Here is a 576,716-nt window from a genome sequence, read left to right as displayed (position 1 = left end):
GGAAGGATGATGAACTCAGACTCAGGAAAGGGAATAGAAGCATCAGGCTAAAACACAACAGCAATTTTATTCTAGCAGCTACCTTCTGAAACTGAAATTGGGATTAGAAGTATGTTTATAATAAATGACACGCCCTCTGCAGCCAAGCAGCAGTCATGTGGAGAACCAATGAGATGAGGAGCTGCAATGGGTGGTAGAACCCCACAGACCCTGTTCATGGCAAACCCCCTCAAGAAAGGGCAGAGGCATCATGTCCCAGGTGGAAAGCTCTCCCCAAGGCTTACCATCTGTAAAATATAAAAAGAATAAAAACAAGGACAAGGATTTGTGCATTCAGATATTTATGCTGGCCAGCAATATTGTAGGGCAGTGACAGGCAACTCTGGTCATAAAATATGAGCTGACCCAAAAGGGAACTTTTTCTTTTCTGCTTTTTTCTCAGCTGAGCCACCTACACAGAGAAACCTTTTATCCCCTCTGTTCCCCTGCTCCAGAAAGCGACAGACCTGGCAATTCTTCTGTAGGCATTAAGGTCCCGATCTTGCTCCCAGCAAAGTCAAATGCAAAATTCCCATTGTGTCAAGGATCACAACTAATTTCCTGCAAGCTTGGTTGAGCTGTTCGAGCCAGCTTCCCAAAACAAGCCAATGCATTTTTAAAACGACAGCTGGGGGTCTACTGCATTATAACGTGACCCCTGAGAGGGTAAAAATTGCTGTGAGGTGAGTCCTCCTAGCTATTGTCTTAGGCTGCTGACTCAGGAAGACAGGGCTGCCCTGTTTCACATCTGAAAGGGCTTTTTTATTTATTTCAGGACCACACAGGCTAGAAACAGCTTGGGGTTGTCGGTTTGCGGGTCGAAGTGGGGGCGGTGGGAGGTTTCCTTCATCAACACAAATTCTGAGGAAACTCAGGTTGATGAGAAGCAGCTTTCTGATGCCCAGGGATGGTTGACACTGGCAGAGGTCTCACCAGGGCTCCCCACAGAAGCTGATGATGGAAATAGTGATGCCAGGGCAGACGGTGCAGCTGGGACAGTGTCCCCAGAGCAGCCAGGCAGTGGGAGTGATCTTCTGGAGAGGGTGGGAGACAGATCAGAGGCTGCCGCGCAGGAAAACGCTGGGGACAGCCAAGCTGGAAGAGGAAGTAGTGGCTGCAGTAGGCGTTGTGCGATTCCTGTGAACCACTAATAAATGCCAAAGAGGAAGAGAGTTGAGCCAGGATGCTGATAAGTGCGCACAGGTCTGCACAGGGTGGGGGAGGGCCTCTGATGATACACCCTTGGTCTGCACAGGTCTAGAAAGCCATCTGCTGATGAGGTCAAAGCCATGGTGTACCACTGGCACAGTCAGCTCCGTGCCACCTTCAGGTTCCCTCGACACACAGACCACCAGCAATTCCTATCCAAGCGGGAACCAGTCTGCCCCGGGTGTGGCTGTGAATGATGCTGAGGGGCTGTTGCCCAACTCTCTTTGGCTGGTCCTGAATTTGTCCCCACTCAAACACAAGCAGAAATAAAATCAGCCTTTCACTTTCCTATCAGCGATTTATGGAACATTAGAGCCTGAATTGGCAAAAGTCCCACTTTACTGACAGCAAGATCAGGCGCTCACCCAGCACTTCACGTACAATTACTTTTAATTCGGCTCAGTTACCAGCGAACTATAATATCTGCGAGAATTTTTAAATGGATCATTTTGTCAGTTTTTCTCCTTACACTTGCTCTGCCTTAGACACTTGTCACCGATTTTATTTAATTAGCACCACAATCGTATTAACACCACTTTTTTTAAAATTTAATTATGCTTCTGCAGTACCCCGGCTTGTTTTGTGCAATTAGCGCTCTACTTTCATACAAATTAATCTCCCTGGAGAACTGCATCGAAAATAGAGAAAAAGAAGAGACCTCATTTAACGGAAATAACAACATCAACTGACTATATATGTATATAGCCCTCATGTGTGGCCAAACATGCAATTTGAGGTTTTTGCCTCCCATGCACACAAAATGATCAAGCAGTTTTCTCAGGAGTCAATTCAGTAATTTTATTTTGTTGTGGGCTTTCTGTCCTGGATGTAGAGCAAAGAGTTAACTCTGTCTCCTGCTCTATCAGGCAATTTAATCTAAAGAGGACAGGAGGAAGACTGGTTCCTGTATCTGGTAAACATTTGCTTTATCAGGGAATGTAAGAGTGCTTCTAACAGCCCTTTCTCACTTTAACTGCAGCCACAGAGATTTTGAGGTGGATTTAGGGTATTTAAATCAACTGACTGCTCAGTCTCTCTGATGCTTTTTCCTTGCTGAGGTTTTTTTAGTGTTTTGACTGCCCTCTGCATAAACAACGATGAACCTGAACCACTAACTTATTCTCCAGTTTGCTTATATGGCAAACAGCAAAACACAGCTAATTCCTGCAGAGAAAAAAGCCGCGTGGGTCAGCTTTACTCATCACCCTTCTTTGTGCCAGTGTGTCAGAAATTAGCAAGAAGCACAGCCCAGTAGGGAGCATTTTGCCAAATCTCTCTGTACCGTCTTTTATTTTCATTCACCATCACTTGCACTTAAGTGTGTTTCACCAAGCAGAAATGCTTGTGAAAAGCACGTGTGAGAGCAGTGTACAGGACTGAAGCGTATACACCCCTGCAGTCAAACAAGTGGGACAGGGTCGTGTCATTCCTCTGGAACATCAGGTCTGAGGGATACAGCAGAGTACATAGGGGCACTGAGCATCATGACCAGCCAGTTAGTACCCGTTCAGCACAAATCAAAAGCTATTTCTGAGTTTAATAAAAAAGTCAGAGAAATTGGACCTACAATGGTCATTTGAGACCATCACCAAAATCACCAGTAAAACCAGGATTTGGTGCATTTTTGCACGTTTCCATTAGCTGGGTTTCACAGGAGCTGACACCCTTGCTACTGTCCTTGGACACTATTGACCATGGCAGCAAACCTGTCCATCCACCCCAAATCTGTCAGAGTGGAAGAATCACATAATCTTCAGGTGTCTCTCTTAGAGACACTCGCTCCTGGGGCAACTGCAGCTGCCCCATCTTATTGCACCATCAATTGAGAGTCTGCAGAGCAATCCAAGCAGGCTCAGCTAAGAGCTGCGTGGTGAAAAAGAGATGGATGCATTTGTGCCCAAAGTGTGTTCACACAATTCAGCCCTACCACCACAGTGCTTTTCTGGCAGCCATTGGAGAAATGTGTTTGATGAACCCCTTATTGGGTAACTGTAAGAGGCTTCTCCTGCAAAAAGTTACCCATGACACAGAGGAGCTGGCAATAACTACAGAGAAGGAGTGTTTGGGTGGTTCAGATATTATCCCAAATCCTTTTTGTCCTTCAGAATGGTACTAGAAATTGTGCACAAAGACAATCCACAACATTTACTGTTTGATCAGAAATACTATAAAAATACACATTCTCTTGCTGTTACGGCTTCTCCCGCTTGCTCTAACTCTCACAGAGAACAGAAACATTGAGAAGAAAGGCAAAAGTGGAAAGCTGGTAAAGAAGTGGGGAAGAGTCAATCAGCTACACAGAACTGAAAAGAGATCAAAGACCATATCAATGATTAACAGGAGTACATCAGGGGGTCTGGGTTTTTCAAAGCTTACTCTGAGCCAACTGAAAGTGAAATGTGATGTGCTGCAACCTTCCAGTGTGTTTTAGAGCAAAACAAAGTCCTATTTAACACACATCACCGAACTATATGCTTGGTATTTTTTTTCATAACCGATTGCTTGAAACTTTACCCTTTAGCTCAGGGGTGTCATACTCATTTTCACCGGGCACCCGGTGAAAGCTTTAGCTGGTCAAACAGGATGTTTTGCACATCTGATAAGCTTGCCCTAGCCAAGTCAAATTAACTATCAAAGAAATAACTGCCTGAACATTCCTGTGTTCTGGGATAGCTGAACATAAAAACAGTGCCAGAGTGACACTTGGCTTCATCCCATTGCCACCAAGACATATTTTGTTACTTCGGCATCTTTCAGTTTTAGGCATATAAGACAGGAGAAAATGTGGCATCCCCTGGTTTTCTTAGTTACAGAAGAGCGTAGTAAGGTGGAGAGATTTGGACTGCTGTGGAAAAGCACCCAGAAGTTCAGAGTGAGAAGTCTTCCCCACCATCTCCACATACTTTCTAGAGGACACGGGTGTCATGAGCAGCTTGGAAAGAACAAGCTACAAGCAATACCAGCACAGTCCTTGTGTGGACAGCCTGTGAGCCCTATCAGCACAGTCCTTGCATGGGGGTTGCCTTGTGGGGGTGAGGCGGGTAGAGGGGCTGTTTGCCACCCATCCTGGGCAGACATCTGCATTTCTGAGGTGCTCCGGTGGACTGCAGAAGAAGGACACATCTTGATGTGGGAAACAGGGAAAACTTCAAAGCCACTTTAGCCTTTGTGTTCTTCACAGGCTATACTACAATTTGACCTCAAATCAGTCTCCAGTTCTTCTGTCTCTGTGATCTAGCAAGATACCTACCACAGGCAGCTTATCCCTCTGTTTTTCAGTCCTCTCCCAGCCCGCGACAGGGTTGCCAGTGTGCATTAAAAAGGATGTGTGCAGGATTTCTTCTGCTCCAGGCCGAGGTATAGACAAAGGCCACATTTTCTGTAGTCAGTATGAAATTATTCCTATGTTTTCCACTGCAGCAGTATTATCTTTCTAAAGCTTGTTATCTGGTATGTTTGAGTTCACGCAAGTGGTCCAGCGAAGGGCAAAATGCCTCCATGATACCTCGGGTGGAGTAGGGCCAGCAACCCTAGGACAACCTGGCACCGTCAGAGGCCCACCTTCCGTCTTGCCATACTTATACCCTCTGGGCCTGCACTCACAAGCATGGCTGTGGCCAGTGTTGCTCTCCCTCATGGGGCCTGGCAGAGGGGAGATGACATAGAATCAGAGAATCATTTTGGCTGGAAGAGACCCTCAAGATCGTCGAGTTCAACCATTAAACTAACATTGTCAATAAACTGTGTCCCTAAGAACCTCGTCTATGTGTCTTTTAAACACCTCCAGGGATGGTGACTCAACCACTTCCCTGGGCAGCCTGTTCCAATGCCTGACAACCCTTTAGGTGAAGAAATTTTTTTCCTAATGTCCGATCTAAACCTCCCCTGGCACAACTTGAGGCCATTTCCTCTTGTCCTATCACTTGCTACTTGGGAGAAGAGACCAACACTCTCCATGCTACAACCTCCTTTCAGGTAGTTGTAGACAGTGATCAGGTCTCCCCTCGGTCTCCTTTTCTCCAGGCTGAACAGCCCCAGTTCTCTCAGCTGCTCCTCATCAGACTTTTGCTCCAGACCCTTCACAAACTTCCTTGCCCTTCTCTGAATTCTCTCCAGCACCTCAATGTCTTTTATGTAGCGAGGGGCCCAAAACTGAACACAGTATTCAAGGTGTGGCCTCACCAGTGTCGAGTACAGGGGACGATCACTTCCCTGTTCGTGCTGGCCATGTTCTTTCATTCCATCCCTCGTCTCTGCTTGCCAAGCCACGGAGGAGCACGTTACCCCTGCGCTTGGGGCAGCTGTGTTTCCCAGGCGTTCCCGCGGGTACCACAGGCACAAAAGGCTGTGGCTAAGTGTCACGGTTTAGCTGTAATTATTCCCTGGAGACAATCCGTGGGGGCCTTGTCTAACCCAGGAATCCGCCCCAGTCGCAGCCAGCCATGACCTCACTAGTGACAGAGGTCTTCCAGCGCAGACAGACACAGTCACGCCAAAACATCACTCACACCTCCGCAGTTTATCCGGCAAGGGACAAGCTGTGGGGTGAATGCTGCATTTGGCAACCCTGTGTGCAGGGTCTGACGCTGCTGAAGTCACTTGCATTGCCAATACTGGTGCCGGCATTCTGCAGACCCTCCTTCCCACCCCAGCAGGTCTTTGCACTTCTGATTGCTCAGCGGCACTGGGGGTTTTTCTAGCCCAAACCCTGGTGACTGCAGGGGCTTCTGCCAGCCTCACAGGACTGGCATTCTAAGGCTCAGCCGTACACATCCGTGACACCTCCAGCTGAAGGGTTTCTCGTTAGCACATTAAAGCACCACTGGCTAAAACCCCCTTGTTCACGCTTGCTGCATGGAGCAGTTGATCACTTCGGCAGCAGACCAAGTTACTTTGGAGATTAATGACACAGTCATTCAGCTTTGTCCTTTCCATTTGTTAACTAGTTCGTTCTGCAAATAATAATTAGGGGGGGGCAAGGGCGTGGGAGCAGGGAAACAACACACAACCAACCCTATTCTCCAGAACACCACTGTGAGGAGACAGGATTAGAATGACATCAAGTGGCTTTCAGCGTGACTTTGTGCAGTGTCAGGATAGACATTCATACTGCAATACAATTATTCAGTCAATCCCACTCTCTGTGAAGTCAATGGACACTGTGCCAGAGACTTCAAAGGAAGAAGGATCATGCCCTCCTGTGCATTTTAGGGCTCTAACGGAGGTTGCTAAAAGCAGTTTTTAAGCAAAGTAATCCTATTTATTTTTCACAGAAGCATGCAGAAACACTAGTCTTGCTAGCTGCTAAGGGAATTCCATTTTTTTCCAGTTAATTGTGTTCCTAAGCAGAAGAAGGATGAAAACCAAGATTTTTTTTAATCTTCTACAAAATGAAATTCCAAAAACTACAAAGCTCAGTTTGCATCAACAAAAAACATGTTTTCCAGTAACATCAAAACATGTTTGTTTGGTTTGGATATCTGCTTCATAAGAGATTATGTTTTGTCATAGAGCATGCAAAAAAAATTTGTTTCAGTGATATTTTAGTTATATGAGACACAAGAATGGTCCAGCCTGACAAGGTCTGTAAGGAAGGTCTGGACCACACTCCAAAATTTCACTCTGGCCTTTTTTTGTAACTGAAATTCAGAATTCCTCGATTTTTCATTCTCTGATACAGAAAAAATGGAAGGTTTTGAGTGGTTCTAACCACCATCTAGTAGCTCACAACTTGCATTACGGGAACATTTATAAAAAGTTAATAAATGACCAACAAAGACTACGGACTTGCTGCAGACATTAGTATTTTGTGTTACAAATGCTCATAAGCATACAAGTGTTGCAGAAATTGAGGGAAGCCAATCGACCTCCTGTCCTCTTTAGTAATCAATTAACCATATACTAAACCATCTCTTTATCCTGTATTAACCATGGGTCCAGCTTAGTCTGCTGATAAAGCCTACCCTTCACATAAAGCATGACAATTTACGTGAGAGCTGCTTTGCACCAGTGCCCAGGGTGACATTTCAAATGCGGAGGCCAGCCTCCACAAAAGCTTTGTCACCGTCTGAGGCAATGTGTCGTGGATGAGACACCGAGTGCGATATCAGGAGGTGTTCATACCTCTTCTCACCTCAGGCAGGGCACAGCACTGGGGGAGACAATAGATGCAAAAGGGATGGGAGCAGCGGCCCGATTTATGCACCGCCAGGTCTCAAGGCTTGTAGTTCTCACATTGTCCAACTTAGTGTACTGTATAAAGGCTACAGCAGCAGAAGCAAATAATCTGTCAACAATTTTTTTTTTTTAATCGTCTGTAGAATCCTGAGCAAAACTGTCCCACATCAGTGGTCTCCCAAAATCCCTCATTTGATGCTGGTTCCCATTTTTGGAGCACAAATGCTCTTCACATGCACTGGGAGATGGAGCGGTGCTGCCCAGTGCTATATGGGGTGACTGTCAGTGATCCCATCCCTGCTACGGCAGCTGCTGCTTTAGCTTCGTCTGTGAGATACAGAGCTCTGATGACAACCTGGGACATAGTATTCTACATACTTCTAATATGAAGAGCCAGCTCCTCACAATTCCCCCTTTGGATACCCCTCTTGCAAAAATGGGAACAAAAGATGTTCTCAAGCCTGAGAGGCCACCAGGGCTCGACTGTTCAGAGCAGCCATTTCCTATCCAGCAAGAAAAAGAGAGGCGGAGAGGGAATGAGACAGAGAGAACCCACAGCACAATTTACTGCCCCAAAACAACTTCCTCAACTAAAGGCACAACCATAATCGTTGAACACACCCTGCTAATATATGATGGTGACTTACAGCCCAGCTCCTTTCCCAGTGCAAGGGCTCGTGGCAGTCAGGAACGCTGGGCACGTCGGATCGGGGCTGCAGCCCATGGGATGACATGCATGTCAGAGGGGTGTCCCACAGAAAAAGGGGTGCTTTCTCCTCCACTACCCTGACACTGTGCAGCCACAACATTTCAAAATGCATCCTGTTAAAATGCAAATGCAATTATGATAATGGCAATGAAGACCAGTGTGCTGTGATAGTCTTAGCGTTTGAGATATCCCAGTTAATGTTTCTGGTTTACAGAAATCTTAAGAGGCTTATTACATTAGCTCTGTTTCCTTGGTTAAGGAAAAATCAGCTTTAAATCACTCTTTCCCCGGAGAGGTAAATGGTAAGTATAGGCAGTGTGTATTTTTATTTTATCCAAATCAGTTTAAATTAACACTGAAATTTTCACCACAAATATTTGCTGACTCATTTTAAATGGGGCATGTAACAGTCTATATTGAACTCATGTAGAGGTTTCCTTCAGCTGTTACTGAGTAAACTAGTTAAATAGACTGCTATCTCTTCTAACAATTGCTAATATTATCATTACTTCTAAACTGAACAAGGTGTGCCAGGCTCAGGGTTCGATCTGCTGCTAAAGATGTGAGATGTATAAAGTCATCTTTCAAATTTAAATAGCAAAGGCATAAAGGTGGGTAGCTTAAGGAGGGTATACAACACATGCAATACTTAAAAAAGACTCCAGGAAGAATGGTCTGTGCTGTGAAGAAACACTCCTGCTATTTTAAAAGATGGTGGATTTCAACGGAGTCATGATAGCTCATGCAATGTCTGAAGCTGGATCCACAAAATGCCCCAGTGTCATAATGAACATAGTATAAAATATTTTCATCTTCCTATAGCCTACCTTCTGGCACCCTAGGAGCAGTGACCTTCTGCACTGCCGTATCCCCGCATGTCTTTTCTGAGGCCCAGTACTATCTCTGTACCTACCTAAGTAAACCTGTAAGTGCTGGGTCTGTGGCAGCACAGGCATCTACCTGTGCCCCTCCAGCTGCAAGAGCAGTTCTCCAGATGGCAAGTTCCTCAAGCCAGCTACCATGTCTAAAATGCACAAGATAATTCCCAGGAACTGAAAACGATAACCCCACACTCAAAGGTCAGGACTGTGTGGATTTCTACAGTACAAATGCAAATACATCTACTATTCCTGAAATACATCTTTGCTTGTTTGAAAGAAGCATGTGCGTGGGATAAATAATGCCTATATAGGACTTCAATGGTAAAACTAATCATCTGATATGCTTCCCATATTGTAACAGAGCATCACAGCTCCATGAACAGTCAGAGTTCCTCATTTCACTTCACAGGCAGGTATCGCTATCTTTTTCAAAGTCAACATGCTCAAGTACATAAAAACCAAGTCCCTACTCATAGCATTGCAAGCTTCATTTAACGGCGTCACTAACGGAGTGAGGAAAAACTCACACAGAACAAAAAAGAAATAAAGGACAAGGTGGAGCTCCGTTTCCTAATCCTCAGTAGTCCATATGTAAGTCTCCATACATTCCTCCAGAACAGGCCTAATATATGCCAATTAACCCGTACTCTAGCTAACACTCTAGCTCCTATTTTGCTACAAAATTATTTTCATTTTATTGCAGGAGGAGAAACTGAGGTTTAGAAAGACAAAGGAAAGAAAAAAGAGCCTTGCCCAACCTCCAAGATTGCACTGCAAAGAACAGAAGGAACATTTCCAGTCCTAAAGGACACAAGGCTTATAAAAATTGTCCATATGAATTATTTCAGAATTTTAACAAATGGTCACTATAATTTTCACTATTATGGAAACTCTTTTACTGCCACGGGTTAAGTAACAGCAGTGGCCCTGAGTGTAATATCAAGAGGCAGGAAGACAAATTTGCTAAGAGCTTCAAATGAGTAGAGCCACATCTTCACACCAAACCAGAGATTCTGGTCCAGTATCTCTCATTCAGCTTCTTGCATTTCTTTAGATATTTTCTGTACAAGTACAGTCATATGTCATTCACCCTAAAAGTACTTTTCTTCCATTGATCATTAGTCTTTCTTACCCAGGTGGCTGGGTAATTTGCACCTACTTTTGAAACAGGTAATCTTCCTGTCAATAGAGCAAAGGTGGCTCGATAAAAGATTCAGCAAAAGGAATTAATTGGGTCCTGAATGAGTGAATTAATGGTTTACGAAATCTTAATAAATCATCTGCTACTTCCTCATGTATATCATGGGAAAAGCTTCAAAGATGTATATAGGGCCAGATTCCCTCATCAGTGGCAAAGACCACAAAGAAAACTACTTAGAGTTGAAGGCCTGGGAAGCAGAGGAGGAAATGGTAAGGTCAGGTTACCACCTATGGTCAGCTGCACTCAAAACTCAGGAGAGCGTGGGACGGCACCTGCTGTGTGGGTGCTCCAGGTTGCTGGGGGGAGGTGAAGTAAACATCTCCATGGCTTGACTGGGCTCCAAGAAGGTCCTGGTGCCCTCCCGCATCATCGGGAACACTACAGAAATCAAGGAGCCAAATGCCCAAACAAGTGTGCGCTGACTGGAGGTTAATTGTGGCCATCAGAGATGAGTGGTTAAGTGAACATGCCTGTTAAAAATTAACAAGGCAGTTTTTAGCTTCTATAGCTCTTTAGAGAAGAGGTTGTGGAAAAGGAGAGAAACTCCTCCAAAAAATCCAAAATGAATTAAAACAGCTTTTGTCTTCTGAATGGGATCTAGTTAAGCAGGCAGGAATAGATATTGGCCTGGGAACAACAATCAAAATCACTGAAGGTCTCAATGGAAAAAAGTGCTGCCCAGAACACATTGATATATAAAATGTGTGCAAGTTAAGACACCCAGATTGTTCTTCTTTCACAGAACACTTAGTACTTCTTAGGAACCTACAAAGAGGAAAGTAGAAAAAAAAATGGACAAAACCCCTACTGTCACAGCTCCTTAAGAAACATCCCTGCCGTCATGTGAGCTAACTGTGCTGTGCATGGCAGCAGTTGGACGTCATCATCACCACACTGATATCCCACGTAGCCAGGGTAACCAGGACTTCTTGGTGCTACTCATGAAAGGAACAGAACCTCTTCTTCCTCCTCATCAATAAACTGATGTCTGCTGTTGGCGAGGCAATGGCTGATTTGCTCAGGTGTGAACCGGTGGTTTTGCTCAATCCTGCTGTGCCGCGCGGGAGAATGGTGCTCGCATGTTTATACGAATGAAAGCTTCACTGCCTTTGATTGCTGCCAAAAATGAGAAAGATATTTCCATGCAACCTTTCAGACTAGCTTTCTTTTAATGTTTTTATTCTGTTCAATGACTTAAATCCAGTCTGTGATTTCATGCTCCTGGAGGTACTGTAAAAGTATAAAATGAAAAGACAGGCCCTATCTGAAGTAGTTTACAGTCTAAACACAAGTCAAAGAGAGAACAGATGAACAGGCAAAGTAGGGAGCATGGCTGAGATTAACCAGGGATAAGATAAAGAGAAGGAAGAGATGGGGATAAAAGACTCAACCCGATGAAACCCATACAAAAGCTGGAGTGAGATAAGAAGGTCCTCCAGAGGACATGCTGAAGGAGATTAAAGCGGTAAGAGGAGAGGCAGGAAATGATAGCACCATGGAAGCCAAAGCAGAAGAAGGTTTCCAGAGGAGCAGCAACAACTGCCTCAACAGGGGCTGGTGAACCAAGAGGAGAGCACAGTGAAAATGGTTTGACCACATCCCCACTGTCCTTTCCAATGTTTTTGGGTGAAAGTTCAGGGGTATCAACTGCTGCAAATCAGCAGGGAGGAAGGGGTTGTTGTTTTTGGGGTTTGGTTTTGTTTTTCTTTAACAGGGATAGGGCTTGAGAGATTCCCTAGAGCGTACTCTCTTTATAATCCTTTTGGGATTAAATAACTCCAGACACATTTCCCCGAGGGCTGGATCCCCTTTCAGTTTGGCAGGCTGGATATGCAGCTGCAACCTCTCCCTGCAGAGGGGGAGGATGTTAACTGTCTCCCTGCCACAGATTGCATGCCATGCCTGACACCCCTTAGCCCAGGATCAACCTGACATTTACCCTCTAGGCCAGCTTTGACATGCAGAGCAGCAGAGGAGTGTCCCACCATCTTTTGAGAAGGACAAGGACCCAGAGGACTCTGGAGAATCCAGGCATGTGGCAGGGGAGCGAATGGCCAACCGAGCCTGGTTTCCAAATGCCAAGCTGAATGCTGCAGCCACGGCTGCACAGCAGAGGGTTGAGGAGGGAAGAGTGGTGCAGGATAAAAGAGCAAGCCAAAACCCTTGTGTACGTGAACACTTCCTTTTGTAATAAATGTAATCATACATTCAGGACACCTACCATGCTAAACCACTGGAAAATGAGGCACTTTTTTTTTTTTTTTTTTTTTTTCTGGTATGTGGAAGAGAACAGAGGAATCTCCTCTCCTGCTCTGGTAAGACAAAGCACTCATGGGAACATAAAGCCATATCATCTCATCAGATATGGAAGCTTACCCCAAACTGCAAGTGTCCCGTTCAGGATGTTCTGCTCTACTGCCTGGCACAAGTGCACTCTGTTTCTATGGATTTTACGACATAACTCGTGATGGGTCAGTCTGTAGGGAGTCACTTGAAACCTGAACTTCCCTTGTTTAGAGATCACCAGATTTATTTCCTGATTAAAAACAAACAAAAAAACCCCTACTACTTGAATCAGTGAGCAGAAAGCCAGTCCAACCCAAGTAGAAACCTTCTCCCTGTTATTCTAGTCTATTACCAGCTTTGTTTTACCTCTCCTTTCAAGAAGCTCCATGTTACAACATGCCCAGCTACTTGGTTTGAGTGTTAAATCTGTAACTAACAATGAACCTGTCCAAAATCTGCTAGGAGAAGGCAAACGTGACAAACCTGCAGTGGTGATACATTTCATTTTGCAAGGATGTGATGGATATTGGAGTGAGAAACCGCCTACTGAGACAATAGGAGAGAACTGGAAACTGGCCCTTGAGCTCCCTGAAAGTGATACCACGAGGGAAGTAGCTGGTGTAATAATTTACTCAAGTCAATAAACTTTATTAGTGGAAGATCAAGTAAACATTGTTAGAACCTGACCAACCTATGCTCTTTGCTGGCTTAATTTGAGGAACTCACAGCACTGGAAAACAACAGTGCAGAAGGCACGTTTTTCTGATCTGAACTGGAATGTCCCCACCACATGGGGACACACGTCCTTCTTGCTTAAGCTGAGCTCCCACACAGCACACGTGGGAATGCAGCTATTGCTACTTCCCCTTTACTGCTGAGATGGGGGGAAAGCATCTGAAAATTTGTAAAAAAGATCAAATTATGGAAATAAAGGTTTCAGTGATACCAGGCATGCTGCGTAAGGTGTCACATGCATGTGGCCCAGCAGATCAGTCATTTGCCTGGTGTTCCCCTCAGCGTGGAAAGTCAGCACGAGCTCTATGCATCTGAGGCTGTGGGAACCACAGCTTCCTCCTGGTCCAGCCGTGCTGGCCCGAGAAGCTACGGCTCCTTCTCTAGGGGGAATATTTTAACAGCCCAGCTGATTTTGCTTGGGGTGTGTTTAGGGCATGCTGAAAATAGAAGGAATAAACTCTGCACTGGAGGAAGGATGAGCAGCACAGCGTGGTGCAGGTGGGCAACACAGCCTCTGTGGCACCCAAAGAGGACAGACGGCCACAGCACATGCAATCCCATTTTGCGCTTCAGGATGCGAGTGCTCACAGACGACAAGTGCTCGAGGCCACGGGGCTGGTGTGCTGCCTCACTGCCACATGGTTCGCTTCAGCCCTGCTTTGCGTTGCAGATTCTCTGCAAATAGCACGATCTTTATGTAAATGGCAAGGTATATGTGTTTATTCTCTGTGGGTACAGAGTAAATCTAATTAAATCAGAAGGCTTCCAAAGTGCCATTAAGGCAAATTTGTGAAACATATTAAATTACACTCCCATCATTTTCCTGCGGTTTTGACCTCCCTGTATGAGGGACAGGAGTTTAGAGCAGATAAACTGACAGAAAGTTCTTCAGTCTCCAAGGAAAGATGGGAGAACAAGCGGCCTGTTCACATTTTCCCATAAGTATCACAGTAGCAGTCTGTGAGGGAAGGGTTTATTTTAGGAAGAGCTATTTTGAAAGCTAAAGTGTCACATCCTGGCTGGCTCTTTTCATGGTGTTACTATAATCATCCGGTTATGACAAGCTTAATGCAGAAAAAGCATCTTTTTCTTTTTTTTTTTTTCCTTTTTTAGAAAAAGAAACAATGTAACTAGCATATTTTTGGACAAAGGCTGTCATTTGATTTCTTTTTTTGGTATGCTTTTTAGTTTTCCCTGTCATCTAATCCTATTTATAAAGTGCCAGACGTTAGATCTAGGAACTGCCTGTCCTTTTTGATGTAGAAGTCCATGCTGGAAGCTCTGCCTTGCCCTGCACACTTGAGAGGGTTTTCTGAGTCTAGCACAGCAAGCACTTTTCTGGCTGGCACACGGTCTCCCAAGGTCCCTTGCTCTCACCCAGCTGTGGCTGGAGGTAAGAAGCCATGGCTGACGGGAACTCACTGTCTCCACTATCTGAGTTAATGCTTTTCAACATTAAAAAGGTGGACCCAAAGATCGAAATCATCCCCTAAGTACCTGTTGTCATGTTGGGAGCAAGCCTGCTCTTCCCAGGGAGATGCAGCTAGGTGGGCAGCTGTCTTGCTGCTGCGTCTGAGCTGGAGGAGCCAAGTCTTGGCTTAGCAGATGTGAGAGCTGGCTGGTGACTAGGCTGGCTGGGCCTGCTGGTGTCACTCCAGCTGAAGGCCAGGGGAGCTCGGAGCAGGACTAAAAGACTGGGTGCTTTCATAAAATAAAATTATTTTCGCAGCTGGAGTTGCAGCACAGTAGCTCATTCTGACTTAAACTGCATCTTCTGTGAACCAGACAGACAAACAAGACAAACACAGACTGCATCTTCCCTTATGCTTAGCGCCTGCTTTGAATTGGACATAAGTAGGAAATTGATATACTTGCTAATTTATTGGAGGGAAGATAATTCTCTGAAAACCAAGGAGACTGCTCTCAATTTATGGGAAGTGGACGCTTTTAAACAGTGAATGAGCGAATGTTGAAAGAGTCCTGCCTATAGAGCTACATGCATTTAATATTCAGAAGACTCACAGGAGATGCTAAAGTGCCCTCAGCTCAGAAAATTAATAAAATATTATCTCATGAGTGAACTTCAAAAGCTTTGGCAGTTCTATTCATTCCACTTCAGATAAGAAGCCAAAATATTGCAATATCCTGCTAACCTGATGTGAAACATCCAGCTTTTCTTGGCCAGTAACATTAAGCTGGATATGTGTGAACAATCTTTATTATTAAATATTTAGCCATTTCATCTGCTCTCTTGTGCCTCCCTATGCATGGATCCAGTAATTCCTGTTCCTAAAGGGGGATCTAGGCCCAGATAGTCAGCAGGGCTTTGATGTAACAGCAAGTGTCTGAAGACACAGGATTTAAAGACAGATTTTGGCAAACCTTGCAACTCCATATTTAAGGGGCGAACTGTCCAGAGAGCTCTCTTTGTGGGAGAGGAAGACCCTATTTGACTGATGGGCATAATGACCAAGTCTGCAAAAGACATGACAAGAGGAGGCTGTCTGAAAATAAGATGTTTTAGAGGAACCCTAGAATTTGGTGGCTTTGTGCTCACATTGTCTCCCAGCAGCCCATCTGCTGCCAGCTGGTTCAGGGGCAGATTGGACAGCCTTGGACCTCAGCTTTCAGCCATTTCTCTTTCCTTTCAGACTTTTGGGGTTTTTTTTCCTTTGTTTTCCTCAGAATCCTCTTGCCATAACAAGTTACTGGTGGTGCTAGAATGGAAGCTGTTGGTACAGGCTGAACCTTTTAATTTTGAGCTGTCAGGAGGAGAAGGGAGAAGGCCTCAGGCCAACACATGCCAGCACATAGGGTTCATGCTCCACATCCCTGAGGCCTAGCACTTGCTGAGAATGCAGGTGGGGGGCTTAATACTGAGATCCCAAATTAACCTGACATCTGTGGGAGTCCACATGTACTAAAGTTTCCCTGTTACGCCTTCCCTGCTGCAACAACAACTCACCCAGACAGAAATGGGATGGCACATCCCAACAGCATGCCTATGTGAGGCATCACCAGTGAATGATGTTTTGGCACCACAGTGTTACTCTGGCAGAGTAATCCAGGACTGAGAGATCCTGTGCTCCTCACCTCCTCTTCATGGCTTCCCAGGTGCCGCTTCCCCATCGACCCCCATTGAACATCAGGGGTAGTTACCTCTGCCTCCATCTGGCACAGTACAGGGCTTCTGGCCTCTCTCCACTTTCTGCTAGAAAAGAAGACAATTTTAAGCCGTGTTGAACAAATTCCCATGAATTCTCCTGTTTGTGATTGGATACTGCTGGGAAATAGGACAGAGATCCATTTCTCAGCCACCAGTTCAACAAGAGGCAATAACAGCCAAGGGCCAGCATCAACTCAGAGCTGTCTGGTTATCCACACAGCATCAGTTGTCTCTGCTAGCCCAGCTATTCACTTCACCCCAGCCCAAACTGACACTCTCATCAGTGTACCCTACAAACAGAACAAAAATTAAATCCCTGCGGCATCTGATGCTCCTCTCATCCCTGCTGCCGGTCCCTCCACATGCAGAAGGGAGCCCAGGGGAAGGTTTATTAGTCTGTCGATGAACAGAAAATGAGAGTGCTTGCAGTACTGTCAATCCAGCACAAGTAATGAGTTAAATATATATATATATTTCTATTTATATTTAATTTCCATTTCATCAGTAATTCCTGACAGATGGAATCCTTGCATTTCAGGTCAACTTGACATCACCAGCACTCAAAGGTCCAAGTGAGCATTGCCAAATTTAATGAGTTGCAGTAACAATGTCTCCACATTATTGGTCTAATTACTAGCTTCTGAAAAGAAAAGAAAAAAGGAGGGGGAGAGGGAGCAAAGGAAAACTCTCTAAACAGATGAAACTTTAATTAACAGCATTTTGAGACGTTACTTATTACGGAGCAAATGCCACTTCAAAGTGAAAATAACCTCTAGGAGGATAATAGATCTAATGAAAGGTACAGTAGTCAATTTAGTACTAACTTGCTTCATATGTATGGCTTTAAGCCTTCATAATAACCAGACTTCATGAAAACAGCCAGCGCACACCAGTGCTCATGATGCAAACTCTCAATTTCCATGGAGCAGAGACCATGCAGAAGGGTTTGGCAGGAGGGCAGCCTGCTGCAGGTGGATCCTGGCTATCGAAGCAAACCACAGCACATGGCCACTTCAGCTGTTGGCCAGTGAAGCGAAGGCCTGGCAACTGGAGTGGCTTACGTTGAATTTCCAATGTAAGATTTTTACATTAAAAAATAGTTTTCATTAAAAGTAGCGGCTGCAGTCTTGGGCTTCCAGGTTGAAAGTACGTGTTTCATTGAAGCCAGTGGAAATGTTGAACATTAAGCTCATGGAACTAATCATAGAATTTAGCTTCAAATTAATTAATCAAATGCAAGGCTAATTTCTTCAAATCGACTTTCAGCAAGTTCTGTTTCTCTCATACACACACACTCATTCATTCACTTATCCAAACAGACACAGTAAAAAAAATCCTAGCCTTCAAACTAGTCAAAATATTTTTCCTGTGAACTGAGAAGGAAGAAAAGGAAGAGGTTTGTTGCTATTTCTATTTTCAAATATAGAGCATTGCTCAGATCTGCCATGACGAGGGGCCATGTCAGATTAACTAGATCAGGTAACAGGAGGCTGCAAAACCTTTCCTTATCCTGCAGAGACTTTCATGAATCTATTCATACCTTGCCCACTTGGCAGACTGGTGTAACCACCTTTATAAACCCCACTGTTGTGAACTGTGGCCACAGCAGCCGGAGTAGGCTGGCACCTCCTTGCAATAAACTCAGATGATCCAGTAAGTGAAAATCACGCCGGTTTGCTCTGGGAGAACTTGGCTGATATAACAATATTTGCGTGCATTTAGGTGCATTCCCCAGACGGGGACCTACAGAGCAAAATTCAGCACTCAGGCATCCTGTGCAATCTTGCAGGATTCACCCAGCCAACTGCTGCGCCCCAGGCAGGAGGCAGGGAAGGATAACACTTGGCATCATCTGACGATGCAGAATGCACACTCACTGTGAATTGAGCTTGAATATTGCTTGGAGGTGATGGGGGAGGGGAAGGCATCAGATTTGTTTAGGCATAAGGACATATCTCAATTTTCTCCTTGGTTTTCTTCCCACTCCAGACCCAGTAGGCCCATTATTTCCCACTTCAGAATTAGCACCTTTGCCAGAAGAACATAAAGGAGATGGCTAAGGAAAGCTGTGGCCTCTGCCCTTGGAGCATTTTCTGCCCTGGTGACAGGACCTTAATTGAAGCCATTTGCTTTGGGAACAAAACAGCAAGTGCTCTGTTGCCAGTATACAGAAACGGGGGGGGCTCTGTGAATCTGTGTTTCCCAAGATGCTGCCAAGGCACAGCCTGGCAGGATGGGGGAGAGGGAGCTCCGCATCCCCAGCAGGGACCCTGCTGGGCAGAGCCCTCCTACTCACCTTTGGTGCTGCCTTAGCAGCACTGCTTAGATTGGCTTCGGTGGCTCTAGCCCTGCATCACAAATTCTTAAGTTGTTGGATTTTTTTTCTTTGCATAGGTCTCTGCCCTTCCAAAGCAGCATGTATTATGTCCCAGCAAACCAGATCAGCAAAATTTCTGTGCTTTGGTAAAAACCCAAGACCACAGCTACACCTGGGCTAGTCAGAATCTGGGAATTTAATAGTTTAATATGGAGAATTCACTTTATCATCACCTCTCCCACCTCCTAACTCAAACTAAAATATATATTAAAAAAAAATAATAAAAAAAAAAAGGCAGGAGCTAAGAGGCTGGTGGCTATGTTTAGCTGGAACGGGATTTGAGATTTTGAGGGAAAACCCCTGGCTGTGAAGCACCTGGATGATGTAATCTGAGGGAGAAATAGGTTTTCCTCTGTCAGAAGAGGGATCCTGACATTAGTGGGCCTGTGGCTGTTCAGTTATTGAGAAGGAGAGGATCACAGGACCCACAAACCAAGGTGTACAACAGGAGAATATACTGCAAAGTGTGCCCATGTCACAGGGCGTGCCTTCTTGGTGGCTTCCATATTGCCAAGCTGCACTCAGCCCATAGCCATACAGTGGCCCTCATGGCCATCTCCCTGCATGAGCCTACAAAATAATTCCTGAATAGGTCCTAGTCCACTTAAGCTATGATTTTCCCATAACAAGAAGATGACATCCACCATTTAGCCACACATTTCTTGGCTCCTGCTGTGTTCCCAGGTCCAAGCCCAAGCTGCTCACCCGAGCTACTCCAACCCCAGTTCGACACATGAAGACAACATTTCCTCAGCCACCTGGCTCAGGGGCTTTTGTGAGGCTTCATGCCAGTGCTCTTGTGTACATGGGAACTCGTTCCTCTTCCAACCATTGCAGTCTCTTCTAACACCCTCAGCTTTTTTGCCCGTGACTTTCAGGACAACCTGACCACTGAAGTGGAAGCCTGCAAGGCAGCCTGTGGGCTCCAAGCAGCTGGAAGGTTTCCAGGCTTGTGGTTGCCATCTTTCGTTACTGGAAATACCCTAATTAGTTTCCAATGCACTGCATTAACCTGACAGCTGTCCACCTTATCCAATGTCTGTTGGCTTCTTCAAAGCTTTTTTTTTTTTTTTAATACCAATTGCAGACTGCAAATACTTTTCCTAACATGGTGCTCCTTGCTCTGCTCACAGCTGAAGATAGTCTGCAAAGACACTGCACAAATGGTGGATTTGGCTGGAGAGCAGGACACAGAGCTGGTATCTCCTATGACTGTTCGGCCAGACCAAGTAGGTGTATCTTTCCCTGACCAAGAGCAGGGGGAAGGCAGGAGGCCCTGGATGGGGAGAGCTGTGGGGTGTCCTGGAAGTCACTCAAAACATGCACTCAGGACCTTCACCTCTGAGGTACCTTTTCTGCAAAGAGAGGAGGTCAAATCTCACCCAGACGGAGCACTTAGCCAAGCAGGCAGATATGTGTTATAGCAGGTATAAGCAGAGGAACTACCAAATAATCAGGCAGAGTTTAAGCCTTAGGACCATTAGGAGTCCTGTACTACAGAAATATCCTAACTTACAACTTTCTTGTACTTCTTTCTCCACTTGCTACACACAGACACAGACTTCTCACAGCACAGAAGAACAACAATGGACCAACCTCCTCTTATTCTCATTCCCGATGCTTGAAAACAAAACGATTTTCAAATTAGTCTCCCTAACCAACAGATGAGAGAGATCCCTAGTGCAAAGTGTTTCTCCCAACGCGCTGGTATCCACAAGGCACAGTCCTGCAACCTGGGCCTGAGCTTTAACAGTCGTTTGCAAAATTTGCCCCTGGATCCAGGTTTGCATTTCAATCATCTCTCATAAGCTGTGGGTCTGAGACATGTGTTTGATTCTTGTCTAGCTGGCTCTTACCACTGACTCGCTCTCGGGGAAGAGACGGATCAAACAGATGACGTTGAAAAAGGAGGTGCCTGCAACTTCGTTTACTTCAAGTCTTTGAAAGCCTGTTATTGAATGTAAAAGAGGAATAAAAAACTAAAACAGTAATAAAAAGCAACTAATGCATCCAATTTTTATGGCCAAAAATAAAGGCACTGGAAGGCAGGCTTTTTAATGGCTATCATCCCTCCTGTGTTATTTGAAGATCCCCTTGTAAATGGGAATCCTGGGTCTGTTTTGCCATCTGTTCCCTCCACTCCTGCCTAGGAATCCTGAAAGGGTATTTATTGTATATGCAGGTTCAGTGAGGCCCACTTACTATAAACAAATACCGCATGAAATATGGTGGGGCCTGCTCTTTCTACAGTGCCTGTATTTATGAGGAAACATTATAAAAACAAATATGTAATCTGGAAATAAACCTGTTAAATGAATAAAAAGTCCTACGGAGTAAAACATAATGATTAGCAGAGCCATTCAGTGAAAGGCTCTGTTAAGGGAACACATCTGCTGTCATCCACTTTGCATCAGTGCTTTTCCCCCCTGATAAAAATCCATCTAAAAGCAGCCATCAGGAAATCATGGGGGAGGGGTAGGGGGAGAAGAAGGAGATGGATGATTCAACCTAAGAGCTATGAGGCCAACCACGGTACTTTTGCTGGTTCTTGAAATGCCTCCTGAGTCCTGCACCCTGCTGTCCACCAAATATAATCTATGTTATTTACAGCATGTACTAGGTACAGATTACAGTCACTCATCTGAAGGGGGAAAAAAAAAGGGGCGGGGGGGGGGGGCAGAAGAAGTAATAAAAAGAAAAAAAAAAAAACATTAGCAAAGCAGTTGAAGGCCAGCATGGTGTGCTGAACAAAGATTCAAATAAAGAACTTGAAGTGCAACACGTTTGTGCACACATGCATAGAAAATCATATTTTGCTTTTAACCAATTGCACAGAGCCTAAACACAGGTTATAAAGAAGAGCAGCACAAGATAGATCTGCTATGGAAATGCAGTGTTGTCTGATCGCCAGCTCCACATGTGTGCAATATCTCTATTCAGATGCAGGAAGTACTATTCTAGCTACCTGTTCCTATTGACTCTATTTACAGACCTCGAGTAAAATCACAACCTGCTCCACACCCACTCCTCCCCACCCACGCAGGCACAGCCAGCTACAGCCGGGCGAGTAACCGCACTTGTTGTCACCTTCTCTCCCCGTGATTTACATCTGCTTCAAGATGTTCTGGGTATTTCCTATCTGAGTTTCTGCTTTCCACTGTGGGTTGCCTGACCTTCCCCGTGGAGCTAGTTATTAATACTCCAGTCTCTACCCACAACGCAAACAAAGTAGGTACAAGCTGATGCAACTCTGGAAAGTGCCGTACCAAATACTGATGCAACACCCCTGAGAGGCACAAGTACTCCCCCGGAGCACGTGGGACGAGGATGCCCAGCTTGCTTTCAGCTTGACATGCTTCTGCCTTTGCCTGCCAGCACAAAAAACTGACAAAACCCACATGTTCCCAGTCTGCAGTTTGGGTGTCACCCTCCCGCTAACTATTCCTGGGCAGAAGCGTTACACAATGTGCTTTTCCTTCATCACGCATGTGACTTCACGGTCAAACTGAAGTGCAATGCCTGGCTTGTGTTTCTAGCACTGGGATCACTTCTGCTTCTTACTCATCAATGAAAGTAAAGCAATAAAACCTTCACCTTCGTAGCAAGGAAGACAATGCCTGAGCATCAACTAGAGGATCGAGCAGCGGATGACAGGCCTGTGACTCCCCCTCCCCACCAAAGCATGGAGTAAGGCATCACACAGCATAATTTGAGTACTAATTGGCAAAACAGGCATAATAACCTGCTTAACGTGCACTATGAAGCTCACGTACTGTTTGCAAATTATTACCCAGCATAGGCTTGCTGCCTTCTGTGTACGTGAGATATAAATAAAAGCTTAATGGATTTATATCACTACAGTTACTACTACTGCTCACTGACACACTCTAGTATTTTTATTGCTTTTTCATAGCTGACATGATTCTCATGGTATGTAATTATATATTTTACAAAGATTGGGTCTGATCTGACAACCCTTATGCACATGAATAATCTCATTATGTTCAATGCCTCTACTCATGTACCCAAAGAAGGCAAGACTGGGATCCTACTGCTACAAAAGTAAATTTTTCCCCTTCTGTCTTCTTCTTTTGGGATTTTGATGGAATTAATAATGAAAAAATAAAAATAAAAGACCCTTAAAACCCCTTCACATTTATGTTGTGCATTGAAACCTTCACCTAGGATTGAAGAAATGACAAGAACTCCGTTGTGGCAGTTATATTTGGCCAGGGATGGAAAGAAGTAAGAGTTTATGTTTTGTCACAGACTGCAAGACATCGCTTTTTTGCCAGTCTATATGTTAGTGTGGTTTCCTTAGACCAATTAAGGGCTTGAAGGGGGGAAATTTTTTCAAGACTCACTTTGAAAAGGAGTATATTTCAAGCATGGGGATGTTGCCCTATCTTTTTTAAAAATTATTTTAAATATTACCTGCAAAATATGTCACAACTGATATACATGCAAAATGCTTACGTGTCTCACGGGCTATGCACATCCTGTTCCCCACTCACCCAACACATCTACACGATCACAGGGATGTTTAGCTCCCTGACCCAAAGCTAGATCAGGATCTCCCTTACAAAGCGTGGTTCAGGGTTGACCCATCGTAAAACTAGCTTTTCAAGTTATGACTCAGATCTGAGCCTACAGGCAGACTTGTCCCAGGTGCTTTGCCATCCTGGCATGTGGTGAAACTCATTGCTACTCACCCAGAATATCCCAAAGCACTGGGCAGGAGGGAAAATGCACAAGTGGATCCTTGAATCTGAATTTTAGGTTTTGGTTCATTTAAAAGAAATATTTTAAAATATTTTTAAATGATCACAGCCATCCTTTTTCCAGAACCAAAGAACAGACAAACAGGCATCTGGGCCTCTGTGAATCCCTAAATAAAAACTTGTGTCACTTTGCAATGCCTCTACAGCTGAATGAAGGTATTTTTCTGGTTTTCCCCCAGCAGGGAATGCAAGAAGGCTCTGAACACAGCTAGCGACTTTATGGTCATTTTTACCTACACTCTCTTACTATTTTCTTCTTCTTGGACTCCTGAGAAAGCCTCTCTCCCATTTTTGGGCAAAAAGGGAACGGAATACGAGTTTCTGGAAACAATCAGGCCTTTTAAATTAAATCCTACTGAGTTATTGGCCTCGTACGAGAACCAAAATATTGCATAGTCGCACCTAAATGTGCGCCTGGGAAGCATTGAGCCTGATGACAGCAGTGCCCAAGCAGGAGGAGGGTAGGCAGGCAGCCTTCTGCCTTTAGGGACTCCGTCGGACCAGTAACTTTGAGTGTCACTAAATTGTAAGCCACAACATGCACATGAAGTGCAGAAGAGCATTGGTGCTGGGGCAGGGATACAAAGCCCTCTCCGGGTCCTGTTTACTCAGCAGAGGTCACACCATGGGCTAACCCCATTCCCTTTCAGCTGATGCACCCTTTGCAGTGATTTACTGTTGCACCCCAGAGGGGTGCTTTAGAAACAAGCCCCACCCAAACCTGAACTCCGCTCATGACAATGACTGCAAATTTGTTTTGAGACCCAAACTGAAAGGAAAAGAACAAAAAGTTGCCTATAAATGATCTGATCCCGCAGTCCTGACCTGCTGGCCATGCAGTAAGGCAGCATTACCCTGCCCCAGCGCCTAAGCCCAGGAAGGGGATGCTTATTTTGAGATTCATCAGCTGGGCTCTCTTTCCCCGTCGTCAAGTGTTTTTCCAGAATCAATTCAGAAGAAGCCGAACAAGCCTACCAGTCACCTTCTAGTTTGCCCATCTTTATATTTTGGTCAGTGTGGGGAAACAGGCTCCCCTCTGGGTGGAGCTCACACCTGGGCTTCAAGCCGGCTTCCTTTGGCCAGCCAAGCTGCTACCAAGTTGTTTGTCAGGGACAAAAATCAAGAGCACTGAAATGGCAGGAGAAAGCTGATCCCACATGACGCATTGGGGAAAGACAGTACACACTGAGGCCTCTGGAAAACAGACTCTCTTCTGGCTTCCCAGCCATGTGCAGATTTATGAGGTTTGAATGAAATTCAGCTGAAGCATCCATGCCAATGACTGCTTATCCAAAATGAACTCAATCCCTGGACTTTTGTCCATTTAAGAGTCACCTGACCGTGCCCCACACTGCCTAGGTTAAGCCCTGTCAGTATCTGCAACACCTCAAATAACATTAACACTTCTCTTGGCACTGCAATGTAGGAGGAACTTTTCAAAAAGCTTTTAAAAACATGATAAAAACACAGATCAAGACAACACAGTGATCCCACCACATGGATGTGTTACAGCCCTTTGACAAGTCAAGGGTGGCACTTAAGGAGAGCAGAAGTGGGTTGTTAAGCAAGGCACAAGGTTTACTTGCCCATATGCACCTATGGACATGAACATATGGATTTCTTTACATCTTGACCCCAGAAAATGGGCATAAAACTTGAAAACTGCCACCTGGTTTCTGCAGTTATTTTTCCATTTAGGGATTAAACAACATCTAAACCCACGTGTGCATGTTTTTCTATTGCAAACAGGCAACACAGACAATTGCAAAGCAAGGAGATGGGTGTGAGAATGAGGATTTCTACTGACCTAGGGGAAAAAAAATAAAGGGATGAGTCCAGGCCTGCCAAACAGCTGGTTAAACTTCAGAGCTCAGTCTAGTGTTGTTCTGAGGCTTGTCTACTGACAGCAGAAAAAGCACCTTCTCCCCTGCCTCCCTTTCCTTTTGTGCCACTCCTGCAACCCCAACACGCTGGAGGGTGCTCCACACAGCAAGATCAGGACTTGTCCCCTCACCTGAGTGAAAAAGCCACATGTTTTTAAACATAGTTTTCTGAGAGAGGTACAGGGCTCTGGTCAGATGAGTGCTCCAACGCTTTTAGTGTGTTACCACTCCTTCCTTCAGCTGTTGCCGGCTACTCCCATCCCCCTGGGGCTGAAGAGCAGAGCCTGTACACACTGCGAACCCATGGCAGTGCAACCTGCCGCGGGGTTGTTGAGCCCATCTCGGCAAAGCGCCAAGCCACCACTGCCTTCATCTTGGCCGGGGTCCCGAGAAGAGGCTGCAATACCTATTAATCATAAGCCCTGTTGATTAAATCCATCTAGCTCTTTCGCTCAGCTACAACCAGGGGTGAAGGCTGTCCTGTAAACAGCTCTTTCTCGCGATCCAGCTGCCTGGCTGTGCACACAAAGTCAAGGGGAGAACTAGGTCTTCGTCTACATTGAGTTTGATGCAGGTCCTGGGTTTTCTACATGCATGCAGCCAAGGTCTGACATTGCCAAGTGTGAGATCTGTCACAGTTCCGAAAGGAGCTGAAAACTTCCACTGAGCCCTGAAGGAGCCTGTTAAATCTTTCACTGACCATTTGCAGAGGCGAGTAAGGAAAGATGGGGCCTTGTTCCAGTGCTGCTTCATGCCCTGGGAAAAAGGTATGCTGGGAGCTCAAGCACAAGTCCAGAGCTGTTCAGAAAATGAAAAACGAAGAACCCCGAACATTTCTTTGTTTCTATTCATAACCACAATTTCATTTGCATTGATGTTTCCTGACCAATTCTCTCCTCAAAATAATTGATGGGGAAAAGATCAAGAGATGTAATTAAAAGAGAAACAAATAGAAAACAAAGGGAAGAGGGTAAATGGGCATGCGACTTCAGGTCAGGGAAGGAAGAGGAGCAGGTGGTGGAACTGATGAGGGAGATTTAATGAACTGCGATTGACTCCGAATAACAAAGGAGGAGGAACCTAATCCTACCATTGGATCTGTACACATATGGACTTACCATAACAAATGGTAATCAATCCATCAGCCTTAAATTAAAGATAAGGTGGGCAGGAAGGAAGGGACATGGTTTATTCCCTCCCCCACCATCAAACTAAATCTGTGTGCTTGTGTCCATTTCTGTCGTCAGAATTAGCATCTGCCATCTCCCCCTTCTCAACCGAATCAGTCACCTTACCATGCCTCACCGTGCCAGCATGGGTAGTTCTTTTTGGGTGGCGCTCCAGGAATTTAGGGTCCTGGTTGTGCTGGTTCTGTGCCATATTTCACTCAACAGCAACTGAGGCTCAACAGCCTCAGAAATGTGCTCATAGGACTCCGTCCATAAATGCTCACTGAACTTTAATCAAATGCACATCACAGATAGTCCTGCATGACAGAAAGCAGAGCCGCCAATCTGCAGACCTGCCAAGAACAGCCTCATCTGTGATACAAGCATTTTTCCTCTTTTGTATCATTTTGGCCCTCGCATTCGCATTCTAGGACAAGCTACAGAAATATTCTGAGTTTTATATGGTATCTCTTTGTTTCAAGCTGAAGGCAAGTTCACTAGATTTTCTAAATATATACCCAGGTTTTATGAATCTTCATTAAGTTTTCTAGGGTAGAGTTTCTATTTTAAGGACCGAATCCTCCAAAGAGAACTGCACAGTTGGACACCCCTTCCCATACTCTTGGCCAAGGATAGACATGCACGTGGGTTTCTCTGAGGAATTTGACCTAGTGCTAGGCCTGGCAGGCAGTCTCTCCCAAAGAAAGTTTCTCTAACCAGATGTAAAATTGTATCTAGATGCTGATGTCTCCAGGGCTGGTAACTAATACTTATTCCTCCTTGACCAGCAGGCAGAAAATGCATGAGCAATTCACAAAGATAGCTATTGAGATAGCTATTGACATACATTTTAAAAGTGAAAGCTTGTCACTTATGGGGTAGTATCAGAAGCTAAGAAATACAATTTTCTGTTTCTGCCATAAGCTTTCTGTGTGATTTCCCGGCATGATACATATTTCAGTGTATTTCAGTTATACCAGAAGAATACTGCCAGCCAGGCTGGTAGGCAGCAGGAGTTATAGCAGGAGCTACACGGGATTGCAGTTTGGCACAGGGGCTGGGCACCAAGGAGAGGCTGGGTCTGGCTATTTGAACAAAGCATTTGCCAATTTAAATAATTCAAGCAGTTCTCCTGCATCCTGAGGAAAGTGCAAGGCAGGCACAGATGGACAAGGACAAGCCCTGCCACATCACATCAGGAAAGGGGGAAGAGCGGGGAAAACAGAAATTTGTGAAATAGCCAAAGTTAAATTCTTCTCCCCATTTATAGCTCTGCAAGAGGAGTGGGGGGGACACAAGCCAAGCACTGGCTTGAACATTATGTTTTCCATTTCCCAGCTTGCTCAGGTCCTCTTAACCTGTGCATTGACATTGGGGTGTCCCAGCCTCACAGCAGGTGAGGAGCCCTCAGCAGGGTTGCCAGAACAGAGAGGAGCACCCTCCTGGGGCACACCAGCAAGCACTCTGCCCTGTCAACGGGGACCTCCCAGGCTGAGCAGGTCCCCCGTGCTGAGGTATTCCTACCTGGACATCAGGAAAGGGACTCGGGGCATTGGGTGGGAGCCATGGGAATTTGGAATACTGCAGGCACACTCCAAGCGAGCATAGTCGGACGCTTGGCAAGCACTAAAACACAACACTGTGGTAACTGCTCTCCGACTTTGCCTCTCTCACCTTCCACATCCTAAATGACGTTGCACCTGGAGTGTGATTTTGCACCGCACGGGTACGAGGCGGGCTGACCGAAGGCTCCCTACCCTCCCACCAGGCTCAGAGGAACTGCGCCCAGCACTGCAGCCACAGCCTGCTGCCCCCAGATCTTATTACCCCTCCGGCAAAGAGGGCAATTCCCCCCCGGCTCACTGAAACACAACCACAGGGCTCCCTGAGAGGTATCATTTATCACCACTGGCTCTTGTGAAGACAGACATTTTCCAGCAAGAGCGCAGCGTAGCATCACTCACCTGCTCCCACAGAAGCAAACACCGGCGTTTCTGGAGGAGCGGTCAGACATGCCACATGTGTCAGTAAGTCACCAACTCACAGCCCTCCACTGCCTTTGCTGACAACTCCAATTTTACTCAGATTTTTTTGCTAAAGGGCTTCTTCTCTTACTTATTGTTCAGCAGGGGCCTGAAGCAAAGCACATCGACAGCAAAGGAGGAGGGAGAAGGTCGAAGCGGAGCTCAGCGGTGCATGATCCCCCTCTCAGTCTAGCAGTTTTGGGACCTCTCCGGTCTTCTTTTCACCTACAAAAACCTGGCTGCTCGCCACAGCATAATATAGCAATGGGGAAAAGAGAGGAAGAAGGCTTAACTTTTATTTATTTTAGTGCGATCATTAGGATTATGTCAGGGGGAAAAAGCATTAATACATAATCTTTTCCCTGTGCTATACAACACTGGCTGCTTTTAATTTAGAATTAAATTGAAACACTCACTCAGAGAGGCTTTGAACAGCAGCCAAGGTCTTCTTTTGCATTGTAAGAGCAGCTGGGTAGCCTTTCCACTCTATTTTTTTTTTCCTCTGGTCCGCGGTGCCTTTTTTCAGACCTGTGCTGCTGGTTGAAGGTGGTTGTCACCCTTCCACAAGTGCTCAGGGTCCCCTTGACCTCAAGCTGGCACATCAACCACAGGTGAAGGGGGAACATCCCCACTGAAGCACATGAGTGCAGCCCCCAGCAAACCAATCCTCAGCAAACAAAGCTCCACAGCTACAAATATTCCACAAATTAGAGAGGAAAGGAGCATATTAAAAAGCACATCAAAATGCACATTTTTAAAAAACACTAAATAGCAGTGACTTTTTTTTCTCAATGGTGCACATTATTTTGTACGCTTTGTCACACACGATGAGGCAAGTTCGCACATGGAGAACACGCTTCAGAGGTATAAACAGGACAGACAAGACTGGGTGGGGTTAAGCCAAATTTAGTTAAGTGAACTGGCCATCCTGTTTTGTTCACACAACAAGCCTGCTCCAGACAGTTCTCACCAAACCGATGAGAAAGGTGCCTCAGTCCCCCTGTTCATTTTAATCTATATAAATACTAGGTTTTGTCAGGCTAAAGAATCCAATGCAGACTCAAGCCTTTTCCTTAATTATTGGTATTCACTGAAAGAAAGGGTAAGTTTAAAGAAAAAAAAAAAAAAAGAGAGAGAGAGATTGCCACCCTTTCAGTGCTGCTGTGAAGGGAGCTCTGCTTATCACAACAGGTGCAAAGGCCACTCACAAAAACAGAAGCAGTTCAACACTGAAAGGCTAAGAAATTACTTATTCTCTTTGTCAGCTGCTCACACAAGCAGGGTAAAGGCTACTTGGAAGGAAAGAGAGTGAGTAAAAAGAGGAGTTAAAGTTTGTTGCAGAAAAAAAGAAAGAAAGGAAGAAAAAAAGACGACGAGCACACAAGCCCACAGGTTCACAGGAGACTCTCAGAGATATGTTGACCTTAAAAAAAAAAAATAATAAAAAAAATAATTTAAAAAAGAGAGAAAGAAGAAAGCAGAAACAAAACTACCTCCCCACATAGAGCAGGAATGAGCAGCACCAGCAGGCTGGGGATTGGGGGAAATTTTAACAGTCTCCCTCTCCAGCTGAATGGGGAGGGGAACAAAGCTGGCTGAAAGCATGACATTCCTGCCCCCGCGTCCCCACAGAAAGGGGCTGTGCAGGTCTTTCTGATGGCTCCCTCTAATTACACTTCCTTGTGTATTGCAATTCATAGCTAGCTCAGAGAATGTACGCGTTCCCTGTCAGAGGGGTGATTTGTACTACAGAGTCAACGTATTGGGGAAAAACTATATATATATTTTAAAAATATTCAAAAAATCCTCTGATGAGGAGCTTGCCATTTTCAGGGTACTGTTTTCCTTTGGGTTCTTAGCTGGGTTTTATTTCCTCCACCCTTCCCCTTTCAAAATAAGGCATCGGGAGTAACTGAAACTGGAATTTCGTTTTATAGCACCCCTCCGTTAATCCCTAGATCTCTCTTTAGTGCTGCATAAATGTCACCCTCTCTTCATGGAGCCTGAGGTTGGTTTACATCTGGTGCATCTTATTTTCTAAAGATGATGGTTCTGTTTATTTTAACCAGGCCTGGAATGATGTGCAAACCAGCCATGTGCCTCTTAGATGCTGATTGTTCCTGGAACCAGATGGTCAAACCTTCCTCTTTTAAGACAGCTGACTCAAAGCCATAAAAGAAAACACCAAAAATGAAAACAATCATTAACAACAACATCAAAAAACACCCTGTGGTGGGAAAAAAATATTTCAATGTTGACACTGTGAGAGAGGAAAAAAAACTCAGAGAAAAGAGAGTGTTTGGTTTCCAGACCCTGGAGGTCTAGCGTGCAAAGGGGGAATTCGCTCATCAGGAAGTTTCCACCAGCGGTGAACTAACAGGAGGAATTCCCTAGCTTAGATATGACACATGATCATACCTCTGCTACCCAGAAGCAGTAAAAACCACCTGTGGTTATTCTGACTGCCCTGCTAAATGGATGGTGAGTTAGAGTACTAATGAAACATAGTGGCATGAGTCGCCACTGCCCACACCTGCATGTTTTCTGATATCCACCACTGTCTTCACAACTTACAGCCAAACACAAACACCTTCAACTTCATTTTAGCGCCATTAATAATCTCTTGCCATCCTTGTGCTTCCCATCCTTCCCATGCCTTTTCTATTCACAACTGGTCCCAGTTTTATTGGGCTGTTTTGCTGTCATTGAAAGCCACTGAGAGGACACTGTTAAGGCAACAAAGCTGGTAACGGGTCTGGAGCACAAATATGATGAGGAACAGCTGAGGGAACTGGGGCTGTTCAGCCTGGAGAAAAGGAGGCTGAGGAGAGACCTGATCACTCTCTACAGCTACCTGAAAGGAGGTTGTAGCATGGAGGGTGTTGGTCTCTTCTCCCAAGTAGCAAGTGACAGGACAAGAGGAAATGGCCTCAAGTTGTGCCAGGGGAGGTTCAGATTGGATATCAGGAAAAATTTCTTCTTGGAAAGTGTTGTCAGGCATTGGAACAGGCTGCCCAGGGAAGTGATGGAGTCACCATCCCTGGAGATGTTTAAAAGATGTATAGATGAGGTTCTTAAAGATATGGTTTATTGACAGTGTTAGGTTAATGGTTGGACACGATGATCTTGAGGGTCTCTTCCAACAAAAATTATTCTATCATTCTACAATTCTATGGTGTCAAGAGAATCACCACACCTTTTACAAAACCCATCTTGCCTATGGCAGGTTTAAGGCAGGATATGGTGTCTGTTTGTAAAGTTGCTCCAGCCTAACTAAGCCTGAGAAATCCTACGCTGAAGGGTAAATCGGTCCAACATCAGGTTGCAGGCAATCCTGTGTATGTACAGATAACTGATTTGTTCTGGTTTAACAGAACCAGTCCCTCCCCACATTTCACCTCTCCAGGGGAAAACAGACACAAAAGCTGTGTAAGGACTCTGAAAAGCCAATTACTTTCTCTTTAACCATCATAAGACAGAGAGAGCTATGCAAAAGTAAGAGATGCCTGGATGCTTTTCTGCAACTGCTTTTCCTTAACATTTCCTAATGTTCCGTAAGAAGTATGCCATCCCAGCAGGAAAAGACTTCAAACATTGCAAGAAAGACAGAAAGCCCATTTCAAACATCGCAGGGGGAGGAAGGGTTTCAGACACTTTCAGAGTTTTTAATACAATTTTCTGTTGTTCTTAAAAACGGCACAGTCTCAGTTAAAGGATACGTGCTCTGTGTCTGGACCACTGCAAACCCACGCTAAACATAAGACTAGATTTAACAGAAAAGGTCAGCTACAAGGCTATTTACACTTGTTGAGCTCAAATCAGATTTTGAACTAAGTTAAACTGTAAAGATTCGATACACAGTCAGGGCCTCAGTGCAAGTATTTCATGGGAAGTCTCTGGTACTACATTGTAGGAATCTTTCCATTAAGATTAAAGAGTTTTGAATGAGGCTGTTAGGACACACTTTTGCTCACAGTTAGGGCACAACAAGTAGAAAACTCAAGTTCAGCACCTCCTTCTGCACATAAGCATTCAGAGATGGTAACAGCAGAAATAATTACACACCATTTCCTTTCTAGACACCTAATCCATACCACAGTGTAAAGCATATATCTACTTGAATGGCCATAAATTCAGGTGTGTGCACCTCCAGCTGTGCTGGTTTGACTGAAAATGAGTTAATTTTCTTCATGCATTTAGAAAGCTTTCTTTTTCATAGCTAGAATGGTCATTTTTTGGACTTAGTTTGAGAACAACAGATAACATCCTGGGACAGAGTTAATGTTTTTAATTGCTCTGGTCTGAGAGCCAAGGAGGTTCTGAGCTCTGCCCACAGGTATGAGGCATCGAGGAAGGGGGGCATGGATGGAGCAGAGCTTGACTGACATCCAGGCTGATCAATAAGAGTATTTCGTCCCATTAGCGTCATGCTTCATATTTAAGGAGAGTTGGGATCCTCTGGTCTCTCTCTCTTGTGTTCTCTTTGCTCTCAGAGACCTGTTCAGGGGAGTGCTGTTTGGGACTTTCATTAGTTCGGCCTTAGGCCATCCTGCCATTTTGCAGAGGCCTCTGGGCCTTTCTGCCTTTTTCCTCTCTTCTCTCTCTTCTCTCTCTGGGATCGGCTGTTGGGACCAGGTGCTCTTTACTGGGACTGGCTGCTCAGTGTGGACGGAGATTGTGAGGAATTGCATTGAGTATCTTTTATTTTATATTCTATTCCTATTTTATATATATTTACTAGTAGTGTATTAGTATTTTGTTATTTTATTAAACTGTGTTTATCTCAATCGAAGTTTCTCCCTTCACCTTTGATTCTCTCCCCTACCTGAGGGATAGGGAGGGGGGTGAGTGAGTGGCTATCGGGGTTATATTGTTAGGGTATATGTATGTATATCAATAATACCCTGATGAAGCGTCTCAAAGTGTATTGTCATTTAAAAACAACCCCCCTAATGTTATACATGTTGAGTAAATAACAACATGAAAAATTAAGTAGATAATACTGCTGAAGATATTGCTGTTGTACAAATAATTGAAAATACCATGTAATGCCTGCTCTAGACTGGGGACGTTCTCTGTGCTTGCAAAGTCCCCTGGACAATAGGACTCTAAGCTTCTTGTCACCTCTGGACACTGGCACAACATAGATGTTTAAAAAACAAGGACCACATGCCCAGTGCACGCAGTCCTCAGCCGTCAATGTCCCGTATGCTGAAAAATATTTTCTGTGCTAATTGGCAGGGACGGCTGTTAATCTGCCATAGAATAGCTCCCTTACAAACCTCAGCAAAATCCACTTAGCCTTGAGTCAGGCATACTTCAGAAAGTATTTGTCCTCTTTCAATTGGGATTGAGAGAGACAGAGAGAGAAAAGGGGTGAGAGTGAAATACTGAAGTGTAGTAGTACTTTAGAAAACTTCAGAAATCCTGCAAAAAAGTGAAAGAAGCCACAGGCCCTGCACTAAGGAGAGCAACTGGCAATTAAAACCTCAATATAGAAAGCCATTTGAGTTTATTTAAATACATACTTAAAGATAAACACAAAGCATTTTACTCAAACATTTTGAGGAATATGGTCCTTAAGCAAGATTAACAAGTCTTTAATAACACTTGTGTTATGAAATGTCATTATAATCAAGTAGTAAATCAATAGTACAGTAGTACACACTGGAGATCGCAAGCGCTGTATTTTGAGGAACAAAAGAAAGGGCAACCTCCTCGTCTTTTCTGAGAATTATACATGTTATATACACCTACATCTTTCACATAATGACATTTTTGCTACCTCTAGTCACCCATGAGGCCATCTGTCTATGTTGCAAAGGGTACATGGAAAGGACTAGTGATTTTTTTTTTTCTTCAACTTACACAACCTTCAAAGCAGGTCAAAGGCAAGACCCATCACTACTGAATGGCTGCCTGCACCAGTGCAGTGTCTTGTTCTATTTTACAGCTCACTTGACCTCCTTCCCTTGCCGCAGCAATGGTCAGATGTGGCAGGAGGCTGCTTGGAGCGCTCAGGGGGCAGATGAGCCATTCCAAAAACCACTGATGCTCCCCCAGCTTAGAGCTGCAAGGGGCTAGCTGTGCCCCTGCCACAGCACTGGGAGGGTGGGATGCCCAGCCAGGGCCACGTGGATGGGTGTGAGGGCAGAAGTACTGGAGCAGAGATTTAGCCTAAGCCGAAGCTGTCAGAGCTACGGCCCAGTGAAAGAGATAACACATGCATTCGTTGCCTGGCCCAGGCTGAATTAGCACATCTGGGGCGCACATTTACCTCACTTTGGAGCACCTTTGCCATTAACACTAAAAACACATCCTGGAGGACATCAGAACTTGAGATGAAGGAGGTGAGAGGGGAAATAAGACACCTTGCCACCCCCCGTCACCTTGTTCCTCCCTCCTCCCACACAGCTCCGAAACACTTTGTGATTTGAATGCTGTCAATCTCCTTATGGGAGAAATATATTTATAGAAACCCCATCTCTGTGGCTGAGCACATTTATGGTACCAGATGTCAGAAGATATGAGGCTGATAAAATAGAGCATAGTCCAAGGAAAAGAGTCAAAATTATCTCCTGCCAGTAGTGAGAATTACAGCTTGTCTGTCTTCCATGGAGCAGGGCCAGTTTACCCCAGTGAGAACTGGGGCTGGCAAGCGGATACAGACATAAATAATTAGGCTGAGTATGCTGTTCAGACAAGAAGACATTTGTCCTTTGCAGAAGAGATTTTTCTAGAAAGGGTTCTTCTTTGAGAAGGTATTATGTCATGAGAAGCATGGCAGCTGCAGATCACATCAAACTTTCCGCCATACTGTTTAATATCAACACACACAAAGTATCTGGGGAAGACCAAGCACTGCTTGAGACAATAATGAGGGTGATGGTCAGAGGTATCACAAAGTGATAGTATTTAGAGCTTTCTCAATCATATGGTTCTGTTTAAAAATAGGGATATACTCAGATTGTTAGGACAGTAACAGGAAGATGTATCTCAATATAGCAAAAGCACCAGGTGTTCAGGCACCTTTTTTTTATAATCAGCCCAGAAGGAACACATGGATCCCAGGTACTCACATGAAACTCCCTTGCTTTCAACTAAAGCCAGCAGCCCAGGAAGATGCCAGGGTCTGTAACTGAAGGGTCTGTATCACTATATTTTGGCACTATGCAGCAAAGTTGAGGAGAATTAGGTTAATTAAAATTCATATGTCATTTCCATTTCCTCTGCATGTCTACAAGACTGTTTATTCTCACCATCTGAGAGAGATTCTCACCATCTGAAAGAGATATTAATTGCTGCTCTTGGTTGGTGAGAATAAACACTGCAAGAGATCAAGTTCCCTAGTGAAGCCTTCTCAGTTTTGCTTTTAAAACCTAATAGAACAGCTTGAAAGGGCTGCTTTTATCTGCACAGCAATTGGCTTAAGATGCAAGCCTAGGGTGAAGTCCATTACCACTTGTCCACCAAAATTGTGCTGACAAACACTAGGGCAGTGTTTGTTGCCTATTTCCTTCAGCCACAGCTCAATGCAGTAAAAAGATTTTGGCCATATATGAGGTTCAGGTGATTTGCTCCAAATAATCCCCTTTCTTCATCACTTGGGCCAGCACTGTGGCCACCAAAGTGATCAGGAGTGGGTAGGATCCTAAAAACAGGGACCTTTCACACACCCTGGAGAGACACCAAATAGAAAGAATGCACGTTTGCTCAACATAGATGCAGTGTCAATGCTGAGATGAGGTCTAACAATGATGCTCATGGTACATGGTACACCTTTAGAGATTATGGATCTCCTACAAGCATCACGCTTTGTAGTAATACAGAGCACTCAGTTTGGTGGTGGTTTCTTCCCCTGTACCAGAGATCGCAGTGTTTTGTGTGGTAGCGCAGTCGGAGCCATCCCAGAGCTGCATAGTACCCGTGACTGGTTTGACTTCAGCATCACTTCCATTGCGGCTTTAGGTGTGTTTTTAATTCCTAGCTGCTTAGGTTTGTAGCATCTAACAGCGACTGTGATGTGAGCACTTCCCTTTTGCCAACACTAGCGCTTTCCAGGCCTTCAGAGCAACTACAGCTAAAAACCACTAATGTGTGTTTCGGATGGATTAGTAACATAGGCTCCTGCACCTTGGGAAACACGAGGCCAACAAAACTGGACAGAACCAAAAACTAGGTGCAATATGCCTAGTGTCAGACTTCAGCTGAACTTCCAGTGATGCTGCTCCATGTGCCACTCATCAAGGACCAGGTGGAAACATTACAGTTGGGCCATGGAATAATGTACCCTCAGATTTCATCAATTCCTGGCACAGGACTGCACCACAGCCCTGTGACGCACCCCAGCAAAAAAAAAATGATGGGAAAAATTAGTGCCTGTGCCAAAGTCAGATGCTGTAGAGTGAAACACACTTCTGGGAGCTTTGACCAAGCCAGGGAAATAATATGTGTGTGTGCTACTGAACCATGCGGCAGAAAACAGGAGAGAGGTGACAAACAGGCCAAAAAAGTTGGGCATTCACTGCATATACTGCTGCCATTTTCCAGCTGAAAACAGCTCACATACACCTTTTAGGAGGATACAGCATCTATACATCATTATATTTCATGGGGATTTGAAAATGAACATCAGTATTACTAATCACCTACCGGGAGGTGAAGAAAGGGATTGGGCAGCCCTTCAGTGACAGAGGAAATGTTAGTGAGACAAAAAAACAGGGCTGTGCTACTCACGCAGGAGGGTCTGGAAGCTCCAGCCAGCCTGTGTCTTTGGCAGGTCTTTCAGCTCATGGAAGAGCCATATAATACTAAGGAGTTTGCCAGGGCTGTAGGTCAGGCTCATAGCATTTTCAAAAATGAAATATACATTCCGGAAATGTTGGAAGAAGTGCAGTAAAAACAAACAAATAAATCTGTTTTGAAGATTTGGCTGACACTTGTCTATTAATATAAAAATTCAAAAGTTGGTCATGCAGTATTTGTTAGCCACTTGAGCTACATGTGGTATGGATGAAATGGATTTCAACTAAGCATAAAGAAAAGGAATTACTGTGGTGTACTTTCAGTCAAAAATTCTAGAAAAGGTACAGAGATTATAGGTAATGAATTTCTAAGAAGAAACAGTCTGAGAATACTTCTCAGTTAGCAGTATTTCTTTTGTGTCTCAAACAGCTACCTACCTGAACACTGTAGTTCTCAAGAGATCTGGAGTGATGCAAAAAGCCTACCCCTCTTGCAGCATCTGTTTACAAAAGCTCTACCTGCTGCAGAGCCATCACAACAAAATAAATTTGGCTTCAGCGGTAATTTGCTTGCCATAAGTGTCACTTGAGGCAAAAGCTAGACCTGGAGTAATAGACAGCAATCTCCATAAACATATCCAAGCCAAATACTTCAGTGACATGAAGGCTGCAAAAACTAATGAGAAAACATGCAGCAGTTAAAGTAGTATCATCTTTGGGGCATTTCTGGGCAAGCTGAGGTATGTGCATGACCTTCCCTCTTCCTATTCTTTGGGGTGCCGACACTACATTCATTTTGTGTAGAGCCCAAATGCTAGACTGGTGTTTTAGAACTCATCTTTATTTTCTTGCATGTATCACCTTTCTACTATTGCAAAAATATTGTGCTGACTCGATGGGGTGGGGGAAATAGTATTTTGTACCTACCTCTGACCCACAAGAAGTCAACAGGATTTTTGCCACTGACTTAAAGACAGTGGGAATACATTCTTATTGAGAAATAACAAGAGGTTGTTTGTTGTATTTGAACACAGGTGCCTCTGTTACACTGCTATCATAATTTGCTGTAATTCTCTTGAGTCTATTTCTAATAAAAACACACAAGCCAGCTCTATCAAATGCAAATAATGACAACTTTAAAAAAATAATAAATACTTAGGCTTTTGAGTAAAGGAGAGCACATCAGTGACTCACTAATCAATGCATGGACCCTTTTGTGAAGTGCTAGTGTCTCTGTGGAAACACATCATGTATACTTGAATTTTCCCCAGAAAGTTTTGGGTATGAAACGATGCATTGAGAATATGTAATATGTTTATCCCTACATCTTCACAACAGTGCAACTGCCATTATTGGCAGTGCAGGTATCCTAAATCCTATCCATCACTTTGAAAACGTCACTCTTTAATACCATCCTGACAGCTCCAACGCACAGCCTTCCCTGGAGATACTCTAGCCCTTGTACAGATATTTTGAACATCCACTTCTGAAACTTTCTCCTCACCTCAAGGGCAAACTTGAGCTTATTTATTATTATCTATAGAGCATCACAGGCATTCATGCCTTTGTTTTTGAGCATAATGCCTTTATCCCCAGAAAAAAATCACCCTCAGGGCTATCCCAGTCCACAGAGAAGGTGGCGGTCACTTGGAGGCTAAAATAGAAATGGCATTTCCAGAGTCCCTTCCCATAAAGTACCTGATTGATGAGCACAGTCACTTACATGACTTCAAGGAATGCTGCAACAAAACATATTTTCCCCCTTGACCAGTGAAATATCTGGGGTTGCCCCCAGGTGTCTGCAGACACCAGTGTTACACCCATCAGAGCAATATTGCATGCATGGCAAAACTCCAACAAGAGCACCAGGAGCAAGGTAAAATATCAGTCAGTGAGGTGCAACACCAAATAAAAGGTGAGATCCAGGGGGAGGAGAAAGATTACAGCAGTGCAGGATCCTGGGGTGCTCCTGTTACACACACATCCTGAGAGCTCCTCTGTGCTTTTGGTTTTAATTAGCATTTGTTAACATATGGAGATATTTACCCAGAAGGAAGGTTGGTGGAGAGGTTACCAGAAACAGCCTCTCTCCCTTTCCCCCATCCCCTTCCCACTGGGGTGCAGGGGCCAGCTCTCCAGCTGGTATAAATCTGCGGTGCTCCACTGATTTACACCAGCTGAGCATCTGGCTTCAAGACATTTCCGATTGTGTATAAAAAGAACAGCAACGTGGTGTACTACTTATAAATCTCTCTCCCAAGCCAAGGCTGTGGCCCTCACCTGTGCCCTGCTTGGCCATGTTGCCCCATGCCATCTCCCATTGCATCAGACAGACACAGCCAAGACCCCTCCTTGATGCTGTCACCTGGAGAAAACAAGCTCAGGATCCCACCTCCCATCTCCTCTTACAAAATGGAGGTGGGAGGAGGAGGGGAAATCCCTGCCTGCTCCTTCCCCCAGCTGTGTTGGGAGGATTAGATAGCCAGTGGTTTTTAATTGCTCTGAAGTGGTCAAGAGCGCAAGTGATTGGTATCGGCTTCTCAGCATCATTCTCAACAGCCGACCAAGGGTTGCTTTTAATTTCTCTTAATAACAGAGCAAATGGCACCCACCATCCAGCCAAGCTTGGTGAGGGCAAAGCTTGGTCCCATGCTGCTGTCCCCTATGGTGCAGGAGACATCACCTGGTCCTCACACAGGTCCTGGGAAGAGGCACCATAGCCCCAGCCACCCTCCTCGCCGCTCCAGCAGAGAGCACCCACTTCCAGCACAGCCCCACTGCCCCCACGTCACCCCCTGCCCAGGCACCCTGCTTGCTCACCTTTCCAGATGCTTATTTTAATGCAGGGGCACATCTTCCTCCCTTGAGCCTGGGGGGATTCCTGTGTGCAGGACAAGGAGCAGCTGGTCTTGCTCCCAAGTCCTCACCACCTCCCAGGACTCAAACCACATACCCACCACAACCATTTTGATTCAACTCGTGCCCGCAGTTCTTGTCAGCATTTCAAGGTGGCCTGTCCCCTTTGCTTTCCTACAGACCACATTTAGACCTCTGTACCAACGTTTTTACCCACCCTTGCCTTCTTTTTTCTGAAGAAAAAGTGATTCCCTTTATAGCAGTAAAGAAACCTTCTTGAAAATTGACCAGCACTCAAGTCTTCAGACTAGTCAGGTTTCAAACTGACTTGAATTCCTTTCACTGCCTGTCTTTTATAAGGAAAATCTGAAATGTATACATACATAATTTTTTTATCTTTAAATGTGTATTAGTTTCAAAGATAGTTTCAGTGAGAATGAAACTAAAATGAAATTTGATCTAATAGAAATCTTGTCACATTTTGAACACCATGTTTTGCTGATCATTCTGCCCATATGGCAGCACCCAGTGCTTCTGGAGAGAGGCACAGAAGAAGAGGAATTGTTTCAGGTGGAAGCAACAGAAGAACGATTTGCTTGGCCATGGTGGAAATGGTCTGTCTGTCTGGTGCCACAGCGAGCCATGGGGCCAGGAGATGGCCCCTGTCATGGTGAGTGGCAGATTACTGTCATGGGTAAAGCTGGGAAAGGGTGAGAATCTGAACTGGCAGCCACCCCATCTTCTCCAAGGCCACCAGAGCAATTTTGTTCAGGTCTCCTGTGTCCAGAAATCCAAGGTATTGTCTTCCCTCCAGATCCAACAACACAGGGACAGCTACACACCGCCAACGGTGGGGTGACAGTGCTCACCAAATCACTGTGTCTGTCTGGTTTCCTCAGAGATGTAACTAGATATTTGGCTTTAAAGTAGTCAAGGTTGCAGCCTCAGCCCTGTGCCTCCCGAAGTCCCTGGGAGTTTTGCCACTGGGTTTACCAGTCGGGCAGTCGGGGTCACTGTGTGGTGCTTAAGCAGCCCCTCTGGAATCACAGCCCTATCCTGCAATTAGTGCTGATTTATTCTGGGTGACTACAGTTCAACACAGACCAGTACTGGTCTGGCTGCCACAATTCATCCTTGAGATTTGCCAGTAAAGGCAGCAATTCTTTTGATCTTCCTAATAGAGAAAATCGGATAGCATACAATTAGTCTTTTTATTTTTTTTTCTTTCTCCCACCACCATTTGGATGTGACTGCAAGTAGTCTGAGAGTGAGCTCTGCTTGAAACAGATTGCTCCTCCAGTTCTGCTGTCCACGTAACATCGAAGGATTTAAACTCCCAACTCCACTCCCAAATACATCAAACACACGTAGGGGGAAAGGGTTTGATATAAGAGCGAGGGCAGTGCCTGGAGTAGAAAGCATGGTGTGATAGAGGAATTCCTGTTATCATTTGACTGTAAAGCAGTTTGTTTTACGCAGCTCACACAGCTTGGTCAAGGCATGATCCATATCACTATGACCAAGTTCACAGCAGGGTGAGCAGAAGAGCCCAAATCTGTCCTTCCAGCTGCTTTGACTCAGAGCTGCTCGTTCACTGCTCCTCTGGCATGTCTCGGAGGGAGGCAATGGCTGAGCTGTGCTACAACAGCTCTGGACAAACACAGCAGCAGGTGGCCAGCAGAATATAAAGAAGGAAAAAAGAACATTTCTTTGGCTGCAGGAAGTGAGAAATACCCAGGACATGTAGCTTCCTGTACAAAGGATCTGCTGAGACAGTGGTCATTTATTCATGCTCTCCACACTGCCCTTGTCCTTGGAGGTGTTTTCTGTGCGCCGTTCAGCATTCGTTCAATCTGCAGACAAGATGTGATTAGATTAGATTAGATAGTTGTTCTAATGACAGTTCTCCTGGGCTGGAAGGAGTGAATGATCACAAGCATTTTCTGAAGGGGGACAGATGGAAACAGGAGTCACAACCCCCAGCAGTGGGTTAGGCAGGCAGGCTTGAACAGAAGCTAAGCCACAGGAGTCAGGAGGGGGGGGTCCTCCTGCAAATTAGTCCTGTTCTCCCACCCCTCAATATGGTTGTGATTATTTAAAAGCAGGGTAATACCAACCATTACATTTGTACAAACACGCCACAGGAAACCAAATTGTAAAGACATCAGCAATCAAGACCAGACTCTCAGTTTGTTTGTTCAGATATCAACATCCACCAAAGACAGCCCTGGTCACGGCTGGAATTGCCACGGCAGTAAATGTTCCTGGGGCCATGTGGAAGGTGAATAGGGCAAGGTGGGCAGAGAGCAAAACTTGTCTCTCTGGGATCCCCTCCTGTTTCGAGAACAACTTGTGAACTGTTGTGGAGCAGGGTATAACGAAATTAGCCTGGGGAAGAGAAGGGTCATGCAAACGTGTCCTGGTCAGTGTCATTCACTCTGGCATTTTGCTTGACAATGATCCTGAAGTTCAAGCCAGGAAGCTGCCAGAGAAACCATTCAGCTACAAGCTCTTCTCTCTCCACCCAAAAACATCAAATGACCAGAATATAACTCATAAACAGAAGTGTGCCTGCCGTTCCTTGTGAGTCTTGCAGAGTGTAAGGCATACTTTTCCCACCAACAATGATAAAAGGTTGGTTTGTTTGTCTGTTTGCTTTAATGATTGAACACTTATCCTACAGGGGTTTTCTTCTTTGGAGGTTAAAATAATGAGAGAGACTACATTTTTTTGAACAATTCACCTAATGTGGCCCAAATGTTCATGTATCATCTCTGTTCTTGAATCCTGGGTGCTGGTTAAACATCATACCTACTTACCCAGTTATAATTCAAGCATTAGCATTTAGCACACATTTACTCAGAAGAAACAAGCCCATGCAAATTACGAATATCTCAACTTCAAAAAAATCCAGGAGAGTCTCTTTTAAAAACCTCCAGGAGGAGACTTCCTTTAATGCTCTGAGTGCCTTCAAGTCATTCACAAATTAACAAGCACAGAGTATTAATAAACTGAGTAGCTTAAGATGTGCATGTGGTCTTACTCTCATGAGGGCTTGTGGGGCGGGGGGTGGCAGAACCATGCTTTTCTGAATTAGAAGACCATACCAAAACAAACAAACAAACAAAAAAATAGGCTGCAGGGAACTCAGCAGCACACTTTCCTTCAATGGTCTTCCACTGTCACAGACACCCTAAAAATAAGAGGGAAATTCTGTTTTGTCTTTCGTCATTTGTGCAGAAGAAAATCCATTTCTTCTGCATGCCTTATGTCTCTGTAGTGCATCAAGCGTTAGCACGCACAGGCATGAAATACAGTGATAAGATTAATAATAATAATACGTATTTTTCACTACAAATGCATTCTGTTGCATCGAGACCTCAAGTAAGCTAATCATTTCAGTAAATATTTAAGAACATGCTGAAGCCAATGAGACTTAGGTGTTTTCCCTCACTGAGCCCTCAATATGTAAATATGAGACTCTATTTGATCAGCTCCCAAAATCAAGAAAATAGTATGTCAATGCAGAACTCTCCAGATTTTTGCCAGATCCTGCAACACTAGAAACAGGTACACTCATTGAAACTAGTAACAGTTTAAAACAGATAAGAAAAACTACTTTTTTTTTTACACAGCAGGTAATGAATTTCTGGAATCTGTCCCCGCCTTGTCTTCTTTCCTGCCCCTCGTGGGATGGAAGCAATGCTGCTCACCCCTTAATCTTTCCCAAACCTCAGCTATCATCATTCCCCAAAACAGGGAAACTCACACAGCAGAAGGGAAATCTGTGTTACTAGAGAGAAATGTGAAAAGTTAAGTCACATTAAGAACTAGAAAAGATACCAAAAAACAGATATAGTAATATTTCTCTCCTGTTTTGGGGATGGGTGGGGGAAGAATCTAAAAATAACAACAACAAACCCTAAAACCAGTTTGCTCTAGTTATGATAATCCAGGCATAACATTTATATGAGAACATAAAATACAGCACACAGCTGTAAGTGAAACAATATGTGTGTTCCTGAATAATGGGAAAATAGCTTGCCAATAAGGATATACTTTGAGCAAATGAAAGATGACCTGGAATTGACTCTGGAGTAACAACTTGATTACTTATAAAAATAGGAGGTAGAGGAAAAGAAAAAGGGAGAGGAAGCAGTGGTTGGGAAGAGCTTATGTTATGTGGTATTTGATGTATTTACTTTGAAAAGTTTCCTTTTGATGAATAATAAAAACAATGCCGTAACAGTCACCTCCATGCCAAAACATAAGATTGGCTAGGGATTTTACAGCTAGTGTGGCTCTGCTCACCCAGATTCTCCGTGTCAGAAGGCCACATTAAAGCTCAGATGGTGAAACCGGAGCAAAAGAGGTTCAATAAAGAATAACTCTGAAGGCAAAGGGAGGGAAAAGCATGTGGCCCAGCTCCTTGAGAGGGTGCTTACCAGCTCTCCTGCCTGCAAATTGTTTCCATGCTAGTGTGCAGAGCAGCACACTAGTGTGCCTTGGAAGAGACCCAACACACTTACCAGTTAGTGCATTTTTTCTTTTAATATCAAAGGTGAGCTCACTGTTCATAAAAGTACAAGATTGCCAGGCTTGTTGGCTGAAGCAACCCACCATATTTCTTCCCTGGGCTCTAGGTCCTCCACAGTTAAGGCAGAGCTGCCAGGTACGTGGCAGGGTGAAGAGGGGGAACAACGTAACCCCACACCAGGTTATTGCCAGGAAATCTTCTGTACACATGCAAAAAATTTGGGAGGGAGTGTTGTGATGCAGGGCTCTGGAAAAAAGACACGGGTAAATGCTGGAACATTGCCCTCTAACCTACCCAAGTGGGTAATGCCCAAACTACCCCTACCCTCCTCGAGCCACCCAGGCCTCATCCTTCAGTGCTGTCAGCACTAAGGATGTCTCTGTGACTCCCTAGAATCTCGTCTTTCTGTTGATCCTCTATGTAATGGTGTCTTCTGGAAAAGCACCAGTATAAAGCAAGAAAAAGACAGAGAATCAACTAATTTTACACCAATTTCAAACTTCTGTACTATTAAAAAAACTTTAGTGGGTTTATTTTAACCTGACTGTGATTTCACTCCTTTGAAATAAGCACCACTCTCACCCTTGTCCCTCTTCTTTCCCATATGTGTAACGGACCTTTTCCTTTTACTGGTTCTCTCCACTTGGGGATCTTTGCCCATTTCTCTCTTTCCTTCTGAGTAATTTCCTTATTTTTAAATATCAGCCTAAAAGTCTTTCTAGTCTCTGTAGAACACAGTATCAAGATCAACTGCAATGCATATCTGCCTAGCACAAAACTGAGGGGCTTCCTTGAAAAATACCCTGAACAATTGCTTTTATAGTGATGAGTGAGCAAAGTTCAGGCCTTGTCCCGATTTCCAGCTAATCTGAGCGTACATGAAAGCTCCCCATGATACACAAAGAAATATTTACTATATGAATTTAAGCAACGTTTCCTGCTTTGCAAAAACAAAGTTAGTGTTTGAGTTAGGTTTTCTGTCCAGTGGGTTTCTGATATACAGTGCTTGTTATGGCATCCTGACAGGTTTCTTCTTCACTTTCTCAGCTGGACCTGTTCACAGGAAATAGGAGGAACAAGATTTATGAACTTAAAGCAGCATTTTGTTGCTTTACATGACTAATTCAACAAAGGTCAAGCAGTGAGAAGCCAAGAATGGAGGAGCAAGTACAGAGGCAACACAGAAAACTGAACCCAATTAATTTTTCCCTTGGAAATACTAGAGAGAGGATTGCTTTCCTTGGAGAACATGAGTTTGTAACAGAGATGTTGCCAGCACTACTGGGATGACTAAAATGTGGAGTGCAACTACTTTATCTTTTATACAGCTCTGCCACCACAGAGGGTAAAGCCTTTAGAAATAAATAAGCCAGCAGAATATCACAGTTATTAATCTGGGGTATTTTATCTATTTTCTCTGTCTACATCTATTAGCTGTGCACGTAGCCCTTTAAACAAAACCCTTTCCTATGTCCTCTTCTTAGGTACCTCTCCTTTGTTCTTTTATTGGTTTAAACTGTAACTCACTGGGTCAAGGAAATAATTCCTATTTTTATTACAAGTCTCTATAAATAATAAGTCATACATATGTTAGGAGTAAGAATGAGAAGTAATTATTTGCCAAGGTCTGTCTTTCCAAGCTAAAAAAAAGCAGCCATCACTTGTTTAGGTTTTTTTAGTAAAGTGAGCATTGTCATGTGCACTGAGCAGAGAAAGGCCTCATCAGAAAGAAAACAAATGGAAAGGAACCTGTTGGCACCTTGGCTTCAGTGAAGCCATACTTCAGAGTGCTTCTTGCCAGTCATTACTGGGGTGGGGGAGAGGGGCTTCAAGTCAGACTCATTCTCAAATTGCTGATGATCTTTTATCATGCACTTTCACATGAGGCTTTTGTATTCTGTTTTATAGGAGGATATGGGATTTATTTATAATTCATTCCAGAAGTCTACCTGCACTTCCCTTATAAGGGGTAGTTGAAGAGAACAATACATCTTCACTCAGCTACACCAAAATTGCTGTACCTGCAGTCCTAAAAGACCAATCCAAGATTAAGACCTGGATTTTCTTTCCTTGTCCCCACATACACCAGTAGCTCTCATGGGGAAGATCCGAGTACCAGCAAATATTCAGATGATAGAATCACAGAACAGTTTGGGTTGGAAGGGACCTTCAAAGATCATCTAGTCCAAACCTCTGCAATGAGCAGGGACATCTTCAACTAGATCAGGTTGCTCAGAGCCCCGTCCGGTGTGGCCTGGAATGTCTCCAGGCATGGGCCATCTATCACCTCTCTGGGCAATCTGGGCCAGTGTTTCACCCCCCTCATTGTAAAACATTTCTTCCTCACGTCTAGCCTGAATCTCCCTTCCTTTCATTTATAGCCATTACCCCTTGTCCTGCCCAACAGTTCTGACTGCCCCCAGGGCAAGCTTGATTCGGTCAGCTCAGGCTCTTCCCAGGGGAGCCCGCTGTCTTCACTGGTATCCCCTTCACTTTTTTCTCAACAACACTGAAAAGGAACCTCCCAGTTTTATGCACGACTTCAGTCTGCAGGGTCTCACCCAGCACTCTGCCTTTCCTGAGTCATCTCCTGTTTAAACCAGATGCTCTAAAGAGATTTTCCATTTGGGCTGTGAGCCTTTCTCTTCATTCTGCCCATCCTGGCCACCTTGGGAGGATGAGGACCAATAGTAACTGCAGAGTTAAGTCAAAGCAGATCTTTGTCTTTCTGAGGGTAGTTTTTTTTTGCTCTCTGATTCACTGATATGAATCACATTTCCTACACTTCCAAGGACTGCGCAGGTGAGTTTCCACACAGAAATACCCAGCATGTTGCTTCAGCATTGCTCCATTGCCTTTTTAGTTTTGATTTTTTGTTAAATACACCATTTTACAACATGTACATTGTTGCTGCATTGTGACAAGCTTTTAACTAATAAGGAAGAAGCTCCTACAATTGCATTTCTGAAAATTCTTCCATTTATTTCTCGTAAAGATCCTTGGGATAAAAAGCAGATTAATGTTTAGAAGTAAGTTAAATGAAAAATTGAGGCTGCTCAGAGGGAGATGTTAAAGGCTGACTAACACAAAAGGGTACTTTCTGGCAAACTTCTCGAAGCACTAAAAGAAAAGGGTCAAAAGTCATCTGCTTAAGTAATGATCTCCAAGGCAAAAATATTGGCTGGCCAATCCCATAACTACAATGGACTATTATATGTATGTTCTATAGGCTGAATGCATCAATTATACTCATCATGTGGCTTCTTGAACATGCTTAACTTGCTATTTCCTTTTATTCAATGTGATAGCACATAAATTAGTGTAAAGGCATACATGAGAGTATTTTATACCTTCTCTCCTCTGTTTTAAATTCTGAGGATCAGTGGTTTCACCATGAATAATTTAGAGAGAAAAACTTTCAGAACTGAAGGGGGTGGTAGGGTATATCTGTGTCTGCAAAAGAAGTTCTGTCAGCTAACCACACTCATGAAGGATGGGAAACAGCTTTGCCAATCAATAGAGCATCATAATTCCTCTCTTAACAGGAAATGAGGACTCAGTGCAATACTGCAGTTTTAGTTTTAACGCAATCTAAAAGAAAAAAACACCCAACACCAGATGCTCATCAGAAGACTATTAAATGTTATTACTATATGCCATTTCCCTTAGGAACTCCCCTGGTTAAAAATCAACAACAAGAAGCAGCCTATACCCTTTTATATTGAATCTCTTCAGCTGCAGTTCAGTTAAGAGGTCTGACGGGTCACAAGACTCATCACAAGTTTGGTCATTTCTCAACAAGCAAGCTGAATGAGGATAATTGCTATGTTTTCACAGACCTTTTGACGGCAGAGCCCCTCATGCTCTCCTTCCTTCAGCCTGATGAAACATGGCTCAAACACAGCTTCACATTCTCACATTCAGCGAGACCTGGACAGGCTGGAGGACTGGGCAGAGGAGAACCTGATGAAACTCAACAAGGGCAAGTGTAGGGTCCTGCACCTGCGGAGGAATAACTCCAGACACCAGTACAGGTTAGGGGCGGACCTGCCCAAAAACAGCACTGCAGAGAAGACCTGGGAGTCCTGATCGACAACAGGTCGACCATGAGCCAGCACTGTGCCCTTGTGGCCAAGAAGGCCAATGGTAACCTGGGGTGCATTAAGAAGAGTGTGACCAGCAGGTCAGGGGAGGTGATCTTCCCCCTTTACTCTGCCCTGGTGAGGCTCCACCTGGAGTACTGCATCCAGTTCTGGGCTCCCCAGTCTAAGAAGGACAAGGAATTACTGGAGGGAGTCCAGCAGTGGGCTGAAAATATGATTAAGGGCCTAGAGAACCTTTTTTATGAGGAGAGACTGAGACAGCTGGGTCTGTTCAGCCTGGAGAAGACAAGGCTGAGGGGATCTCATTGATGTCTATAAATATATCAAGGGTGGGTGTCAAGAGGATGGGTCCAGACTCCTTTCAGTGGTGCCCAACGATAGGATGAGGGGCAGCAGGCACAGACTGAAGCACAGGAGTTTCCATCTAAATATGAGGGAAAACTTCTTTGCTATGGGGTGCCAGAGCACTGGAACAGGCTGCCCAGAGAGACTGTGGAATCTCCTTCTCTGGAGACATTTAAGGCCTGCCTGGACATGTTCCTGTGCAATCTACTCCGGGTGAGCCTACTTTAGCAGGTGGGTTGGACTAGATGATCTCTGGAGGTCCCTTCCAACCCCAACCATTTTGTGATTCACATCGTCTCCATTTTTCCACTGTCCTCTCCTAGACAGATGTACTGTTTCATTTCTCATAAAGGACTGAGCCCTGGCCCCTTCACATGCATGTGGTTTCCTGCAGGAAAGCAACAGCACACCGGAGCTGGGGGGTGGACACACCTCCAAGAAGGGCTACCGCACCAGCAGCCCTGCTTTATTGCCACCACCTTCCTTCTTCTCCATTTGACCAGAGCAGAAGGAGCTCTCTCTTCCAGCACACATCATTTGGCTCTTCTAACATGGAGTCAGTGCTGGAAAACTGGTTGTGGGAATGCTCCAAGATTTGATACAGCTGTATTCTCCTAGAGCTTTATGCACTGGTAGTTTGATATCTTTCTGGGAGAAGGAACCAAGGAGATCATTCAGGCTGCAAAGCTGCTGCAAACTGAAATTAAGGGAAAACTCGTTGCTGGTTTCTTGGAGGGTTAAGTCAAGGGTTTACCAAAAGTGAGGAACTCCAGAAGTGAGCAAGTGTGGTCAGGACACACAGCAGTCGGAGCCTCTGAAGGCTCAAGTGATTTTTCCAGCTCTGCTGCAGCCTCTGAAGACCCATCACTCAACAGCAGCAGCCTAAGGGACTAACAATGTTACATGAAATAGGGACATTAGTACCTCTCCATGTCACAGGGTTGTGACGATGGATACACTAAATATAGTGTGGCATTCAAACCAGCAATCCCAGAAAAGCCTTATATTGACATTAAACTTATTAGGGGTATTTTTAGCTCCACATACTCCAAAAAGTGCAATATGGAGTACCAACACCTCAACTCTGAATTTGAAGACACCCTTAATTCCCAAATACAGATCTTCTCAGGTGTCTATAGGGTTTGGGGAACTTAAGCAGCAATCAGGTTTCACTTGTTCACTTTTCTTTAGCCTTCAAATAAACACGAAACCTACTGATTCAAGAGTCAGCAATAACTTTCCTCCCATAATCCCTGGAAAATGGAAGGGTAGTGTACTGCAGGAAAAAGGAATGCTGAAACCCCTCCAGACTCAACAAAAGAGCCAGGAGTCTTAGCATCCCTCCTAAGCCTAAAAGCACAGACAGACAGACAAAGACTCCGTTCTTAGGAAATGGAAACAACACAGTATATCTAACTCACAAACTAGATAGAAATAAATGGTTTGTAGCATCAAAGAAGCATTGACATCACTTTCTGTGAGAAGGCTGGTGTTCAAATAGTACCAGCTTCATTTTCACAGCAGACATCTTTAAGCAGTCAGCTGAGGAACCTCAGTGCTGCAGTGAGAGCACTGAGAATCTTCTGAGAAATTAAGACAAACAGCTACAGCACCTCATCACCAAGGAGTAATTGAACACTTTGATATGATAATTGATTATTGTGCATTGATTAAAGCTGGCAAGAGAGCATACATTCGGCCAGATGACTTTCAAATTACAAAGCCACAAACTTCAAAGCTTATTTGGATTCACACAACAAAATACATTTTGTTGTTTACAGTGTAAAAAAAATGTATCCTCATAAATGAGGCAAGAATTTTGAAACAGTGAATGGTGAAACGGCACAACTTGAAATAAGGAACTAATCGATGTTATCAAAATGGCTTCAATCTGTCCTGAGGACTCTAATCATTTCCAGATGATAACATGGGACTGATTGGATGTCTCTGGCAGCAATTCTTATCAAGGCATGATTATAACAACGACAATAGGAAGAACAAAAATTGGTTGGTAGAGGGTAGTTAAGAAGGCCTGAAGAAATGGGCAAACAGTTACTCCGTTTGGTGTAAATCTACCTGATCTGCTGGTTGCAAGTAAAGGCAGCAACTGCTGCTGGTCATTTCCAGCCATGCTGAGATGCTTTTCATAAATTTAGCCAAACACATGCTGGAGAATAGTTTTGCTTAATGGTAAAAGCAAACCGATTTGCAACCACCTGCAATTTCTACAAACTAGCAAATCATCAGCAAAGCATCTTGACTTGCTTCCTGGTTTTAAAAGCCTTTTCAAGCTCTCCTTTATTGCATATTATTTTAACGGCCATGATTCTACTTCTAGAACTGTAAGGGAACAGTGCAGTTGTTACTATTTATTTGTATTATTACTCCAGATGGGAATCACAACCATGTTTTTCTTGCCATCATGAAAAACTTTAAAAAGATATGTCCCTGCTCAAAGAGCTTTATCCAAATCTGCATGACCAGAGGCAATATAGGTGGGCTACAAGAGAACAATGACAGCATTAAAAATTTACAGAGCTTAAAGGCAATCTGGGGGTCTGCACAAAGTTAGGACTTCGGTCTTATCGCTGCTGCAGCACTACATTTCTGGGCTGAAACCCAATACCAGAGCACTCAGCTCACATCATTCAAAATTTGAAGATTATCCAGCTTTACTGAAGTTTCTTTAAGGTTAAACAAATTTCCTTAGGCACGCCTTTCATTGCCCAGTTGTCTCACGTGTCAGAAGCAGCATTCCCTGCAATATGGCTTTGGTGGAACTAGGTGAAATCAGGCCTCCAGAGCAAGCCTGGGATTCATTTATGTTGGAAAATCAAAACAAAGCTCAAGATATACAAAGTCATTCAAAGTAGGTACAACTGAGAACTTGGAGTTACGCCAGTGCCAAAATTGTGCTTTTGATTTTTAACGAAAGAATAAGCACAGATGAGACCAGTCAGAAACCACGTAACACCTGCTGCTTAGCGAAGGTGCAAAATAACCATGTAAGAAGTGCTGCAGCCATGGGTGACTGGATCTGACTCACCAAGCTGTCCTACGGGAATACAAGCACTGCTCTTTCCTTTAGGGAGAAAGTACAGATATTTTGCAATATGTTTACGCCAACTGTATGAGCTTCAATTTCTTCACCACACAGTATACTCCTTTGAAGCTAGAGGACAGGTTAAAACTTTGTTTTGGGATAAGAGGTGAGACAAAAGGAAAAAAGTATTTTAGAAAGGGAAGGAACACCCTACTCATCCCACTGATAACAAACATTATCTTGTCTAGTACGAGCTTACTACTGCTGGTCCATCGTGTCCCCAGCTGGTTACATCTTTATTTCAGGGGTTTGGTCCATGGGGTGCCACTGCTCAGACAAGGACATGACGACATCCACCATGTCGCATGAGCCAGGGAAGTTTGGCTGTGAAAGAAAGCTTATTCAACATTAAAGAGAAGGCCAAAGCTCCTAAACAGAGAAGACAATAAAATTTTTAAATAATTCCTACCTTTGCAATCTGAAGTTCAACTCACACACGCGCAAAAAATACCAGAACTTTATTTAAACTCATATTTCTGGGTTGATGGCTACATTCACTGTAACTTTTATAAAATTACCTTGTGCAGACATAATTGCAGCTAAAATCATGGAGTCAGTGTCACCGCTGTCTGCATATGGGACAGTCCTGTAGCTGAAATAGCATGACATGAAACAACCAGGGGATAACAAGCTAATCACACCAGGTGGTATTCTGCACCAAGATCCAGTTAACCATTGATGTACAGTAATATGAGGGTGAACTTGTGCTGCAACAACTCGCCCTTTTCAACCAGAGAAAGAGCATCGCTTGGGATGAGAACCTACCTTTAATTAATCCTTTCTCCCTCCATTCTTGTTTCAGTCATACCTTCTGCAATACAGACTTAAATATTAGGTCAGCAAAGATTTGCACATCAACAAAATACCTGTGAGGCAGTCAGTCCGTTCATCAGTCACCACCATTCCCCAGTCTCAGGGGAAATATTGGTCCCTTCTCTGATATAAGCACTAGGATTTGCTTTTCATGATTATTGGCAGATTTTAAATAAAAAGCTTCAGGCTTATTGCAGCAATTAAATGCATGAGTCATGTATTCACTCATTTGGAAAGGTTCCTACTTTGTCTTATTGCTCACCAAGACCATAAAAGGCACACTGCAAGGAGAAAATCTGTCCCAGGCCCCATGGGACGCAATTGTAACCCAGGCTGCTTACAAATACACCTGAGTTCCTCCTTTGGCATCACCCAGGCTCATAGCCCTCTCCTCCTGTCTAAAGCAACTGCCAGATCCCAGCGGAGATGATTAGCCTGGAGAAGAGAAGGCTCCAGGGAGATATTATTGTGGCCTTTCAGTACTTTAAAAGGGCCTGTAAGAAAGATGGGGATAGACTTTTTAGCAGGGCCTGTTGAGATAGGACGAGGGACAATGGTTTTAAACTAAAGGAGAGAAGATTCAGGCTGGGCATGAGGAAGAAATGTTTTACAATAAGGGTGGTGAAACACTGAACAGGTTGCCCAGAGAGGTGGTAGATGCCCCATCCCTGGAGACATTCCAGGCCAGGCTGGACAGGGCTGTGAGCAACCTGGTCTAGTTGTAGATGTTCCTGCTCATGGCAGGGGGGTAGGACTAGATGAGCTTTGAAGGTCCCTTCCAACCCAAACTATTCTCTCATTCTATGATGCTGCTGCTGTGGATCCTCCTCCCTGGGAGTCCTGGCATGACTGTGAAGGAGGCTGCTTGCCTCTCCCACCCTTGCTGCTACAAACCCATCCTTCTGTGGGAGGACCTGTGGACCAACAAATGCACAGCCTGATCACCTCCCAGGGCCTCGAGAGCTGGTTGTGTTGTTGAGAGGAGAGGCAGAACTGCCTCTCTCATGTCCTGTGCCTCCCTGTGCTGAAAACCCATTATGCTTATGAGGTTGTGTCTACTGCTATACAGGCTGAAGAAGAATTAATGTGGCTGGATTTGGAAGGACAAAGAAAACTAGTGTTCTACTATGATCAATGGTCATTGATCTGACACTAATTAGTAAAAAAAAAAATCTTTTAAAATACTAGGATTATATATGATTGCTTGATTACTCATTCTAGCTTAGTACTGGTTCCTTGATGCATTTGACTCCAATTCCTAGCAAATATTTCTTATTAAACAATACTAAGTATATTTATAAAACAATGAAAGGTAGGCAACTGAACAAAATTGCCACCTCCTCCTCCTGTCTTTGTCCATCTTAGCACTGCATTTTGCATGAGAAGCTTTACATGTGCTTTGGGATTTGGATCCCTAATGTCATCTCATCTAATGTAAACATCTAAAAACCTCTAATATTTTCTTTTATAAAGCTGCTTACAGACCTCTCAGAACTGATTGTGTCTTGCGAAAGTGAATCAGCTTCCTGTGTGAAACAAAATTTTCTTTAACAGATCGCAGTGCCCTGTTTTCTATTCTCTGAAAGTTTCTGATGTTGGTTTCCATATAATTGAGTCTTCAGAATGCCTTGTTAACCTGGCCTGCGGTGTCCTTTCATTTAGGCTCTATTGCTTGTCTCTTACCCATTTCCTTTGTAAGCAGCCCCAACCTTTACAATTCTTCATTGAAGTGGACAGTGTATGGAAATGATACACCTCAGGGCAGTGTGCACAGGGGTATTCACGGCCTTTTCAGGAGGCCAACTATTATAGCTGCTTTTAGTGGTTGTCTCAACAAATATCTGGACGTGAATGATCATGGTGTTCCTGTCATCATAAAAACATTTTTCTTCCTCATTTATCTTAGCCATCCTACCCTCAAAACCTCAGAACTTCAAAATGCAAGAACAGGATAGGAAAAGGATTGAAACCAGCAACAAGGAGGCCCAAGAACTGGACCTGCCCCCATTTTCCACATCCAACTCAGCTAAAAGAGGCTCTGCAACCTCTGCACTGTGGGTGTCCTGTAGCCAACAAGTGTCTGTGGAAGGTGTCCTGCAGAAGAGAAGCCCTGTCCTGGTTTTGTTAAAAACAAGACCAGTTCTCTTTTAGGGATTTTTCCTTCCAGCTAAGTTCTTTGAAGTACCTTCTAAGTAACTGCACTTTTCTGAATTTAGCTACACATTTTTCGGACACTGCGCTCCGAAACCGGTAAGAGTGACCAATGGAACACAGAAGGAGTTCATGTTTAGATTTATTGCTATAACAACTGAGAACCAATAAAATTCTACCAGCTCCACCGCGACAGGGGCGTATTTGCAAGGAAGGGCGGGCAGAACAGGTGCCTAAAACTGACTGAGTATTGCATCCCATCCATGTCATACAACCTATAAAAGTGGGAGATCACAGGGGTCTCACTCTCTTCGACCATGGCCAGCATCTAGAGAGGACCCTGCCACCCATGCCTGTGATCCAAGGCCTGAGACCCTGCATCCCTGAATCCAGTTCCAGTTTGCTGTGACGTCCTGCCCAGGACTTCCAGGTGCCTGCCCTGCAGCTGCTGGAGCCAGGCCAACTCCATATCGGGGAACGCTGCTATCCGGGATACTCAAGATTGGTTTTGTATATTTTGTATATTTTCTCTATTTACTAGTAGCATTAGTAAAGCATTTTAAAACTTTTTTCCAACTTGCAAATTCTCCCTTCCTCCTTATCATCTTTCATATGCATGGAGGGTGAGTGAGGGGGTAACAGAGAGCATCTGCTCACATTTATTGTTGCCTTGCAATTAAACCTTGACAAGCCCATACATTCCGCATCGACTGGTTAGGTAGAGAGGTGGCAATGATCAAAGCACCAGAGTCATAAGAATCAGCTGAAGCAGGCAAGGTGGGTAGTAAAAATGAAATCCTTGAAACTGATATGTTTTAAGTAGACTAAATTTCTCAGAGAGCCTAGAGTGGCATATGGTTGGTAAGGGCAGTTCTGCAAAGCTGTAAATTCCAGAAATAAGTGAAATACATAGAGCCAAAACCTCAAAACCTTTCCTTCGAGCCCGAATTGAACCAGCGACCTAAGGATTCCTTTGCATAGACAGCCTACAGTCCTCCGCTCTACCAGCTGAGCTATCAAAGGAAGATGAAGAATAAATGCCAAGAATGAGTCAAGATTATATCAACAATAGCCTTAGGCTCTAATGGGCTTCCATATGTATTGCTTTTCACAACAGCAAAACAGTATCAAAAAAAAAAAAAAAAAAAAGGCACAAAACTAACTTTCCTGCAAAACTGGATTTTGGTTACAAAACTGCCAGTTTTCTGCCAAATAGTTCACAGTTCTTGTAAGACTGTTGGTGGTGGCAGCATTAAGGTTGGAGTTCCTGTGATGACCCATATGAAATCTGTCTATTGCTTGATAAAGAAATTTGACCGCTCTTTGGTGACCTTGTCACATTTCCACAGTTGAGCTAGGAGAAGAGGGAGAACTCCCCTCCACATAATTGCCCACAACGGTTCTCCAGCCAAATCGAATAACAAAATAGCAAACAAATCCCTTAACACACTCCCCAACAGCTTTGATAGCAAATGCAGAGGAACAGAGGAAAAGGATGTAAAGGAATAACCATTGAAGTTTTAATTCAAATCCCACTAACTCCCATGGTGCAGGTAAGGTCCCTCATACACAGATGAGGTTGCAATGTCTGGCATTGCAACTGGTGGCCTCCCCAGCCCCTGGGCCTGGGAAGTTGAGCCCTTTGTGAATCATCTGTTTGAATGCTGCAGCTCACAGCTGTGGCAATTGACAGCAAACTACACTCTTTTTGAATTACAGTGATTCATGAGCATCTCAGCTGTCTGAGCAGCAGGGTGGGGCAGAAAGCTGCAAGCAAACACCCTGTTTGCCGAAACCATGCCATCCTACTTGCAATGGGAGTGTGGGTAGCAGTATTACCTCAGTGCCCTACAGCATATCCATCCTTAACCCATGCTTACCTCAACCTCCTCCTTGTGACTCAACCCCGAAGGCTGGGCTGTTTCAGCAAGTGTGTAGCCAGCAGATTGCAGGAAGTGATTATTCCTCCATATGTAGCACTTAGGAGCTTGCATGGGGATGCTTTCTCCTGCCTTGGCTCCCTGGTGCCAGACAGGTGTGGACATAGCAGACTGAGTCCAGGGCAGGATGGCCAGGAGGCTGGAGCACAGGGTGTAGGAGAGGAGGCAGAGGGAGCCGGGCTTATTCAGCTTTAATGGATAAAGGGGGTGGTACTGCAGTCTGCAACTACCACATGGGAGAGCACAGGAAAGGCAGGGCCAGGCTCTGCTTGGAGGTGCACAGTGAGAGGGTGGGAGGCCACAGGCACAAGGTGCCACCAGAAAAATTTTTATTAATATAAAGGGAGAAAAATACCACGAGAGTAAAAATTTTCACCACTGTAAAGGCTGACCAGAGGGTGGAATGTCCACCTGTGGAGATACTCAAAGCTTGACTGGACAAAGCCCTGAGAACCTGACCTAACTTTATAGTCTGCCCTGTCTGGAGCAAGAGGTTGGACAAGAGGATCTCCAAAGGTCTTTACCAAACATACACAAAAGTGACTCCCATGTCAGGAAGGCTCACAGCAAAACTATCAAAAAGTACTTCTCTGGAAAACACAACTTTTCATCTCACAGTCAAACTCACACATGCACATTTTATTTCTTTTCATACTAACAGATATCTTAAGCCTTCTCTGTGCTGCTAAAAGCAACACAGATCTTGATAGAAACTTAATAAGATGTCTCACTGTTTATGTTCATGGGAATATAGGAAGGTCAGGCAAAATCTGACCTATCTACAAGGTACTGTTGCAGCTTCTCTGAGGCCTAGTCCTGGAGCATGTGATACGCCATGACATTCATGTACACACTGACGACTATCAAGTCAGCTGATGCTGTGAAGAAAAACATACAATGGAGATAAACAGAACTGCTGTATGCTGTCAGGGCAATATCTGCACTCTCTGGGGTCAGATGGTCTTGGTTGGAGGAGGTCCTTGAGATACCCATATGGGAGAATGTGTGGCTAATCTTGTGCTGGAGAAAGAATGGCACAACAGATAACATGGACTCAAGCTCCTAAATCAGGGCAGATAGCATAGCCTCAGGGCCCTAATCTTTTCCAGCCCATGGACCTCACAGCATTTTCCAGGGGCGCTTCAGGCTCCTTTCAAGCAAATTTAAGCCTGTTGTCATGAGTCTGCCTTATCTAAGTTACCTTTCACAGACCCCTTAAAAATAATTCACTAGTTCTACCCATGGATTCAAAGATGGCAAAACTGAAAATGACTGCTCTGTCCAGTTTAACTTACTGGCACCGTCATCTAATCCAGTGGTGAGGTACCAAATGCTGACTTTAGGGGAAGTTATCACCATCCCTGTGCTGTCAAAAGTTGTTACTGGTGAAGATAACCCTAAACAAGTTGTATTTTCCTGTAAGAAATCACTGGCAGTTAAGTCAAGATAAAAATTCAAATGGAATCAGATAATAAGTGGATGCTGTTACTATCTATTCATGAATAAATGGGATGCAGAAACCACAGTGTTGCCTTGACAATAAAAAGCATTGGAGTTCTCTTTTTGTGGAACTTGCTAGCAGTCATGTGTGGCTGATTTGTGAAAGATATTCTCCCAAACTACAAATGTACCCCCCAGGGCAGCTTTTCAAAGTAGATATTCCGAGGAAAAAATAATTAATTTTTTTCTTCTTTTTTTTTTTGAACTTGGTAAGCTTTGAATGCTTAACAGAATTAAATTTTGGCATGGAGTTCATGAAAGATCTCTGATTATTTCGATTCTTTTATCTGATTAAATGAAGATACCAAGCTTTGAGAGCCATGTGACTGGAGCCCTGAGCTATATAAAGGGTACAGCTCACCTGTTTCATGTGGTGTAGAATAAGATGAAAGGAAAGGATGTAACTTGAAAGCAGGATGGAGAACAGCCAGAGGTAAAGCTACTAATAGCTGGACTGCATAATTATACTTGGTAATGCTATGTGTTTTGTTAAGCTCAGATTAACATATGATGGTCTCCAGTGTTTTGTATACTTACAGACTGACTTTCTAACATGGCTTTAAATGGTTTAAAGGGTTTTTTCCAGTAAAAAGCTTTAAAAAATCTGGTTGATTCTGACAGACTTGGGGGGATTGTTTTCTCTCCTTTTGAGGTGGAAATACACACATGCCCTGAATACGAGCATCAGGTTGGCCTCAAAATGAATTTGTGAAATCTTAGTGTTCACTTTAATTCTAAGCAGTCTGTGTTACCGGCCACTGGTTGACTGCTGTGGGTTCTGCACCACCAGCAGATGAACTTTGGATATCTCTATTTGGCAGTCTTGCTGCCAGATACCTCTGCAACAGAGAAGGAGGTCTTCCTTAAGACTGTTACTCACAGCAGCTTGAATGAAGAGTCTGAAGCATCACCAAAACAATCATTTCCCTCTATCTACCTGTAAAAATTCAAGATAGATAGGAATTCAAGACAGAAACCTCTTTGGGACTGGCTATCTTTGTACTTAAAGGCTGAATAGCAGCTGGCACAACAGACCCCCCAGCCCTGTCTGGTGTCCCCAGGCTTTGTTGTGATGTAAATAATATGTATGACTCCTTGGGCCACCTTCAGAGACAACTTGAATAACATGTCAGCCTGAATGAGTGCCAAGGGGCAGGAAGGTGGGAATGCAGAAGGAAAAGAATTGTGAGAGTACATGGAGGTTTCATATAAAGGAAGTTTGATTGCATTTCCACAGTGTGGGCTGTATTTAAGGAAATGCAGAGTTTATAGGCCATTACTTACAGCTATCAGTTCTTGTCATGCTCAGAGAACCCATCTAATACTTCTGATGCTGCACCTTTATCAGTAACAGACATCCAGATGAAAGTATTCTTTGGGTATTCAAAACCTGAGCTGTATATACTTATACACAGATATACCTAGCTTAATTTTGCTACATAACAGCCTTATAGGTCTGGGGTGGCTATTAATATAAAAATATTTTCTTTACAGCTAAATTATTTCAATTCAGTTCTCTTCCTATGTATGGCAAGTTCCATAAGCAACTAAAGTAGAAAAACTGAAGACCCATAGTAGTGCCCAGGCATCAGATTCAGATTGCACAACCCTCTTCAAGCAAACAGTGTAGCACCAGCAGCCAGTAGCAATTATACAAGTGCCCGAGAGCTCACTCCATCCGCAGACATGGAAAGAAGTAGCCTCCATCTAATTGTCAAACTATTCTTTAATGCGTTAAATGTTGAGCCATGTTAAGTCAAGCTACGAAACGCAGAGAGTAGCATTCCCGTCTTCTCTTCCACAAAGGGTTCCAAGTCTTCCCTCTCTCCTGGTGAGAGGCAAGACTTGTAATGTGTGAGCTATTCTGAGATGATAATCAGCCCAGAAAGTTTTGATAATTGGGTGACAATTAACCACAGTCAGGACATGACATTATTCAGATACAATGGACTAGCTCCTAGCTACTGTAAATCATAAGTCATTGGAGAACCTGACCCCTATCTAGTTTAGTTTAGTTTCCATCCAACAAATACCACATTGGACTTTTTTTGTTTAAGCAAAAGCTCAGCTAGTCACCCATAGGCTTTCTATGCCCTAATGTCATGCCAATGGCAAGGCAAAGGACTGTATTTCTAATTGATACATTCCAGCCCTGTATCTTCCCCCTGTGTGTACATATTGCTTTACAATAGCAGCTGTAAAGGCTCTGGTCTCACTGGAGGCTTTGGTGTCAGCAAAACCCTGCATCATCTGGGGGAGGACAGCAGTGCGGAGGACAAAAGTGGGACTATTTGGGACACAGGAGAGCCCACTGCCTCCTGTGGCCACTTCCCTTTGGGGGACAGGCCTTCCACCCAGCCACTTCCCTTTCCCTTGCCCATCAGGTCTCTCAAACTATAACAGCCCTGCTGAAAATGAAACATGCATGTCATATATAATGAGAAGAGGCCCAACTGCTGGGAAAAAAAAAAAAAAAAAAAAAAAAAAAGAAAAAAAGAAGTGTGAAATTACAGTATCAGTGTGAGAAGGAGAGATATGAGCCCTTATTCCCCAGGAGAGAATTTGAAAGTACATGATTTTTTCCATTCGCAAACAGCATTTAAGGGGCAGCTCTTGGAGGCTGAGAGGAACCACCAGAAGGAAAACAGCACTTACAAGCAGAGCAAGTATTTCTTCCCTAAATATTTGAGATCCTTTTATGATACAACTGCTTGGTTTGGTGTGGGGAGATGTGCATGCACAGCCCTGATGAACAGTTGTCTGTGGTTTTTATGTGGGGTTTTTTGTCTGTGTCTTTATGAGGGAGCTGGGAGCTGGTTTGGAGAAGAGGAGACTGAGGAGTGACCTTATTAATGTTTATAAATGTATAAAGGGTGAGTGCCACGAGGATGGAGCCAGGCTCTTCTTGGTGGCAAACAATGATAGGACAAGGGGTAATGGGATCAAGCTGGAACACAAGAGGTTCCTCTTAAATTTGAGAAAAAACTTCTTCTCAGTGAGGGTGACAGAACACTGGAACAGGCTGCCCAGGGAAGTTGTGGAGTCTCCTTCTCTGGAGACATTCAAAACCTGCCTGGACATGTTCCTGTGCGACCTCACCTAGACATTCCTGCTCCAGCAGGGGGATTGGACTAGATGGTCTTTTGAGGTCCCTTCCAATGCCAAACATACTGTGATACTGTGGTTCCTAAGGTGCTCTGTCTACAGATAATACTTTATCTAGTCTTTCTGAAGACCCAAGAGCAAATTCTTTAGTGGTCACCAAAAGAGAGAAAAAAAAAAAAAAAAAAAAAAGGTGCACCATTTTGGCTGGCTTTCCTCTTCACAGAAGAATTCAGCACTCCTGGGTAAGGAGGAGACGTGCCTGTGTTGGGTCTGGCTGTGGTAGGGTCTACTAGTCTCTTGCACTCATGAGAATCTAATTTATTTTTAAAGAGTGCTTTAATATAGCATAACAATATTACCACACATCTTGCTCAAGCAAAGAATTTTTCCAATCTATATTCAGTGCCAGATAGAGTGACTATAAAATGAGTTACTGTACCTTAAATTTCTGTCTTGGCTATAGTGACAGGAAACTAATTAGGCAAACTCTGACCGTGTCTTCTGGACCAAAACCACATTACTTGGATGCATAAGAATTACCAGCTGCATGAGAGCTTGTGCTTCTGGAGGGAGTTGGACTTAAAGGATGAAATAACAGGTAAAGGAGCAGAGAACAGTGACCACTGCAGGGCCCAAACCAGTAAAGCAGCAGTGTTTAAAACTCTTTTCCAGCTAAACTGTAACACCTCACAATGTGGCCAAAATATGTCAGAAACCTATCTGTGGCCTGAATGCTGGGCTCAGACCACATGTAAAACTAAGCCCTAAACACACTTTGACTTTTCCAGGTTATTCTTAAATTCCAAAGACCAGCATATTGGAGCAAACTGCACATGCTAATCCTGATGGAGCAGATCATATGTTTCTTAGCCCACAAAGCTACTGACCTTCCTGATTCTGGCAAGCTTTGCTGGGCAGTGACAGACCGGGACCTACCAGGGCTCAGCAGGTCAGGCAACAACAATTTCAAGCCTGGGCTTCACTTCTGCCATCAGAAGCAAAGACCTTTTGTCAGGCACGAGTGTTTGATGCCTTTTTTGCAAGCATCTGTGCTTCTGGGAAATTATTCTTGGGAACTTCTGTCTTCTTAAAAAAATATATATATAATCTGTCCTCTTCCCACTTCCTTACCAGAAGTTGGGTTGCAAACTATGACCAGATATTATTTGGTCCTTTTTTCTGGTATTCCTACCTCTACATAATCAGATCCAAACATTTCGGGTATCACTAAGTATCAAATAGGAAGACAGGGCTAATATCAAATTTAGCCACACCTTAAAACATCCTTTCTGAAAAGGTACTTTACCTTTGTTCTTACCTTCCAAAAGGTAAAAACAAACACCCAAAATAATGGCTGCACAGTCCTTTCTTTTTCTTAGGTTAGGCTTAGCCTAAAAAAAAAGGGGGCACAGCATTCAGAAAAGAGCTGGGTGAAGGAATCTTATTGCTACTGTTTCATGTGTATTATTTATATTGCTATAGTGCTCAGGGACTTCAAACGGGGATTAGTGTCCCACTGAACTAAGCACTGCAAAAAGAAACACCACAAAGACAGTTCTCTGCCCCTGAGGGCTAATCTTTGGCCATTTCTCCACAGCATCCAGCTAGAGCAGGGCATAAGTGTATTAGGGTGTACTGCATGGACTGCATGTAATCTTACTTCTATGATTACCCTTGTTCTTCCCTAACCTACTGCCCCACCTCTGGCTGTTAACCTAACTCATCACCTCAGTCTAAATTTAGTTTGTGACCTTCTTGGACAAAAGTCTTTGTGCGTTTTCATTTGTTCTTTTTGCATGGGTTTGAGCCACAAAAAGTAATATACATCATTGAAAGCATGAAACAAAATAACTTCCTTCCCTCTCTATGAAAAAGTATATATGATATATTTAAATGTGGATCTTGAAATGTTATTATTTTGATTATGTATTTCCATAGCACCTAACGTAACTCTATGAGTCAATGAGCAATACAACTGGTATCACAATATAAAGAAGTCTGGTCAACTTTGGTATATATGCACCAATTGTTTCTCCAGATGATAGGCAGACAAAGGAGATACGTCTGCAAAATAATTCCTACTGGTTAAATATGAAACCAGCTGCTGGTATACTGCTCTGTGATGAGTAAATTGGCTTTGCAAGTCCTCATAAAGATAAAGGAACGTGACAAAGTCAGGACAACACAGTCTCAGCATCTCCAGAGCCTGGACCGAAATGCAGGCATTCTCCCACCTCCAAAGTTCTGCTTTCCAGGCCAGCCTCATGCCTGCAGAATTGTCTTCCCCTGCCTGCAGCCACAGCAGCTTCAGTTCCATCAAGGGACCATTTCTTGGCAAAGGAAGGTGTTGTAGCATTGGCAGTTTTTAACCTTTCCCAGGGAAAAAGAGACTACCTGGACAGAAGAGTCTGTAGGGCCAATGGTTAGAGTAGGGCAGTAGTGTCCAAGAGCTCTGCCACAATTCTGCCATCTTATGTCACCCATTCGTGCTCTAGAAGAAGAAAAAAAAAAAAAAGGCATTTGTTTAACAGACTGTACTGAAGAACTATAAACAACACGGAATGTTAGTTTACACAGAGCAGTGAGGGTACAGACAGCGTAATGGTGCAGTTCACTTCTGTTTCCCTCCAAACCCTGAGGATCCGCCTGACTGTCAGCTTTACACACAGCGACTCATTCTGCAGGCTTGCAAAGCTCAGACTCACTCTGCCCAAGATAGCAGGGTACGTGATAAAGAGAGTCTCCAAATAAATGATGGACTCCCTCAAATATCCCTCTCCTTTTCACAAGCAGCAGCGAAAGGCAGGGGCCAAAGCTTTTGAAGGCGCATTTCTGCAAGTGAGCAGAAGTGTGCAAACTCTATGTGCACGCTGCCTTCCGCAGCCCAGAGCACTGGGGGCTAGGGGAGGCACGGGGTTGGGGAGCCCCTTCACGGCTCGGCAGTCAAGGCTGAGAACTATTTGGATTAGATGAGGAATTTCGAGTGGAAACCATCTGAACATGTGTGCGCGCCTGCGTGAAGTTGAACTGTGTTTAAAGAAAACAAATGGCTTCTTATAGTACCTCTGCAAGGTTCGGTTCCAAAGGGGGAATAAGTAAACCTTGTTTTTCCTGCCATTGCAAAATTAAATGGGATTGCATGTTTTTGGTTTTTTTTTTCCTTGTTCTGAAAGCAAAGAATCAGGAAAAAAAACATGACAGCAACAGTATGAATAAATTGGCAAGATATGCTGTAAATAGCTTCAATGCTAAAGAAAAATTAAACAACAAAAAAAATTATATTGCAGCCATTTTAAGATTTCAGCTTCCTTCTTCACCCCTGCCACTAAGCAGGCTTCCTCAACATGTGACAAGAAGAATTGAGAGGGAGGCTTGCCAAGTGTTTTCTGACCCAAATCCTAGAGGTATCATCCATCTGCAGCAACAGACAGCTTGCTGTGGTCTGTCATTACCTTCTGTTTGGTTTTCAACACCAGCCAGCCTGGTTAATGAAAGAAGATGCAACCACCAAAGACAATGAACAGACAAACGTTAGCAGTGTTTCTGGGAAGCTTTGAGGAAGACTTCTCCAATCTTCAATAGGCCAGAATACAGAACAATAAAGACTGAGGCATGCATATGTAAGTGTATTGCTTTAGTGAACTAGGTAAGCTCAGCTATTAGCAAAACAGGCTGTATAAAGCCTGGTGAAGAGGATTTAAGGACATGAGCCAAAAGGCAGAGCTAACTGTTCAGTTTCTGTCACAGCACCACACCTATCTACTCAGCCGTTATCAGCAGGCATTAAATTTCATAGCCTGAAAGAGCCAGGCAGTCAGAAATATTTTTCCTACAGGACCAAGACCCAGCTCCACATCCATAATGTTCTATGTAAATGTTTGCATGCAGCCCTTCACATCTAAGGTTTGTAGCAATGCATGGTATTTAGCCAAATGCCATTCCCCTAAAGGGCAGCATATTTTTGTTCTTATAATCTTGTATGGAAATTGAAACGGACATATTTTAACATGGGAAAAGTAAACAGGTTTACCCTCAGCTAGGCGCTGCTGCATCACAGTGCTGCTGATGACGGGGGCCTGAGATTTTTCTTTACATGTTCCTGACAGAGATTCAGCAACCGCCAAGGAAGAATGTTCCCAACAGAAAACTGAATCCCTCAATTTGACCTACGCGCTACGCTGGCAACTGCATCTACTTAGCCAGACAATTTAGGCAGCACTGGCCTCATCAGTAAAGCTTTATCGTTTTGTTCTTCATCAAGCCTCCCTCCAAACTCTTATTTAACTACCAAGTAAACATGCTGTACTTAAAATGCTTGTCTTCGGTAAACCGTTCTCCCTTTCGAAGATCCATTAGGCCCGATGCGAATAGAGCCTAAAAAGCTACTCAAAGCTTTCAGAGAATTCTTTGGAGTTCCAGCTTCACATTTCAGTTACTGCAATGTTTTCATTAAGATGCTTGTCTGAGTTCTGCCCTGCAGGATTCAAAAAAGAAAAATGTTCCTTTTGTATTGAACACAACCAGTAGGTATTTAGCTATTTTTGGTGTATTATGACAGTGCCATCTGGCATTCATCTGCCAGGTACCTCAGGAGAATGTCCCCTTCCTACTTGCCTATATGATGCCGGCCAAAATGATAGAGTACACCAAAGGTTAACTTCCTGTAATACGGTCTCTTGGCTTATCTTGAATAAGACAATAGTCCCTTTATATTCCCAACTTTGCATTTCACATGTTCTCCTGCTTGCCTGGAAAACAGGGTCATGAAAGATTCTTATGGGTCAGACACCTCCTAATGTGAAGCCAGGGATAATGCTTGCAAACATAGTAATAACAATCTATAAGGCCAGTTGGCGATGCACATACAGAAGGAAATATGAAATAGAAATGGAAATTTGCCCAGTTAGATTTGTTCTGTTCCACTGAAACCCTTTGTACAGTGGAAGAATAAACAAACCACTGCTCTTAGAAGTCATGGTTCACCTGCTGACTCAAAAACTCATGTCTGTCAACCAGCATGAGAGAGGCCAAGGGGACTATCTGTTTGGGTTTCTCTTTTGGTCTCAGTCTAATTTATCTTGTCAGTTCCAAGATCTCCACTCCTTTCTTGAAAGGAGGATAAAGGGAGTTTGGCTTAGCCATGCCCTCCAATTACTTAACTATTTTCAAGCAAGAAAACAAACAAGAACTGCAGTGCTAGCTCTTAGGATAGACCAGTTCAGGGTGACTAGTTCAGCTGCTGAGTAAGGTCTTAAAGGTATTTTCATCCTAGCCCCTTCCTCAATCGGCAGTTCCTTCATCTCCTTCAGGATATACACTTTAATACTCCCAACCTGCTTCTTGAAAACAGCCTTTTCAAGAGAAACAAGCCAGTCTTGAGCAATTAAGATGTATAGATCTCCCTTCACTTCCTTCAAAGCCATTGTGGAGGTGCAGCTGAAACCCATTAAATTCAATTGAGCCCAAATGGCCCATAAGTCATATGGAAACTTCCTCTGGGCTTTTAAGAAAGCCTTGCTTTAAATTCCAAATTACAAACAAATTCAGTCTGTTCAGCTTTCACATAAAACATAAAAATTAAAGAAAACACACAGAGAAAAAGTTTCATCAAATCACAGGGAGCATTAGAAGAAAGTACAATCAGTTACTCTTGTTCTGAAGTTACATTCTGCAGTTAGAAATATTATATTAAGTCCTGGCAAGATTTTCTTCAATCAGGACTGGAAGCATGCTTTATTCACTGTCTCACAAAGTAAAACTGATGGCATTCATCACCCCATTCTCTCCTCTGACTCCCCACAACAGCTAAAAATAACCTATATTTACACATATACACATAATATGCTGTGAATATATGTATAATTATATCACATATAGCTACCAGACTAATCTTAGGTTCTTATTTAATAAGCAGATAATAAACACATACTATATATACTTAACATTAATTATCGCTTTATTGTGGGTCAGGTTTGTATCAAGTTGACTTTTTTTTTAATTTGGCTTTTTGTTGGAACTCTCAATCTGTCTAAGATTAGGGATCGATATATGTACTGTAACATCATAAGTCAACTGAACACTGAAAAGATACAGGCAGACACTAAACTTCAAAATTATACAGTAAAATTGTTCCATAATACATCTTTATTCAGACTCCCCATGGGAATGGCATGCCGTAAAAGCCTTAAAAAAGCCTCTACTTGAGGGTTAATTTCACCCTAAGGGCTCTGAGAATAACTGGAGTTCCAGATCTTTATGATTTTGTGTCAATTAATGTTTTTTACATTCTTTCTAATAAGAACTTAATGAAAAATATCCTGGTCTACCCACTCTATTTGGCACCCAAGTAACAAGTCATTAAAAGTATCTGAATCGTTTTTAAAAGTGCTGTGGAGTAATATTTTGTAAAGATAATGGGTCTGAGTGGCACATGAAATTGAAACAAAAATTAGCAGGTGTCCTTCGTGGATAACCAGGACCTTGCTGAGCACTGCTCCAAGACACAGGGGCTCAGCAGTTGATTCATTTGCAGATCTGATTCTTTGCCATAGTGGGGAAACATCCCTGGGATGCAGAGGGAGCAGAGTACTACTATCTGCTGACAGACATTGCAGCACCACTGTGGGTCTGTCAGGGCACTGGGACACCGAACTAAACCATCGTGACCAAGGCACAGGCTTTGCCTCCTTCGTATGCCCCTGTGGTAAATGCAGCAAATCCTTTCAGCGGGTTTCATTAAAAAAAAACAAAAAAAAAACAAAAAAAACAACAGTGGCGAGGGTAGAGTTTAGAGTATTGCAATGAAACAGCCAACAGTGTGCCCTGGCAGCCAAGAGGGCAACCATGTCCTGGGGTGCATCTAGCACAGCATTGCCAGCCAGGCAATTGTCCCACTCTGCTCTGCACTGGTGCGGCGTCACCTGGAGCACTGAGTGCAGTTCTGGGCAACACAGGATAAAAAGGAGGAGGGACACAAAGTTGGTGAAGGGTTTGGAGGGGAAGCCATATGAGGAGCAGCTAAAGTCACTGGGTTTGTTCAGCCTGGAGAAGAGGAGATTGAGGGGAGACCTCATAGGGCTACAGCTTCCTCACAAGGGGTGGAGGAGGGGCAGGTGCTGATTTCTTCTCTCTGGTGACCAGTGACAGAACCTGAGGGAATGGCAGGAAGATGTGCCAAGGATGTTTAGATTGGACATGAGGAAAAGGTTCTTCCCCCAGAGGGTGGTGGAGCACTGGAACAGGCTCCACAGGGAGGTGTCACGGCCCTCAGACACATGGTGTGAACTGTGGGGTTGTCCTGTGCAGGGACAGGAGTTGGACTCAATGATCCTTGTGAATCCCTTCCAACTCAGGACATTCTATGATTCTATGAAACAAGTAACTCTGTTTCTTCCACCACTGCTTCTACTCCTTCTCCTCTCCCTCCCCAAAGCCCCTTCTCCTAACTGTGTGCTCTTGCTGCTCCCTCACTACCAGCCCAGAGCTGCCTCAACTCACCGAGTTGGCAGAAGAGCAACTCAGCACAAGCAAACACTTCAACAGAGCCTCATAGAACATGCAAGAAAGATGACAGTGCAAAGGATGTAGGACTGTGAAACCAGGACCAGGCAGAGGAAAAACAGGACTAAATTATAGCAACAGGGAATAATCTGCTTCATGGATCCACGCCCTGGAAGACTTCAAGTTTGTTAAATTAGCAAAAGGAAAGGAAAGTTATAATGTGTTAGTGTGCATCTAAGAAATTTTTAAAATCAAACCAACACAAAACAAACACACACAACAAAAAATAAAAATAAAATTAAATTAAAAACAAACAAACAACAATAAAAAAAATAGGTCACCATAGTTTATTAACAGCTTGACTCTCACAACTCCTTTCTCAACTTCTCCAGATATTCTTTGGTATTTAGACCTCACTCCTGGGACAGTGATAACAGAAACTACAGAATTTCTAAGACTGTGACTGAGGTCTGGGAATATTAAACAGAAAACTAATTTCAGAACAATAAATAAAGTAACACCTATTGAGAAAGTTCTAGGAGGAAAAAAAACCATAATAATTAAAAAAAAAAAAAATAGAAGCAAAAAAAGATGCTGAAATATCTGTTTGGAAGAAGTATGTTCTCTGGTTTGACTGTTTAGTTGTCCTGAATTGCATCCACCACAAGAACACCATAAATCTGAAAAAGTATAGACAGAACACATTGCATTTCAAGAAGGAAAAGGGAATTCCTCTTTCTCCTCTGATTCCCCACTGCCAGGCCACAGCAAATTGAGACTGCTTGAGAAACCAAACACACTGAAATCACCCCTTCTGGTGGATAAAAGTTATCCGAGGACAAATTCATTCCCATAGCTTCACAACCCTGAAAATGGCCAGAAATAAAGTAATAATCCCCCTAAAAACACAAGCCAGTATTCTAGCCCTGTGGAAGGAAATACTCCAGTATAATTTAGTCAGTGTCATTAAGGGGAGAGTTGAGGAATTTTGGGGTGAGTCTGCAGCATTCAACACACCGATGGCACCAAATGCAGCATTGTCCATGGAGCCAGCACATCCTTGCCTCAAGCCTGGTTCTGACCCAACATGTTTTGCGCCAACTCAAACACAGAAACATACTGTTACTGATCACTGTCAGGATACTTCTGTTTACAAGCTAACTCATGAGGCTTTTTCAAAGTACTGTTTCTATTTTTGTTTTTCCCTGAGCAAAAGCCATGACTTATAATTTTAAAGGGGATTTAAAAGCATTTGTGATTCATAGGGATTTATGGCTGTTTCCCAGGGAGTTTCAAAAGCCTGGACTTTCTTCCCACAACTCCCAGGAAATGCAGTTAAAAGTCTCCCACAGGTTGTTACTTCGACTTGTTCAGACCAGTGGGTGGTGTGGGACAGTCACCTGGCAACCTCCATCCCAGCACCTGCCAGGGGCAGGACCCCTACGGATGCTATCCAAGGCTGCACCCAAAACTGGGGGTCTCGTGCAAAAATGCAGTGTGAAAACCATCCCCTAGAGTAGACTCAACCAGCACTAACTTGGACAACAGTTACGTGTAATTCCTATTTCTATACGTTGCTAATTTATAGAGAAACGGCATAGCACTGGAGGCCAGTGGGAGAAATTGGGGGGGGGCGGTGCGGAGGGGATGCTCTTTTCAGAAAATGAACATTAGGAAATTTCTTAAGCCAAAAGTACACTGAGGACACCATTACATTGAACCTAAGAACAATTTTACCTTGATCCCAATTTAGCCACTGAGATTTTCAGCTCTGACTGGTTACAGCAAGCAAGGCACTGGAAAGCCCTGGGTGAGCTTTTTCCCTCACCCAAGACTCACTTCCAAGAGCTCTTTAAATGTCAGGCCTTGAGCAATGAGTTTCATATAACAAGAGCACGTTGCCTTGCCCAATGTGAAAGGAGACCTTCCATGTTTTGCTTTCCAGCTACTTCTACTCTTCTGTTCACCCTGAATGTTGCTTTCAGTGACAAACTAAAAACCCCCACCCTTGCTTGTTATCCTGACAATATTTAATTCTGACAGTGCATTCAGTATGCTTCATAAAATATGCAACCCTGTGACTAATGAGGTATTTGCACGTAAGGGCCATAATACAGTAAAATGCAGGGCAATAAAAGTAACAGAAAACCATGAACTGATCAGTCAGCTTTAAAATGATGCAAAGTGTGTCTTATTAAATGTGTTATGTTATATCCAGATGCTGACTAGAACTCAGCCCTGGCTCCCTCAGTAAAGCTTCACTTAAAAAAACTGCTAGGTCTCTCTTTCTATTATTACATGTTAGCTCCCTATTTTTCAAATGCTGATGAAAAGTTCACTTCTCTACTGCCTCCCTGCTTTCCACTCATCATGTAAGGGGAATACTATTTTGATTTTATGTATGTGATTGCATCCACTCCAGTGCTAAGCATCCTATCAGCATATGGCCAAATAGCAAAGCTGACATTTTTGCCATGATTATCCACGGAATGTTTCCTACCTCTGATTTACAAGAGCCCTATTCATGAGAAATGATTAATAGCTCACTAGTGCTGCCAAAAAGCACATAAATCTAGACTTCTTCTATGCTCCTGACATGCTGCTTGCCTCGTAGATATGTTCAGATCTCTTTCTCCCTCTCTCCCGCTTATCTATGTCTGATCCCCAATGGGCACACACTCCTGCTGATTAGGCAATACAGTTGCTGACTGGGACAATCTTAGGCTTATATTCCTGATGGCACCCAATTAGAGGTTGCAGAAAGCAGTGTCCTTCCTGGCTTGTACTAGACAAGCATGATTAAGTGTTAAATGCCTTCTAAATTAACAGGCAACATCATCCATGTGTCTGTTACAACTTATCAGGGTAAGAAACCAGCTCTGTTGCCAAGTTTTCTCTGTTCGTCTCCCAGGCTGCAGACTAATAGAGCCAAGACAAGGGCAAGCTGCACACAAGCATATACCTGACTCAGCTGATGCTTAACTTATTCAACAAGGTTTCACGCACTCACCATAAAACATGCCTTTAAGTGCATTGCTCAAATGTGATAGATTTACACCAGCGTTGTCTAAACCGGGGCCCATGATGTCATTCTCCATCCCCTCACCACCACCCCGCCCGAGTCTAATAAAAGCTATTTCACAGTTTTCCAGCATCCTTCTTCTGGAGATCCTACAGCACCTTGCAACTATTAAAGAGCAGATCATACCATACCTACCCATTTTATTCCATTATTTCAATGGGGCTGCTAGCACTGCAAGACACACCATAAAAAAGTAGTTTGTTGTGCCTAGTATGTCAAGAGAATGTCAAGGTTGCAGTGCTTTCCCTATGCTTACCCACTATGACACAAGCCTTTAATTGTACAATCATGTTCTACTTTACAAATGCTACACAGGGTACAACATGCCTTTTCCTTGCTGACTTTGATACAGACAGGTTACAGCTTGCAACCGGTTTTCATTCTTGTAATCACGATGCTCACTGTTGTTACAATGCAGTGCATTTTTCATTTTAGATACTACCATCAGACCGCAGAATCACACACAGCTCCCACTGACTTATCTGGAAACCCTAGCTATTACCCCACCTGTAACAAAAAAATCAGTATTATTATTAATTTTTTCTCTAGGTGTGTTTTGATAATATTCTTGGCACTCATGTTCTGCTCAGTTTTTTTCCTTCTTAACTTCCTTATGATTAATTACTGGTCCAAGTTTACAAGCGGCTATCAACTTTTGAGTGCCCCAACCCAGAGTTTTGCCAGATGACACAATTTCAACATACCCTGTTTGCAGGCAAGTTATTGGGCTTTATTACTGCACAAACCACTTTGCAGGTAAATATCTGGAAAAAAAATGCACCAATATGAAGGGATATCTTGCCTAGTTGGACAGTCTTTAGAACTGTAAATACTGCTCTATGTACCTTATCTTCAAGCTGTCTGGCACTTTTGCTAAGTAACAGATGTGCTTTCTTTAAAGCAGTGCTCAACTATTTCTTCAGAGTGAAAAATGGCCTATATAATTTTCATTTCTGTGCCAAGGATAAGAAAGTTGTTAGTGTTTCTCCTCTGGCCATTGTGTCACATATTCCTTCAGAAGCAGAATATTTCATTACTGTTTATTGCCATGACCTGATGTCCAGATACGTACCCTGCACAGCTGTACGTGCAGCACTAGCCATGGGCTAAACCCCTGAGAAAGACAAAGCTGACGACATGAACAGGTGTTCACTGCGGTTGTATTTTGTGCAATGCTGTTTGCAAAGCATATAACTGAAGTAAAAACAATCAAACAATAACAGCCACTTTCTTTGCTCAGCATGCCCAAGCCTCCCTGTCCAGTGAGTCATAAGCCCCAAAGGGCCTTGACTCTCTGCTTACTCCTAGGTCATGCTCACAGCTTCTTACCTAACTTATTTCTTCTGCTGCGTTTGGAATCGGTCTCCAGACTGCATAGCCTAATTCTGCTCAGCCTTTTCTTTGCTTGATTGCTGCCTTCCTACAGGCAACTAAAAACATGTTTAAGTATTCCTATCACTTAGCCCGAAGGAAAACTCTTTAGCACATTTAACATCTTTACCCAGATCTGAGACTTTCTACAGATGTAGGAACCCTCTGATGGCAGCCACTAACACCTTCCTGTATAAAAAAATACATTTGTAAAAGAACAGCTACATGCAAAGTAAATAGAGAATTCTTCCATAAAACAACACAATTAGCTGCCTCAAGTGCAAAAGGAGATTTTTCAAAAACGGTTCATTACAAATAATTAACAATATTTTTTCACTCTAGTTTCTGCGACGTGCGCGCAGCAGAGCAGTTAGGATGAGATGTTAACTTCATCATCTTCTAAATGGCAGAAGCAAGGCAAATTGGAACTGTGATGAAACCCCTGTTTACGAGGTATCTACCCACCTCTCAGCTTTCCAGATAACACCAAACCTTTTTCCTCCATGTCTTTGCTGAACAACCTAGAATTGGGTAGATCACACACAAAAAGACCCACTCCAAAAAAACTTTCCATGTATTTTTACCAGTTCATATATTTTCGGCCGTTTCACTGGCAGCACAACACACCAGTTTCTCTGACGTAACAGCCCATAGTGGCGCACGTAGGAAACATTATCTGTCGGGGTTGGCTGCACTATCTAATTAGAGATCTCCACACAGCTCATCTTCAATAAGTTTCATAATTACGTGACTGAGCATCAGCGATACTCACTCAGCAGTTCCACAGGAGCTTTCTTGGTAGACACTGTTTATCTCATTTCTTTTACTTTCATTCTTATTTCACCATCTGCAGTAATCCAAGCAGTTTTCAGGTACCTTTTTTTCCACAAGAAATGTTGCTTGTTGCATTGGAGACTCATATTGAAAGAAGCACAGAGAGGAACAAATGACATTTGGGGTATTTCATTACAGCTATAAACGCAAAAGTAGGAGGAAATGAGAGAAGAGTTTAAAATAACTTTCATTCCTCTTGTCAACAAAAACATACTGTCAAATTACATATTTGTGTTCTGGTGGTAGATGATATATTTACAAGGCTCTTCTGCCTGTCTCTTTTTGTGTAACGAAAAGCTCTTACTCAAGGTTCAGGCAATTTCAAGGATTATTCAACACTGGCTTATTCTATGGCTAACAATGCACGATTTAATCAAGGAATGCCCAGAAGTAGCAAGAGTAGGAATCAACACTCGACCTTATACTCCTTCAGCAGGTGCTGTACTTTCACAGACACAAATGTGGCTAGAACAAACCTCAGGAGAAAACAATTAAAGGGGAAAAAAAAAAAAGGAAATTAGTTCCATGTATCATTTATCCTAAATTTCCAAACTTGGTTCCTATTTATTTATGAAAAGAAGTACAAAACAGTATTTGAATTCAAATCACTGACATAAAACACCTTGATACACTGAAGTTTCACATGCTGCTGTGCATGTTCTGAGTGCTGTTTTGGTCATTCTTAAATCAAAAGAGCTGTCTGTGTACCTGGGGTTCATAATACCGTTTTGGCAATAAAGAAACTAATGGATACCAGTACCCTATAAGACTTGAAATGTAAGAACCAACTTTCTGTACCACTGCTCGTTTTCCAAGACCCTGTGTTCCAAGACCTTGAACATGGGAGCATGTATACTCCCATCTGCTTGGCATATCTAAATGATGCTGAGTAAGTCATGACATGCTTTGGGAGAATTTTATCATTAAATATTTTCACACATCATCTTGATCCTTATGCAGCTTGATTAAAAAAAAAAAAAATCTGAGTAACATAACATAGAAGTTTTTTCTGAGCTAAGAGAGACTTACATGACCTAAGCTCTATTTACTTAAACAAAACAAACAAACTGAAACCCCAAACCTTGAGCTTTTTTAATAAATTAATCCTAATTAAGTAAGGAAAGTAAAAGTTGGGTGGTTCTGGCATCAGCGGAATCAAAGCACATTCCATTATTTAGCTAATACGAGCAGTTTTGTTAAACAAACTATACCTTTGTTCCGTAAATTTTGGAAGTTGGGCTTTAGACAGATGTTCCCTGCTGGATGCAGACATACCAGGGAAAGGTTGTAGACCCAGCTGTTGATCATCACTTCTTTGCAGAGGTTACTGCTCCCTTACATTCGTTGGCAGAGCTTGCTTATAGAAACACCCTCGAAGCCACTTGAAGTGGAAGCGAGTGGCATTACTATTTAGACAGCTCCAGCTCACCAGCACAGCTGCTGCAAGTGTTCGTGCCTGTCTGCACCTTTAAACTTCCCCTGTTCACAAGACTGCAAGTTTTCACAACTTCTTGTCAGGACAGAGGCTTTTCTCACCTTTTTGTGTAGCGCCAAAGATCAAATCCCAAATGCCACCCTTGAATATTTAGCCTTAAATGCCTCCTAGTTAAACACTGATGCTAGCAGCTACAGTCCTGTTCCAACCCCAACTTTCCGCTTTGATGACCTTTCAAATCCCTTTTCCACCAAGCTCGTGGTCCTAGAAACAACAATCAATCAATGTTATTTCTCACCGTGCAAGGGCATCCTGCAGACCCCTGTGACACGTCGAAGGATACAACATGCATAAAATGCAGCTCCAACACAGTGATGTTGGGAGGCACCAGGCTATGGGGAGGGTACAGAATACTGTTGCGATGCTCTAGACAAGCTCTTCACCTTTCTCTGCTGTTTTCCCACCTCCAAAATAGTGAAACTTTTGCACAGTTCTTTGAAATCTGAGTGAAAAGTGCTACGTGTTTGCGCACAGTAATTGTTATTAAGAATATAGATCCACCATTCCTTGACAAATATAAAAAAAAAATCCTACAAATATTCCATCAACAAATAATTAGGACTGGTATATGAATGGCTATGACTTTAGAATAATGTGAGGTTTATTTTCTCATTCTTCTCTAGGTAATATGTATCTATGAGTAAATTCCAATATATCTCAAATTCAGGGATACATTAAATTTACAACTAGGTTTGTGGGATTTTTTTTCCTGTTTTTTTCTCCTGGCAGGATATTGATTGAGCTGCCTAAAATGTCATTCACAGCAGCTTATTTATGTGATGACGTTTCTATCCAAGTGAAATTGCTGTGTCTAAAACCTTTTTCCTCTCCAAGGAAAAATATTATTTTGCAGACAAAACAGGAAGTTATCCAAGGGTTTAAGAAAAGAATTTGCTGAAGGAAAGCTTCTGTGTAGAATTACATTATTTTCATGCATTTGTTTACTTCCTCTAATGCTTGAGGTACAGATAAGACCAAGTAGCCAATTATATGCCCAAAATCATATTAAAAGAACATTACAGATACAAAGTCAATCACTCAAAACTTACAACCTTCCAAGATTTCCCAGACAATTACATTTCAGGCCCCTTGGCGTACACATTGCGTGCAGGACTATGGATGACAACTATTTTTTCCTAAACCCATTTCCTCGTTCAGTGGACAGAATAGATGCTAATTATTACATGCATAGATCTTCAGCATTTTGTTTAATTCCTACTGCTGTCTGTGAGGCACCAGATCTTATTTACTGACCTGTACTCAAGACTTGCTACGAAGACAGAATTATGAATGTCTGTTGACTTTTCTGTCATGCCACCCTTGTACTACTCAAGTGCTTAGCAAACAAGAAATGAATCCTCACAGAACCCATGTGAACCTGTCAGTGGCATAAGCTCCTCCCCATTCCCACAAATGAAGAGATCATATACCGATAACCTGGAAAACAGTAGTTACTAAGTAGGTTCACTTAAGTCTCCGCAATTAATTTGCTTTCCACCACATCCCTTCTATGTTTTAACAATTCTTAGTTCTTTTATGTGCGCTAGGACATGTATAAAGGCTGGACTCTAGCAACACTGGGACACACTGCTTCTGCCTCCCAATTATTGAATTATTTCTCCAAATCACTGGAAGTCCTCAACAAAACAGATAGACACATTTATTTTTAAGACAAATGAAAAAGCAACACATTTCTCTTAAACTTTTTCTCAGAAAAAAAAAAAAAGCACAGCCATTTTTTTCTGAAGCTTTAGATATTCAGCCAGAGGTAGTCTCCTAGTCTGCACATTTTTGGTCCAAAAATATACACTTGACAAATTTATAAGTAATTGAAAACAGGGGCTTTGTGATGAAAAGTGTCAAGCAAGCTTAACTATAGGTGGCTTTCACAGCCTCGCCTATAATTAATATCTCCTATGAGGAGTCTGACAGTAATCTGGATGAGGTAGGCAGTACAAGGACTCTGTATACCTACACAAAAGAGTGAGGGTTTGTTAAGAGTTCTCATTCATTCTTCTCACGATCTGAAACAAACAGGCATCAAATTATTTATAGTGTGTAATCAGCATTCACAACTTCAGCGGAGTACCTGAATACAGCACAGAAGTACAAGTGACCACCTAAACCCCGTTCTTGACATTCCTACATATGAGCCAGTAAGCTGGTGAATTATTACCACATAAGGAAGCCAGAAGGGATAACTTCACTTTCAAAATTTAGAAAAAAAAAAAAGCTTCTAGCTAGCTCAGAAGAAATACGTGACTTTGACCCAGACAGCTTTTGCCCTGCTGAGTCACATCTAGATCTGTCCTGGTACAGCCAACAGTAATTACCAGACATGTCTTCTCATGGTTGACAGTATTCCATGAAGGAAAAGGCCTTGTGCCTAACAAACTTGGCTCTGTGTCATTGAAAAGAGCACCCTAAAATGTGACATATGCATTCCCCTTTGTCTTACCCTGCTCATGTTTCTAAAGCCAGCTTTTTTCCAGCTTGTTTCTTATGTGTGTCTATGGACTACGTGAGTAAATCGTTGCTCTATCACAGCTCATTTACTCAACATACTACAACATATTGCAGTCTCACAAAGGGCTAAGAAATCCTTGATGATTTGAAACTCCATAGTATACTACTGCACTTAGCTGAATCACTAAATAGTAGTAAAATAAAATCTGTTGTTAACTGAATAATTGTTTTATTTCCCCCCCATGGAAGTAGAAGGAAGCACATAAACAGTTCACGTCTCTTTATAGAAATGAAGGCTACCACGTTCAACTAGCTAGGGGGTGGTTTCACCCTTTTTTAAATCAGAAAAATATTTTAGCACTTATTTATGCTTTCAAGATTGTTCTTTTTAAGAACAGATGTCAAGACAATAAAAGGCATACTTTTAACTACAAACACTGATAAAATATGGTAACGCTCTGTTTTCCCTGCTGCAGAACTGACAAGTAATAAGGATTTGCATGACTAAGCTTCTATTATGCTGACATATGCAAAACTGAGAAACAATCATTCTTTCTCCTTTGACGACACTTGGAAGGGAAACACTCCTTTTACTCTCCTCTAGGACATGTTGGGCCTCAGACAAGATGAACAGTATCATTCAACCAAATCAATTTTTAAACGGACAGTTAAATGCTGAGTTCTCTTAAGCAGAGACACTTCGATAGCAACCTTATTATGCCAGCTAAAGGTCACTAGGGATTTGGCAAACACTTGCAAACATCCAGTATTTCATCTGACATGCCTCTACACAGAAATCATCACACCATTTGGAATCCGCTTCTTTGAACCTAAATAAATATTTAAATAAGCTTCTTCAAGCACTTTTGCAAAATCTTGAATCTGTGATCAACATACGGAATTTAAATAGCTTCTAATTAAAGGATAAAAATGTTAATAAACATTTTCAAACTTGGATGTTTAAGGTTAGTTTCACACCAGTAACCACTGTTTGCCAACTTTCTTCCAGAAGCAGAATCTGCGGGTCCAATTGACTTGAAGTGACTGGTCGGTGCTCAGCTGCCCAGAAGAGTATGATTTATCGCCCTTATCTTAGGCAAAAGAATTTTAAATTGTTGACAGATTTTAAAATGTTGCCATTTTTCTGAATGAAATTTCTCCTTATTTGTTTACTCCGCACCCTCCATTGTACTGCATGGTGTATGACAACTTAAGATTTCAACATAGATCAGAACAAAACACAAATAAAAAGTAATTCTAGGCTGAGGTCCTCAGGGATGATAAGTCACCATTTACTTTCTAGACACCTAATCCATACCACAATATAAAGCATATAGCTACTTCAATGGCCACAAATTCGGGTGTGTGTATCTCCAGCTGTGCTGGTTTGACTGAAAATGAGTTGATTTTCTTCATGCAGTTAGAAACCTTTTTCATACCTAGCACAGCCATTATTTGGACTTAGTTTGAGAACAAGAGATAACACCCCAGCACAGAGTTAATGTTTTTAATTGCTCTGGTCCAGGAGCCAAGGACATTCTGAGCTCTGCCCACAGGTGTGAGGCATCGAGGAAGGGGGCATGGATGGGGCAGAGCTTGACTGGCATCCAGACTGATCAATAAGAGTATTCCATCCCATTAGTGTAATGCTTCATATGTAAGGAGAGTAGGAATCTCCCAGTCTCTCTTGGGCTCTCTCTTGCTTCTTCGGTCTCTTTGTCAGAGCTGGGGGAGTTCTGTTTGGCTTTTTGCCATTTTGCAGGGGCCTCTTGCCCTTTCTGCCTTTTCTCCTTTTTTCTCTCTCTAGGACCAGCTGTTCAGGACCAGCTGCTCTTTCCTGGGACTGGCTGCTCAGTGAGGACAGAGATCATGAGGAATTGCATTGAGTATCTTTTATTTTATATTCTATTTCTATTTTATATACATATTTACTAGTAGTGTATTAGTATTTTGTTATTTTATTAAACTGTGCTTATCTCAATCCAAGTTTCTCCTTTTCAATTCTCTCCCCTATTGGGGGGTAGAAGTGGAAGAGTGAGTCGCTATCATGGTTGTATTGCTAGCTTGGGTTAAACCACAACACCAACCTACCTAGAGCATATAGATACCACGAACAAACTAAGTCATATCCATATAATTTCTAATTTAAAAAAAAATAAAAAAGTGTATTTTTAAGATAAAACCATCAGTTGCAAAACTTTTGGAAACCAGGTGCCAGAGTACAACTACTATGTCATCTCTTAATGTAACCTCATGTAATCTCCCAGAAAGGGTGAATAGCCTGTGGAAGTCTGCATGAAAGAAGCATTTCCAGCGCAAACATATGATGCCCATTGTAAAGCTGCAGGAAGAGAAAGAGCATTCTAGACACATCAAACTCCATCTCTTGCGAGGAATTAAATGGACTTTGGATGGTGAGCCCAGCTCTGCCGGCAATTACGATTGTTGACAAAAAGATCCTGAAAGTTACTGGAACTGTAATTAAAGCGTGAAGGTGGGAGGGAGAGGCCACGGCCACACAGCCCCAACGCATCACTGGTGCTGTCACACCTTTGACATCTCCTTGCCGCATTCTGGATAAACTTTCATTAATGGTAATCACCAGCAGCCACTTTCAGCTTAGTTTTGCACGTAATGAGGCTTAAATGATTGTGCTATCTGCCTCTTTCCATCTGTTTACCTCTTCCCACTCCCTCCCTTCTCCCCCAACCTCCCTTTCGGAAAACTTTCCGAGCTGTTGGCCAACCCAAATTAGCGATTGCTCTGCAGGAAAAGCAGGTAGAGCTCAGCTGCTGCAGTTGGCAGCAACCAATTGCCCAGCAAGTCCTGGGTTAGACAACACGCACGCTGCTCTGCACAGAACAGCGTGCCATAAAGCACAAGGAGAAAGGTCAGCGTAGTATGCTGTGAAGGGACAAAGGACACCAAGCCAAAGGAAAGCACATTTTATTAGCCTCACTGCTCACTGACTTATTTCAGTGGTGACTCTCCCCTACATGGTCTGTTTGCATTGGATGAGCACCCACCGACAGCACTGGTACTGTCAGAGCAGCAAAAGGGAGAAAGGTGGTGGTGAAAAAAAGGATTTGCTTTGCTAGTGACCTATCTGTAGTCACCTGGAACAACCAAAAGATGGAGGTGACATAAGAAATAGAAAGCAAATTAATAACTCCAGAGTAAGGAATTCCAGAGTAAGGAAGAAGCCTCACTGCAAATCTAAGTAATTATGCATGTACACACAAAATTAGGATAGTTTTCTGCTTACTGTTTTTTTCAGCAACTCACCAAGTGTTCACGCTGAAAATAATAACTTCCCTTAAAATTTACGAGCAGCTAGCAATTCTCCTGAAGAAGACACACATTTTCTTCCTCCCTCTTCATTCCCCTCCAGGCCTACTCTCCTCAAGCAGAGGATTTAGGCTGAGAAACCTACAATTATAAGAAAATCAGATAAATAAGGATAGAATTAACCCATTAATTAATTATTTGGGAATACTGTCTTTGAGATTAACGTCTCCTTTGGATTATCTGATGAATGGCACAGATAACTAACTTTCTTTTGATCCTCCTACTGGGAAAAATAGAAAGGATGAGATGGCCTGGGTGGAAAGAAAATTATGCTCAAAATGATTACACTATCTGATCCATTCTAGGAAGGTTAAACCCAAGTAGTTCCTTCTCAAGTCTCCTATTACCAAGTGGAGGTGCCAACGTGAAGTTATCTAGCCAGTTTCAAATTGGTATGTGTTCTCATGTTCTTGCGACACCTGGCATATGGTGAATGCATTGAGACTTGTAAAAAAACAGTGATTCATTGTTAATTGTTCAGAAGAGAGTCAGAGATTCACAGCCACCCTACATTTCTGGAGAAATATATCTACAGCGCAATTTTTATGTTTTACGAGACAGAAACTGCAAGTGAGGTTAAGAACAGAATCTGGATCCTGATCTGTTCTACAAATTTTTGGGGAGTGTCACCTAAATCCACAGTTAATCTGTGCAGTATTACATATGGTGAGCTATGGAGATTCAATATGTGACCACACAGTCAGGAAGATTGTCTGGCATGAGCTAGATGGTTTTCAACGGTGGGCTCAGCCTTGACCAAGTAGCTTCATCCATGGGTTGAATTTGATCTCTTATCTTTTGCATTGAAATGGTTGAGTTCTGATCCCCTGGTTTGACACAACTACTTTTCACAGAACAATCACATTTCATGTGTGCCTATTCCAGAAGAGTATTGATTTACATAAGGAACATTTTAAGTAACTTTTTTTTTTAATCAAAAACTTGACATTTCACTCCCCCACCTGTGATTTAACATAGTTAAATCTGAGGGTCTGAATTCCACACTTTCACATCTCCAACAGGCCATTTTACCATTAAAAAAGGCATGCTAAGTACTTACCTTGTTTAAAATAACTTCAGTGCTCCTCCAAGCTTCACAGGAGAGATTCAGATTTAGCAGTCCTTGCCACTTTCTTTCTTCCTGTCTCATCAACTCTGATTAGCACCAAGAGTGAAGAAACCAAGAAGACAAGCCCACCAAAGTGAGGCTGAACCTGTGGAAGAAGTGTAGCTCATGAAAGACACAGAAGAGGATAGGTGGATTGAGGAGGGGGTTGAGCTGGTCTTTGGTGAGTTGGGGGATGGTTTGGATGGAGCATGTAGTGGGCACTACGGGGAGAAGCCCTAGGAAGTAAAAGCATACGTAGCTGTGTAATGGGAGACTAGAGTGAAAGGATGAGCCAAAATGTAAATTCTTGGAGCAGAGAACCTGCCCTGTGCTAACCCTTGAGTGACACAGAGTAGTCCTTCGTGCTCGTGGCTATTCCCTCTGTCCTGCAAGAGCACAGTGTTTCTGCGCCAAGTTACCAGTGCATCAAATATTCCAAATTAACACCAACAGAGCAGCCACCACACTTCCCTGGGGAGTGAATGCAATAGCACCAGGGACTCGCTTCATAAGGCACTAGCCCTCTGCTGCGAAAAAATTACCTCCTAAGAGACTGTGTGTCAGTTTTGGGCCCCTCACTACAAGAAAGACATTGAGGTGCTGGAGAGAGTGCAGAGAAGGGCAAGGAATCTGGTGGGGGGTCTGGAGCCCAAGTCTGATGAGGAGCAGCTGAGGGAACTGGGGCTGTTCAGCCTGGGGAAAAGGAGGCTGAGGGGAGACCTTATCAGCCTCTACAACTACCTGAAAGGAGGTTGTAGCATGGAGGGTGTTGGTCTCTTCTCCCAAGCAGCAAGTGATAGGACAAGAGGAAATGGCCTCAAGTTGTGCCAGGGAAGGTTCAGATTGGATATTAGGAAAAAGATTCTTAATGGAAAAGGTTGTCAGGCACTGGAACAGGCTGCCCAGGGAAGTGGTGGAATGACCATCCCTAGAGGTGTTTAAAAAACACATAGATGAGTTTCTTAGGGATGTGGTTTAGTGACAGTGTTAGGTTAACAGCTGGACTTGATGACCTTAAGCATCTCTTCCAACCAAAATGATGCTATGATTCTATACAGCAGGTACAAACAGCAGAGCTAAGCATTCTGAAATCTTGGATTAAGGTGGATTTGAAACTGTACTTCACTGGGCCCATGCTCAGTTTTGCTGTAAATCAGAACTGAGGAAACATCACCAATGGATAAAAAAACATCGTAAATCCTGGTGTTTGGCTCCTCTTTTCATTGCAGCACATTGCATGTGGCACCAAAGACACTGAATAAAAATGCATAAAAAAAAAATTTAATAATCTTTAAAATCATATTCCTCACAGTTTATTAGTTACATTAATAACACCATCAATATGCCAGAAGACAGACCTTTATCTAAGTAAATTAGATCTAAACTTGTTTTCAACAAATTAAAACATGCCAACAAATTAAGTTATCATATACAGGCCAGGTATAAACTTGATCCAAGCCAGAAAAAGTACTAGTAACCACGACTAAATTCAGCCTCTACATGCAAAACACTGTCTGTATTTTTTTTATTTTGTTGACAATGCAAAAAATTGAGGTTATTGTTTAAATGTATCTTGCAAAGAATACAGGAACAGTTGGAAAAGCAAGAGATAGATGACGTGATAGGGAAGAAGTTTACATTTACATCAGTCACACTGCATCTCCTAGTTCCCTGCTAAATGTAAAAAGCAGGCAGGAGAATTACATGGGGCAAGACAGCAAGGAGCACATAAGGCTGGGTTTGTTCAAAAGTACTTCCACAAAAGAAACAGCCATCGGAGATATCCAATCCAACCTCACATCTGCTTCCAATTTTATAGTCCTCTGTGTCTTTGATGAAAATCCAATTTTTCCCCAAAGGAACTTCAGCACAGTTGAGTAAAGAAAGGTCTATTGATAAATCTAATGCATCTTTTACAGAGTGTGATGCTTCAGGGGTTTGGTGGTGGGGGGAGAAGGGGTTTGTCTCGTAATGTTGTGCAGCATCTCTAAAGCTCCCTTTACATGTCACCACTTTCTAACCTGAGAGGCGGTCTGTTTAGATCAACACTGAATGAGAGGCTCCAAGCTAGCTCATTTTTGTTGCCACTGTCCCTAGGCATCTTAGACACTTGCCTCCATCTAACCAGACACAGTCAGAGATGTCTTTTTAGTGCATGTTTTTGAGCAACATGAGGTAGCACACATCCAAATCCACTTGACGCCAGCATGTCCTTTTGACACCTTCTCCAAAGACAGCAGCAAAGGATAATGTTTCAACAATAAACAGTGCTTATTTTGTTTCTTTCTTAGACATCAAAAAAAATCCCTTATCCTACAATGGGCACTGCTCAGATAGTTCTTACAGTAATGCTAGCCCTACCTGTGGGCTAATTCTCATTCCAGCGACTTATATTAAACTCTTGGCCCTTTCAAAGCTAACAGAAATCAACAGGGACAAGACAACAGTGTTCCTGTTTCAAGGCACACAAAAACTTTGGTTTCTTGTCTGTCATCAGCTCACTATTTTCTGCTCTGCAGCCTTGTTGTCAGAAACAGTCCCCAGGCTACACAGCACACAGAGCTTTTCAGGGGGACATGAAAGCTACTATAAATTGCCATCCAACACAATTGAGCCAGAAATCTGACTGGTATAAGGATGCAAAATTCCACTGAAGTCAGGGGGCCTGTGCTCATTAATGTCAAGGCTTAATTTCACCCATTAAAAAGTGAACTGTCAGCTAAGCTATGCTCTGTGAACTCTTGTGGGATTTCCTGCCTTCTTAAGTTACACATTTCCAGTTTACCTACCATCCCAGCCTAAATGCACGAATTTAAAATAAAATGCATTTCAAGAGACAAGGGATAGACTGTCGACATCACTTGCTGCTTCCACTGTCAAAAAAAACCCCAACAAACAAACAAGCAAAAACCAAAGAAACAACAACGACAACAAAAATGTAATTTTTTAGTGTAAAAGCACTCGTATCCTCCTAACCAACCTGGGTGGAGGAAATGCAGGGTACTCTTTGATGAGACAGGAAGGTCAGGTCAACCATGGGACAAAGGCCTTAGTGCTGATCTTGCCTTTTTTGCAATGTAAATCTACGGGGATTGTACAAGTTAACCTGCTGCTTAAGAGAGACAAAAAACCCCATCCAAACAGCCTCAAAACTTTTTCCATTTCTGCAGCCAAGACAAAGCCATGATCGAGGAGATACTAGTGCTAATTTACTTAACATAATTTCTTATCTGAGCACCTGTCTGGGGGTCTGTGGAGACTGGGTAATCTGCTGAATGATCTTTAATCAGACAGTAATATTAGGTGCTAATAGCTCTGATAAAGGGGCTGTTTAACCCAACTGTTAACACAAAGGCATGCTTGCCACAACGACTATTTCAACAATGCATTTGCCAGTCATATTAATTAAAACTAATTCCTTGCAGGCCACAGAAAGCATAGAGTAAACCCACACGGAAAATGTCTAGGTTCTACCATGACAAATCGCATTAAAGAAAAAAAAAATTACCCTAAGGCAATTAAATTTGTCTCAGAAAATATAATCTCTTGGAAATTCTCAAATTGTAAATTCACAGCAAAGCTAAAAAGGCCTTTAATGGAGTCTTCTGAATCTATATAGATCTGTGACTTCATACTAGTCATTAAAAGCTTCTAATAAGTCAAAAACCAATAAAAAGCATTGAGCGTTGCTAAAGCTCCTGATGTGACAGTTATTTACCTGCCATTTAGGTTACTGTCCAAGACTGAAGTGGTTTAAGTGAAACAGCATAGTTAAGTTTTCCAGATAGGTCAGCAGGTTTTATCTTTTTTTCTCTTCTTATCTCTGGAGAGTTTGGATAAATTTTATATATGCATTTATCAGGATATAAAGGGGTAGATTATAAAACCCTGCATACAGATTTCAGGCATGAAATTCTAAGTAGTTCAGCAGGAAAGTCTTAGTTAAGATATCACTCGCAAATGATGGCTTATTCTTCAGAAGTGTTTGGTTTTCAGGGAAGTATTTGACTCTCTAAAGGTCCTAATATACTAAAAGGAATACAGGAAAAAGACACAATATAAACACTTCAGTACTCAAACGAATCTGCAAGGATGTTTTGGTCAAGAGGTAAAGTGCATCCAGGTTAAATTCCAACTGTATTTCCTTCTGGAGTCTGTGAATACAGATAAAATGAGCTAGCAAAGTGTGAAGCTATTAACAATTTGAATATAGGGCCCAAATCTGTCCTCAGATGGGATAACATAGACCCTCCTGCCAAGAGCTGTATGAGTGAGAACCTGGGAAGACAAAAGAGTGTTATCAAAAAGCACACTCCAGAAATCTGTGGAACACTCCAGCACTCTTCTGGTAAAATGGGAGCAGTGGACACAAGATTCAAAGACTGAAATATTGAAGTTTTCTTGCCAGAAGGTCAGTGCCAGTTATGTATATCTATTTCCAGGATAATGAAGATTAAAAGCCATCTGGACATAGTCCTGAGCAACCTCCTTTAGGTGACCTTGCTTGAACAGGTGGGTTAGACAAGATGACTATTAGAGATCACTTCCAACCTCAATTTTCCAGCCCTGAAAAGAAAAACAAAGAAACAAAAACCCCAAACCACAAACAAAACAAAAACAAACAAACAAAAAACCAGCAAGGTGATATTCCAACTATTAACACCTACTTACCTACTTCACTGTGAAGTTAAGAGGTAAGTGTGAGAAAACTTGCCTTTATAGGATTTTTCAAACCTTTAGCATTATTTTAATGCAGTTTGGTTAAGTGAATTATTTATTAACTTGATACTCTCATTGACCAGCATAGGGAACTCCCACCAAAATAGTTAATTTGACTCCTGAATGCAAATCAAAAGCGAGCATGTAAAGGGATATTCTTCCTTTGATGCACATAGGAAACTCCCATTCAAAAAATAATGGGACGAAGTATACAAGGCATTATCTTGCTAAACATCATGCAAACAAAAGACATGTTTTTCCTACAGCTGTTTTGGTGTTGGTTTTGGTTATTTTGTTTTTAACCTGACTTACATTATGCACTACTTAAAGTTAGTCTGAGCTCTGGTTAAGCTTTCTCACAGGATATAATGTTTTCTAACTCACATTAGGACCAAATTCTTCACCGTACAGGCTTCTACAGTTTCTTTGAAAATGCATTTATTCTGAAATCACTACTCAGTTCATAAAACAGAATAACTGCTATAGGACTTAAACCTCATCTTTATTCTCAAATAAAGCATCGGTACAGGAGACTTTTTTTGTAAAGTAGTTCGTCCCATAATAGCTGTGTCAGTTAGCTTTGCCATTTAGGTATGCAGTAAGCTTGGTTGGGCAGAATTTTCAACTCCCATTAGCAGAAAGCCAGGCTTATTAAGGTTTACAAGCCAATCACTTCCTGGTTCTTGGTAAATTTATAGCCTAACGTTCAATAGACTGTAAATTGCTACATAGAATTATGTTAGCCAGGCCATGGATTGAGCTATTTTATTGTTTGGGAGGCAGATTTATTTCATCCTGGAGTTGATTTTTTTTTTCCCAGGGAAAATGCATTGAAGCCACTGACACTGAAAATTATCAGAATCCTTGTATTTATCAATAAGGTCATGCAAGTGTTCATGCCTTCTGGAAGTGAACTTCTGTAAGAAATGCTGTTGTCATTCATTAAAAAGAAAATAGTATCAAAAAACTTTAAAAGCATCCAAATTTTCCAGAGTACTTTCATTGAAACGCAGTCAAATCACTTTTTCTTGATACCATCACAATGCTGGTAAATCATGACTATAATCATGTGATCACAAACAATTCTCTCTCATGAATTTGGACAGAAACATTTCAAATAGCAAAGAACAGACAACTGCTAATCACCATGGCAGAACGTCTTAGACATAGGGCATTTCATTGACAATTATTTGAACTATGGTATTTGAACTGGTGGCCATTTTCTTTGTTGCTTTGTCCTTGGACTTGATCAACATTCCAGATCCTGCCTGCATTCTGTATGGAGCCCAGCAATAGACAGATCGAAGACATTAAATGAAAATCAACTTAATTTAATGTGACATGGGTGGCTTTGTGCTTATGCTTTGAATCCAGTCATTTATTTACTCCCTCTCTATACAACTTTTTATCCTACAACAAAAATCTTCCTGATATCTCCTCGTCATTTTCCAGAATGGTTCTGCTATTACATGCACTGCCATCCTCAACACAGACACTGGCATCAACAAATCTGATCACAGATGAACTTTTTCCAGAAATATATCTGCCCTGCCATCCCCATCAATAAAGGGCTGCAGCATTGTCCAGGCCAATGAGATGCAGGCAAATAAAAAAGGACTTGGTTTAAGGGAGTATTTGCACGCTCTTGAGATCACCAATGAACCGTCCCTCACCTTAGACTGCCACAACTCCATTTTTCCTTTCTCTGTGGCACAGAACAGTCTGTTGTCTAAGACCAGCTAGAGAACTTTATCAAACTTGCACTACTGAAGCAATTTAGTCAAGCCCTGACCTTCCTTGTTGACTTCCTGTCACGCATCATCCTTAGGTTGTATACTATTCATCCCAAGCTTTCTATAGGGTTCTCAAAAATGTCTTTTGCCCATTATAGCGGACGTCTGACAGGGCAGATTTTCTCTGTACCCTTCTGGAATAAATACTGTATTTATGGCCAAAACCAGCTTGCAGAAGCAAGACTGAAAGATTTTGACTCTTTTCAATCTCGCCTGTCTCTGTCAATATCAATATTTTCTGGGATATCAACCTTTGTTTTAATGGCATGTTTCAACATTGCAGTGAAGACGGAAGAACAACTTATTTGGCAACTGGAAGTTACTTTGTTTAGAAATAAACGTATTTGCTTTTGTATAATAAAGGAAAGCCAGTGCTTTATGGCAGTGAGTCCTAATTTTACCCTAATATATACATTCTCTTTCAGGGATTATTGACCTGTTAGAAATTTCTACATGCATTGGCAGTAGAGAAGGCGGAGACCAGAATGTGGGAAGATGGGAACACCCTGGAGAATTCCTCTAGTCAGTCTGCACTAGGTAGCAAAAACAGCTGCTCAGCAAAAAGGAGATGCATTGTAACATGAGCCTCTGCACCTTTCCCTAAACCACAACTTTCAGATTACAAACATAAGAAGCTATTGAGAAAAATAAGAAGTTTCTTTATAAGTCTGATCAAAAGTGACGGGAATCTCTCCTGTTAATTTCTAACATTCCCTAGAGCATGGGTGTCAAACTCATTTTCAAGGGGGCCAAATCAGCCTCGCAGTTGCCTGCAAAGGGCCGAATGTAATTTTAGTACTGTGTAAATGTAGTACTTATGGAATATATGTATGTAATGACACCCCAGAAATCAATTAGAAGCAGAAAAAAAGGTATACATCTTTTCAGAAGCAGGTATATCCATGAAAACGAGGAGGAGAGTCTTCTGGAATATACCTGGAAGTTATTTTATTTATTAAAAGAAAAATACTTGGATTAGAAGTGCTGGATGACTCGTCTGCTTTCCATCCAATTCTCAACTTTTACCCATCAAAGAGTAACATACAGTGAGGTCCAGTGCATTAGCCATTCTTGTCCTGCAAACCAAATTGACTGGTCAGTTTAGTCCTGTTTCTGGACTCTGTAACCAGAACCACTGGTAGAAATTTTCTAACAGAACCATTTCCCATCAAAACACTCTGGTCAGTGACTAGGGATGCCAGGCTTCCTGGTTCTTCTGGCTCCACATCATCTTGCCAGCTGGACAGCTGGAGGCTGTATTTAATTTTTTAAAACTATGAGGCATTCCAGGTGTGGAAATAGTTCCATATTTAGTGGTGCAGTGTTACAGAATATACTATAAGGATACTCCAGTTTCAGAGTTTCATCTCAAAATGAAAACCTTTCCCAAAGTCAAGCTTTTCCTTTTTCTTACTCAGTTATAGTAGACACTGGTGCAGTCTTCTTAAAAGAAAAGCCTCATTGACTGCAACAAATTAAAATTACACAAATAACATTTTAAATTACAGCCTACACAAAGCCCTCTCTCTAAAAAGTCCTTTGATGGCTATCTAGTGTTGCTGAACATCCTTATATACCCAGAGCATACTCCGGAGCTTTGTTCCTTTGTGTGGTGAATAAGAACATTTCCCATCCTGCCAAATTAAATTGTTTTTTGGGAGTTCCTGGACTTATATCCCCCTGGCTAAGGGAGTCCCAAAGGTTCAGCAGGAGGCAAAGGGAAGGTGCTCATGGTCCAGAGTGCTGCCATTCTGTTAACAATTCTCAGGTGACACATGAATGCCTTATCTTAAGTCACCCTTTCCTATGCCTTCTTTTTTTTTGGGAGCCTGGCTGGCTGGGTCCTCTTCCAGGCTGCCTCAACCAAGTTAAATCAACATATTCCTAGAACTAACATACAAAATCTAGGGCAACATAAGGTGTTGCTACATTATTCCCACACTTCAGTAGATGAATCTGCTTTCTGTAGTCAAAAAACAGGCTGCTACCAGTGTAAATGGTGGAGGTGGTAGATTCATGATCTAAGCACATCCATGCTCTTGGGGAACTACAACTGAAACAGCAAAGAAAGAAAACTACTCAAGATCACAGAAGTAAACTGTGTAGTCCAGAGTTAACTGCATGTTTCGGCTATGATTTTACCAATTTCAATTCTATCTACCCCCTTGATTTCCAATGTGTGATTTTAATAGCTCTGTATACAATTGTGTGTGCAAATGTGTGCAAATTGGTATTACAAACACACAGAAGTTGTGTTGAAAGCTGTCACACTGTTTTTGTAAGACTATATCATGATAGCCATTGTTTTCTTTTTCACATCCTAGAAAAAAACAAAACAAAACAAAACAACAAAGATATATATGTATGTATATGGGTAAGCATTGTGGAGTCAGCACAATTCACCTACCCTCTATCATTCTTTCATTACTTGTTTCAATGAAAAATAATTCAAGAGATCCATGGAGATATCTTGGCAAAAAATATTTAATAGAAATATTTAATATAAAAATTGTACCTACAAGGATGGTGTGTCATAACTTGGGCTTTTGATTTTGATTCATAAGTTCTTAGTCATTTCATACTGCAGACTATTCCTGCCAAAGTGTGCATCCAAACTGTGGCAGTAAATCTGACATTTTTAGTAATGTATTAATGAAAAGGAGGTTATTTCTAGCTTAATTTTGTGTCCCTAGTGATAACAGTATACATATACTCCCCCAAAATATATTGATAAAAATTACACCATCACTTATTTTATCAGAAGAGAAATACTAATCCAGACCTGTGGATAGTTTACTCATAAATGTAGTTACCCCTGAATCAGAATGATTTTTATTTTAGCATTTTTCTACCTAAGATCTTGGGGTTTTGTAGGACTCTGCAAGATCAGTGTTTTTGCCCTGCCTCTCCCTTTGCTTTTACTGTGCAACTGCCTTATACAAAGTGATATTTGTATGCCAGCAGGTAATATGTTTATGGAGTAGTCACCCAGACCTGACAAGTACTGTAGTGTATTTCTTTTGAAAATTGCCCAAGGTGGGGTTATTTCGTCTGCCTTGACAAACTGTATATGCACTATCCACATTACACTGTCACATGTACCGTAGGTTCATCAGTATCTCATTACTGATGCTGTTGTTTTCAAATCTAAATACAGTATGGGGAAAACAAGCAAGCACACAAACTAACCTATCTTAGCAATAATTTCAAAAACAAAGCCCGAAATAATGACACCATGCAATAGCCTTGAGTGATTTTTTTATAGCTGTGTTCTAATGCTTCAGATAACAGAGAGGGGAGCTTTGAAAAGGTGCTAATAGACCATGAATTTGCAGCAGTGTAGTTCACAGCTAAACACCCCCCCACTTCAAGCTTGGGCAGAAGAAAAAAAATGAGGGCACCACAGAAGTGAATTAAAAATCATGCAAACAGTCCCAGCAGCAACCAGGGCAGTAGGAGCTTATAAGATCAGCTTCATTTGGCAGGGTGCCCATCATACCACGACCTAACGGGGCCAGGGCAGGAGGATATTTTATGGCTTGCAAAAAGAGGGTAGGAGGAATTGAAGCAAAAGAAACCTCCTTTAAGCTTCTGTTGAATCACCTAATTTTGCAGAATATTGACAGCAAACTTTAAGGTCTTCAAAACGTGTTCAGAAAGTTCTGCTATAATTTATTTTAGACTGTAGACAAATATTCTCTCTGGATTGGCTGTTCTACTGGGAGAGATTACTATCGCAATGCCCCTCCTCCTGCCTGGAGGTATTGTCCCCTCAAATCTCCTAGAGATGCTCATGTGCATTCTCCAAATGAGGCCGTGGTTCCATGACAGCCTAATCCAATCTAAACTGGGGCTGCCGCAGTCCCTTCATCCCCAGCTGCTGTCCTTTCCCACGCCAGCAAGGATGCTTGCCTGGTTCCACAGCGAACCAGCTCAGAAAACAGAACTAACATGAAAAATCGTAACTCTCTTCTGCCAGTTCAGCTCCCTGTGGAGTCAAAGAAGCACCAGCTCTGGTGCAAGAGATGGGGTGGGGACATACGTGGTGCAAAGCCAGGCTGTAATAGCAACAGCTCTGGTTTGGATCAGCTTAAACCATCTTGGAACCGCACTCCAGGCTGGGCTAGACAACGCCTGCTATTTAAACTGTTTGTGCTGATGGAGTTCTTTCTGTCTGGCTCAAATTTGGGAGTAGTCCTAAAAGGAGCTTCCTCATCAGCTGAGAAGGGGTGGGCAGCCTCCCTTTGCAATCAATGGCCATTTCCTCAGACACGCCTGTGCACAGGATTTTGTGGAAATGGCCTTGTGGGATTCATGAAGCCTACAGGGAGGTTCTGTGTTCTTGTGGCAGGACAGGCATTGATGAGCAGTTCTCTGTGTTGAGCTGGGGGAATATTCCTCCCAGGGGCAAAGTCAGGCTCCCAGGCATCCCACAACAGCCAGGGCACTCTAGGAAGTTGTGATGAACCACTGGGATCCAAGTCATGTAAAGAGAGATGCAAAAGAAACAACAGGTCCTGGGGTGCATCTAGCACAGCATTGCCAGCCGGGCCAGGGAGGTGACTGTCCCGCTCTGCTCTGCACTGGTGCGGCCTCACCTGGAGCACTGAGTGCAGTTCTGGGTGTCACAGGATAAAAAGGATCTAAAGCTACTGAAGGGTGTCCAGAGGAGGGACACAAAGTTGGTGAAGGGTTTGGAGGGGAAGCCATATGAGGAGCAGCTAAAGTCACTGGGTTTGTTCAGCCTGGAGGAGACTGAGGGGAGACCTCATGGGACTACAGCTTCCTCACAAGGGGAGGAGGAGGGACAGGTGCTGATTTCTTCTCTTTAGTGACCAGTGACAGAACCCGAGGGAATGGCAGGAAGATGTGCCAGGGAAGGTTCAGGTTGGACATGAGGAAAAGGTTCTTCCCCCAGAGGGTGGTGGAGCACTGGAACAGGCTCCCCAGGGAGGTGTCACGGCCCCAAGCCTGACAGTGTGCAAGAAGAGACTGGACAATGCCCTCAGACACATGGTATGACCTGTGGGGTTGTCCTGTGCAGGGACAGGAGTTGGACTCAATGATCCTTGTGGGTCCCTTCCAACTCAGGACATTCTATGATTCTATGAAAGCTGGTAAAAGAGCCACATCAAAGTCTATCTGGACTGGAAATTAATATAATTTCTCTCCCCTTCTGAGGTTTATCATGCTTTTCATCAGATCCTGAGTAGTAAGGCAGTAAGCAAAGTGGTTTGGTACTTGCTGACTTGTTTACACACCTCATCCCATCGGATGTGTGCATGCTGGCACATTCAGAGGTGAGGAAGAACACACAACATCCAATGGCAAATCTGTAATTAAGACAGTTTTACTACCTCCAAAGGTCAACTGCTTTTTCCCAGTAATAGCAGTGGAATAGTATAGAGCCAAAATTCTGGAGGGCAAAATCAAGGATATCCAAATAAGCCACTAGAGAGGAAGAATATAGAATAGAGATATATCTGTGTCTTTACTTGAAAGGTGGATTTAATTGCCAGCTCTTCCAAAGCCTTCCATCATCACCTTAGTTTCACAAGTATTTAGTTCTGCTGGACTCACATACATTTGTGAAGAGTATATTCTGCAAAGTACCATGATGATAGACACAAAAGAAACTGGAGATGTTCAGCAGAGTGATGAAGACTATATAAAGCAATTAAGAGAGAAAAAAAAACCAAGTTCAAGGAATGAGAGAAGAAAGACTGGATTCACTGGGAAAAGCACTTGAGCTTCTGAGGGAACAAAGGGAGTAACCAGTTAGATTAAAAGAAAACCCTGAAGCCACCTTTTAGATGCCAGACTTGGTACTGGGAGACAAGTCTGTACCTCCAGGTTCCCAGCCTGTGACATTTCACTCACAGCAGCACATCTGAATGGTTGATTGATGTAGCTTGGGAAAGGAGCGGGAGTAACACAGCTCAGATTTCAAATTGTGTGAGGCAGGCAAATATCTTAATAGCCTGAAACTACTGCAATGTTTGCTGGAGGGTGGGGGAAGCAAATCGAAAACATTTATTGTGGGAAGGGGAGGAGGAAGAAGAATGTTGTAGTCAGAGGTAAATTCAGTAAAGCAAAAAGTCTAACCTATATGCTCGCAGAACTGTTTACTGAAGTGAAGGCACAAGAATTAAAATTACCTTAAAAAAAACCCCAAACACACACACACACACACACACACACACATATATATATATATAACTGTTCATCTTGTTGTCAAGGAGCCAGTTGCTTATTGCCAATTGTTTTATTGTCAGATGCCAATTTACACCCCAAATGCCTTTGAGTTTAAACCACTGCCCTGTTCAAGGGTAATCCACTGGCCAGCACAGAACTGCCCCTTAGGTGCACTTCATTTGTAACTTAATGGTGATAATGGTGATTTGTATGCTCTGTCATAAGGGGAATGTTTCAAACTGTATTAACATTTAGGCCAAGAATGCTGCCTGTTTCGCCCCCCCTCCCAAAAAAAAAAAGTGGATTGAATTCTGCTTTTTCACTGATTCTCAGGAGAAATATAAAGATCTTTTCTGCCAGTTGCAGATGTGTTCTCTTTTTTCCCTACATCAGAGATTCTGAATCACTCTTAATAAGAGGCAAAGACTATTCATACCAAATGGGGAAGTTCTCACACACTATGATGATAAAGCATTTCATCCATTTGCAAAAATAAAAAAAAAAAAGAAGAAAACGCTACCCACAGAAGTGCAACATCACATCATCTGTGCTTTTCTGAATGTTCACAGAACAACATTGGAAGTCATTGAAGTGTCAGATAGTGATTTAATCATGTGTCAGGCCTCCTACTAATAAATGATTCATCTTTCTCAGTACTGACACCTCAAAGAATTAAGGAGAAGAAAGAAATTCATAAACTTTAAAGTGAGAAGTACTCTACTGATATTGTACTTCCCAAGTAAACAGAAGCTTATGCACACACTAAGAGCATGTTTGGAATTTAACCTTTCATTTATCTGAAGTGTATTTTAAGTTTAAAAAGTGAATCCATTACAGAAAAAAGGTATCATGGAATTCCCTGTGTATTATATCACCATTATACATAGAGGTAATTTGCTCAACTTACAAATATGAGATTTCACACACACACAGAGCATTGTGAACAGAAATTGGAACTCGGAATAAATCTCTTCTGGTTTACATAGCAGCCAGCAACAGTATGTTGGTGACAATAAGCCTGCCTCAACCTCTGATTACAGTTGTAAAAGCAAATCCAGCTCCTCTTTAAGGCAATGAGTGACTTACACTTGATTTTAATGGAAATGGGACTAGAAGGAAATGTGTCATTTTAATAGAAATTTACATAATCATTCTTTGATGCTTCATAAAGCCAGAACATCTCCCCTTGATGACAACAGCTCTACTGGATGAACAGGACTAAATGGTAATCCAAACTTTCTCCTCTCAGGAGGTATGAGCTTAAACACAGACCAGAACTAGGCAATGTATTTAGCAAGATACTACCATTTTTGCTTGTTTTGCTAGGACACTGAAGTTTGTGTAGTCGCACAATGGGTTTCCAGTTAATTTTTCATATTTCAACCAAATACAGTAGAGATACAGAGGTCTCAAAATTCTCACAATCTTTGTAAAAAAATAAATAGCTAGGAGAAGCAAGAGATTCTAAAAGTATTCTAACAGGGGAAAAAAAAAAAAAAGAGGAAGTTTGTAACATGAATTTAATCCTTATGAAACATTAAAGAATCTACATGAGAGACCAAATAAATTACTCCCCTGTAGGAAAAAAGAGACAATTGTAATTCACTATGAAAACAGTAGACACTGACCTATGGAAAACCAGGCTTTGCTGATTCTGCCACTAATGGAGTTCCTTTGGCTGTAGTAGTTTGGTGGTTTTTTTCTCATGAAAGCAGCATCTATTATGAACAAAACACTTCAACCAGTAGACTAAAAGCTGGAAGAGCATACGGATACAGGATTTATCTCACTTGATTCCTCTCCTGAAGCGGGACAAAGAACTAAATGAAGACAATAAAGTTTGGACTTGGACTTGGAGACCCATTCTCAGCAGAAATAATTAGGCTGGTATGAAAACTGTTGGGGACAGAAAAAAAGCCACAAGCCCTCGAGGTATCATGTCATAAGCAGGTACTTCTTTCTCTATCTCACTCGGAATATGTGTACCAGAGACACCAATGTGATTAATGGAGTACTTAAAAGCAGTGATACACAAAAGCAAATTATTCTTTGCAGTTCCTCTACCTCTTGTTTTAGTAGAATTGATTGGGGCATCCTGGGTAAAGATGATGTCCTGTTTGTGCATCAGTTCGGTTTAGCATGACCTCTTCACTGTCAGTAGAGAAATGTAAAAGACAGGCAATGAACATTTGTATGTACAAAAATTTACATGGCTGTGGGGCAGGATGCCTGGATGATCAAAAAGGAATGAAAATATTAACTACTTAAAACACTTTACCATGAAATCGCCTTCTCTCCTGGTACCCCCCTCCCCCCGCCATGTTAAATCAGGTAGAAAACTGTGATAATATTAAGACGTAATCCAATTTAAATAAATTATTTTCTTGTAAATGTTAAAACAACCATTACATGCATCATTTACCCCCTCCTCTGCCTATAGTCTTAAATTATGCTCCATTGTATTCAGATGGAAAAAAACATGCAGAAATGTTCCTTAAACATCAGAAATTTTGTTTTGTATTATATTCAGTGGTAAAAGTCACTAAGAAGTCCTAGCAAAAAAAAAAAAAAAAATCTTAGAAAGCATTATGGGATTTTGTGTAGCAAACTTAATTAAGAAATTTCTTTGCTAGGTTACCAACAATATTTTATTACAAGCTTAAGGTATAGGATCGTTATAGCTCTCTGTCATGCTTGGCAGCAAAGGAAGAACACATGCGAAGAACAATCTTGTTCTTGCAATTAATTACAAATGTACAAATGAGTGATATATCAGACCCTGTCTACACCTCATAGTCATGCATTTATAACCATTTCACCATACACAGTTATTTAAAAGCATGCTTTGTGTCTACAGTAGCTTGATACCACATCACAGCCACGGGTAGCTATGTTTATTCATGCACAGCTACCACCAGCCAGAACTATGTGTATGTGCCAGTGTATTTTAACAAAATCTGCATCAAATAATCAGTAGTACAGGTCTGTTTGGCTAGCTTTTTTTATTTTAAGGGTGCAGACTGGAAGCAAGATAGATGAAGGCAAGCCAGGAACACATGGGTGGCAGAGGGCAAGTGGTGACAGATAGCAGCTACTGCCCATGCTGAGTCAGTCAACCTGGTGACAATCACCCAACCCATCTTGCACATCCTAGTGCCCCAAAACATGCCTGCCACAGAAGGGGTGAGGAACTCTATCTCCACGGCCGCTGACGAGTTCTCCTAAGTGGACAAGTCCATACTGAATCCTTCCCTCAGAAACTTGAGTTCATCCAGCTGGGTTTCTGTCTCACAGCAAGGTGCCAAGCCTGGGTCTCCAGTAAGGGTGGAATACAGATATCTACAGAAGAAAGGGCAGTTCAAGGGAGTCCACTTCAAGCCTGAGCCAAGTCACGAACCAACCCGAAATCCCTGTTATGGCTACAAGGACACTGACACCTACACACACTCGTCCCTGTAGACACAGACGTAACCACACATTGCTCAAGGTTTATAACACTGATCTCACAGATAGGATTTAAAAATCACTCTGCTTCTCTCTCCCTGGGCCAGCAAAAGATATTTTGTTTAACCTCACAGCTTCAGTTCATGCTTCTCCCTAGGAACATTTGTCTCACCCAGCTGACCAAAGCCAGCCCTAGTCATGAGATGGAAGAACACCAATCTCGCTGAAAAAATATTTCAACAAACCCAAACCACTGCAGCTCTGAGCATGTAACTTGCCAGACAGTTTTACTGGTTATAGAGGGAATTCCAGTCCTTGACTCACTGGTAAGTAAGTATGTTCCCACGCTGTTTCCTCATTCACACTATTCCCTTGTCCTGAACTGTTTGCTAAGAAAGCCTGAGATTATTTGCATTACACTGCATGCAGAGAAACTAGAACATACAAACATATAATTATATAGTGATGAGATGCTCTAGTTCCAAAAGCCATAAATGCTAAACAAGATTATCTTGTTTTTAAAATGCATCTTCCCTGGTTCACAAGACGAGCCATCTCACAGCCCAGATAGGCAAGAGGGCATATTAGGGTTTATGTTATGATTACATAAATCACCAGGCACACACTTACTGGAGTGGGCTACCAGGGTTGTTGCCCACACTTCTCATGACACCTGCAGGCATTATGTTCTCCTGTCAACTAACAGGAGAACGGTATAGGAACTCAATATGACAAGCATATTTTTAATTTACAAGCAACACTGGCAGTTTGAAAACTTAATTAATGAACCGACTGGCTACATGTATGCTGCAAAGCTGGCTAAACCACCTTGGGTACTAGAGGCAGACTTGGCTTGCTGCACTTATTTACCATCACAGAGAAGTAATCTAAGAGCAAACAATCATACTTTTCAGTGGGATAAATGAGCACATCCAGACCGCTTTACTTCATCAGCTAGGCTGTCACAGGTACTCAAACTGGCTCATTCAAAGCTAGCTTGGGTGCTCCTGCAACCTGCAATATAGATCTAATCTTTGTTTTTTGGAAATACCACAGGCGGAGCAGCTCCCACCTCGTGGTCCCGCCTGTAGAGCTGTGGGGAGCCATCACAACAGCAGATCCAGTAGAGCTCAACCAGGAGAGGAGAGAGAGGAGATGCCAGGACCCTGCTCATGGGGTGTGCAGAGCTGTCTATGCACTTCTCATCCTGGAGAAGCAATAACCCCATCAGTGCTCTACCCTGCTCTGTTGGCAATACACAGGCTTAAAAAAAAAAAAAAACGTTTCCATTGCGACCAGATATTCACTTTAGTAAACAAACCTTAATAAAACAAGCAATTTAAACAAAACAAAACAAAAAAAGCGCCAGATTCTCTTGCACAGCATTCCTCACAAACGAGTTATGGAGAACTGCTCTTGTGGGCCAGAGAGCAATCTCTTCCCGGGCCGGGCATCAAGCAGGAATGGAGCCCAATGTGGCTGCTGGGTAGGAAGGGGTTGAGCCCACTGGGGGTTTGAAATAAAACAAACAGCTGCTTTGGCAAACAGCTATTTCTTCGTGGGCTGGCCAGCAGGAGATATGGTGGAAGCTGGCTGGCTGGTGACTTGAGCAAGCCCACTGCCTTCCTGGTGTCTTTGTCCACAACAGTGAAGAAAGCAAATCTTAAGCTGTACCCAAATTCCTGAAGGATTATAATGACACGACCAATACTTGGTTGGGCCACTCTTTGTTGTTGTTGTTGCTGCTATTTTAAACCTAATTCAGCTTTTGCCACCACTCACTGACGCCTAGTATCCTTAATCTACAAATACTCAAGGACAATAACTCAGCTTTATTATCCATATTCCCTGAGCTCGCATTTCATAAAGCATAAGCACACTCAAGAAAGAATGATTCCTAAAATAGCCAGGCATGTACATTTCCACCCTCTCGTCAGGGAAGCAGTTCAAAAACACAGGTCCTCCAGGTCCTTGTAACACTTAGAATTGCTAACCTGAACCTCTTGATAGCAGCAGGCGATATCTTCAGAAACAGCTGGGGTTTTATCATAGCCTCTCACATCAAGCTACTACATACCATCAACTGTGTTTATATAGGCACCGCAGTGAAAGAAGACATAGCATGAACCGAACAGGAATTGGAGCACAAATTCTGGCTCATATTGGCCAAAGACTTTGAAACTGTGCATCCAAAGCCAGCACATATTATGAATTCAATACAAACAACAGAGACCACCACTGAAATTATTACAATCAGCTATCACAAACAAGAAATAAACATACCCAAGTTTTTGGGCAACAAAAGCTATTGCTAAGAACAAGCAAGTTGTTCTCCTACTTTGTTTCCTACACTCTGCTCTTTGCTTAATGATTCCAAGGTCTCAACCCTGTGTGGTGCTGGGGTAACTCAAAAACTGCTTAAAAAATCTAAACAAACTAAGAACATTCAGCACCTTACAGGATCAGGCCTTTTCTATGCTGTTTTTAAACACTGAATTGTCTGATAATCTTCCTTATGAATACATCAATAATTTGCTGTTTCTGTTCTTTCAGTAGGAGCCCCCACTATGTGTGTGTGTTACTTGATTATTTATAAACGTGGTCTTTTATTAAAAACACAGCCTCCGCTGTGCTCTAATTTAATTCTACTTGGCTGTAACACAAATGATGCTTCAAACGTGTGAAATTTATGGTCAGTTGCAAGGCAAAACGGTGGCCAAACTTTGGCTGGTAAATTGGCCACCAGCAGCGATGACTCTGCCAGTGTTGCAGCTGAGCTTGAGGCCTGATTCACCAGTTTTCCACACTACTCATCAACTGTAACCAGCTCTGGGCAACTGAACTGGGTCTTTTTCCAACAGGAAAAACAAGTGTGTTCTATGCTAGAGAGGAACATCATTGCTGCCTATAAAGATGGGCTCCAGTGTGCTACATCTCTTCTCATCTCATCTCAGAGCCATACGTGCTCCCTCTTTGAAAATCAAGCCACCTCAAATAAGACAACCCTATTTCTTTCCTAGAAAGGCCTTGACGTCACCTACTGCTGAAGCAAATGGCCCTGGGAGAGAGGGTCTGCCCAGACTGAGCTGATGAGCAGACAGGAGAGGCAGACATGCAAATGGCAGGTTTGTGGGGTGGTACTGGCTAAACTGAGTCTCTAGAGCCTCTGGTCCACCCTGGAGCATAAAAAAACCTGTGCTAATTTACTTCTTCCCTTCCTCTTCCAGAATCACCAGACAAGTTCTGATTGCCTTGCTCCTTTCTGGTTACCTATTCCCTGCAACTTTGCCCAGTCCTTCTCTCTTCTCACAACCTCATTAGCACTCTAGTCCCACCCTCCACCTTCCCTATCGATTCTGCCCCCTTTCCTGTGCCCCTTCACAGAATCACAGAATGACTGGGGTTGGAAGGGACCTCTGAAGATCATCTAGTCCAACCCACGTGCTAAAGCAGGTTGACCCAGAGCAGATCACACAGGAATGTGTCCAGGCAGGTTCTGAACGTCTCCAGAGAAGAAGACTCCACAGCCTCTCTGGGCAGCCTGTTCCAGTGCTCTGGCACCCTCAAAGTAAATAAGCTTTTCCTCATATTCAGATGGAACCTCCCATGCTTCAGTCTGTGGCCACTGTCTCTCATCCTATTGTTGGGCACCCTTGCCAACAACAAAATGCCACCAAGGCAATCATCTTTTCCTTCCCTGCTCCAGCGCTGCCCCATGCCTGTTTTGACAATGCTGGGCTCCCTTGGGTACCATGTCCAGCATGTCATGCCAGTTTGGACAAGCCTACAATTGCAAAAAGGGAAGGATAGAGGTGGCCATGAAGAGATCCTTCCCTTGCCTATCTAGCCAACATCATCTTCTGATCACAACCTCGGTTGCACTGGTCCCATGAGCTTGGTCTTCCCCATGGCTCAAAGTAAGCATTATACTCTTCATAATGCTGGAGGGGGAATGGGAGAGGGAGGGGAAAAAATTAGCTTTCAAATCAGCAAAGAGAAGGAAAAAGAGGAGGAAAAAAGGTGGGATGAAATATTTATCTCAGTCCCCTCTTCCACCCACTAAGACACACTCTTGTTCTCTTTATTCCATGTAGAGCTCTTATTTAAGTGTAAAAGCATTTTACTTCAATTTAATGAACTGGTTAAAATTACCAGCTCAACTAAAATAGTTCACATTTATGCAAAACAACTGTTTGTGCAGCAACTTGCACTGAAACAAAAAACAGTAGTTCATACCAATTTGATAATTTTTGCTCCAGCTTATGTGTCTCAAGGGTTACTGTCCCACGGTCCTATTTCTCAACAGATGCAGGGAAACTAAGCAAACTGCAGTAAATGCAGAACAATGAGGGGAGGACAAACATCACTACATTGCCAGCTGTAAAATGCAGTGAAATAAAATGCGAAGAAAAGAAAAGCTGACGTAGTACTAAATTCAACAGAAAAAAAGGCAGACAAAGAGCCAAATGAAGAGACACTGCTTTTTCTGCAGTGCTCGCACCAGGGACATCATGACTCTCAACAAGTGCTGTGTTTTCATCAGTTCTGTGAGCTGGAGCCCCATTTTACAGATTGTAAACTAAGCCAATCGGAAATTAAGATCTGAAGATTCTCAAAGTACCTACACCACGATCCTTGCCAGTAATAATTATTGCACATTCTTCGAGCATTCAACGGATCCAGCTTCCAGCAGCCTTTGGTGCAGATGCACATGTGTAGTCCTAACAGAACCCATAAAATGAGGAACACAATGCAAGAGCTACAACAGGAACACTTTAGCAACCACAGACATATTTATTTCCCCATCTCCTCTTCTACATTTTCAAGTGGGGGGACAAAGTACCCTGCACACTAGGAGATTTGGATCAAAGAGCTATGATGGTCACAAGTCACAACTCATCACCCACCTGACAACTGTAGCTATTTATGTACAAATTAGTAGTGCTGACCTGGCCACTATTAAAAGATTGATGTAAATGGCTTACCCAGCACCGCACTCCTTGGCAGAGAATCAGCTTCTCCAAAGCAACATTCAGCTGCCTTAACAATGAGATTATGTCTTCCCTTTTTGCATTCATAGGAACACAGGAGGGTAAGAGTTCAACAGACAACACTCTCCTTCAGCATGCACTCTAATTCATCCCCAGAGCAGACTCGTTTAATATGCTGAATAAAAACCAATCATCCTATGGAGCGATGGGGGAAAGGTATGCAATCTATTTTTAGATTATTACAAAGGAACATGTAGATGTATGGATAGAATTAAGATTGCATAAGCATTTCCTAATTCTGGAATTTTGTAACTTTGGAGCGCTTAACTTATCCCCTTTAATATCCTTCCACTCTGACCATCTGTGTGGAGTCTGTCTGCACACGTACGTAAGGCTGCCTCCAGGATCCTGGAGATGTGAGGCACCATGTCTCAGTTGCCCAGAAGACTTTAAATTGCAGGTATAGATCTATGTTGCACAAATCCAGCCTCTTCGTGCACATGATACAGAATCCACTACACATGTAGAGCTGAACTGCATGATGGCAGCTGCCTCTTGGGAAACTCTGAGGCCCAGATGCTCAGACACCACCTTGCATGTAAACCAGTTTACTATGTTGCACGGTCATTGTGTTCACATTTTATGTGTACATTTACGGACATATTTAACAAGTAAAAAAAGTTGTGGAGATGTGGCCAAGCTGACTGCCAGCAACTGGCTACTCATACCTCTATTTCCCCAAGGCAACAAGTAAAAGGAAGTTCTACTTCCCTCTTCTGCACGGGTTTCATTCACAGCAATAGCCGTTTTTCTCTTAGATATGTATTTTTATTCTATATTTAATATTCTACTCCAATATTACAGTAACGTTCCAGGGCATTTTTAAGACCAACACCAAACAACAAGGCAGAATATGAATACAGGAAAGACAGGATGTAAAATGTGACAGGAATAGGAGAAGAACTCAGATTAGGGCATGTGGAAACCAGAATGCTAGGTCTAGACATCAACTCAAGTCAGTGGCAAAGTACCTATACGGCAGAGGCCCCTCTCCAATGGTCTCCACTTCCTTCCAACCTGCTACGAGAGTCAGTCAGCTTGTGGTAAAGTTCTGTCTTCTCAAACACGAAACAAAATGCACTGTACATAAATGGTGTCGACATTTGTGGCACAAAAAGCTGCTCTGTAGGAACATGTCCAGATTTTAAAAACCTGGGGGGTTACTTTTATAGTCTCTTTACCTACCTTATCAAGCTTCTCAGCTTGATATAGCCACTCAGACCTCAAAAAATGTGAATTCCCCATGCATTACTGCATCTTCACAGCTTGCCAGCCTGATTCTAGGGCTAGAAGCAAGTTCTGTGTCCTGCAGTGCAAAGCTACCAACCCTCTCCCACCCTCGTCCGTTTCAGTGTACACAACATTTTGCTTTTATCCACACAAGTGATTAGATCTCAGGATTCAAACTTGCATCCTTTTCAGATGCAGAAAACCTGTTGGACACTACAGAACTTAATCTTGTCTTTTTTTGAGGCAGGTATAATTCAGGTAAATACACCATGATTGAGGAAAAGGTATCCAGAAGTTATTTTTATGAACTGGTAAGCAGCCATCTGTCCACAAACAACCACAGCCTGCCCCCAAGACAAGGCTCCTTTATGGCTGAACTTGTCTGGCATCATGCCCTTTGTTTGCCGACTGGTGAATTATGGCTCACAAATTCACCCCATGTTCTTTCTGCCTTCCCTGTACCGCTTGTGCCTATTGTTTCATCTGTTTGACCAAAAAGAAATGGTTGTGCTTTGGCTTATAGTAGATCCTCATGTTCCTTATGAACTATATATTCTTTTTTATTTATTTGTTTTGACTAGCAACCATAGCAGGACCTTCCCCACTAGCTTACTGAAAATCTTGCCCCATAACTCTGAGGACATCACAAACCATTTTGCACGTGCATCTGCCTTCCAAGTTTGAAAGTGTCAAAAGCGGTAGTCCCTGATTAAAAAGAAGTGCAGTCATACATAAGTCAGTTCCGATGAATGTTCTTTTCCTATAACCACAAAGAGATTTTATCTGCATGGAGATGTGAAGTAGGTAAGTATTATCAAACCTCTAGTAGCTGGAGACGTATCACCCAAGTTCCTTCTTAACGAAGCATCCTCTCACTTTTCACTGGAATTGTGTACTAGATTATCTTATGTACTAGAAAGTGATCATATTTCAGTTCTTGCTCAGAGATAAGTGCACCTAGGATATTAGGTATGCACAAGTCCAAATGTGCAATGCATAAAATGTGTTATTCCAAAAAACTACAATATAATCAACCCCCAAACCAAACACAACAACAACAACAACAACAAAACAAAACAAACCCAAGCAAACAAAATCAACCAATCAAAAAAAAAACCCAAAAAAAACACCATCAAAGCTTTTTGAACAGTAGTATCATATGTCAGACCACTGAGCCTGTACTGGCCTTTGTGAGTTCTTAGGAAGGTGGACTCTGGACAGTGATAAAAAACTAACTGTAAAACACATAAATCCAGTTTGGGGGCTCCTATATAAATCTATACAGTTCCTTGTAAAAGTACTACATACAACGAAAAAATAGATGAGACTCAAGCAAGGAAACTCTACCATGTCAACACTAGTCACTTCTCAAACATTTTCAAGGCACAATATAGTTGAAAGAGTCCAGGATGAAACTCATTCTCAAATGTGAAAAAAAATGTGATCAAATGCCATGGCAAACACTGACACCAGTAGCGGTTAACCTGTTATACTAACTGCTATTGTATCAGCATTTAATTAATTTTGTAAACCAGTTTAGCTTCAGTATTTAAAAGGTCAGTCCACAAAACGCACACAAGCTGAAACTGAAAGGCAGGATCCACCGCAGTTACACGATACTTATGATGTACATAATACGATGCTCTGTATAACAGAACACAAATGTAAATAGAGCCACGGATCCATGGAAAAGGTTTCTGCCACCCAGCCTTGAGAAGAAAATTCATTAGTTTACACTGACAGTAAGCTCTTGTTCAACACATGGCACAAAAGCCAGTGGCAAACATCGCAACACTGAGACTTAAGAACACTCAGGAAGTAATATCCAAAGTGTGTGTGGGGGATAGTCGGTTTTGCTACCTTCTGTTATTTGAGAAAAGCCAGGTATGTATCCTACAAGAACCTTTTGCTCAATTGTTGACTTAGAAGTACATGAATGACTATCTTTGTCTTTTCTGGTTTTCCAAAATGTCTCCTGGAGAGAGAGTCACAGACTCAGCATTATTAACGGAAGAAAACCTGAGACAAGTATTTTCTTCCAAGTTATGTCCTAGACCTTCAAGGTACATAAACACCTTAAGAAAAAATGAGGGTAGCAAGTTAAAACAGTCCTACAAGAAATGTGCGTATTTCCAATTTAAAGGAACAAAAACCCCTCTTCAGACTTACACTTAGAAATAATGCGTATTTTTCCTACAAGAGGCCTAAAGAAAAGGCTTCAAAAGATTAACTTGATCACAAGTAGTATCACCATAAAATTTTAATGTCCAAGGCCAAGCACAGATCACTGTTTTTTATTTAGACTAGGGAAAACAAGCACTAAAAACATCAGTAGTAAACACGAAGAAGTGAAGGGAGAATTAAGAAATTATAACTTAATTTTTTCAATTTAGTGTCTTAAATACAATTTGCATGCTATTTCTAAGGTAAACAGAGAACACTATGCTCACTTATCTATGTAAGTGAGGATGGCCTCATGGTTAAGACTAGGAACCAGTAAACGAGGTTCTGGGGAGTCCTGAGTCTTCTGCTCTCCTCACTTTGAGTACAGCCACTCAACATCCTTACACAAAAGCTTTCTCACCTACAGAGCAGAGGTAACGTTCTCCAGAAGAGTTGCGAACATAGAAACTGCATCTGGAAGACAGGGTAAAGTCCCTAAAGTGTTATATAGAAGTGTGCATTATCACAGAGGTAGGTCACCTCATAGAATCATAGAATGTCCTGAGTTGGAAGGGATCCACAAGGATCATCAAGTCCAACTCCTGTCCCTGCACAGGACAACCCCACAGTTCACACCATGTGTCTGAGGGCGTTGTCCAGTCTCTTCTTGAACACTGTCAGGCTTGGGGCCGTGACACCTCCCTGGGGAGCCTGTTCCAGTGCTCCACCACCCTCTGGGGAAAAAACCTTTTCCTCATGTCCAACCTAAACCTCCCCTGGCACATCTTCCTGACATTCCCTCGGGTTCTGTCACTGGTCACCAGAGAGAAGAGACCAGCACCTGTCCCTCCTCCTCCCCTTGTGAGGAAGCTGTAGCCCCATGAGGTCTCCCCTCAGTCTCCTCCAGGCTGAGCAAATCCAGTGACTTTAGCTGCTCCTCATATGGCTCCTTCTCCAGACCTTTCACCAACTTCGTGTCCCTCCTCTGGACACTCTCCAGTAGCTTTAGATCCTTTTTATCGTGTGCTGGCTGGGACCAATGACTGCGTTGTCATTCCGGTGTTTTTCATTAACTCCCAGAATAATCTTCTCCACAATTGAACTGTTATGTTTTCTCTGAAGATGCACCTTCCACTTCGCACACAGTTTCCCCCTTTTTTTTTTCTTTTTACTTAATAAAAAAAAGTATTTGAACTTCAGGATTTTGCATTGACCCCCCACAGTCCCTGCCGGTTCAGAGGGGCGGCCGGCGGGGGTGCAGCAGGACGGCGCTGCCCCAGCCCCGGGACTCCGCTCCCCGCGGCGCGCCCCCGCTCCGGCACAGCCCGGGATTTAAAAGCCCAAGTCCACACAAAAAGCTTATTCTCCGGCGCGCCGGACCACCGGCCCGGCCCCGCGGGGCAGCCCCGGCGCGGCGGCAGCGGCTTTTCGGATGGGGGCGGAGGCGCGACCTCAGGATACCTCTGAGACACACCGAGCGGGCCCCGCACAGCGCAGCCCGGCAGCCTGTCCTGAGCTGACACCGGGCAGAGCGGGCGGCCCCGCGGACCGGCCCAGCCTCGGCGGCGCAGCTCACAGGGGCGAAGTTTTCCTGCCGCCCGCTTCTCCAGCCCAACCCAGACACATTAATCCCCGCGCTCTCCCAGCAGCCTCCCGCGGCGCCTGCCTGCCTCCCCGCTCCCTGTCAGCGGTTCCCAATAAACTTCCCCCTCTCCCTCCTCCTCCGCCCGCCCTGCCTGCCGTGTCGTGCCGTTCCCTCCCCCGGGCGGCAGCGGCGACCGCCTCGTCGCCGCCACCTCCGCACCGGTACCCAGCAAGACCCACCCGCCCCTCACACAGCCCCCCCGCCCCTACCACCAAGAGCCCCGGAACTGGGGGGGAGACAAGGAGGGGGAAACCAACGCGGATGCGGGGGGAGTAAGGAAAGGACTAGCGCCGCCAAGGCAGGGGGGGGCCTCGGGCAGTAGCCAATCGGCGCTGGGCGCGCGCGGTGCGCCGGGAGTTGTAGTTCCCCGCTGTCGCCATTTTGTGGCAAGGGAACTACAACTTTTCCCACGAACAAGGACAATTCTCGGGCCCTCCGCGGAGCCCCGCCGGCGAGGCCAGGTGCTGCGAGCGCGGCGGGCCCCGGTGCACGCCCGCGCCGGGGGAAGGCGCGGCGGGCACAGGGAGGGAGCGCAAGGAGAGTCCTGGGCAGACGGGAGGAGAGAGGCTGCCGCGGGGCGGGGAGGGGGGCAGGGCGGCCGAGCGTGCTGCGCGGTGAGGGACCGTCGCCAAACTCCCCACTCAGGTTGTGGCGCAGAGAGCGGCGACGTCGGCTGCAGGGTGGCCACACTGAAATGCCAAAAAAAAAGAAGGGGGAGGAGAGGTGGGGGCTGGCAAAGGGAAGCGTGTGACGCTTGACCCGCATGAAGTGTTCAGGGAGGCCTGTTGCATGCGTTGAACGCAGCAAGGGGGGCCGGGCGTTGCGGCTGCTGTCCCGGTTGGGAGTTCAAGCCAGGCCCTAAGCGGTGTATGTATGTATGTGTGTGCGTGCGTGTGCCCGCGTGTGTATATATATATACAGACACGCGCGCACACACGCACGCAGACATATATATTAAAAAAAAAAAAAAAAAAAAGGAGCCAGGTCCATTTAAAGTTGCTGCCGGAGAGCTGTTCTCATTGGTTAGAGGGGGGAGCCGGAGGAGCGGAGACACACACGGTGCGTGCAGCCCTCGCTGCCGCCGCCGCTGCTGCCGCCGGAGCCGCCGCCGCTGCCGGAGTAGTCTCTGCCGCTTTCCCTGCTGCAGCGGCACAAACGTGACTTCCAGCGTCTTGATTATTTATCTTCTGCTTTCGGCCCCTTTTTCCTTCTCCAAGATGTAACTACAGCTCTGACGCTAAGGACCTGCAGATCGCTTAGGTGGCTTGAGAAAGAGAAAAGGGGATATCAAGGGCGTCGTTTTTTGTGTTTAAGGGGATTTTTTCCATTATAATGTTTTTGCTAAAGTGATATTTTTGTTGTTGTTTCCTTCGCATTCGTCTTTTTTTTTTTTTCGTCCCCCATTTCTCGGATTTATTGCTAGGAGAATCACATTGTGAGGAAAGAAAGTCGGATTACAAGATAACCACTACAAACAACCCCCTCCCCCAAGGATTTTTTCAGTATTTTCTTTTTTTTTTTTTTTTTTAAATTGTCGCGGCTTTAATTCATGAAGCAATTGTCCCCTTTTGCAATCAGAATTTGGATACCAGAATGAGCAAAGAAAGACCCAAGAGGAATATAATTCAAAAGAAATACGTAAGTGGTCATAACATATATCGTTTGACTCCCAGTTTTAGGAAATGGCAGTGAATGTCAAGTTTATAGCTAATCCTGCAGCTATAAGGCTTTCGAAACAAATGTGATACTGAATTTTATTTTTCTGTGGTGTGGTGGGGGAGTTCCAGAGGCCCCTTTTAACGGGGGAACCTTCTATCCAGTTTGGTTATAAAACCAGATTTGTGTAGCGATTCCTCCAGTGAATAAATGTATTGACCTCAAATGACACAATCATAATCTAGTTTTAGATGAAAGGCGGGGAGCTCGGGGGGCTGCCACGGTAATGTCACTAAACTGCATTTTCAAGCGGTTTTATTAATATTGCGCTTTTGCATGCGAGAAGATGTGGTTGGTGTTGTTTTTTGTTTTTTTTTTAAACGATCTGCGTGTGTGTATTCCCGTCTGGTGAAGCGGCGGCGGTGGTTGTTGAAAGCCCTTTAAGTTGAAACCGAGTGTCTGGTTATGGCGAGCTCGTTTCTCGCACTACCACATCCCAGCTCCCCTCTCTGATCCTTTGCTTCCCTGCCTTGCGATAGAAACCCAGCCAGCGATACGGGGGAACGCGTTCCTGGGGGTTGACTTTTAACGGGTAAAAATGGCTCGGTTCAGTTTGAGAATAATTCATTATCATGGCTCGAAAATTTGGGCTAACCCAATGAAGCTCGGGCTGTATGTCTGCCTCTCTTTATTCAGCCGCTTAACCAATCCCTTGTAATTGTCTAATCCTTTAAACATATAAATGTGGATGGATAGTTGGATTTTTGTTCGTGCTCCAGTTACGTTTTGATTGGCATAGGGGAGTTTTTCTTTACGTTTGGAAAAATTGAGGGGATTAGCCAAATACGCAGCAGAGCGAAATAGCATTTTTATCTGCACATTAAAAAAAAAAAAATTCTTCATTGGGTGGGGGATATAAATCCTTGCTTTGGGTGGGTTTGAGGTGAGGCTTTGAAAGTTGTAGTTTATGTCGCGCCTGTCGTTCGTGCCGATTTTTTTTTTTTTTCAGCGGAGAGTGTTTCTTGGCAGGGAGGGTGACCTTCGGGACACTTTCCCTCGCTATTCTATAGATTCGGTAAAAACTGCAGTTGACTCCAGCTGACTGCCGGTATCGATTGCCCGCCCCGCTGAAAGGCAGCTCGGGGCAGGGGGTAGGGGGGGGCTGCGCGGTATTTCGGAGCTAAGGCCCCCCTCTTCCCCCCCGCCATGAAATTTCCGAATTAAAATACATCCGCATTGCAGAGGAGCTGGGAGCCCGGGGCCGGCGAGTTTAAAGTATTGGATCGAAACGGGAACGGCGGGTGGAAAGTCTGGCGAAACACGCGAGGCGTCCACGTTTCCCAGGCAGGCAGACAAAAGCGGGGCGGGGGGGAGGAAACCGCGGTGTTAATAATTAAGGGGGGGAAGTTGGGGGGGAGGGAGAGATCGCCCCAAACCGCTGGTCCCGCGGCTGCCCCAGGCTGGCGGGGGTGAACAATGCGGCGGCGCTCCCGCACCGCCGGGCAGGGGGTGAGCGCGGCTGCCGCCGGCCCAGCGCCCCGGGGGAAGCTAGGAGGCACGGGGGAGCGTGGCGGGGGCGGAGGATGTGCCGTGGTGCTCCCCGGTTGCAACTTCGCGGCGGCGCCTTTTTTTTTTAATACCCTCCACCCCTTCCCCCCCTCCCGTTTTTATTTTTGGCAGGGGGCGGGGGCGCAGGCGGCGGCGGGGCGCGCTGGCGGCAGCAACAGGTTGCCGGGGCTGTGACGGGAGCCCGCGGGCCGCCGGCCACGCCGCCGCCCGGCCAGGTTCGCCCTGCTCCCGTGACGTCACAAAGGGAAGGGCCTGCGCGCCGTGGAATCTTCGTCGCCTCGGTCCCGTCCCCCCCCCCCGCACGCCTCGCGCCCCCCCTCGTCCCTGGCGTGACGTCAGAGCGAGGCGGGGCGGGGGGAGGCCCCGGGGCAGCGGTTCGGCGGCGCTGCGGGGGAGGGGGCGGCCCTGCACGGCCCTGGGCCAGGTGAGCAGGTGCGGGGCCGTCCGCCCGGCCCTGCCGGTTTTGGGGTGGGAGGCTGGTCAACCCCCGCCTAGCGTAGAGGAGGGGGAGCCGGTCACGTCTTCCCGCGGGGGCGGCGGCGTGGGGACGCAGCGTGGTGACACGCGTGGCACGTTTCCTCCTGTTCACGACCTCCGGGCGCTGCGGCAGAGCACGCCGGGCCGCGGCGCCCGGCGCTGCCTCCTCCTCCTCGCCGGTGCCAGCCGGGCCTTTTGTTGTCCGCCTGTGCGGCTGCAGGTGTGATCACCCACCCCCGGTTCGGGGCCGTGACCGAGTCCCAGCCTCCACGGCGGCTGCTCGTCCCGTGCAGGGGGGTGTTTTAACTCCCCCTCGTCCTGTCAGGCTGGGCCCCGCGGGTGACACCTCGCGGCCCTGGCGCAGGTCTCCGGCCCGGGCACCGCCGCAGGTGGCCCAAGAGGGGCGGCGCGGAAGGCTGGCTGAGACAGGCCTCACCTCCTCGGGCCGTGGCGCGGCGGGTCGGCCGCTGGCCTCCCTGCCCCGCTGCCCCGCCACAGCGGAACAATTGCCCCCCCTCAGTGTCGGGCCCTGCTGCCCGGGCCGCGGGGCCCTGGTGCTCCCAGCCCCTGGGGTGATGTCCGCGCCGTAAGGAGCGAGGGTCAGGCCGAGTGCACCCCTCCTGCACAGGCACGGAGCTCTGCTTCAGTGACCCTGCTCCTCACATCGCTGCGGGTTGTATCGGGAGCAGAGCATTTTTAGGCTGCGGCTGCTGCTGCTTTTCGGCAATGGTGAAGTGAATTCTGGAAACAAAAAGGTGGCGAGAACAATGGGGTAAAGCCTGTGTGGTGCAGGCTACCATTGTGGTCATAATTAAAAGTTCTCTTAAACTTTTGAGAGTGTTATCTTTTTTGCAACTGATAACCCAGGAATGAGGAAATCTGTGTATGTATCTCTTTTTCTGTGCTTTGAAAATGCTATCACTTCATTTTTAAAAGAGCTATGGCTGACTCATTCAAATCTTTCTTCTCACTTTACCCTCCTCCTTCTCAAACATCTTTACATATCAAATATTGCCTTTTGGCTCAAGCCTCAGAAAACTGACAGCTTTGTAAAGCATCAGCCGAGAAGCCAGACTGTATTCAGTATGCGCTTGGAATTAAAGGTTCTTAAATTAAAAGCTTTGAAGTCTTAAGTGTAATTTCACAGGTGCATTTTTCTGTCTGCTTTTGTGATGCCAAATAGCAAGTCCTCTGTTCTTGCTGGTTTAGTTCTCGGAGTATCAGACCTGGATTACTGTCTTTAAATACCTGCACAGTTCTGACACCGTAGCAGATGGCAAAATATAATTAAGGAGTAATGTCACTACTGTCGCCTCATGTGATTTGTTTCCTTGCCCTTGCAGAGGTAAAAGTGCTGTAGTCTGCCATGAGGTGACACGCTTCACCTACGGACGGCCTGGTAAGCCCCTCAGACAGACGGCCGACACAGCCTGTCCAGGATTAGCATGTTGCAGGCATCTGAGGAAGAGCTCCTGTGAGTGCTGCAGCCTTTGAAACAATACTCTCTACTTGGGCATGCTTCAAGCAGGCTCAGGGAGTTTTTTGGGGGGATGGTGACCACGCAGCACCAACACCTCCTGTGTAAGGGATGTTCACGTACAGGGGCCTGGCCCTGGGCACCCTGGAGCTTCAGCCTGACCCCCCTTGCCCTGCTTTGTGTTATGCAGGAGTTCCCTCATTTCCCAGCCCCATGATTGACAGCGTCCTTTAAGTTTGAGCACTTCCTACAAGAAATAATCTAAATACACTGATGGCTGCAGAGGTAGTATTCAGTGTACATTGTGTCTTATTTCAAATAACCTTCTGGAGCTTCCTTGTGCTGCGTCTTTTTCAGACTTGCAGTAAAAATTCCAGCAGCATAGATGGACTCATAGCTCAACTCTTCCCCCCCCCCACCTCCCCTCATGCTCATGTGTGTAATTTCAGCTAATGGTGTAAGGATGCTAGCTGCACTTCAGATCCAAGTTTGGGTTCCTTTTAACCTTCTGATCTGTTGAGACTACAACATTATGTTGTTAAGTAGTTAGAGGATGGTGCCTAACTAGAAACTACTAATTAAAAGCCTTTTAAAAAAAATATTACTTTTTGTTTTCAACAAATGCTTTGCCCTGAGACTCCAACTTGCTCTGATGGACTGTGAGCTGCAAGTCTGTGTAAGATGCTGCCCAGAGTGAAGTGTGAGAAATCAAGGCCTCTGTGAAGAGTTTCTAGTGTTCATTAAGCACTTTCACCTTCTCTTATGAGGCCTACCAAGCCGGTATTAAAAATATATTATCTTTTTCTTTTCTGTAGATGTAAAATAACAGCTAATGTTATGCATATGCTAAAATGTGGTATAAACGTCAGCTGATTCTGTAAGGCAGTAGCATTCCCTCCATTATATTATTTGATGAAACAGAAAGAAGTCTAAATTACTTGCCTCAAGCTACATACTGTAACAGTGCAGAGATGGAACTAATCTGTATTTCTGCAGCCTTGTCCAGTACTCTGTCCTGTAGTTCACAGGCTCTTGCTACGATGCACGGCATCTGCTATACAGGGATTACTTTATGTGGTTTCAACTTCAATATTTTTTTCCCCTCCCCCATATGGTCTGGACTGTTAGATTCACAGTATATTTTTAACATAATAATAATAAAATAAAAATAAAATATGCATTTCAGTATGGATACTTAGGGGTTTATTTTGAGTGATGATCATACCCTACAGCTGATAGAGACCAGTTGATAGTGTGATGACTCAGCTGTGGGAGTATTACGTAAAGTAGGTCAATTTTTAAATCTCAGAGCCTGAAGCTAGAGAGACTCCAGGTTTCAAATTTATATTTTGTTTATACACATTACAGATATTTCCTGGTTTGAACATAACTGAAGGTTCTTGAGGAGCAGGGAAGTGTTTTTGAGGGTTGGTTTTGGCCACTTATATTGTATAAGGACTGAATTCAATCAACTTGAATTTCAGGAGGGAGGGGAAACACCAGCTGCTTTCATTTCTAAAGTTTCCAGTTTGCAGCACTCAAGTGAAAGGGAGTCTTAAAGGTAATTTTAAAGTAGTGAAAGGAAAACCAGAGACACTTTTTTTTTTATTATTATTATTATAAGCACCCAGCTTTTGTGTGATTTAGCAGATGTGGAATTTGCAGAGGAATACATGCATTGCTGCGAGATCCAAATTTGCATTTAAAACATTGTTTTTTCCCCCTAGTCCTTTGCATGGCTTTCTTCCCAACTATAAATGTAAACCAAGTGTAAATGATGCATTGTTTGCCTTAGTGGGCAGACAGTCTGAAAACAATAGTGCTGATGGATTTGACTGCCTCTGTGTAAGATTAACGAGACATTAACTTTCAAGTCTAATAATGCAAACTTCAGTGTTGCCAAACCTGAACTTCCCTTAAATGTTTCCTGATGCTCATGGCCCTAAATGTCTCTATGCGATGGGCCAGAACTTCAGTTGACACTTTTTATGATCTAGCTCTTCACCTTCAATACAGAGCCCCTTAACCTCTTATGACTTCAGAGAAAAGGGTAAAACATGCCTGGGAGTTTAATGTCCAAGTAAATGATGGGGTATGGTATGCATATACTTTTTATATTTACTACCATTTTTTATTTAAAGCATTTTTAAGTGGTAGGAAGCCACCAGGAAACTTAAAAGCTGCAAATCGCTTGTAAAATTCAGGTCTAGTGTGTGAGGAGTACTTGGTGCAGCAATTCAGATACAGGAAATAATATGCTTGCCAAAATGTATTTGGTGTTCTCTTAGATCTTTGATGGGTTGTTTTGCTGGCTCATTACTACTGGGAATATTGGATGTGATCCTTCTTGGTTTTTAATGGGCAGGTTTTATTTGGGAACTCTTGGTTTTCATTTGTAGGCGTGAGTTTATTTCAGTTGGTCACAAAAACGTTTTCTCAATGAATCAGCAGGTAAAAAGGTTTAAAGCCATTTGCTGTTTCACTCGCTCGGGTTTCACACTTTCCCTCGTGTAATGACATCCTGTTCTGATGTTGTTCCTGCAGTAATCTGGCAGTGGCCTGGTATTTCCAGTGGTGAGTTGTGGGAAAGGAATAAACCCTTTAATTATAGCAGCGAGGGCTTGTTTAAAAATTCGCTAGCCCTCTTCCCCTCCACACGTGCTGTTTGTCTGTCACTTCCTTATGCAGATTAAGGGTCCAAAGCTGTAATGTGCTGCTCTTCAACTTGCCCCGAAAGTGTGGCCACCATCGGTGGCAAAGCCGAGGGGTTGCTGAGAGCATCTCCTCGTGTCGCACCATGTCTCCAGGCTCTCAGCTAGAGATGACGGCTCCTGGCACTGCGAGCAGACGGGTGGTGTGAGTGTACCCCATCTGCTCCCGTTCAGAATTTATCGGCTTAATTTATGCTGCTGCAGGAAGCTGTTCGGAGTGACCAGCTTGGCTGAGCACTGAAGCAAGGGAAAAAAAGCTCAGGTGGGAATCATTGTTCCACAGGTTCATGTAGGACAGCACCCGAAACTGCTTCAGCATTTCTGCAACAAATGTCTCATCCTGGACTGAAGTGTCATAAACCATATCCCGTCTTTTTACCTATGGGAACAAAGCCTCCTTTAATCAGGTATAAAAATTTGATTGTGTGATTTAAAAAATGCATTGAAAGCAAAGCGAGAAACCTGTAGTAAGGTCTCCTTACGCTTTCTGCATCTTGGTCAGACCTGTGGAACAAGAGTTGTTTCTGGTCAGGTTTGGTTTGTTGCCTGTAGGATTTCTACAGTTGCAGTCAGACATTTTGACACTGCTAAAATCCGTTTAGCAAAAATGTGATGATGCCCCCAGAAGAGTTTTTATAATTGCATCACTTGAGGGGTATGACTTAATTCTTTCTAAATGTCTGTCTTCTGTCATGTGTGATCTGCTTGGTCTATCTGACTTGGGTTCTTGCAGTCTTTTCTGACAGGTTTTTCCCTTGATTTGTTCTGCAAAAAAAAGGCTTTGGATCTGTGGCTGTTACTATATTGTTGTTACTTCCTAAAGGCTAGAAGAAATGCAAATAATAGTTTAAAAATTGTGGCCTGCTGCCCTGCTCCAGGAGGGTTTGTGGCATTCATGTCCATGTGTTATGCTTTCGGTTCTTTGAGCTTGCCTTGCTGGCCTGACATCTTTTGGATGGAGTGATGGTTGCAGGAGATTATCGTGTTTTGGCACATGCACACTATGATGACTGGCTAACGATATTTATAAAGTTCAAAAATAAACCATGGGAGCTCATTCTGACTTAATCTACTAATCTTTGTTTTGCACTTTGGTACTGTGTTGTCTGAGCCAAGTTAGGATAACTATATATTACAAGCAATTCATTTTTAGCTTTGCTTGCAGATTAGTGTTGAAGTAATGCGTGCTTTTAAATTAAGAACGATGGGAATGAATTTTGAGAAATTATTGGCTCTTTCAACTACATACATATGGAAATCAGCTATGTGCCTATTTTTAAAACAGATTTATGTGAGTGAGTAGAGATGGATGTTCCCCAATGTTTCTGGACAATGTTGTGTACTGGCGTTTTGACTCACTGTGCTTTTCCTTCGCTGCCCACAAGAACAGTATTCTCTGCCCTTTCCCACATTTGTATGTTAAGGGAAAGACTTTGGGGATTGTGCTTTATTTTCTTCTGGATTAAAAATCTGCTACTGCTTTGGGTAAACTTTAGCCTCACGCTAGGCATCCTGCTAGTCATGCTGCATTTTGGGGAGTCCAACCAAGTCAGCAAGCCTTTGAGGCTACTCAGTGACAGGAATTCAGTTTCCCCTGTGCCCTGACACCTCCATTCAAACCGCGAATAACAATTTTCTAGCTATGTTTGAGAATGGCCTACGTCTTTAAGAAATACAAAGAGAAATTTGAAGATGAAACATGCAAGTCAAGCGAATTGCGATGTACAGATGTTTTTTGAGGACAGAACCGTAAGTCTTGGACAAGGGTCTGTCCAGTGGCTCACTCTTTGAGATGCCTATCATTATTTTTATTAGTTGTTATATTTAGCATGTAATTTGCTGTGCTATTTTAAATCTGGGAATCTTTATGCCCCAAAAGTACATAGTCTACAAATGGCATTTAGAGTTCTAAGTTGCTGCAGGCTACCACCATATGTTTATAGTTTTTTTTCTTTTTATAAGGTGCCTATTATGCAGACCAAGAGTGACTTAGAGAAGGAATATGTTTCCTTCTTTCTCACTTTTTTTATTTCATGGATATTATTTTCAGCAGTTTGTCCCACAGAGTTCTTTTTAGTACATCAAAGCTGTAAGCCAAATCTCTCAGCTGCAGCGTGCATGCTAAAAACCCCATAATACAAATTTCCAACCCTGCACGTATGCCAGATCAATTAACTTCTTAACTCAAGCTGAAAAAAAATAGAACAGCTTCTGCTTTAGTGTCAGCCCTACAAAACTTGGTCCAGACTTTGAGTTTACAAAACTCAAAGCCAAGCAAAAAGAAAGTTTTCTGTTATTGTTTGTAAAGTTGACTGATAACTAAGCTGGTGTTGTACGTGGTTCCTTTTTGGGTGATTTTCTGAGTGACGGGCCTCGATGTGTTTTACATAGAAGGATGACATAGGTGTGATTTTCTGATTAATAGTCACTTTCCCCTCCCCGCCTCTGAAGCATAGTAATAATGATGAAAATTCTCATGATCTATTGCCATCATGCAGATTGGCTTTCTGAGACCAGGGAACATCCCTTTTGGTTTTGGATATAAAGCAGAAGTTAATGTGTTGGAGCAGTATTTCCTCTAATCATTTATTAAAAGCTGTACTACCTCAAGCAAGATAGTTAGGAGATAGTCATCCTGCAACTGAGGTCATTAAGTTTGAAAAGCTTTTACCAATGTTAATTTTTTTGTTCTAGTTATTCAACATGTAAAGGGGACATGGTAATATCACTTTGTAAGACAAGAGGCTTTGTGTTACTTATAAGCTGGAGTTACAGCATGTTACAGTAACTGTAACTTGTGAATTAATTATAACTTGGAAGAATCAATGGCTGTCCTAATGGCAAATAATTTTGAAGCCAGCTTATTGTTTTTTCAAGTCTGTCTGTGGTGCCTTGAACCAATAAAAGCTAAAAAAGTAAGAAGCAGCTGTTGAGAGACGCTGTCCTGTCCTTTTTTGCTGTCCCCTTCTTCCTATCTGTGGTGGAAATGTCCTGTGTGTAGCTTTTGCATTTTGCCTTTGGTAAGAAGTTTTTGAATGTGGAGACCAGTAAGCTGCCTAATGCCATCTTTTTCTGACCACTTTAAACTTGCAGTGCACTGAAGGAAGTGATTTAGCTTGCCTTTGGCTGCCTGTTCATCCTCTCTTCTGCTGGCCAACATGTGTGCCAGGTGATAGTTCCCGCTGTAGATTGGGGACTTTCCAGGTTAAAACTGAGCTGGCAAAATATGCTTGATTTTTAATTTGGATTTGTTTAATATCGCAGCTTGTGATGTAGCTGTAAAAGTACTTGTTCTGGTAAAGGTGTTGCAGGGACACAAAATGAAGTGGCAAGGGAAGGGGTAGCAATAGCGTGAGGTTAAATGGGCTGTGAAATTATGACTAAATAGGAGACAAGATGTATGTTTTATTTCCTAGTAAACAAAATTAGCTGTCTTTGTCTGTTTTAAGGATTGTTCGGGCATGGATTTTGCTGTACTGTCCTACTGCTGGAAACATAGTGAATATTAAGTAAGGTTGAAACAAAGTTAGGCCACGCAGATGAAAATGAAGCTGCAGAAGTTTGTGCCTGTGGTCGTGGCAGTGCCATAATGATTTCCAAAGAGCTAAAATATGGTAGGATTAAAAACGTATTACTGTTGTTATGTGTTATGTTTCCTTAGACAGGACTTGAACAATTTTAAACTTAAGTGAAGAAAAAAAGAAGAAAATAAGATAGCTTGCTACTGGAAGCTGAGTTCCACTGCTAAACCCTGTGATACAAGAGCTCCACCATGGAAGTGAAGCCAGGGTAGCATTCCCCTTTCTACAGCAAGTACCTGCTTACAGAAGGGAACTCCTGCAGAAATTTCCCATGGCTTTATTTGGTTTATCTTGTCCTGCTGAAGATTAAGTTCAGATAGCTTCTCTTGTTAAAACCAACCGCGTCTGTTGAATGTGCAAGCGAACTGAAGTGCTGACGTATTTTTGCCCCAGGTTCCAAGTACTGTGAGAAGGACAAACCATGTCAAATCAAGAAGCTGCAAAAAAACCCCAAGGTTTCCTTTAATTATAGGAACATCAGGATGTGATGTCACATGCCTTTTTTTCATCATTCGAGCTGACACTGGTCACCCTACTGATCTTTTCTTTGTGGTAAACTGCTTTGGCCATATCAGTACAACTATAGAGCTATGTATGAAATAGGATCACAGAAATTATATGGCTTAAAAAGCTGATATACCAGTGCTCTCCTTTCTTCTACTTCATCATCTGTTTTCGTTGAGGGCCTGCAAGGACTTTTTAGTGGCACAAGGACGTCTTTGGATTTAAAAGGCACGTGGAACAGCACCCTCACTTTCAACCCAGCAAGGAGCATGTGCCTATCTGGAATGTATGAACACTCTTGCTGACGTCAGTTGAAGTACTTGGAGCTTGCGAGTTAAGCACATGGCGAAGTGCTTTTCACGGCTCGAGATTTTGCCATTCCTGTCTAAGAGTGTGCGCAAGTATTTGCAGGCAGGAATGTTAGTTTTCTAAGAGGGTGATAGCCATTTAATGGATTTAATGGCTTTACGAGATGTAGTCCTGCCTGTTTTCTTTTCTAAACTGTTTGTTTTTCCTTTTGCTTTTCCAGTGTCTTAATATTTTATTTAAATCTAATAACTACTCTTTTGTTTCCCCGTACTCTTATCGTCATTATACTGTGCATGTGTGCATAGCACTGGCATTTTTTATGGTTCGCTTCCCCTCCCCCACCCTCTTGTCTCCTAGTCCCATGCTTTTATCTTTCATTTCAGTGTATTTCTCCAGTTGGGGACCTCTATCCACCTCATCTCTGTCTGAGGAAATTAGCTCTTACAAAGCTGTTGGCATCTCTTTGCAAGAAAACAAATTATTGTCACAGTATTTTTATCTTTTTCTGAAGGCCAAAGGGAGATAGATGCGGAAAGGTTCCTGCTGCTCATTTTGGGGGCAGGTCCACAGGAAATACTTTAGAAGGGGAGGGATTGCACTGTTGCTGCTTGTATCTCATGCAGAATGGAGTGTTGGTTATAGAAAATACCGATTGTGTACTTATGCAAGGCTCAGCAAACTGTTAATGTGCAAATACTGTGGAGGAAAAGTAGAACATGGCCCTACTCATCCCTTTTTACAGGCCTTTTAAGAACTTTTGGGAGATTGAATTGTGCTGATGGCATTCAGGAATAGCTAATTTCATAATTCACATACATTAAAGGCTTTTATTTATAAACCATGAATATTCATGCTTTTTCAGTCAAGAGCGGCATTATATGACATGACTGACCAGTCATAAAAAACAGGGCACAGCTTCCATTATTACAAGGAGCTTTGCAGTCTCCATTTGAGTATGACCTTTCAAAATAACTAAAGGCGGTCAGATGATACCTGGGCCCTGTTGCTTTGCAGAACATTAACACAATTTTCAGCATAAATATCTTAAGAAAAGTGTGGTCTCTCAAAGTCTTCTGGATAACATACTTTCTTTATATCATACTTAGTATTTCATTATAATACTGCTTCATCTGGCTTCTATGAAAGCTGGTAGTGTATCATGCAGAGGAAGGAAATGTGTTTATGATGTTGTTAATCACGTATTTTCCCCTCACAAGCATCTTTTCTTATGTTCTTGTTGATTCCTTTTCCTTTAGTGGTGTCATTTTATGTCTGTTACTTTTGCAGTCAAGGATGCAACAAAATTAATTCCCTGTGGGCATTCTGGAAATTACTGGTTCACTAATTTGGATGGAGGAGAGGGAAGGGATAAGCTATTTTTCTTTTTTTTCTTTTTTTTTTCTCCTTTTTTAAATTTTTTTTTTCCCCTCCACCAATTTTCCTCAGATCCTGCCAGGGAGGTGTCTGTTTTCTCCCCTTGCAGACAGCCCATATTGCATTATAACCCCATGTCTGATGGCTGTTGATCCCAGATGTGCTGAGCTCGGCCTCCTGGCCCAAACGGGAGCAGGAGCAGTATTCCTGCACGCACACCTGTCCATGTGTGTCCTGCTTTCCCTTTGGGAATAGTTTTGAGTTGACCACAGGGATTCCCTGGCAGAGTGATCAGAAGCTTTTTAGCTTTTGGGGAGATTTTTTTTCTGGATATGCCTTTCCTTCTGTCTTTCTATCCTTTTTGTGTCCCTGTTCACTGTGTGTAGTGACGAGTAGATGTGTGGTGCTGACTGGGGGATTACCTGGGTCTCAGCTCTGCAGAATCCATCTGGTTCACACAAGCTCTTTTCAGAGGTGCTTTGGCGCATTGTCATTTTATCGCCTGCACGCTCCAGTAGTGACTGCAGCCGCATCTGGGACTTTGTCAGGGAAGGGGGAGTGTGCTCAGCTCCAGAGAGCTAACCTGCCCTCCGGCACGGTTTGTGAAACCAAGGTTAGGATTATGTGAGAAAAATGGCCAGGAGATGTATCCGTGCTTGGAATCCTGCTCGTGTGGAGGATGGCTTGCCCTGAGTTCCCAGTTAGGTCCTACCACTGTCCATGTTGTTAGCCATCTCAGCAGTACTTTTTGCTGCTTTTACTTTAATGTTCTCCCTCAGCAGAGTGTCGTGGTCGTGCCCTCAGAAGGTCAGCTACAGCTTGGCCAATGGGCATGATAGTGTAGGAGGGAAGTGTGGCTTCATCTTTTACAATGGAAGAATATACATCAGCACACTGTGCTGTTGTCTTTGGAAGAAGACTTTAAAGGTGTCTGTTCAGGCATGCTTTTGAAGGTGTTCTGAAATTTGCTCTCAACTATCCTCTGTATAGATGATTTATCACCATTCTATTCCCATGGAGCAGTAAATCACATCTGGGCTGAAAGGTTATCCTTTTTCCTTAAAAGGCTTCATACTTTTGCACCACTTCTTCCTTTGTTCCATGCTCTCCAAATTTCCAGGTATTTTTTTTTTTCCCACCCAGTATTTTAATCAGGAACCCATGTGTTACAAAGCTGAAGCAACATAACATATAATATTTCAGCTTTGAAAACACGTTACCCAGTGGAAGAATGCCACTGAGATAGTGCCAGCTGGTTTCCAAATTTCCAATCCACTATCTCAGTGATTAGATCACCTTCTGCAATAAAAGCAAAGATCTGCAGTTGATATGATGGAGTTTAAACATAGTTTAATTTCAACATGGATTAATAATGTTAAGCCCATGCATAAAATCATCTAGTTAAGGAAAATAACAAAATAATAGGTGATCTCTTGAGGCAACTCTTTAAACAAGAAGTAATATCTTATAAATTTTTAAGCGTGTAGGAAAGAAGATGGAATCGCTGGCATTATTTGAGACAAAAAACTGTAAGAACAATTCTAAGACTGGCTGACTGACCTACTGTTCAGCCTAGAAACCAGGAAAAGATCTAGTAAGGGAAATCTTGGTTATAGTGGACAGGTTATCAGGGCTCCTAATCCTGTAATAGATAAGAGAGTATAAAACTGTCAGAAATGGGGTTTTAAATCTCAGTCTCCCAGGTTGCTGTCATTTGCATGGCTTGCCTTGTTTGTCTTTTTTTTTTTTTCCCAAATTGGTTTGGTTGGTTGTTCATGCAGGAAGTCCCTAGAGAGAATGAAGAATATTTCCACAATGACACAACCTTTAGGTTCTCGAAGGTGCAAGTATCAGCTCTCAGGGTTACCTGTAACAAAACTTCAGTTGTTGTTCTTGCATTCATGTATTTCATACTTGGTTCATGCCGCAGCATGAGACAGTTCTCTGGAGCAAAGTGTAATGATATTTTCCAGTGCCTGGCTTGTCTAATGCCTATCTTAAGTAAACTTTCTTAGCTCTTCTGTGTTGGCAAGGTCAGCAATCTTGCTGTTCTTTGTGTAGAAGATTCATTTGTCTGGCTCTTCCTGGACTACATTGAAGAGCTGCTTTTTTGTCACTTCTGAAAAGTATCTTTGCCCACCTTTTTTCTCGGCACAGAGAGTCTCCTTGTTATTTTCAGCTTAACTTTCTGGTGTGGAGGACTAGCACAAATATTACTAGGGCTTAATAAACAACCTACCTTTGGATGACTATTACTCTTGTGATAAAAATGATACAAGGTTGGTTGCTCATTGATTTATGCTTTTTGGTCGTCTTCCAGGATGAAACTGTAACTTCATTACACAAGATTTTCAGAACAGTACAAAGTTGTCCATTTATTTCCTTCAACTGTTATGGAGCTGAGAGCTTTTCTTTGGAGGGCCGTATATTCAAAAGCTGCCAGTTGGATCTTAATTTCATTTTAGCCCAGTGTGGCACAGAGTCTGAAGTTAATTTGCTCTCTAATACCCCGCTGCCTTTTCCCCCCCCCTTTTTACCTTCCGCTCTCTCTCCTTTACTTCCCCTTCCCTTCCCCTCAGTTCCTCCTACTGAAAATGAAAAAGGCCTGTGAACAGAGGCAATGCCACCAAAAAAATAGGAATTAGGGTTTTTTTGTTGTTTCTGCCTGTAATTTTGGTTTCTCATAATAAGACTTAAGTTTCTCTGGCTAGATCAGTTCTTCATTGTGGAGAAATGCATGGGTTTCAAAAACCGTAAATGGAAGATATTGTTCATCTTGCTATTTCTTGCTAGTCATACTCCTACCTCCAAGTTAGCTGCTTATTTCCACGTTGCTCCTTGTGACTTTGTTTTCCTCCTCCTGCTTCATCAGTGCTCTCTGCTGAGACATGGGCAAGACAAACCATGCACAATATCTGCCTATGTACTACTTGAAACCAGAAAGCGTATTTCTGTTGCGGTACCCAGAGAAATGGTTTCTTCACATTGAGAAGTTGTGAGGACAGGCTTAAAATGTTTTCGTGTCAGTGGGATAGCACCTTGGATTCTCCTAGGTGTTTTACACAACTTAGCTGATCTTTTCACGTGTCTGGGAGCATTCCTGGAAAAATACATGTTTTTGTGGTTAAGTCTTAAATAATTGTTCTTAATAACTAAATCAAGATGAACTGAATAGTTTATTTTGTAAATTAGACTTTATTAGACTTTTATTTGGATTTCTTCAGCCTCTCTTAAATATGTTAAATGCAATGGAATAATGGAGTTTCTGTTCTAAACCAACGTATTCTGTCCATGAGAACTGTTTTCCAGTTAAGTACTTTTAAATTACTTTTCCCAAGTAATTCCTGACTCTTTTTTTCTGTACGCATTTGTGCACTTGAAAAGTGGAAAAATAATATAATCAATATCTGACTAAATATTACTATTTAATGCATTAAACTGCTTTCTTTAGTCCCAGAAGAAACTCTTAACAGTTGTATTAGATGAAAGCATGCATGCTTCCCTTTCCTCTGAGTCTGTCTCAAATTCCTTCTGATTGCAAGATCGATAATTTTTATAGTTATTTTAAATTTTAGCTGTTTGTACATTCATTTTATAGAATCTTGTTGTATGTTTTAGAACTTTCATGTGGATTATTTCTTAATTTTGCCTCATTTCCTACTTCAGCGATGTTCTGTAATTACCTGATTCACTAGTTTTGTGTAAATGGAACTATGAAATCTATTGTCAGTTAGCAATCAATGTGGTATACATATTTTTTAAATGTTATAGATTGCCTATTAGAGCTAATTTTCCAGGGCATCTCTATCTCCATCTTAATGTAATGCAGAATATTCTACAATAATGCCTAGGTTAACAATGATAGTCTTGCTGTATTGTGCAAAAAAGGCTTCTGTGCAGACCCAGCTGGGTTTCAGGCTTAATTCATTGCTCTATGGTGGGATCACCACAGCTGCTGTGGGGCCTTTACAAATGCAAAAAAGCTGTCAGTGTTTGTTTCATCAGATGCATAAGTGATGAGGCCAAGTTGAGGAATCCATTCCAGCGCGCGGTGTGCATGCTGGAGGCATTATTGTTTACAGAATTAGTGTCTTAATGCTTTAAAATACATGGTGCGTGTTTTGCCTTAGAGCAAAATATTTTAGGAGTAATACAGTTTAAGAATCCTCTTCAATTTAGTCCTCTCTTCTAGCAGTGTTTGCCCTGACTCATGTAAATGTGTGTGTCTGAATTACTGCACTGTACCTGCCTCGGTTGTGAGTAATTTAGTGCTCCTCCTGTCTCGTGCATCTTTTTTGCTAGTACTTTGATTATCCTAAGCCGTCACAATTAAATAATGGCACAGCTTTAATGCAGATTTCCTCCCCCGGCCCCTCCTGCCCCCCCTTAACCACTCAACTGGAGGAGTTGTGCTAACAGTCTCCTATGGTCACCAGGAGTCAGGATACTTCTTTTGGCTGTCAAGGCTTGAAGGAGGTTCCTTCCAGCCAATTAGAGAGTGACGATGATTGGTTTCAGAGGGTGCTGCTTAAGAATGCAAAGCATGCCTCTGTGGTGGGGCTGAGCGAACGGTTCCTATACCAATCCTCCTTTCCTTTTCTTGGGGCTCCAGGAATGTAACATGGAGTAGGGCTTTTGCTTACGTGACTCCAGACTGGCCTGGGAAGGCAGAAGCAGGGGGTTCAGCTCTGAAATTGTCGTGTTTGTTGTTGTGTGTTTTTTTTTTTCTGTGGGAGCGTTCATGTGAGCTTCCAGTCTTTGTTGCAGTCTGTTGGCTGCATGTGTGAGGTTTCATCGGGGCACGTCACCCTTCCCCGCATCATGTAACTCCACTGATAACAGGCATTGCAAGAATTTTAACTAATGTGCTGTTTAAACCGTTGTCACCGTGATTTTATTAAATGTGCTTGCAGTGTGGAATTTCACTAATGCTGTAGAGTGATCTGTTATGCAAACTGAATGTAAGAAAGGGCTAGTGGGGGTTTGTCTGTATTTTGGAGACCTGTCTTTTTTTCATTTTGGAAATGAAATGAGATAAATGGTGTCGGTGTAGGCTGCTGCTGAAATGTTCAGGCAGCCTTGGCTCTCCTGAAATAATATTGTCACCAGGGGGGACAAGTTTGGTTTGTAGGAAGGCATGCCTGCGTGGAATCCTGCTTGCTGCTGGTATGTGCTGGGCATCTGTGGTGCGAGCTGAACAACATGAGTGTAGGATAGTTTAGGCACATGTCGTATATGTTTTAGACTATGAGATTTATTCTGGCTGGTCGTTACAGGTCGGCAAAGCTGTGTTCTCACTTAAGCTCTTCTGCCACAATGCAGGCAGATTCCTATGCTGGAGCAAACGATGTTTAAGCTGCATGCACGACTGGTAGTATCTGTGTTTGTTGGCTAAACTGTTGGCCTGTCGCTAAAACAGTGATTTTTTTCCAGGCGTGGTGTGTGAAGAGAGTTCTCTTGAGTGCTGCCGGGTGAAGTGGGAAGGCAGGGAGTTCAGCTTCATTTCCAGCATTGCTGTTTCACCAAGGCACATGATTTGCTGTAACCCAGCAGACGTGAGGGAAGGATTTGCTTCCACTCTGTGCTTGTTGCTGCTCTCATGGCTTCTGTTATCTGTAGGCTCAGGCTCAAAATGCAACCAACCTCCTCTTCTTGTGCTGTTACAGGGAGCAAGTTGCTTGCAGGGCTCCCTTTGCCAGCGCTTTGTAGCTAGAAAAGCAGCAGCAGCCGAAAGAAATGCCCACCTGCAGGCAGTGCCCTCCATTCTCCCACACTGCATTTACAGTCACTGTAAGCACTACCATTTATTTCCCTTGGAGTCTCTGTTGCTATTTCATTATTTGCTGTTTGCTGCAGGGCTGGAAATGGTGTGGGAGGGCAGCTTTGAGGGTGCTGAGTGGGGTATAGTGGCAGCAAGCACTTAGGCGGAAGGTGGAGAAGCTGAGCCATCAGTGCTTGGTCTGTCCCTCCGGTCTATAAATTGTGGGAAGAAAGACAGCAGGCTGGAAACTGCAGCTGATGAAACTGCAGTTTTATCTTGACAGAGGTGGAAATGGTTTGAGTGCTTTTGAGGAAGTTGGGTTTAAGAAAAAAATCAAAACCTCCTTGTCAAAAGCTCTGTCCATTTTATAACGGTAGGGCCCTGCTCTGTGTCACGGTGCAGTCATTTGGCTTTGCACTGGTGGAATTCAAGTGTCTGAGCATGTGCTTGTTTGGGGCATTTGTGTTTTGGGGCATGGTGCAGTTAAGAGCAGCCTTTGGTGGTGGCTGCACATGTGAGGCTGAGCTGGGAAGCTGCTGCTTTTGGTGTGCACGCAGTGTGGTGGATGGCTTGTTGTGCTAATCCTCCAGTGGTGGAAGCACGCTTATGCATGACACAGGGAATCCTCTCAGGCAGAAGAATGGTGCTGGAGCACCAGGAGATGAGGTTTGTGCCTGTGCTGTGGCTGTTCCCCCCACCCTGTCCTCGCATGAAGTGGCCCACAGTCAAGTGGGAGTGAGGCCTCTGTGCTGTCTCATAATAAGAGGCCAAATTCTGTCCTGATGCCACGAGTGCTCCCTGAGGGGATGGGGCAGCACAGGTGAGCCCACCTCCTGAGGTCTCCCTCAACTCTGTTTTTTTGGCTGTGGCTCTCTGCTCTTCCGTAAGTTGGGTGGCAGAAAAAAAGGAACAGCTATTAAATCCAGGAGGTGGAAGGAGCAGAAAGGGAATGCCTCTTTTTTTCCCCTTCTCACAGGGCAAGCTGGTTCTCTGCATGCACTGCCTGTTTTGAGGGCAGCTGCTGCTGCATCCCTGCCCGCAGTAGCATCCTTGCTTATGCTGTGAGTTTGGCTGAGCATTGGGTTTGAGCTTAGAGCTGCTTCATGGGAATATTTAAAAAATGAAACCAAATTATCTACAGTATAATTTCCTTTAAAAAAAACTCCACGCATTGTTGTATAACCAGGCTTTAGAAAAACTCAAATTTTGAGCCAAATCAGCTTTGTGGTTTCCTGTTGCCTTTTGGGTTGCTGGTACCATGCCAAATCATATTGGTAAAGAAAGCACTTTAGTAGTTACATATAGTCTTGGATACATGTAGCTGTCCTGAAAAATGCAGTAGTAGCGTTTAGGGTATAACACACATTTTTATTACTAAGATTCCCCACACACACAGTCTGATATGTTAAGCCACTAATGAGGAAGTACTGGAAATTGGGATTCCAGCTTTATATTTAGACTTGTAAATGCATTTGCTTTGGAAATATTCTTGTCAGTGTTAATGCGGATGTTTACTGTGCCAGTGTGGGGAATGTATTTCATCATAGGAGGCTGTGTTAAGCAATTGTCCCCTTGCTGGTGAATTGGCTCTTGATGGAGATTCAGAAGAGCTTATTTTAATTAGGCTTTGTTTGAAAACATGGCTCAATCTACTAATTGAGGTAGGTGCTACTTCCCTGTGGACTTCTCACGGTGTTAATGCAAAATTGCTGGATATTTGGTTTTTAAGCATACTACTTCTTCTGTCCTACTTGTATGAGAAAAAGACAATTGTATGGCAAGAACTTTGTATTTTATATTAGGAAATGAAAAAAACGCCAAGAAGCACGTACTTAAAAATAGTATTTTGAAACGCTCTGCTTGGATTTTGAACGGGGAACGTGGAGGTAATGTGTTCACTAATGAAGCACTGAGGCTTCTGGAGGCAACAAATTTGCCTTGGGAAAGCCACGGTGAGCACTGAAAACACCAATGCATGCTTTCTGAGGTGATACATGGCTTTTTGCTTGATACCCACCGTGCTCACCTCTTCTGTGGCAATTTTAAGGTGGGAGAGAGCTGCTCTCCGTGCTTCAGTCAACAGAAGGCACGCTAATGTGTGGCTGACCAGTCTGCTTTTCTTTTAAATAGCTTAGCTGACATTCAAGTCTGAGGGAATTACAAAACAAACTCTGAAAGTCCTTCAGATGTTGTAATTAAAAGTGATGGAAGTGGAGAATTAGAGCCGCTTCTGTGCTAGGACGGCTTATTCAAACATGCAGCTTAACCAGTTAGACTGCAAGGTGGAAAAATGCTAGAGATTGTGTATCTGAATTAAGCAATTTTAATTCGGTCTTTCATCTGTGTCATTACCGAGGGATATCCTGCAGGCTGGTTTAATGAACTCAATCTAGAGGTGTGTAGAGGCACATCTCTTTGCTTGACAGCAGCAGGATGGCATGCTATGACTGGCAGACATATCTTCAGCTTGTGTAATTGTCTGCTCTTGTCATATGATGACAAATGGAGCGATGATCATATTAAACAACAAAAAAGTTCAAAGTAACACGAAGGCTCTGAATAAACTCTTGGAATCAAAGAGATTCTTGCATGACAGCATGTCAGCATGGGTATTTTTAGCCTGAATTAATGCAGCTATAGGAAACTCCCCTCCCCCAGAGAAGTATTACTGTGTTAAATGTCAGTCAGAATTTTTAGCCTAAATTCTCTGCTTCCTACAGGTGTGGGAGCTTGTCTCATCAGCCCTCAGTCTGTGTTGCACATGCAGGCAAGGGAAAAACTGTCCCAGGTCGATATTTAAAAAGGGAAATAAAAAAGTCTAATGACTAGAGTTTGTCTGTTGACTGCCAAATCTGATTTTTTTTTTTTTTTAATGAGCCTCTTCCAAAACCAGATGCAGTGAAGATGAGATCATACAGAAAAATTTCATCAGCAACTGAGAATAGTTCGGAGTTTTGGCAAATAGGTATGAGGGGGTTTGACAAATATGTAAGAGGAGAATAGAAATTTCCTTCTTTTTTTTCCCCCCTTTTATCTATTTAGTTTCCTCTCTCATCACTAAGATATAGGCTTTTCAGTAACCGTCTTTCTGATCAGACTAAAGTATTCTATTGAGATTAATGTTTTTCTTTTGTGAATAAGAGGATTCTTCAGAAGGGAAGCACCCTCCTGTAAGTCTGGGAAAGTTGTTTTGAAACAAAATGCAATTTTAGAGCATTGGCGTACAGGAGCTGCAAAGTAAAGAGCTGAGAAGGTTTTTGTGTTTGTTTGTTTTTTTTCCTTCCCTCCCCACCCCTTTTTTTTTTCCATAGGAACTGGGACTGAGTATAGTTAACCACAGGGGAAAATTAATTATATAGATTACCAGTTTTATTCACTTTGTGGTTCTTACAGTTCCACTTGGTCAAGTTAGTATCTCTGTCACAGTTTTAATTAAAATTTTCCTCCCCCCCCCTCCCCCTTTGCCCCCTCCCCCCCCCTTTTTTCCCCACTTAATCATTCTGTCTTCTGATGGGGAAAAAAATGTTTTCAGCAATAAAAAACCACATGCTACTGCATGTGGACAGAGGAAAACTTTTTCTTCTGAACTCTTTATCCATACACTTCATAGAAAAAGGCTTTACTTATGGATTGCCAGCCTTGTGTGGTATCCCAGTGCCCACAGCACATCTTAGATGCTGTTCTCCAAAAATACTTTTTCAGGGCAGCTGCCCTGGAGCTGGTTTTTGTTGCCATGATGGATGTGGGGAAATGCAGAATGCCCAGCCCCGAATTCAGTAGTACTCTTCTCAAACCAGGTCTTAAATACAGCCTTTTTTCCTTGCACGTAAAAGCTTTTTCCCTTGTCGGTTGAATTAGTAAGTGGCAGGAAAATGCTTCGTCTTTGTGATTTCTGAAGTGTCCTTAGTCTGCTTTTGGATTTGAACATTTTTTACTGTGGTGGTCCTATACTGATTTAATTGTAATGAGAACAGTGCTTTGCACATGTACGCCTCATTAGCTGGTACAGCTGGGACTCTCAATTTCAGCAAAAAAGTAGCCTTAGTTAAAAGAGTGCCTATGTAAAAATAGCACTGTACTACTCAACAGTTAAACCTCTGTGAAATATATCACTTCACTAAATCTATGTGTATCACGTCTCTTAATGCATTGACAAAGCTAATTTTTATTAGCTGTTTATTCTTAACATTGTGCTACTTCCACCTTCTGCAGAAATTACACGTAGCTACTGCTTTGTACTGGTATGAGTAAGACCATATTGGTATCAAGAGAATGTGTGACATTAGAAAGCTGAAGTATAATTCTGTACCTAGTTTTGGATACAGTTCCTTGTCCATTTTTTTAAAAAATGTGCTAATATATAATTTTCCCATATGGATGAGAGGCAAAGGAGCAGGATTCATTTTAAATTCATGCTCATTTAAATGTTGAATAAGCCTCAATCTTAGAATTGTTGTTACAGGAAAAACAGTTTGATTTGCAATCTCAGAACGACAGAAAAATGATTTTACTCTTTTTGTATTAGTATGTTTTGAAATGAATGGCCATGGAGAGCTGGTAAACCTGGACTCCCCATTGCTGCCAAAGCTGCCTTCAGAGTATAAGCGTACCTTAAGAACATCTGCTGCCTTAACCATCTTACCTTTTTGGTACAGATGAAAATGTAGGAGCAGATTTGATGTAGCTTAAAAAAGAAAAAAAATATATAATTGGGCCTATTTGCTTGTTTTATGGTTTGAAAAATAGGTGGTAGATTAATCAGAGGTACAATTCAACATCTGGACCATTCACACAAAGATGACAGGGAAGGTGGAAAAAGGTTGTAGACGGCTTTAAGTGTGAAACAGCAGAGAAAAGAGAATCATTCAAGAAATGCAGAGATGGAAGTGACCGAGCCAACACAGCAGTTATAAAAATGATTTCTGTGAAATATTCTGATGGAATTCATCAATGCGAAGTGAAAGAATATTGCAATAATGTGAAAAGAAAAGAGTGAGTGTCTTTCACAAGGCATTTTAGCTCTGAGGAAGATTTGCATCGCTGCGACATTTTGCAGGAAGAATTGGCAAGATTTGTCCCTGCTATGAATACTGGTGCCTGCTGAGGGGTTTTGAAACACTTGATAGCCACATTGTATTTTGAGTGGCAAGTTGCAGGGTTTTACAAAACTGTTCCTGCAGCTGTGTGCAGAAAGGTGGGGGCTGGTTCTGTTATGACTCTCCCAACAGTAAGGGGAAAAGATTGTCAACTCTGAAATAATCTGCCTTCATTTTGACTACAAAAAAATGTTTGGAAATGATACAGGTAACATCTTCGGGGACACTAGAAAGTGGCATGTTTATTGTGGTAAGCAGTCGATTTGCTCCACATCTCAGCAATCGTTTCCATGTTGGTTTTTATCTGACATTCATTTATATGCGAGCCAGTGGCTTACATGTGGTGGATGCTATCGTTGACTGGCTCGCCAGCACGCAGTCAAGTGCTCTTGGTTAACGCCACTCGTCAGCCACTTGTGTAATTGCCACGTGTTGGTCAAGATGATTGTACAGCTTCTTTCAGTTGAGCAGCATAAATTTGGAGTTAGCTGTGCAGGAAAGAATGCATTTTCTCTGGTCAGCCTCTTCCTTGTTTATGTTACTAATGGAGTATGCATATAGGGATGTGTGTGTATATATATCTGTTTCTATGTGTATTTATATATGTGACCCAAGTGAGGTGGTGTGAGGTTTCTTGTAGTTTGCGAGTCTGGTGGGAAAGCTCCTACAGGCTGTTACAAGAGAGGCTCTTTTTGAAGGCAGCCACTGTAAGGTTTCTCCTGCCTCTCTTTTTCCTTCATCCATGTTACTGTAGATGGCTTTTACCCTTCTTTCTCTGTCCCTCATATTCTTGTTATCCTTCTGCCATATGTTTGTACTTCAAATGGTGTGGCGGCAGTGTGGTATTATGGTGCCCCAGCTGGATTAGGTTGTTGGGCTTTACACTCACTAGTTGTCTCATACGTAGGACAAGAAGAGGTTGTAACCAGTGCTTGCATGACTTATTGCAAATCTTAGTTCAAGACTGTATAAACAAACACATTAAACATTTGTTTCTTCAAAATAATAAGCTGTATCTTTCTTTCAGCCTCTCTGCTCTCTCTTCTCCTTTCCATCTTCTGCCCTCACCTTTCTATAGAAATTCTCTTCCACAGTTTCAGTGTAAAAATGAGTCTCCAGACTTTTGGAAAAGACTTGGGGAATTCTTATCCCTCTATCTGACGCATTTCGGTGCAGTAGTGCTGTTTGTTTTACACCAGATGCCAGAACTCCTGAAGCTCTCCTGGACCGCCCATCAATTCCAAGCTGGTTGCTATGGCCGACATATTGAATCAGTATGAAATTGTGTTCATTTGGCAGCATAAATAATGATCTTTCAGAGATCCTGAAGCCATTTATGTGCATCACATTCATGTAAAATTTACACTGTAAATACTTTCGGGGAAATCCTTTCCATTCTGTAGGCACCTCTGTTTAATCAAAATGTCGGTAGCTGGTATGAAGTGGCAGGATTGGTCCTTGCCGTAGCCTTGAGGTTCAGTGTCTGGAGGATGTAAGCGGTACAGCCAAAACACCTCTGCTGCCTACTTCAGTGTCAGTTATAGAATTTTGAACTGTGTGCTAAGGAAGTATAAAGCAAACCTAAATGTATCATTGCTCCTATTGTAACACTTCAGTAGGATAAAAAGAGAGAGAAGAACTTCAATAGCTCTGATGATAGCCTGCCAGAGTAAATGTTGGCTCAGAAGCAACTGTCGTAATGTAGCTTTTTCGCTAAATCTGTTTGAGTTAAACGAGAGCGGGGCCAAGCTGAGAAATTAGTTTCTGTGTAGTGCTGTCTCTGCTGCTTCCAGGGCTCTCCAGGTTCTGCAGTTCCCCTGTCCTTTCCATCCCTCCTCAGGTCTTGGCAGAGCTGAACGGGTCAGGTCAGAGGCTCTATCAAACCCACCAGCAGGAACAGAGTTTAAATTGTGCTTGATACTGGAGCAAAGAGTAGTGTCTGAGCAGGCACTTAAATGTGGTGCTTACTAATAGCATGGTAAAACAATAATTAAAATATATGGTGTGAAGAATGCAGGCTGGCATGGCTGTCTGATTCTTAGGTATCTGACATCTGGCTTTACTTCTGAGTTTGTGGGCATGAGTTCAGCTTTTGTCTGCTCTTACATCTAAGGCACTATCCTGCTTTTAGGACTATATAAATAGAGGAGCTGTTTATAGACGGCTTCTGAAATACGTGGAGAAGCAACTGTTTTTAGAATTTTTATTTGAAACACATGTAGATGCGACTTAAAATCTTATTTATTTAGTCTCCTTTGGAATTGGAGGGAGAAAAACGTCTGCAACGAAGACAGGGTTCGAGAGCCTGTGGAAAGATGTGTCTGGTGGCTGTGGTGGTGGAGATTGTTTTACCCTCAGCGGGTGGGAGGTTTGCTGATACTTTTCAGTTGCTTTAAACTGGTGGCTGAATAAGAGGTGCAGGGCTAGTCTTGAAAATTTTTAGCACTAGTTTTTCTAGGTCATAGGTATTAAGTAGGAGAGGAGGGTGTAGTTTTAGTGCAGAAACTTTCCTCTCGGACATGAAAGTAAAGGGGAGACAGCTTGACTTTGGGTTAAATATTGTTCTTGTTATAGCAAATGCTCTTGTTGCCTGAGCAACCAAAAGACACCTAGTAATCAACCCGTTACAAACCCAAGCTTTTTATTAGAAACAAACAAAAATTGTAGAAGGACTTCTATGGATAGAGCCACAGTCATTGCATGGGCTTGACCTTGTCCTGGCTAGAAAACAAGATGTCAATACAAATGCCAAAGGTGCCCTTGATCTTGGATCTTTGTGTCTATGTTTGAAAATGTTGGCTGCGGTTTCCTGGTATCTAATCACAATCATTGTGATATTCCCACTCCATTGTACTTTTGGTGCACCTTTCTGTCTTAATCCCACTCAAATTTCAGTTAATTGTGAGGCAAGATCTTCATCTGGTGGAAACTGGCAATTAACTTTTAATGGATCTCTACTGAGTAAATTGTTCCTCATGGGATTCTTTACTTTCAGTCCCCTGTGCCACCTAGTATACCCAATGCTGTAACATAATTTTGAGGGGTGGGGAAAGGAAGAATGAGTACGGAAAGGGCAGCTGAGAGATAGATATGCATACAAAAAAAAAAAAAGATATTGTGGGATATTTTAAGATGAAGGATACTAAATAAATATATGCTATTAAATAATTTACCTTAGCATCGTAAAGTATTGCTGTTTAGGAATCAGTTGTAGCAGGGAGGATTCATCAGGTTTGTGCTATTGCCATATTGTTTAATTTATATATGCTCCTTCCTAATAAAAAGTGTCAGTACCATTGTATGTTAGTTTGGTTGCCTCCCTCTCTTTCTCTTACAGCATTCTAGTTGGAGACAGGATTACAGCCTTGGGAACCTCTGTTTTGCACATGTCTCTGCACTGCTCATGAAGAAGCAATCACTGTAACTCATAAATATGTGCACTTGTCCTCCAAAGACATATAAAACATATTTGAGCTATAAGGCTATACAAACATGAAGCAATGCTGATGACGACATGCAAACCACAAGGGGGAAGCTTGACTGGCTCGATCTTTTTAGAACCTGGAAATGTTTGCATAGCCTTGTTGCTTGCCTGTGTTTCTTCCCTGATGGATAGATGGGTAGGTAGATATCAAAGACTTGAGTGAATTGCTGTCTTCAGCTGTATAATAACGTTAAATCCTCTCCTGTTGTCCAGCTTTTTAGTTTAAACTCTGGTTTTCTAGTTTTCTCCACTGGGTTTCTTACAGCTCCAAAACCAAAAGAATGTTGGTGACCTCAGGACGAGCAGGCACAGTCTGATTCTCGGTTACAGTGGTTCTCCTGTTGGACAGGGTACAAGAAGAGCTGTGTAGCCTGAAAGAGATGCCTGTGTATTATGTGGTGCAAGTCACATGCAGCTTTATAATCAATGCATTCTGGAGCCAGAAGCAGTTTCAGGCAATGTTGGATCATGCGTGGAGTGAGGCTGGACATGACTGTGGCCAGAAAATACATTGCTGTGTTGTAAGGAAGAGACTGAATGAATTGGGTATTTAAAAAATCAATTTAAAATGGATTTTATTTCCTTCCTTTTATGCTACTTCCTTTCTCAGATTTGCTTTCTCAGGCCAGAGGAGGAGAAAAATTGTTCTAATACATTTTATCATTTTTCTTTCTATATGTTTTGCATGGTAAAACAATTCCACAATACTCGAACTGCAAACAGCACTTTTTTTTTCATGACTGCAGCAAAAATGTGTAGCGCTCCTTTCCCTTTCCTCTGTCTTCTGATAATTATGGAAAATATGTTTACCAAAGTCATGACTTCATGTAGATCCAATTCATCAGGAAATGTCACTTTTAAATTTTGTAAATTTGAAGTTGTGCATCTTGAGGATGAATGTTACAGTGGGGCTGAGGACTGGCCTGTTCTTTCTACAAAATGGCAGGTCGTTTAGGCAGAATCACATCAGTATTGTTTTTACCACCAGTAAGACACGATGTGTACATAGTTGGTAGTATGTTATCAATTAATGTATCATGAAATAGAGGATTTGAGAGGGTATGTTATATTATCTGTGATTTTCTATGGTAGGGATGCTGAACTTCATGTTGCTTACAGCAGCAGATGGAGTTAAGGTTGGTCCTGACCTGTGTCTAAGGTGCAAGCCTCTGCCTTGGAAAAGTAACAGCTGTGAATATTTCCAAACAGCTGGGCCTTGAGACTGTTCCTGACTCTGCAACAGAAAGACCAGAGGCTTTAAGAAGGATGCAACCATGGCCCATGCAGTGAGACATACCGAGTGTCATGAGTTGGCAAAACTTGTTTACTTGATTTTGTGCCATTTAGAGGAACAAGGATTTTATTTTTTACCCCACTGTGAATTTGGAGCAGCATTTGATCTGCTTGTCCTTTCTGAGTCTTGCAGGGAAGTGTGACTGCATCTGTAATTTCCCCTGGCCACAACTGCCAGAAATAATAAAAAAAAGATGCAGCCACAGTGATACCCGAACCACTCTGACTTCACCCCTCTTTCTCGGTTACTACCAGGCTCTTTGGTTGATCAACAGACTGAGCTGGACCATCAGCCATAGTGTTTTTCTTTTAATGATGTCTTGGAAAATATTCATTATGTTGTTCTGTCCTTTCTCCTCTCTGTGAAGGGAGATGACTGCCTACATTTCACTTGACGGACCTGATGGACGTCTTAAAATTGGTTGCAGATTCCTTTGGAAAAGGTTTTGCTTTTGAATCATGGGCATTACTAGCTGGTAGAGGGTAAAGATGGCAGTTTCCTTAATCTGTACTACATGTGCAACTTTTAATTTCTGGACGTGCTGAGAGAGAGGGCAGAAATTAAAAACAAACAAACAAAACCCAACAACAAGAAAACACAAAAAATGCCAAAACTAGTCAATTGGAGTTGTGTGAAAAGTTATATTGATGTTTGGTGTGTGCATTGCTGTTTGGGTGACTTTCTACTGGGAAAACCGATAGCCAGTCGAGGTGTTTCTTTCTCTGAGACTCATATCTTAACAAAACTTTTCCCGTTGTCACCTAGTGATGCTGTGTATCTGTTGCCTTACTGACAGGACAGTGGGTACCATCCTTGCAGGGCTCCTGTTATACTTAGAATATCTCAGAGCCTGGCAGTTCATGGATGTTGCATTTGTAAAATCAGATTTGGGTAAAAGAAGCTGTGTTACAATGGCATCACTAACACCCTCACTTTGATTTAAAGGAAGAATGTTTAGAAGGCAGATGTGCTTAATTGTAATATTGCATGCTGTTCATTTACTTTTTGTTTCTCCCCCATACAATGAAATGTAGACTAAGTGTGAGTGCAAACCCGTCTTGAAGGAAATTTTGTTTGGTTTCATATCCTATAAATGCAGTCTAGAGTTCTGTAAACAAATAATGGGTAGATTTAAGGGACTAAAACCCTATACACTTTTGAACGAGGGCCTTTTAATCTTAGAATACAAAGAATTAATTCCTCTCACTCTCTAAAAAGAAACACAACATTTGCTCTTCTTTCCAACTTGGCAGCTAAATGAAGGTGGTGCAGTCAAAAGGAAGTGGCTACAAAAAGATGAAGCATATTGGTTGTGAATCTGCCAAAGGTGGCCAACTGTATTGCTATTTTCAGCTAATTCTGTGCACCTAGTCAGACTCTTTGCTTAAATTAAAGACTAAAGCTATATTTAGTGATCATTAGGTTTTCCTCTGTAAAAGGTCTTGTTCTATGGTTTGATAATGGGCATGGCAGAGAAACAGAAGGTAGCCAGCTACCTACCCATTATTGTGTCTTTTTTCCTGTGCTAAAATGTATTGGGTCCCTGTGATCTTTGCAGTTTTTAATTTGTACTTTGGCAATAAATGCCTCTCTCGGTAGAGCCACTTCATTCTGATTCTTGATCTTTTTTCTCTTTGGTGGGATTATTTCAGAAAGACTGAGCCATCGGATACATGTGAAAGGGGAGCACGGTACAAATGCTTGTGTGAAGGCTACTGATACCAAATGCTTGAGCTAAATAACCCTGTAAGTGAACCTTGAAGTCTGGGTAGCCCAGCTCTGTCTGGAGTGAAGGGTGTCTGGGGTCAAATGTTGGTCATGCTTCTGGTTTCTCAAGTTTTTGGCAATAGGCTTTGCAAACTTATTGCTGGGGGAAAGAGAAAATGGAAACCAAATAAACAAGATTCTCATCTGGATATGCGAAATTTCTCTGAGACTTAGGGGAATTTATTTAAAAAAAAAAAAAATGAGAAAAATGAAGGGGGGGCAAGCAAGAAGTGGTGGATTTGAGTTCAGATGGTCAACTAGATAAGTATACATGGAGCTTTAAATTTTGTGAAGGACTACTTTCCCATTGTCTTTAGTTCAGAATGCACCTTGTAAGTTTGGAGCCTGACTAAATGTTCTCAACAACAGTGAGGTGCCTTAAAGTGCTCTGAAAAAATATTAGTTTAGTGTCACGGGCTAGCAAATTCCTTTTACAACATGAGCAAGGCAGCAGCCTCAGCCTGTTGATGTGAGTGGCGGTGAGTCATGGCACCCTAATTCTGCAGAATTAAGTAATGCATTTTTGGTAGTGCCCTTGCATTGTTCCTGCTGCTCTCCATTGGATGGACTGTCCTCAGCTTAGCACAGGGGAGCGCTTTTGACTTAGTTCCCACAAGGGCATAAAGAAAAAGGAAACCACCTCTGCTGCGCAGCAGTGCAATAAATGTCCTGGCAGGTCTCAGTCCATAAACTATGTTATAATCTTGCAATTTATGGCTATGTTGTTATTTGTCCAGAAAACCACAAGCAAATATTTTTGTAAAGGAATTGTAAAATGCTAAATAGGGAAACGCAAAAACACCAGTGCATTTCAGGAGGATTATTTTAGGAGGTTCGTATTGATCGCCTTGCACCAAAAGTTGAAATGGGTGATCTGTGATTTGTTTAAAGTGTGACTGAGAGCGTTTGCCCTCTGCTGATTTATTCTGCAGAGATGGAGGCTTGGTTAGTGTTGCCTTAGTGCTGCCTTCTTAATAAGTAGCCTGCAGTCCTCAAGGTTGTTCCTGGACTCAGTGGGGCTGGGGAGGTGCCCCATATCTTGTGGGACAGGACTGTGGGAGTTGTTTGACCCTGTGAGTGTTCATACAGCACTGCCCAGTGGGGCTGGTGTTTGCTGAACTAGCACGTCTCTCACACATACATTTTTGGTTATATATGTGTCCCTTGAGGATATATAGGATGTGTTTGACAGCCCTACCAGGAGAACGAATGTTATTCAGATGGTATTGGGTAAACCTTTGCAGCATAGATGTGCTGAACCATTTAAAATCAGGGAGTAGAGTGTATATTCATATTAAGTTGCCATTTTGTTATATTATACTAGAACTGAGTGTTAGACAGTCTGGCATTCTTTAATAGTTGGTTAGCAAAGTCTTTTCCTCCCATCAAAAATATCTTCCCAGTTGGATCGCCTTCTGTTTACTTGTTTGCTTGTGTTTTGATCTTGAAAGACAAAATAGCTGTTTGTGCACAGTAAAATAGCTGGATATAGTTTCTCAAAACGTGTGCTTAGAGAGTAATATATCTGTCTTCCTGAAGTCTTTCCTGGGTTTAAAGCACGCCAATAATGAAACTACTCTCAACACGGGCAAGGCAGACACTGGCCAAGCTCCTATGGACCCAAGGTGGCCTTCTGCAAGGCAGCCCTTGAAGCAGATGGCTGAATGTGAAAAGCTGTGTTTTCTTCCTTTGCTGCAACAGCTGGAACTGAAATTCATTTTAAACAGCTCCCTTGGTTCCCAAATCAGTGTTGTGTGGTGTTTCTCTTAACTTAGAATATCTGAAAAGGCAAGCTTTAGAAAACAAAAAGCATTGTTCCCGGTAATAAGCCATCAATTGGTCCATCATAGTTTTCAGTTGTTTCCCTGCTGGTGATTGTGAAAGAGATTAAAATACTTCTATTATCAGCAAAGTGGATTTCCCTACTGCCCATCTCTAGTACAGTGCTCCTGGCATGGCTCTGCCGTGCCCTGTCCTTTGCCTGCTGTTGCCCCCATCCTTATTCCTGCTCAGGCTGGTGTGTATTGTGTGGCAAAATCTTGTTGGAATTCAGTATCTTTGTGGTGGGTTTAAATTCGCAGATTTCTTGCTTCTTCCAGACTTGCTGTAATTGTCTGGAGAGCTTAAGAATAAATTTTGGGAGCGTTCTTCACATTAGTGAAACCACAGAGCATATCAGTGAAACTTGTTCTGAAATGCAGTTTATGGACTTTGTTGTTGTTAATGTGTTTCTCCAGTTTACTCTCTGAAGGAACTCTGTGGTCAGGAATGCCTACTGTTTTGTATTTAGGTCTGTCTTTTGATTTTTTTTTTTTTTTAAACAAACTTTTTGTGTGTGTGTGTTGTTGGACAGTAAGTTAATATGTTTTATCAGTGCGCCACTACACACTTATTTCCCATCTACCATCCTTTTTTTGCACGTGCAAGGCCGTTTCAAGACAAAAAATGGACCTGGTGTTACTTTTCAAATTATTTTAGCATACTCGCTGCCTATGGTATAAATTTATTCCCAACCTGGTGAACAGAGAGTGTGTGTGCAAAGAGGGGCTACAGTGTAGCATATTGAAACCCACGGCTGTGTACACCTTGCATCATTTTTGATTGATTAGTGACTGATCCAGGAATCCCGGATTTAAGAACCCCGTTTGAAGAGGCTCTGGCTGCATGGAGCCATCAACTGTCCCAGTCACTCGGAGCCAACACGAGGCTCCTCTAAACTGTGTACAGGCAGGGGAGTAATGACAGCATTTAAAAAACCAGCTCGGTTAGACCCCTGTCCATTTCCAGTTACAAATTGAATTTGTGAGCTAATTATGGCATGGAGGAGCCTGCCTGTCCCTGTCCCCTGCTGGGGCTTGGGGAGGGTGGTGGCACTGGGGTTGTGGGGCTCTCCTAAGCTCTTGTTGATGGAGATGCTGTTCCAGCAACATGTCACCACCCAGGAGTCCTGTAATTAACAATACAAGGTCCACATTCTCAGCTTGGGACAATTTTGAGGAAAGGTTAATACCGCCCAGGCCTGTAAAGTTCTTGCTAATGAACTGTTTGCAGTAATACAAGAAGCAGCTTAAGCGCGTGGGTTCAGCAAACAAAGTGCGGTGGAAGGCTTGTATAATTAGCATTAATGTTTGGTACAAAACACCCTATCGACAGTATCAGCTGACTTATCTTATTATGAGCTATTGCTGCTTCATGAGTCTCATAAAACATGAATTTTTAAGACAAGGTAGTGAGAGTAAGAGGAAGGCGTGAAATCAGATTAGAGTCTTTAAACATAAACTCTGGCTCCCCTGCCCCCGTCCAAAGCAGTGCTCAGGCTTCTGCTTTTTAGAAAGCATGGGCTTTGTTTCTGGGCAGCGAGAGTCAGAATAACATCATTCCGATAAAGTCCTTTTATCAGTCCCTTAAAGAGGCGTATTTTTTCAGTTTCCTCCACTGAAATCTGGGGCTTCTAACTCAACCATAGCGAAGGATTTAACCAAGCGACTACTTAGTGTTTTGAAATACTGAGAATCCTGCTCTGAAAGGATGAACATCAGTTGGATCTGCTTTGCTTCTGTAATGTTTCCATGATTTACAGCAGTGACTGCATGGCTGCGGTCTCCCTCTTCTTCTTCTTCCTGCCGTGTTGGAAGACAAAGGTTCGTCTGCAGAAAGGAGAGGGGAATTGGTAAGCACCAGCTAGCGCAGCAGTCAGAGCCAAACCTTCATTTGTGGAAGGATGGGGAAGTCCAGCAGTCCCAAATTGGGCTGGTCCTGGGTAAGCCTGTGTTTGGCAGGGCAAGGAATGGGCTGCAGCGTGAAGCTGAGCTGCATGGTGTCATTCAAAGGAGCGACTGTACTGCCAGCTGTGACAGTGACCAGGCAGAGCTGAGTTGCTTGGGGAACACTTACTTTTAATTTCTTGATTCCAGTGCAATTTAAAAAGCCTCTCAAAACAACCTATTTTTTTCTTTTTTTTTTTTTTAATGGTATTTTTCATTTGGAAAGTAAATAATACCTGAGGCAGATTAAGGAATGCTGCACATGCTTCTGTGCTCCTGCAAGAAATGGAGTAACTTCTGAAATCCGGAGCATGAAATAAAGTAGATGCTAAGACACGGGGTTGGTAAGCAGGAGGAAGGGCTTGGGCTGATCCCTGCTCTCGTCAGAGCCTTTAAATAAGGCAAGACTGAACACGCCATAGAGTTATAGGATGTCTGAGGTTACCTGCTGTGAAAGAGCAGATTAACATGCTGTGGTATTTTGTTTGAGGTTTCGAAAAATTATCATATCCAGATAGCAAGCCCTTGTATAGAATTATACTGTTATTTCTTCATGAGATCGTTTCCTTCATCTTGAGCCATTTATAAGAAAATCTAGTATCCTCCCTGATATGGGGTTTATGATATGCCTCTTTTTTTTTGTTTGTTTTTTGTTTTTGTTTTAAAGCAACCTCAGAGTCTGTACATCTGTGATTTTTTTCACAACAGGAGGATTGACAGATGACTAACTGGATTTTCCCTTCACTTTTTACAGCATTTCATAAATGCTGAATAATTTCCATAGGATGAATTGTTTTCATGCTGCTGAGCAGTTCAAGTGGAAAAATGCCTGGTATCGAGAACTGTACCCAGTACACACAGTGCCTCATAATCTCTTCAGTTCTATTTAATATAAATACTGTAGGCCAGTCATCTTCTTGTCAGTCTTGGCTGTCCCTTGGGCAGTTCCTTCTGCCATGTAAATACCTGCAAGCTGTCTCTTAATTCCCACAAACTCACATGTCCTGGACATGGAGCTGGAGGTACAAAGCACCTTGTTTATCCTGACCTTACTCCAAGGTGCCCAGAGACTGAGCTGTCCCCTTCAAACCCAGGGTGACAGTATCCTTCCTCCAACTGTGCTGGTGAGTTTTAGTTCCCCAGCTCCTCAGTATGAAATACATCTCTTCTTCCTTGATTTAAAAAAAAAAAAAGTGTAGAAATCTATATGAATTTTAGATTATTTTTCGGTTTTGCTGAAGATCTTTGTTGTGTTCTTCAATGAATTGGTTTTTCGCACATTCATGATATATAACCTGTGTAGAAGTGTCTTGATTGCATCTTATAAGCCAACTAAACTGGGCTCACAGTGGGAGAGAATTAGTTTTTTTTGTCTAACAATGTGGATCCCAGTTACAGATGCTCCACGAGTGCTTGTGATCCTCACCAGCGGGGCATTTTTGTTGTTTCAGGTGCAGTGTTGCCCTGGCACGGTGTACTGCTCTGTGTTATGTGTGGAGGACATGCAGGGAAACTTTCATTTTCTCCTCTGCCGGCGCTTGGCTGGGGGGAATAACAGCCAGATTTTCCTCGCTGCATTTTACTAGATAACTTTTGTAGGCAGTGATGTTCTCCTGTGGGTCTAGCTAGTCTTAGGGGATGTTGTCAGTCAAAAAACGCTCCTAGGGAAGGATATCTATAGTAACTGAAGGTGGGAAACAAAACACAAGACACGGTTGTAGCTGTTAGAGCATCATATCTGAATTATTTTGCTAAGGTAAGAATTGTGCACGTGTATTTGTTTGCTTTTCTGAACGTAATTATGAAAATGTAAATTATTTTAAGTTTTTAGTTCTGTGTGGTGTCTGTTTTTGTTTGGTTTTGTTTTTGTTTTGTTTTAATATACTTGGAAAGTTGATGTTATTGAGTGAAAGTTAAATAAGTTAGCATGTTTTGGAATATTTGTTAAGCATCGTATGCGCTTTAGAGCCTCCAGGCATTTTAGGAATAAGCTACTTTCCAGGACCTCTGATGACATCCAGATAATACATGATATTGGCCAGAGGTAAAGCTGCCTCTTTTTAATAAACTGTTGCAAATTTCCACTACTTGCCTTGGAGAAAACCTTTCCTTTGGGAAATGGAAATTTGTTTGGGACTCATTCCAAGGTACGGTTATGTTCAAACCTTTTCTTCAGTCTGGGAAGAAACACGGACAAGAAGAATATAATTTTAATGAGTACAAGATGCCTGCAAAGTGGTGCTCCTAGTTCATCAGCAAATGAAGTGTCCCAGCCCCAACAGCCGTATTTGGTGGTTTTGGCCCTGTTGCAGGGCCTAGTGTGGGGTCAGCAGGAGACAAACCCCACTGGCGGAGGGATAGTTTTGTGCTGGATGAGTGTACTGAAGGAGCTGAGGGCCGGAGACGTGGAAGGTTGCATGGGTGAGACGGAGGGTTTGGCTGCTGTTGGAAAAGATGTGATGGTTTGACATTTTTGCTGCTGCAGAAATGAGTGGCGTGGGTCATATTAATCAATTGCTTGGCCCACGGAGGCATCTGGTGAGACCAGAGCCAGTAGAGAAGGTGGGATGGAGAAGGGGAAGTGGGATGTGCAGGGTGACCCTTGGACTGGAAGGGGGAAAACAAAGAGAGGAGAAGAGTGTAAGGGCGAGCAGAGGAGCGAACCTCCCCATTTGGCAGCAGAGCGTTACGGCCTTGAGACGCTTCATCTCACGGCTTTTGCCAGGCCTGAAGCCCGCGGTGTGGCTCGTCAGGTTTGTTACTTTGAGGGCACTCACTGGACCTGGTGGCCAGCCCATCGCTGTGTCCTGGCACCCAACGCTCTTCCTGCAGGCCCTGCTGTATCCTGCAGCTGGTGGGTAGGAGGGGGAAGGACGCCCTGGGAGCACCAGCCATTTCCAGTTGTCAGCAAGAAAAGGATAAGCAGATTGAGGACAGGGGGAGGAAAGTAGAGCAAATTTTTTTGTTGTCGCCTGCTTGCATTAATGAGAGGAGTTGCGAGGCGCCTGTGTACGAGTTTAGATTTTGCTAAGCCAACTGATCTGTAAAAGCAGAGAGTAAATCCATTTTCCCCCCACTACTTTAGTAATTGGCAGAAGGCAGAAAGTCATTGTTGACTGAGAATAAACAGATTTCAGGCATTCCTAGACCGAGGAAACCTGCTTAGCTTTCTAAAATCGGTCTCCCTGGTGCTCTGCTAAAAGCTTAATTGGCTGACATTTTGTATGTGAGAGATTTACTCTGCTGGGCTAAGTTGAGTTATTTTGTGTAAATGTTTTTGTGGGGTTCATAAAATATTCTCCTCAGAACATACATGTGTGTGTAAACTGTGGACTGTTTCTTTTGAAAGAGTAATAACAAGTACTAGATGTTGTGGCTTTGGCATACAGAGGATAATTTAACATGGAATTCAGTTTACACTTTTAGTTAACCTCGTGAGGGATTTTGTTGGTTAAAAACTAAATATCTGCCTTTTTTTTTTTTCCTGCAAAAACAGCTGCTAAGATACAGTCTTCCTGCAATTATAAAAAAGGATGGCGCTGCTGGTTTTGCCATATACTGAGGATTTATAGCCGTTCTTCTTAAAGATGCCCCCATGTTAATGTGGTTTAGAGAGGCATCGCCGTAATGGGTACGACACAAGGCTTTGGGAGCACCTGGATCCTTTATGAGTTGCCAGGTCTCATTAGGAAGGAGTTAAAAGTCGTCGCAAGCTGCTCTTGCTGCGCACTTCGACAGTGGCTGGACTGTCTCCTCCTCTCTTCCTTGCGGTGCTCGAAAGTCATCTCGCACACTTCCTCGCTCTGTTTTTAGTGTGTTGTAATTAGTATTTTCATTCAAGCTTTAAAATTCCTTGGAGATTTGCCTAGGGAGAGGGCTGTGCACTTTTAACCTAACTGCAGAAAAGGGATCTGCATCATATTAACCGTGAAATTTGCAGGTCAGCTTTGGAATTTCAATATTTGGTGTTTATAACTTGCTGCCTGGTTTAGGATCTTTTGTTTCACATTAATTTCCACCTCTTGTACTCCCAAATGTGACTGTGTTTCTTTCTTTTTTTTTTTTTTTTTTTTTTCCTGTTGGATTGGAGTACATACTCTATCCAAATAGATGAACTTTCTTGGCAGGGATGAGCAGAGCAGCGGAGTCACTACTTGGGGCTGTGCTGGTGATCTGGAATGACTTCTAAACATTAAAGCTTGTTTACTTTCGCATTTGACAAGGGCTCCCCTTGGACCTTTTTTCTGCATGCCATTAGTACAGTTGGTGTCTAGTACAGTAAAGCCCCCCCCACAGGCTGTAGGTGTCCAGCAGTCCAAGCTGATGCACTGAGGATGGAGAAGCCTAATTTCTTGGGGAAGTGGGGTCTGTGTGGTGGCTTTGTCTGTGTCATCCTGCTCCAGACAGCTTTTGAACTTGTATTCCAGTTCTAACCAGAAACGGATTAGAAGTCCTTCGAATAATTCACCGTTTCTCTGGGATTTTTTTGTGATGGAAGTGACCTGGAGATATCCAAATGTCGTGACCCTGCGAGCAGAAAGGCAAGCAAAGCTCAGCAGGTGTGTCCATATTGGGATGTGTCCGTCCCTCCTGCCCAGTGGCCGGGAATGCTGGCAGGGGTGGAAGGAGATGACATTGCTGCAACCAGAAGAGCAGAAGAGCTTTGGGAGCAAAGTCCGTGCAGCCAGGGGAGAACCCCGCTCCTCCCACCCAGCAGCTCCAGCTCATGACGCCCTTTCTGTATCCCCCCCATTAAGTTTGGCCTCGACTTTATTCGGATGTGGTAGTCAGTGGGATTGAAAATGTACAGCATGGTTGCGATGCTAGTCATTTGATGTAAGATTAAGGCTCTTTTAGGAAAACGCTGATGTCTTGGAAATCGTCAAAGGTGCCAGCTGTGTAAAAGAGGGCTGGTTATGTCGCGGAGGATGGGCTGGGGTACAGCCCTGGGGGAAAGAGGGTGGTGGGAGAAAGGGCCCTGGTCTTGCTCCTGTCAGGCTGTTACGCATTGCTAGTGAGGGGAAAGGAAGCGCTTCGGCCAAAGGTGGTTTTGCTTGCAGGTTGTGGTTGTGTGCATGTTAAGAAGGTGGCTACAACAGGCATATTTTATAAACATGTAATGGGAGCCAGTTCATGCTCTCCACGTTTGATCTGTGCCCTAGTAGGGAATGCTGATCTCCCATGCCTTCAGCGTCAGCCTGGTTGTGCCAGGAAATGCTTCGACATTGCAACGTGCAGGAAAAAAGTAATCCCAGGTGCAACCCTTCCCTGTATGCCAGGGGAGCATATGCCAGGAGAACCTTGGGGTGTTTTTGTGGGGGGCACTGTTTTTTCCTGATTTGTTGTAAAAAGGTCCTATAGTGCCTATCATGCATAGCAACCACTTCTGCAGTAGCAGTTCGCGATCATTGTGAACCTGTGTCCACCACCTTGTAGCCTAGATCAGGAAATAAAATACATGCCTAAAAGCAGTTCAGTCTTTTGGGGTAAATACTGTATTATTAACTCCAAAGGGTTAGTAATTGGAACTGCAGATGGAAATGAGATAAACAAAATCCATGTGTTAAGATGTTAACTACAATATGGGATACACTTTTTAAAGGTAAATGGTATGGTCTGAGTCAAACTGGTGGCTTACTTCTGCCTAAAGGGTCGAGTCTTGCTCCCTTTTCCTTCCTCATCAGCTTCTGTTTGGAGGTGTCAGCTCTACCCCTTCTATTAGTTCAGCCTTTTGTCTGGCATCACCAATTTGCTGATTTGTTAGAAACCCAACCCCAAAAACAGCAAAGAGGGAGGAGTGGGGATGGAGAGGAGGGAGCGGGTCAGGCCTTGTGAGGGCAGTGAGCTTGCTCAGTTACGTTGTCTAACCACAGCCTTGGGCAAATACAGGCTCTCTGAATGGCATAAATCATCCCTTGGCATTTAATTTGAAAGGTGGCAGAACCCTCTGGGGAAGCAGTGGGCACGCTGGCTGACTCACGGCGGGGAATGCCAAAGCGAAACCTCCACCTCCCTGTGACGCTGCTGTGCGGCAGCGTGGGCAGGCATGATTTTAACCCTGGTTCTCCTTTCCAGCCCCTTTTCCAGGAGCCACAGCTGCGTTGCAGCTTTAGGGACTGGGAGTCATACCCAGAATCCTGGATGAACCAGAGCAGTGAAGGCAAAATCTGGGGCTTCTATTGGTTATTGCTCTGTAGATGTTACAAAGGTGGGAAGTCTATAGTGGAGAATATACCAACATAATGTTACAGGGAATGTAACTTATTATAGAATTGGAAAAGTAGTTGTATATTTCCCATCAAAACTGGGGTGGTTTATGTTACGGAAAGAATGCCTGGCCAAAATCTGAAGAAAAATGTAGGTTCACCTCATAAAAAACACCAACATTTCCTGTTGTTGCCTAGAGGATTTTTTGACAAGGGTGGGCGTAGATGGGGTTGTCCACTGAGCTGATGTGTTGCGAGCCTGAGAAGGTGCTGTTGAGTCTTTGACAGCCTCTCCGTGGCAAGAATTGGTTGACTGAAGTGCAGACTAGGGAAGAGGCTGAGGGAAGGCTGCAGGACTGACCTAAACGGTTGCAAATGTGGTGTTACTGTAGTTGTTGTAAGGGCTTCCTTTGTATCCAGAAAGTACAGCTTGTGTCGGTACGTTTTGATAACACACTGCTTAAGAAAATGAGTGAACTGGGATTTTGCCAATGTGAGCAGGCTCGTTTTGTTGATAAGGTCCTGGAAGCAGTAACTGCACAAAAGAGGGAAAAATAAAAGGAAAAATTAATAGAAAATAAGAAAGTTTTACTCCATTCACATGATGCTGTGGAACTTCTAGAAACTTTATTCTGCAGTTTTGTTTTTTTTGTTACTTTACAAAGACTGCATTGATTTTTGAGACATGATGTTAACCCACTGTAAGTGCTTTGGTGCCCATTTTACAGAGGCAGAACCACTTGGCCAGGCAGCCCGAGGTCAGTACATTGGGACATTGCTCATTGGGGAGGGTTGGCAGCAGTAGATGGACGTTGCAGAATAACTCATGTGAGCCTGGGTGTGTGGGATGAGGCACCTGTGCTTTGGTGCTGAGGGCCAAGCAGGAGGAGACCTCGTGATACAAGATGTATGGAGACAGAAGTTCACTCCAGCTACCAGCTGTCTTGGGAGGCCTGTTGGCTAGTGCTGTGCCATGTTGTGAATGTGGTCACATAGCAGGCCAGGCTGGGGGGTGTGTGGGAAAGCTGGGTGCTAGGAACAGGCTCCCACCACCACAGCAAATCACCTGGCCTGCAGCTGCTCCCAGCCCTTTGTAAGAGATACCCTGTGGCAATAGAGCAGACAAAACATGGGAGATGGGAGTTATTTTGGCAGCGTGACCCTCTCTTAGCTGCCTGGTACCCCAAGGGATCTATCAGTGGGGTGGGAACTTATTCTGGTACCTGTGTTGAGTGCTGCAAGCAAAGCTCCTGTGGCCACCTAAGTCTGATGCTCCCAGCAAATCCATGCCTGTAGGTTTGGTGGGGTGGGTGAGCAGGGTTTGCTGTGTGGCCTCCCCCATGACCAGAGTAAGGTCTCATAGCCTGCCAGTGGGAGGATTGGGTGGAGGTAAGGATTAGCTGGAGACTTCTTCTTTTGTTTAGCCTTTTGGACTGTGTGGTTTCTGCCTGCTCTCCATTCAATGTGTTTAATACTATACTTTGTATTTTTTTGGCATCTGCCATGAGAAGATCTTGAAGGATTTTGCAGGCATCACTTCCTCCTCCTACAAATCTTGTCAGGCAGGAGGGAGTATGACCATCCTTCTGTAAATAATGAGTCCGGTCTACAGAGTCTTGCTTGGAGTCATATGCAAACAATGCAAGACCCTTCCCTGGATCTGCTCCTTGCTATTGGGTTCTTACTGCAGGACCTTCTCCTCCAGCACTGCCTCTTGGTTGTCCCATCAGCAGAGTCCTCTTCTGGGGAGCTGGAGTTGGGCAGAGCCAGCTGGCTGGCTGTGCAAAGCCAGGGTGTGTTGGTTTTGAAATCTCAGGTGTTTTCCTTCCTTGCACAGCTGGCAAGCCATGTTGCAAGTAGCAAATCTGTTGTGGCAGCCCTCCCCACCCTCTTCAGCGTGTTTAAAAAGGGGCAGAGATGGAGGACGCTTGGAGGAAATACATTCTGCTTTTTCAATGCCTTGTATTAATCATAAGCGACGATGTCACGATAGCTAACAAATTAGACGCATCCTCCTTCTACTTCCTCCATAGTTCCTGGAATAGACTCTGAAGGGTGTCTTGACTCAAACTGTGGTAAATCAGCCCCAAATAAAGGCGTTACGAACAGGACTGCCCACAGATGTCATGGGAAGAAGCGAAAAATTGCAAGGCTTTACTTTTGTGCTATTGTTGCAGAACTTCTCTTTTCTTCGTAAATGATTCAAAGCTCTAAGGAGGGTAACATCCTCTCTTTAAAACCTGCTGTCAAAACAGAAAGGAAATATACAATGCAAACAAAAAACCAAATTCTGTTTAGGTAACAATGACCTGTCTAAGTTGTCCGTGGTGTGTGGTCCACAAAGCTAAAGCAGCTTCTATTTAATATACAATATGCACATGCTCTGCAGAGTGCATCACGGAGAAGGAGGAGGAAAAAAAAAAACAACACCCTTGTGGAAGAGGGGGGATTAGAAGCAAACTGACAGACTGTTTATTACGCAGCATATAACTTACCAAATGGCTTCATTTTTCTTAGTGGTCCAGACTTGTCACTTCCATTTGGCAAACTCCAACGCTGCAAAGTCTGAAAGCAGCTATTATTGGCTTCTGCCCGAACTGTGCTCAGCTCATATAAATTTGGTGTCTGATCTTTTATACTGAGATTAATAAATATTTATTTAAGCAGACCAAATATCGTCAGGCCTCTCCTACAAAACACGAATGTGAACGCAGTGCAAGATTTTCAGGTAGGCGTGTGATTGCTTAAATATGTGTAATTTAGCTTCACACATTTATACCTCTTTTTGCTCAGTACCTCTCTGTTCTGCAGTGCTGTATGTAAAATATGTAGCCAGACATAGAGGCAGGGACTGTTATTAGATAATCGTGTTAAGAATGTGCAAAACTGGGTGGTTTAATATGGAAGAGAACAAACAAGATAACTCTTGTTCGGCGTAGCAGGCGCCTTTTTCTTAAATGGGACCATCAATCCAATATCTCGGGTATATTAGGAGTTTAAATTGTTTGTGTACAGCTTGGACAATCCTGCTGAATCTGTCTGAAGACGCTTCTGTTAATTCAAATCCATCCCCCTCCTCTGTTCCTTTTCTACAAAGACCAGCCACCTCGCAGCATGGTGTCATCGATTTAGCGAAGGTGTATGTAGAAAAGACTTTTGGTGTGCTGTTGGAGGGATGATGTGCTCAGTGAGAGCAAGCAACATGCCACTTGTGGGTCGCTCTGATGCTCCATCCGTGCCAGTTTTCAGGTTTGGGCTCGAACCCTGTGATTTTCTCTGCTCAGAAGTGACTGTGGGGCTGCTTGGCAGCCAGCTGTGCAGCTGAGCGTGGGGTTTTTTCAAGGTGCCCTGTCAGGAGCTGGGGAACCTGATTGCCCTCCTGGCCGGACAGCCCTGGCTCCTGCAGCATCTCCGTGGTCTGTTCTACCCTTCTCCTCACCAGAGGTGTAACCCTAGCCTGGTTTATAAAGAGGAACGGTATGCCTGAATGAAGCGGGTGTTGCCAGGGAAACAGGGAAAAATACTCACTCTGGCTCCTCAGAAGTTGCTGGGTGTTGGGCTACATTTTTTCTTCCAGTTTCATCCTGCCTTCCAAGAGGTTGCAACTAACACTCTGCTCTTTCCCATTAAGCCCCTAAGGCTGTTCCCCACATCCCGGCTGTGTCTTCGCAGTACCTGTTTTGTGAGTATTAGGCAAACGTGCTGTTGGAGATACTGTTCCTGGAAGGGTTCTACCTGTTTCATCTTCTCTGTAAACCACCTCAGGTTGGAGCCTGGGAGTGGAGGGTGGGAAGTGAGCACATGCATGGTCCCACCTTTCCCAGGCTCCCATCCAGGAGGTACTAAACTTTTTTGTCTCAGAGGAAGTTTAAACAGTAGATGAATCACATCATTACTTAATACCTTAGAAGCTGATATTTTCTGCTGTCAGTTTTCAGGCATCCGTCAGCTTGAATGACTGATTCCACTTTCCTGCTGGAGATGTGTATATGATTTCTCCTCATCTTGCTATCTAAGGTAGCTGAGAGATTCAGAGTGTACCAAGCATTAGTAATTTGCCATTCTTCCCCCCCACCCCCTCTGTCTTTTATGACACCTGTCCTGTTGCCTGATAAGGGAATTTATCTGTAACTCCAGTTATTCCAGTATTTGTAGTTCCCCTCTGTGGCTGTCCCCTGTTGCTTGTGAATTTTCAAAGACTTCCCTTCGAAGTCCAGGAAAGCTTTTCTTTTAAGAATGCTCTGAAGAGCTCAGAAAGGCTGGAGCTTCTGGTCTGCACGCATGGTCTGTATAGTAGTCTTAGGCTACTAAAACTTGTCCTTTATGCTGTGGTAAGTAGGAAGATTATACTTTGATCTGCATGCTGTTCTTCTTGATGTCTGATGTTAGGGGAGTCATATTTGGATTTTCCCTTGGTGAAAAAAGTAAATGAGAAACAACAAAAAATAGTCCCCAAAACATCAAGTCAAATTGATTCTTCATCAGTTTTGCTTCAGAAAATTGTGGGAGGAACTTGATGTGTATTGAAACCTCTCAAACCTTTTATGATAGCGAGAGGGATGTGGAGCCTTGAGCGAAGACATTCACACTCCTACATCTTCATCAGCCACCGATGGAGAGGGGAAAAACACCACACAGCTGTACAGTGTGAATAAGCTATTTCCTACAGCTTTCATCCCACCAGATAGGCTGCCGTTCTGCACTCCTATAAGCTCTAGCAGCTTTTCGGGGAGAATGAGACCTCACATTTTGTACACAAAGCAAAAACCAACCAATCCACCCTCTGAATTTTCTTGACAAGGTTTCTTTGTGTATTGTAAAGAAACAAAGTACATAATATCACTTTTCTATATATGCTGCCAGTTCTCTGTGCATCCTACCTTTAAGGCAAATTTACAGGGAAGGCATTTCTGGCATCAGTCGATGTGAGTCAGCGAACCTTTCAATCAATTTACAAGTTCTGACAAAACCTGCTTTTCAGACACTGCTTTTGATGCACACCACGGTTCTGGTAAAGTGGATTTCTTTCTGCCTGGCCGTCTCTGTCATTACAAGAACCCGCTGGGAGGAAGAATTTTGTTTTCTTTTACTTCAGGATAAAATGCAAAACTTCTTTAGTTTGTCCCTGTAGATCTTGTGATGGTTCATCCTGACCCAGAACATTTCTTCCATTTTTATTTCTTCAGTTCTGGGCATGTGCTGTGTCTTTACAGGGCAGGATTTACATAATCTGGATATCAGAATGGATGTCAATTTTTTTTAATGTAACTTCAAAGAATGTGAAAAACAGTGTGTTCTTTCCTCTGCTTTGGTGCTAAAAATACTTATTGCATCTTGGGGTTTCTTTTTTTTTTTTTTTAATGAAATCAGAATATTTAATCTTTTGGTTAGCGGTGCTCCGGGCATTATTGGAGACTATTTGATCAAATGGATGTTTGGCCTAGGTCAGAAAAGAGTTTTGTATAGCATAACAGCCGTTACCTGCCATTCATTTGCTGAATCTGCAAGACTGACGTGCTTTATTGGGCCACAGCTCTCGGTTGCAATGTCCTTTAAGCTACTTTCCATATAATTTGATTTTAAATATGCATAACTAATAAAAGAGCTCTTGGAACAGGGTATTTATTTAAAACCCTGTAATAATTCATGTTTCTGGTTGGTACGGAGGCACCTGGCCTGTTTATCATGGCTCCTCGTTACCGGCTGCTCCCATTAGAGACGTCCCTGCAGCACTGGGCAGGGAACCACTATGGCAGAGGTGGAAAAGGTTGTAAATTCTGTCTTGCGAGTCCCAATTTCTTACAGTAACACAGGTTGCAAAGGGAGGCTGTTCTCATACTGTAGCATGATTACAGAAGGCTTGGCAGTGTACAAATATTTCTACCAGTTCCTGTATCCTTCTGAATTTCTGTTAACTAATGTGCTGCTAATACAGAAGCCATTTTTGCTGTTAGGAGAACTGCATGGACCGTTAAGGAATTACCTGTCTTTCCTCTGGGGTGAATAATAACAATAATGAGATTAGGACAGTCTTGTCTTTTTTTTTTTTTTTTTTTTCCTTGTAGTTGTGCCAACCCAAGCTGGTTATATATTCCTTTAAAAAAATCCATTTGCAATAGAAACACTCATGTGTTGCAACAACTTGGAGATGAATACTGCTTCTCTTAAGCTTCTGTACCTCAGGAATAAGACTTAAAGATCAAGACTTGGCATTTCCACTGCTTTAACCAGGGGCAGCAGTGGTGTTGCTAAGCTCAGTACTAAAGTTGAGAGCCCTGGAGGAGATATTTTAGCTGTTGCTTGGCTGTCTGTCTGACCAGCCAACCTGTTCTCCCTTGTACCACCCAAACTGGAAAATGCTTATTTTTTGGGAAGGCTACATACATCAGCTTTGACATTTGCTCAGGCAGCTACCAGGGCAGGTCTAGTGCCTGGGGTGGGAGCAACTGCCACGGGCAAGTCTGTTCCGCTGTAGTGATGTTAATTAAAAGTCAGGGAGATGCAGGGCATGGTGTGGGGTGGCCATGAAGGTGGTGGTGCTGGGTGATGGGCAGAGCAAGAGTGCTGTCACGCTGTGTTGTCTCCACGAACTTTGTATGCCAAAGTTGTGGACCTATTCACACCGGTTGCTTTTCGCCGCCTCGTGAATTAAAAATTTTAAAAAAAAAAAAAAAATTAAAAGATTGTAATTGTCATCCCAAGATGTTGTCATGATCTTCCCAAGGCAGAGCTCTGATTTCATTTGCTTTTAGGGAGCCTGGGCTCTTGCTGGTGAGCCTGGAGTGGAGGAGGGAGCATGTGGGTTTGAGAGCTGCAGTTGGCCTGCATTCTCAGTATTAAAACTTTTAATTTTAAATTTAGAATACTCACGCTTAATATTTAGTCTTCTATGCTTGTTATTCTTGAGCTAATAGAAAGCATAAATTGTTAAAGCAAATTGAAAAGACTAGGACCGTGCATGTTAGCCAGACACAGTACTTCTTTCTCTGCTGACTTGAAAAGCAGTGCTTTCCCATGGTAGAGCTGGATTTGTAGCAATTGGCACTAAATTTCCATTGTATGCTTTTTAATTTTTAAGCAATTTGTTTTTTACCACAAGTCTCTTTCTGGAGCAACTTGCATAGCAGAGTGGGAGACTTTTTGTATGTGTGTGGAAAGGTATGAGCTGTCATTCCTTTCTGCGCGCTGTGAGGTATGGAAATATAATTATTGGTGTTTACATAGGAGGAAGTGGAAGCACAGAGCCAGTCTGTGTGAGGCCAGCCAGGAAAGCCGGGCCAGGCTGGGATCAGAAACTCTGGTGCCCCTCTCCGGCCCTTGGGAATGGCACGGTCTGCAGGCTGTCTCGACAGGCAGATTTGGGGATGCAAAGGTGATGGGGGTAGAGAGCATTTGCTCAAAATGTTTTATCGCTAAGAATCAGTGATGTCATTTATTTAATGCGTTATTTCGTGGGGGTTTGGGTCCTGTTTTCTTTTTGCACTTCCCGCACGGGAAGTTTAAATATGTGCAAGATTCCCTTACTGCTGCTTCAAATCAAATTTACCCAAACACAAAGGCGTCTCCCCTGTTTTAAAAATTGGCATATGTAGGGTTTTTCGCATTCAAACAGTTGCTAACTTCTAATGCCGAGAAGCCTCAGCCTGAAAAGAAAGCTTTTTATAGTCGCCACATGAGGGATTATAAATAGATCTGTAGATTGAAGGGCTCTTTCGTCCCGTCTGGAGCAGCCGGGACAGCGGCTGCTTGTGCCTTGGAGCTCTGATGGGTTTGCAGATTCTTTGGGAGCTAGGGAAGCCAATTAAGGCAAAAGTGGTGCTTTAAAGTACAGTGCAATATATACACTTTCAGATGCCTATTCCCTTCTTCCCCACACTTCTGGGTTTGTTTTTTTTTTTGGTGTTTAATGAACAGGTCTCACACTTTGAACAAAACAATCACCATTCTCCTTTTTTCGTTTTGCCTTTTTTTTTTAATGGAAACTGTGACTCATAAAATTTTAATCACTGTTATTGAGCATTATTATAATGAAGATTTTTTTTTCCCCAGCAGTGTGTTTTTGATTTAAGAACTCTTCATACTGAGAGTACTCTCTCAGTTTTGAAGAATTATTGAAGAATAGCATATAATGAGTTGATGAAATTAGAAGTTTTAGAAGACACTGTAATAGTAACTTTTTCTTACGCAAATTAAAATATTTTGTGATGTTAAATTTTCTTTGCTTTTACACACACACATCTTGACTATATGAAGCACATTAAACTGGTAGTTTGGCTAGAAAGGGAGATGAGACAAAGAAATTATACGCCTGAAAAATAGGATTGTCTTTAAAAAGCATTCAGTGCTCGCAGTGGACGTGGCTTAAGATAAGGAAAATATGTTTCTGAAGGACCAGGGGGATGTTGCTTATCCCCCCTACCCGATGCATTCCTACGGAAAGGGGGCAGATGAGCCTCTTCAGTGTGTCCCATGCAGGGGGGCACGGGCCCGGGGGAGCAGCAGAGGCTTTGGGCCTTCTTCCCTCTGTCCCAGCCCTTGGCCAGGAGCCGGGGCTGGGCTGGTTTGGGTCCTGGGGCTTTTGCTGGGAGAGGAGGGTGGTGTGTGCAGCTTGTTAAACCCTGCAGGCTGTATTCCGGGGAATTTCTTCTGGGGTTTCTTCACCTTAGGGTGTGCGTGACATTCTTGTTTCAGTTACAGGTCATGTCTGCTGGGTATGACAGCGGCCCTAAATTTGTAAATATGGGTTGTGTAAAAAGAAAGCAAAAAAACACACAAAAGGGAGAAAATAAGATGCAAAGAGAGCAGATGCTTGCAACATCCTGTGCATTTAGCAAATGCTTTCATTTAATGGTTTTTTTTTTTCCTACCCTTAAAATGCTAAGCTGCCTTAGAGCGAGAGCAACTGCTGTAGGAACTGCACAGTACCATACACGTTACAGGGAGATGAAGGCAGACCATAAAAAGCACAGCAGAATAAATTCTTCAAGCTAGTAATTAAAAATACCAAGCAATTTTTTTTCCCTTTCATGCACTACCATTTTGCATGCAACAAAGTTGAGAGGGAGCATTTTTTTCTTTATGTCTCTTAAAATTGTCTGTGCAGCACTCCTTGCCTCGCCACGGTCATAAACTCATAAAGGGTAGGGGTTTCATTAGAAACCATCCAATTTAAAAGGGAACTGGGCGGGAGGTAGGAAACAATGCCGAGTGGGATGCCGAAATTGCTCAGGATGTTGTAAATAGGGCTGCTGCCTTTTGATCTTGTGAAGGGTCGTGGAGATGCCGTCGCTTTGACCAAAGGATGTTGGAGGCAAGTGGCAAGAAATCAGCCACCTTCCATCCTGTTTTCCACTGCCATTACTTGGCTTAGGGCTGGTGTTATTAAGGAGATGTAAGGAAGCAGCCCAGACAAGGCTTCCCTTTAGGGTCTTGTTGCCGCTGGAGAATTAGAAAGCATGTTTGTTTCTGGTCTGTTCAGATGTTTTATGGCAGCCCGTTGTTGCTTACCGCCTGCTTAGTCTGGCTACTGGCTCTCATTAGGTGTAACGTCAGGCCATTGCTTAGGAAGGAAAGGAGAGATGAAAGCTTGTGCAGAACTGGAGAGCCTGAATGAAAAGTTAATACTGGGAGATTGCCCATGTGTCGTGCAGGGGAAAGAAAATAACTTGCATAAAGTCTTTGTGCAGCTGAAGCAGGAACTCTGTGTATGTGTGTATACATGTGTGTATTTATACATAAATGATAACAAAATCTAACATGTATTTTTAGATATAGGTATTTCAGTTCCTCTTTGTGTCTTTTTTTTTTTTTTTCTCCCCCCCTCCAGAAAACTTGGTGCTAATGTTTCAAGGATGTGAATTAGTCTGAACCTCATGAGAGAGTCACCTCTGGCTTTTGTTGAGGAAATTCAGAGGTGAACAGAGAGCACCCTGTCTCAGTGCAGCGCTGCCTGTTGTGCATCAGGGAGGCAGAAGGGGCTTTTTAATGCCACTCACATCCGTGGTCATACCCAGCATAGAAACACTGCGCCTTCCCCGCTCCCATGGGCAAGCACTTGCTTCTCTGGCCTTCTGTCCTGCTGGGGAAGAGAGATTTGGGTTACACCACTCAGAAATTGAAGGACTTGCAGCCTTCACTGTACTTTGCTGTTACACTACAGTGGTTTAAAAATAGAACTGACCGACTGTGCCTCCTCTGTGGTGCAAACGCAACCGGGTTTTCTTAAACCAGCATCAGCCTGGGGGCAAGTGGCTTCTGAAAATGCATTATTGCTGTTGGTCAAAGACACCTTTAATCCTTCTGTGTTGCTGTATCTTCTTATGTGTTGCTGTATACAGCATGGTCAGACCACCAGCAGTTGGGGAATTAGTTTTGCAACCGTGTTCTGGATGGGTTTTTTTTGTATACAAGAGGTTTTTGCATTATTTAGACAACTGGATATGGGGGAAATTAGTTTATGAAAAAGAATTGTTTCCTGTTGAGATAATATCATATCTTTATAGCAAATACAGTAAACTGGTTTCTTAAACATTCCTGATTATTTACAGAAGCAATCTTTTCAAATATCGATGACATCATAAACTAGAAAACCTAATGCTAATCTATGCTAAATGCCAGTGAAGTTGGGGACAGAAAATATTTTCAAGCATTTAGTGGAAAGATACATATTGGATGCGAATAATGAGGTTCTGATAATCATGTTTTTTGTGAGCTACTGTATTTTAACTCGTCTGGGGTCCATTATGGTGCGGTTCATAAACAAGATGAAACTATGTGGCTAATAACATGAAATGTTTCCTACTTTGATCTAATCAGAAGCCTGTCTGGAGCTGCTGGTTTAGATCTTCATCAGAGGAGAGGAGGATGTCGGAAACAAGTCCTTTAAGTGTTTCTCTCTTGGCAATTAGCCACAGGAGCTCCATTATTACTTTTCGCCTGGATCAAATGAGGTCAATGGCATCAGCTTCCTGCATGAGGTCTTTCTCAGCAGCGGCAGCAGATGGTAATTGCGAACATCTCCATCCCGTAAGTCTCTGTCCTGACGGCGGCCAGGGAGTGAAGTCTAGAACCTCGGAGGGAGGGGTAGGAAAAGCAGATGAATGGCTTTGGGGCTTCTGAGGGGAAACAGCAGTTTGACCGTATTGCTTTGCATTGAGATAAATATTAATGGCTTTCAGGAGGTGGTGATGTTGGTGGTAAAAGAACAAGACCCGTGTAAGTGGGAGGCCTCTTCCCTTCGAAGTGATGAGAGTACCAACCATCTGAAATTTGGCGTAATTTTTACTGGGTCATTTTAAGAAAAAGAAAATTGCTTCTGTGATGATTAAAAAAATAAATGCAAATATATAAATATAAGGCTTTTTTCCTCTACCTTACAATGAATTTCCACTACATTAAATCTGTTAATCAAAACAAAATTGTTTAGGGCTGTAATCATAATTGTGAAATTGTGTGTAGAATATTCCCTTGGAGCATCCTTGGGACTTCCCTTAGCACCAGCCTGTGGCCTGATGAGGGATCCTGGGCACATGAATAGGCTCATGTCATCTTTGGCAAATGTTATATGTTCAGTTTTAACAGTGGCATTATCCATTGACTCTCAGCTCTCCAGAATAAACAGTAAAAATGAGAAAATTGTATATTTGATAATGATCTATTGATGTGGCAGCTCTAACCCTGTGACCTATCGTGCAATTTCTGCTATGCAGTATAATTAAGTTGCCACATTGAGTGAGGAAATAGTCCTATCAAGAAATAGTTTTAAAAAATAATATTCAAATATGCAAATACTTTGTGCTGGTAAACAGTGAATTTCATGAATATTGCTACAAATAATTTGGTTTGTTGAGGATTTTTTTTTTTTTGGTAGAAAACCCTGATTGAACTTGAATGAGTCCATCTGTCATGTCCTTCTCATGTCCACCTTACCTCAATGTTTGAGTGCATTTAATGAGAAAAGAGATTTGATTTTTTTTTTTTCCTTTAAAAGAGGGTTTATTTTTATTTGGGTGGTTCTTTCTGGAGCTGGGATGTATTAGTCAGAGCTCTGTGCTCACCCAAGCCCTTGACTGGGGGACTCTTCTCAAATTGCACTTGGAAACAGGCATTTTTATTTGGGCCCCAGCATATCCTGTAAGTTGGTACATTCCCATTAGAGGTCCAGCTGGATCGCGCTGGTGCTTATATTTGCCTTTATTCCTTCCCTTCCAAAAGAGGGGTGCACCCCACTGCAGTGGCTTGAGAGAGGATCCTGGAATTTCTTTTTCTCATGTGAGAGATGTGCCCTGGGATGCAGGAGAGGGGAGCAAGGGAGCAGAAATGTAGCTACAGGCTTAACTAAGAGAGTTCCTCAGGCCTGGCACCCACCCGTGCACCTTGGTACACCATAAAAAAGTATTTCAGGGCAGAGCTGAGGAAAGAAGCTAAATCAGTTTGTGGAAATCCATTTTCAACTACTTATGTGGTATTTCGGGAGACTTTTGGAGGTGTTTCGGCTCTCAACATTATTCACCTGTGTGAGAAAATGAGATTTCATTTTGAAATCAATATTTCTAGCTCTCATGGTTGTAGAGGGAAGTCTGAAAAATGTCCACTGTGTGGCTGAACCAAAAGGTTAAAAAAAAAACCTCAACAACACAAAAGCCCACCGGAGCACAGCCCAGAATATTCTCAGTCTTTATGGAATCTGAAGATACAGTATTCGTTTGGGAACCTTGCTTTTAATTAAGAAATCCTTTGAACAAATAGAACTGGTGTAATAAAATAACATTGAAAAAAGGAAGGCAGAGAAATCCTCCAGAAAAATGTACAGTCAAATCTCAGTGAGGCAATAAAATGGCTTCAGTCTTTTGGTACGCTGATGCTGGTGGCTCAAGATAATCTAACACTTGTTGCTGAGGAGTGTGGTTCTCTGATGAGCTGATTTTAAGAAATGAGGATATGAAATACTTAGAGGATATTGTCTTCTGTCTTTGAAAGGGAAGATACCATCTCTCTTATATAGGCTGGTTGAAATTTTAATTAAACTCGAGCCAAAAAGCATTGCTGACGAGACGAAAGCAAATTCATTTAGAGACTGAAGAGACTGAGGGCAAGGGATTTCTATGTGAGGAAGATAAGGGAACATTATTTAATATGTTTATGTCATGTCCACAGTAAAAACGTTTATATGCTGAAATCTTTCAGTAAGAACTGTGTTTCAATTGAGGTGTACTTGTCAGGGATGTAGGATGCAAGGGGAGCAGAAGGCAGGGAAGGAACACGCTCGGTGCAGGAAGGAAAATGCTCGTGAAGGGAAGAAGAATAAATGTCTCCCCTCCTGTCGTGCCCTCTTTTCCTCCTTCTCCTTCAGTTGGCTAGGTTGGCAGACGTGTGCAAGCAAATGCTCTTTAATTTTTGTTTTGGTAATTCCTGTCATACGTGGCTCCAACCTCTGATTTATCCTGCATGGCTGCCTGCAATTACTGTGGCAGGGGGGCCGGGGCCGGCTCCAGGAGCCATCGGCGGGCACTGACCGGGCACAATGGATGCGGCAAAGGACGGAGCGTGGGAGCTGTCGGAGCCTCCGTGCCGCTGCAGATCGGCGTCGCAGGGATAACTGACAGCCTGCCTGCTCCAGCACAAAGAACAATGTTTAAGCATGATTGCGATGATGTGTTGAAATAAACTCCGTTATGATTATGCTGCTACATTCTTGGCAGACTCACTGTAAACCACAGTGTGTTTTTTGGTGTGTACGTGGCTTTTTTTTTTTTTTTTCGTACGGGTAAGCAGATTAGTTAATGCCTGCCTTTCATGAGCAGAGGCTTTCATCCTTAATGCCGGGGTTAAACTGCATTCAAGCTGTCTGTAGCCTGTGAAGGTCACGCTACCATTTTGATTTCCTCCCTCTGCCTTACGAGCTCTTGCAGGAGCAGGTATGGGAGGGCGATGCAGCCCCAGCGCAGAGGCTGAGCCTGACCCCGCTCCCCCCAGCTCTGCTCGAGAGATGCTCTTTTGCTCCAAGCAGCCTTTCGGAAGGAGGGTTGGTTTTTCTCAAAAGCACCCCTTCCTTGTGCTTACATGCGTGTTATTAAATCCTCAGCTCTGAAGGCGGCGATTCGGAAGTAGGACATGTATTTCTTTCCCCACTTAAGATGTCGCGGCTTGACTTTTAACAGGCAGCCGGCTTCCCGCCTGGCACACCTGGGTGAAAAGGGGTTGCCCTGAAGAGCCTCCTGCTCGGGAGGACACTGCTACCTTCAACCTTTCAGGTATTTAAATACATCAAGCCTGGCACAGGCAGCTTTTCCTCTTCCCTCCCCTGTCACAGCATCGCTGCTGCCTCACCCACTGGCTGCCTGAGCATCCGCCATCTGGTCCCAAAACCAAATTAGAGCGGTGCGTTGTTTTAATTATTTTCTACTTGTGTGGTCAGGAGGTTATTTGGTCTGGTGAGCTTTACTTCAGGCCCTTTCTCTCATTAATACCACCTTGCGCACATCCTGCCCAAGTACTGAAATGGTTAAGTTATCCACTTGTGTGGCCGGCTCTTGATACGACACAGTGGCCAGTATTTACAGTTACAAGAGGAAACTGTTATATGTGGATTATCCTGTATTTTTCTCCAGTGATGGTAATTACCTACATAAATTTCAACTTAATCCTAGGACTGAAGTCTCGCTAAAAATATACACATAAAAATTCCATTATCCAGAAGTAAATTTTGGTCCTTTAAGTTCATAAATGGTATTTATTGAAGAGCCTCTTTTTCTGGTTTGGAGGAATCGTGCAGAAGTATTTGGCTGCAAAGCCCCAGGGGCTTAAGAAAAGGTGCAAGACTTGACAGGAGATGGGAGCAAAAGCTACAAATAAGAAAAATAATTTTGTCAGCTTGTGGGACGAAGGGTCATTTTTCACTTGAACAGACAAAGCAAATGCTCGTAGCTGAAACATGGAAGCTGGAAATGCCTCTGCAAGACATTCTGCGTGACTTTTAAGGTTTTTTTTGTGCATCCTTCCTGGAGACTGGTGATAAAGGCGACGTATCAGACAGTCGCAGGCAGGCGAACTCCTGCTCCTCCAAATCTAAACAGATAAGTGGCAGCTTCAAAAATACCGTCATCGTCTAATTATCGATACATGCTTCGCTGCAGCAGCTCCGTACAGTACAAAAGCACGGGCAGGACAGGGTTTTGTTTCAGGCTGGTTTCTGTCAGCCTTCTCGATTTCAGAAAAACAAACCCTAAGGGGATATGGCTGGAGGAGAGACGAGTGGTAATTAGGGGCACCATGCTCCGAATTTGGCTGGGACTTTTGAAGCTGTTGCTGCCACAGCGGTGGCAGCTCCTTCTTCCTCACTTACGGAGCTGCAGCAGAAGCAAAGTCCTAGCAGGGACCTGCAAGGTGCCTGCAAGGGTGTTCATGGTGGGGATCAAGAAATGACTTGTTGCACCTCGAGAACAAGAATAGCCGCTCACCCTGGCACAGGATTAAGCTGACAGGCCTCCAAGTCACTGCGGGGCTTCTAAGTGTCAGTGTTTCAGCAACAGCCTTTTCAAAAGGAATAAATCCTCTGAATACGTCTGCGAGAGTTTGGTATTGTCGTGGCTGGGTGCTGATTGCTATTTGAAGCTGTGGAGATGTCTTTTATCTCTGAGGAAGCAAAATAGTTTGGATTCCTAGGACTTCTTTAATGAAGAGACCTTAATTTTTTATATTTATTTCAATTTTTTATTTAATAGCAGAGTTTCTCTCAAGCTGTTCATGTGCTCACTCAGAAATGCAGAAGGAGGAAAAAACGTGAAAAGAATGCAAAATTTTTGTATGAAAAAAAAAATGAACTCCATATCATCAGGATGTTGCAGAGCCCTTAGACATTTTGTGGTTGGGACATGTGGTTTTCATGGTGGGACATGAAGGAAATCCAGTTTTCTTCATGTGAGTTATGCAGCATGCTAATACAGAGCCACTTCTGCGAGAATGGCGTGAACGGCTTAACACGCAAACTTGTGTTACAAGGAAACTCCAAAACGTGTTCTCAGTAAATCAGTGGGGAGGTTTAGTGTAGGCTTCAGCATGCATTTAAAAAATAAAAAGCACCAAAACCACCCCTCCCAACAAAAAGTGTTTGTGGTTTCTGGATTCCCACACGCCGCCTCTTCAGATCCGTGTGATGCGAAACAGGTTTCAGTGAATTAATCTTCTTTCTGTCCATGTGTGCACCACCTCGCTCATAAACGGGGCATAGCTGGGGGAGAGGGGGCGTGTGTGTAGGGGAAGTAGGGGAATGGAAGTTGGATTCATGGGTTTATGATTAAGTTATTTCCCACGGAATAATTCAGGCGTGGTTTGGGATTAAAAGGGAGTTATCATGGCATGTCTTGAGTTGGTATAGGCCGTGTGTGTATGCTCACATTAAGGAACTCCACCTGGTTTTGGTTTTTGTTTGTTTGGGGTTTTGGGGAGGTTTTTGTTTTGTTTTGTTTTTTTTTAATATTACATCTTGCGTGAGTGCTTCCAGTTCTGATATTTTTCACTGAATTCAGCAGAATCTACCTCCAGCCATTTCTCTTTGAAGCTGTTTTATCATCGACCATTCTTTCTCCAGTTTAGTTTTTAACTTTTCCTTTTTTTTTTTTTTCTTTGCAAAAGGCTACAAAATATGTAAGTTATTCAGAAGAAGCGCAGGCCAGGTCTAAAAGTACTAGGGCACCCTGGCTTGATACAGCGTATTTCAAAAGGACTGATACAACTTGTTAATGTCTTGGTGTGTAGGTTCTGGCTCTCTGAGTTAAATAGCTGGTCTAGGTGAATGCTGGCTGAAAGGAAAACTACTTGGAAATAATATATTTGAGTATTTCAGAAATGCCCTTATGTATGGTGCTAGATAAAATATTAAACATTAAATGGGAAGATTTTGTGTCCTCAGTAAGTACCTCTTTAAAAATGAATGTATTTGATGTATCTGACAATTGAAATCCTCTGTGTAAGTTTGTCTGAACCTGGCAGATGTTTTCCCTTTTAAGGTATATTAAAAAGAAATTATGAGAACAACAATAATTATCTCATAGTGTTACACCGGAAGACGTTTTTATTTTTTCTAATGTTGCTGGTTTCTTCTCACATATCTTTCCAAATGAACTAAAATTACTTTTTTGCCTTTTCAGCAGTTCTCTATTGGCCCAGTAATGTAGTGTCACAACAGCTGGTCTGCATGTATAACCTCCAGTTAAAATCCTTACATTTCAAAAGTAAAAATCATTGCTTAAGCCTAAATTTGGAGGTCAAACTTGCCCTGAACCTGCTCTTAAAATAGCTAACAACTGTAGTGTAAATTAATTTGTGAAAATTCAGGCATTCAGGCAAAGTAATTGATGATTATTTTTAAAATTTTTCAAGCTGAGAAAGATTTATTGTTATTCTTTGATTCCTAGGAGTTGAGTATACTATCTCTAGATGCACTGTGGTCTGAGATCTTGAATGACATGCTCAGCATGGAACAGAGCCCTGAAAATACGAGTTTTACAAGGGGAATGTTGGCACAACACAAACTTTATTAATACTTGTGGTCAATGTGCTGTAATGTTTAAAACCCCTAGTTTCCATGTTACTTTGTAAATACAGCTTTGCTTCGTTTGCTTGAAGACTGACCTTTTGTGACTTTTGGATTTGTGCACGCTTCTACTTTTACTGGGCTTTTTTTCTCTTAAGAAAAACATGGGAGGCATTGACTAAGATGTGAGATAAGGAACAGTGTTTTTGCCTGCATTGTTTTGATTCTCTAAAGTGAATTGAGATATTTAGTAAGACAACCCTTAAAGAGCTTTTTTTTTTTTTTGGAGCCTCTTCAATAAGTAGAGCGATTGCAAATCAGTCTTGGCAGGAGAGTAGGCAGTGAAGCACCTGACACTTCAGTTCATCTCTGTTGAGAAAACATTACATATTTTGAAAGGTAAAACGTTTCATTAAGATGCCATTTTCTAGTTACAAATACCGTCTGGGAGGCAGGTTCAGAGGTGATTTGGCCGTGATGGGCTCCACTGAAAGGCTCCCGGTACCTCTCCTGGCAGCTCCTGCATCCCAAGGTGCGGAGGCATCAGGTAGCAAATTTGCTCGAGAGGAAGCATTTAACAAGAGCTCATTACAAGGGCAGCTGATGCGATGTTTTTTGCTCTTTATTGGACGTGATTGAATTAAAACGTCTGTATTTCTCTGTGTTATAAGGACACAAGGAAGTTGAGTTCTCGGTGATGCTCACTGCAGTTGGTTGCAAAATACTGGGGATCCTGTTGCCTTTGCTCTCCCTCAAATACAGTGCTTTCTGTTCTGTTGGAGGACGCCTTCCGTATAAGGTCAAGGCTGCGTCTTATCTTTAAGTCCTCCTTCCCTTCAGGGTATCATCAGGCATTCAACTTACAAATCCTCTAAGTCTTTCTGAGGTGTTTTCCTATGAGTGTTTTAAAAAGTTTACGTAATCTCTGAGAGAGAGGCTTCCGCTAAGCTGGCGCACTTTGTATTTGATTAAACCCTCACTTCATGCTTGAAGGACAGCTTGGCTGGCGTCACAAATCCACTGGGATTGCCCGTTTGAGATACAACAATCCACTAGAGTGCTGTGGGTTTTTTTTTCCCTTCTAGTTTATGGTGCAGGGGAAGGGGGATTGCAACATACATACTGGAGAGGGCAAGTCACACAAAAACTGACTCCAGCTGATTGCAAAAAATAATTTTGGCAGAGCTTTTGGTAATATCCACTGTTAAAGACGTTGTCAGTGTTTCCTATCTTTTGCTTTTCTTTATTTTGCCTTCTTACTTAGCCAAGCAGTTTATGCATAGTAATGCTTACTGTAGAGACTCAGATGACTTTTGGTCGGGTTTTACATGCTTGAAGCAATCCCTGCATCAGTTCACATGCTGGTGACAGAGCAATTCTACTTGTAACTATATTCCCTCTGACTAATAAATGATTTGGCTTCTTTCTTCTGTCCTTCTCTCGTCTACCACTGCAGCATCTGCCAGTGTGGTTTCTCTTCTTTGTTGGGACTTGGAGACTTAGCACTTGGTCTCCGGTTGGATTAATGTGTTTTCTTCAGGATACTAATCTTTGTATTAGACGTCTGGGCTTTTATGGGCTAATAAGTGGTCATGTTAACTGCTCTGATCAGAAGTGGTGACTGGCCAGGGAGGAGGCAGCCCAGGGGATGGTTCTTTCCTCACCCACTGGGTAAACCCCTGAGGGTGAAACTCTGGAGCTTCGTTCCTCAGAGTGCAGCATGATGCTGAAGAGCCCTGGCCTTGGGGTCAGTACCCAGTTCATACAGCTCAGTCTCACTCAAGTATGTTGTATTTCAGACAGGCTGCAACGCCGCTCCATTTTGTTGTTCTTCCCCAAGGAACCGTGACGTGAAGTTTGTGCTGCAGGGCAGGTGGTTGGTGCCTTCTCTCTTCCTCCCCTCCCCCCTGAATTTTTATGGGAAGGCAGCAGGGTATTAATGCTTTCCCATGCCCTGCTGACTGTGCTGGTCACCATCCTCTCAGCTTGCACGTCGCACAGGTGTGTTCACCCTGTACCTGCCTCAGGTTCTGTGTGCATGGACCATCATCCTTGGGTGAGTGTCTAAGACCACAACCTTCTCCTCCTCCAGATCACAGAATCATTTTGGTTGGAAGAGACCCTCAGGATCATTGAGTCCAACCATAACCTAACCTAACTCTAGCACTAAACCATGTCCCTAAGAATCTCCTCTAAACACCTCCAGGGATGGTGACTCCACCATTTCCCTGGGCAGCCTGTTCCAATGCCTGACAACCCTTTCCATGAAGGATTTTTTCCTGTTATCCAATCTAAGCCTCCCCTGGTGCAACTTGGGGCCATTTCCTCTTGTCTTATCACTTGCTACTTGGGAGAAGAGACAAACACCCTCCATGCCGCAACCTCCTCAAGCCTTTTCTTCAGCTGGCCATCATACACTGCTGTCATCATTGCAGCATTGTATCATAGGGACTTACTTGTAATATATCATATTATAATTTTATATAGGTCTCATACATAAACATATACAAAAATATATAAATACATACATACGAAGGACATTTTTATCAAACCAAGCCATGGAAAATGCTTATATAGGTGGTTGGTCTTACGATGTGATGCCCTTGCACTAACTCTCTTTCCTTCCCATCTGGTGGTGGTGGTTGTTGTTGCACTCCCTTGTGGCTCTGCATACCTGGTTTTACTCTGTCCTGTCCTACCGTGAAGACTCTTGTTCCACGGCAACCTGGTATAATGGGGTTCAAGTCATTGTTTGCATTTTGGGGACGGGTTTAAGGAAATGTGTGATGTTGATAGAGATGAGGGATCTGAAAATAACAGTTGTTTCATGCTTTCTGTTCTCTTTACTTAACCAGTAGCCGTGTTACCTGGTCAGGGCCAGCTGTGATGAAGTATTAAAACCTCCTCAGCAGTTGGGTACTGAAGAGCTCCTGCATCTTGTCATCTTCTGGTGTTGTGAAAGTAAAAGGACTGTGTTTGGTCTCTATGCTGCCTGGTGGAGCACTGGCCCAGAGAGAATGAGAGCCAGGACAATCTGCACAGTTTTTAAAATGTTACGCATTCTGATATGGAGGGAGATAACAGAAATATTTTGAAAACAAACCTGTCTGCTTCTGTGTATTAAATTCATAATTAATTTTTGCAGTGATGCCCTTTGAAATTCTCTCTAGAAGTGGGTTTTGGCTTCATCCGTAAAATTACCTTTTGGAGACTGAAGTTTGATACGTAGTTAGAAGGAATTTATTCACCAGTGAGTCATTATTAAATGGTGGGTTACAGGTTTGATTCTCATGGCAAAGAAGTTTGTTTTTTTGTTTTTTTGTCTTCAGGGTTTGAGAAGTTTGGGATTAAAATCTGGATGACTAATACGTGATTAATACTGTAATTTCCGCTATGCTATTGGTGAAAACATTGATAGCAGGCTGCAGCTGTTATTTTTTCCTTGTAGTGTGAAAATCTGTCATTGAATAGGGAACTGCATGTTTATACAGGCATCCATAGAGAGATGTTTTAACACATATATGCACACATTTATTTGTTGCAGGTTTATTTAGGTTTCTCCCAACAGCTACATGGTTGTGCCACCCATATCCAGCCTCCTGAGTTTCTTCCTTTGGACAGGGTGTCTTTTCAGGATGGGTAAGATGGAGGAAGGCTGTCCTATCCTCATGTACTCCAGCTCTGCATTTTCTCATGTGCTGCTTTCCCTGTGCAATTGAAGTTTATTAAAGCCAAGGCTGTGAGAAAAACACTGTTGCCCTTCCAGTGGTTTGATACTGGGGATTTGACCTAGAAAACATCTGGCTGCTGCTGGAAATAAAATGAGTAGAGGCAGCATGAAGGTGCTGTGTGAGTTATTTGGAGTTCCATGCTAGTCATTGCCTGGGTGCAGGGACCGAAGGGACAGACTATAAATGGTGTGAAAAGGTACAAAATGGTGTGAAAAAGTGCAAAGCTCGCAACGTAGAATTTGGGATGTGATTTCCCAGTTGACAACAGGCAGCCTGAGACCCACTTCTCCCCTCGTGGCTGGCAGCTTACCCCCCTTTTCCTGCGTTTTTATATTCGGTGTTTGGCTACAAATAAATGTAGGAATAATTCAGTGGAGAGCAGGAATGCCGCTGTCAGCAACAGCCTGGTTTTAGATCAGCTTAAGCCAAGCATGAAACCATACCCATAAGTTTTATCATCGCTGGAAGCTTTCCTTCCAAAGGTATTTATGTAAATGAATGAATTAATGGGAAAAAAGCCCAGCTACAAGCAACAATTGAAAACAAGTAGAATTTAAACATGTTTATTTCTAGAAGGCTGTTGGGTATTTTGTTGTGTTCATCAGTGGGGGGGAGGCTAGTTTGAATCCATAGAGAAGAGTTGGTAAAAGCTTAAGGACACTCAACTTTAGCCATGCCGTGGGGGAGCCATCTCTGGAGCTCAGATTCCAAGGCGTAAAACCTCTCAACACACAGGAAAAGTGGTTTTAGCATGACAGTGGACTGCATGCTGCTTGTATTAAACACAGACCTTTTTGTTAGCACCCTGCTTCACTCTAGTAACATATTTCTCTTTTTTAATTGAAGTGGCATAAACACTGTTTAAAGGTTCGTATGTTTTGAAAGACATAGGAAAGTGATAATAGTTTTATTCTGAGACATTATATAAATAATAAAAACATCACAATATCGTGAAAGTTACATTAATGTATATTACTGGACTGAGCTGGAAAAAACGGTGCAAGTGGGGCAGCCTTGATACTCTGCTCATTACTCCTGTTAAGAGTGAGCATGCCTCTGTATATGTAGGAAGGTCATATTCAGATTTGTGTCTCCTCAGCCCACTCATTTAATCTGGGAAATGCTTGGAAAAGAGAAGCCTTCCCCTGGAAATGCCTCGGTTGTGTGGCAGAGACATGGCTGCTGAGGATGCTAGGCACTGTGCTTGCGAGTGCCCATCTGGGGGGTTTTCTTGGGGTGAAGCGAAGTGATGAAGAATCTCCCACGTCTGTTCAGGGCTTGAAGCGTGAAGCCTCAGTGTTGGCCCAACACTGGGGTTTGAAGAGAGGGATAAAGCAGAGGCCGGCACAGAGCATGTGGTCCACATGCTTCCGAAGCAGATGACTGCTGAGTTAGCAGGCAATCCCGTTTTACACTAGATGAGGTTTCAGAGTGAAATCTTTCCCTTTAGTCTTCATTACGTGAGCTCTTGTAAAACAGAGAGGCAAGCAGTGCGTAAATATACTGCATCCTGACGCCTCTTAAATTTATCAGTGAGTATTTGAGAATTTATACGTGCTCAGTGAAATTTGGTTAATGTTAACGCGACCCAAAGAACAAAGCTGGTGTGTTAGGGAAAGTCCTCGAAGATGGCTTACTGGTATTCAGATTGCAGCCAAGTGAGTGTTTTCTACTGATACGCTTCAATAACATGAGGTTCCCGTTATCTAGAGGTCCAGACTATGGAGGGTGCAAGAGTGGTAGGGCTTTTTATGTCTGACCCATGAGATTGTTACAGATCTCTCCTTTTAATATTTCACTGATAGCATTGCTGGCAGAAAAAGTAAGGTTTTTTTTTCTTTTTGTTTTAGTGTTTGTACTGGTCTTGCAAGTGATGTTCCATCCAACCCTCTAAATGATGGCATTTTGGAGTTACACTTTATGCTTTATCATTCGTTCGTCCCTCCAATATTGAGCAGATGTTTCTAAGAGTTAATGTCGCTTCTCAGTTATCTTTGACAGAAGCAGAGTCTGCTCAACATCAGAGGGTTTAGACTAATGCACATTGATCTTGGCAGGGAGAACACAGGCTCCTTGAGCTCGCTAGGCAGTACAGGCCTGCAAATTGTTGTATTAACAAGCCAATTAATTAATAAGCAGGAAATTGATGTAGCCCCTGAGGCAGTATGTGCTGATACTATATTCTTAGGTTTTTAAAAATAAATGTTGCTTTAATATATAACATGAAGCACCCTCCATGCAGTTAACGTCCAAGCGAGGAGAAGCTTTTCACCAAGCTTCAGAGACCAAGATCCTTCTGGCCGTTGTCACTGCCAAAATTGGTCTCCCTGCGCTTTACTTCTCTCCCAGCTTTGCATATTTTTTCCCAAGGAAATGGTGGAAGAGATGAGACCGTTTACCTGCTAAGTGGAGTGGCATAATGGGCTGTTTCTCGGCACCTTAACTACTTGCTGCTGTTTAACAAGCTTTTGCAGGTTTAATTTTGGTGCTTTACAGCTGGAGCGCAGGCAGTTGCACAGAGGTGTCCAGATGTGCTGGGAGCGGTGAGTGGGTTTATGTCCATCACCTTTGAGGAAGCCGAGTCCTTCCTGTGCACAGCTGGGACAGGGAGAGGGGTTTCTCTTATGACTTGAGATGTAGCGATACCTGGACAGGAGAGACTGAAATACCAGATTTGGGGTTGCGTTTATTTTTGTTTCTCATCAGTGTCTTTGTGCACCCCAGGAATGTGTTGCATTGATGTAATGTGTTTTTCATTCAGTGGCTCAAAGGTCCTTTGTGTAACTCATTTTTTGATGGGCACTGTACATCTGTAAGAAGTAAAGCACAAGTCGTGATACAGTTTGAATTAAGAATATTTCTTTGTAAATGGCTCACATGCCTCAGGAAAATTTGACCCTCAGTGGTAAGCAAGGAAATATAAATCTCATGCACTTGAGAAATAAATCACCAGAGTTTATAAACTAGGTTCCTTTCTACAGTCTTGGTAACTTGGTTTGAAATAATTATTTAAAGTTGTGACATTAGCCTTTAAATCATAGTTTTTCTTCTGTACCTGTCCAAAGGAAATTAGCTTTTGTTTGCAGTTGGCTGACTTTTTCAGTATTTTAATTGACTATCCAAGAATTTTGTGCTCCTGATACTTTTCTAAGGAATAACTTGAGTATAATTTTTTGCAAAGATGAGTGAGTTCAGTTGATTTTTTTTTTTTTTTCCGTCGGGAGGTTATCGCTTTGCCGCGCTTCCTCACTTTCTCGGTGGTGGTGGTGGGAAATCACAAACTATAAATCAAAGGTGGGTTTTGATGCAAGGAAGGGCCCAGTGGCCTGCGAAGGGGATTGGTGTCACCCCGAGGCTTGGTAGACGGCATCCAGCCGTCTGTCCTCCGTTCCATTTTTCTTGGGCCACTCTGTGAAATGGAGCATTGCATTGGGTTAAAAATAAGTATGTAAAAGAGGGGGGAAAAAAGAGAAACCCTTCTGACCTGCTGGTGTGCGGAGAGCTAGCTGCAGCATGAGAGTAAGCTGCAATGGTGTCACTGTCTGAAGGGGGGCTGCGGTTTCCCCATCTCCCTTCCCAGGTCGTGCCTGCAACAGCGAGGCAGGGAAGAGTCACCCTAAAAAAACCTGGGCTTTGAGAGCAAAAGTCAGCGGTATGCTTTGAATCACAGCAGAAACACCTTAAATACAAGGCGGCTTTAAGAATTAATTTCAGAGCCGGCCTGGATGGAAAAGGAGCGGAATTTCTTATTCTGCTGAAATAATGGGGGAGCCACCTTACAGTTAACACCAGTGATAAATGTCGGACTGCTTTGTATTAAAAATGCTTTAATCTGATTTGGCCCCATTAATTTTTAAACTAGCAGAGAAGGTCATTAAATCACAAGTCCCTTTTTTGTTATAAATGCTTGCACCTCCGTGTTCCCTCAGCTTCCCCAGATTCTGCTTCTAATTAGAGCGGCGATGTGGTTCATGGCTTGTCAAGCAGATTAATGTGCTTTTGAAATCTGGTGGTGTTTTTTGTTGTTGGTTTTTTATGTTGTTTTTTTTTTTTCCTCCTATAGCCTCCTGTTTGTCTTCCAGGGGATGTTTTTTGGGATGGTGTTGTTGGTGTTACTGCACCTGTATACAGGGCCTATGAAAAGGTTTTGGCTCCTGCTATGCAGCCTTGGGTGAAGTGTCGAAGAGCCAGGGGTAGGGGAGGAGACGAGCTTGAAAGAAATCTGCTCTTCACAAAATGACACATTCATCCCCGTTTCCCTTTGCATTTGAGTGACGTGCGTGCTTTCTCTGATGGTGTGGGTGCAACGGGTTGGGAGATTTTGAAACCCACAGTCCCCCCGGTTTAGTTTTCCCCTGGGATGGGACCGTCTGTGGTTTCTCCTGGCTAAAGTGGAACGTGGCAGGTCTCACGTCGGTGGTGTGGAACTTCAGCGGTACCAGGGGCTGAACTGGCACCTCGCCGTGAACCTTGAGGGTTCCACTTAATTTGCATATAAATTTGCATAGGAGTTTAGTTGGTGGTAAATGCACGTGTTTTTTATTTATAGAGCTCTGCGAGTTTACACAAAGATTTGCTTAAAAAAAAAAAAAAAAGGGAAAAACAGAAAAAGCCAAACCACAACACACCAAACCTACCTGCTTTAGCGTTGTGCGAGGTTAAGGTTATAAATGGGGCTCGGACCCCATAAAATTGACAAGCCCCTGACAGCCTGCGTCCCCTTTGACCCAGGACTCTGCGTTCCCTGCCAGCCTGCAGCCCCATCCACACAGGCTGCCTTCTTCCATCCCTGCCTGTGCCAAAAAGGAGCCAAGAGACCCTCTGGACCCTCTTGCCATGAAGCAGGGGTGCTCCAGAGCGGCTTCGGAGCTCGCCATGCTCTTCTTTTTATCTGGGGGCAGCCTGTGCCGTTGCCGTGTTCCTTGGTTGTGGAGTTACAAGCCACAGCCTAGAGACCAAATAAGTGTCTTCCTCCTTCTCTTATGTGATATACAGCCCCGGAAGGCTCAATGGGCAGCTTGCTGGAAGATAAAATTAATTTTTGAGTAATGCACGTTGGAAGGAATAATCTGAACGAGACATGCACGTTACTGGGTTATAAATTAACTGTAACTACTGAGGGAAAAAGATACGGGCATCACCCAGCCCAGCTCCTCGCAAACCTTTTCATGTTCTGTTACAACGTGCATTGATAGTGAAGCAGAAATAAAATAAAATGGTGCAGAACAGAATGAAATATAATAACCCAACTTCTCTCTTGTTTTTATATAATTTGGTGGTCTGACATCAACTCTAAAACTGTTTAATTTTCTTCGTCTCAGAATACTGACAGAATAAAAAGCTGGCCAAAAATAAATCATGAAATTAATAGAGAGCTTTTTTTTTTTTTTAAGTAGTTGGAGGGGGTGGAATTGAAGAGATTGAGATGAAAAGGTAAAATGCTTGCATGGTGTAGGCAGGTGGGTTTAACGAAGGAATGTGTAAGCCACTTACATATGGGTAGAAATTAAATGGCAGAAGTGTGTAACATAATAAGCCGTACAGGAGGAGTAAACGGAGCGCTGCTGTATTTAACCTTGCTGTACAATAGGTCGTCCTGCTCCTCTTGTGGCTCCAGTAAGACTTCTGACACAATCTTTTAACAAGGGCAGGGGCAAATGCAATGCAAGGAGGCATTTAAGTCAAACTAAAAGGCAGTGTTTGAAATGGTTAAAGGAATTTTTATTTTCATGGTGAATAATTAAACTGCGAACTGATTGCCTTCTGTGCAGGAATATCCATGGCTCTTATATAAATAGTTTTCATACCCTGCAATGCACTGTTCATTAAAATAGACGAACAAAAGCTCAAACTGCACATTAAGCATTTTTTTTTTTCTTAATCAGGTTCCCTGGTTTTGTTTGTAAGCTCTGGTTTTGGATTTTGGGCCATCTAAAATGGCTGTGGTAACTCTGTGATCTTCTGCTCTGAGCTGTTAATGGGTAGCAGAAGCTCTCACCGGGAAATTTGGTATGGCTGAGAGTGTGCAGTGGGAAGGAGGAAGATAAAAACATTACGAGCCCAAAAATGCAGTCTACTTAATGTTTAAATACACAGATTAGAATCTAAAGAATATGAAGGTTTCGATAGTGGAATGTGCTTTTATTTATTTATTTTTTTTAAGTTTATGTTTATGCATTTATGAAGTAAATTACCTTAATCTTCATTAGATCACTCTGAAAAATGTTCACTCTCAGACAATCCACATATAGGACTGTAATATGTACATACAGATCAGTAGCAATATCGGCTCTTAGGTTAAACAGAATTTAATTTGCCAGATCAGAGGTAAAAGGAGAGAACAAAGCCACAGCGCAAGAAACGATTCAGGCTGTTGATCTTGCAGCCCCTTTCAGGTTTCTGATGCAGGGCTGATGCATCTGTGTGGCTAAGAGCAACCTGCAATATCAAATAGCTCAATACAGGATAGAAACTGCAGATATATGATGAGCAGAAACTTGAACAAAGCCCTTGCCCTTAGGAGAATTTTTAAAAGTACAACAAAAGTCCCAGCAGTGGCTTTATGAAATATTTCTCTCCATCATCATGGCCAGTTTGACGCATGTTTGGGTACAGATACTTCCCTACCTTATTTATTCATTTTTAAAATCTGTGAAGTACTTCCCCCCTGACTTTTCTGTGGGCTTGGGGGTGGCAGGAAAATTTGTCCTTTCTAAAGGCACCTCTCTGTGTAACCTGAAGCAGCTCCCCATTGTGTAGGTGACCGAGGTGCCGAGGAGGTACACAGAGAGCTCCCAGTGAGGAAGACCATTACACTGGTGGTCTGTGAGCAGCTCTTGCCTTCCCAAAGCTCATGGGGAGGGTCTGGGATGTGAAGCGGTGACAAACGTGGCTGCAAACCTACTTGCGGATTTGTTCTCTGCTTAGCCCGGTGAAACAAACCTGATTCTTCTGAGGTGGTTTCGGTAAGCCACGGCATTCATATCAAGCCTAGACCAGGGGACTTGAATCAGGGATTCATGAGATTCTTCTGGCCATCATGTGCCACAGGAGGGTATGTGTGGCCATCATCCGTCACCAGCCCTGCCTTTCAATTTGTGTTAGGTTTCCATCTCTCCAGTTCAAATGTAGATGTAGGTGCTCCGTTGTCTAATGAGTGTCTAGTGGGAAGAAGGGAGATGAGGGGCTGAATTTTTGCATTTGTGTAGGCAGATCCAGCCAGACGGTAGGACAGATAGCCATCAAACAGACAAAGACAAGACATCAGTCCCCTGCATCTCTCCAGATCTTGTGCTGGAAATGGAGGCTTCCTCAGCAGTGCCCACATATGGTGGGTGTGTGTCCCATCACCGCACAGGTGAGCGACAGCAAGACCATTGGGAAAGAGGATGAGTTACCCACAGCCTGTCAGTTCTTGGTGCTTGAGGGACTCCTGGTGTCCTCCTCCTTTGGGAGGAAAGCCAAACAAATTATACTGGCAAGACAGGTCTGTCTCTGTGTCTCAGTAAATGTCTTCTCTAGGCACTCTGCTATGTATAGGGTGACTGCCTGCCATTAGTTTGTTTGAATTACAATAGGGCTGAATATAATTTAACTTTCAGATCTCAAGTAATCAAAACACACCTTCCAAGCCGCTTCATATCTTTGATTTTCGAAGGTGTTTATTCTGTGGCCTGCGCAGTGCTGCAGTGTGCTGGCACCATGAGGTGTCTCCATGCTGTCAGGGCTGGTTTTGTTCTGCTCCTTGAAATATTGACGGTCCTGGTGCTGGCTTTTGCTGGTGTTAGCACGCATAGAAAAAATGTCTGATTAAAGGTTTGCCACATGTTGCTCATCTGCGTGAGTTTTCTTTGTTCTGTGACTTTGGGCAATCCTGCGTATCTGGCAGTATTTCTGGTTTGTGAGAACAGGGTCTGTCTTTCTTGATTCTTTTGGAAATGTGTGTGGTTTCTTTAATGTAGTAATTTTATTGAACAATTTTAAATGCAGTTCATACGTGTATATTATGTGTGTATACTTGTTAAAAAGAAAAAAAAAAGTAGTAATTCTTTCCAGAAGGGGAAAGAAATCGGAAGAAACACATTCAAACCAAAATACTACTTTCCCAAGGGATTTTCGGAGCTGTTGAAGTAATTCTTTCTTTGTGTTTTCCCTCTGCGTAACATGCATGCCTTCTTTCTTTTAACTCCAAAATGTAAATTACTGCCATTATGTTCTGTATTCCTTGGGATTCTTGAAACATTTGTCTCAACTTAAATGCTAAGTGCCCCATAGCATCTGAAGCCTACTAGAAATTGTGACTAGTTTCCCAACTTTTTCAGGCACTTCTTCAGCTGCAGTGGTTTTTTTTTGTCTTTATTTACTCTTAAGTACATTTTAACAATGTTAGGCCTGCAGTGAAGTTTTTACTTACTGAGAATGGATAACATTGTTTAAAAATAATAATTTTAAAAAATGTGCCTCAGTAGTTTTTGGTGAGCATTAAAATTGCATGATAATGTTCTGCAGTCTTTTAGCCTCCTTGGGCAGAGATTTTGGTCTTGAAAATTTATTAAATACAAAATGCTATTCAGCAATCAGTTTTTCATCTACAACTAGTGTTTTGGAAACAAAGATGTAAAGGATCGTTCCAGCCTGTTAATTTTACATGTACTGGAAAAAAACCCACAACAACCACCAATCCTTTGTTAAAAAAGAATGTTTCTGAGCTCTTGCAGACCTGAGCATCATGTTGCAGCTCTGAGGAAAGTAAGCTGGAGTGATAAGGGAGGCAGCTGTGGTGAAAGGAGAATTGAATGGAAAGGTTTAGCTTCAGTATTTGGGGTGGAAGGTTTTTACGGGGGCTTAAAGACACAGACCATCACTTTCAGGTTGAGTGGGAAGTAGTCATCTACGTCTCTTCGGGAATGGAAAAATAACATCAAGTGTGTGTGTCACAGACAGATACAATGATGTGAATGTTCGAACCAAGTTTTTGTAGAAAACAGACAAAAAAAGCTCCTAAAACTTGGAAAGCTTTTGTGATCTTAAATAATGGCTCCCCAAGGTTTTTCTAGTAATAAGCCAAATGTATTTGTCCTGCGTGTTTAATGGGCTGCTAAGTAAAACTAACCCTGTCACAGAGGGTACGTACTATGGTGCCCAAATGAGTAACCTTTCTGGGTGGCTGGGTCTGGCTGGGGGCCATAAGCTGTGAATCGTTAGATTGAAATTAAAATCTATTTATCACCTTTTCTATTTCCAACTAATTTAGGCAGTAGCATTAGGTAGATTATCTTGTTCTTTCTAGTGTAAAAAATACAGTGTGTCAGTTGCAAATACTGCATTTTTTTTTAAATGCTCCCACCATTCAAAGCTAGATTTCTTTTACAAAAAAACCCATCCTTTTTCTGTGTTTTCTGTTTCACAGATCAGTTATGATAGTATTTGTGAAAATCAAGACAAACCAGTGTTTCCAGAAGAAATACGATATTTCATGGGATTTTCCCCATTACATGTTGTAGTCTGGTTTGGGGGACAGTCACACGTCAGCTTATGATTTTCAGCCTCGTTGCTGTACCATGTAGCTGTGCCACCATCTCCCAGCCTACCTGGTGGGACCTCTGATGTCCATGTCCCACACGGCTAGTGGCCCCCCTGACTTGCTGACAGAAACATTTCGAGTGGCACTTCCTGGGGGACATTATTGTGGCGTTATGCCATTGCAGAAAAGGCTAGATGGAAGGTAAAGAAATGTAAGGATTGATTTGTACTATTTTAAATAAAACAGTGTCTGGAGGTATTGAAGCAGTGTGTGTGTGTGGGGGGTGGCAGAATTCAGAATACTTCTGGAAGAACCAGACGGATTCCAGATGTCTTTCCATTTAACCCAGCCCTCTAGCTGACCATGTTTTTCTGGTTAATTCCCCGTAATAAGTTACCTAGTTTGGTGGATTGGTGAAGAAAGGCCTTGAGATGAAATGTATCCTCTTTGGAAATACTTTTCTTTTTCCAGCAAGTAGTTCAATGTAAAGGCTAGGTTTGAAATAAAAAAAAAGTAAGAGGAGTGAAGTTGTCATAGAAATAAAGCTGGATTCCGGCACCAGTTGGCGTTAGAAGTGTAGTTTTGGGCAAAGTTTATAGGTCTTGGCTTGCCAGACATAAGAGTAACTCCTGTGGAACAGCTGAATGAAAGGAAGGATACCATAAAGGGAAATTAAGCCTGTGAAGAAATGCCAACACTTTTTTTTTCTTTCCCCTATGGGCTGCCGTTCTGGATCAGCTAAACAAAGGAAAAAAAAAGAAGTGCAAGGGACTCAAAAAGCAATTTTCAGCTTCCAGCTCTGATTTTAATCTTGTGCATCCTTCTGTGTCTCCTTGCCAACACCTAGAGGTCTTGCAAGTGCCAAAGCACATGGGGTTTCCAGTGGTGGAAATCATATGTAACGAAGTTTGCTTGATAAAGTCATAGTCGCCAAGACAAAACCAAACATTTAACATCTTTGCCGGAGCTGAACTCCTCTCTGCCCCTCTCGCTTCCCGTGCAGACCTGAAGGAAATGCTGCTCTCGGATGTGAACACGTACAGCCGTGTGATAGACATCGTCAGGGGTAATTAAGATCCAGCGTGTTGCAATTCGTGGGCCTTCCTGGATGCGCATGCAGTGACGTGGGTGTGCAGCTCCCTCCATGCTGCAGGGGCTGGCTGGCTCCAGCAATGCCTTCTTCGGAGCACAGAGTTGGTAACAGGCCATCTCCTGCCCACCTTGGTTTCTGGGGCAGGAAAGAGTCAGATAAAATGTATTCTGTATCCTTTTAATTAATTACTGCCTTTTAAAAAACAAAACACTCAGCTCTATTACTACTGTGTAGCAAGTATATATTCAAAGAAGTATAGTTTTTAAATGTAATTTCCTTCCCTTCAGCCTGACTTTCTGCTGAATTACTTACGTATACCCACCATATCCACCTTCCCTAACATCGTGGGAGTATTCTATATGCTTCTCAGTGAAAGCCTCCACTGATGAAAATCTCCCTGAATTTGAATTCTGCCTTTGATTTCCAAAGAGTCTATAATTTTATACCGTGCGTCTTTTTGGATGTATATGCCTTCTGATTTTAAAAGGCTGAATTCCACCCCCCAGCTGTTGATTAGTGTGTGTGTGGTAGTTGGTGTGTGTGTGGCGTTTTTTATTTTCATACCATGTGTAAGGACATGCAGGTGAATTAAGGTGCAACAACACAGAATTGTTGCACCATGCCTGTGGATTTCTGGTCTTGTGTGTCTTATTCTAGCAGTGCTAGTGATCACTGGCAATAAGGTACTAGCGGATCATTGAAACTGCGCTGCAAAATTCCTAAATTGGTTCTGGTTCCCAGCTCCTCCTTTGATTCTAAGCATGTTGTTTCCACAGTAAGAAGTCTCTTTGCATTACTCTTAGTGGGGACAGGGACATTAATCAGATTTGCAGATGTGCATGGTTTCTCTTGCCATTCCAGCTCTTCTTGCACGTACCTTGGCCCATCCCGAGCAGCTCTGTAACCCATCTGGTTTTCATCCACCTGCAAGAGGCAACCTCTGAACTCCAGCCTGGGTGCTAGGGCTGGAAATTCTCTGCTCTGCATGGAACCACGGTTCCAGGCAAGCCTAGATGGGATCTTAAAAAGTATTTTCCTAAATGCAAGGTTGATTACAGGAGTTGATTTACAGTCGTTTTTACATGAGAGGCTGGGCTGTTGTACCTGCATTTCCTGACTTGCTTGCATTTGTAATGATGTGTAATAACATGTAGGTGCGATTTCAACAGCGAGAGATGTTGCCTGCTCTGGCTTTAACCTAGCAGCAGAGGTGTTAATACGTGAAAGAAAATAAAATGTGCAAGGGTGCAGCAGCATAGGTTTCAGCCCAGGCAAGCAACTGGAATACGAGACCTCTACGGATGTCCAAAATAGGGGGTGGTGGTTTCAGCTGAGGCTGAAGCCTGTGCTTCATTCTTACTGCTGCTTTTACTTAAATGAGTTTACAAAACCTTTACAAAATTAGACTGACGTATGTGAAGATCTGCCTCAAAGGTTCCTTCAGCTAGGAATGTGAGAAGAAAGTTGGTGGTTTCTCACTGTGAGTAAGAGACCAGGTTTTCCATACAGCTCAGTCTGGAGGGAGCTCAGCCTGCGTTTGAAGGATAAATCCTCCCTCAGCCCCCTGGCTCCCTTGGCTTCTGTGTGGATGTAGGACTCAGTCCTCAGGTAGACCAGAATTATGTTCTGCATTCTCTTAGGAGTCAAGTATATATCCCACCTGGAAGGAAAAAAGAGATTTGCCCTTAATTTATCTGAGCTCCATCAGGAGTAGCAGCCTGGAATCAGCTTTAGTAGTTTTTGTTCAAAACAGTTGCTGTTTGGGACCAGCTGAAGTAAAGTGTTGGGAATTGGGGACAGAAGTAAAGGAGTGAGACTTTGAAATAGGTAATAGTTAATGTCATCTTCTCTCTGGCCTTGACAGATGCCCTCCTTTCCTCTTCAAATCTAACTGATGTTTGACTTATCTCTCCAGTGACACTACCCAGTTGATTCCTGATCTTGCTATCCAGTTATTAACATGGCTCTTTTTCCAGGGCTATTAATGCCTAAGCCATGCTATTTACATTCTCATATACTGCTGATCCTGTGTCAGGTTCTTGGGTGAGACAAGATGGTCAGTTCTCCAGGAATATTGTTTAATTGTTAATGTATAATTCAGTTGTTTATTGTGCTTCCTGTCTCATCCTGTATTGTATTCCTCTGCTATGGATCTCTGGATTTATAAATAGTGGTACTATGTCTTTCAGACATTACAAGGCTGTAAATGATATTTTGTAAATAAATTTTATACCAAATAAGTATTTGGGGAAAGTTCCCAATAACCTTATTTAGCTATTAGCTCATTGTTTTTAATTATAGCAGTAATTAGTCCAAGTTCCAAATCAGAGAGTTGACCAATACAGCTGTCTGTCTGTAATGCTAGTAGATGTCTGCCAAGCTGTTGCAAGAAAATCTGGGGAAAGTATGGAAAAGTGTAAGTTGCTTCACAGCTATCTTGAACACTCTTCTTGGTGGAGACTGGAAATATATGAGCAGAAATCCAGCGTGCTCTGTTAGAGAGGAGGAAAGCTGGTGGAGGCCCCCGGGAGCTGATGGGCCAGCATGAGGGTTTGGGCCATGCTTGTGCTACCTGGTGTGAGGAGGAGCAAAGCAGGGATGTGGGGAAGGGAAGAAGACACCAGGCACGCGAGGTGACTCCTGTCATCCTTCTGCCCTTCGCTGGCAGGTTCATAATCCATCGGGCGATCTCAAGGAAATTGGGAAGAGGGGTAGGAGTCTCAAATACAGTTCCTGCAAGTGGTGTGGCTGAACTGAGGAGCGGGAGGGAAGCTGGTGGTCCTTCCTGGAGGGGCAGTGGGGAGCAGCTGGCCGTGGGGTGCTACATGCTGGCTGGTGTGAGGATGGTAATGCCAGGGGAGCCGAGCACATGGGTCCACACGCAGTCTGGTCTCATTAATTCAGCTGCTCACAGAGCAACTTGTTTTAATTAAGTCAAATTTATATCTGTGAACACGGTGTGCAAGATAAATTTTTACTTGTGTTTTGCATAGTGTAGCAACCGAGGAAGCTGCTCAGAGAGCATCACCCTGCCCATTCCCCAACAGTGGATGGGAGAGTGCCCATGTTTCCAGAGCAGCACCCAAGACTGATTCTGATAAACGAGTAATTAAACAAACAGTCCTGCTTTTATTGATCATATGCAGCAGCTGGGTCCTGTAAGATGCTTGGCTAAAATGGAGAGATGCTCGTTCCATTTACTAATTGTTTTAGCTTTTAAACTTCCGTAATTGTATTTTTTTTTTTCAGCTACATGTAGCAATAGAGATAAGCAGGGTGGGGGGGAAGAAAGCCAAAAAGCAAGTGAAGCTGTTTCGTCTCTGCCTTTCTGGGCTGGCTCCCTCTGTTCTGGCTTGGACATCCCTGTGGGCGGGTGGATTCATCTGTGCACAGGGCGGGTCTGGGTGCACTTCCCTCCCCAGCTGTGGGTGCTTGGGTGGGATGGGTGCTCTGCATCTCACCTCCTCCTCGCCCCATAGAACTGGCCTTGGGAGTGGAGCAGCACTGGGTTTGGGTAGTGGGATGAGTTTCTGGTGCTTGGGCATGGTGGCCTTTTGGACACAGTGGCCCTTGGAGCTTGTGGCTTGCTGGGGAATTTGTGTGAAGGCACGTGGGGATGAGCAAGTCTCTGTTCCTGAGGAGTGAAATTTTGTCGACCTGCTTATGAGGTGGTTTAGCAACTTGAGTTTCAGCTCAAGCAAAAATACGCTTTGTCTTTTTCTCTTTCAAGTGATTAGAGAAACATTGTAGAATAAAGTTGAGGGGATGAACCTGTTTGAATTGTTTGAGATGCACTATGGGGGAAACTGGTGGGAACCTTTTCTACAGCCACATGGGTCTCCTTCTTCCCAATATCCCTCTGTGCTCAGTGGTTCTCTGTCCTGGTCCAGGACCACTCTTTTGGCTGTAACCCTCAGTACCCTCCATCCCCAGTCCTGGGGACAGTTTGCAACCCCACTTTTCTGGATACCTGTTTCGATGTCTGTCCTTCCCTCCTTCCCTGGCCATGGCAGCTCTACAATGTGAGGTGAGCATGATCACCCACACCAGCTACCTCTGGCTGTGCCAGTCACTGTCATAAACTCTTCCCAGCACCTGGGTGACCACTGGTCCTCTCCTGAGTCTTGGCGCATTTCAGTGCCCCCACCCAGTGTTGCAGGATCTTCTCCTACAGATACCAACACCTGCAGCTGCAGTAGACAAGTCCCTCTCTCTGAGCACCACATAATCCCAGGTAATTAATGTCTGGGGTCTTAAAACTGTTTTCCAAATTAAAATAAGAATTACTATGGAACCTGATTGTGGTGACATCTGCATCATGGATGGTGCTGTGTCCTTGACCACCTATCCTGCACTAAATGTGTTTCTAGTAACATGTGTCTGCAAAGGGGTGATATCAGCAGAGGTAGGCAAGAGCATGGTGGTTTCCAGAAAGCTCATGTAAAAATGATCCATTTGTGAGTGAAACTGGACATGGTGTTTGGCAGTGGCTTACTGTATGCAACATCGTAATACTGAATACTTCGATGTCTGTGAGTGCTTCTTTTTTTAGACTGAGCTCTGCACACTCAGATATATGCTTTGGGTTGTCCTATAATATTTGTCTTAATGGGGTTGGTGATTTTTTTTTAGTGTTTTGTGTTTCTTAGCTGGCTGAGGCAAGATATATTCTTTTCACATCAGTAACCTTGTTTGTTTATTTTTTTTTACTGCCCTTCCCTTCTCAGTCCTTCTGGAGGTTAATTTTGAGCTTTGTTTTTTCCCTCTCCGTTTTCCAAGTGATGGCAGTTTGCAGGTCAGAAACCCATTCTGCAACAGGAATGAGGAAGCAGGCTTTTTTGGTGAGGATCTTCCATGATTGACTGCCATGCATGGTTAGAGTTACAGGGTAGAAACAGAGAAAAAGAGAGCAAGGGGAACGATTAATTTCAAACTTTGTGGTTAGTGCCTTTTTGTCCTTCTGTTCATTGCCTTGATCTTATGTGTGTATTTTTGGTCATGGATCTGAATTTTTAACCAGTGAGATTTGCTGTGAAATGTAATAGATTGTTTAACAATTAAGTTACTTTACAGTGTTTTGATTTTTCTTCTTTTTCATATGTTTCAAATGTAAATATGTTCATAGGTTTCCAATCTGTAAATCACTTTCTGCCTCTTCATACTTTTGGCACCATACCCTTTTGGTGAGGTAGCTGGAGTAAAAGGATCTCTCACCTAGGAGGTAAATATTTTCTCTTCCCTTTCCACGTTTGAATGTCCCAGCTTTATTCTTGCATTTTTTTTTTCCCTGCTATCCACGACTGGCCATAGAAGCTAAACACTGGGGGAGCTAAATGAGATTACAGCATCACTTTGGTAACCTTTCTTAGTGAATGGGCAGTTGATCTGCCCATAATGCAAAGCACTTAATGTATTGAAGCATCTAAGAAAGCAAGCTACTAGTTCACTCAGAGTTCAATTCCCAGATAATAACATTTATTTATAGGGAATAAAGAGTTAGTTCTGCGATGGCAAAGTAGATATTGTCACTCAAAGCACGGTCTTTTTATTAACCTCAGATTTATATGGTTAAGTAATTGTTGTATTAGTAGCATTTCTTGAGTGGTAAGGAGGAGAAAAAATAAGACAGATGTCTGCGAACAATGTGCTGCTTGTTTATTTATCTGTAGTAGGCTGGGCTAGTAAATTGGCCCACTGTCATGGGGCTGTGAACGACAGTGAGCTGGAGCTCCGCAGCCTGCAGCTTGAGATGCTGCAACTCGTGGGCCATGTGTGTCACATATATTTCCTCGCATGTATGTCTGTCTGTCCTTTCCTGTGCACAGCAAAAGGTGGGGGAAAGGCTCTACAAAAGTGCCATGTACTGAATCTGGGTTTTCTTTAATAAACTGCTTGAAAAAATTATTGCTTTCCACTATTTGTTTATGTATGTCTTTGACTTTCTGCGGAAGTGGGACATATTTCTCCAGAACAGAAACGCACATATAATTAAGGAATGCATAGCTTAGCTTGATAGTAACACATACAGAAAGCTTGGACGTTCTTTTTTTCCTTAGTGTGATACTGTTCAGATTTTGAAACGAAGGAAAATTCTGCTAGTATTTCCATTTCTACTTTGTTCTTCCAATTTCCATAACATTTTAAATTAGAAATGTCATAAACTTGGTATGAGGCTAAAAGCTCGTTACAAAATAAGACAGGAGGATATTCGTAAAAGGAAAAATATTTAATCTATCTTCTTCATGGCCATTTTCTTAAACCTGAAGTAAACATGGTGAAATTGAGTGAATTTCTATTAAGCAGGCTCTTCTGCTTTCGTGTCACGTACTGAACAGACAATTGATGGCATATTTCCAGCTGGCAGAGCTGTCGAAAGGTAGCATGCAACTTCAACTCCATTTTTTTTTCCTTTTCAGCGTATGATTGTGCAAGTCTAGCTAGATTCATCAGAGAGTAAATATTCATTCAGAATGCAAAATAAAGAATAATTCTGTGAGTTGGATTCAGTGAGTAAATAGATTATCGCACTATAAGGTTTTCTTCAATACAGTGAGTGCTTTGGATGCACAGATTTTTCAAAGCTGATGTGATGATCAATTTGGTATCAATTGTTGAGTTGATATGGAGTGCCGTAAGTCTCCTTTTTGCTTTTTAGGGATTTGAGGCCCGGGGGGGAGTCAGAAAAGGGGGTTGCATGGTATCATGACCCTACTGCATGCGTGGAAAAGCAACCCTGAAATGGGCTTCACTTCATAAATAATGAAAAACTTCATCACTTTTTGGTGGCTGTTATTTTTTCCACATAAGATACTTTGTCTGGGACTAATAATGGTGTTTGCATTTGCTGCTGGTTGCGTCTTGGTCATGTTTTCCCAAGCATTAGCTGCTTGTCTGAGCATTAGCAGCTTCTCACGGCATTCCTCTTGTAAAATAGTGGGAGGTGATAATCTGACCCAAATAAACGAGTGACAAACTCTGCTCGCCACTGCGTTGAATGCATGGATGAAGTCCTGCCTTTCCATTCTGGAACAAGCTCTGGTACCGCTGGGGCTATTGCACTGCCCTGGGGCATCATAGCATTTCAGACTGGAGAAGAGAAGGCTGAGAGGGGATCTCATCAATGTTTCTAAATATCTTAATGGTGGGTGTCAAGAGAATGGGACCAGACTTCTTTCAGTGATGCCCAACAACAGATTGAGGGGCAGCATGCACAGACTGAAGCACAGGAGGTTCCATCTGAATATGAGGAAAAACTTCTTTACTTTGAGGGTGCCAGAGCACTGGAACAGGCTGCCCAGAGAGTCGTGGAATCATCTTCTCTGGAGACATTCAAGCCCACCTGGACACATTCCTGTGTGATCTGCTCTGGGTGAACCTGCTTTAGCAGGTGGGTTGGACGAGATGATCTTCAGAGGTTCCTTCCAACCCCAACCAGTCTGTGATTCTGTGATCCTGGGAGCACTTGAGAGGGCTCAAGCAGTCTGCAGCAGCGCCATAGGTGTGGGGTTTGTGGGCAGCACCAGTTTCCCAAATTGTGAGCAGAGACTTACTGTAAGACTCTGTGCTGGGAGAATATGGCTCTTAGCATAGACCATGCTGATTGTGGGATATTATATGAGCAAGGTGCATTTCTCCAGTGCTTTCCCCGTGAACACTGGCACCTAGTGAAAACAGTTAACATCAACCCAAAACAAGCCTCATGACTGCCTGTAGTTTAGTCACATACCAGAGACAAAAAATCATTGAATTGCTCTTTCCTGACATGTACTCCTTGAATGGAGTTGGTGTAAATTTAGTCAGTTCACTTTGTTGAGTATTGAGAGCAGTGTGATATGTAAATAAAGCTTTATCAGACAAGATAGATTTAAAATTCCACAGTTGGCGAGGAAGCATTAGCAGTATAATATAATACAAATATTTACACAGTAACTTCTAAGTCTTCAATAAGTGCTTAATATTTGAAATATGTGTTGTGAAAACATTGACTGATTAAGCCATACCATTGCTGCTACATCTGTATGCAGCAACTTGTGATGGCTAGGACACAGGAGTCACAGGGAGGAGTAGGTCACCTAGAAATGCAAAGGCATTTAAAAACAAGTTACACCATTGGGTGTTTTTTTTTGTTTTTAATATTTAATTAGGATTTGGCACAGTCTACAATCCAAGGCATGCACGGCTCCATCCCTGCGTCCTTTTGGAGCCTCTGCTCTCAGAGGCTGTTGCATTCATGTAACGTGACTGGATGTAATCACGTGCCCGGCACATCTAAGACTGCTCCAGCAGCATAATCGAGCTCCTAAGTTTGTGCCTGTCCAGAATGGGGAGTGTAACCGTCGCTGTCTGTCCCTCCTCCTTATCTGTTAGGGCGATCTGATAAGGAATTGCATTGGTCCGTGATGAAGGATGGTTAATCTTTTGACTGCATGCGGCATCACAGGAGTGGTGCTGGGCTCCAGCTGCTCTGCATGTTTTGCTGGAAGCAGAAGCTGGCGGCAGAGGAGATGCTCGCTTCGGGTGAGTGTCTCTGCCTTGCCCAGTCCATCACTGCATTCAGCCTCCAGTTCCAATATCACTCATGAGTGAGCTCACAAAACAGTAAAATCAATAGACTGCAAATTAAAATAAAAAGAAACACAGCTCCTAAACTTGCCTGGATGATTCTCTGCTGCCACCTCATTTGCCAAGAGACTGCAGGAGCTGATCCATGCCTAAAAATGTACTTCTGCTCTCTAATCCAGTCTTTAATTTTGTCCTTTTTTATACCCCTTCCCCTTTTCTGGCTACCCTGTTTTGTCTTCTGCAAGCGCAGAACAAAGCCAAAAAACAGAGCGGTTTGATGCATGCTTGAAGTGTGAGGATCGGGTTGACTTTATTGTAGGTGGAATGGGTATGGTCTGTTCTACAAGTCACAGGCTTGATCACAGTCTGCCTTCAAAACCATCACTTCACTGTGACACTGCTCGACGTTATGCTAAATATGATTTAGCCCGTTCCTGGAATGTTGTGGTGTAAACCTGTTGTTAAGCTCTGTTCTGCCTACATACACCCTCATGACGATTTCATTTCACTAAACCATCCTTTTCCACAGAAAAGCTAACAGGCAACTTCCATCCAGCCCACAGTCTTTTCCCTAGAGAGGGGTGAAATGATGTGGCTGGTCATGCAGGAAACCCAACCCGAATAATGAAATGCTGCCTCTTTTCCTACTCCAGGCTCAGGCAACCAACCAGCACCTGATGCTGATGTTGCGTGGGTGTGTGTATATCAGCCTGTCCTTCTGCCCACTCTTTGGGCAGCTGTGGTGCTGCCTGGGTCAGCCTGTGGCAACGCTGCATGGGGTGGAGTGGCCTATAGAGATGCCCCAAAATCCTGACTTGGTGTTTGGTCCTGCTGCTGTTGCAGGAGGTTTTTCTGTCTCTGTCAGTTGTGCTGGTAACACACAAAGCTAGGTTTTGCAGGAGGGGGGTGAAGCATCAGATGATTTCATCAGAAAGCTGATGTAGGGAATGTTCCTCAGTATGGTTTAGCAGGCAGGTGATGTGCTGTGAAGCTCATCTGTGAAGGTCTGCCTTCAAGGCTGTGATGCCTGCCTGTCCCAGTGACCCAAAAAGGATGGTTGTAGTGACCTTATCTTGATGCAAACGAAGAGGGGTTGGGATTTGCAGAGAGATGATGCAATTCTCATACTGCTCATGATGTTTTTGCAAGGCTAAGAGCAAATAATCTTGAAATGAGCTGGCAGGTTTGTGAGGGTTTTATGAGCTTTTATGATGTTTATAATCTGACATTGAACTCACAGTTTAAGAGGTGAAAGGTTTAAAGGAACACAGTAGCAAAGGCATACCACTAAACTTCTTCAGGGTGTAATTTTATCGTACATCTTAGATGCTTCCCTGATGTGGTGGGTTCGCTAAAGTATGGGTGATGCAGTTCACAATGTGTGTCACAGAGCAGAACTGACTCCATGACTATCACATGTTCAACATAGGGAAGAATTGCACAGTAAATGTGATTTTGCCTTCTCTGAGGAAAGGATGGACTGGAGGTAACTGCCTTCCATAGTGTAACGGCCTAGGTCACGAAATGCAGTCTTTCCATTTTTATTACAACTCCAGCCACAGGAATGTTGTATGTTGTCCATGCCTGCTTGTTGTCTTGGGTGTTTTTCTCATACCAGTAAAAATCTAAAATTCCTTGCAGTCTTTAAACTGGCATTCCTAAATCATGACCTTTCCCCTATGGTACTTTTGGAGAAAAAGAGTAATTTTGTCTGCTCCTTGTCTTGCGATTCTGCATCCCCTTCTTTTGATGGATGTGCACGTCAGAGGTCCTGCCTGCAGATGTTTGCATATGTACAGCACAAGCCTGTTCTTACTTGAACCATCCATTTCTGTTTTCCTGCGTTATCTCACATTGCTCTGTGGGGCTCAATGAGCAGCAGGTTTGCTGCTGGCTAGCTTTTTGAGATTTCTGTTATGCACAGTGCTGTATTTGTCTCCTGGTTCTTCGACTTGTAATGTTTTGCCTTTGATTGCTGCAGAAGGCATAAACAAGCCTGTCAAAAGCCTTGTTTAGCACACAGATTCTGTGGGGGTGGCTGGCAGCCTCAGACCCTAAAATAGATCTAGCAATGAACTGAATGGCTTTAAACCCTGAGAATTTAATTTGATCTTTCTTGTTGCTTTAAATATTGGGAATGAATGAGGATTTCTCTAACAGAACAGAAGGTGAACATGTTGGTATGTGACAGTAATAGAAGAAGGGTCCAGACCTGCTGTCATTGAGATGCTCTTCTGCAATCTGAGGCTGGGCTGGGCTGCTGGGTAGGGGCTTGGCTGCTGTACCTCACCTTACCTGGGGAGGGGAGTGCTGTATCCTCAGATTTTACAGCATCCATGTGGGGGGATATTGTTCTGAAATGCTTCCCTGGATCCTGTTGTGGGATAGTCACTCTAAAGCAGTTGCTTGCAGTTTTAGCATCTGTTTTATACTCACTTTGCAAAGGAAGAAAGAAGGTGCTGCAAAATCACCCATGGGTTCTCTTCTTTCTTTTCTTTCTTATTTTTTTTCTTTTTCTTTTATTTTTTTCTTTTCTTTTTTTATTTTTTTTCATTCTTTTTGATGTAGCACCATGCAGCTTGTGATATCATAGCTGGGGTTTTCAGTTGTGGTGGTGTGAAGGTAACAATGATTTGGTTTTGACGTGCCGTAACAGCTGCAGAATTCATTGGAGCTTAGAAGCCTGTGAGTTATAGCTGTGATGCCATTTACAGCTTTTATGGAAGAGCTCTTAAATTTGTGAAACGCGTTACTTTTTGAAGTGCATTATATTTGTAATTTGAATTCTCTAAAATCCTGTCTGTGAAAAAAGATAGCTTTGAAAATCCCCTTCTGCCTGCTTAAAACATGGGAACTCTCACAGGCAGGGAAGCAAGTCTCTTAAATAGATGGATAGAACACATAGATGGATTTGTAAGTGCTAAAATGTCAATTAGTGCACTTAGAAGCTTAATGGTTGTCTTTGATGTGCTTCTAATATCTTCAGTAAAGTTTGAATGTTGCCATTGATCAGGGAGCGGAAGAGGGATGAGGGAATTGAACGCTAACCCAAACAGTTCTTTGTGGAGTCGGGGGGCTTGTTCTCTGCAGAGCCCCGGTTGCATGAGCTGTGCCAGCGTGAACACTGAGCACCCTGCCTCCGCATCACCCCCACCCAGAAACCTGCAAAAGAGAAGGAAAAATGACTGTGCCCTTATTTGAAAGGTCTCATGCAGGCGTGTTGGTTTTAAAAAAAAAAAGGAAAGGGAAAAGATCATGGAAAGGTCGAAACTTGATTATGTTTTTTCCTTATCAGTTTAACACAGATCTAGTTGTTGTGAAACACCTGTGTGGTAAAAAGCATTCTGTGCAATTAGGAAAGTCTGCTATCTCCATAAGAAAGAATTTTTTTTTTTTTTTTTAATTTCCCCTCTCCACAAAGCCTCTTATCAGGGGAGATGTAGTTGTGGCTTCACAAGTCAGGCCAGATCATTAGAGTTAGGAGTAGCCATGAGCTCTTCCTCTTCCCTCACGTTTTTAGTTGTAGCAAGAACTGGAGTTAGTGCAAGGCAGAGCAGCGCTTCAGCATAGCTCTAGGCAGAAATTCTTGACTTCAGTACCCTGAGCAATCTGCTGCAGCTTCAGTTCCAGGTAATGGCCTTCACCCTCCTCTGGCAATGGCTATTTGCAAAAATGTTTTGAGGGCCGTCTGGAAAGTTACTGGGGTGCATGCATCTGATTTGTCATTGAGGCATTGCCTCACTGAGCAAAAGCCAATTTTATTATTTGCTTCCCTGTGCTACTAAAATACCATCGTTTTTTCACTGGGTAGTATTTTGGAAGTCAAATACATTTAATACTGAAGGGTGAGCTTGGTAAAGCTTTAAATCGTAGGTTTTCACTGGTTATATAGCTTATCTTCGTGCAGAAAATTTGCTGATGTAACTAAACTGACCTGAAAATACATTCAGAGTAGCTTTAGAGTGTCCTCATATGTCTTCTTTAATTGGCTTATGAGTGAAGAGTACAGGTTTAGTTTACTTCTTGTGGCTTCAATGGATACTCTTCCCCCAGCTTTAAAGGATATGCTGCCAGTCAGGAATGTAAACAAGGACAAAAAGTGTCTGATAGAAATCTCCTTTTTTAGGTGGTACATCAAGCAAAATCAACATGTTATGCTCTTAGTGCAGTATCAGCGTGTCCATCCTAGAAGCCTGGGTCGATATAACTGATTTAGCTCCCCATCCAGTTCAGTAAAATTGATTCAAGCCTCGCTATCCTCAGATTTCCCGGCAATAAGTTCGGCACATTTGACTCTGTCATTACATCTCCTGGGTTTAAAGTTCGACAGGATGACTTGGTTATTTGTTTTTTTGTTTTGGTGTGGTTTTCAGTGGTGTGTGTTTGTTTGTTTGGTGTGGGTTTTTTTGTTTTGTTTGGTTTTTAACATTTTAAACCTGGTGATTGCCTGAATGAGCAGCATGCTGAAGACTGATATGAAAGAGGAGAAAACCAAGTTAAATGTTTCCAGGCTAAGGCAAGGGACTCTGTGCATCAACCATAACTGCTTTGGGTCAGATTTATGCAAACTCGCAGGTCTGTCATTCTTCAAGTTACCCCATAGGTAGAGTTCGCCATGCCCCGGCTTCAGCAGCACTGCTTGCACCTCTGCTGGCTGTGGTCTCCTTGCAGGGGTTTGGAGGTTTTTCTGCAAGTGCGCTCTGCCGCAGTGCCATCCAAGTGAGTCAGATGAGCCAAAACCTCCTGTTGCATCTCTGTAAGGCAGCCCAACCCATTTGTACTGGAAGGGTTTAAATGGGAGTGAGTGAGCTGTTCCACTTGGCACAGGGGTCATCCATCCCACAGGCCTGTGGTGACCTTCCCAAGCCTGCAAGGGGACCTCTGTCCCCAGCCTCAAGCCTGTGAATATGTCAGGTCCCTGATGGGAGCAGTTATGTTTCATAATGTAGCTAAGCTATATAGGCTTTGAGCTAGTTCATTTATTTCAGTGAGGGAGCCATAAGTTAAATATTGGTAAACACAGGTTTTTGCTGGTATATACTAGTATATTCCTAGAAAGCAAATAGGTGAGCAGATCTTTTCCTATTATAGGCAAAGCTTCATCATCCAGGTACTAAAGTCCTACCAAAGAAATAATGTAGGCGCTGATCTCCTGTTGTGCTTGTGAGGATAGATGCTAAAGATATCAACAGTTCTCCAGCTTCTCTAAAATATTGATACCGGTGACCTTTCAGATGCTGTGAGATGCTAAAAGTTAAATCTCTTTAATTCCTGTAGAAATAGTGAAGGCAAATTTATAACACACCACTTGTGTCTTTCTCTCTTCCCTACTGCCTTGACACTATTTTGGCAATAGTGCTTGGTATTTTTCAAGTAAAGGATCAGGCTTTCTGTTTGAGAGTGGAAAAAGGTCTTAAGATAATTAGTAATATGCAGCAGGACTGGATTAGCCATATTAAACTTCACATCTGTGGGTCTTATTAGAACACATTTAAACTGCAGAAATCACTTTTTATGGGACCATATTCATATGATTGCATACTGGAGCTTGAACACCTTATAAAAATATGAACTGAATCAAAATGAAATTAATTAGAATATATTTGAATTTCATTATCTTGAGCTGCTGAATACTCTTTTTGCATACTGGGTTTTATGTGTCTGTCTGAAGTGTACTTGGTGGAGAGTTTTAATTAAAACTGGAGACAGAGTAAGAATATTTGGAATGTGAAATTCATAAATGGCAGAGATTTTCAGCTAGGATTGCAGAGTTTCTTTGGAGCTCGCTACCACTTTTCGCTTCTCTTTTTCCCTCTTCTTAATAAGCTACTTTTATGTTCAAATTAATACCAGATCCTGAAAAAGAAAAAAATCCTGCTGTGGCTCTTGGTCTTTTGCAGCATGATCAGAGTTGTCAGATCCACAGCTGCAGGAGATTTTTACCTTTGTGTTTAATGGCTCATACTACTCTGTTCTTTGACGGTACCATTTAACCATGAAAGTGCAGGGCTGTGGATGGCACAGGACATGCGGCTGCCTTGACTACTGTCTCAGATGTCGGACATGCCAAGACTCCAAAGAGCTGATTTGGCAGCTGCCCAGCAGATTTTTTAAAAGGCTCAGTTGGTGGCCAGAAACCCAGGCTGTCAGAGTTGTGTTATGCAATAAATTGTTTTTCGGCAGAAGTTTCTAATCCAATTTCAGCTGTAGTTTTTTAGTAGTGTGTAATCAAAGATAAATGTACATTATTTCATGGTGTTTCAGAGAAGTGAAGATGTGTGGCATGAGTGTCCCCCATCAGGTCAGTCTGTTTTTCTTTCAGGAGGGATTTAGACCTGTTCACCTGTGTGGCAAAATGATGCTTACTTTACTTAGGTTTCTGCCCAGGAGGCATGTATCTGTATGCAGCATACCCTTTCAAAGAGAATTCAACGTGCATTTTAGGAGTCATTCCCTTTTTTTTTGGGAGAGAGCACCAAATAAGGGACCCATTTATCAAGTCAGAGCTTTTGCCTGGGCATAGCTTTGCTACAAGTAGTCAAACAGAAGATCTAGCCTTGTCAGGCTGTGAACCTGCTTGAAATGTTGCAGGCCCTGTCCCTCTAACAGCGCCCCCCCAAAGTTCCCTTTCACTCCCCTAAAGTAAATTATTCTTCGTGGACAAAGGGAATATGGTTTATCTGAATGCAATGAGATATTTGAGGTTTATAATAATTGCGTTACAAGAAGGTGATTTTAATTTCCTGAATACTGTCTGTGATGCCCTCCCTTCCTTACAGTGACAGTCACAGTTTGGCGTCATGATGGGCCTACATCCCTCCAAGTGTGGGTTGCTGCTAAGAGGGGCAATCCTGCCTTTCTCTCAGCCCTAGCAGTAGCTTTCATATGGCCACAGGGGAGCTGATCTGGCTGAAAATGATAGTTTTTCTTGTCTTGGGGTGAGATTTTGACTCTTTTCCCCAGTCAAGCTGGTCAAATGGCCGCATAAGGGCTAGTGCTGGCATGGGGCTTGTGGCAGGTGCATCCCATGTGATGGCAGGTGGATTTGCTTAAGCCAGTCATGAAAACCACTCTCCCAGTCTGAATAATTATCCTGTACCTTCATACCTCTTTCTTCCAGCACTCTGTCACCCTTGGCTTTTTGTGGCTTGCTTCTGCGTGCTGCTGGCTCTCATTAGAGACCAAAACTCTTAACTCTCTGGTTGCAAAATGGTTTATTAGATTCCTAGTCTGGCCTAAGAAAGTCATAGCTGTGGAGTCACTGCTGCGGGTGAGAGATGGTTCGAGTTGAAGTCCTGCTGTAAGTTGATAAATTAGGAAACCTTAGACCTGGCTTTGCTCTGAATTTGTTTGGGTTTAGCCTTTTTTTAAAGTGTTTATCTTGGCAGACCAACACGGGAAGCAGTTGATGTCTTGTAAGCTTTCACTAGTTTCATATTGAGTAGTAGTTTTCTAGAGGTGCAGAAACATTGCTGAGGCCTCTGAGCTTAGGTAAAAGAAGCAATTAACACAAAACCCCATTATTTTAAAATATTTTGTTATTAGGGCTAAGATAAAGGAATATATTTTTATGCCTCAGTTCTGGGAGCCTGTATGAAGACACCAGTGACTTCTGCTTGGAAATTTCGACTGTAACTCTTCTACCCTAATGTATCCTCACAAGAGCAGGTTGAAGCTCACTGGGCTCCAAGTGCCTGAGGCCTTTAGTGACCCAAAAACCAGCGTGTTTCTCTTGCATGCTGCTCTTTCAAGAATTGGGTTTGAAAGGAGGAAACACAATCCCTGGTGCAGCAGGAGGTGGCGAATGAGCACAAACCAACAGGAGATTGCAGGGGATGAAAGCTGTAGGAGAAGTGCTAAAGCAGGAAGAAAAGAGGTTTTTATTTTCCTTCATCGTTTCTTTGCCATGTTAACTTCAGTTCTGCTAGTCAAGAGCTGTAATGTAATGTGAGTTTTTTGGGGAAGTTTTCTGGAAGTGCTAGGGAAAAAATAGCTATAATTACCACATGCACTTAAATGCAGAACCATTAATAACGAAAATTTCCACTTTCTTCATGTTACTTAGCACATTTCTAAAACATGACCTATTTTCCTAAACTAGACAGAACAGATTACATTTTCCAGAAGGCATGAGTCACTGTACTATAAAGTCTCCAAGCTGTATCAATCTTCATCAACTTAAGCCATTCATGAGGTTTTATTTTTTCTCACTGAATATAAGCAGTTTGTTTTAAATGAGAAACTGCTACATCCTCTCTGGATAGTTAAACTCGATTAAAAGGTTAAATATTAAATAAGTGTGAACTTTATTCTGAGAGAAGGAGGAAGGAGTGGAGGGACCCTGATGGTAAGCAAAAGGCACTACTGTGGAAATATATGGGTATATCCAGTTTGCACGATGCTGTGCTTGGCTGTAAGAAGTCCAAGCAGCATGATAGCTATCAGAAGAAGCAGAAAAATCTTTATTTATATAGTTTCAGTTACATACATTAGAGTCTAGTTTCAAATCATTACCCTGGAAGTTCAGACTTTTGCTAGGAGTTTCTGCTGAGAACAGCTTCTCCGGTCTTGTCATCGAATGGCCCACTTGTTCCTGCACCTTATATAGAGATGGAGTTTGCATCAATGGGCCATCACTGGGGTTTTCCTCTGTGCGTAGGATGTGCATCTGGGGTGGTGAGAAAGTCGATGGGACTTTGAGATACAATGGAGACCTCTGCTAACGCAACAGGGGAAGTACGTGTGGTGATATAGTAGTAAGACTTTGCACTCTCTCACGAGGTTCACGCTGTGCCATACATACACCGAGGAAGTGGGTTTTGTAAATGAATAAGCGTGCTAATCACACTGAGCAGCGGTAACTCCCCCAAGACTGCACAGAAGATCTCTTTCAGCCTCGGAAGACGTATCTAGGTTTTCCACCAATTTCTCTTAGGTCTGGCTTTTAAAGAAAAACAGGTATAACTGTTTTCCATTGATAATATACAGCCAAAAGGCAAAAATCTGTTGCAGGTCTTGAATCTAGTAAACAAACATTTCCATTTTGGTCCTTCTGCTGAAAAATTTATATGATCTCTGAAAATGTGTTGTCTGTTTTTCATGCAAAAGACAGATTTTTGTTTTGTTGCTAACTAAACACAGAAAAAAACCACCCTTTGAAATAGTTTTCCGTCAAAAATATCCTTGAGGAAAGGGTAGAAGCTTGTGGTTTATTTTTCCCATTGCTTCAAAATGACCTTCTTACATCTGCGGGAAAGACTCTCTGGGGGCTGTTGAACCATGAAAGCATATTCATTTAGGGCACTGGGTGCCACAGTGATTTTAGCCGTGCATTGGCTTCAGCACTGGAAAAAGAAAAAAGAGGGGGTTTGTGTTTTGTTGTTTTGCTTTCTGCAACCTGGCATGAAGAATGGGGTCAGGAGATGTGTGCTTGGGAAAGACCCAAAGAGAGAGCTGGAAACACGCCAGCCACGCTGAGTCATAACACACATGCTTATAAGTATCTTTGTACCTTACAAAGTCCTGGCTTTTCAAATAAAACCATCGCTGCTGTTAAAGTATTTACATAAAAGTAAAACAAATAGCATGGAGTGCTGCATGCATTCTCCCTTGTTCCAGCTCTGTTTTATCCCGTGGACTGTGACTCCTGTTTGCTTAAGGCAAGGCTGGGCCAGGCTGAAGAATGCTGTTATCTGGCGGTGAATGAAGGGAACAGCTCGAGTTGTGCGTACGCGTATGCTTCTGTTGCTTCTTGTAGAGCAAAGCAGCAACCACCAGCGCCTGCTACTTCGGGCTGACATTTCACCTACCCAGGTGTGAAGCCAGGAGACGGTGTGAAGCCTGCCTGTTGCTTCTGCCTGCTTTGCTTTGCTTTGCTTTTTTTTTTTTTTTTTTTTTAATTTCTTTAAAGATTTGAGTATAACTTAAGAAGTAGGAAGGCTGCGTGCAGGCCCCACGTGCAAGCTAGACAGCCGAACCATGGTGAACAAGCGTCTAAGCTGGAGGTGAATGGTGAAAGGTACAAGTGGTGCACATTCTGGTTTCCTTGCAAATATATACACATTATATGTTGATGTGGATTGTTTTGTAGGTATGTATATGTACTTATATTTATGTATGCATTACATATTAATATGCATGTATTTTAGTTTGCACACATTAATATATATGTATTGTATATTTAATGTATTATATACATTTAATATGCACATAGCAAAAAACCCACACACGTGTGTGTATATACATACATTTCTTCCCAAATTAGCAGTATATGGCAGTAGCTGTTAAACTTTTTTACAAACATCACCTCTATGACTGTAGAGCTGAAAGCAAGCTGCCAGCCAGGGAGATTGGCAGAGAGCTGCTCTGTGGTGCATGAGGCAGCATCTTCTGCAGGAACATCCAGAGAGGATGTAGCAGTTTCTCATTTAAAACAAACTGCTTATATTCAGTGAGAATATAAGGTTGATGGTGAGACCACATCTGGAATATTGTGTCCAGTTCTGGGCCCCTCAGTTCAAGAAGGACAGGGAACTGCTGGAGAGGGTCCAGCGTAGGGCAACGAAGATGATTAAGGGAGTGGAGCACCTCCCTTATGAAGGAAGGCTGAGGGAGCTGGGTCTCTTTAGTTTGGAGAAGAGGAGACTAAGGGGGGACCTTATTAATGTTTATAAATATATAAAGGGTGAGTGCCATGAGGATGGAGCCAGGCTCTTCTCGGTGGCAAACCATGATAGGACAAGGGGTAATGGGATCAAGCTGGAACACAAGAGGTTCCACTTAAATTTGAGAAGAAACTTCTTCTCAGTGAGGGTGACAGAGCACTGGAACAGGCTGCCCAGGGAAGTTGTGGAGTCTCCTTCTCTGGAGACATTCAAAACCCGCCTGGACATGTTCCTGTGCGACCTCACCTAGGTGTTCCTGCTCCAGCAGGGGGATTGTACTAGATGATCTTTTGAGGTCCCTTCCAATCCCAAACATACTGTGATACTGTGAACATACCGTGTGGGTAAAGGGAGGTTGTGCTCCTGAGGGTCTCTCCTAACTGAGATGATTTCTATGATTCTGTGATCCTCTTCCTTGTCCCCTTGGGCTCCACTTGCTGAACTGTCGCTTGGCTGCCTTGGTAGCTGAGGTTCAGATAAAATGCAAGATGTGTGGTTCCCCGAAATGGAATAACAAAGAGGGTGGCATGATTAATTTTTTTAGCGGTTTAAAGGAATTGATGCAGTTGAGTTTCTTAACTTTGCCCCAGGGCTTCTGATGTGTTTGTGTCTGTTACTTTTTTACAAAGTTTATAAACTCATTGTGAGATCGGGAGGCAGAAACCATCTCAGCTGACCTGCACAGTGAAGGCTATGGGCTTGCAGTGATGAACCTACAGTTCAGGATGTTATTCAGTAATTTTTTGGCTCTAAGTCAATAATGGACAATCCATTAGTACCCCATAAGTCGTTTCAATGGTTAATTACTTGCAGAGTTGCAGAAATTGATCTTTAATTCTCTCTTACATTTTTCTGAATTTGAGTTCCAGCTGTTGGATTATATTATAGCCCTTTCTGCCAGCCTCAGGAGCCATCTATTATCAAATTTCTGCTCCCTGTGGAAATATTTAAAGGCAGAGATTGAATCAGTCCCTTTGAGGGTTTTGTTTGTTTGCTTTTGAGAAGTTACAGAGATTAAGTTCCTCAAGGCTTTCACTTGAGGATATTTCTAAACGGTTCTGGGTGTGTGTGTATGTTGTTTTGCTGAAGTGAGGTAACTCTTCCAGTTGTTGGCAGCGTGAGCGTAGAGCGGCTCTTCTTGCACTGGCGTGACGAGGCAGAGACAATCTGACCCATGTAATTATGGTTAAACGTGTCGGGAGCTGGAGCTGCGTCGCCCGAGGAGCAGCAGCTCAGCTGGGCTCCGACTCAGCTGCTTCTCCAGCTTGCGGCTGCTTTTGTGCCGCAGGCTGGGGGGAAGATGCTGTCGACAATTGTGAAACCTTTTTATTGCTCCTGCGTATGGAGCCGCGGGAATGCGGGTGCTGGCAGTGGCTCGGCCCCTTATTTTGCTGACCTTGGATAACACAATGTTGGGGAACTCGAGGACCTTTTTACAAGCTGAGTGACGGGTGTGGGGAAAGCCCACAACAGAGCAGCGTCAGCAGGACAGTGGCTGCAAGGTCAGCACAACGGGGCTGGTGGAAGCTCTGGTGTGGAGAGACACACCTGTGGGCGTTTCTGTACAGGGTGCTGCTGTTACAGAGGCAGGAGTGAATCCAGTATGGGTTACCTTGAGTTTTACAGCTCCATGAATTGAGCGTGGTGTGCAATGTTGCTGCATTGGTTCAGGGGCTGCTGAGGGAGGTCCTTGTTCCTGTCTCCCATCTCTTTGCTGGTGGCACTGTGGCCCCCATGGGCCCCAAGCTGGTGGGAGGGCAGGAGCATCTCCTGCAGCAGGGCTGGAGCCTCTAGCTGGTACCAGGAAAACATCTTGGCAGCGTTGTCCCTCACAAAATAGGGTTCTGCTTTGCACACCATCCTTTTTGCATGTCCAGCACATTGCCTGGGGATAGGGAGATGACTTCAGGCCGTTTACAGAAATACTTGGAGAGGGTGGCCTAGAACAGAGGCCTCTGACATGTGGTGATTATCTCCGTCCCTCCTGCAGCAGGGACAGTAACTGGCGTGTCCCAGGGCACGGGTTGTCCCTGCCAGTGGTCCCTTACCTGTTGCTGTTGGCTGGCCAGTTTAAAGATCAATCCTGTCAGCGGGTTTCACCCTGTTGCTACTGAAACAGCAAGCACTGCCATGTGCTCCTTGCAGCGAGATGTTGTGGCGAAGTGGATTTAAGTGGGATTTTTTTTTTCTTCTGCATTTTTAGCAGAGATAAAAGGGCCACTGGGATCAGGAACTGATGGGTGCTTTAATGCAATTCCAGCTTCTTGAGGACTGTAGGGTCTGGTGGAGGAAGGGGTTTGTTTGTGGCTTCAGGAGGCGTCTGGTGTTTCACAGAAGAGAGATGTCCGGTTGATGGGGGCTAAGGACAGCAGCATGTCTCTGAGTACACCTTACGTTAGCTGGGCTCAATCCTTACATGTGTCTTGTGTATGCCTGGCTTTTAAAGTATATAAAAATACAGGGTGGAAGTTTTGTTACCTCGTGTTAGGGTTTCTGTGTAACTCATCTGGGCTTTGAAGTCAGGAGAAGGGTGCCTGGCCAGAGGGCTCTTCTTCCTCTTCCTTATGTTTGCTGGCCGTCATATTGGAGATTTGAACAAATGCCAATGAAGGAAGCAAGCGGTGTCTGCAGGCCTGTGTCCGTGACATGGGTGGGAGCTGGAGGTGCTTATGAATGTTTTGCAACTGAGTGCGATTCCCTCCAAGATTTAACAAGCAGTTTCTCTGGAAACAGAAATGTGTGATGTCCCGCTAGGCCCTTGTCGGTGGGAATGTGAGTGGGGTGTGTCTTTGAGCAGGCTGTGTTAAAATCGAGCAGGCTGCAGGCCTCTCGCATTTAGTGTCACTTCTGGTGAGGGCTGAAGTTGTGTTGGCAGCAAAATGGTAAGCCGGAGTTGTTCATGTAAACCTCTGTTGACAAAATAACTGGATGTACTCATCCTTTTAAAACATTTGCCTGGAGATTTTTTGGGGGGGATGGGCGGGGGTTGGATTACAGAGTTTGCTTTCTTTGCCCAAAGCTGCCTGTCCTCTGAAGTTCCCTGGGCATAGCTCAGCCTTCTTCAAAGTATAGTAGTTTGTCTCTTGAGCGAAGCACACATCCTGCTGCCAGAAATGTTGGCTGCTTTCACTGCACTCATTGTGTTGCCCCTTTTGCTTCCCGTTCTAGCCCCTCAAGTAATTTTTTTTTTTTTTTTTTGTGGTGGTGGTGGTGGGGAATGTTGATCACAATTCAGCAGCTGAATGCCAGTATCGCAGTAGAGGAGAAAAAAAAGCTGTCAGTGGGCACATTGAACTGTGCATATTTTTTCTTTTAAGTTGATGCTAGGACAAGGGTAATGGCTTTAAACTGAAAGAGGGTAGCAAATATAAGGAAGAAATGTTTATGATTAGAGTGGTGAGACATAGGAACAGGTCACCCGGAGAAGCTGTGGATGCCCCATCACTGGAAGTATTTCAGGTCAGGTTGGACAGGGCTTTGAGCAACCTGGTCTAGTGGAAGGTGTCCATGCCCGTGGCGGGGGGGGGTGGAACTAGATGATTTCTAAGGTCCCTTCCAACCCAGACCATTCTGTGATTCTATCATGTCAATCAATACTTTGACAGGTGGGATGGTATAAACTCTTCTTGCCTTCTGATGGGGCTTGCTGATGGGGCTTTTTGGGTTTCCAGGGCAGTGTGGCAGTATGCTGTGGTATGCTTACCTAAACAAGACCTGCCTATAAATGTCAATCTTTTTGCTTGGCAATGATGTAGCCCTTGAGGAATTTGAGGGCAAGACTGCTCAAACAGTGATTTTTAAAGACCCCGAGACAATTACAGGGCTTATGAAAATATGATGACTTACCTGATCTCACTTATGTCTTTATATCAGTTTGCTGGCTTAATTTATGTGAATGCTAAAGGCTTTAGGGAAATGCTTTTTCAGGGAATTAATCTTTTAACACAAGCCAGTATTAAATATGACATACACTAGTATTCCTTTTGACAATATAACATTTTTCTCCTAAAAATAAAGTAGCAAACATATGCCCTGTGGGCCAAATGGCACTTGGCTTTACAGTGAGATAAATTCAGAATAACTTGATTGTTATTGATGTACAACTTCATTGTAATGCTGCAATAGATGCAAATCAGTAAGCCAGTGGAAAAAAAAGTCCTGAGCCAAGAGGCACAAACCAGGGCCAAAATGGCAATGAGAGAAGTTGCTACACAAAACTTACCACTTGAATTTCTACAACATTCAATTTAGTGGTTTCCAGAGCCACCCCCCCCCACCCCCCGCCCCCCGTGATAAATTTCTCTGTAAGAAATTCATTATGAGGGTTTTAACAAATAGGTTTTACCTCCTGTCTAACACCTTGTACATGGCTACTGCCGTTTGCAGGATAAAGGATTAGAGGGACAGTATATTTTTCCTCAGCTTTTTTTTTTTTTTTATTAAAAATAATCTTTAATTAAAAATAATACTTGGCTTTTGGGTTTTGTGTGTTTTGCTTTTGTTTCAGATGCATGTAACTGACCTCTCCTTTCCCTTTCCATGTTTAGGATGACAGCGATGGGATTCCCTGGTCAGAGGAGAGGGTGGTGCGGAAGGTCCTTTATTTATCTCTGAAGGAGTTCAAGAACGCACAGAAGCGGCAGCACGGCGATGGCATCAGCGGGAGCCTCAAGGCAGTGAATGGTGAGCTGCCCCTGCGGTACCGCTGGAAGGACTCGGTGCTTTTCAGTGCGATTCTTTTGCTGTATCGAGGAAGGAGACCAGTGCACCACCTGGCATGCACTGCGCACTTTTGACCTGCACAGAACTTGTTTCTGAAGTGCTTAAAATGCCCGGTTTGAACAATCCATATGTTTTGGTTTCCGGCAAAGCCGTTGAGATGGGGATGGGTTGGAGGGTGGGTGTCAGGTGGGAGGACAAGGACAGGCTGCTGTTGGTAGAAAAGGAGGTTTCTCTGGTCAGTCCTACTCCCTGATGTCCTGAGTAAGTCGGTAGAGAAGATATCCATTTAAAGGTGATTGGCTTCAGTTATCTTGGGGAAGACATTCAGACAGAATTTAACTACTCTGTCATTTAGATGCAAGAAACTGGCTGACCAGCTTCTGTATCTCTGAAGTGATCTCAGTCCATGCTGTCTGTTGTCCAGAGGTGAAATAGCATAGGATCTACATAAAAAGATTTAAAGGACTGAGAGGACACAAACACTGGGACAGTGGAGTCACCTAGTTTAGCAATTCACAGAACAGTCATTTAAAGGTTTTAAAAGGGCATGCAGTCAAACCGAGATGGCAGAGACCTGAAAGGAGTCTAATTTTATTTATTTAATCCTTTGGTCAATTATTATCTGTTGCTCCCCCTTCCCTCAGAGCTTGCTTAAAAAAGCCATGGTGTCCTGAGTGGTGAATATAAAGTGTGTCTCTTTCAGATTCGCTCCCTGACACAGGAGCCGTTCTTGAAAAGGCTTTGTCATGCTGGCTTGAGCCTTGAAAGTGATGACTAGCAGGATTCAGATTTCTGGGCAGGCTTATGGTTTTCTCTTCACTCACAAGAGCTTATTTGTTTCTCTATGGAGGTTTATGGCAGCTCCTTTTAGACATGTGCATAACTATACATGTGCTAATGCATTAAAGCAGCAGTTGGGTGCTTACTTGGTAGGTTATTCATATTTATACGTAGCTTGTGTTTTTGACACGGTGAGTCATATTTCACTGTGTTTTCACGGAGTGGTATTGCCGACAAGGCAAAAACCTAGGGGAATGGCTGGATAACTACAGGCAGCATGATCAAGTTACTGTATTGCGTAAGCAATTGCAAAGTCCTTAATGTGATTGAAGAAGACCTCAGACTTCTGAGTTCAGTAATAATATCAAATACTGATCTGATGGGAAGGGGCATCTAGCTTTAGCAGCAAGCCATTAATGAGCTTGGAGGTGTACACAAAACAGCGCTGGCTTTTTTCCCCTCCAACACCTCTGCATCATTGATCTTCTGTCAAACACAATTTCTCTTGGAAAGTTTCTTATTTCGTTGTGGGGGTTTTGTTTAGTCAAAGGAAAAAAGTCTAAAGGCGAGAAGCACAGTAATTGTGTGTTAGGAGGCTTTGATGGTGTGCCAGGTTACAGGATGACTGAGGTTTTTATGGTGTCTAGTTTCTCCAAAGGCGGCTTAGATGAAAAGTGAGTTGGCTGGGAATGCTGTGTCGGTGCAGGTACCAGACGTGGAATACGCCATCAGCTTCCTCTGGCAGTGGCACAGCTCACGGTTCCAGAGCTTGCCTCTTGCATTGAGAACGTAGTGTTTGGTGCTTTTGCTCCCTCACAGAAGTAGGTGATCAGTTCTTTGGGGGTTTGTGGTTTGTTATTTTTTGTTTGCTTTTGGGTTTGGGGTTTTTTTTTTGAGCCAGAATGATATTCTGTATTACTCTTTTTGTTTGCTAAATGATTCTTTAAATGTCCTGTCTCAACACTGCTCTGTTTCAACATCACTGTCCAAAAGCTTTTTTTATGCACTGATATTTGGAAAAATGTTTCATTATCCGGAGAAGAGAGATTTGCGAAAGGGAGGAGGATTGATGTTGGGTGATGACATTAAGAAAATCTGTTTAAACATACAATTTATTCATTACATCTTAAAAAAACCCGTAGCCCTATATTTTGAAATCGACAGCTCCCTGTGGACTGAGGAAAAAGCAGGTCATCCTAAGAAGTTACCAAGCTATTCTGAATTTAGGGAAATGTAATACTTTAAGGGGGTGAGCCTTAGATCCAGGATTTCATACTGTTGGAATAAAAACATTTCCTTGCGTATGTCCTTTGTTTATTAATATTCTGCACCCCTAGCTCTTGGGGAGGGGGCAAGGGGAATCTAGCTGAAATAATGTGAGATTAAATGTGTTCAGGGCTTCTGTAAAGCTGGGCTCCTCCCCTGTCTTGAATTCTGGTTAGGGTGCTTTGCCTTGCAAACGTGAAGTGTAGGGTTTGTGCTGCACAGCCTTGTCCCTAGTGAACTCTAAAGGGTCTTACTTCTTCAGCTGTTGAAAATGGAATAGTTCTACCTTCCAAAGCCTGGCACGTTTAACCATTTCCAGGAGTGGAAAGGTGGGGTCTGAGTGAGGTTCAGGCTTTCTGAGCTGTCTGCTCAAGGTGGAAATGTGGATTGGTCTCACGTAGTTCCGAGAGCTCAGGGGACTGCAAACAATTAGGTAGCAGGATTTTGCCTCGGTGCCACCATCTGTAGTGCAGAGAGAGTTTTTTTGTTCTGGTTTTATAACTCTCATCCCTTAAATTTATTTATTTATAGACTTGCAACCTGTAATTTTGTTCAGTAGGGAGTACTTACCTTTAGCAATAGAGGCAGGTAAAATACCCACCAGCCCCTTGCAACTGGCATCTTTAAGAAGTTTTTATGGATTTGAAGTGACTGAAGTTGCATAAACATGCTACAATAGTTGCTTTGCCAGCATTTACCAAGCTATAACTAAACTCGTATGAAATAGATTGTAAGTAGTATTTCAGCTGGCTGGTGAGTACAGTAGTATTGTTAGTGATTTGGTAGCTGAAATGATGATGCCTCTTTGATTGACAGTGCAAAAAGCAAGTTCATTTTAAATGTGAGAGATGAACTCATTAACAGGAGTCTTTTCTGTGCTAAGGTTTCTGCAGGTTGTAAAATGTGCTCATGATGATGCAGAGACAATTAACTTCCATGCCTTTCTGAATAATAAAAAATAAAATTTTAAATAAATAAAAATTCAAACTAATTTTGGAGATTATATGTACTGTAATATCTTGACTGTCTCTGCCTATTAAAGATATTTGTTATCCTGAAAACAATCCTGCAATTTTAGGTCTGTGGCCAAAACTCAGTTACTTAGGTGGTTCTGATTAAAGTAGTGGGGTTTTGTTTGGGAGTGGTGGTGTGTTTGCAGGTCTCTTTACTCCAACCTTTTTTATATCTCCTTCTCACCTGAAAATTTTTGCTTACATATTTGTGCTGCCAGTTATTTTTTATCTTGTTTTTCTACTTTCTTTACTCTTATTCTCCCCACCACCAGCTAGAAGGATTTCGGAAAAGGGCGAGCGGGTGTATTATGGCCATTGTATAGTTGGATATATTGCATGCGTGCTTATGTTGACTCTAGGTTATTTGCAGAGTATGGAATGACACTCTACAGTATGCCTTTGTTTGCTACATGTTCCTCTCCAGCACGTGGGAATATAAAATCTGAAGGAGGTGCTTCTGCCGCTTGTCAAGAAACCCTCTGCAGCCCTAAATGGGATACTGGAACTCTGATTATGGAAACAAGGTCGTGTGCTGGAAATCCCAGAGGGACCTCTTTAGTGATTTTGATTACCGCTGCCTGTCATTTGCGTTAGGATTTTAAGAATAGGGATTGGTGTTTGGAATAGTGATACCAATTTTCAGAGATCCTCGTCTAAAAGGAAAACTAATTCCCTTGGGAAATGGTTTTCTTCTTGTGTAGCTTAGAATGTGAGATAAGGCTGTAAAAAAGGCAATGAAAGATGTAATTATTGCTCGTGTTCTGATTATGAGAATAAATCCAGTACCCTCAAAAGAGTACGTCATAAAGAAAATTTTAATGAGATAAGATTTTAAATTCTGTTTTTCAAAACCTGAGATAAAGAATAAATTTGTGTTACAGAAGTGCTAGTGTTTTGTAAATGGAAAAAGCACCAAATTTTGTTTGTTTGTTTGTTTAAGGTGGTTAGTTAATCTACAGAGATAAGAAACCAGACATGAGAATTATTCAAGCAGATAGTGTGTTTTCACCAGCTATACTTTTTCCTAGAAAGGTGTCATAGCAATTTCCACACTTGCCAGATAACTTAAGCTTGTGGCAAACATGATCTAATTGGGAAGTTGAACGTATCCGAGGGAATGCTTTAGTTCATGGCAGAAGCTGGAAGTCTTTCTCATCTAGTAAATAGAGATGAGTAAAAATATGTAATTTTGCTATTCTGAGAGATTTCACCTTATATTTAGGGTTGTTAAATGTATTTATCCATTTTATGTGTGTTCTTTAAACAGAGTAGGAACTGTGTCAGCATTTTGATGGAGGTGGTGGTTGGTCCATGCGTGGCTGTGGTGCTCCTTCCTCCCTTGTGTTGGTCTGCTCCTGCCCTCAGCCGTTCCCACTCTAATGCTAACATGACTTTCGGAGGAGGTTTCCTTTCTCCAGAAATAAAATGTCTCCGCACAGAGATGCAGGAGCCTGTGAGGCAGCCTGTGGCAGGACTGCGGTGCCGGACCCAGCGGCAGCAGCTTGCTCTGACACCACGGTCTGCCTGTCCCTTGGTTGGCCAGGCCAGCTGGGGTAGGCAGCAATGCTATCTGGAAATAGCTATTTTGTCGTTGCTGCACAGATTTTCAAGTTTTTCCTGCTCGCTGTGTGGGGGTTTTCTGCTGACGATCCCCAGAAGGCTGTATTGAAATGAGGGTGCCCAGTGGTATGGTGGCGTGGGGCTGTGTTCATCCGACTCCAGCTTGTTGGTGAAACCTCTTTTCCCTGGCTATGTAGATGGCACCCCAGGCTTGGCGTAAACATTGTGATAAGCATGGTAGAAATGCCCAAACACAGCTAAGCCGTATGATTCAACTCAGTGCCGTGCATTATTCACCAAAAGCCAGCTGTGCAGGGTTGGCAGCAGCTGCCAGCAGGGCTGCCACATCTTCTCTGGGCTGAGGCCACGTCTCTTCTCTTCCCACTTGCACAGATGACAACACAGCAGTCCTCAGGGAAGTGTTGCTGTTTTGGCTGCACCCCTGCATGCCCAGAGCAGCGCTCACCTCCTTCCTTCCTGGTGTGGATACAGAGGCTGGACCACCACTCAGCCTTTAGTTTGGAAGAAGGAGGTATTGCTCTTCATTCACTGTGATGGTTCAAATATACTGGTAACTTCATCTCTCTTATTTCTGAAGGCTGCAATTAAATACTGGAAGAAGGTTTTATGCTAATGTTTGTCTAGGGAGCTTTTCACTCCATCAGTGATGTGAAATTGCGTTTGTTGACAGTGGGTAATGTCTATCTGTCTCCTAAGCTTTAGTAGAAGATTGTAAGTGTGCCAAGGACCCTTGTCTGTGTAAGTGGATTTTTAAAATGCATTTACAGAAGCAGAAATACCTCTTTCAACTTTGCAATATTTTCTCTTTACATTCAGAGTAAACAGCCTTTTTGGCTAGTTGTAAACTGTGATTAAATATAAATGTTTTCAACTAAAAGGTTCAGAAAATAAGCATTTGAACAGATTTGTCGTGGTACTCAACATCACTTTCACTTTGGTACTTGCTGTCAAGTGAATTTAAAGATTAACAAATAAATAACAGGATATTTGGGTTGGGCTCCATTGAAAATTTCCAAATCTCCTTTCCTTTCTTTGTTTTTTAGAACAGAATTCGTTTTCGAGCCTGCCAGGGACTTGCTTGTTCATCGGCTGTGTCATGGTTTAACCCCAGCTGGCAACTAAGCACCACAGAGCCACTTGCTAACTTTCCCGCGGTGGGATGGGGGGAAGAATCAGAAGAGTAAAAGTGAAAAAACTCGTGTGTTGAGATAAAAACAGTTTAATACGAAAAGCAAAAGCCATGCATGGAAGCAAAGCAGAACAAGGAATTAATTCACCACTTCCCATGGGCAGGCAGGTGTTCAGCCATCTCCAGAACAGCCAGGCTCCATCACATGTAATGGTGACTTGGGAAGACAAACTCCATTAACACTGGATCTTCCCCCCTTTTTTCTTCTTCCCCCAGCTTTTATTGCTGAGCATGATGTCATATGGTCTGGAATATCCCTTTGGTCAGCTGGGGTCAGCTGTCCCAGCTGCGTCCCCTCCCAACCTCTTGTGCACCCCCAGCCTCCTCACTGGTGGGCTGGGGCGAGGAGCAGAAAAGGCCTTGGCTCTGTGTAAGCCCTGCTCCGTGGTAACTAAAACATCCCTGTGTTATCAACACTGTTTCCAGCACAAATCCAAAATATAGCCCCCTACTAGCTACTATGAGGAAAATTAACTCTATCCCAGCCAAACCCAGCACATGACACAGGCTCTGTTTGCCTCTTCCATTATTACCATGTATAAAAATTCTGCAGGCCAAATTGCGCCCTCAGTGATCTCTATCCAATTCGATTATGTCCAAATTGTGCTCCTGTCTTAATACAATTTCAGTGTTTGGCAAGACTGCCAGAAAATCGTCTCTTGCAGGATACCCATCATCCTTCTTCTCTCAAACATAACAGAGGTGGCTATTTTTTTAACCAGAGAAACAGAGGAATTGTGTAATTAATTTTCTTAAAACTTCATTTCATGGCCATCTAAAAAGAGTTGCTGTTGCCCCGAGTACATTTCTAGTGAAAGTAATTCTAAAAATAATCTCGCCTCCCTGTGTATTGCTAATTGTAGGTAATGGAAAATGAAAATGGCAGTGAAGAATCTGCAGAGGCGCATGCATAATCTGTAAGAGACTGAGTTATTGTAGGTCTAAAATAAATAAGATGAGGAAAGGTAAGAAAGAGTTCAGCAGCAGCTGATGGGTCTGGTCCCCCTCCTTTCACCTCCTGTCTTGTGCTGGCTCTGCCATTTGTCTACCCGTGCAGTGCAGCCAATTCAGCCTACTAAAGTGGCAGAAAACTAGCCCAGAAAAATGATGTTAAAAAAGACATCATTTTATTCAGTTTAGTGAACTAGAGAGGTTCATGAAGAGGTCAGATGAGCACCGAGTGTGCATTTGGTGGAAATGAGGGGCCAGGGTACCTTGACAGAAAGCTGGAGAGGAGGAAACCGGACTTGTCACTTCCTACGGTAGCAAGCTGCCTGGTTGGCACAGTCATCGTGTCTAACCACAGCCTTAGGACTGGCACAGTCGTCTTGTCTAACCACAGCCTCAGATGCTGGAAGGGACAACGGTTGCCAGAAATAGGAGAAAAAACGGCTTAAAAATTTGTTGAAAAGTGCTTCACAAGTGTAGGTGTTAGATTTATTTATTTAAAAAAAACCCCAACAATCCACCAAAACAAACACAAAACCAAATGAACAAACAAAACCGAGAAAACCCGCGCTGCTGTAGTGGTGAAATTCGTTGCATAGACTGTCTGTGAAACAGATCTTTGCCTTAACCCCAACAGGGGACAACAACTTTGTTTTCCTTGACTGTGGGTCATTCAGATTTATCGTTTGTGTCTGCAGTCCAGAGAGCACCCTTGACTGCAGACAAGCGAACTGCTTCCTGCTGTCTTTGGCAGCCATAAGATTGCCAACCAGCCTAAATTTGCACCCTGGCATATACAGCCAAAAGGATGGTTGCGGTTTTACCTTGTAGGATTGCCAGCTCTGTTAAAAATTGTACCTTTTGCCAATTCTGGTTTGCTTATTTTAGAAATGAGAGTAAGACATAACTCATGCAAAGCTGCTTTTTTGACTGTAATATTAAATGAGAATCCAAAGCAGTGCATCTAATGCAGCTATTTCTTTAGCTGGCAGACTAAGAAGTTTAAGTTTGTTACAAATTTTTTTTTTTTTTTAAATGATTAGATATTTATTGGGATGTTAAAAAACAGAGAGATCTGCTTAGAGCATTATCCTTCAAGCTGACAGGCTGGAGTGGATGAAGTTCATGCTGGTGACCTGCTGAGATGAGAGCTGGTGGTTGGTGCGGGTCACATTCTCCAGCTGTTGAGTTGTGTAAAGGAGGAGTTAAAGAGATAACTTGAGGCTTACATAGAAATCAAAACAAATTTAAACAGCTGTTGAAGGTGGTCTAAATGATGGAGTTCCACAGCATGATTTCTGTCTGGTGGATTATGCTATTGAAAGGGATGGAAAACTTTGTGCAAAGTGCGGGCACAAAGTGGAGCTGAAGGCAGCAATCCTGCAGTATGCTCAGAAAAAGTGAGCACAGTGCTTTTCTGTTTTAAGAGCAATAGTTCTCAGAAAGTGTGGGAGGGGGAAGAAAGGTACTTTACCTCTTTCTGTCTGATGCCAAATGCTTATCATTTTAGTTTTTTAATAAAATGTTCTAGTGGAAACCAAAGGTCTGCAGGTTCAAATATGTAGCTGCTGTTCTAATGACGGTTTAAATTTCAGTATTCCTGTTGTTCCCCTATTGCCCATGATTGGCAGAAGGAAACTGTGCATTGAATAACTAGTGTTTTTAATTTGAAGGACAAACAATAAGTGATCTAACCAGAAAAATAGCAGGGAAAGAAAAAGTAATTGAAATAGCATACTGTATTTTATTAAGAAAATAGGAATGTAGCAGGAAAAAAAACTCAGTGTCACAAGTAAAAGCAGAGAGAAGTTCCAGTTGTGCACACAGACTCCGAAATGCAGGTTGCTGTAGTCAGTCCTGGGGAACTGTATTTTCTGAAACTGTATCTGTGCTTAGCTTTGAATAAGGCTTTTGCTGATTATTTTCACACTATACCTTTGAGCTCTTAGTGCAAGACTACATTTTAGGGAGCACTTTCAGAGTATTAGAACATATTTTCAGTCTTCGAGGGCCTGTCTTTTGTCTTACAACCTTTGCAGCAGTTTTTCCTTTACATGGGCAGGGGGCATTTTAGAAATGGCTTGCTGTCTGAAAGAGTGGAAAGAGTTTGAGAACTGTTAATATTTGGTCCAGGAGGACATTATTAAGGCCATTAGGCTGTGTTTAATCAGAGCAGATGTCTTGTGTGCTGTAAACCTTCTCGTGTCAACCCTGGCAGTAAAGTGGTTTTAAAAGAAAAAGTAGAGATGAGTGATAGATGGCTGTAACTGCTGATGGCCACAGCAGCCACTTTTGCAAGTTGCCTGACATAGCTGCTAATGCACCCTAATCTTCACCTCAAATATCCTCCATTACTGGTGTTCCCAGGCTTTGACTTGTTAAGTGTACGGGTTGCCAACCGAAATGTATTTGGGGATCCTTGTAGTGACGTGGAGTAAACTGAAAACATAAGCAGATTGATATTGTGTTATTTTTAGGTGTCATCAGCTCATGTTTGAAAGTAGAATTTCTTCTGTGGAAAGCAAGAAAATCAGTCCTCTTTTTGAGCAACAAAACTCTTCAGGAATTAGTCACGTTGATTTCACGGCCCATAACAGCCTGGGTCTGTGCTCTGAGCTCACGCCTCCCCCACATTTTGGTTTGGTTTTTACTGGGATCTTTTTGATTTAAAATCTCCAAGAAACTGTTCTGAAATAACTTCTGTCTCTCGATAACTGATGATGATGAGAGGTTCATCACATAGCAGATACTTCCCAGAGCTTGTGGGTGAATGTTTTCTGGAAAATAAATATAGCTTAGCACATATACTGTTAAGTCATAGCAGATTGCTCTACATCGTAATAAATGCGCATGCATTTTTATATCTTTTTTGTGTGTCTGACTGGCACAGATTTATTACATACAGTTAATGTGATGTTGTATTCAAAATTAGATGAATTCATGTTTTCAATAACCTGCCTTTGATGTCCTTTATTTCCCAATTTGAATGAATTTAATACTGTGAAGGGGGTGTCCAGTCAAAGGTGTAGATGTAGAAGTCTTGTGCTTAGGGCGACAGGATGACAGTGACAAGCCTGATTCACAAGTGTTGCTTCTGGTTCATCTGAAGGAGTTTCCAGCTCCAAGAGCGAAAGGCAGCTGAATTTCCACCCTTACCCATCCTGTTTCCTCCCCTCACAAGTCTGTTAGTGAGCGCTGCAATTGCAGTTGGGACCGTGTGATGTTTCAGATCTGTCCACTAAGAGGCTAACTCGTTCCAGATAAGCCTTGAACAGACAACATTCATTTTTTACTTTGCTCAGAATTTCCTGTGCTTTGTTCTGCATCTGCTTGTGAAGGACTGTGTTATCTTTGAAAGCCTTCATCTTGTTTTCTTTATTGAAGCTATATGCTCAAATGGAAAAAGGGAAGAGCTGGAAGGAGCCCAGCTGGAGCAATCTGCCAAGGATTCCACAGAGGGACAGAGCTGGCAAACTTCTGAAACCTCTTCAGCTGACCTCTGGTGCAATTTGGGAAGCCAGGAGATAAGCCACTTTTCCTGCAAAAGATTTGGCTTCAGCCAACCATTCTGAGTAATGCCAAAATACCGCACCAGAATTTAATTGCATTTTCCTCCTCCTTCACTCATCCCTCACTTAGCTTCTGTAGCGGCCAACCTTAAAAATATTTCAGTTCAGCCTCTTCTAGTCTTTGTGTGTGTGTGTGTGTGTGTGTGTGTGTGTGTGTGTGCGTGTGTGTGTGTGTGTGTGTGTGTGTGTGTTAACAGACATATTGGAGGTAAATTGCACCTTGACACGCTCTGTTTCAGCCAGGTTACCTTAAAACCAGGTTCTTCCTAAAACACCTCCCTCGGACAGTGGTTGTCTCCTGGTGCTGTGAAAGGTGAAACCATTAAATGGCCAATTGTTTTTAAAGATGCTCTGTTTACTGTGGCTGTAAAGCACCCCAGTGTTTCTGTTTCATGCCTGCTATGTATGTGGAGAGACTGAAAGAAACTTAAAAGTTATGAAAATGGCACAGAGTGACTAGTACAGTTGTTCCCTTTCTTCGCAGCATATGAATTTTCATTCTGGTTCAGCGCGGTAATGTTGTCACCATGTCAGCAAGAGGGTGCTAGAGCAATGGTAGCAGCATGTCCTCTCATAGCAACCACTGAGAAAAGGCAACTGGGTTGTACTGAAGCACACAGATACAGGTGTACTGCATGGAGAGGGTTTAAGAAGAATTTAATCCCCTTTTGTTTCTTCCTGGCCCTGGCTCATTTGCTGTGATGTTGGGATCTGGTTTTGGAGTCTCAGGCTCTCCTCATTCCCTTGTTTCAGATGCCAGAAGGTGGAGTTGTGCAGAGCCTCAAAACTTGAGGCATCATACAGGAGTGGGCTGAGGTTGAGGAGACACATATTCCTGTTATGCAGTTCTGCATGGAGGACTTCATTTCCCCTTCCCTCCTGTTGGTTCCTGTGGTACGTTTGTCCAGGAGCATGCTGTTTCTCTTCCAAAGAGAAGAGTCCCAATGGTTCGTTAATGTGACTATCTACTCAACAGGACAGTAAACTAGGTGTTTTCTACAGTAGTTTATCTGCCTTTTTACATCTCGGGAGGTCAGCAACAATTACCTCCAGGTGGAAGCCATGAATAAGGGATAGAAGTTACCAGAATGTGGCTTGAATTCCAAATCTTCTTGAAGCATAGTTGTTGCTGCTCTTCTGCCCCCTCCCCAAAATCAATTAAAGATGGCCTTTTGTGGAGCAATGAGATCTGTGGTTAGGGACTACTTGTCAAGTTTGATTTAGATGGAAGCCTGTCCCAGAAGCTTTACCTCATCTCATTGTCCTGCAGGGATGAACTTCAAATGCCACTTTACATTTGCCCAAAAATGACCTTCTCTAATTAGAATGGACAAGGCTGTCTTAGCTAAGTAGGTAAACACGGCCCACATGCAATTGTAGATTTAAATGCACTCTTTCATAGATTACCTTTGCACAGTATAGCAGTGTCCTTGAATATTTAAAATCTCATTAACAAGAGACCAGAACTGACGAGTAAAAGTTCTTTGTGAAAGAGAGGTTTTTGAGCCATGAACTGATGTTGATCTCTACTAGGCTGGAGGAAGACTGTTTGGTACAAAGTCGCCTTTATGCCAGCATGGAAGGTGCTCTAATAAAACTGGCATGCAAAGTCTTGAAGGTTGATTAACATCCAGAGCATAACACAGGGTTATATACAAGTACTCTGCTCATAAAATAGAATAAATGGCCCGTTAGTTAAGGCATTGCTTAGTGCAGAAAACCACCTTTATTTCTGAAATGGATCTAGGCGTCTACCATAAACAGCCTAGAAAGCAGACTTTCTTTAGAATAATTGACTTACTGGAAAAAGAAGTTTAAGATACTGTCTGCAAACTTGAATATTAGAGATTATAGGGAAGATGTTTTGCAGTCCTTCAATTTCCTTGGCGTAGTTGGATGTCAAGATAGTGCTGCATTACCATCTGACTGGATCAAAATTGTAACTGCTAAGTAAATTTCTATTTAAAGCTTCTCAGATCATCTTGGACTCAGTGGGGGTAGTCTCATGAAAACTAAATTTACAGGGAAACTTAGAAAGGAAATGACTCTGCTGAGAAAGACAGTTTGTGCTTTCCTACTTCCAGGAGAAATTCTGCCAGTACAGATGAAGGACTCCAAAACTTTACTAAGGTTTTGGGAAAATAGCCTTCAGCTTTTCTCCAGTGACTGCTTTCCCTCCTCACCTAAGTTGACCAGCTTCTTCTTCAGGCTAAAGGAACCAGAGAGTAGACTAAAGGAGATGGTGTTTTCCATGCCAGCTCTGTTTCCCTTCACTCAGGTTGAAAGCAATGAAAAGTACTGATTTGGTGTCCTCTTGTCATGAGAAAAATTCAGTTCCCTACAAGGAAGGTGGCTTTGTTTTTTTGTTTTTTTCCCTTCCCCTAAAAATGAATGCTATTCTGCATCTTGAAGGAAGAAGGAAGGATGACCACTCCTCAGCTCCAAGGTTTGGGAGTGCATAGTAGTGCCAAGTTCAGCAGGGTCTGGGGAATTCTTCCAGTATGAAGAGGGGGGAAGGTGCCCTCTATAGGGGGCAGATTTTTTCCCAATATGGCCTATTCGGAGCAGAAGAATATTTTGGAAGGCAACAGCTACTTTCATAGGGAACATCCTTCTCTAACTCAGGTGGAGACGTGCCAAATGAAAATATGACTTCAGAGGAGTTAATCTGCTAACATGTAAGAAGCTTCTGCTGATTATGTAAAAAAATGCGCCCCTTTTTTCCCCAGAAGCTTATAGCTCGACTGAACGTAAATACTGTTTTGAGGAAGAAGCTAGGTATGGCTCTTCTCATTGAGACCTTACTACAGAACTTGTGCCTTGGTCAATGACAGGATTTCATTGCAGGAGCTCACACATCCATTGGATAACTTAAATATGCTGGCTTAGTGTTTAGTTGGAAACTACAGTGGAAAACAAAGGCAAAGCTGCTGGAACCTCGCAGATTGCAGAGTTTCCCATGATACATTTTCTCCCTCAAAATTCACTTAAATGCAATCTATGTTTAAGACTACACAAGCTACAGTTTTACTTTACGTACTAACCAGTGATGTGCGGCAGATGTTGCTGAACATATTTGGTGCCATCTCTAGAAACAGAGAGTGTCAAACCTGCGTACGTCCTTGGAACACTGACGTGTGGCTTCCTTCCGAATTGCAGAGAAACTGCTCCTGGTCCAAATCCAGCTGCTTCTGCTGCTTAAGCCTGTCATGAGGGATATTGTTATTTATATATCGCTTGCTCTCTGTGAAATATAGGTCAGGTTTTTTAACTTATGATTGCTCATAGGACAAATAATTCTCAGATACATCATTGTTAATACTGGACAATTAGGAGTACTCCCTCTCTTTCTGTTTGCCTATGCTCTTCATCCTTTATCATAGGCCTTTTACTTCCCTTTTAATTGGAAGGAGGAAAATGTGTTTTCCTGTTTCTCCTTCTACTTTTCTTCTCCAGCTACTTCTGTTTTTCATTCTGTCTTTGTCCTCTTATTTTCTGTGCTCCCTTTGAAGCAGGAGGGTCTGTTCCTGCACGGTGCCGTGCTATGAGGACAACTCTGGGCTGCTTGCAGGAGGCTTAGTGTTACAGCCATGGAGATCATAAATTTCTCTTTTTTTCTTTTCTCTCCTCCTCCCCCCACAACTTCTGGGCCATCCAGCCTAATGTGAAAGCAGATTTGCCTTAGTATTTGGAGAAAAGATCTATAATAAGCACTGGGGACATGCTGGTAAAAAGCATCAGCATGGCATACCAACTCAGTTGGAGTACTGACTGTACATTAATTCTCTAACTTATAATTAGCTATATTAAATTCCAATTTTCTGAAAGGAACCATTATCAAATAACACTCTGTTTGAAATCTCAAAGAAACATAAGGAATGAAAGCTTAGTCCTCTTATGCTTTCATCTTTCAGAAGCAATCCCTATCTCAACATCTTGACCTACATTTTCTTTTTACCCTCTCCAAGAAATATTGTGTGGATTTAATGTCTCAGAAGGGAGGTGAGGATTTTTTTTATGCGTGTGTGTGTGTTGACATATAAAGTTTGAGGAAAACAATGAGGCCTTCATATCCCCGAGGACTTTTTTTTTAAACTTGAAAGTGTTTTCCATAATATCTCTGAGGCAGTCTTTAAGTTCAGAAAGAAATTTAATTTTAAAAGTCCACCCCATTCCTTTACAAGTTGTCCACTTTTATCTATCTAGCTTCTGCCAAAGCTTTTCCTGATTTTACACACCAGTAGAGAAAAAAATTGGACTCTCCTTCCGTCTCACATCCTGCTTGCCACTTGGGATCCAGTCATACATTTTCTTTTGCCATTAAATGGGATCAAGGGCCTTTTTTTGGGGGGGTGGAGGGTTAGATCTTTAAAATTATGTTTTTGTTCACATTTATTCTCACCCATATTGTGTTGCTGTTTGGTGTTAGTAATAAACAGTTATACATGGGAGTTAAATCTTGACCTGAGCGTGTGTAGTAGCAAAGGCTGTCAGTGCATCAAGTGCTTGGTGCAGGTTACAGGCTAATTGGGGTCCCAGCTTTGAAGCTGACGATGATTCCCGCTCCATATCCTGCGCCTCTTCCAAAACGCAGCATGTTGTACCTGTGCTACTGCTTTCCCATTCATAGAATCACAGAATAGTTTGGGTTGGAAGGGACCTTCAAAGATCATCTGGTCTAATCCCCCTGCAATGAGCAGGGACATCTCCAACTAGATCAGGTTGCTCAGAGCCCCGTCCAGCCTGGCCTGGAATGTCTCCAGGGATGGGGCATCTGTCACCTCACTGGGCAACCTGGGCCAGTGTTTTGCCACCCTCATTGCGAAACATTTCTTCCTCATGAGACTGGGCCCTCCTGCCATGTTGGGACGGTGGCTCAAATACCTGCAGCGTGGTTGACGCTGTCCTTTCTGCCTCATCCCAACACGTGGGGCTGTGGTTATAAAGCAGGAGATCTGTTCAGGTGGGCACAGGCAAAATTCTTCTCTGATTTGTTCAGTATGGTTTTGTTCGGTGTTTTTTGTGGGGCTGGGGGTGTGTTGACAGCACTTTGAACACACAGAGTGCTAAATGCATGCTAAGCATTAACACTATTTTATAGTTTTTGTAGCTTGATTTGGGCTTGGTAGAGATGCTTTGAAACAGCATAGAAAGGGAATGTTCTGACTCCAGGAAGACTTAGCTTGTCTGAACTGTTTCTGTGTAGTATCTCTCTTTAGCTTTTTATAGGCTACCATGAATGTACAGAGGGATTACAGTCATCACTTCTGTATCTTTTTTATTCTTCAGTATTGTCACGTCATCTTGAAATAGACCTACACACTGTTTTTTTGAATATCAATAATGTACCTTTCATCCTAAACCAGTTTTTGTTTTGGTTTGGTTTTGTTTGGTTTTGTTTGTTGTTGTTGTTTTAATTGTAGTAATACAATGGCGCACTTCAGAATACACACAGCCTCTTGCGGGTATATTTTGAAAGCTCACTTAATGTTTTAATCCTACATTTCTATGCTGTTTCATTGCATGTACCTCCCACCCCCTTGCCCTAATTTCTTCGATGCTGTGCTTAAAACAAGCAATGTGCTAAGGGGTATCAGCCTTCAGTTACATGAATGGATGGAAGCAAAATTCAGTGCAATGAAGCCTTGTTTTGGAGGGATGGGGAATCCGTATTCTTTACAAACTGCAAGATAGTATTTAGTCTCCTTTGCTTATTCGCAAAGATAGAATCATTAAGTACACATCACTGTATAGTCTTGATGGTATAAGTGTGTGATGATGGTCATTCCAAGGTTTCTATTAAGTCAGGAAGCAGCTAATGTTGTTTCACTTCCCCTTCTAATTCCCTGAAACATGAGCTAAGAAAGCTGTTTAATAGCAGCAGAGTATTTCATGGCAGTGGAATTTCTTTTACTCCTCTGGGTGGTGGTGTGGCGGGAAGTCTCCTTAACATTTCAGAAGCCCTTTCTCCAGCATCACGTTTTCAAGTGGCTGGCCCCCTACCCCAGCTTTTATCTCTTCCCCCCGTGGTTCGCCTGTAGAGCTCACAAAGGGGAGGTGAAAGTAAGGTTAAGCTGCTGGTCTCAAGAGCTAGAAATAGAGATGGAAATTGCTTGGCATACGAGGAGCGTTTCCTTAAAGGCTGTTACAGCGCTGGCGTTTCATGTGCCGATGCTTCGGAGAACGGTGTTAACACTGGCGAGAATCAGTTGTCCCCCCAAATAAAATGAGAATTGTCTTCGCGCACTCTCTGGCAGGCGGCTGGAGTTTATTTCATCTGATGCCTTTAAGCTTTTGTCACTCTGGCTGTTGCCTGTGCATTGTTCCTGTGGCAAGATCATCTGAGCTCAGCTGACGGCTAAGCGTGGGCTCCTCCTGCTTTGTCCCCTCATCTGCTCTTCAGTGACTGCAGCCAGTCTGGGAGAGCAGGGGTTTCTCCTAAGCATCTTCCAGCTTCAGATATATTTTCCCAGCATGTTTTGTTTTGTTTTTCCATTGCATATGCCTAGTAGGTGGGTAGCTGCTGGGCATCAGAGATGTCTGCCAACCCCTGCCACCACAGTCAGTGTCGTGTGGGAGATGGGCCGGGATCCTCACCTTGGGCAAAGGCTTAGTGCTCGAGGAGAAGTGAAATGTCCTCGCTCCCATGCAGGTGTAAGGCAGAACAATTTGTTCATTCGCATTGGGGTTTCGTATTGCACTTGTGATTTTGGTTTGTGGCGGTTGGTCTAAACATGTCACTGTCACGAGCCTCCTCTCCCCTGACAATAACTCTGCAAACAGATTATAGGGAGCTGCGTCAAAACAGCAAAGCAGCTCTTCATCCCGAGCTTGAAGCGTACTCCTCCAAGCTTTAATTTAAGAAAGCGAGGGAATGATACTCACTTGCCCACCCCCACTAAAATAAATGAATTTTTAAAAATGCCTTCCCCCTGCTAAGAGCTGAATACGGTTCTACAAGTACAGATTTCACAGAAAGACAGGTGGGGGGTATAGGGTGGGGGCTGTTTTTGTTTTTTTTTAAGCAACCTGGTTTTGAAAATATGTTTGAAATATGTTTGCTTACTGTATGGTGAAAAAAACACAAACACCTTTTTATGGCCACATTGTTGTTTCATATGTTAAAATTATGCCAAGTATTTTATATATATATATATAAAATCAATTTAGCAAGCTAGTTGTAAAATGGGTAGCAAGGAGAAAACAGTCCCAAAAGTTCAAAGGCCACTTTCCACATGTTAAAGTTTTTGCATTGTTTCATGGTACCTTGTGTAGTGCCTTGTAGCTGCTTTCTGTGAAGAAGATGAAATAAATGGTACCCTGGGTTAGGTGGTGTCAAAGCGATGGGTTCACTCCCAGGAAAAGGAGCTGCTGGTTTTGCCTGAAAGATAACCACAAGGTGTCGAGCATTGTGGTTGAAATTTAGGGTTACGGACAAAAGGCTGGGAAACCAATGGCTTAAAAAAAAGTGAGCATTGGTCAGGCAGCTCTCTTTCCTCCCTTCCTCATGGGGTGTCACAGGGCTTTGAGCTGGCGTGGTTGTCAAGCTTACGTTAAGGCTCTCAACAGATATGTGAGCGCTGAGGCTAGCAGGATATTGGAAATTCGGCTGCAGGTGGTGCGGGCGCATCCCCGATGTTGCAGGAGGCTGCCTCCCTGCCTGCATCCCTGCCATGTGGCGCTGCCTGCGCTGCCCGTGGTCCATCCCAGCTACCCTGACCTCCTGCGGCAGAGGAGGGCTGTCTGGCATGTTGATGAAGAGGCTAGGGCATTAAGTTAGGTTGATTTGTAATGATAATATATAACAGAAAATGACATGTAAGGTATGATGGTCCACAGTGGGCAGTAAAATTCACCAACAGTGTGCACCCTTTTGCCTTTGTAGGCATCACCACTCCAAAGGATCACAGAATCATAGAATGTCCTGAGTTGGAAGGGATCCACAAGGATCACGGAGTTCAACTCCTGTCCCTGCACAGGACAACCCCACAGTTCACATATTGTGTCTGAGGGCGTTGTCCAGTCTCTTCTTGAACACCGTCAGGCTTGGGGCCGTGACACCTCCTTGGGGAGCCTGTTCCAGTGCTCCACCACCCTCTGGGGGAAGAACCTCTTCCTAATGTCCAACCTGAACCTCCCCTGGCACATCTTCCTGACATTCCCTCAGGCGACTGTGGCCTATTTTTCTATGTAATTGCTCTAAACTAGGATATCGTAATTCAGGCACTTAGTAGAAGGAGGTGGCATGCCAGGGGAAAAGAAATAAGAAAAATCCTTGTCAGTGAAAGAGGTTGTCAGCTTGACTCCTGGAGCTGGCTGATGGATGATCTCAGAGTTAGGGAGGGCATGTTCACTAAAAAGTTATTGAAAATGTGGAGTGAAAGTAAATAAAATGGTTTAATTCAAATATCCGTCTTGAGTTCTTGTAGAACTTCAGTTATTTTTTCCCAGGACAGGAAGAGGAATTTTCCCCTCCTTTTCTTAGGCTGAAAGCTTGGAGCATTTCCAGTGAAGAGAGGGCTGAATCCATACCCACATCTGCTGGCTGTGTGGGAGGGTCACTGCTGCTGCATTGCCAGGCTGTGTCTTCTTGCAGCAGACAAGACCTTCATAGCTCATGTCACATCAAGGGAAAAAAATATTTCTTCTATCTGTCTGGAGGGCTGCCTGTGCTCCTGGCAAAAGTCATGAAAGGCAAATCCTCAGTGACATGCATTAAATTATCAAATGGGACTGTGCAATTAGAAGTATGTCATTTAGTGTTTGCCTTTCACAGCTTTTGTTACAGAGGGGCAAAATTAGAGACAATTGAGCAGAGGATAACCTCTCCAAAAATGTTTTCTGGCGCTTCTCTCATCCTTTCCCCATCCTGTGGCATGCTGCTGTGTTAGAACCCTCCTTCCATTCCAGAATCTGGTGTTCTGCTCACTTTTGAGGTGTGTGTAGAAGTCAAGCCTCACATTTATTCCTCTGATAATTTAATTTAATAGTTTAATTTGGTTTACTTGAGAAAGAAGTAACTCAGGGTGCCTGTTCCTGCTGCCTCCCATTTGCGAATGGAGGAGCGCTGGCCCCGTCCTTGCCTGCTGCCTTCACAGGGGGAAAGATCTGACTGTCCGTGACACGGATTCCAGAACCGGGCCTTTTGTCACTTCTGTCTGCTAAGACTGTAGACCCAGCCTGCTTGTGTGATCCCTCACCACAGAGCTGAAGGAACTGTGCTTCGTTAAAGTGTGTAGCAAATGTTTGTCAGGATGCTGCTTTGCTGTTGTATCTGGTTTCATGCAGATATGCTGGGTTTGAATTATACAGCCTGTAAGGGTTTCCTAGAAATCTTAACAAATATAGCCAGGCCTCACTAAGCCTCTGGGCTTTAGCTGCACATCTCTCCCCTTTCAGGCTCCCAAGTAGTCACTGCTATCAGTGAGACATCGCATGCCTTTTTATTTCCCTTGTTGTCTTATTTGCACATGCATATGTTGTATTTTCTTCCAATTAGCAGGCTCTTCCTTGCTTCACTGTGTTTGCCTTCACCTTCTTTCTACCTCCTTCGTTTATACCCTGTGGAGACACAGTTGCTAATTTTTACTTTCTAGTGTAGAAGAGCTGTTGTCTGGAGACATGCTCTTGGCATAGCTTTGCTTCTCATGTTACTTAAAATACCAGTTTTTTTTTTTTCTTCATTTATTTCATTTTTACTAATCTGGCTAGTCCCTTGGTGCCAAGCTATGGGTATTTTTGAAGTGTGGATTTATTGTTCTTTTGTCCATCCAGTCCTAATGGAGGCTTAATTCTGAAACAGGGTGAGGTATGTCACTGAATCTAAAAGCATATCCCTGTGATGCTGAGGTGGGGGGAAGTAACTGACTTAAAAATGGGACTGCTAGTGATGTAGTACAGTTAAGGTGGATCTGCAAAAGTGCTTCAGAAGGAGAAGGAATTGCCCTCACTTGGTGCTCATGTATAGGTGACAAAGACCTAAAGTGCTGACTAGCTTGCTTCACTTAATTCTTACCAGAATAATCCATGCTCTCTCTCTCACAAGGTGATATTTGTGAAGAATAAGCAAAAATACTTTGGAAACTGAGTCAGTAACTTCTCTCCAAATAACTGTCAAATAGAAACAACCCAAATAAAAGTGGAAGGAACAAAACATTTTAAAATGAAATGCTTGCTTTCACAGGCACGTCACGGATTTTCTTTACTCTCTCTCATGGGATGTTAGCTCACTGCTTCTCCATTCAGCCATAAAATTCCGCAGAAAAGGCAGGATGAAGAAGCCATTATTGTTTTGGCATAAAAACCCAAAGAATAATTAATTCGTATGCCACTGATAATTTTGTTAATACCTGAGAAATTAGACTTCTCTGTCTCTCCCTGGTTATGCTGATTTTTCTGTCACTTGTATCCTTGATCTAGAGAGAGATAAATTACACTTGTGGGCCTGCTTGTGCCTGTAATTTCAAACAAAATGCACGTTTAGCTCTGTTCCAGATTGCATGTGTTATTACCAAACGAGAGAAGAAGTCCTGTAGGACAGATGTCCCTGGCATAGCTGCAAATCAAAGGGCACTTGTTCTCCTCAGAGAGAAATAAAGCCACTCTGTCCAATGCCAAGATCAACATGAGGCACACACCACTGAGAGATTTTCATAAAAATCCCATGTCTCATGTCGTGCTTACTGCCTGTTCCCCTCCCTGCACTCCACCATGGAGGCCGATCTCACTACCTTTATTTTACAGGTGGGTGAGCTGAGGTGTGTGGAGGGGAGGTGACCTCTCCCAGGGCACCCACTTGATGGGAAAGAGTCCGGGTCCCCACGTCGTCCCGGCGATGGTGTTCCCTTGCTTCTGCAAATGGCTTCATGCTTTCTCTGCCCATGTCATCTGAACAGCAGAGGTGTAGAGCTTGCATTTGGAGTCCTCTTGTGCCTCCAAAGCTTTCTGACTGTGGTCAAGGGGGGTGGGGGGACAGAGGTGGATGTAAGCTGCATGCATCAAATGCTGCGATTCCTTGGCAACACATGGGAAGAGTATGTGGTGCTCGTCTCCCCAGTGCTAACAGGGAGTGCTTGCAGTACTGTAAAATTCACTGTGTTTTCTGTTTGTCAAAACCTAATGACCTTCAGACGGCCTGGTACCTACTTATTAAAAAGGCTGCTGCTCTGCCCTTATCATCCAGCTCCAGGGGCAATGGGTAGGAGCTTGATAGCACAATGGTACTGATATAACAGATAGGGAGCAGCTGGTAGGGTGGTGGCCATCAGCTCTCTTTTCTCCTCTCTCTTCTGCTTCATTCAGGACAGCCTTAGCTTTTAGGTAGTGGGACAACCATTCATTGAGTTTCTTCCCCCCCAGCCCCCGCCTCTGTGTGTTTGTGGTTTTATGATCTGCCTTAGTCAGCTCTCTGCATTTGTAAGAAGCGGATTTAGCAGAGATCTGTTTGTTCCCCCAGCTTTTTTGGGAGTTGGCATTACTGCTGCTGTCTCCTTCACCTGTGTATGAACACCTATCCTGCCACTCAGCCTGTTGGGCACTCCTGTTCCCTCCCTTATCCAGGCCACATCACCATGGAGCTTCATGAAGAGTAAGGTGCCAGAAGGGGCCATCGGAGTGATTCCCTGGGGGAACTGGGCTTTCAAAGCTTTCATTGTGTTCTTAAAAGCAGACAAATGTCTTTATTCAGAGAGTTGTGTCCTTTTTAATAGATAATTATTTTTTTAAAAAATAAACCCATAATAACAGAAATATAGGCTTCAGGTGAGGTTTTTCTTTGTATATGACATCTTGCAGGCATTGGTAGTGTGTTGCGGGGTTTTTTATTATTTATTTATAATTTTATTTTTTATTTCTTCCAGTTGCATTTTTCATAAACACAGCTGAGGCTTGAAGTATGTCCTATGGCCTGGTGTAGTTTCATTGAATCATTAAATTACATTAATTTTTAACTGTTATATTCTTATTTCCACGGTCTAATACCATTACCACCGCTCACTCTTCCCTCCCCACAAGCTCCCCCAAAGAAAAACAAAACACCCTTAAAAGTGTTATGCTTAAAGACCACAACAATATAATTGCAGTTAATGGTGCAAACAGGTACTTGATAATGGGCTCATATGCAGGAAAGAAAGTAACATAAACGTCTTCAGTTGCTTAATAGCAATTTTGGATGGAGATGTAATGGGAATAAGGAGCTTCCTTCAACCTGTATTATTTAATCAGTTCTCTTTGGTGATCTTGCCTTTTGACAGGCTGACAAACACATCTTGTGCTGTAATGTCATTCATGCTTGGCTTCCATAGTAATGATGTATATCTACATATAAAAGCACTCTTCTCGTCATTTATGAAGACTGAACAAGCTATTTGCTAACAGTTTTTGGCATAACAGTAGTGCTTTATGCATATGCTCTGTTATGTACCACAATCAACCTAATGTCCAGTGGCTTGTCATCTGAAAAGCCCACATACTGTTAATTACCATCATGGTGGCAACACAGAGCATCGTGTGGTATAAATGACGACTGTTTCATGCTGTGCTTTTTATATTTAGAGACAGAAAACTGTTGTGGTTTTGCATTATCAAATGAGATCAAAATAGCGTTTTCTTTATGACAACTATCCTTAAAAAATCGACAGGGAATAGGTATCTCTTATCCCAGAGAAAGACTTTTGGCTTGTTTTCTTTTTAAATTATGTTACTACTTTAGTCTCTAAGACAACCATAGCATGAAAATAGGCCTTATTTTCGAGGCGTGTTGGCTGTTTAATATGTAATGTGATACCTTGTCATGCTGTGACAATGTGACAGATGGTATTTGCACTATAAAACCGAATTATCTTTTGTGCATAGCTATACAACAGCTAAATACAGTAAACTCTGTACAGTATGCTGATTAATGCAGATTGCTGTAGATGTTTTAGAGATACTGGAATGTTTTAACTTGGCATCAAATGATTAATGGTTTTATTTAGTATGCCTACCAAGATTTTGGTAGCATTTCAGCATGTACTCTGGCAAGTAAGGACATTTTTGGTAGAAGATAAATTTAGGTTTACAGATAATGGGATGTGAATTTGTATTGTATAGCAGCTGTTTGTCTATTATTTTTACAAAATGGATGAGGACTATTTATTAAAGATACTTTGCAAGTAAACTTGTGTATAAAGTTATAGCTCATAATACACTGTTAAGTCCTGTAGTTCTTAGGATGAAGGAAAACAAGGTGTAGGTGAGCCATCTGTTTATTATATGTAGATTTCCACACAGAATATTAGCTGCTTGAAACTAAGGGCCAGAGTAAGTATTCAAAGAGCTAAAGGCAGTAACTTTTCCCCTCTGTATTTTAAGTGTAGAACTCGTGTTGGTGGTCTTCCATTATGCGGTTATACTGAGGAGTTTGTCCGCGTTCAGGTGGCACAGACTTCTCAGACCATGGTGCAGGATGGTTAACCCCATTGCTTTCTTACTTTGCAATTACATTTGTGGCAGGTTTCCTAAAAGGGACAGTGCAAAAAGAAGAAAATAACTAATTTTTTATTGTTTTTTTCCAACAAAGCTTTTCTGGGCAACTCCTAAGATTGCACAGCTGAAGTTCGGATGGGCATGTTACTCCATAAGTGAAAAACTTTAGCCCTGTGCCTGCATAACTACAGTCCATGCTGTTGCACGCTCCCATAAATAACACTGTCATCCCAGTGTGGTGAGAATGCCGCTTCGAGTAAATCCGCTTCTTTAACTTCTTGTAACTTGTGTTTGTTTTGCCAATTGCCCTGGAAACTGGGCCTTTGTACCAGCTCAGAGCTGTTCAGTCTGCAGGGATCAGGGAGGAATGCAAGGATGGCGTGCTGGGGGGAGGCAAACCCCGTATCTCTTGGCAGTGGGAAGTGGGTGTCCCTGTGTGGTCAGGAGGCACCCGGGAGCAGAGTTATGTATTTCACATATAGCTTAGAACTGCTGTATCGCTGCCCTGCCCCAAGCAGCGCAGACTGGCTGATGTTAGGTGTTCATCCCGTATAGGAAGCTGTAAATATGGTCTTGTTGAAATCCCCCTTATTTAGGTCAGTTAATGCTTTTGATATCTTTGGCTTGTGTTTCTGTGGTGTTGACTGCTGTTTTTTCTCTGTGATGGCTTTTTATCTGTGTGATGGATTTGTGGTTTGCCTCTGACTGTGAGAACTGACTGGAAATACAATTGAATGTATTTCTTTTCCTAAGCCGCCTTAGGACTGGGAAATGGCGAACTAAAATAGGTATTGCTGTGTCCTTGTAAGAACATGGAAAAATGTTCATGCTCAGATGTCTTGTTGGTATTAGAGTGATGTAGAAATAGTGTTTTGGAAACATTGTGAAAGTCCCTTCATCCAACCACTGTGTTCAACTAACCACGTGATACTGAGATTTGTTCAGATGCTCCCTTTTGGGTTCCTGATTATTCAGTAACTTTAATAATGAAGAACATACCAGTAATCATAAGCTTGTCTATTCTTAAAACCAAATAACTAACCCCATACCCTCCCTTGCGTTTGTTTGTTTCTTTTCCATCCTGCCTTATATTGCTACTTTCTGCTTCTCTTTTCCTCCTCTGTTTTTATTCTACGTATTTATACTTACATGGTGTTTCATTGTATGGTGCATTCCCAGGTACTGTGATTTTGCATCACACGTTCAGGTGCACCCAAGGCCTGCCCTGCACATGCTGTCTCTTCAGATGACCTGAGATGGGATAGGTTATGGCTTGGTAATAGAGTTGTAGATTGCTGCTAAAAGTGTGTGTCTATCACCAAAAATGGTAAGGTTAGCAAATCCATACAATATAAATTAAGTCCTGCCTGCACCAGAATATTAAGTCTTACTTGCTAGGCTATAATGAGAAGCAATCCACTTGGGACAGTCCCCTGAAGTAAGCTCATTTAAGTTAGGTTATGGTTGAGTTAGTTGAGTTAGGTTATGGTTGGACTCGATGATCCTGAGGGTCTCTTCCAACTGAAATGATTCTACGATTAAGCAACTTTAACTGTTTTTTACATACACTGTTTTTGGTGAAAGGGACGTGGCCATTGCTGGAGAAAACTCAGCAAGACCCCTGCTCAGCTACCTACTACAGTCAAGAAGCAAAGGGGACAGTGTGATGCAGTGGCAACAAGGAGGAGCATGCTCACAAAGGTTGTAAAGCCGTGATAACCGTGTTCGGTCTGGGTCACCCTAAATGGTGTGCTTCAGCTCATTCAGAGCCCCTTCTGCATGTGAAAAAACAAACAAACTCGAAGCCACAGACAGATTTGAAAATACTGACAGTGTGGAAGGCAAATAAAAAGGAGGTGATAGAAGTCTCTTTAATAATGGTTGGGTGACAGAAGACAGAAAGAGCTTTTCTGCTTTCCCCAGCTTATAACAGAGGGACATAATATTCACATTTGCTGCTTTTTCTCAATGCAGTTAGAAACCGATAAGTGGATAAATGAAATTTTTTTTTTGTCTTTTTAAGCAGCATGTGACTAAAGTTGCAGTTTGCTATCACAGCTTACATGGAAGTTTAAAAAAGAATTCAGCAAAACTGTGAAGCTGACATTTATGTAGCTAAGATACATTTAAGAAAGAATGTTAAGATCTCCATGGTTCAGTTTTAAGCTGCCCTTTTTAATTACCAGGAATTAGTAATTGACCTTTCTCTTAAAGTATCTAGTCTTGATCAGTTATAGCCAGAACACTGTATTGAAGGGACCAAAGACGTCACTTGGTATGTGAGTTCCTGTATTTCTGACTTAATTAAATAATTCTTTATTAGTGACTTTGTTAAAGCAGTGTTTATTTAGGGCCTTTGAGCCATTCAGTGTTTCAGTTCCTTTTAAACTTTGGCAGCAAATATGCACTGCTTCACTCTATACATAAATTATTATTTCACGTAAGTCATTTTAATATATGAAATGCTACACTGATTTATAATCCAAGTTGCTGTGCTTTCAAATAAATTTTGATGTTTAGGTTTTTTTTACATATGGAAAAAAAAAATCTGATTTGACTTTTAAAATGAACACTTTGCGTTACAGGAGTAAAATCTTTTTTTATCAACCCAGATTTATTCTGCATGGTTATTCAGGCCCTGTGGTCGGTCACCAGCCCAGCTGCCAGGGGAGGAGGCAGTGAGAGCTGGGGCTGAGATGAGCCCAGTGGGTAAGGGGCCGGCAGCTGCTGCCAGCTCTCCAGAGGCTGAGAATGCAACTGGTCACGGGCTTTGCCATGAGCCATGATTTAGAGGTTGAAGGCCAAAGCCGTGGAAAAGCAGAAGGGGAGCTATGTGTCCCTTTGATTTTATTTGGCTCTCGATGTCTTTCTTGGTTCCTTGACTGTTGCTGGGTGCTCTGAAGTAGCCAGGATTAGCAAGCGGCTCTGCTCTTCAGACTATGCAAAAGAGTATTTTCTCACTTGGTTGCTTTTCTCTCTTTATATACATACACAATTGCAGTACTTAGCTTTTAAGAAACATGAATGCTTGCAGCTTCCTGTAGTTTGGTTGACTTTGGAGAGTCAAACCGAGATGTCTGGACGTGTGCCGGCCTCTGCTCCTGCAGTGCACCAGCCAGACCCGTGTGTCCCATCAGCTGCACTGGTGCCAACTCATTAATGCTGATGGAGAAGCCCAAGTGTCACTTGGCACAACTGCAGGGTCCCCACCCCATCCTGGGGCCACCAGACCTTTTATAGCTCCTGATCAATGTGCAGCAGAAAAGAACGTGGTTTATCACAGTTAGAGACAGCAGGAATGGCGTTTGAAGGAAAAGGTGTCTGGGGGCTAACTGAATGCATTTGATATAAAAATCATTGAGTGGCAATAAACTTTATAACAGCCTGCTTCAGCATGCTTGGAAGGAGGCTGTGGACTGGGACTGTCTGTGCATTTCATCACTTCGGAGTGGATTTTGCAATTATGCTGGCCCTGAAAACCTCTAGAACATGACACCCGCTCCTATTATTTATCAGTATATCTCATTTGTAGTTTTATGCCTCTGTTTTAGGGCATTTGTTTTAATTGGTTTCAGCTGACAATAGCTAATTTCAGTTATCAGCAATATTATTACGTTTTGGGTTGGTGGTGGTTATGATGAATAATAGCAGACAAAACAATATTTTTCCTTAAGGGACGCAAATCATGCTTGTCTCCCAAGTGCACTGATGGTTTGGCAGGGTGAAAGGATGAATAAAAATTGCCTTCCAAGTGTGTGCAAGTTGACAGCCTGAAAGGTGATTTTCTTGACTCATATATTTCAGATTGCTGGGTTTTACATACGGCAAGTCTCCAGAACAAATATTGCTTTTGGAAAACCTAATCAAATTCTGCCATAACAGTTAAATCACTGAGTATCAGGCCTCAAATGATACGCTTGATTTAGACTTCTTTGGAGTTCAAAAATTGTAAATTTTATCAGCAGTGGTTTCATGGAAAAATGCAAAGCAAGCGTTGAAACTTTTTTAAGACTAAACTTGAGCACTAGGCCTTCTAGGGAGGGTGAATTCAGCATAGAAATATAATCTATTCAATGTTTTTTAAAAAGGTCGCCTTCATTTTCTCGGGAATGAAGGGATGCTGTCACCCTGCATTGTATCATTGTGTTACATTACAAACCATGTTGTAGTATCATGTGCTGATACTGAAATTTGTATTATTGGTTGGGTCACAGTTTGAGATCTCTTTAATGGAAAGGAAGTATCAAAAGGCATTGAACAAAAAGGGAGTAAAAATGTAAATTGGGTCGTTTAACTTCTCCCTGCCAGTCTCAGGCTGGCTAGAAGAGACATTTTAATGCAAAAATTGGTGCTTAGTTTCAACATTTGCTTTGTGGGCTCCATATAAGGAAGAAAAAAAAATGAGCTACCAGTTCCCTGCATCCTCCTCTTAAAAAAATAAACATCCAGGCTTCTGCTTTGTAGGTAGTGTTTTTAAAACTGTGTACAAAAACTACAGCATGTGGTCACCATTTAGCCACTTCTGACTCAAAGAGAAATTTGATGTAGCTCAGAATTAATAAGAGCAAATTTTGACTGGAAAAAGAAGAGAGTGAGGCTGTCTGAACAAGCTCGAGAAGTGGGCCCATGCGAACCTCATGAGGTTCAACAAGGCCAAGTACAAGGTCCTGCACCTGGGTCAGGGCAGCCCCCAGTATCAATACAGGCTGGGGGATAAAGGGCTTGAGAGCAGCCCTGCGGAGAAGGACTTGGGGGTACTGGTGGATGAAAGACTGGACATGAGCTGGCAATATGCGCTTGCAGCCCAGAAAGCCAACTGTACCCGGGGCTGCATCAAAAGGAGCGTGGTCAGTAGGTCAAGGGAGGTGATTCTGCCCCTCTGCTCTGCTCTGGTGAGACCCCACCTGGAGTCCTATGCCCATCTATGGAGCCCTGAGCACAGGAAAGACATGGACCTGTTGGAGAGGGGCCAGAGGAGGCCACCAAGATGATCAGAGGGCTGGAACACCTCTGCTGTGAGGACATGCTGAGAGAGTTGGGGTTGTTCAGCCTGGAGAAGAGAAGGTTCCAGGGAGATCTTACTGTGGCCTTTTGGTATTTCAGAGGGGCCTGTAAGATGGGGACAGACTTTTTAGCAGGGCCTGTTACAATAGGACAAGGGGTAATGATTTTCAACTAAAGGAGGGGAGATTCAGGCTAGACATCAGTAAGAAATTTTTTACAATGAGGGTGGTGAAACTGTGGCCCAGTTTGCCCTGGGAGGTGGTAGATGCCTCATCCCTGGAGACATTCAAGGCCAGGCTGGATGGGGCTCTGAACAACCTGATCTAGTTGAAGATGCCCCTGCTCATGGCAGGATGTTGGACTAGATGACCTTTGAAGGTCTCTTCCAACCCAAACTATTCTGTGATTCTGTGATTAGATTGGAATCGTAAGTGCTGAAAGGTTCAGAGCCTGATAACAGGCAATGTATTGTATGAAGTCATCGTGCCCAAGAGAGCAGTGAATAAATGTCCTTGCAGGGAAGAAGTGCTTGGCTGTGGCTGTGGCTGAGGCACCAGTACGTTGAGCAGGCAGCTTGCCAGAGGAGGTGCCTTGGTTTTGCTCTGGTTATACTTCAGTGTCTCTTTGAAGCTGAGCTCAGTTGAATGCTTGGTTATGTGACGAGTAAGTCTGCTGATGGTTCTAAACAGCCATTTCCCTTCAAACAGAGGTCAGAATTGATGTAACGCTGTCATAGCACTGGTGGAAAATTTTGAACTGTTGTTACTAGTAAGCATGTTTGGTTTAGTACTCTTACCAGCCTTGCTGCCTGGCTTATCTTGGAAGGGATTGGCCTCCTCTCTGTCTCCTTTTCTCAGGTGCAATTATAGAAAAGGGGACAGAAATGGCTGAGGGATGGAAGTCCTACCAGCGCTTCTCTGAGGAAATAAAGCTGTGAAACAAAGCTTTGTTATGCCATTTGCAAAGGTATTTCAGTGGAGAGATGGGAAATCATTCTCCGTGATAAAACTGCAGCTTCTCTGGTAATAAGCTCTTAAAACACCAAGTAAATACTGAGCTGATAAAATTGTTAGTAATTTTCTTCCCTCTCAACCCAAAGCCTACTGAAGAATATATTATTATTTTAATTCTTAAGTATGAGTGGTTTCACTGTCTGCTCTTGTTTATGTCATATTATATTGTAGTTACTTGTTTAAATAGAACACACAAAATTTGTTAAACATTATATTTGTATAGGGCCCAATGCTGTCCTTCCATCTATGTGATTCTGCTTTGCTGTAGCATTCCTCCAGGAGAGAAAAGGCACAAAAGGGAAGGCAGCTATGACAGACATTTCCCCTACCCTGTGTAGCTTTGCTGGCAATCTGAAGTTTCTGTAGATGAGTGACATTTGACCAGAAGAATCAGAGTCGAGAAACAGGTGTTTGATGTTCACCCCTTTGGGATTTTTTTTTTTAAAGGATCATGAATTGCAGTAGTTGGAAGAAGCAGAATGAACAGCAAGATGATGACAGATTGGACCAAATGGCAGCTTAATTTTATATTGATCTACAGATAAATGCAAAAGGCTGTTATCTATGCCAGTCAACACGAGCTCTGTAAAACAGGGATGAGGTTGACTAAGCTGTGTCCCTTTTCAAATGAGGGATGTGACAAGATTATAAATACTATTGCAAACACTCACAGTGTGGTTATTTGGGGTTGGGGCCTTACAGTTAATCAAATCAGAAATACACAGGCAGGTTTCTATTGGAGTACCTCTGTGCAAAATCAATCTTATCAGTTTTTCTGTTTGCAAGATGGTTGCTTTGAGCATCAGCTATCTATTGTTAGTGTCATATATGAGTTTTTATAAAATCCATTTGGCACCGGTAATGCAGGTTTTTAATATTGTGTACTTCTTTGTCATGTTTGCAGGACTTCTCACTAATGGCCAATCTAAAGGATTAGGACCGGGATCAGAACAGCTGGAGAATGAGAAGGACGATGCATCGCAAGTGTCCTCAACGAGCAACGATGTTAGTTCTTCAGATTTTGAAGAAGGGCCCTCAAGGAAAAGGTCAGTAGTACATTATGGTTAAAGTATAGCCTTTCTGCTATGTCTCTTTGGTGCTATATTGTGATTATGTTGTCAGTAGTGTATGATTGCAAATACTGCCCTACCATAAGCAGACTTTCCGATGTGGAGTCCTTCTGGTAACAGTGCTTCATTCATTGGTATAGATGGTTCTTGTTTTGGAAGCCATGGAAAAACAGTTGTTCTTTTGCAGTAGGTGATTGCTAAAATAAATGCCTTAAGACTCTCTCTCCTCTTGCCCCCCTCCCCCCCTCCTCCTCCAGCTTTGGCTCTCAGAAATGTGTCAATACGTATGTGAGTGTAATTTCAAGGAAAGCATCGCTAAAGTAGTTAGTGTTAACTGTTGTTCTTAATTTTCTGTGAATGAAACCACATGAAGTTAAAAAATAAATAAATAATAAAACAGACGCTTCTGAGAAGAGAAAGTGTATAGTAAGGCAGTGTGGTGGGTGTCGGTTGCAAGGATCTACTTTGAGACACTGCTGTAGCAAGCTGCCTCCTTTTTTCTAGAAATTGGTTTTGAGATCCTTGTTGAACTCTTACAAGTTCTTAGCCCGAAGGTGCAAAATGTGGGTTAAAATTGTAGGACTCAAGCCAATCTATTATAGAAAATATGCTGAGAATGCAGGAGGCTGAGAGTTCTCCTCTGTATGAAGTAAGACCAAAACATGCTCTCTGAAAAATACATTTTAAAAGAGAGAAACGGAAAAGGCTTTCTCAACCTTTTTCCTCCACACTCCTCACATTGTAGTCCCAAACCAAAATGAACTGTAAAATAAAGTTCTCTTTCAAACAAAAAAGTATTCCTGTTTTCTGCGTGACCTTACAATTCCCCTGAGAAGCCCAATGGAGCGAGAAGAGTGATGCTTTCCTGGACATCTCCTGTTCTTGTACCCATGCCCCCCACCCCAGACCCCCACAACTTTTTCTACACCTCAGGCAACAAACTCAAAGTCTAGTTGATATGCCCCCTTAGCTCCTTCGGTGTATCAGAATAAAATTTGTGTTGTCTTCTATACTGGCAGAAATGTATTGCATCCTGCTGCTGGTCAGGGGAAAAGTATTTGTGTGTTTCTTTCTTTCTTTATGAGATACAATGGAGGCTTGAAAAATACTTCTACTTAGAAATGTAGGTGACATCCACTCTAGGTGTGATCATGGGAGACAGTGGTCAGTGTTTCACATGTTGCCACTGTTGCTTGCACATTTTCTTAAGGAATTTTTGCTGCCATGTGTACTTGCTTTGTCCCCTCGTTCGTCAGCCATGCTGACAAAACCTCTTACAGGGTCACACCATAAGTTCAAGGAGCTAGTTAGGATTGAAAGTAATAGCGAGAGGAAGACGGATTAAAGGTCTTGGGCCTGGCAAGGAGCAGGAGGGCTCGTCCCTTATGCTGCCCCGGTTTCTGATGCCTTCCATAGTCCAGCTTCAGAAATGAGTGGGATTGCTACATCACTGATCCCAAGATACTCTATTTGACTATTGCGGGTGAAATTTTTTGGAGGAATACTTGCTAGTTTTTGGCTGTGGGAATTCAGATGCTTGAGAAGCAGCTGTGTGGTTCAGGCCTAATAATAGGGAACTCAGCACCTTTGGTACTGTTTGGGTTTAAAACAACAACAACAAAACCAGCACACAACCCCAAAAACAGAAGCCAAGATGAAAAATATTTTTCTGGCGTTTGTGGAAGGCAAGGCACCATTTCAGTTCTTCTTCATGCATCGTAATAGGCTGAAATTATATTACGTTTGTTGCTCTAGTTGCTGTGAAGGAGAACAGTCCTGTTTTGTTTCCATTTACACTCAACGGGCTTTTATCTACTTTTTTCCTCCCCCAGCTTCCTCTTTGCAGACAGACCTCTTCTGGGCTCCTTAAGCTGTACTGCAGCATGTTGAGTTTTTTGATGTCATGTTCTTGTTTCCTTTTAGTTTTTTTCTTCTCTTTTACTGAATATCTAATGTTTCTTCAATCCAGATAATTTTGGGATCTCACAAAGAGTTATCCCAGGAGTACTGGGTGGACAAAGGATATGCAGGAGGATGAGGAGGGTGAATGGGACTGAAATGGCATCTGTGGATTCAGTGCCTCAGCTTGTCAAGTTTTGAGACATTGTGCCCTCCTTTTATTTCCCCTGGGCTTCCTCAAAAATCAAACTTTTCAATTGTCTGTTCAGCTGTGTGTACAACTAATGGCACTCTTGCACTAAAATACATGTTCAAACACTGTAGCTTTAGTATGTACTTCATGCAGTTTTTTTCCCCTCTGCAAAAGGAGTATTTGTCTTCTCAAAATACTGTGGTATGTAGGTGGTGGTATATGCAGTGAAATGATTTTGGGGATTGGTGCACTTAGTGAAGCGTATGTGTTTGGAACTTGCTCTATATTATATGATGAGTTTTGAATACCAGGTTTCCTGTGGTGTTTGAACTGTGCATTATATATAAGTTACTATTAAGTTTTTTATGGCTTGTGGAGGTTTGGTGAGGGTTTTTTTGTGTATGACAGGAATTTTTCTCTGGGAAACATGAGCCTGTCATCTTTTAGAGGTCACCTGTATTTAAAACCAGTGATGGAAACAAAAAGAGTGCTAAGAAAGTAAGTGTGGTGAATAAGGGAGGGTGTTGTAAGGGGCTCCAGTTTGTTCAACAGTTAGAGGCTCTGGTTTGACCTCACAGTTCTTCAGTGTAATGGCAGGCTTGTACTGTGGGGCAAACAGCCTCTTCTCAGTTTCTTCTTCCCTCCTCTTCCCAGCCCTTGTGTCTGTCAGTCTTCTGGGCCCCAGGCTGGTTAGTTCAGTGGACCAGTCTGGCAGCATTTCCCCCTCTTCTAGAGCAGGTCACATTATGTACGTGGAATTGGGAGATGGATTCATGCATGTGTGCAGCATGTGTGTGTGTTTTTAAATTTACATTTATAGTTGATCCAAACTCTTCCAGTTGCAGAGGCAATCTGCACAAAAGCCTGGATGAATTGCAAGTGCCAGTTCTCGTAGCAAGCTGAGCAGAGGGTGAATTTGCTGGCAGTTGGTATTGCCTTGTGGTCTCACTGTGCCAGCCATCTCTAGGGTAGATTTTCCTTGGTCAAAACTAGGCAGTAGATGCTCCCAGAGAGTTATTGGTCAGAGGACTTATTTGCAGATAGGTAGGTGCTGACAAGTGTCTGTGGGGAGGTAAATCCCCCACCAGCCTTCTTGCTGACCAGTGAAGAGGTTACTGCGGAGTATTCCTTATTTCACACATACGTGCCAAGCTGTGTAAGGCAACAGTAGAACTCCCAACCAAGTACTCCTTCAGGTTTATCACATTATTTCTTTTTCAGTTGCAAGCCCTTTCCTAGTAACATAACTTGATTGGAGAGCACATGTGCCATCAAGAGAGCATTGTGATGGGAGAAAAGAGTTTGCAGTTCTGGTGAAAGTATGCTGATGTAGTATAATGCTGCAGATTTTATTCAGAAACTCACTTAGATACTTTGTTTGATGGACCAGGCTTTTGAACACAGTGACCTAGCGCTGTCAGGCTTCAAATGGCTCCAAATAGTCTGTGGGTATTTTGTCAGTAATTGACACCTTTGCTCTCTGGGGACTAGAGGAAGCTTCCTACGCAGCCAGGTTTGCAGTCAATGGGGACAGTCCCATCTCCGTTTCTTTTTAAGTGTAGCGTTTTCTATTGCAACACAAATCATGGAACAGTACTAAAAGAACACAACCTGCCTTTTGTGATGCTGCAGGTTTCAGCTGTCGTAGCTTGGTGGTGGTAAGGGCAAGAACTAGTATGTGTACGGCTTTGGCAAAGTTTTCAGATAGTTCAAAAAATTTTAAGCACTCCTTACAGAATAAATGGGGCTTGGGGAGGATTGGCAGTAGCAATAGTGGCAAGCTCAGGACTTCAAAATACTCAAAAAATGGAAAATACTTGCTTTGTTCTGAGCTGCATGTATTACTAGTGGCCAGGTCTGTCAGAAGCAGGGAGTTAATCCTGAGTAGTAAATACTACTTTCACCCAGTAAAGAGGTGTCAGCATTATTCTAACATTTGGCAAAAGCTAAACATTCAAATGTTACACTGAATTTGTTGTGTAAGGAGTTGGTGCCTAATTGCCATGTGAGAGCAGTTGCTAGTTTGTTTAATGGTTGTAGAAGAGATGAACAAAAGCGTTGGTACACCGGCTTGATAAGCTGTCAAGTTGGATGGTCTTCACTGAGTAAAGATCATGCATTTTCAAAACCCATTAAAAAGGTAGTTGCCGAAGGTCAGGGTAGCTGCATGTTCTTGTTATCAATCTCCGATTTCCAGCTATGATTCTTGGTTGAGAAGGTCAGTAAGTAATAGAACAAAGTGTTTGGTCACTGTGCTGGTTGCTCGTACATTTTTATGGGCAACTCTTAATACTACAACCATTGGCAATTAATAACAGTGTGCAGAGACAGCTATATGTTTTCTAGCAACAGTTGCTCACCTTACCCAAGAAAAGACATGTGCAGAGCAGACTTGATGTGACAGTATGTTAATCTTTGGTGATAGTAGGCTATTGCTTGCTTCCTGTTACTAATCAGGTGGCTACACATCTACATGGCCCCCTTCCCAGAAATACACACAGGGAATTGCCAAATGTACAAATAAATTTATCTTTTATCATAATGTTCTGTTAATAGAAGGCTGTGAGAAGTGGGATGCAGTTGGTTGATTTTAATTGTTGTTAAGCTTTTTTGTTTGGTTGGTAGGTGTTTTTTTTGTTGTTGTTGTTTTTTGTTTGTTTGTTTTTTACTTGATGTTAGAATATTTTTCTTCATTAATGGGGACAAAGAGGTTTGTTCAGTTTAGAAGGAAAATAATGTTGAAGAAATTTGCTCCCCTGGGCTGAGGGTGTGTGCAGCTCCTGGGAGAAGACACTTTGTCCAGTTCTGCTACAGGGAAGGTTGCCGGCTGCAGGACAAAAGGGCCCAACCCCCTGGGGAGCAGTAGTATTTTAAGCTGCGGCAGCTAGATTGGCCAGAAATTGCTTATTAGAGATCTTCTGAGGCCTTTAATTAATACAGCAGCTTTCTGCTAACGGTCTCAAGCATGTGGCAATCAGAAGCGTGGTTGTGTGCTGCAGCAAAGCCAAACCATGGGATGTGCTCCTGCCCCTCGCCTTGTGCTGGCTCCCCGTGGCCTGCTCCATCTTCCTGGGTTTTAATTTTTATTTTTAGATGCCAGTTTAACTCCCTGAACAGGCTCACTGTGGGGCAAGATGAGTGTCAAGGTTTTTCAATTAAAAAATTGGAAATATGTGGTCAAGTAGGCAAGTATGTTGGTCTCCTTTGGCTGGTGGCTGCACAGCTGCCAGGCTGGCAGAGCCTTGATGCACCCTCAGCACAAAAAAAACCCGGTCAAGGGCAGACAAGCTTCTGCATATTAGGCAAGCTGCTAATTTAAGTGTTTTGTTTTAGTGATAAATCCTTTTCAACTTGAGCTGCAAAAGACTTTCTTACAGCAGAGCTGTCAAAAGATTGAGGGGACTCAGGGTTGGTTTCTTTTTTCTTTTTCTCTTTGTCAAATTGTTTCTGTGGTTAATAATGAACAGTCTCTTCAGCACTAGACTTAGCACCTTCCATGCAAGACATAAAACAAGGTAAATCCTGTTCCCACATATTTGAGTTTGTGAGGGATTTCTACTCGGTATTGTAGGTGACGGAGAGAGCAGTGTATTATGACTCAGGTGTGAAAGCAGGAGACTGCTCATAATATCAAAGTGTTTTTCCAGGACCTTTTTAGTAAATAATCTTTTCACTAATTGAAACACTATATAATGTATTTGTGTTCAACTGTTGCCAGCTACCACATAATATAATCCCACTTTACAACCAGGTGCTTCTATTATTTTTTTTCTAATTTCAGTAGGCTATGCAAATCTGCACTAGTTGTTTGTTTGTGAAAAACCACATTAATCCACAGAAAAACCATAATAGCAGTAAGATTTATGTATAATAATTTAGATTATATTTTTTATCTCCTTCTGGAAATTCAGGTCTGAGTGAAATATATATTTTAGTGCAGCACATTTATATTTAAATAACAAGCCTTATAAACAAAACAATAATAGTCCATTGGAGTGGATTTGCACAGGAATAATAAGAAGACAGTTTACTTGCCTTATGTCAAGGAGATCATTCTATGTAGTTTGAAACAGAAAAAAACCAGGTGATTATTTTCTTTCAGTATTTTCATAAAGAACAAAGAGAAGTTGTTGACATGGATTCTTCTATCCACCAGGCAAAGATGTAACAAAGGTACAAGAATCTGGGAACACTTTAACTTTGTGGGTAGACAGCTATCTAAACAACTTGTCCAAGTAGTAATTTAAGAATTATGAAGGTATGATTTATAGCAGCTGAGAATTGTTAAGCAACGTCCAATTCAAACTCTCCTGTCCTCATCTGCCACCTTCTCTTTAGAAGATGGAGTTGCAGGAGAATGTCTTAATGACCTCAAGCTTGGGCTTGTCCCCCGAGGGAGCAAGGGAATTTCCAAAGTCAGACTGGACGGGTGTTTCTGTAGTTCGGTGTATGGCAAATGCTCTTTCAGCTGCTTGGTGACCCAGTCCCTACTGTTGTTCACCTTACTCATGTGTCTCACCCCTCTGTATGACAGGCCAGATGTTGACTGCTTAAATACTAGGGAGACATTGCCGTGAATCAGTGTAGGAAATAATTGATTCTCTACTGAAAGAGACTTTTTCCAAGCAAATTTGTGTGTCAATGTGAGGGGTTTTTAATGCACATAAGCCACTGTTTGTAAAAGATTCTAGCCTGATGTTCAGGTTAACATAACTCTTAGATCTAGTTTCTTCTGTCATTTTCCACCTGTAGCTGTGCTATTACCTTGATATTCCAGTTTAGCTACTGACTGATGGCCCATCCCAGTGCCCAGACTACTGCTTCTGAGATCTGAGGGAGAGGAGCCACCTTTCCAATTTGATGCTTTTTAGAACCGTCTTGACTTTGTTCCTTATCTTTCTATTACTCTCCTGTCCAGAGAATAAGGCATTTATGAACAGTCTACTAAGGTGGCATATAAGAAGACAGGCTGGTATTAAAACCATTTTCGAGGCCTCTCTCTGGATGGCCAGTTAGTGTTTTTTTTTCTTCCCAAAGCCCCATGCTACTTCAGAAGAAATATTACATGTGGTGGACATTCCCAGGGATTTTGTCATGTCAGCAGAGATGGGCTCGTTGCCATATCCTCAGCTGTTCCTGACTGGTGCTGCTGTTTCAAAGACGGGCTGCCTCATCCTGAGTAGTGGAAGTGAAATATTTATGTGTTTTGCATTGGGTCGTGTCACCCTCCTAGGTAAAATGTTGGATCCTCACCAAGCAGACACTGAGGCCCATGAGATCTCCTACAGCTTTGTCTGCTCACTCCATGAATCAGTTTCCATGATCCCGCAGCATGAATGGGGGGTGAAAAAAAAACACCACCAAAACGTTTGCATGTGTTGTGCATGTCTTTCCACTTATTCCTCCATCCATAATTCCCCCCAAATGCATTTAAAATCAAAGACAGGAAGAAAAAAAAAAAAAGAGACATATATTTGCATTTTGGATATCATGACAATGCCACAATTTTTTTCTGTTAGGTTGTTGTAAAGAGTGAGATTCTATTTTAAAATTTTATTCCTAGAAATTAGCAATCCTAGCATTTGCAATGGTCTTATTCATTTGGAAAAGAAGGGCTTACTTAATGAGAATACATTCAGCACCATCAAGTATGGGTAAGATTTCAGAATTAAATGAAACAGATTCAATTTCTTGCATAAAATTAAAATTTGAGCTTAAAAAGATGTCAACAGATTAAAATAATTGTAGCAAGAATAAAAGGCCAAGAATGGAAAAGCAGTAAACTGTTCCTGAAATAAAGATGTAAAATACTATAATATTTGGCAGTAAGTAGTTTGCTGAGACTAAACTTAGTAACAATTTAATAAAGTAATGCCTCTTTTTAGTGGTCTTTGGAAGGACTGGGAAACAAAGGATAGGAGAAGGGAAGTATAGTCTGAAGATTCTTGGTATTTTCTACTTTATATTAATGGCAGGCTCCTAATCTTTTCATTCAGTCAAATGTTTGGAATGTAAGGCTGGTTTGCCAGAAGAAATTTTTCATTTTGTTGTGGTAGGCTGGACATGATTTAGTAGGCAGCATTACTATAGCATCTCCAAACAAGATCTTGCTGCTAAGCACTGTAAGACCTACTTTGTGTTTTTGCTAATATTTAAGCAAATTGATGACGGAAACATTTAGTTTCTTTTATGTGGACATTTAGAGGAGATTTACCATGGGCTGCTTCCATACAGCATAATTTCTGCTGTAATTCTGACCCAAGCGTTTTGTGTATGTGTGGAGTTAAAAGCCAGCCTGGATTAGAACAATGCTGTTCTATGCGCCTTTCAAAGATGGTGATATTAAAAAAACAAACAGAGCACCGTTGCGATATATTAAAGTGAAAGTATCTTCTAACATTGAGTTTTAAGTATAACTGGGGGTTTTTGGTGTTCTTTTATAAGTATTTGGAGGTTATATTTATACTGTATGCTGGTTTGGCATATGCTAAACTATAGGAAATCTTATTCTGTGTTTATTCTTGTGGCTGATCTGGACAAAGTATGAGTGGTAGGAATATATTCTTGGCGTGTTCCTCGCAAATGGCAGCATGAGCGTGGACTTCTGCTCATTCAGCGAAACTGGTCGTCTGGGTGTTAGTGTTGTTAGGGGTCTGATCAAAGCAGATGTCATCCCAAGTAGGGAGTGGGCCTCAAGTCTCCCGGGTGGATGCGAGAGGTCTAGGGTCAGAAACAGGATAGTCTTTGTCATCAGCATTGTTGCTTAAGAGTGTAAGTGTTTTCTAGCTCTACTCTGAATCTGAAAAGCATCGATCCTTGTTACTGCAAATCTCTTATCTGGAATCCTCTCACGTCTCTTGTGTTGATATAAAAATCACAGGCATTTTACATATATGGTCTAGTTTGTACTGGTGTAGTGCTTTTCCTTTCTTTTCCTCCATTTGCTGCATCAAGTAGCACAGGATTTCCTGAGGGAAGCTAATTTTTTCTTCTTCTTAACCTGAACATCTGTATTTTTACTATTTTAATGGTATGTTTATTGTTAAATAATTTGTACAGTAATGTCCATGTCATCATTATGTTTTGATTTTATGCTTTCCTTCTTTGCTTTTCTCTCTTGTTGTTTGTTCTTGGCTCTGATTAAATAAACTAAAGCTTAAGGGATCATTTACCATGTGGCAAATTATTTGCAACTTTTCCCACCCCTCCTCAGTTGTATTACAGTCTATTTCCTTCTTTCAGCTTTCAAACAAGTTCTCCCCTGAGTTTCATAGTGGGTAGTTAAGTTACTATGGAGATGACTGTCCACTCTTCCTCTTGTTCTCCCTTGCCCTGCTCCTTTTCTGGAGCTCCTGCAGCTGTTATTTATCTATTCAATAAAGTAAGTAGATTTTGTGCAGGCCTCGTTTCTAATATCTCCTCTATTGCAACAAGTAATTTGCCTGCAATGCTTTCAGTTTCATGAAATCCTGTAGATACTTGTTTATATGAATGAAAAATCTGAGGTATGAATCAGAGTGTCAGGAGATCCCTAGTTAACAGGGTCACTCCTGGAGCTATTTTCTGATTTGATCTTTCTTCACAGTTGAAGAGCTGTTCATTGGAGTCATAATCCTGCAAAATGAATTAACTGGTAATGTGTGTGTGTATATGTATGCTGAGTGTCTAGGATGACTTTTAGAATTTATTTATTTTAAAATGGCAGCTTTTGGAATTCAATGTAAACATATTCTGGTGCAAGTTAAAATTTGTCTGATGAAGAAGTGAAAACCGAGACAACACATCGTTAGCCTTTTAAGTCTGAGAGGCTTTTCTTTGCACCTCATCATAATTTTGATTGCTCTTTAGACAGCTTTATATGTTTCAGCTTTAACAGAGAAACATGGATGTTTGAGTTGTCAACTGTTCTGCCACAGACAGGGTATTTTTCCTTTGCACGTGTGCTATTTTGTTTCTGAATCCCTTTTCTTGGAGAAGTGTTGTTTCACTTGGTGGCAGTGGTTTGGTGGCAGTGGTTGTTGAGTGACTTAGAGATTGGAAGTGTGCTCTCCAAGAAGTTTTATTTCAGCTACCTGGCCAAGGGGGAATCCCAACTAGAAAGCCGGTGTAGCTGCACTGCTGTTTTTATAAATGTTGGTTTCTTAAAGTAGCAGCATCTTCAGAGGTTTTCCATCTTCCTCATGGAGCTCTTGCCCTAGGTAATTATGAACTGTGATGTTGCACTGTTTTCCTTTGGCCTGCTGAGCATTGTCACAGAATCATAGAATCATTTTGGTTGGAAGTGACTCTCAGGATCATCAAGTCCAATCATAACCTAACTAGCACTAAACCATGTCCCTAAGAACCTCGTCTAAAAGCCTTTTAAACACCTCCAGGAAGGGTGACTCCACCACTTCCCATCTGTGACTTTCCACAGTCAGAAGCTTACTGAGAGGTCCCTATGTTTTACAACTGCATAAATACCCTACCTTGGGCTGTTGGTCAGATAATGCAAATCACTTTGCCTTCTTTTGAGAGCATTGGGTTGAAATTACAGCCCAACAGCTTGCTACAAAGCAAGGGGATAAGCGATAAGGAGGCATGTACTTCCCCCGACCTGATTTGGGGTGGCTCTGGCATGGTTTGTCACCTAGCAAAAGCCAAGGCAGATGGTTTTCTGCTCGGTTAGTGGGACTGGTCCTGGGGACAGACCCCTTTGGCACCTCATCAAGTGCAGTGGATGTGGCCATGGGGAGAAAGATGAAGAAGAGGAGCATCAGCGCTTTCCCCTCTGGAAGGTGGCAGGCTGCCACAATTGGCTTGGCCCTCCAGAGTGATGTTGCTCTTGAGTTTCTTCTAAGTGAGCAAACACCTCCTCTCTTTTTGTTGTTCCTCTTCCTGGTAAGGTGAAGGAAAGACTCTGAAGCCCTTCATTTTCTGTATTCTGTGCTCTTTTATTATGCCGTAGATTATTCCTGGCCCCGTGACAATTTGTTCTGCAAGTTGTCAAGCAAAATGTGTATTTAAAAATAAATTACTCTAAAATTTTAATCAACTCTTTTTTTAGAAGGGAGTCTCATGTTTTTCTTTTGCATACGTCTAGTTTGCTGTGAAAGTGAGCAGCTGGGACTTTCTTGATTACTTCTATTTTTAGTGTCATCTTCTTTACACCTGCACATTGAAAATCATGAAGTTTTCTTAACAGGGATTGAGGAGTCTTTCAAACCACCTGACTCTTAGGTCAGAAGCCTGAAACCAGTCGGGCCTGCTAGTTGCAGTAACTCAGTGTGCTTGGACTTTTTAGGTTTGTCTTATGCTAGAAAAATTGACCACTGTTGATTTTTCTTGAAATCTAGTTCATCCCACACGGTTGATTCATAAGATAACAAGAAGACAAAGCAGGTGTGGTGCAGTTTCCGAGAACCTGCTTTTATGTCTCTAGGCCTATGAAATCCTCTCCTTACCTGAAAATTAGATTGCAAGTATTGAGTCATACCTAGGCAAATGTTGCCATGCAGTCAAGGTTGAGTTTTTATTGGTTTAATTTATTTCTGTTATATAGAAATTTCATAGTCAAATTTACTTTTGATATATGTGCTACAGGCCATATCAGTTTAAGAATATTTAATTGCTTCCAATTGCCACGTGGACTGCAAAATAAACTTTAAAGGTGAATCAGGTGAGAAATGGAAAAACAGGGGAGATAGCATTTGAGTAGAGGCCATGCTTTTCTTATCAGGAGAATTAACTGGAGTAATTCAGAAAAAGAACACATGAAAAAAAAAGGCTGTTCTTCCTTGAAGCTTACATTCGCAGAACCCTACTCAAACATGAATTCCAACATTTTTTCTTCTTTGTGCAGTAAAATCACAGTATCTCCTAGTAGCCAAGTGCTGTAGGTACAGGGTAGGGAACATGCATATTCAAATTCTTGCACATAACTTAATAACTGTATCTCTCTTCCATCTTCAAAATTAATTGGCAGAGTTTTGAGGAATTTGAGATCAGAGTAATAGTTGTTTATTGTTTTGAAGAGTAAAAATATGCCATAGTATTTATTTATATCTGTTTTATTTATATATGTATCTCTATTTTGGGATTTACGCATTTATGTCTCCACTTCCTTGTTCTGATATTAAATTAACACAGACATTCATAAATAAACAAAAAAGAAATTATCTCCCCGAAGGAGGATTTTGAGAATGCTTTATCAGCACAACTGCATTCAAATCCATTTTTAAATAACAAGAGTTAACTCCTGGATCCACTGAGAGACGGTGCTTATTTGTTATTGATTTCAGTGACATTTTCCTAAGATGTCTGCAGGCTGAAGAATGCTGTAAATTAAGTGCCCCTGCTTTTGACTGCACTTGGAGTAGCCCTGCTTAATATCCTTCTGTTTTTCCAGATTCTTCAGCAAAGAGTCTTGTTTATTTTCCTTTTCAATTATGTTCTTCTACATATGCTGGAATTTTACAGCACACAATGAGCCATCAGAAAGTGATGCCACGTACTCTCTGCCGTGTGTTTCCCCGGGCTTTTACTGGGCTTGTGTCGGCTTGCTGCCTCTGTTGAGGTTGGTCAGTGTGAACTCTGAGGAATTAAGTGTTTATTGAGCGGAAGGCTGCTGATCTGGGTCTCATGCTTGGTGGGTACTCGATTATTTTAGTCGTAGAGAGAGACGTCCTCTTCACCCACGGGGTTGTGCGTTCCGAGCCTTTCGTGCCGAGTGCGTGTTGGTGCTGGAGGTCCCGCATCACATCGTTTCCTCTGGAGCTGTGACTTATGCACAGGGTTACTAATACAGTGGAAGTACAAAGAGTATGTGTCATTCATAGTAAAAAAGGAATAATCTCTTCTACACATTTTTATTTGCTGTTACAGGGTAATTCAATGGAAGTCACTCAGATAACAAAAGTTCCCCATGTTTCCTAAACCACGCTGTGTTTCCACTTCTTTCAGTCATAGAAACTTCCCAATATGGAACGTTAGTCCAAATTACAGTCATTATTTTCAGGTTCTGAGTTGCTTCTTCTTGCATGATAGTTCCCCACCCCAACTCTGAAACCATTTAGTTTCAGGAAATTTAACTGCTTTAGCTGTTTGTTGTACATGTATGTCTCTCATTCTTTGGCGTTATATTCTATCTTCAGATTGCTTTGCTTCTCTGTCAGGTTTTTATGTCCTGTTCACAGGCCTCTGTGAGCCTGGGAAGCAGCTGTATGCTAATCACAGAATCATAGAATGCTAGGGATAGGAAGGGACCTCGAAAGATCATCTAGTCCAATCCCCCTGCTGCAGCAGGAACACCTAGATGAGGTTACACAGGAAGGCGTCTGGGTGGGTTTTGAATGTCTCCAGAGAAGGAGACTCCACAACCTCCCTGGGCAGCCTGTTCCAGTGCTCTGTCACCCTCACTGAGAAGAAGCTTCCTCTCATATTTAAGTGGAACCTCCTGTGTTCCAGTTTGTACCCATTGCCCCTTGTCCTATCATTGGTTGTCACACCGAGAAGAGCCTGGCTCCATCCTCGTGACACTCATCCTTTACATATTTATAAACATTAATGAGGTGACCCCTCAGTCTCCTCTTCTCCAAGCTAAAGAGACCCAGCTCCCTCAGCCTTTCCTCATAAGGGAGATGTTCCACTCCATTCATCATCTTTGCGGCTCTAATATCCCAGTTTCTACAAAACACTGACAGGTCGCCACTGAAGTACTCAGTCCGCTTGCTGTGGGGAAAGGACGTTTCTGAGCTGGGATGGGTGAGAAAGTCAGGGTCTGGGCCTGTTGCTGTTCTTTGTTTTTCTCAGCTCTTGGAGAGGAAGATCCTTTTCCTGAGACAGGGCTCTGATGTTGTTAGAAATGCATCTCTGTCATATCATTATTTCTAATTTTGTACATGAAAAAGGCAAGTTAAAAGGGAATTCATTAGAAGTTCTTGTTGCTCTGTCTTCTAAAAGGAAGTGTGAATTTAATCTTCATACATACTGTATCTTCATATAGCAATTCTTAAAGGCTCTTTGGGCTGAAGTAAGATTTGACATGAGGACAGGCGACAGTATTTTAGCATCTGGGCAGATTTCCAGGCCCTGATACTGTTGCACTATTTCTGATCTCTCCTGTCCTCTGGATGTGCTTTTTTCTCCAAGACTCTTCTCGCTGCTCAGAAACACATATTTTAGAACTTGATGTTCTCAATGTAAAAAACAAATTGACAAAAACTTCATGTGGAGGCTGGGGCTCACACACACATTCAGGAATCTTTTTTCTACTACTAAATAGCTTTTGAGTCAGGCACCTTTTTGGGTGGAAAATTATGGGAAGCTTTCTAGCAATGTGATTCCAGAAGAAAAATTAATTTTGCCACCAGTGAGTAGTAGTGCCAGGGTAGTGTGTATGCAGAGATTTGCTTCTCCACTTGCCCCTTCAATATTTTAGAGTTTACTTTAGATATCAAGAAGGCAGGACTTGGAGGGCATGTGTTGAAGATGTAGGGCGGTGTTATTCATGGCATGGTCCCAGATAAAATGTAGGAAGAATAATATATTTTCTTTCCTTCCTAGATTTTTTTTCCCCAAATAATAATTAATAAGGGTAGCAAATTCTCTTTTGCTTTTTCCACTCAGGTTCTTGTTTTTAACATAGCATGAAGAGTGTTTTGCTCTTCTGAGGTAACATCTTCTGACAATTTGCTGTAATTTTATATGAAAAGCACCAAACCCTTTAGTTCCTAAACAGAAATCCATTTTCTGTTTGTGTTCCTCTCTGTACTTCTTTAGTGATTGTTAGACATTCCAGGATGCATGAATTGGTTGCCGACTTTTCTACTTTGTTTTCTTCTTTGTTTGTTCCTTAATCTGCTGTTTCTTTGGAATATCCCAACCTTTTCTACTGAAGTGTTTTTCTGCTAGGTTTTATTCAACAGCATCTGCGTGGTTTCCCAATATGAGCCTTAATGAAAACAAATGTTTACGGCATTTCCTGAACATTAGGTGAGCTGCTATCTTTAATTACGAAGGGTTTGGAGATGGAGGAGGAAATCCACTGGTCTCATTTGCCTTATTGGCAACAAAGGGTCCTAGGACTGTTTGTGCTCAGCTCATTGAGCTCTCTCTGCTTTGCAGACAAGTGAGATTTTCTGAGCGTTTGAATACAGTTTATTCTATCAATTAAAATAGAACAAAAGAAAACCTGTCTCTTACATTGCTTAAATACCTATTAAGCCCCTGAACAGAATACTAATTTAGGTGGTTCTGTATAATGAGCTCTAAATTTCTGAGTCATGTCGGCCATGGAACCTTTTAACGAGGACGTGGAAAACCCCACAGAAAAACTAATGTCAGTCTCAGTTCCTTAATTATTTTAATGAGTGTAGAAATGAAAAGCTCCAAAGCATTGTGTTGCAATGGTTATTTTCCAGATTGAATATCAGAGGGAGGATTTATGAAGATTTTTCAGCTGCACTGCTGGGGTGGATGAAACACGGAGCAAGAAGGTCTGAGCACTGGCAATACCCATTGCCAGCAGCACAGTTCATCAGCTGACAGGCCCTTGAGGGTTCTTCAGTGGAATGAGATGAGATGGCCTTTTGTGTTTCTTCTCCCCCATGCCACCCTTCCTCCCCCCCGCTTCCCGTCCTCCGATGTATGCCAGCACATATAAATCAGAGATGTGTAGCTGGTACAGAAAGGGGGTGTCACACTACAGGGCTGCACTCTAACAGCTGGATAGGTAGGAAAAGGTGATATCTGAGGTGCAAACATGAGAGTTGTTTGCCTCTGGATGGGTGGCACTTTGAGTTCATGTGGATTTTAATTAGGTGATGCAGTGATGCTAGGCACTACCTGCATTTCAAAACATGGATGTTACTTGAATGTAATTTATTTTTCCTTTAATACACCCACAAGTTACTTGATTCCGCTACGCAGGCCCCATAGAAGATGATGCCAACTGCACAGTGACAGCTTGTATGCTCCCCGTGCATCACAGAAAGCGCTCTGCTCATTCCTCTGGAAAATGTTATTATACAATGCAGTGCGGCACTTTGCTGTGTCTGCAGGGGGGTCGCCCCTCTGTTAAGAGGGCTGCGCTATCGAGTCGGATATTTTAAAGATAGAATTCTGCATTACTTAATGATACGTGAAACGTAACTTAATGCATTTATCATTGCTTTAAATTTTCCAGCCTCCACACAATGAATGTCCCGCAGTGTGAGCTTCATTTTCTCCGTAACATATATTACTTGTATTATTTGTAAATGTGCTCATTTATACTAGAGAGAGAAAAATAAAGGCAGGGAACCTTGAGATATGCCAGCTAATAAAAGATAAGACAGTTGTGTTTTCTGGTAAACAATTAACATAGTAAAACTGGTGATGCTACAGGCATCTTGTGTTACTGATGAAAACAAACTGTTTAACGACATCTGCAGCAACCAGCCCCTGACTAGTGGCATCCTGGAGCCCTCCCGTGCCGTGTGTTAGGCAGAATTGCTGAAGTTCCCTTTTTGAAAGTTGCAGTTTTTGAAGGGGTGTGTGTGTTTGTTTTTGTTCCCCCTCCTTAAAGTACTTTTCTTTTTTCACAAAGATTTATCGTTCTTATAGGAAATAAGGGAATAGCTGTTCTTTTATTGGAGATGGTATTACAAGCAAAAGCTATTTCTTTTGGATAGCTGATTACTTTAGTCATCTGAAGTCCCCTTTGATAACACTTACAGTCCACCTGCGCTGCTCTGGAATAGCATTTTGTGTACTGTAGACCCCATCTGCTTCTCCTGAAGAGCTCCTGCACTCTACTGCATCCCACCACTTGACGCAGAAATGACTCTTGTTTCCCCAGGCCATGCACATCATCTGCCCTATTTATACCACTATGTGCATGGCATTTGTAGACAGATATCTCCCCCACCACCCTTTTTTTTTTTTTTTTCCTGAGATTCTATAAATTCAGGTGCCGTAGTTTTAAATTGTATTTCTTGCCTAGAAGCATGGCAATTTGAGGAAGGGGAGAGTAGCACTTTGCTTTATAGTGGTGTTCAATGATTGATTTAAGTAATGAGGAACCCTGGCTTCTGGTATGTCTCACTCTCCATTGAAGCTGTCTAGATCAGGAAGAATGATGTTCTGGGTCAGCTATAGCTGATCTAAAGACTGTTCCCTCTGCATGATTTTCCTGCACTAAATGGAATGGAGAGCATGGAAATATTGCCAAGAAATACTTGTAGAGTGTTCCCTGGTATCTGCTGAGAGGGAGATGAAGAGTAAGAGCTGTCCTGACTTGTTGCTTGTCCTCTATGACCACTGTGGTGGGGATTGACAGCACAGGTCTCCTCCACTTCTCTTGTCTTGTTGAAGAAGACAGAGCTCACTATCTTTTTTTTTTTTAATTTCCCCTGACTGGTTTCTACCTTAAAACCTCATTTCTTCAGGGAAATAATTGTATGTAGTAATTGGCTGCTAAATCCTTGTAAAGGAACTGCTCAGTAAAACTGAGTAGTTTTTGACACTCCTAATGCTGGCTGAAGATGTGACGACAGCTGCTTTGCTTTGTATCTCAACTTGGAGGGTGATGGCACTCCATGGTTTTCATTTGAGTGTAGAAAACCTTCTTTAAAGGGCTACAGCTGGAAACTTGCTTAAACTTTCAGTTCCCTCAGAGGCATGTTTTGTAGGTATTATGGTGTCTGGTTCACCAATTTGGTAGGATAGGTTCCTTATTAAGTCTGGAGGAGTGTTGAGTTTTGTTTTTTGATTGTTTTTAAAGCTTTTCTTTCCCCTCAGGGAAAGGGAGAGGTATGTAAAATGCAGTTAATTACAATGGTTTATTATCTTATTAAATTATGAAATACCTCCTGTAAGGCTTATTATAGTAATCTAAAAATTGGCTATTCATATTTCTGATCATTGTCTCCAATCCTCGCTTTTTATTGCAGATTACACATATACGTATGTGTGCGTGTGTGTGTAGATGCACGTATAAAACATTGAATAAAGTAAAACTTACCAATATAATTTAATTTTATTCAGCTTAAAGCTTTGTGAACCAGATTGGTTGTGTCATGTTGTCAAGGTCATGGAATGGCTATGAAGAGGGATATTGTTAGTGAGCCAGTTATTTCTGGTATAGCTTCTGATCTTGCAGATTTATGTAACAGTGATGCACGGAAGAGCTGGAACACTTTTAAAGCTGCCTGGCTGCAAGGAGTCCCTGATGGGTAGGGAGAGCCTTGGTGAATACACAAAAGTATAGATTAGCATGTTCAGCAAAACTCATACCTGTACTTTGAACCCCATATGAGACCAGGGATGTCTGGTGTGTTTTTAATATTGCCCATGTACGTATTCAAAACATGAAGTTTGAGTCAGTACCTTTACTGAAGTATAGAACTTGAATATTTAGAGATGAAATTTTAGCTTAAATTTCTACCTAAGACAAAATCTGCCTCCTTCTGCAGTGGAAAGTCATCAACAGAAAGACAGCAGGTCATGGAGTTAGATGGGCTGGAATCTAGGATAGCTTTAGAAGTGATTTTTTTATTTACCGATACAGAATAATTCAAGACTTAGTGGTGGTGCTTTGCTGGGATTTCTAGATGGCTTATGTTAATTTAACGTGAGATGTAGCTTTTAAATTAATGAAGTTAAACTGATGCAAGAGGCTGTATGGACAGGCTGTCTTTTTGATTTATTTGTCAACAAGGCACTGGTTTAACCTGCTCTTAACCCATAACAGTCCATGTGGATTTGGACTGATTTAACAAAACTTAATTAAGTTGGGGCAATCTTGTGTTGCCAGCAAGGCCTCAGGAGAAGCATCTCTAGTTCTGCCTTTTGGCATTTTCTTCCCTTGGTAATGGTGTGATAAAAGATGCATTTATTTTATTTGTTGACTTTGTTGACTTAATTCTCACCTTCAAGCTATTAAGGTTTCCTTTAGTGCTAAGGGCAGTCACTTAACACAAGCCATTGTGGTTACATTTGTTTGTTATTTTCAACAGTATCCTTAGCTACTGAACCCGTAATTAATATAATTTAAAATACAGAAAAATACTCAAGGGTTTTATGAAATCCTCCCTGTATTTGTTTACCTGTGGCTCAGTGGTTGGCTGGGTATAAAAAAGATTGCATATTTTGTCAGATTTCTGCAGTTTTCTAATGAGGCATATTGTCGGCCGTGTTGCCGTTTTCTCCTCAGTCATCTGGTCCTCACAGGATTTCCATTTTATTTTCAGGTAACTTCCAGTTTCCTGAACGTACTGATGGCTCTTTGCAGTCTCTTGCAATTTTTTACTTTCTTTATTGCTCCTGCAATTTTACTTTCTTTATTGCCTGCTTTCTCGTATTGCTCACGTGCTCTTTCCAATTTCACTTCTTTCGTTCTTTGGCGGGGTTTTGTGTGGTGTTTTCACCGATTGCCTTCCAGATGCATGGCTTTTGAGAGCTGGTGCCAAGAGTTCATCAAATGTTCACCAGTGGCCACAGCTGAAGCAATTGCCAATTTTTTGCCACTCCTGTGCGGGAGCGCTCTGCCATGACCTATTTATTGCACACTCATGTCGCAAGCTGGGCTCAAGTCCTTATTAGATTTAAAGAGGCATGGGTGCACGCACGCGCCCTTTTTCATAGGATTTTAATCTTTCTGCCTGCCCTCCTTTGGTCAACATTTAATTTCAGCCAGGAAAAGGGACAGAAAAGCAAAGTAATTTGCCTGAGGACTCCTAGTAAATCAGTGACTAAACGTTGGCTCAGTGCTGCCAGGGAGGAGAGGCAATGCTGGGAAGCACTGCAGACTTTTGGACCTTTTTGGGCAGATTTACCAGACTCTGCTTAGTGAGGTTGGGTTTTCCTTGCTGAGGGGCCTGCTGTCATCTCTGGCTGTGGGGGCCGAGGCTGAGTGGATGCTACCAATGGGCTGTGGCAGAGGCAGTTTTGACTCAGTGAGGTCTGAGAGATGGGCACGGCCAGCTGGAGCAATGGGCGGGAATCTCTCTTGCCAGGAGACTGTGACAAATGCAGATCTGGGAAGTTTAAGCTTACGTATGCGATCTGTTACAGAGGATCAGGTTGCAAAGAAAAGCGCTAGGATGCAGCAAGGAGCAAGGTGTACACTGGGGCTATCATGTTTGAGGCTCGGTGTTGCAGTTCGTGTTTGAGACGAGGTGTCACTGGTGTGGGGCGGGCTGATGTGTGTGTGTGCGTACGTATCTATACAGCGGGAAGTGCCAGGGTAAGTTTGTAATTTAATGCTATAGGACGAAGGCATTTCGCTGCCTGTCACAAGTGCATGTTGCCAGCAGATTAGAATACCTGAAGATGGTCTCCTCTCTAAGTATTAGAGTGCGGTTAGACTGACAGAGACACCTACTGAACGTGACCCTGAGGTTGTTGCAGGCGTATGTTCCTGGAAATTACACATGATCTGCTCTTGGGGCCGTTCCTTGACTCGTGCTATCAGGTGTCCCCTCAGGCTGAGCCCTGGCATAAGGTGCTGGCCGGGCACAGCTGATGAGTGGCAGGCCAGGGCAGGGCACCGACCCCTCAGGGACACTTCCAGAGGAGCCAGAGCAGCAGCCGCTGCTGAGCTGGATGCTTTGGCCTTGGGACACTTAGATCAGCAAGTGCTCAGGGTTCCTGTGGCTCGGCTGCATTTGCCACTGTCAGTGTAGATGGCATCTAGGACGCCATGCTCTCCTTTCCTGTAAGCTAGGGCTTTGCTTGTGACTGCACAGGGAAGAGTGGGGGGTGATCTGTGCATGGGGGCAGAAGTGCAGGAAGTCAGATCTTGTCATTACTTAAAAAACAAACAAAACTAAACACTAAAGATTATCATGTGGAGGGAAAAAAAAGAAACCCAAATTTGTCTTCCTTGTTACAAAATCTTCATTGAGACTAGGCTCCTCGTTGCAAAAGGATTGTCAGCGAAGTGGACTGCACACTACACATTTTCCATTCAGATTTTACAGTTCAGTAACTAATGTGTTTCTCAGTCAGCTTAGGGTGATCTTAATGCAAGCTGCTACTGGAAAAGACAGACCTGTTCTTCCTTTCCGTTAGTTCTTGCTGCCTCTTTTGTGCCAACACCAGCACTTCTGTCCTTATGAAACCCAACACAACAAAGAAAAAACATCAACCTATAGATTAATTTGCAGCTAGATCGACTTCCTCAACCAGCTGATCATGGGGTCTGAGGAGCTCGAGTGCTGGCACAAGCTGGAACATGTGGCTGGAGATGAAGGGAGGAACATATACCATGACTTTTTTCTGCAGCAGCCCTTGCTGAAATCTGCTTAAACGAAACTGAGCCCCTCGTTTAGGGTGCAAAGATGCAGGTGAGGCAATGCAGTGGTTTTACTGCTCCAGAAAAGTATGTTCCCACTTCCGCCGCCCTGCTCCCATCTGGATGGTGAGTTCCCATCCGTTCCTGGTCTCAGTCCACAGTGGAATGCAGGACTAGAAGGAGTATGACTTTTCCCCTCCACCATCAGCAAGTTCTTCGTTTGTCTGGGTTGTACTATTGAATGTCAGGCATCCTGCTGCTCACATATAACCATATCCTAAAAGTAAGGAGGGTGGTAGGGAAGATAAAGCGTTAATAAATCTCACTCTTCCGTGAAAAAAGAGGGACTGTATTTTTGTCGCTTCTAGAAAAATCTGTGGTATGTACACACAGTTGGTGTGTGTATGTGTTTTTGTTCTAGTTACCTGGTAGCAAAATGAGTTCAATATGCACCTTACGATCTTTTTACTAGAGTTTCCCAAGGCAGGGGCGTGTGACACGCCGCAAGAAGCAAGAGAGTATTGAATAGTTACTACTGCAGGTAAAGAAAGAAAGTCTGCGGGGAAGGCTATAGATTGTGGTGGCACAGGAATTGTTACCATAGTTTCCATCCATATCATTAGTTCCCAACTACTTTATCTGACATTCAGGAAGAAGAGAAAGGCAGCGTGCTCTGGCAGCCCAGCCAGCCCCCTCTCACGGGATTTAGCAAGCCTCAAAGAAGAGGTGCGGGGTGAACGGCCCCTTTCCTTTTCAGGCCAGTTTGACTGGTAGCAGGATGTGGCATGGCTTGAAAGAAGGCGTGAACAGAGTTACCAGGACAATCGACTGCATCTGCCTGATTGACTCGCAAGAATGGGCTGTTTGACTCCTGGGGAGTTTGCTCCCAAGAGGAACTTAATGCAAAAAATCACAGTGATACAGGAAAAGAGGCCAAATATTGGAGATAGCACCTGCTAAAGTTTGTCTTTCATCTTCAGAACATCTTCAGAATTACATAAGGATAGCATAGGTTTAACATAATGGATTTCTTCCCTTCCCCCCCCCCCCCCGCCCCCAGTAGCTCATTTATGTGTTTCTGTTTAGTAATCATTATGGCAGGATGTGATTTATGGGTGTTTTGTGAAAAAGTAATTGCTTCGCTTATCAGAACAAAGTCTGATATAGGACGTCTTGTGTCTTTATTTTTTTTCTCACTGTGTGTCTAAACATTGTAGTTTTACAAGAGAAACGTTGAGTCCCTGGTAATAGCCAGATGGTAGAGGAGCCTTGGAAGGGCTGGCCTCATGGGAAGTGCAGATATCTGGTTTCAGGTGTGGTTAAATTGCAAGCTGCAACCTCTGCAAGAGGTTAAAATGCCTGCAACCTACTGACCATGTGACTTTTATCACTTCCTGGCAGCAGATGGAAAATTTTATTCAAATGGTAGGGATTAATGGAGGACTTAATTGAACAGGAAGTTTTTCAGCCACTCAGATGATGGCTAAAATAATCCATACGCTGTTACTTCTGACATCTCTGCCAGATGTAATCTCTGGCTTTCTGGCTAGTGCAAGTTGCTTTTAGGACGAAGGCGAAAGGTTGCAAGAGTTGAGGTATGCATGTTTTTCTGAGATTGGAAAACAAGAATGAAATGATCTGTAAAATAAATTTTTTTTAAAAAAAACCACAAAACCACAATTGTCGAGAAAAGGCTTCTCAAAGCTCTCCTTCAATCACACAGCTTTGATATAGAATCCTCTGGAGTTTTAGCAGTTGGTCAAATTACTAGGGAGGGAGCTGCTGATATGTTTGTTATTATTTGGCATATCATTCACCATTCAGGCTGAATCTACAACCGTTTTGAGGAGGGATATGGAACAAAGAACAGAACTGAATTTATCAGGAACAGGGGTTTTGGGCAGTGCCAGAGGGTGTTGCGTGAGTGGGGAAGCTCTGTCATCTGAACTGTGCTGGTTTTGTTTAATGTCTCCTGGTTGGGAACTGGGAAGCAAACAGGTTTTGCTGATGTCCCTCAGATGTCTGAGAACACTGAAAATGATACTAGAAGACTACTGAACTTGCATGGTGTGTGGTGCTAAAAGTAGTTTTGACTTCTGTGTAATTAAGGCGGGGGGAAATGCTCACGTTTTATGAAAATGGGCATATTTTAACATTCTGTAAACTCTCTTCTGTAGGGTGGGAAGTATTTTTGTAGGACCAAAAGGGCTTCTGAAAAAAACATCTGTGGTAGATAACAAGGTCCCTGTTACATGTAATCCAGCACAGACAGAAGGCTGATGTTGCAGAGTGGGTGAGGTGAAAGGGGAGACCATTTTACACCACTAGGCTTCCTCACACTGGCTTTACAGAATATCAGGAAAATAGGAAGATTAGTTTGCTTTTTCACCTGCAGTGAGTCCAGGCACAGGACGCTGCTGGTTCTTTGCCAGTAGGTGGAGAGCGTGCAAGGGAACTGGTAATTGCATCCTTCTTCCAGTGTGGGAGGTGTTTGTTAGTGTGGCCTTATTTGCCTCCAGTACACGGTTTAATGTGAAAAAATAATTTTATTTTTGTGGTTTTCTCCTTGAAGAGAAGTTTGTCAGGACATAATACTCACTCAGGCATCTGCTAGTGATTAGTAAAAAACAAGCAAATGTTGAACGAGTTCCTTAAGTCTTTTTCTGCTGCTGTGGTTTTGCCTTTTAATTTTCTGGCATGTGGTGATGCTCTTCTCTGTGCAACAGCATGGCATAAAATGACAGGCCTAGCCTAACATCACTCCTTGGTGACGCTCTTCCTGCGAAACTTGCTGGTATGGGGTGGTGGGTTTGGCTCAAGCTGAGCAGCAGGGAGTCTTGGGTCACGCTACTAGGGAAGAGGGGGAGCCACCATTTCTGGATGCAGCAAGAAGTAACTCAAGTCTCCATTTGCCGAGGGCGTCTGTAGGTGTCCGTGCTCGTCTATGCTTGGTAAGCAGCTTGCGGGGCACTCTGGTGAAGAGAACCAAGCAGCAGTCGGGGATGAGAGAGGCTGTGAAAGAAGAATGGCTCCAGAGCAGGGCGCGGGAGCAGAAGCAAGCTGTGCACAGGAGGGAGCGCAGGGAGGAGCCAGAAGCTACCAAAGCCAACGGTGCTGCTAAAATAAATGCTTGTCATATGGCACTCGGTACTGATCCGCACTAACGCCCTGACTCCTGCTGTAGCTTAGTCACAAAGAGTCAACTTGTCTTGTATACTATCATAAGCTGTCTCTACTGAACAGTCTCTACAGCGTGCACAGCCCAAAGAACAGTGAGGAAAGAGATGTATCCAAGATACAGCCCCCTCCAAAATGGACTGCTGGAGTACATTCCTGTTTCTTGTCCCTTCTCAGTGGGGATTCTTTTGCATTACTGTGCACGTTTGTAGCTTGTGTGAGCGTATCTGACCTGGCCCAGCTGAATGCTGTTGGCTGTGGTGGTGAGGGTGTCAGCAATAACCAAGACCTTTAGGAGGTGCGTGTGTTGGACCCACAGTGAAGTGTTTGCAGTGTTGTTGCTGGATTCCCATGTGGACTGATGAATTCAAAGGCTTCGCCTGGGTGGCTTTATGCAACCTGCTATGTGGTTGCAGTGTAGACACAGCGGGAGTACAACCCGTAGCAGTCAAAGGTTAAAGTACCTGTGCCCGTGTTCTTAGAGTAGAAATGAAGCTACTCCAAAATGGGAATTTTTAAGAACTATTGCAGGACAAAGGAAGGGTGGCACCACCTGTCTCCAGTATTCACAAGGATCTCTTCTGCCATCTATTGCCACGTACAGCTCACCACATGGCTGTGTGGAGGAGGAAGAATTCCTGTCTGATCTCAGGTGGGACAACCCTGGAGAAAGTGGATTTAAAAGAGCCATTGACTTGCTGAAATAGATGGTCCAACTCCTCCACTTGTAGAGGAATAAGTCTTTGGATCAGGATTTCTGGACAGTCTGCAGGACAGTTGCTGTAGCGTGTTCTGATGACAGAAGCAGCTAATTGTAGGAAAACAGCTTATTGGGGGCTTCTTTCATCTGCCATCATTTATTATCCTCCCACTGCTCATATCCTGGGCAGCAGCTGATAAACCCTCCATGGGTAAACCCTTGCAATGGACACTGGCACATGAGATGGGTAGAAGTGTTTGAGTATTTCATGGTAATGAATGTACTTAAATCTAAAGTGACCTTTCTCCAGCTGCTGGAGATGCTTGAAGGCAGATGTGTGGTTTCGTAATTATATTGTGCTGGGGTTGTGCCTTGGTAACTCAGGGTCCTGTTTTGATTTGAGCATGACAAGAGAGTTTGCGACGCTGTGAACAGGGCTGCTGTGATGCCAATGGCAGGCAATAAGCACGGGCTGTTCTTGCATCATGTCCGACTAAAACCTGTTGCAGCAGTAGGATGAGAGGAGACCCACGCTCCTGGAGAAAGAAGGGCTGCAAGCTTGACTAATTATGCTTTCTGTTTTTTGGGGTTGTTTCTTGTTTATCTTTGCTTCTGTGTATCCTGAGGTCTATGGAGGGAACTCAAGTTCACACTGGGAAATCCTGCTGCTATGTTGGAGTAGCATCAACATTCCCTGGCCACCATGGATGTTTCAGGACAAAAACTCAAGGCATTTAGTATCCAGTGTGATTCATTCCCCTCAAGGTTATCTAGACCACTGAAACACCTGAACTGCCTGGATCCATAGCTGAAATCTGAATGCAGTGTTAATTTTCTACAGCTTCTTCTATACCATCTAGTATGGGCCACAGTCTAGCAGGCAAGGTCCACATCTGTATATCATTGTGGCCACAATATATGTGAGCTGGAGTGTATACAAGGCCCATATATGGTGGCTGGAGTTGTCCAGTTTCTCCACAGTTAACATGGTAGGTGGTGCTTAAACAGTGTCCAGCAGCTTTTTAAAGCTCCCACTTTGCCCAAGGCTGTATTATATGTTGTTTCAAAAGCCAGCTATTCCACTTAGTGGGTATAAGTATCTCTGCTAAACTGCATGAATTGAGGCGGTTTTGGAGACTGCAAATACCTTTTTGTGATCAGTGTGCATGGTCAGGAAAAATAGGGGATTCCAAAATTAATGATAATTTCAGCAGGTTTTTAGCAGGTTTAACTTGCCAGCTGGAGATTGAACTAGTGATTAAGAACATGGGTTATCTCAAGTATCATTCACTACATGTCATTCCCAAGCACCTTTCCATTGTTTGCAGGAGAGGAGGTTCTCAGAAGCCAACAAAGGAAAATGTTCATCCATTCATTGTGGCTAAAATTTTAGAGGAAGAAGTGTTATTTATGGAAACATGCCCTGTTAAGCTCAAGAATCAAGGACCGAATGGAGATGGGCTTAGTATTTTACTTTGTGCTTGCTTGAGAATTTAAGGCTGGTTTAAAATCATCTTATTAATTTAGGCCCAATTTTAAACTTTTGGATCACAAAAAGTAAAAAAAGATTGAGTGAATAAAGGGCTCAGTAAAAATAACTTCTGTGAATTCTTGCATTCAGCCTTACTGGAAGGTTTTATTTACTGAAAATGAACCCAGATTCTTCTAATCAGATGACAGGATTAAATAATTATACTCTTACCTGATAATACAGGTCTTGGGTTACACGATCTTTTAAATCCTTTTGAAGGAGTTGTGTCTCAGAGCGACCACATGCTTTGCTCTGGTTACCTGCACTTGATGTCTGCGTGAATGGGGGTGACCAGGCCTCTTACCCTCTAGATCCTTTCTGGTACAAACAGTTGTAGAGACACGAATGATGACTGAATCTCAATTTCTACTACTGCGAACTTGCTGACAGTAGCGACTGAGTTGAGGTGGGCTGCAGATACCACTGATACAGGCGGAAGATACTACCCCAGAAGCTTAGGGGGATGTGGGAGAGGAAATACAGTTCCAAGGGCTCCTTTGTAGGCCTGCTTTCTGCTCCTGGTGTGATGCTGTTTATTCACCTGACATTGTAGCTTGGGACACAGTGGTTGCAGAGGTCAGTGAATACATACACATAGAAATGCTGCTTAGTACTACCCAAGCTAACACATGCACTTGAGTGTGCTCCAAGGAGAGCCGAGAATATCTCTGTGTATTCTAAGGGCATTTTCATGGCCCCCCCATGTCTTTGCTTATCCAAGTAATGTTACTTGGGGAAAGAAAAATGGTTGAGTTTTGGCAGTGTTGAGGTAGCTGACTTGTTGGTTTGAATTCTGGAGCCCTGTTCTTGTGAATGGGTGATCCTCTAGAGAAGGTTACTACTTGGAGCGAATGTCTTGTGCTTGTTCTCAGGAGTGAAAGGGTGAAATGTAACTTACCTATGCTGCCCGCTAGCAAATGCACCAGCGATAAGAATTTCCTGGTTGTCCCATGAATATTACCTTCAGCACCAAGTTTTGCATGCTTACCTGGGCTTGCCTAGAAGTGCCTGTCACAAGGTTGATTTTGTTTGAACTAGAAATTACACACTTGATAATCATCTGATCTGTAGCAGACGCCTGGTTATTAAAGCCTAAATTATATATAAATATATATATATTTTTTTTAATGAGGGCAGAACTTATCTACAGCCTATCACTTTCAGATATGTTTACCTTTTAATAAACAGAACTGCACACACAAATGAATCTTTGCATACAAGCATGTTGTGCACTAGACCGAGTGTCGTGCACTTAAACTGAACGTGTAAGTTGTGTATCAGCTCTGATGAGAACAAAAGACACTGCACTTCAAACCTGATCCAGATCAGTAGTAGGGACAGGTAAAACTCAGAGATAACTATTTTGCCAAATGTCATAGTAAGGAAATAAATAGCCCAGGTACACGGCAGAGGGGAGTTTATGGTGATATTAGCAGAGTGATCAGCAGCGAAGCAAAGACCTGTGGGGTAGAGCGCCCGTCTGTGCCAGAGCTCTCCTTGTAATGGGTGCTAGTGGCTGGTGGAAGGACAGCCATGATGCTCAGCTGTGACTGTAGCTGTATGGGACAGTCAGGTTGAGACAACAACATGGGAAGGGTGTCACACCTGAGCTGTATCTGTGCGAGGACAAACCCCCAAATGGAAAAAAGTAAATATACATTGCATGGAATCTGCTGCCCAGTTTGAGAGGCATAATAATGAAAGAGATCCGGGAACTGCAAAGCTGAACACAGCAATAACAAGAAAGCCAAACTCTCCCCATTTAAAGGTATGTTTTGACAGAGGATGGTTCCTTAATAGCTAGCCTTAGATCAGGCACTAAATCTGTATTCCTAACTATCTAAGCAGTGTTCGATGAAAACTAATGCCAGCTGAATCACTGCTAGTTAGTGGTAGTAATTTTAATGTTATTAAAGTTAATATCTACAAATACATTGCAAAGTCAAAGTAACCAAATATCAACACTGCTTTTCAGAAAGAGGCATAGATTCCTCCGTTTTAGCTTGTAGGCTGCTCACTAGCAGCTCAGAAAGTGAAAAACACACTGTGTTGAAGTGGGAAATGGGAATTAATCGAGAAACTGTGACACTCAAGCAGGTACTTAAGCTACGGTTCCTATGGAGTTTGGAAATCTGACTCCAGTGGTGCCATTACAAAGAGCATAAACATCAGGCAACAGAAAAGCAGGAAACAACAGAGGTGAAAGTGAAGTTCAAGGAGTAAGTGAAAGGTTGTGAGACCAATCAGGAAGCAAATTTTGTAGTACATAACAAGCAAGAAGTTTTGTGAAAACCTGCAGATTGCTGGAGATTAGAGAATGTTTGAAAAACATAGTTTGTTTTGCAAATCTCTTCCTAATTAAGAAGCTTCGGGGTGAGCACAACCTCTCGACCTCAGAATTCACTATAAATAGATTAGTACAAATGCATAGATATTATCAATGCAATTGTGCATATTGTTCTTTGTGTAGATTTTATAAAACTTCTGCTTTGCTTTCACTTAGGAGTTATGGAGTGCTAAACTGAAAATAGTAGTATTTTTGTACCGATGTACAACTAAATCTTGCATATTGATAATTTAATAACTGGTTTGTAGAGAATACAGCATGCACTGTATCTATTTACTAAATTTAACACAGACTGGTATTACTATCCTGAGCTTCTCTTTGCAAAGATAAGACCGCCTTGTGTAGTAGGTGTTTTCTTCCTAAATGTATTCTTTTCTACAAGCTAAAGGAATGGTGCTAAGATATCTATTTAAAAAGACATTTCTGAAGTATTTTTAGCTAGCACAAACCAATGCTTTGATTATAAAGAATGCAATTTGCTTAAAACATTCAAGTAAAAATAAATTCCAGTCTAAAAAAACTTCAAAAAGTATATTTTGTGTTGGAGAGAAATGTTTTGTAGCCTAGCCTGAGTTTGTACACTCAGGATATTTTTGTTGTGGAGTTTTAGTCTCTGGATGTTATTTGCTGTCTTGGACCTAACCAGTCAGTTCAGTAGAAGAGAAGTGTACCAACAGGAGCTGAGGCTTCCTTGGGCTGAGGCTTTTTTGAACTTTGTGTCAGAGGTAGAAAGAAAATAACATTCTGTTGAGAGAACGTGAATTACTATTTATTTTTAAATAGTCTGGGTATTTCTGGCTGCGTGTTGGGTGTTTGCATGATGCTTAGATGTGCTACTATTTTGAGTTCTTCCCTCTACCCTTTCAATGAGGACCAAGCAAGCAATTTATTTTGAGGATGCAAACAACATTTTTTGCAAAGAGCAAAGCCACACCGGTGGTGTTACGTGTTTATCACATGCAAAATGTCTTCCTGAGCACTTTCATCACTTCCTTACCTATTCTGTCTTGCTCAGAAGTGGTGTGTGAGTATGATGGGCTGCTACGCTTGATCTGATGTAACCATAGTGGAAGGGGGTACCTCCTTTTTTGGCAGCAGCTTCATGCTTAGATTGGATTAAGTGAAACGTTAAACCGTACCCGAAATAATTGGTTTTATGCTTCGAGAGGTTTTCATGGGGGCATCTGAGGTTGTTAAGATGCATACACCGCTTCACAAGGAAACTGTTGCCTGTGTTTTGAAATGCATATGTTTTTCCCTTGCTGGCCCACCTTTGAAACTCGTCATCTTTATATGAAGTTGGAGCAAAGTCTGCTTAAAAGTTTGCCTTTTCTTTCCTAGCCTCGATGCCTCATCTCAATGTGTTGTAGCTATGGAATATCTGGTTTCTTGCTCATGGCTCACTGTACACCCCCAGGCATTGAGGCAGAAGCCCATGGAGCAGTTGTTGATCATTGCACAAAACAGTAGTCCTTGCAGAAACCTCAAGGATGCTGCAGTCACAAAAGGGTATAATCTTTCACTAGCATTCATAAATGAAATGAGCCCTGTAACTGCTCAGGGTTTTAATAAAAAAAAAAAAAGGATATTTTGTAAGGAACAGGCCTGTTTTGGTGGCAGTGGTGAGTGCAAGCCAGGCAGGAGGAAAGGAGGCACGGCAAATATCAGCAGAGGTGCTTCAAATTTGTATGCAGGAGAGGAAGCATCTCAGAGACGTTTGACCAAATAACAAGAGGTCTCAGCAGCCTCTCTGGGAAGCAGCAGAGTTCATGGTCATTGCCTGAAGCTGGGTGGAGGGAAGGTCGGGTGTTTTCACTGTCCTTGCCAAGATGAAGGGCCCCTGGGCAGCAGTGTGCTGCGTAGCGAAGAGCCAGCAGTGCTTCCAGACCAGGCTGCAAGTCCCATGGGAAATGGGGAATCAAAATCAGTGGGGAATTGTTTGTCCTGGGGAAGAGGAGCTAGCAGAGTGCCTTTTCAAAGACAGAACAAACCAAAAGTGTTTTCAATTCGCTATTTCATTTCACTTCATTTCATTTCATGCCTGTGCCGAACCTGCAAGTCATTCCCTAATCCCCCTTTCAATGGTGGTGGTTGTGGAATCCTCCCTGCTATTTATCTTTGATCACATGAGATTTGAGCAGGTAATTTCAGAGATGCGGTGAGTGGATAGCGTATGTTTTCAACAGCCCAGCTGGGGAAGCACATCGATGGGGAAAAATCACTCTGCGGATGAGAGCAGCAGGCAGGGTTGCTTGCTAACCTTTATAGTCTGTTTTTTGGCGAGGGAGCGTGCGTTATGTGTGGAACAGAAGCCAACACAAAGCATTTTTTTCTCTGGCTGCATGTGTGGTTTTTGGTGATAGAAATGCAGTGGTTTGAAATTGAAATCCTATTCATCCTGCACGAGAGTCCTCCGTCTGCTTGAAGGAATAGAGCTTTGCAAGGGAATTTGAGTAATTTTGGGGATATACAGGCAGATCTATACAAGACTTTCCTTTTGGAAAGATAATTGTTCACAGATATGAGGAAATAGTCTTTTAGTTCCAGTTCACAAACTATAAGCACCATGATAAAAAAAAATGCACACAGTATGCTATATTTGCCATTAAGAAGATGAAAATAAGCAGGAAGAACGGCTGGTGTTTTTTGTTATTTGGGATTGAGGGTTGGACAGTGAGGACATGCACAATTTTATGTGGAGTTCAGGGAGAAAATTGCTGATGCTACTTTTGTTCTTTTGTCATTGGGGAACGCGTATATACATATACAAACACTGCCGGGATTTTCATTATGTTTTTTTTCTATTTTAGCCACAAAATAGCAGAATTTTAAAATACAGTAATGAACCTCTTCTTATGCACTGATTTAAGTTTAATATCCATGAAAAAGAAAAGGTTTGCCAGTTAGGTGTTTCATCCTCACTGAGCGATAACTGTGCTTTCCTTGAGTCATAACAGTCAAGCCTGCTGCGGAGTGACAAGACCTGGCTTTTCCTTCAATGTTATTTGATATGTGTTTCAGTTTGACATTATGTAAATACTCTGCTATTAGGGAAGAAAATGACATAAAATTGCATCCTTTCTCAATGAGGTTTTAAGTTCTTTCAGTAGCTTCTCTCCTTTTTGAAGCTGTAATAAAGATCATAATTAGAATCCCAGTTGCTTAAGTGAGAAATTAGCATGTTCTTAAATGCTGAGCCGAGCCAGATTCCCAGCGACTCCCCCTCTGGGTATCTGTCCTGCCCCAAAGTGCTTTCCCTATTACCAAGTGGCTTTCTAGACATATTAAAGAAAATCATATTCATTGCCACCTAGCAGTTAATCACAGCCTTCAGATAGGCTTGAAATAATTTGCAGCCTGACTACCAAAACCACCTGCATCTGTTCATTGCCCATAGCCGTACCTGGGCATGCTCTAAAACTTATCAGTGTCAGTCCATCACCCAGTACCAGGACTGAGACAAATTCACTCCATGCATGTCGTTCATTCTTCCAAATTTCTCACAAATACTACTTAACCCCACTCCAGACCTCCTTGCTTACCATCTTCTAGGATGTGGTCAAGGGAACAAATATCTAATGGCTTTTACCTGATATTTTCCCTGTCAAAAATATCTTTCCCTGAAGGTTTTGGTTTCTTTTTGTAGAACTGGGCACTAACATAGATAATTTATCTATTAATATGAATTTTACCATGTAAATCAGATTTGAGCAGATTGGAATAAATTAAAACCTTAATGGGGCTAAAATAAGACTCATTTGTAAATTAATTAAAAACAAGAAGCAAAGAACACTAACACTTAAAAAAAGAGATATTATCATGGTGCAAAATACAGATTTAATTTCCAAATAAGTGAATGGTAAACTGTAATTGTATGATGTGCAAGGAAATACTTGGAACATATGAAACAGTAGTCACAGATTTTATAGTCAAGATGTTCTCTTTCTGGTTTTCCAAATTGTTGCAGAAAATACCAAAGGGTGAAGCAAATAAAATACTGTCTTTGCAATTGACTTGGATTGGGATATTATATTGGTGGGAGATGGATTTAGTTCTTGCTTTCTTTTTTAAACAGTGGATTTTTATGTTCTGACTTCTCTCCTGCAAGTTCTGCCTAACATGCTTCTGATATGCTCGTGTTTCCACAGGCCAAGGCTGCAAGCACAAAGGAAGTTTGCTCAGTCCCAGCCAAACAGTCCCAGCACAACTCCAATAAAGATAGTGGAGCCGTTGTTACCCCCTCCCGCCACTCAGATTTCTGACCTCTCCAAAAGGAAGCCCAAGACAGAAGATTTTCTCACTTTCCTCTGTCTTCGAGGTAGGAGTCTCACAGCAGCTGGGGGGGGATAGTCTCATTCAAAGAACAAGCTTTAGCACTGCGCACTGGCTAGCAGCTAGACAAGTGTACTGGTGCTGCACTTGAATATATTGTGCACATTTCAATTCTCAGCAATTTGACTGCATCTGCAGCAGAAGCGTTCAAGTTCAGGGTTATAAAGACCATAAAATGAGGCCGGTAATAGCACAAAAGGAGGTTTCTTTTATGCTTAGCACTCTGTTATCCTGAATGGGTTTTTGTCTAGCTCTTGTAAGTCCTCCCCATCTTCCTTTGTTTTGTCTGACTATAAACTGAAGAAGTGCTTAACTTGCCTGAGTACTTGTTCCTGCAAGAGGAGAAATCTGGTTGGAAATCCCCCTTCTCTACCTACTCGCTGTCCTTTATTGTTCAATCTGAGCGAGGCTTTTCATCTGACAATGGGTGAAGGGGTTGTCGTCGTTCTTAGCTGCCCAGGAGGTGGATTGTTCCCGTGTGGATAACTGAAACAGGTGAGCTCCACTCGGCATCCCAAGTGCAGATGAGGCATCTGAAGTTGTACAGTGAGATACCTGAATTATCTCACAGTAACAGGTGCCTGAGCCTGGTGGGAGCTGTACGGTGTGTGTCTGTGAGCCTGCGTGTCAGACCTGGGCACTTAGCCTGAGATACAGCTGGTGGTCCAGATTAAGTTAAAGATTTTTCTTGGGACTTTCTGTGCTCTTCTGTCCCAGGTCATGTAGTGAAGATGACGTCTTTCAGTTTAATCTCCAATTGCCCTATTAGCTCTTAAAATTGTTTTTTCTTTTGGCAGATGTCCCCCCTGTCCCTTTAGCTAGTCACTGCTCCATCCTTGATGTTCCGGAACGATGCCTCTTGCTGTTGTCTTGTCCCCTTGCCTGCTGAAAGAGTGTACATTTGTTACAGATAGGGCCTTTCTGCATAAGTCTTACCTAGTCGATTGAATCTTTCAAAGCTTGTGCTTAAGTTCCCCTTTCCAATTCTGAGGTCTCTGTTGCATCTGCTGACAGTACTGTTCAGCACCACCCATGGCTTCCACCTGGGGCTTTCTCACCTTAATGCAGTGGGGTTTGATGTCTCTTTTTCTTCTGTGAGATATTAGGCTAGTGGTAGCTTTAGACTGGTTGCTAATTTCTCTCTTGCCTCAGGTCCAATATGGAGCCTCCGTCCTGTTGGAACTTCTGGTGAAGTGGGTGGGTGGAGGGGGGATGGAGAAGGGTGGTTTGCTAGCTTTTGTGTTTGTTTAAAGGATTGCGAGGAGCAGAATCTAATGGAGTTTAAAGTGGCATCACAGTCCTCTGAAATTTAATCTGTGGAAATGTATTTCTAATTTAGTCTGCTGCGAGGCTGATCAGTCTGTTGGCAGCATGTCACTGCTGTGATCTGGGCCAACCGCCACAGTTGTTGGTGGGAAAATTCAGATGGTGGGGGGGTGTGTGTGTATGTGTGTGAGCACACATGGCTGCATTCACACACTTGTTTCCACTGCTTGCTAACTAAGCATGTGTTATTTATAGCATTGAAGGCACTTGCACTTAAAAAAAAGGCAACCTGTGTGGGGATGTGATTTATCTTCATTTCCTAATATCTCTTATCATTCTGCTTTAACAATGCAAATAGGAATCAGGGGTACTTTTGTCCTATGCCAGTGCTTCATTCAGAAGGGTTTTTTTTTTTTTAATTTTAATCAGTGGCTGTTTAGCTCTTGCACCTGTAATTTTCTTCTTTGTTATTCATCTGTAGAATAATTGATGTTTTGTACTGTCAATTAAGAACTTGCAATTCATTCCTAATTTTTTCAGTGTGCAGGAGTACTCATATATTTCAGACAACACATGCGTTCAAGATCCCAATTACAATTATATTAAAAACCACGAGGGAGAATCTGCACTGAGTGCCACACATGGCATGTTCTTGGTCTGCTTAAACAGACTGAAGAAAAACAGAAAGGGAAAGCTGTCCAGTCTCTGTTTCAGCACCTCCACAAGCTTATTACTCCATCACCCCTATATAAAGCCTGAAATGAGACAGTAAAAAAACAGGGGGAAACCTTGGACATCTGCTCACTGGATGCATTTCTGTGGAGGAGCAGGAGGAGGGTGGCTGTGGCTAGGAAGGAGAGGGAGTGGGCTTGTTGAGGTCCCTATTAGCATGGTTCTGGCTTCAGTGTCTGAACTGCTGTGTATTTCAGGATGCCCTGGCTGCCTGTGATTGTGCCTGTTCAGTTCCATGGGTGGTTTAGCTGCAGGTAGTAATATCTTTTGATGTGCCCTTTGGAAAAAAGGAGGTGGAAGATGGTTCTTACTGTGCTTGCAGGGAGTTCATGTAGCAGCCCACTGGTACATCTAGCTCCAGAAAGGTCATTGAATCATAGAACCGTTTTGATTGGAAAAGACCTTTAAGATTACAGAGTCCAACCATAGCCTAACTCTAGCACTAAGAACCTCATCTTACATGTCTTTTAAACACCTCCAGGGTGGTGACTCCACCACTTCCCTGGGCAGCCTGTTCCAATGCCTGACAACCCTTTTGGTGAAGTTTTTCCCGATATCCAGTCTAAACATTCCCTGGTGCAACTTGAGGCCATTTCCTCTTGTCCTATCACTTGCTACTTGGGAGAAGAGACCAACACCCTCCATGCTACAACCTCCTTTCAGGTAGTTGTAGAGGCTGATCAGGTCTCCCCTCAGCCTCCTTTTCTCCAGGCTGAACAGCCCCAGTTCCCTCAGCTGCTCCTCATCAGACTTGTGCTCCAGACCCCTCACCAGCTTCATTGTTCTTCTCTGAACTCTCTCCAGCACCTCAATGTCTTTCCTGAGGTGAGGGGCCCAAAACTGAACACAGGATTTGAGGTGCAGCCTCACCAGTGCTTAGTACAGGGGGACAATGACTTCTCTGGTCCTGCTGGTCACACTATTCCTGATACAAGCCAGGATGCTGTTGGCCTTTTTGGCCAGCTGGGCACACTGCTGGCTCATATTCAGCTGCTGTCAATCAACACCCCCAGATCTGTCTCTGCCAGGCAGCTTTCTAGCCACTCTTCCCCAAGCCTGTAGCGCTGCCTGGGGTTGTTGTGACCCAAGTGCAGGACCCGGCACTTGGCCTTGTTGAACCTCATACAATTGGCCTCAGCCCAATGACCCAGCTGCTCCAGATCCCTCTGTATGGCCTTCCTACCCTCAAGTGGTACTGGCAGGCCTAGTTTGGTATAGCTCTTCTGGTGATACCTAGTGAGCCTGGAGAGGGAAGAGCCAGCAGCTTACTTAAACCCTGCGCGGTCACGTCTTGCAATTTTTTTGGAAGGTGTTTGGTTTGGTTTTGAACCTCTGTGCAATTATTTATTGAAGTGTTGAGGGATTCAAAACTGTGTGCGTGTTGGGACATGTGGTTGTTCTGACTTCTGTCCAGATATATCTGTCCAGCCCTGGCTGTTGCAATGCTCACAATGAAATGCAATGTACAATTACATGGAAATAAGAGCACGCTCACAGGGTGTAAGTTCAGCACTTCAGAAATTGTTTAGTGATAAGATCCTGGACAGTAAATCCCCATGATTGTGTTATTTGTTTGTTTGTTCGTTTGTTTGTTTTTTAAGTTGTGACTATCTTACCTCCTAGTCCTTTAATATGCTCTGATGATATAGTCTCTGCATTGATGATCAAAGCTTTTCTTCGGCAGGGGAGTCTTCTCCAGGACTGGTGGGAAAACAGCTCTGTGGTCATTTCTGTGTCCTTGTCCCACCATATCCAGCAGCAGTGTCAGAAGCACAGTGTAGATTTGTCATACCATGTCAGTGTGTACTTTCATTTTCTATTTTTAAACAATGAAATTTAAAAATGCCGTCACCAGTACAAGTTCACTTTCAGTACCCTGCTGGGTTTATTTTAAGCAGCAGCAGCTGAATTCTGTGAGTGATGGAGGAGTAGTGTCATGTGACAATGTGGAAGAAAGGCCCTTCTTGATGTGCATAAGGTCCCGTAAGTAGGAATATAAGTCCCATTTAGTGGGCCTTCTGCTACTTGTCAGAAAATCTAATGATTCACATTACTTATATTTACGTATTTTTTTTTAGCATCCCTTAGTTTCAGAGGGAGATAATTTAACCAAGATGACCTGCTTGGTTTCATTATCCAGAATACTAGGGGCTTTAGACATATTTTTAATTAGTTTGTTTTTTTGAACCCTTGATTTGATAATACAATGTAATAATTACTTCTTAAAAGGTAAGTGGAGCACAATGAAAAAGCTGTAACAGTTGATGAATATCTGAGCACCCTGGAGTACATCTAACTGACCAGACTTGGCAAGGCTACCCTCCTTTCTATTACTTCACAATCATTTTTTCACTTTTTTTTTTTTAATTTTGACCTAGAATTTCCAGCACAAGAAGGAAGGGAATAGCACTGGTATCTCTGAAGTGTTTGTCTGCAGTGTTCTTATCTTTAAGAGAACAGAACCTTCTTGAGATGCCACTGGTGGAGAAGCAAAATATGTATTTTCTGTTACTTTAAAAGCTACCTACTCCCATTCTGGTGCTCTTTGAAGGAGCCTGTATGCCCTTTGCCAGAGGCATAATTAGCATCTTTCAGCAGCGCATGTAGATCTGAGTGTGTCATCTCTGTGCGGTTGTACAACCCCTTTCACTTTTACTGTATTTTCTGCTTATGATAAAATTTTTAATAGCTTCTGTTTTGGTGCATTTGAGTTACCTTTACTCTCCATAATTATTTACAGGTTAAAAATATTGTGAGTGGAATAACATAGGGCTAAAGGAGGAAGGAGAAACAACTCCCTGTGCGCAACAGATCTTTGGCAAAAGGTGGTAACAGGAAGGCTGTGATTAGGTGTCTACATTTTAAGCAGTTTTCCCATTACCAGTTTTCTAATTAAGCCGGGCCTCTGGGAGTTACTTGCTAGAGTATTTCAGGGTTTCCTAAATAAAGGTGTTTTAATTGAGATCTCACAGATTGAGTTTTCAGGCTCTTCTAACTAACAACTGTACTGCAAAACGTGTGACTGTTCGTTTTCTTTGAGTACTGCAATGATTTAACGATCTGATTATTTATTACAATTGAGCAAAATCAAAATAGAAAATCTCACTATATCACTATATACTGAAGTTTGTCCAAACTTCAGTAACTTTGAAGTATCAGTGCCCATGTCCTCTCGCAGTTTACTTTTAAACAGGCTTTTTATTTTTTAAGCACCTTGTTTGGATGGAAGCCTCGGGGGCCTTGGATCCCAGGCTTCTCTTTTGAGCCGTAATAGGAGTTGCCTGTGCCTGTAGGTACCTGCAGAAGTTTTCCATTACAACAGGAGAGCCTCCAGAATCAAACCTTGGGAGTTCTTAATTTTGGGCATGTTAAAAACCAACTGTTAATTTGCCTAATTTTTAACAAGGTGGAAGGTGCGCTTGCCTGGTTGTTTGGTATCAATAGGTACAGTCTCAACTGGAGAGCCGGTGACTGCATCAGTCACGTTCTTGGAGCACCAGCCTTCCAAAGGAGCATGTTACCACTGTGGAGGCATACTCACAAGATCAGAGTAAGCACATTAAATAAATAGCACAGCAACTTGAAATGCTTTGAGGAGAGACTGGGTCTGTTCAGCCTGGAGAAGAGAAGGCTGAGAGGGGATCTTATCAAGGGTGGGTGTCAGGAGGATGGGACCAGACTCCTTTCAGTGGTGCCCAACGATAGGATGAGGGGCAGTGGGCACAGACTGAAGCACAGGAGGTTCCATCTGAATATGAGGAGAAACTCCTTTACTTTGAGGGTGCCAGAGCACTGGAACAGGCTGCCCAGAGAGGCTGTGGAGTCTCCTTCTCTGGAGACATTCAGAACCCACCTGAATACATTCCTGTGTGATCTGCTCTGGGTGAACCTGCTTTAGCAGGTGGGTTGGACTAGATGATCTCCACAGATCCTTTCCAACCCTCATCCTTCTGTGACTCTGTGAAATGCTGGCACTGTCCAAAAATGTCAGCTGCTTGCAGTCTGGGTAGTTTTTATAATTCCAAAATAATATTAAAACATGCTGACATACAATAATTTGTTTAAAGTACTGGAAGAAGACCATTAATTTTGTTGTTAAATCATATGGTGTTTGAGACTGAAATTTCAGGATGGATTGAAAACACAAGAATAAATTTTGGGGTGTTGAATCTTAATCGCACAAACCATTCAATAAAAATAAGTTTGCATTTAGCAACTAATCTCACAATTTTGAAGTTCTTTTTTAAAGTTAGGTGTAACATTGAAATGTAAAACATGAGATATTCCTCATGTGCAGTCATTGAGTCCACCTGTGGAATACGCTGCTCTGGGCTGCTAAGTAACTCTTGCTGTGATTTAGGACAGGAGTAATTTAATCAGTGGGGGCAGGGAGGAGTGAATATGCAGACTCACAGTGAACAGCACATGGATGAGTTACACAGAGACAACCTGGCCACCAACACCAGGCGATTGCTCCTTCCCAGGGAACAGGAGTGCTGCTGGAAGGCCACCCCTCTTTCCAGACATGCAGCGGAGTTTGTACTTTCCCATCAGCGTGTGCCTACAGGGAGATTTAGGAGGTGGGCAGAGCTGCTGAGTGCAAGATAGAGTAGCCTGTATGGAGTCCTACAGCTGAATCAAAGGTTTTTTCCCCTGCTCTTCCTGTTTTGGGGCCCCTTTCTGATGTTAATGATTCCAATATCTACCCCTGCAAAAGGCCACAGGATGAAATTGTTGCAACGGGAGACTAATCTTGTTCAGCCTTTGTATTTGCCACAGACTCGCTCCGAGTACCTTGGTGAGCTGCTTAGTTTTTCTACCAAATGAGGGTAAATATTTAGCTCTCTATATAGGTATTGGCAGGTCTGGATTTTTCATTATGGATGAGCCACTGGCACAAAATCTGAGTGCTGTGATGGCAGCAGCAGCAGCAGCACTTCAAAAGCCCGCTGCCCATGGTTTTCAGTGCCCGGGTGGGCAATGTAAAGTGTTCTGGCAAAGGCAATTTCTGCCCAGCCTCCCAGCCAGAAACCTGTGAGCCTGCCTCTGTAGTCTGTGATCCTCCCATGGATTCAGTGCTCCCCAAAAGGCTTATTTTTTGCTAGGGATGGTGCTCGGGATCTCTTGGGTATGAAACGTGGCCTTTGGGGAATGGCAGTGTGATGGTTTGGGACTTGCAGACTTGTCTTGTTGATGATGGAGGGGAAAATAAAGTTGGGGTCGAAGTGTATGTGCAAAGGGTTGGTTTTGGGGTTCACTACCAAATCTAGGTGGGTTAGTGGAGGTAAATTGCTCTGAGATTGTCAGATATGAATTGTAGATGTGAGAAGCACTTTTTTTTTTTTTTTTTAAATATTCAGTAGTATTCAGTACGCTGGCATGTGCTTTGTTAACTTTGGAAAGTGAACCTTTTTTTTCCTGCAGATTCACACATTTCCCTAACCTTACTCCATTTCCCTAGAAAAGGATCAATTTCCTTTGGCTTTCTGGTTTTAGCTCTACTGCTTTGAAGAATGGACAGAGAAGAACGTGGGGTTTATGTCACTACACAAGCCAATAAGTTAGCCATAACATTAAGCAGCTTGTGATTCATACAACGGCAGAGGAAGAGGGAGTTTGAGCGCTGGTGTGTTTGAGTTCTGTTTTATTTCTGTTCTTGGGGCCTTGGGACGGCCTTTTCCTCCCTCTTGCTCAGGCACCCAAGGAGCTCCCCCTGGGACTGTTCCCGCAGGTGGAGTCGGACAAGTGAGAGACAATAGCTCTTTCCTATGCAGTTCATTCTCTTTTAGCCTTGCTCTGTTAAATGTCCATAAAGCACAGACATAAATTACATTTATTTGCACTTCAGGGACTTGGCGCTGTCCTGCCAAAACATAAGAAATAGGACGCATAATAAATGAGAAGCAGGCCCTAAATTTTAAGCATTGAGATGCCAGTACATTGGGAGCATTTGAGAGGCAAGGTTTTTCCACCTGCATACAGCCCCAAAATGGGGCCATGTGTCAGAGGAGATGCCAAATCTCTGGACGCGGCTCATTGTAGAGCTTGGCACGCTGCGTTTTCACTGGGGCAGGCTTAAGTCCTGCATACCTTGACCTGCCCCATACTTAAATCATTCTGGTGTCTTAAATTGTTTTAAGATTTTTCCAAAGCACATCTGGGTTATGTTTAATTGTTAGCAGGAAAAAGAGAGAGGAGCTAGAGGGGGAGTTGGTGTAAATAATTCATGGAGAAGAATCCTCCAATTTTGCAGAAACCACAGCCCAAATTACAGAGAAGGCTCTTGGATTGAGATGATTTTTGTTGTGGTTGTAACATACCAGGGTTTGAATTCTGTCCAGATGAAAACATTTGGTTTGTACTTCAGTAAATATTGCAGAAACACTGCCAGCTAATTCTGAAGAGTAATGAAATAGTGCTTTTGGCAAAGTGCATGCACTTTCCATACTTCTGATTCCACTTTTCAGATCCAAATTCAGAGTTTTTTTTAATATGTTTAGCTAGTCCAAGACAAAAGTTAATGTAATGAGAAACAAAACATACCATAATTTAGGAGGGAAAATTACACATTTGTCAAATAAAAAAAATTTAATAACCTCATTAGTCAAATAAAATGGCTGCAAAAGAGTACAGTTTATTCTATTAATCAGGCACTTGCTGCTGAGGTCGATGCATCAGTGAGTACAGGTTGCATTAAGCATCAATTCTACCCACTGTTAGTAGCACACTGGAATTTTGCACGTGCGAAGGGTAATGTCTTGCCGAGAAAACTGCTAAAAGCCGCACCATGACTTAAAAAAACGTAACTTACTTTGTACTTATTGTTGTATAAGCATCAAATTATTATAATAGAGGACATAAAATACATTTGTCATCCTTTCATATGCATTAGGCAGCACTTTGTGTATAGTTGTGGTAATTGTTTTTCCTATATAGTTAGGTTTTCTTTTGTGTTGCTCTCACAATAGGAGGGAAGACAAAAATATTCAAGAGAGAATTTCAATAATGACAGTGCGGATACTGATGGAAACAGTTGCCAAACATACTTCAAACCTCATTTTTTAAAGAACTGGATAACCTCCCTTTTCATAATAACTCATAGCTCATTGTAACCATGATGAGTGCATTTAAAAAAGAAAAATCACCATTAATGATTCTCTCAAAATTTGTCACGCACAGCGGTTTCCCATCAGAGGAGCAGTAAGCCCTGCTCCACTGCTGGGGAGGAGCGGGTACCTGGGCTTTTGTTAGCTGTCTGAGCTTTCTCGAGGGGCTCACAGTCCCCTTAGTCAGTCAGAGCAAGTTGGCACACTTCCAAAATTGTGTGATGAGGGCCAGCTTTGGCCATTTGGCCTTTCCTAAGTGATTTGGGAGAGGGCTGGGAAGTTCCTTCCAGGCTGCTGTCTGGCCTTGGCTGTGACTCTTCTGCTTTTGACTGTGAAATAACAGTAACTTGTTAAGTGGGAAGAGGTGAGTGACACGTGTCCAAATCAGAGCTGCAGGTCAACAGCACTATCAGACACATACTCCTGTTAAAGCTGCTCTTTACTGTATTTAATGCCAGTAATTCTTTCAGCATTTTCCTGATCCTGTTGTTCATGCATCCTGTGTCATCTGCTCCAGTCCTAGCACATCTCTTCGGCTCTGCGGCTGCTGCATCCCCTTTCTTTCAGCCGACTTCTCCTGCCGTGGCTTCTCCTTCCTGCCCATATTGTTTTGATTGCCTTGTCCTGTTATTTGGTGGTGGCACGTGCTTTTATGCAAATACCGATGCAAAACAAATCAACTGTCTTGGGGAGGGGGGGGGAAACGCAGTTAGGAAGTGTGTGGCTAGACATCATCAGGACAGAATGTAAAACATACAGCTCCTGCATGAGATTGGGAGCATACTACATTTTATGTTTCGTTTAATAACATGAATTGATATATTAACCTATACATTCAATAAGAGAAAGTGTGCATAGAAATTTTCCAAATCTTTACTTAAGAGCTTGTAACATTACATTACAGTTACAACATTTATTAATGGACTTTCATTTCCTTACCCTGGGATTTTAATCTGAATCAGTTCCCTGATGCGATTCACCACATGGCCCCACCAAAAAAAAAAAACCCCGAAATTATACTGCCACAGTTGAGGTGGTGGCACAGGAGTAAGAACAGTAAGAACAAGAGACCAGATGGGGGTAGATGGTCTCTAGACCATTTTTGATGCCAAGAAAAATGTCTACACAGGCACAGACAGTCTAGATGTTTCCTTGTATGAAATGTCTTCTAATTAAGAGGTGGAAAGTAATTTTGTTTGTTTGTTTGTTTTCTAGACTACCATCAGATTTACTGAGCAAGCGTGTTTTTTGTATGTGTGGCCGGGTGGGTTCCTCAATGTGGAAGGCTGCTCCCTTGTGCTCCCCCTTTGTCCGCTGCAGTGCCCGTGGTAGCAGCTGCCTGCACAACTTGGGGGCTCCCAGCACAGGAGGAGACTTGTAAAATTCAATACAGCCACAGGCTCTCATAACTCCCTTGCAGATATTTCTGCTGTTTTCCTGGGTATGGAAAACGAGGAATTGGGGAATTAAATACCTGGAGTGCCAAGACCTGGCATGCACCACCTCCCGGGCACAGATATTACCATCTATCTAGAGCATTGCAACTCTTTTGCTGTTGGTTATTTAATTAAATTCTAATGTTGCACTTTAAATTGCCCAGGATAGGCTCTGAGAATCACGCCTTGGTGGTGGGGATGGCAAGAGGAAGAGGAGGGATGATTGTTTGTCTTTGCCTTTGCTGTCTGCCTGACAAAATGTGTGCAAGAATAAACTGGCAGAGCTGCCTCGTGTGTTTCTGTTGCTGAGTGTGTCCAGCTAGAGACAAAAATGTGCAGAATAGTGTGTTGTAAATTAAAAAAAAATGAAGCATCTACAACTGTATGTTCCGTAAATGTGTGTGTATGTATGTGTCTGGTGAACCTGCAGTTTTCTTTATTCTCATGCCATTTTGGAGGGGTTTTATCATGCTGTCATACATCATTTTCATGATAAGTATCTGTTATACATGGAGAAACTTGAGAGCAACAACTCTCAACGATGTCTGTCTGTAAGGAAAAACACCGTGTTCTTAACTTGAGATGAAGACAGGCCAGATTTATGAGGAAGGGTAACATATTTTGTTAGACCAACTGATTTAGCTGGAAAAAACATACCAGCTCTTGAGCGTGCATTCTTCTCCACATCTCCAATGGTCTTAGACATTTGTGGCTACAATAACACTACTTAGTATTGTTTATATAAATTAGCAGCTTTAAGTAACAAGCGGAGTCCTCTGCAGAGGTGGGCTGTGGCATCATGCACCCGTCCTGTCCTGATCTTGGAGATAATGAGGGGTATTTAGGACAGGAATACTTTATTATAATAAAGAAGGTGAGCGATCACCTAGCTTCTACTCTTAATGGTGCAGCTTTGCCCCTAAGAGCTTGATTAGTTCTTCAGTTGTGAGAATTCTGAGGTTTTATTTCCCTGAGAGAAGTTTTGAGGGGTGCTCTTAGCTCTTTGGTTGGCGTAAACCACAGTGCATGTCTACTGCTCACACTTTACCTAATCAACATAACTGTCATTCTTTTAGCTTCAATGAAATCACAGCGCACTTACACAGGCTTGCCTTTCCTTCAGTTTGCCCATAAAGGGAACTTGCAGTGTCTTGAGCTTGAGAAGCCCGTTTCAGTATTTTAAACTAGGGTTTTCTTAGCCTTTTGGACATGTTTAGCTAAATAGACTTAAAGTGAAAGTGCTTTTAACCAGCTCAACCCACAGGTGTGCACAAATTCTCAGTATTTGAGGCTATTCCAGAACCGAGATCTTATATAAAAAGTATTTCTAATATAAAAAATAAACAAGAAAACTCAATTTATTTCAGTGTCTTCCATCCGTAACAATGCTTAAATAGAACAAAAAAGTGTGAGTCCAGCCTTTTTCTTTCTGTTTTGCAAGTCAACTTGAATAAATGTGTAGGAAAAGCTGGGGGGAGAAGGAGGGGAGGAGGTGACCCAGACTGAACACCAGCTTTCCTCTGAGGTCTCATATTGCAGAGCACTTAGGTCAGTGAAGTGAGGGCTAGCAGGACTCTACTGTGTTATTGGACATTGCTGGTCTAATTTATCTGGAAATGTACTTCCCAAACAGTCCCAGCTGTCCCAGGAATGCAGTTTAACCATTGTTGTTCATAGTACTCAATTGGAAAGAATTAAAAAATGTCATTTGGACCAAAGATTTATGCATGGAGATTACAGTGATGGAATACCAGGAGTTAGGTGAGGTTTGTATCTGCTCTATCATTTGGCTTAGACTATTCCTCTTTTCCAAGTGGAATCACACAGTACTCTATTTTATTCTGTACTTTTAAAAAAGAAAAAAAAGAGGGAAAAAAAAATGCTATTGTAGTAGCAGCATTTGGTTGCAGATGGTATTTTTTTTGCTGGTTGCTGTTGCAAGCAGCTGACAAAAAAGCTCGGGGATGTGGAACTCTGGAGAAGATGAGGCTTAGAGAACAGACACAATATCTGGTCTCCTATTTTAGTGTCTCAGAAGGATAAGATTTCTGAGTATTTCTCTGATTATAATAGATTTCAGTCTGTGTTTGAAACTAATTTTGAGGGTTCCTAACAGTAATATTCTTTTACTGCCATCATTTGTCGATGCATTAATGCACTGATGGTGCCAGACTTTAGGTCTTGATTAGAACTGATGCACAGCACAGACTCGCAGAGCTAATAATTTCTGAACCCATACCACAGACTTGGATACCTAGGGGGAAGAAAAAAGACAATTTACTTTTCAAGCAGAACCATCCTGGATTATCTGTTTTGGGGTCTTCTAGATAGTTGCTGTTGAGAGTTAAAGAAACTTCCCCCCCTGCAGAAGAATTAATGTGCCTCTTGCTTGCTATGGCTGATTGCTTAGACGGTGTCAAAAAGTTCTGTGCTTGCATAAAAATGCAAAGATTTTTGTTTCCATAAGTCGTTACAGCTCCCATGCCTTGAAAGATGTCAGCGATCTTAATTTGGTCATTAGTCTATATAAATATGAAAGTTGTGTCATGCAAAAGGCTTTCCCCCTAGGATAACGATATGTGTCCATATGTTTATGTCTAGGTTGGATAGATTAACATATAAGTTATTTGAAGGGAGAAGAATCAGCATGCCTTAGATGCTGCTGGAGCACCTCCCCTAGCTGTCCCAGGGCCACCACTGATGCACAGCACAGGATGCCGGTGGGGAGTTCCTCTCCGCTTCTTCCCAAGGCAGCCCCAGTCCCAAAGGGGCCATTACAGAGACCAAGAGCAAAGGTCTTTACAGCTGGGGGCCGAGCCCCACACAGCTGCTCACTTGTTCCCCCACAATGGGACTGGGGAGAGAATTGGAAGGGTAAAAGTGCAAAAACTCATGGGTCGAGATAAAGACAGTTTAATAGGCAATGAAAAAGTTGTGAGCGCAAGCAAAGCAAAACAAGGGATTCATTCACCGCTTCCCATGGGCAGGCTGGTGGTCAGCCATCTCCAGGAAAGCCGGGCTCCTTGGCATGTAACAGTGACTTCAGAAGACAAACATTCCCCCCCACCCCGCTTCCTCCATCTTCCCCTAGCTTTTATTGCTGAGCATAATGTCCTGTGGTCTGGGATATTCTCAAGGAAATATCTCAAGGGTGGATGTCAAGAGGATGGGACCAGACTCCTTTCAGTGGTGCCCAGCGATAGAATGAGGGCGACATGCGCAGACTGAAGCACAGGTGGTTCCACCTGAATATGAGGAGAAACTTTTCACTTTGAGGGTGACAGAGCAGATGATCTCCAGAGGTCCCTTCCAACCCCAACATTCTGTGATCCCTTTGGTCCATTTGGGTCAGCTGTCCTAGGTGTGTCCCCTCCCAACTTCTTCTGCCTACACCCCTCTGCCCCGCTAAAATATCCCTGTGTTAGCAACACTGTTTTGGTCACAAATCTAAAACATAGCACCATACAAACTACTAGGAAGAAAGTTAACTCTATCCCAACCAAAATCAGTACACTTAGGAAAGGATGGCTTATAGCTAAAATAGTCTATTAGTCTGTACCAGTTTTTGTGCCATATTTAGGTATTCATTCGTTAAAATGTAATTTTTGTAGTTAAGAGTATTTTGTGCAAACCTAGTGGGAGAAGAAGATATGCAACCCAATAATAAGCTTTAGTTAGTTGTTGGCAGTGGCAACACCAATAGCTCTAAAACCAAACAAAATGCAGAATTGCTGTTCTGAAGAGGTTGAAGCCGGAAGTGTTTCCTAAGGAAGCATCAGACAAACTGGCACTACCTTGTGTTGTTGGTCTGTAGCCCAGCTCTCTCTGTCCATTGTCTTATTTAGCCAGAGGAAGACAATTGAACCGATGACTCCCCATTCACTTTTACTGATTTTCTATTTTTTCCCCTTCTTGACCCAAGAAATCTCTTTGTGAATGAGTAGAAGGTTCCTGGGGCACCTGTCCTTCCAGAGGATAGACAGAAGACTCATTTTGAAGTGGAAACTAACACCAGGCATAAGGGAACACGTCAATTATGTGTCAGCAGTATTTGCACATTTAAAAATAATTATTAGATGGCTACAGTCATGTCGTGTGTCTTGGTTCAATACAGAGAAACCTGTATACTGTTGTATGACACATATAAAAGAAATTTTGTGCAAGAGTTAGGTTTAAATTACAGCCCTGTGTTGTTGTTGGGCTTGTGAATCCTCACTTCTCTCTCACTGAACTGCATGTTATATTTTCCCCTTGTGCAGCGAGGCAGGTTAGGGGAAGCATCATGGGAAGCAAGCAAGAGATGAGAAGCAACATTCTCAAGAGGAGCACATGGGGAATTGAGAGACCTTTGCTCTTTTCTGTCCATCGCTGGGGACCTGTTAGGCAAATTTAAGCATCTCAATGTCTCAGTTTTTCTCTTTGTTTAAAACTGAACCAGAATACTGCAAAGCATTGTGTACAATGCTGTAGAGGTCTGCAAAGCATTGTGAAGTTTAAATACGAATATTTTGTTGTAATAATAACCTAAAAATATTACCAGAGCGCAGATTGGTTTGTAAACCCTCTTTTTTGTTCTGTTTGGAAAAGCCGTAAGCTTCTAGTTTGTGCTTTAAGACTGCAGTAAGGCACTTAAGCACACATTTGAAATTAAGCATGTGCATTAGTCCTTTTCTGAATACACAAAGCTATTAATTAGGGCTTGTAGCAAGACTGTTTGCTTGTCTAAAGTATGAATAGAATGTGTAGGGGGGGGCAAACCCCTGCTTTTCAAGCGTATATGTGTCCTGTTGGTAAAAAATAATAAATATAAAACCTCTAGTTAGTCATGCACTGGTGTGACCTTCCATCTCTGAGTCCCCCTCTTCCCTTGCCATGCATGACACTGAAGTAGCGTATGATCAATGTGGTTAGTGCAGTAAGTGAATGTAATGATGCTAATGAGCCATTTCTTTATAATGATCAGGTTCTCCAGCCCTGCCCAGCAACATGGTATATTTTGGAAGCTCTCAGGATGACGAGGATGAAGAAGAGGAGGAGGAGGAGACAGAGGACACAAAATCAGCCACAAACAATGCTTCATCATCATGCCAGTCAACCCCCAGGAAAGGAAAAACGCATAAACATGTACCAAATGGGCAAGGTAGGTCCTAAATGGTGCTGGTTTTCCTGCACTGCGTAGTGAATAAATTTATGAGCTCAATGTGCTTAATCCTTGTCCATCCTTCTGCATCTGAGTGAAAAGGATATAGACCATAATAGGAAGGTGGATTGAGATGTAGTGTTGGCATCTTCTGCTTTGACCTGTTTCTCCTAGCAACCTGAACTCTGTCTGTGGCAGAACTAGAACTACAGGGCTGCAATTATATATATATACATACACATACACACACACAAATACTGGAGTTGTACAGACACACACACATATATGTAACATATATGTATACACACACAAAGTCACTCTGGCTTTATGAGACTGATGTTTAATCTAGAATAGATTTACTTTATCAAAGTTAAATATAAACATTGTAAGTGTTATCAAAACATGTGACAGGGGCAAGATTTAATTTCTCACATGCAATATTGACACCACAATAGGTTAAGAAACTGCACTAATGTTGTCGTTTGAAAGATTTTATGGAAGAAGCTTTTTCAAGTAATTTATTTCTTTGCAAATCAACAAAAGCTATGTTCATGACACAATATGTCTGTCGTGATGTCCTTGTGCTGTATCTTGATCAATGGGTCTGTGGATGTTGCAACATCGCCTAGTGTAAAATGGAAGACCTAAAAGGCATGCTTAAAACTTTCTGAGCCTGCTATAGTGCTCCACTGCTAAAGTCCTGTGTGATGTGGTTCTCTCTCCAACAAAAGCTCTTGTATCATAACAACTCTGGGCCCTCTGTGCCTGACATAATTCCAGAATGGAGCCTGTGCTCTCAGTTCCCTTCCTCAGTATTAGTTTACCATGAAAATCTTTCTTTCTGGTGACTGCCCATTCATCTCTCCCCCTCTTAGTAGGAGGATTGAGAGGAAGGTCTCTCTACAGCACACTTTTTGAGAGGTGGTTGTGACCTGTGCCTGCTTTTTTTTGTTATTCTTTCCTGCTGCTCTCTGTTCTGAAGAAGAGATTAGTGGATCCCAGTTACTTCACTGTTCTGGTCCTCACCTCTGGTTTTCAAAAGGGAGCTTTCTATAAAGGATGCCATTGTTACATATACCCAAATTAGTTTTAATGAATATGTCTGAATCTGCTTTTTATTGCACACCCAAGCTCTCTTTTTGTAAGCTGTTTCTGGAGAAGTGCAAGGGGATGTTATGCCTAATAGCATTTCAGCTGTTTGCAGTGAGCAGGAGCTTTAATGCTGTAAAAGCCATGGATCAAAACTTGGCACTTTGGATTGATTGCTAAATAACCCCCCAAAAAAATAACAGGCACAAAACTCTAGATCTGGAAAATGAGATTGCACGTGACAGAGCCACTGCCTTAGAGTTTTAAATGTGATACATCATTACAAAAGGAGCCGATTGTGTTCCTTGAGGATGTCCCAGATGGCAGCCACTTTGAAATTAGCTCAAAACCAGAGACACCTGAAATCTTAATTGAGGGTAAGTAAAGTCAAACTTAATGAGCCATCTAATGGCTTCATAATCTTTATCAATATAGATCAGAGTGAGCATAAATGAAGCTGCTGCTTTAATAGATCTGCAGAAGACCTTTATAAAATACATAGGAGACAATGTGAGATGTTTTGACAAAGGTGATGAAACAGGAATTCCCACAGAAGGCAGCTTCTCTTCATCATTGTAATTTCTTTTTTTCTTCTTCTTCCTTTTTTTTTTCCTTTTTTTAATTAAAATTTCCTTACCCAGGGGTATTCCCATTTTTCAGTGTCTGTTATTTTGGTTGACAGCCAATAGTATTTTTGTTTCCTGTGAATAAAGTAGATTCTGGTTCATGTGTGTCTGTTTTAAATGAGACCACACACAAAGGCAAACCAGGGACGGGTGCAGCAAATGAACTTAATCTAGCGTGAGAGTCTATTTTTAATGAATTAAAGTCTTTTGTTTTTAATATACAATGTGTAGTCAAGCACTTTGGACCTGAAAATGCTAAGCATTTGCTATGACATACAACAACAAAGGTTCAGAGCTTGATTAATGTCATTAGACAGTGTCAAATGATTGCTTTCTACTAAACAACTTTCCTGGGTGAAGTCATTTGTCAATATCCTCTTCTGATGCCAATATGGGGCATTATTAGGGTTGCACACCAAACTGTTATAATCTAGCCTGTTGAGTCACCTTTTGGACAGCTAGCTCAATCAAAAGTACATATAACACATGGCATAGCTTGCTGCATTAATTGAACTATTGTAATTAGCTCAACTGACTTGTTGCCTTCCAATCTTACTGCTTACATAGTTATATTTAAAGCATCAGATTGTTACCTGTGCCTTTCCATCCTCTTTTCTTACTTACTGCTTCTGATGTGCTTCACACATACCCAACTGTTAGAGTAAAGTAAAATGTTTGGCAGGAGAAGTATTTATCCCCCACATGCATGGGAGTGTGGAAGGGTGATATTTAGCAATGTGCAAGTCTTCTCCTTTGTGCAGTATCTTTGTAAAGGCAGTGACAATCTTGCAGTTAAACCATTTTCTAAGGTATTGCTGTGGTTACCGCAAGGGAAAATGGTAGATCGGTGCTCTTAAAAATTGGTTTCATGTCATTGCCAAGCTTCAGCTGATTAGGCCGGGTCTGACATATGTTAAGATAAGTTAGCAGCAGGTGAAGGCTCGGATGTCATTGGTGGTGCTTTGTGCCTTGGTTAGAAGCTAGTATTAGTTCTGGGTAGATATCTCTCATGTCATGTGGGATGTTCTGCGTGTAACTCTTCCCATTACTGTCTTTTTCAGCATGCTTAAACTTGCAATGACCAATTCTCACTAAGAGAAGATGCTGTCTAAAGACTTACGGTTTTTGTTTGCAAGAGAACTGTTCTCTTGTAATGTAGACTAAAATATCTGAGTGGTTCTTACATGCTTATGGATTAAGGTATGATCTCAAAGTATATGTCATGATTAATTCAGGTCAGAGAAGACCCCAGGAGGTCATCTAGTCTGATCTCTGCTGCAAAATACCATTGATAACTTTTCTGACAAATTCAGCAATAAAATTGGCAGAGGTTTGTGCTTTTAATTATGTATGTCTTTTGAGGATGGGGAAATTTTAAAAGCTTTCCAAACCTTGATGTGTAATTTTGGCCTAATCAGAATGATTTTCATTGGGTTAGGATTTATAGCAGGGTTAAAATGGTGAAAGGCCAGAAACTAATTAACTGAATCACTTGGTTTCCATATAGCTGCTGACTTCAAAAGGATGTTTTCCCCACTAAGAAACCATACGAACATTTAGTTGAAATAGAGAAATCACTCTTGCTGTTTCAGGAAAGGATTTCATCTTTTTAAAGCACCTAGTTCCTTTTTTAACTTCGGGACTTGTGGTGTATTTCAAAATTAACATACAGAAAGTTAGGGATGATGTGGTGCTGCGTATTGCAGCAGATAGAGGTTTGGATGATTGTTGTAATTACAGCCTTGTTGCTGACCCTTTTGAGTGTGGGTGTAGGAACCCCATAATTCTCGCTGTTTAGATCCAGAATGCCCAGCCACAGGATGCCTGCATGCTGCTCAGATGGATACGCTTATTTTCCAGCCTGCATTTTGTATGGATCTCAAATGACCATCAGTCTATCTGAGACTATTACACGGCTTTGAACACAAGGAATTCACTGGAAGAAGCCAGGCAGGAGCATTGGCTTAAACAATGTGGGGTTTTTTTCAGTATAGCTGCCAGGTGTGGGGATAAACTAACTTCACCACCACAGCCTGGATGACAGGGCGTCTTGCCAACATGGAGGAGGAGATGGAGAGACAAACATTGATCTATTAGCAAACTGACCTTCTGGAAAGGGAGGAGCGTGTCAGTCGTCAGCTGCTGCAGGCTGACGTGCAGGGAAAGCAGGTTCTCTGCAAGAGAGCTGTACCCCGCTTCCCTGGGGGACAGGGAGGTGCCGAGGCTAAATTACATCTCCCCACTGCTCGGAGGAAATTCCGAGTTGTAGGTAAGAGGGTAGGCTTAGGTCTCTGTTTCTTTAAAACTAATTCTTTGAATTCCTCATGACTAAATAAATCCTACTTTGATTTCATTCTGTGGCACAACGGGAGGTTTTCTTTGCAGGCTCCTGAAGGAAAATGTTTGCAGGTGCCAAGGGTTTTGTTAGGCAGGCTGAGCTAGGGAGCGGGAAGATGCAATTAGGGAGTTGTTGGGTTATCGGTCCCATCACGAGAGCTAAAGGGGCTTGAAAGGGCTTGTGGGCTTGAAAAGGGCCTCAGGAGGAGCAGCATACACAGACACAATTGCGTAGACAACTGAAGCAGCAGGCTACAGTTACTCTAATAATGGCTGTCTGATTTCCTCAAGAAGGATGGTTGCAGGATTAGGTATTTCTCACATCAGCAGAGCAGTTCAAAGGTGGAGAGAAGTGCACATCTAGGCCAGCGTACCTGGGAATGTCGTGTTTGTCTTCGGACACCCGAGATGGACAATTAAGTTCTAATTTACATTTAGGAAAACGGACTTAGGCATTGTTATCTGTAACCAGACTTCTTCATGAAGGAGGATCTTGTTTCCTTAGCTGGAGCAAACTGACTCCAGTGTGTCAGAGAACCTGCTGGGTCAGAAATGGTTACTGGTCTGTCCTGTGTTCTGTTAACATGGTCAGATAAAAACTGCTCTGCGTGCCTTTTGCCTGAAATGAGCAGGGGAGAAAATTGTGTAGACGCCTTTTTTCTCGGGGCTCAAATTTCAAAACAGATCTGGCAGTGGTGCGTAGTAAGCAGGCATTGCTAGAAATCCTATACTCTGCGTTAGTGCTGCCTTCTTCTCTTACCATAAATAAAGAAGGTTTTGCTTCTCAGTTTGCAGTGGGTAATTTAGCAGGGTGATTTCCTTACATGTGTAGTAACAAAAATGATTCAGGTAAAGACCGTAGATTTTTTTTTCTTATTTCAGGATATAGTTCAATGCAGTGTTTGTACATCTTGGACTTAAATGGCATGTCTTTTACATACATAGCCATTTGAGAGTGTTGTGAGAAAATTCTGATTTGCGATTGTAATTCCTAATTTAGTTTTGGCTTTAACTAAATTTGATATTTGTGGGTGGGTATCTAAGACGGAGTCTTAGGCTCATGCATGTTTCTCAGTGAAATTAATCCTGAAGAGGTAAACATTTAGAAGAAAAATATTTTCTGCATCCAGCTAAAATGCAGAATGAGAAAATTTCAGACAGAGTGCTACAATAGTTAATGGGTAGGCAATTATTTTGATGATTTACAGCCTTTTGTTGAAATACCATGGAACCAGTAATTGTTGCAATAAACATTTTTGCACATTTAATTTTTCTGCAAAAATATGTAACATGAAAATTACCCGTTTCACACTAATTTACATATTTAAATATGCAAATAAGGCACAACACATTTAGGATTTGTGGATTTTCAGTAGCTAGATGTATGACCTGTAGAGAAGAATCAGGGAACTGGAAGTTGCTCAAAAAAATGGAATTGTTATCCTGATGAGAGACTCGTGATAACAGATAGACACTTCTTGTATGGACTTGCTGCTTAGCGAGTGACCCTTTTGATGTTGTTTGTGTAATAATGGTTAGGTGAGAGTAATGAATTTGTGCTAAGACGAGACACTTGGTATTGAATTTTTGCAAACGGTGGCATGGTGTCTCATACCAATAGCGCTTCTCTCGATGGCACAATATATTTTTGTGTGCATAGAGTTTTGAGTTGTGTTACTGATAGCATCAAAAAGCAATTCAGTGTTATCTACCACGGTTCTCCTGTTTGACTTCTCTTAGCATGTGGCTATGAAAACATTGTTGTGGAGTTGGCCATTGACAAGCTGCATAGTGTCGGGTTAGGGCTGGAGAAGTGCAGATGCAGTGGTACCCCAGGTTTTTGTATGATGGTGTGGTGTCCTTTCCTCCTGAAGTATGCCTTTGTTGCTGATCCTGAGTAGGTAGATCATGTTGGGGGGCTCCAGAAGACAGCTTCTATCTCTGGAAGTGGTTTATAGAAGTCCGAACATACCCAACACTTAAGAAAAACAATCGTCAGTATTAAAATACGCTGGTTTATGGAAATAGATCATTGTTTTAGTTCCTCCAGGAGGGGAAAAGAATTATTGCCTGGGTCCTTTAAGGCAGTCTGAGAGCCACATAAATGTTTTCACAGTGACTTAAAACTGAATTAAAGCCAGAGCAAGAATGTTTTTGTACAGTAACAGATACTTAATGCCAGAAAGTTGATTAATATTACATCTCTTCCCAAACATGATCTATGTAACAACATGAGGTTTGCATTGGAGTAGCTGGCTCGGGTTCACAACATTGGCAAGGCTCCCTATTCTTCTTCTAAAAACAAAACTTCTCCCTTTCACTCTTATCTTCCCTCTTTGTTTGGGTAGCTTTATGAATGTGCAATCACTTGCTTTACTCTGCACAAGCTCTGCAACGTGTGGCGTATGTGTACAGTCCGTGCATTTATCTCGTAGCTGCTGGGAAAAAGCAAGAGGGTTCATACACCAGTACTCTGCCGTCTGCCGTCTGCAAGGGACTCCCCCATTATCTCAAGTATAAAGCATATCTGGTACAGGAATAAACTCCAGGAGGGCTTGGGAGAGAAGGCTTTGTCCATGGAGTCAGCTGTTGGCTGAACCCAGTCCAGTAATTGCGCTGATTACACAGTGAAAGCCTAATTATTGTATGTATTATAAGTTGGCTTCTGAATGGCTGTCTTGGGTGTATCCTATAAAATATTTGCGTGCAAATTCATTTGTAGGAATACTTCAGAAAATTGCTGAAAACACAATAAATGTTTATAGCTCACTACAGTGTCCATTCCTGTAATAAAGGCTTAGTTGATCTGTAGTAATTGGGCACATCTATGGCTTTAATTGATCAAAATCTTTTTTAGCCATTGCTGCAGCTACACCTAGTACATGGCACAGTTTGCACAGTTTGCTTTGGTTTGCGTAGGGATTCTTTATCACAGTTTCAAATGAGATACCCCTAAGTCCCTATATGGGATCCTGGGTCAATATTGGTGCCCAGGGTCCTGTTCCCCTGATGCAGAGAGTGCTGTGATGCATCCGTGGGGATCACGCCTGCCATAAGGTTTTGCTCTGCTGCCGTAAATTATATCAGTGGTTTAAAAACCCCCAGTGCTTGTGAGTTTTGAATGTAGTGGTTCAGTTTCTTTGCATTTGATCATCGCTGCTAACCAAAAAACCCACAAATATTTCACTCTGGGACTCGTATTGTTTCAGCTTAATAATAATAATAATAATAATAATTGCTTTGGAGGACGTGGCGTTTTGAGAACAAGCATTCAGGCAGATATGGATAAAAGGATATCCATTTATTCTATTTGAAGTGTCTAGACACTCATGATTTACTTGCAGTTTTAATTATTTGTTGGTATTGCTCTTACCTTTAGCTAAAGGCTGTTCTGGAAATACAGAGCTGGTTAAGGTAGCGTAAAACAGTAATGATTCAAGATTACAAAAGATTTCTGCTTTAATTACGTGAGTTTCACCACTTGTGTGTTAGGCTTTTTTTCTGTCTTTCTGGTTTTTTAATGAAATTATTGCTTCAAGAATGAAACCTTTATTGACTGCTCTTTCATGAGGAAAAAAGTGATGGGGAGCTGAACATTAGATATTGTGCATATCAGAGTTATCTCTAGGATGGGAGATTGTAGCTGGAGCATACCTATATCTGGGCTTAGTAAAGCATAAGTTACACAATTTCTGCTTTTCTGAATGCCTCAGGAATACTGAAGAGCTGGCAGGCATGAAGGAGAATGCAGTTTGCTGTGTAAGAAGCCACAAAAGAATTAGTTATCTTTTTATTGTTATATCAGATTTGGTCTCAGTAATACTTAATGTAGAGTTTTGGTTTTGGGGGAGTTTTATTGTTTTTCTTTCCTTTGGGAAGTGGGTGTTTCTGTCTCATTATCAGTTATTCTTTAACAACAAGATTACTTGGGGGGATATTTGGTCTCTCCCAGTGATTTCATCTTTTCACTGAAGTGTCTTACTGTTAGGGCCAGAGTTTAATCCTGTATTGTATTCTGTAAGTCTGAATAACTAACTTGTACATTTTTACTGAGATAGGAGCAAAATCATGGTCCGGGGGATTTTCTTTTTCCCCTTAAACGCTTGGCTTGTGGTAGTGTTTTGTAATAGTCAAGTTGCATTATGATACTTGTTCACATAATATATTTGTGAATTTTGCAGAACTTATTATTGCAGGAAGGCTTTTATACCTATCTAGCTGGATATAACAATATACTAGGTATTGGAAGAAACAGACACTGATTCTTACAGAAATTGATACCATCTAACTAGAGAGAGCTTGACTAGGACTGTTTTGCACCTACGTCTCTCCCTTTTTATTGTGTTTTCAGGCTTTAAGCTTTTTAAGCTTTTCCTGTGAGACTGAACATTTTTTCTCTCCCATTTCTCTCTTCCCCCTTTCAAGAATCTTACAAATTAAGACAAAAGATAATTACTCGGAGGGCAAAACTGGCAGGGTTCCCACGACACTTAAAATTAATGAGCTGTTGCATATAAAATATACCTTGTCTCGTGTTCACTGGGGGTTTTTTTGGTGAACCATAAAAGTGCACAATTTGGCTTTTTGGCTGTGTTTTCTGTTTTAGTAATTTTCAGTTTATAAAGTGGCAACTGCATACAGAAAACTGATCTCTCTGACTTAACGTTTCTGTATGAGCAGATCAGTATATAGAATTCGTTCCCTCTGAAGGAAAATACCAGTTGCGGTGATAAAACACACATTAACGAACCTGCCATTGGTTGTTTGTGCTATGTGTTATTAAAAATAAATATCCGTGCTTCTTGCTTCTGTAGCGTTTTCCATCTGATATGAGAACTCCTTACAAAGGAGGATGAATGTATTGTCGTGAACTCCCTGAGAGGGGTTGGCAATTATTATCAGTTCCATCACTGGAAATGAGACACAGAGGTTACACGACTTTCACCAAAATCGCTGAGAAATCTGTGGCTGGCCGGGGCAGCGCCAGTTGCTCCTGAGCTCAGGAGTGACGGAGCCACAGGGGAATTTGTGGTGGCTTCGCTGCCGACGGCTTTTCTCTCATTCTTACTCAATTTATGCAAGGCAGAAGGAAGACAGGAGGAAGAACAATTGCAATTTTTATTTTTTTACATAATCTGCTTTAACATTTACAACCAACTGAATATGATAAGTGACCCGAATAACAAATTTGTCAATAGCCTGCTGGAGTTTCAGCTTTTGGAGGTGCATCAGAAAGGTAGAAAGCTGGTTGGGAAGGTTTGGAGGTAGGTGTTTGCTCAAAAGCAGCTTGCGTGCCCCTCTTCTGTACAGCAGGGTTGTTAGTTGTTTATTATTGTTATTATTACTGCTACGACTACTGTAATACTACAGGACATCTGTAGAGACAGCTAAGCTTCACAATTTAGATAAAAAGGTGTGTATTGTAGGTATATCATGTTTAATGACAAAAGAAGTCTTTTCATTTCACAAGAAAACAGTAACTCAAGTCATTTAGTTAATATTCCCAAACAGATGGTGTGTGTCATGTAATAAATACAATTTTTAGATACTTGTACTATTAAGTATTTGTGAATTTTCTTATTCACATCCTTTCCTAAACCATGGCCAAAAAAAGCAGGGGTAAAAAACAAGAGAAGGTGAGTAGAGAAGGCAGGAGAGCACTTGCCATTGTGAGTGTTGTATCACAAGCTTCACAGACCTCTGTCAAGTGCTTCACTGAAGAGAGAGCAGCACTGACAGAAATTCGCTGCATTTTTGATTAACAAATAAACAAAACAAAAAGAGAAATGTGACATCTTTTTTTTTTTGAATTTCAGCTTTTCATGTTCCCTGACAACACAAGAGCAGTGGCTATTCTTAAATAAATTCAGCAGAGGGAGAGGAACAAAACTTGCGGAGATAGACTTGTCTATGTTTGCGTAATATTTGTTGTACAAAAAAATACAGTTTCTGTTCTGTACTTTCTTAACCCTTCACTTCAGCAGAAGTCCAGGGCTCTCAGCAGAGGTCCCAGCACTACTTTATATGACATGTTCCAAAATGATTGTCGTATTTACATTTGCTTGCAGAAGTACCTTTTTCTATTTGCAGCTTTTCCGCTATAGGGAAATTGCTGTCAGTTTGGTTCAGCAGTTTGGCTATTGATGAAAACAAAACATGCTTTTTCATGGAACATTTCTTTTACGTTAATGTAAAAATAAACCTTTTTTCTATTTAGGTTATGTTTAGAATTCCCTTGCTGCAACAGCATAAAGTTAATTAAAACTGTCATAAATAAAAATCAAACTGATAAGCCTAAATTTAGGTCAATCAAAACAGTAATATACCCTTGTATGTTTTAATTTGGATGTTGAAAATAATGCGTGTTAACAAGCAAAGGAAATGCTTTAGTAAATCTGTTCATACAAAGAAATATGCAAAATAGTGTTTCTATTTTTGTACTAATTTTACTTTAGATATAAGAAGATGCTCACTAGATATCAAACAGTGACAGCAGAGAAAGTTGAATTGATTTGAACGAAGACTTTTGTCCTTTATGTATTTTTTTTTCATTTTTTTTTTCCTTAATACTCTGATTTCTCTCTTCTTAGTTTTCAATGGGTCCAGCAAATCATCGAAGGAGAAAGAACCTGCTCAGAAACACAAAAGCAAAGAGGCCACACCAGGGAAGGAGAGGAACAGCGAACATAAGGCTGAGAGCCGAAAAGACCAGGCTGCTGCTAATCACCATCCTACTACAAACACTGGCTCCTCTACGAAAGGGCTCACTGCTAACAACCACCACACTCTTCATAGGTCGGCTCAGGACTTAAGGAAACAGGTAATGAATTGTACGCTACTGTGGACACATGGGAAACACAGACTTTTAAGGTGCTAGCTCTGTTTTCCAGTCCCTGGCACAGAGGGAACATGGCAGTCCTTAAAAGCGTGATCTGGAGACAGCGGGGAGTTTATTTTCAGTGAAAGAGAAAGAGAGAAAGAAAGAAGGAAAAAAGAAAAGTGGTATATCCATAGAAAGGCAGTGTAATGCCAAAGCATGCTTTACAACCCTGTTATATTACCCAGTGTATACATATGAAAGAGTAAAGTTCACATGCTATTTATTAAACCTTTCTGACTGGCAGTCTTTTGGGCCTCTCTGTTGACCGTGCCAAGGCTGGCAGCACGTGGAAAAACAAATTCTTTTTATGTAAGGCTGGTCTGCTCGGGTTACCCTAGAGGCTTGTTGGTGTTGCAGAGAAGCTGACATTATGCTTTAGTGTCTTGTGTTGCATGTGGGCAAGACAAACCTCAGAGTCTGGGAAAAAGTGTTTGCCCAATGCATAATCTTTAGGAACTCCAGGGTATTGCCTCCTTCACAGTGGTTTTACCAGATGGGGAGAAATTCAGACTGTCACGTTACCTTGTTGAAAACCAGCAATAAAAATCCAGCGAGAGTTTTGTCTCAGGCTGACTTGGATTTGGGTGTGTAAGTTTAGCTGACCAGTCATTCAGTGCTTCTGACTGGTGTTTGGGCAGGATGCGTCTCCATCTATTTTTGATGGTTGGATCAAAGGCCTCCTAAAATAGCAACTGTCAATTAGGTTTTTATAAAAGACTTCCAAAATCCCTGGTCAGCGTCCTTATTCAGTCTGGGTCTGGGTTAGCAAGGTACGTGAGCTAGGGCAGTGCAGTACAGAAAGCTTGCTGAGCTTACGCCTTTTTTTTTGTAGTGGTTAATTCTCAACAGGCCAATTACAGATAGTCTTTATTTGCTGGCATCTAAGGGTTTTTCTTCTAAGTAGGCTGGCCTGGACTTCAGTGGAGCTGGAATTGCCATCTTGTAGGGTTATGAAGGCTTTAAATGGTACCTCTCAGCCACAGGCTTGGAAATTAAAACCAGCAAAAAGTAACACAGTGATGCTCTTGCTGAGGAAATCTTCTTTGCCCTGTGGTTCAGTGATATTTAGCTTCTTCTGAAATGTTTCTACTGGATTTGTATTACCTTCAAAATAAAATTTAAGATCCTGAAGGCTATGTACAGTATATTTCTCTGTAACTCTGTAGGACTTCCACTCTTTGTTTCCCCGTGTCAGTTTTTGCTTATCTAGTCACCAGGTTGAATGGCTACCTTCTTTTGCATACTTCTGCTTTCTTTTTTCTGACTACCAGCATCCTGTAGTCCTTGCTGTGACGTGCTCTGCCATGAGCTCTTCACATTGAACAGGTTTCCCACAATGTAAGGATGCACTTCATACTTAATTATTTTAACTCACTGGAACACTTATGTGGAATGCTTTAAAGTTGTATCATCAAAGTATGAATGGTTATGTTTCTTATGAAAGTCAACTGCTGTCACTTTTGAAGCTAGTTCTGAGAAGTGAAAAGTCAGGTGTCGAAGAATTTTGTCCACAACCCAAGTGGATTTTGCTTTGTAGAATATTAGGTGTTTTCAGTTGTGCTACGCAAAATGAAGAGAAATTCTAAAGCAACACAGTACAACCAACAGTCACACCACACAGACCTCACAAAGTGGTGTCCTCAGACTTCAGAAAATGAGGGGGCTGTAAATTGAGATTACAATTACAAAGAAAAAAGAAGCGTTTAGATTTTCTTCTGCAATCCACAGTAACATGAGTACTTTCTTACCAATTTTAATGAAAATGTGGCTGTAACTATTTAAAGGTGGATTATGCATTTTGACTGACAAAAAGATTTAGCTTTGTACAAAACCTTAGATTCACCAATTATGTGACATTGCTAAATTTCCCTTGTCCTGGGTCCTTGTTGACATTTTCAGTATTTTCCAAGAGGAGAGTTGTTTTCCCAGGGTGCTAGCCACATGTTCCTCCTCCTTCCGGTGTGTTTTTGCTCCTTGTTCACGTGCATTTATGTGGTTTATTTATGTGTGTGTTGTTTTTTTCAGTCTTACACAAAATGGAGGCAGAACACTAGAAATTACCTGAGATTTTCTTTTTTCCTCTCATTCTTCCTTCGCTTTCTGGTGTGCACTTGCACTTGGCACATTTTCCCTCTCTCTCTTTCTTCCTCCCTTGCTATCTTCCCAAATCCCCTCCTTCAAAGGGGTTGTGAGCAAAGGAAATGTAGTTCAATGGGGCCCTCTCTCGGCCTAATATGGTAATTTAGCTCTGCAAAACTGTCAACAGAGGAGTATTTTTATGAATGAATTCCAGATCAGTTGCATACCTTGAATTTGTTTGGGACCAAAACTGTTGTTGGTGTTGCTAATGTTGCTGTTATTACTGTGGTTGTTATCTAACAAGTTGTTTGTTGGCTTTATTTTGTATGTGTGTATGTGCGTATGTGTCTGGAGGATGGATCCTAGGTGCTGTGCAGAGGTGTGTATGTAGACCAGTTCAAATCCAACAAACAAATTGCTGCAAGACAATGTGCTGGTCCCATTTGCTTTTTAAAAGACAATAAAATTTAAAATCTATCATACTGTCTTTTACTGCAAGGCAAGTGTTCAGTAAAGCGGAGAAAAGAGTGGTCCGAAGACAAATATATGTCAGCAAAACTGAGAAGATAGCTGAAAAGCACAGATAAGATTATTCGTATCCCTAGTTTCACCTTAGCTCAAGACTTTTGAGTCATGTAAGGCTAATGTCAATCACTATTGCTATTTGAATTAAATTGACTTCTTTCTTATGCGCTTAGTGTAAGCACTGCCTCGGGATGGAGCTGTGGCATAGACTCCCATTTGGTGAACCTGCGCACCTGGCAGTGTGGCCAATTTTTTAGGCTGACTCTGTGTGTGTATGTTTGGTTTGGGGGGAGACATATCAACAGTGGAAAGGTAAGAAAATGCCTACCACAATTTCTTGTTTCTTTTGGTTCCAATCGTCTGATGGGTCCTCAGAGACAAGTGCAGACCAGGAACATGTAGGTGATGACTGACCAGCCAGAATTTCACATTTGTCGATGTGAAATCCTGAATCCACCAGCCGTTTTGATGGTGGGCTGTGACCACGTTGTTTGTTCCACTTGTTTCTAGCTGGAAGACATCTGTTGCAGCTTATTCCCATTTGGAGCGTGGTCTGTTCTGGTCTATATAGTACTGCTGTATCTTAAACATTAGGCTATCCTCTCTGAAAACACTCATAATACCTGTGGGCATTTGGGGAGGGGAGAGGGAGAACCATTTGAAAACCATCATGTTGCGTCTTTCTAGGAAAGATGATGGTCCTGAGAAAGTTTTTAGCAGTGTTTCTTTCTTGTGGGGTCTCTTTAGCAACCAGAAGGGAAAAGGCAAATTACTTATGTTACACTCAAAGACAAGTGTTCTCTACTTCAGGACCTGTTCATCATTGGAATAGCTTCACAATGTTTGAATAAAAACTCAAAATAGTATTCTTATAATTTAGGATTGGAGGTTAGATAGCTGAAGCTTATGTACCTGCTCAGTTCAAGATTTGGCCCTGAGAGATCTAAGCTTTCATTGTGTGGAGGTATTCCAACAACTCTAAAGAGTTGTGATAAGTTGCTGTTTTCTTAATGAATTCAGTTTTCCAGAGTTTTGTATCTTGGCAGTTTTAATACTGGCCTAAAGCTGATGGTGCTAATGGCATGTTTTTCTTTGCGGAGGAGTAGCTGTGGAGATCTTGCCTTTCTTCATGAGCACTTTCTCCATGCCTGTGTTTTGTTCTCATACCCTGTGTCACCACCCCTTGCTGAAGGAGTGCCCTTCAGACGTCTGGTCACAACTTCTTCAAAAAATCATAGGAAGGCTGAAGTGACAAGGTGCCTCCACACAGCTTGACTGCTTGCTCTGATGTGGTGTCTTGACTGTACCTGACAGAACAGTAATATAGCTATGGCCTCCTTGACACCTTCTGGAAAACCTCCCCTAGAGGAGACTCCACAGCATCCATTGACAGCTTCTTCCAGTGTTTTTCTTTTCTACTAATGAGAAAGCTTTCCTAGTTGTGCCTGAGCCCATCGTTGTAGACAATTAAAGGGTTTTTTTCTCCCGCTTTTCCCAGTGAACATGGAAAGAGCATTTACTGTCTCTTTTCAGAGCTCCTTATGCATCGGGAGTCTCTTACAGAGTTGTGCCATACTCATCTCTTTCAGACTAAATAAGCCCAACTCCCTTAGCTTTTAGTAAAGAACATGTTTTCCAAATACCCGAGCACTTTGTGCTCTTTTGGACTTGTTCCAATGTCTTAATTTTTCATGCAGTGTGGGCCCAATACTGGGTCCAGCCCCGCATAGGAGAGCCTGTGTTCCCATCCCTTGCTTTCAACATTCTTAATAATAGGCCTCAGAAGGTGATTTGCGTGCTTTGTGCTATCGTGTTTTGCAGCTCAGTGTGGTCCCCAAATGTTCTTCTGCAACTACATGTATTTGATTTGTCCTTCCTAAAAATAGCACTTCCTCTTATTGTAAAAATGTTCTGAAATAAGTTCTTCAAGATTGCCTTTGATTTTCACCTTGTCTCCAGAGTGCTTACAGCCCCTTCCAGGTGTGTGTCACTAGCAAATTTTACAACAATCCACGTCAGTGATGGAAGTACTTGGTAGAACCAAGACCAAGGCAAGTACCTGCGAAAAGTCACCTGAAACGCTGTCTCATGATGGCAGTGAACTTCTCTTGAGGATTACTTTATTAAATCCCCTGTGAAGCTGCGTTAGAATAATTATGTCTAGGACGTATCTAGGGAACTTGTATGATGGAATGTCCTGTGGGACAGTGACTGGAGCCCCACTGAAGTGGAGGTGCTTCTTTACCAGCTCATCCAGGTGTCTGCCAGAAGATCATTAAATTAGCTCGATGTGCTATTTTGGCAAAACTAGGGGTGTGGGAGGTTTGTTTGTTTTGTTTTTATTTATCTGCTCTTAACATTATCTTATTATAGTTTTTGTGTTTGAAAATTAACTGTTTAATGGTTTATTCCAGAATGATTTTAGGATTTGAAGTTAGCTAGACTCTGCCTCACCTCACCTTGTTTCCAGGACCTATGCCTTACAGTCATCTAGTTACACTGTCTTGCTAGGGTTACCTTCCTAGCTCTTTTGCTGAAATTGGTTATGTTATATATCTGGTAAGTATTCAGTCAGTGGCACTTTGGTGAAAGCTAATGCAAAAAACCACAAACACTTTAGCCAAACTGTTGCATTTGTTTTCCTGTGGTGGTTCATCTCCTCTCTTCTTTGTTGTTGTTGTTGTATGTATTTTTAAGTTATTTATTCTTTTTTCTGTTTCATTTTATGTCCCTTACTAGCTGAAGTTTCTTTTTAGCTCCTTGGCCTTTCTGATTTTATCCATGCATGCTTTTTCTGTTCCTATATAGTTGCCCTTAACTCACATAATTGTGTTTCCAGTTTTTACTGTGATTTCTTTTCTATTTTTCCAGTTATTAGAGAACTCTGTGAACAGGCCAGGCATAATGGCTTGTGCTTTATGCCCTTCCTCTGAGGGGGAATTGCTTTGGTTTGGGTTTTTTGCAGGTGTTTTTTTTATTTGTTTGTTTGGTTTGAAGTCTGTTGCCCTTTCTCTGCTGTTGTCACATCTTAGAATTGAAAACTCATTCCATGATCACCCTCACCCAGCTTACCTTCCTCTCCCAGTTCTCAGTCAATTCTTCTCTATTAGTCCAGGTGAAATCTGTGATCGATGTTTCTGGCTATTTGTAAAGCCAGCGATGTTCAGCTCTTGTTTTGGCTGCTGCAGGCAGGAGGCAGTGTGTCAGCAGCCCTCTGCCCAGGTCTGCTCTGGGGCATAGAAAAGCACTGTAAAACCCAGGCCTCCATTTCACATGGAGAGTACTGCCTAAATTTCAAGGGAGGCGGCTAAATGCATTTCTGTTAGCAAGCGTTTGCTTTCCAGATGATATCTCATATGTCTTTGGAAAGCTCAAGGTAAGAAGTTGTGTCATCAGTTAACTGGATTTTCCTGAAGTGTTTCTACCTGGTAAGCAAAGAAAGGACAAGAATATGGATGGGGTTTAAAAGGGCATAACTCCTGCTCCAGCTTCTGGTGTACAGAGGGGAGAATGCACACAGTGAATGCATGTATACACATATATGTGTGTGTCTATGCAGAATCCCCAGTTTCCAGTTTCTCATCTGTGAGTCACTTAATGCAAGACCATAGCGTGATCTCTTCAGTCTCTATTTGATCTCAATTTTATAACATTTTTCTCGACTTTATAAGTGGCTACCATTTTTGCATTTATTTGAGAGAAGCTGCCATGCTTACTAATTTGGCAGGTATTTTGAAATCCCACAGGGAAGTATTATAACTTTGCAGGAATGGGGTTACTCACCTGAGTGCTGATAAGGGGGGATTTTACTGTATGCTTTCACTTTGAGCACTTTTATCAGTGTTCCTGATTTTTGTATGTGTTTTTCTGCACTCACAATAGTTTAAGGAGGTGAGAAGACAACGTTTAAACTCTGAAATGTGTTTCAGGTTTAAACTTGAACTTAATTTTCTTTGTAGTGGGGCTTAGTTTTGGCAGTGGTGAGCCATCACAATTGCCTTTGAAGCTGAGGGTTGCTTTTGGTGCTTAGCACACCTTATAGTTAAAATATAAATTTTAGATTCACAGCTGGGTTTAAGTGTCCAACAGAAAGCAGTGGAGTCCAGCAATTCTCAGTTGCAATGACACATTAGTGATGAATATGATATAATAATAAAATATGTGTCAGCAAAACTGCCCAGATATCAAACTTTAAAAAAAATGCATAGAACTATTGTATATATTTTATTTTCAAATAATGACTTCAGCAACAAGGTGCCTCCCAAGATTTAATATGTATGACAGACTGGATCCTTCATGGCCGTCCTGATCTGTTGGGTGCATAATGTGTTCAATATCTTGTTTTATATGTATGTATGTATAGACAGGAAGTTGGTTTGAATCCCAGTGCGTGTTTTGTGGAAAACATACCCAGTTCAGTTAGATAGTATACACTGGCTAGTTTATCTGCTAAGAAGTAGTAAACTGTGTATGCATTTAAGGGAAGTTGGGTGGGAATGAGATAGTGTCTGAGGGCCAGAAAAGGAGCTAGTGAAAGTATTAGTTTTTGTAAATCAGATTGCCTGTGTTTTGTGATACCATAACAGGTTTTCTGGTAGACAAGGTAGGGGGAAGTGCAAGCAAGGGACCTCACCCTTCTTAATGTCAGAGGCTTTGTACCCTCTGAAAGCAAGACAGGCTTTCTGGGGACTCTTTGCTTCTTTTTAAATCTATTTTATCTGTTATAAACACGCCCAGTCGCTCCTTTTGCCTGGGTGAAAACAGTTATGCGACGATTGTATGTATGAAGGGGCCAGGAGTCAGGACTGCAGAATATGATTGTCCAGCAGCTGGGAGGCCATGGCTGAGTGGTAACATTATTAATTTACTTCTCTGTTTTCTGTTTCCTTCCTTCTGCTTCCCCTGCAACACTCCTGGCATTGCAGGTTTCTAAAGTCAACGGGATCACTCGAATGTCATCTCCGAGTGCAAATGCAGCCAGTGCCAAAAAGATGAGAGAAGTCAGACCTTCACCGTCCAAAACTGTGAAGTACACTGCAACAGTGACAAAGGGAACTGTCACATACACCAAAGCCAAGAAAGAACTGGTCAAGGAAACCAAACTAAATCACCACAAACCCAGTTCACCTGTCAACCACACAATCTCAGGGAAACTAGAAAGTAGCAATGCAAAAACCCGCAAACAGGTGCTATCCCTTGGAGCATCCAAGTCTAACAATACCGCTGTTAATGGTGTAAAAGTCAATGGCAAGTTGAACCAAAAGACATGCACTAAGGAGGTGGGGAGACAGTTAAGGGAGGGGCTGCGCAATTCGAAGAGGAGGCTGGAAGAGACGAATCACATAGACAAAATACAGTCGCCCACCAAGAGAATGAAAGGGGCCGTCAACTTGGCAGAAGCTGCCAGCAAAAAGGCAGCCATAGAAAAGCCGTTGCTGAATGGACACCTTAAAAAGGAAGTGCCAGAGAAGAATTTGGAAAGAAATAGGCCGAAAAGAGCCACTGCTGGAAAGAGTACGCCAGGGAAACAAGCACATGGCAAAACTGAAAATGCCTCCTGTGAAAATCGTTCTACCTCTCAAGCGGAGTCCTTGCACAAGCCACAAGACTCAATGGGAAAGCACGAAAAGGGCAGTAGTAAGTCTGGGTGGGGGATGCTGGGGGAGATTCCCATCCTTAGGCCCTCCACCAAGGAATTTCATGACCCGCTGATATACATTGAGTCAGTCCGAGCTCAGGTAGAGAAGTATGGGATGTGCAGGGTGATTCCTCCTCCAGACTGGAGACCTGAGTGCAAGCTAAACGATGAAATGCGGTTTGTGACACAGATTCAGCACATACACAAGCTAGGCAGGCGCTGGGGACCCAACGTGCAGCGACTGGCCTGTATCAAGAAGCACCTCAAATCTCAGGGCATTACCATGGACGAACTCCCACTCATAGGTAAGGGCTGTGGTTTCCTTGGCCTTTTGTCACTGCTTGTTAGCGTCCGTATGCAATTTTATGCTCCGTTTGCCTTTATGCCTAACTGAACCCCGTTCAATTAACATTGCAGAGCATGGTATCTCTCTCTTTATCCATCTCCCAGGCATGGTGCAGGTAGGTTGTTGGACAGAGAGCTTTCCTGGGAGACTTTCTATGGCTACCTTCCTTCTGCCAGCTCTTTATTTCACCCAGGGAAAAAAATGTCGTGTGGGCTCTCAGTTTCCAGATTTCAGGATCTTCTGCTTTCCCTGCTGCTTCTTTTTGTAGGTAGTACCACTACGGATCTTGATAGCCTTGCTTTAAGTGTTGCATCAGAGTATTTTTTGGACCTTTCCAAAGATGTTTTCCAAACCAATTGCTGCCAAGCTTGAATACAAATATATTTTTTTTCACTTCCTTTAAAAGCATTTAACTAAGGAGAAAAGAAAATATCTCGAAACTGACTTCTATTTGGGTACTCAGACACTTAAAATCACAAATTTGCAGTGACCTGCTGACATTTAACAACCGTTAAGTGTCAAGAATAGGCAGTAAAATGTGGTTGATTGCAAAATGGAGGTTTCATTATTTCTCCCACCAGGTGTCTGCCAGGACTAATGCCTGAGTGCGAATCACTTATTTAACAGAATTCTTGGTTTATGGTCTGCTGTCAAATATGACACGTGACAAAAATGTGACAATAGTTTGTAAAAACATGACAACAGCAGCATACAAATGAAGTATTGAATGAGCTGCCTCCATCTCTACTGCCTTTGCAGCCGTGACATAGTAGGAGACTTATGTTTCTAATTTTTCTTAGCCTTTCCCTTTGTTTTTTGAAGTGGTTTGAGTCAGAGCTCACGGGACCTGCATGTTGCAGCTTGAGGCTGGAGTTTTGCCTTTGAGGCGTTAACCGGATCAGAGGCAGCGATCAGCTCTAGTTGGATTGAAGGACACACTTTTGTGTTTAAACTTCACAAGACTTCTCCCCCCGCCCCATTTTCAAACTTTATTTTATATCACATATGGTGAGCGAAAAGGCATTAGAGCACAGAAAAAGATTGCAGAGTTTATAGTGAACTGATGCAGGGCACAACAGAGAAGTGACAGAATTTAAGGAGAAGGAATGAGGGTTAGCGCTCTCTCGCAATAGCTGTGCAAAAACGTTCAAGTAAATCTGAAAATTACAATTACTCAAGCAGCAATAAGTGAACATTTTGTATACCTGCAATGGTAGTGTTCTAATAGAGAAGAATAATGAAGTACATTTACATTGGCAAGAGAGAGGAGAAAATGTGCAAGATGGCTTGATTAACACTCCGGGAGCAATGTCTACTTTTTAATGAAATACCTTACCTTGGCATTAAGATGGCATTACTGTTAATTATTTGTATTATTTAAGCACCTAAGAGCCTAATTAATAGGCAACGATTATATTCTGCTGGGTGCTATATACTTGGAGCAAACAGTGGTCTCTTACAAAATTTGTATCCTTTCTGCTGCTAATTTCTTACCTATCATCTTGTTTTTAAAAACAAAACGTAGAAAAGAAGCTGGAGATCATTGGCGTGCAAAGACGAGAAATCTGTTGGTTCAGCAGGACAGATACAAAATACTCCGCGGTGATAAATGCCAATTTATTTAAGTAGACATGCATACTTATCCCTTCTTTCAGGGCCAAATCACATTTCCATTGAAGTAAGTGGGAGTTTTGCCAACAACTTGTGTAGTGCCAGCGTTTGATATTAAATGCATACCTGAAGATTTTAAGATTTTTTTTTTTTTTTAAACAAGCTTGCTCACTAGGCAATTTTAAAATGTTTCTAACTTAGTAAACTTAAGACAATTAAAAAAAAAGTCAGATGCTACTGTTTCTGCATAACATCAGGTCTCATATTTAAGCCATTTTGCTAAAAGCACCTTATTAATGGGATTAAAACTCCTTTTTTCTTTTCTACATTTTCCCCTCCATTTTTCTTCAGCCTTTCAAGGAAAGTTTAAGCAACATGTTTAGTCCAATCCTGGAAAACATCAGCCTGAGATATAAATGCTTCCAAAAGCCGTGGCTGTGTGAAATGGAATTATAATTGAGACCATTTTGTAAACTTTAGCTGTAGCTGGCCCTGTGGAGGAACTGCCAGATATGTGAGGCTCTGACTGAATGATGTGCTACTCGAGCTCTAATATTGTGGAGTGATTATGAGTGATCATTCCATAATGCAGGAGAAAATCACATTTCTTGAATAGCTCATAAACAGTGTTGAAACTTGGACCTTGAGCTGGGTGTGCATTATTTGTCCCTCTGGAGAACATGTATAACATTAAAGCTGGACCACACTTTTTTTGAGGTTAGGAGTATGTTATGCAACTTTATGCAGGTTGCTGAATCTATAGGGATGGAAAGCCATCTTAAATTATGCCTTCAGCTTATTTGTGAACTGCGCATATAAAACAGGAGACCAAAAAAAGTATCAGCCTGTAATAGAGGCCAGCTTGAAAGTTATTTCATTTCCAAAAAAATTACTAAATTGGATAAATCTGTTACCCCATGGCTTTGCCTTTAGCTGTTCAAAACCTTACCATTGTTTTTTGCTGCATCCAAAAAACCTTTCCCCTCTTTTCACCCCTTTGCCCGGCGCTGTACGGGCAGCGTTGGTGAGCGGCCTCTGCCACTGCTCTGCCCCCAGCACGGCCCTTGTCATCCCCAAACACTGCACGCTGAGCCCCCCTCCGCACCACACTGGCACGAGTGCTGGGCAGAGGGGAAAGCAGATGAAGAAGGAAAACTGGGATCACCTGTGGAGCTTTTGAGGTGCAGCACAGGGGAGTTTGAAGAAAGCAATACTGCTTGCACTAGCAAGCAAGACGATACAGCTGGCCCTTAATGCACTGTAGCTGTGTGTCCGACAGGAAATATTTACCATAACGTTGCTTCTTGCACTCCTCTGTTGTACAATAGCATTTCTAAGTGTTCTGAAATGGCTATGGCGTAATGGTTTTTTTGCTTTTCTCAAAGAAAAAGGGGAAGGAGAGACAATGCGGTGGCAGCGACATTGACACGAGTTTTGTATTAATTCTCTTTTTTCCTTCAGCAGTGCCCTATTGCATCGTAGGTGGTCTTTGGTCCATTTCTTCACTCTTTCTACTGATGATTTATTTCTGTGTTTTGGGAGTGTTTATGATGTTTCTTTTATTGTTCTTCATCCATTTGGCTACTTTTTATGCTGCAGTTTGAATAATCCTCCATTTTTATTTTTTGACTGGAGTGTGAAATGTGCTAGTCATCTTAAAACATACAAAAACATAATGGAGTATAAAATATGGATGGCCTCAAACCAAAGAATAATGTGTCTGGAACTTCTTTATGCAGTTACAGGCACCAACCCGAAACAACCCACCTCCTCCCTTGTGTTTTTTTTTAAGGATTTGTCTACCTGTAGTGAAATTAATGATGTTACTGTTGTCCTTTTAAAAACTAACTGTACTCAAAGTGTTGTGCAGACATTAGATAACCTATGTTTCACCTTCAGAAAGGATAGGTTTTTGTCTTTTAGATTTCCAGTACTCATCTCGATACTTATTTTGCTTCTGTCTGGTATAAACCAGATGCAGGACTGGTGATGGGCAATGGGAGGGTGGGAGTAGTGGAATTTTAAATAGCTGGGTAACTCTTGTCTCCCTGACTGTAATGACTGGGGAAAGACCGGTGTCAGGAGATAGCAGGGGGTGCTCTGAGAAGAGAAGGGAAGGAAACTTGAGGAGGAGAGCAAATATAACCATTGGGAAAACTATCACAAATAGCAAAATATGATCTACTGAAGGAATTAAGCTAGTAAGATGGTGCCACATGCCTGTCTTTAGCAGGAGGCATATGAGACAGGGACAATCCTGCTCTGGGGCCCAGGTGGCCAGAGCTGCACGGGTGGCACGTCCCAAATGTGCCCAGCCTGGCAGCATGCTTGACGCGAGCTGCCTGCAGCTTTCCTAACCTTGTCCTGTGTTTCCCTTTCCCCTCCTCTGCTGCCTGGCACACACGGACCCCAGGAGGCTGTGAGCTCGACCTGGCCTGCTTCGTCCAGCTGATCAACGAGATGGGGGGAATGCAGCAAGTGACTGACCTCAAGAAATGGAACAAGCTGGCAGACATGCTGCGCATCCCCAAAACTGCACAGGACAGGCTGGCCAAGCTGCAAGAAGCCTACTGCCAGTACTTGCTCTCCTACGACTCCCTCTCCCCCGAGGAGCACAAGAAACTGGAGAAGGAGGTCTTGCTGGAAAAGGAAATCTTGGAGAAGAGGAAAGGACCTTTGGAGGGACATTCGGAGAATGCCTACAGGTTCCATTCCTTGCCCCGGTTTGAGCCCAAAAACGGACTCATCAACGGCGTGGTTCACAAAAATGGCTTCCGCAACAAGTTAAAAGAGGTCGACGTCCCACTGAAGACGGGCAGGCGGCGGCTCTTCGCTCAGGAAAAGGAGACCACAAAGGAGGATGAGGAGGAGGAAGAGGGAGTCCTTAGCGACTTACACAAGTGTATATACAAGGTAATGAGGTGGGCTCTGACGATTTTGTTTTGCAGAACTGATGGTGCTGTCGTCTGGCTGGCATCTGGATGCAAACCCAGACGGCTCGGCGGAGCCGATGGGCTGCAGCGCCACCCGCAAAGTAGCGCAGCCAGCAGCTATTGCAGCTGGGCGGTCTGGTGGCTTTATCCTCATCTGCCTGGCTCTTGCAGGATGTCTGGAAAAACTGGAAGGTGTTATTGTCATAACGAGATGCATTGGGCTCTGCCATGCTTCAGCTCCTTTTAAGAGGTTCCCTGAATAGCTCTGCCCAGTTATACTTGCAGTCACAGTTTTTATTTTCATTTTCTAGTGACATTTAAAGTAATTTTCTGGTTTCTCATTCTTGCAAGTCTCTTGTTGAGTGAAGTAGTGCTCCGCATCAAAACTAACATCACTAGAAATACTACTACTTTTAGAAACGGCAAATTGAAGTGCAAACAATATTTTCATCCAGGGTGCCAGATTTTGCTCAGCATTAACAGTCACATGGACACTTAGTCTTCCACATATCAAGTACATCCATTTACGAAGGAATGCTGACTCTTTCGCAGTATTTTATTTGGCAGTCTCCTCCTCTGGAGCAGGACTTGGCACTGCAACTCACAGTGCAATTTTGAGTTGTGCTGAATTGTGTAGCTGTGCTCTGAGAGAAATGTAGTGTTGAGTGTCTGTGCCCAGTATAGGAATATGCTGTTCTTCCCCTTCCAATCTCACTTGCATCACCAGGAAATAAAGCCAGATACCCCAAAGTGGCTTATTGTTAAGCTATTTAGGGACTGCATGAGCTCATGACTTCAGCTTTAAAAGCTTGCTTCAGGTTTCTTTTGCAGCCTGTTACGATTTGTCAGCACAGAAATTCTTTTACTCGGGGTCTCCAGCCTCAATTCCACCTATGAAAAGCAATCTCTTTGCAGTGCTGCTGTTGGAGAGAAGCTTATCTAATGACAGCAGCTTCTGTGAATGGTGAAGTGGCATTTTGGTGCTTAATATCCTGTGCTTAATGATGTTAAATGAAAAATTTTATACTACTTACCCCCTGAGGGGAGACCTTATTGCTGTCTACAACTACCTGAAAGGAGGTTGTAGCATGGAGGGTGTTGTTCTCTTCTCCCAAGCAGCAAGTGATAGGACAAGAGGAAATGGCCTCAAGTTGTGCCAGGGAAGGTTTAGATTGGATATTAGGAAAAAATTCTTCACAGAAAGTGTTGTCAGGCGTTGGAACAGGCTGCCCAGGGAAGCGGTGGAGTCACCATCCCTGGAGGTGTTCAAAAGGCATTTAGACGAGGTTCTTAGGGACATGGTTTCGTGCTAGAGTTAGCTTATGGTTGGACTCAGTGATCCTAAGGGTCTCCTCCAACCAAAATGATTCTATGATTCTATGACTGCTGTGTGAACAATCTCAAACTTGGTGGGGAAATGCCTCCATCTTCTTTTCCAGTGCAAGTCCCAAGTTAAAGTTTAGAAGATAAGTAACTCAAAAAGTAAGACTGAGATTTGTGAGAAGTATCCTGATCACACTTAGAAAATAAAAAAAGGCAGGCAAGCGAAGCACAGGAAGTGTAACCAGCCTGAGTCTGCTGAGCCTCAGGCCTTTACTCCAAAAGGCTGAGAGCGCCCAAATTGCTGCTGCTGCTGCCCAAGAAGCACTGGTAGTACTGACAGCCTCAGACCCTGTATGAGTCCAACAATACCTGGTAGAAATATTTGGACCATGAATTTTAAATCATTATAACTATGCTCAAACACATAGGAACCATTATGATCAACACATTTTTGCCAATGAGAAATAAGTTTGTTTATTCCTGCAGCATAAAAATCTGTGTTTCAGGATTCTACAAACTCTTGGAAAACATTTTCTGCATCCTGCTGCTTGTAGAGGCATTTTCCCCGCAAAAAGTTGTTGAGATGCTTGAGAAGTGGTAGCTAGTTGGCGAGAGGTCCAGTGAATATTGCGGATGAGGCAAAACTTCATAGCCCCATTCTTTCAACTTTTGAAGCATTGGTTGTGCGATGTGCAGTCAGGTGTCGTTGCGGAGAAGAATTGGGCCCTTTCTATTGACTGATGCCAGATGCAGGTGTTATGGTTTTCAGTGCATCTCACTGATTTGCTGAGCATCCTTCTCAGCTGGAATGTTTTTGCCAGAATTCAGAAAGCTGTAGTGGATCAAACTGGCAGCAGACCACCAAACAATGACTATGACCTTTTTTGGTCCAGGTTTGGCTTTCAGAAGTGCTTTGGAGGTTCTTCTCGATCCAGCCACTGAGCTGGTCGTCACTGGTTGTCATATAAAATCATCTTTTTGTTGCACGTCACAGTCTGAATGAGAAATGGTTCATTCTTGTTGCATAGAATAAGAGAAGATCACACTTCAAAATGATGATTTGTTTTTCAGTCAGCTCCTGAGGCTTGTTGAGCTTTTTCACCTTTCCAGTTTGCTTCAAATGCTGAATGACTTGATGGTTGATGTTGAGTTCTTCTCCAACTTCTCATGTAGCTGTAAGAGGATCAGCTTCGATGATGGCTCTCCATTGGTCATTGTCACGTTCCAGTGGCCGGCCACTACACCTCCTCATCTTCAAGGCTCTTGTCCCCTTCACAAAACTTCTTGAACCACCATGGCACTTTGGGTTCATTAGCAGTTCCTGGGCCAAGTGTGTTGTTGATGTGGCAACTTGTCTCCGCTGCTTTACGACCCATTTTGAACTCGAATACGAAAATCATTCCAGTTTGTTTTTTGTCTAACATCATTTCCATAGAATACAGTAATAGTAAAATAAACAGCAAGTAATAAGTCAGTAGCAAAAAAACATGAAGCGAGAAAAGCGCATGAGAATGGTGTATAACATAACCACATTTATTTAAGAATGGATTCCAGTATCAAACAGCAAATTTCAACAATGCAAAAACAGCAGTTCCTTTTGCACCACCCTAATATTTCTGTTCCGAGCACAGGAGCTGTTAGAGATGAGCACGGCTGAGCCTGCAGGCTGGTGCTCTCCCCACCCTCCAAAGCAGCTGCAGCACGTGGAGCTGCTCAGGCAGCACCTCTGGGTGCCCACCCTGGTGCCAGTGGCTTCCCGGCCACCGGAGCTTGCTCATTTGAGTCCTGTCCCACGCTCATCTGTGGCGGGGAGTAAACAGGTGGAAGCGATTCTGCGGAGGGTTTCTGGAGAGATCCCTGCTGTGGGGCGCTCTGTGGGACGCCTGGTCAGTCTGAGTGCAGAGGGAGGTGCGTAGCTTCATTTTCACAGCACTGGGGGGAAAGTCCTGTAGAAGGACTGAGGCGTGAGAACTGTTTACGTCACTTAGAGCAAGCCTCAAAATGTAGAAATAAGAAATTATGCAGCAATCCTGATGCATCAGAGTAACCCACAAGACTTTTAAAATGACTGCAGTTAATCAGTAGGCTTTAGGTAAGGTGGTGCTGGCTTATGGATTTAAGCAGAGAGTACTTTCTGGCGTTTTATGAAACAAGCCTTTTAATCCTGCATTTTCTGTTTTTCTTGAATGAGGGTACCCTTGTGTGTGTGTGTCTGTGGAGGGGACAGTGTTCTTTACCTATTAGTATGTTTCTGAGAAAATCTGAAATTAGTTTAACAGAACATGTCCTCATGTTGCAGTTTCCACAGATGATGGGATTGTAATGGTTCCTTTCTAAAGGACATTGCTAATTCTAATTAAAAATAAGACACACCCCCCCACACCTCTCTGATAAATGCCCAGGTCAATAGATTGAGGGCTGGTGGAGAACACCATAATCATATGGCTGTAGTCCAGTTTAGGCCATGAATGAAGTATGTGTTTCAGACCCCAAAAAGACCATATATTTGGGATTTCAGACAGTAATTTCTGCAGTCAGCATGTGCTTGAGCTGGAACGCATTTTTAGAGAAAGACATCCAGTCTTCCTGGATCAGTTCCCACCGTATCGCATGTCAAGGTTAGCGTAAATCGCCTTTGTGTTTGGCTGACTTTCTGACAGGGCTCCCAAATTATTTTCAGTGTTACTCCTTTCCAGGCCATAAGGCCTGTTGTGCTTTTAAGTGTGTGCTGCAGGGTGCGCTTGCTTGCTTCTGGCAAGTAGCAAGTGATCGAACGAGAGGAAAGGGCCTCAAGTTGTACCAGGGAAGGTTCAGATTGGATATTAGGAAAAAATTCTTCATGGAAATGGTTGTCAGGCATTGGAACAGGCTGCCCAGGGAAGCGGTGGAGTCACCATCCCTGGAGGTGTTTTAATAGACGAGGTTCTTAGGGACACGGTTTAGTGCCAGAGTTAGGTTGATGGATGGACTTGATGATCTTGAGGGTATCTTCCAACCAAAATGAATATATGATTCTGTGATTCTTTACTCCTAGTCTCTGTTTTCTGCCCCTATTTATGGTTGCTTTAATGTCTTTAACACATTGCAGTGTCCTCTGTGCCTTCCCTCCAGGCTTGGAGGTGGTGGTGTTGCTCGGAGTGGGCTCTCATGACCAACACAGAGGCCATGGAGAAGAATCGGCGGAGGAAATAAGCAATTTTATTCCTTAAACCTTCCTGTGTCATATTGTTGCAGCAACAGAGACTCTGCTCCCATGACAGTTGTTGAACTGTTGAGATATTTTTGAAAGCTTTGACAAGGATGTTTTACTCTTCAGCAGTTCATCTTGTGTTCTGATTAAAATGCTCCATTACAGGATTTTAAATTATTTTCTGAGTTGGCATCAGAAAATTTTACATTATCCCTCAGATTAAGAAAACCAACCAAAAAGTTTTAGGAGACTAAAAAGATGCCAAATTCTTGACAGAGGAAGAAGAGGATATATGCAGTTTTAAAGGGCTAAGCTGTTCAGGTTTTCTACTTTCTTTTTTCTTACTTGCTGCATATCAGAAAATTGAAAGGACATGGTCAGTCTTGGAAGATGAGTTCTTAGTCTTATTTTTCTGTGGTGAGAGGAAGAGGCAAGTAACTGAAATGAGGAGGCTGCTGCAGAGCGCGTGTTGGTTTGTGAGCGGTGAAGTCCGTGTTCACGTGTGCCGACCGCTGGTGCGGGCCCCGCGTTTTACGAGAGGTTTTGTTGTAAAGGCTGCCTCAATAAATGATTCATGAGGGCATTAAAAGATGATGGAAATTGCTTATTGTATCGTGGAGCATCCAGCTCTGAGCTTTATGGGAATCAGAGGGCCCCAGGCCCTGGGCATTTCGCAAACTTTTTTGCTGCAGCTAATTACGCTGCATTCAATTAAAAAAGTGACAATGTTACAGCCATAAGAGCATGGCAAAGTGATAGACTTGGCCTCTAGGGGAAAAGATGCTCATAGAGTTGTTTCTGGTTTACCCTTGGGCATAGTTCTCCTATAAATTAAGCACAAGAAAAGACTGAGGTGGTTTGGCAGATCTGTTTCATAATTGGCAAACTAGAATGGTAATAGTCCGAGTAATAAAATGTTCATTTATGTGGAGTTTTTAAATCTGTGGTTACTCAGATGGGCAACCAGTGGACACGGTGGGAGTTGGAGGAAGGAGCGATAGATCTGGTGAGAGGGAAAAGATATTTTCAACGTCACGCTTGCAGAGCGATGCTGAAGTCTCTGCCTGCAGCAATGGCCACAAAGCAGCCCAGCCACAGCAGCCAGCGTGGCCTTGCCGGCTCTCACGGCTTCCCAGCATGGTTCTTCTGCCCTGGAGTAGATTAGGTCCCTGTCTGGACATACCAGTATGTCTGGGCTGAAAGGAGCAAGTGTGTTGTTGTGCTCCTGCCTTCAAAGCCTTCAGGGGCTTCTGCTTCCCAGAGCATCTGGTTATGTGTGAAAAGAGGTATGCAGAAACTTAGGTAGAGTTCAAGCAGAAAACCAAGTCAGATGGTCTTGTCATACAGCTCCTGCAGCAGTGCTGAGAAAGGTGCGCTCATGTGGCCATTTTACCATGTTTTACTTTTCTGAGCCTTGTAATAACAGGTCCTGGTTCCTTGCATTTGAACTGCTTTTATTGAATTGAGCATAACTAGTTTTTGTAAGCAAGTAACTACAGTAATCTCAATAAACTCTACTTTTTGTGATGCAGTTCGGTCATATACAACACTAGTTTGATGCTGAATGTTTCTGTGAATTTCCCAAGTTTTTCACCTGTTTCTCTGCATAGAGTGTGGTCCTTTGATCACATATGGGATTTGATTGTAAAATCCAGGTAGGGTTGCCTACTGTTTCCCTTGCAACTGTCATAGAAAGCTGGGCCATGTCCATCTTCTGTCTTTATCAAACACAGAGCATCGTGCTGGACAAAGCAGTGTACATGGCCTGCTGGGAACACACAGTTGGCCTTTTAGATGTTTGATTTGGTGATTCATTGTGAATTTCTTTTATCTTTCGAGATATTTTCCCTCAGATAAGGAATGAGCTTTAGACCCACATGTGTTCTGGAGACATTGTCTTCTTTCCCTCGTCTTGATCTAGTATTCAGTATGTAAGGAAAAGAGTGAAGCCAAGAGGAATAGAGGCGCATTTTTCTATTTTCGCTTTTAATTTTACTTTCTTTTTCCACAGGGTAGGTCTGTTTCTTTAACAACCTTCTACCGAACAGCAAGAAACATCATGAACATGTGCTTCACGAAGGAGCCTACAGTAGCCGAAGTAGAGGTGAGACCAACATAAGAGGTGGTAAAAGTTTTTATTTCAGAGGATTAAGTGTGGAGATTCAGTATAGTTGACATGGGGGCATTACTATGAGCAGTTTAAGGCTGTCTGGTGTGGAAGAAAAATAAATGGTTAGGTAGAGATGGTTACTGATTCTTCCTTTTAAAATTTTTTGACATCTTTAATAAAGGTGTTGATCAATTGAGGGAGAGAAAGAAGTCTTAATCTGTCTTGTGCTGAAGGACAGGAGCCAAGAAGGTCTGTCTTTCCAACTCATTGTCACTTCTAAGCATTTGTATTCTTATTTTCAAGCAGTGTTTCGTGTTGGATTACACTGAAGTCACGAAAGCCCTGTAAATTTCTGGGGTTTATATTTTAATGACAGAAGTCTTGTTCGGTGACTTAAAAATGCGTTTCTGCTTTCTCTCACTATAGCAAGAATACTGGCGGTTAGTGGAACAGAAAGATTGCCACGTAGCAGTGCATTGTGGAAAAGTAGATACCAACACCCACGGGAGCGGCTTTCCCGTGGGAAAATCTGAACCATTTTCAAGGTAGGATCACCAGATCTACCCATTTTTGTTGACTTGTGCCAGCTGCCCTGTTGGGGTGAGCGGAGGTGGGAGCACGAGGCTGGCAGGGCAGCGTGGTGCTGGGGATTCGGTGCTGACGTGTGTCTGCCTCTGTGTCGCCCCTTGAACAGGCATGGGTGGAACCTCACAGTCCTTCCTAATAATACAGGATCCATCCTGCGACATCTTGGTGCTGTGCCTGGTAAGCAAGTCTCTCTTCTATATCTCCAGCAGGTCTAAGTGTCTTCTCAATGTGGTGGTGTAGTCACCAAAGTCTTCTGCCTCTTTCTGGCCCCTCTGTTTGCCAGCTGACTGGGTAGACATGTGGTTGTACATAGCAGATGGTATTTAAAGGAATGAAAGCAGGCATGCAATTAAGAATTAATTAATAGTTGAGACCGTATACCTGGGAGGAAACGGTTGTGCTTGCAGTACCCCTTTCTGGTATTGCCAGTACATCTGTGTTCTTACTTTGTGTTGGAGCGATGAAGGACAGAGCCGTGCAGCCTCCTTACTTGCAAACGTAGGCTCTAGCGCTGGGGGAAACAGCACATGAGTTTTCCAAATGAATTGTCATGAGTGCTCCAGCTGCACATGTACCTTTTCAATTTATTGCTGGAAATGTTAGCTGAAAGCAAAATTCAGTCACCTGTGCAGGTATTAAGCAGCTGGGAAACAGGATACATGTTTACAAGTATGTCTGCACCTGACAACATGAAGCAACCTCCTCTGATCAGTGGCATTGGGCTCAAATTATGGGTATTTGTGGATTTTCTAAAGAATAAAAAAATTTTACAGCTATTAGAAAACAAGTATGTTCCAGGGCACTGTAATTAGCTGTAGATATTTTGTTAGTGGAAAAAGCTAAATTTGTTAAATTATTCTCTGTGTGTTAAATTATTCTCTATTTGGTAGGAAGACTTAAAACTTAAGAGTCAACTTGCAAGTAGGACAAGATTTTCAACTGAAGTGCCCTCAAACTGTCTAGTAATTAGAAACCGCAGTTACTCAAAACTCATTTTCAATCTCTTTGTTTTAGGAGTGACAATTCCTTGGCTAAATATTGGCATGGTCTTTTCTACCTCATGCTGGTCTCGAGACCAAAATCACCTTCCATACATTGACTACTTACACACTGGTGCTGATTGCATTTGGTAGGTATTCCTGTGTTTTGTTTTCTTCGCCTTCACTGCAGTGCCTGTCTGTAGGGTGGTGGTGACAGCAGCTTGTGTAGTACCTTTTGGATGAATGAATCTCGCCTAGAAGGTCCAGTGTGTGTGATCACAATTTTAACAGGAAAAGGTAGTATAAGCATAAGTGATGAAACTCCCTTTCCTGGAAGGAAAGTTTCACTTTAATCTTCCACGCTCTATTCTGAGATTGCTAAATAGCAATAAACTGTTTCTGCCTGCCATGGAAGCCAGCTGACAGCTAGTCAAGGTGGGCTTTCTTTAGGCTGTCAGAGAGACACTTGTCAAGCCAGCTCCATATTGCCACTTGTAAAATGATTGAATCCATGCTCTGACTAAACGGGCACTGCTCTCCTATTTTGCGCAAAATACCTTGAACTGTGTATCTACCTAGTATTTTTTCTCAAAAGATTATTTTTCATTATCATATGTAATAATTTTTAATATGATTACACGCATCATTCTAGGGTCTTGATGTGGACATCACCAGTTAGTTGCTATATACATTTCACATTTTGTAGGCACATCATGCAAATAGACTTATAAATGGTTTTGAACATGGTGATTCCTTCCTGAATTCAGTGCATATGTATTACTGATGAGTTAGATTGCAATGGAAATGCAACAGCTGATGGAGGGATTAGAGGAAGCAGTTGCTGCTGGCGTGTCTCGTGCCTTTCTGCCGCCTTCCTGTGATATTGGTGTTATTACCCAAGAGGATCATCAGTGAGAACAATGAATAATAAGCTATGTAACTTTATTTCTTGAGCAGAAAAAATGCAATTTACGGAGAAGAAAAGGTTATTTAAATGGTGTCCCCCTGCAAAGGTGAGAAGCTGGTTCCCTTTCAGCAGTTCCAGCTGTTCCCCTCTTGAACTCTGAGCTGCAGGAGCCTTTGGCTCTCCCGGAGAAGGACTGCAGGTCCCCCTTTGCATCCAGGAGTCCTCATGGTGGCAGTGGCAGTGTCAGCTGCTCTTGATTCACATGCAGGGTGTGTACTTCTGTCCTCTACCTTAAACTTCAGCATTTTTCAGCTGGTGCTGGTCTCAAGGGTGCTGACCCGGCTGAAACTGGGAAAGCACATGACCCAGAAAAATTATTTGAAATTGTGAAGGAAAACGTTAAAGCAGGAGCTCCTCTCTCTAAATATATTAAGTGAGAGAAATTTTCTGTATGTGATCATGCCAAGGGGTAAAGGTAAATGTTGGATTATGCTGCAGACCTGAGAGTTTGTCACTTTCTGTCATGGGCATTTCATGGCTCCTTTTCCCTCTTCTGTGAATCAGAATCTTTTATAATAATATACTATCAGGACAAATTGCTGAGCAAGTTACATTGTCCTCGACCTTAGGTGAGTTGTTTCTCTCTGACATTCACCTAGTTTTAAATGACAGTAAATTCCACAGAGAAGACATTCAGGAATCCTCTAATTAAGTTCTGAGGCCACTCTTCATACTGTGTGTGTCAAAATGTGCCTTTTGACATTTTAAGGGCTTGAATGCAGCCAGCCAAAGTTTTAGGAAAGGCTACTATTCCTGTTTTTCCAAGCCAAGAAGAATAAAACCAAAGAAGCTATTTGCTTTTTCATGATGGGCTTACTCATACACATAAGTACATAGCTTCAGGTGTACTTGTGATGATTGCCTTGATGGGACATGGATAGTAAACAGGAACAACTCGTAAGAAGGAAGAAGTGAAACTCCTTTGTGTGTAAAAGCTGTTCTTAGGCAGGGCTGCCAGGCTGCAGTGTCAGGCCTATAGCATTCATTATTAACTTATTACACCTTCTAATATTGAAATGAAGTACCCAACTTTATTGAGGAGAAGATTTAATTTAATAACTGTAGGTCTGGCACAATATCTTGAGTAGCTCTGACAGCATTGTTTTCAGTGGCTGCTTCAACGAAAGCAAAGCAGGCCACTGGGTACTGGAGCCCTCCTCTGTCTTGCAAAGTCCACCCAGCATCCAGACATCTTCTCTTCCAAGGAGACATCCCCGTGGTACTAAAATTAGTAGTGTTTCATTTACCTGTGGATCACTCAGGTCACTCTCTCATCTCTCAGGTTTTATCTCCTGAAGGGTAAGCAGGGGAGAACTCAGTTTTCACGCAGGGCAGAGGTCAGTGATCTAACCTTTTTATTCTGGAGGGATCCTCAGTGCCCATTAAAAGAGAGAAGAAAATCTTATTCTGCTCGAGACACTCAGAAGTCTATAGTGGCTGCCCGCTTCCCATCTTTATAGGTACATGGAGAATTGCAAATGAGTGAAACTGCAGCATAATCCACAGTTGCAAAGGGTCTCCCTTCCCCTCAGTCCTGCCAGTAGCTGGATGATCCCAGGGGCTTCTGTGCTGACCCTCCTCTTCACACCTCCTTCCTGGGCCTTTTCCTGGGCCCGGCTTGTGAGGTTCTGCATGCTTGAATCTTTTGACTGCTCCCACTTTGCTTTCTGACTCTAAAATTAGAGTGGACTCTGTTGCATTCTGGATTTGAATTTAAAATATTGTCATCACCATTTAAAACCTGTTACTATAGTGCAACTAGAGTAATACTCCAGCTGTTCTGCAGCTGTCACTGTTAGCAACACAGGTACTGCAACGTATTCGATACACAGCATGCATTTAAAATTGCCGTTGTGACTTGATCCTTACCAAGACGAGGTTCTTCCACTTCACCTCTCTGTAACCTTAGGATTTATGAGCAAGGTCTTAATCGTTGTCAATATCTATGCCAGGAGTCAGTCTATGTACCCCTGAGCAGCCAGCTCATTAGAGCCCGTGTTGTGGCTACAGTGAGCTGTATGAGTAGATAATGTCATCTCTTCTGGTTCTTGGCTTGAAGATCAACAAAGACAAGTCAAAATCATCATCAGTACAGTGAGCAGTAAGGAGACCTTCAAATCTCAGCAAATACAGCCTCCTACAGACTCAGCAAACAGTGTCTGTATGATGCATATGGAGTTAATATTAGCGCACATTATAAGCAAATATCCTGACAAAGTCTGTAAGGCCAGCAGAACACTTTATGAAATTGGTGGAGAGATCGGATGAATGACAAGAAAACTGCACTCTTTACCCAGAATCTTTCCAGATTCATTGTCTTGTTGCCAAGTTTGGAAAAATGGCTCTGTGTGTGTGCATGTGTCTTGGGTTGGGGCAGATGGGCGCCAGGCTGCAGTCTGACTGCTTAAAATGAACGGAAATAAGTAAGAGTAAATCTGGAGATGCTGTTTATTTGCCTGAGCATAATGAATGCAAATCAAGTAATGCTGCAGATAAAGCCCAGTGTGGCAGCAACTCAGGGCAGATGTGGGAATACCAGGATTTGCATTGTTTCCCACCAAGCTTTGCTGCTCAGTTTGTAGTCGTCAGGTACCAACTACCAGATCTCAGGAATGGGTGTCTCCTGGGTGGACGTAAACCATTACCCTTCTGTCAGGGTGCAAGCAAGACTAGCGGTGAATTCTCATCGTATCGCCTCCCTGCATCCAGGAAAATAGCAGTTCTCTGGGCGTGTGAAGCTAAAACCTGAGATTTCTATGTTATTTCTTGTCATTTCTGCGTCACTGCTGGCAGTGAGCACAGAGAGGAGAGAGCAGCTTCTTTGGCTTCTAGAGGAGAGGAGGATGTGCAGCTCGGGGCATAAACCAGCCGTGTTTTGAATCTCTCTTGCTGCTTTGGCTGTTCTTAGTCAGGTCTTTGTTCTGTTGCGAGGAAGAGGAGGGATGTGGGATTTGTTTAATAAGCGAGGGAGGAAGGTCTTAGGATACTTTGTGTACTAACAGTAAAGGTGATTTGTGGTTTCTTGATTGTTACAAGCAGAAAACATTATTAAATAAAAAGATCCTTTTGTCGATGCACCGGTAATAAATACAACAATTTATGATAAAGAGAACAGAACATATATTGGTGCTCATGAGGTACAAACTCCTGCACGTAATTAGCTGGTTTTGTGCTGTTAAAATGAACATCATTCTATTGCTGACTTGCCTCCTCCGATTCTACAGAGCACGGAGTGCTCACATTTCTGTTTTGGGGATTTTGTGTCCTTCAGCATCTAGTGAACACCATCAGACTGAGTCTAAATAAACAGCTTTCTATGAATCGTCAGTGTTTTAGCAAGAATGGTGTGGGAAAGCCTGTGTTTAATTTCTTTCTTTTAATCAAAGTCCTGATCTGAATTGCCTGTTATCGTGTAGCTGTGGACCTTTATTTACTCCACAGTAAATTTTTCTCTTTTTCTTCTGACAAAACAACAGGTATTGCATTCCTGCTGCGGAGGAGAACAAACTTGATGATGTGGTACATACCCTGCTGCAAGCCAATGGCACTCCAGGGCTGGAAATGCTTGAAAGTAATGTAATGGTAGGTTAACACAGGGAGAGGTATTCCCATTTGAGAACCCAGGGCTAATCAGAAGGCTGGTTGTTTGGGGATTTATTTTTGTTATTTCTCACACTACAATGATGCAGAGGCTGTTGTTGAGATCTGGCTGCTTTCTACGTGCAGCATTTACCCACATGGCGTTTTTCTAACAAGGCTCATATGCTCAAATGTTGAAATAAAAATAAATGTGGTAATGCAATCAATGTCTATTTTTAATATTGTCCATAATGTATTTAACCTCACAGAGTGTTTTGTAATGAATTAATCAGCCATGATTGACATATCCAGCATGGATATGAGAAGCCTAACACTTCAAAGGATTTCAAAGTATTTTTGTCTCCCGTATTTATTTGATGGATAACAATTTCAATTTAATGCATTTAAGTGTAAATTTGGCACACCATAACAAAAACAGCTCCCTCAGCCATCCATGGTAACATCTTTAACAGAAGTGTAGTAGGAAGGCGGATTCAGTGCCAAGTCTGTCTGAAAAGATCTAGATGGAAAACTGAATGGCCTGTGTTACTTTCTGTAGTAGTAGATAGTATTGTTTTGAGGCTTTGTGTTTGAGATTGTTTGGCACGTGAAGGTTTAAAGTGGTGGTTTCAAGAGAGCTGAATCTGTAATTCTCGCTCCAAACACTAAGCAGAAGGGAAGAGAGAAAGCGAGCGGAGCCGAGCTGTTAGCAGAGCGCAGCTTTTCTCTGCAAGTAGCCCGTGGCAGTACTCTGCCATGAAGGGGATCGAGCTGTAAGAGAAAATTCTGATTTTGTTTGTTTGTTTTGCTTTATGTCTTTCTAGATCTCCCCAGAAATCTTGTGTAAGGAGGGGATCAGGGTGCACCGTACTGTACAGCAGAGCGGGCAGTTTGTTGTCTGTTTTCCTGGATCCTTTGTGTCTAAAGTGTGTTGTGGCTATAGTGTTTCTGAAACGGTGCACTTTGCTACCACCCAGTGGACAAGTATGGGTTTTAAAACAGCCAAGGTAAGTTGAGAAAAAAGGAGTTTAAATGGATTCACGGCCCTGCCATCTAAAACGACAGCAAACCAGACATTCCAGGATTGATAGGGTTGTGAGACTAGTACAACTACATCTATTTTTGTGGACTGTTAAATTAAAAAAAAAAGGAAAAAAAAAAAAAAGAGGCGAAAAAGTTCAGCAAGACATAAGACGATGCAGTGTTTTCAGAAAAGCAACCGAGTTAATAATTGAGAACTAAAAACTTCTGTATATTTGAAATATTCAGGAGATTTGTTATGCCTGAAGACCAGTTTGCGAGGAAGCTTTTCAAAAATCCCTTCAGAGCTAATGATAGTGTATTGTATTATGCTTACTAATTTTTTTTAAGTGATGTTTTCTAGAACCATTAGAATCTCAGGTGCAAATATCTGAATAACTGTGCTTGTTAGCTCCTATGATAGGCAGAGTCAGTTAATACTCACAGCTGTATTGCTTGTCTTTCTCTGCCCTTTCATTCAGGAAAAGTTGTTGATCAGGGCAATTTCAACTTTAATAGACTTGAAAATCCTTCGGTTCACTGACCAGCCCATTCAATACTAAGCTGTAAATAAAAAAACCTTCTTGTTCCCTTTTCACACAACTAAGGCAGGTTGTCTGCAGAAACAAACGGGTGAATTGCCCAGTCACCGTGATTTTGGCTACATTTCTGTGGTTTTGGACAAAGAATATATGTCACCAGTTGTGTTCTCAACCTCTTCAAATACACTATGAGTTACAGATGATATTTTGGTAGTGTTTTGTAGCTAAGCCACTAGTATATTATAATTTACAGCCTCAGATCAAGCGGATAGTAAGTAATGAAATGTAATATGTCCACAGCTAGGTTTTGGTTCTTTAGGGTTAACGAAATTCTTCCTGCCTGGTTATACTAACTGTATATTAACTTAGTTTGAAATAAAAGGTTATTTTATTACAGATTTATTTGGGGGGAAGGTGGGAATTGTATATGTGTGTAGGTAAGGAATGAGAATCCTGAGCTAACCTTTTCTGTCTGAAGGTACACAATTATATTAACTCCATATGCTGTATTTATTGCTCTACTGAACATTTGTTTGATATTGTGAAAATGCCACTCCTGTAAGAGACAAAAATCACTATGCAGCAATTAAAAAGCTCTTCTTGGTGCCTCAAATCCTGAAGAACAGTTTCTTTTGATTCATTTTTAAGAGCTTTGCACTGGTAACCTACCTTGGAAATTGAAGTCACAGCTCTCACAAACGTTACAAGAAACCACAGATATGTGTTTATATCAAAATAACTCTGGAAACACCTATTGTATTGTTATTTTCCTTCCCCCTTTTTCTTTTTTCTTTTTCTTTAAATTTTTTGTATTCGTTCCCCATCTTCTTTCCTCAGACTATCCTATGTTCCTGCCTCCCTTAAATTTTGGAAATTCTTCCTTGGTTCCTTCACTTTAACGAGGCACTTTGCCATTTTTAAAGGCCGTGAGACGTTCAGGGTAACGAGCAAGATGCCCCTTTTGGACTGTTAACCTGTACCTTCTTCTCTGTCCCTTCTCAACAGCAATATTGAGAGTTTTCAGCTGTTTGATACACTAACTCTGTTTGCATTCTGTGATACTGTGACCTGATTTTTTTTATAGTGACTCTCTTTATATTACTAAACGATGTTGTTTCATGTATTGAATGACTGCTCAGTCTTCTTTAATATATGGAAAAATGAAATTCTGCTTTTGAAATTGCATTGATTCCAGTTTATAAGGAGTTGGGATAATTGTTGGGATAAAGGGATTTTGTATAAGGCCTGTGTAAAGGCACAGGCAGGTTTCACCTAAACCATGTGAAGAACGAGATCGCTGGCTTTTAAAAAACACCCTAAGAGCCCTTGAAATTGTAAACAAAGGATGAGGAGAAGTTTTACAGGTGTGGAAGAATTTGTGTTTGGAATGGCAAAGGGGTAGCTCCGTATTCCTCAAATAAGATATTGGGCAAAATCAGTAAAACTCCTTTAGCAAACAGGAAAACAGAAAATTGGACTAAATTACACTGGTCTAGAGGTTTGGAAATGAGGAGGAGAGTCTGGTCTTAAAGGAGAGCTTTGGTGGTATAGGGCCTACCAGAAACCTGGTGGAAAGAAGAGACTCACTGGTATCGTGATACAAGAGGAAGAATTACACAGGAAAGATGGAGTTAGTCACCCTGTTGGAGCAGCACTGCTGCACACAGAAGAGAGGTTATGGGCCAAATAAGCCAGGTTTAATTTTGTCACCAGTGACGGAATCTCTGTGCACTGATCTTCCTGTCCTAAATAGGAAAATCACGGTATTAGCACTGTGCTCCTGACTGTCCAACCAAGATGTTGGCAGGGACTTTATATGTATCCCCCCTCAAGTTTTAGTTTGGGTGAGAAATGTGCTTTTAAAACCCCACACAGTTATGGCTCCGTGGTAAAAAACACAGTGCTCTGCGAGCCTGAGCAGACTGGGTTGCTTTCAGATGAAACCAAACAGGAGAAGGCGCTCCAGAAGTGCACTTTATGTCCTCCAAACACCAAAGCAGTGATGGAGTGGCCGCAGGACCAGGCTGGACTGCTCTGGAGTGAAGCCCTTGGCTTTTCACACGGGCGTCCCGTGGGTGTTGGAGTCCTCCAGCATCAGCTGTATCGCTCTGCACGGCCGCTCCTTCTGCATTGCCGTACTCCGTGGTGTGTGGGCATGGCCTGTGTTGTACCGAAGGAGATGAGAAAACCCATGAAGACAGAATACACAATGATTCTGGGAAATGCTGGCCTGCTCCCCACAGCTAGGACAGCAGTTGTGTTGGGGTGTGATGCCAGAACCGAAATGGCTTCAGGGAGCAGCTGCTCGGGAAATCCATGTGAGGGGAGGAAACTCTCGTCTCGCCTCTCAGCAATGGTGGAGCCCAGGTCAAAACATCGCTATCAAATAGCTGCACTGGGATGGTGAGCAGAGATTTAAGAACCTCGAAAGAGCAGTAAAACGCAAAATATCCACTACCGTGGTGTTTCATTTCGAAAGATACCCTTGCGTAAAACCAAGGAAGCTTGTGAAATTGAGAACGCAGAAAGGAGGGTTAAATGTGTGCGTGCAGCATAGAAATTGTTTAAAGATGCTGTGTGAGAGGCTCACAACACATGCACATTGCCTAGCAAAAAAAAAGTTTCAGAAGGCATGCTTCAACTGAACGTGGCATGGCTGGACACCAGGAGAAAGGACTCTGTCTGAAATGAGACCAAACAATCCTTTTTGTGTCCAGAAGACTAAAATGCAAGTAAAACAGCCACTCCAGCAAGATAACATATAAATACACAAAAATGGCAGACCAAAAAGAGATTTCAAAGAACAACTCCTGAAGGCCCAAATTAAAAATAAATGTAAAAAAAATGATGCCAGGGCCGTCAACATGGCTTTTGTAGCAAGGACGTGCCCTCTACGCCGTGAAACTTTGGGAAGGGTGAATGAACGAAAGAGAACCAGCTGTGACAGAGTCTGTAAGCGTTTCTGGATGCCTTTTGGGGAGGTTCCTCAGAAAGGCTCTTAAAGAAATTAACCTGTCACAGGTTGAGAGGGAAAGTTCATGCACCAAAAAAATAACTGATTCAAAGAGAAGCAGAGGATGGGAACAAACGGTCAGTGTTTATCCTGGAGGGAGGTCTCTTTCTGTGCTCCTCAGGAATTTGCTAAGACCCGTACAGTTCAACGTGTCCATAAATAACCTAGGAAAGGAAGTGAATAGCAAAATGAATCATTTATACTGAGGATATTAATAGTAATGACTGCAAAAATTACAGCTATGAGGTGATACAGAAAGATTTTATGCTACTGACTGAGTGAGAAAATGGTAGATGAAGTTCAGTGTTGATAAATTTAAAAAAATAATCCAAATTAGCAGACACAGCGATGGGCTCTGAATGAGCTGTTGCTCCTGAGAAAAGAGGCCTTTGGATTCCTGTGGAGCTCCCAGCTGAGCACTCTGGGGAGGTTTAAAAAAATGAATGTTAAGAATTGCAAGGGGAGAATAAAGAACAAAGGAAAAACATTGTTATGGCACTGCGCGGGCTCTTGGTATGGCCTTGGCTTGAATACTTGCTCAGTTTTGAGCCCCTAATTGCAAAAGGAATATAGAGGAACTAGCAAAAGCACAGCAGAGATTGGTGATCAAAGGTATGAATTAGCTTCTGCTTTAAATATAAGAGGACTACTCTGCCTGGAAAATTAATGACCAGGAGACGTATGTGATAGTAAGACCAGATTGCAAGTGGCAGGGTGATGATGATGATACAAATGTTTGCTGGCTTTCAAAACACCAAAAGAAAGCGACATTAAAAGAAATTATTAGGCAGCAGGTCAAAAGCAAATGGAAGTCTGTCTTAGAATACTTCTCTAGTGTATTTCAGTGCTGTATGGAAGAGAAGCATGTACCTGGCCCTGTCTCGGGAGGTCCCTGAGCTGCCAGCCAGCAGGACCCTACCTCACTTTTTTTCTCTGGCCACCCACTGTGGCCTTTTATCGTGGCTGCCTGTGCGGGCTTTTGGTCTGGCTGGGAGTGGCTGTTGTTACGCAGCCTCGGACAACACGCTGAGCAAATTTAATGTGCAACCGAACTTCTCATACCACTCCAAAAAGGGCAGCTGTTCCAAGCCCACGCGGGCTCTAGCAGAGCAAATAGCTTCTGACAAACACTCTTCTTATCTGTGACCCTCTTTTCAATGGTTTTTGGTCACCAAAGGTTACTAATCCATTTTATGACATATGTCAGTTCCATGCATGCAGTGTGCTGTTAAAAATGATCAGTTTTATGATATATTGGTTCTGATAAAAGAAATACCAAAAGCATGTAATTAGGGTTACAAAACAGGGTGGGAAAAAAAAATAAAGACAAATCTACTTTTTTGTGATGAGTAGGTAGTTGGTGGGCTTAACTCCAAACCTAAATGGCACCTCCACATTATCCTCCAGTGTTGGCATCAGTGGAAACTTCTCAGACTCTGTATAAAACAAAAAGTGCCTCAGACACTGGGAAAACGAGACTTTTCCCAACTGCAGAATAAATCAAGGAAATTTGCCTACACAAAAAAATACTGAAAGGGTTTAAGCTCCCAAAGTCAGTTGGTTCATATTGACAAGAATGGAATGTATTATATGTCTTTAAAAGCTTACCCAGAAAGGAGCCAGGAAAGGGCAAACTGAGCAGAACTGAACCTCCCTCTTTCTCCTGTTGTCTCTTTTCCCTGACATCTGCCCGTTCTGATAGTTGTTGTCTTTCATTCTTCAGCACCTATTTGATATTTTAAGAGATGCAAAATGACAGCAGTCCTGGGTTTGAAGCAAGTCAGAAGAATAGATTTTACAGGATGGCTGAGAGTGTATTACTGAGCTTAAGTCATTGAGTTACTCCTCTTGGCCTCCACAGGAAAAGCGAATTTTTAGGGAGGGAATTTTGAGGTGTTTGTTGGTTCTTCTACCTCAGTGAACTGCATGCTGACCTATGCCTGGGCATCCTTTTAAAATTATTCTTCTCATTTTCTTCACATCTCTCCTATTCTCACCTTTTCCACCAATAGTTTTCTGTTTTGAAAAAAAAGGGTATACCTAAAATATGGTGACACTGGAGTACTTGCATTTGGTTTCAGTCTCTTTGCGTATGCAGACTTTGCCTGTCTTTTCTCTGCACTAAACTCCACAGCAAAACATATTAGGAAAAGATAGTGTACAGATTGATTTCTTCACGTAAAAGCCATCATGCATTACAGATACTTTTCTTCTCTCTGCTGGTGATTTTGAATGCAAACAAAATGTTAGATATAACAGGCACCAGGGTTTCTCCCAGAAAGCAGTTGATTGTGGCTGGTAGTATGCGTTTGGTTTTTGAAGTTTGCCTGAAGCACATGCAGAAGATCTTTTCTCATAGTCCTCTCAAGAGGAAGACCCAGTTCAGCAAAGCACGTGGGCGCCTGGCTTTCCGCTAAAAGGACTGATTTCTAATTAGCGTTTTTTTCAGTGTGAAGTTCGTGCTGGATGTAAGTTGGAGCAGAGCTATTTTGTTTCATTTGGACTACGGAAAGCTTTTACTTGTGGTTGTTTTAAAAAGGCCACGTTTTGCTACGCTGAATTCATGCTGCATAACTTTTGATTTTCTGATTTGCTCAAGAACTAATTTGGCCATTTCTGTCCCAGGAAATGAAGAGACGACGTATAGCCAAACCATTTTCAATGGAAAAGTTGCTTTATCAGATTGCAACAGCAGAAGCAAAAAAGGAAAACGGACCAACTCTGAGTACGATATCATCCCTTCTTGGAGAGCTCAGGTAACGAATTGGGGGCCTGTTGTACCTCTTTTGTTTTCATTGACAGACTCCAGAGGTGGATGACGTAAGTAACCATTTCAGATGCATGTCTTGCGCCTACTTAACCAAGCAAAAGCCCAGTAAAGACAGCCACATGTGGAAGAAGCAGTTTCCTTGGCTGTACCTGATCTTAGAGTCTCTTGCTCTAAGAATTCCCTACTCTGGGCACCATCAAAGAACTAAAACTACGGTTTGGTTTTATTTTGTTGATTCTTGTTGCCGAGAGTCAAGATTTCCTGATGCGTTAGGTGAGCTACGTGGTGCCAAGCGGCTAAATACCTTTCTTCAGTTTTTCAGCCTCTTGGCATCAGTAGCCCCTGTCAATCCATGCCTCTCATGGGTTTTGCACCAGGAACCCTTGTCTTCAGCATCAGGATTGTTTCACCACAGCTGCAGAAGGTACTTTGTATTCAGAAAGTTGTCTTGATTTAAACCACTGAGTTAGCAAACAGCTTATGCATGGGTGCTAATGCATCTTGCATTAGAACTTAAATGTTTTAAAGCAAATTAACTTTGCACTCCTTTTTCTCTCCAGTATTAAGGAAAGATGTTTAAGGTTTCTCTTAAGATAGGTAAAAAAAAAAAAGAAAATATGATGTTGCCTGGCTTCCTTTGTAATGATCTTCTCTTTTGTTCCCTACCATGTAGTTGCTACCTATCTTTCAAGTTTGTGACAACTGGTACTCGAGATGTCAAGAAAGTTTTGATGAATGGAATCTACAAACTGTATTTAACTAACTAGCATGTTCATTTGGAAAATTTCCAGTGACATGCTGAAGGGGAAAACAGCCCATATGTTGTTTTAATATTCAGAAAGAAATACAAAGAGGTGTGCTGACTGCTTTACCTGCAGCTGGTTCCCCTGTGGGAATAATCACTTCCAAGTGGTTTGTTGGTTTTTGGTTTTGTTTTTTTGTTTTTTTTTTTGTTTGTTTTTTATTTTTCCTTGAAGAGGAAAACTCTGCAAGTGCGAAAGGTGAAACAGAAATGTTGGTACTTGCTGTTAGACCATCACATCGACCTCTATCAGAGTGGTTCTCAAACTTGTTCTCATGCTTAGGTTGGAATTCTCTGGAGGATATCAGTCCTTCCTGAGGCTGCTTATGTAAAACAAAATCCCACACAACAAAACCTGAAAAAAACCCAACCAAAGTGGAATACTGTGCCATATTTTTTTTTTCCTTTGCTGTATTTTGCTTGTTTGTTCTGTGTCTTTTGCCGCCTCTTCTCCTGGTTGCTCAGTTTGCCCATGCCATTTGCTTAGGTTGGCTCTCCACCCATCTTCAGCTGTGTTTGGTGGTGAGCTTTTTTATTGTCCCCTTCCATCTGCTCAGCTCAGTCCACACTTGCCTTCTTCCACGCACCTCCAACTTCACCTGCTCTCCTAATGCTGCGTAGTTCAGCATGGGAAGTATTGTCCACCTTGCAGACGCCGTGGGTGAAGGGCGGCTAGAGGGCTTAGTCTTTGCTCTTGATTGACATCTCCTTCTTTTTCCCCTGGGTGTACAGCAAGATCTTCGTCTTTTGGCACAATCACTTGCCCTGCTCCCCCTTTCCTGCCTGAAGCACCTGGTGGCAGCAGGTCCGTGGTCCATCTCTGCCTCCTGATGAAGGTGGCTATGTTACTCCTGACGGCAACGGCTCCTCCTCCTCAAGGTGGCTTTTGGCAACTTCAGGAATGACAGTCACGTTAGCCACATCTCCCGACTCTCCACATGGCCCCAAGCACCCATCGACCTCCAGGAAGCACTCGGCAGTCCCCAGTTCCCTGTGGAGCAGTTTGAGAACCACTGGCTTGATACAGTGGTCGCTGTTAAAATCCGGAGATAGCTTTTGCAATCAGGCAGCGTTTCTGTGGTGCTTGGCTGTCTCTCACCATGCGTAGAGAATGGGCACCAACCTCCAACAACACTCAGGGCTTTGCTGTGTGGAGCTAAGGTTTCAGAGATGGTGGTAAAGGGGTGATTGTAGGTGGCTTTGTGGTGGTTATGAGACGGTGCCAGTATCTAATTGCATCAAACGTTCACAGGGACACGGAGCTGAGGCAGCGGCGGCAGCTTTACGAGGCAGGTCTCCATTCTTCAGCGCGCTACGGCAGCCATGACAGCAGCAGCACTGGGGTGGATGGAAAGAAAAAGCCTCGAAAGTGGTTGCAGCTAGAAACGTCAGAGAGGAGATGCCAGATTTGTCAGCACCTGTGCTATCTTTCCATGGTGAGTGACATCCTTTGCCAGCGCTGGGGTACTGTCCCCATACCGTAATAGGCTATAGAGACACATCTCATTCACCCCATGCAGGATGCGGAAGTGTTGATTTGTGTCAGAACATTTATCGCCTTGGGCAGTGGCGACAGAAGACATCGGTTGGTGTCAGCTAGTTAAGGAAGGGATAAACTAGTCATTCGGCTGCTCTTGGATGCCCATGAGCATGTCTGCCTTGCACTAGAAGGGGTAACAAAGATGCCTGCAGGTTGCTGCTCATACTAAAAGTCTGGCAGAACAGTTCTGGGGGTCAGCTGGCAACTCAAATACGTGCCCCACGTCTCAGGCACGCAGCTACAGCCTGTGCTGCGACAGTTTCCCTGCAAGCCAAATGGCAGGGTGGATGTAGCCCACCCATCAAGCCAAGATGCTGTTTGTTCAAAACAGACAGCTGTCTGTTCAAAAATAGGCACCATGCCCATAAACTTGCCCTTTTTAGACATAATTGCCTGCTGGCTTTTGAAGGTGTGGTGACACTGTCAGGTTTTCAGCTGTATGCAGAACACCTAGGGATACAGCAATTTCATTAAAAGTAGCAAAAGCCTCTCCCACAACCTTATGTACCACTTAATTCCAAGATCAGATATTTAAGTAAGCATCATAATACACTGCACGTGAGTCCATATTCAGTCTTCCTGTCATCTTTCAGGTTTTTTGTTTATAAATGTTAGGTTTTTGATGGAAATACAATGTAAGGATTAAATGATCAGATGTAGCTGTTTCCTTCCCTAGGACAGAACATGCTCAGTTTATACATCTTCAGGCCAGTGTTTGAGTGGCACTAGTTTGAAGTAACTTTAAAATGAGTTTGGGTTTTTTTTGTGCATTTTTTTTTAATAAACAACAACCAAACAACAACAACAAACCCAAAGCAAAACCACAAACAAAGCAAAACCCAAAAAAAACAACCAAACAAAAAACAACCAACCAAAAACCTCTTAATTCTGGTCCGTTTGGTCTCAAGTAAGTGTAATCAAGGGAGGGATTTTTTTTTTTTTTCTTGTCGCTCTTACCAGTAGTAAGGGACAAGAAATCCACTTGGTTGTCAAATTCCAAGTGGAATGTGTAGGCTTGACAGGTGGCCAGCTGAGCAAATGTGAGCTCTGCTGAAAGTGACAGTCACTGAGGAATCCTGTGGCTAAACTTCTGATCTTATCCTTATTCATGACAGCATTTAAAGTAACGGGAAACAGCTGTTTTCAGGAAATCTTTAGGCTACATATTGGATGCCACTAAAGCTTTATGCATATATCATTATTTGGATTTGGTCTTCATTACTTTTGTTTTCTTTTAACATTCTATGTGTTTGCCAACATTAGCACTCAAAAAGGGATATGTCCTTTCTTCTTCTTACACATTCTGGAACATGTCAAAATGTGTAATGCTTTTTGCTTATGCCTCTTTTCACTAACTTGAAATAAAATACAGCATTAATAGTTCACACAATATTTCAATAATCTGTGTAAAACATGGCTGCAATTTGGAGCTCACTGGACTTCTTTCCCCCACCGCCTCTGCATTTTTATATAGGTTGTACAGGAGAATGAAAATGTTGTCTTCTGCTTGGAGTGTGCCCTGCGGCATGTGGAAAAACAGAAGTCTTGTCGGGGACTGAAAATGATGTACCGTTACGATGAGGTCTGTACCATACAGCTTTGTGGTGCTGGTCAGCTGTGATACTGAAAAACTGGGGAGTAGACTTGACTCTGCTTTTTGTCCTACCAAGACCTCAGGAGACGGTGCTTGGGGTTTTTTTTGGTGTGGGAAGAAAGTACTTTATTAAGATCTAAGTAAAAGAAATAGAGGGAAACATTATTACAAAGATAGAACCTGAAGCGTCAATGTGTGTTATGGAGCAGAGAAACTATTTAGCGCTTTGGGATGCTGTAGAACATGAGTGTGTGCTTTGGTTCATTTATGGTAACTGCTGTACTTTGGGATAACTTCTGTCTCTTGATAAATGAAAGTTCACGCTGACTTACTCCTGTCCTGCCTGAACCTTCTTTGAGGCAAACGTGTAGAGTCCTTGTAGATGAGAGGCCCAGAAATGGCTTCAAGCAAATGTGACAGTGAGTACTCACAGCACTCAAGTTGTTGCTGTAGGACTGTGCCTGGGCTCTGGGCTAAAGCCACACAGGGGTACAGTCATGTCCCGCCTCCTCCCCTGCCCTGTGAGCCCCACTTCTCCATGCTGTGCGAGGGGATGGCTGGGAAATAGAGGCCCCGCTCCCCGGGCATTTTAGTGTTAACCCGGACAAAATCAGCTCTTGGGATCGGTGCTCATACAAGTAGCTTTTTGAGGTGGGTGTTTCAGCAGTTTCTTATGTATGCGCTTAGAGGTATGGGGAAAAAAACCCCAAAAGGTCGAAGTAGGAGGAGGATCACACCCTTGCAGCCCTGTTCATTTTTAGTAGTAGGTTCTCTTGTGGTATCAGGTGCTGTAGATAAAAAACAAGTACAACCCACGAAGCCAAGACAACAGTGACACTGCCGCCGTAATGTGATAAACAAGAAAGAGTTCAAGGGAGTTACTCAGAAATTTTAATGTATTTCTCTTATTCTTGAGATTATTTAGTCCCTTATATCCTGTGTTTTCACACATCTGTTGACTGTTGTGGTTTTCAAAGCCACTCTTTCCAGCAGCATGACGTACAATAATTATTTCTCCCGGGTTTTACGATTGCAAAGTAGATGTTTTAGGCTGTGCTGGGTAAGGCAAGAAAACCTCAGCTTCAGTACTGAATGATTTTTTCCAAATGTAAAAAAACTGTGACGAAGTTTCTACATTTCTGAAACTGCATGCCTGGTTATTGTTACAGAATTTTTTTTTGAGGGCTGTGAATGGGGTGAGAGAAAACTTGTGTGTCAAATGCCTTTTGTTAAATCTGTTTAACCGTTAGGGTAGGCTTAATTAAGAACCTGTTTCAACTTTGCACAAAAATCACTTCCCAGCCTTCTCACTAGGATGAGAGAGCCAGTTCAGGAAACTCTTCCACACAACCCCCCCAACTTGATCAAATCCTCGAATGCAATGGAATGCAGTGGAATTAGCGCCGGCCTTGTAGCCGAGACACTTGGATGTGCAGTTCAGAGACTCCTGTCCTGTGCCCATCATCATGCCAGGGACCTGCAGACCTTTTTCTGAGTGGCAGCACACCAACGCACTCTAAGTGTGGGCTCAGAGCATTAAAAGAGATCCTAAAGAGCATTGAACAGAAGTAGCATCCTGTGACCAATGATACCCATGTCACAAAGAAGTGGAATCTTTTTCTTCAATTTCAAAGACAAATTTAGCAAATAGTAAATGATAAGCATTGTTACTGTGGATGTAAATTTATGGCATTTGTAACCTTGTTTAGCAGTGGGTTTTAAGTTGTATCTGCAGGACATTTTCGACATTACTAAAGTGACCTTGCAGCCCAGCTTCTTTATTCTTGCTTGGTGGCCAGAGCTCAGACCTTTCTACTTCTACTGATTCCTGGCTTTAAGTTTGGAGGGAGCAAGTTTCAGCCAGGGCAGTATTTGGGATACCACACAGTACTTTTTACCAAACTCCCGGTTGTGAATAAGTAGTATATGAGCCAAGGTTCTGCATAGTTTGCAAATATATATTTCCCCCCCGCCTCCAGTTAGGTACTTTCAGTTAGAAAGACAGCACTACATCTCTGTCCATCAGAAGTGACTGAAGAAAGAGCAGATGCTAATTTGTGTTTTCTTTTTTTCCCCGCTTCTTGAACAGGAACAAATAATCAGTCTAGTCAATCAAATCTGTGGAAAAGTATCTGGTAAAAATGGCAGCATTGAGAACTGTATCAGCAAGCCTACACCAAAAAGAGGACCTCGTAAGAGAGCGACAGTTGACGTGCCATCATCTAGGCTTTCATCCTCCAGTTCATCCAAAAGTGCTTCAAGTTAATCCTGAAGATGCCAACACTCTCATTTTGTCAATTTATATATATTTTTTGTAATTATTATACCATAGTTTGGAGTACTTGCTGTAGAATACAAGCTGTCTTTGCACTAGCTCTAAAGAAGATTTTCTTCTGGTTTTAGAGAACTAATTTTGTTTTAGCATTAAACTGTTGAATTTTTTTTGTACTTAGGATAGATAGATACAGCAGTCTGATTTTTTTTTAAACTGCCGTATGTTCACTGTTTGAAAACCGGCAAGGGGCTGATAAAAGATTAATTTGTATTGTCCCTATGGCTGAAAAAAAAGAAAAAAGGCCTTTTTGGTAACTAGGAAAAAAGGCTTTTAACCCATTTTTTTAATAGGTTAAAGTTTGATGTGTTTTCTAATTTGTTCTCCAGTCATGTGAGCAGATTTTTCTAGAGAGAAAAGGGATAGGAGACAAAAACTTGAAAGAAATTGCTTTACTTTGGCTGTCTTTTATTCTGTCACAGCAAGATGAGTTTTGTAATTTTTTAAATTGGAGAATACACACTTTCTTTGGGAGGTTATGGCAGCTGAAGACGGACTTTGTTTCTTAACTGTAGGCAAAAGGAGGAGATTTGGAGTATGTTCTCTTTTACCAGCACATCACTATGCATCTGTTTTGAGGGGGAAAAATAATTTAAAAAAAAAAGAAAAAAAAGAAAAAAAAAAAAGGAGGAAAAAAGACTGCCTGCCTTGAGGAGTCACGTGAGGGAAAACTGTGCCTGATTTCATTAGGAAATCCATTCTGTTATTTTTTGGTGCTGTTGGCTACTTTATCAAAAACCCTTCAATAGCATCCTTTAAAAAAAGTTAAAAAAAGAAAAAAAAAGAAAAAAGTGATTGAAGCCATAAGTGCTTCTTTTGTCATAGACGTGCAATCTTTCTAACATTCCATTTCCATTCCACTGCTGTTTTTCACACCTTCACACAGTCGAGCATTAATTTTTGTTTTGAATTTGTTTCATTATGTGATCACATTTAGAGCCACTAGCAGGTCTGCATCTTTCTTTTGAATGTGAAAATGCATTTGCTTTCATCTTGTCTATTTTTTCTCTTCATGTTGTAACAAAAAAAAAATTCATACCTTTTGTACATATGCCTGTAAATTTTTTTAAATACTTGAGCCTTTTCTTGGGGTGGGGGGAGGGACGGCGAAGAGACGAGATGAAGAAAAGCCTTACGTTTCACTTTCTTCATCGGTTGGATTGGATGCTTACAGGGTTTTTCTTGTAACATTTATAAGTGCTGCTTACATCACTGAACAACAACAAAAAATAATAATGGAGTAGCTGTTGCCCTTTTCTGGTTGTGTGTACAGTATGTGTGGAATAAAAAAGGGAAAATGTTTTCACAAACTGTTTTGTTTCGTAATTGAATTCAACAATACCGTAGCTACCCATATTGCACTGAGCTTGCCAGTGGTGACTGTCAGGAAAGTCCTATAATACAATTTGTTGGTTGTTGTTGCAGAAGACTGAACTGTTTTGGAATATTTAACAATAACATAAACAGAGTCAAGTGTTTTCAAATGTGGTTGTCTGGTTTTTATGGCCTTGCTGTGTACTTTTTCCCTCTTGACAGTAAACTTCTGACTATGGCTTACAGTTTGACATTTAATTTATTAGCGCTGCTCTGCTCTCTTTCCTTGAAAGGAAAGACTTCATGTTGTTTATTGCCAGTTTTTTTGTTTACTTTCCAGGTTTGTACTACAAGGTTTAATAAAAAACCAAAACCTTTTTGGACATTTTGTCTGTCTTCTGGAAAGTGAGTAAAATGAGCCCCTTAAAGAACAGTTGCTTTCAACAGATGCCTTGATAAATAGTCAATATCTGATTGCAGGGCAGGGGAGCTTCCAGCTTTGATTTCCTAGTGAGGGGTGAGGAAGCACTTAGGTAAGAGGAGACAGGGTGAATCCTGAAGGAAAGGCAGCAGGAGGTGCCTCCTTCCCAAGCCCTGGCTGTGTCAGGACAGGACTGTGGAAGGGATTTACATCACAGCTCATCCTTTTACTCACGCTGTTTCTGATTACATTCCTTCCCTCCGTGCATGAAGAGCAGGAGCCAGGAGCCTTCTCAAAGGAGAGCAGATGCCTGCAAATAGAGTGTGAGACTTGACAAGAAACAGGTGTTAGACATGTTCAGACCTCAACTGTAGAGAGAAAAATGACTGCAGCAAGATGATGATGACTATAGATCCTAAGGTTTATAACATGTACGCACTTAATTTATAATTCATTCAGGTTTATTTCCCTTAAATTGCTGGCTTGCATCAGTGTAGTCAAACAGATGTTAACACAGAAAAATAAATTACACTGGTGCTCAGCATAAATAACATTTGTGTTTTTTTTTTTTTTCTGATTGCTGAGTTAATCTCCTCTGTTCACTGTCACGGATAAAATATTTGGGCAATCAAGTAAAAGACGTGGTTGGGATAGAAATACTTTATTTTATCTCAAAAGAGGAGTAAGTTTATACAATGCTAAGATGTCTACTCCATGTGGAGTGTAACATTTCAATATGCATCTCTCCTCCTTTTCATTTTTTTTTCTTAACACCTATGATAACTAAGTTGGTCCTGAATAAGAGGTGTGAGAGAGTAGACACTGCTGCATGAGCAGACAAAGGCCGTAGGCAGACAGTAGGTAGTAAAGAAGTAGAAAATAAGTCTTCATTTTGGTTTGGATCCTAAATCTCCAGTTGCAGCAGCCCAAAACATGCAAGGAACAATTTGGGTTCAGTATTACACACCAAGATTTCCAATCAGCCGTTTAAAGGTTAGTGGTCAAAGTAACTTCTATCTTTGCCCTTGAATTCTCTTATACATAGTATATACAACAGTTTTACTGCTCCCCTGAGCCCCAAGATTACTGTTTAAAGTGTGTGTGCTTTAGGCTTTTTTTTTTTTAAAAAAAAACAACCTCCACATGACTGGCAACTTTGTAAAAAGGCTGTATTACTAAGTAAAAAGGTCTGGCTGTTATGCTTGGTTAGCCAATTGTTACACAGGCAAGCTCTTCATTCACGTGTTCATTCATTCAGGCGTCATTCTTAAAGGATATGGTTTTTAAGATTCAAATAGTTTGAGAGTCACTTTCATCACTAACATCTGAAGCAGCCTTCCTTTCAGCTACAGCAGCAAGGGCAGTGTCCACTTGAACTTCCTCTTCATCGGACTGAACAACCGGAGACTCTCCTTCACTTGCGTCTTGACTGGCAGAGTCGGTACAGGTTGATGACAGAGAAGACAGTTTCTGTCGTAATTCGGACTGGCTCGGGACCTGGAGGCTTATCTCATTCACGTAGGTGCTGGAGTCCGGCCCTTAAGAGTTGGGAAAAGAACAACAACAACAATCAAGCTGCGGCTCAGCAAGTGGTTTGAGAAGTCAGTATATTAACCGGGCTCAGGGTTGGTTCATGAGCTGCATTCAGGCTGGTTTGCTTCTTTTGCAAAATACCATAAAAACCCTCCCAGAATGCAAAGCTTCCTTTTGGCTCTTCTGACCTTGATCTCCAATATAAGCCAGAGGCTGGCTTTAATCGGTTTCTGATGGTGTGTGTCCCCCTCATTTGTTGTAGTATTGCTAATGCTTGAGATCAAGTAAGGTAAGACTGCTGGAGTACTAGGTCCCTGACTGCTAAGAGACATAGCTGATGTCCAGTTTGCCAAGACCGCTTAATTCTCCTAACTTAACTCTGATAAAAGTCCATTCAGACTTCAGCATGTGCTGAGAATAAGCACCAACAGGAAAATCCTCCAGACAAACTCTGTCCAACAGAACAACATGAATAAACCTGGGTGAAATGAAAAAAAACCCACACGTTACCCGGGAGATAGGTAATAAAGTAATTTCTAGTTTTGACTAAAAATCAAGACGCAGAAGAAAAACAAGTTATTGTACACAGCGTGCAAGCATTCCTCTGGTAAAGCCGTATCATAGCTCAAGTGTACACAGATGGGATTTTAAGACTATGCTTCCTCCATATCCTATGTAAAAAGTCTTCTAAGCAAGTTCAGTGTAATGGTGTTTGCTTATAGTTTGAGTGTTCAGATTTCAAAATTATTTTAGGTCCTCTTCCCCAGACACTTTCTGGCAGTAAATAAGAACAAAAAAATCCAAACACTCTTTCTATGTGATCTGCCAAATAAAACCCTTTTTTCTTTCTGTTATACCTAGCAAGTGTTTCCTCATGGTTAGGGCACCCAAATTCAGCACCTTAGTGACACAATACTCTTAAAAATCCTAAGAGATTTTGTAACAATTTTAATTTAAAAAAAATTTCAAGAGTGCTGGGTGGAAATAAGCTTCATCACTACACCTTACCTCTGCTAGGGCTGTTTGCAGAGCAGTTCACACAACATTTCCCTGGTCCTCATAGTCTCATCAAGTATCCGAATTAAATTTTAACAAGGAATCAGTCATAACAGCATCTGCAGGCAGCAGAATCTGCTTGTACAAGGCACTTGCTCAGACACATTTCTTGCCCTGACTAACTGCAATCTTCAATTCTGGACCTAAACTTTGGCAGCATGTAGCCCATTGTTTTAGCCTCTCTGGGACCCAGATACTCCAGTGGCAAACGTGCCCTCAAGCAGGTTAAACACCACTTGTTAAGCACCTGGTACAACATTCACAACTCTGACAGCTGACCAGCCTGCCTGGATTGAAAACACGCTGCCCCTCTGACCAACGGTGTCAGGCCAGGATGTCCAGCAGGTCCACCAAGTTGCTTCTTCAAACGGGACATGAATGGGCACTGAACACAAGCCATACTAGGAAGATGTTTTTAAAGACACCTGTCTTTATGTTGTGCACACCAGCATGCATTAGATTAATTTACACAATGCACAGAGAGGAGTTTTCTGGAGTGGCAGAGGCGAGTAAATTTTTCAGTTCGAGTTATTGACTCTTATGAGATGTTTGAAAACTGATACCCATAAGCTGGCAAAATTTACAGCAAGACAAATTTGAAAATATTTTAATGTCTTGAGTCAATTTTCATTTTTACCAGTTACTAAAATAACTTACCTGTATTCTGTGGTGTTCAGTAAAATTGCCAAACAAATCTTGCCCTGACCACCCCAGTTCTCCACTGATGGCAAAATGAGGAGTTACCTTTAAACTATCTCATGTTTTCTGAGAATGAAGACTATTGTATATTGGGCTTGAAACTAGGGTGTAAGGTCCTTAAAGCGAGCACAAAAATCCCTTCTAATTCAGAGGGAAATTAATCCTTTAGCACCACAACAGTAAGACTGACAAGGCTGTTGCATTGTAGTAGTAGTAACTGTAGAGGAGTAAGTCCTGCTGCAAGCCCATCCAGCCTCTGCGTTAAGGGTACAGTGCTGGAGCATTACAGCACCAGTACGTTATATGACAGTGTAGGTGCACATATATAATAACTACATATATGCTATCTATCCACAGGCACTGTAATACTTACATTTCAGCACAAAATAAATTTTACATTTTTTTTGAAGGCTTGTAAGTTTTACATCTATTTAGGAAAAAACAACCACACTTTGTAGTTTCTACACTTCCTTAGATAATCCAGTTACAATGTCTGTGCTAAGACACAAAGCTGCTTGGTCGGACATCTGCCAAAGACCCAGCAAGGGAAAAACAGTCCTAGATTCTGTAATTAATTGTGTGCTCAAACAACAACCAACTTTAATAATGCAGGAATTTATGCCTATCCAAAACCAGCCATCTGAATTTAGTTTTTGCAAAAAAACCCACAAAAACCTTTAGTAGTCAAGTGTGCCTTGACTACTTACCCTAAGCTTTTCAATGTTCACAGTGGGTAATAATCACCTCTACATAGGGAGGAAGAAAATTACTCCAGGATATTATAAACATTTTTCTTTATGTATCCTAAAATATAGAATGGGATTTAAAGTATGCTGTTTCTTCACTGTAAGTACTTTTATAAAATTATTTCAACTTTTATTTTCAAAGTAAATCAAATGTACATGTAAAGGAGCTTAATCATCTCCCCCAAGAAAACTCATTTGGCTCTTTTGGGATAAGGCATTTTAGTGCTAAATTTTTTAATTAAGAAAGCATGCTTCCCTGCTGGATAAAGTATCCTGTATTACTAATTCCCTGCTTTAAGTTGATCCCTCATCATGCTGCAACATTCCAAAATGTAAATCTGGTTTTGTTCCTCAGAACACGTAAGCAAAACTTTGGATTAAGATTAATTTAATCCAATTTAACTAATATTACTAGTTGTAAGAAGGCTACATGAAAGAGCTTCAGTATCAGAATCACTATTCAGAAGCTTCCAGAGCATTACGATGTTCTGTATATGAACTGCTGGGTTGAACTGTGTCTTTGAATACCTCTTGCTGAAGATCTTACACTATACAACTAGTCCAAGTTTACTTCAAAATACCAAAATGCTGGACAAACTTTAAGAAAGCAGTCTTAAAACCAAAAAACTAATTACCGCAAACTTTCTGTTGATGTTTGTTAAAATGTCCTCTATTAACTTCATATTGAAAAAAAGTGCACCTTAAAAGCAGTATGTAACACCTATTCATACTGTGACAAACGTAACACGGAGCTGCAGCCACTAGATTAAAAAAAGAGAAAGTCCAGAAATATCAAGTACTTTTGCAGCAAGCGCTCTTGTACTCCAACCAAACGTTAATGCTTTGAAAACCACTAACGAAAAATATTCAATCTACATAAAGTGTAGCATTTTATGAGATAATATCATCCATTACAAATCAGAGCAATTCTGGTGATTTATCACTTTGTCTCTAAGCACACTGTCATTACTAGCATCATACCCAGCATAGGAGAAAGCATATTATTGTCTTCGCCTCCCGAGTTCAAAAAGACATCAAGTGCTTCTTGGTCAGACATGTCCATTAGGTCCATCTGCTCCAGCATGTCCACATTCACCTCCATGGAAGACATGCTTCCAATCGGTTCTGTAGCAAAAACAGGGCAATGAGCAAACTGACAATCAGCTACAGGATGTTATTACCCTATAAAGGCTTCAATAGCTGCTGTAATTGTGTGCATTAGTAATAATTAAACTGAGTATGGAAGGAGCACACCCACGGGAGCTGCTCAGCAGCAATCTCAGCCCAAATCCAAGAGTGCTCTGGGCAATCTTTGTCCTGAAACTAATGTGCATTAGTATTCTTGTAAAACAAAACATTTTTAGCAACAATATTTAGAGCAATAGCATTGTCTGAAATATGCTAGGATGGGACTCAGGGGCAAAGACTGAAACTTTCCATTTTGTAACACTCCAATTCTCTCAACTAGAAGTCTTTTTAGAGAAGAACAAAGACATTTAAACACACAACCACGAAATGTCAATACACAAAGGGACATGAACATTCAGAAATGAGGATTAATGTTAACAGAGAGCAGCCATTCTTCTTCCCCATTCAATCAATCAGCCTAATAAACAGCACTCATATATAAAGCTTAGGCTGATGCCCAATATCTTCTCTCAGCATGGAGATTTCACATTATTAATTACTCAAGCAAACTACTTATTATTGTCGATATTATAGCAACAATTCACAAGGGAATTAAACAGTTAGATGAGCATCTTTTTCCTTGAACAACCAAGCATACAAACAGAACAAGTTCAGGGGTACTCCGGTTTAAGTCCAGTTGCTGCATGTATAACATCAAGTATTACAATAAAGAGTTCAGTGGTTTATCTAAATTTAATAATTACACTATTAAAAGCCTCCATATGTGAACTGAGACAAAATCCTATAATTTGATTTTTTTGGTTTGTTTTGTTTCTCCCCCAAATATAATACAGTTGCAGGATCAAATCTTCCATTAAAACAGTTTCTTTGACATACATGGGTTTGCATTATACTGCAAAGCTGAGGTTCAGAAAGTCAGGCATGCTCACCTTCTAACAGGGCCACATATCCAGTACTAACCAGCCAGTCACAATGCCCACTCATAGCCTAAGTGGTTCTGGGGACGCAAACTTAATTCCTTCCTAGAGCAAAGGATTTTAAAACTGACATCTCCCACTTCTCCGAAGACTGTCCTACCAACCAGCCTAGAGCCTCCTGCAGAAAAGCATTTGTAGCATTTCATGCAGAAAAATGGAAACTCTGGACTGTATTCCCTGCTCCGACATCACAAATGACAGCAGAACTGGTCCTGGAAGAGGGACAGAACCTCTATTTTTTCCTGCCGCATGAGTGATGTAATCTCCTGCTTGTTTTCTTACTGGTCCTACAGTCCCTGCATTTTGGCCCAACAGATGGATACCACCCACAGAAGTGTCTGTGTCTATGGCATTCTCCTGCTTTAACTAGTCAGGAGATGCCAGACTTGAGTCATGTCATAAAAAAGGAGAGAGCTTAATCTGATCTCCCATGTCCTAATCACATACTCTGCATGTTGCAGAGAAATGGAAACAGCTACCACCTGGCAACTGTTTTGAAATACAACGCTGAGCTTTCATCTGGACTTTTAGAATTTTTCTGAGGCACTTCCTGCCAGGTGACAATCCCAACCTTTGGAACTCCAGTGGACAGAAGCAGCCACCTCCATCCATATCTTTATAGACATGGATGCATTCTTCAGCTGCAGAGGAAAGTGCTGTTCCAGGTGTACTTCAGTGCTTTGCATTTCTAAAGTTGTCCAGGTCCCCTGGAACCCAAAGTTTGTTTAAAAAGCTTATCCAAAGTTTCAATTCCACAAAGCATCAGCTGTGAGCGTTAAAACTGCTGTTGACTCTGACCCCTCGACAATGTTCTGCAAGTTGTGAGTTTGTGGATTACACAGAAGGTATTTTAAAACTTGCCTCGCCTCTCTGCTATCTGCAAGTATCCTGTAGAAAGGTATTGCTCCATGTCCTGCTGGAAGGCTTCTTCAAAGAACTTCTGACGTTCCTTTAGCTTCATCTGCTGGGTGTGCTCCATATCCAAAACCTTCTGTGCATGTTCAGCATCTAGCTCGGCTGAGCGTGAAACAAACAAACAAATAAAACATGGCATGTGTATCCCCCTGACTCAGAATCTAAAAGCTACAGAATCAGTTCAATACTGACAGACTGTTACTACAGACTGTTAACACAGGCTGTTATAAAAGAAGGCTTCTGCACTTTGCAATTATACTTTAAAACTAAGAATACTATATTAAGCAGCATAACCTTTGCATCAAAGTGCTGTCATAAGCATTCATCTCAAGGTGAGATACAGATTTCTTGAAGTGTAGAAATGCAACACCTGAAAGCATTGTCCATCAATAACCACAATTTCAGAATTCTGCCAAAAAACTATCAGGTTTCTGCTATCATATGTACTCAATACGCATGAAAGTAATGCTTTCACTTTGAATACTGCAACACATTTCTAACACAAGTGGAAATACATATACGCATGCTTACACATATAAATGCACACACATACGTGTGTGTGTGCACGTGCGTGTAAGATTCTGGTTTTGTCAGCCTGCAGAGTGACTGGAAAAATCCTTTGAAGAACACCCTACCCGTAGCGCAGGTACATATCCACAGGAGCTGTGCAGGCAGCCTGAGCCGACGGGAGGGAGGTAAACAGCACTGGTTTCAGTGACACCACCACACAGTCATTAACACTAATACACAGGGTCTTCTCTGTATACAGCAACAAAGAATGTGCCAGAAGACGATGATGATACCGACACATAAAAAAAAGCCGATCCAACTGCCATGAGCTACTAACATGACACGAAGCAGAAAGGGCCAGGTCATACAGCTTGTACTGACATACAGCGACAACCAAATTTGCTTATACGTATCTATGCTGGGTCTCTAGAACTCCCTCTTTCCTCCTACAGCAAAAGAAATATTAGATTGAATAGCATTAGAAGAACTCCTTCCCTCCCATTTTGCTCTAAAGGAGTCACTGCCTGCCCAGAGGATGCACAAAGAAAAGAATTGTGCTCTTTAGTGAAGAATAACATCTTCCAGAACAATAAAAGGACGTGGTAGCTATTGAAATGCTAACTCTAGCCAGACCACTATTAGAATATGCTTTAGAAAAAAAAAGAAAATGCTTTTTAGGAGGAATATATCAACTGCAACCCTTCCTCTCAGAGTTCTCTGTTCATTTTTCTAAATTGGCCTCACGAGCTCTCCGCTTACAATAAAAAAAAAAGAATCTGCCAGCTGAGCTGCTGATGGAAAGGATGGGGGCGGCAAGAAAAGCTGCTGCTCTGGGCTGTGCTACCCATTAGGGGAAGCTCCAGCACATACTGCTGGGTTAAAAAATGTCCGCGCTTTCAACCTGCAGACAGACACAGCTAGAATACGGCATCCATACGGATAAAAGCTGAAAGTGTATGGTTTTCTAAGACAAGCCTCATGTCAGTCTTCCAGGGAAAATGTTACATTAATGATATTTCACAAAAAGGAAATTCATTAGAAGCGTTTACCATTATGGAGATTATTATCCTAATGCAGAACATGTCTTATTAAACCAAGCAAAAACATCAGAGAGCAGTAATTCACTTGCTTGCCTGCATCAAAGTCATGGATCATATACAGAAGCAACTGAGCCATGATAGTTGCCGAAAGGAGCCACGAAAATAGACTGACACACCAAATGCCCATTAAAACATCAGTAAATAAGCTGAAATATTTTTTTTCTTGAAGCAGATTTCAGAAGTATACATCAGTGTATAATAAGGAAAGCATTTTCCTTTAAGTCAACATGTCTTTATTATCAGTTCCACTGTGGGGTACGATGACTGTGTTCCTTGGAGCAAGTCCCTTACTACAGTCTTGAATGATGAGCAATTATTAATATTATTATGTACGATGCAGAAATGCTATTCAATTGTAATAATAAAAGCCAGCGGCTCTTACTGACAACACAAATTTCCCGACTTTCTCAGAATATATTCTGACAGTTTTGCACTCTATATTGGCAGTTCAGGATATTTTTAACCCCAAGACAGAGACAGCATCTAAGTAACATCTGAGACTGATACAACTTTTTACTTAACACTGCACTCTGTTTTTTCCTTTTGCCTAAATGTTCTGCTAACTATTGAAATTGTCACTGGCCAAAGCTAAACAGTAACAACCGCCTGCTGTGCTGACATGTTCTAAAGAAACTCCAAATATGCCAGCTGAAGAGTTGTCATAGGCTTGTTCTCCAAAGTCACTTAGAGAGAGTAAACATCGGGAGCCTTGCTGCACGATTTCACGCTCTGTCAGGTATAATAAAAGTTGCTTGGCTAAGCAAAACCAAACTGCTACCTTTGGGGTTTCTGTTTGTTGCCATGAAATGCTAAGGATGCCTAGATGAAACTAACTGTCAAACATGAAACCACAGAAATCAGGAGTATTGTTTCTTTCACAATGCTATTCAGAATTACGTTTTCCATCATCCGAGTGTAGTTTTACATGTTTATAAAACACTGAATAGAGCCAGCACCAATGGAGTTGTAAGACAAAAGTATCAGCCATATACCATCATAACTGTGCACGTCCACATATGAATTCTTCCCAGAATGCAAAGAGAGCTGACACACTACTATTGCATTTTTCCTTTCACTGTAAAATCGTACCTTGAATTAGTAACTGCACCTATTTCTCAATCGAACTGCTGTGCACATCAAAAAAAAAGGCAGACAGACTACACAGAAAATGCTAACTCACAATTAGATGCAGACGTACTGGAGTTGCCATGATAACCCAAACAAAAGGCAACTTCAATTCTCCACCAGCAATGACTTCTAAGAGAACAGAACTAAAAGTAGGCAAATATTTCTCGAAAAACTGGAAACTCAAGCACTGCCATACAGCCTTCTGCGCCATCCCCAGGAGCAGCCCCACGGCCAACCCACAGCACAACCTCCAGGCGGCCTCTGCCCAAGCCCAAGTGGCAGCGCTTGTCCACAAAACTTCCATTTGCTACAAAACCTCATTTTCTCCAACACTGCAGAAAAACACACTCTCCCTGGCCTTGCACTCACTACACAGGAGCTGGAGCACAGAAGTCGGCTCTGCCCTGGAACCAGTCACCCCAGGCTGAACCATCCCCTGGGTACTTGCACCCCCACTGAGATGCTACGCTGCCCTTGCCTCCTGCGGCCAGGGGAGGGTTTAGCAGGAGGTTTCAGGGGATGCCTCTACTTCTGCAAACACCTCAGTGGGAGAAAAAGCTACAGGCATCATCTGCTTCTGCCCCTGTGGAACCCGCCTGTACCAGTTAATCACAGAATCGACTGGGTTGGAAAAGACCTCAGAGATCATCGAGTCCAACCCTCGGTCCAACTCTAGTCCGTTTACTAGATCATGGCACTAAGTGCCATGTCCAATCTCAGTTTAAAAACCTCCAGGGACGGCGAGTCCACCACCTCCCTGGGCAGGCCATTCCAACGCCTGACCAATCTCTCTGTAAAGAATTTATTTCTAATATCCAGCCTAAATTTCCCCTGGCAGAGTTTAAGCCCATGCCCCCTTGTCCTATTGCTAATGCGACTGGGAAAGCTGTACCAGCTAATTCCACTCATTAAAAGGACTGCCCTGTGCTCTGAAAGGTCAATGAAAAAGAAAGAAGGAAAAAAAAAACAAAAACACCAAAAAAACACACAAAAAAAACCCCAAAAAAACAAACAAAAACCAAACCAAAACAAACAACAAAACAAAACAAACCACACCACAGTGCCCAGAGTGCAGTCCTTAATGCATTGATTTTCACTATAGGTGTTCTATCCCTCAGCTTTTTTTTTAAAAAGGAGGGTGGGTAGAGAATTAAAAACAAACAAACAAACACAAACAAAAAATCCCCACCATATAGTGTGCGAATAGGCCAAAGACCTAGAAATCAAGACAAGAGTAGCAGTACAGTATCATTGTACTTAGTACAATGTCCATGTTTTCACATCTTAATTATCATTTCTGGTCTCTTTCTGTAGCCAGAAGTTGTGCTACCCAGACACTGTATTCCTATTACTAGATTAATTAAAGCTATGACCACAAGACAGATGATTGCTTAATGCCTTTATACAATATTTTTACTTACGAATGAACCCTATTTCTGGGAAAACCTCCCCCAGTACATTAAGTGTTTGAACTAGACACTAGAAGAATCCAAATTCCAAAGGAACAAATTACAATAGCTTATAACCATATACCTCAAGTATAAAGGACATTTTTTCTGATATAATTCATATGCCTGACATTTCCTACAAATTAAAATTCTGTGCAGTCAGGTTTCTATCCTACCGACAAACTAAGGAACCATTTCATACTTCAATCTAAAACATTTTCCAGTTACGCAAACCAGATTTGTATGGCTACAAATAAATCAAATTAGAAGAATGACTAAAAAAAAAACAACCAGCAGCTGAAAACATTTGTTGTTTAGATTGCCTAATGCATCCCTTAGACCTAACATGAAAGTGAAAGATGTCAAATTGTCCAAATGGATGGTGTTTTGGTGCTTTCATACTGTTATACAATCAGTTTATTTTCCTTTAATGTTACTTTATAGTTGTCATGTGAACTGGAATCCATAAGTGTATCTGTTCTGAAGAGGGAAGGACACAGTAATATGAAAACCAGAGGTTAGACTAAATGCTCTTTTTTCCCCCCTCTATAGTTCATCTGTTTTTTGTAGACTCATTCAACCAGACCATAAAACATAGGCAAGTATTCTTCTCAGGGATTTTTGCTTTCACTAAAGATATCAGATTCTCAAGCAGCCTTTCACTGAACCCACTGCAGGTTTTTTGATGTTTCTCCTGCACTTGGGGTCCCAAAACTGGACACAGTATCTGAACATGGTTCAAAGACTGTGGAGTAGGGAGGAAAATCCCTTCCTTCCCTTGATCTCCTGGCCACATTTGCACCCTCAGGGCCTTTCTGCAGGGCTGCTCCTGTTGCAGTGGCTCCTCCTGCCTGGCGCAGGATTTCGCATTCATACCTGTTGAGTTTTGCAATTTTTCTGCCAGCCCGCTTCTCCAGCATCTCTAGATCCCTCTGGATGGCAGCTCTGCCCTTGCTGTTTCGACAGATCCCCCCAATTTGGTGTCATCAGCAAACTCTGTGAGAATGTCCTCCACCACCTCCCCCGGGAAAGACCAGCCCCCCGGCAGAGTGTGACCCATTAACCGCTACCCTTGAAGCCAACCAGTTATTTACCCATCTTGTTGCCCATCCCTCCAGACTGTAAGAGCATAATCTGGCCACAAGAATATGTGGGAGACAGTTAAAACCTATCAGTAAGCTGCCTATTCACTAAACAACTGAAAGTCTTCAAAAACCAGAATGATAAAAACATAAAAACAGACAACGGAAGAAAGAGACAGCCAAGTAACTTTTCAAGCACATTATAACTTAGTAACTTATACTTGCATCTGTCTCATTATATACCCTTTTAAGTAAAAATATCAAAGCAACACAAGACACCAGGGAGCACTTCAAAGAATGCAGTTTTTATCAAAAATGTTTAAATTATTCTTGACAGAATTTAGAATACACTTTGAGAATATGAAGGAGGAAGTTCAGAGCACTCTTGCACTATACTTTGCTAAGAAGTAGGGAAGCTTGGCAAAACTTGAAGACAACTTATATGTGAATTAGATGCAAGGTCTTTCCTCCAAATAGGAGTGAAAACAAAACAAGTGAAAACTACAAGATTTAACTGGTTTAAAACTCTGACTTAACAGACTCTTTACAAAGTAAAAAAAAAAAAAAATAAAATAAAAAAAATCAGTAAGTATATTCAAATAATTACAATTAAAAAACTTAAGTCCTGATTCACTAGAACACAAACTCAGGGTTTCACTGGAGTTTGGTGACAGGGCAAGTGCTGGATTTTGCACCTGGGACACGGCAACCCTGGCTGTACATACAGACTGGGGGGCGGGATGCTGGAGAGCAGCTCTACAGAGAGTGGTCTGGGGGTTCTGGTTGGCGGCAAGTTGAACATGAGCCAACAGTGTGCCCTGGCAGCCAAGAGAGCAACCATGTCCTGGGGTGCATCAAGCACAGCATTGCCAGCCGGGCCAGAGAGGTGACTGTCCCGCTCTGCTCTGCACTGGTGCGGCCTCACCTGGAGCACTGAGTGCAGTTCTGGGTGTCACAGGATAAAAAGGATCTAAAGCTACTGAAGGGTGTCCAGAGGAGGGACACAACGTTGGTGAAGGGTTTGGAGGGGAAGCCATATGAGGAGCAGCTAAAGTCACTGGGTTTGTTCAGCCTGGAGAAGAGGAGACTGAGGGGAGACCTCATGGGGCTACAGCTTCCTCACAAGGGGAGCAGGAGGGACAGGTGCTGGTCTCTTCTCTTTAGTGGCCAGTGACAGAACCCGAGGGAATGGCAGGAAGATGTGCCAAGGGAGGTTCAGGTTGGACATGAGGAAAAGGTTCTTCCCACAGAGGGTGGTGGAGCACTGGAACAGGCTCCCCAGGGAGGTGTCACGGCCCCAAGCCTCACAGTGTTCAAGAAGAGACTGGACAACTCCCTCAGACACATGGTGTGACCTGTGGGGTTGTCCTGTGCAGGGACAGGAGCTGGACTCGATGATCCTTGTGGGTCCCTTCCAACTCAGGACATTCTGATTCTGTGACAGAAAAATCATCTCTGCTGGAAAAAAAACATACCTCATTCCAAATGAAATTTGTCTGACAACTCTCTAAGGCCTGCATTTTCATGAAGAGATATTTTACTAAAATTAAGATTACTGAAAGTATTTCTTTCAAAATATTCCATAAAAAACAGTCATTAAAAATTACTGTATGTATTCCTTGATAATTTCTAACTATTTTTAATAGATTTCATCAGAATATGAAAACTTTAATTAGTCCAGAAATAATCTAGTCAAGAGGAAAAGCAGAGGTTTTACCAGTGCCCAATAGGCAGTTTCAACAAGTTGGCTTATCTTGGAAAGTCCCTTTAAACAAGCAAATTGTTTACTTGAGATCCTTGAAAAATACAGAATAAGCCTAAATAAATATCAGAATAACCTACTGAAAATATACGCCCAAGATTCCAGTTACTAAAGCAGCACCTGGAGGAAGAAGCAGCTTCCGACCAACACGACAGGAAACACAGCTTGGAACAAGGCTTCCATGTAACTCCAAACGTTATCTGTTACCAGGAAATCTTTGCAATTAAGAGATACTAAAAATATGCTCCACCAAACAGCAAATGCATGGATTGGATTCTAAAAATGTAAATACATCTAGGATTAAAATAAAAGAACAACACAAACTTTATAATCATGTACAAACTTTATAATCGTATGCCTCACAGTGTGCGAAAAGAATATTAGAGCTTGATAGAATCAGGATCTTTTAGGTCAGCTAAATAAAAGGTTACTGTATTTACATTTATTTTACTTCCACAGTTTCCTTCAGCTTTTTTAAACCCTTAGAAATATCATAATTTACAAGGCAGACCAGTGGCTTGCTACTGTAGATGAGAATACATCCGAGCTAAAGACAGAGTCCACCCAGTTAGAGTTTTTAAACAGTTAATACAGTCCACACTGTAACTAATTTAGGGGTTCAAACAAGCCTAGAACATCCAAAGATGTTTCTAAAAGCCTAAATCCTTCCTTGCCCAACTGTACTATTTCGCAACAAACTAAACGGAGCACCTTACATAGCAGCTATATTGCACATTAAATTCTTTCAATTGCTTTCACCTTTCTCTGCAAGCTTAAAAATACAGCAGGCTGAGGACTTCTCTGCAAGGTGGTCCACAGCAGCATAATGGACTCTCAGTTTTGAACTAGATCTACCGTGGTTCAGAAGCAGTGAGAATGCTTTTGGCCATTTTATTTCTCATAAAAAACATCCTGAAACCTGAGCATATTTGCCTACTTCTTGAATTTTTAAAATTAAGAGCAGACAAATTTTCACGCCTGCAAATGTGCTAATCAGGAACAATTTTAGACTTGTTTTAATTGGTTTTAACTACAGTCAAAATCATCATGGATATACTGTTTTACAGCACATTAGGGTTTTTTTCCACAATTGCTTCAGTATTTTCCTGCCTTCAGATGTGCAAATGCATGTCTTGCACAGTATGGTAATGTTACAGCAAAAGCTTTAGGGGAGGAATGATCTCCTCCAGGCCCATACTTGACTGCTTCTGGGTTAACAAATCCATAATCCACCATTGCCCAGTTTCCTGGTTCAACTTCATTTATGGTCCCAAGACCACTAAGTAACAATATCTGTCTTTCTATTATAGAGGACAGGATTAAACAATGTGACTTCAGTGGGATGCGAATACCACAAACTCTCCTCAGCTCGCACCAGGACAGCCCCTGTTAGAAAGGGAGTCTTCTAACACCCCATTTCCTCCTTTAGTCAGATTTCTATCCAACTGAAAGAGAAGAAAAGGTGACAAGGGAAGGATAACATTAAGCTGAACCTCACTAGTATGGAACTCAAGTTGAAAATAAAGAAAACGACAAGCATCTGAGCTCATGTGCTTGTTTCCTGTCCCCCTATAAATCCACCATTTATAGTACTGTAAGAACAATGATTCTGTTAGTAAGATGGAAAGTATTTATTTTCACTATAAATAAACCTGACAATGTCACATGTATCTTCAGTACATACAGGTTTATTTGTGAAGACAATCTGGTTTTAAAAATCTAGCCATACACTATAGAAAAATACTATTACAGAAATTGTACTTGCAAACAATTCAAATGACTCAGCACTAGTCTACCATCATGACAATCTGTATTTAATACATGCACTTTCCAATTACTGTTTTTTCTGTCTCAACTCAAAATACTTATTTTCAAATGGAAAAACTAATCAATAACAAACCTAAACCCAAAGTACTTAAAATAGAAACCACGGCATTGCAGTATTCTACCATGAAAATGTCCCAAATAAGATGAATAACATCCCATCATCCAAGTACAAACTGATCTACCAAACATTTTAATTACTATTTTCTGTTCTGAAAAGATAGCTGCCTTTGCTTTGCAACTGGAAGGCTCTCAAAGACAGGCAAACGGCTTCTGCTACTACAAAAACAGTGCTAATCTTAACGTATGCACAACTCTGAGATATTTGCCTTCCAGATCAAATTATGTGCATGCGTAGATACATAAATAAATGATGAGATGCTGTTTTGCTGTCATGACACATTGTGCACACGTAGAAAACATGGGTTCCACAACATGGCAAATCAGTCAGCAGGTATCAACTTGTCCTTAAGAATAAGACCAAGCCCCAAACTCTTGCTTTGGTGAAACTATTTTTCACCCAAACTATAAGCAGAACAATGCCACTCAGGGCTTAACTAAATCTTGCCTCAATAATGTGAAGGTGAACTGAAGGTGTCTTCTTTCTTACTAACTAAAACATAATGAGGGTTAATACTCCATATATTGTTTTCAGAATAACCAGTTTTCTGATCTGAACATGCAATGTATTACTCCCTCTCCAGAGGCAGAGATAGAGCTGCCAAAGAGTCCTACAGGCTTCAGAGCCAAAAGGAATGAGCTGCGTATTCATAGTCTCTGTATAGTTCAGTGTGACTTACTTTACATTGACAGTGACATATTTTAGACTTGAAAAGAGGGTTTTTTTTGTTGGTGGTGTTTTGTTTTTGTTTGTTTTGTAAGAGAAAGTTTGGACCAAGTCTTAGGCCAATATAAGCAATGATTGCTCAATCAGAAACAGAAAAGGAAAAACCTCAACTTTCACAAAAAATTACGCAAAGAGAATGCAATTTATTTTCATATCTCTTCCACATGGTAAGGCATTTGGTATGCATTATGTAAAACACATTCAATAACAGATGTGCTTTACAAATGCACAACAAATAACACTGTACTCTGAGGAAACTTCTACGTCCATCAGAACTCTTAAAACATTTTTATCCAATAGTGAAGGAAACCATTTTGCAAACTGAAATTTTGCTTGAAACATTTGATGCTGGAAACCATTCAAAATCGTGAGTCTTCTCTCATCTGAATTGGTCATCAAACTAAAGTTCTGAAAGCACAAAGCCTGCGAGCGTTACTGCAATCAACTGCAAGATCTATTTCTTGGTTATCAACAGTGGTTTTCTGTTCATGCTAAGAACATTATGGCCTGGTTACTAAGATTTAAATATGGCTTTTAATAGAGCCTAAATGTCACACTTTAAACAAGCAGCAAATATATCCCTTATTTCCACAAAACCAGATTCTCTGTCCAATGACACACATGAGGTACTTATGCTAAAACATGCACATCTAAATGTTTGGAGTGGGGTCAATCATTCTGAAAGGGCCAGGGATTAACTACAAAAGGCATGAAACAGGAGAAAGCATTTCTTTCCAATTTCTTTCTAAGTATAACAGGTGAAGGATTCTGCAAATTAAACCTGTATGTTCAAGTAGTCAGAACTGCAGGACCACCAGCGAAATTGCTCTCTTCCTCCCGCAGAAGCCTACATGCTTACAATGTCAAAATTTCCCCATGCACTAATATTTTAAGAAGACCACAAGCAAATCATTATATCAGTACCACACACAGAATATTTGAAGTATTTATTTTTTTCTTGGCAACTTAGTCTACTTCCTCTTCCATTTCTGTCAAAACAACTTCTACAATACAAGCAAAAAAAATGCTATCAATTCGTCCTATTACTACTGGTTTTACTTCTTCATTCTTAGAAGTTGACAAGAATAAGGACCGTTAGATTACAAATCCAGTCCAGCTCAGAACTGTTCACTTAATGACCCCGAACAAATCTCAGCACAGTCCACCTTTAGAAATTCTAGTGGTGACTAAACATTTATTATGTTTGATATGATCAGCAAAACCAGACCTGAAGTACCATTCACTCCAATAAACCAACATCCAGGAGCACGCAAATAGTTTCTACAAAATATTCTACAAAATAACACGTGAGGGGACTTAACTGGCTAACAGACACACAAACTATCAGTTATGACAGATTGGCTTATTTTAAAAATCTCTATTCTTAAATGCAAAACAAAGATACTATCACTTTTCTCAAAACTGAACATGTAACAATGCTATTTACTAGTAAGTTAATTTGGAATGTTAGCAATAGCTTGTGTTTTTCAGACTTTTCATACTACTGTAAGAGAGATCTCTCCAAAGTACACAATAATATTCTCTTACAAAAGTGTTCAATTAATGGGTTGCTTTTAAATTTAGCCAAACGTATAGTAACAACTATACAGGCACAATAAAAGACAACAACAACACAAAACCATACTACATTTCAAAGAGAAAATTGTGTCTGAATATTAAAAAAAAAATACATTTTCAGAATATACTACTATATTTTCACAGTTAAAATTCCTCATTTTCTGTGAAAATGAGGAAACAGGGCATCTTATGATAAGTGCAGGAATACACATCAGTGTGGTTTTTTTCCACTGAACATTTTTTATTTTTAAAACCAAAATAGTTTATGTGAAAGAGAGAAACAATTTAGTTAGGACATGGACTGTGATTCAGAGGTAAGGCAATTTTCAGTATATCAGTTCTAAAGAAAGGATATTGTGTTTAAAATTTTTAATTAAACACTTTAAGCTTTATTCCATGCAGCCAGCATTGATATACTCAAAACCATTCCACTTGCTACTTAATTCTATTTTTTTACAGAATAATAAGTGGTCTAGAGCTCAATAATAACAGATCTTAACACAAAAAGCAGTCCAGACTTGGAACTGCTCCAGCAGTTCCAACTTGAAAAATACTGTCTTTAAATTGCTCAGTTTTAAGAATAAAATTATTTTGATGATCTAGATTTCTTTTTTTCTTTTTTTTTTTTCTTTAAGATAAATCTCTTTTGTAGAAAAAACAGAGTCCTGAAAGATGATCTGCACTTACTGGCTTGCTGACTTATTTGTGTCCATCTTCTAGCAGAATTGTTCTAAATTGTTCAAACTTAGATCTTTAAATACTGAAGGTAGAATAAAGGTCATCTTTATATATAGTGTCAAAGCACTTACGTAATTTTACTGGTAACTCATTACAGTTCTCACGAATTCGCCATATCTATTTTTTTAAAAGCATTGAAGGAAAAACCTTTAAGAGCAACCTATACTACACAAGCAGATGAGAAGCAAACCAAAGCCCTACCTTCCTTGCAGTTTGTAAACTATGACAGAAGAGTGTGGCTGGGTTTACTTTTTTGTTTTGTTCAACCCCAAGAAATGTCTCATGCTTTAGATCTTCCAAGATTTCAGTATTCCATATAGTAGCCAATATTTGCTACTAACAGTAAGGGAAGCTACCAGGTCACACAACATATTGGTAGCTTTCAAATTTTTACTCTGACTTTCAAGTTTTTACCATGCTTATTCTTTAAAGACGACCAGAATAAACTAGTGCATCAACGTTGGTAACATCAAGGTGGAACATCACTCACCCAAAAGACAAACCTGATTTCATGGTACTAGATCAAATTGGCACCAAAAGGAACACTGGTGGTTGCACACAAAAATAACTCTTCCAGGCCAAACAATTTTGGTGGGTTTTTTTTAGTTTTGTGGGGTTTTTTTGTTTGTTTTGTTTGTTTGTTTTGGTTTGTTTTTTTAAGAGGATCAGCCCTCATCTGTCCTCCTGCAGCTGGCATAGAACTGACATAATGTGTAAAACCATATTGTCAGCTTCAGCTAAAGCCATAATGGCAACTGAGTTCACTCAAAACTGTTTTTGCAGTTTTGCCATTATTTATCAGTAGCAGCATAAGGCATTACACAACACATTGTAATTTTAACTTGTGCTCATATTAGCTTAGTTTGCAGTAACAGATAAATTGATTTATAAAGCTTCCTGTTCAAATTAAACTGATTTAAATGACTGCAACATCATTTTTGCAAGTACTGTATTAGGCTGGTTTAAAAATATTGTGCAAAAACTAGCAGGTCTTTTCTCAAGTGTGCAAGATCTAAAATCTTAATACCTTTAGATTAATAGATTAATTTAATTAAGATTAATGGATGAATTTATTGGGATTAAATACAGCTAGATACGCTTCACTGGTTAACATAACTAAGTCATCCATATCCTCATAAAAAGAGTGTATTTAACAGCTAAGACTTTTTCCTTATTTGATGTTCACAGTTTTACACCTGTTTCTTATTAGGAGAAATCATTATCACTAAAGCAGTATAAGACTTTAGGTCCATCAGTTGCTTAGCCCAAGACCTCAACACATATACATATATAAAATAACGAAAAGAGAGACACCCACACAGCAAACCAGGGAGAGGATGGAGCAGATGCATGATGTTACTAATGCATCAGCAGAGTGCTAAACAAGGGAGAAATATGAAAGAAAAGGAGATACAAAGAGTAATGAAGATGGGGCAGGGGTGGAGGGGAAGGGCAACTGACAACTCGGATTGCTGAACAGAGCTAATAAATAAGATATGATCTTTTACTCTGGATTTCTCCAGTCTGGTAGAGATTAAATAAATTGTGAGGAGAAAAACGATACTAACCAGGAGAAAGAAATTTAAAACGGAGGCGCATATTGAAACCAAACACCAAGAACAAAAAGCCACTGCAATAAAACTGGCTGTTACCAAAGAGATATGCACTACTCTGCCAGACAAAAACCTAGAGACTGTAGGGACAATTACGAGTGAGAAAGCACATCCTGTGTGACCACCAATGACTAAACCCTATGCCTACAGCAAGAATGAACTGACAGATGACACCAAGGATACAGTATCTTATTCAAGCAAACAAAGAAAATTCACCTAAAGGATGCCTAGACATCAAAGTGACAGTGAGGAGTGAATAAGAGCAGAAATTCAGGAAGCTGATAAAAGCACGGACAAGGGGGAAGGGAAGAAAGAAGGGGGCTGACTGAAGAGGGAAGTCAATGCAATTAGGGTTGTGGAACCTGTAAAATTCGCTTCCTGTGAGATCATCCCTTTCAACACAGGCAGCTATACAAAATCTGTCTCTTACTCTCTCCCCCTCACCTTTTTTTTTTTTTTTTTCCAGTGCACAGATGCCAGGTAGGTCTTCAATATCTCTTGCCACATCCTGAGACAACGGGCATTAATTTGTGCCTGTGCTGCACTACAGAATGAAATGAGGAATTAATTCCCCCGACAACTGTATTAATCAACATCTGCCATTTGTATGTGCTTTAAAAACATTAATCTTTAGGCCAACTAAAAATACAGAATACTTAATTTATATTCTTCTCCCTATCTCCTGAATATGTATAAAGCCCTCCTAATTTAATTTTTAATTTTATTCTTTAGAATATTTTAGTTGTAATTAGTCACAAGTACTTTAAACCTCACAAAACGCATGCACTTTTCCCGCGTAGTGTAAACATGCAGCTGATTTCTGAAAAAGCAACATTTCTTAACTATTACTCTATTTCTCTAAGCAGCACTTCTCTACACTAGGTGCCATTTTCTATAGCGATGAAAATCACATACTAAGTCTTTACAACAAGTACAGCCACCCCCACCCGTAAAAAAATCGAAGAGTCCCTACAGAACCACACATTGGTTCTGAAAAAGAAAATAGAACTGCTGATTTTTAAAGCGTTAAGATAAACAGTAAGCAGACATGTACTGATCCTACTCCATGGCAAATTCTTCCTCACTTTCATATCTAACATTGTATAACATGCCTCTCAAAAGCTAAACATCCGCTAATTTTAGAGAAGGATACCATTAGAACACAATATGGCCTTTATTAAATATGAATTATTTGTTCACAATATATTCGGCATGACAGCAGGAAATCATTGCCTTCAGGCCGCCATTATATCTGCCCTGTTTCCTTCTCTTTTTTCCCCATCATCATACATCTGCTTTGTCAGCTCCAACAGCATCCAATTTCCATGGGCAAAGAGATTGTTCCTTCCTTTTCAGAGCAACTATTTTTATTTGATATTAACACAGAAATGAAATTGTGAACTTTAAGATTTAAGTTTTCAACAGAGATTAAGGCAGAATGTTTCTCACCTCTTAGCTGCTGCTGTAGACTCCCACAGATGACACCTCATTTGATTTCACCAGTTTCATGCCAGGAAAATTTAGTTCATAGCCATGAAGACCAAAATTTATTTGTTGAACAAAAGATTAAATTTGATGGAAGTGGGTTACAAATAATATTATGGGATCTACACATTTGATGTTCACGCTTTGGAATGCCTTTTAAAACACAAAGGAGACACGCAAGATGGGACAGTGAAGGGCAGTTAAAGAACAAACTCCTCACAAGACTTTAATGAATCTGATCTGTCCTGGGGCTAGGCCAACAACAGAGCTCTGGAACACAAAGAGCATCATGGCCATGAAGTTCTGCCACAAGAAACACAGCAGGGACAGCATCTGGTACAAGAACCACCCTCAATATCAGTTCCTGAATACATTAGACATTATAAACAAGGCTTGAAGTGGGCATGGGAATCAACCCAGAAATACTGCGGGGCATTCCTGTTCTGTTGATACAAGTATCTTTTCCTCAGGCTTGAAAGTATCATGTACCAAGAAGGTGTTCAGCAAATGTTGAACTTCAACCTATTGTGATGCTCTTGCAAACTATCAAATCTGTTTATAATAGTGACTATCCAAAGCAACTGAGAACTGAAGCATGCAAAAGGAATCAAAGTAACATCATTATTATTATTTCATGCTCTATAAAACTGTAGATGTTTGGTAAAAAGCCTCCTATTTTGAAACATGTTGCTGATACTATTCCTTTTAAATTATTTTTCATGCATGTCTTACTTATTAAACGAGTTCCCTTGACAATATATATGCAGTAAATACAGTATCAACATCAAACAGTGGCTGCATCACACAGACAAATCTAATCATAAAGTGCTGAAATTTTGGTCCAGAAGGAAGGAAAAAGCTGCCAAGGCTTGATAATACATGAAAACTATATTTTCAAAATAAAACTGGTAAATTTGGTGCATCATGCAAAAAAGCAATAAGTTGTTCACAACCAATCACAAAATATAAGATTGTAGATTTTCATGAAGCATTAATTAGTTCCCATCTTTCACTCAAAAATCCAAATTATCAGGTTCTCTGTAAAATGCTAGTTTGCCTGTATATATTCAGAACAAGGGATTTTTTTACAACATGAAACTGTTTAAAATAGAATATGTTTTTACATATTTCATTAATTTATTTTCATGAATTATATTTATATATTGAAATATCTATACAGATGTAAAACCCCTAAGGCAATTTTAATAAAGACAGATGTATAAGTGCCCACTTAAGCACAAATGCATTGTACTCCACGTATTACAAATAATTTCACATATGAACACCATAAATATTACAGGGCTAGAATGAACTGCATTTTGCTGAAGAAGTTTGCAAGGTAGCAGTTTCCACTTACCATTCAAAATAGGACAGAAATTATATGCTTGCACACTGCTATTACAATCAATTTTTGAAGTGAAAACTGTAATCATATCAGCAGCTACTAAAGACTGATGGCCTGCTTTTTCTAACACTAGTTTAGTGCTTTCTAAATAGTAAATTGAATTATGATACTCAGCCTGGAAGGGGGGGGGGAAGAGGATCAGAAAAAAGTCTGAGAGAGATTGCAGTTTATAAGCATACACATATGGCAATGTATTTAGAAATTAAAACAAGACATGCTATTCTTAAACCCACAGGTAAAATGAAGAACATATATTTGCAGTGAACCAGCCTATAATAATAATATAGGTCATATCTGATGATTCTCTATTTGGAAATACCTCTCGTGATCAGATCTGGGGACATAGAGTTCTGCTCACATTTAAAGTGAGACTTTAATGTAGGGCATTTCACATTTAATTTGGTTTTAAATATTCTTCAGAAGTCCTAGGTAGCTGAAAAGATTTTGTCCTTCAACCTTATTCACCTATAGGAACAGATCTGAGAGAAAGGCAGCAGTCAACTAGTCAAATCAGCAGTACTGGAAGCGTAATATATTAATACATCCAGAGTCACGGAGGTTATGTAAACTGATACAGCAAATTAATACCAATCCTTTGCTGCCTCCCAAAATACAACCTACTCACCTACTCAGTCATTACAAACGATATCTCCATTTCAATTCTAATTGGGGGAAAAAAATAAAATAAATAAATAAATAAAAATATAGATAAAAGACTAACTGTCAGAAACTGAGCTACCTTCTCATTCAAGAAGAGATCTGGACGTCAGAGCTGAGGCTTATCCAGTAAGGGGGCACCCAAATGTGCCATTTGCACTTTCACTGCCCCTGCTGCACTCATCCTGAAGACGCACACAAAATTCATGTTTTTCAGATCACTCCCAAGATTTTTGTAAAGAGATAAAAAAGGAGGTCCTGCAGAAAAATCACTTCTCAGGTGTTAGGCAGACTGGCCTGCACCTAGCCAAGAGGTAACAGTACAAAAGAACAATATGAAGAAGCTGAACTATATAAGAGCTATGTTAAGAAGTAGTAATGAAAAACACTTCTCCAGGTATACACACTTTTTGACTTGCAGAATTTAACAATGTCAGTACGAACTTGGAGGATCCTGAAGTGTAAGACTCCTAAGAGAAACAAAATACTTGCCCAATATAGTCTTAAAAAAAAGTCACAGCACAAAGAATTCTTAAAATAGAAGCTAGCAAAGCGCATTATATTGTCAGAGCAAATCTGTCTCCATCCCACTAGAGATGCTAGCTCAGTGATCCGCATATAACTCCACCTATCTTTTAAGGCAAAAACTGTCCTAGTATCACTGCTTGTGGGCTTTAATGCAAAGTCCTGGCAATTGGCCAAGACTCTGGAAGGCAGGGCAGGCAGCTTTTAAAATTTTCTTTTTAGGTCATGACATAAGAGATCACTCTGATGTCCACTAATGCTCCATTTACAAACACAGAGGGAAGTCAGCAATTTGTACTTACAGAAAAAAAGGAAGACACTTCTGAAAACAATGCTACATTGTACAGAAACTTCATGTTTAGGCAAGTTATCTAACAGTTTCCACAGAGCTTAGTAAAACATAAAACTGAGAAAATATCACATACTAAAAGGAACTGAAAGCGAAGGGTAAACCAGCATATATTTATTCTAGTGAACAGAGATGTTTTTAAATGCAAGCTTTAATTTTAACAAGGAAATGAACACTTCAAGCTTTTTTTTTTTTAATCAAATTTTATCCCGTCACCTATGCTCAGAATACAAAAAGTCATATTCACCAAAGAAATGGCCAAACTGAGTTAGAGTTCAGAGCATTTTAAAGCTAGTAAGTGATATTTGGAGCTTCTGTCTATCTACAAAGGAATCCAAAACTGGGTTTGGGATTTGGGATGTCGTTAAGTCTTCTGGCAATGATAAAAATCAAGAGCTTTCCCACATTTTACTCAGACTTGTTCTTTTGAACAAAGTTAAATTATGTACAGTCTTGTGGCTTTATACAGAACTCTTTACAGCAGCCTTTGCCAGCAGCCAGATGCCATATTGCTTCTATATCAAAATAGCAACTAAGAATGATGGGTAAGGACATTACTGGAACAGGGATCCAATTAACAGAACATGGCAAAATTGACATTTATATAACAAAGTTTCAGGTTAGTCATCAATGACTAAATTTATACTACAGAGCTATTAATTCTCACCCTTTGTAGACAGAAGAGCAGCAGTTTCCAAGTAGCTCACAAAACCAACAGCTCATGAAAGAAACTTTTCTGCCCCACACATCTCCATAAAAGTTGTTCAAATACTCATATGTTCCTCCTTCCCAGTAATCTGATGACTGGGTTAAGTCAGGAAACAACTGACGCTGGACAAAATAAGAGACTGAATGGTATCACAACATAGGCAGACAGTATTTTCAGTGCTGATAGGATTTAAGAAAGCCTCTTTGCTGAATTAATACTAGAACAGTTTAACACAATTAACAATTAGCTGGAGGCATACTAATTACTACAAAACACAACCCCCAAACCACCTCACCACACACCAGCCTTTCAAGAGTTTTGTCTGTTTTTTGTGATGCTGATCCTTTCAATATGTTTACATGTGCAAGTCTCTTCGCCTCCCCTCCACCAAACAAGCCAACCCCTCCTAGCATCTGGTGAAATAAATTTTCTTTTAACTCAATAGCTTCTCTAACACCGCTTTTCATTTGCAGCTGTCCACTGGAATTCTCATGACTGATCCATCCCTGGCTGTTATTTAGCCTGTTCACAGTTTAATTAATCTCAGTAGTTCATTTCTCAAGCGCGACTTCATGACAGAGATTGTTTTCCTCCTAAATACTTTTCGCTCAATAACCTGCCACTTGCAGAATCTTTTGGCCTGCTATTAACTACCAGAGGACAAAAAAATCTATACAATTATTTTTAGTTTCTGGATGGTTTACTGCTGTTAGAGTCACCTGTTTTCAAAATTTAACCTGCATACTTGTGCTGCTGCCCAAACAAAATATAGAATATCCAAGCCAAAACAGAAGCAGATCTAGTAAGTCTTTCTTAAAGTTTTATATACATATATATACACATGTATTCTTATACTTTTAAAAGATACACATTTTACACATATACAAGTATGAATCTTAAGATACACATTTTATATATACACACACATATTTCATATATATAAAATATGTATCTCTTAAAAGCGTAAGAATCATACGTAAATAATATCTTGCTTGCAGAACCATACTGAATTAAAACCTTCATTCAAAAAGCCACAATACACATTTTAAAATTGCCATAGTATTCACAACATCCATTCAAAAAGTTTCTGTTTTTAGAGAATCTTAAAATGAAAATGTGTTCTTATTATCTCCTCAGTTGAAATCTTGAACTGTCAAGGACCATAAAGAGGACCCTACATTAAGAATATTGGCTTTTCTGAAATTCATTCATGTTTTTAATAATGGATTAAAAATAACTTTAGACAGTCTTACATTTTACAACTTTCCTTCTAAAACAGAAGGATTTCTTTTGTCTCAGAAATCCTCAAAGTTTCCAAATTTCTATGAGATATGACTTAAAACACATCCTTCTTTTGGTCTATGGTAGATAAAACTTTCCTGTTCTCTCCTTTATTGTAGAGTTAAGCCCACAATTCTTCCACATACCAAATGAATTTTCACTTCATGAATTTTAAGACCGCTAGACTAAATAATCACTAATATGCAGGAGAAATCTTCAGTGGCACAAAAGCACCCGGAACTCCAAGGCAGGGAGGAGGAAAGAGGGAAGTTCTGTGACTAGAGCAGGGGTATCAAACTCATTTTCACCGGGGGCTGCATCAGCCTCGTGGTTGCCTTCAAAGGGTCAAAGGTAACTTTAGGACTGTAGAAATCTAACTACTCCTACATTTATACAGTCCTAAAATTACATTTGGCCCTTTGAAGGCAACCACGAGGCTAATGCAGCCCCCGGTGAAAATGAGTTGGACACCCCTGAACTAGAGGAAGTGTTCATACCAGTCATGGTTCCCCAAACGTGCCAAAAAACAAGGATTTGGCTTTCGGTTCTGTCAGTCTTCCTACAGCTTTGTGTTCAAAATGTGTTTGGGTGTGATAAGAACCAGATACTGAGTTGTACTGGCAGTATAACACTCTAAACATGTACCAACAAGCAAAAAGGGAAAACATACATGTCACCCAAAACCCTCACACGGACAGACTTCCTCCTGTCACAGGGGTTTGTAGAGACAGAAGTTGAAGCTGCAGGCCCTTCCTGAGGGCCCTCCTCTTCTCTACCCTGCACATGAGACTAATGGCATGGGCAACTAACTAGTGCTTTTTAAAACAAAGGTAAAAAGCCCACTTGTCTAATTCTGCTGTATGGTTAAACAGATTTAAAAAAAATATTACATTACACCTACGATTAAGACCTAGGATGGTTGGGTCTGCAAAACTGCAATACCCACGTTACTAGTGGGCCACAAAACCTAAGCTTACCCAGTCCCACCAGCCCCATTTCCTACCCATGTGAATGCACAAGATATGCTGAAAACCCCTCAAGGTATTTTCAGTTGTCTTCTCTGTGAAGCGTGGGCTTTTCACTTTAATGTTCGATAACCAGAGAAGAGATAATAAATCTGTGAGGATTTAAGATTATGATCCAAGTTAAAACCCTCTGGAGCCAATGGAAACGTTGGTGCGCCAGGGCTGGAGTGATTACATAATCATCTAATTAAGCCAGAAACAAGTTCCTATAAATGGCACCATTTCTGTCTGATTTAAAATGAGATGCAGCCAACTACATTTTGATCAAGTCTCATTTATGCAATGTCAAAATAGCATTAGTTGGCAGCTACATAAAAGGAAAAAAGGACTGAGTGACATCTCTGCAAGATTTTTATTTCATCTTAATCCACAGAGTACTCCAAGTGATTAAAAATGAAACAATGCGTTCAGTTGGTCAGAACTGCCTCTTAACCTCTTTCAGGCTTAACCCATACACTCTATTAGAAATACACAATTTAGAAATGTTAGATACACACAAAAATGTTTTACTGATTTTTTAAATAGCTCACATTTTTATAATTCAATGCCATTTTTCCAAAAGAATATTATTTCATCTGTTTGGTTAAAACAAATCACAACAGGATGCCACATTAGCTATAACACTGAAGAATTATGTATAGTTTCAGCTCCAATACCTTGACGCAATTTAACATGCCATACATAACACTCATAAATAAAATGGGCAAAATTGTTTTTGTTCCGTTTACTAACCAGGAGTAGAGAAATATGCAGAATTCTTACATGCCCACGTGCACACCTCAGCCATCCACCCTTTCCATCGGCATCATTAAAACCTGAGCAGAACAAGTTGTTCAATAATACACTGCTGTGAAAGGCAGGACTGAGATTTATGTAAGGCCATGCTATAAAGAAGAAACATTATTTTTACTGCAGCTTTTAAAACAATTCTACTATTTCTGAACCAGAGAACCAGAATATTGTCATATTTATAGTACCACTATAGAAAGAAATAGTGTCATGTGGAGAAATATGAAAAGCATATAATCTATTACTGTACATTTATTTAGCTACAAATCAAACTGATGAAATGTCTGCATTTACATTTCCAGCATATAATAAAATAGAAGCAGCATTCCAAAAGAAAGAATATTGCCATTATAAAACTGTTCAAAAATCCGTTCACAACAAGATGCAGTCACAGGCTGCCAGAGCCCATAGCACACCAAAAAGTATTACATGTGATCTTGTTAGAGAGGAACAATCTTTTTAAAAGCAGGTAGATGAAAATTTCTTAATTTCTCATTAACCTCAGCCTACGTAGATGGTGGGAAAAAACAGATTACCATAAAACCATAACAGGCCATCTTTAGTTTTGCATTACTCCTTTCTGTCACCAAGCTATAGAAGAAAATACGATTAAAAAAAATTTAGAATAATCCTGCTGACCAGAGATGGGCTCACCTTTCCATAATTAATGTTGATACTAAAGCTTCTACTTACTGCTTCCTCATTCTAGCAGTAGTTGGAGGACTGATATTGCTAGAGCTCACATTTCAGAAATATATTCCAGTTCAATACTCTCACCCTTATAGAAGTATAATTTCAACGTGGGCCCCTTCCCCCCACAAAAAAAATAGCTATTCTACTGTCCAGGATATGATTGCAAATAAGGAAAAAAAAAGATTCACAGCTGTGCCCCCAATTCACCATACTTCCATTTCAATCTCAGCAACACCAAGAAGAAAGAAAAAAAAGGACAACTTCTGTCAATAAATGCAAAGTAGTTAAGGATACAAGATGCATTATGCCAGTAGTATACATATTGCTTCCAAACTGAGAATTTTGAGTGCAAGGTGGTCACACCACATTTACCAGAACACAGGGTAAATTTTGCCATCTTTAAGTGAACAGTCGACTGTTCTGTCTAAATTTCTGGAAAACAGCTATTTTAACAAATGAAGTCTTTCTAATCAATACAAATGTAAAGAGTTCTCCCTTATCAAATTGTTTAAAACAAAATATTCAACAAAATATTCAACTTTCCTTTACATTGTTATTTAACATGAATACCAAATTTAGTGGGCAGAAATACAGCTCATAGGTAGAGCCTTGATAAAGGCATGCTCCAACAGGTTATTAAAATATTGTAATAGTTCAATTTACTGATCTTTTGGTCCTGGACATCAACTGAAAAAAATCCACATGAATGGTAAGAGGAAAAAAAAAAACCCTCTTCTAGTTGTTATATAAAGAATCAGAGTAGAAACCTACATCTTATTTCAATTCAAATTCAGTTCTAAACACCATTAGTTAAAAATTAACAGCATAAAAATGTTATTAATTGCATCATTAAGAGCATTGCTTCATATGACAGAGTGCTCATATTGATGTAAAAGTATTAATTGCTTAATTTAAAAAGATATGCTTTTATCATTTATTTCATTTATCTGAAGGAAACTAAGAATTGGAATGACTGCATCTATACTAATGAATTCACTGTTTTAATTTTTTTATATTCAGTTTTATAACAATATAATAATAATTCTCTGTCTCCCATCACCCTCTACACCCCACCCAAGTCTCCTTGAATTTTAGTTAACAAGGTATCTGTGTATTTGTATTCTTTTACTAATTCTGATTAATATTATCTTGACAATAATGCAAAGCGACAGACAAAAGCAAAGCAATAAACAAAAGCTCTGCAAAAAATCTACGCTAAGTCACTATTTCTTTCGAATTTGCTAAATCAAGTTGATAATTAACCTCTCATTTCTAGCACGCCCTTTGCAAATCAGGCAACGGTGGTAACTGAGGAAATTAATTAAGCTAACTTTAATTTCATTTTGAATTTTACATTAGCTTGGCAAATTAAGCTGACAAATAATAAAGATGATAATAAAGTTCCACCTACACAAATTCTTCTGAGTATTGTCAGGGGCTCCCGGAGATGACATGGCAGTAAGAAATAGGCAAGTAAAAAAGAAACACAGCACCGGTCAAGTGAAAGCTCCAGTTACCAAGCAGCTCCGCTGATGAGCATCTTCACCGATGTCGAACAAAGACGGATGCCAGGAAGCTGCTTTTTCAAAGCAGTAAGACTGCAACTGCCAGATTTCAATGGGTCACTTGCACACAGATGCAGACACATGGATGCTCCAATTCAGCGCCTTTCCAGAACCCCAACGTGAGCTACCAGCCGCTGGGCTATACTGGGAACGCACGCATGGATTTGGGAAGGTACCACATGCTGCTAAATAAAGGGGTGCTAGAAAGAGAGAAATTTTCCTGCCGGGCTATAATCCGATGACATGCAGTTACAGCATGTGCTTGTTTGGCAGGGAGCTGGAAGTGTTTGAAAATGATTTAGGAAAAAGGAAAAGGTATGGAAGAGTCCAATTTATTTATTTTTTTTTTGATTAGTAGATGTTCACAAGGCTCTCCCCTCGAAGTATTTTTCTTAACATGGCTTAGCTCTGATACCCCACAAACCAGATTACATTCTATTCTTACTTCACACATAAAATATTAAAAATCTTGGATGTGATTTTTAAATAAATTAGGAGCAGTCTTCTCTACCGAAAACCGCATTTTTCATATTACATATCCAGACTACATTTTCATAAAAAATTGAAAATGGCTTATGCAGTTTAAAAAAAAAAAAAAATCACAGAAACAGCACATGACTGAAAATCTTTGGTCATGGTGATGCTGCAGTTACACAAAGGTGCATTTATGTTTCAAAAACTGAAAGGCGTTGCTCAGAATTGGGAACGCTGGCATGCGTTGCCTCTTCTGTTCAGGAGGGTGTGCAGTGCTGCCAGAAACCATGATAGCCATAACAATGAGTTTCATTTACTTAAAAAGATCACATTTTGAAAAGCCTCTTGGTGACAATTATCAAAATACAGAGTACAGACAAAAGGGAATTATGTAATAAATACTTCTCCAACAGTCATCATTACAGGAAAAATTACCAAGAATGTATGGGCACGTAAAGCTCGGGTTTATTTCACTGGTGAAAATAACACCAAAATGTCTATGGGAAAGATTAAAAACATAATAACAATAATAATCACGAGATAATCCACCTTCAGTCTGGACTTCAGTAATTAAAGGATGAAATCAAGTTAGAGTTGCAGACAAAATAGGCTTCTATTTTTCCCACATCAGTCATTTAAGCATTATAGACAATTAGAATATCACACCTTCCGATGTTTTCTTTTCTGCATAAACTCAGTATGACAGGACTTATGTTCCCATGAAATTTTTCCTATTATCTACACAGTTTGCTATTCACCCTGGTAATAACCAGAGAAAATCCCTGTTGTTACACTGGCCTCCTCCACTCCCTACAAACCCAGGGCTCTGCAAGGCTGAGTCCAGCACAGGGCCAGCTTCTGCTGCAGCCAACAGAAGCCACACCTGCACATCCAAGAGCCACCTTGTTTTAAACTGCAGTGATGTCAAAATTGTTGGGATACATTTGAACTCAGAAAGGGCTTTTGATTTCATGAAACACTAGAACGGAAAAAGAGTAGGGCTCGAGGAAAAAGAGAAACCTTCACAAACGTATCAATATTAGCGTTTGTTGGGAGAATAGACTAGCTCCCTCAAAATAAAAAGCAAGGTAAGATGAAAGAGCATAAGGGTGACACATTAAAAAAAAAACAAGGTTCTCTAAAAATACATGTAGATGAAGCAGAACTTTAAAAAAAAGGAAAAAAAGTCTTCCTACCCTCCATTAAAAAAACTGATAATCACAAGGTTTCAGAAGTATCTGTAACATTAGTGTTCTGTGGGTTATGTTAACTCATTGTCTGAATAGTACTTTCAGGTGATATCCACCATATAAATCCTGAAATCTAGTTGAGGAAAGAGATTACAAACAGCGCTACCTATTTTTTAACATATGAAGGTACAATACAGCCAAAATACACAGCAAACAAAAAGTTTAAAAAGCATTTGAAGCATTAAACCAGATGTGGTTTGGGGTGGAAGAAGTGACAAAACCAAAAACTATTTTTGATCAGGTGAGTTGCAAGGGCACACAATATTTGTTCTAAGGAAATCTAATTATCTACTTTGTCCATAAATAATCTGGTATCTCTACAGCATCCCTTTCTAAATTTCAGATTTCCTTTAGAAACTCTACTACTTATTTGCAGCTTTGAAACTTCAGACGCATTTCCAATGTACACAACCACCTTAGAAATGGATGCCATTTTATGATTGACTAAGATCTGTCCAAGCCTATATTGCTACCATGAAAGAAGCCCCATTTTTCCCTCACCAGTTGAAAACTAATCAATAACAGTCAGGGGGGGAAATAATTTCCCATTATATCAGATTACTAATCCAGTTGATAGTGCAGCCCACCTTTTGGCAAAGAATAATGGGAAATAGTGTTCTGAGGTAGAGACTGAGGATAAAATTATAGATAATTTTTGTTTCTACAGTCTAAATATGCTAAAAAAACCCTTTCTCCCCTCTTCTATTGAAATGTAAATTCTATTTCTTGTATAGAAAATACTGTCTGTCCTGAAGACTTGGCATTTGTAGACATTAACCTACCAGGTAATAAATGGATTTCTAGTCATCTGCAAAATAAATGCCTACACAAGATACTCTCCATTGGAGTTTGTTTCACCCCAGTCATAATACTTATTCCAGCAAATGTTTTGCCATCTTGTCAAAGTCAGCTAATACATTTTCAGCTACACCTAGTGCTCAATACAATAGTGTTGCTAATTGATAAAAAGGTCAGGTTTAGAGGATCACAAGAGGCAATTTAAAGTTTCCACTGTTCTTGTGTATGTATTCATATACAGAGCAAGTTCCGAAAGTATGTCATTAAGTCTGGTAACTCAGCCAAATAGAATCAGATGTGTGCAACTCAGCACCATCCACCTGTGCACTACAGAAATGTACATTTGAAAGCTAGTGATATACACTCCAATGTATAAAGATTCAATTATTTACTGGGGAGGATTGAAATCAGTGAAAGACTAAGAGTGAAGCTTCCATAAATTTCTCTATTTAAAATGATTTTTAAAATTAATTTATTTTTTTTAAAAGGCTTGACTGGAATTCCATACCTGTTTCAAGGAAGGCAAAAAAAAAAGAGGAATAAAGTTACAAGTAGCTATTTTCAGATCTAGGAACTTTTAAAACATGTCCTGATAGTTAAAGAGACATGAGAGTCTGCAAACCTGAAAACACAAAAAGCAAAATCAAAAGCAAGGTAGCTGTAAGAGCAATTTATAATTTGGTTTTCTTCTCCATCTGCCTATAGATGGATCTATAAAGGAAGACTTAACTACTTAAAGTTATTTGCCTTTTACTCAAAGTTTGACTAGAAATGCCCAAGTCTCAAATCTTCCCATTTTCAATAGAACGGTTATCATATATGGGTGACTCGGTCAATTCTTGCCACAGACAATACTGGACATCTGAAGTTGCATCGTTCTCCTCCCATAGATTGGATGGGAAAAAAAGCTGGTAAACATGCACTATTAACTAGAAATCTATCAGCGTATTTTCAGTTTATAGCAAAATACTGAGGAAAACCCCCGAAATCTGAGTATCCTTGAAAATTTAATTCTGTCTTGGCTTTATTACGATAGAATTAAGCAATTGTTTCCCAACTGTTTTCTGGTATGCCAAAATAAGAGTTGTCTTCTTTTACATCTGTGCTACAAGGTTTAAATATTGAAGTTTTTGACCATGAACACCTAATAAAATTCTAAAACAATCAGGAAACACTTGTAACAGCAGCACTGCCTATCTCACACAGCATGTATTGGAAGAAGCACCCAAACAACCAAGACATCCTCCTTCCCCTATTCAAATGAGTAACTGAAGTGCAAAATCACAAAATACAACAATAAATTAGAACTCTCACTAGTAACCAGCTTGGTTAAGGACACAATTCATCAACATAAAATTCTTCACAGTAATGAAACACCTTGAATGTTCCTAATGTAACAGGCTCTGGGGTAGTATATTTGGAAGCACTGAAGTAAATTAACTGCATGTGGCTGGTATGATTTTTCTACAACAACGTCACCTACTCTTGCTCAGAAGAAACATACAGGATTGTGTGCCCAGAACTGCAGCACAACTTCTAGAGCAGCTACATTGCTGAATGCATGAGCTTTGTCAAGCAAGAGCTATAAAGATCTCCATTGCATGTTACCCATGCATCTGGAAGACAATACAGAGACTAGGAAAAAGTTGTTTATTTTGACAGCCATCAGAATATAGCATGATAAAGGAGATCCCTAGACTGGGAAAAAAAAAAAAAAAAATCAGTTTGACACTATGTCTTGAGGCAAGGAGATGTCAAAAAAAGGAGAACAAAAGGATGGAGTCAATAGACTGCTCCAAATATCATGTACTCTTAGAAAAGGGAACAGGGAAAGCCAGGAAATTAAATGTTAGATACAAACATATTTAAGCTACTGATAAAAGGACTGGAAAACTGCCATTTCAACAGAAGCATCTTAGATGCATGAAGAGGGATAACAAAAGATCTGCATATCAAATGTGACCCAATGACTTAATCTAGAAGAGAAAAGCAAGAAAAAACACCTGTTTTCTTCAACAGCTTCCTTCTCAGAGTATTTTGATAAAGCTCTTAAAACTTATCAGGACCTGTTTGAGAGAGATCTCTGATGGAAAGGGCTGAAAACATATTTTGTTTTACTGTAAACAGGAGGACAGGAGGGCTGAAAATGGTTATATGACCTGTTTCCCTGAGCTTGAATGAGACTAATCCTATTAAAGCTTAGAAATATGCATGACTCAGTAGCCAGAGCCATGTGTGTATCTGCCCTTACAACATTTCTGCCACTTTTCATTGTCCAAAAGGGCTGTGTTGCTGATTTGTAAATGGCCTCTATTGCTTTAGCTTTCTTTCCAGAAACAAACTCAAAACATCTCATCCTTTTTTTTTTTTTTCTTTTTTTTTTTAAATAAAAAAGGACTTTTAGAAGCAATTTTTAAATCTATCATGTATACAGTTCCCATTTGGATAAAATCTGAAGTAAATTCAGTAGCATATGTTTTTACCATTGTGCAATTCTACTTTTATAACTTTAATTTTTTTTCCATTATCTACCTCAGTGCTCTGCTTCACTCTTCCATCATGTAAAGAGATTAACAGTATTCTGTAAATACTACACAGTCCTGGCTACATCAGAACAGAAGCAATGTTAACTTAAAAAAAAAAAAACAGGACCATGTGCCTAGAAGTATGGTGGAATGATTTCAAATCTCAATGCAGTCATGAATGCACTAGGTTTCACATATCAGAAGAAAGTAACCACATATTTGCTTTCTAATTTCTAGTTTCTCAGCTGTAAAAACGAAAACTATACATGCCCTTTCTAAACCATGGAAGAGTACAATCCATCAAATGCTAAAACCAAATACACACACACAAATATTGACTAAAATAAATTCTACTATTGCATGAAATTGCCAAGAACCACAACAGAACTTTTTTTTTAAATAGCTGTTTCCTAAGCCCCAGCCAGGACAGAACAGCAGAGAGCACAAGCCAGCTCCTGCAAGCAGTTCTCCCAACACCGGAACTGACACACACTGGGAAGAAACTTGCAGGCTCCTTCATATAGCATATCCAATGTTTTCATTCATAAATCCATCATCTTCTACAGTAAAGCTCTCTGAAAGATAAATTACTAAAAAGAAAAAAATGAACCAGACAAACTTTGAGATGTTTTGTCCTAGTGCAGACTCACACTTTGGGTACACAAGTGCCAGCACTGTAGCAGTATCAACAGGGACACCCCACACTTCCCCTGACTTCTTCAGAGAGAGATGCTTAATATAAAGAAGAAAGCTTCTAACTTTCACAGATTATTAAATAATAGGTTACTCTTACATTTTAATAGAAAACCCTTCAAGACTACACCCATGTATGTGTATCTATTTATACATATGCAACACTCCAGGGAAGTAAAGTTTTAAGACAGATCAGAGAGACCTGTGAAGGTGCCCACCTGCCTCGTGAACCAGACCTGCATTCTCATGGTCAGCGCCAACACACAACTAGTATTTTTTCTGTATTCATTGTGAAATTAATGGGATGCATCACTAAATTCAAGTTCCAGTGCTACACTATTTTGACACTCAGACTATACCATTCAGTGTCTCAGTTCTAGTAAAACTTTCTATCCTGAGCAAGGCCTGAAAACTCTGCACTGGTGAATGAGAAAGTTACAGCTGGACAATGAAAAATGTGCATACAATCCTCTTTTTACCCTCTCTAGCAAACATATTTAAGGAATGTTTTTGTGGTACTTCAGTTTCTGCAGATTCAGATAGAATTAACTTATACATTTATGAAGTATATTAGGCTGCCCAGGGAAGTGGTTGAGTCACCATCCCTGGAGGTGTTTAAAAGATGTGTAGATGAGGTTCTTAGGAACATGGTTTAGTGCCAGAGTGAGGTTATGGTTGGACTCTACGATCTTGAAGGTCTATTCCAACCAAAATGATTCTGTGATTTACCATCCTTAATCTGGAAGCCAATACTTTTTAGTATATGGGTATTCAAATTCACAAATAAGTTACTATTATGAAAACTGGTATTTCTGTTATTTTCCATTAAAATACAATTTAATGTACAATGGTTTCAACTGCACATGCATTGAAAGACGCAAATGTATATAAAGGTACTTAAAACAGTTCTTTCTTAGTCCGTGTACTGGGTATTTTATGAACTGAATGTTTATGAACACATTTCACTCTGGACAGTTACACAAGGATGAATTAGTTGAGGATGTAGTCTATACTTCCAATATAAAAATGTAAAGAATCATCTACCCAACTACTTAACATATTTTAGTTGGAACCAATCTTCCTTGAAAACAGGAAATCAGAGCTGTAAGCAAGATAAGAACTCATCATAAAAGCTTTACATCATGGTACTAATACTTCCTCACCTCAACCTTAAAATGTATTAGGTAACATACCACCAGAAGTATTTGACTTTTAGATGACCATGTTACATTATTAACTTAGACATGCTGCCTGCCCCCACTGCGGCCTTTTGCTCTTCTGTGCCAGGATTTCTAGGGCTATCTACTGAGTTATTTCAGCATGTTTCATCAACCAAAACTAAGCCAAAACCAAGTGACAGATCATTTTCTGCACCAATCTAGTGAGCCTTGGAAGTAGCCATCAGTTAGACTGGGGAAAGTTGCTGTAGAACCGAAGCATCTCCCACTACATAATCATGAATCCTTCGTGATCAGGAAGCTCTGAGTCACCCTGTTTCTAGTCAGCTGATGAAATAGATGCTAGGTACTCAGAAACTGGCTGAAAGTCCAAAATGCTGGAAAAAAACTGACTGAAGCCAATCTAATGAACACCTCTATTTCACAATCCAGGTTAACAACAAAAATTTCGAGTAACATCAGACCTGAGAATGAACAACTTAGTAAGCAAGAAACCATAAAAACATTTCCTCCAAGTATTTACTTCCAATCAGCCATGCACCTGCTTTTCAGTAGTTTCATTTCAATTCCCGGGAAAAATGTCAGGCAAAACAGTGAAAGTTGTTATCAAAGTCAAAATATGGTATCTACCATTTATTTTACAGCATGTTGTTGTCATCTTTAAGAAAACAAATTAGACTTCCTTGATGTGACTATTCTTGAAAGTTTATTAGCTATTATTCCTCTCCCTCCTGTCAGGTACAAACTTGTCCATCAGTTCATTGTAAAAAAAAGACAGGAATTTGGCTGACTGATGTTTAACAGCTGTTTTTAAGGATCTGTCACTTCCACCCTTCCATAGCTTATGCCAATTCTTTTGAGTACTGTAGGGTAAATTGATCAGTTGGTGTAAAAATGTCCAACAGACCTATATAAACCTTGTAACTTGGCCTCTCCTCGTTACAGCATGAGATCCTATGCCTTTCCTATTCATATTGGCTGCATTAGCCACAGATTGCAGCTGAACTTTTCAGCAAAGAAACATTCAAAGACTTGGCAACTGTTTGCAACTTTCCCTCCTTGTAGCAAACTAAAAACCTTCTCTTGGCTACCAACACAAGCCTTTCATAACTGGTATTGGAAACCTGTATGCCTCTGTATCCTTTCACAGAACCGGTTACTTAGCTTGGTATTAATTTCAAGGTTAACACACAGCTGGCACCCGCCTCCTCCATGAAAATAATTGTAAAATACTTACTGTCAAATAAAGTTAGAATGTCTATTGGAAAAACAAGAAGCCAAAAGAGAAATAACTTTGGAAACCATCATCTTGGCTTCCAGAAACTCACTTAAAACCCCTAATCAATACAAACTAAAAAAAACAACAAACAACCCAACCAGAATCAATATAAACTGAAAAAAAAAAAAACAGGATTCACTATCCTCACAAGCATCAGGCACCATAAAGTAGCTACTTTGCTTTGGAACAGAATGCGCTCAGCATCATCATTGGTTTTATATTGAGCTAGTCTGTGTTGAAAGCTGTCAAATCAATCAAAAAAGGGTTGTTATGGTAAGCTACAGATAAAGTGACATTTTACATAATCTGTGTTGCTTGTCCCTTAACATTAGCTTTATTATTTTGCTTTTTTAGTATTATGTAAAGATGTGATAGTCATGAACTGAAAAGGCAGAGGATTGCAGTTGATAAGAAATTTCCATCCCTTTTTTCAATTTTGAGAGACAATTAATTGACATAAGTCAATGTACTTGACTTCATTCTCATAAATAAAGACTAGTCACAAAGGCACAGTCACACCTTATTCAAACCAAAAGATAATAGCAATTGTCAAGCTGATCAAACATTAAGATTAGTAGGTGCAGTAATCCTGAATTTAAGATGCACTGAAAATGGTAATGTGTTCATCTACACAACACAGACAAAGCAATAATACATTACAGAGTTTCTAGCCATTACATATTATTTAGGACAGATATTTGTATATATCATTGTGTATAGCCAACAAGTTAAGCTACAAAAATTGCATTTGTCTGATGCAACAAAATACTGTGAAAATTTCCTTGAAATAGCTAGACAAAAGTCTAACAACTAACAGCCTGTGACACATGTCAAAAACACATTCATGCAAGAAAAGACATGGACTAGCTGAAGATAAAGCCCTTAAGTTCCAAAACTGAACATCAAGGGAAAGTCTTGAATTAGATACAGAATTTCTGAAATCTAGCTCAGGCAACAGAACCATCTGTGTTCTTCCTACACTTATGACTCTCCCAGAGGAACCAGTAGCAAGAACAGGTAAACCGAAAAATAAACAGTCTCTTGGGTCAACATAAAACTAACATTATCAAATGCAGAACTGGAACAGTTCCTTTCCAGTTTCACTTAATACAAGAATTACTGCGACTCTTGCAAACATTCAAGCAGAAAATTAAAAATAGAATTTACCTTTGAAGGTCTCAAGTTCCTTCCTGTTGGAGAAAAGCAGAATTAAAAAAAAAAGTCACTATTAGAAATATTACATTTAGAATTACAGGAATTTCAGTTATCATTTGTCAGGCAATACTAATATGTGTGTTTATCAAAGGCAAACAATACCATCCTATCGAGAAATTAGGCTACCACCTATTTATTAACATGAACAACTATGCAAATATTGCACATCTATATCTAGGCACATAATTTTTAGATACACTGCTAGAAAAATAACCAAGGCTTCATAAGGCTTTAGGTACTAAAACATCCATTGATTAGCAGAGCTTTGCCCATTTATAACATAGTGAATAACAATTAGTATTTCATTTTCATCAGTGCTATTCAAAATCCTTTTGGCAACAGAGAAGGAAAAAAATTTGACAATATCACTCACTCAGTTATAACACACTTTAAAAGCAACAGAGGCTTATAGTGACATTCTTCAGAGGAGAGGATTTTAAAGTACAGACAGTGGCAGATAACCCACAATACTCATGTACCAGAAAGCTAAGAAATGAAGCCAACAGCAATGGTATCTTTTTTCTTTCATAACAGGCCACTATCCACTTTTAGTAGCGATGCAATTGTGAATGCAAAGGGTATAAAACCAAGAGAAATATTTTCTCTGTTTTCAAGAAATTGCAAAATCTTCCATTTGCTATTGCTGCAAAGTAGTGATTTATCATTAATGTAGATACTAAGGAAGAATCAAAGTAAGCTGGCCTTCTACTTACAAAATGCTTACTTATAATAAATATATTTTCAGTTTGTGCCTTGCAGACTGATTATTTAAATTCTGAATTTAAAAGCAAAAGGGATTATAAGAAAAATATTTTTTACAAAAAACCCAGAACTAACAGTTGTCCAGATAAGTTATTCTATTCATTATCTGTACACTAAAACATGTCTTCCCTCATTACTGAATCAGCTAACATATACAGTATTTCACAATACGCATGCTATAATAATTCCTTTTCCTCCCTAACAAATAATTCAGCATTTATTCCTCATGAAGAACAGCCAAAACTGTTTTGAGCCTGAAGCAACTTATTTTCTAAGTATCTAAAAGAAACAAGAGAATACATTTACCTCCACATTTTCAGCAAACATCCCACTTTTGTCACCAAATGTCAAATATAGGTTTTTGAAAGAATGGGTGCTTTACCAGGAAATAAGCTGTAGTGTGATTCAGAGAAGCCTATTAGCTGTAGCTTCCTGTGAGTATCTATTTCCCTTCCTACTTCTCTCCCATCCCTTTCCCAAACTAGTTTCTCCCTTTTTTACCAGAGAAAAAAAGGTACTTCACAACATCTATGATTTGAAGGTTCATACCCTAATAAATTTTAACTGCTCTGTGTACTCTCATTACAAAATTCTTAAACATTTTCACGAGTTGCACTCCTTATGTTTTAATAATGACATCCTAGTTGAGAAGGCAACAATCGCAGGAAATGCTTGTTTTCCACAGATTGAAACAAAATGATACTGAGGAAACATCTTGTGAAAGTAAGAGGGGAAAAAAAACTGATGCTAGTTGTTCCTAAAATCATGTCTTATGCCACTTGCCTCCCAAAGGGAACACAAAACAATTACTGTCATTGTGTTCAAACAGATTAGCAAACAAGATGGTAACACAGTAACCAACTGACAGTGATATTCATTGCTTTCGACTAAAACCCCAGTTTTCACTTTCAGAATCCATCAATATTTTTAGAATTGATGCATTAAGATGCTATCACTACATCCATATATATATTTGCCATTCCTTACAAAAGTTGAAAATGAATATTTGACAAAAGCTTTTTTTTAAAACACATATCTCTGAAAAATTTTAAATATTGACAATTAGCATACAATAAAAATACAGGTATGGAATCTAAGGATCTGCATTTCCTATTATCCTCATACCAATTTAGATGCAAAGACCAATGAATCGATTGCGTCTCATGGTTTCTCACAACACTCTCAATAAAACCTACATTTAGAAATACATAATAAAAAAATGCTTGTTGAAAATGTGCTCTTTATCAGCAACACAGAGGATTTTTTTTAATCAAATAAAAACTCAAAACTTTTAAATTTTAATTCTAAATTTCATTTATCAGCAGCTTTGGTAAGAACCAGACACTAAACTTAAAGTGGAAAGGAGACTATGACCTCTAAAAACACTGACTTAAGATTAAATTACTAAATTTTCTGGATGTGTAATGACAAAGTTCTAGACGTGTACAGAAAAAAAAATATTACAAAGTATTACATTTCTCCTCCCCTTTGTAAGTAAATAAATAATTTTGTATTTATTGATAACCTGTCAGGAAGAAGATACCTCCTACACTTTCTCTATGAATCTAAAGACAAAAAATCATCTACAGAAGCAAATACATTGAAGCTACATTAAAAAGGAAACAATGAATTTAGAACACAGACATTCTATAAAAGAAAAAGTAGTTAGCTTAAGGAAAAATATTAAACTGGAAACAGTCTAGAAAACAGTCATCTTCCAAATGGGTTTGAAAGACAAGCAGGAGGGAAAAACCTGCATTGGAAGTAGGCCTGGATGAGTAGCTAGGATTGCTGTCTCTCATTATTTTAGATTTTGCCATATTAAATTACCACCTTTGATGCTGTATATATCACACTTTTGTATTTGTTCTTCTTTTACTTTAAATTGTTCATTCTTTGACATCATTTTTCACATTAGGTTTATACAAAAGCTACGGCAGCAGAGCTCAGGCTTTGACGGACAGCTTACTAACAACAACATCCTAGAAGATAAAACTACAGTACAATGCATAATTTCAGCAGAAGAGTTCTGTCAACTGCTTCAGCTCAAGTGTATTAGCCTGTACATGTCTTCCCCAGGAAAAGGTTAGTCTTCTCCTCTACCCCATTTGCCTAACTCGTTTAAGACAACTGAAAGCTTTCCACAAAGAAATGCTCCTGGATTTTACAGACTTCTTGTCAAAAAAAAAAAAAAAAATCATGCACTTCACAGATGGATGAGATAACCCTTTCCATTATTATAAGAAAGAAAATACACACACCCACCTTGCCCCCAGCCTCCCTATAGATGAAGCCCAGTGTGGGCTGCTCGCCATCTATCCAGGACTAAAGGAACTCCTGTGCAGGCTCTGACTGTTCATCAATCAAACCCACTATCTGGCACCTCACTATATGCTCTTTACCTACTAAATTTTAGGTTAGTACCAACTAATCTGGCTAGTTAACACAAATAAGAATATTCTTTACTTTTTTACAGTTAACAATAATAAGAAGAAAGGAATTAATTAGCAGTTGTATTATAATATAAATACCTCCTCTCTCAGGGAAAGATGAAGTTTAGGACCACTGAGCAAGAAAAAAAAAACAACACTAAAGTAACAAACTAAAGGATAAAATAATCAGACTATAAGGGCATGAAGGAGGCACTTTAAAAGTAATCTTATTCAGCATGCAGTGCAATTTAGGAAGCCCACCTTCTTTCCTGAGAGGAAAGAGACTGTACAGGCTGTATCTACACTCGAGTCATGCCCATGAAAACCATTCACATGATCACAGAATGACTGGGTTGGAAGGCACCTCTGGAGATCATCTAGTCCAACCAATCCACTAAGGCAGGTTCACCCAGAGCAGATCACACAGGAATATGTCCAGGCGGGTTTTGAATGTCCCCAGAGAAGGAGACTCCACAACTTCTCTGGGCAGCCTGTTCCAGTGCTCTGGCACCCTCAGAGTAAAGAAGTTTCTCCTCATATTCAGATGGAAACTCCTGTGCTTCAGTCTGTGCCCACTGCCTTTCATCTTGCCATTGGCCACCACTGAAAGGAAACTGATCCCATTTTCTTGTCATCTACCCTTGAGATATTTATAAACATTTAAGAGATCCCCTCTCAGCCTTCTCCAGGCTGAACAGATCCAGCTCTCTCAGCCTTCTCCTCATAAGAAAGATGCTCCAGGCCCCTAATCACCTTTGTAGCCCTCTGCTGGACTCCCTCCAGTAATTCCTTGTCCTTCTTAACTAGAGGAGCCCAGAACTAGACACAGTGCTCCAGATGTGGCCTCACCAGGGCAGAGCAGAGGGGGAGGAGAACCTCCCTTGACCTACTGGTCACACTCTTCTTAATGCATCTCAGGATACCATTGGTCTTCCTGGCCACAAGGGCACAGTGCTGGCTCATGATCAACCTGTTGCCAACCAGAACTCCAAAGTCCTTCTCTGTAGTGCTGCTTTCCAGCAGGTCAACCCCCAACATCTGGCCATGCATATGGGCATATCTCTTCCTTTCCAGCTGCTTGTTTTCATAAAATTGATGGAGGGCTTAATTATTCTGAGAAATTCTATACCCAGCAAATTTGGTTGAAAATGACCTACAGGATAGCAGCAAGTAAGGGCACCAATTGTCAGCAAAATGGCAAATGCATAAGCCCGGTTGCCTACTTCTTCATTAAGTCAGGATAAACACAATATTTAGTTATATTTTAATGCTGGCATAACAGACACACTAATCAGATTCTCAAGCCCCTTCTGAGCATGATGGACATAGGTAATTCTGACGATAAACCCCTCTATGCACCATGCCTAATAAAGCGTAGCTGATAATGTCTCATGGTTCAAAATAACCTAAAGAAATTAAATCAAAACCCTGTTAATGCAAGAGATTGTTGTGAACTTCCCTGAAACATCTCATCAAAAAATATCTGAGACGCATGTATAGAGAGAAAGGATTGAAAAAATACAATACTCCATTTTATTCTGAAGTATACCTTTTATACAAATTTTTACTTGCGAGACGTATAATGAACTCTGAAGCGAGTAAAAACTGTCTTGCCTTGAAGTTCTGATGAGACAGGATGTGTCTTTTGAACTATTATTTTTAAGTATTTGGAATGTTCTGATGATCATGTTGTCAGTAGTCTCAAATTCTTCATTTAAAGAAAGTTGAGCTTCAAGGTTTGTGGTGAGAATATATAATTTTGGAGACCATAGACCACTGTCTACAATCTATAACTAGTCCCACAGAGTAACCCACACAACCAGAGCTTAGATAAACATTCAGAGGGCAAATACAAATTCCCAATTACCTTTCCAGTCCTATCAGGCTTTTCATTGCGCTGTTGGATTAACCCTGCTTTAGTCACTGGGCAAAAGAGATAAAAACTAGGAAGAAAATTCTGTTGGATATCACCGATAAACAACAACAATAAAAAAGGATAAAGAAGAATATTGGAGTTATATGAGCATCACATTATTCCTCCTAAATTCCACCCTCTGACCCAGTCAGATTTGCGAATCATGTAATACACCAGCACAGAAGCCATGCAGAGTGCCTGGCCCCTGGTTTGCACAACTGGATTACAGGATGAGGCAGCTTCAAGGTCAGCCTGAGATGTTCCTGAACCAATGCAGACTGGAGAGAGAGATAGAGAGGCCCTGCCACAGGGCTTCCACCTGCTCTACAGCAACTAGACAAGTTTATAAGTACTAATACGTGGCCACTTTTAGAGAGAGCATAGAAATAAAACTAGGTAATTTGTGGAAGTGTCCTGCACATATGCAGGCCATAATAGAGATCTGAAAGCAGGACAGCAGCAGTCCCACCCTTTCTGTGCTTCTGTTAAGATAAATAAAACACACATCTAGCCTCAACGAAATACTTCAGCTTCAAGAAAACCCCATCTTGCATTGAAAGGGGGCTACTTACCTAAAGCCAAATCCAGACAATACTTGAATCAAGTATTCTATCTTAGACTGAATAAATATTTCTGATTTTCTATATCCCAACAATTTTCATACCTAAAAACACACTATGAATCTAGTAAATGCAGCTGTCAGTAAGACAAGAACTGGGTTTATAATTACTTAAATTTGACATTTCTGCTAAAGCACATGGCATGGAATTACCTGTGTTGTCATGTCACTTTTATATTTAAGGAATTAAAGCAGATGATGAAAACAGGCCAATTCATATACCTGAAACCACATTTAAAATTTGGGCTGCCTGCAAACTTAAACACGTTTCCATTACTTCCCAGTTAATTCACTTCTTTCTTTACAATTGCACAGATAAGCACGTTTTTTACTAAAGAAAAAACAAACTCTCCCAAACACTTAGAATTCCAAACACAACTGTGCAGCAATGCCCTGATTCAACTTGCTCAGAACTTAATATAAGGCCTGCAGTAGTATATTCACTGAAGCAGTTTTGTTTGGTGTTTTGGGTTTTTTTTGTTTGGTTTGGGTTTTTTGTGTGCATGTTTTGTGGTTTTGTTTTGGTTGCTTTTGGGGTTTTTTGTGTGTGTTTTGAGTTGTTTTTTGGTGTTTCTTTGTTCTGGGTTTTGTGTGTGTTTTTGCTTGTTTGTTTTTAATAAAACTTAAAAAGGACAAAGTATCAAAGATAGTAACTTCTGTTTAACAGCTTGTTGACCATCTAGTAGTGACCATCCTCATATCTTCACTACCCAGTTGAGGAACAGACAGTAACTGCAAGACCACACATCCTGCTGGACATTTGCACAGCTTTTACAGATTTAAGTAGGTACCCATAAGGGAAATTCTCAAAGATTTAAGTAGGGTATTAAATGCAGAGAGTTGCAAGCTTTGCAAACACTTCTGAAAGCAGATCACCATCCTGTCTTACACCTGTAGATAGTGAAGAATTATCAGTCCTTCCTTGGCTGCTCAGTTCATTGCAAATCCTTATTTACATTTCTTTAAATAATACCTTTGATTAACCCAAATATTGTCTTCAGTAACCTCAATATATCGCCCATATGATCTCAACCCACAGAATCTCTCATAAATACCTAGCCAAATAAGAATGTAGATTAAAAAAACCAAATTTGGTGGAGTCAACATTGTTAAGCTTTAAGTTACTAAAATCAATGGGAATTTCATTTGTTCAATATAAGTAAGACAAGATTCTCAGGTTTTACTGTACCTTGCAAAGGGCTGTAACACTAAGATCAATTTTCCAAACACAACAAAACACTAGGGTAGTTAAGTACCAAGAGACCACAGAAACACGAAGTTTTTTACAATCATGCCAGTAGGCAGAAGTGACAGTTCCATGTTTTATCTTCTAGAGGAAAGAGTAGGCAGACAAGAAAGTAACAAAGTCATAAATGAATGCCAGGAATAACTTTATAAAACTAGTTCCGAAAGTAAAGGCAAATAAATTCAAACTACTAGACTTATGCGTAAACAAAATACAATCTCAAGAGAGTATATGAATGGTAAAAATTGAGTATTAAGTTTAAAAAATTTTACAACAAGATGTATTTACAGATGTCAAGTTGTAAACATTATTTAAAAATAACATTTAAAGAACATATAGCTGCTTATCTGCAATTTCATTTAAAAATATTTCTGGCATCTAACAAGTTATAAAACCTGAAATATACTGCATTTCACCTGTCTGATGCACTCAAATTTTCAAAACTGTATAAAAATAATTTCCTTCCATAGCCAGATTCAAGCTCTAGTCTGCTAAAAAGCCACGAGAGTGACTTTCCTCTGGATGCCATCAGAAGTAAAAGCCAAAACCCTGAGAACTCAAAATTTATGTCACTTGTGTGGCACACAGAAATAATTTAAGTATTTTTTTTATGTACTTAGGATTAGCACTTATGACAATGACAAAAATGTTTTTCATTCCCCAGATTGCTTGAGCATCCTTTTTCAGATCACTTAGGTCAACTATTACTTTTAAATACCTTTAAGCCTGAAGCAATGAAAAGCATATAAGTAATTAAAAAAATCCAGAAAAGTAAAACTATTACTAAAATACAGTTGGAATTAAGCAGCAGGCAAGGTTTTCTACTTCTCTGAAGAAACACTGAAGAGAGGTCAGGATTCTTCACCATCAAATGTGAAATCTTATCAAGTAAAGAGCAAAGAACCAAGGAATTTAAAATGACATTGCAATGAAGATTTTTTTTTTGCTTCCATACTCAAATGGAGCTACAAAAGTAGCTGAAGTCTTTCCATGTCTTCCATTGCCCCAGATGGAATGGATCAAAGCAAAATTTCATAACAAATACTGCAAACATCAACTGGTTATCAAGCTAATAAATACAATAAAAACAAATTCTACCCTCATGTACTCAGCAGTTTCAAGGTACAGTGAAAGCATTTCTCTTTGGATGTTCCGAAAAAAGAAACAAACATTTTTGTTGATGAAGGACATTGGGGTTCACCTTCCAGGTGCTAGCATTCAAAAGAACAGTAAAGATCAGGGAGATGGTAAGAAAATCGGAAGAAAATGGTAGAATTGAAATGATTAAAAGCAAAAAAGACTTCTGTCTTCTGCTAAGAGTCTGATACAGGTTGCTTAGGACTGGAACCATTCCAAACCGGAATTCAAAATGTGGAATAAATTCTCAGGTTCCCCTGAAAGCTTATGCCTTCAGATGTAAGCTTTTGCACACGACATGGTTTTGCTTTCATTCTGTTGCTATCAAAAGAAAAGGACAGCTTTGAAATATAAGGGGTTTTTAACTTTTTATGTTGGTATGCAACGTTATTGGATCACTAAGAGATACGTGTATCGGCACTTTTATTTTTATCATACAACCAAAACATTAGGAATCAAAGTTCAAAGCTGAAGTTTGAGAGAATAAATTTAAAAGAAGCTACGAACAACTACAAGCTACAAAGAAATTTGAGAAGCTGAAGTTTAAGACAAAACACAAACACCACCACCAACGGCTACCCCAACCATCAACTCTACCATCTTTAATCTTTCCTAGAAAGACAAAGGGTTCCTGTAAACCGGCTTTTGGTAAATAGCCACAAAACAAAATCCAGACCTTCCTTTAACTTGGCTATCGATTTCCCCCTTAGCATTAAAAGAAAAAAATAATTACATTATTAAAAAACTAGCCAAACTTTATATACTAAGTGACATATATGCCACAATTCCACAAAATCAAAGCAGTAAAAAAAGCCTGTAACCCCATATGCACTCTTTACCATTCATGCTGTGGTCCCAGACAACATTAATGAAATTGGGACAGTCAGAAGCTACCATTTTACCACCACCCTCAACACATCCCTTTGACACAGGAATGTAAAATCTCCCTTATGGAGGTGTTGTCAATAAATGCATTTAACATATTTTTGTGAACAATTTTTTTTTAAAATTGGGTTTGGATGAAAGTGAAAAAGGTGAAGACAGACAGAATTTATCAGGAGGCAGAGAACATATTTTAGCATGGTAATGACAAGCATCTTGGCCCTGGTCTCCTGCCACTAGCCATAAATTAATTACTTTGACACAATTTTGGGGTGACAGAGAATACAAAACTATGATTAAGGCAGTCCTAAATTTGTTTCTATTATTGGTACGGTAAGTCTGGACAAAGAATGCCCAGTACTGACAGATTGACAGGATTTGCAGATTATGCCCAGTAACCAGCACTACATAAAGGCAGAGAAAGGTCATGCAGGATTGACATCACGTTTAGCATTTTCTAGAAAACACTAGTAAAAAGTGCTCTAAGAGGCAAAGGATCCAACACAAACATTCAGTATTGAATCACAGATCACAAACACCAATAAAGAAAAAAATTTTTATATGCCTATTCAAAAGAAAACTAAACTGTAAGGAGAAGCTACACAACAAATCTCTTAATGATGTCATTGCCTCTCTGCATCAAGCAAAGACCACCACAAAAGAAAGGCAAAATTAAATCAGCTTAAAAGTGACAGAAATTACACTGCACATTCACACTTTGCAAATAATACAAAAAAAATGCCGAAACCTCTACAATCTTTTGATCTGCTATATATCTGAATAAGTCTTGCCTGATGTCTTCAAATACTCAAGAAGAATGCGGCATGAAAACTTACTTTGATGAAAATTTTCACGAGAACTATGAAATGTGCAGCTACAGTCTTACAAGTATGTTGCAGTATATTTAATTTGGAAAGGAAAAAAATAAACTTGTTTGAAATGTTTGCAACAGTGGTATATTTTTACATATAAAAACTTAATTTGCCAAATTAACATGTAAAGCTTAAAACCTTAAAATTGTGAAAGTACAATTTAAATGCATCAGTGCCAGATGGGGGGGAGTCATCACTGAAGATGATGTACTGTACAGAGTACTGTTCTAGCTTATCACTTGGGGAATGCCATGGGATCTAAATAAGATGTACAGACACAGAAGCCTTCCTTTAGGTAACACGATTTTGTATGGCAGTATATTACACATTCCATCTTCGCTCTTCTGACCTTGGTAAAAATAATTAATTTAGGTCAAACAAGATCACAACTAAATGGCAGCTTTTTACAGAAATACAGCAGAAGTAAAGATAATACTTGAAAGCAACATGCAGCAGAATAATAAACCAAAATATTTTTCTATGTTAGTGAGTAAATAACCATTAACTGGCCCAAGTTAGAAGGAACTTTTTCAAAAAGCAGACGAATCTGAATTGTCTAAAGAAGATCTTTGTATTTACTTTTCAAATGTTAACACAAGCCACTGCATCTAAATGCAATAATCCTTACTGTCCCTTCTGTTCCCAAAGCAATCAGAGAGATAAAACTAACAGAACCACATACAGAACAAATGAACTCAACAGTAATCACTGATTAAGACATTTTCTCACATACACATCTCTAATGTACACAATGCAATTGCCATAAATTTTACACCCTCTGGATGAGAAAGTGAATCAAACATTCTTCTCCTCCAGAAGCATAAAACCATCATGACAGCATGGCAATGCATCTAATAAGAATTATGACAATCTTTCCAACTCCTTAACTGCTACACTAATTACCAACACATTATTTAAAAACAAACCATTAAAATCCCAAAATATACATTTTTAAGAATGTATTTTCTATTTTGGTAAAATCTTTCTTTAAATCTCACCAGAAAGGAAAAAAAAGTCTCATAAAGGTTTGTAATATTTCCAGTGCAATATTCCTACAAAACACTGCAGTTGGGCAGCTCCTTTTAGTTGATAAAATAACCAGGAGTTGCTATTTCTCAAAAAATGGTGATCTGTCTGAAACGGATACAAATGGTTCTAAAAGCTTCATAGGAAGTACAGCTTCAGGAAAGAATAAGGAAAGAATAATTTTATCTTACGCCATAAGCCCGCAATGCAGTGCAAATAAAAACTGGCATAAAAGTGAGCTCTGACAGTGCTTCCTAAAGGACATAGTGTACTGCCTTGGGAATGCAAGAATTTCCATAGGAGGTGGGAGGGATACAAGGAGGTTGCTGCGATCAGAAACAGGACATCCTGGGTAGTAGGGTGAAGAGAAGAAGAATTGTGCTTGATTGAGAAGAGGACAAGAAACAAAACAGCATCGTTTAAAGCTCACATACATGCAACCGATTCCAGCAGGACTAACTTGAGAAAACAAGGCTGGAATCCAGACTTCATACAATGCTGGTACCCTGATCAATGGATTTAAAAACAAACAAAGAGAATACCGAAAATCCAGAGATAAGCACACAGAAAAACAATCCCCCCAAAATACCAGGCTTTAAAATATATTGTGGAAAACACCTTGGACTGATGAATCTACTTGGAAACTAGTACTTAACACTATGACAAAAGACAAAAAAATGATCTGTTTGAACTGACATAAAGTTGCTCTATTTAACAGGCAGACCTACTTCTGAAAATCAGTTCCCATAGTCACCATAGCTGCATTTCAAAGATTTAATGTTGACCTAAAGCATTTTCTTTTCAAGAGACTTGAACTACATGAGCTTCTAGCCTAAGCTGTACAATGACTATAATAAAATCACTTTTTGTTATGTGCATAAAATAACCACAGTTTCTAGAGTTTGTGTTCATCTTTTTCATCCATATTTTGTCAAAACACAGGAAATACTGTTTTGCTGTGTTTACACAAAACCACTCACTCCTTGGAAATAGTATTTCTGCTAAAGAGACCCCTGAGCCCCCATTTGATTCTTTCAGTACCTGGCATCACAGTAAAGACCCCAAACCCTAAGACAGGATGACAGAAAATGAGTTCCAAATAGACATAACAAATCACACTCACATTCAGTTAACCAGCTCTTTGTTCTCCAAGTATCTACATTGCCAAATGTCCTCCTAGTAATGAGCCAGTAGTTAATTTCTTACCTAAATAAATACAGTGGTAATGATCAACGAGAAATTACCTGCATTTTTCCTGTTTTGTCTAGATCTGACCAAATGTAATCAGCTTATAATTATGTTAAGTAGTTTGCTTAGCACTCTATTTATAGAACTGATTAGACGCTGCTAAGCAGAGTAGGCAACAGTTTAACACTTTATTTTGACGTTGAAAGCAGAGGTCAGGGGAGGGGGAGCGAGAATGTTAGAGAGAACAAACAAAACTCAGAAAACTTTTGATAGATTACCGTATTTTAGGGGATACAAATCTGTTGCTTTATGGGCATTCTAAATTTGTGTGTCATTTGGTTAAACAGCACATATTTAGAATTTTGAAATTACTACTATGAAGTGTTTAATTACTTAAATAGGTCCAAACAAGCGAATATTCAGCCATACTGACTCCTGTCTCTTCCCAGAGAGAGAGAAAATAGTGTTGTGCTGCTTGGGAAAGAGAAAATCCAGGTTGCAGAGTAATGACAAGAGCGCTGCTGAGGCCCTGGCTTGAGGCTAAACTAACTGAACAGGATGGGAAAAACTGAAGGACACGACATGAGAAGTCACTGGATGTGACAGATAACGCGGTAAGAAGCTGACAAAAGCTACAGATAGCACGGTGAGGGATGGTTGGATTTCACAGGTGGTTAGAGGGGAGCTAAGTTAGAAACAGCCCAACTTCACAGAAAATTGAAGAGGGATCTTTAAGGTATCAGGGACCTTCTGGGAGGCAGAACTTGCAATGCCAGAAGTACTTCGGTAACTGTATCTGTAATGCCACAGAAGGACAAGATTTCCTAGAAAATGGTATCAGAAATACCAAATTTGAGTACCAAGACCAATAGGGAAAAAGTAACTAGGGGTGGATTGCTTACGTATGAGGAGACTGGAATTAAAAAAAAAAAAAAAAATAGGTACAAGGGTGGCAAAAAGAAGGTCAAGAAAAGAAAACAGATCAGCTATGCAAAATGTGACTAGGGCTGTTTGGTGCAGCCCTGTCCTTGATCACCACATCCTAATTAGGACTGTAAACCAAACCAGTTGTTTTGACCATACCACATGAGTCAAACTTCATTCCACAATCAAGAGAAGTGGGGAAGGTGCCAGGGCACTTTCCCTGGCTAAAAGGAGGACACTTGGTTTGACAGATCAAGTAACCTGGTTAGTCCCATGTCAGTGCTGCCTCTAGGTCTGTCAGCATCCACATCTACCCACCATTCCCTAATCACACAGTATCACACAGTATGTTTGGGATTGGAAGGGACCTCAGAAGATCATCTAGTCCAATCCCCCTGCTGGAGCAGGAACGCCTAGGTGAGGTCACACAGGAACATGTCCAGGTAGGTTTGGAATGTCTCCAGCGAAGGAGACTCCACAACCTCTCTGGGCAGCCTGTTCCAGTGCTCTGTCACCCTCACTGTGAAGAAGTTTTTTCTCAAATTTAAGAGGAACCTCTTGTGTTCCAGCTTGATCCCATTACCCCTTGTCCTGTCATGGTTTGCCACCAAGAGCCTGGCTCCATCCTCATGGCACTCACCCTTTACATATTTATAAACATTAATAAGGTCACCCCTCAGTCTCCTCTTCTCCAAACTAAAGAGACCCAGCTCCCTCAGCCTTTCTTCATAAGGGAGGTGCTCCACTCCCTTCATCATCTTTGTTGCCCTACACTGGACCCTCTCCAGCACTTCCCTGTCCTTCTTGAACTGAGGGGCCCAGAACTGGACACAATATTCCAGATGTGGTCTCACCAGGGCGGAGTAGAGGGGAAGGAGAACCTCTCTTGACCTACTAACCACTCCCCTTGTAATACACCCCAGGATGCCATTGGCCTTCCTGGCCACAAGGGCACAGTGCTGGCTCATGGTCATCCTGTTGTCCACCAGGACACCCAGGTCCCTTTCCCCTACACTGCTTTCTAATATGTAATTTCCCAACCTATACTGGAACCTGGGGTTGTTCCTGCCCAGATGTACGACTCTACACTTTCCCTTATTAAATTTCATCAGGTTATTCCCCGCCCAACTCTCCAGCCTGTCCACGTCCCGCTGGATGGTAGCACAGCCTTCTGGCATGTCAGCCATTCCCTAATGCAGGTCTGTCAGAGACCGTCTTTGACAAATTGCTTCAGTTTAACTCCTCATTTCCTCATTTATTTAATGGACTTAACACCACTCTTCTTATCTCCTTCAGTAAGGTTATTTTTGGCACCATCAGTATCAAAACCAAGAAAGTCAAGACGTACTTAAGCTCTAAACATTTATCCCTTGCTACTTCATCTTTTAGATAAACTTGTCTTTGCAAGCAAGAGAATCTCAGAAGAGTAATACCTAACATACAGAGCAAAAGGTACTCATAATACAGGATAGGATAGAACTAAAAAGATAGAAGAAAAATAGAGTTCTTAACTTTACCCTTTACAACACATGAGAAACAGAGAAATTTTTTTAAAAGGGTGACTAAAAGAAACAATGACTTATCACTGCTTATTAACAAGAGCCCTTACCCCAATTGTTTTTAAAAGAATAATAAGCATGATTTCATCTTAACAACAATGTAGAGATAATTTTCCAAATACACACACTCTTTGTTATCACCAATAGTTAGACCAACACTACATGAATCCATTACAAATTTGCAGCTTCCTGTCAAAGATTATTGTTTCTTTAAAAGATGAAAATAAAAGGGATTACATTACACATGGGGCAGGGGGAGGGGGGAATCACAAAAGGCTTATATTTTATGCTTATTTATAGCAGTTTTTTTATATACCTTTTTGTCTTCTTGTAGTTTTCCAGCTGTAATGTCTGCATACATTTGTATCTTTCCAACTCACACTGTTCACATAAGTCCTCAAGACACAATAGATGATTCTCCATTTCTTCAAAGTTTGCCTCTAGCTGGGCTGTAAGAAATACTTACATGAATATCAAATTGTATTAATAGAAGGACAGCTCACCTGAACAGAAACATGAATTCATAATGGCAAATAATTAACATGGTAATAATTACACATATATAAACAGCTCAGAAAGATAAACAAATCTCTAGTCCATATCACATAGTAAAGAGTGACAGCAGAGCCACATTAAGGGAGATGTAGCTGAAGTTCCCTTTGTAGTTAAGACGCTGAACCACTATATTTGTCCCAGCATCTTGGTCTCACAGGCTTGTTGTCTGTACTTCAGGAAAAGCAGCATCCAGAACCCATAATTCAATTTTTCTTCTTGGGCACACTGTCCGTTTACCCCTTCCTGCCTGATACCAATCTGAGGAAAAAAACTGTGCTGACCAATAGCAGTACTAATCTTAAATTATTCAAATGAAGTGAAGGTGAATAATACCGGGAGAATTTTAACTCTTACATGACCTCATGATGATATAAAAGAATACGGACTTTGAAAGTTTACTCTGAAGACAGACCCTTTACTGACAGACAAATTTCTAGTTACAGCTATACATACCCACGGACTTAAAAACATGCAAAACCTCTTCATCTCCTCTTTAACCGTAATTGTTCAGAGTCTCAAGTTAGAAGAGATCATGCCAATGAAAAGCCCTGAGAAACCTGATCTTTTGTCATAGCTGACGCTGTTTTGAATAAAAATTTGGACTAGAGAACTCCTGAGATCTCTTCTGACCTGAATTATCCATGTGAATCTTGTATCAAAAGATCACCCTCTCTGTGGGCGATTGATGCCTAACTTAATCACTCTCCTCAGGATCCCAAACTGGAAAAACTATTTTCCCAAATTCTAACCAGCTAGTCACTCTGGGATGGAATTGTATGAATACAGGGCTACTATTTCCGCTTTTGTCAGGACATTTCCTATAGCAGAGGGAAGGTAAATTGCAGAAGGAAGGATAAATAACATTTTTAGAGACAACAACAAGCAAAGAATAGAAGGGATTTTGCAGTTCAGAGACAGACTAATCTGTTGCAGTGTATCAACTTGATTGTTGATGCAAAGAACTACACAGATGATGGAATGAAAGAGCAGAAAACCTAAAGCAATCCTGAGTTTTGGCAAACAGCTGTATTTCACCTTTGCCTGTAACGGACAGAAGCAATCTCATAAAGCAAGACAATAATGAACTCCAGGTAGAAAAAAGTGATTTAAAGTTAATGTGTTTTGGATGCTCAAAAGAAGGAAACAGCAAGCTGAAGGCATCAGTCAGATCTTATATTCTGGTTTGGCTATTCTACTTGGAGCCTATCTTGAAGTATATAAAATTTCAATTTTCTTAGCCATCACTCAATTAGAAATTGTTATCCTAGTGGTCCCCCTAGCAAACCAAAAGTTAAGACCTTGTAAAAAAAATTCCTACCATCCATAGTCATATATTCAGCTCCAATTACTTAATAAGATTTTTTTGGTCCCTAGCAAGTTAAGGTACTGCTCCACAACAGTCAGGAAGGGAAACATGAATCACATAATCAACAAAGATTTTCTTAAAGTATTTATCTGTATACAGAGCACTGGATGGAGGGGGAAGTGGGGGGGGAGCGGGCAGAGTGAGGTAAAGGCCATTGACAATGTGGAAACAAGTTCGAGGGGAAAAACAAAAAAAAGTCTTCGGTTCTACAGATTGTGAGGTGGAACATGCATTGTTTACCACACACTCAACTTCCTCTCACAAAATCCAGATGTATTCAAAGGGCAATATCATGACTACAATTATGACTGGCAGTCCCTTGTTGCTTAAAAAATGGACTTTTCTGAGTGTGTTAAAATCCAAATGTCTGTATTATGCTAACTTGCTCTTCAGAATGATTGCTCACTTATTAATTTGCAAAATTCACAAACACAGCAGGGCTCAAGATAATTTAGTAAGGTACCTATCAACCAGTGTTTTTTCCCACTTAAAAAAACCCCGCCGCCTGCTTTGCTATACTTACTATTGAAATAATATTAAAAGACAACAACAAAGAACAGGAAAATAAGGATGAAGAAAATGCAGTGAATTCAAGAGAGCAACTGATTCCTAGCACTAGTATTTGAGCGGCCTCTAGTGGGAATTGCAGAAAACACTGTGCTCCTGAAGAACAGCAATGAACAGTCAGGATCTCTCCAGAAGACAACAATCCTGCTTTGCTGCAACACAGGTTTCAGAATTTTTCCTGCTGAAGGGAAAGTTTGCTTTTTACAAAAAAGAAGTTGAAGACTAGCTCCATAGCAATAGCACCAGACACAGTTGTGAATTAACATATCTCCTACCCAAATGAGAATGTATGCACTGTGCATCAAATGAAAGTTCCAAGCAAAGCTATATATTTAATCAATGTGAAACTGAAGAGCTGATCAAAAATTTATGGCTTATCCCTATCCACGGATAAATAAGCTCATACTTTAAAAAAAGTATTTAGCAAAAATATGAAATCTAGAAATTCATTTCCAGTTTATAGTCCATAGTGGCACAATGAATGGATATGCCCAGAAAGCCAGAGAATGTTCTAAAGAATACCTGCAAGATCACTACTTCTTTTCCAGCTCCTCCAGAAATCCCACAAGCAACTGGTCAGGCAACAATCACCATCTCACTCCAAAACAGCATTGCTATGAAGGAGGAAAACAATTCCCCCTTTTAACCTGTTAAGGAGGCTGGAAAACATTATTGTACCTTTAGATTACAAATTTTCCTGTACAGTAATATGGCACACTTGGTAAAAAACGTATTTTTTATTGGATAGCTGAAAAAATAACTTGTTCTTTAGGTCACTTCATTCCAATTATATTAGTTTGGCCTGTATTTCTCACACTACGACAGGTATGGCACTATTACAAGTTTTAGTTCTTAGAATTAATTTTTTTAAGTGTGTTAATGTTTGATCAGATGAAACTAGATTTAATTATCTTCCAACAGTGTACACTGTTTTTCTTAGTTTACCAGTTACTCAGGTATTAAAGTATTTATGTAGGACTCAACAATCACAAAAACCAATTTTGTACCTGAAAACATTTTCATTTTAAAGTTTAGCTACTTTAAATTTACCACATTTTTTTTTGTAAGCTGAAACCTAGTTTACCTGTAGATCTGCAGTAGTACAAAAATTATTAGAAAACCTAAATCATAGCTGTATGTCAAAAAATATTATAGTTCTCAATTTTTCCTACAATAACTTAAAATGCAGCTTTCCTGCACTGTCCCAGCCACCAAAAGAACAGAAATCACCAAGGAGTATTAAAGACATTTTTACGGAGATGATTAATTTTCTGACTAAAGGCAAAAAGACAGAAAACAGAGAGGATGGAAACAATTAAATTAAAAAAAAAAAAAACAACTATGTTAGGCAGGGACACAGAGTACTAAAAGCTTAAAATGAGAAATGAAAGAAACATATATGGGAAAATCTCAATTCAGCTGCAACACTTGAAAAAAAATATCTTTACATAATTACAGTTCTACTAGCTCTCAATTTTGTTTTTTTTTTTTAAAGAAAAGACCTTAAACCCAGCTAGTTATCATACCGTCTACATGAAGCTGAAGCATCTTCTTTGCTGAAGCTACATTGCAAGTATACCAGGATATCTTTCCCTCTGTATTCAAGCCACAGACGTTTCCAAGTTTACAACACCAAACTATATGCCTTTTATACATACATCTCTCTGCCTTGTACAACTCTCTCCACTGAAGCATTCTGCCCTAGAGTCTATGAAAGACAAAAACTCTCATTGAACATAGGTATCTTTACATTCAATTATTCAAATTCCCTGATTTTACTTACACCTCCTCAATATTTTCCCTGATTTTCTCAGTAAAAGGTAAATGTTGTCTCATCTCAGACTTTTCTTGCTTTTGTGGTTTTCATTGTAACAGCAGTTTTTAGACAACCAGTCAACCAGTTAGAAAAAATGGTTCCTATTCATAATATTATTTTCTTTAAACATTTTCCCAACTGCAAATCATTCAAATCATTACTTACTTAAAGTAAGTTTTTACAGCTCTCAAAACTTTAAAAAAAAAAAAAAAAAGGAAAAATTGGATTTGGATCAAGGTTTCTGCACACTGATTTGCCAAAATCAAAATGGATATTTGAGCAAAATGCCCCTCCTCAAATCTGAAGCATATTTCACACTAAGACAAGTATGTCAGATATCAGCAAGCAGATATTTTCTACAACATCTCAAATAAAAATTGGCTCAAGTGATGATTCAAATTCTGGACTTTGAAAGGGCAATAAATGCCCTTTTCACTTTCACATGAGAGTAATTTTTTCTTCAAAGTTTTCAACGGTAGCTACAAGACATTGCATAATACGATAAATTTATCAAATGAAGACAGACTTTTTACTCAAAGGGAGGGATGACTGACAATGTGAGTACCCGAGCTAAAGAACTTCATTTATAAAAGTGCTAACGAAAATGTGTCTTGTGATGCACTGCAAAAGCTGAAGAATCTGTATGTGACTCATACCAGTTTTAAGTAGGTCACTTAAAATGCTCATTTCCATTATTTGAAATTTCTTTTATCAAAAGCAGCCAGGTTGCCTACCTACTTTCAAAATGAAAACATTGATAGATTTATTAGAAACATATTGTGTGACAACACAGAACTACTACTTTTCTGAAATGATGAAGATTAGCCAAATTACATCTTGGGTGTACAACTCAGGACACAGTAGTTTATAATTCTATATTCACTTTTTTTTTTTTACAGAATGTTTCACTCATTTAAAATTCACAGACACAGTGGAAAAGTAAAAACATTTACAAAAAGCAGATAGTTCAGAGTTATAAAAACTAAAAACAGTGAAGAGAATGTCACAGTAAATTTCTATTAAATCACTTCCAGAAGTGTAGATACTGAATTTGGTACAAATTAGCCTTTTCACTTCAAATAGACTCTGTAAGACTTATCAGGGCAAAACAAAACAAAAACAACAACAAAAACCACAAACAAAACCAAAACAAAAAAAAACCCCAAAGAAAACATTAAAAACCCAAACTAAACACAGAAAACACGAAACACCACAACCACCTCCAAAAAACTCAGAGTGGTTAGGAGGAACTAATAAAAACTTTTAGGTAAACTACTTGAAATCTGACACCTCAGGTTAAGCTAGAAGATATGGTTCAAATCTCACTACCTTAGCAGTAGACTTCAAAATTCATTAGCTTCCTTAAGCAGACTGGTTAATGCTTACTTAAATCCTGTTTGTGCAATATAAAAAAATTTCAGAGACACTGAGCCTTCTCCAAGTAATTCTACAATCAGGGTGAGATTAATTCTGGTTCATAAAACTATAACATTAGGAATGGGAAGGTAATCCAAATTCATCAGGATTTATAACATTTGCAGCTCTGAACTATGAAGACAATTCCATTTGGTTTTTATTACATTGTTTATCTTTGGTCTACCAGTGGACTGCATCACTTTGTGCATGATGATATTAAAATCAGTATTTTTAAAAAAATCATTATTTGAATTGATTTTTCTTTAGAAAATAATTAAACTTTCCAAAGAGCCAACATTAAATTGTTACAACACATGATAAAGTCTCATTAAACAAGGTGGTATAAGATAATTGTAATAAAAAATGAAATCTATTCCTTGGTTCAGAAAGAAATAGCAAAGTTGTTACAGCCTACCTAATAACAAAAGCCTATTTGTGTATATCCACTGACCACAGAAGAATGAGAAAGTAGCCTTTGAACACAGAAAAGAACCCTCCTTTTCTTCACATCAGATGCCAGCACACAAATCCAGCCCACCTCACAAAAAACAAGAGCTGCAATTACATGAAGAATTCCTGCATACTTCCCAGGTGGTGCAAGAATAGTACAAGCAGAGTCCCTGGGGAACTTAGCTACCAAAATCCATGCACAGGCAGCAGTTTTTCAAACCTTTAATTTGATGGAACTTGAACAGATTTTCATGGAGGCAGCAAGAGGCCTACTGTTGACAGACAAGCTTTCTACTTGTCAAACGCTACATCCCCATTTCAAGTCTCAGGAACACCAGAGCTTTTCAGAGACTATGAGGACAGAATATTTTTTCCTAATTTTGTTTTCAGCAGTGGATCAGCTGTTTCGTATGAAAGGTTTCCAGATGTAGTCCACTAAAGTGTTCCTCTTTTAATCTTGTAAATTAAATCAACAGGCTAACATTTGATAAAGTTATAAACACTGGAATCCATCTAAAACACGAGGCATTTGGTAACCTGAATATATAGCATTGCTAGTTGCACCTATGAAAAAGCTGGGTATCACTTCAGAAGAGCTTAACCCTGTACACTAACTTAAACTATGAAAGCTAGCTTTGGAACCAACAATTACTCTCTTGGAAGTGTCCCAAACCAGGTAAATTTCTGCCCCCACCCAACAAACCATGATTTAAAATGAATTATTATCTAAAATAACGCAGACTCAAGCAAAGAGAAGCAACTACATACGTGGATGTTCACACTACTTACAAATCTTCAGGAATTTAAAAAGACCACAAGAATACCAGTTTTCAGTTGTTCACACCAAGATATGCAGTTGTCACAGGTTCTTCTTTTGTTTGTGGGGTTTTTTGTTTGGTTGGGGTTTTTTTTCCAAATAATAACACATACAAAATTTTGACTGCTGGGAGAGCGACCACTGCTAATTTTGCTCTTTTTAAAAAACCTGTTTGTTTAAGGACTACTGATTTACAATAGAAGGGATGGATTTGGAAAGCAAAATTAAATTCTATAATTGCAAATTTCACAACAGCTGAACTTCAGTCTAATCCTCTGTACTGACTTGAATACTTGTTATATCTGTAAAACCTTACCTAGACTTGCAGTGAGGCATTCCAGATCTGCTAAAAACCCAGGTATTTGTTGGAGCTGATCCTGTAGTTCCACCAGAGTGTTCCTTTTCTTCTCCCAATGTGCAGAAAGCATCACCACTTCACTATCCACCAGCTGAAACAAACAGGTTATTTGATTTACTTAGGAATTTATGTACCTATTTATAAGCATCTTGACTAAGTTTTAGGACTGATGTGCCTGCAAGCATAAGGTGAGTATAGCAACCATATAGCATTGCCACTTGTGTACTTCTCAAGTGAATATACAACATGCTCAAGAAAGCCGCTGTAGTATGAAATATTTCTATCAAAAAGCATTGATCAAAACAAGAAGAAAGTTATTTCTCAATATACTAATCAATTCAGGAAATATTTTATGGATTTTTATTAACTGTAAATAACATGCATCTGGCATTTTCTCAGCAATGTTACACTAGTACACAATAGTAGCATTGCAGTGCTGCAATGTAAGGCTTACTTAGATCAGTAACTTAGTCTAATGCTGCTAGTCATACCAATTTAATCTTATTCAAAATACTCTAGATAATGAAATCAAGGGAATTCCATTTTTTTCAAAGTTGCCTTTATAATGATCCTGTTCTTCTGCTCTTGTGATAAACTTCACCGCACTAATTGCCAGTCTTTATGAACACACTTCTACACTTGTTCAATTTTTGTTGTTTGATTCCTCCTAACTGATTAGACAATGGTATAATGAGAACAGGACACGCTTCTTAAATATTTTATTTACATAGGTCAGATTCTATAAAAATAGCCAGATCAAGAGATCTTAGGTAACAAATGTTTCCCTTATATATGATACTTAAGATGATTCAATTACAGTTTCCCTGCTTTTAGTTCCATTACCCATTCTTCCTCTAGCACACAAACGCAGCCCTTGGCTGTACCTGCATTCAGAATTACTCAGTTTTGGTAGAATTCAGTTGCAGAAACTGAAAGTCTGAGAAACAGGCAAAGGAAGCTGTCAAAGATTTACAATTCTACCCACTTCAGGCAGATTCTTTTAGACGAATGACAAGTTCTCGCACTTCCAAATTCCTCTAGCTACCTGTCCCCGTCAAAAAGTCATCCCGTTTTACCAGACAAGGTTTGAAAACTTATTCCAAAGCCCAGTGAATAATGAAACACTTCAGAAGACCAACATCCTTATTTTAATGAAGTCTATTTTTGAGAATGAGATATGGAATTTATATCAGTTAAACAGTAAAACAAACAAACCCACACCATGAGATGGAGGCGAACACCATAAAAAACATTTCATCCCACAGATAATTGAATACAGCTAAAATTACAATAATCTAAAAGCAGTATTTTTAGGACGATTTTGTAGATGGAAGCAGTAGTTAGCATCTATAACTTAACATGGTAAGACTGCAGATAGTAATTATAGCTGAAAATTTTCACTTTCCTTTCTCTATTCATCATTTATAAGCAACAGAGCAGGAGCAGCTTATCTGCTACTGGCCAGAACCAGAAATAGGATACTGGACAAGTGAACCTTTAGGTCAGATATACTGCAGTCATTCTTATTTTACTGAACGCTGTATTTTCTACTTTTATTAAAAAACAAACAAACAAAAAAGCACAAGCAATACATATTTTTTATTCTCCCAAAAGTAAACATCCAAATTTCATGGAAGATTTCAAAGTGTCTTGGGAAGTTTTTCATTCTAATTTTCCCAAACAGCCATAATACAAGAGATTAAGGTTACACTGGTTTCATACATATGAAACCTCACCTAGTTTTCAGAACTACAATTTTGAAAACAAACTATCGCAAGTATTACAAAATTATAAGCAAGTCATTTCAGGTATCTCCTGAAAAAATTATCATGAGCAGTAAAACACACTAATCTGGCAGAGAGAACTTAATCTCTAATAACTGAAGGTTTTCACTGGAACATGTGGAAAAGGTGGTTCATACTATTAGGCAAGCGAAAGAAGAATATAACATCTTTTTTACCCTAAATATACCTCTTCAAAACACGTGAAGCAGTGAGCTTTTTAGCACTGCAAAAAGACACAGACAAGACAGCTACAGAAACCAGAAGAGTCAGGGACGATGCAAGCGGCCAAAGTGAAGGTGTCAGCCAGGGCAGAGAATGGCACACCTCAGTCCTGTTCTGTGTCCCGGCCACCCGGCTTACCCTGGCTGCCCCTTTGTCTGCCCCTTAAACAGGGCTTGAAATGGAAAGTCTGGCACAGACCAATGCATTGCTAGCACTTACTGCAAGTTTTCTTTCCCTTCATTCCAGAAATAAACCATATGACTTGACACTTTACTTCCAGGCCAAGAAAATTAAACAAAGTTAGGAGAAAGCACAGACATTTCCTGAATCTTTTCATCCAGACAGCCAAATCTTGCTGTTTCCTGCCCACTAGGAGAGGGCAGCAAACACTGTCAGTGCAACAGCCCTCGCCTGATACTAACCACCAACATGCCTGAACCCCAAATATATTCTGTACTCTCCCAGAACCCCACTTTTAAAGAGCTACAGCAATAACATGCAACATCATTTTTGCAGTTGTTCTCATTGTATCACATTATTTAGTGCTTGAATTACATTATTGTTTACACTACCATTTATTGGTAATGTTAAGATGTCTTAAGTAATCTCAAAATAATAATCCTAACTAACTTAAAATCTTTCAAATAATGGCAGAAGAGTGCAAAAACCAACAACTTGAACTTCTGGATATGTCTTATTTTTTACCATCACTTTCTTGATTGCAATTACCTGAACACAGGACAGAAAACAAGCAAGTCCGGGTGTCAGCATATCAGTTGAAAAGTACTTCAAAAGCACTATGCTCTCATGCTTGATGTTTGTTACGGTAATTGAAATATCAGAAAGTAAACAGGATAATGAACTTCACATATTTCTTGTTGGACGATACCTTGTGATCACAGAGAATTTATTATTTTTTACAATATCTATAATTAATACTTTAAGAATATTAATTGTACACTGAGTGCCATCAAATCTGAAAGAGCTGCGAGAAACAAGAGGAACTGGACACTGATCCATTCCATCAGCTGCCTGTCAATCACCCTCTTGAAAGAGTAAAAAACAATGCAACTTCACATTTTTCCCAAGCAGCAATACAGAGCATTACTTTTTCGTTATACTAGTTCTACTGGATCCAGCTGAGATGCAGTTAACCTTCTTCATAGCAGCCCATATGGTGCTACGTCTTGGATTTCTGACCAAAAAAGTGTTGATAACACACCAGTATTTTGGATACTGCTGAACAATGCTTAGATGGTGTCAAGTTGTTCTCTCTTCCCCACTCATCCCTGTTCTCACTGCAGGAAGTAGGCTGGGCAAGAAGTTCAGAGGTGACACAGCTGGAGCAGTTGACCACTGGCCAACGGGATAATTCATATCATGTAACATCATGCTCAACAATAAAAACTAAGAGTTTGGTCTTCCAAGGTAACCAGTGCTCTGAGAGTGGCTGGGCATTGGTCTGCTTGTGGGAGGTTGTGAGTGACTGCTTTTGCACTGCTTGCTTTTCCTCCATCCTTCAACTGTCTTTATCTTGAACCATGAGTTTTCTCATTTTTGTTCTTCCCATTCTCTCCTCTGTCCCACTGGTGGAGGAGTGAACAAGGCTGTGTGGGTGCTTAACTAGTGGTCAGGGTCAATCCAGCACGCTGGTACTAAAAATTTTAGTTTACAATTATTTACACATTTGAAGCTATTTCAAGTGTGACATTGTTATTTCTTCTTACCTCTCCAGCTTTTGCACAATCTTTGGCTCCTTTGTGAAGGGCAGCCCAAGCATCTTCATATCTGAAGAAAGATAAATGATTATTCTTACACTGTTCCCCTTACAAAGAAAGAGGATTTAATTGATAACACTGTGCTTACATTTACAGAGACTAGCAGAAATCACAGTTTAAAATTCTGTACAATTCTTTCTGGCATTGACTGTTCTACCAAGACAAATATACAGTAAGAAATAATTTCTTTCAAAGAAAAACTGATTCATATTTTTTAACCTGCTAGTGTACATTAAGAGGTAAATGGACCCACAGATATTTAGAAGACTACACGTAAAAGCCTTAAGCACTACTTGGAACCCAATTTCAATAAGAAAATGAAAAAAATTGCAATCACACTCCCCCCAACCAAAGAAATAGATTTAAAAAAAATATATAAATATACAAAGGAAATTTATAATAGAGGTAGCTTCTGTTACTCAGAAAAATGTGACTAAATACACATGGAACACTCTTTCTTATCACAGCAATGACAGACACACTGTCTCTATTATAGCAGAATGAAATCATAACAAATATGGAAAAGTTATAAAACATCAAATTAAAACCACAGGCTGGGCCTCAGTGCTGGTCTCCTTCATCCCCGTGCATTAGACCATGAACTAAAGTTGTCTTTCAATTATTGCTTTTCGTCCAGAACTTCTGTTTCATTAACATGACAGCATTAAGGATTGGGCAAGCTTTAAACATATTTATCATTCAGTAGTCACCCCCACTCTAATAAGCGTAGAATATTAAAAAACCTGTTAGCAACACATTGATTTTTCTCTCATTTCCTTAACCTAATAAAGTTATTTCTGAAATTATAGGAAGCAGATGCTAAGAAATGGAAGGTCATACCTGCTAAGTAATTCCAGTCCAGCAGAAAACTCTGGCAAAGACTGAACAGTTCTGTAAGAGAAATTGTAAATATACAAATGTTAATAGAAGACCGTTATAAAAAAATGTGTGCACACACATCTGCATTTGACAGATCTGCTGAGCACAGAAATATGCCCTACTGTTAACTTTCACAAACATTTTGTCAATTCTGGTTTAAAGTGCATTACACAGTGTATCTTACAAGAATACCCCTAAGCTAGGGTTGGGCTTTTTCCCCTTGTTATTTTATGGTAGGCCACTTGTACCTCTTTTTGACTATGTCCATTAAAAACAACTTTTATGAGATAATTTTTTAGTAACAAACATGCAAGGTGAACATTGTTTTAATTTGAAACAGTGGACAGAAACATTCTGAAAATAAGACCACTACATAAGTTCTTTGTCTCTCAATAAAGAAACTGCACTTAATATATTCTACTTTAAAAATAAATATTAAGCTAAAGAACCTTTGCCAGTTTAATGGTCTAATGATCTCCTATTGGATGTATACATTTTCATCAATAACAGCTTGAAATATAAAAGTTAAAGAAAACTAACAATGCAGCACTTTTAAGGATGTATTACATGAAGATCTCAATGTTATGCAAGATTTGCCTCTTGGATGATGACCAGAACAGACTGTTTTGCACTGTCATCCAAACAATTCGAATGGAAAAAACCCAAATACCATAAATGAAATATTTTTTTCCTTAAATCAAGAGGAAAGCAATAGAATCAGTGAGGTGGAAAGGGACCTCAGGTGGTACCTAGTGCAACACCCTGTTCCAAGCAGCAGCTGCTACAAGATCAGTCCAGCTTGCTCAGGGCTTTGTGCAATTGCAAGTTGAAAACCTCTGAGGACAGAAATTTCACAGGTTCTGTGAGAAACTTGTTCCACTGCTTTGCCGTCCTCACAAGGAAAAAGTTTTTCCTCACAGTCTTTTCCTGTCAGAACATCTCATTTCAACTCACGCCTATCACCTTTTGTGTTCCCACCACATATCAATCTCCTTGATAATCTCTTCATAGGTAAAGACAGGCTGCTGTCAGGTCTCTCTAAAGTCATCTCTTCTCCAGGCTGAACAAGCCCCTGTCTCAGTCTCCCCTCAAACACAGAGTTCCAGCCCCAAACATCTTGGTGGCCCTCCACTGAACTTGCTCCAGGTTATCAGTGTCTTTCTCACATTAGAGGCCCAAACTGGAGTAGTTACATGTGGTCTATGGAGTGCTGAGTGCAGGGGATAATCACCTCCCTCCATCCTTCTGCCTGTGGTCCTGTTCATACAGACCAGAAAGCTGTTGGCCTTCCTTGCTGCCAGGCATGTTGCTGCTCACGTTCAGCTTGCTGTGTGCCAAGACCCTCAAAGCTGCTTCCCAGAAAGTCAGTCAACTCCAGCCTGCATTGTTGCAGGGGATACTTTCTCTCCAGGGAAAGACTTCGGATTTGTACTTCTTAAATTTAATGAAGTACCTCTTGGCCCATATGTTCCTTTTATGGGTTGAGTTTCCCAAACTAATCTTCATCTACTGCTGGTCAGTCTCTTCCTTCAACCCTTTCACTAAGCACAGAGAACTGGGAGACCTTGTCTGTCAGGACTGAAGCAATGAAGGCATTGAGTACCTCAAAAGCATCTACATTTGCTGTCACGAAATCATCCACCCTATTCATCAAGAATCCCGTATTTTCTTTGTTCAGCCTTTTATTACCAATGCAGGGCTAGAAGCTTTTTTCCTTGTCCTTACCATCTCTTGTAAATGTCAATTCTCAATGAGTTTTGGCTTTCCTGAGGCTATTACTGCATGGTAAAAAAGTTATAAAGAGGGTATCAATAAATTATCCCTGACACCCTCCAGAACTCTTATTGACTGCAACCTGCTGTGCTGTTCTGTCAGCAGATGTCAAGGAAGTTAAAGGCCCTCACAAGAATGGGAGCTGAATGATAGAGTTGTTAGAGAACACATCACTCACTCCCTGATCCGATGATCAGTAACAAACTCTCATCACAACGCCACTCTTAGCAGCCTCTCCTCCACTCCCCACTCACAACTTCTTAGACATCCTTATAATCAAGCTAAGCTATGCTTGTCCCAGAACTTTATCAGCAAAGCAGAAGTCACACTGGCATTCCCCTATTTGTGATGATCCAACTGGTTCACCCAGTGCTTTTCTCAAAGTAATGGATATTTTACAGTAGACCAGATGAATCAAAATATTACAGACTGGAAATGTACAGAGAAGGCAGCTGCCTAATGTAGTTTTATTCAAATCTTGATCCATTCTTGGTTTAGGTTTTGTGTCTTGCCAATACAACCAGTCTTCTGTTAAAACACCTTTATATCCAAACATCAAGCTCCAGAAACAAATACAGTGTTTTTCAGATGCCTTATTTTTTGTTCAGAGCTTGTTTGAAAACTAATTTGTGTCTGCACTGTGTTTAATAAGAACATGCTTTACACCAAAGCATACCTGAGTTTATTTGAAGAAGCAACATTCACAGACATTAAATAGTCTTTCCCCATAGTTCACACAGGTAGAAGGAATGAACAATACACCAAAATGGAGGTGATAGAAACAACCCAAACCACCACACACAATTCTTAAATCTTCTTGAAACAGATAACTGAAATACTCCATTATACATATATTTTCCACAATAAAAAGGCTCAAATTTACATTCTTGCACTAATAAAACTGAATTACAAATTTAGTGCATGAGATTCAGAGATTGTAAATTACATTTCAGTGTACTGCAACCTGAATCGTGTATAAAGTACTACAATAACATTGAATATTCACATAAAGTGTCATTTATAAATTGATTGATGGCCATAATAAATTATTTAGGCCTATCAATGAAGGTTCTATTAAGCAAACTATTTCCTCAACATTAGGGTTAAGCTTTTCTGTTGTCAGAAGAATACTCTGTAAAATTATATGCAAATGTACTTATAACTTGCTCATATATGTGAGCCACTTTCAAGTTTTTCTTTAACAAGAGCATCCTAGATCAATGCTATACGTTAAGATGTTCAGAAGTACCTCTGCTTGCTTTTTTTTGCTTCTCTTGATTTGTCGCCCAAAGTCTTCAACCTATAAATCAAAACACAAAACCATCAGACATTTCCAACACTAAAACCAGATAACAACTTGTTTGAACATACAATGTGTTAATTCCAGTCTATTACAGTTCAGTTTGTTTCATCTTATTTCACAAATAAATCAAATTTCACTTAGCTTTGTGGAAACTTCATACAAAATTATTTCCGCTGACACTGCTTCTAAATGTTAAGATTTTTCTACAAGGGCATCAAACAATTGTGTATGAAAAGTTTAATGGGAGCTGTATGACCAAGTCATCTAGCTCTCAATATTGCTTCCTCAGCAGACAAGTATTAAAGATCTGTATAGAAATAACCGATAAAATCCTGAAGAACACCCATTACAAGAAGGCACATGTGCCAAGGGAAAATATGACAGTCACATAGAGACATTTGTACCCGCTTGCCATGTCTGCCAACGTAAAGCTCACATGAGCACTACTGCCAACTATCAGCATCTCCAGCAGCATCACCAGTGCCCTGCTACTGAGCATATCTGAGGCTTACTTCACCTACAACTAATTTCAAACCAACTGGTATCTTGCTCCCCAAAAAACTACCACAAACAAACAAACCAACCAGCCAAACCTCCAATCAACACCACCTCCCCACCCACAACTCTTTTCCAGTCTATACTTTTTCAGTCAACCTCTATGTGCTAGTTCAAGTTGGTATGGTAGAGTGAGAAACAAAACCTCTGGCTATTCTCTGACCACCAAGATGATGGATGTCCTCAGTCTCTATGGCTTTTGGAGTCCCAGCTGTCCAGGACAGCAAGGATTAGGAAGAAATGAAGGACACACAGACATGAGCAAGATGAAGATGAGCTATGAGCTCCAAAGGTATCCTCCAGACACAGAGATATGTAATCCGGAGTGATCCAGTGACTGAGAAATACCCCAGTATATATAGTCAGGCTGCTTCTGGGGTGAGCCAAATCATTCCCCCAGTCTTGACAACCACTAATTTCCAGAAACTCTAAGAAGAAACCTCAAAGCTCTACAGTAAACTAAGTGGTTGACAACTTAAGAAAAGACCTGCTAAGACAGGTCTCTACTCCCTGTTAGAGAGCAGTTCATAATAGTCAAGCCAAGTAGCAACAACCACAGCCCACTGAGAAAGAACACCACTTTTGCAGAAGGTTCTGCAGATTGTCTTTTCTGGCATGTTCCCCAGCATGCACCCAAGCCCCTATCAGCAGCACCCCTCTGCATACAGGGACTGAAGGAAATGCTGGGTCACAGCTACCAGTTGTCTCACTAGAACACCTGCCAGACAGTCAGAAGAAAAGGTTAAAGGATTTATCACTCGACTACACAACATTGGCTTCCTATCAGCAGTGTTCTCTACACAAAGTAGATGTAGCATGAGCCACATCACTCAAGCTGGCAGAAGCACACAAATTACTGCCTGAGCACAAACATAACTCACTGTTCTGTTCTGTTTGTTTGTGTTTTCTTGGTGTTTTGTTGTTGGTTGTGTGCTGTTTTGTTTTTTTCTCCTCCTGCAAAAGATTGCTTGCAGGTAAATATGTCAAAATCTGAATATCACACAAAATGCACAGAAGTAGACAGCAGGCATAGTTGAGCAATGGAAACGGGAGCTCATTTCTTTGTACACAAAAATTGCTAATAACCCTAAACTGCTCTTTCTTTAGATCACACAGTCCCAGATTTAATCTTTTTCAGCTGTACATAAACATTCCCTTCTTCCTTTGGGAGTGATATTCTTCACTTAGAAGACCTGAAAAAGCTTCCCCTTTCCAGTGTTTCAAGAAATCCAACTATTCTACTTTGCAAGCATTCATGTGTTGGCCACAACTGACCCAACATCCTTGACACCAGAAATACCTTATTTGGATTTTGACCATTTTGAGCTAAAGTCTTAAGAGCATAAAATGACTTCTATTACCACTTTGTTGAGACTGGGAATGGGGTAATCCAGAACACTATGGCATTGCTGTTGCATTGTCTAGGAAGGGAAAGGGGGAAAACCAGGACAGGTCATGGTCTCGCCTGAATCCACAGGGACACTACAGGAAAAATCCCGATGCTTTCCACAGGCTTAGCTACTATGGCTCCAAGATACAGGTTTCCAAAGGCAACAAAGAATACACTCCAGATAAAAAAAAATAAAGATGGGACACTCCAAGTGCACATTAATGGAGCTGCTAGAACACAAAGATGGAAATGATGACATCAGAGACTGCTCTCACAACAAAACAAAATATTGCAGTACAATGAAGAGGGCAAATTAAGAGACCACATGGAAACATACAGAGTCCACTGCAGCAACAGGGATAGAGAGTTAAGTGACCATTGGATCCAGCATGTTATGACCTTCCTGTTGTCCTCTTTCATCATGTGAAAAACATCTTTTTCAAAATAATGTTGCATTGTACCGAGCCATCAAACCCTGTGAGAAGTTCTAAAAATAACAGCAAAACAGAAAGCCAGCCAGAAACAAAGCAATGCCTTAGTCTGTATTCTTAAGATATTTTAATATTAAATTACTGTTTGCTAAGTTGAGACAGATAACATATAAGCAACTTATCTGGTTGATTGGCAGCTTATTCTATCGGTTTCTGCGGAACATCATATACTGGTGCAAATCAGTCATTATAAAATATTTATTTTAAGTTTCTGGACTACACAGACATCCATCACTATATATAATTATTTACCATAGGGGTATTATAAGTCAGCCTCAATGTTGCCAAAGACCACGCAGTTTTAAAAAGTAATTGATTACAACATGACACTCTCCTGTGGCTCATTACAAACCAACGGGTTTGCAGCAAAGGCATGACCTTGTTCTCCAGTAACACTCATTTGGACCACCTGCTTCTACTAAAAATAGCATTGATACCGGGCCTATTTAAAAACAAAAACCTTGTGAGGCAATGTAGGAAGAATACCCTTCTGTATTTTAATGTAAGCAAGAAGCTGCTCTTTCTCCATATCCTGCACTTCTTCTCCCCAAGCGACAGTAACTAACCTTCTAATGAAAGAAAAGCTTTTCATATGCCTAACAGAGCGCAGCGATGCTCTTTAAGCAATTATGCGAACCCATAAAACCTTGAAAGGTTAAGTTACTTCGTGAAAAACTGAAGTGCGTTAATTGACGCGGTTCGCATCTTCCTGGTGCTCTCGGAACAGCCATTTCATTCCTTCCTTCCTTCCTTCACTCGACCGCAGCTGCTTCCCAAACCCCGAGGCTGCTCTTCCCCTCAAGCCCCAACTGCAGCTGCCAGGGCTCTCCCGCCCGCCATGACCCGCTCCGCCGAGACGGCAAAGGAGCGGGCGGGAGGCGGTAGGTAAGACCCAGGGGCCAGGTTTCCAACCCGTCCCAACATCGAGCGGGAAACCATCACAACCACCGCCGAGCAACCGCGGTGAGAGGGATCCCGCCCCGCACTCTCCTCCTCTTCCTTTCCCTCCCTCCCGCTCGCCAGGCCAGTCCCCGCCCTCCCCCACCCCCCAGTCACCTGCTTCCCCCTCCCCGCCCGGCCGCAAGGGCGCGAGTCCCTCACCCGCTCCCCCCGCCAGCCCCGCGGGCCCGGGGTGCTACCCACCCGGCGCTGAGGTCCTGCTGGACGCTCAGCAGACGCTCCCGCAGCGTCTCCAGCATCGTCCCGGCTTCCCCCGGCTGCGGAGGCCAGCGCCGGGCCGGCGGGGCGGGGCGCGGGGTGGAGCTCAGCCCGCACCTCCCACCTCAGCCTGCGGGGGCGGTGCCAGGCGCGGCGCGAGCATGCGACGGTTAAGGGCCGCCCTCCCTCTTCCGGCGGTGCTTAAGGGCGCAGGTCGCCTCACAGGGTTGCCTCTGAGGTGGACTTTTAGAGGAGAGTTGGGACTCCGTATTATGTGTCCCCGGTGTCCGAGTAGAGCCGGGTAGAAGTGCGCCTGAAGGCCGGGCCGTTTACAAGGGTAGCTGTTCGAGAAGCATTTGGATCGCTGGCGTTGCAGCGTGCGGCTTTTTAAAAACCGCATCAAGCTCCTTGGCAGGTTGGGACCCTCCCCTTAATGGTTTTGACATCAGCGATAATAGTGAAGGAGTGAACTCAGGGTGTTCAATAGATTTTTTTTTTTATTGAACTTTGCAATAAAATCCAAAAGTATCGCAAGCAAAACTACTGGATCCCCCTGGGCCTGCTGTGTTCTTGGAATAAGAGATAGATGACAGCATTTCACAGTTCTTGTGAAGCAGGTAGTTGAACTGTAAGTTTGTGTGGCCCACCACTGTTTTCTTTGGAGACTGCCAACTGTCAGGCTTGTATAGATATTAGTAGTTCTTAAAAAGAAGAATAAAAAGGAACTGTTAGTTGTTACAAATAGTAAATAACGCAGTGAAAAGTTTTAATTAAGCTTTTAGGTTCAAATAAAGCTGTTATGAGTCATTCCAGTGATCTTGAGATGGTTTAAGTGGAATCAGACCTTTTCAGAACAATTGGCTGCTCTTTCTGGATGTCTGTATTTACAATCACAGTAAAAGGAAGACAGTCTTTCACCCCGTGTGTTCTCAGTTAATATTTGAGGAACATGGACCCAGGATTTAGATGAATCTGGGAAATTGTAGATTTCCATTTAATTGAGACTTCCATTTTCAGATAAGGCAGCTGAGGTTTCAAAGCCAAAAGATTTTATTTGTTAACGAATTTGCTTTTGGTTAAAAGTTCCAAAAAATTAAATGGAGAGCACTGAAATAATTTATTACAAGGAGAATGTATGCAGAGGGGGGCTGTTGGGTGTGTCATTCAGTACTGCATATGTATACTCGGAGTGGTTCGCAGTACATTCAATCACCTGGAAAAGTGAGACCATAATCCCATCCATTTTCTGCTTGTCTGCTTTTAGAAGAATGTGGGGCCTGTAGGTTGTTTCTTATGTGGCAGACTGCATATGAAGTTCTGTAAAAGAGCATATAACATTTAGACAGTATTTTTCTCTTGCTTGTCCAACAACAATATCAAGAAGTAGAGACTTTCCACCTCCCTGGATAGATAGCTCTCCAGACTGAAGAGGGGAAGGGCTTGAATCAACAAGTGTTTTTCTGATGTATTCAGAGACATGCATCACAAATGCTGACAAAAGCTGTGCAATCTGGCCTTAGGTAATATATATATTATGAGAATTAAAGTTTTCAGAAAACAAGGGAAAAGTTTTAACCTTTAATTTTCACCTTTCCTTTGAGAAGACATTAATTTATTCTGTGTTACATAATTTCAATTTCATCATGAATGTTTTTGTCAGCAGTAGCTCTAATAATTCACAGTGAGTAAACACTTTTAGACTCCATTGTTTCTTTCATAGTTAAAAAGAAACTATTCAAAGACTGTTGTACAATTTCATTGTCATCTTGATGTAGAATTTGGGAAAAGGAATGTGTTGAGATAGTGCTAACAGTCACAGTAATCCTAGAAATACAGGAGTAGAAGACACTTCTAAAAGCACCTGCTCAAGGGCCTTGATGAATTATAAATAGACTATATAGAGTTTTTTTTAACTGGTTCTTTGGAACTTCAAATGAAGGAGATTCTGCAAGCTCCGTAAATTATCAGCTCACATGTTTATCTTGATCTTCTTGTCATGTCAATATCACACATGCAGTGGGATAGGTGGAGAAAATTAAAAATATGAGAGGAATGGCTTATGGTTAAACCGTAAGCATGGTTAGCAGTCTCTATTTTTTATTTTTGGGTGCAAATTTTTTTTTTTTTTTTTTTAAAGATCTGTTGAATATGATTAAAAGTTGACTAGTGTACATTATAGCTCTTGGTCTCTATACAGTTTATTTTTCTAGCTAGTTCTGTACTGATAAAATACTTAAGTGTTGTTAGAAATAACTTAGATAAAATTTAATTCTAAAGCTTGATTATTACCATTGATTAAGGCTAAAATAAAAGTGTGTATTAAGGTCTGATTCAGCATTTCTTGCAGGAATTCTACTGCATGCTGAAAAGAAAGGCTGATATCTGTCGAAGACTCTTATGTGCCCAAAGCTTCAGGAGGGTCATACGACATAAGGAGAAATTAAATTAGAGCATTACATCATAAGGACTATGTGTCATAGTCTCATTTGTCATGAGGCCTCATTACAATTTCTAGCAGCTTCTAAGGGCTCCCTTTTCCAAATTAACCTTTATAGCTTCCTAATCAGAGTTAATTTGTGCTCTTACCTGTACTAACTCTTGGGGCTTTAGCTATGTAATAAAGTTCTGAAGCTGACACAAAGCTTTTATGTTATATTAATAGAGAGTATCTTTTTATCTCAATAAAGCAAGTTGGTTTTGGTTTTATTTTTTTCTTGTCCTGGAGACTAGCACGAAAAGATATGGATAGTAATCATTGTCAGTTCCAGTGAGAACTGGAAAAATAATTTCTGTCCCACAAGTAAAAATATTTGATTCATACAACAAGAAGTATGGGACCTAATGTTGAGATTAATACAAGTTCAAATACCTATTTTAGATGTTAACTTTTTAATGGACCACCTTTCTGACAGCATGAGATTTGTATTTCTATACTTAATACTTTCTATGGAACATTTGAAGATTGGCTTAATCCAAGCTACTAGTTTGCATGTATGGTACCCTGCACTGAGATAATGATTAAAAAAAATAGAATGGAGTTGGAATTTATGAGCCTGCATAAGTGTGTTGTAAATGAGATTTAACTGGAGCACAAAATAATCAGAGCATTTGTTACTTCGGTTTCACTGTTTCTATGAAAAAAACTTTGGAGGGAGACACATCATAGTCGTAGAGATATGTAATAGTGAAATTCCATGATCCTCATCTACCATTCTCCTTAGATCATATCTGGTGATTGATGAATTGTTACCTTTCTGATTGGCATTGGAATAAATTGGCAGTAGCTCCAGACTACTTCAACTCGTTTTAGCTCTTCCCAGCATAGTTGAATTTGCTCTATTTCTGACATTAGCTAAAAGACCACAAAACAGGATTTTCTTCTATCAAAAAATAACTAATAGGAAGGATACTTCAGAAATTAGGACTTTATTTAGAACTATATAATTTGGATTCTCTCAGTATCTTGAAACTTCAGTACAATTAAATTCTGCAAAGTTAATATGACAGCTTCCTGAAAGAAAGCAAGGATCATAACTCCAGCTACTGAATGTATTAAAGTTCATGTAGAGTTTGCTGATTTTGATAAAAGAACAAAATATATAGTGTATTAGCCAGTTCCACTAGAGGGCACAGCTGTGTATAGAAAAAGCAAAATAGAAGTATGCTAGTGTCCATTTCCTTGGAAGTGCATGCATCTTAAATGAGCAAAATATTACTGATAATGTACTGATAAGTCCAATTCATGATTTATTTCATCTCAGGACACCTTAAAAACTGGTATTTGACATAGTCACAGTGTTGCTTTCCTAAGCTCCTTTCTCCTGGTTAAGCAGGTTGGGAACATCTGTGTTACAGTTTCTCTGATATTTTTATGGACAGTGCAGACCGTCATCAGAAAAAAAAGCAGAAACGAGTCTCATGTCCTGCCTCCTATCAGAATACTAGGTTACACTGTTCCCAATGACTCTTACCTTGTCACTGCTGCTGAAATGATCTGAGGGGATGCACTGGTAACAACTGATTTCAAAAGAAGCAACACTGTTGTGCCTTTGGGAAGATGATCCCATGTTCTTACAGGCAGCGACTGCCTGTGTCAGGCAAGTTTAGCCTATTAATTAGGAGACATACTTGCGTAGACTGCATAGCTTGTATAACTAATCTTGACCCTGTTGTCAAGGAAATTAAAAAGATGTATTAAGTATGAATGGATGCTGTACTATAGTATTTGGAGTAGTATTAAGTAGTTATGTTGTGTCTGCATCTGCTGGTTTTTTTTTTTTGGTTTTGTGTGTAATTTTACTAGAGTAGGCATTGTATCATATGATAAGATGTTCCCCCAGGCTATAAAGCATAACTGGTTTGTTTGAGGAAAAAGTCATGTGTTTTCCTTGTCATTGCAGTGCCAGAAAATGCTGGTGTGACAGTAGCTACGCTTACGGGGAGGATGTGTGGGGGACAGAAGTTTAGCAAAGCCTCAGCCTTTTAGAGGTGTTCCAGGAGGGACCCCCTTTCTATTGCTGTGTGCTTTGTCAGCACTAGGAGGCTCTGCTGGTGTCTCTGTGCTGGTGTGAGTGAAGCAACAGAAATGCTGTTTGCAGAGAAGGGACTGCAAAAATGCTAAGAAAACTGCTGCAAGTGGATGGGATGTGTCATGAAGCACAAGGGGGTTTTAGTTGAATAAAATACACATTTCCCCAGTGCTTACTGCTCTATTTAAGTTTGTCTGTATTACTTTCAATTTTCTATTAGCATGACCAATTTCTGCTCCCCTGGATGTCAGAAGCATTGTTTGAGGGACGTGGAATGAGGCCCAGAGTGAGATTCTTGAAGGACAGGCATACTATGTGTCAGTTTTATTGATCAGAGGCAATTAGCTCAGCCAGACCCAATTAGGACACAGTTTTAGTTTTATACACACAGACATTAATCGCTCATTATCCAAGTGAACTCTAAAGGGAATTACAACAGACTAACAGAATAAAATGGCTGTCTCTTTGCTGTTAATGGAGAAGTTTTCTAGATTTGTATTTGGTACTAAACTGCTAATTTCAAGTATTTCCTCTTATGTTAAATCAGTTTTTGTTTGGGGGATTTTTTTCCATTAACACGATCTTAATCATCTGCCATTCTGGCCCTTCTGGTGACAGATATCCCATGAGTTAATTTGATTGCCTTTTTCCCCTTTCCTTTCCTTTCCTTTCCTTTCCTTTCCTTTCCTTTCCTTTCCTTTCCTTTCCTTTCCTTTCCTTTCCTTTCCTTTCTTTCCTTTCCTTTCCTTTCCTTTTCCCCCTCTCCCTCTCCCTCTCCCTCTCCCTCTCCCTCTCCCTCTCCCTCTCCCTCTCCCTCTCCCTCTCCCTCTCCCTCTCCTCTTTCTTTTTTTTTTTACCGTTAACTCCTCCCCTTGTTTGCTGCTCTTGCTTAAGGAAATTTTTTTTAAGCCTACTGGCTGACTGCCTAACATTTGACTAATAACTCTGCAATTGTCAACTTCATACTGTTTCAGTGTTTAAAATGGAATTCTCTTTCCTCAGTTTGTATGGGTCTGCTGTTTACTAGTCCGTTATGCATAGAATCTAATCCACTTAAGCTGTAAGTAGCTTTTTTTATCATCACATTATGTTTAATTTATTGAGCATAATTTAGTTTGAATGAAATGAAATAGTCATAGTGGTTCTTGTACTGTTGCAGAACTTTTTTATAACAGTGTATTTTGTCAGTTTGATTGATTTTATCTATTTACAGTTGTTGTGACAACCAGAGTTGCTTTACTAGCTACAGCAAAAGTACCTCATCCTCCTGGAAAGTACACCATATTTCAAATTAAATAGCTTCAGAGTGGACCTGAGAATTGCATAGGCAAGTTTTGATTTAAAGTGTTGCCTGTGTTCTCTCTCTCTGTATTTGCTTTTATGCGGGAGGGTTTTGTGGTTTGGGGTTTTGTTTTTTTTTGGGGGGAAGGAGGGAGGGTTAGTATGCTTTTCATATGGAAAGTAGCTGTCATTGCTGGATATCAAGGTGCATTGCATAGACAAATACTGTTCATATGAAAAACACTGAGACAGAGAGGCCAGCTTCTTAGATTTAGGTGCCTACAGTTATGGAACTGGCTTTTGAGGTAATTTTTGCCCATTCTACCACATCTGAAAATCAAAGTGCTTCAGTGCCAAATTTAAGACACCATGTTTGTTCATTCTGGCCTGTATATCCCATTATACAAAATGGAAAAACTGGATTGGACCCATTTGTTGACAATATACTGCAGTGAGATACTTTATAGGCTTCTGTAAGAAGTGTTCATGGTCTGGACTTTACAGGAATGAGAGTGAGGTTAATGTTCAGACCAAACCTCTGACATGGAATGCATGGGAGGCTTAAAGAGCCTTCAGCAAAGTGTCTACATTGAACCGAGAAGAAGAAAATACATTGCATTTAGACATGCATCTGAAACCTTGCCTTTTCCCAGTAGCAAAGATAAACAACAATTGTGGCAGAGTAAGGGCACTAGGTGAGGCTTGAAAATATTATTTTTGTTCTCAGAAGAGTTGTAAATATTATTTGTAACTAGAAAACATTCCTAGTGCATATACTTTTGTCATATAGTCCTAGGCTTTCAAATGCTTTAAGAATATCGTACATCCTTTCTACTGGGAATGGACAATAAAAGTAAATCTAGACGAAGTGTTTCCAGCATTCCTTTACAACAAGGAAGTTTACTTCTTTCAGAAATTATTTAAATTCTTTCAGCACATTGTGTCAAACATTGCTTCAATAATTCATGCATTTAACTTTTAACCCCCCAATCTCACATATATGTTTGCATAGCAGTAATATCCATGTCTAGCAGCCAAATATCCATTTCTCCAAGAGCAGTTCCATGCCATTTTTGCAGCAGTGTGCCTACAACAACTGTGTGAGAAACTTAGAGTCTCAGTGTACTTTTATTGTTTAGATTCATCCTGGACTCCAGCAGTATGATGGGAAGATACAGGACTATGAGCTGCTCTCAGGTCTTCAAAACAGAAACTTGTTTCAGCCCAAAGATATGTATTCAAGTCTTGGCTTTAAAAGTCTAGCTTAGAATCCTTTGCCTTTCCATCTCTGAATCTCTATTTGTTTCATAAAATATCAAATTTTTTATTTATTTGTTTGCCTAGGTATATCCTGCAACCAGCAGCTTCAGCTAGGACATTATTTTTACTAAGTAATAAGCAGACTTAAACAGTGCTGTTTGTATTAGTGCTGTCTGTACATGGCAGTAATATTAAAGATATTGCTAGCATCTGCCTTGATGTTGCAAAGTCACCCTGTGTATTTAAACAATACGATGAACAGGAAGAAAGTATATTTTAAGAATATCATTTCATATGATGGGTCCTGGTGGACATCAAGTTGACCATGAGCAAGCAGTGGGCCCTTATAGCAAAGGAGGCTAACAGCATCCTGGGCTGCACTAGGAGGAGTGTTGCCAGCAGGTCAAGGATCCTTCCCCTCTGCTCAGCACTGGTGAAGCCACAACTGGAGTGCTGTGTCCAGTTCTGGGCCCCCCAGTACAAGAGAGACATGGACATACTGGAGAGAGTCCAGTGAAGGGACACGACAATGATTAAGGGGCTGGAGCATCTCCTGTGGGGAAAGGCTCAGAGAGCTGGGGCTGTTTCACTTGGAGAAGGTTCCTGGGAGATCTTATCAATAAGTGCCTGAAAGGAGGGTATAAAGAAGACAGACCCAGGCTCTTCTCAGTGGTTCCCAGTGACAGGACCAGAGGAAACAAGCACAAACTGGAACATGGAAGGTTCTCTCTGAACATCAGAACTCACGTTTTCACAGTGAGGATGACCTAGCACTGGCACAGGTTGCCAGGGAGGTTGTGGACTCTCCCTCCCTGGAGATATTCAAAAGCCGTCTGAACATGGTCCTAGGCAAGTGTCTCGAGGTGGTGTTGCTTGAACAGGGCAGTTGGACGAGATGACTTCCAGAGGACCCTGCCAACCTCAACCCTTCTGTGATTCAGTGATGTCTATATAATCTTACTTGGTTGGAATACCATATGAAGTTTTCAGCTTATGACCATTTATGATTTCATTTGTACTTTCTTTTTACTCATACATACAACTTTTGAAAGTAGCCTGTACACTGAAGACACAGAACTTTGAAAGCAGAGGTTGTCCCAGATTTTATGGGGAAGACTGAGCTAAAATGGTGATTCTTTGATTCTTACTGTAATAACATTTTTACTGTAATACCTTTACTGTATTGCTTTAATCAGGCAGTGCTATGTTTTTTCTTCCTCTAAATCATCAGTCTCTAGTAGTAATTTAGTAATTTCTAATTAGCTCGTTTGATACTGAGGGTTCTGAAAATGCTTTCTGAATGTCAGTAAATGAAGACTCAAATACATACAAACATATAAGATTTTAAATATTCAGCAATTACTGATGGAAATGTTGTATAACTAGAAATCAGGTCTTGTCAAGGTTCTCAGCCTTAAATATTCATGGTAGTCCAAAGATTCCAAGTTTTTTTTTTTTTCTATGAAGAGCCTAAATATGGCTAAGAAAAAAAGAATAATATAACATACATAATATTTTATGTATGTAGGTATACGTGTGTGCATGTCAAAATTAATGTCATGACTGTAATACTTCCATTATTGCAGTAGCAGAGGAATATCTTAGCTAATTGATATCAGGCACTGAATTTTATTTTTCACAAAAGTTAGTTGATTTTAAATAGACCATTCAGTGTCTTTGAATTGTCAGATAGGCTGAAGAACGGACATTGGGAGATGAAAAATGATCCAAGTTTATATACTAAAATTTAGTGATTCTATTGAGTTCATATGAATTGAGTTTATATACACATATCGATTATGCCTTTAGTCTGTCATTAGCAGAATAAGAATGCATCACCTACTTCCATTCATTCTCATGTTTGAAAATCTTTTTCAACAGCTCTTACTGTACATTTCCTTGGTACTATAAAGCAGAACAACTTGCTTTTCATTGCTTTCACAAATGAAACATAGGTTCTTTTCTCTCCAGTAAAATGCATCTTATTACAAATAAATCATCACTTAAAGAAATATAGACTAAAACGCAGGAATCCCTTGTGTTAAAATACATATACATCTTCTGCATAAGAGGTTCGTACATTCATTTATTCAAGGCAAAATCTACAGTTTTGAGATAGCAAACTAAGTTGTTCTTTGAACAGTGAAACTAATTTAGTTTTTCATATTATTTTTTTCTCCCACATTCTTCAGTCCTTCCCATCCCCAATGCTCAAGTACTTCTTCCAGCTCCTTCCCATGTCTTTTGCCAGTTTGGCTGAGAATGTGGCAACATATGCTGTTGCTGAAATAACCGTGTGCTGATTGCCTGTTCATTATATCCATGGTGATTGGCCAACTGGCTGAACTGCAACTGGCTTTTCCTTACTGGTAGCGCTAATTTTGATCTATTCTAGTAATCAGTTTTCACAAAATGTATAGGAATTTACTGTCTTTGAGAACTGTGTATCTCTCTGAAGTCTGAAATGTTCGATGGGCTCACAAGTTTAGGAAGGGGAGGCCTCACAGTACAGTTGCGTAAGTCTCACTTCTTTAGGAAATCAGGTTCAAAGTTACTGTCACATCTCAGAAAAAAAGAATCTGAAAGTCCATCAAAGTTAGTAAAATTATCAGAACAATTAGTTCTAACTAAAATTACTCAGGGCAACAGAATGACTTTGAGTTTCGTTGTGAAGTTTTTATGCCTGACTAGTGAAAGTTGAATCCTGATGCAGCGAAGCAAAATACTCAAATTATAAAATACCAGCTGCACCTCTCTGAGGATTTTTGAAGTTGGATGAGGTTAAAAACATAGGTGGTCTATGGTCAGATACACACTGATACACAGGCACAAGGCAGGTCCTCACATTTTTCTTAACAAAACTCTTCTTGTTAAGGAACCCATTTAGACCTGATATGTCAAAGCAGAACACATTTTTGTCTAAGGTCAGCTTGCATCTACAGTGCCTTTGTGTACATAAGGCATTACCATTTTTTTTCCACTACAGTATCTGTGTTAAGTGATTTCAAGGCACTACATTCCAGATGTTGCAGAAATAATTCTCTCTGCCTCAGTGACCTGGAAGTCTGAAGCCTGCAGGCTTCAGACACAGAAGTCCTCCTCATCTTCCCTGGAGCAGGGGAGCCATCTAGCAGAAATTCATCAGCCTGCAGAGTCTGACAGGTAAACAAGGTTCCTGCTGAGCAATTACAGTGAATAGATGCTTTCTTCCATCAATTATATTGTAAGTGTGGCATTTTTAATGTGAAACCTCTTTTTCAAGAATTTTTCTAGCCAGCTCTTGTGAAAAAGAGTGGAGTTGAATATTAATTTTCCTTAATTTGCTTTTTTTCTTGTGGTACCTTCTTTTAAGAAATTAATGTTTTATTTTCTTATTTTCATATAGCATAGAACTTGGTTGAGTTCATTCCATTTATAACAGAATCACAGAATGTTAGGGATTGGAAGGGACCTCAAAAGATCATCTAATCCAATCCCCCCTTCCAGAGCAGGAACACCTAGATGAGGTTACACAGGAATGGCCCAGGTGGGTTTTCAATGTCAGAGAAGGAGACTCCACAACCTCCCTGGGCAGCCTGTTCCAGTGTTCTGTCACCCTCACTGTGAAGAAGTTTCTTCTCATATTTAAGTGGAACCTCCTGTGTTCCAGTTTGTACCCATTGCCCCTTGTCCTATCATTGGTTGTCAGCTGTTCAAGATATTTGACATGAGAAACAGGGTTTACAAACACTTGAACAATACTACCTTACCTTCTGTGAACTGTAGCAGTTATCTGTGATTGAAGCAGACCTCTGTGTCTGTAGCGGGAAGATTATTCTTCCTCTTACCTAAAGAAGACTGCTTTCATCAAAATGATCTTGAGTTAAAGGTACAATAACTATTATGAAAGCTTTTCAGAGAGACATACAAAAATTATGGGAGCTGAAGTAACAGATGCCTGCTGATTTCTGGGATTAAAGGGATTTAATCATGTGTTTCTGTGGTGGGTTAACTGTAACTAAGGACCAAACTCCTACCCAGCCACTCACTGACTCCCTCCTCCTCAGGAGGACAGGGAGAGAAAATAAGAAGAAAACAGGCACAAGAAGGCTCGTGGGTCAAGATAAAAGACAGGGGGATTGCTTACCAGTTGGTGTTGTGGGCAAAACAGACTCAATTTGGTGAAAATCGATTTATTGCCAATTAAAATGGATTTGGATAGAGAGAAACAAAGACAAATGTTACAACAGCTTTTCTCTCCCTTTTTCTGTGCTCGACTTTGTTCCTTTATACCAGACTCCTCTGCTCTGTCCTAGAGAGGCATAGGGGAGGATGGCAGTGTATGTTACTGTTCACATACAGTGATTTTCTCCTTGTCATTCATTCCTTCTCCCCCTCTTTCTCTAATCTGGCATGAATTCTCTACAGGCTGCAGTTCCTTTCAGTAAAATCTTCTCTGATGTGGGCTTTTCCACAGGCTACAGGGAATATCAGCTCCAGCACCGTGGAGCACCTCTTCCTCCTCCTTCTCTGACCATGGTGTCCCCTCCACTGTTTCTCACTCTTTTTGTTCCCTCTTCCTATGCCTCTCCAGCATTTTTAATGCTTTCTTAAGTATGTTTTCACTGAGGCCCCACATACAACTTTGCTGATAGGTACAACTTTGACCTGTTGTGAATCTGTTGTAGAGCCAGCTGGAAAAGGCTGCCTCCAGCGCAGGGGAGCCCCTCAGCTCTTCTCACAGAGACCACCCCTGCAACTCGCCCTGCTACCAAAGCCTCTCATTTACAGCAAATACAGTTTCTTATTATTTTCCTTCATTTAATAGTAAAATACCAGTAATCATACCTGTGTGTAAGAATAACTGCATATCAGAATAATCTCAATATTATACATGGCATGGCCAGTACTCCTTGTAACAATAAAGGTAGTCACTCAGAACTGACATTAAGAGACTTCCAGGCTGCTGTTCTCCCTTTCTCTGTGGATGAAGACTTTGTATGATACTCCTTTTCTAAAGTGGGATCCAACCAGAACTTGTGGTCAGCTCCCAGCTCTACCAGTCAATTTCCTTAGCAGGTTTAAAAACAACTAGTTTGTTGTTATGTAAATGATCCCTTTCCGTCCTGCAGCCTCATATGTGGAATTCTTGGAGGAGTTCAGTGAGATTATACTGTCACTGGCACAGTCATAACTCTCACTCTCTTCATGGATAACTATGATAGCAAAAAAACAGCAGAAGAAGACCTGCTTGTCATAGGTATCAGGCTCATAGTGCTGAGCTATTCTCTGTTCCCCCAATCCACCTTCCTCTTGGACACTAATCATGTCCTGGCTTTGTACATGCACTGTGAGCTTATGTATGTACTTCTGAACTTCCCATTTCACTACAGATGGAAGGCAAGTACTGCGGCTGTTCAATGTACCATTACAGTGGTGGCACCTGACAGGCCACCTGCTCTAGCCACCTGGGCATCCTCCTGTCATAATTAACATCCTGCTTGTCCTGCTTTACACAGACAGGAAAGTTGAAAAAGAATTGGAGGCTCAGTAGGTGCTGATTAACCAAATCTAAACTTTCTAACTAAACTACAGTTTCGGTGAAGAGTTTGGAAATTGTGAATGTTCTCTCTCTGTTTCTTTTAAGGCACTTTCAAAAAAAGCCAAAAGGTACAAATTGCAAACACTACAGAGAAATAATTTGGAGAGGTTTTATGACACTTTGGCTATCATAGTTACACACTAGCTTTAGCTTTCAGTAGAAGTGACAATTGTTTAAAGTGGGTAAACTGCTAGATAATGAATATGGAAAGTTGCAGCCTGCTATTACTAGCCATTTTCAGAATGGAAAACTTAATGGAAAATGCTCCAATTTTCCAGTTTACCCCAAAGTTGTTGCGTATTAGATTGTGTCTAACACTCAACTTTTATAGCTCTACTGAAGTTAGCATTGTCTAGAAAAGATTAAGATCTGACTGATTAGTTCTAGCTAGCTGGATTTTTTTCTACACTGGAAATTCTCAAAAATGGCCTACACTAATGACATTCTCATTCAATCATCTAATTTAATGATATTAACAATAACAGAGGTGTTGGTGATTTGGCAGATGAAGAAACGTTCTCATTAGCATCCAAAACTAAATTATTTCCTCTTACTTTGAAAACTGTGCAATTTGAAATGCCCATTTTTTATCAAATTCGTCTCTCTTAGTAAGATCTATAATTATGGAGGAAGAAGGCATAACGAGATCAGCTTATAATGCAGGGAGCATAGATGACTACTTCTAATTCCCCAGAGGATGAAGCGCTCTGATGATGGCACTAGCATGCTTAGGGCTACTAGACTGCTATTTCTAAATATATTTATTTCGAAGGAATTGTGTTTACAGGAGATTATATTATTAGTTTGAAATGCTCAGCAGCTTTTATTGTAGCTGCTATTTGCTTTCTTTTTGGTATTAACTTCTGCTTCCAGCAGAAGGACCACAGTCTAGTAACAGAGACTCTGTGTGGAGTATTTATGGAATAGCTCTGCTTCTATGACTGCAGTCTGTGGACCCATTCCTGCAAATATTTAATAATGCAGCTATTTACATGTGTTTCAACATGGTGGTTCATTTGGATAACAAAAGCATTGCTACATCTCCTGATCTGGTGGGTGACATGAAGCAAATTTTTCAGTTGTCTCTATCTTCATTTCCCTATGTGTAAAACTGAGATTGTATTACAGATCTTCAGTCTCTCTTACTTAAATTTCCCAGAATGTATCCCAGATGCTTTGAGTTGAGGACTGGGATAAACAGCAACACCTTGTATTTTGGATGTTGTCCTCAGTTCTGAACTGAAGTCTAGCTGATGGGAAGCTGGCAACCAGCTTCTCTCACCCTGCTCCTTAAGGCAGATCCCCCTTCCAAATTATCTTCCTGCCCTGTGCTAACATTCAAATGAGAATGTAGTATCTGTAGCTTATCTGAGGGTTGCTGTCTTTCCTATTATAAGTATTGCGTAATTTATTCTCTCTTTCTCCCTATTGCTATGTGGCGGCCTCTGCATTATAATGTTAAAAAACTCATCTGTGACGTTTTGAATGGCTGACTGGTGTGACTATGGACTGAAACAGATGGCTGAACTTGCTTAGTGGAAGGCACCAAGCACATCTTGCAGGGCCACAATCAGTGGACTTCTAAATGAGCAGAATTTTGGAAGAACATCAGCCCCAGGTTGGGGAGGCGTTAGTGGTATCAAACCCCAGTAGGTAAGGTTGTGTCTCAGGGTAACAGATCAAAGATAATAGGAATACAATATACTCTTCAGGTTTTAGCTGTCGCTACCTGCTAAAGTTAAAGGTGACTGCTCAGGTAGCTTCAAGATAGCAGCCTCAAAGTGAGCACACTCAGGAACTGGTGGTAAAGAAAAGAGAATACCTGGGACATTGCCTCTCTCCATTCTAAAGGCACGGGGTAAAGTGGTTTCCTCTCCCAAGTGTGTTATCAATAGGACTATTGATTCCTGTGGGTTTAGCAGATAGGTACCAGAGGATCAGTTAGTGTGGGACTTGTGGGACAGTTCAGAGCAGGGACACATTGTACCAGACATTGTGCAAAGGTGGTATAGTAGACTTTTTAGCTGATGATCTCACACTCTAAACTGAAAATGAAAAGAAAGGATGAGAAGGTAGTAGTACAATTTATTTTAGGCCAAGATGTGGCTGCAGACAACATGATTTTTTTACAATACAGAGGGAATTTTGCAATTAATCTTTCAGGTTAAATTATCCTAGGATGATTGTAAGAAGGAAGATGAGAGAGTGATGAGAGAGAAGAGTATTAGGAGTGAGCAGAAAGTCTAGTGGAGAACATGACTTTCAGAATTCCCTACTGCAACATCTCCTGATGGTGTTTCTGCCAACTGAGGAGCTTGTACAGCTAAGTGTAAGAGAGGATAGGATAAGAAAAAAGAACATGACCATGATCCAGAAGCATAAATACATTCATAAAATTAAACAAAAGGAAACGCTCAGTCCTATAAACAATTAGAGGAACAAGAGCTGGCAAGGTTGTTATAGTGGTTTTCTATTAGTCTCACCCAGAGACAGAGGCTGCAGTATGATTGCATCTCTGATTACACACTTGAAAATCCACAGTGGCAGAGTGAAAACCAGGCACTGGCAAAATAAACACTCCAATACAGTAGGAGAAGATCTGAAAAAGAACTTCATGTAGGGACTGGAAGAGCATCTAAAGAGATCCCGACTTTTTCTTTGTAGGAGACACCCTTCCCGAATCCATGGATAAGCATGATTTAAAGGCAGGTATGGCAGTGTTTCAAAATCTTGGCCAATGTATTTAGAGAGTAAATTTCACAGGGAGTTTACCAACTTGAAATTTAGGCATTGCAAGAACATGTGCAGGTTTGGCTACTACACCTTTCTTCAAGTCTCACTGTGAATAGTGACCTTTAGACTCACATATTCTGCATCATGCATTTTTCTCTGCTTTTTTGGAGTCAAAGAAAGAGAGCAAAGTGTCTACCAAAGGAAAAAAGAAAATGCAGCCTTACCCTTATCACTACAGATTTAATAAAAGAAAATGTTCTAGAAGCTCTGAGCACTTTCAACGGTGAATAACTTTACCCATGTGAATATTCTCTTTCGGAAAGTTCAGAGGGTCTGTTTTTGCAAGAATACACAAGGGAATTATGCTTCCCTCTCCTCATCTCCCCTTCTTTCCCCCCTTGTTACTGGCCTTTTAATACAGAGTTTATTCTAACGCATTTTTAAGTCAATTTTCCCATTAAACGGAGGTACTTCAAGTGTTTGTGGAGACATGGATTCCATCCAGTTGTTTAATCTTAGCTACTAATGTTTTGCTCTATCCTACAACCATTGTAAAGCCAAAAAGTTCTAAAAGCCTGTTGTAAACTGGACACTAATTTTAATATCAATAGAAAAAAAGAAAAAAGACCTGAAATGAGCGTGATTTTGAAAGTTTTATAATTACAGCTGGATGTACTTTAACTTGCCACGATGAGATTCAGGTCTCTTTCTTTTACAAGATTTTATCATCTCTTACAGATTCATTTTTAAAAAAGAACAGGGAGTCAAGTTCATGGAGATACTTCAGCACTTGTGGTGCTTCACTGGACGTGTCAGCTGCAGTGCAGAATTCTGAGGTGTGTAGGTTTACATGGCAATGAAAGAACTGAGCTGAGCTGAAAATAATTCCTTCGATCTTTGAGCCCTGTGAAGCAGAAGGACTAGAAAGATGATGTCCTGCTGAACTCTGTTACAAAGAGGCTGTGACAGTAACAATAAGGAAGAACAACTTTAAGCAAAATGCTAAAATAGTGAAACACAGCATGAGGTGGAGTTACCTGACCTGGCTCTGGGTGGCTGCTGTGTTCCCTCAGAGTTCAGGCAGAGAAGAGCAGTACGGGAATATTCCTAATATGCATTGGCCCAAGTGGAGCTGGGAGTTTAGAAGGCTGTACCGTGGCTACTTTCACCTCTAAATTGTTTCTCTCTCTCTGCCATACCATTGCGTTGCATGTACACAAATCCTAAGGAGAGTAGTTTTTCTATACTGCAATTTCTGTTGGGGGAAATAGTAAGAACGTGTGCAATCAGGTTGATTTTACTTCCAGTGTTTGCAAAATTAATACTTGTGTTGAAATTTAACTGCAAATTTAGGTTAAGAAAACCTAAAATAGTAGGACAAATCTTGTTTTAGCAAGAAAATGATTATTTTCTCATCCTAGTGAAAGCACACACACTGAAGTTTCTAGAAGTCAATAGTCACAGATACAAAGTTATTATCCCCCTTGCAAGGTTCAAAAGTTTCCAGGATTACTTTGTGTATTTAACAGTATTTTGAGTTAGGTCAGGTTTTTGCTTTTTCGTGGTTTGTGCACTGAAAAAATTACCATTAAGTAGCTTCACACCAGCGGGCTATTTGTGCCACAAAACAGTATTGTAGCTATCCATGGATGCATCAAAGGAGATGGATTTGCTATTGCCCGTGTGTTAGGGATTCCTTCCTTCTTTCTTTTTTTTTTTTTTTTTTTAACTACCTCTTCCTCCCTGCCATCAGTCTATAATCTATTTTTTTATTCAATTATTGTGACCTGGTTTTAATTCATTTCTTTCTAGAGGATGCATTCATTTATCCAGGGTTTGTCACTAGAGGCTGTTGTTAAACATACTATTAAAGCCTTTAACACCAAAGATTCTGTGTGTCTTCAAAACTGCAAGATGTTTGACATACAAGGGTGAGGGAAATCATAGCACATCTTTTAGAGAGGAGTAGGTATGAGGAAGGCTGCCCACGGTACAACCAGTTTGGGAAGTGATGTTGGACTATTTTGCCACTTCCAAGTCTCCCATTTAAGTTCTATTTCACTAGCAGTACTATAAACTGTTAGAGCTGAGGGAAGTCAGGAAAAAGTTTTTGAAACAAACAGCGTCACAGGAAAAATGGTTCAAATCTTTTAAGAGGATTCTTAAGCAAGAGAATTTCTATTGGTGGAAGTTCGTGAATGCACAGAGCCATCTTTATGGAATTTGCTGCTGAATAGCAGCTACAATAATTGAGCTAAATCATGTTTTGTTAATATCCATATTACTAGGATAGAGTACTACATCCAAAGACTGAAAGTGTTTACTAAGAACTGATTATTCTCCTCTTTACAAGAAAAATACATTTCCTTTATAATAAGATACAAATCCTGATTTCCATGGTTTTATTCCATGTTTTATTTTATTACATTTTACAAAATCTTCCAGATTTCTTTATAGATTAAGATTCCATGCATCATTGTCTGCCTAATCTGATTCTACTGAGCTGGCTTTGACTCTGTGTCAAAGTTTTCAGACAAAATATATGTCAAAGAGCTTCGAAAAGTCAGCAGACTAAGATGTTTTGTGTTCTCTTCATGTGTGGAAAATGTATTTGATAAAATAAAATAAAATAGAGCTGCTTTTTGAAACTTAATTTCTTTTTAGTCCAAGCAAAAGTTTCACTATCTGTTACAGCTTAATAAAATTGTCATAAAATATCCATGATGACAAATGACTTCATATCCATAATGTACTTGTGATTTCTCTCTCTTAACTTGTTTTTTTGCAACTTCTAAATGAACTGTTAAGCTTGCTGCAAAGTAAACTGGTAGCTTAATGTCAATTCAAAAAACTCCCGCTAGGTGCACCTTTTTGTGACATTAGTCTTTAAAATGCAATCCAGCTAGCGTTACAATTTTTTAAATAACTTCCACTCTGTAGGGGCTTATTAGCTAATTATATATTAGTATTAACAGGATGATCAAGTTTTATGTAGCTTTCTAGCTTCCTGAAGATATATTTGATTGACATAATTGGGCTTTTAGTTATAGAACAGAATCTGATTCCCATCTCAGTTATGTCAGTGTAAATCCAGAGAAATGTATGTTTTTCAGTTTAGACTCTGGCCTATGAAAATGGTCCATAATCTAGCAGCCCTGTAATGTTTGATTTTAGTCCAGACCATGTAAGAGCTTTTACAATTAATGCTAATATTATTGTGTGAAGGGCACTTATTGTTATGAAGTAAAAGACAAACAAGTAAAGGAATAGAGAAAAAATGTCATTGGCTCTTTAGACGTTTAAAATACTGTGCAAGGTATTATACAGGATTACTATGGGAAGGAAGGCACAGAGAAAAACGCAACTATAGATTTCTTTTTCAAAGTTGTTTTATCAGTATATGTACACTGAAGCAATGTTTTAATGTAATTTTACCTTGATTTTCCCTTGTTGAAACCTATAATTTTTAGAATGGGAGATCACTCTGGCAAGAATGCATATTTAGCATGAAGCAAAAAATTGACACAGAATAAAATGCAATATTATGATCAGCAGGTTTGTTCTGGTGGCTCACTTCCTACATCAGTCCTTAGAGAATACCTTTAGAAGAGTTAGTCCTATGTCCGGATGCTGTTGCATTTTAATTCAGTTTAACATGCCAGTTCAAATGCCCTTTAACAACACTTTAACAAGTACTGCATTTATAATATAGTTTGCTCTCTTTGAGTTTTTTCCTACGTATACTAATTTTATGCATTGGCTGAAAGCTGCATTCATTTCAGAAACTAAAAAATGGCTGCAATCCTCAGTTTATTTTTGGAAAAGTGCTTGTTTGATGTCTTCTTTCCAGAGGCAGGCAAAGTTTATGCAAATGACAATCTGAATGCCGATTGTGAGTTAATAGCAGGGAGGTGGTCTCAATGTAGAACAAAATAACTGGAGGGCATCAGTAATGTAACGATCAACAAAAAAGAAAATGCCAGTTATTACTGTGGTTTTGCCTGAAGAACCTAAGTACCATTAATATTTTATAGATACAATTATTCTTTATTCTGCCCATCATAATTGGAAAACACAAATCTCAGCAATCCAACAATTATAGATTTAAACCAATAAGCTGTTTTTTGCTTTGGGTTCTAGAAAATGCTTCCCACCTGACCTATAATCATCTTCAGACACTGTACATCTGTCTCAGGCAGTCTGAGTCACCAAAAAAGTTAAGGAAAAGCAAAGTGTCACATACAGGCCTTTACCAAAGTGCCTGCTGGGCAGCTTTTTCTAAGTCTGGCTTTGTGCTGCAGAGGAATACATGTACATGTTTTCCTCACAATTGTGAAATTGTATTAATGACCTAATTCTGAAGTTCTCATTAGGTGTCAACGACTAACGTAGAATTTTGCCTAAAGACTGAACAAGATCTTTGTTACTTAGTCAAATGTCAAATGTTAGATGCAGTTAGCTGAACTGCCAGAATAACCAGAAATAAATTACCTACGCTGGAAAACTTATTTTAAAGTCTTCAAATGTTTTTGTTCTCTTTCCTTAAAATCAGCACAAAGTAAAGTTTCTGCAAATACCCACTTTCTTCAACAACATAACCAAAACAATAATTAATTAAAGATAATTAGGCCAGCGTGAAGCATAGTAGAGACACATTCACCAATTAAAACATGAACTTTAAGTCAGGTATTGGGTATCTGCTTGCTTGCAGGTATAGGAAGATATCATAAATACATAACTAATGATCTTTGTAGCATCACAAACTATCACCATGTTACTGTGATCAAACACCACATGCTTGTATGTCTTCTTGAAGGATATTAGGCATACATTTTTCTAAACCAAACACTCCTCATTCCAGAGAGGATAGAGTGGCATTAAAGTGGACTTCTTTATAGAGATATTACACAATGGTTGTTTATGTTTGTTTCCGTAAAGAAAAAAGGTTGGAAAAACTCTGCGAACAAAGGTGTATCACACTGTGCAAGAACTGCTCCATTATTTCTCAGTGCTGGTTTGCACACTCCATTTGGTCTGATCATTTTCTGGCCTTTATCAACGAAGGAGCAGAATGACAAAACATTTCCACATTGGCTGGGGTTAATGGAGATGAAACACAAATCTTTGCTTTCTGGGTCAAATTTGAGATCATATGTAATGGTTGCAAGTCATTTGTAGGTGCATAGGGGGCTTTTCTGCAGAGGTGCAGGTTATGTGGCAGTAGAGCAGCACACGTTTCTCTATTAACCACTATTATGCTCTGGTATCACAAGTTCTCAGAATGCCTACAGTTCTTATACTTTCAGGTTCTGAGCAGTGTAGATCCTGCTAGCTGACTGATCTCGTAGTCGTGGCATTATTTATCTTTAAAATCTATTTATTAGATTTTTAATGAAATTAAATTGAATGGAACCAAATTGAACAACCTCAGCTTTTTCTGAAGAGCCTGCATAATCATGCAAATAAAACATCATATTCATATTATTGAAGACTGCCCAGACCCAAACATTCTCATCATGAGTACATGAAGCCTGCCCAAAAGCATCAATCGGATCCATTTCTGAGTCACATTTCCTTGAGGTTTCCAAATGAACTGTGTTAACAGTTATCCAATGTCAAAAATAGCTTTAACAACCTACAACAAAATAATGCAGGAAAATAATTCCGCACAGTTATAGTAAAGTCAAACAGAACTGGAGACAGCTTTGCATTGGAGCATAAGTCTTCTGAGTCCTAAACTTTTCTTAATCTTACCTATGCCCTCCCCACTCTCTCTCCCATTCAAGAAGGTAAATAGCTTTTGTGATACATTAGAGAAGCAGCTGTCATCCTCCCAGCACTCTGAGACAGAGATTTCCCTTGGAGTCTGTGCAAGAATTAATCAGAGAATGAAAGACATGTTCATATTTAGTTGTTGTATATCCAAGCAAGGGCCTGAGTATCGGTACCTGAGATAGCTAATTGAGAAATAGCTCGAATATCGATAACAGCAAATTGCACTTTATGAAGATACCCTCGTTGTTAGAAAAAACAGTATCTTCATAGGGAGTTCAGGAATTCAGTTACATGTGGATACTCCAGAAGTAAATCGTAAGTAAGTATGCCCAAGGATACACTCTAGGAAGGTGGTCTTCCAGCCACCTGTGAGCCTTGGTCCTTGGAACCAGGTTGCTGATAAACTGCAATAGTAGCCTCCACATATGTATACTGCAGGGTATCAGGTCTCAGCACCCAGTATTTGGCTGTTTAGATCTGCTCCTAATGCACCTCACCATTTGCTAATATACTAGCTAGTGTGTAGGGTATTAGCCGCTTAATATCAGCTTCAGGAAGAAAAGGGCTTGTGAAAAAGCAGTGGAACAGAAAACCTGCAGTCATGCATAGTGTTGTAAGGTAGGCGTTGTAATAATGGCTTCCCAGTATTACATTGTTGGTACAACTGTATAAAAAAACCCATCAATTGATTGAAGTGAATGCAAAAACTGGACTGCATTTTTTTTTCAGCTTGTTCCATTTATTCTTAGCTGCTGGTTTTGTGAATTATGAAATGGATTATTTTGTCCAGATGTACATTGTTCTGTTATCTTCTGTGATCAAGCAGTTCATAGAACCATTTTGTAATGGTCATAGATTCTGTTGTGAAGTTATTTTAGGGTAATATCACAATAATCGTACCATATGAGCTCCCTCTAATGCTGTGCTTGCTTGTATCCTAAATGTCCATGTATAATAGCCTGTACTGCTGACTGTAATAAGTCCCTTGTTATGAGATACTGCCCTTGTTTTTTTCCACCATCAGCTTTACTCCCTTTTCCACACACCTGGCATAAATCACTGGTTTTATTTATTATATTTAAGTATGTGTCAGTAGAATTATCTCTTTTTTTCCCCAAGACTAAACTCTGCAGCAATAAAATTTCCAGAATCTTGTGGATCATATCTCCAGGGTAATTTGTTTGCCATGTAACCTAAATAATGTTCCTGATGTGCTTTCAGCAATCTGAGCATGAACTTTTATGTTCACTTTCAGGGAGCCAAGAGCATAGCCCCAAGGTTTCAAGAAAATTTGGATTCAGTTTTTATGTGACTGTTTTTTCTTTCTTGTGAGGTACTCCTAATTTCACAGAGAAGAGAATCGGGTCTTGAAGCTAGGGACTGCTTCGAAATATGATGACTTTTTGTTCCATTACACATAAAAGACATATAATAAATACTGCACCGAAGTGCTGAAGTTTCAGGATAGAATTGCAAAATAATTCCATGTGTTTTTCATTTTACCTCTAGTTTTTGTTTATGATAAAACAATAGTTTCATTTTTCAGTAAATATGATCTAAAAAATCTCTATCTTGACCAAAATGTGTATTGCTTTTCTTAATTGCATTGACAATATCTGTGAACCCATCTCCTTTGCATAAGCAGATTATGTATCACAGAATCACAGAATCATGGAATGTTAGGGATTGAAAGGGACCTCAAAAGATCATCTAGTCCAATCGCCCCCCCGGAGCAGGAACGCCTAGGTGAGGTTACATAGGAAGGTGTCCGGGCAGGTTTCGAATGTCGCCAGAGAAGGAGACTCCACAACCTCCCTGAGCAGCCTGTTCCAGTGCTCTGTCACCCTCACTGTGAAGAAGTTTCCTCTCATATATAAGTGGAATATCCTGTGTTCCAGTTTGTACCCATTGCCCCTTGTCTTATCATTGGTTGTCAGCGAGAAGAGCCTGGCTCCATCCTCGTGACACTCACCCTTTACATATTTATAAATGTGAATGAGGTCAACCCTCACTCTCCTCTTTTCCAAGCTAAAGAGACCCAGCTCCATCAGCCTTTCCTCATAAGGGAGATGCTCCACTCCCTTAATCATCTTGGTGGCTCTGCACTGGACTCTTTCAAGCAGTTCCCTGTCCTTCTTGAACTGAGGGGCCCAGAACTGGACACAATATTCCAGATGTGGTCTCACCAGGGCAGAGTAGAGAGGAAGGAGAACCTCTCTCGACCTACTAACCATCCCCCTTCTAATACACCCCAGGATGCCATTGGCCTTCCTGGCCACAAGGGCACAGTGCTGGCTCATGGTCATCCTGCTGTCCACCAGGACCCCCAGGTCCCTTTCCCCTACACTGCTCTCCAACAAGTCATTCCCCGACTTATACTGGAACCTGGGGTTGTTCCTGCCCAGATGCCAGACTCTACACTTGCCCTTGTTATATTTCATTAAATAGTGGGCTTATCTTTTATTTATGTAGATGCCAGTGTTAAGGGTCTTAGTATAGTTTAAGCAAATATATAAATATTAGAGTATTCAAATTTTGATTTGTGCAGGTGTAGTGACTATTAGACACATAAATTAGCTGTACTAATTTGTTGATGTCATCATCGTGACCTATTAAAAGAAAGCCTTATATGTCATCTGCTAAAGAATTTGGCTTGTTTCATTCTTAAAATAAAAGAACATCAGAGAAATATCTGTGCTTAATTTTCACTGGTCTTTTATGGAACTGCTGCTTTGATTCTTATATCACTGTTTCTCTGAATCAGTGTTTTCTTAGTCTAGCATATGAACTTTCTAGTGCTGATAAGAAAGCACTGGGACTGCACCAGTGCTTTCACAGTCAAGTGTTTATTTCTCACTGTCAAGATGTCTGGTGGCAATGGCATCTTGTATTGAAAGGAGCATCTAGTCTGAATTACTTGATACAGCTATTACAGCACAGAAATATGTCTTTCAGAAACTCTTATGTTTCTAATAATATGTGGTGGTCTTTAAGAATAATATGCTTGCATCTTGTGGATGGACCAGTTTCCATTTATAAGGTTGCCAGTGGTTACTTTTCGCTGCTCTACTCACACTTCTGTCAGAGCTTGAAGCTATCACAGAATCGTAGCATGGTTTTGGTTGGAAGGGACCTTAGAGATCATCTAGTTCCAACCCCCCTGCCATGAGGAGGGACACCTTCCACTAGACCAGGTTGCTTGAAGCCAAATCCAACCGGGCCTTGAACACTTCCAGGGTTGGGGCATCCACAAGTTCTCTGCCAACCTGTTCTAGTGCTTCACTACACTCATAGTGAAGAATTTCTTACTTATATCTAATCTAAATATAGCATCTTTCAGTTTAGAGCCATTACCCCTTGTCCTTTCACTACATGCCCTTGTAAAAAGTCCCCCTCTAGCTTTTTTCTCTTCTCCAGGCTGAACAACCCCATCTCTCTCAGCCTGTCCTCATAGGAGAGGTGCTTCAGCCCTCTGGTCATCTTCGTGGCCCTCCTCTGGACTCCCTCCAACAGATCCATGTCCTTCTTATGTTGGGGGCCCCTAAGCTGGATGCAATACTCCAGGTGGGGTCTCACCAGAACAGAGTAGAGGGGCAGAATCACCTCCTTCAAACTGCTGGTCATGCTTCTTTTGATGCAGCCCAGAATATGTCTGGCTATCTGGGCTGCAAGCACAAAAGTCCAGGTAGATGATATCAGTTGCTCTACCCTTATGCACCAACGCTGTAAACCCGTCATAGAAGGCCACTAGATTTGTCAGGCACAGTTTGTCCTCAGTGAAACTATGTTACCTGTCACCTATCACCTTATTTTCCATGTGCCTTAGCATAGTTTCCAGCAGGACCTGCTCCATGATCTTGTCAGGCACAGAGTTGAGACTGATTGGCCTGTAGTTCCTTGGGTTTTCCTTTTTTCCCCTTTTAAAACTAGGGGTTGTTTCTACTTTTCTAGTCAGTAGGAACTTCACAGGACTGCCACAACTTCTCAAATATGATGGATAGTGCCTTAGCAGCCTTATCTGCCAGTTCTGTCAGGACCCACAGATGCATCTCATCAGGTCCCATGGACTTGTGCATCTTCAGGTTCTTTAGATGGTCTCAAACCTGATCATCTTCTGCAGTGAGAGGTTCTTCATTCTCACAGTCCCTTCCTTTGCCTTCTGCGACATGGGCATGTGGCATGTTGCTGGTGAAGACCAAGATGAAAAAGTCTTTGAGTACCTCAGCCTTCTCCATATTCCAGGTAACCAGGTTTCCTTCCAGAGAGGGCCAGCGTTTTCCCTAGTCTTCCTTTTATCAATGATGCTTTTCTTGTTGCCCTTGATGTCCCTGGTCAGATCTAATTCTATCAGGCTATCAGGCTTTCCTAACCTGACCCCTGGCTGCTGCTCAGACAATTTCTCTGTATTCTTCCCGGGCTACCTGTCCTTGCTTCCATCCTCTGTAGGCTTCCTATTTGTGTTTGCATTTTTCCAGGACTCCTTGTTCATCCATGCAGACCTCCTGGCATTTTTGCTTGACTTCCTCTTTATTGGGATGTGCCGCTGCTGAGCTTGGAGGAAGTGATCCTTGAATAATATCCAGCTTTCTTGTGCCCCTCTTCCCTCCAGGGCTTTATCCCATGGTACTGTACCAAGCAGATCCCTGAAGAGGCCAAAGCCTGTTCTCCTGAAGTCCAGGGTAGCGAACATGCTTGCTGTGTTCTCTCATACCTCCTCTTCCCAGCGTCCTGTATCTGTCCTGTGAATGCAGTCTGCCCCTGACGTCTTCCCCAGCCTCCCTGCTCAGAGCAGGGGTCACCAAGCTTCCACAGCCACCACCACCTCTTAGTCATTCTCTATGCTTTCCCCTATGTATCACCCTTTACGACACAGTTTCCCTACCTTTTTTCTCTGACCCTTCTAACCATGAAGCAAAACATCCAGTAAGCTTTCACAATTACCTTTCTAAGGCTGACTTAAAGTTTGGTCTCATGTAATGAGTAATCTTAGGCATCTTCCTATCCTCAACACAGTATGTGTGTGTTTATGTTGTGGCAGAAACATGCTCCTTCAGTAACTTCCAGGTGTTAGATGTCATACATGAAGTTGTTTGGCACTTGGCACTTATGTGTATATCCTATATGTCAAAAGATTTAATGGGCAGTTAGCCTCCTGTTCCTGTTGGTGACAATTTACTGTTAAACAAGGAAAAGCTTGTTACAGTGAAAGAATCTTCTAGGAATTTGTATTTATCTGGTGACTGGTACTTAACCAAAACAGTCACATCTATTATCGCTCATTGGGATGCTAAGTGTCTCCCTAAAGAAACATAATTTAAGATTAAATATAGTAACCTAGTGCAACTCCAGCAGTATTTGTTTTTCAACAAGTTCTTGCACATTAGGATTAAAATCAACATGTGTTTAAATATGTAAGGTCCTGAAAGCACATTACCAATTTGCTGATGAAGCCAATGATTCAAATGTGCTCTTCTGTACTGGCAGTAAACATGGAAACTGGAACAATTTTGGAGTTGGAAATCTTATATGTGGCACTGTCATAATAAAGATAAGAGTATTCTGGTGTGAGTGGAAGTCACCTATGGAGACAAAGATAGTACCAGCCTTTTCTGGCAAGGCATAAATACAAAATCACTGTCTCAGACAGGCTGAAGAGCCTTGTATGCTGATGCAGTTCGCCAGCATTGCCAGTTTCTAACACATAGTCACATAGTGGAGACTGTCACAACACTGGGTAGCATTTAACAAAAAAATCTTTTCAATACTTACAAAAAGAACAAGTCTGTGGAAACAGTTCCAAGTGCTTCCTTGAAGCACATGAGAAAATTTATCTGTTTAAAGTTGTGATTTTGTAGCTTTGACTTGTAACTTTTGATAGTGTGGAGAAGGCACCAAATTAAACCTCTGTCCTACCAGATGAACCAGATTGATGCAAAACCTCTGCTTGTCATTGATGAGCAAGTGTAGCCTTTGTATTCCAGCAGCAGTGTGTTTTCAGTGTTTTCCCATGTGCAAATATACAAATATACAAATGCCCTTTGCTCCTTTTGAAGGATTTTGTATAGCCTCCCAAGGAATATCCTTTGGGCAAACTTGTTAAATTTAATAACAGTTACCCTGTAATAACACAAATCAACAGAAAAATTGCAACAATTGCATTAAGAGGAAAATAATGGTTTAATAGATTTTTTTTTAATGTTTACCTTGAATCTTTATTCTTTAAATCATTCCATAATATTTATGTTTCTACCTAGTTAATTAACCCTCCCTTTCTTTCCCCTTCCTGGGTAATTGCAGGAAATTAGCCATCTCTATGAAACAGGCCAAGTGCACATCCCTGTAGTCAGTCCAGTTTCCTAAGGGTAAGACCTATTTCATCCTAATGAACTGAGCAAATGTATTTCTGCTGAAGAACTGGCAAATGTTCTTTCCTCTCAACTAGCAGAATGAAATAACTCTCTCTGATGTCTATAATTCCAGCTGCTCTCATCGCCAATCCATTTAGAAAAGGAATCCTGCATCTGTGATGGTGGATTAAATTCTTTTGTCTGTGCTATGACTTTGAGGAGGACTTGTGCTTCCAAGTCATCTAAGTGGTGTTACAAACGCCACACTACTCACACAGGCCTGATGGAGAGGACCTGTGTTCCCAAACAGCCTGATTTGCTATTCTGCGTTTGTGAGTAAGAAACACAGTGATTCACAGCAGCTGCTACAGAGTGAATATGGATTATTGACAGAATCATTACTATATCAGATATTTGAAAGGTCTTTTTTTTAAAGATGTGAAGGATTTGGGGAATTATTATAATTCATTTACTATAGAGTATGTTTCAGCACTGGTTTGACGAAAGGTATTAGGCATACCTGTATATGTGGGCTTCTGGCCCCAGCTTCCTCACAGAATAACTCATACCGGCTTATTTCTGTGTCTTGATTTTCTGTTCTTTGTGGATCATTTATATAATAATGTGGTGTTTGACATGTAAAGCAGTTTTCTCTCTCCTGTTAAACTGAGGTTAACAGTACTGCCATTTCTGCTGTAAATTGTAGTCCCTTCTGTAGTATTTTTATGTATCCAGAACAGATGGGGGCTAGCTTTCAAAACTCTTACAAAGTGTTTGTTTACATTATATTGCCATCCCTTTATCTCAGTAATTGTAGCACTTCCAGAATTTCATTTTTGTGCTGCAGACTGTTTCCACCCCTCCTGTCTCTGTTTCTGAGAGACTGTCATGCTGAGATTGATAGTCTGAAGGTCTGTACTAAAAATACGGGAAAGAGATACTGTACCATTTTGGAAGAGTATTCAAGGATCTCCATAGTGTTCTCCAGTGACTGGGAACTTGAGATTGTGTAACATGCATAGATACATGCACTTGTCCCATTGCTATGGGACTAGGATCATGTTATTCTTTACTGTTGCTTCATTGCTTTCTTTCCCCATTCTGTCAGGAATGTGCTTTAATGCATCCATCCTGGGGACAGTGGCATTCTCTGCCTCCTCTGCATTCACTCATTTATTCTCATGACCCAAATATGAATGGCTAGAAATAGTGAAGTAGAAAATTCTCATCAAATAAAAGATCTGAGGAAGTGCAATGACATTTCAAAAGTACCTTCTGGTCTAAATATTATGAGAGTGTTTGCATTCCCTGTTTTCAACTTCCTGCTTGTGTTGATGGGTGGTTAGTTGGAGGACCAAAGGCTGATGTCCTCCTGCATCAGTTTTGTTTTCCTATGTGGAAATCCCTACCATCTTTGTTCGTGTGCTAGCTTTCCTATCCTTGTACCCTGTTCTAGTCCCTGCCATAAGGAGGCGGAGAGAAAGCTTACATCTCGCTATTCACAACATGGATATCAGAAAGAAGGTCATTAGGCAAGATGAAGAAAGTGCTTGCAAAAAGTAGTCCATAACCAACATCTTTCCCTAATCTAAAATATATTTGAAACCATTCTGAAGGATGGAGGGAAAACTGGGAGAAAAGTGTCTCATCATTTTCCAACTTCTATGGCCACTGGATTTTTATAGGTCCCCAAAGCCAGGCAAATCAACCATGCATAACTGGTTGCCTGCAGAAAATTCAACAAGCACATAGTTGTTTTGCATTCTGGAAACAAAGCCATGAAAAACAAATTCCTTCCTAAAGTGTTCCAGCTCTGTTCATAAACATGTATTTCATCCAAATAAACCAAACTACCCTGAAATGCCTGCTGGCATATCACGCATTGTGTTATAACAGGATAAAATTACAAGCAGAGGAAAAAAAACACACGATGGTGTGAATGATAAAATGTGAGCCTGCTGGGTCTTCAGTAGAGATGATCCTGCATAGTGGTGTGTCTGTCTCTCTGTTGAGCTCTTGCAGCCGCCAGACAGTCCGTGTTTGTGAGCGTCCAGAGACTTTCTGTAAGCCAGACCTCTCCCATCAGAGATGCTGAATCATGCCTCTTTGGCGGGGGTGGGGTGTGGTGCAGATGGGGGCATAGAACTGAAATGACAAGCAAAAATTATTATTTTGAACACGCTGATGAAAAATTATGTCACTGGAAATGGTACTTGGTGCCACTGAATTAAGACAAAGTTAAATTAGAACCAAACACAAGCACTAGAAACATGGTGTGAACGTTTCGCAAGTGCTAATAGAGTCATCTTATCAGTTTCTTAGTCATTCTTCTATAAAAATGCCTCAAGGTAAAGGTATTCCCAGGGAATACACATAATTCCTATAGAAGTAAAAAACAAAAGTGAAATATAGGATTTAGGTTCAAAGTACATTTCTGATATGAACTTTGTGGCAAAGCTGCATAACTTTGCCTCTGAGTTTCTGTTGCACCTCAGGAAATGTCAGTCTACAAATGTGAATTCCCTTTGCTGTCTTTGAACCTGTATTAATGTATAAACCAGCACAAAAATGTGTCCTGAGCATTAAGTGAGTGTATTACAGCTTCACCTTTACTGAAGCAGGCTGGGAATACCAGGAGAAATTTTTATGCCTTGCAATGGAGGTTTGTTAGGCCTTGAAGATTAATTATTCAAATAAGAGTAGACAAAATATGGAGTACATATTGCTACAGGTAAACCAGTTTTTAAGTCCATATTTTAGGTAGGTTGATGGCGAAGATGCATCATGGAAGCTATGAGGAGCGGGTCAGGAAGGCTACCTCCTTTAGGGATGTGAAATTTATGAATTAAAAGGCCTTTTAGAGATAGGATTGGATCCTGAGGAATGGCTGCTTAGGAAGACAGTGGAGAGACAGAGTTTCACTTTTTGCAGAACAGGATTTTGGGTTTCCTGCTTTTATTTATCTGTTTACTACTTCTTGGTGATTACTGACCATGCACATTTTCCTTTTTCTGATGAGTGGAGTGTTCTTTAAAATAAAAGCGTGCCCAAATTTAGTGAGAAGGACAGGGCTGTGGTTCCTAACTCAGCAGGACAGTTGCCTTGCAAGGCACTGGCTGGAACAGCTCCTATTCTTCGGGAGCCATCGCACTCGCTGTGCTCTCCTTCAAGTTGCTCCGTGAGGTGGGGAGCTGCCTTCTCATGCTATGTGAGCTGGACTCCTCTGTCTCCTTCCCCAAGGCTTGTTCACCAGCAGAGGGTAGAAACATAATTCTTCTGCATTTCTATGATGATAAACATTGTCTTTAAAATAAAATGAGCAAAACAAGTTAAGACAAGCTTCTCTTAGCTGCCAAACAGGGATTTCTCACAGTCACAGGCTTGTTTTCTGTCATCCCACAGCTATGAGGAGTATTTTTGCCATAATCAGTCCCGTGTATGCTAAGAGTTACATAGTACAAAACACTACTAAATATTTAGGTATTTTCTACCTGAAAACAACATATGACAATTTTTATGCTGGTGATGTGTGGTATATATTTGATAGAAGCTCAAACTATGTATGTTTCCTTTTACCTAAGAAAATTTTGCACAGAGAGTTTGATGTATAGTTACTTCTTTAGATTGACTGTGTCATTTCTGTGAGGGCCCTGAAGGAAACCCCTGCCCAGCTCTGTCAGTCTCTGCCCCAGCGACACAGTCAATGAATTGCTTAGGCTGTAAAAGCACTGCTCCAGGAAACTCTTCTCTACACCTGTTTCAGTTCTGATCAGTATGTTCACAGAGCTCTGCAAAAACAGCTTTGTCCTTTTCACATAGGAATATATTAATAAAGTAGGGCTTCTCACATTTTCAGGTTATCAACCACACGTTAATATTTTGCATAACAGACGCATGTCATCCATGGGTCAACTACAGCAATGGGTGATGTGGCTAACTAAGACTAGAAGACAAATAAATATATTTATCTCTTATCTAAAGCTTTTCTAAAAAGCCTATCTAAAAGCATTATCTAAACCATATCTATCTCATTTGTCTAGACAAGATGAGTAGAGGGATTTTGGTTTTTTTTTTTCATTTGAGAAACAATGACAGCAGTCTTCAGGACCTGATTAGGTTTTCTTCTCCTGCATATCCTTTCTCCACACTGCACAAACATTATTGTCTTCTTCTTTCCCCTGATTTTTTTTGCCCAGCCATCTGACCTTTTTGTCTCTGATAAGTATGCTGTGTCCTGGTTTCTTTTTCTTCTGAGCTGATATTCTTATCTTCTGTCTCCTGCTTCCCTTCCTGAGAATGTATTCTTGGAAGATTACTGCCAGGGAGTATGACCTAGAATAGTACTTAGTTTATCAGTTACTAAGCTACAGGCATAATTAGATCCAGCAAAATATAAATGCAATTGTCAGAAATTATTATAATTCTTAAGCTTTCTATGAAAAAAAGAATAAACTGGATTAATCAGTGCAGAAACTGTCGAGTGAAATTCTACCCCTGTCAATTTGAGTGTGGGCTACAGCAGTGTGGACATCCCTGTGTTCCCCATCTGTGGACAATACTTTTTCTGAGACAATGGTTTTACCGTCTATGGAACTTACTGACATGATGGCATTGACCATGAAACTGTCAGCAAGGACCAGCAGCTCCCTGAGGGCGGGGTCAGACACATCTGATGCCTTCCCTCATTAGATCTGGATTGTCATTTGCTTTTTGTTCCTTCATTGTCTCTGCAAAGAAACCACTTAAGAGGTTGTCAGGAGTTGCACCCACAGTAAATTTAAAATTCTGGGGCAGATGTATACAGCTGCCAATGTACTTCCATAATTCATAAAAGTCAGCAGACAGTCTTGGTCATAACTTAGTCAAGTTTTACTCATTTAGCTTGGTCGAAGTACCTTGCTTTTACCTGAAATGAGTTCTGCCCTTCAGATGATCCAAATATTACTTGAAAATTTTAAAAGCCAAGCTAATTTGATATACCGTAAAGGAGTTAATTGATTAATTCCATTGTACAGACATAGTAGACAGCCTTCCTTTTCAGGATGTAACTTTGTTATAGGTAAGACTGATTTATTGGCAGACCACAGGAATACAATTGTGTTCTGTTTTACAGAAAATGTCATAAATAATATACTCTGAAATGCCCCTCACAGATACGGAAGACTATAAATTAGACAAAGTAGTTATTGTAGACATTCTACAGTGAGTTAATTAAGGCAGTCAGGCATAAAGCCGATAACACAAAGAAAAAAAATGAAAAGATATAGGGATGGGAGAAAATGTATGCTTTTGACTGAGATTTGAAAGAAGAGGATGAATTGATGAGGCAGAAAAAAGTGGCAATCTGTCTCAGATGGCAGGTTAACGATGAGAAGGTGTTTACAGCAAGAGTAGTAAGTGTGAAGGAACAGAAAGAAACCTGGCTCTAAACTGCAAAAGGAGAAACAGAAGACAGAAGAGCAATGTGTTGAGCTAGAGAAAATCCCTGGGTTTGGAAAGCAAGAACAAGAGAAGGCTTCCAGATGGATCATGTACTGCATGGAAAGCTGAGCAAGACTTTAAGAATCAAAGTAGTTGTGAAGAAATGAATAGAAGATGGAGATAAGACTGTAAAAGGGCTATTGTGAAAGAGATGGCATTCAAAGGTGTGTCTGTGGGGTAGTGATACACAGATTTGTGCACTGGAGATTGAATTCTGTCTCACACTGTGCTATTGCATGCCAACAGCAAAAGGCCACGGAGCCTGTCCTCTCAAATATCTTTTTTAACCACGTAGGAAACAGAATAGAGTGTTTTCTTCTTGCTCAGGAAATGTCGTGGTCTGGGGAGACTGACCAGCACAGAACTTACTCATTGCAAATCTAAGGTGAAATTGTCTGTCAGGAGTAACCAGGCTATAGCCAGTGAGTGGCCGTGCTGTAGGCAGAACCCTGCTCTCAGCTGCTGTCACGCTGTTCCCTCCTCAAGTTTGATGCCGCACCCGTAGCCTTTAGTGGAACACTGCTCCTCCGCTGGTGCAGTGAAGTGATTGAATGAGCATATGGGTGGGTGAGATGATGTCTGTTTTGTCTCTGAAAACATCATCCAGGAAAGGACTAGAGTTAAGAGGTGGGATACCTGGAAGAGGAAGGTGGTAGATTGCGAGACTCAGGCTTGTTCACCTGTGCTCCAAGGGAGCTAAAGAATTAATGTTGTCTGAAAATGTTCTCTTTGTGTTTATGAAACTTCAGCACAGAAGATGATTCCCTTTAAAAAGAATTATTTGACCTGTGTAAAAAACAAAACCAGAAGCAAACACATAAACAGAAAACTCCTGCTAGCATAGCCACACGGAGTGGAAGAGGTTTCTTTAGAAGTGCATTATTTGTGGATGTCAGTACTGTGTCTTTGAATACGATGTTGAAATACAGTATGGGTATGCTACTTATGCACATTTCCAGAAAGACACAGCTGGTAAAAAAACAAATGAGCTGAAACAATCAGTTAAAATTTTAATGGAATAGGGGAGGTCAAGCATAACCAGTTAGTCAATCAGTTACCAATAAACACAAGTAGACATATAAGAAAAGGTCATTTATGCCTTGTTCTCTCTGGAAATCAAAATCTCATTATAAATGAGGCTCTACATAAGCACAACTCCTAGTCTGATCCCCGTGTGGCTTTTTTGCTTAAGTTCTCATTTGTTACACTTTATAAAACATTTTTTTTCAACAATTATTTAAGTTTTAAATTCAGAAAATATTTATTACTGAATTTCCGGGTAATTTTTCCTAAACTGCAGTGAACATGTAAAAATGAGGAGAGTCATTGTAACACAGATTAATTAGAATATTTTTCAGTGAATAGTGGCCTTGCAGATTCCAGTAAAAGATTCACCTGTAACAGTCAGAAGAATCAAAACGTATGATTTGTACCTGTTTTTCTCTGAGAACTGTTTCTATATTAGGTACTTGTGTCAACAAGGGAGGTAGAAGAACAACTTCTTTTTGCAAACTTTCACAACTCCTAGAAGCAAAAAAAAAAAAAAAAAGGCAAAAAAAAAAGGCAAATAATCTTCATGCTTTTATCTGCAAGAACTGGTTAGATATGCAGTCAGCCTTTTTCATTTATTTTCTTTACTTAGGAGAAGTGGTTTGTAGATTGGCAGATGAGTAGCTGTGGCTTCTATCAGCCTGACACCTTGTTAAGCTGGTGGCTAACAAATAGATCTGTAAAGCTATCATCCTGCGCATTTTGAGCCTTCCAGTAAAAGTGACTAGCATGATGACTCACTGATTATCATGTTAGTAGGAAGATCTTCCAACAATATTGACCATCTTCTAAAGGCTCAATTTAATTAAAAAAAATACATTGTCTTAGGAGAAAAAAAGTTTAATTTGATGCTTACAAACAGAATTGTTATACTCTAAGGATGTTTTTTGACATAGGTGAAATACTCTTAAAAAAATGAGGGGGTTTTTGTTTTGTTTTTTTTTTTGAAATGTTTTTTATATGTCTAACATTCTTTTTGTTGAACTCAGAGATAATTGCTTTAGGAAGACAGAAACTAACTGAGAGGTTTTTTTCAGGTGAGTCTACTATTATGAGACTTTTTTGCTCATCAAAGTTCTGATCCATGAAGTCAGTGGAAGCCATTGCATTGAAACCGTGCATGAGTTTTGGGTTAGGCAGTAGACAATTAGCATTAATATGTACAGACCACTTGAAAGAGTTGCGTGTGATGGTGTCGAGGGTTTAGATTGCGGGGTGACAATAAAACCCTGGCAGATGTATTGTTAACCTCCTCTCCCCCTCAATTCCCCCTTTTGCCCCTCCCTCTCCCCCCTTCCCACTCAGGACAGGCGATTGGGAGGAAAAGAAGGACAGAGAGAAGAGAGTTGGAAAAATTAAAGATGTTTTACTAATGCTACTAATAAGAATAGAGAAAATAATACAAAATATATAAAACCAATCTTGAAAGTCTCAGCAACTGCAGAGCTGGCCCCCCAAAGTCCTGGATTGGACTCTGCAGCCAACCGGAGCTGGATTCAGTCTCTCACTAGGCCTCAGTTCGCAGGGACGACTAGCAAGGTCCTCTCCTAATGTCGGCCATAAGCAGAAGGGAAAAAGCAAAGGCAAAAGGGACGAGATCCTCATGATCTCCCACTTTTATATGAAGTATTCACGTGAATTGAATGTTATACACAGTTGGTCAGTTTCTTGGTCGCCGGTTTCTCGTTGCCCCTCTCGCGAGATGTCCATCCGTGCTTATCAATAAGTTTGCATTCCATTGCTAGGTTTACCAAAACATGTGTCTGGTTCTCCAGGAAAATGCAGCTAATATGAAGGCTTTAGCTGACAGGGAAATTCACTAAAAGAGAAACTTGTTTTTAACAAAACCAGGACAGATGGACACCAGAATGTGCACGTGGAAAACAAGTAATATCAGAGTTTGGGTGGAGGCTAGAAACTGAAGACTGCTTAGCAGTGAACATAGTGAACATGGGGTATTTCAACACATAAGAGCTCGCTCTCACAGGCACAAAATTTAGCTGCTCACTGCTTGTTTGATGCACTTGCATCAGCTGTTAAAACAAATATTAGAATGGGAAAAATCTCCTCTGTAAATAGGCAATAGTGATTGTCTCACCAAGGCTGCTGCTGTGCAGCAGAAGAAAAGCTAAGCTTGCATTTTAATAACTATTTGAAGATTTGCTTTAAATGGATAGAGTTTCCTGCTAAGCAGCTCACATTATTTTTCTTTTTATCCTTGTTTGCCTGACATAAATTTGAAGCCAAACAAAATGAGGGTACAAGAAAGAAACCTGAAGTATTGCCGTTCTGGCTGGCAGGGTTGATTATGAAGTCTAGATTTGAAGAGCTGAGAAAGCTACATGAAAAAAAGGTCCAGATCTGAGAAAGCACCCATGGTAAGGAACCCATCCTGTCTGTGGACTGCAATGGATTGCTTCTCTCCGTGGGACCAGGCATGTGCGTCTCTTCACAGATACACTAGTACTTCCAGGAAACCTCTCCAACTTGTCCTCTCACATGGAAATTACACATATTCAGATAAGGTCCTGCATTAATAGTGCCACTGGCATCAGCTGTCTTGTGGGAGACTGAGAGTGCTGCAGGAGACAAAAAGGCCTGTGCCTCTGAAAGCACAGTCCAGCCCAGGCTGTTCATGCATACAGCTTTGCATTAAACATGCCTCTGGGATGGGAGAATACAGAGTCCATGGGAGCTGCACTGTCCTTGGGGACTCTAGGAATTAAGTTGAATCATCAAATATTAAGTAGGAGGCAAAACCTGCTGCAATACTTCTTCATCTAACCTTTAAATGAGGTTTACCCTGTGTACGCACAGTTTTGTGGCATGTTTACAGAAGCAAGACTGTGTTTGCTGGCTGTCCTTTACCTTCCTCTCTTGGACTGGCTTCCGTAGCACTAGCCTGGTACAATCACTTGTCTATCTTCTCCATTCTCTTCTGCAAGGAGGAAAAATTCTGTGTGTATTCTCCATGTGCATGATAGGGTGGCTGGCTGCAAAGGAGGAAGACACTAAATATCTGCATGGTTAAAACCCATGATTCTTCACTTCTTTTGTTTTCTGTCTCTCTGAGGTGAGTCTTCTTACGTAATGCTGTCAGGAGTGATTCAATGTCTTCCGTCTCTGCATGGGGAGGTACCACACTTGCCCCATGCTGATTGCTGGTGGTCATTCAAGTAGCACAGGTGTCTCTGTGTTATGCCAGACTGTTTTGTCAATATGCAAATCTTCTACTCTGGGCTGCTTCTGTTACTTGTAGTATTACCTTATTTCACACGAGTTTCATATTAATTAGGGGATGGTTCTCAGAAAAAGGAGGGGCATGTTGAAGATACAGTGATTCCCACAATAGGTAAAACTCTGCACTGAATGCTCATTAATAAGACACAGCTTGCAAAGTCATAATGATAACAGAAACAGCAGTGACAATGTCCCGGGTCAGTGCTTTGTGCGTATATGTGTTTCAAATGCATGCAAGGGTTCCTATTAGAGCTTTAAAATCATTTTAAAGGCTTTGCCTCAGCAAGTTTTTGTGCTCATTTAAACCCCTGGTCTGTCATATGAAGTATATTAACTTTCCCATGTTTAATGCTTATTTCTGTCCTGAGAGAAATAGACAAATAATACTTTGCAAATGGGTTTCTTGGGAAAGGAGGCTAAGTGGCAAAAGGGTAACGTTTGCACTTAGAGCTGATTGCTTTAAAATCCCGTTCTAGAGTTCAAAAGTTGAAAAAACTGGTGAACATGTATGTTTTATTTTCCTTTTTGCTCAGAATGGATTTACAGAGCGGTCTTTTGACAGGCATGAGGCAGTGCCAGTTATTCAAGTCTTGGATGAAAGAAGAGAAAGTGGTAAGTCATATTTGCACAGTATTTCTGTGAGATTGCTAGCCTCCAGTATAGGTTGCTCCCTGCTGCTGCTACTATATGTACCTGGTTTAAAGTGTAATGAAACCATAGTGGGAAAAGATGTGTTCCTTTTCCACAAGCATTCAGAAACAAATAAGTATCTTTATGAAAAAATAGTATCTCTGGTGCCAAAACATGGGCATGCAACTGCCCACAGCAAAGGTTAGCGTAAGGCCATTTAGAAATGTGTATTACAAGAGTGAACAAAGTTTCGAGAGTGTTGTTTGAATTGAAAGGTATGTGAAAACAACAGAAGAAGGAAGTGGAAAGAGTGGGTGAAAGAAGCAGGGAATAGTCCTTGGGAGCCTAATCCTGAACAACCATTTTGTGCTATGGGGCTTTGGCTTGGTGAGCAGAGGCCTTATCTCTTGCTGTACACTGGTGCATTCAGGAAACAGGACTTTGTAAATAAGCAAGAATGCAGCAGGGATATTTTGTTCTATCTCTGATTTGTTTTCCTGAAAGAGGTAATCTCTGGTATGGAAATGTTTTTAATTTTCAACAGAGAGTGAGATTCAGAACTAATTTCAATGCTTTCCTCCTGTACATTTACTACCACTTGGTACAGTTAGTATTCAGACTTCATTTCTCCTAAGCACCTCCTGCCAATTGCAATTCTTTGGAAAAGTAAATATTGATTTTTGTAATGTGGGAAAAATCAGTTGAGGGCTCAGACGAAGACCATCATGTTTTGTGTGGTCTAATCTGCTTTTCAAGTGGAAAAGACTAGTATAATAATTTGACAGTCTTTTAATACTGAAATTAACTGAATATGCGACTGTTTGAGAATAAGTGCTCACTCAAACCAGTTCTTAATATCTTAGTGCCTGTTTCTTGGGATTTAAATAAATGTAGCTTGGCTTTTCAAATAATTCAATACTTGCACCGTCTCTTGGCTTAATAAGCACATCTTCTGTGACACTATCACAGTACAACTCATTTATAAATCTGTCCTTATAACATCCATGGAATTTGCTTGTTGCAGAAGTGTGTTGTGACACTGGGTGAAGGAAAGGTTGTAAAAAAAAAAAAATCATAGTAGCCAGTGATCTGAATCACTATGGGGCTTTATACTAAAATTGCCTTGCAGGAGGTACAGCAATTCTGCACACAGACTGTGCAATTTATAAATGGAAACTTTTACTCTACAGCACTGTCTCCCTGCATGATTAGGCTTCTTTACAAAAAAAAAAAAAGCATCCATGGTGCAATGCTAACACTTGTAAGTGATGCATGATTGATGATCCCCTAAAGGCAGTGAGAGAGAAAATTACCTCCTTCCCTCATTTAAGGACATTATTAGAAGACTCGATGAGTTCAAAGCTCAGGAAATTATGTTAAGAGGACTGAGTCAGGCTTTAAAAAAAATCAAGATAAATTATTTTCTCAGCAGTTCAAGTGTAAGATTTCTTTTAATGCACTGTAAAAGAAGAATACTTTGACACACTGTTGCTTGGTACTCTAAAAATTATTTGTGATTTACTCACATCATTTGTGATTTACTCACATAGGTACTATTCTCTTTGTGTACTAAATGGACTGCAATCTGCAACCAATGCAAATTAATATTACATCTTAAATGCCATGTATGTCCTAGTGCCTCAATGTGAAAAGTAAAGGGATCCTTCTCTCAGTTGTGAAGGTAACACGATGTGCTTGAAAAGAACAGGATGAGCTGACACCATTTGAAACCTCAGTGTTTTCTCCCACAGGGTTCAAGCGCATGACTGAGTCAGTGCCAGCTAGCAACGAACACTTCTGCTGCTAGAGAGAGGGAAAACGGGAATGGTACTAAGCAAATCTAAGGATACTTATTTTCTTTCATTTTTGCCTTGCATCCTGTATAATTGTGTTGTGGCACTGCTCTGGCTTCAGTCAGGAACTGGTGAGAGGTGTGCTGCAGCTGGTCAGAGGGACAGGGACCTGGGTCTGTCCTGTCACAATCCTACTGGGGCATGCATGGCAGCTCCTTTTTACTAGTTTCAGAAGGAAGCAAGACTTACACAGTGTCCCTCTCTGTATCTGTCTGATCTGTGCTTTATAACTTCAGCAGAAGTTGTCTGAATGATTCAAAATTTGTCTCAAATGTATTATGTTCTACACTATTTCCTGTGGGCAGAGAAGAGGCAGCTTCATCGGCCTTGTAGAGGGATTGCCCACTATAGCATGGACTCTACCCTTATGAAGCACAGGGCAGTCTATATGGGAGAGTCTATATGTTACAAACACTCCAAATGGGAAGAGTGTCAGCTGGAACTGACACTGTGTGAGGGGCCAACGAATCCAGTCACATGAGACATCCTTAGGACAACAGGTTTCATTGCTCTTCTTACTTTAGAATTTCATAAAATACAGCTATCTTCACCTGACTTGAACAAAGCACAAGTTTCTGATTCCAAAGGTGTCATGTTTTATCACAGCCTTTAAGATAAGCAGACATTTAACTACCTACAAAATATGCTTTGCCTCAGCTTCTAACCAAAATCACCTATGGGAGAGGTCTCCAAATACAACACTAAATAGCTTTAACTTATGTCAGCATTCATGGATTTTATGTTTAGGAAAACCTGTATGTTGAGAGGAAAAATGTATTTTTAGTTCAAGTGGATCACACTGGACTTGTAACATGTCTCTGCCCTATCACAATGTCTTACTATGATTTTTTAGATGTCTTATATGGGGGAGTGGGAGAAATTTTGACATTTTGTATTCAAGTAGGAGCAAAATTATTTCTCATCAGCCTCTGGACAGGAAGATAAATTGGCAATTTTCTTATTGCAGAACCTTTATTTGATGTAATAAAGAAAAAACATGTAAAATCTCACATTACCACCTGCCATTTAATAAAAATAAGCATGAATATTATATTAATGACAGATGATCTAATTTATTTGTCTTTGCCTCTTCTGAGGGGCTGCAAGTCACACTTGAGTGGTGAGGGAAGAGGATAAGATTATCTTTTTGTTAGCTTTTGAGCAACTTAAACCTGTCCCCATAATTGGCTTAACATCTCCCCTTCGAAGACTTGAGATTGCTTCACCAATTCAGCTAAATTATCTGCATTTTAATAGTCACTTAAGCTTTAAGAATAACACATGAATCGATCCTCTGTAGTCTTGGTCAACACTAATGCTTTCCTAGTACCACATCTTCACAGCATCATAAAATAATATGAGTTTCTTGAAGCTACCAGGCAGAGTTGAACACTCTCATTTTCTTTTCACTATATGGAAGTAGAAATTATTTTCTATACACAAAAAGTATTCAATCTTTTTCAGACTGAAAATATCTAGATCTAGAGAAGCAATCAATCAAGAAAGAGTAACAGCATCTTAAAGTCGTTCTTTTAACATGTTGTATGAATTGCTCTCATAAAGTAGCAGCTGCCTCCTAGCTACCATTGCAGGAGGACAGAAACTCCCCTTCTTTGGAAGTGCAGCAAGCGGGAAAATGGCAGTGTCTGTGTCTAAATGAACTGAGCCAGAGGCACTTCTCAGCTCCCATGTATAAAGCTGCTGGACATTTTGTGACATGTCTGGGAGAGACCCAGATGCACGGCATTTCCTCTCCACCTTCAGATTTGTGGTTTAATTGGGAAGGAAACAGGTGTGGAGCATTGAAGGGAGTCACATTTGCTCTCTAAATGAATTCTGCTGTTGGGACAATTAGGAGCACGTATTTGATGCACTGTTTAGAGTTAGATGTATCTATATACCTTCACATAGTTGAATATACCAGTAAAAGCATTTTGTTTCCACATGAACAAGCTCAATGAAAATTTGACTTAAAAAGCTCAACATAAACCATTAAAGTGTGGCTTCATCATCATTAAAAACTAATCAGGCCCATCACTGCTGAAACATCAGCTTCTCTTGTTTGTATACAGAATACATAATTAATTTATTTAAATGTCAGCAACAAACTTCATCAAGGTTCCCTACACTTCATCCTACATCCCTGTGCAGGATGGGAAAAAACATTAATCGCTGCCAACCATCTTAACTGATTCAGTACAACATACTGCAGATGTGGCCTTCAATGCATCCTTTAAAATCATTGAGGCTGGAGCGTAATAAACTATTCTCTATACTGGTAGCTTAGTACTTTTATGCCAGGAGTGTTTGTTCAGGACGTTTACAGCTTCTTCTTTTTTTTCTTTTTTTTTTTTTTTTTTTTCCCTCCATAGTGACATAAAAAGCATCCTGTAAAGGCCAGAATTAGTGCCAGATGTATATGCATGTGGTAGGAGAGAAAGAGGATAATTGCATACACTTCTGAACTGAAAAAGCATTTTTCTCCCAAGAGTGAATGTACTCAATTCAGTGGGTAACTCTCATTTGCTTAGCCTTGCTGCCCACTGGGACTAAGAATAGCATCCTCTTCTATTCTGCCACAGTTTACTTTCCATGCTTCCTAGATGATCTGTGATTTCATGAAAGCCTGATTGTTGTTTTGCTCAAAGGAATTTTTTGACACAAACTACATGTTAAATTAGATAAAAGATGCAGATAGTACAATTAGCATGAGGAGAAAAAAAGTCCCTGAAAGCATCAGATCCCTAAAAATGTAGGAAATTGAGTGTATTAACTTTAACTTCTGCATAATGAGGACGTGCTTGACACGAGTTAATACATTAGCCTTTCACCCCAGAACCCTGTGTTCAAAACCAGAATTGCACAGAAGTGAATTTGGTAGCTTCATACAGTTCTCTTTTTGAACATTAATCCACCTTATACAAATCACAGCACAGTCTGATTTGCATAGATGCTAAAGAGCAGAGGACTAAAACAGCGTGGAACGCAGCCAGCTCTATTCTGAGCACCTACAGGGCAGTCGGGTCCCATTAGTCCATTGCTTTCCTGTGAGTAAAGTTATTGCTGCTGTAGTTTTTCCTTTATTCAGCTTATATCTGTGCTGCCAGTATATACTAGTTGAAAATTTGCCTCCATGGTTTTGCAATATAAAAGTAATAGTCTGTTACTTAGATTTCATTTAATTATGACACAAAGAAAAGTTGTCTTAGCTAATTATTTTGAGATTACTTGCTCTGAAAGAGAGAGGGATAGAGAGGCACCTGCATCAGCAGCCAAAAAGAAATAATCTGTGAAAAGAGAAGCCTTATTAGAACTGCTGTCTTTCATCACTGTGCTCCATTACATTATATCAAAACCAAATTGCATTAGGCTAGCAGCACCTGACATGCACATTCAATCAGGGCTTTCCAAAGCATTTTTCCATTTTATTATGTGTATTGTAGGCAGTACTTAAATATAAACTGAACACAGATTCAACTTAGAAGTGTTTTCAAAATAACCCTTGATGCATTCTTTTTCAGGCTTTTGACAGCAGAATAAGCTTAAAGCTTTGGGTGAGGAGAGGAGACAACTACCAAAAGTGCTCAGTTTCACAACTATGCTGAACAAGCAAGAACCAGAAAGAATTAGGGCAAAATCCTTCGTGCTCAGGCCCTTAGAACATAAATAGCTTGGAAGAGTTAAATGTAAGCAGCTAATTCAATGTCAGACCTTCAGATACAGGTATGATAGTTTTCAAATCACAAACACTGATGTTTTGTTTTGCATGGTAGCCGTGCACATTTAAGTGTTTGTAAGCTAAAGATGAGCAGTTCTCCTTTTCATTTGTAGATGAACGATGAAAAAGAAGTCTGTGTACTTGTGCAATTGTACAAGTCGTAAGAGGTGAAAATAGAGGAAAAAACCTATTCCTGGCTTTGATATTCGCCAACATGATTGTCAGAGCAGCGCAGATCTTGGATCTGTTGTAAACTGGAGCCACAGCACTATGAGCTTATTTTTCTTTCACTGATGAATCTCTTGGGTTTCGTTTTGCTCTTAGCCACTGAGCTGCACTGTGTCCCCCCAGATAAGGCTACACTGAATGTCTCCCATGTAGTCCAACCTCCCACCATGCCTGGAACACCTGCACACATTTTGGCAGTGGAAGTGTTTGGTGCCCATGTTTAGGCTCCTGTACATGCACACCCATCTCCCAGTCTGAACAAGGAAATTATTAATACCTGTCTCAGCTCTGCTCTCAGTCAGTAAAGCCACCAAACACCCTGTGTGTTTCTGTTGTATTCGGTGTGCTTGTGGCACTCTGGCACCCATCCATTAATTCATCACAAAACAGAGATCCATATTCATCTCTCTCACCTTATGGTGGTGGACCATTCCAGCAATGTCGTGCTCCCTCTGGCTGGCTGCCCCTGGTAGTTGAGGCAGCTCAGAGGTGCAGCTGTAACATGGCAAGTTAAAGTTCCTCTCCCCGCCTCTCATACAATGCAGGCATTTACTGTGGAGTTGGAGGAAACATGACTGGGATCCTGGCATGGAAGGAAGGCTACACACCACAGTTCTTGTTCCCTGAGCAAGTTCAAGGACTAGCAAGCTATTATTTAGACAATGTCTCCCACTGTCACCCTGAAATGAGTGAGTTTTGTGAAGTGCTTAACCTAAGAGAGGTGTAGTACTTAACCTAAGAGAGGTGAAGTACTGAAGTGTGGAGGTCTAAGTCAGACATCTGACCTAGAGAGAATGAGAGTTCACATACAACTCAGAAAGTGCACCCTTCTGATGCCTAACTTTTTCCCTCCTCAGAATGCCGCAGTCGTATTCTGGATTTTAGTAGCACCTATGGTATCTGTGTCTCACGTTCAGCTTTAAGGCATTCCTCCGGTAGGAAAGCTACAAAGCTTTGTCTCATCTACAAGTGGCTCAAGTAATCTCTGTAAACTATTTTCCACCTCTTGCAACACAGTAATGCAAGGATAAAGCTGTAACCTACCCATTAGCATATTATAGCCCTTTCAGCAAATTCATTATTCTCATCACTCCTCTGTGTGGGAAGCTGGGGTGCAGGTATGATGTGTTCCCTATATTGCCTTCCAAAGCAGTCTTTTTTGGTCTTGAGCTGCTATAAAGGGGTGTTGGAGCTGCCTCTTGAAGTGATGACATTGCTATGGTCAAAGAGCAATGGTTAGTTCATGTCAGTCAAGTGCCAGACACTGCTAGAAAGAAAAATCCAGTCTTTCTCTAACATCAGTTTATTCTGAAGCACCTGAACATCTGTAATAGAGAAACATCCTCCCATGAAACCTTTTCCTGTGAATCCTGGCCTTTTACTACATTACGCTTCAATTATTTTTGACTAAGAAATGCAACAGGAGGATTTTAGAGGCTACTCAGTGGAATAAACAACAGCCTTTATAAACGCAAAGACTATAAATAAGCAAGCTGATAAGAGCTGGGTATCTGTCAATTCAAATGGCATTCAGCATGTGAACTTTTAATTGAGATGAAGCATTGTGGCACAATGTATTCCATTTATTACTTTCCATTAACTTTCATGTGACCTATTTCTCTACCTCTTGACAGGTTCATCTTTCTGAGAACTTCACAGACAAAATGATATTTTCCTTTTCTGTCTGCTCAACTGTGATCTCAGTTTGAAGCATCACTTAACATTCACCACTAAAATAATGCCACAGGCATTAAACATTGCTTCATATTCCCCCTCCTCTGACTTAATTTTCCTTCTGTTTCTTAACCCTACTTTAAGTAGGCAGAAGTCTGGAAAAAGTATTTGGTGATGAGTCTTCATGTTCTCCTGTTTGACCAATTAAAATGAGAGAGATGTCTTGCACTTGCTAATCTGGTGAAAAAAATAAAATGCAAGAAATTTTAGAAACTGTTGTTACCCTTGGTCCTTAAAAGGATACACGCATACACTAAAGAAGTGATTAGTGATTATGAATTGTAGTCACCAACTCTGAGGTTCATAGGAAAACTTTTATGTGCACAGTTTCATTTTTTGCTTACTTGATTCTTATTATAAAGGCAGCAAGAATGTAATTTCAGTGGCTTTGGATGTAAATACGGATTTCTGATAACTCTTACTATCTCCTTGCTGAATTTCATCTTCCTGAAGTGGGTGGGGATTACGCTATGAATGTTGCTTGGTGAAAAGTCTTTCTGGTTTCAGCTAACTAGTAGCTGCTCTGTACTTTCATTTTTTCATACAAATCAGTTTCAAGTCTTGCTTATAAACCTAGTGGTAAAATATACTCATAACAGAGGGGTTTATGAGCATGTTAGTTCTTGGGGCCACTGCTGTCCAGAGAAAATGCATTGGAGACCCCTAGAATCCAACGCATACCAACCAGACGGTGGCAGGGGTAGGGTATGGACAATCGGGTAGTGAGGTCGTGGTCAATGGGGCGGAGTCTAGTTGGAGGCCTGTATCTAGTGGAGTCCCTCAAGGGTCAGTACTGGGGCCTATATTATTCAATATATTCATCAATTACTTGGATGAGGGAATAGAGTGACTGTCAGCAAGTTTGCTGATGACATGAAGCTGGGAGGAGTGTCTGACACGCCAGAAGGCTGTGCTGCCATCCAGCGAGACCTGGACAGGCTGGAGAGTTGGGCAGGGAAAAATTTAATGAAGTATAGCAAGGGCAAGTGCAGAGTCTGGCATCTGGGCAGGAACAACCCCAGGTTCCAGTATAAGTTGGGGAATGACCTGTTGGAGAGCAGTGCAGGGGAGAGGGACCTGGGGGTCCTGGTGGACAGCAGGATGACCATGAGCCAGCACTGTGCCCTTGTGGCAGGAAGGCCAATGGCATCCTGGGGTGTATTAGAAAGGGAGTGGTTAGTAGGTTGAGAGAGGTTCTCCTCCTCCTCTACTCTGCCCTGGTGAGACCACATCTGGAATATTGTGTCCAGTTCTGGGCCCCTCAGTTCAAGAAGGACAGGGAACTGCTGGAGAGAGTCCAGCGCAGGGCAACAAAGATAATGAAGGGAGTGGAGCATCTCCCTTATGAGGAAAGGCTGAGGGAGCTGGGGCTCCTTAGCTTGGAGAAGAGGAGAATAAGGGTTGACCTCATTAATGTTTACAGATATATAAAGGGAGAGCCAGGCTCTTCTCGGTGACAACCAATGATAGGACAAGGGGTAATGGGTACAAACTGGAACACAAAAGGTTCCACTTAAATTTGAGAAGAAACTTCTTCACAGTGAGGGTGACAGAGCACTGGAACAGGCTGCCCAGGGAGGTTGTGGAGTCTCCTTCTCTGGAGACATTCAAAACCTGCCTGGACACCTTCCTGTGTAACCTCATTTAGGTGTTCCTGCTCCGACAGGGAGATTGGACTAGATGATCTTTTGAGGTCCCTTCCAATCCCTAACATTCTGTGATTCTGTGTGATTCTGTGTGTGTAATATATCCTCAAAGAAAGGTAGAAAACCAAGGCCTCTCCTTTCTAACCTATGTACAACTGCTGGATAAATTACCTTGTTAGGCAAGACCTAGAGATTTTATTTCTCTAGTAGTGCAAGCCACACATCTGCAGCCATACTGTATCTAACAGTGGTTTAGCAAAATTAAGTTATGTTTTTGTATTTCCTATAAAAAAGACTCAGTTACCATCCAGTTTATGTTTCTTTACTTGCAATGGTTGTAGATTGAGAATAAGGTTTTGATTTATTTATTGAGTCTGAATAGACCCCCAAATCCGGTATTGAAGGTCTTTATGGAGAGTGATTTTTAAAGCTGATTTTGAAGAAGTGGGAACTAAATATTTTTATTTTTAGGATGTTCATACTAGTTTATAGGAGTTATAGGCTAAGTTACATTCACATGTGAAAGTAATTCTTGTATGAAATAATTATCGGTTAAGAGAAGTTGACACTAGTGTATTCTAAAAATATTGAAAAAGATATTTTGATACATACAAAATGAAAATGGTCATTTTTGTTGTAGGAAAATAATACCTATTTACTGCTCAGGTTGGTACCTGGAACATATAAATGCAGATTTAGCTAAGCAGAAAAATCATTTCTATTATATGATTGATTGGGGAAGTTATCTGATTATGCTGAACTTATTCAACTGATTTTGTAGATGGCTAAAAACAATTGTTTAATTTCATTCAGGAGAATGTATTTAAATCTTCTATGTCCCAACCTGAAAGCAGCATCCCAACCAGAAAGCAGCATACATACTTTAAGCCCCATCCCTTCCACATGAACCTAAGATTACTGTAAATTGTTATCCAGGTGCTCATTAAGAGACAAGCTGGCTATTTGCCTTTGGTTAGATAGTTCCCAGGAGCTAACATGAGGATTAAAACTGCCATGTCAAATACTGAAGAGTGAATACCAAGCCTCCAACATGCTCTGTGTGAAAGATTATCTGCATCCTCTGTAACCTTTTAATCCGCAGCCCAGGAAGTCATGGATTTAAAATCCCATGTTGAAATAAAACAAAAAGTAGTGACATTCACTTGCTGTCTGATTTCCTTTATCTTAGGCTTTGTTTCCTGAAATTCCCCGCTTCTTTACCCAGTCACACAGTATAGCAGCTCTCGAGATCAAAAAGTCATACGCAGTTTCCTCACTCCAACATCTTTGCTTGGTTTTGCTGCAATATAACTTATTTCATTCTGAGTTGTAAAAGGATTAGAGCTGAATGTTGTTATTTTGATTTACTCAGAAGAGGATTAGACCATACACGTTAGTTTCTGCTTCCACAGTAGAGCATGTAGTGTCAATAAGATCTTCCCATAGGTACAAACACAAAAGCTTCATTTCTTGTAGGTGCTTAGAAGTGCTGTGGGAGTAGAGCACCCATTGCATGCCCAGATGTTTTTCCAAGAAGTACATGTTTCTTGCCCCTGAGCTGATATGTGCTCTGCAGCAAATGGGAGCATGATTTGCTGTGTGGTCAAGGCTGAGAGATCGGTATTAAGGATAAAGGTTTCATGGTTTCTCATGGATATTTTTGTTCCTCTGAGCATGTAATGCTTTTCCTGAGAAAGAAACATCCACAACATCTTATTCTGTCACACATAGGTCTAAATGTTATTTGGAAAATGAAAGAGAAAGCATCAACTGTGATATATGCTTCAGGGCTGCTTGCTTGTCAAACACTAGAATACATGTGGGAGATAGTTGAGATGGTGGCTAATTGAGGTGGTAGTGGAAGCACTGCTGAAGGTGACTGCATTATACCAGCAATTTTTTTAAATGGCTTGCTGTCTGGAGACCTTACTAAATGCCACTGCCACTGCCACTAAATTCCCTGACATGAAAGCAGTGGCCACTGCTCTGTCTAGGCTGTTGCTTAATCCTTTATAAATGGCAAAAAAAAAAAAAAAAAGGCAGCCTTTTCTTCTAAAATAAACATCTAAGCAGGCATTTGTGGGATTTTTTGTTATTGAATTTGTTATTTAATAATAACTTGTTAACTGCAAGGCAAGCAAAACTGAAGCGGAACTGTAGAGATGCAGTGTGTATGGAACTCCAAATGTTACTTGGGAGTGATATATACATTGCATCATTTCATGCATAGATAAGTGTTACACATGAACTGTTCCTTGTGTTTGGCTCATGTTCTATGCAGATCAGGATATAACTTCTTGGACAATTTAGGTTCCTAATTAAATGTGCTCATTATTCTAATTTATTTACATATACTTCAATAAACATCTGCCTCAGTTGTGAAGTATGAGAGAAGTTAAAGTCTACTGCTAATTCATTTTTAAGACAAGAGAACTACCTAACATAGTCTTAAAGTAAACCCTTATAATAGAGCAGTCACACTCTGAACAACTAGTGAGTTCCCATTTGCTACCATTAACATATTTGTAATTAGGAACAAAATTTCATCCCCCACCTTCTCCAATTGACTTATAGGGTCATGTACTCATGACTTGAAAGCACCTTTGAAAATCAGGTCTTCTGCAGAAGAGCCCTACAAATTCTTATATTTTGTCACTACCTCTCATGCACTTCCCGCTTCCCACCTGTAGCTATCACACCGTGTCAACAATGTGCTCTTTCTCACCAGGTGCGAAGAGCACTGCTGTTCATGTTCCCTATTTTCTTAATTACATCTTGCACTTCTAGTTACGCTGCCTCAGGTATCTTAAGTATTAATCACTTCACAGTCACTTGTGCTAACTTGATCATGGCTTTCCACTTACCTCCCTATCGTCAACAAACCAAAATGCACTGATTACATATTTGAAAGCAGACTGGCATGCTGGTTTTCCAGCGTGACTTTTTTTTTTCAAATGTGTACAAACCACTCTCAATCTTATGTTCATTTCCTCTCCTCAGCCGTCTTTTGCTAACTTGTCCAGTAGGCATGCAATCAACAATGTTCTTTATAAAATTACTTGCAGTCTCTCTGGAATGGCTTTTATTAACCCTCTCCAGGCACATTTTGTCTTGTTAAACTTGTTTCACAATTTCTTGTCTGGCAAATAAGTCATTCTCTCTGGTAGGAAGCCTTCAGTTTGTACTCTTATTCTGTGACACATGGATTCTAAATGGGTTAAGTTTTGGAAACAGCAGCAGCAGGAGACCTTTTCCTGAACTACTTAAGCTGTTGCAACTTTCTGACAGCATTAGGAGTAGGAAGAGGTGACAGGCTGACTCGTTTCATTATACTGGGTAGTGAATTGGCGCAGTACTGGAGACATGTGATCTACTCATTAAACGGAATTTGAAGTCAGCTTTTGGGACAGGAGTGTTGGTTTCTTATCTCCACTGCCCCCAGGAGGTTCGAAATTGTTCGTAGCTGACAGGATGTTTACCTGCCCGTTCTTACACAAGCATGCACTTATGATTATCTTAACATTAGCAAACAGTGCTCTAGGCATTGCTATGGACTACTGTTCCTCTAGTTTTTTATTTATGCTCAGCTTTTTAACAGGATGTGTTTTATCAGCATTCTGGAAACCTTCTGTACTTAACAGTATGCTGCAGACCTGCCAGGTCAAGAAGATAGCATTGTACTTCAAGAAAAAACCTAACACTTTAGATGTGTATTGGGGGATAGCAATAAGAATGAGCAGAAGCCTACAACATATGACCTTCAAAGAAAGACTGAGTAAATTGGTATTACTAAGAGTGAAAAACAGAAGACTGAACAGAGTTGAATTAAGAGTCTTCAAGTACATAAAAGGCTGCTTCAGAAAGAAAAAGAATTACCTGTTCTCTCTGACCATGGTGAATAGATAAAGAAATACTGAGCTAAAGCTGCAGCAAGAAGATTTGCTCTAAGTCCTAGAGTGACATTGGCATACATAAAAAATTAATTATCACATGCTCTGTAATGCCTCAGCCATTCTAGCAGGTTCTTTGGGGTTCGCAGTCTGGTTCTGTTAAATGCATTACTATAGCAGTTATTTTTTTGTTATCTCAATTTTAAAAGCTCTTTGACATTTTAATTAAATTGTGGGCCTGTTTTATTAGCTGTCCTATAAGCACAAAAACAATCCCTTCCCTGAAGTGGCTACTCAGAGGGTGTTAGAAACCATTATCATTATTTTTTTTTTGCTTTGTGGTATCAGTTAAAAATGCCAGGCATGGTTTCAACTCCTCTGTGTAAGACAGAGTAGACATACCTGGCTATCCCAACTACCCAAGGGTGTTACAGCTGAAAGGCCTTCTGCTTCTTGTAGAACAAGGTCTCTTCAGATTCTCAGGCAATGATTGCTCATGATGTGGAGCAATGCTCTGTTTTAGAAATTGTCTTCCATAAAACTTTTAATTAATTAATTAGTCATTTTTCCTTTGCAGAACTCTGTGAAACATAGATTGGTTATAACATGTCCGTGCAACAAGAATAAGTCTCCATTCTGTTGCCACTCAGAATGAAAAATGATGCAAATCTGAAAACTACAGAAAGCCACTCATAATTTAAGCAGCTTCTTAAGATGCTTCTTACCATTTCTTGACATCTGTTTGGTTATATTTCAGCTAAGTGTTGAAGACCCACAGTGAAAATTGTTTGTCTTTGTTTGAAGAGAGACGATTTAATCAGGACAAGTCTTTTATTTTTGTAAATAAAGGATTTTACTATATAGATGATTGAATGAGACCATCAAGTGCTTTGGCTAAGAAATTGCGTGAAGAGTAGTAATAAGCAATCATGGTTGAGATACAAAAAAATCTGCAATCGTCATGCTTTCCACTTATACAGCATCTCTCATTTAAGTCTTGAAGAGCTGAAAAGTCCTGCAAGACAGATGAGTGTTAAGAATCTCCCATAATATGGGGACACCAAATACACTCTTAGCCTCGAAGATAACTTGTAAAGACACACAGAACTTCTTGCTCATGTTCTGATCAGTGAGGAGCACAAGATCCAGTAGGAACATTTTCACTTATGTTCCTGAATTCCCATTGCTCTGATTTTTCTTTCACAAATATGGTTGCTATTCACTAATACATGACAATCTATCTGAAATGTATAACACACTTTCTGTGCAACTTGGTGGAGAGGATTCATGAGTGACCAAATTATAGCAATGATATGCAATGGCTGCACTTCAGAAATACGTAAAGTTTCAGGGAAAGAACTGGTTCTGCTGTAATTTCCTGTCTAAGTGCAGAGAAATATATGAGTTTTTTTCCAAAGTCAAACAGATTTGTTAGGTAACACCATACAACTGTATTTACCATGAGGAGAAGAGATAGTTCCATAAAGATTGATATTACAAAAGTTAAAAAAGACTTTGGACTATGGAATAAAATTTGTTCCCCCAAAATTACTCCCTACTGCAGGTTATTATCTGATACACTCCCAAATGACTCATGCTCCAGAATAATCAGTATCTTGAGATTAAGTTTTAAGGCTCCTTTTGCAAGATATGGATGCATTTATATTCTGCAGACCTTGAAATACATGGGTTATACTTACACATAGACTATATGCAAAAGATTGAGTGAGAAAATAACAGGCTTCCTGCTTTATTTATTCTAAAAAGGCAACTCATTTCAGCTGTAAATCTGTTCTTGTATGACGGATGTTTAAATTGACTGGTGCTAAAACAGAAATAAATGTCATCTACTCCTGATATTAACTCAGTTTGATTTGAGAGTGAGATGAATGCTTGAATGCTTGACTTTTTTTTTTTTTTTAAGATTGTTAACTGTAATAAACAAGTACCTACTAAGCAAAAGAATGAAAAAAATCAGTTTCTAGATTTCAATTTTGTGCTCATTTGACTGCAGTTCCTAAAAAAGTGCAGACTTGACTCTGAAGACTTTTGTTTCATGCTAGCATTTATGAGGTGTCCATGTTGCTATAGAGGATTTTGTCATGGGCCTGCACAACAGGATAGAAACTGTATTTATTCCATTTGCAGATAACACAGCACTAAGAGGGGAGAAACTGGAGAAAATATGAGATTTTTGAAGGATCTTGACAAACCGTAGAGTGACTTGAAAAAGTGGGATGCAGCTGAGTAAGGTTGAAGAAAGGTTCTACTCTTACACAAGAAGAATCGGCTACATAAGCACAGGATAGATCTGTTTGTTAGGAACAGCTCTGCAGGAGAGAGGGAGAGGAGAGGAGAGGAGAGGAGAGGAGAGGAGAGGAGAGGAGAGGAGAGGAGAGGAGAGGAGAGGAGAGGAGAGGAGAGGAGAGGAGAGGAGAGGAGAGGAGAGGAGAGGAGAGGAGAGGAGAGGAGAGGAGAGGAGAGGAGAGGAGAGGAGAATGCCATCTGCTCTCCATATAACTTGTAGGCCTGAATTATAGTCAGAGAGATGTAAACTGGGCTTTGGTTGAAAATTGCCATCACTCTAGTTGTGAAGCACTGAAAACGAATTGCCTTATGTTGTTATGGAGTTGCTTGTTTTGGAAGTTTTAAAGACTTGGTTAGATTACATCCATCAGGAATGTCATACACAGATCCTTCTCAGACCTTGGGAGATGGAATAGCACCTCTGCTGAGGCTGGTTTTGGTTCTTTTCTGTGAATCAGCATGGCATTGAACCTGAATGGTCCTGTGGGCACTTGAGTACAGTGATAGATGTATATTACAGCCAACATCTTCAAATTTAGATATTTAAACTCAGGCATGTATGTAACATTCTCAATCACCCACAACCACATGCATGACTTAATTCTCTAAAGTTCCGAATGTTCACAGCTTGTATTTAAGTTTTGCACACCCTGTAAATATAGAAGAACATAAAAACCAACACAGCCTCATACTTCAGTTTCCTGTATGACTGCACCAGATGCTCCAGTGGAGATTCTCAAAACCCTAAATAAGCAGTGATAGGATAATCACAGAATCACAGAATGTCAGGGATTGGAAGGGACCTCAAAAGATCATCTAGTTCAATTCCCCCACCGGAGCATGAACACCTAGATGAGGTTACACAGGAAGGTGTCTAGGCGGGTTTTGAATGTCTCCAGAGAAGGAGACTCCACAACGTCCCTGGGCAGCGTGTTCCAGTGCTCTGTCACCCTCACTGAGAAGAAGTTTCTTCTCATATTTAAGTGGAACCTCCTGTGTTCCAGTTTGTACCCATTGCCCCTTGTCCTATCATTGGTTGTCACTGAGAAAAGCCTGGCTCCATCCTCGTGACACTCACCCTTTACATATTTATAAACATTAATAAGGTCATCCCCCAGTCTCCTCTTTTCCAAGCTAAAGAGACCCAGCTCCCTCAGCCTTTCCTCATAAGGGAGATGCTCCACACCCTTAATCATCTTTGTTGCCCTGCGCTGGACCCTCTCCAGCAGTTCCCTGTCCTTCTTGAACTGAGGGGCCCAGAACTGGACACAATATTCCAGATGTCGTCTCACCAGGGCAGAGTAGAGGAGGAGGAGAACGTCTCTCAACCTACTAACCACCCCCCTTGTAATACACCCCAGGATGCCATTGGCCTTCCTGGCCACAAGGGCACAGTGCTGGCTCATGGTCATCCTACTGTCCACCAGGACCCCCAGGTCCCTTTCCCCCCACTCCAACAGGTCATTCCCCAACTTATACTGGAATCTGGGGTTGTTCCTGCCCAGATGCCAGACTCTGCACTTGCCCTTGCTATACTTCATTAAATTTTTCCCTGCCCAACTCTCCAGCCTGTCCAGGTCTCACTGGATGGCAACACAGCCTTCTGGCGTGTCAGACACTCCTCTCAGCTTCGTGTCATCAGCAAACCTGCTGACAGTCACTCTATTCCCTCATCCAAGTTGTTGATTAATATATTGAATAGTACTTGTTCCACTACCGACCCTTGAGGGACTCCACTAGATACAGGCCTCCAACTAGACTCTGTCCCATTGACCACAACTCTCTGGATTCTTTCCTTCAGCCATTCACAGTTCACCTCACTACCCAGTCATCCAGTCCACACTTCCTCATTTTAGCTGTGAGGATGCTGTGGGAGACCATGTCAGAGGCTTTACTGAAATAAAGATAAACCACATCCACTCCTTTGCCATCATCTATCCACCTGGTTATGTCCTCATAAAAGGCTATGAGGTTGGTTAGGCATGACTTCCCCTTGGTGAAGCCATGTTGACTGCCCCTAATGACACTCTTATCCTTGATATGCCTTGAGATAAGGATAAGTTGTTCCATCTCCTTCTATAACAATACCTGGTACCAAAGATTGGCTTAAACTACCAAGCATACAGTTCATGTTTCTTCCAGCCTGTGTATTAACAGTGTTCAGTCACTTTTTATGTCATTGTTTTTTGAACTGTATCCACAGTCTCTGCAGCTAATTTGCATGTGGTGTGAAAAAAAACCTCTAATATCTTTTTGGAAGTGTTCAGAAAAACTGGTGGACATTTTTGCTGCTGCTTTTAATGTTGACATGTCCTAACAGAACATTCTAACTGTCATGAAAATCTCTCAGGTGCAGAACGAATTTTCTGGAAACAAGCAGACCCACCTCAGAACAACCAGTAGGCCAGAGGCTATCACCATTGTCTAAATTAACACTGAATGAAAACCTGGGTTTCTTATATCCCAGGTGAATTCCATAATTGCTCACAGTCCATTTAAAAACCAACAGCAGATGTTCCATCGTACATTGCATATTCATTATGCTAGAGATGGCTTCTTTACCTTGGCATTTGAGGAACTGGGTTGGAGTATGTGAAGTGCAGGCTTAGGTCTCTACTTCAAGTCAGGAAACACAAGCTAAAAAAGAGTTTTCTTTTTGCTAGGTGAGCATATAAGCATCCAAGATCTTCACATTTCTATTAAAAGATGGCGTACTCTGTTAAATGCAGCCATCTTATTCCTGTCAGAAGAATTAAGAAACACAAGGTCACGTAAGGAAAATGAAAGCATGGGTGTTTTTTTGTTTTTTGGAACAAAATAAATACTTTTTAATTCAGTAAGCTCCATTTTTTTGCCTATCAGTGACCAGAAATGGTATTTCAGACTGTGATCCAGATAATGCCTCACATTCTGGTGTATGTTACGTTTCTGTACTGTTATCCATACCTTCTTCCCATGTCTTTATCTCTTCTCTTGCCTTTCCCTGTGTGAAGATGGAGATCCACCGTCCTGCATGCAAGCTGTCAGCAAGCCCCATTCTCAAAAGCCTGAGTTGATCAATGTCAGATGGATGAGCAGTTCAGCTGCCCTCTCCCTCCCATATGTATTAGGCTGCATTTAGCAGAACTGAAGTTCATTGGTCACCTTGCCATCTACCAGAAGGTTCAGGACTGAACTATTTGCCCTTTTGCTTCCAATCTATGTAGGTACAAGGACACCACTTACCATTACCAGTGAAGTATACAAAGCAGATACTGAAGAGACCTTGTAGCTTCCTCCCTCTCTGTTCAACTCCCTTCTCACAGCAAGCACATAAGTAGATTTTAAGATACAAATCCCACTTATTTGTTCTCTTGAGAGGCTAGTAAAAGCATATATATGACCTGTTGAGCAGCTGAGATGGAGAGGTACGGTACAACTGGAGGGAAGGGGTGTGGCTTTTCACATCACTTGGCCTGCATTTTACAATTCTCAACACCCAACATGTGCCTAACACATTGAGCTCTGCTGACAGGCTGTCTCCCTTTCAAATGGAAAAATATGACCCTGCTCATGAGCACTGCTCTCTGAAATCCCAGCCTTAGAGCGATGAAAAGCTTTTTGTTCTCTTCTAGGTCTTTTCTCAAAGGGACATAAAACCTCTGCACTGAAACAGTTTTGGAAAGCTTACTTCTGCTTTTGGAGCACCCTACCTTTTGTCTTATGCCTGACTACTTTCATTAAAGTGTCAGACAGGTTGGGAAAAGCCACTTGTGCAATCAGAATAGGGGTAAGACTCAACAAAATGGTTTGGTCTGACCCAAGCTTATGACAGATGCTGTAGCAACACTCATAAATCTGATGTTATTGGCTGTCCTTTGCTAGAATTATGTGGTTCATACCATCATCCCTTGTCACTGGAGAGTTCAGAAGCATGCTTTATCATTTTGTAAAATATTAACATAAGCCTATTAAAATGCAAAAGCATCACATTAATATGGGGTAAATCACCCAGTCTGAAGCCTTTAAGGCAGGCTGTGAATTATTCAATACCATGATAGATTTAGCCAGCACAACACAGCAAGCCTCTGATTAGCCCCAGGATAAATTTTGAGAGGTCGTTAAGATCAACATATTCCTTTAAATGTACTCTGTGTGTGTGAGGGTATGTGAAACTGGGGGAAAAAAAAAAAAAAAAGGAAAAGAAACTGTAAGTCTTAGGATGTACAATCAAAGGGATCCCAGTCTTCCAGGTTGTAATAAAACATGGCTGATACCAGGCTCAGCTTAAATAGCCTGGAGGCAAAACCATCTCTTGTGTTGTCCTGCTTACAGCAACAATTATGAGAATGGAGTTTCCAATAAGAGATGTGAGCATGAATCCCTGAAAACTCCGTGTAAGAAATTATTTGTCCAACACCAGGTAAATAAACAAACCTGGTTCCAGTGGAGCTGCTTCAAACAAAATGGAAAGCAAACACAGTTTCAGCAATATCCAATCATCACTAACTCATGCACACAAATCTGTTCAATATTTGTAAAGGAAAAAGAACAAACAAACAAAATATACCTAGTGTATTTGTATGCTCTTTTTTTTTTTCTTTAATTGCAGATGATATCAAGTAGTGTATTTCAGTCTCTAATTATTATAGAAATACCACCAACCAGGGTGAGCATTTGGTCCTGTTAATCTAACCAGGAGATGCATTACAATTCATTTTGGCTATATATTGCCTGAGCTGTTTGCTTCAAGCACAGAAAGGAGTGCTGTACCCACAAATGTGTTTAATCATGTGTAGGACCTTCTTGCTGCTGCATGTGTAATCAACTTCTGCTATTAAGGCTCCTCTGGGAGCTGGTAAATGAGTAACATATTTGATTTCTTCATTAGCATACCTGTTTACTCCCAGCTGTGCTTTGAAGTAAATTGAGACAGGCTTCCTGTCCAGTTATGAAACTTAGGTAACCTATAGTTGTATATGTATGTTCTGGCCCCTGTCCATCATCAAAGGCGAATATCTTTAGTTGTTTGGGTTTTTTTGGTTTTTTGTGTGTTGTTGGTTTGGTTTTTTTTTGGGGGGGGGCGGGTAGGACGGATGGTACTGTATTCTCAGAAAAATGATGCTTTCTGGAGCACTGCAGAGTGTTTAAATTCCCTTTAGGATGGTTATCTGTGCACTACTCAGTTCAATGCACAGAAGTGAGATCCTTACCACAGCTTCTTTCTTGCCCTCTCACAGGTAAAAGTGTACTTGGAATGTATCAGTAAGTCATTTATTGGCTTTTAAATTGCCAGTGAACTGAATGCGTGTAGTACCTTTACGCAGCAACTTTAATGTCCATGTATAGTGAAAGGTCAGGGAGAATAGAGTGTATGTGTTGAAGAAAGCCTGTCCTTTGGCTCTGACATACAGGTCCAGCACTTCTTTCCAAAAGAATTAGGGAAGACAGTGAACCTGCTACGCTGCCAGGCAAATTTCGAGACTTACCATTTTGAAATATTTTCCCCATAAATACCCATTTCCTCATGTTTTCTTCTTCTTACTCTACTCACCTTCAGAGCTCTATAGTGAAGATTTCTCAACAGAGCTCCTCCTCCAATGCACTTGTGCTCTTTTTTTTAATGTTGTTGCTTTAAATTTTTCAGTAGCCACAAAGTTTTCTGAGATGCCTTTCACTGAAAGGGCTTTACCTTCACAGACACTGTTTGTGTCTGTTGCAGTGGCACGAAACCTTCCATAAGGCAGCCCTGAAAGATTTTCAGATAGTTTCTAACTGTGCTCCCGAGGCATTGGAATGACATGACTGGCCTTTTATGACATAAATTACAGAAGTGACATGAAAACAGATGAGTTTATTAAAACAGAGTGAATCACTGATGACATTTAAGTCTAATTAAGTCAGGCTACTCAGCTTAATGATTTTGTTCCAGAGGAGGTAACTATTTTGGAATTCATAATGTTTAACGCAGATCTTCTGCAATAGGGTATTGTACCTAGGGTGCCATTATCAGGGTCTGTAATAGCAAATGCTTTCACTGGAAGACTGTGCCAAGTTAAATCACAGTGAAATTTATCCGAGCCATTTGATGATGCTATCCCAAAATGTTGTCATGGTTAGATAAACAGTTAGGAGTAGGAGGAGGGCAAAGGGCACTCATAGTGACAAGGTCAGTCTATTTGTAGCCTGGAATAAGATGGGGAAAGCCAAAAGGTAGTTGTAATCCTCACCTATGAAAATGCCCTATAGCTTTTTGTTAAAAAAATACAGTAGTGAAACATTTATTTTGGTCTCAGTAACAAAAGTACTGCAAATGGAGGGGAAAGCTGCTAGATGCTGCCCCTCCCAGTGATGCACTCCATGCATTTAAAAATATAAATTCCTATTAAATGTTTATCAGTGCCCTGGTTGGCTTTTCTTGCTTCTGCACTGGGATACAGCATTTCTGTCTCTATGCAGCCAAGACACACTTGTAATTAATTTTGATTTGCAGTCTTTGTGTGCTTAATAGTGCAAGGATATTTTGTTGTATAAACTAGATATTACTCCTCTGACATAGCTGCTGTTATACAGGCAGCCTTCCTGGAAATTAAACCTTGGACTCCCTCCTTCAGCACTAATATAACTGGCTGCTTGCTGCTCAGGCACTTGAATAGAAAATGCTGTTTATTTCTTCAGCAGAGTGTGTTTAACTAACCCTGTTTTCACTGATGGCAAGAACTGCTCAAAGGGGCTAGTGCATGGCCATATGCCATATCTGCACCTTCTGGGACTTCCAGAAATCATATTTCCATTGCTGTGTTAGATGGATGGATTGCATATAGAGCTTTTTTCCCGCCTGCTACCCTGCAGTCAGGACAACGTTGCTACTTGGGAACAAGAAAGTTCTTGACCCAGATCCTTTGGGGAGAGTTGCTTAGTTTGAGGTTTCATTTTCTAATATTTTGGGGTGGGTTTTGCTGATGGCACTAAACATAGCAGGAAGCAGAACTATAGATCTCAGCGTTTGAAATGTTTTTTGAAGACTGCAAAGAGCAAAAATAGTCTCTGTAAGGTGCTGATTATCAAAGGACACCCTTTGCAAGTCTTTCACTTGCTGAAGAGCTTCCTTGAGTCCTCTTGGCAAGGGTGTAGCAGGGTGGTATGGAAGCTCTGAAATGTTCTCTGGCAAGGTGCTTTTCTAACCATAGATTTCTGTCTAGGGTGATGGGGCATATTTAGGTTCTTCAGTTCAAGTATTTAAAATCTGTCATAATGAACGCAGAGAGTTACAATCACCTGGACAAAACACACATATATTTTTGCATGCCCTTTTATCTGCAAGATTATAACCGTTCTTATTTTGATTTGAACTGTATTAATGTCTCAAATTGTTCCTTGCTACTATAGCTGTGTTACAAGAAGCAATTGGCACTGGACTCCAAAACATGAAGTGATGCACTCATTGCATTACAAATATTAGGTTCTTACTTAGGCAAAAGTGACCTATGTGCAAAATCATAACAAGATAAAAACCCCAAACCAAAATCTGCAAAACAGACAAAACAATCCCCCATACAGATAAATGAATAATTACTAAACCCCAGATCCATTTCACTACATCTGTAATAGGCGAACACAGCTGTCACTTTTTTCTTCGTGGAGGGTTGTCATCTGCTGTGTCCTTGCTTCACTCTAAAGTTGCACTGGATCTGCCAAATCGTACATGCAATATTAAACACCACAGGCAATGGATTCATGCACAGCAAATGTTATGTAAACTGTTGAGATAATTTTGAGTCCTAATTTATGTCACTGAACAAATCTTCTGTGTTAGTTCCTCCAGCTAACTTTACCACTCACACAGTTAATTTATTGTTTCTATCAGGAATCTGAACTACAATCCTTTTCTAAAGCCAGCAGGGCATTCCTAAATGGACCTCTCTCAGAAGAATGGACATTTATTTAATTGCAGTGCATATCATTTACATATTGTATTGTCTGTAAGTGCAGCTCCATTCTAGACTTTGGCCCACACAAAGAAACGTGCAGTGAAAGGTAATCTAACTTGATAGTCCAGGAGAGAGGCATAACCATGAATGGCTGAAATAGAAATAACCAGACTTATTTACATGGAGGGCTATACTGGCCAACTGCCAGGAATCAAAGTGCTACACTTTATTTATATAGATATTTGCATAGTCTTATAATCTAGAATAAATTTTGCTGATATTAGAAACTTTATTGCAAGTGGAAATAAAAGCAGAAATAAGTTACTGCAGAGTGTCACTGGGAAGCTGTTTTGTACCGTGTGACAAAGATATGATAGATGTATAGTCTATCATACAAAATCAAAACAGGAATTTTATTTTTACCTCTAAGTGACTAGATGATAAAAAGGTGATACCATTTGAAGTTATAAGTGGAGCAACTTATGTGAACTACATTAAATATGACCCCTTTCTTCCCTTTAATGTCAATCCATCCACTTCATCTTGGCTCCTACTTATCCATATTTCCTATAAATGTTTATTAAGGTCAAAATCATAGATTCAGAGAGCCCTTTATGATTAGAGGCTATATAATTGTTTTGTACGACCCAGTGTTTCTTGATAGGCATTTGGGCAAATCCCTCTTGTTTGTTAAGAGTGTACAGTAAGTTGTGTGTTCCTCAGCAAAGGTTATACACCTGTGTTTGCTGTCCCGTATTGCTGTTTATTTTAAGAAGAAAGACCAATAAGTTTATGCTCAAAGACTGACCTAAGTTTGGAGTATAAAGTAAGAATATTAACTATGGAAATAAAAAGGAAAACTGCATGGCATAATAAAAAGATCTAGCTCTATCTTGAAATACATATTATTTTTTAAAATAACTTATCAGTATTTGTTTTTCCTAACTACTCTGAGGAAAAGTAGTATATATCCTTTTCTGATAATCAGAGAAACAAGGATACAGTAATTCTGCCCAAGGGCAAAAGGAATGTACTTCTCTCGTGTTTTGAAGGCAGGAACAACTCCCTTTGCTCAGCCTGGAACACCTGTAGCAGTTGTATAGATTCAATGGTGAGACAGTCAGCTCAGAGTATGTCCTGCTGAGACACTAATGGCTTCTGCTTGGCTTGAAGCAACAAGAGTGAGCTCCTGCTTGCTTGTAGAATACCATGTAGAAATGAACAGTCAAATGAAAACTCCGGGTTTTATTATGGTTCTCAGACTACCAATATATATATTTTTTTCCCTTTGCAGAGGCTGGGTATTGCAGGTTGGTTGCCAACACTGCCGTTGGAGAACAAGAGCGAAAGGTCAAACAAGGGAGAAGTTTGTCATGCGTAAGTGAAGTTCCATTGCACTCTTGCATTAGACAGCAAACATATACAGTGGCATATACATAAATGGTAGGATCTACAAAAGTGGTATGACCCATCCTGCATCTGCAAACATGCTCAAATATTAGCCCATGTTAAAAACCCGTCCTTTGAGACACAGTCAACTGAAGTCTCTGTAGGTAACAGATACAAATTAAGGATTGCAGGAAATAATGGGTATTGTCTGTCTTTAGCAGGGTGTTACTATAAGGAACAGGGGACCAAGAGGGAAAGTTACTCTAAGTGGAGAAAGGTAACTTACAGGGTGATCTGAAATATATCCCTTGATGTGAAACAATGTATCTGCATACCTTCTCCCTCTAACCTTCTTATTAAGCAAACAAATAATTTTAAAATAAAGGAGGTACTAGATCACTAATTGGTATAGTTAAGGTAACCTTCCTCTTTTCTGAAAGCAAATCCCAGTATCCTCTTTCAGTTCATTTTGTGTCAAAACCAACCTTGGAGTTACTGAAGTGAGAGAATTCTATAAAGGACTAGGATAAATGCTGATAAATCTGGCACTTTTGGAAAGAAAAAGGAGTAATTGCCCATTATTTTGGCTGGTAAAGTGTAAATCCTTCCTTTATCCTATGAGATAGTCTCATTATTAAAAATTGAGTCACTTGACTACATGTAAGTACAGCCTGTGGTCTATTTGTAGAATAATGGACAGACCTCAGACATACATCTCATCCTTAGGATTTTATATAAAGATTAATCCGTCTTTGAACAAGCACTTTCTAAATAGAGCGTGTTTCAAAAAGATGGACCCAGTTTCAAAGCAACATGTTTCACGTTGGCAATATATTACAATTACACAAAAATTTGCAAACGGGTTAATGAGTTAATGAGTGTTGTGCCAAGTCTTGGGGTCCCATGCAACCTACTCAGCCTTGAAGCACTGTATTATTCATGGGCAGTTTGTGACTGCAGAGATACAGTGATTTCAAATTGGGTCCATCTTTTTGAAACACCCTGTAATATGGAATGCCCTTGGGGGCAGAAGGGAGAGAAGGAAAATCTTCGTAAAACTCAAGAAGAGGGGAATCTATTGCATGCATGATTTCCTTTCTGTAATATTTCTCAAGGTCAACCACATGATCTGGGGAGAGAAGGAACTTCAAACTACTATGTAGTTGGACATTCTTTCATAATTTACAGATTCCTTAAAATTTCTCACTGGAGATACAGACCCTGTACAGGAAATCTGAAGGTACTCATTCTAGACTTGCTTTTGCAGACTTCTTAGAAGTAATCCAAGTCTCCTCAGAGGACCAGAAACCACAGGTTGAAGTAGCTGAGATATTATAATTACTGGATCCCACACTTACAGATTTCAGGCAAGATGTCATCTGCTAAATACTGCTCTGTAGATTACATCAAGGAAGCATTTTAAGTCATCAAATAAGGAATGAATCTAAACAAATGCATGAACTTATATTTTGTTTACATATAATACTGATGCTTAGTTACTTTGAGCAAGTGCTGATTCTTGTCAAAGTCTGCAAAATGGAAAGGAAGAGATTAACCAAGCAGCCTCTCAGCTAAGATACCAGAATATTTATCTATGTCTATATTCATCCTTATGTCTGGTTTAATACAGCTTTGTAGACTGCCTTATCTCCACAATCTTTCCTTTTTTTCTTGTAACTCAGAGTTGTATCAGTGTGGAATCTTCTTCCTTTACCAAGAACACTGAGCATGTTTGAACACCATAGATGTCTTCCTTTGCCAAAAAAACTGAATGGAAAATAAATGCCTAACTGTCCCTTATCCAACTGTTCATTGTCAAAATTTTCAGTGGTCACCACCCTTTGTTCTTTTAGTGCTCCTTGGGCCTTTCCACATTCCTTGTCCGTTCTGCTGTATCCCCTAAGTTATTGACATGTCTAGTGTCCCTGCAGATCCAGGTCTCATCATCTGCTCCTTCTTTTGCTCAAGGTGCTCAAGTTAATTCTTTAGTCTCTACTTTGTAATTATTTCCTTTGCACTTGAGTGATGTACACCCAACCACAGGTCACATCTTGCTTCTGCTTCTTCGACTGCTGAATGTCTTGAAAGGGCATTTCAGGAGCCAGAGGGACTGTCTATACTGAATTATTTCCAAGAGTCTTTTCAAATCTTTCTTAAGCAGAAGTCTCACTGCGCCCATCAAATCCCTCTTTGAGACTTCAATTTCCTTCCCTAAGCCTTCTTGTTGCCATTCTTTCTCCAAATGTCACAACTGCTACTGACTTCAATATGAGGATGGAAAGGCTCTGTCACAAGTTTTTTCCATCAACTTACCCTCTTTTCTCCTAATAGCTTTTGTTCCTGGTCTTTTCCTGATCTGTTTCCTTCTCCAGTGATGCGTGCCAGCATGACTGAATTACTTCCTTCCTCTCCTTCATCTGTCTGGTGGCTCCTTCCTAAATTCATTTTAATGTTCCATGTCCTTAAATGTAATACCAAAATAATCCTATTGTCTTTCATCTTGAATATCTTTCAATGATAACCTTTAACCTTTCCCCACCCTCTACATATCCTCGTTGTTCCCTGCTGGTCTGTCAGAAATGCAGCTCCTGCAACCACCATCTCTGGCCTGACAATCAAATTATGTTTTTATCTCAGTGAATCTTCCCACTCTCTCTTCCGTGATCAAATGCTTCATCCCATCACTTCAGCAAGCCAAATCTCTGACTTTGGTTCCTTTTGTGTAGTCATCAGTGCCAACCCTGGTGCTCGGTTCACTTGCTCTCCCACACTCTTGCTTGATGCTACATTATCTTGCAGTCTTTGGGTATCTCCTTTTTCTCATTCAGATTCTTCCTCAAAACGTCTTTTGTCAGAGCTGTTGTCACTAGCCTGCCCTCATCATTCTATTATTATTTACAGGCCCTTTAATGATACGAGAAAAAGTAGAACACAAAAAATAAAATGGATGAAAACATTGTAAGTTGTCACTTTCTCTGCATTTTCAAAGGAGTCTTTTGACATCTGTTGTTCTTCAGGATAAATTAGGGCAGTGTTTGCCTTGTAGAGCACCATACACTGCTGGGCCCTAACAAATATGGGTAATAACTGTAACTGGTCCTTTCTTCTATGCAGTCACTAGGAATTATCTATGTATAGGGTTTGTATAATCAGGCTTCTGTCTCAAGGTCCTGCTGTCAGTCTCTCTATCTCACTTTTGAGCAGCAGAGGATGACTATGTATTAATAATGAGCTATGAGATGCTGGAGATTTTAATCTCCTAGCTAATGAGAAAAAGCCAAAGGAAACACAGGTAAAAGATCCTTGTCTGAATTGAAGACAAGATGCTGTTTTCATGCAGTTCTAAAACACTCTTTAGACTCTTTGCTTGTATTGTGTAAGAAGCTGCTGTGACATACATGGTAAATGTGGATGAGAAACAAAGGGGTCACTTATGCGAGACATGAATAGTATTTCCTGAGGTACTCTTACTGCCAGTGGGAACCACAGTTATTCGCATGCTGACTGAAGAAATAGGATTCTGCTACCAACTTCAGCAGAAAGGGAGTTCAGTCTGCACTTCCCATTTCAAAAGCTGGTCATGAACGATATTAAGCCCTTTAAAAAATGTGGTTCCAGTGCTGAACAAAAAAGGTTACAGTGTGGCTGAAGAATTAAGTCACTTTCATAAATGTGTTTTCAGTTGTAAGAGAGACCAGATCATTAAGTAATTTTCTTCTTTCAGCTTTCAGCATAAACTGGGGATTTTGTGAATGGTTTATCTGAAGACAAAGCCCTTGTTTTGCATCTTAATTCTGTGGCAGGAAAATGTATGCCTGCACTTCAACTCAATGTGGATCTTTAATGGCTTACAAATAGCTTCCCACACCAGATTGTGGTGTGTATAATAACAGCAGCAGCTCCCTGGTGCAGTTCAGAATAGTGTACAACCTGTTACAGTGGAATATGAACACAAAAGGATCAAATGAACTTTCAGCAAGAAGGAACAATTACAAAGGGTCTCTGAAAGTCCATTTGTGCTGCACTAAAATCTTTATTAGTTAGTAAGAATAATATTGAATTACAAAACTCCCTTCATCTCAAATAAGGAGTTCTCTTTTGGGTTGTGGTGCTTTGGTGTGGTGTGTTTTGGTTTAGTTGTTTCGTGTGGGGTTTTTTGGGGTGTTTTGTTTGCTGATTTGGTTGTTGTTTGTATTTTTTTTTTTCCCAGGCAGGGAGTAGTTGGGTTTCTTTCCCCCCAAGGACTGCTACCAGCTATTCCACACATTTTAGCTTACAAAGAAAGCCCATTTCTCCACAGTCAGTCTGAATTCTCTTTTCCCAAAGATTTAAAACAGAGCAGTGCCAGAAACATTAGAAGGCTTTTTTTTTTCTGTGAAGGCTTTTTTTTTTAAAAAAAACCAAACCAGACTTCTGAACAGATTAAGAGTACATTCACTGGGGATATAAAAGCAGAGAATACCTAGTCTGAAAATGTCTTCACCACATTGCTGTTCTATCACTTGTACCAATAGAAAATACTCAGTTTTAGCAGTACTTCTTTACACATTCAACACAGATCTAAGCAGCCATACATGGTGTGGGGAAGCTCTTAGCATTCAGCTTATTAATGCTGTCTGCAGTTCATGTTGGCAGAGTTCTCGGCAGAGGTTTTATATCTGAAGGTTATCACTTCTCACTTTGATCATATATACAATATTTAATCCAACGTGAGGGACAACCCTGAATTTGTATTTAACGTATAATGGTAAAAACTACTCCACTATCAAAAGGAGAATTTTTTTTTGCAATGTTGTTTGTTTTTTTTTTCTACTTAGTAAAGCAAATGATACACTGTTACTTAGATCTGCCAGAGTTTTCCAGTCTGTGGCACATGAAACCTCTTGAGACACTGAACTTGTGCTTTTGCCAGTAGGTATTAACATGCTCTGCTTCCCACTCTTGGGCAACTATTTCCATTAGCTCCTAATACTTTAGGCAAGACAGAGAAAGTGAGACAGACACTGAGGGAGAGCAAATTCCTCTTGAATAGCACAGCTTGTTTACAAACCTTCCACAGCCTGAACTAAGCCAACAGGAGGTCTCTAAATTAGCTATTGGAAAAGCATTTCAGGATGGTTTGTGTGGTGGAATGGAATTGATAATAGAAGATGCTTTTCTGTACCCTGTGAGCTGATTAGCTCAGGAAGAGTACACACAGTGTTACAATTAGCATTCAAAGGCTATTCATCTGTACACTGGCACAGAGAACAGTCTCTGTGGGAGGCTTAACTGGGAGAATTATTCCTTCTTCTACGCTGTTTGTAGTTAGTTGGGCTTTAAAAGATCCAAAGCCTTTAAAATAGACTTAGTCTTCAGGAAATAATTCAAGATGCTAGAAGCAATTGGCTGGACTGAGAGCAACTGCTGTATCAACTCTGGCATTTTGCACTGCACGAAAACTGTTCATCAGTAACACATCTAAAATAATGTCACTAGTCAGGATTCAGTAGCCAAGACAATAAAATGCATTACATGTGACAATTCTTCCTGCAAGGGTGCAGTTGCTAATATAGATGTAAAAAAAAAGGAACAAATCAGTAACAAATTAGTGGTCCTATAGTAATAGTCGTGTGCCCATTTTTGCATAGATATTAACAGGCATTTTAGGCCTGCATCTAAACAAGAAATTAAAATTTAAATGAATAAGGCTGAAATACTATGGAACAACACAACTATGTGCTTACCTAATGTGGGCTGTTACATTAACAACACTTTCATGCCGTTTTATCCATACAAGGTTAAAGCCTGAACTTCCTTCTGACCAGACTGTAACTGTCATTACTAGGGAACCTCTATAGAAACCCAGAGGATACTTACACCCTTCCCCCAACCAAATGCTACATTGGGACCCCCAGTGTCCTTTAGCCCTGAGTAATATACACAGAATAAGGTACCTTCAGGAAAAACCTGCAGGCAGGCCCAGTGGACTGCCAGTCCCACATGCAGAGTTGCATTTTGATTTGCACATCCTAGGAGCCAAGGTTTTCAAGGACAGCATGTCCATATGAGAATAGTAATGGGCCACATCAGTACTTGACAAGCTTCCCCTCAACACAAGAAAAGACAAAAGCCTTAATGCTCTGGGGTGAAGCTGACCTAAAGGCTTTCATAAACTCCCCAAGTTAATTTGGATTTTGTTTGTCTTTTGAGTTCCAAAGGGTCTTGCTTCATGTCTAGTTTGATACCACTGTGTTTCTTTGCCCTCCAGCTGCTATGTTACTGTCACATGGAGGAGCCGGAGTGCTGTAAACACCTGTCCCAAGGGCTGAAAATCCATTCAGGCCATGCCTGACACCAGATGGGTGTGAAAGCTAGAAAGGTTGCTTGATCAGCCAGCTGTTCTTTGTGCTCTTTGCAAGATAGTGCCCTGCCTGCATTTCTTCCTACTAATGCCTCACCTAATATATCTTTGAGTATTACTTTGACAGTCTTTTTCAGACTCCAGCTGCTTTTAGCATTCAGAAATACACTCTGAGCTTAATCTCAGCTCTTTCTTAGCTTGCTTCTTTGTCTCAACATTTACTGAGATTGAATTAATTCCCTTACTTCATTTATATTTATATTTTGAAGGTATTTATAGATTGCAGTTATTGCCCCCTGAGTTTTCTCTAGGTTATATTTATAGGTCTTTGATAATCATCACTCATATTTTGTGCGTATTTTCCAATACTTACATGCTGTTTGTTAGCGATTGCATTGTTGCCTTTTTCCCCCCATGATTTCACTCTGCATTATCCCAAAAGTGGTGATACTAGGACTCATTTTACTGTAACCTTGTTAATTGAAGATCATGCAGCCCCAGTAGATATAATACATAATCTATCAACGCTCCAGCTCTGAAAAATATTCTTAAACAGTGGCTGTTTTCTTACCTTTTAGAAGCTTCCTGGTGTTTTCTTGCTTCTTGGAGCAAGGACTGTCTCTGGCTATCTACAGTCCTCAGCATGGGGGTTTTCCAGTTGCCTCTAGATTCCTTTGGTCGTTCTCTAATGTGAGATTATTAGAAATAAAGGCAGCAATGACTGAAAATCAAAGAATCAAGTGTAAAACTGGAATCTCACCAGCTCTGCTTTTGTAAGGAACTTAATTTTCACACTGAACATTCCCGAACTGCTGTAACTATAAGACACTTAGAATTGAAGGTGATAATGATATGAACTGGTGCAGATTTCCCTTAACCATATGTGAGATCAGCAATCTAGGCTCATAAATTCTGTTTAGTAGTTGTGAAAATGCCTTGAATTATTTAGTTTACTTGTCCAGTTAAACTTTTGCCAGCTACTGCAGGTACAGTTTTTTTCACAAAAAAATTATCTTGTGTGCAGTTGGCAGATTCTTTGAGAAGGCATTTTCTTTAAACAAGTTATGTCAAAAGGGATATGCTGCTGTAATTTCAAATACTGGTAAAGATTCAGCTCTTGTTCTTGTTGTCATCACTCATGAGAAGCAGTCAGAGTTCACAGAGCAACTTCTTCTTGCGTGTGGAGATTCTTTGGTCTGTCTGCAGGGCACCATGGATGAAAACTGCTTTCCATGTTTTCACCGGGGGAGAAATCCCAAGGACTTCAGGTTACCCACTCTTCCTGATGAGCAGCCTTTGTCACTTTTACCTCAAACATTTCCAGTAGCTCTAATAAGCCCAGGATTTTTTTTTCTGCAGATAACAGGAACTTTGGAGTGTAGGCTTGTTGTTGTTGGAAATGTCCTTCTCTCTTTATCACCTACTGTCTTCTGGTACTTGTAGAAAGAGCTGAGATTTACATGGACTCTTACAGAATCTAGGAGATGAGTAGCATACTGAAAGTATACCTATTTCTTAAGCATACTTTTCAAAGGGTAACCTAGCCCACAAGTGGCAAAGGTAATACATGCTTGCTAAAAGGTTTGGTTTTTAATTTTAACTCCAAAGATGTAACCTTTTAGATGAGTCAAAAAAAGTATCAAGAAATCTCATGGGCCCCTCTGGGATATTGGAGAGAACAGAGTGAAAGCACTTGCTTCAGCAGGGGGGAGGATGGCACCATGATGATATCAGTGTGCTCCTCAGCCTGCATATCCCATGCCATTTTAACTTTTTATGCTGCCTTGTGTCTCAGAGAGAGGGCTTAGGTTAGAAAGCCAAAAAAGTCCAATGGGGTGGGATAATTGAAAGCTTAGAACCTCACAGCTGGTGATTTCAGTGTCTAGTACACCTGTAAGATTAACTTACACTTCACAGGGGAACATTTCTCTGAGAGGCTCTTTATATCATGAGATGGAATATTTTATAAAAGGGTGAGTAGTTTTCAAGCATCATAATCTAAGGCTACATTTTAAAAGCATAGCCTCTTATGTGTGCAAAAACACAAAGGCCATAGAGCACAATATTTGAATACATCATAGTTGGCAAATCTTGGTGATGTTTGTGGAATTTTGATGCTGTTAATAGGAGCAGTACGCTAATGACATAAAATAAGACCCTTGCTAGGTAACGTAACAAGGGATTATCTGCCTAGTAGGCCATTTATATAGGGAAATGCTTATTAAAAGTTGAAAATATGTTTCAAGACTTCAGCAAACATCTCAGAATAAAAAGTTTTCAATCTGCCGTCTTTGTTTATCTCCAGAAACCTAGGATGCTGCTGTAAGAATCAGGTGCGGAGATGCGTTGTGAGCTGCCCTGCAGTACCATAACATCTCTGCTTGCTTCCGTAGCTAAAAAACCAAAGCTCCTTTGCCCCTGTATTAGTTGTTCGGAAGTGGTAACCTAAATGTAGAACAAATGAAATGTGCTATCACCAAGGGATTTCCAAAAGGGCATTATACTAGTGACTGTAAAAGCTGCATGTGGCAGACTGAAAAAACACACAAATCCACTTGTTTTATGCTGTTACAGCTCTGACAGACCCTCTCTTGGGGTCATTGCTCATAAGATGCATTAATTTTAGCACTTAAGCTCCCATTTTCAGTGAAATAAAGGCATGAACTGACCTTTCTAGGAGGAAAAGGTTAATGTTGAAAAACACTGATTTCAGCAATCTGTCTTCTCAGTGTAACCCTGGAGTCTATGGTTTGCTTAACTATACAGGGTTGCTGTTCCCTTGAATAATAACTTTTTTTTTTTCCTAAAGTGATTTATGTAGCAGAACCAGTATTCCCACTCATAAACTGTTTGAATTTTAATTGCCTGCTATCTATCTCATACATCTTGGTCACCTGATAGCACGAAGCACTTGTTGAGATGCATCTGCATCTTAGATGCCGCTGAGGTGGTAGCCAGAGAGATGTTCTCATAAAATCTTTCTGGTAGTTCTTGCCTGCGGTCATTCCAGGAGGGGCCTGAAAACACTGCAGTGCATCAGGAGATGACTATCAGAAACGGGATAACACAATGTCCTTATCCACTTTGCATCAGTTGTTTCAATTACTCCAATTACATAACAGCGATGTTAATCAGACAACTGTGTCACATAAAGAACTTTAATTGGGGGTTGATTAGTAAATTTGAGCAAAGGAGAACTTGGGATCAGTATTAAGACCAATTTTTACAGGGAATATATTCAGTAGAAAAGTTTCACTGGAGAAACAGTGGAAACCTCATCACTTCAATTACCTGAAATGACTAGACAGGGCTGTTGAGCAATGTTGTAGGAAGTTATTTTCCATTGACAGTTCAGGAGTATTATCTTATCTAACAGCTGGTGTCTCTGTTTGATATCCTCTGAATCTGTTTTTTCCAGCAAGCTTGACAGCCACATCTGAGGAAAGTGGACTTTGTGACACCTGAAAGAGGCCCCTGTGCCTTGAAGCTACTAAGTGACAAGGAAATACTTCATGTCTCTGAAGTGCCCCTCATGGCTGCTCTGTGGTTCTGCATGAAGCAAGATCTGCATTTGCAGGTGCTTCTACTCTTACTCCAGCTAACCCAGCCTCCTCCTTTCCAAATGAGCATATAATGGGCATTTGTGGTTCGAGTGAAGTATAGACCACTACACCAGTTCCAAAAGATCAACTGAAATGACAATACAAGGATATTTCATTTACTGCTTAGCGAGGTGCTCTGTGGCCACAAAGATCATCGCTCCACTCATTGCTTTGCCTTGTCTTACTTTAAATGATTTCGGTTAATGATTCTTCCAACTGCTTCCATCAGGAGATTATTTTGCAGTTTAATCTGATGTATATTTTTTCTTTGCTCAGCTTCATCTCATTAATTTTATTTTAAAAAAATCTTTTGCAGCTTTGGTTTTTTACACGCTCTGAATATTTTCAGGCTGTTCTCATAATCCCCAAGTAGCCATTATGGGAAAATAATTTGTTCTTCCTTCTTGCAAACTACATTCATTGGGGGCCCAACATAAATACCTCTATGCAAATACATGTAGCACGGGGAATAAATAAGACGAGTTAGAGACATGGGCACGCCTGCAGACCTATGATCTTATTGGCACCACGGAGACGTGTTGGGATGTCTCCTATGACTGGAGCATTGGAATGGAAGGATGCAGGCTCTTTTGGAAGGGCAGGCAGGGCAGATGAAGAGGGGGTGTTGTCTTGTATGTCAATGACCAGCTGGAGAGCATGGAACTCTGCCTGCGGGTGGATGAGGAGCCGACTGAGAGCCCATAGGTCAGAATTAAAGGAGAGCAGGGACAAGTGACATTACAGAGGGAACAGCTACAGGCCACCCAATCAGGAAGAATGAGTGGATGAGATCCACTATAGACAAATAGGAGCAGCCTCTTATTCACAAGCCCTGGTCCTCATGGGGAAATTCAACCACCCCGATATCTGCTGGAGGGACAACACAGTAGGGTATAAGCAATCCAGAAGATTCCTTCTCCAGGTGATAGAGGAGCCAATGAAGAGAGGTGATATGCTGGACCTTGTTCTCAGCAACAAGGAGGGGCTGGTGGGGAACGTGAAGCTCAGGGGCAGCCTTGGCTACAGTGACCATGAAATGGTAGAGTTCAAGATCCTTAGGGTAGCAAGGAGGGTGCCCAAGAAGGTCGCTACACTTCAGGAGACTTCAGGAGAGCAGACTTCAGCCTCTTCAGGGATCTGCTTGGTACAGTACCATGGGACAAAGCCCTGGAGGGAAGAGGGGCACAAGAAAGCTGGATAATATTCAAGGATCACCTCTTCTAAGCTGAATGATAAATCCCAACAAAGAGGAAGTCAGGCAAAAATGCCTGGAGGCCTGCATGGATGAAAAAGGAGCTCCTCGACAAATGCAAACGCAAAAAGGAAACCTACAGAGGGTGGAAGCAAGGACAGGTAGCCTGGGAGGAATACAGAGAACTTGTCTGAGCAGCCAGGAGTCAGGTCAGGAAAGCTAAAGCCCTGATAGAATTATATCTGGCCAGGGACATCAAGAGCAACAAGAAAAGCTTCTATGGGTACATCATTGATAAAAGGAAGACTAGGCAAAATGTGGACCCTCTCTGGAAGGAAACAGGAGAGCTGGTTACCTGGGATATGGAGAAGGCTGAGGTACTCAATGACTTTTTTGCCTCAGTCTTCACCAGTAAGTGCTCCAGCCACACACATAGTTTCAGCCAGTGACTTGGTCTCCAGTCAGCCCCAGTGTTGGTCTGATGTCTCTCCAGTGCAGAGACCTATTGGGAGTTCCTGTCCCAGTCTGACCTGACCAGCATCTCCCCTCAGTGGCCAAGGAGCTCTGGTATGATGCTGCCCAGTTGGTGGTGCCAGGGTGGGCTGGTTTCAACCACACACTGGAGGCTGTAAAGAGGGACAGGAGTGTCAGCAGCATGGATAAACATACCTCTGGTGTGAGAGTAGTACTGCAGTTCTCCTGAGGTAGAGGGGCTCTAGCTGGGGGGCATCCAGGGAGATCCAGATCTCCTCTTAGCACTTCATTGGTCAGCACAGTCATCACAGTCACATGTGGCTGCAACATCCCTCAAAGTGAAGCAGTGTTTGTGCATGCCTTTGGCAGCAGAGGAGGAGCAGAGGACCAAGTCTCATGGCATGGGAAAGCAAATGGGTTGTGGCCACGGCAGCCAGGGTTAGCAGTGACACAAGGGAAGCTGTGAAGGACAAAGTGGCCCAAGCAAGGGAGTGCCCAACAGAGGTCCCTGAGCTTGCCCTGACTGTGTGCCAGAGCCATTGATGAGGTAAAGAGCCTGGACACAGCCTCAGGCACATCCTCCATCGCTTGGAGGACCATTTGGTCATTGCTGGCAGAAGAATCCTTCTTCACCTCACAGGCTTTGCAAGACCTTCAGAGATCTGGACAGACCAGAACTAAAACAGTCTTAGAGCTCTTCACGTCTCTTATGTCCCATTTCACTGTTTAATGGGAATACTGCTCTAACTTCTGGAGACCAACCACGGGGAGATTTTTCTCTTGAACTGTTCTATGTACTTCCTTATAGGCCAAAGTGAATTTTTAAAAATTGATGATATTTCAAAGATTGCTATTTAAAACAGATTTTTTTTCCCCCCCGTGTTATTTTTTTTTTTAAAGATTCCTTCTTTTGAAAACACTTTATCATTTCACATACTCACAAAAATAAAATTTTCATGAGAAATGTTCATTTCAACAAGCCTGGTCAAATGACACAAGCTTCCCATCAAATACAATGATTTTAAGATAAGACAGAGAAACCTGGAGGAAAACAACACGAGAAGATTAGAAACAATGAATTAGAAACTTGGTAGAAGTACAAATTTAACTGTGAGAGAGCCAAGGGCACCAGCAGCCCCAATGTCCCTCCCCAGCCCCATTGGGCTCCCTCTACCCTGCCACAGCCCAGGACCCCACCTCAGCTGCCTGGAGCTGTCGGTCCCTGTCCCAGCACTGCTGCAGCAGGGCCAGTCTCTAGCTCCCCACAGCCCTGCCCTACCTGCCCATGGGCCACATCCCAGCCTGGGCTTGGCCTATTCCTGCCCCCAGTGAAATGTTGGATGCCCGGGGCTGTGGCTGCCACTGGTGCCCCCAGGCCTGCCTGGCTCCCGGGTTCGGATGGTGGGATGGGCCCTGCTGAGTTCTCTGGGGAGCCGCTGCCACTTCTGGCAGTGCTGGCTCTTTCTGTCCTTAATAATTACCTTGTTTTCATTTTATTAACCTGCCAAAGGTGTGTAATAAGATGCAAAATTAAGATGAAGAGCTGTTGAGAGCCAATGAGATGCGTGCCTGGGGCTCCCCTGCCTCTCCCTTGTATCTCTTCTTCCCATTGCAGTAGCTGATGTCTTCTTTGTTCTCATCTTCTGCTTTCTCGTAAAACCCAGTTTGGCTGGGTACTGGAAGGGGTGCGGCACTGCTGCTTGCACTTTCTCCTGTCTGGCTTTTCATGCTCTCAAGCACAGTAATTTAGACATCTGCTTTCCAGTGTCACTGCAGCAATACCTCTAATCCCAGCTGTGGTTTAAAAAGCTTTGATTTCTTCATTGGTGTTATTGCAAATTCCTGGAACTGCAAACTTACTAGAAGCTTGGTGGTGAAGGAAAGGGTGCCTGATTTTGCTGCAATGTGTCTCTTTCAAGTGAGAGAACATTTTTACTTAGAGGCCTCAAGAAATTCTGATGTGACAGTTCAAGACATGCGACAAATACTGAACAATATCTATGTTAGGGGCCTCCAACATTTGACAGCCCCGACAGTGATACCAGGAAATAGCATACTGCTGCATTGGTTGTTGTGTTTTTCCTTCATATGCTTTCCCTGCTTTAAAATTTTAATTTCCTACTGCTGTTACCAAAATGACATCAAGAGTTCTTCACCCAAGCCAGCATTTCTCACCACGTGAGCTATACAGAAAGGATTACTGTGCCAAGTGCTGGCAGCATCCCAAGGTTTATTGCTGTGTCAGGACATCAGCCCTCTTCTTCTTGAAAAGACCTAAAAATAAATGCATTTCCTCATCACCAGCTTAGTTCTATGGGAGCTGGCAGCACAGACCAATGTGATGTTTCTGTATTAGACCTTTCAAGTCCTTTAACATTTTTGTGATATTTTGATTGGGTGTTGCAAGGTGCATTTCACTTTGCTCTGATTCTTGTGCTTAAAACCTCTTTTCTGTAAATTCAGAATATAAGAAACATCTTTCCTTCTTTCAGTTTCCTTGGTCCTATCCTCTTTCCACTGGGGAAAAAGGAAAAAAAAAAAAAAAGGAGAACGGGAGAACGTTCCAATTTATTGGAGAGCTTCCTGCAGATTGGAGTGGTGCAGACAGGTTCTCATCTATTCCTAAGCCAGGAAATGTGAAATAACGTCTCACTCTCGTTCTGACAATTACACCCATGAGAACTAAAATGTACCTGTGAAACTAATCCCAGGTAACTCTTAAACAAAAATGTACAGATATGTATGCATCTGGTTGTGCTCATTACCATTTGGTTAATGCTCTGGCTCATGCTTTATTTGGGGCTTAAGAACATGCACTGTTTGATTCCCATCCTTTGGGGTAGCTTTTTGAGAGCCCTTTGGTTTTGGTCACAGTCCTAGTGCCATTTCAGTCCATTAGTGAACAAGAAGAGGCTTATGTTTGTGTCATTGGATAAGCATCAATAATACTTTATTGTCAGAAGTTAAATGTGAATGCCTGAAGTACAAAAAAAACCCCTGTTTTACTTTTTTAGCAGAATTAGAAATGATACAACAAATATACATCCTGTATAGCACTTCTGTGTTGATGAGATGATTTGACACAAGTATAACTGGTTTCAAGTGGTCAAATAATAACACAGAATGGAAATCCTGCATGATGGCACAAGTTCCTTAGAACTATCTCTTTGCTGGGCCCTTGCACATTTTTTTAGACAGTATTTTTTATGGAAAACATGCTTTTTCTACTTATGTACCTTCCCAGCAGATACTTTCTTGCTTCAATGGCAATAACGACTTCTTTCTTTTCTGGTCTCCAGAACACTTAAGGGTGTCATTTTCCCACAAGGTCAGTGAGTTAAATTGAAAATTATTCCATTCCCAAAGAATGCCTATGAAGTGCTTCTGTTAAAAGCAGGAATCCTTTAAGGCTACTTGAAGTTGCATCTTTTGGATCACTACTTACGGAAAAATTGTTCCAGAGATTCTTGCTGAACAATTTTGAGAATTTTTCAGTTAGTTTTCATTTATTTTTGCCTTACATCTTTGGATAAACTGGTGACATTTATCCAAGACTGACCAGCACTGTACTGAAGACCATATGCAACCAGCCTTTTTATTAAAACTTAAAATATGATCATCAGGAGCTCAGAAACTGAAAAACTATATTTCTCTCAGCTTTTCTAATTAATTACATAATGGACAGATTGAGTGAGTAAACTGTCTGAAGTGGCTGTTATGTATTTTTCTGAGATTTCTTTCAGGAACTGCAGGGGGAAAGTTATGTAACTGGGAAAAAAAAAAGTGGGAAAACCACTTAAAGCACTGAAATTCTGAATTATAAATTGTTTCACCAGAAGCAATAGTGACTCATACTTTCATTTCTTTTACAGGAGATAAATGTGAGGTTGTTTGGCTCAAGCACAACTCTTCCCAGGGAGAAAAAGGCCAAAAGCCAATTCACAGAAAGACGAGTTGAATACTAAAACTCAAGATGACAATCTGACAGCCACTTGGCATCTGCTCTCAGATGGCAGCCAGCTGGCTTCTCACAACAGTATATGCACCAGAAACATTGTTAGGAAGAGCTTGCTGAGAAAGACAACGCAGTCTATGCATAGATGCGACACCTCCCGTAAAGCTCCTCTTGCGCAAAGCCCAACGGGTCGGTGCCTCCCAGCAGCACTGCTCTAGCACTTGTGTCTTTCCTCACAACACATGCATCTGCTGGTATTTGTAAGGAATTAACAGATTAGTGAGGAGCACTAATCAGTAATACCCACCTGTTTTTTTCTGGGCTCCATCCTGCTAATCTACAGCAGTATAGAGCTTTATGGAAGGCTGGGCCAACCATTTGACTTCAAGGGCAATGTGACTGTTGGATGAAGGCTTCAGACTGTTGGCTCTTTGGAAGTGGAATTGCTTTTGTTTGCACAGTGACTTGCACAAGATGTGCTCACCTATCATTGTGGTTCACAGTGCCAGTATGGTTATGATTAGATCTTCTGTTGGGAGAAGGTAAAAGTCTCCATCCCTGTTTTGCTCTAGAGCCAGACTGAAAAACAACTCGTATGCGAAGCTGTCACACTCTGCTCTGTCATGCGGACACCTCACAATGCTATTCTCAGGACCCAGTGACTACAGTGATGAAAACGTGCTAGTGACAGCAGGATGTACTTCACTTTACATGTGAGCCATTGTTCCCACTAGGTGTAAAAATGAGAGTGGGTAGAAATTTCTGCAAAGACCTTATGGCATTAAGATGGATCTAAGAAGTTTAAACGGGACCGTCTGTGACCAGCTGCTGAATGTGTGTCAACTTCAGGTATTTTTCTACATCCTGTTTGCACCAGTTTTTTCAAGTGCTCTTGTTTTTGGCTCTGAGAATTGCTGTTCCATCTCTAGTTTACTGGTAGCTGTCATAGCCGCACAATCCATCATCTTAAGTATTTGTATGATCATGAATTCAATGCAGAATGCTAAAAGCTTGCCACTTCTGGCAATTAACTTGGGATAAATAAAAGTGGTAAGAGGAGGCATTAAGTTATCCACCTGCAGAAGACTGGCTCGGTGCTGAGTGCTCTCAACAGATGAGTGCATCTGATGAAGAGCTAATTGCAAGGTATTCCTTACAGTCTTTTTGTTGATGCACAAAAGATTGAGGAAATGGGAAGACAAGAAAAACGCCTCTGTCTTTGGAGTCACTGTGGAAAATAAGCAGGAGCTGGGCTCTAGAAGAACACCAATTATTCTCAGAATCTGCAGAAAACGAATACACTAAAAACAGGAAAACAGGAAGAGGACTGATGCCATGAATAGAAATCTCCATCTGTACTCTGGCCATGGTCCAGGCTGTATGACATAGCTTACATGATACCGTGCCCATTTGGATTATTTATATAACGCCATAGGTGCTACCAGTATTGTAGGAGGATGAGCTGTGCGACCTGAGAGTCTTGTGTTGAGAATGAGACAGACATAAGCCAATCATTAATTGTAAGGTGCAATCATGGGAAAGGGCAGCACTGAATCAGGTGGGAAACAAAGCTCAGGTAAAGAAGCAAATGCTGATCAGGGCCATAAAAATGGCATGAGAAAAGGCAGAGGATTGCTAGGTGGAGACAGAGTGCTGCGAAGTAAGGGAGGGAAGGGTGAGGACTGAGAGTAGGATGGAAAGAACAGTGAGATGTGGCAGAGCTGTGTGTCTCTGGGATGTGAAGTCACAAAGATTGTGAACTTAGATGAAAACAGGAAACTGGGCTGTAGGGGTGGTGGGCTGTAATACACATGTATAGTATGCAGCTGGTTAAGCAGAAAATCTGACTTAGGATACAATCTTTTCAAAAGGCATAGGCAAAAAAGAGAGGTGGGATAAAGACAAAAGTGTTTGGAGGATATTCAACCAGTGCAGTAGATGCCTGGCATGATGAGAGCTATGCGAGCTGGTTGGCACTGCTCACTTGGGGTGGGTTGGCTTGGGGTGAGTGGAGTTCACAGAGTGGGAGGGAAATGCTGTGTGTGGGCATCCCTGTGGCCATAGCTAAGGGGAGTAATGAGGAATCCACCCCCCACACTGCAGCTTGCACCCTCTGCCCCCAAAAAGACCGCTGAGTGCACTTCATGTCCACTAGGCTATAAAGACCTCTCAAAAGAAAGTGCAACAACACCTGTTCAGAATTGGATCCAAATTTAGCTGTAACAGAGCTGGATTTAACCCACTAAACAAAATGATTCCCTGAGAGATGGCTTCACAGTTGTGCAGTTTCCCTCACATACACATCCAGTTAAATGCCTCTCCCTTAGCAAGGGAAAATGCTTGTCATATGATATATAGGGCACAGCAGGGAAGCTGGATGTTGTGATGGGCTGGAGAAAATCACTGTAGTCCTGCATTATCTCTTCTCTGTGCTATATTGCGGTGATCCTTTTTTTTTTTTTTTCTCCATAGAGAAAGGCATAAAAAGACTGTTGAAGAACTCTCAAAGTTTTTTTCCAAAGGCAGAGCAGATCTTTGGCTATTCAAATGCTGCCCCTTTGGGAGCCAGAAGGGAGAAGCACAGCCAGGATTACATGTAGTGTCTTGGAAACATCTGGGGGAGCAGCAGAATCGTTCGTGACAACTGCTGAACTGCAGCACAGAATGTATCCTGTGCAGATTGGGAGTGATGACTATACCACAGATCTGGCATCAGCCGAAGGGCACAACGTGTTCGGAAGCCTCATTTACCGCATGATTTGGATCAGAAGAAACCAGGAAGGAAATTGTTAACTGAGCGTTTCTTCACTGTATTGTTTACAGGATACACGGGGAAATTTTTGGCTTAATATAGTTGAGAAGGAGGAGCCAGCATAGTTGAGAAGAAGAATTGGCAGCACTGAATTTGGCCATAGCAAAGGCAGGTTTCTGTGCTCACTGCCACAGAGATTACGTCTTTCTTTGTCCCTTCAGTGTCAGTTATGATGGTTTTCCACATTAAATTGCTCCAGCTCAGGCTAGCAGAACTACTCTGGCAGGTTGTATCTGCTTGCAGAAGTGGGGAAAAGATGAGATGCAACCTTGACCAGCATAACCGAGCTGGGAGCTGCCTCCAGTTCAGAAACAGTTTTCTTGGCAGAATCACACAGTTACCGGGATGACCTGGTTTGTTTTGTGAGGTTTCTAATGCCCTGGTTTTACACAGTGGCTGTGCTGCAGGCTGCCTACCCAGACTTGCCTGTGGCTCTTAAGTCTGGATACAGAGGCCATTTTAGCCTAACTGGAGATTGCTGGGGAGGGACAGCCCAAAATATTATTTCTCTAACGTACATATTTGTATGGAAAGGATTACAGAGTGTTAGCCTGATTAAATTTTCTGTTATAAGTAGCAGAAATATTCTAGTAACCCATAGCACTGCCCCATTGTTATACAATGTACTTCAACAGAAAGTTCAGAACTAGGACTTGGACTAGGATTAATGAAAAAGGGCCATCATCATTCAAACAATATTAGATTTAGATTTTAAAAAATCGGGATGAACTGTTCCTTCAGTGGCCTAATCCTATTTGCTTCATTAAAGGCCTACTGCATTGCAGGAAAATGCGTTTCAGAGAACGAAATTCTTCAAACAGAAGGAAATGGCTTTAGCCTTTTGTGCATGAGAAAAAGGCAAAGAAAAAGATTACGGAAGGCAAATTATGACACATTTGTTTTGAATCATTTAAAGAGCTTTAGGCATGGGCTGTAGTTTTCATCATATTAAAGATTATTTTTTATGTGCTAAAAGAGAACTGGAAAGTGGCTGATATAATTGATACTTTTATTTCTCTACAAGGATGGTTTACTAATCACTGTTAGTAGCTCTGTGTTAATGGCTTACCCTTCCAAAAAAAATGAATAGGGAATTTTAGGGTCCCAGAAAAAGCGTCTTGGCTTGATCCTTCCAATTTTAAGCCCAAGTTGTAAATCTAATGCTAAGAATTCTTAAAAAAGCATAGACCACTGTACTAAATAACAGCCAAGAACCAAAACAGTTATGTGCCACAATTCTTTTAGCTGAACACAAGCTAAATTTTAAAAGCAAAATTATCCCTAGGATTGTTTCATTACTTTAGTGACATACCAATTGCATTAAGTACAGAACTGGGGTCATTCAGCTAGAACTTTTTGGTGAATAACCATCGCTCTCTAATTCAGCTACTTCTTTTTGCTGAGACTTCACTGTCACGTCTTGCCTCTTCTTCTGGATGCACCTCTGTGAAATAAGTAGATTTTATTCTCTATGATACGTACCAGGGTAGACCTGATCCTTCTTCCTGAAGCACACTTTCTTTTAGGTCATTTTTCTGTGAGTAATCTTACATTTCCTATAAGGTGTTTTAAACTATGTTTTGAAGGAGATGGTGTTTGCCCTTTGCATTGCACATGTGATCGCCTAGTTGCTTGGGACTAAAGCCAATAATCGTAGTCGGTTTCTCCTTCCATTTTTTACCTGAATTCATGGAGCAGTAAAATAGCAAACTGAAGAGAGGTCTGAAGAGTCCTAGGTTATTCTCCTAACCACTGCTCCATCCTTTCTTTCCTGCCTACTGAGATGTGAAGTAGACAACAGAGAGAAGCTTGAAAGAACGGCAAATGGCCTCTTGTGGCTTGGGAGTGGTTGTTTGTTAAGCTCTCTGTTGGCAAGGGCATTGATTAGTCTTGCTGAAGACCTGCTCCACAGACCTTGTGAACCAAGCCTGCTTTGTTCTTTAGATGCATCTAAATCAAGATATGTGAATTTAAATCAGATTTTGGAGATCTCCAGAATACAGAGTTGGGAAATTGTCTTCATCAGTCCAGTTGAACTAACTCTAGGCTTTGGTTTTCATCCACAGCTGAGGATCTTGAGTTGATCATGAAGAAAATATAGCAATCAAAATCCTACTTAGTCTAATATACCTGATGTTATATCAAGTTCCTTTTACACCTGTCAGCAGAATACCAGAGCACATTCCAGAGTTGCACCTTGACTGTAAGTCCTTCATAGTTAATTATTATAACTATTTGTTCATAGTTGTTTGTCAGGCATGGCCAGCATTTTAGCCAAACAATGTCCTTTTCAATCATGAAACATTTCAGCTTATCCACTGCCTCTGTGTGTTTCAACCATAGCCTGCCATCCTTTGGCTCTGAGACCAAAGGAATTGCCGTGACTACAGGTGCACTGAAAGTTGACAGGGAAAGTGGGAGAAGGAATTGAGCCTCAACTCAGACTTGTATTTAAATTGAAATCCATTTAACAGAGAGAAATGACCTCATGTCCTTTTTCTTGGCCCATTCTTTTTCTCTGAGATTAATAAATAAAACAAAGACCATGCAAGAACTTCTGTATTTTCCAGTTTGATTTCTATTTTGTGTTATTCAGGGAGGCAGATGCATATAGTCTGACAGGAGGCATTAAGCTCAGTGAACATTTTTCAGTTCAAAAGCTTCAGCCCCCTTTAAGCAAAATACTTCAAAAAGGGGAGAGAAAGAGCAACTGCGTTCTGCAGCAAACTTAGCAAACATTTTTGATACTCAGGGCACTTTCTTTCCTGCACATCAAAGGAAAGTATCATTCTTCATTAAAGATATGAATTAACTTATCACAAGATCTAATTGATATTTCGATTCCAGCAAATAACACACTTTTTTGTTCTACAGCTGCATAATATCTGACAGCTCACTGAGCAGTCAGTGTTGTGGAGAAATCACGATCAGTTTTGTATAGCCTGTCAATCATTCAAAGAATTCATGTTATCTTTAGAGAGAAAAAGGCTGTCTCTGAGCTATATTGGACAGTGTGAGTTTTAGTCTCAGGCAAAGCCAGAAATACTTGAGAAAAACAAACACCTGAAACAAACAATTTCTAACTACGTATTTTAGGACCCAGAGAAGATCATTCAATTGATTGATTCATTCTCCAAAGTGGTTATCTCCTTTTCAGCAGGAACATCAGGATTTTGATGTATGCAGAAGCAAGAGCTTATTCCTGTGTATGTGCTTAAAGTGGGAGTTTAGTCTTAAGTATTCAAGGCTAAAGGACACCGTTTGTTTTTTGAAGAGTGGGAGAGGAACAAAGAGGAACAGACTAGGTCTTCTTCCAGAACTTCAAAGTTACACATTAATTGTCCTGTGACAAAAAGGACAGTGACTACTCTGGAAAATGGTCTGACACTTGCTTCATTCCCTCAGACTCTGTCTTATTTCTGTGCAAATTTGGTGCTGGTGTCTCTGTACAAGTAAAGCGAAAAATCTAAACTAGATGAAAGGTAATCTTATGACGAAGTATTTGTTTGAGACTCAGGAGACCTGGATTCATTTCCAGAGCCTTCTGTGGACTGTGTGGACTTGTACGCATCCCTCTCAAGCTCTCATTCTTAACTTTGCAATGACAAAATGACATAATGGTATGATCTGTGATAAAGTCAATGTTTGTGTGGTGATGGGGCTTTAAAAATACATAACAAAAACAGCACCACCTCCAGAATCTAAAATTAACCTAACCACGTCATAGAAAGGCTGCGTAAATAGCAGGGTTTTTTTTTCTGGGTTTGCATCCTTTCTGTCAAAAAAAGAAAGACTTAAGTTTGTTCTATTCATTTACATGTGAGTTATCCCAGCTTGAACTGCACTGAGGAATGTCTCTTTGCCACAGGTCAAATAAATGTTCCCCTGGGAACATGTCTGAGTCACTAAGAGAAGGCAGAGCACTAATTCTAAAGTGAGAATCATTGCTCTTGAAATGTGCTGGATGGTGAAGATGAGGTAGGGAAATGTGCTTATATTTGAACTTCAGACAAGGGTTCACATTTTGCAAGAGGGGTTTCTGGAACATGTTGTTGCCTTTATTCTGGTCTGTGTGGAAAATGTTGTAAAGGAAAATATAGCATTTCTCCCTAGGTGAGTTCAGGTCTTAGTTCTGATCTGTTTTCTTGACGTAAGGTCTGGAAAGATTAACTTTAAAGATTTAGTTTTAGTCTAGAGTCTTTAAAATCAACTTGTAAGTCTGCAAAATAACAACTGCTGTGTTGTTATTTCCTTTCTATTTTGGCAAAATACATTTTTCTCAGATTCTCCTCTCTAGTATATGCACCCTTAGGGCGGTCAAATCATCACACTGGCTTTAAAGCTTCACTCACAATGTCCAAGGTCCTAGTATACTGTAACAATCACAGTTCCCAGTTGAAAAGAGTATCCTCCATTTGTTCTTTTGCTTTTCTTTGTTCTATTTCTGTTCTTTTTTTTCTTCCCAGAAAGCTCCAGGCTTGACTCAATTCTCATTTGCAGAATTGCTAGAATTGCTGCACTAAGATAACAAAAATAATGGGTTTCTAGCACAGAGGAGCTCTTTCTGTTTGACATCAAGAGACAAAGGAAAGCCTCAACCATGTTCACCTTTGCATTCCACCTCCCAAATTGCTTCTCCTTAAGTGCCACATTATTTTGCTTTAGTACTTTTCATCCAAATTGGGTACCTTATCCATACTGCCCTTACCTGTGTCTCCTTTTCTTCCTCTTTATGATTCCTGCAGGCAATGGCCTTCTGCTGCTGCCTGGGTCCTTCAGGCTGAAGGCTGGTGTCCCACAGGCCCCAGTATCTGGTGACCTTCCCTTGCACCAGTGCTTTTCAGCTCTGCATCAGTGGGTGGTAGCTGCCCAGGGTTTTGGGGGTAGCTGAGGTTTTTGGACAGCTAAAGCCTAAAGTGAAGATGCCATCTATAGTTAACATGTGGGATAGCAGCAGGAGCTGGTGGGCAGGGTGGACTGTATTCAGCCTGTGAGACATGGCTGATCAGAGTTCTTGGAAGTAGGCAGGGATCCCTGGTTGCAGGGGAGTCTTGGGGAGCAATCAACATGCTGATGGCCTTGGGGACCAGGACTTGGCAGCAGCCTGAAGTCTCCCCACAGGGAGGCAATGCAATATCTGCCAAGGCCCCTGTGGCAGGGCTGGGGGAAGCCCTAAGCAGCCCTTCAGAGCTGCCTTTGTCATCTGGACATTCAGTTTGAGACCTGCTTAATGAGGCTAAGACAGGAATTGTTTTGACTGAGTGTCTGAGCTTGAATTCTTTGAATAAAATTGTTTTTCTTTGGAGCCTCTTACCAGCTTGATTATTCCACTAGAGACATTTTGAGACCAATCCCATGAACATATTTTGAGCTTATTAAAAACCTGTCTTAAAACTGGCACATACAAGTAGCAGTCAATGAAAACCTGGCACTGCTACACTGAACCGCATTGTGCTGGCCATAATATTGATGTTTGCTGAATATTTACAGCATTAAAGCAACAGTTCATTTAAAAGAAATAAGTTGGAAAGCAGCTTACACTGAAAGCAGCAAGTAAATTATATCAAATACCATATGAGCTTTGATGCAGCACAAGTAAAGTATTAAAGCCAGCTAGGGCTGGTTTGATAAAAGATCTGTGTGAGAGGTTCTGCACAGAAGTTAGTGAATTAACATAGATTTTGGTCACATAACTTCTTTTTTTCTCCCCTCAAAGAGGTGGTTTTCAGGATGCAAAATGATTCAGAGTTGTGTTGAGTAAGTGTGCGCAAGAGGTTAACTTGGTTTTGCTGTATGAGTGCTACATTTCACGTTGTGGGTGGATCCAGGTCTGTGTTTAGAATGGGATTTGACTGCTATGTGTCATAAAACAGGACACAAGTTGTTTTGGCAGGAAGAAGATGGAAGAATAAATTTGTGCTCAAGAAAAATAAGGCTTTTCCTGATTGGCACAGACTCAGTGTGTTCTCAGAAATGGAGAGCAGAGAAAACCTTTTCCTCAGCTCTGATAACAGTGATAAATTGAAGGGTAGTTGAAAAATGCTTTTTTTTTTTTTCTTTTTTTTTGTCAAACAATGTAACCAAAGCTTTTCTGCAACATTTTTTATTACTTTACATGTAGCATTTCTAGCTAGGCAAGGAAAATATCCTTTAAAAGTCTTGTTTTATTATCTTTTAGTCTTGAGAGGAAACACACTTGGATTTGAAAACATTGAAAATATTACAGTCAGCACTTATAATGTCCACTTTCAAAGTGCTTTTTGTATGCTTATGTCAAAGTGCACTACGAACAGTAAGCAACTGAGCTCCATGTATGTACTTAGGTTAAAGTATCAGCTTTCCCAGAGGGGGAAACAAAAGTCATAGAGCAAATGAACAACTTTATCAGGATCGTATGGTCAGTCAGTGACAGAGTCAGGAACAAAACTTGGGTTTCATAATTTTCAAGCCCTGGTTTTAATCCTTGTGCAGAGATTCAGTCAAAGGCTAATCTCATTTTCCAGATTCATATTGGGAAACACTATTTGTTTATCTTAAGTTTATCTGATGCCTACCCACTATGTATGATGCACAAAAAGTACAGTCAGAGGGTGATTTATAATGGATTCCAAGTCCTAGACACAGAACGTGAAAGCTCCCACCCTGGCAGTGCCTTCATGTGCAACCTTGTGCAAATGACTCATTAAAACTGACCCATGCCCCAGTCTCCAAAAACAACAGATAGAGTTAATAATTTTTCCCAGTCTCAGCAGCTCTATTACATTTGAACTGATTGTTTATTGGAATATTTAGATGATTTGTGTACCCTGTGGTATGTAATGTTTTCATATCGCTTCTGCTGGACTCCATTTTAAGTGGCCTGGAGAGATGGGAGGAAAACCCCTGCCTGTGAAGCAGTGAGGTTCAGGCCACTCACTCCTGGGTGAAATATTTCCTAGCTTTTGCTTTGGCAGATGGGAAGGACTTGGCTATGGGATACCAGCCTGAGCACAGGGAAATGAGGGAGAAGAAGCTGTGCTCACTTCATTCACCAATCAAAAATAATCACAAAAGTGCAAAATTACCACATTAGTTACCACCATGATGGCATACACGAACATACGTTGTTGAGTGGTTAAATAAAATATTTAATGGAATGCACCTGATGTTGGCATTTGGTGAAAAAAAAAAAAAAAAGGGGTGAGCTAGAAATACATAGATAATGGATTCCTTTGGCCTTTGTTCTAGGAGCCCAAGTAATAACAGCAATAGTAGATGATGGTTTTTTCACTGCAGGAGGTGTCCATTTGTTCTTAGAGCTAGCGACAATTCTTAGGTGATTTTTGTTGTTATATGTTTTCTAATCCTATTTGAGTGCCTGTTTTTGATGAAATTAATGGCTCGCAATCTCTGAGACACTTATTTAAGATGCAGGAAGAAGGATGTATCTGCCAGACACATCTGTGCTCTGCAGTCTAAAATTGCCTCCTGTTGTGAGAAAGACAGAAAGAGGTGGCTGGAGTGCACTTGAGCTGCTAACGAGCTGCTTTGTAACCTTGCCCCTGGCATTTACTAGTTGCTGCTTAAAAGGCAACTTTTACTGAGCTGTTGTTCGGCTACATTGTGGTATTTCCTATTCTAAGTGGTGCTGTCAAGAACTGTGTGGTTTAAGAACTCTTGTTTTTTCTCAAGCAATGCTTCATCTGCAGTAGAACAACCCTCGTGTTTGTTGGGATCTGTTAAAATTGCATTGGAAATCTTTCTAATAGAAAACTCTTTTCCAGGGAATCTATATTCATATTTGGGTTTATTTCCCCTGGAATTGAGACACAGACATCACTGACTAAAAAACAAGCATTGTACTGGACTCACTGCCATTGTTGTTCACTTGCTCTATGACTTTTGTTTCCCCCTCTGGGAAAGCTGATACTTTAACTTAAGTACATATGTGGAGCTCAGTTGCTTGCTGTTCATAGTGCACTCATTCATTGTAGTGGGCTCACTGCCTTTCAGTCACACATGGTAAGTCTCTGTGGAAGGCATAGAGAAATGGAGGTGCGTGGAGGTTTGTTGAATGGCTGTTATCTGCATTTTGAACTGGTTCTGATGGCATCCAGAGCGTCCTGGAATCCCATACTCCTAAAACAAACTCTGTGTTATGGAAGAACTCTGCACCAGACAAATGTACAGTGAGGCCCAGCTGCACGATGCGTAATTCCTGCTAAAAATCTATAATGTATGACGATCTGAATGTTTCTACAGGGATGGGCCCAACTGGCAGAACATAAAGAGGAAACAGTTTGTGGGGGAGGCTGCTCGAGCAGTGGTTGTTCATCAGCTCCCAATCCATGTTTTTCAAAATGCAAGTAAAAGAAGAGTCTTTATAATATCTATTTCATAATAATCTGTACCTGCAAAGGGTTGCAAAACAGGAGGGTCAGTGGACTCTCGTTTATTCCACCTATTTTCAAACTGAAAACTGAAGTCACTGCTGTGACTGTAGTGAAAAGTAGGGTTTCCTTGGCTGGCTCAGGCAGCAACAGCTGTCCGGCCTCGGTGGGATGGCACTAGAGTGCAGTGGAAGTGCATACAAAATTAGATGTGGCCCTCTTGATGAATGCTCATTTTGATCACCTACCAGAGCCACTGGCAGTAGATCATCATGCTGTCAGTCCCATCTGCAGTAATGTACAGGATTTGCAGAGAGCTTTTCCAGCTACCATACTGATTTATGGACTTATACTGATGAATTGGTCCATCCGTTCCTTCCCAGTGAGCAAGCACAGATTATTAAGACTGCACTGAACTCAAAATTTTCAGAATAAAAAAGAGCCAAACATCAAACCTGTGCTACTAGGTCACTACTTAGAAGCTCTGAATAATTTAGAACCAAATAATGTACTAAACAGCCTAGAATGTATTTTTTTCTCTTCTTATGGTCATATCTTGACAACCCTCTGTAAAAAAAGTAAGTTCATTTACACAGTTAGGTCAGTACAAATATCATGGATGTCTGACACTTCATGCTATTCTCTACATGCAATAAATCACCCTAAAATGTGCTTGTTCTGCCCTCTGAGCATGCTTTCTGGGTGAGACAACAGGACTGCTGAAGTATTTCTAAAGCATACTGATCAAAGTTCAGTAATCCAGCATACTGGGCCCAGATATAGGACCGTATTTCAAGAAGAATAGCAAAATAGGTTCAGATGCATTCATTTTTAATGGCATCTGATTAATTTGATTTGGTCACAGGCACATGCAGTCAGCACACAGAACCAAAACAGGATCCAAGTTACTGAAGACTCCAGATGACTGAAGAAGAGGAAAGGAAACTTGTTAACAAGGTGGGAGAAGGTAAAAATATTGCTGAGGAGAAAGATACACCTTTACAATAGATTCTACTAGCAGACAACCTGGCCCAATAAAATGCTTCAAATCAGTGTAACAGAGCTGATGGTTGCAGTGGTTAGTTAAACACCAGCTCAGCAGCAGGGCAGGTAGCTCTGTTGGGTCAGGCAGAATATTCCAGCCTTTTGCAAGCTCCCTCATGAGCAGAACCTCAGCAGTTCATTTCCCACTGCAGTATTTTCAGTATCTATATGCTGATCAGCTGTTGAGATTGCATAACCTCCTAGTCATGTGGGGATGTCAGTCCAGTCAGAACAAGAGAGCAACACAGTAATATCAAAATATCAAATAAAAGATTCTGGAGTGGGTAACATGGTTCCTTCCTTCTTCCTAACCCCTAACATTTTTTAGTTAGAAGTTCCAAGAAATATTTTTCCCAAAAAAGAGATGAATTCTTACAATAGTTGACTTATACCTGGGAAAAGTTATACTTGGAAAAAGTTTTGCCCCTTCCAAGCACTGTTTTCTTCAATTACATTTTTGCTGATTGTGTAAATACCAGCAAGAAGTTGTAGGTGCAGCAGTTTACCTGGTGGATGAATACAACCTGACAAGCTCCAGCGTGTTGATCATTTAGGAAGAAGAAGGGTTTAAGAGGTAGCTGGGTAATTTGCAAGGAACAAACCTTGCAAGTTTTCTGAGCACAAAAGCCCCATTGTAGTCTGCAGGAGACCAAGTGCTTCCAGGGTAGGTTCCAAGTGGGGTGGAAGGCGAAGAGTGGGAAATGTTCCTTTTTGGGATACATACAATTTCCTCTTTTACATTCGTAATACAATTGGGGTAATTGAATTGGATGGGTGCTCTGTTTTCCTCCATAATGATCCCATTCCTACGCCGAGATAAACTACAGGCTTTAGGCCTCATAGTTAGTCCCCTTGGAAACCAGATTATTTCCTTTTAAAATAGAGTACACCAATTATTCTCTAAATAGTTTCAATTATTATGCTTACCCACATAGCAACAAAAGATGTATTATCCACCCTATCATGTACAGTTGAGCCTCATCCTTAAAGGATGCTGGCAGATCTGTATGAAGGACTCAGGCAATAGCCTCCTTCAGCCCCATAATTAAACAGCCTGGAAGTGGTGATGAGTAATGTATTTGGTATATTAGTATTGCACAGCATAGCTTCGTTTTAGGATGCCTTTCAAAGGTCCCATATTTTCAGTAACTGTCACAGAGTATTTGCAACCAGTATTCAGCCTTCTGCATGAAAGACCTCGGTGCTAAAGAAGGTAGAAAGAATTCACCAAATATTAAGACTCAAATCTCTCAAGTCTTTTAGGTTCCTAACACCCACTAGCTTCAGAGTGACTTGGATATTTCAGTGCTTGCAGGAAAATATGTGTCAGAGAGATTTTCAGAGGTTTTTCAACATGAACACAGACAGATGAGTACTGTTCAGGTAGGGAATTGCTCTATCTTAAGAGAATAGTTCTGATTTTCTGTGCTCACAAGTACAGTGGGTGTATGCAGACTACAGCAATGGAAAGCTGCATGAGATTTTATCTGATTTTTAATCTTTAAACATCAGGCAGCAATTACATATAACTAGCTTGGCTATTTGTGTGTCCACTCTCAGAGTTGCTGGTGGAGAAGCAAATAATTCCTCCTGATAGTGACATTTTTAGATATTAAAAAAATGCTTTATTTGGTGTTTGTTCACACATCGTGAGGCATCTCAGTAGGCATTAGAAGTACCTCAGTAGTTACTATTTATTTAGCTTGCAGAGGTATTAATTACACTAGGCACAACAAACATATATGGAAAGTACAGCCCTACCCCAGAGACTGACAATTTAATGTCTAAACATTTCTGCCTTGTGCTTTTTGGAACAGTAACATAAATGCTAGGATTGAACACGTACAATTTTATCTTTCATGGGAAGACTTTTAGTCTTCCATATAAAATGCACTTTTGTTATTGGTGTTTTGCCTTACCTTGGAAGACTATTTGGAGATCAAGCAACACACCAGAGATGGAATAATCTGTGTTTACAAGATGTTATGGTTTAACCCAAGCTAGCAATACAACCACGATAACCACTCACTCACCCTCTCCCCCTTCCCCCACAGCAGGGGAGAGAATCAAAAGGGAAGGGAGAAACTTGGATAAACACAGTTTGATAAAATAACAAAATACAAATACACTACTAGTAAATATATATATACATATATATATTTATATATATATATATATATATATATATATATATATATATATACAAAAAATAGAAATAAAATATATTCAAGGCAATTCCTCATGAACACGCTGAGCAACCAGTCCCAGGAAACAGCACATGGCCCCAACACCAATCCCAGAGAGAAAAGAGAGGAAAAAGGCAGAAGGGCTCAGAGGCCTCTGCAAAACAGCAAAAGGCCAAACTAAATATCCTGAACGGAACTCCGGCTCAAGAGAAAGCGCCCAAGAGCAAGAGCGAGAATGCCCCAGAGAGCAAGAGAAAACCAGAAAGCCCCACTCTCCTTACATACGAAGCATGGTGCTAATGGGATGGAATACTCTTACCGATCGGTCTGGATGTCAGTCAAGCTCTGCCCAATCCATGCCCTACCTCCTCGATGCCTCACACCTGTGGGCAGAGCTCAGAACGTCCTTGGCTCTCAGACCAGAGCAATTAAAAACATTAACTCTGTGCTGGGGTGTTATCTCTTGTTCTCAAACTAAGTCCAAATAATGGCTGTGCCAGCTATGAAAAAGAAAGGTTTCTAACTGCATGAAGAAAATTAACTCATTTTCAGTCAAACCAGCACAAAAGAGCATAACTCTCTGCAGTTCCTTCTCTCATCAGCTGGTTGAAGGTCTCTGGTCTGCATTGTAATGGCTAAGATAACACTATATGATTAAGAAAAAATCCACTAAGTCTGTGTTAAGCTGCAAACTGGTGCTCCTGGGGTAACAGGCAGTGAAGTCTAAGCTTTTCCTTCTTCTCTCATCCTGCCTCTTCCCTCTCCTTTTAAGATGTACTCATGAAACACTTTGTGGTGACTTGGGTGATGCTGTTGCTGTGCTCATGTGGTACCATTGAAGTTGTGGTGTGAATAAGCGAGTCTGAGGGCGTGAAAAAGAGGTTCCTTGCTCACTAAAAAGAGTCCTAAAAGCTTCTTCCAGAGCCTGCTAGGCATGTTAAGGGAAAAAAGACATTGAGTGTTCACCTCCAGGGATATCCATACATAACAGGCTTCTTTCTCTTTGGGGCACTTATTTCTGGTAAGACATACTTATCCAGTTCTGACTTCTGTCAGCAGTACGGCATGTGCCTTTGGCCCCCCAAAATCCTTTAACTGTTCACTTTCTATGGTGAACAAGCTCTATGGAGCTCAGTCGGCTACTCTGACAAAAGGTCTTTATTTGCACAGAATAAACTGCTTCCTTCCTCTCTCATTTTCATATTCAGAGGATGATTAACTTGTCTGACTGCTTCTCTGACCCCACCGACCCTCATCTCTTTCAGGTGAACTGCCATAGCTGCTGTGTTAAAGTGGCTTGCTAACCCCATCAAAATAACTCAATTAGAGAAATGCGGTTAAAAAGGCAAATGCAGAAGTGAGAGAGAACGTGTTTGGTGTGAATATGACATTACACATCAGAGGCCTACAAAAGACTGAGGTGATAATTGCCTGTCTAAAAAACTGGCAAATATTTTAATGCAGCCTGTGCCCTCACATGGCACTGTCTGCCTTGCTCGGTGACAAGTATTGCTCATTGATTTGTTTCGGCAATATTCCCTTGGCTCATTTCTTACAGTCATTTGCAACCTAGCTAATATGAGAAGGAAGGGACAGTTTATTACTGTAAGCACGAATTACCTTCAAGGAATAACTGGGTATTCTGTTAACTAAACTTGGTGGGCTCCTTTTATGCTTGCACAGTTCCTGAAAGCAGTTCAAATTGTTTTTAAAAGACCAACCGCCTTATTCTCCTTGAGCTGTGTTGGTTTTTCTTATGTACCTCTGTGCTGCTTTTCAAGGCACTGTAAATGTCCCCAGGGTAATTCTGATATGATCAGAGGTGCATGCTATTGAGCTCTTTCCCTTTAATTATGTTTGAAAATCTCTGCTTACAGTCCTGGAACTGTTTTCCTCTATACACGTGTGGTAACGTGTTTTTGCCTGATGGGCAGCTTCAGAGGAATATCTTCGTTCTTTGGAGCACATGAAATAGCACCCAGACCAAATATGTATCTTTAGACATAAAAAGCTATCTTGACTACATTAAATTGTCTAAGTATGGGGAAGGCAAAACAGTTTAAAAAGGAGGCTGAAATTACAATGACTCCTAGGGATAATACCTATTTTCTAATTAATTAAACAAACTATTCTGCCGTCTAAATCTCCACATTACAAAACACTGCTTGGGATAGGATTTAGTAGTATATATTTCGTGTTACCCCAGAAAGGTTTTTGGTCATAGCCTTTTCAGTGGTTGCTAGTTTGAAGACACTGATCTAAGGCACCAGCTTTCACCTTTCCTGAATCCCATGGTTATTTCTTCTTCTTTAGGTAGAACCTGTTCTGTCAATTTGTATCATGTGTCTCTTATTATCAAAGTTTACCCCTCTATAAAAATTTCCAAGATCTTGAATTCTTTCTTTTTTTCCTTTTTTTTTTTTTTTTAACTTCTTCCCTCTCAGAAAGAGAACGGACAAACTGAATGTTTCTTAGATATTGTAGGACACGTAAGATGTCCCTTGATAGTGCAGAGGGAGATTATATTTTGTTGTATGTCTGCTTAGGGTGGAAATCTTTTAAGTGGATGCATGTCTTACAGTCTGCAATCACTTGGGACATTCCCTGAGCACAGTGCTGTGGGAAAAGAGCAAGGCAAGGATGTGTAATTTTCTCATGCTGGTTGGTCAGAAGTGTGTTAGCAGGACCAGACGATGGTCAAATGCCATTTTGATATGAAGACTGCACTGTGATGCAGGTAAGCAGATGCACATGGGTGACTAAGGGGAGTTTTTAGTTAAATACACTGAAAATGCTGATGGGGCAGAGCAGATAATTTTAAACTAAAATGTTAACTACTGAAAAATTAGATCAATCAAAAGTCTGCACAAATCACCACCAAACTCAAATTGTTTCAGCAAACCCCTCCCCTCATTTTGTTTCAAAAGAATGTTTTACTTAGACATGTAAAATGGTGAGGAAAAAACACAAATCTATTGGAAACATAAAACTAAAAGTCAAGTATAAGATTTTTAAACACGAAACACTTTTCTGGGGAGTTGAAAAATGAAAAAAATACTTCAGTTCAACTTAAAATTCAGTTATTTTCCGCCTTTTGTCTTCAACCACAGTACAACTTTCTGCAGCAAAAGAGAAGAACCAAGAAGTTTGTGCTACTACAGTGTGAAAAGGTTTGAGGTAGCTTAAAACAGTTTATCTTAAGCACTGAAAGCAGTCTAATCATGTCAAAATGGAAGTCTGTTCCAGCTAATTTGCACTGCTTTCTTTTACCCAGCTTGACTCAAGTTAGCTTAGGTGTTTCTACATTACATCACATTGCAGGCTGTTGAATAAATACTCCGCATCTGGTCAGGTGCAAATTGCTTTGGATCAGTTGATTTCAAGATCAAAAAATGTTTATTCTTCCCTTTTTTTTTTTTTTGGAGGGGGGTAATGAAACAGCCTCTTCCTTTCTCCTGCAAGAATTTGATCCATTTCCAACAGTTTCCCTGTTCCTACTAGGACTAATTCTAATTAATTCTCCTTTTCATCTTAGCCAGTCAGTTCAATAGTCTGAGCACAGAGAGAGTACTTTATGAGATGTCTAACACATTTAGTTTCTTAAGTCTATTTCTTGAAGAACTACAAAAAGAAATGCTTTTCGTATCCAGTATTTTGGTTTACCTCCAGGTGAGCTATTTTATAGGCTTGCACATATCTAACAGGCACTGCTTTAGCTCTTTCATTCTACTTGCCTTCCTTGTGGTCTGATATCTGTTACATATAAGTGATTAAATCAAACAGACAGAAAAAAAAAACACAAATAAAAAACCCAAACAAACAAAACCACAACATTTTTTTTGTACTTCAAGTTAGAATAATATGAGAACAGAACATGACAAAAGATTGATAAATGAGGTAACACCAGCTGTTAATAAAATCTCAAATGCAGCTCATGCCAGGGAAAACAATACAACTTTGTACATTTTGTGCATTACTTTCAGTGTTCTGAGGCATATTTCTAAGATTTACCGAAGCACCTCAAATATGTGGCATGAACAAAGTTGCTTTCTGTAAGAGTCATTTATATAGGGAGACATTAATATGCATTTTGTGTGTTTGTTTTGGTCTACAATTCTCCTTTGACTTCTGTGAGCCTCGACTTGGAAATTTATTTTCAATTTTAAAATTTCCTACCCTCAGATAAGTGGTGCTTCGTGCTGTCATGTTTTATGATTAAGAACATCGTTGACAAAATGTATAAAAACCTCTCCAATATTATTTGGTATCACAGAAATTGTGCACGAGAAAAAAAGCACACTGCAAGGGGTCTAGAGTGCCACCTCTTGTGGCACAAGTAAAGCAAATGATTGGGCAGACTGCTCTGCCAGAGTAAACATTGTCCATCCTGCGTCTTCTCTGAAGTTCCTCTGAACTGGCCTGCTCTATGGTAGAGTTTTCCTGACCCTGAGCAAAAGAAGCAGTGGTGAAGAGGCTTCAAGAAGCAGGCTGGTCTGACCTCCTCACAAGATAATGTCAGCTATATGTGGGTCACCAAATTGGTCTAGAACCTCAATACCACCAACTAAGAAGATCCCAAGAGCTCTCAAATGAAGCTACTCTGGTGCTTCCATGTGTTGCTTCTAGAAAGTTTATTTTGCTAGTGCCTGACCTGAATCTTCCTACAGTTTAAACATATTCTTTCTTGTCCTGTCTGCGAAGAAAATAAAGATGCTACTTCTTTTGCAGCAGTCATGCTTGCAGCTTGATTTTATCATGCTCCCTTTCCATCTTCTTATCTCAAGGATGAAGAGCCTCAGGTTAGCCATTTTTTTTGTCGTGAGTCCTAAACTGTATTCATTCACTCAAGACTTCTTCCAGTTGCCACATGCTGCTTTAACTGCCCACATTTGCCTCTGCAAATTCACATTAACATGTTGTAGAGACTTCTGATAGAAATAAGCCTCATCTGAAAAATACCTGCAGCTGAATGTAGAGTTTTGAGGAGCTCCAGTCTGAGGCTTTAGCTCTTTTTCTCTGGAAGCCATCTATACTTTCAGACATTGCTGGAGTGTTGATTTCTTCCTGCAGGTATCCCAACTCAGCCAAGCATAGCCCAGATATTCAAACAGAGGACTCTTGCACTGTGGGACACTCTGTTGTCCTTGAGATTGTTACTAGCTCTAACAACAGGATCCTTCCGCCCTCCTTTTTATCACAGAAATTTCAGGAAAATGTCAGAGAATTTGATTTTGTAATCCCCAAAGCGCACTGCTATGTAGAATGTCTTTTGGAATACAGGGAATAAATTTCATTTTTGAAAGTTTAAGGTGTAAGTGGTTGACCCCTGGGAAATAAGCATACTGCTTCGCTTACTGCTTTAATGAAGGTTCTCTGCCAGAGAACCTGGGGTTCTTTATGGAGTTTGCTTTGCAATATTGACTTATTTAGCTAGGCTCGCAAGGAGCTCATATCTTTCCCACAAAAGTCACATTAACTGCTTCGCTGCTGCCCAGCATGAGGTGGTACAGATGGTGCAATTTGCAGCAGCAAGACAGACTGGGGTGCGGCCAGGTAACTGGCTCTGCTTGCTGTTAGCCAGGAAAACTCAAAGACCTGCCACTCTTCTGCCTGCTTGATTCCACCTTCCTGAAGTGCACTACTTGTCCTTAGTTACAGATTCTGGCAGCCAGATCAATTCCTATAGATATACGTTATCCAGTGATACATTGCTATTGCAAATGAAAAATATACAGACCGAACTGAGCATGTATTTTACTCCTGCTCAATACTCTCTAACAAGATTGATGACTCCTGCAGCTCCCAGTCCTGCTCCTATAGAAATCAATATATTCATTGCCAATATGAACAGGAGTGGCTCCCTATTTCGATAAAACACAACCCCCACAAATGTACATCCCTCTGTTCCTTGCTTCCCAGCAGAGCCTTCATGCCCATGCTGGCTGTCACACACCCCTAAGTAAGGAAGGACTTCGCACCCTCTGCAAGGAAGGAAAACACACACAGCTGCAAAGCTGTGGGCAGTAAGAGGTTGCCAACCGACCAGCAGCCTGGAACAAGCAGTGTGTTGTGCTGTACCTGTTCAGGCATGGACTGAGCTCACCTAACTTACCTGTTAATTGCTTTGACCTTTTTGTTTACTTCCTGCTCAGGAATCACGGAATTTGCTGCACTAAAAATGACTTGTGGATTGCAGCATCGAGCAAACATTGACTTAACCTTTTCCATCTCTCTATGTCAATATTTTCAGTCTATTCATATGCATGTGCTATTGCACTGGATAAACCAGGATTGTGTTCAAAACTAATGCTCTTTTATTTATCTGGAGGTATTGTATTGTTCAGCACACAAAGCACCCACAAGAACCCACGTGAATGCCTTTTATAAAAAGTTTATCCCTTATCAAAGAACACATACCCACAGAGTGCCGAATCAGAACAGCTCCAATTTAGAAAGCTTTTCTGCTCCTTGTCAGTGCTCTCCTCCTCTCCCCATGCTCTTGCTCCATGACCTACTACAATCAGAGGAGGCAACGGACAATCTCTGCTTCCTATCTGCAACAAGCCAGCAAGCATGAAGAGCAAGATACTTTAAGTGAGTTGTCTTCGAGACACAACCTTCACCCTTGGGCTGTACAACTAGATGATCGCTTGAAGGGCATCCTAAAATTGGCCATTAAGCATTCCAGGAATGCAAACACACAGCAGTGAGCGGTGCCATTGAAATTATTAAGATCAATAGAGTGTTCAGGCCCTTGCAGCAGCATTTTGTATGTGTTATGTGATTGGTGAGCAGAATGAAAAATGAAAGCCATTTAGAAATATTTAATTTTGCATTTGAGATAACAAAACCAATTATTTTGTTGCTGATATCCAGCATCTCTCTTTATTCTGCTAAATTCTGCACTTCTAACTTATTACCTGATAGATATTACATTTCTCAAAGGGCCATTTTATAAAGTACTTCTGGGACTCTTGCATCTAAAGGGGACTTTATAGAAACAAACTTTGATCCAACTTGTTTGATCTAAAAGCCAGCCAAGCTAGGTAAAAGATGAAAAGCTGTTTATGCATTGGCTGCCTTTTTGAATAATATTTCCCTTAAAGTAGTCAAAGGTTCAACACAGTTCAAACTAATCTCAGTGTTTATTTTTCATGGATGATAATTAGAATTTTTCCTATTTGTAAGTAACATGGTTCTCTCCTATGCAACATTTGTCAAATTAACCTTTAAATCAGCTTCTAAACTGCCATTTTCTAACTATGGTAGGGTTTTTTGTTGTTTTTTGCTTGGTTGGTTTGTTGATTGGTTGTTGTGGTTGGTTGGTTGTTTTTAATGAGCTGGTATTCACTGTTACTTTATTTAACTTCTACAGCCCAGCAGACATACCCCTCTTCCCAAAGCCAAGGGTGAGTGCGTGCCTAAGAGATTAAAAGAGAAAAATCTCTAAACAAATCCCCCTGTTTCCAGACTCCCAAATATGCAGAGTGGAAACCACTGGAAGGGATGGGGGATGATTTTCCACAGAGCAAGTTTTGTTTTACCAAACGTACATGTTGGACTAAGTAGAAATGTGTATTTGGAGAGAATCCTAGCTTTACCCTCTGTTCCCCTACCAAAAAAAGAGAACTCCTTGGTCGCATAGAGAGAAGCTGAATTTCCTTGTGTGATCAGACAATATGTATCTACACAGATGACAGCAAGCAGTACTTGTGACATGATTCATGTCCGCCCACCTGCAAATTAAATAGGCCTACCACCTTAAATAAGTGAAAATAGTTGATTTTTTTTTAGCCAGTGTAGAAATTCATCATTCTCTTTTCTTGTCTGCTCCCAGAAAAGGAATGCAACTGATCTCTGTAGACTTTTGTTTAAAAAAATCTTTCTTACACATCATCAAAAGTATTTCATTCTGTGCACTAGTTCTGAGTATTGAAATGAAATGAGTTTAGGTCTGAAGGTCATAGGAGCTGCCTTGAGTGGAGATTTGGGTTCGGTTTATGAGCTCAAGGATGCAGGATGGACAAACTATACAGCATCTTAGAGTATTTTTGTGGATTCTCTGACCAAGCAAGAAGCATCTTTCACCAGTTCAAAACCAATTCTCATAGTCTTACTCAGCCAAAGCAGCATTTGGGACCCTGAAGTAGGACAGCTTTTGGTAAGGCTAATGCAAGTTGGAAAATGGAAGCTGAAACCAGGCACAAAAAGTGTGTCTTCCCTCAGACATCCAATTGAGGAAGTTTAAATGCAGCTTCTCTTTGTTTAAAAAGTAAAACACATGAATCAACCCTTTTACTTAAATCTTCCAGCTTTCTCTGAGAAACGATATCCCTTTCAATGAGCCTCAGGCATTCCCACTTGACTCAGGTTAATGCATTTGGTCTCTATAGAAACAGCAGCAGATCCCACATGTAACTTGGAAAGGTCACCTCACTTTTGTACAAAAGCTCACATTGTCTCTTCCCTCTGTTCTGCAAAACAGCAGTAAAAGAAAGCAAAATGCAATGCACTGCACTCATCCAACGTCTCAGAGCTCTTCTCCTCTCGCAGACGCTGATGAAAGACCAGGCCCTTCAGTGCTTGCGCTTGCTGACCATTATGGGTCAAAAGGAAACACGAGCTTTTAAATACAAGCTAAGTAATACCATTGAATTGGCAGGAAATTCAAACTGCCCTGAACTGTGTGGGAGCCAGCAAAGCTAATGAGCTGTACCATTTCCAAATGTGATCTTGGTAATACCATCCAAGAGCTTGTGTACATACAGAGTTGTGCAGGTTTTCCTTAAAGCATAATTCAGAACGGATTTAATTAAACAAGAGAGAAAATAATATGGAAACTTAAATAGATATCAAGCAAGCTTCTGTCAATTTGATTAAGGGAGCGGTTTAAATTAAACCACAATAATCCTCCCTTAAACAGAGCAGAGCTGTCTCTCATCCAGGGTTTTCTAGTGCTTTAGCTGTTCTTGCTTTAAAAAAGCAACTGAAGTTAAAAGCAGCCTGCAAGTCAGTTCCCAACCTCACCATCACTTCCGTTAATAAAAATGGTGAAAGTTTTGGGGATGTGGCAATCAGTGAGGTGCAGAGAACTGGCGGAGTGTTTGAAGGTAACAAGAAATCTGACCATAAAGAAAAAGAGCCTTTTCATAGGAAAAAGGAGTACAAGAAAGAAAAAAATTCCTGAATTTCCCATGTGATTCCAGTGCACTTCTTAATGTGTTTAAATGTTCATTTACGCAACCTTTAGTGCGAGGAGTATTGTTCTTTGGGGAAGAAATGTAGGTGAGAGAGCTCAGCCTTACATGCAGAGACATTTCATAAACAAGTCCTCTGCAAGCAAAGTGGCAATTAGTCAGGAAGGTAACTCCAGGCCATCACTGCAACCAGACTGTCCTAGGTCAGCCCAGTCAGACTACCGCTCCCATGCAGATTTTCTTTCTGAGGCTTCTGGATTGCAGAATTCATGCAACCACCATCCATATTCTTTCATTCTGCCTTCCTCATGCAGCTGCTTTCTGCACTGTGGTATGCAGGGCTGAAGTTGAGCTTTACTGCTTGTACATGCACTGATTGAAAGCATCATGTATCTACCTGATAGTGGGTGTGTTCCCCTTAAAATGGTCACATAAAATAGGATTTGTGATTTATGCATAAAAAGACTAATGACAAGATCAGCTCAATATTTGATAACAAAATTCTGGTAAAGATATACTAATAGCAAGTCACTGGCTTTTATTAGCTGCCCAGAAGAACAAGCAGTTGTATGAAGACACCACCACTCCTGGGACCGGGGCACACAACATCTTTGTAGATTGTGTTACACTAGTCTTCATTTGCATTTCTACCCCATCTTCTTGTAAAAGGATGCTGCTGGAGTCTAGCCAGCCAAATTCTTTCAAAAGGAATTTGCTTACAAGTCTATACTTATAATGTAAATTCATATACAATTTAGCTCAAAGCTGTTTATGTCTTAATGAAGTTTGTTTACATGGAAATGGAGAATGTCACAGGATATCTTTTGACTTTCTGGCTCCCTCTCTGTGGGCTAGGGAGAGCAACAAATTGGACTAGGACTCCACAAAGATTCTCCAGTTGCAAACCTGAAGGACACCCAGCTCAAAGGGCTCCCAAGACTAGATGGGACCTATAGGTGCAACTGTAGCACATACTTCTGTAAATCAAAGCAATACAGAAATGCTTCAGAAGCAGAGTTCATAAAGGGGTATGCTGTGAAGCCAGATTTTGTGCAGTCTTTCCATTAATTTTCACAAGAGCTGAGAGTGTGTGTCTCTAAGGGCCAGATTTGAAACTAAATGGAACTACCCCATACTTTTCAATGGCAGATACTACAGCGCAAGAGATTTTGTAGCATCTTTATAAACCTATATTGATAGCAGTATGTGCCATTTTAATCTAGTGTTTCACAAGTTAGAACTGAGTTGTGCCGTGCACTCCTAAGAAATATTTGTCTAATCCTGAAATGGAATCAACACATTTCTTTTTCAATACATGCTCTACTAAAGGAAGCATCAGAAATACTTTGGAATATTTGGCTCCTCACTTATCTTCACTATCATAATAAAATTCCTGTCTTTATACTGAGTTGTTCCTTATATTCATATAAATTAAAGTGCTTCCTAGTTGAACACTTTCCACTTTTTTTTCTCTAACTAAAAAAAAACACCTGCTTTTTTGCTGCTACTCCAGCTCTCCCTGTGCCCAGATAAATAAATGCCTTGCCTGCTTCTGCTGACATCTCCATGTTGTCAGTTCTTTTTCTGCTCACCTAGAGCTGATGCTCTTGAAGACACAATTTCTTTGCCCCAGATATTGCTAAGATAGAAATAATCAGTTGTTGTGTAACAGAAATCTAACTCTGCTCTGAGCAGTAAGTTCCAAGTTGGAAGGATTTTATTTCTCTTCAAGGAGCTCTGCTTGCACAATGGAAATAAAATAGCTACTCTCATCTGTGGGAGATTTACCGGGAGAGGGGAAAGGATCAATGCCAGTTCTGTCTGCAAGACATTAGTGTATTCAGAGTGCCTGCAATAAATTTTTAACCTTTTCCAGCTTCCCTGGGGACTGGCAGGTATTAAAAAATATCAGCACCCTCATCCCAAGGCTTCAATGTGCAAACCAAAATGAATGAGATGTTTAGCAAACCACTAATAGATAAATCTTAACATTCCTTTTTATTAAACAAATAATATATTTTGTTAGACAAATAATAGAGAGACTACCTCTCTCTGTGAGGCAGAATTTAATGCAAAGGAATGCCTGATTTTATCAAGAGCAAAAATTTCCAATCAATTCTATTTTTATTTAAAACTAATACCCGTGGTAGAATGTGATGACCGAGGCAGGTTTTAATCTAGTGCATATTGAACATCAAGTAGCTTATGAGCATAGTGCCAGTACTGCTGCCGAGTTGCCTGTCTGTATTCTTCCTCTCATTTCTTGAAAAGGGTTGTGGATTCTGTGTGCGTGTCAGGACAGGGTGCTTTTGTGGGTGCACAGATCAGTCCTGAGTTGAATTGGTTCAGGTCTTGGAAGCCGTGTGATGCTGCCGGCTATTGTGAGTAGGCTTGCTTGCAGACAAACGCTGCCACAAAGTAAGTGGGTGTGAAGACATCATGTTGTGTAACAGCCAATAAGATGCTGTGAAGGTTTAACATCCTACAATGAACTTGATGCTAAGCCGTTATTTTATTTGACCCCAGTATACAGAGGTGACATAAGAGGGACTAGCTTGACATTGTGGGAGACTGCAGTGCTCTGTGTGTCACTGAAGAGGTCAGGCAGAAGTCCTTCTTGCATTGCATTTTGTCAGCATGTTTTGACCACCTCCAAAAAGGACAGGACAGGCTCACAAAGAACTGGGCTTGGATCGCCAGTTGGTACGTATGTGACATGAGAGCTAAAGGGGCAAGAAGAGATTTTGCTAATAGAAAAAGCTTATAGTGAAATGTAGAAAATGCAGGATGAGAGAGGTCACTGCTAGAGGCTGCCAGCAGTGCCCAGGAAGAAACATTAGAAAAGTAAATGAGCTCGAACTAAGAGTGAGAGCATAGACCAGAGGAGGGAAGGAGAGAGAAGGTGAGAAATCTGGGTAACTATAACCTAGGCATGGCACAGTCTCAAACCCTGAGCAGGATCTGGGCTCTGGAAATGGTCACATAAAACCTGATGTGGCCATCTCTAAATAAGTATTATATCTGAGCCGCAAGAAACCTTCAACAGCTGGGGTCTGAATCCTGACTTTGCATGTGGGTTTTAGATAATTTGTAAATAACAAGTACTTCTGAAAGCTTTCAGGTTGAAAGTTGCTCTACTAGAACTTTCCAAAGCTGAATTGGATATAAATTGGAACTTAAATATTTAAGAATTTATATATATATACATATATATATATATATTAGACATTCCAAAATCTCAGCTGCTGGCTGAGTTATTGCTATTTTTTTAACATAGAGCATAAGAAAACCCCTGAGAGCTCCAACAACGTTTTAAGGCCCTAGTCCATCAAATAAAATCTTAAACTTCAAGAAATACCCTTGAATAAACACATGTTTATGAGTAAGCATCCTGAGTCTAGGCCTGGCTTGCTGCACTACACTAAGTATTGCAAAATGAGAGGGATGTGCTGATGTTTGGCTCTGCAATAGCCTGCAAGAAGCTTTCCCTCCCAAAATTGTTGCTCTCTCCACCTTGCTTCCACCAAGGGAAGACCAGTCTTCCAGTTCCCTAAACTCAAACTGGCTGTGCTGCCATCCAGCAAGACCTGGACAGGCTGGAGAGTTGGGCGGGGAAAAATTTAATGAAATATAACAAGGGCAAGTGTAGAGTCTTGCATCTGGGCAGGAACAACCCCAGATTCCAGTATAAGTTGGGGAATGACCTGTTGGAGAGCAGTGTAGGGGAAAGGGACCTGGCAGTCCTGGTGGAGAGCAGCATGACCATGAGCCAGCACTGTGCCCTTGTGGCCAGGAAGGCCAATGGCATCCTGGGGTGTATTAGAAGGGGGGTGGCTAGTAGGTTGAGAGAGGTTTTCCTCCTCCTTGGCTCTGCCCTGGTGAGACCACATCTGGAATATTGTGTCCAGTTCTGGGCCCCTCAGTTCAAGAAGGACAAGGAACTGCTGGAGAGAGTCTAGCACAGGGCAACAAAGATGATTAAGGGTGTGGAGCATCTCCCTTATGAGGAAAGGCTGAGGGAGCTGGGTCTCTTTAGCTTGGAAAAGAGGAGACTGGGGGATGACCTCATTCATGTTTATAAATATGTAAAGGGTGAGTTTCACGAGGATGGAGCCAGGCTCTTCTCAGTGACAACCAATGGTAAGACAAGGGGCAATGGGTACAAACCGGAACATGGAAGGTTCCACTTAAATATGAGAAGAAACTTCTTCACAGTGAGGGTGACAGAACACTGGAACAGGCTGCCCAGGGGAGTTGTGGAGTCTGCTTCTCCGGAGACATTCAAAACCTGCCTGGGCACATTCCTGTGTAACCTCATCTAGGTGTTCCTGCTCCAGCGGGTGGTTTGGACTAGATGATCTTTTGAGGTCCCTTCCAATCCCTGACATTCTGTGATTCTGTGAAACTCTACATCTCTGCATGACAGTGTTTGTAACCCTGAAGGAGTAAACAGGGAGGGGTAAGGGGAGGCTGCCTAATATCAAGTATAATAGTAATGCAAGGTACAGCTGACCCAAACCCATCTGCAGAGATCTGGGGCATACGAAGTCAGAAGCAGGGAACTGCAGTTTCCATAGGTGCAAAATTTGGACTGATGTCACTGGGGTATATTTATAATAGAATATTCTGAAACATATGTGCTATAAATTTAAGTATATATGTAATTCCACCCTTAATTTCTCTCTTAACAATGTTTTGTACTTTGTCTCACTGTCAGGGAAGCCCAGCTGCACTTGCAAATTAGTTTTAGCTGTCATATGCAATGGGTCAGAGTAATGAAAAGGCTTTTAATAAAAATTGAGATGAATTAAATCATAGTCTCACAAGTAATTTTTCTACAAGAGGAACAAAATACTAATACCTCCTTTGTATTCCTCCGGGAATCCAGCATTCTGATATCATGTCAGTCACCTTATTTGCATTTTGTCAAATTTTGTGAATTATTCAACATTCGATTGTGGGTCCTTCAGAATCAGTGCGGTATGTACTCTGAGTGCATATTACTAATAGCTTAGCAATCAGTATTCTGCATTCATAATATGGAAGGAATTAACTGATTTTATGTGCTTATGACATTCAAAGTAAAATATCTGAAACATATTAGTGTTGATAACATCACTGTATGCATACATAATAGCATGTATCCAAATAATAAAAATTACAGGGGAAAATAGGCACTGCTAGGGTCAGTATACTTCTCAATCAGTAACAAACTAACCAAAGTTTAATAACATGTATGGTTTCTCTACAGGACAGAGGATTTAGACTGCTGCCCTGCGAAGAGCTCATAATAACCTTCTGAAACAGTCAAAACCCATGGACTACAGCAGGAATGTGCCCTTGAGAATGGAAAAACTATAAAGCCAAATTTAGTCTTGGTGTGTGCAAGCCCTTTGGAAATGAATGGCAACATGGATGCTTACCAGGGAAGAGAAGGTTTCTATCCCTGACTCCTATGATAGCCCTTGGGGTGACATATATTTTTGTCAGTCATCTTCGTGCATGCAAATCCAGAATACAAAACTGATTATCTAGTTAAGATTAATTTCAGATCGAATCTGCCACTTTTCCACATTGTAGAATCCCCTGGGTGCTTCTTGGTTTTGTCCCTCTGTAATCAGATTATTATTTGAAGTTCCATCCATCACAATTGATTTGCCCTGTAATGCATTAAATAGGTGTGATGTGTGATCTAATGTCTTCTGATGCTTCTTTCCCAGTGCCACTTCAATCATTAAACAGTGTCTTGATGTGAAGATGTTAGACAAAGTAACATGAAGTGTGTTGCTGGTTGTAGGCAAATACAGAGAGAATCCTAAAATATGAATTGGCAAATGTGATGTAGCTTTACCTAGTGCCAGAAGCATTTCTGCTCTCTGCCAAACATCACACCTTTGAGTCTCCTTGCTCCCCTCCTCCAGAAACAGGTTACCTATTCAAAAGCCATTATCTTTTTAGCATCATGGGGGTCTTAGCATTTACTGTCAGCCACTGATTGATTCTCATTATCAATATTCTACTGGAAAATATGCAAAACGCAGAAAAAGTCCCTGCATCATGTGAATGATGTCAACAGGAAACTGAGTGCTGGACATGAAATTTCCTGTTTTAATAATACTGTGTCATGCCCCAATGGTCATCAGATTGGCTGAAATAACAGCATAATGATTCATGAAACAACATCAAGCAATGAAGGTGTGAAAGCCTTCCCTCAAGTGCGTTTTAAGTTTTATGAGTTTCACTCCAGCCAGGGTGGAACAGAGTAGTGAACTTGAGCAGAAGTACCTATTAATTTTTATAACTAACTTGACTATTGCACTATAAACCATATTTCCTTGTGCCTAATGTTGATGAAGTAGGAAGTGGCACCTTTCATACTCATTGAATCAGAACAACAGCAGAAGGAAGCTACATTATTGAGCTAAGGGTCAGGGTTGCCCTTTAATGAGACTCATAATACTGATCCACAAAAGCAGGGCTGTGTTCAAGGCCTGTGGGATTGAGTGTCATTTTCATTTTAAGGCCTGTATTAAGTGAAGTGTCAATATAAACCCCAGATTTTGCATTTTCAGTAGCAGAGATCCTCGCATGATAACATCAGGTGTAAGTGAAATGAGTCCTAGCAAATGTTGTCTTTTTTTTTTTGTAGAAAATTCATTGCCATAGCACAGTGTGGACATCAAGAATTTAGTAGGATTAAAGACTGGATGAGGGCTGGCTTACCCAAACATCCACTGTTACCATAAATCATGATACCAAACTGAGGTTTAATCTTCCAGTTTCAGCATCTGAAGTGGTATTTTAAAGTTGAAATAGAAGAAGTGAAAGTATTTCATGATCTGCTGCAACATCTAGACCTGGCTAGAGTGAGAGGCAGCTACAGACTGAGCTCGACCTTCTGTGAAAAATGTCTCCCAACCATTTTTCATGTTTTGTAAATCACATAATTTTACTGACCCATTGTCCCCTATATGGTCTTAGAAGAAACTAAGTCAGAATATTATGAAATAGATATTGTAAGAATACCACTAACAGAAGCAGACAACAGATGCAGCATTTTGTACAGCAGTCTTTGGGTTCAGCTTTGGGAGCTTCTTGACCTTCTGGTGACAAGGTCCAAGATCATCAGGAAGTGCCTGGGAACTCTTTAAGAAACTCAAGGATACCTGCTGCTACCATACATGAACGAGGCAAGGGGAGCTGCTCCAGCAGCTTCTAATGAACGTGGTCAGCTGCCCTTCTCCCATGTGTACAGAACCTTTGCTACACCTGCATCCAGTTAGGGAGGGTCAAGCACCCTTTTAGCAGTTGCTCAGGTGGGTCCTATATGGGTGAGTTTACATGAGCGAACAGTGTGTCCTGGGGTGCATCAAGCACAGCGTTGCCAGTCAGGTGAGAAAGGTGATTGTCCTGCTCTGCACTGGTGTGGCCTCACCTGGAGCACTGGGTGCAGTTCTGGGCGCCACAGGATAAAAAGGATATAAAGCTACTGGAGAGGGACCAGAAGAAGGCCATGAAGTTGGTGAGGGGTTTAGAGGGGAAGCTGTATTGAGAAGCAGCTAAAATCACTAGGTTTGCTCAGCCTGGAGAAGAGCAGACTGAGGGGAGACCTCATGGGGCTACAGCTTCCCCACAAGGGGAGAAGGAGAGGCAGGTGCTGATCTCTTCTCTTTAGTGGTCAATATCAGAATCTGAGGGAATGGCAGGAAGATGTGCCAGGGGAGGTTTAGGCTGGATATTGGGAAAAAGTTCTTCCCCCAGAGGGTAGCACTGGAACAGGCTCCCCAGGGAGGTGTCATGGCCCCAAGCCTGACAGTGTTCAAGAAGAGACGACAACGCCCTCAGACACATGGTGTGACCAATGGGGTTGTCCTGTGCAGGTACAGGAGTTGAACTCCATGATCCTTGTGGGCCCCTTCCAGCTCAGGACATTCTATGATTCTAAGCTCCCAGAACACAATCAGCAGTTTATACAGAAGGGTACAAAGAAGGTGGATTCTGGTGAATTTGTGCTGCTGTGGCAGTCTCAGACATGGTGGTGGCATGCCATAGAGTAGTTCCTCTGGCACCTGTTGGTGGTGGGGTAAAGGCTTCAATGCAGAGCAAGTTTCTGATGGTGCATGTAGCCCTATAAGTGTCCCAGGCTGTAGGGAGTGGCCAGGAAAGGTGGCCCTCTGTCCTTCAGGAGCTGTGCTGCCAAGTGGAGAAAGAGGTCAGCATCAGAGAAGAGGGAAGGGAGATAGACAGGATCTTCCCTGAAATGTAGCAGCTTGGAAAGCCCCAAATCCCATCTGCAATGGAGAGGCTGGCAGTGTGCTTCCCCCCAGTAATAAGGCAAATGCAACTTCTGGAGAAGGTGAAGTATGGAAGCTGGTGAATTCAGGCACCAAGAGTAAGGCTCCTGCCCAGCCTGAGGGCTTGCAACTACAAGATAGTTTCATTGCCCTTGAATTTGAAGAGGTAGATGGGCATTGTGTATGTTAACAGCACTCGCAAGCACTAACTTTTCAAAGGAGGCAGGTGGCTTTCTCTCCTCAAAGGCTACAGCTGGTTCCTAGGCCATGAGGCTGGGACAGCTGAACCTCTCACTGTATTTTCTCTTGTTCTGTTGTGTCATGATCTAAAATAGAACAAAGCTATAAATCACTGAAATCTCATGTTTCACTCAATTGCTCTGGATAGACTTTTTTCAAAACTCTGCTGCCAATTGTCACTGAAGTAACTTATTATATCCTTCAAAATCAGCATTGCAGAAGTCTTCCAGGAACAATAAAGCATCATCACTTCAAAAGGAGAAATATTTGGGCAATGTAATAAGGGTATTCTTTGCTTTGTATAGCTGAAAAAAAGTGTTAGGTACCTGCTTTTTACCCCTGAGCTGAAGTTTTTCCTGTTTGCTTTAGAGGCAATAAGGACGCAAACAGTGAATCGGCAAGATCTTACAAATGCTGCATATTAACTTATCCTCATTTTAAATTCTTCGGGTTTTCTTTCCATTCAAAGCAGCAGACAGTTGAAATGACTGCGTTCCTGCTGAAAAGGACTCAAGTCTACTGTTTACAAGAAATATTTACTCACGTGAGTAGTTTGAAGTTTTTATTAGTAATGGAGAGGTTAGTAGATAAATCTACTTTTTCCTCATGGGATAAATATTTGGATTATGTGGCTACTATTGCATTATATTTTTAATGCTCAGTGTTAATAATGAGAGCAAAAAAGGGCATGTCTGTCTTCCCTCTTTATGCACACCTGCATTTCCTTAGGAAGTGTTGACACTAGGACTTGTCCTGTCATTGGTTTTCAGTCTCAACCAGCATGACTAGCCTATGTAATTATTTACCTGTGATAACCTATGTATGATTTGCCTCTTTAAATCTCCAAGATATATTGAAATATAACTTGAAATCTAATAGCTTAACTGTGCTCCAAAATGTGATGCAAATGCAGATTCTCCTATGAGTACAATACATCAAAGGAATGTTTCACTAGGGTGTTCTTTAGACATGATATAGGCAAAAGTTCCTTTAATTGGAGCATGTTTTGCAGACAAAAGAAAAAAAAAATGGAATGCTAAATGAAACACAAAATATATAGGAATATATGGAACACACATTGGACAGTTGGTTTTGGCTTCTTTATTACACATAAATATGCCTTTTAAATCCTTTTTTTTTTTTTACTGGGAAATGGCATGCTTTTGTTCTCATTATTTTTTTGCTAACAATATATTTCATTTCCACTGTTTGCTTTACATTTCAAGATTACAAATAAGATAAGTACTCTGGACTGTGCCTAATAAAACACTTCTGTACTTACCAGACAGCTTCAAGTACTACATAGCCTTGTACAGCTCACATTTAGACATTTGTTTGTTTGAGATCCCAGTGTGCACTGAGTTGCAGGACTGAGCTTCTTGCTTATTCATCTTTAAAATACTTTTAATAGCACTATGAAACTTCTTTTAAATAATATTTAATTAATACTGTTTATTGGTAAGGATATCTGCCAGGGCAGTTTCACTGCCTCATTCAAGGATACCATCTGCTTCAGGTAAGAAAAATGCAGTGCCATAACTATAAAATAAATCCTGTCAAAGCAGCGTATTCTTACCCACTCTGACTGGGCACTCTTCATGGTTTTCTCAGTTGATTTTTTGGGAGAAATCCTGTGTTATTGTGGCTCAACTAGAGACATTCTGTTCAGGTGTGTCACCGTAATATATTATTAACACATGTTGATCTGGTAAATAAGGTGAGTCATGCAGAAACCTCCATCCAGCTATGGTTCTTCCAATGTTTTTAAAAGCCCATCTTTTTCCTTCCAGTATAAATATTCCTAAGTGACACCAGAATAAGTGTGTTTCCTTACAATGACAACAGTTGTCTCTAATTTCTGGTCAACTTGTTTAATCCTACCATAACTATCCAAAAATTCCAGTGTTTTCTAAAAATGAGGGAAAGCAAGCATTTTAAGAACTCTTTCAATTTTTACTGTGGTAGAAGTGTACCCTTTGTAAGGACTTAGAGCATCATCGAAATAAAATATTAAATAATCACTATCTTTATGGAGTTGTGAATTTTGTAAACAACGTACTTAGGGATGACAAATGTCTGGGTTTCACATATCGGTCATGTAAGACACCACTGAATCTGGGCCATATATCTCAAGAAGAAATGAAGTGATCTGATTCTTCATCTGCCAAAGTCCCATGGGTATAAGTTCAGTAAGAGCAGTACTACCTTCTTTGGTTTCTTAGATATTGCTAATATATATTTAAAACCTGTATTTTATTTAAACTTGAAAATTAATTTGCTTTAACATCTGTGTAAAATAGATTAGAACTAATGAAGTCTGACCCCCTTATGGGTTAGTGTGAGTGATATAATTACTCTTCAGCAGCACAGGATATATTGTACTGGACTTTCTGGCTCGAGTTAACAGTAAGAAGTCAAAGGAAGTTCAGGAAATACCACAAGTCTTGAACTGCATTAGAAAATTTAGGTTTGCAGTTTCTCTTTATGAAAATTGAAAATGCATGCACTAGACTTACTTTGTGTCACTGATAATAATAATTATGGAAAATTACCTGCATAAATTGACTATAGGAATATTCTAATTTGGAACTTGAGACTGATTACAGAAAAATTAGTTCCTAAGGATGTGATAAGGGTGGTACTCTTTAAAATAATGTTAATTCAGTTATCACCACCTGGTCTAAATTCAAAGCAAGGGAACATCTTCCTAAATCCTTTCAGCACCTCTAGGAAGCAACCATTGTTGACTACAACAGCTTCTTACCATTCCAGGTGCATTCAAAGGCTGAAGTTTCATTTGGCCTTGGCTGAAAGGGATCTAACTGCAAAGAGACCCAAGGTATTATTCTGGCTACAGATGCTGGCAGTGTAGTTAACTGAAAGCATCTAAAATAAAAATCCAGTAGTAAAAGTTTGTTTGTTTTTTAATCAGGCAAAACAAGATTTGCTAAGGTTTACATGAAACTCTAGCTCTTCAAAGAATAGCACTGTCATTGCTCTTCAGTGCTAATGGTTGGGGTTTTTTTTTGTACAGGTATTTTGCAGAAAGTGGGCTTCTATCAATCTCTATTGAACCTGCTGGCCCTGACATCCGAAAGTCTGTCTTCATGTTTCACAACCTTCTCCTAGCTCAGTGACAGCTCTTCCTGCTTAATCCCTCAGGGCAACCTGGGAGACCTTAATTAGAGAGATTCCCTACTGTTAGATTGCTTTGCTTTTCTTCTCAGAATGATTGCTAGCAGGAAAAATGAAATGTGGCTGCCCTGTTTGATACATATGACGGCTCAGTCTGCACTCATCTGGATCCTTGTGCTGAAGGGGTACTTTCTAGTATGACACTTTCCTTGACAGCAGCTCTGCAAATTAGAATCATAGAATAGTTTGGGTTGGAAGGGACCTTCAGATTTCATCCAGTCCAACCCTCCTGCCATGAGCAGGGACATCTTCAACTAGATCTGGTTGCTCAGAGTCCCGTCCAGCCTGGTCTGGAATGTCTTCAGGGATGGGGCATCTACCACTTCTCTGGGCAACCTGGGCCAGTGTGTTACCACTCTCATTGTAACAAAATTCAGACTGGGGTCTGAGGAACATGCTGGCTCTCTCCTGGATCATAGTCTATTGTGAAGGATTTTTAAGGCACTTTCTTTTTTTTCTTTTTTTTTTTTTTTTGCCTCACATCCACAGCCTCTGTGCAGCTCCTGCATCAGCTCAGCAGCCAGACCTGGGATGCTCTTGCAAGCCACCTGCATGCAGACTGTTGCTCGGTCTGCAGTGGAAGCAAAAGAAAAACACTATTTTAGGACTCATGGGGAAGATGGTAAAAAATAAAGTGAAAAATTGCTTTGCAAATCAGTTTGCTAACCTGTGAAAGTCACCAGTCTTCTCTTGGACCTGTGGCAACCTGCAGGAGATGCTGCTGCTGAAGACCCCAGTCCCAGGCACCCCCTTGCCCAGCAGTGTCTGCTGCTGCACCCAGAGCCCCAGAATGTGAAGATGTGAGGTTTGGGGCATCCGCACCTGACCCATGCTGCCTGGCATGGGAGGGATCTTATTGTTCCAGGGTCTGTAAGCACACATGGAGGAGAGGTATGTGGCAAGTGCTGAATTCGACAGCATCCTGACCCAAGCACTTCCCTGGAGCAAGGTGTCAGCAGCCATCAGCCCCTCCTGCTACAGGCAAGGTGTGCAGTGGTGCCAAATGGGCAGGCAGGATCTGTGGGATGCAGCTGGGCCTCCCAGCAGCTTCAGGCTGCCAGATCTGAGTAAGACCTAAATGTTTCCATTCCTGACAATGCTGCAGTACTTCATGCTCATGGTGTGACAGCAGGTTTTTTCAATACCTCATCACCCAAGACAGAATGCTGCAGAGCTGCCATCTCTTCCTGCAGCAGGTACTGCTACTTGCTCCTTCAGTTTTTCCACCCACACACTGACCCTGACCCAATTTCAGCATTGTGTGGCATAGTGAGGCTGTAATAAAAAGGTAGTGGGATTGCAGGCAGGCTGCTTCCAGCTGCAGTGGCTTTGTTTGGATGGGCTCAGGTCAGTTGGCATAAACTGTAACTGACAAAGCCCATGATCATTTGCTAAATGAAGTGGTGAGACTGAGGTGGGGTTGGTTCCTTATGAGCCTCATTTCTCCTGGCACACTATTTCTTCATGCTCAACCTTTGCAAATAGTTTCAAATAGTCTTAACACCTTTTGCAGTCAAAGAATTAATGCCTTCAACACTAGAAACTGCTGAATGGGTTTACCCAGAAAATGGGGTTTGTTTAGCCTAAGGAAGAGAAAGCAATGGGACGATCTTCCTGTTGTATACCCATGCTGGACATGAGGACATAAAGAAGATGGAGTCAGACTTCTCTTCAAGGTGCACAGTGACAGGAGAGGCAGCAGGCACAAGTTATAACAAAGGACATTGCAGTCAGATATAAAGAAAAATGTTTCACCCTGAGGGTGATCCTGCACTGGCAGGGGTGCCCAGAGAGGTTTGTCCCTCTGTGGGGGCATTAGAGGACCTGGCCCTGGGCAACCTGGCTTCAGCTGGTCTCTCCCAGCCTAAATTACTCTGTGGAGTCCATGGTTTGAACACTGCTAAATGGCTATCTGCTATTTCTTGTGTTTAATAACACACCTCTTCTGTTATTGAACTCAGTACAATTCTAGCTAACCTGATCTATGAGGAGTGAAGTACTGTGAAACAGGCTCCTCTGAAGTTTCTAGTAATGCAGGATATTGATCTATTTATAGCAACATCTGTAGCTTTGAAACCCTTTAACTTTCAGAATACAAGTATCTCTTCATCCTGATCTATCTCTCATACTCAGTGTGATGTTCCCTGTTGTACAACATTCATTTGGCATGTAGGGACTATATTCCACCTTCAGAGGAAACAGCAGCATAAATTCTTTTATCACAATTAGTGTTATGAAAAAAAAAAAGAAAACCAAACACATTGGAGGTTAGTCAGTTGTCCCTTATGCTGAAAGTCAATTGATAATCAAAATGCTACTGAAAAAGTAACAAAATGCATTCTTAAGGTGTGAAAAGCTGTTTTGCCATTCTGATAACCTGAGCATGGTGGATTATGATTGAAGGAGGGAGAAAAGCAAACATGACTGCTGATTCTGACACCAATGTGTTAGTCTGCATTAATAAGCCTCACTTAGCAGGATGTGCTTCTCCTGAGTGCTGGTTTTGATGTGGCAATAACTTTTTTTGCATTACACTGAAACTTCTCATATTTATATTTTCTCCCATCCTAAAACTATTCAGTATTTTTTTTCCCTGCCAAAACAGATATGCATTATACATGAAACACAGTGGAAAGCACTATCTTTTAATTTTCAGGAAGCCTGTTAGTGCCAAAACATAAACTGCTTAAGAAGGAGGAAGAAAACTGGGGTAAGTGATATTTGGCAAGATCCACATGTTCCACTTGTTTATGCAACAATTGCTGCTGCTGACTTACAGCTTCAGAGGCAGCTGTGTAAATATAAGGCTGTGATGGCTGAGGAAGCCAAGGAACAAGCTTTGGAAAAATAACAGATAAAACCAGACACGTTCTGTATGCCACAGGCTGAGGCAGAGCTGAGCTATGCCACAGACATATTGCTGTGCTGCTGAAATACCTTCAGTGTCCTTTTTTGGAATATCTTTCTTGTTGTTGGTGAAGGGGTTGGTATTTTTCTAAGAACCTGAAATTAAAGTTTCATTATGAAGGAGACTCAAACAATTCCTGAAAACGAGAAGGAGACTAATGCTGGCAGCTAAACCCTGCTTTGCTGACCTCTGTGCTCCTGACCACGAGGGCCAGGAAGCCTTGGATGTATCAGCTTGCGGTGCTTGCCAGCTTCTTCTAAACAGGGCTTACTCCTTTGTTTGGTGGAGCAGCCCTAGGGACTGCAAACTAATGCATTTAGTAAGTGCTGGAGCCGCTACCATCCAGTCCATATGGGAGCCGACCTCCCCCAGATGTGGCCAGAACAAGCATTTTCCTACAAGGCTGATGCTGGCAGACTTACAAGGGTTCTGCCGTGCAAGTTAAGCCTTGGCAGGCTCTCTCATTTCTCTTCGCTTCTGGTAAACCAGTAAAGAGATTATGGGTATGGAGGCAGACTGGATTAGAAAAGGTTATCTATTGGATTTTTTAAAATGCAAATATTTACTTATAAAGCTTATTAATTTCTGCATAAATTTGTCAGAATCAAGTAATATTCTGGAGCAACAATATCAAGCAGTGTTGTGACACGGTTCATGGGTAAATAATGCATCCGATGCAAGTGCACGTAAATCTCAGCTTCCAAGATGCTTCCTTTATCTTTTTTGCCATGTATGCTACCCTTGTATTTTTTAAAGGTATACCTTATGATTTCTCTGTGCATGTATTGATTTTGGCTTATAACTGAATACGTAACTTCACCTTGCTGACCAGGTAAGATAATACCTCTGCCAATTACACTTCTAAATTATTCTATAGCAATTCCTACAATATTATTACATCCTAGGATTCTCTTGTTTCTTATGTATCTGCTACACTTCTTCATAAAATTCTTCTGCATCCTTCCTCACCTGAAACCACTGGTCATATAGGCATAAAGAGTGTGATTTAACTTGGTGCGATAGTCCGAAAGTTCAGCCAGGTATGTCTTAAATAGGCTGCAAACTATGGAAACATTCAGGTTCTCTAATGATGCTTGCAATTGTCATCCCTTTTCTCTGCTTTTGGAATAATATTGACTGAAATAAATGCAGAAATCCCCAGTTTGACTGGTTTTATCTCACTCTGGGCAGAAGTACAAAGTTTTGCTCATCATAAGGAGAAATAAAGACAATTCTCATAGTACTTTGAACTGTTAGCCATGACCAATTTAAGGAGAAACTCCTGAGGAAAAAGGTGTTGATAGCTTATGTAGTGAAGGGGCATTTGTTTGTTCATCTACCTTTGCAAGGCATATTTAAGTGGTGCTATTTTTCTTTCAGCGGCTAGCACCATCATTCCTGCATTCCTATGTTCTACAAAAGCTTTGAATTTTCTTCATGCTTGGTGCAGTTTTGTTTTTTTACTCAAATCAGCCATCATAAATCATAAAATAACATGAGAATATTTCATGTGTTAATCAGCTGACGGAGTTCAGCAGATCTTCTGGCTTCATCCCTCCAGGTCAGGATTGTATTTGGATTATAGAGACAGTTCCTTCAGGTACTGTCCAGGTTCCTATTCCCTTTCCAGGGATACTATTAATCCACCACTGCAGAGGTGAGTCTGTGCTCCAATTGATTCTCTCTGTAGAACTGGGGGGAAATTTGAGTCAGAGACAGAAACTGAAAAGTAACAAAATGAATTTTCTTTTCCATTTTTCTTCCAAAGAGGACAGTGTTTTCTTGTGACATCCTTCTGGAGCTGTGTGAATTGAGATGGGATGGAACATTTCTTTATATTAGATTAAATTACAGTTTGGCTGAGCAAATCAATCTGCAAAGTGCCTCTAAGCTGTTTACTAGGGCCTGATCTTATATTGTGGATTGATTTCAGTGGAAGATGTGAACTTTAAGGGCATGCTTCTATGTGGAATTGTTTTGAGGAGAAAAAAATAATCTATCATTGCTGGGTAATTCCATGTGCAGACATGTATGATAAGAGTGCTTTTTGATGGTTTAGTTGGTTCCAAGAAGCTAATATAGCTGTTGATACCAGGTTTCCTGGCAGACACAGTAAAAACTGTTTAGCCAGTCACAACAAAATTCTGCCATGTTTTTGAAGAGATAACAGGTCCACTTAACAAGATAATGGTAGCTTGTAAGACAGAAATAATTTACCTTTCCACAGAGTCATTGATAGGAAAATATCCCAACATTTTAAAAATGTTTTGCTCTCATATTTAAAAGCATTTTTCACACCCGTTTTATGGATGAGGGAACTGAGGTACATTGAATTTTAGTAACTCTCTGATGTCAGAAACCTGGAAAAGGGCATATCCAAAAATAACAGCTGGGTCTGGATAGCAGTAACTTAATCACTGGATAATATTGTCTTAGAGCTAAAAGCCTGGAGGAAAGGGCTGAAATGTCTTTCTTCTCCACTCTGTCTTTACCCATGTCTGCATATCAGAGTCACTGAGCTGGAAAAATGTGAATGTTGCTGTGCAGCATGAAAGAACTAAGTTGTCCCTTGTGCAGTGAGAGCATTTCCCAGCTGGGTAGGACACTGCAAAGCTTTTACAAGTTTCCAGCATGATTTCACTCAAGCAAGACCCTCTTGAGGAAGTCCTGGTTGAATGCTGCTTTTATTTTTCTCTTTCTCTCTGGAGGGACACAACAATCTCCTGTTTTCAGCACAGCCTTTGTCAGACTAGGGCAGTCTGCATAAACAGAGGTCTCGAGTGCAACAGGGGCTGTTTCAGAGATTCAAGAGCCCTGTCTGTAAGTGGAAAGGGTCTCCAACAGCTTATTAATATATGGTTATGTCTTTATTAGCTGAACAGGGAGCTTTGCAGAAATGACTAGCTAGGAAAAATTGCAACAAAATGCTCAAAGGGCAGTGCAGATAAAATCAGTGCCAGTGTGATGCTGCTGCTGCTTTTACATCAGATTGATCTGCACTGAGCTACTTTATTTTTTTTTAACACAAAAACCCCACAAAGCCAAATCCTTCTTCAGTCCTGACATTTCAAAATAACTCAGCTTTGCACCAAGTAATCAGAGTTTGCCTCCTGCCCAAAGGCTCCAGAGGAGGATACTGTGAACCTTGCTCTGCGTTGAGATGGCTCCCAGGCTACAAATATGCTTCTTATTCTCCAGCTGCGTTTTGCATTGACATGAAATGGAGATGGTCAGATTGCCGTCTGGTGCCTGTCTGGGCCAATAACCACTGACGGTGGCTTGGTGTTTCTCTGGCAATATTCAGAGGTCATGTGCAAAGGGAAAGAAGTTAACTGTTTGACAAGGGACAGCTTTATTTACAGAGTGCTGCCAGGCCAAAAATCAGTTGAACTGCATGGAATAAAGCTGTGACACTGATTGGCAGTGAAAAGTCTATAAAACAGAACACATCAATGGAGTAATTGACTACTTCCTTCACATAAATGATTTTTCTCCTTGCCATATTCCTTATGCACTTGAGCAAGCTGCAATTCAGATTGATGGAATGCAGCAAACTTAAATAATTTTCTGAAAGACAAGTAAGAGATGAGATAAAGCTTGGATAAGAGGGTCTTTAAAGATAATAATATTAGTAATATTAGTAATATTAATAACAGTAATTTAATGGATTATCCACAAAACCATTGGCTCTCTTAAACTGTACTGGAAAAAGAATTTCATTTGCAGGAATTCAAGCAAGGGAGCAAGGTGGTGCTGACTGTGCAGACCTCATATATGCATCTCCCTGTATGCATCTGCTTTCTTGAGTCCCAGAGCTGTTTAGAAACTTGCTCAGCATCACTACTTTGAGTGTTGTTTGATTGTTTCCAGGGATCTGGTGTTTGAATTTTGGAAAGGTGAAAACCTTTTTGTTGGGCTCCTGCTGGCTTTGTTGCCTTTAATGACTTTTCCAGCATGTGAGCATTTGCTTTGCTCCCCTTATGAGGAGAATCAGGTCTTCTTAAAAAACCCAGCAGGAGTCTGTGTAATTTATGGGAAAAGCAAGGGCATGTGCAGGGCCTGGGTGCCCAGCCCAAACCCTCTGTGCTGCTGGTGTGCTACCCTTCAGTCAGGCAGAATTAACCTGCACTACAGGATTAAAGGACAACCTTGGGCAAGTCAAGGACCTCAGAAAAACAGGATGCCTCTTTCAAAACAACGTACTCTGTGATAAGCAGAGATAACTGAGCTGCATCACTAGATCTGGAGCCAAACTGTTGCAAAGTTTGGCCTGCTTAATGTAGAGTTTCTTTGTAAACACTTCCACAACAGGAAAAGTTTGCGGTTTCTCTTTTTCTGTCCTGGATTCATAGTCCCAGGCGTTCTGCTGTTAAGTATGCTCACCTTATGGTTTTCCCTCCACCTGTTAGAGAACTAAGGGTTAATGTGGGGGTGGGTTTTTTTTTTGTTCAGCTTTTCTTTAATCTCCAGTGAAACCATGTGCTATTCTTATGGTCTTGCACAGACTTTTCTGAGCTTCCATCATCACAAAATTTACAGAGGCTGTTGTGTACCAACGTTGCAACTTTGCCACAGGAGGTCTTTGTGAATGTGTGGGAACGAAGCCTTGCTTAAGTGGAAGTATCTCTGAATGCTTTCCTAGCCTCTTTCCATAACTCCCAGAGGGTTATACAATGCAATGAGGTGGAAGCATTCTCCCTTTGGAAACTGGTTTCCAGGCAGGGACAGGGGGATGCATCAAGAAAGAAGGCAAAGAGCAGGCAGAGCAAGCATCCTGCTGGGACTGAAGCCAGCTTGGCCCCTGCAAGTGCCTGGGGGCTTCCTCTGCTCTCTCCCAACTTGGTTTCTGCTCTTTGGTGGGGCACAGGGCCTCTAGCTGGCATAGATGCCAAAAAACAGCATCAAAGACAAGTTGCCAAAGATGACTACTTGTATCTGGTACTTCAATGGGGTGTGCGACCGATGAACATGCCTCCCCTCTGTGTCCAAAGAGCCAAAGAGGATATAATTGAACCATTTGCTCAGTGTGAACACAGAGTTCAATGGCATGTCTCAAGGGATCACACTAAATTGATACTGCAGAAGATAATTAAATTGTGTGAGTTTATCACAGGAGATACCCAAATAATCAGTGATTTTAAAGGCCTTTAAATCATGGGTTTGTAGCCCGACTGTATTTATGAACTATAAGGAACTCCTGCGGATTTTGCTTGGCTGTTAGATTCTGTGGAGGAGCAGTCTATTTTTGTCTGGTTGAGTGATGCCACCTCATTAGAAATGGTGAAGTACTGACCTGGCTGCAGGCAGCAGACTCGCTTGCTTTCAAAACCCCATCTGGAATTTCACAGAAGGTTAAAGCCATCAAATGTTTAAGTGAATGCCTTGATATGTCACTTCCATTCACAACTTTTCCTTTCCTTTGTCAGTTATTCCCTTTAAGCAAATCAGGAAATATTGTCTGCAATTCCTGTGGTATTCCTTCCCATATTATGTTGGTTTCTGGTAGTGGAAAAACAGAGCAGCAAAACCTTATTTCTCAAGAGATGGAAAGCACTTCTGAGTAGGGTTCCTGGTTGCAGGAGGCAAGGCCAGAGCTGCTGGGAGATTTAGGGCATGAATTCCTCTGTGATGCTTACTAAGCTTTTCAAACCAGCCTTTCCTAGCTAAATCCCAGAGTGCAGGCATCACAGGAGAGAGAAAACCTCTCAGGCGCACACGATTTTATTGCCACTGAATGATGTTATTTTCATTCCCTCTGTCATCAGATTGTCTCAAAACCTCGGCCACAAGTTAGGTCTTGAATTGTAACACGTTAACACATGTTAACTCAGTAAAGTATCTCAATATATACAAGGTAGTTTACTTCGCAAAAGCTCCATCTGATCCATTTGTATGCTTTCTGCACCACCATTTTATTTCTTCTTTTCTTTATATCATCCTCTCAGTATCTTTTTAATTCCTGCCCTAGTCATGCACAGATGCAAATTTCTACCTTAGGCTTCCAGACCTACATTAGCATATGCCAAATTCATCATGGTGACCTGGACCCCGGGAGCCTAGAACATTGCAGTCTGTGAGAGCCTGAGACTGTCTGTATTTGCCTTCAACGGTGATCTAGGACCTTAGAAATCTTCTTCCCTCAGAATGGCTTTTTTCCTAATTAATCTCCATACATGACTAGGTGTGTACATACACATATACGGAGAGAAAGACAAGCACAAATGTATGTGTAATTAAAACATGCCTTAGTACAAGTGTATTTGGTATGTGCAGCTTAGACATCCCGCTTACAGTAGTGTCTTTCTCATTGAGCTTATATATTAAACACCAATTAACTACAGATACCTTGTGGGCTTTTTTTTTTTCTTCAGTCGATTATAATCTAGTTCCTGAATGTGAGGAAATGATAATTTTAAGTCTGATATTTTTTTCCTGTAATAACAAGGAATACTAGAGAAAAACCTGCACAAATAGAACTTTGTTACCCTTTTGCTATCTGTTAGTCAGTGTGTTGAAATCAATGAAAGCCTGTCTGTTCAGTTCTTTCAAGATGCAAGGCATTAAATGTGTTTTTTGAAATCTATAAAATAAATAATATTTTAAACTCGGGACCCAGCTGCATCAACATGAAAAAGCTGTCATACTTTGCACATCCTGCTATCACTTAAGCATTTCTAAAAGCAAATTCAGTAATTGTTTCCTGCTTTCAAATAATACAGTTGAACTATGAATATAAAATATGTCAGATTGAGCAATTCACTAATAAGACAATGTCAAGAACTCTTTATTTCAAACCCTCAGTCACAGGAACAATATTGCAGTCTGAAATTCTTTGCACGCACTCTTAGTCCTGCAGCTCCCATCTGTGTATGTGTAAAGATAAGATTTGCAAAACACCTTATTAAAAGCAAGGTTTTTAAGGTTCAAGCATCAAACACGTATAAGGTAGGAAATTCCTGAATTAAGGCAGTCTTGTGCAGGTTTTATTTGCTATCCAAACCTTTCCTGCTGAGGTGTATATGTTCTGGTGTAGTCTTTAAACATATAATCAATTACTTTTTTTTTCCCCTACGCTTTCTTAGGAGTCAATTAGGGTTGTGTAGTGAAGGAGATTAATAAAAAAGAGGGGCCCTGACTAAAAAACTGAGGAGGTATATAAGTCCATAGAAAAATAAATAAGTCGGTAGAAAAATAAATCTTTTCATGAACTATAGAGCTAATAAAACCTATTTTCCCAGTTTCCATTTTCCATTCCTTAAACCCCTTTCCCTACTTCTTCATCTGTAACTTCTCTGTTTGCCTAAGCATGTTATGTCTGAGACCATTCTGGGTCCTTGCTTCTGCCTGAGTGTGCACAATCTTAAGAGCATTAATTTATATTTGACATCCCCGACCTTCGGTGAAATTCGGCTGAAACTGCCCAGCAGGTTCACGTGTTGTCAGGGTGGAGAGGCAGGCAGGTGAATAGATAAATGGAGAAAGGGTTTGACTAACCTCAAGATCATTATTTTTTAATTTTTCGTAAAAGATAAATATGTCACCAAGTAACTCAATCTTACTTACCTCATATCACAGGAATCTGTTGTGTAAGTCATTTAAGCCAATTTTTCATACATAGTTGCAAATTTGTATTCTTAATTTTCTGAGGACCTCATCTAAGGAGACTGACACGTGAAAGTGCTGCAGCACTCACAGCTGCACTCCAAATCAATGGGACTGTGTAACATTAAGTAGTCACAATACATTAATGTGTAATCTTAAATTAGGCCAGAATGGGCTGATGATTCACCAAGACACTGTAGGGATGACTGCCAGCGATAACCCCTGGGAGAAATTATAATGGTCCTTTTACTCGGGTTTGGCTGGAGGTGTTAATAGACCTTGGGGCTTAATGCTAAGCAAGAAGAAAGTAATCTGTTGAATAGCTTCACACTCACTCAATTCTATCTGACCATGTACCAAATGAGGTATGTTCCTATAAGAAAAATAATTTGTCATCATGGACTAGGATTGTACCATTTTGAACGCAAGGAAATGATTTCCCACAGGCATGGTATGAAGGGAAAAGGAGAGAAGCAGGAGGTTGAACAGCCTTAATTCAATGCCAAAGTATTTACTTTGCAACTTGAAAGTTCTTAAGTGAAGAACATTGTTCTCATATAAAACATGTTAATGAACAAATATAACGTGCCTATTTTTCAAAAGCTTGTTTCTTGTGGCCTCTATGATTAAAGACTTCCAGCAAATGTCCTATATGTGTAACCGCAAAGCAGAGCAGATTTTGAAAAGCAGCTTGGTACCATTCACATATTGCAGGGCTGGAGAGAAAGGAGGGAGGGGGAAGAGGGGAACCATAGTCTAGCAAGTCACTTGTCCACCAAAGACCAGACCCTGACATTCAGTAGAGAGAGAAAGTGAAGCATGAGGGAATTTAATACTAATAAGCTGATAGCCCTAGCACACAATCTTCTTCCTGAAAAAGTCAGCCCATGATTTCTGTGTTGGAGTGTGAACTTTACCTGTAACGCTAAAGAAACTAAAGTTGTATGTAATCATAGAGAAAAAAAGACATTTTTTCCTGTGTCACCATCCATGGTATACCAGGAGCATTTCCATCCTCGGATGTTTGCTTTTCCCCTAGTTTGTCTCTTTTTCATTGTGGCTCTGACACTGGCAGAACACTGTGGGTTTTTTTGGTTTTTTTTTTTTTTTTTTTTTTTTGCAATGTAATGTGTAGTTTATTCACTATGAGATGTCCATAAATATAAGATATACCAGCAACTCCTAAGATGACAAAATATAAAAGGATTATAGAATTACAGTTCTGTCCTCTAGAACTCAAAAACACATTTTAGAGACAAATAGAGAAATCTGAGTTTTCACAAATGAGCCCTTATGTCATGCTGGCAAGCTCATTAACAAATAAAAAGATATTTATTGTTTGCTGTCTAAATGCATCAGTAACTGACAATAGCACCCGATATCAAGAAGAAATTAATGCCAGCTGAAAGCTTGAGTCCAGCACATTCAGAGACAGATAAAGAGTATCACACTTCCTAACTGTTTCATTTACTGAAGGGCTAGCAATTGAGTCCCAGTTTCTTCCATGACAGCCTCAAAATTCACTGAATCTGTTCTCTGCATGCTTCCATGGCACAGATGATGACCAGGATTATATGGATAAGACTTTGGAAAGATTTTGTGTAGTTTGGTGATCTACTCACATGGAGAAACTGGACCCATCAGTTTCCCAATGTGCCAGTGAGGCAGGAGAATCAATGAATTCCTTTTAAAAACAGCAAGCTGAAAAAAAAAAGTGGAAAGGTGATTTGCAGATTTCTTCTTAGCAAACCACAAGTACATCTTCATGGTCCTTCATGTGAGTCGTTTCTGCCATGTGTGGAACAGCTGGAAAAAGAAAACAGAAACAGGAATCATATGACTGACCCTCATGTCAGCTCAAAGACCAAAAAAAAGAAAAAAAGAAGAATTAGAGTACACAAGCTCCAAAGAGTAAGAAAATTGTGTAAGGCAGACTCATAGGCTTGTTTTTTGCCCTCCAGGAAGCAGAAATTATGGTGAACAAGGAAGACTGACTAAAAGATTAGGATTTTATGAACTTTATAACTAGTGTTGGTAGTGTTGAAAAGACGTACTGATGAAGAACTTTCACTATAAATTTTGAATGGGAGAGTATCAGCAGGATGCAGGACCAAATAAAATGAGTCATCCATCAAATTGCAAAACCCGTATCCTCATCCTTTACTCTTTTGACAGTGTTTTCTTTCTTTCTTTCTTTCCCAATTTCTTTTGCCCTCGCAGAGTGACCCCCATACCCAGCTGTTTAATCTTATTCTTCCCCTGGAAAAAGCCAGCACTGACCTATCAAGCATCAGGGTCCAGGATGATGCTATGGTAGATGCACATGCATGTCCTGTGCATGACAGAGGAGCCTTTAAGCTAGTACGTGCTGGCTGTGTGCTCCATGCCTCTTTGTGCTTTCACACAAAGGAGAAAGCAGTGAGATCCATCTGTTCTTTGTTCCTTCATGATTCTGATCTGAAGGTGGTGGAGGGGACAAGAAAGTGAGCACAGAGGATGAGCCACGAACTCCATATGGATGACATCTAGAAGAACCACAGCAGCTTTAAGGTAAATCATTTCCTTTAATGCTCACATACTGGTTTGTTTCTGCACAAACTGATGTTTCTTTCATGGTGGTGCAAATAAATGAACACTTGCTGCATCAACCAATCGTTGCTTTATTGCTTGTCTGAGCTCACAGTGTGACTAATGGTCAAATTCAAAGTATAATTCTTCCAAAGGTCAGTGGCCCAGATCACATGTCTGCCTTGCCAGTTTTTCATATTGACACTCTTGTAGATAAGACAGAAGATGCCCCTGAACTTTGAAGTCTGGTAAAAGGCATGTGCCAGGCAGCAGACAATACAAGGAGACACTTGTGTCATCTGTTTTTGGCTCTGGGATAAGATAGCCAGGCTGCAGTCAGAAAGAGATAAGCAGCTTTCTGAACTATTGTCTTAGCAGTATAGTAAGCAAATTATTTTGTCTACAAGTAGCTAATGTCTTTCCAGTTGATTGTTTTGCTTGTGATTTTGTGATGTGCAGAGTGCAGTCCATATCCATAGTAGTAACGCAGAGAATCATCATCACCCTGGGTGCAGTGGTTTAAGTTATGGATGGAGTACTTGACCATGACAATGTGAGTTGAGGTCCTTGTCTGATGGTTGGATCAGACAGTTATCCTCTGTAACTTTGTTTTCAATATTTTAATGGCTGTTCACATGCAGCTACAATCAACATGCGTTTTCCTCTTAAAAAGTTATCTGGTCTAAGAGAGATCCTGGGTGACTTTGACAGGAACGAGGCATATTGATTACCCACTATACTCACACTCACTCTAATACCTGGATCAGGATGCATTGAAGCCAGGCATTTACAGAAACAACCTCAAAGCCACCTTGGACTGCCAACATTGCTGTCTGTTACCACTAAACTGCACCATTTAAACCATTAAACTATGGCATTAGATTGCCACCATGGCAGTCTACTGGATGTCAGCAAGTATTTCATCTACTGCTTTCTTTAGAGACATTGACAGTCTGGTGCTGCTCAGTTTCATAAGCTACTATAATTGGAACTACTATCTTTAAATTCATTTCATACAGACAATCAACGAGGCAAATCCTTCTCAGCTTCTCCAGTACTTGCTCTTAGCAGCAGAAATCATGATGAGAATATGAATTTTTGTCATGGTACACAAATCCTAAATTTATCTGATAGTCTCTGGACTGGAATATGTTTCTTGCCAAGCCTTGAGAAACGGGTTGAGAGTCAGTATTATGAAAACTGAAGTCTTGTAGATAAATCTTTCCTCTAGGTTGTTAATCAGTGGTCCTCTGACAAGGAGCGGGGAGTCAGAGGGAAGTTTCAATGACCGAGTGTCTTCAACATGTCACGGACTGTAAAGAGAGTAGCAAATCAAGTACTTGTGGATGCTATTCAATACCAAGGCACACACAGCCCCTGAGGACATGAATATTCAAGAGGTGTGATTTCACTGGCCCAGAGTTCATGCAAGCTCTCGGTGAGATCCAAGCTTTGTCTTTCACAATGCTTTGTATTTCAACCTGAATACTAACTTCAAGAATCAGAAGAAAGTGAATTTCACAGAAAAATGATAATGAAAACAGTTTTGAGTAAAGTGACTTCATAGGAATTTTTAAGTGAAAATGTATATGCTTGGTATGACATTTTAAACTGATATTTTTACCTATACTTTACAAAGGCAAAAAAATTACAAGTGCAATGTTGTGTCTGTGTTTTTCTACATCTATATATGTGTACATACTCAAGTATGTACATCTATATGTATGTACATGTGTGTACATATATACATGTGTATATATGAGATAGATATATATATCTCCTTCTCTGAAGACATTCAAAACCAGCCTGGACACATTCCTGTGTAACCTCATCTAGGTGTTTCTGCTCCGTCAGGGGGATGGGACTAGATGATCTTTCGAGGTCCCTTCCAATCCCTGACATCCTGTGATTCTGTGATATATATATGTGTGTGTATATATATATATATATACACACACATATTTATCAGTGTCACTGAAGAATCTGAAAACCCAGTATGTGTTTCAATGTATCAGGTGTATGAACTATGAAACATAATAGTTATACATAAGCAGGGACAGTTCCACTTGTTTTGTCATTTGTGGTGAATAATTTTTGATAGATGCACTAACAGAGTGTCTATAGTCGAGACACAAAATTTTCATCATGATTTTCCATTTCCATTTTACATTACCCTACCAAATAACTTATTCTTCATTTCTCAAACCCATAGTAGTAACGTAAAAGGGCGATTACTCTCTTAGTCCTTATTTTGCTGTCCTATATGTTTCTGTTCCTTCTAAATGAAGTTTTCGCACATTGACCAATTGTGTAAATGTAGGTTTTTCAGAGAAGTAACAGACCTTTCCCATTGAATTCTATTAGTACAAGTAAACTAAGAACAGATAATATGCAGATACGCCTTACAGTGAGCAAAAATTGTCAGGTAGGATGGTGATATGTAGCAAGCTATGCAAATGCAGAACATTGTTTTGGCTACAGAAAGGGATACCTCATGTTTCCTTGGGAAAGTGACCCTGTCACCTCTAAAAGAATTGCTCACCAAGGCTGGATTGTGAGAATTAGCACCATCTTTTATACAGTGCCACCTCCTGATAAGAAGGAGGTCCAATACCATGCAGGGATGGAGCTTCAAGTTTTTCACAAAATGCACTTTGTAACACTGAACTGGACCATCTACAGCATATTCCCCTTGCCCTATTCTGCAGGATGGTAAAGATAGAAGGGCAGCTATACCGATCATTTGAGCATTAGCAGCCTCCCTGGGTGAGCAGTAGGACAGACAGAGAAAACAAATGGTTTCTGGAGTATCAGGGTTGTTCTGGAGGTGACTTGAGCTCAAAGGATAGGCAGAAGTTCTTTGCAGACTTCCATAAGTGCAAATAAGAGCGATCTATACCTAATTGGTATGTTCTTCCCACCCCAACTCCCCACCTCCGCCCTGTATTTTTTAGAAAAAATATACAAAAACCCCCAGCATATGGTAACTATCATGCTTGAGCTTGAATTCTTGTTCCCTTTTGTACTTTGAAAGGTTTAAACCAGCTCTGCACATTTTTCACTAGCAAATGACTCCTACAGCCCTGCTGTTCTGCCATAATCCATCGGTTTCACAGGGTGCAGCACAAATGCATACATTTGTTCTTGTCGTAAATCTACTCTGCAATTTGCCTTCTCTCTGTGATGTTCTCCAGGAGTCCTGTAAGTTCACTTCCAGGTAATAATCTACAAGCATAAAATAGCTTTGAGGGACTGCTGAGTCCACACTACAGTTTAATTGTGTAATTGTTGAACAATGTTTTTCCACCATATGCAGCCCTACCTGTCTCTTTTTCCCCTAGGAGATGTAACTAATCGTCAATAAACCTGTACGCAGTGGTTCCTAGAAGAGCCACTACGTATTTCTTCTGTAATAAAGGACTCAGGCTGATTCATTATATTCATGTGTATGTTACCTCCAGTATAAGGATGAGAGAAAATGGCCTCAAGTTGCACCAGGGAAGGTTCAGATTGGATATTAGGAAAAATTTCTTCATGGAAAGGGTTGTCAGGCATTGGAACAGGCTGCCCAGGGAAGTGGTAGAGTCACCATCCCTGGAGGTGTTTAAAAGATGTGTAGACAAGGTTCTTAGGGACACGGTTTAGTGCTAGAGTTAGGTTATGGTTGGACTTGATGATCTTGAGGGTCTCTTCCAACCGAAACAATTCTATGATTCGATAAATACTGCAGGAAAGGTGAGTAAGAAGTACTATGGTAAGGGAAGGGAAATGAAATGTAAAAATACTAATCGGGGAATATCTGGCAGAGAGATAGCATGGCAGAGAACAAGGTGTTGTTAAAGAGAATTACAGGTGGAATATGAGCTAGCAATGTGATGCTCAAAATGAGAAAATGGTATTCTGGGCTGTATTAACAAAAAAATGTTGTATAAAACACATGGGAGATAGTTACTGTACTCCACTCCTCTGGCAGAGGCTACTGTGGGGGATCTGTGCTGGCTCAAGTCACTGTGCTCTGAGGAGGCTGTAGGAGAGAACAGCAAAAAGAAGAGGTTCAGAAAATAGGGCCTATGAATAGAGGTTGAAACAACTGACTGTCTTTGGTCTAGAAGCAAGAAAATTCAAATGAGATGTACGTCTTCTAACACAAAAAAAGGGCTATAATGATGAGGAAATTATGAAACTTTTAAGCTGGACTTCAAATCCACTCTCTTTTCCCCTACAGTGCTACATGACCTTTACAAAGAGCAAAAAAAAGAAGTGTTACTTAACCATTCCAAAAAGTTAAAAACTTACCAGAACAGGACCACTATAAGCACTCTTCAGTCTTTTATTGTGGACTGTATCAATACAAACTGGAGTACTGGTTTTACAAAATCCATTTATCTTTCTATTTAGACATGTATGTGTACAAATTCTCTTCTAAACTGTACATGTAAATGCCACACAAATCTACGGGCAGTGTTTGTCCCACAGGCAGTAAGGTAGATGCTTTTTCCCTTTCCCAAATTCTGTCATGTATGTTCTATCTAAATGCATAATCTACAATTCTGTTGGATGCAAACTGTAAGATGTCATCAGTACATCAAAACAATTTTCCTAATGCAGCTCTGGATTTCCATACCTATAAAGCCCTTGGCTGCTTGATATAGACTTGCCCACATTTCATCAGAGTCATGAATAGTGGAAGCTCAAAACTAAGCAGTATTTCAGGACCTGCAGTAACAAAGTTACAGAGTTACAGCATTAGCTTTCCATCTCTCCTTTGGCTGTTGCAATGTATTGCTGTCCCACAGTGTTTCAGACAGATGAAACCTTTTTGCGGAGCCGGGTTCCCAGCTCCTTCATAACACAATCCAGTATCTGTACCACACATGTGGTCTTTAACATTGCCAATGTGCTATAAGGGAACAAAAATCCAACTGGAAATCTTGGAAGTTTCTCATAAAATGAAACAGGGATGTTTTCTTCTACTAGATGTATAACCTACTTGTGAGCAGCTGTATCTGAAAGTGTTGTCTCTACTTGGCCCATACTGTATGTATAAAAGACAATAGAAGCGCTTAAAGTTTCTACTTTACTGGATAAATTCATAATATTATTTCTAGTTTCAGGGGGAGGGTATTTCTAGAGGTGAAAGTTTCTCTCTTACTCATTATTTCTGCCTTTTTTTTTCTCACATTTTGGTGATAGAAAAAGGAAGAAAGGAAATTACGAACTGAATGCCCTCATGAAATTATAAATTATAAATGAGGGATCTGATTTGAGGTATATGACAGGATATCTTGCCAAGCTGCTATCTCAGTCTTTGACTTTTTAAAAAATAACATCTCCTTTTCTAGGCAAGAAAGCAGAAGTGATGCTACACCAGTCATCTTTTTATGAAATGGCTGGGTACCTTTTTAAGTTCCAGTGTACATCATTAAGTAATGTGGTAGGTGAATTCCTAGGTTTGCTGTAACGTATTTGCTTCCTTTTTTGTCTTCTTAAGTTGTGCAGGGAGATGCTGAACCACCATGACTAATAAGGTATTTTCTAAAGAAAATTGCTCCTGACATATTCTTCTTTTTAAATAGGTGAAGTATTCTGCTTAGTCTGGTATGAACGCTTGTTTTTTGGCATTGCTACTGAGTCTGTTGCGATCAGAGGTGAGCAGCCTGCTGTAAACCTAGGTCTGGCCTCCAGGCAACTTTGCAGATTTCTACATCATTCATTCCTTGCCTGTGTTTCTATTACAGTAACGTTAGGTGAGACTTCTTCCACTTGACTGCAAGCAAGTAAGTCAGCCTACAGTCTTCCTCCTTTCCCCAAATCAAAGTTTGCTCAAGTAACTGAAAATGGATGATTGTTTTCAAAGACGTGGCTTCAAGCTGAAAACAGGTTGTATGCTTGGGCTTTGAGAATTATCACACACTTTTTGATGAGGTGGTGGAAACTTCTTTTTGATGGAAGTGTATATGTCTCTAAACATAGTCTAGGTAGTTGCAAACCTGATTTTGAAACTTGCATTGAAATAAGCAAGAGGAGAATGCCATTTACATGCAATAAAACAAACATATTGGTCCAGGATCAAACTCTGCTATTGCTTGTACAGAGATGCAGTGTGGTTGAATGCAGTGAGCAGTATCTGCGTAATGCATGTATCTGGAAAACACACTTCATATTTTAAGAGTGAAATGCCAGTCTGTGCTATGTAATCAGATTCTGTCCATTAGATTTCACATATCCTGAATTTTGAGGTGTGTTTGCATGCACAAAGTCCAAATACAATTCAGTTAAAAGTGCTGAATGTTACCTCTTTGGGGGCTATGTGCCACATCTTTTCTGTTGGTAACAAAATACCTATTTGATGGTTGCCCTCAGGCTTGGAAAATATCAGTCAAGATAAGCACAAAGGGTATCCTTTCCTTCCTACAGGTTGTTACTTCTTCCATCTGCACTCTCATGAGGGTTAAAATCCTGTTGAAGTAGGGATTTTTAAAAGCACAAGATAATGTAAATAAGTCTACAAAAAATGGCATCTCTGGAAGTCCCCTCAAAGCAGAACTATTGCCAGCCACGGCCTTGCCTGGCCAAGTCCTTAAATCCTCTAAGGACAGAGGTTCAACCATGTCTCTGTATTTCCCTTGATGCCCAACCCAAATCTATGTGGTGATTACCTCTTGTTACATTGTCAGTAACTAGCAAGAAGAGTTTGGCTCTGTCACCTTTGTAACTGCCCTTGAAGTAGTTGTAGGCTGCTGTTCCTTTCGTTCCTCTAAAAATTTCTCCGTAACTATCAGGGACCGCTATGAATCTTTTTTACCTGCACCAGAGCAGTTCTAGCTCTCTGTGCTAGACAGCACCCAACATAACTGCAATCTCTGTAAACCAGTAAACTAAATACTATCCTGGACTTCAAACAAGACAGAACTGCCTGTATTCAGGAGGTTTGACACTGATTGATTGCACATCTTCCACAGCATGCTAACTACTAAAGAAACAAATACAGACATAAAATTCTTGATCTTAAGTAATCACTAATTTGGAGACAGATTCTGTTTTGTTTTGGCAGTACTGGAAGATTTCCCCACACCCTGCTTGCACTAACTGAGCTTGTTCAGCTCTAAATAAGACTTTGGGAAACGGGTTTGAGCAAAAAAGTGGGGTCCTTGCCTCATTTTCTTTGACTCCACTCCAGGTGACTGAGCTTAGTGCTTAAAAATTCATGAGAGTCTTTTAATAGGTACTAGAGTGGGCTTTAGACCCACTGGAGGTTAGTCCGAAAATTTAATATTGGAGCTCTTGAAAACTTTGGGGAGACCGTGCTCATATTCAAATTCACAAAAGGGAAACCATTGAATACCACCCCAGAGCTAGAAATTAACTGTTACAGCATATAGGTAGTATAAAAAAGAATGCCAGTTGGACATAGTAGCATGTAATCTGACAGAATAATAACTTTAACACATTACATGACACAGTTTGTTAAGAACCATATTTTTGGAAAAATATTTTTCCACTTGCCTTGTAACCACTTCTATAAGGGGAGGATAAGGATTGCGTAAATGCTGTAGGTGTGGGGATTGTCTGTTGCAGGTTGTTTTAATTTTGTTAGCCTTCAGCTCCATTCAATCATAGGCGCTTTTGCAAAAACATAAATCTGGATGAATAAGGAGATCTAAATGTTTGGCAGTTCAAGCCCTGAAGCTACAGCATCTAAACTGCCTGTATTGCAGGATCGATGCCTCGAGCAAGACCTAGCTGGAGCTCTGGGTTTCGCTGTAAAAGTTTTGAGCAGATTTCATTGTCACCACAAAGCTCTAATCCTCCTGCTTTTTGTTTTATGCAAAATCAGTTGTGACTTCCTTTAAAAAAAACCTGACAGATTGTTTTTTATAGCTAGAGAAGCAGGCTGTCTTCTTTGCCTTGAGGTTGTGAAGACAGAATAATTTTACACTATCTAGATTACAAAAGAAAAATGAAAATTGCTTCTTCTAGCTCTTTCCTTTGTAAAACCATCTGAAGGAATATTTTCCTTTCATTCTCAATAACATACACATATATATATATTTATATGCACAGTTAAGAGTTAAGATCATCTTATCCTGTCAGTTTTCTTTGTTCAGCTTTCATACCTTTCATATTAACAACAAACCTTTATCTGCCTGTACAGTACTTTGTTATCATAGGGGTTTTTTTCTAACAAACCGTGGCCCTATCACGTTCAGGGAACACTGCTTGTTATGACTGTTCTTAGCTCCTCATTTTGTTTAGAAATCTGCCTACACTCTATGCAATAAAAATTTGCTTTGCAAACAAATAAAAAATGTCTAACATAACACAGATTTACATCTGTAGCAAAAATTACACCTTTATTTCCTTTGGCTTTTGTAATAATGAGAGAAACAAAAAGTGTCTCATTCAGATATAAAAATTAAACAAGTCCCCAAAATTCTTATTTGGAGTTTCTATATTTACATTAGAATATATGTGTTTATTATGAGACCTGTACTCAGTTCACTAAAATATATTTAATTTCCTGACCAAGGAATGTCTTCTGATATTTTAGTCTGAATATATAGCCCTTCAAATCATATTTCTGTTCATTTGCAATTACAATAGTAGGATTAGAGTTCCAGGCAACTTTATAGGAGAATGTTTGTGAATAGAGAATATAATTAAGTAATTTAGAAGTGAAAATAGGGAAAATGAAAGAACATTACAAAGACAAGAAAGAACGTGCAGTTATCCCATCTCCTCTCCTCTTTTTAGATGAGACTTGTGCTCTTAAGGATCCTGTGCTGCTTCTCATAAAAACAGAATCTGATGTTACTGGCCAAACTCCAACTGCAATTTGCCTAACTAATTGCTTCTTGCATTCCTAATTGAAAAAAGCATTCCTCAGTTTCCAGTCCTGCCTAATTTACTTTTATAGTGTCCTTAATTGAGTATAAACCAAGAGGTGATTGATCTTTGAAGGTAAACGATGACATGCTTACATCTACTAAGCCTGTCACACGTAGCTTGCAATGTAACAGCACAGCTATTGCTTCGTAATATCTGGCACACCCAGCAAAGCAATGCTCCCCTCCTGTCACCAGATTTGATCAGTTCTGTGGAAATCATCCTAAGCAAAATCGTCCTTTCCGTGCCTCAGGTGTGCATGCAAAAGCAGGATGAGTTACACCCTTTGTTTCTAGATCTGGAGAAGTGGTGAATTGCCGGGGCCGGCTGGGTTATGCAAAGCCCTCCCATCCCTTTGTCCAGCGCTGCAGAACTTGAATCTTCTGAGGAGGGGGAGACAGATGGCATCCAAGTGCTCTGTGCTGCAGAGTAAGCTTTCTGCTGTCCTCTTAATCAGCGGTGCAGCAAGCTCTGCTGACGTGTTGTGTGTTTCTTCTTCTCCTCCTTTCAGTCCTTCTGAGAGCCAGGCACGGAAATAATAGAATCCGCACTTGTCAGGCTTACCAGCTTACTGACACAAAAATCAAATTCTCTCATGGTTTGTTAAATTCAGCCAATCTACTTGAAAGTTGATGGTACCAATTACTGCTGTGGCTCTCTCTTGTCTGCTTACTAGGTTTGATACTCTGTGCATATGAAACACTTAAGTGTCAGCAGACATTGAGTTTTATACTGTTATAATCCAATACAGAAATACAATTTTAGAAATTGCATTTATTCATTTTGAACTGTGATTTTAAAATATACATAGTTCCTAGTTAGGTGGCTAATCACAGGAAATGAGTGACAGGAGAGCCGAATGGATGGATCTAAACTGGCTGCCGCTGCAACAGCAAATGCTGCTGCTGCTCTTTGGTTAATTCAGGGGAATTCTGGGGCAATATAGATTTTTACAGGTCATTTCTGAGTAGTAGGGCTACACAGTTGAGAAAGTATCTGGGTTTTAACAAAAGCTTAGCCGCTGATTTGTATTTTCAGTTCAGGAAAGGCAGGTAATCTATCTGTGCCTTAGTTATTTTTCAATGTAACTGGGGTAAAAATACAATTATCTTTAAAAAAGATACTGAGAAGTGGTGTATAATACTTTTTGGCTGTATTTCCATGGCAGCTGATCAAACCCGGGGTTCTTTTTCAGACTTCCTGCTTGCAAAGGACGCAAGTCTGGTACCAAGGGCAGCAGAGGTTGCAGCTTAGATGTATCCTTTGAGATCCCTGAAATGAGAGGTGCTGCAGTACTAAGCAGTGAGAATCTCTCAGGTGAATCACCCTTTCTCCTCTTCACACATTGCTGCTTCCTTCCTTCCTTCCAGTTCCCGCCCTCCCACCTCTGCTAAGTACCCCTGCCTTAGCATGTCTTTTATCACTGTAGAGAGAGCAACACTGACCTTTTCTATTCTACTTTGCATTCTTTGTCTCCTCCTCAGTTCATTTACTTTAGTAATAAAATGATATGACTCTAGACGAGACTTATTTACAACATCTGTTTGAAGGCAGCATGACAAGGCTTGGGTGAATATAGATCTGGCGAAGTATCCTACATAGATTCATAAGTGACTGCTTTACAGGCTTCAAAATCTGACCCATTCTTTCAAAAATGGATGTTTTCCATTGGGTAATTGGGTCTGACTGTGAGTAAGAATCAACAAAGTGCTTTCATTTTGACCTATTGCTTGAGGTTATTCCATGTCAGATGTGATAAATTCATGGTACTCTGTATTCTCCATGATGTGATATGTTGCATAACAGAATCTGCATTTATTTGACACTTAAGATCAAACACATAATGTATTAATACAATGCTAATTTTGAGAGATTAGTAGGGCCATGGTACATTTGTGCATTTTTTTTCTGAACACATCTTACTTCGTTTTTCTTGAGAGTTCCAAGAGAGACCAGGTGCTGAAGTCAGAAGGGGACCCAATGTGTGCTGGTGGCCATGGGAGCATGAATAGAAAGGAGAAAGGCAGAAAAACAGCAGCTGATGACCAAGAGCTGGAGGAGACTACCCTGGTAAGACACACACTGGAGCCTCCTGGGGAAGCTGGACCCAAGAAGGAGGTGTCAGGTGTGCCATAAAAGAACTCCAAGGTTGGAGGAGCCTGATCTTAGCAGAAAGGCGGTGTTTCAGCAGCATGGTGTGCAGAGCAAGCATGTGTTCGTGAGAAGAGACAGGAAAGGAAGAGGCTTGCAATAATAGATTGGGGTGTGCAGACTGGCGGAGAAAGAGTGAGGACTTGCAACTTGAGAGATGGGGTTGGGGATGGGATGGGAGGAGTGGGAAGCACAGCACACAGCAGATTAAAAATCACTGGGGTTACTTAATGGGAATCTATATCCTTACTGCTTTGTAAAGCAGACACCGCTATGGAAGCATAGACATGAGCAGCGTTGTTCCCCAGCCACTCCTTCTAGTGCTGTTATGGGTATGTTCTCCTCTCTGTCCTGCTTCATCTTCTTAGCTTTTAGAAATGTCATAGTTCAAAAGAAGTACCTTAAATTAATCTAAAACACTGAGGTAAATGTTTTTTTACCCCAGTGTTATCTGACACATCCTGTATATTTAATGGTGAACAATTAAATAACAATTGACACACAGAAGTTTAATTTCAACAAGCATAGTATTTTATTGGCTGTATGTAGGAACTCCCCTTGCTCTCATTAATCCATTGCATTTACTTTTTTTTAGTCTGATAACAAAGAAATGCAGGTGAATACTCAAATATTTTATAATGTATACTGGCAAATTTTTCCCATGTGAAAAATTGCTATAATGTAAATTTATCGCTAGAGTACGTGTAAAATACTATCAGTCAGATGTTATGTCAGTAATATTACTGTATTTCATTAGAAATGCTCCATAACTAAATTGCCACAACTGAAATTACAATCTGGTTCAGAAACAAGAAAAGAAATATTATATACATGAAAAGCTGGAAAAATATCTCAATAAGTATTCTTAATCCTCTCATGTGCTCAATTCTAAACACTTAATTAATGCTAGCTTTGGTATTTACTCTCTTTGTCTTAAAACAGGGAAAAGGGAAAAAATACAACTCTATTTCTTTAAATAAACCTGAATAAAATTGAAATGCTTTGGGTCAGCTTTGCAGCTTGTGAGAAATCGATGTTGCTTCAATTACTTCATTGACTTCAGTGTACTGGTGTTGATTTACAGTAGTGGGGATCTACACAATGATTAATAGTAAGAATACCTTGGGCTTTGATGTGCTTTCTGTCTTGCGATTCCTAATTGCTTGTCAAATTCTCTCTCTGTCTTATAGTTTCTGAAGAAGAAGTAGTGTATTCAGGACCTCATAAACACTTTCAATTCAATAAAATTACAAATTTATTCAGAGGAATGTCTTATTAAGAAGTCTTATTTAATTTTCTTATTTTTATGTACATAAGTGAGAGAAATGCCTAGATGCAGCTGAAATCGTTGTTTGTGGACAGTCCTTTCAAGCAGTATAAAACCTATTTGAAACTCAAAAGCAGCTTTCAATCCTGCTGTCAGGTTGCAGACAAGATGAGTAACTGTATTAAGTCTAAAATCTTGGCAAGATACCATATAAATTGTCATCCTTTGGGATGATCCAGGCTACTTATCCACTGCTCACTCTGTGTTCCCTTAAATTTGCTGCATAATCCAAAGACAAATGTGTTCCAACCCTTTCCTCAAGGAGATTTTTTTCTTGCACCAGTTAAGCTTTTCTTAATTTTGGTTGGTTGGTTGGTTGGTTGGTTGGTTGGTTGGTTGGTTGGTTGGTTGGTTGGTTGGTTTTTGGGGGGGCAGGGAGGAAGGCAGGTCTATATCACTTTATTCATTCCATAGTGATTTTTTTTCTGAACAATAATGCATTGCAGAGTCTAGTTCAACTTTTGATGGCTATTCTAAGGAAACAAGGTGTAAGGATGATCCTCTGTAAGACCTGTGTAGGGATCACAGATAATTACAGTCTTTATGGTTGTTGTACAAAATCCTCCAGCTAACAGCCTTAAAGCTTCCAAAGGATGCCCTATGGAAAGCAGGAGCTGGCCAGGAGACTTGTCTGGTGATGCCCTGCACCCGATCAGCACAGTCTGTCTTCACTACAGGTTGGACATGGGGGTGTGGAGTTGCAGCAGCCTTGCCTCTCTTAGGCTCCAGATTCAGTATGGTATATTTGCCTCAAACATAATTCCTTAGGTTGTTGTATTATTTTAATAAACATAATGAAATTTTACTTAGTTCTGCTTTACTTAATTCCTGTGAAGGGACAAAAGATGCTTTGGCCTATAAATACCACTGAAGATATTTGTTTATCCTTCAGATCTACTTTGCACTCTATCCTCTCACATAGAGATGTATTCACCTCCAGAGCTAGCCCATATTAATATTATTTAAGGCCATGATAGCATAAAATACTGATGAATCCATCAGGTAACAAACAGCAATGATCCACGTTACGTCATCATAGTTGAAGAACTCAGAATCAGTTCCACAATGATACCACCAGTAAAGCACTCTGCACTCTCCATGATTAGAAACAGTGATAAGCTTTACTTAAAATTTATCAAAGCCCCAATGTGATACTGATTGATACTGATACAGATATTTGATAGTATGGTGTACATTTTTGTAGGTATCCATGATTCAAGGAACAAGTTTCTATTTTAAATGGATTATTTGAACACGTTAGCAATACCCATTTAAAATACATTCAATTCGTAGACTGAATTAAACCTATTGTACAAATATGAAAAGTGGAACCAGTTTCTCGCATTTGTTGAAGTGCCTAAATATTTTAGTACTTTAAATAATGAAGAACAATAGTATTTGGTACTTTTAAATCTGTAGGTTGTACTGCATGTCAGATTCCAAGCAAATTATTCAAATTTGAAAAATCATAAAAGATTAAATGAAATTATAACTAAAATGTTTAAAATAGGATCTTATTTTCTTCAATAAACTGTCTGCAAGATGTAAAGACAAAACACCTCACTGTTCAAGAGTTAAGTGTTTGCAATGAGTGTGAATGATGGAAATCTTCAAAAGCTGTAACTGCACACATAACGCTAGAGTAAATAGGAATTATTTCTACATCTTCTAGAGCACAAAAAAATAATTGAATGGAACTGTACATAACTTTTAATAGAAATTACATCTTGGTTTAGTATCCTTGTTTACAATTTGATTCTTAACATTAGAACATTTTTGTCTTGTTTTGTAAATTAGTCTTCATGGATTAGCACAGCCATCTGCCTCAAGCGCTTTAGGAATCTGCTTTGCAGAGTTTACCTTACAATACTGTTTCTCTTTGATTATGGTTATTAATTATGGCTGAACATAGACTAATGCCACCCAAAACTGGCATGCCGGGGTTGGAAGAGGCTTCAAAGGCTATGACTTCTATGTTCTGGACCTTTGTTTAGATTTTCTCTGAATAATATATTCGTATTTATAATACCATTGGTTGGGAGAAGCACTGCTTCTGAATAACTGTATTTTTAAGAAGCTGAGACATGAGCTAATTGCAAGTGGACATGCAAAACCAGGATGATTGATCAAAAGGTAGCTTTATTTTGGGTAACAGTGTGTCTGAAGTATTGCACAATTCTAATAGCTTCCAGTTAGCTCAAGCAGAAAATGCTAACTCTAAACATTTACAGAAATGTAACATTATAGCATCTGGAAATACATGGAAAATACATTATTGAGCACCTAGGAGTGCTCAGACTGCCTAATTTTAGTCTTAGAAATTAGGTAGCTAAATTATAGAGGGATAGTCTTCAAAGGTTATTAATGGAAAAAGAGAGGAAGGCAAGGGCTACGAGTAGCAGCAGGAGAATGATTTAAATGCTGTAGTTGTCCTCATAAGGAATTCCTCTTTTTTCACTGACTGTATTGTCCCATTTTCAGCTGGGATAGAGTTAATTTTCTTCCTAGTAGCTGGTATAGTGCTGTGTTTTGGATTTAGTATGAGAATAATTTTGATAACACACTGATGTTTTAGTTGTTGCTAAGCAGTGCTTATACTAAGTCAAAGACTTTTCAGCTTCCCATGCTCTGCCAGTGAGGAAGTGCACAAGAAGCTTAGAGGAGACACAGCCAGAACAGCTGACCCAAACTGGCCAAAGGGATATTCCATATTATATGACATCATATAATACATAAACTGGGGGGAGTTTTGGCTAAGGGATAGCAACTGCTGCTCAGGGACAGGCTGGGCATCGGTCAGTGGGTGGTAAGCAATTGCATTGTGCACCACTTGTTTTGTATATTATTATTGTTGTTGTTGTTGTTGTTGTTGTTCTTTTCCCATTCTACCCTATTAAACTGTCTTTATCTTAACCTATAAATTTAACTTTTTTCTTTCTGATTCTCTCCCCCATCCCACTGGGGGGTAGTGAGGAAGCAGCCATGTGGTGTTTAGCTGCCTGTCGGGTTAAACTGCAACGTGTATAGGAAGCTGTAGGGAACGAGCCTTCTAACTTAGTCATCTAAAGTAACGTATATAAATATCCACCAAAGAGTACATAAAGACTTCAGAGAAACAGAGTCAAAATCAAAATCAAAAGGAGAAGAGACAAACTGATAGTTTTGGGAGAATAATTCATGACCTAATAAAAGACCATACTATAATGGAGACATGGAATGAAAATCCGCAAGAGAATGTGCATGATAGTACAAGTGCAACAGGCAGGTTAAAGTTAGTCCATGACAAAATAACCAGAATTTGCTAACAAGAAATTATTTTGCCCAGAGCAACAGTTGTTGGGAACAGACAAAGCTCAGATGTTGCAGTTCTGATAAAAGAAGCTTGAAGCAGGGAGACGTGGAGGTCGAAGTAAGCCTGTAAAAAAATAGCACATTCTGTGGTAACTAGCACAAGCTAAACTTGGCTTGTTAGTCATAACATAAGATAGAGGAACTTCAGCGAACTATATCATTTTGCAAGAATTCGCAAGTACTAGCAGAGCATGCTGGTGTACATACAGTGAAACAGAATTCAGAAAAAATTCACCGTCATTGCAAAAAACAATACTTACAGTAGAAGATGGAGACCTGACAGCAAACAGGATGCTTCTCCATTTGAATTGGACAAAGATGTACAAGACAGCATAGTGCCCCAAAAAGTAATGGGGCACTGAAAGAAAGACTATCAGCACTTAAAGAAAATGTTTTAAGCCCCTAGCTCTGTCTCCATGAGATTTGCAATTTGCAATAGTATTATATTTAAAGGACCTAAAAATTTTACCAAATTCTTGCTGTCATCAAAAGGCTGATCTCAGTTGAAGTTCAGGAGAACAGAATAACTGAGGAAGAGTTTAAGGATGTCTTCCAAAGTAAAAGGAAGTTCTTTGCAGAGCAGAGCTGAAAAAGTTCTGCCAGATCAGTCTGGGACCCCAGCAAAAGGCCACGGTAAAGCATATGCTAAAATAATGTTTGAAATGCCTTTTCCTTAGGGAGCAATGGAACAAATGGAATAACTTTTCACATTTAAAGAAGAGATGAAACACTTCACTGAAGTGATGCTTCACATAGCAAAACTAAGTAAATATTTAAAAGGGAATAGTTTCTAGTGTTTATGGAGGAAGAAATTCTACATGAAATGATGCAAATATTTTTCTCTCCTTTTTGTATCTGCAGGGTTCTGTTAGATTCTGTTAGCAAACAGAGTGCATATTAGCATACACTTAAATACATATTTTATAAGACTTTCACCATACACTGCCACATTTGTTTTGTTTGGCACGAGATGTTTCACCGCAAAGGGCCACAGATTGCTTTTGATGTAGAGTATTAAAGTTTGCATAGAGGATGGCTTTTATCTAAGAGAGATGATGTGAAAAATTCATATGAAAATTAGGGAAGGAACATGATTATCAAGCCAAAGCTGAACAATCACAAACGTCAATACATAATGATAGAATTAGCAAATGCCACAACATATATGGATATTCCCTGATATATTGGTCTTCATCAATAATTCTTTCCAATAGAGAAGGGGTGTAATTAGTCATTGGAAAAACAATTGTTGTAGAAAAATCTGTGCCTATCCTAGTTTTCCCACACAAGCAATCTGAGGTCAGTGCTCTGCAGCCAGCCAGTAAGGCAAGATGCCTGGAACAGAAAATGTAAGGGAATTTAAGACACTGAAGGGTAATTACAGAGTCTATGGGAAATGGCCATGGACAGTTCAAGAAGCTTACCAACACACTCCTGTTACAATGGTACAGCCAAACCCAGAGGCTGCTAACTTATTCCTCACTAGACAAACTGATAGCTACACATAAACCAATAGACATGAACAACAAATAGACAGTGACCTCAGTTCTTGGATGCAAAAAAAACAAACGAAAACAAAACTCCACAAACAAGCAAACAAACAAAAACCTAAAACACTGAGCCTGGTTTCTTAAGTTAATATGGTAAATGTATTGCTCTCTCTGCTCATCCCTAATCCAGTAAATTCTGAAAATGTTGACCAGTCTCAACTAAGTCTGACACAGGGGCAGTTGTCTTAAATATACCAAGTTATTATATAAGTTTCGTAAAACTGCCTACTTGTATAAAGAATAGAGGAAAGATTGCAGCATGAACTCAGTCTTTATTAGACACCAGAAAAAACCACATGAGAGGGACATTAGGAATGCTCCAGTCAAAAGAAAAGCCTCAGTGAGAGGTTATTAAGCATCTGGGAATCCAACCACAAGACAAATCCATAGGCTTAATTAGTTTTGATGCACATGGAAATAGTCGTTATTTATGGGATGCCAGCACTCACTGAAACTGCCCATTAACAGACTTCCTGCCATAGACAAAAGCACCTTCACAAACAGATCATTTTTATCACCTACCAAAATACGTTTTGCAAATTGAATACCAAACTGGGAGTGGTTTCATGTTTTAAAAACAAAACGAACAAAAACCAGACACAACCTTTCTGAACATTTGATAAAGGGATAGCAGAACAAGATCGAGGGCTATGTTACCTACATGTGAACAGCTTTAAAGGGGAACTGGGTTCTTAGAAAATGTAGGTTTTGACTCACAGACTTACTGCTGAGAATGAGTTCCCACAATAGTAATTAAGACTCATGCACAGGACACCATATTTCCAGTCACCAGTTAACTGGCAGGTCTCAGTAATAAGAGGAGATATTTAAAGGCACTGGGTTCTGAAGACAATACAGAGAAAAGAAGAAACTTCTTAAAACTATCTAGAGGTCATCTAGGGATTTAAAAATCTATGGGAAGAGACAGATGATTTTATAGTGACCTGAAATAAACGTTGACATTAAAATAGTTGTTAGAGCTCCGTGAAAAATCCAGAGCTAGTCAAGTGAAAGAGCCTGTGTTGATGGCACAAGAAAAATAGCTTTCCTCAAACAAGAGATACAGCCTTGTGCTCTTTCATGGGCTTGTCACTCTTATTTGAGGAAATTTTTTTTACAGTGAGGGTAGTGAAATACCGGCACAGGTTGCCCAGGGAGGTGGTAGATGCCCCATTCCTGGAGACATTCCAGGCCAGGCTGGACGGGCTCTGAGCAACCTGATCTAGTTGAAGATGGCCCTGCTCATGGCAGGAGAGTTGGACTACATGAGCCTTAAAGGTCCCTTCCAACCAAAACTATTATGATGCCATGATTCTTTATTTTTGGTTTGGTTTTGTTTTCTCCTGAGTCTAAAATAGTAATTAATATTAAGAGTATATGATCTTCTTCGTAAATAGAATTTCTGAAATGCTGAGACCTGCTGAGACAGGGAAATTGCATTTTCTGTGCTGAAAGTTAGAGTTGCACATGTACTATTTTGTAGCTACACTTCTACCTTTTCTTTAAACTTTTGTGAGATCTGCCAGGTGCAAACATAATACTTTAGCCAAGAGACTCTTCAAAGAGGTGCTGTCTAATGAATGTTGAACTGAGGTGTTTTTTTTTTTTTTTTCTGGCTACAAGAATTGATATAGAGCTAGAAGAGTGAATGGAATCATAAACCAGACATTTTCTTTTTAACCTTGACCTACACAATAATGATGGGTTTACAATGGACAGGCTCCGACTTTTATGACTTGCAATGACTCACACAGACTACAACAAAACACATTGAAATTCTTTCAGAGCAATGCAGTTTTCCCACAAAAACTGCAGATGCAAAAACAGTTTATGGAAATTATTGTTTTTCTTGCTAAGCTGTAGAACATAAAAAGAAGCCTCTGTGAATATGGACAATTTGTCTGACTTCTACTTTTGTAGCATTTACTTTAGAGAAAACTCTATACTTTTGTTTTCTTCCCAGCTATGGCTGACTGTAAACCAACCATTATTTTGAGATACTTTGATACAGGATACCCATTTCATATCCATTTTGCAGTTTGAGAGATGTGATTTTTGTTTGTGAAATTAAAAACAGAATTCTGGTCCACTTTTCTTGGATTGTGCCTTAATCTCTGAGCCATCTTACATGATTTCACTGGTAGAATTAGAGGCTATTAAGATGTTTTGCTATCTACAGGTATCTACTTGCCAAGCATGAAAACAAATTCAAAAGAAGACAAATACAAAGAAAATGAAATAATTGAAAAATCTTTTTAATGTTTCTGGTGATCCTGAATGAAGAGCTTATGTTCTCTGTAAAGTACTACATTTATTTATTCTGTGGTTAATGTGAAGAGCTCTCCCAGAAGAGTCTCCAGATATCTTCGTGTTTTCAGCGTTATCCTCTTTCTTCCTCCAGTCTTTCATGAGGAAGGAAAATCAAGTTATAATTATCTTCTTTTATTATCAAGGACGTAACTTTTTCATTATGTCTCTTTCTGTTCTTGAACTTGAATGTATTATTTTGTCTGTTTTGTCTCCTCTGCACTGCCTTGGTTTAACAGATGAGCTTATTAAAAATTTTTGTAATAAGCAGTCTACCCACCAGTTTGCAGCTTTTAGAAAATTATTACTTTTTTTTTTTTTTTTTTGCATTCCATCATACACTAAGTTAAGTGTCAGTTTCGGAATCTGATACATGCAAACAAATTCATTTATGACATAGTCAGTATCATGAGCTTTGCCTCTTGTCTAACAAGTTCCCGATCCTGCTGAGAGTGTGTCATGCAACTGTGAGACAAATGTTTCAGAAAATCACTTGCCAGACTTTATCCGTTTTTTCATTGACTTGGTGAAACAATTGGTGTCACCCATTTGGGGAAGCATTTACAATGCAAGATAGCTAACCTTTCATACTCAGAAGGTATTAATCAAAGTACATGTGCATATATACCTACCTACATAAATATACATGTATACATACACTGTGTGTATGCATTTTTAGCATGGACTATTTATAGAAGGAATATTTTTTTCTTTAATTAAATGACAATATGACTTTGAGAGAAACCATTACCTACTCCATACCTCAGCACAGAAAACCACTTTGTGCTGCCAGGGTGGCATAATTCTGTGTCACTTAGAGCTTCCCTTTTTTGTAGAAGTGATAAGTACTGGATCTGTCAAGTGACAAAATCACCGACTTCGACCTAAATTTTCCCTAAAAAGTGGCATACAGGGAGAATCTCCACACACTGCATTAACTCCTGCAAATCTAATCTACAGTTGCTTACTTTGGCTTTTCTTAGGAAAGAGTAAACTTACTCACAGAAAGGAATAATCATCTTTATAAAATATTTACTTCCCTTTTATGGCAGAGTTGGAAGTTTCTGACCTGTCTTAGTTTAGTCATTGTATTTCTACTTAACTGGAATTACCACAACTTGACATCTGTTCCTCTTTTGCTCACAACAAATGCCATGCATGCTTTAAACCCTCAAGAAGAGGAACTTTTGTTATGTTGACTGAATAGAGTTTTGCTTTTGTTAAAGGTAATGAACAACATTTGAAAATTAAAATATTAATCCCTCCAATTAGTTTATGAGCTCTTTACTGTGGTCATGAAAGCTATAGTCCCTAAGCTCTTTTCTAATTATGAAATAAGAAATAAGAAAACTGAAGCTGCTGAAGATAGACCACTTTGAAGATATTGTAAGAGAAAAAATGGCTAATAGTGGTGAGTTATGTTGGTTCTAAGGGCAACCAGTTTTGCTTCTGTTTTGTTGGCAGTCTTCTTGACTGACATTTAAAACAAAACATACTTGTCTTGACTGCAAATTCTTTCAACTGAAAGATAATAGTCCATCAAAATGCCTTCCTGAAAAATACGCCCACAAAATCATGAAATCAGATCACTTGTGTGTTCTTGTGCCTCTGTTTCAGACTTTCCTTTGCAAAATACAGGGACATTAATTCCTAGAGACTACATTTTTTGGACTAAATACAGGGTGTTTCAAAAAGATGGACCCAATTTGATATTAATCTGCTTTGAAATTGGGTCCATCTTCTTGAAACACCCAGTACCACTGACAGATATCAAATACTATCTTTTCAAACAAGCTGCTGTAATAATAATACTTGGGAGACATAGTATTTAGCACCAAACAATATTGCTCAGTGTATATCAGAAGACACAGAGATATAATAGCCCAGGTATTTCTTATTTCTCCTTTTTAGACTATAAACAAATTAAGTATTAAATTGTTGATAAGAATGGTGTGAATTAAATTTATATTAATTGTAACTGGGATATTATAATATAGAATAAAATAATCCAATATTTAAAAGATACTGATCAATAAAAAATAATTGCTAGGTGAAATAAAATTTTGATCTTTATTTAACTTCTAAGAGAAATTAAAAATATAAAATGAATTTATAATAGTAACCATAATACTCTCTTTTCCTCAGAATTAATATTTGAAAGAAGCCAGAAGAATACCGGCTGTTAAATTCCTTGGCAGAAAATGGCCAATTCCCTTTCGGAATTTTGTGAACGCATTGTAAGAGAGAATATTTTTTAAAACTTGATGTGAAATTTTTTGACCTGCACATGGATCTATGAAATCTGATAAGTAGCTCTAAAATCAGAAGACCAGACTATTATTACAGGACAATAGAATTAGAAATAGATCCTTTTGTCTAATAAACATTCTAGGGGAATTCACTGCACATAATTTCAGTTTCTGCAATCAAATAACCAGTGTGACACCATCTGACAACTGAGTACTCTCAGAAGCTACATTTTACAGTCATAAAAGGAAAACATGATTTATTTTTTAATAAAATACTACCTCTATTAATGTATTTGTTAGCTACAGTTAGGCCAGTGTGGTAGAGCTAATGTTTCTGTAGTGCATGAGAATGTCACACTGAGTCTGTTTGATGAGACAAAATGTTACAAGGGAAAAAAAGTAAAAGAGGCAGGGAGAGGAGATATTATTTTTTCCTTTGAAAAACAATTTAAAATTATTGTAATGTGGTTTCTAGAATAGTTACTGTAATTGCAAAGTCAGGAACTCAAAAATTTAAAAAATGTTACAATTACAACCGCCTTTGCCATGAGTATTCACGCTGCTTGTATGTGTGCCTTATCATACAAGGTTTTGATTACACAGATAGACACTTTAAAAACGAGGATGAATCAGAGGTCAGGATGTACAGGGTCTGTGAAATGAAGGAAAATGAATTCACTTAAGTTCCTCTGTTACAGCTGTTACAAAAATTTATTATTCACACTCAACATAATTTCTTTGAATTGAGGTGGGGTGGGGTTTTTTCTTTTTTATGCATGTTAGCAAAACTGAAATTTGCAAGGTACCATAAAATAATAGCAAACACACACTCTCCCACAAAATAAAATAAATTTTAAAAGAAAGTAACTAAATAAGCAAGACAAGTATGGTAGTTTTACTGTAGCTTTAATTGAGTGGAATTACACTGAATGAAGCTGAAGCTCATAAATCATATTAATGTAAAAGGGCAGTTCTCACATCAAAACCCATTCCCAATCTGTTTTGTTGCTATTATTTGAGAAAGAAAAACAGGTCAAACTCTTTCATTTCACGAGCATTAGTAAAGTATTGCATCATGCAAAATGTAAAAAGACAATGCATTTCACGATATTTTACTTTGGAAAGGTAGTTCAGTGATTAAATAATTGAACTTACACTTATTTTATTTAGAATTATACATTCACCACTAAAAATTAAAAAGTCAATATACAACTATATAATCTAGCATATTATAAAGTGCATCACTGAAAAGGTACATATACCTCTTCAGTAGTCAAATCAAGTCAAGTCATATACCTCTTCCTAGCAAATGTCAAACTGAAATAGGTCCGACTCAGTTTTTAAAACTAAGTTACATCCACTGAGATTAAATAATGTTAAAACTCAGCTACTGCTGAAAGCCCTATGCCTTGCTGCTGGGGAATAAATAAATAAATAAATAAATAATCATACAAATTAAAAATCAACCTTGAAAAAAAAAAAAAAAACAGGAAAAAAAATACTAGAAGAACTGATTACAAGAATTTACATTATTTTAACTATTTAATATTTTTCATTCTCACATCAAGTCTTAATGATACTTGGGTTTTTTTTTTCAATTTTTCCATCATTGACAGTGTGCTGCATTTTCTTCAGACAAACAACTGATGGGTTTGCACTAGAGAAACAGTGGAAATGAGGGTATGCAAAGTTAGGTCAAATGCACATATCAAATCAACCAAAAATAAAGAATTATGTATTTTGTCTTGTCTCTTCATTAGGTGTTATTTGTAATACAATCACATTAAAAGGGCTATATAGATTGATTGACAGGGTTAATCTACAAGATTTAACAGTACAAGGTTTATAAAATGAATATTTGACAGCTGTGATAATGCAGAATAAAAAATACCTTTGATATGATTTTTTTATTATTAGAACTCTTTGTATATTTTGGAACTGACTTTTTTATTATGACAATGTAAAAACTTCTTAGATAAATGCAATTTTAAAAAATTGTGATTATTGATGGTTTGACACGTACAAAAATAGCTATTATACCAAGCCTTTCTAGGTATTTTAATCTGTTAAAACTCTGAGCCATTTTTTTCAATGTCCTGGCAGCTCTGAAAGTGGTGTGGGGAAGAGCAAGCAGTCTTAATATATGAACACATACTGACAGTAGGAGGAAGAAATATTAGTGAGAATTTAATTTGTGAAAGCTTTGATTCTAGATCACAAGAGCACATTTTAACAACATGAAAATAATCAATGATGACTCCATTCTACAAACACTAAAGGAAGCAAAATGCTCAGAAATGGAATCGATGACCTGGAAAACAAGCTCAAATTCAAAGGTGATTTGATCTTAAGAGCTTCTGAAAAAGTGCAGAGACTGAGGGATTTCTTTCTGCTATCAATTATAAATAAATTACCAAAGAAATTGGATTAATAAATTTCACGAACAGCTGATACATGTCCCAACAACTAGAAAAGGGTTTCTACAATGAGTCTGGTCTCAAAATGCAAAGGTTTTTGAGTAGGAAATGCAATTCCACTTGACAAAATTATCTAACACCAAAATAGACTGGAAGTCCCTGAATTACAAATCAGTGCAAGCTGTGAAGAGATTCTGGGAAGTAAGAATAAGAATTTCTTCTTAGACTCTTTGATACATCCTAAGGTGTTGGCCCCAGGCACTTTGCTGCCTATAGGCATCAATGAGTGCCTCTTGCATGTTATGCATGCCATCTGCCACTGGGCTGAACCTCCATGAAACAGGATTCAGGGCTATGTGAACCCTTGGTCTGACCTGGTGAGATTGTTTTTATGTTCTTAAAATGTCTCAGACCAGGTAGCCCAAAATCAAACTGACATCCCTATTTTTTTTTTTTTTTAATTTTGTCAAGAGTCTTGGGGATGGCCACCAGATAATGCTTAGTAAAGCAACTAGTTTATGGCCTGTTAGCTGCATGGACAATCTTAGCACATTATTGTGGGTTCACTACATTGGTAAAGGCGAACCGGCTCTGTGGGAAGCATGTCAATCACTGACACATACTTTTTCCATAGAAGCCAATTAAGCACTGTGGGCAGTGTAGAACAGAAGAATATTTTTTTAAAAAGTTCAGACAGAGGCATGATATATATAAGAACACTAAAATAATTTTTCAGGTAGAAAATTGATTGTGTGTTTGTGGATGGCTGATGGTGTTTCCTCTAAGCAACCACCACTGTCAGAATAGCTCCTCAATGTTATGCTTCCCTCCATGCTTCTCAGTCAGAAGATCATCCTCCACGTGAATGATGTGCATTTGCAACATGACCAGCAGCCTTGACAGTGACAATAAAGAAGCTGGACACTAACGTTGTGTTCATGCACAAAGCAATTTTACCCAGGGAGGAGATAGCAGAAGAGACTGGCTACAATTGTGTGTTCCCACTCAGTTTCATTTCAAATCACCCTAAAATGCATTTGTGCTGACCTGGTTCTTGGTTACTCAGTTTGATACAGAATATGAAAAGACAGTCAGAAGAAGATAAAAGGAAACCAGAACTGAAGTAATAATGGTGCGGTATGTGCCTTCCAGTGCTTTTCTCTAAGGATTTGTGTTAGTGGAAAACATACCTGATCTGGCAGCCCAAGAGAAGTGAGGTTGCTGCCACTCCATGCCCCCAGGTCCAACCAGTTGATTGAGCACCTAGTGATTACTGCCAAATTTTGTGGACATGCTTAACCTAAAGTAAACTTTGTTCATTATAATATTGGTTTAATACAAAAACACACCTCCTTGGCAAAGGCTATCCACCTCCAGAAGAAGACCTCTACTCACTGAGCATGCATAGGAAGAATAGTGTTATATAACTTGTGTGCAAATGTTGTAACCTATCAGCCCTACAGGACTGCCCTAAAGGCATGTATATAATGAAAATATTTCATTGAGACTTTTGTATTGCTGGTATGCTAGTTTGACCTAGCATCCAGACTTGTACAAGTCTATAATAAAATCAATATCTCATTTCTGAGTGTGAGATTGGCGCTTTGCACTCCAGGAGTGAACTTGCAATTAGCAACAACACCTATAGCCGCCCCACTGCACTCTTGTTCCTACAGACATGCAGCTACTCTCACACCCTGATATGGTCCTTAGAGCCCTCCAAACCTATCCTGGCCCCCAGCCCAGTTCACCTATTCACTGGCTTGGCTGGCATGAGCTTTGCTAGCAATCACATCCACACTCACTCCAGTTTCTGCACCAGGGACCCACATAAGCACAGGGCGTAAAGAACCCCTTACAAGAAAACATTTTAAGGTGAAGCTAATGAGGAGACAGGAACAACTGTGCTGATGGGTGCAGGGCATCAGCAGACAAATGTCTGGGCCAGCCAACTCTTTGCACATGGATGGACCCACTTATTCACTTATCCCTTTATTACCCACATTTGTTCCTGCTCAAATAATCTGAATTCCTCCTTTGTCCCGCTTTTGTTTCCTCCTCTAAACATCCCATAAAAAGTCCTGTTCACGTCCCAAAAGCTTTTCACCTGCCTCCCCTAACATGTCCCACACTTCCAGCTAGCAATCTCCACAGTCCCAAAGGCAACCTGGACCGCTGCTCCCCACAACTCATGAACAGTGGGGCTGAGGCTCTAATGGGACAGCCCTGGGAAGAAAGCAGACAGGGTCTCCTTTTCTCCAAGTGTTTAATTTGGGTTCCTGTTGACCATTGTGCTCCCTGTGCTCCTCTGTGCTTATGTAGATGGGCCTTTCATGGCCCTTCTCTGGTGGGTGTAGGGGTAACCCAACAACCTGTCAATAGCCTAACAATCTGTATGTATTTAAACCTCTCTTATTTAAACCAAACCCAATAAGAAAGCAACAAATCAGAACAGGAGAACAGCATAAATGTGGTACAAGAACAGCAAAATACAATGCCAAGGTCTAATATCCCCATACTGCTTCTGATTATTATATAAACTGGGATTACAATTAAAAATACTTTGCCATGCAGCCATTCACTTTGGCTAGAACAAAAGGCACCACACACAACCAGTGCCCAGTCTGCTGGTGTTTCACTCTCCTAGAAAAGGAACAGATGCTCTTTTATACAGGGCTGCGGAAGCTAATAATTTCTCTGGGTTACTGTCTCCCTCATATTCTGTAGAGCACACCTTTGTCACCAAGAGTGTGCCTTTAATGTCACTGCCACCAATGGACAGTAAAAATAAATGCTATGCACGTCTAAGTTCTCTGTGAAGCTCATCCTGAGCACATGCAGGAACTGAGCATTTCTAATCTTCTACCCTCTAGTATAGTATTCTGTAGCAGTAAAGTATCCTGAATCCGATCAGAGTCAATACTGTGGGCAACAAACAACACAAGACAGAATCTTAGAGAAGAATTGCATAAACATCTGGGTAATGAGACCATCACTACACTCCTGGATTCCTCACAAGGTGGGGTATCATGGCAATAGTTTGGAAGTAAGTACCTGGAGAAACTTGTGAACAAAAATCTGTACAAGGAGAGGCATTAGCCTTTATTGGAAATGAGGGTCAACACTGCCATGTTGGGGTCTAAATTTAAAGCTATGGAACTTTATATTTCCCCTCTCCAAACAACTGGACTTTTCACAGGCTTTCTGTTTAAACATCAGACAAGGAAACACTACAACTAATGCTTGCTATGTGGAGTAGGATGTCACCAAAAATGGACCCTGTAGAGGAATTACATCAAGGAAAAACAATCAACAGGTGTTAGGCAAGTAACTTTAAATACATTAATGTATATAAAGTGAATTAGTTATACAAATCGACACAATAGCAAAAGACATCATAGAGATATCACTGTCATATAGCACATAGCATTTCATGACATACAGCATGGAGATAACATGTTGATAAAGAATGTTCTTTTATGATAACACAAAGGGTGAACATCCATGCTACAAACAGTTTGACAGTGTACCTCACTGAGTGTTTTTGATTCATCAAAGGCACAAAGCAGGAGACTGTAAGACGTTTTGGTTTTTTCTCTCAGATCCCAAAGGGTTGCAATGGGCTCTTGTTGCAAAAGCTGTCCCCTGTGTGCTAATGCAAGACTTGGTTCTTTACTTTCTCCTGTATGGCATGAATAAAATATCACAGAGAGACTGTGAAGCTGACTGTAATTCTATGACAGCAGTGTCCAGATGACACCCTTGAAATGAAATACTTGTTTTACACAGGGCTTAAACAATCTATGCAATTTACTGCCACAAGATATTTTTGTGGCTTACAGTTTAGCAGGTTTCAAAGCAGGATAACACTCTTACAGACATAATAAGAACACCTGAATTTACATTAAGTCAGATAAAAAGAAAGTACAAAAAGGATATTAATATAGACAGAAAAGGTAAGATCTCTGGGACAAGAACCTTCTGTTTCTATTTGTGCGGACAATGCCTAGCACAAGGTGAACAGATTCCTAGTATACAAGTAACACAGACAAATAAATAAAGGCTAATCTATGAGGTATAAGACAGCTTCAACTGTTTAATGCTAGAGAAAATATACAAGCACATTATCTCACAATTATATAAAGATTTCTTGCACCTTCCTCTGTAACATCTGATCTGAGCTACTGTCAGGGAGAGGATATCAGAATACTAGCGGTATGAGTCATTCATGGCAGTTTTTGTGTTTCTTCTTCATAACAACGCTAGGACTCTTTTGATTATGACAGAAATGTAGAAATCACACAAAATACCATAACATCGCAATAAATAGAAGTAAAACTAGAAAACTAAAATCTTATTTCCTGCGTCCACTCCAACAGAAACTAAAGAAAAAGTGGAGAATACAGGTTTTTTTCCATACTAAAATATTTTGTGATTTGTTAGTGGCTAATCTCCCCCATAATGAAGTCCCTCCCAAAAAGGGTTTTTTTTTCCCATAAAATCATAGATTTAAGATAGTTTTGTGATTTTTTTTCATCTTTCATCTTATTTCTGTTTTTCTACCCTTAACTCTATGAGTCTGGTCTTTAAGACACTACGCTATTTGACTGAAACACTATAGACCTGGGCACAAAAAATCTGAGCTAGTAAGTGTACAGCTGAAATGCAGCACCATTCAGGTTTGACATCTCATGTCCTGTTTCTTACTTGCCTTTTATTGTTCTGGCTGCTTCGAATCTGAGCAGTCTTCTGGTTACAGAGTTCACATGAACAAAATGGATATAGCTCTATGTACACTTATCAGAATAGCCATATACTGTGTTTGCAGAGTTCCCAGAAGAATGAGCATCTATTCTGAGAGTTCCTTTAGTAAAACTGAAAATACTGACAACCCTGAAAAGTGCAGCAGAAATACCCAGACAGAAGCTAGCGACCCATATACATGGGAACAAGCTAGTATTCAGCCCTGTTGTGACCTTGCATTAGTGCTGTGGTTTGTTCTTCTTCCTATTATCCTTCACTGCATTCTCAGATCCCCATTTCCTCTCTTAGTTCTTCCCCTGACAGCCTGCTTGTTCCTCACCACTGCACTGCTCAGTACTTCTTTGATCTGCATTTCTTTTCCAGAACCCACACAGCGTGCATTTTGTACTTAGTCCTCCCTGTCATTTCAATTTACATTGTTAAAGCAGCCATAAACTTTGCTCTATATACCTTGTGTATGTTTGTCAAACAAACACTTCTAAGCGCTCACCCGGTGCAGGTGTTCCTCCCCTGGCCTGGAATCACCTACAAGTTTCATACGTACAGAATTCAACGAGTGTACAAGCTCCATTATCCATTAGCATGACAGTGAAATAGAGGCCATGGTATCACTTGGCTGGTCCTTCTTAAAATTGCCAGATACTTCTTAAAATTTCCACATTTCCAGTGCTTTTGCATGCTGCATAACACAAAGCTGGGCCAAAGCCAGAGAGAATATAAGAGAGAGAGCATTAATCCAGATGTTATTTTTCTTTTCATTGAAAATAAGTGTTTGCAAAGTTTACAGATGAGCTGTGAAAATATTTAGTTGCCTCATAGCTCCTGGCCACTCGTTCTCAAGTAAATTTTGTAGAGAGTCGCTGCCGTTAAGTTTGGTCTCCACCTTCACTTAGAAGAACTTGTTTTGCTGCCAGACATAATTCCAGGGTAAGCAGTACTGGGCTATTGCAGGTGACGGTGGATGAAGGTAATTTGGGGGTGCTGGGTGCTGAAGAGGAAGAAAGCCCCGAGGGCGGGCTCCTTCGGGCAGCCAAGCCACGGCGGGCAGGGGTTTTCCGCGCAGGGCAGGGCCCGGGACAGGGGCTTTCCGCACCGGGCATGGGGGACAGCCCCCAGAACGGGGGTGGTGGAGAGTCTCGCCGGCCGCCCGCGGCCCAAAGCCCCGCCAGGGGGCGCCAGAGAGCGACCACAACAGACGCCCTCCCGGCCGCCGCCGTTTCCCAGGGCTGGCGGCGCTGATTGGTGGCGGCGGCGGCCCGCAGCGGTGAGCGGCGCCTCGTGATTGGTCCGCAGGTGCCGCTCGGAGTGGGGAGGGGGAGGCGGAGGGTATATGTGGAGGGAGCGGAGCCGCCGGAGCGCAAGCACTGGGAGAGGGGGGTGGTTGGCTGGTCCTTGTAAGCGGCCGGGCGTGGGCGGCGGGCAGGGACGACTGCGCACCTTCCCTCAGCCCGTACCGACAGCTGTGATTTCCCGCGGGCAGCGGCAGCAACAGCCGCTCCGGGTGTCCGCCGTGGCAGCAGCAGCGGCGGCGGCGCTGGCTGGCTTCAGCCATGCTGTGCTATGTGACCAGGCCGGACGCGGTGGTGATGGAGGTGGAGGTCGAGGCGAAAGCCAACGGCGAGGACTGCCTCAACCAGGTGAGGGGGCCGCGCTGCGCTCTCCTTCCCGCTGCCCTGCCGCCTTCCAGGGACGCGAAGGCTCGGCGCTGGGCAGCGCAGACCGTTGGTGCCTGACAGACGGCGGGCGCGCGTCACCCGTTCCTTGTCCCTCATACCCCGCGCAGGTGGGGGGCTGAGGGGGCGAGGAGCGCGGCGGCGCCGGCTCGCGGCGCCCCGGCCGTTGAGGGCGGCGGTGGCGCGGGGCAGGGCTGGGCGGCGGCGCGACCCTGCGCAGGGGCGTCCGCGGCCGTAGGGGCGGGGAGCCGGCGGGAGCCGCCGCAGTCTCCCCGCTTCTGTGGTGTGGTTTTGTTGTTTTGGGGTTTTTTTTTTTCTTTCTTTCTTCTTATTTTTTTTTTTCCTCCATGATGGATGCAGAAGTTGCCGCATGCCCTGCCTTGGGGCTCTCCGGCTCTTCTCCCTTCTCATTTACAGTTTGCGTGGGAAGGGCAGGCCTCAGCCTCACGCTGCAGCCTGTTCGAACTGCCTCTGGCGTGGGGGGGAGGCACGAGTGGGACCCACCTGGCCCGGGCGGTGCCGAGCTGGCCCCCGTGGCCTGCTGGGGTTGTGCTGGCTGGAGCTGTTGTCCATGTGCTTTCGCCCTTCTGTCGCCTCGATGTGGCTGCGGCGGCTGCTGTAGGAATGCTGGAGAGAGCCAAATGCAGCAGCCCAGTCTGTTGGTGGCATCTAAATAAAACTTCTGGGTTGTATATCTTTTTTTCTCCTCCTTTCCTAGAAAGCTCCATGGCTGTGATGTTAAATAGATACAATCTTCTTTTGGAAATCCCCTCTGAAGTGCCTCTTCTGGGGATGAGAAGGGGGCTAGAATTTGACCATGGAAGTCCATGTCCTTTTTAACCAGTGGAGAAATTCCCCGTTTATTCTTGGTATTTGTTTACGTGTTATTTTGTACACAACTTAAAATCCAAGTAATTAAGTAATCTTTTGTATAAAGTTCCTTACGGCAGGTTTTATTTTTTGTGTTTTTAAGTGAGCAGTCTGAAACAATACTTGATTCAGGTGATAGTTTTCGTTGTTATGTTGTGGGCTCATTATAAAGAATATCTTCCTTTCAGGTTTGCAGAAGGTTGGGAATTATAGAAGTTGATTATTTTGGACTGCAGTTCACTGGCAGCAAAGGGGAGAATCTGTGGCTGAATTTGAGGAACAGGATCTCCCAGCAGATGGATGGTTTAGCCCCTTACAGATTGAAATTAAGAGTCAAGTTTTTTGTAGAGCCGCATCTTATCTTACAAGAACAGACGAGGTAAGGTGAAGATGGTTGTAAGTAAATATAATTTATTACTTTGTGTTCAATTTCTGTAACTGATGGAAGTGATTGCACACTGACCTTATTTCTTCCATCTTCTGGTACTCTTAGTTTTACTTTTCTTTGTAGTTTTAAAATCTTAGTGTTACTTAAATGTATTATTTGTTTTTGGAAAAAAAAATATAAAAGACTGGTAATATTGTAAGTATTGTGTAGCTAACTAATGAATGTAGGTAATTCCATGAGCACTTATTGCTGAAAGCAGAAGAAACTAAACTACCAGTAGCAAATTATGTATATGATTTTTGCATGTCCGATAGTAACCCCTGTTCTGTGGTGTTACTCTAGGTCGTTCTAAACTGCTGGTACAGAAAAGCAGGAAACAATTGCTCCCAAAGTGCAAAAAACTTACCGAGTTCCTTTTTGTCTGGTGTTATGTTACAGTAACTTTCAGATAGCTACAGGCCCTTGAGGCTACAAAAGAAACAGCTCTTCTGTTGCTTCTGTGTCCAGTACTCTTAACTAAATTGTTATACTGTTATCCAGTCGTAAGAATTAGTCTTCTAAGATTAGTAGGGAACATTTGCTTTTTACTCAAGTTTGATTACTACATCAATAGACATAACTTTTAAAGAACTCTGAGCCACAGATGATATATTCAGTTCTGATCTTTCAGCTAATTTTTCCTGTTACCTTTAGAGAATACAGTTAATACAAAGGGGACAAATTGAAAACGAGTGTCTGTATGATAATCTCAAAAGACGTTTTCACTACTCAACTTTGTACTCTCAGAATTAAGGCCATGAATACAACAGAATATTTGTCTAAATAATTTGGTCAGAGGCTGACAGCATGATTTGCTGTTTATTTCATAGGAAAAAGGCTTTGAGTTAAGAGCATGCATGTATTGTTTTACTTTTTGAACTAATGTGCAGGGGTGTAACTTCTGGTAAGTGGTTTCAGCTCATCAATCTCGTTCAAGTTTTCAGAATGCAATGGAGTTATACCATAGTTGTTCTATATAATAGGTTTAGTTAGGCAAATACATCCTAACAAATTCCAGTATTGATGTACCTTATTTTGGAAAAATCTGCTATCCATGGCATATTTTTAGACTCTTCTGGCATATTATCTTTAAAGAAACTTGTGCCATTGTTTAAATATTCTCAAGGAGAGTAAGCATAAAACCAAAGAACAAAGGATTTTTATGTAGAACAAAAGGAGCAACATAACTTCATACCTGATGAGGCAGATTACCCTGAGCATGTTGGATCTGTGTACACACAGACAAACTGGGGTGAATCTGAGGAAACCCAAAGCTGATATGATTGGAATTTTTCTGCTATCCTGATGAATGTTTGTTCAACTTTACAAGGTTTTTGCAGACACCTGAGTTCCTGCCTCCAACACTGTCAATGCAAGACTTGGCAGGTTGTGCAAGTTAATGGAGAGCTTGAACTGGTGAAACATACCCCAGGGGCCTAAAAGACAGGTTTTGTAGCTAGAATATAACAGAACTTGTCTACCTACATCAAAGTAGCAAATACTTCTCCACTATAAAGATGACTTGAAAAGGCTGTAGGTGGGATAAGCTTTCTTTTATGTAGAAATCAAGACTGCTCTAAAGCTAATACTTTTGACAAACAATTTTAAAATTAATTGAGGCTCAGTCATAATAATATTAACATTCTGCTCTGGAAATATTTGCTTGTAATTTTGGAGAACAATGGGCATTGACACTATATTTAATGTCACTGTGTCCAACGAACATGAATACTTCTAAGGCTTCAGATAACCTGTTCAGTCTACACCCAGAGTATTTTTAGTATTCTTTCTATAAACAAATATAAGTTGTGAAGTAGTTTGCAATAGCAACCTTTTAGTTGTGTGTGCCCAGTCTATGTATAGCAGACCTAGAATTCCATAGTGCCTGTTGTCGGTGTATATCTCTGTAGTGCTGACACTGTTTTAGTAGGTTTTTTTCAAGTTGTCTTCTTCAGGGTTTACATAGGCACATAAATATGCCTTTGTGTTTAGTTTGCATGTAAGTGTGTGTGGTATCAAGGATAAGACAAAAACACTTGTTAAACCTGTCACAGAATTTTAAATCAATAGGTATATCATATAATAGAACTGCAAGCATTAGCTGTACAGTTAGAGATGACACTTTTTCTTCCCTTTACTTGGAAAGTCAATGTGCTGGTCAGCAAAGAAATAGTGACAGATATCTTTGGTTTCCTTTAGCAGTTATGACCACAGCTGATGTATAGGGTGGTCTGGCAGTCTCCCAGATTTACTTTGCTGCCTCTGGTGCTATTTTTAGATATAGATTAGATGCGTGTGGAGACTGCTTTTGAAACCTGGGAAGCTGCAACTAATTCTGAATTTTGTTGGTATGCTTCACTGTGATTATAACAGCAAGTGTTGTGACTGAGTTTTTACCTTTTTTTTCTACATACTTGGGAAGCTTTGTCAACCCTTGTTGTATGATCCTTATCTTGCACTTAAAGGTATATGTAGCAATTTAATGTTCATGTTTGTACATGCTGTGTGAAAAGCTGATCTGGCAACTGAACATCAACCTCTGCTTCTGTTACCTTTAATCACTGTACAATCCAGTGCAAGATTGCAACATCATGCATTTTTTTAATCTTTTGGAACAAAGCTGCCTTGCTATTGAAGGCAGAACAGGAGTTACAGTTGTATCTTTGGCCACTGTGGCAACAAACCACCTTCACCAAGTTTTTTTGAGAATGGAAGAATTGCATGGGAAAAAAAACTCCTTACTACACTTCCTTTTTACAGGGTTAAAAGTGTTTTATTTCTATTGTGCTTGGATCTCAATTTCTAATTTTTTATTTGACTGCCTGGTACTGATTTTCACCACAGGATTTTGTAGTTTAGAATTGTTTTCAGGGGAATTAAAATGCTTCAGTGCAAGAATGCTATTCAAATTTAATCTGCTGCTGTCAGCTAGAGTTCTATAAACAACTCTGAAATGTGAACAGTGTGCTTCTTGTTTAGAAGAGTTTGGATAACTGTACATTTTTTTTTAATGGAAAAATCGCATTGGCTTGAAAAGGACTGCTATCTTTTTTGCTTGAAGATAAACGTGCTGCTAGTCCAAGATCTAGATCATAAGCTTGTCATGTCACATTTGTTTTCACTGTTTTCTATATTTCTTGATAGGTAATGCAACAGTTAGTAAAAAGAAAAAAAAAGTAAGTCAGGTTTTTGTCGAAATGATTTATGGGTGGGTTTTGTATCGAATTCTATGAAGCATTGAATTACGGTGAGGAGCTGCGACTTGGAGAACCGATGGTACTTCAACTGATGGGGATTTCCGGGAGACGTTTTGGCGGGTGTAGAGCCGGGGCTTGCAGCGCTGCCGAGGGGCCGGGAGGAGCCGCGCTGCTGGCTCTCGGCCCGCGGGCTGCAGCCGGGGCTGCGCGCCGCCCCGCCGGGGTAACTCCAGGTCACTGGCTGCGAGTAACCTCTGCTGGAAGTTCCTCGGCGGGCCGGGCGAATCGGCGGCCGAGGCGCTGGGACTTGGCCCGGGCAGCCCCAGGAACTCAACTCCTGATTGGCCTGCACCTCTGTCTCGGGGCAGAACTTTCTTCTGCGGTGGCTAAAAGCTTGCTGTGTGAAACACGTAGAAGTGAAGTGTTGGAACTTGTAGCCACCTTAACAAGGAGAGTGTTTGCCGAACCGCACGGGAGGCAAATTGTGCCAAACGGTCGTCCAGGAGAACAATGGGTTTAAATCTGGTACGATAAAGTCAATTTGCAGGGATCACACAAAAGCTAAAAGACTTTAAAGTGAATCGCTTCTTGAGCAATGTAAAATTGACCCAGATGTACTTAAAAACGGGAGAAGTTGTCTTGCATAACTTGACTGAAAATCGAATACTCGTATATAAGCAATGACAATTTAAAATAACACACCAGATTCTAACAAGTTGCACAATCTCAAGAAGCCTTCAAAAGAGCTGTGTTTTGCCAGCCTTGACATCGCTAATTATTGTTTTGGAAGCTGTTTGAAAGTTGTGTGTGATTCTGCCCCTGCCCCCCCTGCCCCGTGTCAGAATTATATTTACAAAGTACATTGTTTTTGTAGTGTTATCCAGGTGTATTGATGAATTAGTGAAAACTAAAAACTGTCTTGTAAAATATTTTGAGCAGTTAGATACATGCAGTAGGTAGAAAAAAAGAAAAACATCCAATTATCCTATAGTATTTGCTAGCCAGTGCAGCAATGTTGTTTTTGTTTATTTTTTTTCAACATGCAATAAAAGCCTGTTGTAATAGACACCAGGGTGAGTTTAATGGATCTGTTTGTCTAAATCGGTTGAATTCCAGTTGGTAACCTTTCACCCACTCTGAGAGCAATAAGAACAAAGATACTGAGGAACATAATTGTAACTGTGCCTGACTTTCCTTTTTCATAAGGAGTGGCATTATATAGGCTTTTAGAAACAGAACTCTCTTGCTAAGAGGTCTTCATCGATTTATATTTTTAGGGGAGAACAAAGCCTCTTAATTTTGATTCCTTTAGACTACAGAGTTGTCAATTTACTTCACAGTAGGAAAGAGTCTTACTCTATGGTAAGGAGTGTCATACCCAAAGAGAACAGTCCCCTCGGGATGTGTGCTAAGATCCTTGCCAGTAGTCTGGCAAGAGAATGGGTTCTTTTAGCTAGATTTCTAGTTTAGGAATCATTAGTCATATACAGATACTTTTATTGGTAAAGGATTGGAGTTTGTCACTTTTTCCACTGGCTAAGCTAACTTTAGAGATGAAAATTCTTAATATAGTCTTTAGATTTCTATTTGCCTTGTTTTCCTTTCCTTGATTGAAGTAGTAAAATCAAAGTTTTCAGCACAGAACTTGGAATCCTAATGCACATAGTCATTTTCAATGAGTTAAGAAATTGAGAAATTAATCTTGTATTATACATAATATATTATTATATATAATCTTGTATTATTTATACTCCACACTTTCCATAGCACTTATTTTGTGGGGCTGTTATTGCCAATTCAGTTGGATGAACACTAACTAGGTTATCTGCCTCCTGAAGGAATTTCATTGTAGTGAAATACTGATATCCATTTCTGGTACTGGTGTTCAGTGTAATCAGTCCAGAGGGAAGCAAAAAGAGATTGATGTGACTTTACTTTGGTAACTGTATTTTTTGTAAAACGGGCCATCTGCTGAAATGTACTTAAAACCTTCTCTTTCTACAGCATTTGTGTAAAATTATTTATGTGCAGCTAAAATACATTAATCACACTGTGCATTTTATTTTACTAAGTGTTTTAATATGCCCACAGAACTTAAATTATATGAAAAGCACTGTGACAAAAATAAGAATTAAATTAATATAAAATCGCCAGTGGTAACTAGTGCTTGAGGAAGGCATGTGATCCTGTTCTAATTCTAAAACTGCTTTTCTTTTGGAACAGAAGAAATTCTGCCTGGCCAGTGGCTAATGAAGTATGGTTATGGGAAACTTGATGCTTTGTATTTTGTCAGTATTTCTATGTAGTTTTGAACTACCAAACTCAAAGGAAATATTCTGGAACTGAAAACAGAGGAATATTGAGCTAGCATGAGGTCTAGGGGGGAAACTTAATGCTGGTTTAGGTTATATAGACTGTCTTTTGTACTAACACTGTTATGTGTAGAACTCAGGCTGCAAGTGCAATGGCAAGTTATGCTGTTTCTTAAAGCTGCTGCTAGTTGTTCAATGTCCCAACATGTCTAGGAGATGTTAAGGTGACTAGGAGCCACAACAATCGGTTGGTAAAGTTCAGAGTTGCGAAGACTTGCTTTCTGTGAAGATTTAAAGATGAAATGAAATTTTGGCAAGTGCAGTAAAAAGCTGATGAATGTGCTAAGAGAATTTTGGGGCAGGGGGTAGGAAACATACCTTTGTGTGACTTGAGTTACTTTTCAAGTTTATAACAGGTAATATTACTGTATTGTGTATAGCTGAAGTGGTGGATGATGCAGAAACAGAAACAATTAGTTTCTTATATAGTGGTCAAACTAAGTCTACCAGCAATGTTGGAAATGTAACCTTTAAAG

The 576,716-nt window shown here is 41.2% G+C and overlaps 3 protein-coding genes across 5 annotated transcripts in view; 2 read left to right on the top strand and 1 right to left on the bottom strand.

Annotated features, from left to right (window-relative positions):
- The first annotated feature begins 109,878 nt into the window (after positions 1-109,878).
- On the top strand, positions 109,879-338,258 carry JARID2 (jumonji and AT-rich interaction domain containing 2). 2 transcript variants are annotated; one of them, XM_082046119.1, is made up of 18 exons: positions 109,889-110,916; positions 205,962-206,097; positions 236,868-237,009; positions 270,284-270,453; positions 285,971-286,147; positions 296,790-297,019; positions 304,609-305,626; positions 309,692-310,191; positions 316,736-316,828; positions 317,261-317,379; positions 317,529-317,599; positions 318,437-318,551; positions 322,846-322,951; positions 323,773-323,955; positions 330,149-330,279; positions 332,348-332,531; positions 334,110-334,217; positions 336,319-338,258. In XM_082046119.1, exons 1-18 carry the CDS (start codon positions 110,872-110,874, stop codon positions 336,493-336,495), a joined length of 3,705 nt encoding a protein of 1,234 aa, XP_081902245.1. In that variant the 5' UTR covers positions 109,889-110,871; the 3' UTR covers positions 336,496-338,258. The 2 variants fall into 2 exon arrangements, with proteins under 2 accessions (XP_081902246.1, XP_081902245.1); XM_082046120.1 differs by lacking the exons at positions 334,110-334,217; positions 336,319-338,258 and having other exon boundaries at positions 109,879-110,916; positions 330,967-332,491.
- A 441-nt stretch (positions 338,259-338,699) lies between these two features.
- On the bottom strand, positions 338,700-412,274 carry DTNBP1 (dystrobrevin binding protein 1). 2 transcript variants are annotated; one of them, XM_082046121.1, is made up of 10 exons: positions 412,122-412,274; positions 408,489-408,539; positions 405,428-405,478; positions 404,537-404,597; positions 400,762-400,894; positions 393,775-393,907; positions 378,849-378,871; positions 345,318-345,473; positions 343,312-343,455; positions 338,700-339,834 (listed from the first exon to the last, which is right to left on the bottom strand). In XM_082046121.1, exons 1-10 carry the CDS (start codon positions 412,175-412,177, stop codon positions 339,587-339,589), a joined length of 1,056 nt encoding a protein of 351 aa, XP_081902247.1. In that variant the 5' UTR covers positions 412,178-412,274; the 3' UTR covers positions 338,700-339,586. The 2 variants fall into 2 exon arrangements, with proteins under 2 accessions (XP_081902247.1, XP_081902248.1); XM_082046122.1 differs by lacking the exon at positions 412,122-412,274 and adding an exon at positions 411,643-411,869.
- Positions 412,275-569,059: 156,785 nt separating this feature from the next.
- Positions 569,060-576,716, top strand: part of MYLIP (myosin regulatory light chain interacting protein) — a 17,629-nt gene continuing 9,972 nt past the window's right edge. The window contains exons 1-2 of the mRNA XM_082044820.1: positions 569,060-569,338; positions 570,433-570,623. Of these exons, the coding sequence (XP_081900946.1) occupies positions 569,252-569,338; positions 570,433-570,623 (278 nt within the window). The 5' untranslated portion in view covers positions 569,060-569,251. The remainder of the gene's footprint in view (positions 569,339-570,432; positions 570,624-576,716) is intronic.

The sequence above is a fragment of the Streptopelia decaocto genome (genome assembly GCF_964273445.1).
Source record: "Streptopelia decaocto genome assembly, chromosome: 2".
NCBI classification, from domain to species: domain Eukaryota; kingdom Metazoa; phylum Chordata; class Aves; order Columbiformes; family Columbidae; genus Streptopelia; species Streptopelia decaocto.
The sequence above is the reverse complement of the archived record's forward strand: the minus strand, read 5'-3'. Positions and strand labels throughout refer to the sequence as shown.

Excerpts from the sequence above, each read along its gene's own strand:
- JARID2 (XM_082046119.1), top strand. The coding sequence starts at position 110,872 with ATGAGCAAAGAAAGACCCAAGAGGAATATAATTCAAAAGAAATAC. Across the intron at positions 332,532-334,109 it reads ACCTGTGCTATCTTTCCATG|GTTGTACAGGAGAATGAAAA; the intron begins GTGAGTGACATC and ends ATTTTTATATAG. Across the intron at positions 334,218-336,318 it reads TGATGTACCGTTACGATGAG|GAACAAATAATCAGTCTAGT; the intron begins GTCTGTACCATA and ends CTTCTTGAACAG.
- DTNBP1 (XM_082046121.1), bottom strand. The coding sequence starts at position 412,177 with ATGCTGGAGACGCTGCGGGAGCGTCTGCTGAGCGTCCAGCAGGACCTC. Across the intron at positions 393,908-400,761 it reads ATGCCTCACTGCAAGTCTAG|CCCAGCTAGAGGCAAACTTT; the intron begins GTAAGGTTTTAC and ends TATTTCTTACAG. Across the intron at positions 378,872-393,774 it reads AACTACAAGAAGACAAAAAG|GAAGGAACTTGAGACCTTCA; the intron begins GTATATAAAAAA and ends TTTCTCCAACAG.